Source organism: Solanum verrucosum, unplaced genomic scaffold (assembly GCF_900185275.1).
Source record: "Solanum verrucosum unplaced genomic scaffold, falcon-dt-bn FXZP01000280.1, whole genome shotgun sequence".
Lineage (NCBI taxonomy): Eukaryota > Viridiplantae > Streptophyta > Magnoliopsida > Solanales > Solanaceae > Solanum > Solanum verrucosum.
The window spans coordinates 978,576-1,536,928 of record NW_026019982.1 but is presented as its reverse complement, the minus strand read 5'-3'; the positions used below and the strand labels follow the sequence as shown (position 1 = coordinate 1,536,928).

General features: G+C 31.9%; 44 protein-coding genes, 3 non-coding genes and 3 pseudogenes across 60 annotated transcripts; 34 read left to right on the top strand and 16 right to left on the bottom strand.

Annotated features, from left to right (window-relative positions):
• Positions 1-9,278: 9,278 nt before the first annotated feature.
• Positions 9,279-10,805, top strand: LOC125817683 (tryptophan decarboxylase TDC2-like). The gene has a single exon (XM_049497238.1). The coding sequence runs from the start codon at positions 9,279-9,281 to the stop codon at positions 10,803-10,805; it is 1,527 nt and encodes a 508-aa protein (XP_049353195.1).
• Positions 10,806-15,607: 4,802 nt separating this feature from the next.
• Positions 15,608-19,677, top strand: LOC125817682 (uncharacterized; annotated as a pseudogene).
• Positions 19,678-56,468: 36,791 nt separating this feature from the next.
• Positions 56,469-59,592, top strand: LOC125817479 (uncharacterized). The gene is made up of 6 exons (XM_049497012.1): positions 56,469-57,303; positions 57,388-57,608; positions 57,762-57,960; positions 58,360-58,445; positions 58,709-58,800; positions 58,890-59,592. Exons 1-6 carry the CDS (start codon positions 57,214-57,216, stop codon positions 59,129-59,131), a joined length of 930 nt encoding a protein of 309 aa, XP_049352969.1. The 5' UTR covers positions 56,469-57,213; the 3' UTR covers positions 59,132-59,592.
• Positions 59,593-67,285: 7,693 nt separating this feature from the next.
• LOC125817646 (NDR1/HIN1-like protein 6) lies at positions 67,286-76,519 on the top strand. Its single transcript, XM_049497209.1, has 2 exons — positions 67,286-67,641; positions 76,124-76,519. Exons 1-2 carry the CDS (start codon positions 67,323-67,325, stop codon positions 76,477-76,479), a joined length of 675 nt encoding a protein of 224 aa, XP_049353166.1. The 5' UTR covers positions 67,286-67,322; the 3' UTR covers positions 76,480-76,519.
• A 2,598-nt stretch (positions 76,520-79,117) lies between these two features.
• On the top strand, positions 79,118-81,959 carry LOC125817504 (uncharacterized). Its single transcript, XM_049497048.1, has 6 exons — positions 79,118-79,218; positions 79,465-79,597; positions 79,826-79,929; positions 80,007-80,178; positions 80,269-80,391; positions 80,722-81,959. Exons 1-6 carry the CDS (start codon positions 79,178-79,180, stop codon positions 81,952-81,954), a joined length of 1,806 nt encoding a protein of 601 aa, XP_049353005.1. The 5' UTR covers positions 79,118-79,177; the 3' UTR covers positions 81,955-81,959.
• A 21,606-nt stretch (positions 81,960-103,565) lies between these two features.
• On the top strand, positions 103,566-105,374 carry LOC125817405 (ethylene-responsive transcription factor ERF054-like). Its single transcript, XM_049496939.1, has one exon. It carries the CDS (start codon positions 103,573-103,575, stop codon positions 104,722-104,724), a length of 1,152 nt encoding a protein of 383 aa, XP_049352896.1. The 5' UTR covers positions 103,566-103,572; the 3' UTR covers positions 104,725-105,374.
• Positions 105,375-109,045: 3,671 nt separating this feature from the next.
• On the top strand, positions 109,046-111,959 carry LOC125817616 (protochlorophyllide reductase-like). Its single transcript, XM_049497173.1, has 5 exons — positions 109,046-109,227; positions 109,310-109,405; positions 110,178-110,709; positions 111,164-111,522; positions 111,628-111,959. The coding sequence occupies exons 1-5, from the start codon at positions 109,174-109,176 to the stop codon at positions 111,781-111,783; spliced, it is 1,197 nt and encodes a 398-aa protein (XP_049353130.1). The 5' UTR covers positions 109,046-109,173; the 3' UTR covers positions 111,784-111,959.
• Positions 111,960-116,114: 4,155 nt separating this feature from the next.
• On the bottom strand, positions 116,115-119,433 carry LOC125817614 (protein STABILIZED1). The gene has a single exon (XM_049497163.1). The coding sequence runs from the start codon at positions 119,376-119,378 to the stop codon at positions 116,319-116,321; it is 3,060 nt and encodes a 1,019-aa protein (XP_049353120.1). The 5' UTR covers positions 119,379-119,433; the 3' UTR covers positions 116,115-116,318.
• Positions 119,434-121,592: 2,159 nt separating this feature from the next.
• Positions 121,593-122,515, top strand: LOC125817621 (riboflavin synthase). The gene has a single exon (XM_049497178.1). It carries the CDS (start codon positions 121,593-121,595, stop codon positions 122,433-122,435), a length of 843 nt encoding a protein of 280 aa, XP_049353135.1. The 3' UTR covers positions 122,436-122,515.
• Positions 122,516-127,012: 4,497 nt separating this feature from the next.
• On the top strand, positions 127,013-130,645 carry LOC125817619 (clathrin light chain 1-like; annotated as a pseudogene).
• Positions 130,646-132,525: 1,880 nt separating this feature from the next.
• On the top strand, positions 132,526-136,153 carry LOC125817618 (clathrin light chain 1-like). Of its 2 annotated transcripts, none has more exons than XM_049497174.1 (4): positions 132,526-133,066; positions 135,274-135,427; positions 135,506-135,805; positions 135,869-136,153. In XM_049497174.1, the coding sequence occupies exons 1-4, from the start codon at positions 132,624-132,626 to the stop codon at positions 136,151-136,153; spliced, it is 1,182 nt and encodes a 393-aa protein (XP_049353131.1). In that variant the 5' UTR covers positions 132,526-132,623. The 2 variants fall into 2 exon arrangements, with proteins under 2 accessions (XP_049353131.1, XP_049353132.1); XM_049497175.1 differs by having other exon boundaries at positions 135,506-135,811; positions 135,875-136,153.
• Positions 136,154-138,030: 1,877 nt separating this feature from the next.
• On the top strand, positions 138,031-147,361 carry LOC125817615 (clathrin light chain 1-like). Of its 8 annotated transcripts, none has more exons than XM_049497170.1 (4): positions 138,031-138,576; positions 140,784-140,937; positions 141,016-141,315; positions 146,889-147,360. In XM_049497170.1, the coding sequence occupies exons 1-4, from the start codon at positions 138,134-138,136 to the stop codon at positions 147,237-147,239; spliced, it is 1,248 nt and encodes a 415-aa protein (XP_049353127.1). In that variant the 5' UTR covers positions 138,031-138,133; the 3' UTR covers positions 147,240-147,360. The 8 variants fall into 8 exon arrangements, with proteins under 8 accessions (XP_049353127.1, XP_049353123.1, XP_049353125.1 ...); XM_049497166.1 differs by having other exon boundaries at positions 141,016-141,316; positions 146,854-147,360; XM_049497168.1 differs by having other exon boundaries at positions 141,016-141,321; positions 146,895-147,360.
• Positions 147,362-152,616: 5,255 nt separating this feature from the next.
• LOC125817622 (expansin-B3) lies at positions 152,617-155,846 on the bottom strand. Its single transcript, XM_049497179.1, has 4 exons — positions 155,514-155,846; positions 154,994-155,300; positions 154,096-154,225; positions 152,617-152,971 (listed from the first exon to the last, which is right to left on the bottom strand). Exons 1-4 carry the CDS (start codon positions 155,686-155,688, stop codon positions 152,780-152,782), a joined length of 804 nt encoding a protein of 267 aa, XP_049353136.1. The 5' UTR covers positions 155,689-155,846; the 3' UTR covers positions 152,617-152,779.
• A 5,849-nt stretch (positions 155,847-161,695) lies between these two features.
• Positions 161,696-165,645, bottom strand: LOC125817623 (tetraspanin-19). Its single transcript, XM_049497180.1, has 6 exons — positions 165,152-165,645; positions 164,188-164,287; positions 163,188-163,268; positions 162,986-163,090; positions 162,204-162,401; positions 161,696-162,092 (listed from the first exon to the last, which is right to left on the bottom strand). The coding sequence occupies exons 1-6, from the start codon at positions 165,322-165,324 to the stop codon at positions 162,081-162,083; spliced, it is 669 nt and encodes a 222-aa protein (XP_049353137.1). The 5' UTR covers positions 165,325-165,645; the 3' UTR covers positions 161,696-162,080.
• A 3,594-nt stretch (positions 165,646-169,239) lies between these two features.
• Positions 169,240-169,312, top strand: TRNAV-UAC (transfer RNA valine (anticodon UAC)). The gene has a single exon. It is a non-coding gene; the product is annotated as a tRNA-Val (tRNA).
• Positions 169,313-172,220: 2,908 nt separating this feature from the next.
• Positions 172,221-173,683, top strand: LOC125817624 (uncharacterized). Its single transcript, XM_049497181.1, has 3 exons — positions 172,221-172,470; positions 172,809-173,027; positions 173,333-173,683. The coding sequence occupies exons 1-3, from the start codon at positions 172,369-172,371 to the stop codon at positions 173,672-173,674; spliced, it is 663 nt and encodes a 220-aa protein (XP_049353138.1). The 5' UTR covers positions 172,221-172,368; the 3' UTR covers positions 173,675-173,683.
• A 4,168-nt stretch (positions 173,684-177,851) lies between these two features.
• On the bottom strand, positions 177,852-178,998 carry LOC125817620 (syntaxin-31). Its single transcript, XM_049497176.1, has one exon. It carries the CDS (start codon positions 178,927-178,929, stop codon positions 177,919-177,921), a length of 1,011 nt encoding a protein of 336 aa, XP_049353133.1. The 5' UTR covers positions 178,930-178,998; the 3' UTR covers positions 177,852-177,918.
• Positions 178,999-199,322: 20,324 nt separating this feature from the next.
• LOC125817681 (receptor-like protein EIX1) lies at positions 199,323-202,186 on the bottom strand. The gene is made up of 2 exons (XM_049497237.1): positions 199,996-202,186; positions 199,323-199,965 (listed from the first exon to the last, which is right to left on the bottom strand). The coding sequence occupies exons 1-2, from the start codon at positions 202,165-202,167 to the stop codon at positions 199,399-199,401; spliced, it is 2,739 nt and encodes a 912-aa protein (XP_049353194.1). The 5' UTR covers positions 202,168-202,186; the 3' UTR covers positions 199,323-199,398.
• Positions 202,187-203,296: 1,110 nt separating this feature from the next.
• LOC125817680 (pentatricopeptide repeat-containing protein At2g20710, mitochondrial-like) lies at positions 203,297-207,720 on the top strand. The gene is made up of 4 exons (XM_049497236.1): positions 203,297-203,457; positions 206,611-206,710; positions 207,218-207,323; positions 207,419-207,720. The coding sequence occupies exons 1-4, from the start codon at positions 203,297-203,299 to the stop codon at positions 207,718-207,720; spliced, it is 669 nt and encodes a 222-aa protein (XP_049353193.1).
• Positions 207,721-207,761: 41 nt separating this feature from the next.
• On the top strand, positions 207,762-208,397 carry LOC125817679 (pentatricopeptide repeat-containing protein At2g20710, mitochondrial-like). Its single transcript, XM_049497234.1, has one exon. It carries the CDS (start codon positions 207,762-207,764, stop codon positions 208,395-208,397), a length of 636 nt encoding a protein of 211 aa, XP_049353191.1.
• A 4,284-nt stretch (positions 208,398-212,681) lies between these two features.
• Positions 212,682-225,019, top strand: LOC125817678 (protein Rf1, mitochondrial-like). The gene is made up of 6 exons (XM_049497233.1): positions 212,682-213,043; positions 215,180-216,358; positions 216,467-216,519; positions 223,646-223,742; positions 223,891-224,514; positions 224,567-225,019. Exons 1-6 carry the CDS (start codon positions 212,729-212,731, stop codon positions 225,017-225,019), a joined length of 2,721 nt encoding a protein of 906 aa, XP_049353190.1. The 5' UTR covers positions 212,682-212,728.
• A 5,466-nt stretch (positions 225,020-230,485) lies between these two features.
• LOC125817608 (E3 ubiquitin-protein ligase RMA1H1) lies at positions 230,486-329,465 on the bottom strand. 2 transcript variants are annotated; one of them, XM_049497157.1, is made up of 3 exons: positions 329,456-329,465; positions 233,150-233,277; positions 230,486-231,450 (listed from the first exon to the last, which is right to left on the bottom strand). In XM_049497157.1, exon 3 carries the CDS (start codon positions 231,410-231,412, stop codon positions 230,693-230,695), a length of 720 nt encoding a protein of 239 aa, XP_049353114.1. In that variant the 5' UTR covers positions 231,413-231,450; positions 233,150-233,277; positions 329,456-329,465; the 3' UTR covers positions 230,486-230,692. The 2 variants fall into 2 exon arrangements, with proteins under 2 accessions (XP_049353114.1, XP_049353115.1); XM_049497158.1 differs by lacking the exon at positions 329,456-329,465 and having other exon boundaries at positions 230,486-231,415.
• LOC125817607 (uncharacterized) lies at positions 258,621-265,851 on the top strand. Its single transcript, XM_049497156.1, has 8 exons — positions 258,621-258,956; positions 261,198-261,338; positions 261,529-261,621; positions 261,750-261,876; positions 263,094-263,203; positions 263,989-264,069; positions 265,442-265,524; positions 265,626-265,851. The coding sequence occupies exons 1-8, from the start codon at positions 258,639-258,641 to the stop codon at positions 265,843-265,845; spliced, it is 1,173 nt and encodes a 390-aa protein (XP_049353113.1). The 5' UTR covers positions 258,621-258,638; the 3' UTR covers positions 265,846-265,851.
• LOC125817609 (uncharacterized) lies at positions 267,485-268,058 on the bottom strand. Its single transcript, XM_049497159.1, has 2 exons — positions 267,930-268,058; positions 267,485-267,627 (listed from the first exon to the last, which is right to left on the bottom strand). Exons 1-2 carry the CDS (start codon positions 268,044-268,046, stop codon positions 267,499-267,501), a joined length of 246 nt encoding a protein of 81 aa, XP_049353116.1. The 5' UTR covers positions 268,047-268,058; the 3' UTR covers positions 267,485-267,498.
• LOC125817606 (uncharacterized) lies at positions 296,472-300,145 on the top strand. The gene is made up of 3 exons (XM_049497155.1): positions 296,472-296,809; positions 297,813-298,103; positions 298,696-300,145. Exons 1-3 carry the CDS (start codon positions 296,654-296,656, stop codon positions 299,860-299,862), a joined length of 1,614 nt encoding a protein of 537 aa, XP_049353112.1. The 5' UTR covers positions 296,472-296,653; the 3' UTR covers positions 299,863-300,145.
• LOC125817605 (callose synthase 12) lies at positions 308,000-317,043 on the top strand. Its single transcript, XM_049497154.1, has 3 exons — positions 308,000-313,416; positions 314,819-314,891; positions 316,744-317,043. Exon 1 carries the CDS (start codon positions 308,104-308,106, stop codon positions 313,408-313,410), a length of 5,307 nt encoding a protein of 1,768 aa, XP_049353111.1. The 5' UTR covers positions 308,000-308,103; the 3' UTR covers positions 313,411-313,416; positions 314,819-314,891; positions 316,744-317,043.
• LOC125817767 (small nucleolar RNA J33) lies at positions 311,048-311,126 on the top strand. Its single transcript, XR_007442304.1, has one exon. It is a non-coding gene; the product is annotated as a small nucleolar RNA J33 (small nucleolar RNA).
• Positions 324,613-348,695, top strand: LOC125817610 (two pore calcium channel protein 1B). Its single transcript, XM_049497160.1, has 24 exons — positions 324,613-324,860; positions 326,505-326,648; positions 326,794-326,901; positions 329,660-329,755; positions 331,784-331,908; positions 333,670-333,730; positions 333,918-334,084; positions 334,375-334,480; positions 334,622-334,699; positions 336,039-336,100; positions 337,092-337,164; positions 338,015-338,080; positions 338,157-338,300; positions 339,167-339,224; positions 341,267-341,374; positions 342,236-342,299; positions 343,083-343,251; positions 343,544-343,608; positions 343,808-343,898; positions 346,800-346,886; positions 347,371-347,451; positions 348,075-348,103; positions 348,203-348,312; positions 348,404-348,695. The coding sequence occupies exons 1-23, from the start codon at positions 324,714-324,716 to the stop codon at positions 348,288-348,290; spliced, it is 2,217 nt and encodes a 738-aa protein (XP_049353117.1). The 5' UTR covers positions 324,613-324,713; the 3' UTR covers positions 348,291-348,312; positions 348,404-348,695.
• Positions 348,696-352,400: 3,705 nt separating this feature from the next.
• LOC125817589 (putative ubiquitin-conjugating enzyme E2 38) lies at positions 352,401-491,522 on the bottom strand. Of its 2 annotated transcripts, none has more exons than XM_049497137.1 (6): positions 491,517-491,522; positions 354,993-355,388; positions 354,819-354,882; positions 354,193-354,332; positions 353,793-354,104; positions 352,401-352,926 (listed from the first exon to the last, which is right to left on the bottom strand). In XM_049497137.1, exons 2-6 carry the CDS (start codon positions 355,380-355,382, stop codon positions 352,684-352,686), a joined length of 1,149 nt encoding a protein of 382 aa, XP_049353094.1. In that variant the 5' UTR covers positions 355,383-355,388; positions 491,517-491,522; the 3' UTR covers positions 352,401-352,683. The 2 variants fall into 2 exon arrangements, with proteins under 2 accessions (XP_049353094.1, XP_049353093.1); XM_049497136.1 differs by lacking the exon at positions 491,517-491,522 and adding an exon at positions 356,043-356,219 and having other exon boundaries at positions 354,993-355,559.
• Positions 357,868-358,695, top strand: LOC125817595 (uncharacterized). The gene has a single exon (XM_049497142.1). It carries the CDS (start codon positions 357,922-357,924, stop codon positions 358,477-358,479), a length of 558 nt encoding a protein of 185 aa, XP_049353099.1. The 5' UTR covers positions 357,868-357,921; the 3' UTR covers positions 358,480-358,695.
• Positions 359,102-359,732, top strand: LOC125817599 (uncharacterized). The gene has a single exon (XM_049497147.1). It carries the CDS (start codon positions 359,253-359,255, stop codon positions 359,685-359,687), a length of 435 nt encoding a protein of 144 aa, XP_049353104.1. The 5' UTR covers positions 359,102-359,252; the 3' UTR covers positions 359,688-359,732.
• Positions 362,501-363,169, top strand: LOC125817596 (uncharacterized). The gene has a single exon (XM_049497143.1). The coding sequence runs from the start codon at positions 362,612-362,614 to the stop codon at positions 363,152-363,154; it is 543 nt and encodes a 180-aa protein (XP_049353100.1). The 5' UTR covers positions 362,501-362,611; the 3' UTR covers positions 363,155-363,169.
• On the top strand, positions 371,823-375,951 carry LOC125817590 (mannan endo-1,4-beta-mannosidase 2-like). Its single transcript, XM_049497138.1, has 5 exons — positions 371,823-372,686; positions 373,254-373,451; positions 374,241-374,363; positions 374,839-375,050; positions 375,368-375,951. Exons 1-5 carry the CDS (start codon positions 372,306-372,308, stop codon positions 375,777-375,779), a joined length of 1,326 nt encoding a protein of 441 aa, XP_049353095.1. The 5' UTR covers positions 371,823-372,305; the 3' UTR covers positions 375,780-375,951.
• LOC125817786 (small nucleolar RNA snoR135) lies at positions 378,519-378,665 on the top strand. Its single transcript, XR_007442321.1, has one exon. It is a non-coding gene; the product is annotated as a small nucleolar RNA snoR135 (small nucleolar RNA).
• On the top strand, positions 391,499-398,763 carry LOC125817585 (probable serine/threonine-protein kinase At1g54610). Its single transcript, XM_049497129.1, has 8 exons — positions 391,499-392,721; positions 393,561-393,845; positions 393,974-394,291; positions 395,516-395,743; positions 396,381-396,481; positions 396,897-397,011; positions 397,476-397,943; positions 398,423-398,763. Exons 1-8 carry the CDS (start codon positions 392,308-392,310, stop codon positions 398,642-398,644), a joined length of 2,151 nt encoding a protein of 716 aa, XP_049353086.1. The 5' UTR covers positions 391,499-392,307; the 3' UTR covers positions 398,645-398,763.
• Positions 410,122-411,205, top strand: LOC125817594 (uncharacterized; annotated as a pseudogene).
• On the bottom strand, positions 416,023-420,042 carry LOC125817588 (wax ester synthase/diacylglycerol acyltransferase 4-like). The gene is made up of 5 exons (XM_049497135.1): positions 419,767-420,042; positions 418,434-419,015; positions 417,193-417,549; positions 416,504-416,641; positions 416,023-416,397 (listed from the first exon to the last, which is right to left on the bottom strand). Exons 1-5 carry the CDS (start codon positions 419,959-419,961, stop codon positions 416,239-416,241), a joined length of 1,431 nt encoding a protein of 476 aa, XP_049353092.1. The 5' UTR covers positions 419,962-420,042; the 3' UTR covers positions 416,023-416,238.
• LOC125817597 (early nodulin-like protein 1) lies at positions 427,358-428,789 on the bottom strand. The gene is made up of 2 exons (XM_049497144.1): positions 428,618-428,789; positions 427,358-427,743 (listed from the first exon to the last, which is right to left on the bottom strand). Exons 1-2 carry the CDS (start codon positions 428,787-428,789, stop codon positions 427,358-427,360), a joined length of 558 nt encoding a protein of 185 aa, XP_049353101.1.
• Positions 437,387-445,894, top strand: LOC125817584 (switch 2). 2 transcript variants are annotated; one of them, XM_049497128.1, is made up of 8 exons: positions 437,387-437,793; positions 439,707-439,813; positions 439,996-440,920; positions 441,952-442,199; positions 443,439-443,565; positions 443,879-444,049; positions 444,152-444,419; positions 445,323-445,887. In XM_049497128.1, the coding sequence occupies exons 1-8, from the start codon at positions 437,419-437,421 to the stop codon at positions 445,658-445,660; spliced, it is 2,559 nt and encodes an 852-aa protein (XP_049353085.1). In that variant the 5' UTR covers positions 437,387-437,418; the 3' UTR covers positions 445,661-445,887. The 2 variants fall into 2 exon arrangements, with proteins under 2 accessions (XP_049353085.1, XP_049353084.1); XM_049497127.1 differs by having other exon boundaries at positions 437,398-437,793; positions 443,774-444,049; positions 445,323-445,894.
• LOC125817600 (uncharacterized) lies at positions 445,746-453,293 on the bottom strand. Its single transcript, XM_049497148.1, has 10 exons — positions 453,005-453,293; positions 452,833-452,892; positions 451,067-451,234; positions 450,281-450,347; positions 447,507-447,718; positions 447,324-447,386; positions 447,129-447,156; positions 446,352-446,479; positions 446,147-446,188; positions 445,746-446,071 (listed from the first exon to the last, which is right to left on the bottom strand). Exons 1-10 carry the CDS (start codon positions 453,206-453,208, stop codon positions 445,964-445,966), a joined length of 1,080 nt encoding a protein of 359 aa, XP_049353105.1. The 5' UTR covers positions 453,209-453,293; the 3' UTR covers positions 445,746-445,963.
• On the top strand, positions 456,743-468,178 carry LOC125817586 (transmembrane E3 ubiquitin-protein ligase FLY2). 3 transcript variants are annotated; one of them, XM_049497132.1, is made up of 15 exons: positions 456,743-457,206; positions 459,968-460,040; positions 460,331-460,458; positions 461,373-461,482; positions 462,892-462,952; positions 463,809-463,875; positions 463,953-464,030; positions 464,685-464,842; positions 464,928-464,987; positions 465,098-465,191; positions 465,486-465,653; positions 466,416-466,744; positions 466,961-467,077; positions 467,196-467,363; positions 468,080-468,178. In XM_049497132.1, the coding sequence occupies exons 1-14, from the start codon at positions 457,057-457,059 to the stop codon at positions 467,295-467,297; spliced, it is 1,695 nt and encodes a 564-aa protein (XP_049353089.1). In that variant the 5' UTR covers positions 456,743-457,056; the 3' UTR covers positions 467,298-467,363; positions 468,080-468,178. The 3 variants fall into 3 exon arrangements, with proteins under 3 accessions (XP_049353089.1, XP_049353090.1, XP_049353088.1); XM_049497133.1 differs by having other exon boundaries at positions 456,806-457,206; positions 459,965-460,040; positions 462,895-462,952; XM_049497131.1 differs by having other exon boundaries at positions 456,807-457,206; positions 459,965-460,040.
• Positions 468,609-469,952, bottom strand: LOC125817593 (leucine-rich repeat extensin-like protein 4). Its single transcript, XM_049497140.1, has one exon. The coding sequence runs from the start codon at positions 469,904-469,906 to the stop codon at positions 468,782-468,784; it is 1,125 nt and encodes a 374-aa protein (XP_049353097.1). The 5' UTR covers positions 469,907-469,952; the 3' UTR covers positions 468,609-468,781.
• LOC125817592 (ADP,ATP carrier protein 1, mitochondrial-like) lies at positions 470,594-474,531 on the bottom strand. Its single transcript, XM_049497139.1, has 4 exons — positions 474,272-474,531; positions 472,631-473,135; positions 471,556-471,927; positions 470,594-471,121 (listed from the first exon to the last, which is right to left on the bottom strand). Exons 2-4 carry the CDS (start codon positions 473,111-473,113, stop codon positions 470,822-470,824), a joined length of 1,155 nt encoding a protein of 384 aa, XP_049353096.1. The 5' UTR covers positions 473,114-473,135; positions 474,272-474,531; the 3' UTR covers positions 470,594-470,821.
• Positions 475,251-482,165, bottom strand: LOC125817587 (mitotic checkpoint serine/threonine-protein kinase BUB1). Its single transcript, XM_049497134.1, has 14 exons — positions 482,010-482,165; positions 481,794-481,935; positions 481,241-481,398; positions 481,026-481,116; positions 479,231-479,335; positions 479,060-479,147; positions 477,770-477,873; positions 477,605-477,676; positions 477,432-477,521; positions 477,207-477,364; positions 476,295-476,355; positions 476,090-476,224; positions 475,873-475,994; positions 475,251-475,673 (listed from the first exon to the last, which is right to left on the bottom strand). Exons 1-14 carry the CDS (start codon positions 482,081-482,083, stop codon positions 475,484-475,486), a joined length of 1,590 nt encoding a protein of 529 aa, XP_049353091.1. The 5' UTR covers positions 482,084-482,165; the 3' UTR covers positions 475,251-475,483.
• On the top strand, positions 488,326-492,002 carry LOC125817598 (squamosa promoter-binding protein 1-like). The gene is made up of 2 exons (XM_049497145.1): positions 488,326-488,639; positions 491,430-492,002. Exons 1-2 carry the CDS (start codon positions 488,326-488,328, stop codon positions 491,611-491,613), a joined length of 498 nt encoding a protein of 165 aa, XP_049353102.1. The 3' UTR covers positions 491,614-492,002.
• Positions 492,003-499,978: 7,976 nt separating this feature from the next.
• On the top strand, positions 499,979-506,913 carry LOC125817550 (putative E3 ubiquitin-protein ligase RING1a). The gene is made up of 10 exons (XM_049497096.1): positions 499,979-500,398; positions 500,545-500,584; positions 502,549-502,607; positions 504,129-504,210; positions 504,313-504,433; positions 504,620-504,661; positions 505,379-505,906; positions 505,999-506,106; positions 506,471-506,692; positions 506,809-506,913. The coding sequence occupies exons 1-10, from the start codon at positions 500,152-500,154 to the stop codon at positions 506,842-506,844; spliced, it is 1,485 nt and encodes a 494-aa protein (XP_049353053.1). The 5' UTR covers positions 499,979-500,151; the 3' UTR covers positions 506,845-506,913.
• Positions 506,914-507,360: 447 nt separating this feature from the next.
• Positions 507,361-512,319, bottom strand: LOC125817429 (protein TPX2). Its single transcript, XM_049496965.1, has 20 exons — positions 512,163-512,319; positions 511,163-511,253; positions 510,931-511,072; positions 510,812-510,842; positions 510,395-510,566; positions 510,202-510,298; positions 510,000-510,101; positions 509,817-509,915; positions 509,561-509,716; positions 509,399-509,461; positions 509,248-509,325; positions 509,002-509,157; positions 508,790-508,921; positions 508,625-508,705; positions 508,416-508,535; positions 508,162-508,328; positions 507,966-508,074; positions 507,823-507,882; positions 507,637-507,731; positions 507,361-507,590 (listed from the first exon to the last, which is right to left on the bottom strand). Exons 1-20 carry the CDS (start codon positions 512,317-512,319, stop codon positions 507,470-507,472), a joined length of 2,229 nt encoding a protein of 742 aa, XP_049352922.1. The 3' UTR covers positions 507,361-507,469.
• Positions 512,320-526,620: 14,301 nt separating this feature from the next.
• On the top strand, positions 526,621-530,029 carry LOC125817561 (probable protein phosphatase 2C 58). Its single transcript, XM_049497107.1, has 6 exons — positions 526,621-526,636; positions 526,695-526,782; positions 528,350-528,604; positions 528,761-529,037; positions 529,383-529,537; positions 529,626-530,029. The coding sequence occupies exons 2-6, from the start codon at positions 526,747-526,749 to the stop codon at positions 529,761-529,763; spliced, it is 861 nt and encodes a 286-aa protein (XP_049353064.1). The 5' UTR covers positions 526,621-526,636; positions 526,695-526,746; the 3' UTR covers positions 529,764-530,029.
• Positions 530,030-538,869: 8,840 nt separating this feature from the next.
• LOC125817469 (zinc finger CCCH domain-containing protein 2) lies at positions 538,870-540,604 on the top strand. The gene has a single exon (XM_049497003.1). It carries the CDS (start codon positions 538,870-538,872, stop codon positions 540,151-540,153), a length of 1,284 nt encoding a protein of 427 aa, XP_049352960.1. The 3' UTR covers positions 540,154-540,604.
• A 16,019-nt stretch (positions 540,605-556,623) lies between these two features.
• Positions 556,624-557,493, bottom strand: LOC125817369 (ethylene-responsive transcription factor 4). The gene has a single exon (XM_049496902.1). It carries the CDS (start codon positions 557,480-557,482, stop codon positions 556,808-556,810), a length of 675 nt encoding a protein of 224 aa, XP_049352859.1. The 5' UTR covers positions 557,483-557,493; the 3' UTR covers positions 556,624-556,807.
• Between the last annotated feature and the right edge of the window lie 860 nt (positions 557,494-558,353).

Genomic DNA, 558,353 nt, shown 5'->3' with positions numbered 1-558,353 from the left:
CCTCCAGTTTCATGTTCAGGAAATTTGCACAAGCATTGGGGTGATATTTTAGAATATCATTTTTATCACAAACAATGGTGATAAAAATGTCCGTGACACACTCTGAGCAAGCAGAAGAAGTCAAGAAATGTAAGTAACAATTCATTTTAATTTCTTTTTACATATTTTGATGATGACTTGCTATTGTTTTTAGTATATTTTTCTTCTCATTTGTTTGAGCCGAATATGATTACAATTCAATTTTCTTGAGAAATCAGAATGGGCCTACATAAACTTTAATAGCTTTCGATTTCGGTGCCTCCAAGTGAAGATATTTTAATACGGTATGTCACAAATTTATTTGAGCATGATATTTTACTTTTTACAGATATGTGTTATAAAATTTCATGAAATACAATTGATTTTGCAATCAATTCTGGATATATATATATCACACACACATAGAGAGAGCGCCTAGAACACCATCTATTTTTCCCCTCATTTTTCGGACAAAGTATAAATTATCTTTTAGTTTTTCAAACTGGACAATTAATATAATGAAGACACAACGAGTAATAATCTCATTACTATTGTCTTTTTGATTATTTAATTACATCATCACTTCATCAGTTATAAAAAAAAAAACTTATAATCTATTGATATTCCCCACTAAAATAAAACGTTTAAATTAACTTATGGTTCTCCTAAGCTTAAATTTCCACAGCTTCTCATCCATTACTATTTGACATTTGCAACAGCCAAGACTATGAGAAAAAGGATCAACTTCATAGGTGTCGAATAAAATCGGCTATAGCTTTATGCAAATACATCGTGGTGATGGAACTATTGAGTTGCATGCCAAATTATTACACTGCAAATTTTGCTATAGCTTGAAAAGTATTAGCTTCTAATTTTAATTAAATTGTAAGTTTGATCTCTCTCAATTAATAAAAAATTCAGGATTATGTTTGAATCAATATTATCTTATTATTAATTTCTCCTAAATTGTATGGTCTTATTCTAAAAGTTTCATTCTAATTAAAATTTACTTATTCATCATAAACGTAATCTAACTAATAATTTCTTCTCTTTTTTTTTGGGACTTATATAACCGGACGTCACAAATAGAAATTTTCTATTAGGACACGGGGATAATGAAATGGTTTTAATTGGTCACAAATTCATAGTATTTGATACTCTATATGATAGAAATTTTTTTTTTTTTTTTTATCTATATCGATTTGATATTAGTTTATACCATCAAAACATTTTGTGATTGAGTTTCATAATTTTAGATTTTCTTTGAGATTTTAGAGCAAGTAGTTGGGTGGATGTATATCTTATTGTCCTTTAAAATTCAAAACATTGCATTTTCCCATATTATAATGAGTTAATATCATAACAAAAAATGCAATAAGTATAAAATAATAAATTATCATTTTCTATTAATACCTTAATTAAGAAAGATAAAAATTCTAATTTCATAACTGTTAATTAAATTTTGGTCAATTTTATGAATATTTGCAGTGTTTCAAATAAGAATGTATGAATAGCTTTGGCTCAATTATGATTAAGGAAGTTATTCCGGCAACAAAATTACCCTGTGGAACCTCTCGGCGCGAATTCGAATTCAGTCGGACTCCAATGTGAGTTTCGGACATCGGATGAGAAACAAAAAAAAACTCTGGACCACATATTTGACTTCATGCATGGAATTAGACATGTGTTTCACAAACGGGATGAGTTTAAAATTTTAAATATATCAAGTTGAATTTTAAGAGTCGTATGTATGATTTTTTTTGTTAAAGGGTACTTTTTCTTGGACAAAATCTTATACCGTGCAAATACATTTTAATCCAGGCTTCGATATAAATATCGATTATGTAAGAAAAAACAAACCAATAATTAGATGGAAGTACAACGTAACGTATATCAATTTTCACTATTTGAAATAAAAAAGAGTCCACTAGCTAGTGCATGTGAGATGAACGAGAAATAGAGTTGTATCGTTACATTCAATAATTAATAGTAATCTATATATATATAAAACTGGATAATAAGTCCGCTGATGTGGCATAGCTCATTGGCCAGTATTATTATTTCTCTATTTTCTCAGAATTTTGAATTTTTTTCTTCAATTTCTGTTAAAAAGTTTTTATAAAAAATTACTCTCTTTCTTTATTATTAGCATTTATTGGAGTTAATGAATAATTCCAATACTATTTAACAATTATTTAATTGAAGAAATTACGTGTTATATTAATAAGGAAAGGGAGTAATTTTACTTAGCCGTTACATTTGGATTAAATAAATGCAATAAATGCTACTAATAAAGAAAGAGAGTAATTTTATTTAACAGAAATTGTTGGTATTATATTACAAAATAATTGGAATTAACTATATATTTAGGATTAAATAAATGCTACTAATAAAGAAAGAGAGTAATTTTATTTAACAGAAATTGTTGGTATTATATTACAAAATAATTGGAATTAACTATATATTTAGGATTAAATAAATGCAATAAATGCTACTAATAAAGAAAGAGAGTAATTTTATTTAACAGAAATTGTTGGTATTATATTACAAAATAATTGGAATTAACTATATATTTAAAATTTAAAATTAAATTAGCAGTAACACAAACGTTAGCACTACGGTTTAATTTTTTAAAAAGACGTTAGCACTATATTTTAATTTTTTAAAAAACGTTAGCACTAATTACAACACTTCATATTTTTTTAATAATTACAACATTAATGATTATATTTAATTTTTAATAGTTATTTAAACTATGTTAATCCTCAATATTTTTCTAAGCATATTCTCCCCACAACTAATTAAATTCATTTACTTATTGCTCCTTTGAGAAATAAGAGGCTGTTCCATAAGGCTTGAAGTACATAATCATTCTTTATTCCATTAATAATTTTCCTGTTCTCTGTGATTTCTCTTCTTCTTTTTTTTTTAAAAAAATACCTCTAACTATAGATGTTAAAATTGTGGAGTGATATTCAGCCGAAAGTTATTATTTTATATTTTATGCATAACTGTATTGTTACCTTATTTTTTTAGTGTTTTCAGCTTATTATAAATTTTACGTGTACAGAAAATGTGTCGAACGAACATGATCGAAAAGAGGAGATTTTGGCTCCTTTTGAAGCAAAGGTACAAAGATTGAAGGATGACTATGTCCTCACCTCGTGAGAAACATATGCGAAGTAAAAAATAAGAGATTTAAAGTCGATTGGGCTCGTCACTGGTGTTCCCAAGTACAAGCCAAGAAGGATTATCTCAATGAGTTTGGATTAGTTATTTGATTCCTAATGAAGTTTTATTGTTTTATTTTTAGTGAAAGAAATTTCCGGAAAACAATTATTTTGTACTATCTAATAAAAGAAACAAACCTACTACTATTAGAATCACATACAAAAATTTGTATTTAAAAATGAAATCTTTTTATATATTTTTCATTTTTTAAAGAAGATATAATAATAAAAAGAATACCGTTCATCTATATTTCATGAATATTTATAATTTTTTTTTTTTATGCATAAACATGAAAAGTTCATCATATTTGTTTGACAAAATTTGTATTTTAAAAAATCTTTACTAAATTGATTAATATACCGCGCGAAGCATGGCTATGTTTTCTAGTTATAATATATGCCGGATAATACTAGCAGTGGTGGAGACACATATACTTGACTCTTGAAGGGTGTCGATCGACACCCTATCGTCAGAAAATTACACTGTGTAGTCAAATAAAAATATTTTTTATGTGTATATATATATATATATATATATATATATATATATATATATATATTGACACTCCTTGGCTTCCATCTTATTTTACTTTTTTATATTTTGACACCCTTTAATCGAAATTCTGTCTCCTCTATAGGATAGTAGAGTAGTAGAATCAGTACAAAATAATATATAAAAAATCTCATTTCAAATTGGAAATTTTGTGTGTATTTTTTTTTTATAAAAAAAGAGAACATAGATTCGGTTTAGTTTTCAGAATTTTAGTACGTTTGGATTATTTTTTGAGAACATAATTATTTATTCTGTGAAAATAACGTTACGTTTTCAACAAAAATAGTTTTTATGATAAAAAAACGATTATTTGAGTTCCCAAAATTTTAAAAAAAAATTCATACTAGTATTTGGCAGTATATATACGTGCAAGCAAATTTAGGATATAAAACAAAGAAAACCCTCTCCCATTTTGTCTACTTCTTTCATTTTCTTCTTATTTTTTCTACTCAAGTGGTTCGGTATCTACTTTCAAGGACCAGTACGAAATCCCGTCCCTATAGGCCTTTAGCGACGGAGCCGGTAGGGACGGGTTTTTACTGTCCCTATTGGTATTAGGGACCGTTTTTCTGGTCCCTATTAGCCAATTTTTCTTGTAGTGATAGATTCTCTTTCAATTGTCATTGCAATTTGTCAAGGAAAATCAATTTTGTGGAGCTTTAACCTAACACTTGTTGCAGAAGTAACACCAAGCACAATCAAAGATACATTTCAGCTTCAAATCAACTAAAGAATTGGTAAATTGAGATTTTAATTTCGATTCTTTGAATCTCAAAATCAGGCTACCTACCATGCTCAGTGTGGCTCTAATCACTATGTATGACTCTGATCAGTGGCGGATCCAGGATTTAGAGTCCGTGGGTGCCAAATAGACTTATCGATTAAATTAATTTTATATTTGATTAAATTATTTGTCTTTTCGATATATATCATAAATCAATCAATAAAATGTAAATAATAAGATATTACACTTTTATTGAGTATTTAATCAAATAAAAGAAAAGTCAAAGGAGTAATAATGTAATTAATTTAATTTAAGTCAATAACAATTATAAAAAATAAAAATAAAAATTGTGCCAGCTATTTTCCTTAAAAAAAACGTGCTTGGAGCCTTTTTTTTTTCTCTTAAAAAACGTCTGCATCAAATTTCTCAAAAAAATAGGTACAAATGGGATTCGAACCCGCAACATCAGCCTTCTAAAGTTGCCCTCCTACCATGGCACCACAAGACAGTTTTGTTCTGTGGGTGGCACACTTTATATTTATATAAATATTATATATATACCTATGTATATATAGAGTTTCCGTCGAAGTTCGGGGGTGGCGTGGCACCCCCAAACCTCTGCATAGATCCGCCACTGACTCTGATACCATAAACGTAAGTAAAAAAACTCAAAAATATCAACTAAGCAACCATTGTAAAAAAGTAGAACCTTTCATTGATTGAGCTCAAAAGACTAAAGAATGCATCTTAGAGAAGCTTGTATTTATAACTTCTACTTTTACATTGTGTAACTTACTTTCATAACCAACTAATAGAAAGTAGTTATTACTATCACGACACAAAAGACTAATCTACTCTCATTGATATTGACAATCTTAAAGTACTTGCCTAACTGCCTCATTAGGAGCTCATATCTCAACAATCATCCTTTATGTTGTGTGTAATGAAACATTGTGTTGGCTATTATTATCACGCTAGAAACTTTATTTATTTTTTTATCTCAATTTAATATTACTTTCTTAATCATATTAATCTTTATCCGCATTCACTGAGTAAGGATAAATATGAAAATTAATTATCATTACTTATGTCTTGATTTTCTTGGTAATAATTATTTTTAGTAATACGCTTTAAAAGAGTGCTAATCATGATGTTCCAAATGAAAACTCTTAAGAAACTAAGGGTGTATTTTGGCATGAATGGTTTTTTGTTTTTTTGTTTTTTTTCATGTTTGATTAATCAAAATATTTTTCAAAAAAATAATTTTTTTTAAATCTTAAGAATATCTTTTTTGACAAGGATAGAGCACAAATTTTATATCTATCATTGCATGTTGAATGTCTCATCCCAACCATACAACATCGGACGACCTATCAAATTCCCTTCCTTACTCCCACCTACCATCCCATGACTCGACCCCTCCCACAAACCTCACATACACCCCCACCACCCCACAACCCCACCACACACATACCAAACACATTGTAAAGCAATGGTGACTCTAGAATTTTAAAATATGAATGCATTATTAATATACACACACACGGTTGTCACATATTATATATGATTAATTTTTAGAAGTATACTAAATAAAATAAAAACCTAATTTTATAGGTAGATTATAAATTCATGTACTCCAATTTTTGCCTGTAAATTCGCTTTTGTACTAAATTAAACTCAAGTCCATTTTCACCGGGTCCTCGATCTAATATGCAGTGTATGAAAAATTACATTGTAGTTTTTTTAACAAAAAGATTTTTTTTGGAATAAACAACCTCTCTATTTTTAAGAAAAAATGGTAAAACCTACTTGCAATCTATGTTCTAAGACTCAATTTTATAGTATGATTTTATTAGATATATTAATGCTATCGTAAAAATATTTGTTTTTCTTTTGTCCCCTTTCAAGGTCCTAACAATTAAACTCATGGACCATATATTTGAGTTCATACATGGAAACATGTGTTTCACGAACTGGATAAATTCAAAATTTTAAATTTACAACTTAGCAACACCCAATAATCGTGTATATGATTTTATTTTATTTTTGTTAGAGGGTACTTCTCCTTGAACGGAATTTTATGCGGTGTGAATACAATTTAATCGAGGCTTCAATGAAAATATCGATCGAAAAAACAAACCAACAATTAAATGGAAGTACGACCTAACGTATCTCAAATTTTATAGAAAATGGTCCTCAAGCTACTGCATGTGAAATGAACGTGAAACAGTGTTGTATCGTTACATTCAAATAATTAATAATTATAATATATGCCGGATAGTACTAGCAGTGGTGGAGTCACATACACTTGACTCTTTAGGGGTGTCGATCAATATCCTTTCGTCAGAAAATTACACTGTGTAGTCAAATAAAAATATTTTTTTGATGTATATATATATTATATTGACACTTCTTGGTTTCCATCGAATTTTTTTTTTTTTATATTTTGACACCCTTTACTCAAAATTTTGTCTCCGCCACAGGATAGTAGAGTACAAGAATCAGTACAAAATAAAATATAAAAAATCTCATTTAATTTCTCATTGGAAATTTTGTGGGTATTTTTTATTTTTTAAAAAAGAGAACATACATTTGGTTTTTGTTTCAAAATTTTAGTACGTTTGGATTATATTTTGAGAACATAATTATTTATTCTGCGAAAAATACGTTAGCTTGACTTTTTGAACAAAAAATAGTTTTTATTATAAAAATAAACGATTACTTGTGTTCCCAAAATTATTTTAAAAAACTCATACTAGTATTTTGGCAGTATATATACGTGCAAGCAAATTTAGGATAAAACAAAGAGAACCCTATCCCTTTTTGTCTACTTCTTTCATTTTTTATTTTTTATTTTTTATTCAGGTGGTTCGGTATCTATTTTGAAGTACCAATTTTTTTTTTAAAAAAATAAAGCGTTTTCTGTCGAAGCGATTCCCCATCCATTGTCTAAAACTCTAATGGAGTAATGATTCATTATATTGTATTTTTCTAGAATTCAAAAACATGACAATTAATATTATTTTATATTTATTTTCGAAAAGATGTTAGACTCATTTTTTATTAATAAATAATTATATAAGTGCTTAATATTCCACCTTTTAAGATGACATATTCAGATTTGAAAAAGAACCTTATTGAGTAATGATTCCTTGAAAGGAAGGATTTAGAGAATTGTGGTTTATTGTTTCGTTTGGTGAAGATATTGACAAAGAAAATCATCTCAAACAAATTCTCTATGAATAAAATTAATTAAGCAAAAATATGGATAAAAGGGGGGAAATAAGAAAAATTATAATTATTTTGTATTAATGATAAATAAATAGGTTATAAGAATTGTTATTAAAATTTTTATGGTAATCAAAATATCGTAAAGTAAACCATTAGATTTATGCACGAAGAAAAATTTGGAGGAAGGTCTTTAGAATTATAGCTAATATTTTATGTTAATGTTTTTTGAAGTGATTATCTTTTCAAAAAAAAAAACACTATTTATAGAATAAAAGTTCTAGACAGAAAAAGTTCTCATAAAAAAAGAATTATCAATAGTTCATGAATATATTACAAATTAATATGCATATTCCAAGAATCTAAAAGGTAAAAAACTAAATGAACAATTAATTTTCAGTTCACATTCATTTCTTTTGGAAATCTCACAACTTCTATCGGATGGACTGTTAGAGGCCATGCCCATGAGAGTGGTAGTGGTTGGTGGTAAATTTTCACCAAGAAATTTACCATTTATTATTTAATTATATTAAAAAAATTATAATTTTATATATATAATATAATTTTTCAATAAATACATTCCGACCTCTTTCTCAACTTTGTTTCCTATCCTGGATGAAGAATTGTTTTTCTTTAGCGAAAACGGCGCCACCTTTTTATTTAGCAACTGTCACCCCACTTAATAGGAATAGAAAGCACTTACCGACCATTGAAAGAAAAGAGTTGGGTCAGCCATTGACAAAGGAATACTAACAAGCACATAACTCCTAGAGAGAGTTGGGGAATAGTTTATTTAAGATGTAATTTATTGCCTCTTTTTTTGGTTATCTGTCACAAGGTTAGAACCATAAGAGAAGGACTAAAAGGGTGTTGAGATTGACTTAAAAGTTGTCAAATCTAGTTTTGAGTCAGTTTTTAACTTCTAAAAATGTTTGGTAAATATAAAAATAACTTAAAATAAATCAAAAGTATCTTAAAATAAGTTAGAAAGTGTTTGACAATGTTAAAAATAATTTAAAATAAGTTAAAAACAAAAAGTAGATCACCTCCTACTTTTTATTTTTTGACTTAAAAGTCATTTAAGTTTGACTTTTTATTTTTGACTTAAAAACTTTTTTTTAAGTCAATCCAAACGGACTCTAATTCGTGTGCCCCAAATTAATGATTTCTTTTTTTGGGATAGTGATACTTTAATCTTTTATTTATAACTAATATTAATAATTTATTTATTTTTTGTTAAAGGTGGAATGTTTTGTTTATGTGAAATGTCACGTTGACAATTTTTTTTAAAATAAAAGAGAGAGTGTATTATCCATCATCAAAAAAATTGTGTTTCCCAAATTAATAAATGATAATTTAGATATAAAACTCACAATTCTCAATAGTTTAGATATAATTTTTTTTTAAAAAAAAAAGATAATTTAGATGCGCTTTGGACTTCATTGATCAATTTTGTCTTTCCCCTATTGCTATAAAATCTCCCACTCTAATTCCTTTTTTCCTAACTTAATTCCAAACATCTATTATGGGAACCTTTAATTCAAATAACAACGCTCAAACCCAATCCAACCTCCCAAAATTCAATCCACTTGACCCGGAACAATTCCGCACCCAAGCCCATCAAATGGTAGACTTCATTGCTGATTACTACAAGAATATTGAGACCTACCCGGTTCTTAGTCAAGTCGAACCGGGTTATCTCCGTACTCAATTACCCCAAAATGCCCCTAATCGCCCAGAATCATTCGAAGCCATTATGAAAGATGTCCACAACCATATTGTCCCCGGTATGACCCATTGGTTGAGCCCCAATTTCTTCGCATTTTTTCCAGCTACCGTTAGTTCTGCTGCGTTCCTCGGTGAAATGCTTTGCAATTGTTTCAACTCCGTTGGATTTAACTGGTTGGCTTCGCCAGCCATGACGGAGTTGGAAATGATAGTCATGGACTGGCTCGCTAATATGTTGAAATTACCAAAAGCCTTCATGTTTTCTGGCACGGGTGGTGGTGTACTTCAAAGTACAACCAGTGAAGCGATCCTATGCACGTTAATCGCTGCACGTGATCGTAAGCTCGATAATATAGGCGTTGATAACATCGGAAAACTTGTAGTCTACGGTTCTGATCAAACGCACTCTACGTATACCAAAGCCTGCAAAGTAGCTGGTATTTTCCCATGCAATATTCGTGCGGTACCAACTTCTATTGAAAGCGATTTCGCTTTATCTCCTTCAGTCCTACATGAAATTATTGAAGCTGACGTTGCTGCTGGACTGGTCCCACTTTTCCTCTGTGCTACTATTGGGACCACTTCCACAACAGCAGTTGATCCTCTCAGCCAGCTGGGTCAGCTGGCTGAGGAATTCAACATTTGGTTCCACGTGGACGCTGCTTATGGAGGTAGCGCGTGTATATGTCCAGAGTTTAGACAATATCTCGATGGAATTGAACGAGCGAACTCGTTAAGCCTAAGCCCACATAAATGGCTATTAAGTTACTTAGATTGTTGTTGCATGTGGGTGAGAGAACCAAACGTGTTAGTCAAGGCATTGAGCACGAATCCCGAGTACTTACGTAATAAACGATCTGAATATGACTCGGTTGTTGATTACAAAGACTGGCAAATCGGTACGGGACGAAAGTTCAAGTCTCTCCGATTATGGATCGTCATGCGTAGTTATGGCGTAGCCAATCTTCAGAGCCACATTAGGTCCGATGTTCGTATGGCTAAAATGTTTGAAGGGTTCGTTAGGTCCGATCCGATGTTTGATGTTGTCGTGCCACGACATTTTTCACTCGTGTGCTTCCAGTTCAACCCCAACAAGGAACATGAACCGGGGTACACTGAGTTTTTAAACAAGAAATTGCTTGATAGTGTTAACTCGACGGGTCGAATTTACATGGCACACACTATAGTGGGTGGAATATATATGTTAAGGTTTGCAGTAGGTGCTACGTTCACGGAGGACAGACATATAATTTCAGCTTGGAAGTTGATTAAGGAGTCAGCCAAGGCTTTGCTGAAAAAAAGTGTTTTAACAAAAAAATATTAATGGAAGAAGAAGAAGAAGAAGAAGAAGAAGAGTAAAGAGAGAGTTAAAATAAACATTTGGATTGTGTGTGTTAATTTATATATAGGCATTTGTGATTGTTTTGTAAACTTCGTACAAAGAAGTCAAAATATTCTACAGTTGTCAGTAAAAATATGCTATAGTTATCTTTATATTTGAAATAAAGATTAATCTATATATATATATATATCTTGAAGTATTTTGATTAATCGGAAATATTAGTTCAAGAGATTTATGAATTTCTCAATATAAAAAGCTGGAGCAACTAAGACTCACGTTATCGATGGTCGAGAGTAGGGATATTCACGGTTTGGATAAAAATCGATCCTAACCGAAAAATTGAATCAAACCGATTTTATTTAGGTTTGGTTTGGTTAGGTTGTATATTTTAAAAAATTGATAGTATTTGGGTTGGTTATAATTTTGTTTGAAAAAACTAAAGAAATAACTTAACCGAACGGTATGGAACCGACAAATTATATACATATATTTTATTATTATACATACATAATATATTATTTTTATAAACAATTTTAAAGATCTTATATATGTTTTCATCAAAATTTATTTATAATTTAATTGTGAAAACAAAAATGGCCAAAGTGGGAATATTTATCTTATTGGTTTCAAGTATATGAGTATCTATGACAATTCTTTGTGGGATTGAAAATGTCACTCTCTTTCTTCTAGGCCAAAATAATGAATTTTGAAGCATTATTCATAGTAAATTCAATTTACTGAAAGTTATGTCAGTCATTCTAACTATTTTCGTTTTGAATGGATTGTTGTCACTTTTTCACGTTTTGAATTAATTGTTTCTTTTATTTTTGTATGTGGTTAATAACCGAACCGAAATCGATAACAACCAAACCGATAAATATATATTATATTTGGTTTGATTTGGTTTTGATAATTTTAAAACCGATTAAGTTGATTTGATTTTAATTTTGACCAATAACGGATCCAAACCGATCATAGTCGAGCGGATGAATCCATTTTGTCCACAACATAGATATTCTTTGGAGATGCAAAACATTGCACTAACCCTAATCGTCATCTAATATGAAGAAACTCTTTTTTCCTATACGAATAATGGCATATATTTATCCTATATTAACGCATAATGGCGTATTTTATTAATAAAAAGTTAGAATTCAGAAGCAGAACAAACTAATGAGCTAAGGGGTAATTAATACTCCTTTTGAGTGGATTTGACACAAAATATATTTATCACGTTTTTTTAGTTAGGAACCTAAATACTGTAATCAAATAAATCAAATCTTAATTTATTTTCTATAGGTAAATAATTAATTATTCTAAAAAATAATAGTATAAGTTATAGCTACAACTTCCAACATGTACAAAACTGATCTCTATGTAATAATGCAATTTTGAAAGAGGCGGTTGTCGTAAAACTATATATCTATGTAATGATGCAAGTTTGAAATGGACGGTTATAGTAAAACATGAGTTTTTATGTGTCTATTTATTGTGACCGGTAGATATATATAAAAGATCGCCATAAACATCATCGTGAAAGATCAAGGAGAAAAAAAATAGAAAGGTGAAAAGTCAATTCCTAATTAATTTTTTTAATTATCAACTATATTATATTTAGATCCTGAGTACTTGGCATTTATGGGAGGGAGGAGGATATTAAAATCATTTGACCGATTATATAAATTAAATAGATGAAAAAGATCTTTTCAAATCTCCAACACATAAAAGTTAAATTTTCTTTTTGAGAAATATAAAATAAAAAAAAATGTAATTAATTTACCAAATATTATTTTTCTGAAGTGATGGAGTTCCTAGTAGTAATTGCAAGACCCAAAAATCATGTAAATACTTTGGGAATCCTCAAAGAATATACTCAATCATATTCCTTTGTGGTAATTTGGAAGGTGGGATGAAACAAAAAGAGGTAATCATTAGAGTTCAGTATCAATATTTCAGCCACATTGGTGTGATAGTCGATATTTATATTAGAGTCTGATTATTTTAATTTTGCATTGCATCGAGTCCTTTTCGTGGAAAATGCTTCTTAAAATGAATTTTTTCATACTTAAGGCTCGAATTCGAAATCAGTAGTTAAGAGATGAGTAACTTCATCCACTGCATTAGATCCTTTAATGATATTTAGATATATTTCTTTGAAATTACATTTGTGATTTATATATATATATATATATAATTCAATTTTATGATCCTAAATAATGATATGAATAGTATATCAAATTATTTTTTTAATTTATGATTTTGAATATACTATGTAGAAAAGTGCATCAAGACTAACTATTATTTTCTCCTCTATTTTTATTTATTTACTATATTAAAATAGATGTTCATATTTATTTTTAAGTTTAGAAAATAAAGAGATAATTTATCACTTAATTTCTAATTTATTCTTATTATTAACTTTAGTTATTTTCTAATATATTTTTTAAAATATTGAATTGATTATATCAAAAAGATGACATAATAAACAATATAAGTAAAAATGGACTAAGGAAATAGTACGATAGGTACAATCATGATTAACACAATATGTTACAAAAATCACATATCGTTGACATTTTTGCTTAATAAGTGAGATCTAATATGAGTAAAATATTAATGGTGGAATTAAAATTTTGTCAAATAAGAAAAAAATTCATTTTCTTGATACTAACTAAAAAAATATTGTACATAAATGTCCTCTTCATTCACTTTCTTCGATCCATTGTTTTTGTTTATTGAATTGATTAAACAACTATTTATAACGCAATTATGGGGCAAAATGCATATTATTGATTACCACACACTTTAAATCATGATTAACATTTAAGCACACTGCGTATACACCCAGTTAATTGTTTTTTTTTTATTTTTTACAATTGGACAACAATTTCAACTTTATCCAAAAAAGTTATACGTAATTTCTTTATTTAGATTAAAATGTTTCATCACGTTTTATGGACCAAAACCATCAAAACTTTTGCAATTTTTGAAATATCTTTCTGGTGTCGTTATCAGGAAAAAATAAAATGAAATGAATAAAAAGAAGAAAATAGAAAACAAATCAATTTAATTTTCAACTAAGATTTTTGTAAATAATTGATGAGTAAAGAGTAGAGAGGAAAACAGAAAACAAATAAATGTCATTTTCAACTTAGATTTTAGTAAATAATTGATGAGTAAAGATGAAAACGGAAAACAAATGCCAAACACATGAAATTTCACGTAAAAATTAGATTCAATATTCATTTCATTATATCATTAAGAGAAAAAAAAAACTATCTCGTTAGGATTGGTAAAGTAAGGCCTCGACCCTCTTCCTTGTATTTATTCATATTGAGGATTTTATTTTATTATTAATAAAAAGACACTCTATTAGTGGTATAAATTCGCCCAGAAAAATAAATTACATCCAGCGAAAAAAAACTTTTCTATGCTTAATTGACTCTTATTTAGTCCTCCTGATGGCCACAACTAAAAAATCACTATTTTCTACTGAAAATTCCCACTGAAAAATGTAAAGTGGTTATTCCTACAAATATTTTAATTGAATCGCTCAATAAAAAATAGTAATGTTTTCATATGTAAAAAATAGAAAATTTCCCAGTTTTGTAGTAAGTTGGTTAAGTGGAAATCATATCATTTCACACAATAATTTCTAGTAGTGATTCCCACGAATTCGACTAATTCAAATTCTGATGAAAAAAATTATTTTAGAAATAAAAAGCTCCCTACTAAAATCGATTTTACTTCGTATGTGCTTCTCCTTTATTTAATTCATGACAAGCATGTTACCTATTAAATTAAAAGCCCACATGACACAGGTTTATTATTATTTTTAGATATTTACTCGTTCCAATCGATAGGAAATCCTATTTAAAATGATTTTTTTATGCATATTTATAAAAATATATAATGAATTTTTTTAACTTATTCATGTGTCTACTTTTTTTAAAAAAATTTAAAGTCAGGCCATAGACCCTTTTTTATTTCAAAATAACAAAGATTTGTACAAGACCAGGCCCAAATGTGACCTGGCCCAAATGTGTCTACTTGTTAATTTAAATCTAGAGTAAAACTTTCTTTGAATGTGGAATTTATAATTTTTAAATAAATTAAATAATGGGGGAAGACAGCCAATAATTTAACTAGAAAATTAAGTTTAGCAAATTGAGTTTTTCGTTTTAACGAAGAAAAAAAAAAGTAGAATCAAAATGAAGCCCAAGAGATTTTTGAGATGGAGTGGAGAAGATGACAGGTAAAGGGGTGTGGGGTGGGGTTGTTTCTTTTTGTGAAAATTTCTAATATGACATATAGTATACTAATATTTTCGAGTTATAGCAGTAGATTTAGACTTTCAAGTTATAACATTAAAAATTTCAGGTTGTAACATATTATTAAAATAAAAAAGTATTTCTAATAATTAAAAACATTTGATTTGAAAATAATAAACTGATAAAAAGAAATTAAAATAAAACGTTTAAAAATGAAAAAATGAAAAAAACGGAAATAGGGATGGCTTTTAAATTTGAATTAAATTAAGATAACTATTAATTAGCACGAATTAAGGAATTTCAAACTAATTAAGAATATTCAGTTTCCTTAATTCACTCCAATTTGTTAAAATTAATTTAAAAATCAAATTTTATCCATTTTTCTTTTATGTTTCTCTCTCTTCGTCTTTTCTTCCAGAAATTGAGACTGTCGACAATTATTTCTTCTTTTTTTTTGTTGAAAAAACGTGTTTTTTTTTGTGATGGACAACTACATATCAATATTAATTAAACATGGCGGAAGATGGATTGCTTCAGGTTAGTATTTTTAATTGTTTACTGTTTTTATTTGGATTTCAATGAAATAGAAAAAAATGAAAATGTAAAGTGTAACTATATTGAATGTGATATTTTTTTTTGTATAAACAATACGTTTTGTTCATAATACTTATTATTTGTTGTGAAATTGTAATATTAGTGATTTTTTTGGTAAATTTTGGTTTTTTGGTAGTGGTTTAGTGTAATTATAATTAATTTGGTACGAAAGTATATTCAGTAAGGTGAAAAAAAGGTTGTTTAGACTTTTGAAGAAATAGATGACAGTTGTTTTAAGTTAATATGAAAGTGTGTTAACTAGTTAGAAAAAAAAGTTATTTTAAAGTTTGAATAAGTGTATTAAAAATGTTTTAAGTTGGTATGAAATTCAAAATGCGTTTATTTATTTAAGTTTTGTCAATTATGTATAAATTTGTGCGAAAGGAATGAACTATTTGGTATGAGAAATGTATAAATTTTGGTATAAATGATGATTGGATATATGAATGTTGTATTAAGTATGTATGAAATCTGTTGTATTTTTTTTAAACTAAAATATGTTTGTAGTTTACTGTATGAATGATTCGTGAATGAAAAAATAATGACAAGTGTGTGTAATTTTTTATTTATTTATTATGTAAGACTAATTTTTAGTTTTTTTAATGAAACAGGGAAATATGTTGATTTTCAGATGGAGGGGATTATATATGAGTATTCTAGTCTTTATAGTGGTCTAGTAAGTGCGATAACATCGCAACTAATGATAGATGCTAATATTCACAATATTGATATAAAATATATAGTTAGTGATAGATGTCCCCCTGTTAGTATCCACAATGATGTAGGTGTGCAGGTTTTTTTTAGATCAAAAGAAATCTAATGTAGATTTCTTTACGAAATATCCATTGTGCATAACTTTGAAGAATATAGCAATAGATAATCAGGATTCTGTATTTGTTGTGGATAGGAGACATTCTGATGTTAGTAGAACACTAACTAACTTTGATTTATACTCTAGCAACTCCATCCGCTTGATAGGAGCGAATTTAGATGGAGTTGTCGATGAGAATACTGATGAAGGAAATGGAGTAATCAGTGACCTTTCTAATTTATTTATAGTTGAAAATCAGATTTACAATGATAAAGAAACACTTATGGAGGTTATGCGACATTATGGAGTTGTGGAAAAATTCAGATTTCTTGTGACTCGTTCTAGTTCATCTTGGTAAGGATTTTATTTTTTGTTTGAATTTGTATTTATTTTGTAGTGTATTTAGTATATCAGTTTTTAATGGATATTTTTTGTTTTTTAAATAGTTATTACCTGAAGTGTCCTGCTGATAATTGTTCCTGGATGATGAACTCATCATGTTTGAATCAATCGAAGCTATTTAAAATTAGAAAGTACTGTGCGGAACACACTTGTTCCATTAGAGATAGAGTGTATGCAAGACGTCAGGGAATAACTGACGTTGTAGTTGTTTTAATAATGGATAAATTTATTGATTCATCGACTGTATACACTCCAAAAGATATAGCGGAAGACGTTTTGAAAGTGCATGATGTTGCGCTAACATACATGCAGGCCTGGAGAGCTAAAGAAAAGGCGATAAAATTGGTGCGTGGAGATCCAGCAGAATCATATGCCAAACTTCCAGGTTTTTTTTATAACTTAATTTTGTATTTTATATTACTGACTGAATTGGTGTGAATTTTAAAAATGCAACAATCTGGCATGCAGTTTGTTTACATATTGAATTCCCAATATCCATTTTGTTTACTTTCTGTATCCAATTAGTATCCATTCTGTATATAATTTGAATATAATTGGTTTCCATGTTTTATCCAGCTAGTATATTTGTTGTGTTGTAATGTTCAGCTATATGATTATAAAATTAATTGTAAAAACTGAAAAAATTCCAGGTTATCTATACATATTGGAGCAGACATATCCTGGTTTAGTTTTAAAATTAGAAAGGACGAAATGTGATAAATTCTTATATGCATTTGTTGCATTAGAAGCATGTATTAGAGGTTGGGAGTATTGTAGGCCAATTGTAGTTGTTGATGGGGCAGCTTTGAGAGGCGCATATGGTGGTACAATGTTGACTGCAAGCACTATGGATCCAGGAGGTATTTTTTAAAAATTTTACATTTATAATCAACAATAAATTTGTATGATATTTGTTTTAATTAATGCATCAGGTCACATACTTCCACTTGCTTATGCCATAGTGGATTCTGAGAATGATGCATCATGGACATGGTTCTTTGAACAGTTTAGGGAAGCATATGGAGAAAGGGAAAACATGTGTTTTATGTCAGATAGAAACGAGAGCATATGGAAAGGAACTGCAAGAGTATATCCTGGATTGGAACATTTTGCTTGCATATGACACTTATGCTGTAATGTTTTGAAGAACTTCCATAGGAATACTGAAGATTTGAAGAAGCTATTTTTTACAATGGCAAAGGCTTATATAATACAACAATTTAAGGCGATTATGCAAAGAATAGACCAGATAGATCCAAGAATAAGAGATTATTTATATGATATCGGGTATAGCAAGTGGTCAAGGGTGTATTCAAAATGTAAGCGAACATGGACCATGACTTCAAACATAGCCGAATCTTTGAATAATGTTAACATGATAGCAAGGAGGTTGCCAGTGATTTCACTTCTTGAATTTATGAGGGTAACAGTTCAAAGATGGATTCATAAGCACAATGAGGAGGCTGCAAAAACTAGATCAGAGCTTACAAAAAAATATGATCTTGTGCTCCATAAAAGTATTGCTTTGTCTAGCAGTATGAGGGTATGATTTTCCCTTTATTATTTATTATTTAAATATATTCATGTATTAAATTGGTATGATTATTGAATTAATTTTGTATAAATTGACAATTAGAATAAACAATACCTTTTTTTTGTGACTTGTTTTTTTGTAACAGTATTTTAATGATCAATATTTTTGTGTGTTAGGTAATACCATCAACAGTTGATATGCATGTTGTTGTTGATAGACCAAAGCGGTACATAGTAAATTTAAACACTAAGATGTGTAGTTGCGGAAGATTTCAAAATGATGAGATACCGTGCGGGCATGGAATAGCAGTTCTTAGATACAGAAGACTACATGAAACAGATTATTGCTCTCCTTTTTATAGCTTGAAGAATTTTCAAGATACATATGCCATCCCTGTTGAACCTCTCCCATGCGAGAGTACATGGGATATACCAAGTTATGTTTCAGAGCCTAAATTGATGCCGCCTGGTCCAAAGAGAGCAGCAGGAAGACCACAACTGGAACGCTGGAAAGGGTTTGCTGATGTAAAATTCAAAAGGTCTAAAGTTACTTGTAGTAGATGTCGTCAAGTTGGCCACAACAGGACGACATGTTCAAATTATCCTGTGCAAAAAAAATGATTATTTGTTTTGTCTTTTAGACTCATTTTTTGTTTTGATATAAAACATAATTGCTTTGAAATGCATTATAACTAAGTGTTTAATATATTGTCCATTTTTTATACGCGATGCATTCATTAATCATACAAATTTCATACTGTTGGAAATAAAATTTATTTCAATTTAATATATAAGATAGTGTTAATATTAGTGATAATTATACAAGGTAATTATGGAATGCATTTGGTATCCTGAGTAATTAATGTAGTTTATCATGAATATTAATTTGGTTTCCAACTTGTGTCCTACTATAAATGAAATTAAAATAATTTTTATACCAATCTTATTCAGGTGTCATTCGAATACTAGCTTCAGTTTATATCAAATCTTTATACTAATTCATGCATACAATATTCCAACAATCAAAACATTAAAGTCAGATGCATACATCTATATATTAATCAGATTTCATTCACATTCCATCAAAAATATGTTTATAATATAAAACTGGCATCCCGAAAAATGGTATATTCGATGTGAAATATATAGCCCAAATAGTGAATCCAACTGGTATGAAGTCTGTATATAATTGGCATCCTGATAAATGGTAATTCTTTTGTAGATGATATCTGACTGGAATTAAGCATAATTGGTTTGAAATGCATTATAACTAAGTGTTTAATATACTGTTCATTTTTTATACGCGATGCATTCTTTAATCATACAAATTGCATACTGTTGTAAATAAAATTTATTTCAATTTAATATATAAGATACTGTTAATATTAGTGATAATTATACAAGGTAATTGTGGAATGCATTTGGTATCTTGAGATATTAATGTAGTTTATCATGAATATTAATTTGGTTTTCAATTGTGTCTTACTATAAATGAAATTAAAACAATTTTTATTCCAATCTTATTCAGGGTGTCATTCAAATACTAACTTCAGTTTATATCAAATCTTTGTACGAATTCATACATACAATATTCCAACAATCAAAACATTAAAGTCAGATGCATACATGTATTAATCCGATTTCATACACATTCCATCAAAAAATATCTTTAGAATATAAAACTAGCATCCCGGAAAATGGTATATTCAATGTGTAATATATACACCAAATAGTGAATCCAACTGGTATGAAGTCTGTATATAACTGGCATCCCGATAAATGGTAATTCTTTTGTAGATGATATATGATTGGAATTAAACAGATGATATTATATATCATCAAATACTTTAACACAAAAAATTGTCCAAAAGTTAAAAAAAATAAAATGTTGTTCTAAAAAAGTAGAAGGTGCAATAGACTATATCTAATTTCTTGTCCGTTGTCTTGGTGTAGGATAGTTTGTGGTATCCGGAACATGTTCTTTTGCTATGCGAGGTCCACCAAATTTGCTAGCAACCGTACCAGTAACTTCACTCTCACTGATCGCATCATCCTCATTCTTTGTTTTTCCATAATGCCAAAGGATTGTGGCATACCTTTGACGATGGTACTTTGCATTGATATCAATAGAACGCATATCAAAAACATTATTACTGATGTATTCAGCAAATAGACATGTGTACAAACCACAATCACTGAAAAAATGAAAAAAAATAAGAAAGAAAAAAAAATTAAGAAATAAATTAATTTAACTCTTTTCTAATGAAATCAATTAAGTATAAAAATACGTACTTTGAAATATCTTCTTGTTGAGGAGCATGCATCATATGCTTGATATCAAGTGGGTCGGATTGAGACTTGTGTACATATTTAGGGAGTTTATTTGCATACAAATCAAGTCTTTTACCATAAAATCCAGTGCTCGTCAAAAATAGTGGTATCATTGTTGCAAGTTTACCAACTGCTTCATTTACTTTCTTGGTGTGAACAGCTCCTCCCTTCATTGAGTCGTATACATGTAGACATCTAAGCTTGATTCTGAATACAACCAAAAACCAATGAAATTTCTCACTAATATTGACAGGAATAATGACATTGTCAACATTGTCCCAAGGAATGTTGGCAAGCAGTTTGAAGCCTCTAATGCACTGTCCAACATCATGGTTCGGAGAAATGGATCTCATGTCGCAATTTGACTCTCTCCATTGTTTCTCAATGTTATCAACCAACGTCATAAACCAACAGTCCACCGTACTGTATGATAGTGGTATGGAAGAGTACTTTGCCTTCTTTCGCAGATAATACATAATGGTATTAATATGCTATTAACATTTAAAAATACATTAAAAAATGTTTCAGATATATACAGAATGTTCATGAAAGTTTATTTTTATTCCAAATTAAATCAAAAATCATAACAAATGCATACATGAACACTGTATACCAAGTTTATTCAGAAATCATTCAATATGCATACAACATGGATATATATATTTTAAACAGAAACTACAAATATAAGTACAAAAATAAGGAATACGAGTTTTAAATTGACATTTTTAAAAGGTTTATATATAAGACTTACCCCGTCTTCCCAAGGCCTGCCAGGTTTAACCATTAAGTTGAAAAAATCCTTTTCTGCAACTTTGACAACACCAAAGTCCATTTGAGGTTCAAAACTATTTTTGAGCTTTGAATAAGCAGATTTCCTGTGAACAATAAGAATATATTAAAAACAGTGTATACAAATTGATTGGATAATATTGAAAGAAAAAAGATTGCTTTATTTTTTATTTACACATATACCTGCCACGCCTAGATGACACATCTTTGAAAACCCATTTGTTAAACTCATCGATCAACTCAGTTGCAACCTCAAACCCATTGTGACTTTCAAACGGATGTTTAATACGAAATAAAATAGGAACTCTTCTTGAACTTCTTTCGCCTTCTGACAACCTAATATACGGAGATGTGTCATACTTGCCGGGGTTCCTATTTCTTGGTTGCACATCTGGGGTTGTGTTAGCATTGAGAATTGGATCAAGTGCAACAATCTGTGTCATAGTAAAATCCGGATAATCATCCAATGTTAGTGGTTTTGAATTTGATGATCCAGGTATATCAGCATTAAAAACAACACCAATTGTTTGGTCATTTGACTTCTGAGCTTCATCTATATATTTTTTTAAAAAATGTTAAACAAACTTTGTAAGTGAATATACATATCATAATAAGATTGAAATGCATACCATCCGTGTTTGAAGTATGAACGTATTCTCTCATTGAAACTGAAGGTTGATCCATTGGAGCTTTTTCAGATTCTTCAACATGTTGACGGGCATCATCCTAATGCATGACGTAATATAAAATTCAATCATAAAATAATGCGAAAAACTGTCGCATATAAAATTTATACAAGATTAATACAGAAGTTTAAACAACCAACAATAACATTTCACTAGTGTTGCCTTCACATATTTAATACTGTATTAATACCAAAATTGAACCAACATAAAAAAATTGAACAATAATAGTCAAAACATTATTAATACAGAAAGTTAATAAAAAATTTATAACAGCACTGACAAAACTGAAAAATCATACCAATTTAATTCAAATATTAAACAGACAAAAAATGAAAATAATTAAACAGGCATAATCTGTATAAACGTTTTGGTCATACCAATTTAATACCAATATTAAACAGTAGAAATTGTAAAATCATGCATAGAATTTGGTCATACCAAAATAATACTAACTTAATTCTAAATTCGTACATCTCATATTTACTTACACATACACACTTCGTATCATGATACACCAACTATTTCAGTTTTTTACTCCCTCCGTCCCTTTTTAGTTGTCCACTTTAGAAATGGCACACAGATTAAGGCAACAATGATTAGCACAGTGAAGTTACAATTTTACCCTTATGACAACTTTTCACTTCAAAATTACAACCACTTATTTGAATTAAAGTGAAATAAATTGGAGGGAAACAACATACACTTTTACAATTTTCAAGAAGTGTAAATAAGGGTATAATAGGAAAAAATTTGTTGTCCTTTCTTGATTTGTCAAAATGGACAACTAAATAGGGACAACTAAAAAAGGAAATATGGACAAGTAAATAGGGACGGAGGGAGTAACTTGTAAAACCATTTAATACATGTTGGTGTGTTGCTTGTGATGGTTGACCTCTTGAAGACCTAATCTCCTCAATTATCAACTTTGTAGAATTGTCAACATATGCTTTCATGTCGGTCATGTGCTTGTCAACCTTATCAATAGATGTATACATATATGTTAAACATTAAAATATTACAGAAACATAAATAATAAAAGTTAATTGATACAGGGATTGAAAAATAACATTATCTTTCAGTTCTTTCAACTCCATCCGAACCTGTCATTAAACATTGAAAAAGTGTATAAAATCTTTGTAATATGGTAAAAAAAATATTAAATCATAATTTTTAATTGTATACCTCCGCAATTTCCTTTTTCAACTCTATATACTTTTCGTCAAAGTCAGCATCGTGCCTTTCTGATGTTGCTTGATTTTCTGTCTCGTGTTGACTAGAAGATTGATGCAAATTGATCTGATCCATGACATTTAACTCTTCTTCAGTAAGCACTATGTTTCTGAATTTATGCTGTGACGACAAAATAAGATATGAGAACTAAAATTTATAAAAAAAAAATGTAATAACTTATAATTAGTAAATGACAATAACTAAACGATAACCTGGTTGCCATGTGTTCTGAAAATTGTATTCTTTAGGTCATCGAAGAAAATACTCTCATTTGATGTCTTCCAATTGAGAATACGCGGTGTGACATTTGAAACACGGATAGCAACTGAGTTGTCAAAAGGATGACAACACTCATAAAACCAAACCTGCAATGCTATATGGAATTGACTGAATTTGAATGACGTAGGATTCTTTCCCAACCTACGGCTGCAAGCTTTGAGAGTTAATCTAAAACATTCATTGCCCCATGGGAAGTTAACATATTGACCAGACTCAACCAAATCAAAATACAATTTAGGAATGGTTGTTTTTGAGGCCTCCGAACCAGTCAAAAATGAAGTAATGAAGTACAGAATGTCAATTTTTAAGCGGTCTTCAGTCTCAAAAAAGTTAGCATATTTAAACTTATTGAAGAAGTCTAACTTGGGAACTTTTGTCATATCCCCAAAATATTTTAAGATAATTCTATTGGGAATATACGGATCTGAAAAAAAATCAGTAAGAAGTCCACATTTAAGACCAGTTATCGCAACAAATTCCTTGATTCCAAAACGTAATTCTGTACCGTTTATTTTCACAACAAACATGTCGTCTCTGACATTTTCAGATTCAAGAATCATCAAATGTCGCAATAGTTGACATTGAATCTTTATGTGGTGTATGTCATAAAATACACCAAAAGGTGTTTGTTCGAGAAATTGTTGAAACCTCTCTTGCCCAAGGAAATCCAATATATAAGCAAAAACATTTATGTTTGTACATGAAGACCAGTGTGTGTATATCTTCCTTGCCTATAAAATAAAAATTGTTTATACTAAATTAAAACACACTTCATACAAATGTTATTCAAGTTTCATTCAATCAGTATGTGGATACAAATATTATTCATGCTTCATACACATGCATATACATAATTTTAGTACTGCCTTATGCAATATTTATAAAAAAAATTCACACCAAACTTATTCAAACATCATACCAGCTTCATTTGCACTGTTGCATTCATCAATCTATTTTCATAAATTTATCGAAATACGCTAACAATAATTTAACAATTTTAATACATTAATGGATAAATTGAATAATAAACCTTCTTAATAGGAAAAATCCCAATTTCATATTAATATTATTCTAAATTTATACAAAACAGAGTAATTAAATAATTCATACCATATACAAAATTAATAGACCACCCCACCAATGTTAACACACAATTCATACCATTTCCCATACCAATATTGTATCAAAGTACATACAAAATCCAACAATCAAACATTAACCTCATATCCATACACATTTTATTCATATTTCGAACTATTTTCACACATACAAATGTTTCGAAAAAAATAATAAGCATAATGTGATATAAAAAATCACTATTTTGGCTAATGTTGAATAAAATTAAATAAAGTACTTACCCTAACAACTTTTTTGTGTTTTTTGGATGTTGGTACTTCTGATTCCTTCTTTTTTGTTGTACTTCTTGTTGATGGTTTTGAAGATTGAGCAACTTCTACATTTGTTGTTTTTTTTCTTTTTTTCTTTTTTGTTTCACTAACAAAATCAGAATCAGATTCGGAAGGGGTTTCACAAATTTTCCCCTTCCTCTTCTTCCCCTTTTGATTTGTCGAAATCGGCCTTTTCTTTTCTTCATTTTTTTTTCTCTTTTTTATCTTTCAACCGAGATGAACCACACGCCGCCAGAATTTCAGCCCTTTTAGGCGGGGGGTTTGAGTTAATATATTGAAAGTTGGAACATGATCTTCATGAATATAAGTTCCTTCAACAGATCTGGCACTCTTTCGAGGAGTTTCAGTGTGTTTCTTAGACATGCTGATGATGAGAAACGTAACGAGAGTGACGATTGTGGTTGTGAGAAGGATTGGATGGACGGTTGTGAATGTGATGGTGGAGTGGTGAGGAAGATGGGAGTGAAAATTGTGAATATGGGGGTAGTGGGGTGGTGGCGTGTAATTGTGAATATGGGGGTAGTGGGGTGATGGCGTGTAATTGTGAATATGGGGGTAGTGGGGTGGTGGCGTGTAAACTGATAGGCTTGGGTGGGCGGGAATTGTGATTGGTGTATGAATTAATTGGAGTGTAACGGTACAAAAGGAAGTGTAATCAATGTAAATTCCTAAATTTTTGTAACTGATAATTACGATTTTAAAAAGGGAACTGAAATTATATTAGCTAGCTATTAATAATTAATAATATAAAAATATAAAGAGATTAATTATTTTTAAATAAACTTGTAATTAATTTTTAAATAAAGTTAAATTTAATTAATATGTTATAACCCGTAAATAAACTGTTATAAGTAAGGATTTTTTAAGAATATGTTTAAAACTTGTAATATTGACCCTTAAATGTGTATATGGTGTGATTTTTCCTTTCTTTTTCTTGATTAAGAGCTTATTTTTGATTAATTTTTTTTATAGTTATTTAGTTAATGTATGCAGGTGTGAAAAAAGCAACAAATTATCTAAAAAAAGAAATTAAAAAATGAAATAGGAACCTATTCACGTGCTCAACAACAGTGAGGTACACTTATTTTGCCACGTAAGCACTTTGTGTTTAATAGATATAATATTTTGAACAATTTAAGTGTTCAATAGGTAGAAGTCCTAGTTAAGATGTTTAAATGAATTATGCGGATAATTTTAAGGGTATTTAATCTTGATTATGATGTGTGGGGTTTAGATTTTACACTTCTTTTGTCTATATTAGGATTCTGGGACATATGTCTACTTTGGGTTTATTTGAAATGCAATATTTTTTATATGAATTATAAATTTATGTATAAAAAATTGTATTAAATAATAGGCATAAATTTATTTTTTTAAAATCAGTAAATTTAATGTTAAAATTTTATATCGAATTCATATAAGTTAAATCGTGAATTCATTTCTATTTGGATTAGCTTGGAAGTACATGGAACTAGTTAGTAGTAGAGTAATTGATACTCCTTAAAACAATTTACCTGTTCAATATACTAAAAATATTTTTTTTAACTTATCCATTTAAATAAATACTTATTAAGTAGTAATCAAATTCAAATGAGAAATTTTAGTAATTTGATTAGTTGATTATCTGAACAACTCACGGTCTTAGAGTTGAAGATTAAGAATATTTAATATATGAGCAAACCTTATATCCAAATTTAGAATTTTAAATTATAATTAATACAAATAATTTAGTAAAATAATATTTCACTAATGCTTTTTAAGAGAGTGGAAAATATATCTAAAGAAAAATAGAAGAGAGAGAGTGTACTACTCCTTCTGTTCCTAATTACTTGTCCACTTTTAAATTGACACACATATTAAGAAAATAATTAATGACATAGTGAGTTTGCCATTTTACCCCTATTAATTATGAAGTGGATGAAAAGTTTTACATTTTTCAAAGTAATTAGTCATTTAATTGAGGGTATAATAGGTAAAAAAAAGTATCTTTTCTTGATTTGTCAAAATGACAAGTAATTAAAGACAACTATAAAAGGAAAAGTGGATAAGTAATTAGGGACAGGGAAATATCTTTTTTCCCTTTTTAGGTTACCTTTTTTTCTTCTCACGTTTTATTTATTTCATACTTAAATTATTTATTAAAAAAAATTGCACTAAATTATAAAGTGTTGATATTATTGAAAATTGGTCGATTAATTTTTTTCTTATTTGTAATTTGTCATTGAGAACAATTTATTGCAAGGACATGAATAGGATAAATAAAATTGTACGGTTTGATCCTCACAATAATTATGTTAGGTATACACTCTTAAGGACATTATTAAATTGAAATTTTTATCAATTTTTTTAAAAAACTTTTAGATGTGATTTTTAAGGTCCATCACATCACGTGATAATAATAATAATAAAAAAAATTTGCAAAAAGCATTAATAACCAAGTGATTTGCACAATCATCATTTAGCAAAATTTTAAAAAATAAGTACACTAAACACGTGCTACCTAACTGACGGGTTTTAATTATTCCAGCATTTAGGATAATCAATCAATCATAATCCTTTAATTAATCCGAATATCTTGTCTATTATTCCTATTCTTTTGAAAAATAAAATGAGGAAAGTAAAATATTTTAAAGTTGAAGTGTATTTATATGTAGCTCACTTTTTCTAAAGAAATTCAAGTTCATTACATAAAACTTTATACGTCCTATAACTCAATAAATTTTGAAGAAAAATTAAGTCCAGACCTTCATTAAAAAAATAAAAAATAATTTAAATACACAACTTATTTTATCATATTTTCTACCATTTGAAAAAAAATAAAATGTATCGGGACGTTGAGTGATGTATCTGAAACCAAGACGCGATGTATCGGGACGTTGAATGATGTATCTGAAACCAAAACTCGATGTATCGGGACATTGAGTGATGTATCTGAAATCAAGACGCGATGTATCGAGATGTTGAGTGATGCATCCGAAATCAAGACGCGATGTATCAAGACGTTGAAAGATGTATCCGAAACTGGGACATGATATATCGAAATGTTTTGCGATGTATCCAAATTCCATCAAATTTAAGAGATTTTGTAATTTGAAAAAGAATAGGACTAAAATATAATTTGATCTTAACATTATGAGATTTGCTTAAAATCCCCTAAAAAATTACATTCATGTATAACTAAATAAAACTCTTTTTCTTCACTCACTTTTTTAATGCACTATATATATTTTTCTTCTACACCAACAACTACACAAGTCGTTTTTTTTTAAAAAAAAAGTGGTTATTCCCCCTTGACACAACTCAACTTGTGTTGATTTTGTCTTTTTACGAGGCATTTGATTTAACACAGGATAAATTGTCAAAGATAACATACTCCACAAATTTAAAGAGTCCGAAAATAAAAGGGCAATAAATTTTTTCGAAAATTTCAAAAGGGCAACTCAATTAATTATGAAACCAAAAGGGCAATAATTTTTAACGCCATGTAAATCAGGTTTTCTAAAACGAGGCTCAAATTTCAATGAACCTTACAAGGCTCAAATTCTGATGAGCCTTGTAAGGCTCAGCCACCAATGAGCCTTACAAGGCTCAGCCGCCAATGAGCCTTGCAGGCAACATTTAAAAAAAAACATTCTCGTTTTATTTTCTTGTTTGTTAAAAGTCTAATAATAATAATAATACACAGTTGTTGATATGATGCATAAAAATAGTTTAGACCTTATTGCTAGTTATTACTTTGTGGCTTTTCATACGAACTAAACCCAATAGTTTAGACCTTATTTACTACTTAGTTGATATTTTTTTTTCTTCAACTTTTTTTATGTGAAATTATAATTTGGTTTATTCATTTACAGAATGATAAAATTCAGTCTTCTTTAGTCATACTTTATTTTGGTGGAAATGCCCTATTGATGAATCTGTTGAAAACATGAGAAAAATTATACTTCATATCAAGGTTAAAAAAACAATATACTCTTTAAATAATTTATAGTAAACATGAACCATACATATATGTTGGATTTCGAAAACTTCAATTTTATATATATAATTTGTAAAAAATTGATAGAACATATAAGGGACATGATAGAAAATATAAAAGACAACACTTTTAGAGATTATCGTCTGTCTTGATGCGGTTGTTGTTGTTGTTGTTTATGTCTACCGGGTTCCACAAGTGGTGGGTACGTGTGGCCTTGTTGTTCTTCGAGGGTTGTTGATGTCCTGCCAAATTATATTTATTATTGAATTCTATTAATATTTTATAAATGTCAAAATTGAAAATTTGTGGATATTAACAACATACATATTGTTGTGAAGGTCCAACTTCATCATCATTTTGATTTTGTGACATGTCATCCTGGAATAAGATGTAAATCATTAACATATAATTTAATATAAATAAAATATTCTATAAATTATTTAAAGAGTATATTGTTTATCGTCGAAAAACTCAATCTCCCAGCATGAAATGGTGAGTTTTGAAATTGACGTTGTCGTACAAAATCATAATTTCCTTTGTTGAATTCTTCAAAACCCAAATTTACAACATTAGGAGTTTGAAAGCCACTACTTTCTTCTTGTGTGTAGTTGGGCACACTTGTAGATACTCCAGCACAGTCAATAACAGGGTAATATGGGGTGTCGGGAGTAGTCAATGATAAATTTGTGTTGGCCTCATATTGATTTCCCGAAGGTCTAAACTATTGGGTTTAGTTCGTTTGAAAAGCCACAAAGTAATGGCTAACAATAAGGTCTAAACTATCTTTATGCATCATATCAACAACTATGTATTATTATTATTATTAGACTTTTAACAAACAAGAAAATAAAATGAGAATGTTTTTTTTTTAGATAGCAGCCTGCAAGGCTCATTGGCGGCTGAGCCTTACAAGGCTCATCGAAATTTGAGCCTCGTTTTAAAAAATCTAATTTACACGGCGTTAAAAATTATTTCCCTTTTGGTTTCATAATTAATTGAGTTGCCCTTTTGAAATTTTTGAAAAAATCTGTTTCCCTTTTGATTTCGGACTCCAAATTTAAAGGTACATTTGACTCAATAAACATAATATTAATCGACTCAATAAAAATTATATTAATCTACTCAATCAAAAAAAAAAAAATTATTAAATGGGTGGATATGTGAAATAGTTTTAAGAATTATTTCGGATTATCTAATAATTAAAAACTTAAATTCATCAAATTACATATTCACATTCTCTATTATTTATAATATATATACCAAACTAGTTTTCAACCTTACTAAAGATTAAAGGGAAACAGGACAAATATATCCATGAACTATCGTAAATAGTATACAAATACTGTCACGACCCAAAAATGGACGTGATGGAACTCGTCTTAACCCACCAAGACAAGTCAGCCTAAAACTCAACCATTACAATAAAATGCGGAAATTTTTATAATAAACTCAAATATACCCCCAAAATCTGGTTGTCACGTGTACAAGCCTCTAAAGTATTACAATTGAATCAAAAGAAAAATACAAGTCTCATATGACATTGTTTCTAGAGTAGAACAAGATCATAAACAGGAGTAAGAAGGATCGCTGAGAAGACAAACAACTACCTCACAAATCTCCCAGAAGCCTTGGAAAAGAAGAGAATGACAAGTACCACAAAAATCCAGGCTCGTAACCTACAAAAATTTGTAGAAGCAAGGGGTGAGTACCAAACCACACGGTACTCAGCAAGTAAACCTTTAAACACGAGCTAAGGGGATAGAATACAAGTACTCCTTACACCCCAACCGAACCTTCACAACTACAATCTGTATAAAACCAGCCCAACCTAACAGTTCACAATTTACAAGCACATATCTCAACAACGACATTCTAACAATCATATATTCTCAACAACAAGTTCATCAATTACCACCTCCACAACTACAACCTGCTTAGTACCAGCCCAACATAACAGTTCAAAGTTTACAAAACACATAGCTCAACACAACACTCTAACAATTTCATATCCTCAACAACAACATTAGTTTCATATCCTCAACATAGAAAGGCACTCACAAGATCAACAACACACAAGATCAAGTTCACCAATAATAAAGAAGTGCAATGCAATGTCAAGTATAGTGATGCATGTCTGACCTAATGATACACACCCGCTGTCTCTCAGTCCGGGACCCATGGGGGACATATCTGTCCATGCATCCATCGCGGCGCGCGATACGACCCTCGATAATAGTAACCATCGCGGCGCGCGATACGTCCCTCGAAATATAGTATCCGTCGCGGCGCGCGACACGTCCCTCGAAATATAGTATCCATCGCAGCCTCGAAATGGTACATCCTCTTTATTTTCTTATTCTTTCTCAATGCACATAACACTTGTCACAACCATGTCTCGGAACAATGCAAATAACATGTTCACACAAATAATGAAGAGATGACCATTTTCATAACATTGCACAATTCACAACAACACAATCAGGATACAACATCAACAATGATTCAACAAGCCTTTCAAACAATTCTCAACACATCACACAAACAATTGATCACATTGCCTTTTATTATCCCTTTCTCATCATTAGAATTAATCAATGTGGACAAGTCAACCCATCACCAAGTCTCATAACTCTAAACACATATTACAAGGAAATACATGAATTCCATACACTTAACAAGGGTTTAGAAATCCACTTGCCTCAAATAGTCGAACAATCACTCTGGGAGTTAAGTCTTCCCTTTTCATTGAACTTCCAAATCAAAGCAATCTATTCAAATAAATGACCACAATAAGATTCCAAAACTAACAACACTCATATTACTATGTGTTTAGCTTTGACCCAAAAATTTACCCAAGTTTATAATCAAGTTCTTAAGCTCGATGTCCATTAACATGTCAACTTTCATATTTCTCAAATTCATGCCTAAGGTTAAGTCATAATTTCTCCAACACTATAACCCTAATAGCTTTCATATAATATAATACACATAATATTTACTTACATGTATCAATAGGTTAAGATAGGAGTCATAATGTGACAACCACGAAAAATCCAACTGGAAAATCGATACAAGAACAAAAAACCCAATAACCTCTAGTAATGAAATTATATTTTAATTCATAATCACATTGATCCTCCTAACCTTCTTTATGATTATTATCATTGTCAACTAAATGTTAGACCCATATTTCTCCAATTTCAATAACATTGTACAGTATTCCAATTTCCACTTCTTATTGATCCAAACTCACTTTCTTGTTTTTCTTTTTCTATTACAATCAACTATAATAATAATAATAATAAATAATGATAACATGACATCTATGAATATACACCAACACATTGATTAAGGCATAATTAATGTTTACCTGCGGGAGGTTCGTCGCTCATATGCTTGTGCCGACGGCTGAGGTTATGTCGTGCTTCTTTGGAGATTTCTTTTCTTTTTAAAATTAAAAGATTGATCGAAAATAATATAGGGTATTAACTTAAATTATATTATATATGGATTTGGCCCATTTATTTTCTTTTCCTTTATTATTAACAATAAAAATAATCATTTATTAAATTTAAAAATTTTATCACTCATTCTCACAAGTCATAAATCATTTATAAAAACTATTAAACGGGGCTAACTTAGAAAAATGGGTAAAATTCATAAAATGACTAAGAGGGTCGTTACAAATACCCTCCGTCATACTTTTGGAACATTGGTGCCCCTGCCGTTCAAAAAACATATATACCCTTTATACTAACGGACATACACATGTCATAATCTTATCCATTGATCCGACATTTATCGACATATAAGATTGTGCCACGTGTCCCTATTTAGTCTTCCGTTAGAGTGAAGGGCATATATGCTCTAATTTTTAGACGGCAGGGGCACTAATGTCCCAAAAGTATGACGGAGGATATTTGCATACTATTTTTTATAGTTCAGGGGTATATTTGTCTTTTTCCTTATAATTCACCAATATAGATTGTAGTGCAGTGATGACACTAATTTACTCTTAAATAAAGGTCTCAGAATGAAAAACCAAACAAAAAAGATAAAACAATTCAAAGAAAATCTTGTCCATGTTTGAGTATTTATATCTCATGTCATAAAGTCATAGAGAATTATTGAGACATCTAATCTAGGAGTTTACAAATTTGTACATATGGTTAGTCCGAAATTTTGGTGCTAATCTAGATGGATTTTGGCATCATTAGCCAATATCCCAACAACTTAACTCTTTCATTCAATATTTAATTATTTCATCATCTTCCATATAGTGACCTGTGCAGCCTACTTGACTATATTATCATTAAACAAAATTTTGATGTGTTAAATGTGGTAGACCTCTATTTATTTTTTTCATTTAAAAGAGAATGCCATTTTTTGATATATATTTTTAAAATTTAACATAAAATTAAAAGGCATTTTGGTATGTATATTCTACATATCTTTAACTTCAAAGTTTAAAATCACAAGATTTGAAATATTTCTTTACTTTATTAAATTTCGTGTCAAGTCACAATCAGACAAACAAGTTGAAAAACATAGAGACTACTCTCTCTATCCACTTTTAATTGTCATGTTGCACATTTCGAAAGTCAATTTGAATAATTTTCAAAATTAAATTAGATTACGCTAGTTTGATATTTTAGACAAAAAAAATTAGATATTCAAAAACTATACATATAATGAAAAATATATCATAAAATGTTAGTCAAAGTTCTTAAAATTTGACTCCAAAAAAATCATGACAATTAAAAGTGGACAAAGGGAATAGTAATTAACAATACTTCCTCAGCCCTTTATCCACTTGTACTCATTCATTGTACCAAAAAATAGATGTCCACTTTTACTTTTTCGTTACACTTTACGTTGTGTAACTTACAAAAATAGCTATAATTTTAGGGTTATTAGATTGAAATAGCTATAAGTATCATATTTTCTTTAAAAAATAGCTACACTTTGTGTTACAAAATGGCTATATCCATATACATGTGTTTTTTCTTTTAATACAAAAATTAATTTCCCACTAAATAAGGTAAATTAGCTAATGTAACTGACAAGGCTTTTTTCCATCCCTTAAACCCACAAATTTGGCACTTTAAATATGTAACTGACCAATACCTTTTAGGATTCTTATCAGTTTAAAAATAAAAATTATGTTTGCTCTTTCTTCTTCAATTGACGCCTAATAAAAATACAATTCAATGGCTACCATCACAGTTTTGATCCGGCATTCCGAAAAATGGAGCGAAGAGAATTGCTATGTAGAATATAGCATTGACGGGATAGTGTTGAAGGAATATGCTTCATATTCTGATTTATGGCAGTATGTATATTAATGAAAGGTTAATTTTTTGTGAGAAAAATAATTTTTCTAGTATTCAGTTGATTATATATTCATTTATTTAAGTATTTAATGTATAAATGAAATTACGTATTGATTCTAGGTTGTTCCGTCACCTGATTACATTTATTCAGTAAGTGATGAAGGGAAAGACTTATAGTGTATGCTTGGAAAAGAAGACTTGCAATTGCAACAAGTTTCAAGTTGACGGAATATCGTGTGCACATGCGTGGAGGGTGTTGAAAAAAAAACATTCTTTCAGATGAATATTGTTCAGACTTTTACAAGCCAAAAACGATATTGAAAACATATGAAGTGCATGTGTATCCTCTCCTTGACAAAAGTGAATGGAATATACCTGAACACATTGCTACTGAAGGTGTGTTGCCACCAAAATACAAGTGACCTCCGGGAAGGCCAAAGAAGCAACGGGAGAAGTCATTTAGCGAGTTGAGTAAAAGGAAGGGTACAAATTCTTGTAGTACATGTGGACAACGTGGTCATAATAGGCAGTTCATGTCAAACTGCAACACGGAATGCATAGGACCTGATACATCCCACTATTGAAGTGTTCTTTACTTAATTATCGTTATGTAGAATAAATGAATAAAAAATTTCTTATTTGCCTTTTGAAATATTTGTTTCTTTGTTTACTTGCTTAAATTATAAATTAACTTGAATATTATCTCAATACTCAATTTGATACTATTAATATGTATTGACACACCCAAACTACTGATAATACGTGAATATAGTTATACTTGATAATATATTGGTGAATACATATATAAGACAGTTATACTAGTGAAAATTTTGATTAATATAACACACAACCTATAAAAATAGAAAATGAACAATGTTCTTGTATACGCTTACATATTACTTACTTTAAAAACATATAATAATGTAATTACTGTCAACATTTATTGTATGTTTATCACTTTTAAGAATGTAAGTATCCAAATTTAAACACTTTGATATAAATATAATCTGAAACGTGTTTCAACACACAATAGCCTAGCAACTAGTGCATAATTCTAACTGTTACAAGAAGAAGTAATCCAAATATATAGTCGCTCATCCAATTATTTAAATTTATTAATAAATAATCTACAAACATATAATATGTGTATAATGATTAATGTATTACGATTAGTAACAAATAATTATTTAAATCTTAGTCACAATAATTGTCCTAATAATTATCAATCAATGTGGTGCAATGAATAATATTACTCCTCTCTTAATTAAAGATTTTGAATACAAGCCTAAATTTTTATAGTGAGCGTTTTCCGTGAAATGGGACCCTCCATGCAAAAAAGTGATAAATTACTACAAGATGAGGCATCACTAATGAAAAAAACTTACCTTTGATCTTTCTCGTGAGTAGGTATAGTACTATAGAAAAACATTAATTATTACTTATTAGCATTGTTTTTTCGAATGAATATAAACGATATTACGCACTCTGTCCATTTTTAATTGTCATGTTGCGCTTTTCAAACGTCAATTTGATTAACTTTCAAAGTTAAATAAATTACATTAATTTGACATTTTAAACAAAAAATTAGATATTCAAAAACTATACGAAAAATACTATGAATTGCAATTTTTTACATATCAATAGGATGAAAAAACACATCGTAAAATGTTAGTCAAAATTCTTATCGTTTGACCCTAAAAAGGAAACCATGAAAATTAAAGGTGAACGGAGTTAGTATATTTTTAGTATAACTTAATATGTTATAACAAGTTGTTTATTATTTAATTTATTTTAGGTTACCTTTCAACAGAGACGGATCCATTTTTAAAACTTAGGGGTTCAATTAATTTTAAAATTTTAGTATTTAATTCATTATATTTTAAAAATTATATTTTTAGATCTATATATATTAATTATATTTTATTATTAATAAGTGAAAACCTATTAATAAGTGAAAACCTAACCAGAAACTATTACTTCGATCCCCCGTTCCAATTTGTGTTTTTTTTACTTTACTTTATGATAACTTTTGAATTTTAACTTTACACATGTCATGTTTAAAATCACAAAATTAAATACTTCCTTCATTTTATTTTATATGTCATTCCTTTCTATAAATAGCTGGACCACAATACTTGTCATTTTATAAAATTTATGCAGAACTTACCATATTTTGCCTATTATACCCTTGATAGAGTAGTTAATTAATCTTGTCATTTATTAATAAAGTTGACTTAAGAAAACATTAAATAAGGGTAGAAGGGTAAAATTACATAATTTCTTAATGCAAGTGCAAAGTAAAAAGGTGACATATAAAATGGGACGGAGGGAGTAGTATTTAATATATTGTACTTTAGTTTAAAGTCACAAAATTTAAAAATATTTTAATAAATTTTACGTATCTTTAATTTAAAAACACGCTATTTTTTTTTCTCTTTTTTTACTTATTAAACTCTGAGACAAAAGCTGTTTTTGTTTATCTATTATATATATTAATATAAAAGTGAAGTAATATGTAGAGTTGTCAAAAAGGATTAGCTCAACCCCACTCTGTCTAAGCCTCGCGGGTCAAAGAATTTTTGGGCTAAGGCGAGATGACCTCTCATTTGGAGGGCCTGAAAATGCTCAACTCAATCCAATCCTAGAAGAGCCTAGAGTGAGCCGAGGGCGGGCTAGCCTTTTTTTTTTTAACTTAAAATTCTATAACATCAAGAAAATAAGAAGATTTTCAATTCAAATATGACAAACAATGATGTTTTTCAATAACACTAGCAAAAAATATAGTGTGATTAGCATGTATAGGATACTAGATACGCGAGATACATGTATTTGGTGTGATGTATCCCAGATACGCGAGCAAGATATGAGAGTGGTGAGTGAGATGGGAGGGAGGTGAGGGTGCGGGATTTGTCTATGTATCCTAGATACATGCGCATCTACTTGGATAGTGTTTATCTAGAACAAATTACACATAATTTTGAGTCCATGTATCCCGATATACATGTATCTGGACACACCAAAATCTTATTGCAACATAGCATGCATCTAAGTAATTAGTTCATACACTAGTGAAATTTCTATATGTTATTCCTAAATAAATAGTTTTGGCCCATGGACCGACCCAGATCAAGCCTCAAAAGCAAAGACTTATATGAGTCGGGCTTATAAGCCCTAGTTTTAAATGGGCTTGAAAATCATACCCCAACTCTCCCACAATTACAGGTTTGGTTGGACCGATCCCATGGGCTAAGCCCATTTTGACCGCTCTAGTGATATGTAAAGAAGAAATACTCATCTAAATTATATGGGATCCTATGATTCCCACAACTTCTTTTTTGTTATTATTTAGGGAAAATTAGCTATATAGTCATAATACCTAACATATTTAGTCAAAACAACAACACTTTAAAATATTTATTTAAAATGACAGAATGTCAATATTTTCAAAAATAATTTGTATTCACATTTTATTATTTATATTTCCTTTTATTAATCAAAAGAGTCCATAATTGGATCAAATACTAACCAATAACAGATTAAAAATAAAAAACAAATACAAAACTATCCATTAATATCTTCCCACATCTTAGACGTTTCCCACCTTTCACGTTTCGCAATTAGAGATTTTGTTTTCCCCCAATTTTCACGTTCTTAGATTCTCTTTCTTCAAGTTTTTTGCTCACATTGAAACACAAGGTATTCAAAGCTCGATTCTTCAACAAAATTGGTGGATTAATTCAAGGGATTAATCGGTTAGTAAACAAAATCTAGAGATTAATTCAAGAAATTTTGAATTTGGTAAAGGTAATATCGATTAGTTATTTAGATTTCTTTTTATTTGTTTTCAATGTCACCGTCTATGATTTTATTTAGAATTGTACATATTACGAATTTTCAGTTAATTTTTTTTTTTTTATTCAAGTTTGTTTACATATTCATCTAATATTTATGTATTTCAGATTTTTAGTCATTTAAACAAAAAATTTTCTAATTTTGTTTTAATATTTCAGAAATTCCTCCAAGACGTGATTACTAACATATGAATGGTGGTTAGAATCTCTTCATGGTATTGGCACTAAGGGATCTGGGATCAATTTCAATGGCCCCATTAAAGGTGCCACAAGTTTCCCCCAAGTTATTCTTACTGCAATTGCTTTCAATAGAACTTTGCGGCATTGGATTGAATCGGCTATTGCAGTTGAGGCAAAGGCAATGTACAATACGAGATTCATTTCAATATGGATGCTAAATTGTATGTCAAATTGATCTGTAGTTCTTGAAGAATCATATTTGTATTCATTTATTTTTTTCAAAGCGTAATGTATGTTTTTTAGAATTTTATATCCTTTCCTAAATTGTATTCATTCCAATATATATGTGTATTTGTATTCATTATGATTTTCATGTTTGGGTTTGTATAATGACATTTGTATTTCTTTATTAGTTTGTATTCATTCTAATAAGTATGCCAAATGAAATACAAATTATTAAAATTTCGTTGACAAACAACTTTGGAAGAAGAATTCCCAACTTAAACTTCGATACAATCGGTGTTCTCCAAAATTGACATTTCTTTTTTTATTATGTTTTCATCATAATTGTATACCAACAACTTTTGCATTTTATGTGCTCACTTTACCATTCAAATTAAAACTTAAAACTGATATTTTACTTTCATAGTGAAAACTAAAAATTGTATCCGAGTGATCAAAATTGTATTACATAACTGCCAAATATATTTTTCTTTTATTTATTACATATAAATACGAATTAAGAAAGGATGCAAACTTATTTGTATTCATTTTGCTTTTGAAATACAAAATGATATTGAAATACATAATTATTTTTGGAATACAAACTGAGCTAGAAAAATAGTTGCTAATTTTAAAGTGAAATACTAATAAAATAACAAAACTGGATAATGTAATATAAATACAATTATTTTAATACAACTTATTCTATGTTTTTCGAAAACAATATTTTCAGTGAAATAATAATAATATAACAAACTGGAATATAAATTCATTTTAGTTTGAATACAACTTAATTGTATCCAATTACTTAATTGTATCCAGCAATCACTACAAGTCAACAAAAATTTATATACAACCACTAATTAGTTGATGTTTTTTACTCCATAGTTGTACGCTGTCCAGAATTGTTATGCTTGTATCGCTATATTACAAAACATCCGTAAAAAGCTATAAATCCCAATACATACAAAGATTTCACTGATTTAATCAAGAAAAAAATAACAATTATACTCGACATATGCGAATATTTCATCCAAACAAGAAAAAAAATCGAAAAAAAATACCTGATTGTTTTTCGATTATTCACTGGATGCGACAAATTTATAGTCCTCAATTTTGAAAATTTTCGTTTAAAAAAATATGTCGTATTCAACTTGAAGAATCTTTGAAAGTTATAAGATGAATGATTCGGAAGACAAACTAAATTATTTTTAAAAAAAAATTGATGTTCTTAAGAAGAAAGAAAAAAAAGCCTCGACAGAAAGAAGGAGATTTATAATTTGTTCAAAAGGTAACTAATTTGTATTTAAAGCCTTTTTTACCTTTTTTGAATTTTTTCGTTCCATGATTTTCTCTTTTCTGTTAATAATTTTTGTATTCTTTCAAATTAATCAAAATAAAATAAATACATAACTAATTCATTAACAAACTAAAATAATGACATTTTTTAATAAATAATGAAACTGTTGCTAAGGAGTCCCACTAAAAAATAAAATATTGCTGTTTTGAAAAATTTCCCTATTATTTATCATCTTCAATAATTACGTGATAGAAAAAATAAGTTGAAAATACAACATGTACAAACACACATATTCAAGACCAAATAAAAATGGATCTTAATATATATTTTCATTAAATTTTTATAGAGAGGAAGAATGGTTCGGTTCGGTCATTTATTTATCAAAAACATATATTTTTTTTGTATCAAACACACCCATGATGAGCTAGCTAACTTCTTAAAATATTTCCCTATGGAAGAATTACGACAATAGTGGTGACGCAATGAATATTGTTATTTCTTTCGTATTAAAATAAGTGTTATTTTAATTAAAAAATATATTTATTAAAAAATTAATAAATATAATATGTTATTTACTAAATTTCTTCTATTTGATAATTTTCTTTTGAAAATTAAATATTATTAAGAGGATGAAATATAAAAGTATAATCAGAAAAATATATTAGTTCGTGTCATAAATTTTTAAAATAATATTTATTTTTAATTAAAATAACATTTATTTTAAGACGGAAAGAGTATATCAAATGGTGGCTGCTAATACGAAATTGTCAAAACAATGAGATATGATAAAATGACACACAATATATGTAGTGATAAAATCAAATATTCATTCAAGCCTAATTCGTCTGTTACTGGACTGGGTCGTTAGTCTAGGACTTATATATATATACCATAGTATATAATAAAGTAATTTCTTGGAACTACATAATTTGACTAAATAAGATTCTAAAAGCAGCCATCTCTCTTCCTCGACGTGGTCTGCTTCATGTTGATGGTATTTTTAAAATTTTAAGCCTTTTTATTGATATATTTATCACATATCGAAGGTTTTTCAAAATTTCAATGTCTATATTTTAATATATTTAACAGATGTTTTTTTGTTAATAGTTTGGTAACACGTCATTAAAAGATATTTTGTTAAATAAGTGAGATTTAATATGGGTAAAATATTAATAATTTTATTTAAATATTATTCAAATATAAAATACGTTTTTACTTAACCCGACTAAAATAAAAATATACCATATAATTAAATTTAAATTTAAAAAAAGTACATTAAATCACGTTTAATATAGTTTATTGAATCCATACTAACACGAGGCTTCACATCTAGTTATTTGATAAGATCCCCAACATCCACTTTACATATATAGTCAATAGGTTTATCTACTTCTTTAGCTAGCTACTTGTGTTCTAATTAGTGTCACATTTGTTCTTCCCTGTTTGAAGTGTCAAAAAAAAAATTATTTATTTTTTTCATTCAGTGTTTAAAGTCCGTATTAGAGTCTTGATTAAATTCGAATTGCGCACATTAGAATTCATTTGGGGGTTACACTTCCAACATAATTTTCTTCATATTCAGGGCTCGAACCCGAATCCTCTAATTAAGGGTGAAGTAATCTCATCACTCCACCACAATCTATGTTGATGATTGATGAATAATCAATACTTGTTAATTCATGTTCGTTTATTTATTTTTATTTATACAAAACTAGTTAACCAAACCGCGCTTAGCGTGATCATATTTTTCAATATTAATTGATATAAAAAAATTAAAAAAATTGCAATACTAAAATATATATGTGTGAAAAAATCAAACAGAAAATAACAATAAAAGAAAAAAAACAATAGAATTAAATTAGTTTCAAGAAAAATAAGAAGAGAATTATATTTTTTCCTTGGAACATACAAAGACATATTTCTTTATGCGCCAATTTTATATACGTTGCTATCTCATATTTGAATGTTTTAAATTATTTATGTTATTTCACTAATAATTTCCTATATATAATACTATTTACGTTTATATATTTATTTAACTATATAAATTTAGAGTTCATTTGATTTTTCTTACTTATAATTTAAAATTTTCACAATTATTACTTTGAAATATGAGCATATCAATCTGTTTAATTGATAAAATTAATAGCTTAAACTTTTTGTTATATATCTACAAAAAAAATTCATAGGAAAGACATAAAAATAAATATTTCGTAAAAAATTTACATTAAAAAATAGAAATAATAAATACACAAGAGAGCTCAAATATCAATTTTGTCTAGAAACTTAATAAACTATGTAATCCAAACACTACATAAAGATGAAGAAGTCAAAAGCGAATATCAATGATTTCATATATCAATATGTGGATGAGTTATGATTTTCAATAAAGAATATGAAAAATTTGGGCAATAAATAATAATAATTGTGACTTTTATTCTTATAAACTAATAAAATAAATAAGAAAATAGGGAAAAATTATCTTTTTTGGCTAGTGCAATATTTTTTTAGTGTCAGCTTTAATCATGGATTCATCATGAAACGTAATAAATATATATGGATGTTAGAATATATTTTTTTGGAGAGTTACGCCTTTTCATTTTAAAAATTTATTTAGTGAGCAATTATCTTATTCTTTAATTGAATAATTATGTAAATATTTTTTAGATTATTGAAAATTAGATAAAAAGAGAAATGTCATAATTAGGAGAGTTAAAGGATGGTTTAACCTTTTTCAAGCTATTTGAAATGATATTTCGTTAGACTACTCTATTTTAATAAATTTTCATTCGTTAAGGAGAAAATGTATGATAAATATTTTTGCCTTTAAATTTACAATAATTAATAGGAATAAGTGGAGTAGTAAAATTTGAGGTATTTAAATTCTTATAAAAAATAATAATAGAAATTAATGAAGGGAATAGTAATTGACACATTTTTTTAATAGTAATTATAAATAGAAATATAGTTAAAAGTGTTCCTCAATAAGAGGCAGTTTTGAATTTAGGTTGAAGTTTATGTCCATTTCGTAGCTGTTTAAGTTTTACACCTATTTAAGCTTTAATTTGAATTAGTTCAATTGGTCTATCTTTGTTTTGACGTTGTTCTTTCATGGCCTATTCTACTGATTGTTTATATATATATATATATATATATATATATATAACTGCATGCATGTCTTCTGTAGTAGCTAATTAGTTCTATATAATTAGTAGAATTTAGTATGAGTGGCTAATTTTTGAATATATGTACGTAATTGTTATCTTTCAAATGTAATCATCAGTTACTTTATTCATTTGCATTCATATCGATCGATCGAGCCCTAATTTAGATTTCAATCGATTAATTAATCAACTGAGTTGAAAATAAAAATTATGAGGTATTTGTTCTTTTAGGATTAATATCAGAATTTGTCGCTCCTCTCTATTTCTCTTCTCTCCATTTTCTCCAAGTTCTTGCTTGGATGTGAGGCAAATGGCATAGGTAAAAATTAATGGCTAAGATTTAATTGATTATAATAAAATTAATTATAATTTAGATAATTAATATTTCATAAAAATAGTAATGCCACAATCATACATATATGTTATCTTTTCCATAAATATATTATAAAAAAAAATCTCTTTTTATTTTTTTTCTTGCTAGTATTATCATATGTTTTTGTCCTAAATATGTTAAATATTTTATATTTTTATATTATTTTTTTCCTGTGAGTATTTTTGCTATTAATGTAATAACCAATTTTAAAGAGAAATATCAAAATTGCAATCTAACACTAACTCAATTTAAAAAAAAAAACAGAACGTAAATACTTGTAGAGAAAAAAAAATAGAAAAAAAGAGATTTTTTTTAATAATATATTATGGACAAGATAATATATTTGTATGATTGTGACATTACCATTTTTATGAAATATTAATTATCTAAATTATAATTAGAATCTTATTTTAATTAATCAAATCTTAGCCATTAATTCTTACATATGCCATGTGTCTCACATCCAAGCATGAACTTGGGAAAAATGAAGAGGAGCCGGATCCGAATTTATAAATAACTAGGAAATCAAAAGTACAATCATCTCACAAAATAATTTAAGATATACATCACATTTTGTTTTCATTTTTCTTAACGGAAAAATTACACTTAACATATGTGTATAATACTACCTCTGTCCCTAATTAATTGTCTATATTTTCTTTTTTAGTTGTCACTAATTACTTGTCCATTTTGACAAATCAAGAAAGGATAAAAAAAAATTTACCTATTATATCCTCAATTAATTACTTTGAAAAAGGCAGAACTTCTTGAAAATATTAAGTTTTTAACTCATCCACTTCATAATTAATAGGGATAAAATGGTAAACTCACTATGTCAATTATTAATTTCTTAATAGGTGTGTCAATTCAAAAGTGGACAAGTAATTAGGGACAGAAGAAGTGTAAAACAGGAGTATGATACATTAAGCTTTCGATATGCATGTAGTTAGAAGAAGGGTTGGATCACAAAAATCTATTATACGAGTAGCATTATCATTCTTTTCTCCAAAAGATCGAAATTCATGATCTCCGTATCATATGACTTTATCCGTTATTAATCATATCCTCCATGATTTGATATGCAAGAAATTTTGTTTTATCATGTCATTAAATACAGATTTTGCCAAAACTGTGATCACCCAAGATTTAAATCTCAACAAATTATATATCTTAAATTTCCATTTAAATCTCAAATTACATAAGTTGTCTTACTTTGTGACACTTGTAAAATTATCAAGCATGGCCCAAAAAACCTGGCCAATAGACTCTTGATATTTTTCTATAATTATACTTTTGCCCCACTTATTTTCAAGATTGTACATCTACCTACCACACTTTCTCCCTTTTTCATTTAATTATATAAATAATTATAAATAGGTGACAAAGTTAAAATTCATAAATTTCAAATTTCATTTTTTTCTTCTTTATGTACTTTTTTCATTACTTTTTCTCAAAGTGAAATTAATTAAATTACTATGCTATTCAAAAATGGATAGCTTAGATTATTACTCGAATAATATTCAATTGAGATGTAAATTTTAGAAGTACCACTTTATATTGATTGTCTCATCCCAATCATACAATACCGACAATCCCATCCAACTCCCACATACTATCCTCGCCCCACCCCGTGACTCGACCCCCGGTTCCCACAAACCTCACCTCCACCCCTTACTCGCATCCCCACCACACATATACCAAACACATCCTAAAGCAATGGTGAATCTAGAGTTTCTGAAATATAAATAAATTATTTAGAAAGTAAGAAATCTTTTTAATGGGAATCGATTCTTAGACCTCTAGGCACCAATATTAATAAACAATGTATTATATTAATTTTAAAAAATATTCATAAAACGTCTAATTTTACTAGATATGATATTGTTATCGTATAAAATTTGCCATGTGGCTGATTTTCACTACTATGTTATTATCCACGTCTAGTCATTTTCTCACTCTCTCCAATGCAATTATTTGTTTTTCTTCCTCTGTTAAACTCATGGACCACATATTTGAGTTGATGCATGGAGACATATTGTGTTTCACGAACTGGATAAGTTCTAACATACTTTCTCCATTTATTTTTAGATTTGACACACTCGTTAAAAAATAATTATTGAAATAAATATTTTATCACACTATTCTAACTAATTCACGCTTATTATTGAGTTTTGAATAATGTAATGGATAATATATTTAATACTAAGGGTAAAATATGGGGAAAAAATAATCATCTTTTCTTGATATGTCAAAAATGAAAAGTAAAAATAAAAATCTATTTTTTAAGAAAGAAGTGACAAGTAAAAGTGAACGGAGAGAGTATTTGTTTTTGCATATATATTTAAATTTATCACGTAAGAACTACTAATAATCAGGGTAAAATGGATAGAATTCTTCCATCTTTACTAAAAAAAATATAATTTAGTCAAAATTTTAATCTGAATATCGAACATCTAATGAAAACCAACTAAAAAATCGGGGGGAGGGGGGGACCTTAGAGACTCAAATTTTATAATTTGAAATAGAAAACTGCATGTGAAATGAACGTGAAACAGAGCTGTATAGTTTCGAGTATATACATTCAAATAATTAATTATTACTATAAGTATTATATAATATATGTCGTATAGTAGAATCATTACAAAATAATAATACAACATCTCACAGAGACGGTAAGTTAAAAGAATTTTATTATAGAGAAATCAAATAAGAAAAGATAAGTGTAATGAAAAACTAAAAGTGAAGATTTATTTTTGGTACAATGAATGAGTACAAGTAGATAAAGGGCTGAGGAGATATTGTTAATTACTATTCCCTCCATCTATAAGAACGTTGACCAACATTTTATGATGTATTTTTTTTATTATATGTATAATTTTTTAATATCTAACCTTTTTGTCTAAAATATCGAATTAATGTATTCTAATTTAATTTTAAAAATTAGTCAAACAGACTTTCGAAATACACTATGACAATTAAAAGTAGACGGAAAAAATAGTCCCTATGTTTTTCAACTTGTTTGTCTAGTTGTGACCTGACATGAAATTTAATAAAGTAAAGAAAAATTTAAATCTTATGATTTTAAACTTTTAAGTTAAATATAGGTAAAATGTACAAAATGTCTTTTAATTTTATGTTAAATTTTTAAAAAGTATATCAAAAAAATAACGTTCTCTTTTAAATAAATAAAAAATAGATTGAAATGGAGGTCTACCACATTTTTAACACATCAAAATTTTGTTTAATGATAATATAGTCAAGTGGCTGGATAGGTCACTATATGGAAGATGATCAAATAATTAAATATTGAATGAAAGAGTTAAGTTGTTGGGATTTTGCTTAGTGATTGGCTAATAATGCCAAAATCCATCTTAGATTAGCACCAAAATTTTGGACTAAGTACAAATTTGTAAACTCCTAGATTAGATACCTAAAAAATTCTCTATAAGACTTTATAACATGAGATATAAATACTCAAACATGGAAAAGATTCTCTTTGAATTGTTTTATCGTTTTTGTTTGGTTTTTATTTGGTGCCCAGAGTCCACATTAAGCCTCGATTAAATTCGAATTGCGAACTACAAGGCCTATTTAGGGGTGACACTTCCAATAGAATTTTCTCCATATCATGGCTCGAACCCGAGACATTTGATTAAGCGTAAATCAATCTTATTACTGCACCACAACCCATTTTGGTGAATTATTTTTTGAGACCTAGTTTGGTGGATTTTATATATATATATATATATATATATATATAAATAATTGAGAATGTGAATATGAATTTGATGAATTTAAGTATTTATTAGATAATTCGAAATAATTCATAAAACTATTTCACATTTCCCCCCATTTAATGATGTAGTGGAAATAAAATATTAATATTATGTTTATTGAGTCGAATGTACCTTTAAATTTGTAGAGTATATTATCTTGACAATTTATCATGTGTTAAATCAAAGTATAACTTACATAAATATCATAGTGTAAAACCTAAATTATCTTCTATTCCTATTATTTTTGTAATTACATAAATCTCATATTTTGTAGGTATTTCGGATACATAATTAAGGATCCAGATACATTATTGTTGATACATTATGTATCAATCCGTTGCACTTATTAAGGGGGAAAAAAGCTGAAAAATCAAATTAAGATCTCATAGTATCCATTTGTTGCACTAATTAAGGGGGGGGGGGGGGGGGGGAACCTGAAAATCAAATTAAGATCCCACAAATTATGTTATTCCATTCCAAATTATTGTCAAGAATTCAAAATCCTATAGTGTAACAAACCAAAAAATTCAAAAATTAAATTTCTTCTTCTTGTTCATCATTCTCTCATAAAAACTTTTGTCGAAATTTTGGATAAGCAAGGTGAGTTATGAAGGATACAAAAATGATGGAATTGTTGTTGGACAAACGATTTCTTTTGTGAATCTTCAAGTTCATCGAATATCCTTTTGATGAACATCATCGATAAGATGCTAAAGATCAAGAATGCGACAAACTTTGAACTGAAGCACTGCTATCGGGAGTGCAATCTAGTAGCTGATAGTTTGGCCAAACTAGCCTCGACTACCGACCCAAAGCAAGTTGTATTTTCCTATTTTGATTTGCACATAACCTCTAAAGGCCCCTTTCAACTTGATAAGTGGCAAATGCCTTGTATTCGATCCAAATTTGACAAGGCCAACTTTTATGTTAGCTAGGTGGTAATTTTGCCAGAAGCTTGGCTATTTTCAGCCTCTTCTGGCTTACTCAGTGGTGATGTGATCACCATAAAATGTGTTGTATTTGAGGTCAGGCCCAATCCCCCTCTGTATCTTTTTGCTTAATACAACACTGCCCAGAGATAAGACTGGGTAATTTATTAAAAAAAAGAATATCCTTTCGATTTTGATTCAAGATTGTCGAAAATTTTGAGATTCAAAATTCTTCTCCAATTCATTGAAGATCCATTCCGTTTTGATTCAAAATTGTTGAAAATTTTGAGTTTCAAAATTATTCTCCTAGTTCATTGAAAATTCTTTCAATTTTGATTCAAAATTATCAAAAAATTTGAGAAGATACATCATGAAGATCCTTTCAATTTAAATTGATAAGTGTTGTATTTCTACTAGATACATTAAATAAGAAAGTGTTGTCCATAAGATTTTAGGTTTGAGATCGATACATTATTATTTGGTAATTGTTATGTATCAGATACATTTAGTATAAATTCGAATTTACATATCATAACTAAAAAATTAGTGCATGTTACATTATTATTTATGTATCTTATTTTGTTTGAGATCATGAAGATCCTTTCAATTTAAATTGATAAGTGTTGTATTTCTACTAGATACATTAAATAAGAAAGTGTTGCCCATAAGATTTTAAGTTTGAGATCGATACATTATTGTTTGGTAGGAGTAATTGTTATGTATTAGATACATTTAGTATAAATTTGAATTTACGTATCATAACTAAAAAATTAGTGTATGATACATTATTATTTATGTATCTTATTTTGTTTGAGAAATACTATATATTAAAATAAAAGAAATACATTATACATGTAATTGTTCCAAAATAGCTTCTTTTTTGTGTGTGTGATAAATAACACAATGTTTATGTATCAAGTACATTTATATTGAACATGATAAACATTAATCAAAGATTCAACAACATTAGAGTTATGTATCAATACCTTAAATATGAACATTATACATTGCATAAAACAAAGGTTATTGTAGCAGTGATGTATCAGATCAATGATAACACTAATAAAGACTAATTTAAGACTCAAAATAAACGAGATACATTAAATTTGTATCTTTGATAGTGATGGCCGTATGGCAGATTCAACTTTTTTCTTTTTCTTTTTTTTTTGGACGTTTTTCAATAGTGGAACATTAAAAGAAAATAAAAAAATTTCAAGAAAAATTTTCAACGACAATATGATTAACTAAAATTGCAAAGGTTCAATAAGATTTCAATGAGGGAAGGGGGGGAGGTAATTTTATTTTTATTTTTTAACATGAAAAAATTAAAAAATAATAATAAAAGAAATCGAAAATTGAAGTGATGGAAAGAAATCTACCTCTTGAATAATTTGAAATCATTAATTGAAAATAGAAAAGATTTGAAATTTAAAAATAGATTAATTGATAAACTTGAGAGAGGCACCTTCTGAAAATCAAAATGAATTTGAAATTTCTAAAAATCAAAATGAATTTGAAATTTGTAACTGCTAAAGAAGTGGAGAGAATTTAGGGATAAAATGGAGGAGTGAAAAACGTGGGTATAGGCTGAAAATAGGAGTGAAATATTTATGTATCCGGAAGATTTTATGAATTTGGGGAATAAAGAATTTTTGAAATTTTTAAAAAAGGTACGAATAAATGGATATTAAAGTAAGTAAATGTGTGTATATAAGTAATTTTTCCTAAATCAAATGCCTCGTAAAAAGACAAAATCAACACAAGTTGTGTTGTGTCAAGGGGGAATAACCACTTTTTTTTCTTTTTTTTTTTTAAAAAGGACTTGTGTTGTTGGTGTAGAAGAAAAATATATATAGTGCATAAAAAAGTGAGTAAAGAAAAAGAGTTTTATTTAGTTGCATGAATGTAATTTTTTAGGGGATTTTAAGCAAATCTCATAGTGTTAAGATCTAATAATATTTTAGTTTTTTTAAAAAAAAATTACAAAAATTCCTTAAATTTGATGGAATTTGGATACATCTCAAAACATTTCGATATATTATGTCCCAATTTCAGATACATCTTTCAACGTTCTGATACATCGACATCACTCAACGTCGTGATACATCACATCTTGGTTTCGATACATCACTCAACGTTCCGATACATTGCTTCTTGATTTTAGATACATCACTCAACGTCCCGATACATCGCGTCTTGATTTTGAATACATCACTCAACATCCCGATACATCGTGTCTTAGTTTTGGATACATCACTCAACGTCTTGATATGTATTTTTTTCAAATGGTAGAAATTTTTAGAGAATATAATAATATAAGTTGTGTATTTAAATATTTTTTTTCATTTTTTTAATGAAGGCATGGACTTAATTTTTCTTCAAAATTTATTGAGTTATACGACGTACACAGTTTTATGTAATGCACTTGAATTTCATTAGAAAAAGCTTCTTACTTGAAAATATTTTATTTTTCAAAATAATAGGAATAATGGACAAGATATTCGGATTAATTAAAGGATTATGATTGTCCTAAATACTGGAATAATAAAACCCGTAAGTTAAGTAGCACGTGTTTAGTACTCTAGTTATTTTTAAAATTTTGCTAAATGATGATTGTGCAAATCACTTGGTTATTAATGCTTTTTGCAAAATCTATTCACTAATGTCAGAGATTTTTTTATTATTATTATTATCACGTGATGTGGTGGACCTTAAAAGTCACATCTAAAAGTTTTAAAAAAATTATACTAAAAAGTTTCAATTTAATAATGTCCTTGAGAGTGTACCTAACATAATTATTGTGAGGATCAAACCCTACAATTTCATTTATCCTAGTCATGTCCTTGCAATAAATTATTCTCAATAACAAAGTACAAATAAGAAAAAAAAATCGACCAATTTTTAATAATATCAACACTTTATAAATTTAGTACAATTTTTTTAAAATAATTTAATTATGAAATAAATAAAACGTGAGAAGAAAAAAAAAGGAAGCCTAAAAGGTAAAAAAGATAGTACACTCTCTTAAAAAGCATTAGTGAAATATTTATTTTACTAAATTAATTTTATTAATTATGATTTTAAATTCTAAATTTGGATATAAGGTTTGCTCATATATTAAATACTAGTGAAACTATCTGCGCTTCGTGTGGTTATATGAAATATTTATAAGATAATAATATGAAATATGTAATATTTAGGTTAGTATCAAATATATAGATAATATTAATATTTCTCTTCATTTGCGATATCATAGGTATTTTCATTTTTTTTAAACATATAAAATATAATATTTTTTGTAAATGTATATAGTAGAACAAAATATTCACCGTGGTGAATTAAATGGAATAAGAGATAATATGTTGAAATAACAATATATTATATTACGTTGAAAATATTTTATATGTTTTAATTTTCTGTATCTTTTATAGGAGTACTAATTTTCTATTCAAATCTGATTTCGTCAAAACAAAATAGATTTTTTTATTGTGTCCTTATTATTATATTTGCTTATTATAATTTTTTAAACATTAATTAAATATTTATAAGATTTATGAAAAATAAAACGTACAAAAGTTATGAATAATATTTAATATTAAAAGTTACAAGTAAGATGAAGAGACATGAGTTATAAATAATTCAAATGTATAATTTTATTAGACATTAAATGTATTACTAATCATGCATTGATTTTATTTGTAAAATAAATAAATAAAAATAAGGGGTGAAAATACAAATAATGAACAGAGAAAATATAATAATTGGTGACTACATAAAAAATATAAATACATTTCAAAGCAAAAAGAACGGTGACGAAAACAGATTGTTACATACGCAAAAAAAGACATCATGAAAATAATATTTTATTTTTCAATTACTTTTTATAATTATAATAAAAATGAAACTCCTAATCATCATAATTTTTTTGTTGTTGTTAAAATGAGATAATTATATTAATTTTGCTTCATAACAAAGAAAAAGTAGAATAATAAAAAATCAAATGATTATCATTGACAATATAATACATTTAGCTAAATTTTATACAAATCAAAATTTAAAAAATTCTAGCAAAAGTAACTAAGTTGCTAATACAATTCAAAGTAAAAAAATAATCTCTAATTATGCTTTATTTTTCTTTTCCTTCTACCATCTTCCTTTGCAAGTAGATCTGCCATCATGTTTTGATCCACATGTCAAATTCTTCATTATATGCAACCAACTGAATAAAAAAATATCATATACCAATTAAAAATAATTATGTCAAAAGAAAGAATGTAATTTAAACTATATGTAATATATTTGTAAAAATAAATATTGCATTCAAATAAAATCAACGCTCACATATGTCCAAAAATTCTAATACAGTCAAAAGAAGTGTAAAAGCTAAACCCCACACATCATAATCAAGATTAAATTAATCATATCTTCACAATAATGGAATATGTAAACAAAAAACAAGACATATTGCTTTACTAAATTGTACTTTTTAATCTCAATTTACAAGACAAAATATCTTTTTTTATTCTATTTAAAAAATAATAACATATTTTTATAATTAATAATAATTTAATTTTAAAACATCTCTGTTATGAGATAATATATAGTTACATAGTAATACATTCACACAGATATTAATGATTTAGTTTTTCTTTCTTAAACTTTATATATAGTCAAATTACATTATATAACGCGGTGAAAGATGTGATAGAATTCCCCAAAACATTATACGTAATCATAACGTATTTACATATACAACAAAAAATATCATTGGATTAGTTCAAAGCAAACATTTTGTATACTCATCTTAGTGTTACGTCCACGCGGTTTACCAAATGACAAGTTATTGTTGCTTCCTTGTTTTGCGATGGGTAGTAAACAAAACAATTAATTAAATTCTATGTTTCTAAATAATTAAATCATTTTTTTTGGATTGGATGAGAGAAATATTTACTGATTCAGTGTTTGAATTGGTCAATTAAACTAGAGTAATAAATATGTGACTTTTGGCTACTATATACTTTTATAAAGGAAGTGGTCTAAATTTGTCATTCGCTAATAATTGAGGTGTCTTTATTCACTAATTACATAAAATTTTCAAACACATGGTTTTTTTACGAGGGAAAAGGATTAATTTTGTTTTTAAACTCTACAAAATTGTGCAAATTTTAGCTTTTTCAATCATAATTCATCGTTATTCTGAATCACTCACCGCCACAATAATTGATTCTCTTTATTCCTAGAAATATCACTCGAAAAGCATCGTTACTCCCTCATAACTTTACCTTGACGATACTCATAACTAATTAGGTACTTAATATTTGAGGTTTGATTTCTCATATGATTACTTTAAGAAAGTCATTTTTTTCAACAAAAAAAATGATTTTCTGATATGAGGAATTAACTCTTACTAATATTTATTGTTTCTATGTCTAATATTAAGTGCATTTTAGAGTATAGTTTATCCTTGCGTGGGTGTGAAGTCGATTGATTAATTGATATATATTAAAGTATATAGATTGTATATATCAATTGAAAGATTAATATGGTTATGCTAAAAGAATCTCTAATCGATTTATTTATGATATAAAAATCGAAATTAGCTAGAAGTACTAATTGCTATTTTTAACTCCTCATAAAGGGACACCTTTTGGCATTCCCCATAAATCTTTTTTTGATTAACAGATATACATTCGAGATTAGACGTAATTGCAACAATTAATACTAGTAATCCAATGTTATTTTCATCAATAATTAATAAACACATGAGGTTAATTTCTTTACCTTTATTCAATTTTGATTGCACCCTATCGAAATCTATGTTCGACTAGTGAATACTCCCTTTGTCCCTAATTATTTGTCCACTTTTTCTTTTATAGTTGTCCTTAATTAATTGTTCATTTTGACAAATCAAGAAAGGACTAAATAATTTTATCTATTATATCCTCAATTAATTACTTTGAAAAATGAACAATTTCTTGAAAATCTTAAATTTTTAATCCATCCACTTCATAATTAATAGGGGTAAAATGGTAAACTCAGTATGTCAATAATTGCTTTCTTAATAAGTGTGTCAATTCAAAAGTGGACAAGTAATTAGGGACGGAGGGAGTAATATATTGTGACAGACTTGCATGTTCTTAATGTTGTCTTATGTATTCAGAATGACAAATAAGAAATAATAAAAGATGAAAATAAATAGAAAAGAACTATTCGAGTTCACAAAATCTATTGTGTGTCTTTAAAAAATTTAATCCCCTCAAATATTCGATATGTAGATTAATTTCTCTCAAGATAAAACGGATTAACCATTAAAGAAGTAGTGGTATCTCAAACTTCAATAATTTCAACGAACTCAAAAAGTCCGCAATGAGATTACACACACATACACGATCGATTTTGTTTTGTAAGAAATTTATGCCGAAGAAGAGAAGAATTCAATGCAGAAAAATGAGAGTAAGTCTCTCTATTTATAGCCAACAAAGGGTAGTATGAAAATGTGTTAATTGCGCCTTGTAGGAAAGGTCACAACTCCTTTAGAAAAGTCATAACCCTTCGAACGGTCACAACCTTTAGAAAAGACGCAACCTTTTGTAAATGTCACAATCCTTCGTAAAAGTCACAACCTTTCAGGAGAGTCACAACCCTTCATTTCTTATTCACACCTTTACAACCCAATATTTAAAGAGAGTAAAATATTCACGTCATATTTATTTATTTAAATATTTTTACCAACATACACTAAGCCGATCCTAATAACAAAAAAGGTTTTATATAAATAGTAATCCAAAGTTTCCTTCAAGAAAATCAAAAAAATTGAAAAATTCATTTGCAAAAGGTTTTCAAAGACCTCGAAACGAACAAAGTTTTTGACAAAATTTTATGTTGTGTTTTTAAAGAAGTGGAACAAACTCTACCATTAATTTAATGGTATTCCGTTTAGTTAATTTTATTATATGACAATTTAAATTAAATTGAGTTATTCAAATCTTCAGATAGTTTTGTAGTCAAACTGACTCTTTAATTTTATTTTAAGATTTTCTTCCACTATCACTAAAATAAGATTTAATTAACGTTTGAACTAATTATTAGTAGTCTGTTACTGTCATATAACACATAAATAAATGAGACTTAGAAATATGAATATTTCATTCAAAAACCAGTAAATTACAATTTAGGAAATAAAAGAAATTTTAGTAGTAAATCTACTTTAATTTCTTTGGAAGCCATAGATTGACCTTGTCCAACAAAGAAAAACATAAAGATAGAAATATTGACCTAGTCGAGATTTTTCACATCTATAATACGATATCTTTTTCATATGTCTTTTCTTCTATTATTAATCAAAGATCTTACTATTAATGTATTATTAATAAAAAACGCTCTCTTTCAATTAAATTATACAATTCCACACTCATAGCCTTAAATTATATCCCAATAATCTCCCCCTCACACATTCACACACACAGTCTTGTTCTTTTCCAGTCAAGTTCAACAGGTTTACCAAAGGAGCAAGCATACAAAATTTAATTCATATCAAATTATCATTATTATTATTATTATTAATTTTTTTTTAAAAATTATGACTAGTACATTGTTTTATATTTCCATATGTGTTGTGTTTTAATCAAGAAAGTTGATTCATTTTTTATCCCAAACCATGGAATTCCGTTAAGAAAAGGTTAGGCTCCTTTCTCCGTTCAGTTTTACTTGTCCATTATTATTAAAAGAATAAAATTTTAATATATCAAAAACTAATAATTACATTTTATGTTTAGATATATGTGACATTTTCAAATTCTGAGTTATAGTTTTTTTTTAAAATTTCGTGTTCAAATTTACCGTCAAACTAATATTGTTTGACTCTCAAAATTTGAACTATGCCACAATTTATAAGTTGGAATGAAAGACAATACTTCTTTTCATGTTTTATTTTTAGAAAGTAGTTTGAAAATTTCTTCAATCTGGACATATAGCATAACAAGTAATTTCAAACTCTTGTAAGAATATGAGTCGCTTAAAAAAAAAAGAGAGACATACCTTAACTTGACGAGAATTTAAAGATATATTTCACATGATCAGAGTATATTTAAATTTAATTAATCACGAAAAAATATATTTTTAAGACTGTCAATAAAATGTAGATGAAACTAATAATTCAAATCGAGTAAAAAGTAACAGGATCAACTAGACCCCATCATTTTCTCTGGTTTAGGAAAAGCTTGCACTGTTCTTCACTTATCCATGTTTTGTAACAGCCTAAATTGAAAGAAAGACGCTTGCTTGCTTCCTTGTTTTCTTCGCGTGATGCAAACGTCTTCACTATAACTTTTCTCCTCATTTTCTATCTTTTCTCTCTCATACATTACGCTAAACTTGCTTTTGTTTCTGTGATTCTGTTTTGCTTTTTACAGAGCACGTCGTTTTCCAATTCTTGTATACTCTGTTTGTTTGTTTTTGCTTTCTGGGTCGGTTTTATTTTCATTTGTTTTCAAGACAAGTCTCTTTTTTCTCTAATGGGTTTGTGTTTTCTTTAAGTTTAATTAACTCTTTCTTTGAGGGGTTTATACTGTTTCTGGGTTTTGACTGTAAAAAGAGAAAATTACGCCGGAATTATTGGGTTTTGCGGTGACCGGAAAAAGATTGAAAATTGAAGGAAAAAATAGACTTTTTGTTTTCTTTTTCTATATAATATAGTGGTCCAAACGTCAAAAAAATATTTTTTTTTTCACCTTGTATATAGACAGAGTAATATTCTCCTCTTATTCACAAATCCCGTCATTTTCTCTCTTTCTTTCTCTCTCCCTCCCTCTGTTTTTTTCCCCATTTCTACTCTGTGTTTTTTTTTTCCTTTCTCTTCTCCTCTGTTTCTTTGGGTGTCTAGAGAGAGAAACAGTTTCTTCAATCTCTTTCTCTCTCTTTCTCTCTGTGTTTGTGGTTGTTGAATAATCATGTCAATGGAAAAGGGGTCATTGCAATCAAACCTTGATTGTTTCTTGGAATGCACAACACCATTAGTCCCTTCACAGTTATTGCCTCAGGTTTGTTTATTTGTTTTTGTTTTTTTTTGGGGTGTTTTTTACCCCCAATTTGATTTTGATGAATGTGATTTGTTGTATGTGCAGAGTGAGATTAGAAATCTAAACAGGCTATGGCATCCATGGGAAAGAGAAAAGGTTGAATACTTTACTTTGGGTGATCTTTGGAATTGTTATGATGAATGGAGTGCTTATGGTGCTGGAGTTCCTATTAAAACAGATTCAGCAGAAACATTAGTACAATATTATGTCCCTTATCTTTCTGCTATTCAAATCTTTATCAGCAGATCATCTGTCAATTGTCTCAGGTAAATTAAAATTCATATCTGGGTATCTCAATTTCATCATAAATTTTTGTGGGTATCTCAAATTTTTGTGCATTAAGCATCTCGCGTTCACACATGATCGTTTTAATTGTTAATTATGAAGATAAATGAGGTTTGTGTTGTATTTTTTAATAGGGAAGAGACAGAATCGAGGGATTCATCGTTCAGTGATTCGTTTAGTGATGAGAGTGAAAGCGAAAAGTTGTCAAGATGGGATGGATGTTCATCTGAGGAAGGTGATAGTCTTTGGCATATGAATGATAGATGGGGTTATCTCTATTTTCAGTACTTTGAGAGATCAACTCCTTATGGAAGAGTCCCTTTGATGGACAAGGTATCCTTTTTTTACCTTTTTGCCTCTTTAGCTGCTATTTCCCTTGTTGAAAGTCTTCTTTTTGACACACGGGTAGCTGATGCTTTAAGGAAATGTATGTGGTAGAATCATATAAGTTTGGTTATGTATCTTTACTTGTGATTTTGTGAACATTTAACAACATATCATTTATGGTTTTACCCTTATGGAATCAATGGTGACATGTCTATTACAGTACTGTTCTTTATTCTGTTTTCAGGCGTAGCGTAAGCTGTCGTTATGTGAAGCCTTTGTTCTTTCTCTATGCATTGGAGTTATTGATATAAGATTCCATGTGAAGCATGTGGCTTGAATTTTTAGTATATATTGGTTTGTTTTTCGAGTTCTTTGATTCAAAAATCACGTTCATTTTGCTTGCAGATCAGTGGTTTCGCTGAAAGATACCCTGGATTAATGTCATTGAAAAGTGTAGACCTTTCACCAGCTAGTTGGATGTCAGTTGCTTGGTATGCTAATTCTCTCCTTGTATCCATATGGTCATGGGAGCTGATGGTTTCTTGATAGTAGATTTTGTTAAGTTAATGAAACGTGTACGTGTAAAATTTTTGTGTTATATTGGGATGTGTTAAAAAGGTTTACTTGATGAGTGTTCGATTGGATCTTGTGTGTTCCTTGTAGTGTATACTTTTGGTATTGCTGACTTGCTTGTTTAGCAAGGGGAACAAAAAGGAGGAGTTTTTTCACTAAGCTTTTTCGAATTGAATTACAGGTATCCGATATATCACATTCCTATGGGAAGAACCATTAAAGACTTGTCAGCATGCTTTCTCACATTCCATACACTTTCTTCTTCTTTTCAAGGTATTATTCGATCTGTCTTTTGATTCGTTGAACTTTTGAATATACCGTTTCTTTTCCCTTTACACCGACTTTTTGGTATAATGGTGCAGATATGGACCTTGATGATGACATGGAGAATGGCAAACAAAAACGAAAGGAAGGAGAAAGTATCCCCCTTGTGCCTTTCGGCTTGGGCACTTACAAAATGCAGGGAGATGTGTGGCTTTCAGACAGGAGTGGGAAGGACCAAGAGAGGCTGTCAACACTTTTTAGTGTGGCTGATTCTTGGCTAAAGCAGTTGGGTGTCCAGCACCACGACTTTAACTATTTCATGGGTGTTCGTCGTGGCTGATCACATCTCAAATGAATGAATTCGCGCTTTATAAAACCCCACCAACGGGGCTGAGTACTACTGGAGTTCCTTTTATTAACATAGGCTCTCTGAGGTGTTTCTGGTTTGTTGCTTTCGGTAAGCATGAACAGCCTTAGAGCTCCCTCCTATATAAAGGCATTAGTATTTTACGCGTTGTTCTTCGAATCCTTAGCTTGAGCTTTCTGTGACTTGTTTTTTTTGTATGTATAGGGAGAGGACTAATTGTGTAGGACTTCATCTTTACATGACTCTTATGATGACCCCCTAGTACTTTGTGAGCAATACTTTGCTCCATCTTTTGTATAAATTCTGAAGTACCTTTTTTGGTGTTTCATTTGTGCTTTTTCCTTGTAATATGTTTATGTAAATAGTTCATCTTTCAATAGTAAAGAGTTTCCTGTACAAAGTACAAAAAATAGAGTTGTTGTGTTCACATTGAATCTCTTATGAAGTATAGTACTTTTTCCTTTTCAGTTTTTCACATAATTTTTGGTATCTACATTGGAGTCTGACTGAATTTGAATTTGTGTTAGAAAGTTTCACATGGAGGATAAAACACTTCTTAACAAAGACGACTATGTATTCGGGAAGATTTAAACTCGAAATTTCTGGCTAAAAATGACTTTAACAACTTGAGACTTCTGACTAAGATTGAAGGAATACTTACCATTCTATAGCAACCCCGATTGATATGAGGTGTATTATTTATGTTTGTTGGCAGTGGATGAGGTTTGGTTTATGATTTTTATGAAGGGGTTTTCAAAAAGTCTAAAACATGAACAGAAGTGGGACCTTTTTTGTTGCAGAAAAAGCCACAATAGTAGTGTTGCCATAATGACATTGCCATAATAATGTGTCATTTTCTAAATGAAAGCTTAGTAATATGGGGGAAGCCAGCAATTAATCTGTTGGCTCTGTCTAATAGACTTTTTGTTTCACTCTTTCGTTTTTCCCCATCTTTTTTGTTTGGTTTCTTCCCTTCATTATATTTAACGGTGGAGGTAGTTCGGGTCAATTCGAAATCTGAATTGAAATATTTGTTATTTTAGAAAATCAAGATAAACGTAATTTTATTTTTACTCTAATAATATATTTGAAAAGAGATTAAAATGTTTAAAAAGAAGAGTACTATTAAATTGAAATTAAAGACTAAATAAAAGTATCCTAAACAAAATCATCCTTTTGGTTAATATATTAACTAAAAAATGGGCTCAAGAGAGTAGATGAAAAGAAAAGAATTGAAAGATGAAAAGTCAAATGATATTTGGTAGGTATTCATGCATAATATAATGTGCCTTATCTATTAGGATGATGACTTTATCTCATGATTGTGTGTGCCAAAACAATTAATTTGAGATTTAAACATTAATTTTTTCATAAGATTTAAATTTACTTAACTAAAATTTACATATAGTAACCACTATAAGATATAATTATTTCTACTTAAAACATTTTGAAAGTATTACAAAATTGCAACCAAATCAAACATACAAATTACAAAGTACCAAAGACAAATATATATTCGTTCTGTTCACTTTTATTTTGTTCAAACTCCTAGATTGTAATAATAATTTTTTTTAGCATATTACGAAATGAACGGCATTTCTTCCTGTTTTACTTTCAAAACTAATCATTCATTTTCAAATTTTATAAAATTTGTAACGTTCATGGTGTACAAGTAAAAGTGAACCGCGTGACAATATGAATCTTCTAGTGAATTAAAAATAAATGATTATAAAACTAAAAATTTAAGATTTGACAATGGGGTTGGCAAAAAGACAAATAGAATGGATAAACCGCAATTTCCAACACGTGTCCCATAAGATGTTAATATTTCTTCCTATGTTCAACATCCTTTCATCATTAACAATTAGGTCATTCAATTTTCCACATCCCAATATATTATTTACTTTTTAGTTCATTTTATTTTAGCTAATTTCTCTTGATGACATTGAATAAAGTATTACTAATAAATTGGATATAAATGATTCAATTCTATGTTGATAACAATGAGTACAAGTAGTTCACCATCATTAATTATGATGATATGATTGAGATTCCTCCCTCTTTAATTAAATGTTTCGATCAACCAATTCAGTACGAGTTCTAATATAATTATTGAAATTCGGAAGAAAAAAAAAAGTGGTTCACTATTCTAACTCCTCAATCACTTGAAGCACTAGAATTAAACAGCTAGATGAATTTGACCTTTTCTTTTAACAAGGCAATGGGGCCAACATGTAATCAACTTTAGAAATGGTCCAATAGGAGTAAGAAATTTAAAATTAAAAGGAAAGGATAATGATTTCACTATCTTTTTTAATTAATAAGAGTAGAAGCATTTTGTTGATCTAAAAAGTGCAACCACTAACCATATGACTATAAGAGAAAATTTTGAGTGCAACAACCAACAAACAACTCCTAGCTATACATGGGTCATTTTGGTTGTTTTTTATGATTAATTAAGTGAAGAAGTCATGCCCACATTGGTTGTATATTATATGGAATTTGTTCAAATTCAACTCATGTTGTGCAACAAACAACTAAGGAATAAATGAATTTTATGATCCACTTTGGGAACCAATGAAATGAATGCATTAATTACGAGTGTTAGCTTTTTCTAAGTATATATGGGATCATGATGATCCAATCTATTTGAGGTGGGATTGTTCTATTTAGTGCTTGATGATTGGACAAGCTCAAACTTAGGGATAAATTAATTTTTTAATAGTTTGTGGAGTAAGCGCTAGTCTATATGCAGCTCGATCAATTTCATGAAATATCTTTTATCTAGTTTTGCTTTTTGAAAGTAAAACGATATAAATTTTGACCAAATGTTGCTTCTGTATGGTTTCATGTTTCGATTTAAATATCCATATTTTAATTTTAAAATATTAAATTAGTTTAGTCAAATCTAACATTTAAGATTAGTTACATTATCAAACAGATACTCGAAACGCCAAATAGGACAACTATTTTAAAACTAAAGGAGTAAACTCAAACCTCATAATCATCTCGACCAGCTTCATTAGTTACTAAGCCACACACTTTGAGTAAATAGATATATTCATCTTTTCTTGCCAATAAATAATGTCAAATCTCACTTAGATTTGTATTGTCAATGGGAACATGTGAATTTGAGTTGTGGTACCACAATCATGAACTTTGCTATACTTGTGGGCTGTGGCTGATCATAATCATATACTGCTTTAAAGTTCCAATAAAAGGTAATCTTGGATGTGCCACACATTAGAATATTGGTTTAATTTTGGCTAGTTTTCTCAAAACTTTAATGATTACTTATAAGGAAGGTTTTTTCGTTACTCGAACAAAGGGTCTTTCGAAAATAACTATTTTAGCTTAATAAGATAAGAATAAGATACGTATATACTTTATATTTTTAGATTTCACTTGTGAAATTATACTGAATATGTTACCTTTTTGTTTTTTTAGTAAGAAAGGTTTGGATAAGGAAAGATTCAAAGTTTGGTAGGATTCAAAATTGATATATTTAATTTCATATCATGTGTTAGGTGACATTTTGTGCCAAGTTAAATAAATGGGTGATCAAAGATTCAACTGACATATTTTCGCAATTAAATGCGATGTTGTCATACTCACAACAAATTTATTTTGATTGGTCTTAATTCTTATGCCTTTTTTTACATTTATAAAAAATAAATAAAATTCATCTATGTTATTTATTGAAATGTTTGGAACTTTTATTTTATACACAAAATTAATTTATATGTATATTACAACCAAAACTTATGCCTGAAGCTTGATGAAAAACAAAAGTTCTGGTGGATCTTTTTTAAGTTGAGGTCATCAAACAACACAAATCTCACTAGCTTAGGAGTATATTACTTCTCTTTACGTGAATTTTTAATATTACGAATCTTATTAGAATTCGAACTTTAGATATATGTATTTAGTGCGTGTAGATACATGTATCAGATACATGAGGTCAAAATTAGGTGTAATTTATTTCATATATATTATGTCCAAGTTGATTGGCATGTATGTGACTCTCTTGCTTGCATCTCTCCTCCATCGCTCGCCTCTCTCCCTATGTATCTATATTTTCAAAATGTATTTGAAATGTATCTTGTAACCTAGATACACGTATCTAATGTGATTCACATGTGTCTGGGATACATAGACTATCTCGCTCGCCTCCTCTTATCTCACCTCCTCTCCTTCTCTCGCTTGCCTTTCTCCCTAATTCAGTGTATCTGGCAGCAAAAATAATGATGTATCTAGGGGCTTATCTAACTTGAAATCTGCTATGAAATTATTAATTTATAAGATAATATATAGTCATCTCAAACTATATAATATTGAAAAATATGATAGGAATAGTTGCGTAAGTAGATAGTTTTTCCTTTCTTATATATAGTAGTATAGTACCATATTTCTACAATTTTGACTTTACTACGGTGAAATTAGTAAATGGGCCCTCTTGGTTTCCGTTGAATTGATCCATCAAAAATTTGAATTTGTATATAGAATTGGGCTCTATGTTCCAAACCAAAAATGGGCCAGATGAGATTTAAGTCGGTTTTTTTTTAGAAACTCCATAATTAGATATACTTTAATTATTAACTATACTTTTAAAATATTACGTAATTTACCACTAATTAAGAATTTTCTCCATATATTGAAGAAGATACACTTAGATACATGTATATTTGCTGTCAGATACACTAAAATAGGAAGAGTAGTGAGCGTAATGGAGAGAGAAGCAAGCGAGATTTATTATGTATCCCAGATACATGAGTTGATGTGACCTTCGTTTGTTAACTTGTTATACAATTATTTTTTTACTCTCTCTCAAATTTCAATATCATTGGTTATACGTAGTCATCTTCAATTACATTTGGAATTAATTCACACTTGGGAAAGGTGAATTAAGAAAACTGTTTTTTTCCACATTAGTACTCACATTTGGAGTAATTAGTTAATGTGCCAAAATGAGGTTGAGTCGTTTATGTAATTGACTTAGGTTTTTTTAAACCAAAACTTCTATGAGTAATAATCCAGGAAAGAAGTAAAAACTTAATTTGTTTTTCCCTAAATAAATAATTTAAGTCTTAAGCAATGACCTAATCAATGTTTGATATACTAATACTGTATATCTTGTAGCGTAAAATGGAGGAAACAAATATTTACGAATATCTAGGAAAAATAATTTCAGATTATCCAAATTGATTTGATAATTAGCTGACAACATAGCTGTGTAACCCCACAAGCAGAATCTGGTGCTGGGATGAATGTAGACCTTTTATGGAATATAATAGAGATTATGTTAAAGGAAGAACTATTGACTATTATTGTTGACTAGTAAATTTTTGTAAAATTATGTGTATTGAAAGTTTTATTTATTCAAAAACACGAAGATTTGATAAGATTACATAAAAATTGAAGAAGTTTTAATAATTTTTATAAATTGAGAAACTTTTATATTTGTTTGAAAAAAATACAACTTACTAACCCTAAGTTATATGTCTAAATATTATTTTAACTTTAAATCAACGTAATTTCAAATTATGCTTTTCTATTAAAGGTTAAATAACTCACATTTTCTTATATCACCAACAATATATTGGCGAGGGGATAGCATGTGCCACCCTTGATTTAAATGAGATGAAATGAATTAGATATGCTTAATTTCATATGTATCTTATCTTTATTAGTAATTGAAAAGCAAAACTATATAGGTATACAATTACTCCCTGTGCCACTTTCGTTTTTTTAGAGTCAAACTGTTTAAGTTTGACAGAAAATTTGCATTTAGAATCTTCAAATTTTTTAAATAAAATTTATATATTTGTAAACTACTTAAAAAGTACTATAAGTCACCATAATTGACAATTCAAAATATTGAAAAGATATGTGAAAAATTTACGATCAATATAAACTTGCTTGAATCTTGAAATCCAAAAAATGCCACATAATTTGAAACGGAGTGAGTAATACATCCATATAGGACAATAAGTTTATAAGCCTCCAAGTTAATATATTAATCTAACGTCAAAACTTGGCTGCTCATACAAGTTTCTTTCCTCTTCCTAATTTCTTACGTATCCCTTTTGTTTATCGATTCGGTAGTCTAAAAAAAATGACACATTTTTTTATTTGGGCAATTGTAGATTGATACTATCAACATTTTATCCTTGTCGGATCCCACTTATTTGACAAAAAGTCCACAAAAATGTATCTTTTTTATTTCGAAATTCATTTATTCAGAGTACGTATAATTTGAAAACATTACAAAGTTAAACTACGTCACATCAATTGAGATCGGGAGAGTATTTCTTTTTTGAACTTTGTACTCAATGAAGTATTTCATCACGGCAATCATTTTTCCAACTAAATGTCAAAGATCCTCTAATAACTTAATTGCCAAAAATACCAACATCTTTTCTAATGGAGCATGTGTCTTATTACTACTACATTACTAATTTTTCAACCTTAGACTAGTCATTTAATATTACGTAGATCATTGACCATTTATTCAAGAATCTACAAAAAAAAAAAAAAATCAATACAAAATGTCAAGATTACTAGTCAAACCTAACATTTAACACATTTTAAATAAAACTATACGTAATAAAAATTGTAGTAGTACTCGTTGATTAGTAGTTGTTCTTAGATACTATATATTTGTACCTAATCTCTCATCCATCCCTAGAGCTAACAAAAAAATAATTTAACCGACAGACAAATTTTATAGCTAAATATCAAAATAACGTCATAAATCCTATTTCAGGGTTAATATATCATACATGAATGGTCTAGTAAGTAATAGGTCTTTACGTTTTAGCAAAAGGATCGAGGGATATGAACCGTTAGATCAATCACAAATCAACGGTATTATATGGAGCTCGCTTAGTTACCAAAGGGAACGAGCTCGAAAACGCCACATTTTCTTGCAGAGCTACAAACTTGAAACCTATGACGAAAATTCGACACGTACGAAGATGAAGAAAATTGTTGTGAAAATGAACTCTGTTATGGTTTCTGTTTTGTCATTCATGTGGTCACATACTCTAAGAACAGATTGTAATTGCCAATCGTCGATTCACGTTGTTCCTCCTACTCGAATCATAAGGTATCGATGATTCTATACTATCTGTGTGACATATAGTTCGATATAATTTTTATGTATGTATATATATAGTTTACATAGTTGAATGTATTTATGTGTGGTTGTTTATTTATATTTTGACACTCTTAGTGAAAATCTTGACTATATCACTATTTACATCGTATAATCCTTGGGGTGCGGCCCTTTGTTAAACCCTACGTGAACGGGATGCTTCGTGTATTGGGTGACAGGTCGCATGATTTGAATTATTTAATCTACTCTCTTATCCATTGTATTTTCTTTTTTCAATTTCATCCTCACTCTAATTCTTCATATAAGTAGCGTAATTCCATGTATAATCATTACTATTATGAAAAAATATTACTTGTTCTGTCCTGATTTATACGAGGCATTTTCCTTTTTAGTCTGTTCTAAAAGAATATCATATTTTCATAATTGGAAACAATTTAACCTTTAAATTTCCCTTTTTTCTTTAATGAAATGGTTTATATATATCTACCCAAATGATCAACAAAGATATTAGAACACAAATTTCAAAAGACTTCATTTCTTTCTTAAACTTTGTGACAAGTGATCATACTATGCCTCATAAATTGAGACGGAGGATGTACTATTTATGACTTATTATTATTAATATATCATTCTTTTCACTAGTATCTTTTGTGCGGTATGAATATTATTTCAACATGGGAATAACAAAGGAGCCTAGAAATCCCAAGAAAAGTTTAATTAAACATTACAATGCAACAAGCATAGAACCAAAAAATAGGAGCAATTTGCTAGTCTTTAGCCACACATATGTAACAATGTCCTTAACAAATGGAGCAATCCAATAAATAGAATTCATTACTCAAAACTACCTTTTCTTTCTCCCTTCAAATAACAATACTTTGTTACCTAAAACCAAAAAAGTAAAAAGTAAAAAAAAAAGTGGTGGTCCTCTATCCATAAGGAAATAGGTCCACCACAAAAAAAAAAACTACATTATTCATAATTTAATTTCCTCCTCCTCCTCATCCTCCTCCTCATCCTCATCCCCGTCTTCCTCCTTCCACCATAATGCATCGTCCACCACCATACGGGATGGCAGGTGATGGAAGGCCCCCGCCTTATCCCTATGGCGGGGAATATTATCCTCATGAAAGGCGAAGAGGAGGAAATGTTTGCGTTAGATGCATTTGTTGTTGTTATTGCGTCCTATTTTTCATTGTCCTTATTATAGCGGCAATCACCTTGTATTTATTCACAGTCTACGATCCAAAAGCTCCAATTTACAAATTTGAAGCCCTAGATGTTAAGGAATTCGGGTATAATGATTCCAACATCAATGCAGATCTTATCCTAACGTTGAAAGCTGATAATCCCAACAAGGCCATAGGTTTTATTTACGAGGAAGCTAACACCTTCAACATTACATATAATGGTTCAACGATTTGTTCAGGAAAATTTCCATCATTCCATCAAGGTCACAAGAATATGACTATGTTACAAATTGAATTAAAGGGAAAAAATCCATTTGCATTAGGGCTTTATGAGTCATTGCAAGATAATGAAAGACATGGGAAAGTTCCTTTAATAATATTGGCTAAGGTACCTTTTAAACCTGTTTTGGGAGATTCAAAATTAAGGGAATTCAATATTCTTGCAAATGTCACAATATCTGTGCATGATATGAAGCTAGGCAAGAAAACTGAGATTGAACAAAGCAAAATCAACTACTCATTAGCAAAGTGATCGATAGAATCTCTTCTTTCTTCCCCTTAGACGTTTAACGTGTTGAAAAAAACTTTTTTCGTTTTCTTTTTGTAAGTCATGTGTACGTACGATTGTATTTATTGGTTCGTGAAGTGTACAAGGATTAATTGAGAGCCTACAAAATTTTGTAGCTTTTTTGTATTTGTAGTTTACAATGTTTCTCATAACTTTGAATAAATAAAGATTGGATGCTATGTTTTCTATGTTGGGTTTAGCAAGGTGTGAATGAGAAATACAAAGAGAATATGGAAAGTGGAAGAACCAATGAAAATGGGGGAACCAATTTTGGAGGGAAAATGAAAAGTCATTGCAAAAGTGCAAATGAAAGGTCATTTTTACCATATTGGTAGAAGAAAGGAAATTGTTGTCCTTATATTAGGAAACACTTCCTTTAGTTCTTAAATGGTTAAGAAGAAGGTGCCCCTCGCGCCGTCGTCGCTCGCTCGGCCTCGACTTCGAATTTGGCAAGTGATTGATTGATAATATTTTTGGACAAAATTTATTTAATCAATCTTGTTAAATCATTTCCTTTCTCTTATAAATTAATTCAGAATGTTAATTAAATAACAAAATTAATTTGGCGCAACTAAATTTATTTGAAATTCACGTCTAACGGTAATCCTTCTGAAAAGTCCTTACTTTTCCCAAAGGACACAATGTTCTGGAAAAAAGGGGTCTGAACAGATTTTTCTGAACAGACGCGTTCCTTGCTGCAAATGGCTATAAATAAGAGGTCTTTTTCGTTTTTTCAAACACTGAAAATTTTTCCTCTCTGCATACATTTTCTTACATAAATAAAATTGTCGATCGACTGAGTCTGTGTGTGCTCTTGTTGTTGTTCTTGCGTTCGCTGAAGTTATTGAAGTTTGAGGTACCGCTACTTCTTTAACAGGTTAATCCGTTTTATCTTGGGAGGAATTAATCTACAACCTCGGGTACAGTGAGGGGGTTAAATTTCTTAAGGAAACACAGTGGTTTCTGTAGGCTCGGATTAAAAATTATTTTGTCTATTTAATCTTTTTTCTGTTTCTGTATTTTTGACAAACCTGAATACAAGAGATAACAATCTTAAGAAATTTAATAGTTTCTATATTTGAGGTTTTTGAATACAAGAGATAACAATTTGAATTTTTAAAATTCATTCGGTTAACGATTAAAAGAACATAAAAACTTTAACATTAAATCAGAAACTGTGTGTGTAAGGATTTATTCTTTACTGGTAGTATTTCACATACTAAATTGTTTGTCATTTGTGACAAAAAAATGACTAATTCAAGTCAAGTAAATGCTGGAACAGCAAGTGCTGCAACAACATCAGTTGCACACAATCGTTCAAATGTTGCCCTAGCACCGGCTGAGAAACCTGCAAAGTTTTCTGGAGTCGACTTCAAGAGATGACAGCAAAAGACGTTCTTCTATCTGACTACGTTGAGTCTGTAGAGGTTCATTAATGAGAACGTTCCTGTTATGTCGGATGAAACTCCGCCTGAAAAACGATTCTTGGTAACAGAAACATGGACACATTCTGATTTTTTGTGTAAAAATTATATTCTGAGTGGCCTGTAGGATGATCTGTACAATGTGTACAGTAATGTCAAAACCTTAAAAGAACTCTGGGATGCTTTAGAAAAGAAGTACAAAATAGAGGATGCCGGAATGAAAAAGTTTATTGTGGCAAAGTTTCTGGATTATAAGATGATAGACAGTAAGACTGTCGTCACGCAAGTTTAGAATTGCAGGTCATAATCTATGATCTCCTTGCTGAAGGTATAAATTTATTTAATACCTATGTTGGAAATATTAAGTTTATTCTTAATACTCATATAATCTTTAATGTAGGATTGGTTGTGAATGATGTTTTTCAAGTGATTACAATTATGAGAAGTTAGCTCCATTGTGGAAGGACTTCAAAAACTACTTGAAACATAAATGCAAGGAGATGGTTGTTGAAGATCTCATGGTAAGGCTGAGAATCGAAGAGGATAACAAGGCCGCAGAAAAAAGGTCACGTGGTAATTCAACAATATCTGGAGTAAATATTGTTGAAGATGATCCCACAAAATCAAAGAAAAGAAAGAAAACATCTGGTCCAAAGAGCAATCCTCCTAAGAAGAAATTCAATGGAAGTTGCTTCAACTGTGGCAAACGTGGTCATAAGGTTACTGAATGTAGGGGTCCCAAGAAGGAGAAGAAGAAGAAGGATCAAGCAAATTTGGTTGAATCCAACAGAGAGATGGACGATCTTTTTGCAATGCTTTCAGAATGCAATTTGGTTGCCTCATGCCATGTTTGTGCCAACAAAGAATTATTTTCATCATATACTCTAGCACCTACAGACGAGAAGTTGTTTATGGCAAATTCCGTTGTTGCAAAGTTGGAAGGAACTGACAAGATCCTCATAAAGATGACATTATGCAAGGTGGTGACTTTGAACAGGGTCTCGTATGTTTCGAAATTGCGAAAGAACCTAGTTTCTATACCAATTCTGACTAAGAATGGATTCAAATGTGTATTTGTTTCTGATAAAGTCGTAGTAAGTAAGAATGAGATGTATGTAGGAAAAAATTATCTCACTGAGGGCCTTTTTAAACTCAATGTAATTGCAGTTGATATGAATAAAGATTCTGCTTCTTCTTACTTGCTTGAGTCTAAATGTTTATGGCATGAACGTTTAGGACACGTTAATAACAAAACCTTGCGAAAACTGATTAACTTAAATATTTTGCCTAAATTTGAGTGTAACAAATCAAAATGTCAAGTTTGCGTTGAATCTAAGTATGCTAAGCATCCTTATAAATCTGTTGCAAGGAATTCATAACTCTTAGAACTGATTCACACTGACATTTGTGACATGAAGTCAACACCAACACACGGTGGAAAAAAGTATTTCATAACTTTTATTGACGATTGCACTAGATATTGTTATGTCTATTTGCTAAATGGTAAGGATGAAACAATAGATGCATTTAGGCAATATAAAACTGAAGTTGAAAATCAGTTGGATAGAAAGATCAAAATGATCAGAAGTGATAGAAGTGGATAATATGAATCTCAATTTGCAGAAATATGTTTGGAAAGTGGAATAATCCATCAAACTACTGCTCCTTACTCATCATAATCTAATGGAATTGCAGAAAGAAAAAATCGAACTTTAAAGGAAATGATGAATGCCTTACTTATAAGTTCAGGTTTACCACAAAATTTGTGGGGGGAGGCTATCCTTACAGCAAATCGAATACTCAATAAAGTGCCTCATACGAAGACACATGTTATTCCATATGAGAAATGGAAAGGTAGAAAACCCAACTTGAAATATTTCAAAGTGTGAGGGTGTCTTGCCAAGGTCCAGGTTCCTATACCTAAGAGGGTGAAAATAGGGCCTAAGACTGTGGATTGTGTATTCATTGGATATGCCACAAATAGTAAGGCATGTCGATTTTTGGTTCATAAGTCCGAACATCCGGATATTCATGATAATACGGTAATGGAATCAGATAATGCTGAATTTTTTGAACATATCTATCCGTATAAAACTAGACTTGAGTCATCTAGTGGGGGGTCTAAACAACCTCGAGAAGAACCAAAAGAGAATGAAACCAATGAAGAGAGTCCAAGGCGCAGTAAACGTCACAGGAAAACTACTTCATTTGGATCTGATTTTGTAACATTCCTTCTTGAAAGTGAGCCTTAAACATTCAAGGAAGCGATGTTGTCTAGCGACTCAACTTCTTGGAAGGAGGCTGTCAATAATGAAATTGAATCAATCTTAAGCAATCATACTTGGGAGTTGGTTGATCTTCCTCCAGGCAACAAACCCTTAGGTTCAAAATGAATCTTAAAAAAGAAGATGAAAGATGATGGTACTATTGACAAATATAAAGCAAGACTTGTTGTCAAAGGCTTTAGACAGAAATAAGGTCTTGATTATTTTGACACACACTTGCTAGTGACTAGGATTACATCAATTCGGATGTTAATTGTCATAGCTGCAGTATACGATCTTGAAATCCATCAAATGGATGTGAAAATCGCATTCTTAAATGGAGAGCTGGAGGAAGAAATCTACATGGAACATCTTGAGGGCTTCGTAGTTCCCGGCAAAGAAAAGAAAGAATGCAAATTTGTTAAGTCACTTTATGGACTAAAACAAGCACCGAAACAATGGCATGCAAAGTTTGATCAAACCATGTTGTCAAATGGATTTAAGATCAATGAATGTGATAAATGTGTTTACATTAAAGACACTACGGATCAGGAAGTCATTGTATGCCTATATGTGGATGACATGATGATAATGAGCAAGGACATTGCCAATATAAAAACTACTAAGCGTATGCTTGCTAGTAAGTTTGATATGAAAGATCTAGGAGTAACCGATTTGATATTGGGAATAAAGATTCACAAAACTCCTAACGGTTTAGCATTGTCTCAATCTCATTATATTCAAAAGGTACTTGAAAAGTTCAAGTATTTGAATTTCAAAAAGGCAAAGACCCCAATTGATGTGAACATTAATCTTGCTAAGAATAAAGGTGAAAGTCAGTCTTAATTGAATTATGCCAGAGTATTGGGAAGTTTGATATATGTCATGAATTATACACGACCAGACATAGCCTGCGCTATAAGTAAACTGAGTCGATACTCAAGTAATCCCAATCAAAATCATTGGTTGGCAATGAAGAGAGTTTTGGGGTACTTAGAAGATACTCAAAATTATGTTTTGAATTGCAACAAATATCCAACAGTTCTTGAAGGATATAGTGATGCAAATTGGATTATTGGATCAACTGAAACGAAATCCACGAGTGTTTATGTTTTCACTATTGGTGGAAGAGCAATATCTTGGAAATCATCCAAACAAACATGTATAGCTCGCTCTACAATGGAGTCAGAATTCATCGCCTTAGACAAGGCAGGTGGAGAAGTTGAATGGCTCCGAAATTTCTTAGAAGATATTTCATTTTGGCCCAAACCAATGGACCCTATATGCATACACTGCGATAGTCAAGCTGCAATAGGAAGGGCTGAAAGCGTTATGTATAACGGGAAGTCTCGTCACATAAGACGAAGACATAACTCTGTTACACAACTACTCTCTAGTGGAATTATCACAATTGACTATGTAAAGTCAAATGATAATGTGTCAGATCCACTTACAAACTAACTAGAGAGTGAGTTGAGAGATCATCGACGGGAATGGGACTATGGCTGAGAACAAGCCATCATGGCGGTAAATCTACCTAGAAGACTGGAGATCCCAAGATCTAAGTTCAAGGAGATTAAACAAAGTCATAGATGACGGTTCAACATTGTCAAAACATTTTTGATGGTCCATTCTCATGATGAGACAATGTTCAGTAACCAGGATAAAGGCATAAGGACTTTTTAATGGTTTCTAAGTTTGATACAGGGTATATCAAATAGTGTATCTACGGGATAATACAGTTAGAAACCACTTATGTAAGTGTGAAGTGTAAGCCGCTTCAAGGAGAATCCGGTAAGGCCAGTTCTCTAAGCACTTATTAACCGAGATGTGTTCATGGCTGAAACGAACGAAACAATGAGAACCAAAAACAGTTCAAGGGTTGATTGTGTGACTTATGTTGTCTAGGTATACACTAAAGCTCGACGGTTCACAGATATCAAATCTACCGATTGACCGAGTATATCCGATATATGTTCACTACGGAAAGTTTAAAGGGAAACCTACTTATCCAGATGCGATTAACCCTTACTTACGAGACACACAAGTTTTTCATGCACATGTTTTAACAATAGCCATTCCCCATTCATGTGGGGGATTGTTGGGTTTAGCAAGGTGTGAATGGGAAATAAAAAGAGAAAATGGAAAATGGAAGAACCAATGAAAATGGGGAACCAATTTTGGAGGGAAAATGAGAAGTCATTGCAAAAGTGCAAATGAAAGGTCATTTTTACCATATTGGTTGAAGAAAGGAAATTGTTGTCCTTCTATTAGGAAACACATCCTTTAGTTCTTAAAGGGTTAAGAAGAAGGTGCCCCCTCGCGCCGTCGTCGTCGCTCGCTCGACCTCAGCTTCAGATTCGGATTCGAATTTGGCAAATGATTTGATTGATAATATTTTTGGACAAAATTCATTTAATCAATCTTGTTAAATCATTTATTTTCTCTTATAAATTAATTCAGAATGTTAATTAAATAACAAAATTAATTTGGCGCAACTGAATTTATTTGAAATTCACGTGTAACGGTAATTCTTTCGAAAAGTCGTTACTTTTCCCAAACGGTAATTCTTCTGAAAAGTCGTTACTTTTCCCAAAGGACACAATGTTCTGGAAAAAAGGGGTCTGAACAGATTTTTCTGAACAGACGCGTTCCTTGCTGCAAATGACTATAAATAAGAGGTCTTTTTCATTTTTTCAAACACTGAAATTTTTTTTCCTCTCTGCATACATTTTCTTACATAAATAAAATTGTCGATCGACTGAGTTTGTGTGTGCTCTTGTTGCTGTTCTTGCGTTCGCTGATGTTATTGAAGTTTGAGGTACCGCTACTTCTTTAACAGGTTAATCCGTTTTATCTTGGGAGGAATTAATCTGCAACCTCGGGTACAGTGAGGGGATTATATTTCTTAAGGAAACACAGTGATTTCTGTGGACTCGATTAAAAATCATTCTGTCTATTTCATCTTTTTTCTGTTTCTTTATTTTTGACTAACATGAATACATGAGATAACATTCTATACCTCGAATTTTACCTATATATATTGTGATTGTCATGTTCAAACTGAGAAACTATGTTTGATACAACGTTGGAGGAAACAAGCTTGGCTAATCTTCATATACGTGTATATAGAACATTGAAAAGAAGTAATTTGAAAGAACATAAAAGTTACGTTTCGCTTATCTTGTTAATTTTACCGATAGAGAAATGCATACAAGCTTAGTTTACCAGCTCTATTGGACTACCTTGCTATGCACCTAAACGAATTCCAATAGAAGCTGCATCCAACTTGCACAATTCAGATTTTAGTTTTTCAATTATCTGCATTATTGTAAATATCATTTTCTTACTAGTATTGTAGTATCATTTACAAGGTATGAATATTAATTCAACATGGGAATAACAAAGAAACCTAGAAATCCCAATAAAGGTGTAAACATTACAAAGAAACAAGCAAGAGAACTAAAGATAGGAGCAATAAACTTGCTAATTTAGTCACACATGTAGCGGCGTGGTGTCAGAATTTTTATTAAGAATGTTCAAATATAGGAAAAAAGTAAATATACAAAAACGCCAAGATGATTCAACATCTATGATATAATCAGTGGCTCAGTAATAGCCACCCCAGGAATGTCTAACTGGATACCCTTCCTCAGAAAATTACGTTATATATATATATATATATATATCACAAATACTACATTAAAAGGATATATATTTAAAGTTGAATATCTTTAGCAAAAGTATGACTTTAGTGCAGTGGTAGTGGGTGTTCATCTTTTGGGTTCGAACCCCAAATAATACAATATTTTTTTTGGTTTTATTTGAATATAAGTGTTATTTTCTTTCAAAGGGGATTCAGAATACAACTCCTCCCCTAACCACACATATGTAACAATGTCCTTAACCAATGGAGCAATGATTCAATAAATAGGATTCATTACTCAAAATTTACCTCTCCTTTCTCCCTTGAAATAACAACACTATTTTCTAAAACCAAAAAAAGAAAAGTGGTGGTCATTGATAAATAAAAAGTTCCACCACAAAAAATAAAACTACATTTTCTTGATTTAATTTCCTCCTTCCTCCCCTCCTCCACCGTACTCTGCGATGGGGGAATACGGAAGGCCACCGCCTTATGGCGGTGAATATTATTACACGGAAAAGCGAAGAGGAGGAAATTTTTGCGTTAGATGCATTTGTTGTTGCTATTGCGTCCTATTTTTACTCATAATTATTCTAGCCTCGATAGCCTTCTATTTCTACATGTACTACAAACCTAAAATTCCTACGTACGATTTTCAATCCCTTGATGTTAAGGATTTTGGATATCAACCCGACTTCAGTGTGAATGCAGATCTTATCTTAACGATGAAAGCAAATAATCCCAATACAGCTATAGGGTTTATTTACGGGGAAGGTAGCTCGGTTAATGTGACATATAGCGATTCGAATATTTGTACGGGGAAATTACCAAGTTTTCATCAAGGTCAAAAAAATACAACTATATTCCAAATTGAATTAACAGGTAAAAGTACATTTGGATCAGGGCTATATGAGGCATTTCAAGAAAATGAAAAAAATGGGAAAATTCCATTAAAGGTAATGATTAAGGTACCTGTGCAAATTATTTTGGGAGATATTAAATTAAAACAATTTAATGTGTTTGCAAATGTTACATTAACTGTTCATGATTTGAAGCCAGGGAAGAAACCTGAGGTTGAACATAGCAAACCAACATTCGACGTTAAATTCTGATAAAATCTATCTCTTCTGTTCCTCTCTGGCGTTCTACGTGTTTTTTATTAATAATAAGTGTGTACGTAGTACACGTACGATTGTATTTATTGGTTCATGACGTTAGAAAAACGAACCATTGGCTATCATTACGTTGTATGTATAATGAGCCTTTTTCTGAAATATATCATATCATACTAAGTATATAAGGATTAATTGAGAGTCTACATAGTTTTGTACACTTTTTTTATTTGCAGTTTGCAATGTTACTTATGATAGAATGTACATATAACTTCTGTTCATTCAAGTTATTTATCCCAATCACAAATTTGTCAATCATCTGCATAAAGGATAGTCTGGTACACTAAATTTTCTGCTGCATGCTTCAATAAAGGGCCGAACCACATCAACATAACTATTCATATTTTTTTATAGCTAAAACGTAACACACTGTTGCTTTGATGTTTAAGTCTTTCAGAGAGCTATTGTAAATATTTAGCTGCAGAACTGTAACCATGCTATTAACACTTCGTTTGGATGACTGTTATGTATTGTTTCATAATGTATCGTATTGTATTATTTTGTGTTGTGTTGTGTTGTATTGTATTGTTTTATTTGAATGAATACAATGTTTGGATAGATTGTATCATTCTCCGTCATTATATAATGTCACACATCTCTAATTTGAATGATAAACCTACAAAAAAAGTAGAGTATCGGATAAAGCTGAAATATGATATTCGTCGTTACCTATCGATGGATTTAAACAATACGATACAATACAATATAAGTAACAATCAAAACAAACATTATATTTAAACTAACAATACAATATCAGTAAACGTACCATCCAAACAAGGCAAGAAATCCAAGTTCAAGTTAAAATTGGAAAACTTTACCACCAAAAAAAATGTTTTTCTTGATGTTACACACACACATATATATATAGGTCATAGGAAGCGCAATGAGGGGTAGTATGGAGGGGTAGTATGGAGGTGATTAGTAGCATTATTTTACATTAAAAGAATCTAAAACAGGTTTTTCTTGTATATCCCTCGTGTCAGGAGCTACTTCATCATCGAATATTAGTACAGGGCACGTGTACTATGATTAACCAACTGTACTTGTTACGGTTTTTAGGTCACGTAATTAAATAATGCAGTTTAGGTTACCTACTTATAGACTAATTTTCAAATTGTCTAACTTCAAGCTGCTTAAGCAAACAAGAAATATTTAATTAGTAGCAAATATAATGGTGGAAAAAGTCGCAACTCAATTAAACTTGCTCATATTGTATGGTTACACATATTCATTAAATAAATACACGTCTCTTTACTCTACAAGATGCGATTATCACTTAATCGTTCTTAATTGACACATTATTAATTCAATTTTTTTTATAATGAATGGTGAACTATAGTATATATAATTTAACGTAAACACCATATGTATATGGTACAGTGGCATAGGTAAGCTTTTTCATATGAGCTCAACTTAATTTAGTAATTTTATCTCAAAATTTTGTATATTTATTAAAAATTCATCAAAGACACACACAAATTAGATTCAAATATTAATTCAAGACTCATAAAGTTCAAATCTTGAATCAATCAAGCTAAAGTTATTTTTTGGGCAGACCTTTTGGTGCCAATGTTGAATATCATTACGCCTGCTTGGTACCTGACATTTAGCTTCAGAGTCCAGCACCAAAACAGACACTTTTTGAACCCTAAAAACCTAAAAACATACACCAAAACAGACATTTAGCCTATTTATGGGCGAACTAAAATTACCAGCTTTTAACATCGTCATCCCCATTAACTTCAAATCCATCCAAAATAATATTACACAAACTTTAAAGTAGTTCGCCCACAAATAGATGGAACTGCAATTCTTTTTATTAACTCCGCACATAAATCTATATCTCTTTCTCATGCCTTACTACATGTCACTTCCATATTTTAATGAAATGTTTCAGTTATTTAGAAGTTGGTTAACAACTCCTTGCCTTCTCCATTATTTTTTATTTTTTCCTTCTCCAAAATTGATAGAATTTGGTGAACTGTTCGTTTGACTCAAAACAATACCATCGAAACAAGTATTGCTTTAATAATATAGAATTAAAGGATATTTTATTATATTTACGTATTTTTAGTTTAAAATTGTTTCAATATTCAAAAATCTTTTTACTTGCTTAATTTCATATCAAATTAAAATCGAATAACTAAATACATAATTTGAACCTAGCTCACTTCTGGGATGAAAATAATAAGTACTATAATCAAGTAGTACAACATGTTGTACGAATAGTGGTGGAGCCACATAACTCGAACACCTGTCAATTGTACATTTTTCACTCGAAAAATTATATTATATATATAGAAAATTAAATCTTATCCATAAGTTGGGTACTTAAACTAAAAATAAAATAAAAATATATAAAAAGAAATGCATGATGGCGGGAAGAAAGTAAACAAGATTAACGATCGTGTCAGAAGAAAAAGGGGGTTAATGGTAGAGAAATAAGTGGAGCAGTTCCTAAACACTAATTAGTTGTTGATTTTCTCCAAATCCACTAAACCCCTTCTCCTAAATTAAATTACCCAACTTAATTAGCCCAATAACCACCTTTAATTCTTCACCTTTTTAGTAAGAATCACAAAAGTGTGAATTTGTCACAAGGCTAATCAATTAGTCAGCTTGGAGGAACTCAACAAACATGTTTAATTTACTCTTTAGGTGGAGAAAAGCTTCTAAATGGTAAACAACTTATGTTTTTCTTTTTGTTATGTTCTTCAGGGTTGATTTCTCGTATGGTCACTTAAGTTATAAACTCAAAATGTCTTTTTTTTTTAAGTCCGATTTTCTTCGGACAAAGAGACTTTTTGATATAATGACTATTAGTTAAGTGACTATCTGAGGAATCTAACTATGATTTTCTATAGCGGTACGATTTTGATTGAACAGATTTGTTTGGGATTGAGACGTAATTGTTGTTTATTACAGTAAGAATTTGATTAGAAGGGTTCAGAGCCGGATTAAGCTACTGAAGAACAAGAGAAGTTGCATTATCAAACAATTGAGGGATGATTTATCTGAGTTACTTAGAAATGGACATTACGAAATTGTCATCCATAGGGTAAGTGTAATATGAATTCTTCAAAAAAATATAATTATGGTTTGTATAAAGTTATATTTCTCATTTTTGCTTCGAAATTGTTAATAAATCCCCTGTTAGCTTATAACCTATGTTTGTTCAGACTTTCCAAAAAATGTTATAGCACGTGTGTTAGATTCTCCAAAAAGTATTCCTGAAGAGTCTGAGCAACAGTTTATAACTGATATGAAGTTTTCGTATTTTATTCAGGTTGAACAGCTTTCGTTGGATGAACGAAAGGTAGCAATGTATGATTTACTGGAGAATTACTGTGAATTTATAATGATCAACCTTCCGTGTATTCAAAAACACAAGTAAGAAAACACAAACACTTCAACGTTATACAACTATAATGACTAGTGATTTTAAGTCTTTCATTTATTTTTCTCAGGGACTGTCCTGATGACATCAATGAAGCAGTGTCAAGTCTCATATTTGCATCAGCAAGACTCGGTGACTTGCCCGAGCTAGCAGCAATTCGGAAGTTTTTTAGTGAACGTTATGGTCAGAGATTCGAAAAATCTGCACTTCAATTACTTCCTGGGAATGTTGTTAGCTATCAGGTTAAGGCTGTTTTCGAAACTTGATAGTCGTTGAGTATTATTATAACTTGTTCATTTTTTTTGAATTCTGATCCTTTTTTTTGGTTATAGATAATGGATTATATATGTACAAGTTCTGTATCAGAAGAAGAAAAGTACAGATTGGTTGATGAAATTGCAAGGAGTTGCTATCAACAAGGACCTTTGCTTCTTGAGTACAGACGCGATGAGCTGGTAAGTAAGATATATTGATTCAGAGAACTTACTTGTTCTGCTCCTATCTAAAGTGATGCTAGGTTGCTTCGTAGAGGTGTGCTTTGCTCGACTACATGATGAACATGTTTTAAGCTAACTGCGTGTCAAGTGCTTAAGTAGAACTTGTGATCACTCGTTCCTCACTTGTTCGAAAGATCTTCTTATTGAGTAGAATTAGGGATATATTTTTATTGTTTAGTGACAGAAATTGTCCGTCGTTGAGTAGAATTAAGTATGGATTTTACTGTTTAATGACAGAACATGTTTGTCCTGCTTCAATCTTATTAGCATAACATAATGAAACTGCAGGTAAATGAAACCAGTAATGCTGCAGCTGATTACATGGATCCCGAAATCAATGATCCATCCGATTCTCATCAACAACTACTTCCTACAGCAAATTCAACGCGTTTCTCAACAACTAAGTCTCGTAAGGATTCAGTAAACTGTTTGAAGGATAATCATAACGAAAGAGTTCTAGATTCTGAACGTGTCACAGGAAGGGAAAAGAGGAATATTAATGCCTTCATTTCGGAGCAAAACGTTGAGAAAAGAGCTGCAGAATCATCTACAGAAGAAGATTTAGCTGTATTACCTGAACATATGATATATTTGGATGACATTCAGGAGTTTGAGTCTGCTGTGAAGAAAGATGTGAACTTCGAGGATCAAAGGCTATTCATGTTCAAAGCCCCTTTTGTTCCTTCGCGATTAAAGATAGATACTCATAGCAAATTTGAAGGCATTGAGAAGAAATTTGAGTCACAGAATGCAAAAGAAAGATCAAAAACCTCGAGGAAGAGCAGAACGATATCTGGAAAAAGAACAAGAGGGAAATCAGGTTCGATTGTGTCAGACATTGATAGTACAATCTACTACGGAGACTTACCCGAGAGTTCTCCAGATAGCAAACCAAAACGCCAAAACAGGAGAAGGAGTAAAAGAAAGAGTCAGAAATCTTATCATACATTTGCACATGATACAAAAGATCAACCTTGCTATGTCAAATTCAGAAGCACAATGACTTTTGTCAAGTGCATCGACGATCATTCAAGCTGCAACGGGACAATGGAGAATCATTGCAGTTTGGAACATCCATGTTATTACTGGATCACTGATAAGAAAGGTAACAGGGAAGCTCCTCTTCGCGTTCCAAGGAGGAGAGTCAAATCCACAAAGAATTACAACAATCAAGATCAAAATGTTGAATCAATGAAGGAACATTATGTAAAACACGATATTGAGGAGGTATCGAAGAGCCAAGAAACTTGTGATTCGACAATGTCATCAACATCAAGAATGACATATCAAAGGGCAAGAGACGAAAATCAGGCCCCTTATTTGAGAGCAATGACTATGCCTATTGAAAGGCCTAAAGTTTGCCTCATAGACAACTTTCTTCGATCAAGTTCCTTCCCGGTTCAAGAGCCTGGAAATGGATCATACGAAAATAGACATGTCCATCCTAAGCTACCAAACTACGACGAAATAGAAGCTACATTCTTGGCTCTCAAGAAAGAGAAATTGCAAAAGAAATGTTAGCATTAAATCGATGGCTTCATGATTACCACAACATGACCATGAGTTAGCTATTTTTTTCTATATTCTTTGTTCATATAACTAGCAGATGCATACTTGCATTGTACATAGATTTTTTTTAATTTTTGCATGTGTGTGTGTTTTGGTGATTTGATGGAAGACTTGGAGTGTAATGAGTAGTGATTTACTGCAGTTTTGATATGGAATTCTTGAGCAGATAATTACTACACATCATTTTTTTCCTTTCATTTAAAATATGTTTTCGGTAAAAAGTTTTACTTAGGCTCTATGTTTCTCTGACTCTTCAAAAATCGTCCCCGTATGTCGGATCCTTCGAATTTGAAAAGTCCTTGCTGCGTAGCTTACACAAATCCCTCTAGTTTAGGAGTTAATTACTTAGATACACTCTAGTTTACAATACTACGAATCTTACCAATCCAAATACATCTAATTTGTTCTAGATACACTGTATCCAAATGGATTCACATGTATCTAGGATACATAACAAATCTCGCTCGCTTCGCTCGCCTCTCTCCATATTTTAGTTTATTTGGTAGCAAAATACATGTATCTATGTATCTTCCTCAATATAAAATAGGAAAACTCCTAATTAGTGGCAATAGGATACATGATATTTTGAAAGTATAGATAATAGTAGTATATATGATCATGGAGTATATCTAATTGGGAAAATTAGCAAATTAATCAAAAATCCTAACATAATTATTAAAAACATCTATAGTTTATAAATATTAGTAAAAATGTCAAAATATCAATATTTTAGAAAATATTGTGTATTCTAATTTAGTTCCTATTTTACCTCACCTTAATTAAAGTTTTCCAACTCATTCTCTCTTATATGTTTTCAACAAAAAAAGTATTTTCTTTCTCACTGATTTCCCTCTTCAAATTCTTCTTCATTTTTCAACTCCCTCTTCTGTTCTTTCATTTCTTTTTTCAAAAATTGAAAAATATATCTCTAAAGATATTCACAACAATCCCTTGGATTAAGATATGCATCTTTATCCGATTTTTAGGTTTGTTTATTGATTTTATTTTTGTTTAAATCTTTCAAAGTTTTTGTTTGACCAATTTTGTTTAGGATTTGAAAACCTCAAAATCACTCTCTAATGACCGAATCTAAAAGGGTTACAAGAGGTATCCAAATAAATCAACAGTTTTCTAGCGATTTTTCATCCTTTATTGATTATATTACCATTACAATATTTGCATGTTCAGTTGAAGTTGTTAAAATCATAAAAATCGTGATTTTCTATTAGTCTCGAGTATCTGTAACAATTTTCTTTTGTATTCAAAATTATCACAAATGGTATGTTAATACCCTTCGTTATACTTTAGGGTTATATATACCCTTACCGTTACTCTTTTGGGTTGTGTATACCCTTAAAACTAACGGACGGAGACGTGGCTTCATCTCCACCATTTACTCAATTTTATTTGTTTATTTACCTAACATTAAAAGATCCACCCATTTTTCATAATTTACCCACCCATGACCCAAATTAAAACATCATGATATTTAAAATTAAAATAAAAAACAAAGAACCCTCTCCATTAAAACATAACCCAAAACCTTTTAAATCAAACAAAAGACAAAATTGTTCGTCACTATATTTTTATTTGAAGCTCTTTCAAATCTCATTAAAACAAAGACACAGTAGCATGTGCTTTCATTGAAAAACAAGAGACCTATTTTAATTTGTTATGGGGTTGGAAATACTACCACCATTGATGGACAAAACTTCAGCTTTAAAAGTGAGTCTTCAATAGAAACAAAATTTTTGAATTTAAATTGATTTATTGTTGTTGAAAGGGGTTGGAAATACTACCACCATTGATGGACAAAGCTTCAAGAAAAATGGGTTTGCAATCAAATAAGAAAATTTGAACTTAAATTGATTAGTTGTTGTTCAAACGTGTTAAAAATACTAACACCATTGACGGATAAAGCTTCAAGCTTTAAATTGGGTTTTCATTTTTCTTGAGCTCCGACATTAATGGCGAGCTCCAAGCTCCGGCAAAATTGAAGTTTGATAAAATCATTAAACACTACAGTCAACAACAAATAGATTCCAACGACGGAGAAAAAACCAACAAACCAACAACGAGCTTCATCTCCAGCCAAGTGAATTGAACCAAGTGCACCATATTTTTGTGCTTGTTGTTGTTGGAAAGTTTTTTATTTTAATTTTGCACAGGATTGAAAATATTCTTACAATCTATTTGTGTTGTTGAAAGAGGTTGATTAATTATTGTTGTTTGAAACTTTAAGAAGGATGCATTGAGTTTATTCCAAATGAAGTTTTTTTTTATTTCTCCTTGTTTTTTTGATTAGCAAGGAATCAATGATATTTCCTTACAAAAAAGATGAAGGGTTACTTGATTGTGGGTCGGGTGGATCTTTTAATTGTGGGTCGGGTTTATGGGGCCGATCGTTAGTTTATGGGTTGAAAATAATGGTCAAATGGGTAGTTGATTAGGATTAAAACACGTGTACAAAATGAGGGGGACGTTAGTGAGAGGGGCATGTGTGTACTGATAATTGGACGACAGGGGCTGAGATGGACCCAAAGTATAACGGAGGGCATAGACGTACCATTTAGCAAAGTTCGGGGGTAAATTCATCCTTTTTCCCTTGATATAAAACAGTATTGCCACTGTCTATGGATATTGTGGGTTTGTTAGTATAGATATTGTATTCCTTAATTTTTTTAATTTTTTTTAATTTGTGAAAATTTTGTTAGTTTTGATAATATACCTACATACTTGGACTCATCATATCTATGTATCCTTTTCTAGTTGTGGACATTGTAAGAGTGTTGTTTGTATCCAGTCAATTAAAGATACATATTTACTTTATATAGTTGTATTCATTTTTTTAAGAAATAGTGATGCTATTTCAGATTGTATTCATGTGTTTATTATTTGATGGTTTTGTGATCATTATGTTATATTTGTTGTATGTATTTTGTGTGCAGGATAGTTCGTTTTGTGCTAAAACATGTTTCGGTCATTATATGAGAATCAAGTATTCGTTAACTGTTGAATCATTAATTTATTTGGAAGTTTGGACATGAAAATTTTTAAAATTTTCCAGGTTATTATAATTTTTTGGATGACGAGACAGAGTTTTACTAATGCACAAGTGAATACGGATTCAAATTTGGATTTGGTGAATAAAAAATCATAAAAAGGAACATAGCAGACGAAGAAGAAGACAGAGAGTGAGAGAAGAAGGTTGCAAAAATTGTATTCATATTAATTTTTGTTAGTCAATTGTTTTTCTTTTACTCAACGTTTGTATTTTTATAAAGAATATTGTATTTCTTTTTTAGTTTGTAGTCATTCCAATAGGCATGCCAAATGGATTTGTCTTTCTTAAGCATTGATGTATCATATTTCTTTCACAGTCAATTTGTATTTTTTTAGAATATTTTATTCTTCTTCAAAAATTTGTATTATTTCCACTATGTATGATATTTTCTTCCAAAATCTTGTATCCTTTCTTAAATTGTATTCATATGTAATGATTAGATTATATTGGGATGCAATCAGTAATATTTTTATAATATAAATAAAATAAAAGTATATTTGGCAGCCATGTAATACAATTTTGATCACTGGATACAATTTTTAGTTTTCACTATGAAAGTAAAATACATACATAACTCAATCATAAATACTTTTTTTATATGAATGTAAATTTGTATTTGTTGATGATTTTGTATTCAATTTTTGTGGAATACAATATAGTTATGTGGATAACTATTATGTCTGGAACGATGATAGCCTTATGATCATCTTATCCAACGCTTGGCGGTAGCTTCCTCCAGAACAACAAGGCCACACCAAATACAAGTGACAAAAAAAGTAAATTCAAATGTCGAAAATAACAATTAAAAATAAAAAATAAACTACATGAAAAAATCGGCTGGGTGTTTAAGAAAACAAAAATTGGAGCACTAAATAAGATTAGATCTCATCCGTAGCAAAACAGGGTTGAACAAGGCACCAAGCAACAAATTCAGCAGCATACTTGAACTTCCATCCCAACGACGATTTGTATGCCTATCTGTTTGAATATATCTCCTTTTTCCCAGTAAAAACTTTGATCAATTGTCTTGTCTTCTACGGAGAAGGAGGATCATCAATGGAGAATTGAAAGTCGTTAATGGGGGATGAGGAAGACGAGAGAATTTACCTCCTATTTTAGTCTCTTAATCTGTATCGATCTCCTTTTTTCCGGCAAAAATCTTGTCTTGTCTTCTAAGAAGAAGGAGGATCATCAATGGAGAATTGAAAATCGTTAATGGATGATGAGGAAGACGAGAGAATTTGTGCCTATTTTAGTCTCATGATCTGTAAAGTAAGTACGTAATAATATATTTTCAGCACTATTTACTTAGAGCAAAAGGCATAAATTGCCCCCCTACACTTATACCTAAAAGTCATTTACACACTTTAACTAATGGGACAACCTATTACACACCTTAAGTACATAAAAGTACATTTATTTCCCCCTTCCGTCACCCAACCCAGGGCGCGTTTCTCTCCACATAGTTGAGCGCGTCAACACGCTAATAAAGTCATTTTTATTCATTTTTTTAATTAAAAAAATCGAACCCAACGGTTATATTCCCATTCTCTTCATATAACCCACCCACCCGAACCTAATGTACAAAACCCCAACATTTTCACCCAAAAATCTGAATCAAGAACCCTAAATTCAAACATAGTTTAAAATTCCTTCTTTTGAGTCAAAGGTAACTCTTTTTCATTATTATTCATTCATCTCTTTTCCATTTTGATTCATTTCTCTCTTTTTCATTTTGATTTGTTTCTAACTATTTCGTATTTTGAATTTTTAGTTGTTTGATTCACGGTAATTCTTATTAAGGTGCTACAATGGCTCGAATAAGCTTGACTAGGCTCTATTTGCAAGAGGAAGATCATGAACTGGAAGAGGTGTGATGCAAACACAAATTTATTTTGCCTTTGCTGATCTCTTGGACCCCGAGAAATCCTAGTAGAAGATATTGGGATTGTCCTTACTGTGAGGTAAGTTAATCTTTTTTAAGAGTTGAATAATTTGTATTGTTGTTTCTAGAACCATAGAATAATTCGTTTTGTTTTTTAAGAATGCTAGATCATGCAATTTTTGGCTTTGGAAAGATTATTATATTGATCCAAGATCCAAATTTGTGATTCCCAAGTTGTTGGGAAGAATTGCGGAGCTTAAACATAGTGTTGAATCTTCTCAAAAAATTGAAACTTCAGATAAGAAAATCAACAAGCCTACTAAGTCGACCAAATCTATGGAAAGCAAAATAGATATGAACAAGAAAGAGTAAAAAATGGACAATTTTAATGATGATTTGAAGAAGATGAAAGCAGTTGAAAAGAAATGGAAAAACAAATTGGCCACATCCAAGAAAAGGGAGAAACAACTTTGGATTGCTCTGTTGTGTGTTTGTATTTTAGGTGTAAGTTTAGTATTTCAAAGAGTATTGTTTCTGAAAGGAGAAGGAGATTCAAGGAAATTGTCATGATCTCTTTTTGTACCAAAAATTTGCAATATTGTGTTGAACTTGTAAGGCTTTTGTGTAATGAAAAGAAATTACAAGGCTTCCCTTATCTTAATTTGTCTCATTTATTGTTGCAAGTATTTGGTTTTGTATTTGGTCATAAACTATACATTTAGTGTCTACAACTATTTGCTCAACTGTCTAAATTATGCGTTTGTGTAGTCACTGCTAAAGTAGTCACTAATTGCCCTTCATAAACATAGAAACCATCAACTAAAAGAGAAGCAATATTGTTACATAAACAGACATCCATAACTGCATAATCATCAATCAAAATAGAAGTTAATATTTGTCAAAGCAGTTACATAATCAAACACCACAAATTAAAATGCAGTCACAACTGCAATTTATTGTCTTAAATATAAGGGAACTAAATAGGGATAAAGTGTTTTGCATTGTCTATCACCCAACAAAACATAATGTCTATATTACATTACCAACAAAAATCTACCAAAACAAGTTAGATTGCATTAAAGCTCTCTTGGCTCAAATGTGCAGCCTTAGACCTAGTCTCCATTTGTTTTCTTCCCCTTATCTCTTCAAGTTGGCTTGAGATCATAGCTTGTTTTCCCTTCCATTTCACACCACATGTTGGTTTATGTCCAAGATCTCCAGTGACAACTGCTGAAGACTTCACATTTCTAAATCTTTCACTAGGCATTCCAGGCTGTTCAAATGAATATAAATAATCTTAATTTGTGATTAAGAAAAAATAATAAATGATATTTAAGTATAGAAATAGGAAACTTACATTAATAATAGTAGCACCACTTTGTGTGTGTAGTACACACATTCCAACCATTCTTGTTCTGCTAGCAACACTACCCTAAAAAATAACAAAATATTTAGTAAAGCAACTTATTTAAAACTTATACATGAAGTAAATAAAGGAAACCGTATCACCTTTTCTGTTGAACCCTTTGGTCTACCCCTTCCTCTTCCAGTTGAAGCATTAAGTGTTGCTCTTGGGCCAGCAGTTTTTGTTGATGTTGGTGCAGCAGCAGGACCAGAATGAGGTCTTGAACTTGGTGCAGCAACATGGCCAGAAGGAGGTCTTGAACTTGGTGCAGCAACAGGTCCAGAAGGAGGTCTTGAACTTGGTCCAGCAGTAAAGCTTGTTCTAGAAGCAGGTGCACCAAGAGGACATTTTCTTTTATTATGACCATTGTTATGACAAGTGCTTCATGACATCTCAATCCCTATTTTGGATAATTTTTCAGTTTTACTGGTTTCACCTTGCTCTTTCTTCCTTTTGTTGCCAGGACTTCCTGGCATCTTCCTAACATGAGGTGGTATCACAGAGATGTTTTGTGATTCTGGCCACATTTTCATATTCATAACTAGCTGAATGAAGTAGTTGTATGTCTTCATGTATGTTTCTCTGTTATACCAATGAGAAATGTAGTTGATTGGGTCCAATTTCCTATGGTGAAGAGCAGCTATTGCATGAGGACATGGTATGTCTTTCAACATCCATGCTCTACAACTACATATTTGCCTTTGAATATCTACTACATGTCTATATGGTCCATGAAGTACCTCATACCCTGTATCTGAATTCCATTCAATGCTGCATTTCATAGACTTAGTTGTGTTATCTTGTAGAACCTTCATTGCCATTGGAGAAATGTCACAGATCCAAGTATTGCAAAAATCTCTCATCTACCCTATTATTTTCATCATTTTCACCCTAATTTCTTCAAGCATTGTAATTATAGTCTTATACTTTGCTGCTAATATCCATGAATTGAAACATTCAGCCATGTTATTGTCTACAACATCACATTTTGAGGTAAAATTGAAGTAAAGCTTACTCCATCTTTCAGCATTATAATACAACAAGTGATCAACTATATTATTGCCCAACCTTTTCATATAACTAATGTTATCTTTTAACTCAACCTCAAAAGTAGACCTTGCACACCTCCAGAAATATTTATTTCTCTCAAGACCTCTCCATCTCTTTGACCAGTTAGCAAAGATGTGTCTAGCACACATTCTATGCTTAACAGTTGGCAAATGATCAGTTATGGCAATTTCAAGACCCTATAAGAAAATTCAAGACATGAAACTAAGAAACTAAGACATTCATAAATAAATGGCATTCAAGACATTAAATAAATAAATAAAAACCAATAAATATTCTAACTTTTTGCATATCTGATATGATTGTGAGGTCTGTACCATCTCCCAACTGAAGATCTTCCTTTAGAAGTTTGACAAACCAAGCCCAAGTAAACTTATTTTCAACTTCAACTACTGCCCAAGCTAGTGGCAGCATTTGATTGTTCCCATCTTTACAAACATCAACCAATAATTGACCTTTAGATACTCTCTTTAGAAAACAACCATCCAAACCAATGAACCTCTTATAACCAACCAAGAAGGACTTCTTCATTGCATCAAAACATATATAGAAGCCTTGAAACATTTTTCTACCATTTTCAAATGTTTCTTCATGAAGGTTGACTACACATGTACTACCTGGATTAGTTCTTAACAACTCATCTTTGTAGTCCAAAATCCTCCCAAACTCAAGAACATAGTCACTCATTAACTCCTGTAATACTTTGTTTCTTGCTCTCCTACACGCTGTTCTTCTAACATATAAATTCAATTCTTTTTTAATAAGCCCTTGAAACTCAAAGATTCTAATGTCAGGTTGTTCCTTTATCCTTTCACTGTAGTGACTAGATAAGAACTTGTTATTACAAAGCTTGTTCCTTTTAGTAGGATCACATTTATGAACTGGATTGTATATCTTTACAACAAAATTATTTGTCCTAGAATCAAAAATAGCAAATAAAACCCAAGGACAACCAACTGTACACCTAACCCTTACCCTTGTTGGTTCATTAATATACATTTCAATTGCAACATGTTCAGTAACAACATATTTGGTAACAACAGATCTAAACTCATTAACACTTTCAAATACAAGACCTAATTCCCACACTACTTTCTGAGAAGATGCATCAAATACAACTCTATTCACCTTCTCTCTCTTTTTGTTGAACATCTTCTTCATCATCACTGAAAGTATCAGGATCTATTTCAAAATTGGCAGCTTCATCTGAGGGATAATAAGGTTCATCACCAGCTAGCTTGCCTTCTAAGTTGTTTCTATTACCACCTGTAGATTCATCATACCCAGCATCTGGCCTTTTTTTTTTGTTCCTAACTTGACATGATCAGGCAATGAAGCTCTTTCTCCCCTTTTCCTTCTCTTTCTTTTAATCTTTACCTCTCTAAAACTTCTTAGTTCATCATCTACATCACTCCCATTAAATCCCCCCCCCCCCCCCATTCAATGATTCTCTATCTGAATCTTGTTCATTAGAAGGATGGACAGGGTCAGGAATTGGATCAGAAAAAGAATAGACAGGGTCAAGAGTTGGATCAGTAGAAGGATGGATAGGGGTTGGAGTTTGATGAGTAGGAGGAGGAGTATTTGGAGCAGTGAAAGAGTGTACATGGGAAGATGTATTTGAATTGGCAGGGGCAGGGGCATGAGCAGGGGCAGGGTTTGAGGCATTTTCTTGGGTCTCATGTGTTGGTTCTAATTCAGCATCAAAAGATGCATTAGGCTCACTGTTTTGAGATGCTCCCTCACCTACTTCACTTTCCCCATATTCCAATAAAGGTGGGACCAAAACTGGATCAGCAACAAAGTGACACACAAAACAGTCCAAAATATCTCCATGACTCAAACACTCAACAATTAAAGTAGTATCATAGTCAGATTTGATTTCTAACATAGCAGTACTTCTAGGAAGTTTCACATACAACACACATTGTCCAGGTTCATACCCCAACTCTTTCAGACAATCCCTCAATTCAAAATAAGATAACCTATCTATATCAACATCTAAAAACTCATAAACTCCTCCACCATGATATAGTTTCCCCTTGTATCCTTTTTTTCCAATCTTAATAACACCACCGTGGTAAAATCTCAAAGTAATCAATTCGAAAGACATTTTAACCTGAAAATAATGTTAACAGTTGACCCTTAACAACAATAACAAAACATATACAACAACAAAATCCATACAACAACAAAGGGGAATTATGTGAATGAAAGACGACATACAGTAAACTTGCAAAAATAAATAAAGACGAAATAACCCTAAGCTAAAAGGTATGAACTATGAAGTAACCCTAGAGATATTTGACTGACCTTTCAGATATGGAGACGACAACAAACTATGAACGATGAACTCCTCGATTGTACCCACCAAACCCTAGTAACCACCGATTTGCTTTCACCAAACGATGAACACATCGATCAACAACACACCAATGTTCTTCAAATATGACAGTGAAAACTTGATTAGATGGTTAAAACTACAAGGATGCTTCAAAAACACTACAAAATCAAAGAAATCTTTAGCTAAAATTAGGATTTACAGACTAATTTTTTCGATTAGGTTTTGGTGTTCTTAGAGAAAGGAAACGGGTGGGTGAAATAAATGGACTAGGGTAAAATAAAATGGATTTGGGTGAAAAGAAACGGGTTTGGGTCAAATAAATCGAATTGGGGTCTTTTATTACGTGGCTTAACTAGGAGGCGAGTGACTCTCACTCTAGGCATAATATCTTGGGTTGGGTGATGGAAGGGGGAAATAAATATATTTTTATGTACTTAAGGTGTGTAATAGGTCGCCCCATTAGTTAAAGTGTGTAAATGACTTTTGGGTACAAATTTAGGGGGCAATTTATGCCTTTTGCCTTTACTTAATTTGAAAGATTCTCTCCCCTGATTTTCTTCAATTTGTTATTTCCTTAGTTGTATTTTATTAAATTAAATCATAGAAAAAAAATACATAAATCAACAATATAACAAACTAAAATATTGACATTTTTAATAAATATTGAAAGTGTGGCTAAGGAGTCCTATTAAATACTAAAATATTGACATTTTCAAAATTTTCCCTATCTAATTATGTAGTTTCTCCAACTTTGAAAAACAGGTTATGCTTATATAGCATGTCCAAATGGGACGATAGTCGATATGTACAAAACTGATATCAAACTTGTATAAACCAAATTTTGAAATGGGCTTTCATTCCCAAATGGCCCAAAACAAACATTATCTTGACGCCATGGCCCGGTAAATATTCTGGCAGAACTGCACAATTATTCGCTTTGTGAATAACTTAAGTTATGAGAAAATTTATGTATTATTTTATGCATAATTATTTATTTGTATTAGCTATTCATACATTCAAGGAATTATTTCTTATTTAAAAATAAATAAGAAAACATATTATTAATAATAACAATAGTAAATCTAGTATAATCATTTAAATGTAAATATAAGAAAGTTATGTATATACCGTCTTATTTTTACTTTGTAAAACTAAAACGATTATTTTCTTTAGATCATTGTTTAAACGGAAAAGGGACTAAAATACCCTTAGGGGTCGTTTGGTAGGAAGTATTAGGAGAAATAGTCCATGTATTATGTATGGTATTAATTAGTACTATGTTTGGTAGAATTTTTGGGCCTAAGTATAACTAATTCATGGATTAGTTATACACTCTACATGGTATTATAGGGTGTATTACTAATACCTTCCATTGAGTGGTATTAGTAGTACATTGGATTTAATACCATGAGATTATCTATGTAAAGAGAAATATATCCCTAATCATTTTATTTATTTATTTGATTTTATATTTTATATTTTATATTTGTACTAGTACATTTATTTAAATAAATTAGCTTACAAATTTTATTATTTAGAGAGAGTTGTTTGTTGATAAATAAATGCAATACATATCAATATAATATTTAAAATGTGAGTTGTTTAACATTTACTAATTGAAAAGACGAATATATCACCACATGACGTTTGTGATCTTAATTGAATATATTATTTGTTGATTTATATGTGGTTTCTATTTATTTGTATTTTGAACAATTTATAAATTGCATACATATTAAAACTAGAACTTGCTATTTTTACGTATAAATGTAGATGATCTATTCGATTTTACTATTGTTTACTGTCTTTTCGGTTATAAAGTAGATGGTTTATCTATTCTAAACTGAAAATTAACGTTTTTAAGTGATTAATTTATTAAGATGACAATTATTTACTCTCAAATAATTCAAGTGAGAAAATAGCAAACATGACAACAAAATTGTTCTTCTCTTAGCTAGTTAGAAGGCTAGAAAAATAATATTGTCCGGTAATTATCTACCTTGTCCTTATTAGATAAAATAGAAAATCTTGTAATGATTCAAGGGTATAATTGAAAAGAAGCTTTTTGTAGAGTTTTAATCCAAACACAAGATGAGTTGGGAAGCAATGAACCAAACACTTGATAAAAAATATACCCTGCATGCATTACTAATCTCAGCACTACTAATCCCTGCATTACTAATCTATGTGTTACTAATTCCTGTGTTATTTATTTTTCTACCAAACAACCCCTTAAAGTATTGGAAATGGTACAAAGCTACCTCTAATCCACCTATTGGCTCCAAAATATATACCCTTGTCATTCACCTTTGGATCCAAATTTGACCACTTCTTTTGATAGAATTTCATTTAAATTATTTCAATAGTATTTTAAATACGTGGCACTCAACCATTGGTTATAATTTAATTAATTAATATAATTTATAAACCCACCCATTACTAATTAAACCCACCCCAAATCCGACCCAACTGATAAGCCGCCCCCGAATTATTATGGCCCACCTATTAAACAAAACCCTTCATGCCCAACATCTTCTTCTTCCCTAGTTAATTTGAAGGATAAGACTGAATATTAAATGAGAAAGAGAGTTAGGCAATGGCAAAGCCACTTGATTGATACCTTTAGTTATGAGATTTAAGTTGTAACTTTCGTACATGAAAGCAAGTAATTTACGAGCGTAGCCAACTGATTTATAATGCCTCAACAGGTTAATTCTCACTCTCCTAGTTAGTTATGTTTTTAAAATGGTCAATGTCTTTAAGTTGCACTTATTTTAGAGTGTTTGATTAGGAGGATGAACCCCTAGAGGCAGTAAAAAGTAATATAGACTAGTTTCCAATAAATAACATTAATTACAAAACATGAACAATATAGGAAGAAATTAACTTGGGAAAAAGAAGATGTTGGGAACGAAGATTTGGGGTGGGTTTAATTAGTAATGGGTGGATTTATAAATTATATTAATTAATTAAATTATAACTAATGGTTGAGCGTCACGTATTTAAAATAATATTAAATGAAATTCTGTCAAAAAAATGATCAAATTTGGACCCAAAGATGGATGACAAAGGTATTTTGGAGCCAATAGGTGGATGAGATGTAGTTTTGTACCATTTCCAATAATTTAAGGGTATTTTAGGCCCTTTTCCATTGTTTAAAAAAGGAGAAAAGTAATGTATACGCAACCGTTTTAATTTGTGTTTTTAAGAAGAGTTTCTTTTGATCTGTGGTGTCTAAAAAGTATCTGTTTTAAAGTCGGACAACTAAACATATTATGTTCACATTTACCAAAATTTCTTCCTATATGAGATATTTCAAAGAAAAAAAATATCAGTGTTACCAACATAATTTAAAAAATTGACATTTGACTCTATCCAGACTTAAATGACACGGATTTGACTTTTGTAAAGTCAATCTTTATCTAATTCCTTTAAATATTATTATTATTATTATTATTATAAGTAGAGAAAAGAAATATCTAAGCATTGACTTTCTTATTTTAATTATAAAAAACTTTTACTTTCTTTTTTAATATGTAATCTAGAGAGACTTTGTTGAGAATCTTAATTAACTAGCATCATAGTGGTTAATAAAATGGCATCCAAATGGCCACTAATAGTCATTTTTTAGTAATTAAATTTCATGATAACACTGGTCTCGTCGACAAAACACTAATTAATTAATAATTTATTTATTTGTAGCCGACCAATTGGGATTTTTTATTTGTTTAGTTACTTAATTAATAATTAAGCTTTAATCTTCAAGTTGTTAATTCCCAGCTTTTGACCAAACCTGAGTTCATGTCTATAACCTACGACTGCACTAAAAACACCTCATATTCTAATGTAAAAAAAATAGTTTAATTAAGATGTGGTTTAAAATGGACAAAGTACTTAAATACTCCCTTAATTCCCTTTTGGATATGATTTCAAATTATGTGTGATTCAAAACCAAAGTTAATTTGAAGTCGAAAATTTGTTTTTCATATATTCATTCACTTTTATGTATAAATGTCTGTGATTACAGGTTATTACAAGTTTTCGAATACACATAATTTTACAAAAAATTATTGGTCCAAAAAAATCAACAATAGTAATAACTAGCTATTCTTTAATATAATTCCTTCCACGTGGTATTCACGTTGAGCATGAGTCTTTTTTTTTTTTACTAATTTTGAAATGATGGGTCAAGTTTTGAATTTTTTTAAAAATATAATGAAATCACAATTTGGAATTTAAAATCATGTTTTTTGGAAAATTTTAAATTGATATTGAAAATTTATGGACATTTCATAAACACACATTAATTTCAAATCAAAACTTGAAATTGAGGTCTCAAATCCTATAGTCAAATACTTACCAAATCTTAAATTTGTCTCCATAGAAAAAAATAATATAAATTACCCTTAAATTACTCCTTATATGGTTAGAAGCGAACCGACTACCATCCAATATTATTAATAAAGGTTGTGCTATGATGAACATGATTCTTCCATTCCTAATAAAAAATTTCTAATATATATTCTGAATATGATTTATTTTTTTTAATTAAAAAACATTTCCTTCTTAAATGAATCTTAAGCAGCACGAATTCAAATTAGTCTAATCCATCTAATAAGTAGGGGTGTACATGATCGGGGTGATTCGGGTTTTTTAAATATCAAACCAAACCATTTGTGTCGGATTTTAAATTTATAAACCAAACCAAATCAATAAAACTCGGGTTTTTCAACCTCGGGTTTTTTCGGATTTTTTTGGGTTTTTCCGGTAAAGTATTCATACAAACATATAATTTACTTGTATTTCAAATATTTCTTTAGTCCTATCAAAATACAACTCTCTAAATCTTAAATTTGTCTCCATAGAAAAAAGAAATACATAAATTACCCTTAAATTACTCCTTGTATGGTTAGAAGCGAACCAACTACCATCCAATATTATTTAGGGATAAGGGTTTGAAAAATATCCCAACTTTGGTCGAATTTGTTGTTGCGATACTAAACTTTCATAAGGACCTAGTACCTCCTTAGACTATTTAATACCATATTTTTTACCTCATGAACTACTTAATAGTGTATTTTAAAGGTATATATGTGTCCATGTGGACACATTACTATTTATAATTTTGCATTATTTTTTATGTCCACGTGGGCAAATATTTATGTTTAAAATACGGTATTAAATAGTCTAGGAAGGTAATAGGTCCTCATGAAAGTTTAGTATCGCAACAACAAATCCGACCAAAGTTGGGGTATTTTTCAAACCCTTATCCCTATTATTTATAAGGGTTATGATATGATGAACATTGACAGAAATTTCTAATATAAGTTTTGAATATGATTTATTTATTTTTATCTAAAAATATTTTCTTCTTAAATGAATTTTAAGCAGCACGAATTCAAATTAGTATGGTCCATCTAATAAGTAGTCTAAAGGTAGAAAAGTTAAAAGAGAAGAAGCAAATTGCAAATGTAGAATGAAAAAAGATGCTTGTTGTATAGAGATATTTCCATGGTCAAATAATGTTGTTATAGGATAGGAGGACCATAGTCCCTTCATGATTAATTTGCATGACATTTTCATGCATGCTTTGGCACCTAATCTATATGTAGATGGATTTTGGTTGGTGAGTTTTCATTATTAATGGAGGGGCCTAAGATAATGACTTCTCTTTTTATCACACTATAATTAATGAAATTAATATCTGCTAATCCATTGGCTTCTACACAAATCCCTTGATTTAATTTCCATTGTGTTAGCTATGTGGATCAAATGGACAGGGTGTACTGAATTTGAACAAATAAAATTAAGTATCAAATTAATAAATAATTGAATCGTTAATTCCTTCAAAAGTTACTTTGGCTGAAATAATATTCTAGATCAAAATAAACTAAATAAAGTCATAGTTAGGTATGTGCATTTGGTATTCAATTGTAATTGGGAGTTAAGTAAATACCAAATATCAAATTCTTAAATTTTTGTTTGATAACTCAGTAATTGGTCAATCAAATTCCGATTGATATGATATTTGGTAACACCATATTGAAGTTGTAGCTGATTGTATTACGAAGTTAATACTATTGCTTCAATTATTTCTATTGTTTCATTTGGAGACATAATATAATAGAAGATCAACAAGTAAGACTACATTGACACACCTAAAAGACATGTATTTGAGTTATTTATGTTAAGTCTTTTAACTTTTTCTTTATATTTGTACTAATGAGTAAATCACTTGTCGATAGATGATCTGCATTAAGTAAATAATTCGGTATTCAGGAAAATACCGAATATCAAATGATACTAGTATCTCATATTCTCATATCAAATCCAAACTTGAATACCGTAATTCTAAAATTTTACTATGAATATCAATTGAATTACCATATATCAATTATCGAAAAATTTAATTCAATTCAATAATTCGATTTTCAGTATTTTATGTCAGGCCTAATCATAGCCCAACGTGCCCAAACTTTTAAAGTCTTTTCCAACATAAATGTTTTGTCCTCTTTTTCTTAGGGTCGGTTGTTCACTTATTCTTCAAGTCTAGCTAGTCTAATATCTCCCCAAAGTCATTGAACATAATTATGAATATGGACTAAATTTTTCATGAAGCAAAACTCACACTTGGGCAATCATCAATAATAGAAAAAGGAAATATTTATCGTATTTGGTGTTTTAAATTAATTAATTACCTACTTAGCTTTGGCTAACTGACTAGTAAATTTAATAGTACTAATAATAAGTCGTAAAATATTGTAGTATAGAAAAACATAAAAGTGAATTTATTGATTTGGGGTAAACGATTACTTAAAAAGGTAACTAAAGAAACCATACCTATCTTTAGGAGTGATGGGAGTAGAATTTCGAGATTCAGTAACCTTTGTAGCAGATTTTGTATTTATATTGAGAAATATATTAAATATATAAAAAATATCTATCATAAACTTAGTAAAAAAGTAATTTCTTGATTTAATGATAGAAATAAAACTTGCTTAAACTTTTTTATTCTCTTTGATTAAGATTCAATTCCTCTTGAACTTAACACATGTGATGGAGTATTTATAAAAAAATAAATTGAAATCACGTTAAAATGCTCACCGACTAAATAAGATAATTTGTACCTTTGCTGACTCTTCTATTCGTAAAAAAGCTTGAAAAAAAATTCTCGCTAATTATAACCTTAAAAGGAAATGAACTTTTTCTTAATTTAGCATATTGAAATTGAAAAAGGTTATTCATGTTTGACATATTCCTCATACAAAATTCTCAACTTTCAATTCTCCATTTTAAATTAAAACTAAAACAATGAATTAAATTGTAAGATGATCATTAATTTTACAAAGAAATTAAGATATTTATGTTGACAAAACAAAAGAGAATTACAGTAGTTTTTTTCTTCTTTTTCTATTATTTTTGTGGTGGGGTCCCACGTGTTGATGGAACTTGAGAAATTATTTTTAGAAAAAATGATGAAGTGACCGGGTGAGCACCGACACGTGCCGATCTCCGCCGACCCATCCAACAGACATCGGTTTGTTGGTTGACTTCTATGTTTGAAGAAATTGTTAACGACATAATTCTCCGTCTCATATTAGTTGTCGTAATTATCAAAAAAATAATTATGTTAAAAAATATTAAAGAGATTATACTAATAAATTAATTTTTTATTTATGACTTTTAAAGAAACGTATACAAAGAAATGATAAGTAATAAATATGAGATAATAAAGAAAAATACGAAATGCAAAATCATTTTTTTTAGGCGATAGACTAGTGAAGAAACAAGCTAATCCCCGCCCCGATAGGCCGTTAATAGGTTTTTCCATCTCTTCTAAACTTTCCTCGATCTTCAGACTGAGTTATATGAGGCAAAAACTCATCTCATGAATAAATAAAAAACTGACATTTTTATTTTATAACAAAATTTTAAAAAATAAAATAAAATTTAAGTCCTTTGCCGAAAGTTAGTGATTACGTGGATATCCTGATCCCACGCCTTTCTCACTCAAGCTTCACCCAATCATTGTACAAATTTACCAACTTCAAATTACTTTCTTTGTTATTTTTAGAAGTTTTTTTAAAAGAAATATTATTCGCTTTATTTTAATTTATTTGTATAATTTTAACATGACATAGATATTAAGAAATTAAATATGTTTTGAATCTTGTGATCTTGAACTAAAAATATGTAGAATCAGTACTGAAATGTTCTTTAATCTTATGATACTAAACATGTTATGTGAAAGTTAGAATAAAAATAATTACTCACAAAAATAGAAGAAGAAGAAAAGAAACCTTTTTTAACCTAATTAAAAAGAAAAATAACATAAACAAATTAAAATAGAAGAAATATGTTTTCATTATATCAGGGGAACGAAGGAGAGGGGAGAGGAAGTAAAGAACAATGATTATGTTGATCAGAGCGAAGGCTTGATTGGATATTTGCGAGAAAATGACAAAAATGATCTCTTATATTTGAGAGTAGGTTGTAATGATCCTTCAAATATATATATATGACACTTTTTAATTTACGATATTAGTTAAAAGGACCATCATATTTCAAATATAAAAGATCATTTTTATCGTCTTCTCAAATATCTGTATATATATCCTCTTGAAAATGAAAAAAAAATATTTTTCTTTTCATAAAAAAGAAGAAGAAGAAGAATTAATTAATTAACTTGAATTAAAATCATCAGGCAAACCTCGTACCTACCGTACGTGTATGCATCTATTTGCTTCTTAATGTTTTTGGATTTTAATTTCTCCATGTTGTTTGTTTCTTGTTCTTTTAAAAAAAAAACTCGATCTTTATTAAAAGATGCTTCACATTTTTAAATTTTTATATTAACACATGTTTTAATTTTGGAGAGCTAGTGTAATGCACCCAGCAGCTTGTCTGTTTATTATTTCAAACGTACAAAAGAACAAAAGAATAATACTTTCTTCGTCGCAAGTTACATGGCATACTTTTAATATTGAGATTCTGCATTCTATATGCAATTTTTAAGATTTTTAAAAATAATTAAAATATTATTGACAATTTAACAAATCATCTTAAATAATAATCATACGAAAACAAAATAATAATCGAAAAGTAAAAAGAAATCATAGATAATAATCAAATCCAAAAGATAAGAGTATACTATGATTATGTATAAAAAACATACAAATCATTAAATCGCTATTAAGATTTATTTTTATTCGACTCTGAAGAAACAAATCAAATTATATCATATAAATTGAGATCGAAGAAGTACATAAATTCTTTTCCATGGACAAACAAAAAAACAAAAAATATATGTAGGGACTATCTTTTCCTTTTTTAAAAAAAAATAACGATTATGTTTATTGTTTAGTCGGTTAGGAGATAAGATTCTAGCTACCATTGCTAATTTAATTAATTAGGGACCTCTATTATTTATTTCCTTGATGATTATTTAATGAGCTAATTATATTTATTAAGACTCAAAATGCATAAACTTGCTGTCCATTTTCCATAAATATTAATAAAGTTTACAGTACAACACCAATGATAGAAGTGAATATGCAGAAGCTAAGTGACAAACAAAACAACTAAATTAAAGTAAGATGTTAATTTTTCTTAATTAAATTTTACATGTGACAAAGAGATTCTATAGGTTGATATCGAGTTTATTTGAATCCAATACTTTTAATGCAGATCATAAATTTATTAAAAAAAAATTCATAAATATTATAATAAATACTCCAGATATGAACTCATAAATTTAAAAAAATACAACGAATTTAATATTTATAAAAACCTTAATGATTGAGCTCCATAAAGCTTAAATCTTGTCTGTATTTTATCGTGGTGATTGACATAGTGTTAGTCGATGCTTATTCCTCATATACTATCGTTGCTTTTTCATGACTTGTGGATGAATTGAATTACAACCTTCATTTCAGTCCAAATAACTTTTGGACAAATCAAATATCCACATATTTATATATTAATTTTGTTTTTTTCTAATCCGTTAAATTCAACACGACCTATCTACTTGACTCTTCTATCCCCACTCAAAATAAATAGTGCAAAAGGGAAAGAAAAACACATAGGATCTATTGGAAACCATGTGGTTTCTCTAAATAGGAGGAAGGTGGTGAGTGTAACAAGTCAAACATTATTATGGAACAATGAAATTTGAATTTGATCACCTTTGAAACTTTTAGATATTTTTGTTCATTTTCAACAACCAATTGTAACTTGCCACCTCATTGTACGGATTAACTGTTTGAACAAATGTTTTACACATTGTCAACCACTACATATGTGGCACACTCTCATTGGTCTATTCATATAGGAGCACTTCCAACCACCCCACTCTTTTTTAATTTTAATTTAATTTTGATTATATGTTGTAAATTAAAGTACTCCTATCTTTTTATTTTTCGTGAGATATTAAACCATAAAAAGTCCATAAATGTCTTATTCCTCGAGTTACTTATCGTTTACCATTTGAACTTTGATCTTGTAAGTAAGAAGAGAAATATGTATTTTTTCCTTGATATTTTCTTTGCGCGCTCCTATTTTCACTCTAAAACAAGTAATATTGTAGTATTTATCTTCTCACCAAAACGGAACGATAGGAGCTTTTGAATTGAGCATGATTCGCTCAATTCTTCCAAGTTTGAGTGAGTTAATGACATGTTCATCCTGAGCCACATAATTAAACACATAAAAAATTTGGACTGATTTATAATTTATATTGACAAATAAAAAATTTGTTCAAAATATTTTTTTTTAATCTCTTTAAATCCAACTCTTTTCAACTCAAACAATGTTTTGAGTTTGTTCATTATCGGCCTATTAATTTAATTCGTTCAAAATTAGTTTAACCCACTTATTTGACCCCCTTAGAATAGAACCACGAGAAAGTAAAGAGAAGGAAAGAGAGAAAGAAAAATAGAAAGGGACAATGACCAAATTTTAGGAATTTTTACTAAAGAGTTCAAAATTTGAAGAAGTAAACACATTGACTAGCTAAAAGAGTTCGACGTCCAGGGGCGGAGGCACATGCAAGTCAAGGTGTACAATTGGACATATTCATCGGAAAAAGAATATTGTATACACAAGTAAAATGATATATAAAGTGATTAAATAACATATTTTGGACACCTTAACATAACAAGTTATTGTAGCCAAATGATTTTAGACACCTTAAATGGATTTCAAACACTTTGAATGAATCAGTACTCATGTGTTCGAAGCAGGTTCAAATGAACCAAAAAAGGGGTGGGGGTTTTTATAGTGGAGGGAACAGAGTTGAAGAAGGTTAGAGTGGAAGCAACGGTAATTCATAAAAAGAAGAAAGCCGCGTGGGTCCAAATAAACCAAACTAAGAATACGACTCTTTTCATTTCTCAAATTTTTCATTCTCTTATATTTATACTCTCATTTTCCCTTTCTCCTTCTCCCTCTCTCATATCAAAAATCTATTTTCGTCTTCTCCATCTTCAATCTCACAATTACTTACCAAATTTTGATTTCTCTTTTCTTCTCTCTTACTCCACGCCGCTCGCTCTCTCGAAAAATACATTTGCGAATACTTTTTGTTTACCAACTTTGCTCTGTTTTTCTCTTATTTTGAGAATATTTACAGTTGGAATTCAAAATATTTTTGACTGAATTAAGATCTGGGTTTTGATTAGATTCCTTTTTTATGAACTGGGTTTTCATTGATTTTTAATTTTTAAATCATTTTCAATTATATTCAGTTTGGGTTGAAGAGAGCGAGCGGCGAGCTGTGAGTGGCAATGGCGGAACCAGAGGAACAAATGGAATTTGATGATAATACTTTTGAAAGACAACAAAGGAGGCCAGTTTTTGAAGAAGCTTCCATGTCTAATAGGCGTTTCAAAAAGATCAAAAGTCCGGAACGCCAATCCTCTGTTCAGCAGCCGTCTTTAAATCCATTTGTTCCTTGTAATAATCCAACACCAATGGCATTTCCTCCTCCTCCGTCATCGTCAAGGCTTGTTTTCCCTTTTGCCTTTGACGGGACGCAGCAATCCATGGATAGTTCATCCCAATTGGGAACGAACACGATGCCTCTGTATCATCCACAACAGCAAAATCAGCAGCAAATGATCTCATTTTCGCCTCAACAATGTCTTTACCCTCCGTATTTTGCAGGGGAATTGGGTCCATCACAGAATCAGCAGCAGATGTTGCGGTATTGGAATGAAACGCTTAATTTAAGTCCGAGGGGAAGAATGATGATGATGAGCAGATTGGGGCAGGATAGCAGGGGAATTTTTAGGCCTCAACAAGTACAAGTACAGCCAATTTCCGCAACGAAGCTATACAGAGGAGTGAGGCAGAGACATTGGGGGAAATGGGTAGCTGAAATTCGTCTTCCTCGTAATAGGACTCGTCTTTGGCTTGGTACTTTTGATACAGCTGAAGATGCAGCTATGGCTTATGACCGCGAGGCGTATAAGCTAAGAGGAGACAATGCTAAGCTCAATTTCCCCGAACTCTTTATTGGTAAAGACAAAGGAGAACCATCTCTGTCATCTCCAATTGCTCCTCATGAATCTTCGCTCCCTGAACAAAATTCGGAAAGTCTAGAATTACAACCTATAAATAATGAACAATTGCCTCCGTCACCGCCCCCACAGCCACTACCGGAAGGTGATAACCATGACGAGGACTCGGGGATTGGATCGAGTGAGGTGACTACTAATTCACAATCATCTGAATTAGTATGGGGTGATATGGCTGAGGCTTGGTTCAATGCAACTGGTTGGGGTCCAGGTAGTCCAGTTTGGGATGATTTTGACTCAAATAACAACCTCATGTTTCCACCTAATCTTCATTTTGGGAATTTCTGTCAACAAGAGCCTCATAATTCTGATCCTCATCAACATCATGATACGAATAGCGATCCATCTTCGCCTTCATGTCCTATGAGGCCGTTCTTCTAGGTTCAACTTTTCTCATACATTCGTCTTGTTAGGATTTAGGTGTCACATACCATTTCATGGAAACAGTCTCTTGCAGAAATGCAGGTTAAGACTGTATACAATATACCCTTGTGGTCCATCCAGGTCACATGCACCAGGCTACCCTTTATACCATTTCAAGATTTACAACTCCCTTTGGCCATAGGAGATTCTTTTAGATAATCTCCAGGGATTCATCCGGTGGATGAATCCTTCCGTGTGAGCTCACACGCCATCTTTGTTCATCTCTTTTCCCTTTTAACTCTTCTACTCTCCCATCTTTGGACCTTTCTTCCACTTGATCCACCATACTTTGTCATTTCTGCAAAATGGCTGCATATTTAAAGCCTTTTCTTGCAGTGACAATGTGTACTTGTTGTTTACTAGTACTTCATACATATGTATCACATTTAGTTGAGACCATATGCTAGTAGTTAAATTATCTTAGATTAGACGTCGAGGGAGATAGTTTTATGATCTACTCTCGATAGTCACTCCATCACGAGCTCATTTTTTGATTCGCGAGGATGGAGGAAGTTGAAGTGTCTGTATATGTATTATCTTCACTTCAGATCTATATGTTGTAATTTGTTTGTTGTTGTTGTTGTTTTTATTGAAGATATTTAGTTCAACATATCTTTCCTTTTTTGATTGATATATACATTTGTCCTTGTTTGGAATATAGTTTGCAAGAAAAATGGTATTTTGTAACAAACAAAGCAGAACAAAAAGGATGTAGGTTCATGCATGGCATTAGCATACGTGAACCCATGATCTCTCCGCCAAACTAAAAATTTGTATGAGGTGAAATTATAACTTCAGACAATGTGGTGTTTGAAGATAGTCTTGACAAAGCCTAATGTTTGGAGTTTCACAGGTATAGTCGCTTAAGTTCAATCATTTTATCCAAAGTTCATACACATATGACTGAAATTCAACTATTTTTACTTGAACTTCAAACTGATTGTCTGAGCTTCAACCCCATGAAACTTGCCTGAAGTTACGCTTTGTCAAACCAAGCTTTAGATATCATGTGTCTGAAGTTATATTGCGAAATGGGTAGGCGTGCAATATTTTTTTTAATATAAGTACATATTGAATAGCGATGTCTGAAGTTATACTCCGAAATGGGTAGATGTGCAAAAAAATTAAAAAATAAGTACATAGTGAATAGTGATGTCCAAATAGAATACCCACAAGATCTTTTTAACAAATATATCTGAATATATTAGGAAGTGCATCCACGGATCGTTTGGTACGCAGAATAAGATTAAATTTGAAATTCGATTATATTGTGTTTGGTTTGACAATATATATTCATCCCATAAACAAACTTGAAATTATTTTGTCCCATCTCTACGGTAGGATAAACTAGTCCAAGAATTACAATCCCAAAATAATTTAGTCCGCATATAAAACTGACCCCTAAAATCTTAAATCCGACTCTATTGATAAACATCACACAAGAATCTATGGCCAAAAAGCAGTTTTTTTTTTAATTAACCAAAACAAAGAAGTCAATCCATTTAATAATATGTCATTAACATGCTTTTTAGTCCTTAATTATATTGTTAATCCATTGAGTGGGGGCCCCAGTAGCCGGCCCATGAAATCATCTTAATTTCTTCTTAATTAGGACAACATCAGTTATAGCCTGTGATGAGAAAATGACATGTTTTAAAATTGTCAACAAATAATAATATTAAAAAAAGACAACAAAAAATATCTAAAATGTTTTGGTTGGATTGGATAGCTACAGATTACGTTAAGTGGTCCTTAATTAGCTTAGAACTAAAGCATATGCCAAACAATTGATGTCATGGAGCGGCTGCACCCCTATTATCTCTACTAATTTTATATTAATTCCACTCTAATTTATTAATGACCATCAAGCATGGCTTATTATCTTTTTAATATATACTTTAAATATGAATTTAACTTATATACATCAACAACATATTATCAGTACATCTTAATCTATTACCAATCAAGGGAAGATTTATCGGCCCGTAAATGAGTTCACGGAAACACATGTAGCTTTTGCCCGTCGGTGGGTAATGTGTTATTTGATCTCATAGTGCAGTCTTGGATAATTCTCATTTTATGAGTTAACTTTTAGGTTGAGTTGGATGGGTGATGGTTTATTTGATCTCGTAGTGTAGTCTTGGATAATCTTCATTTTATGAGGTAGCATAGACAAACTCATGACCCTTCGGGGTGGCCTAGTGGTTTGGGCTTGGGACTTCCATGTTGGAGGTCTCAAGTTCGAAACCCCTTGCCAGCGTAAGCAAGGGGTTTGCCTCCTAGGTCGAGCTCGTCGCACCGGGCTTGCCTAGTGCGGGTTACCTCTCTTATGTGGTTTGTGAGCTATTGCATAGGAACGGGGGATTTTACCTTGTGCGCACCCAAAGGATAGCGGCTGCGGGTTTCCCTTGTCATCAAAAAAAAAAAAATAGACAGACTCATAATTTGAAGTTTATGGATTCCTATAACAACCTTAAGTTAAATAGATACTACAATAAGAATTAGGATTCACAACTACTTAATATGTATAACTATGTACCAATTAATACAATTGTTATTGTAATATTAACTTACTCACATATTTCAAAATTCTGAGTCCGCCTATGTTATTAAGTGTAGGAGATCAAATAATTCATCACCTATCGATGTGGGAACTCAACACCCAATCATCCGTCCACACGGGAACTCAACGATGTTGTCCAATCCTCTGCACGGACAATATAAGATGAGGTTTCGATATCACCTAAATCATTAATTGTTACGGATCTAACTCAATCTCAAAAGCTATTCAAAAATTAAAACTATATAAGAAGATTAAAATAACCCATCATCCATCAATATCACTTCATTAAACAATCAGATATTGCAAAACTTCTTTTATACTATCAATATATAAAAAATTAAACTCTGAATAATATACACATAGATGTTAACATAAGATTGTGTATATTTACAAGAAATGACAAAAACAAAATCCAATTAGGACAAGGCAATATGATTTTGATGTTAACATAAGCTTCTACTTTATTTCACAATCAATCATATCCATAAACATGGGACTATATTTATTTAAATTACTGACTTTGTTTTCGTTGTGATTTTTTATTTTTTATCTTACAATTATTGTATTTGACTAGAAAAACATCAACAACAACAACAACCCAGTGAAATCCCACTAGGTGGGGTCTGGGGAGGGTAAATAGTACGCAGACCTTGCCACTACCTCGTGGAGGTAGAGAGGCTGTTTCCAAGAGACCCTCAGCTCAAGATGACTAGAAAAACATCGAGAGGAATTAATTAGAAACATTCAAAGTCCACAATATTGTGATAGAAAAATAGCGTTCAAAGAACTTGTTCTGCAAGGGAAAAATAATGTGTCATCAGAGAAGTCATCCTAAAATAACTCCAAAAAATAAATAAGTTAAGACCAATATAAACTACGAAAAAGAAAAAAAGAAAAAAAGAAAAACTGAAAATTAAAATAAATGGAAGGGGAAATTAAAATTGGGCTAATACATAAAGGTTCACCAGTGTGATCCTCCATTTTATTTCACAAGTTAATAGACACAAAGTTAATATTTTGTCCACCAACGTCTATGACAAAAAAAGGAACCTCAAACAAATAGTGTCAGTTGTGTGAGACGCAAAATAAAGTTTTTTACTAGAGAGTATGTCACATGCCTCATCACGTAGACACCTCGAAACGTTATTTCATACTCCCTCTATCTCATTTTACACAAGGCATCCGAAATAAGACATTATTTTAAAGAAATACACTACTAATAACAAAGATTTTTCCCACCATGAATCAGTGAAAATTTGTGATATAGAACATAATTTTTCCATTTATTTTGCACCGAACCAGCTCACTGAGAAATGCATGATGAAAAACAGATTCTCATTAAAATAGTGAGGAATTTCCTGATTTTTTCATATGAAAACATTACTATTTCTTCTTCTCACCTATTCAATCAATCAAAATATTTGTGGTAATAGCCACTTAAACAGAAAAAAATATTTTTTAATTCTATGATTGGTAATATCCAAGGGCCTTCATAGTTCTCAAGTCTTAGTTGGGCCTTCTTTCTACTACCAATGTAGGCCTTTTGATATTTTGGCCCAGCCCACTTCTATCACCAATAATGCTGGTAGTAAATACTACTACTAAAATATCAAGGAGAATCCAAACTCAAACATTGATTGGCTAAAGGAAGCTGACATGGCATCTCTAGATTACCATCTTATCCTTGCCCCAAAACCCAAATATCTTTGTAATCTGATTTTCCTTTACAAAAGCCCACATACCCCCAGATCATTCCAGAACACCCCCCCCCCCCCCCTCCCCCAAACCTCACCTTCTTAAGTAGAGTGTTGAGTGAAAAAAAATCATTGACAAATAGGTGCAAAATGGCTCTACAAGCAGCATCTTTGCTTCCATCTGCATTTTCTCTCCATAAAGAGGTAAAGTTGCAAACTTTTCAATTAACTAGCTTTAATTACTGACCTGAAAATGATTTTCTTGAGGCTCAATTGTGGCTGGCAGGGTAAAACATCAAGTGCTAATCTAAAGGACAGTAGCTTCTTTGGAGTTGCATTGTCTTGCAATCTGAAATCTAAATTCACTCCTGCAGGAAACAAGGTATCATAAAAATATAGTCTTTATGTTTAAATCTTTGTATTTAGTAGGTGTTTCGACATGAATTTGATGATATTGGGGGGAGGAGGAGTATTTGAAAATTGAAGTTGTGTTTAGACATGCAAATGTTGAAGTTTTTTCTTTTGGTATAACTGTGGTGTCCGGGCCAGCGTCCAAACAGGTCATTAGGGTGCAAGTTGTTAAATAACTATCTACTAAATGAAAAAAGTATATTATAGCACAAGAAGCTTAGAGTATCTCCTCTTCATGGAAAGTTATTTTAGGAAGTCAAATTACTTACCAGAGTAAAGAAGCAAGAGCCTAAGAAGCAGTATTTATTTCAAGCTGCAAGAGAGTGCAAATATTTAAGAGTTCTAGATTCTTCTTGGGTTAGTGTAGATTGTAGAACATAAAATTGATGATCTTTTGGAGTTTTGGTTACTCCATTTGAAGTAGAAACACATTTATGAACTTTTTCTTGATTCACCTCTTTTGTTGATTGACTGCTTGTTCATCAGATCATAAATAGAAACATCTCACCTAAGCAAGAAAAAAAATATCGTCATGCATTTATGGAGATGCAAATTGTGCAAATACTGACCTCTAAATGAATAAAGGCCATGTTTTTAAACCGATCTTCTTTCCTTGCATTTCTCTAACATTTTTTACTTGAAATGTACTGCTTAATTCCTTTGTGGAGAATGAAATAAACTGTATCATTCACTGCTTCATTCCTTTTTAGAGAGTGAGCTAACATATCGCATATCATGTATAGGAATTGACAAGGAAATTAGCAATTGTACCTATTAGAGCACAAACAGCTGCTACCACTCCTGCAATCACCCAGTCTACCTCCGGACAGAAGAAAACCCTCAGGAAAGGCAATGTGATAATTACCGGAGCCTCCTCTGGTTTGGGACTAGCTACAGCAAAGGCTATAGGCGAATCAGGAGACTGGCACGTTATAATGGCCTGTAGGGACTTCCTCAAGGCTGAAAAAGCAGCAAAATCACTTGGCATTCCAAAGGAAAACTACACAGTCATGCATCTGGATCTCGCTTCCCTTGAAAGTGTCCGCCAGTTTGTAGATAATTTCCGACGTTCAGGGAGGCCACTTGATGCACTAGTATGCAATGCTGCAGTGTACTTGCCAACTGCTAAAGAGCCAACTTTTACGGCTGATGGATTTGAGCTTAGTGTGGGCACCAACCATCTCGGACATTTCCTTCTTTCAAGGTTGCTGCTAGATGACCTCAAGCAATCAGATTACCCACAAAAGCGCCTTATAATTGTTGGCTCCATTACAGGTACTGGTCTGAAACTCAAAAGTTTATTCCAGCATATTTGTTTTCTTTGAGCAACTTAATTTCAGGTCACCTAATGTAAGCTAGGAACAAATTATCAAAGTTGTCTGTACAGCTAGAATTCTACAAAGTAGCTGTAGATGTTCTTACTTATAAATAATTTTAGCACTAACATATGTAGATAGATATACACTAGACAGAGAATGGAGAAACTACATGTCATGATACGTCAAATAAAATGCTGGACAGCATATTGGGGGAAAACACTGTTTTGTTCTTTGGGCTTCTGAAGTACATACTTTTGTAGCACTTAGCGCTATTTTAGACTTTAGTATGAATATTACCTTCTCAAAAAAAAAATGCTGGACATCATGTACAACTTCTCCATGTGAATTATCATATTATTAAAGGAAACCCAAGATGATTGAAATCTAATACTATAATATTTCTGAATCAGGAAACACAAATACTTTGGCTGGAAATGTGCCACCAAAGGCTAATCTTGGAGATCTACGAGGACTTTCAGGAGGGTTGAATAGTTTAAACTGCTCACCCATGATTGATGGAGGAGAATTTGATGGTGCCAAAGCCTACAAAGACAGCAAAGTCTGTAACATGCTTACCATGCAAGAGTTCCATAGGCGTTTCCACGAGGAGACCGGCATTGCCTTTGCTTCCCTCTATCCCGGCTGCATTGCTGAAACTGGTTTATTTAGGAATCACATTCCCTTGTTCAGGACTCTCTTCCCACCATTTCAAAAGTACATTACCAAAGGCTATGTATCTGAAGAAGAAGCAGGAAAAAGACTTGCACAGGTTAGTTAAAATTAGCAAACTTGGACACCTTAATCCCTAGCATTTTCACAGCTCAATTAACTAGCACATGAAGAGTACCACTGAATCATCTGATGCTAAATTCAGGTAGTTCGTGATCCAAGTCTTTCAAAATCTGGTGTCTACTGGAGTTGGAACAGTACCTCCTCCTCGTTTGAGAACCAGCTGTCGAAAGAAGCCAGTGATGCAGAGAAGGCACGCAAGCTATGGGAGGTCAGTGAGAAGCTCGTTGGACTGGCTTAAATGGACTGGCTAGGGTGTGACTTGTTTTCCCATCCAAGTCAGAAGATGTATATATGAGATCACCAGAGTTCTTTATCAAAATACTTTTGGTATTTGTTGTTAATTGATTTTACCAACATAGAGTTTTCAGGTAGGTAGGCAACAAGTTCTTGTAATGATATGAACAACTCAATTCTCGAGATCGTGTGCATAACATTCTCTAGTTTTTTCCAGCAACTCTTAACTGGAGGGACCTGCAAAGAATTGATCAAATAAAAGATTATGTGATCCATCATGCTATTTACCAAATTAAGATAAGAAGACTGGTATTTCTTAATATCCATTAAAAGCTAGATTCGCTACTTGTTACTATTCAGATTTCATTTGCATAAAACAAAAATATTGAATCATAGAGAACTAAAATCTTCAGTGTTCTGATATGAGCAGCAAAAAAATACCACTATATATGTTCAGGGTTAAGGCAAAATTTCACTGTGACAGTAAGCATGCATATAAAATAATCACTATAAATATAAATCATTCAGAACATAACATGTTCACCATGTGTAAAATAAGCAGCAAAAAGAAAATGCCATTATATACTTTCAGGATCAAGCCAGAAATTTTCACTGCAGTAAGCATATAGAACAGTAACAACCAGTTCTTCATGAGAATCCAATTTTTGTTCAAAGTTTTATCAAGGGTAAACATAAAGCTGTTGGGAGTGCAATGAACGAGGTGGATAAAAATCAACAAATCGCTAAAAGTTGAGAATAATAACAGTAACCAAATGAAAGAAGAAGCTGGAAAAAGATAATCTTTTCAACTTACCAATTAACCTAGCACAGTTACTCATTTGCCAAAACCTGAACAGGGCAGCACTAACCTACCAGCAGCTGAAGTTTTGGCCAAGAGAAGTGCAAGATATGATGTCCACATCGGTGCTACCTTCCACATAATATTAATTGCAAATTATATGATTATCTGAAATGTAAAACATCATGCAGCATCTCAGAAAGTCTTATACCAGAAAACAGTTATCAGCCCTCAGTATGGTACAAGTTCAAGATGACTCAATTACCGTCTGGTACTGTTAAACCTTCTTAAATGTCAAGTAAAGCAAATTGCTGAATAATTTTCACATTGGGCATGATAAAGATGTTAATCCATCCTATTCTGCTAGAATATGAGATCTGTACCAAACAAAATTTGTCACCCTACAAGTTAAAGGAAGTTAACGAAAAAGCTTCTAATCTGAAGGGGAGATGTATAAGCAAAGAGAGATATCAGAACTATTTTATCAAATAAAATTAGGACAATATGATTGGTTGTATGAAAAGAGAAATTGAGGAAGCTGCACACGGGCTATTTGAGCCAGAGAGTTCAGAACCAATTGAACTTTGAAGGAGAGAAAAAGATAAATGGAGAGAGAATCTAACTTAGTCAGTCTGCCCAAGATTCACTCATTGTAAGGTCCAATTTGCGGAAACTAGGGCGGGGGAGAGACGTAACTGCTGGAGACTTGAAGAAAAGAATAGTCATGAGCTGTGAATTATTCAGTCACATGTAGTTACAAACTTTTGTATACTGAGAAAAAGCAAAAAGAGGGAAAAGACCAAGTTTTGACCCAAAAATAAGAAAAAGGAAAAGAGGAGATGGGGTGAGAGAGGCCAAAAACAAAGGCACACTAAATCTTCTGACAAAACCGTCAAACCTGTTCATGTTCAGTTTTCTTGAACCCTGCCACAAATGAAAATTGAGGTGTCATGAGTGGTCTTAGCTGCAACACCTGCAGCTTCCAGATTATTCAACACTAGTATCATCAGTACCCTTGCCTTAACAATCATGCATAGACTACCTTCACTGATAAAGCATAGCATACGTCAATATAATATACCGTCTCACGAAGAACAGAGTTCAGTACAATGCAATAACTCCCGTTGCCTAATCTGTTAAATTTACAAAATTTGCCATCTCTCACCCTAATCCTCAAGGGCTGCAAGCTTTTAGATTATGTTGCTTTCCGCTTCGCCAAAACCAAGTGATTTATAAGTTCCACCTAAGACAAGTTTGTTGCCCTCCCCCACTAAGGTCCCCAAGATAACAGCCATGAAGGAAATCAACACGCAGAGACAAAGCCACAACCTTAATTTTTAGGTAGCTGAGAATAAACTACTGCATTATTGTGCTTCAGCTGGAAACTATGCAACATTTACTCTTACCTGGGAAAGTTTTGAGCACTTGCTCAGGACTTACTCTAGTAAGCTGCAAATTCTGGAGTCATTTGCCTCCCTTGGGTTGGATTAGTACGTTCAGAAAGAGTCTCGTCATACCGCTGCCATATTGGATCAAAGTGTTAAAAACAACAATGATTGATTTGTGAGACTAATGTTATTCCAAGGGCACGTGTAGATCAGAGGCCTTATCCCACTTCAGCACTAAGGGTGCAGCTTAGGTCAACTAACACAAAGTTACAGTTCTCTCAACAACTGCTAGTTGTTTTCTAAAACTATTGGCTGTACTAAAGACTCAAGAAAAGTAAAAACCTTTCAGTTCTTGGATATCAAAGCTAATACCATCACCAATGGCAAAATGGTCTTGTATTTACTTGATCAATTAAGAGATCATCTTTTGACCAGCTCAACCTAACTGTTTCATTGATAAATACCTGTTGCTTCCTAAATGTCTGGTTGTGACTTGTGAGGAAAAGGATCCTATTTCAACTGACTGCCAATACAATTTTTTCATGATTGTCGCACCTACTAAGTCCCAAAAAACTGCCTTGACTGGTTCTCTTTAACAGTGCACAAAACATTCATAAGTAACACAAAATAATAAATTGTATAACGTCGGATGCTGATTTAGCTAGCAATTAATTAATCCTACCGATCTCTTCAACTTAGCTACCAAAGAAGAGAGAGGTCTAAAAGAGTAGTGGGAGATTAGAAGGTGGCTTCTTCTGATGCCAAGGTGCTACTCAAGTCAAATATGGCTCTTTAACTCATGACCTCTCACTTGGTCCCTTGCTTAGACTACTAACCTTGTTGCATGCTTGTTATCCTTTTTGACAACCTTCCTGAAGAAATCATGTCATTGCAAGGTCTATGGACTTGTCAGTCACTACGTTGTGCTAATCAGGCATGGTGATAGAATTATCAAGTGTGCCATATCTGCCAACAAAGCTTTCAGTTTGTCAGAAATCTATCAACTGCGTGGAAGGGCATAAATTCTGTAAAAATAGTTAAACTGACAGAGATAGATAACTGAGTTATCTGCTGCATAATCTAGTTCTTGTTCGTGCAAAAGCACAAGCAGCACCATTGCACCTGTGGCACTTTCCTATAGCTACATACAAAACCAATTCATAAAATGTTCAAAAAACATAGAAATCAGTTGATGAACTTGTAAATACAAAGTCAAACCATTAACCATGAACTGATACATAGCATGTGCATAAAACATTCATAAGACTAAAATGAGTTTGTGCATGCTTGACATTATCAGATGAGAATTTAAGGATAAGGAATATCAAAAGGGTATGAAATGTGATTGGCAGAAGTAAGATTATACCGGCTAATTACACGGTCGGACTAAAAAAAGAGATCCTTGTGTTTTGTCAAGAGATAAGCTGTCTCCGTCTCAGCTCTGCACTACATATGTCAATATAATAGGTATTTCCACATCCACACATAGCTTCAAAATTTGCCATGAACTTCATCAACTCAAATTTCACCAGTGAAGTGAAAAAAGTAACATACATAAAAGGTGTACGAGATTTTTGATAAAACATAGAAGGCATATGAAAAAAAGTTATACAGTACGAGATTGTAGAGGAAATACAGTAAACTCAATACAAGTACAAAAAATGCAGAAACTTCATCAGTTTCAGACTTGAAGCTTCCATTTTGCAACATCAAAACCATGACAATGTACCTCATGCATTCTTTCACGAAAAGAAAAACAAGATCTAGAAGTGAATATATACTCCTAACACTTACGAAAATAGAATTCAATAAAATACCGGGGCAGAAGTAAATGGATATTAGAGAATTAGAGCATCCTGCATACTCATTTCTTCCATAGCTTCTAGCTCTAGGATATTCTTCACCATACAAGGAGTTGGGTGCTAGCTGATTTATCCACTCTTTTGAGGATCCTACTGACTCATCCCATTAGAAAAAAGACCAGCTCTTGATTGCTCTCTTTTTCCATTTTTGTCTTTTGTTTCTTTTGTTGTCTTTGAAGTTACCCTGGAAATTACCTCGTACCAGAAAAAAAAAACTGCACAGTGAATTTTAGTTGCCAAACAAGAATATTGATTGAACCTTCTATTGAAGGGAATCATAGCACTTGTCTCTAAAAATACAAGAAGAAACATAACCTTGAGAACAATATGAGAAATGGAAAATTGCAATATTATAAGCTCACATAAGGTGACAAATACAACCAAGATCCAACCATTTGAGGTAAAATTCAAATAAGGATGTTTTAACAACTCTCCTAACCTATAAATCTCTCTAGATTATCAAGTACATAGACTCATACACTACAGCAGATTAGTTGTGGTTATTTTCAGCCAAATTCTCCTCCTTCTTTAGTGTGGCTACCACCTTCTTCAATATGCTTTCAGTTGGTTCATGAGAGTTCTCCACAGCCTTTGATGTAACTTGCCATTTTTCACCATGCTTTGGCTCTGCAGCAACACATCTCTTCAGCACATCGCTCCTCTGCTCTTCTGCTCCATGCTGCTGTTCAAATTTGAAATACAATGCCCAGAAATCACCAATATCTGGCGCAAGCGTCACTGCCCTGTTGAACCAATTTCTTGCTTTGTCTACTTTCCTCTCCTGCCAAAACAGCTTAGCCACAGCAGCAATAACATGAGGATCATGATCACACTTCTTTAAAGCGTCAGAGCTCTTGGTTTTTCTTTGAGGTCGAGGCGCCATCTCAATTGAAGCAGCCCATAGAATGCCACTGTTGGGGCACTCCTGCAATGCTTTAGCCATCAGAACATCAGCTTCCCTTTTGTAGCCATGCCTAGCTTCAGCCCGCACAGCTGCAAGCCATAGCTCAGGGTTTTGAGGATTCCTCTTCCTGGCCATAGTAAGAACTGCTCGAGCTTTGCTTAGCCCATTCATTTTCTCCTCTAGAGACGCAAGGGATAGCCAAAGGGGTATACAATTGGGGCAATTCTTAATGCCAGATTCAAATGCATCCTTCGCCTTGTTAGAATTACCAAGTCTTTCTTCCAACTGTCCCAGCATCAACCAAAGTTTGAAAAATGAGGGGAAGCGCCTCAATGCTTCATCCAGTAATCTCCTCTCCTCATCCACATTTCCAAGTTCTCTCTCCACAATGACTGACTTCATCCAAACCCGTTCCAAGCCTCCCCTTTCACGTGCCTTAGCAAGAAGCTTCCTTGCCCTCTCTGTCTCACAGTTCTCAAACTCGAGCTTGAAAGCAGCAAGCCATATCTCCTCAGAATCAGGAATTGCAGCAAATGCTTCCTCCAGAATTGCTCGAGCAGCAGGAACATCACCAGCCAGCCACTTCTCTTTGGCACCCATCAACCATAAAACCTCAGCCTTTGGAATGTAGGTAACTGCCTTTCGAAGCAGTGCATCAAGCGATTCCCTGGTACCATGACTTTTCTCGAGCTGTGCAGCTTTAAGCCAGATACTTTTCTTAGTTCTAAATACAGTAAGAGCATGTGCATAAATGTATTTCGCTGTTTCAATAGAACCCCTTTTCTTGCACTCCTCAGCATCAGCAACCCAGGTCCTCTTCCTATCTTCTTCCTCAACACCAACCCCAACAGTGTTGTTTATTATAGCTTGGCAAGTCCCAAGAGAACCGGCTCTTTCACATCCTTCAGCCTCCTTCATCCAAGCCTCCCTGTCAATCTCCAAACCTTCTCTCTGCAAAGCCCTTATTGCTCTTTCAATAATTTTCCCAACTGAAGCAGTATTCCCATCAGCTTCTTCAAGCCTAGCTGCAGTGATCCAGATGGCAGGCTCTTTAGGCAGCTTTTCTCTAGCCTTGTTAAGTACCTTCTTAGCATTATCATAAGTTTCCAACTTAGCAAGAGCAAGCCACAGCTCCACATGCAATGGACAGCATTCCACAGCCCTCTGAAGCAAAAGTCTAGCATCTTCTTCATTGGCCAACTCCACAACAGCTTTCCACAACCTCACTGAATCAGGGATATGCTCTAGACCTTTCCTCAACACACGGCTCTTGTTTGCTGTATCATCCTCCAACTTTGAAGCCTGCATCCACAACTTGACTGAATTAGGATTTGCCTTAACACCTTGAGCAATCACTGCCTTAGCCTCAAGGGGGCTCGCCAAACGGCACGCCTCCAACCAAACATCCTCATTCTTAGGACACTCTTCACACCCTTTCTTTATCAACTGTCTTGCTACCTGCATCTTCCCTGCAACCTCCTCCAGTCTAGCAGCTGCTATCCAACCAGGAGGATGCTTTGGATTCGTCTGAGTAACCGACTTAAGCAACAATCTAGCCTTCTTTATATCGGAAATCTCAGCATCACTAGTGATCTTCATACTCTTCAAATCAGTCAAGTATCCCTTAGGATCCACGACGGTTTGCCCAGTAACAGAATCCAAAATCCTATCCAACCTCACTGACAACACAGTTCCTCTCCCTTCACCCACCGCAGTCAAATCTGCAACTGGCGTCTGTGAAGAGGGCGTCTCCATGCCACCAACCATCCTGCTCCTCGGATCCAATGCAGATACATGCTCTTTTTCTTGCCTAGCCTTCTCCAAAAGAGTATCAGGTACAGGCACAAAACTCTCAAACCTCTTCTTCTTGTTTCGTAACGAATAATCCCCTATTTCAGGTATACTGTCCCACTCATCACTTGACAATGTATACAATTTCCTCTTCAAATCAGCAAATTGTTCAGTAATTTTCGGATTCGAAGCTCGATACTTCTCAATTTCTTGCTTTAACCTAGCTTCTCTCCTATCTTTCCTTCTAGAATCCATCCTCTGATCAATAGATTCCCAAATCGCATCAGCTTCTTTATCATCTTCATCATACTCAGCAGACGCAAACAACCCCACATCATTACCTTCAAATTCATCAAATTTTTGATTCTCATCATACCCCTTTTCCTCCGCATCATCCTCCTCATCTTCCTCCCCTGCACCCTTGCCACGTCCACGTCCAACTCCAGTTGCCGGTGCACCACCAACAGCTGAACGATCAGGTAGGTCAGGAGCAGCACGAGCCGGACCAATATCAGAACGGGTCGTGAAACCCGTAGCACCACGACCCAACCCAGCAACATAATTCGGAGGAGGTCTCGTGTTAAGAAATTCGAGCCGGGCTTTCGGTGCCCCGGGAGCTTGCATACCTCCGAAAAGAGGAACGTGCAGGGTTAGAGTGGAATTAGGGGAAATCCCTAGATCGGATAACGGTGCTTCCGCATCGAGCAGACGCCGGCAGGATGAATAGAGTCGTTGTTGAGTGATTGGGATATGGAACTTTTGATGGATTTCTAGGGTTAGGGTTTGAAGAGAAGTTACAAAAGGGTTAATTTCTAGGGTTAGGGTTTTGTGATTCGGAAGATTGATGAACACCATGACTATTCGTTGTTGAGCAAAATCCTTGACAGCTGAAAAAACAGAACAATTTCACCTTTTTTTTGGATCAGGCAGTCGGTGCAAATTCATTTCTGTAGTGTACTAAAATATCATAACAGAGTTTTTAGGCTTACTACACAACACACTAAACTCGTAAAAAAAATTATTCAGATATTTGAGTCTTAATTTAATTATTTATAATTAAGTTAATTATGTAATATATGATTATTCTTTTCAACTATATGTATTTTTTACCTTAATTAATAAATGGTAAAAATTCAGATATTTTTAATTTGAGTTTAATGTATATAATTAAAATAAGGGGAACTTTCACATATAGCCACTTAAAATAGCTTAATTACGCTCCATAGCTATAATTTGTTAATTATGATTCGTAACTATATGTTATAGGAAGGAGAGTGGCGAGCGAGATTGGGAGAGGGAGGAGAGAGGCGAGCGAGGTGAATTATATATGTATATCGGTTAGACAATTACATATGTATTCGTATATCTGGCGAGCGAGATTGGAAGAGGGAGAGAGAGGCGACCGAGATCGGGAGAGGGAGGAGAGAGGCGAGGGAGGGAGGGAAATAATGTGTATAATTCGCATCTCATTTGTATAATTCGCGCGTTTTTGTATAATTGAATAATACAAAGTCTGGAACTATACAAATATGACAAAACTCAAAACAACGAATTGATACAAACATAAACATATGAACTTTAAACGGTTATACAAATTATATTATACAAATTACATTATATAAATTATATTATACAAAATCCAAAAACTACACATTTATACAAACTTTTAAAAGTTATACCAAAAAAAGATTGAATGTATATGGTGATAAAACTGAAAAACCAAAGGAAATCATTGTGTCATATACTAATACAAATTATCGTATACAAACACAAATCAAATAAAGAATTGTTAGTTGTAAATTATACAAATGTGGCTAATTATACAAACTCGAATTCAGCCCACGTAATTAATGGTTAATGTTAGTCGCGAGTGGTAATTATAGCAAACTATAGCTATGATGAATAATTCAGTAGTATAAGTTTGTTTAACTGCGTAATTTTTCCTTAAAATAAATGATATATATATTAGGTGATTAACTTAACTATCTAATAGGTGAATGAAAATATACACAAATATTTCTTTTTCGAAATATGAATTAAAAATGTCTATCTAAAATATTTTATTAAGAATTGAGGTGTCTAAGCGGTTGTTTGATTGAATGTATTAGCAAATACAATTCATGCATTAATTTTGTGTATTAGTAATACCTTGTTTGGTTTACCTTTTTCATGCTACATTAGTTATACACTCTATTGTGTATTGGGGAGTGTATTACTAATATCATGAATTTTTAGATATAAATAATGCAAAGGGATTTAATGCATGCATTGGCATAGCTAAAAACTCAATTACCCCTCTAAACTCCTTTTACATTTTTTCCACAATAATTGTCAAGGATATTTTTGTAAATAATTTTTTTTATACAATGCATGTTATTTTTAATACATCAAACCAAACAATGCATGAGCATTACTAATACATACATTATTAATGCAAATATTACCAATACACTCTATTTAACATTATTTTTATATACTCTACCAAACGATCCCTAAGTGAAATTTCTCGATAAATTTAAAGGCTCACTATGAATTGCGTCGAGGTTTTACTACTATGAGTTACAACAAGTTATATTTTAATGAAAAATGTTCAAATATGCTATCGAATTTTGAGAAAAATGTTCATCTATGTCTTTTGTTAATTGTTTAGCTCATCTATGTCATTTTCGTTTGATAAAAAACTCATTCATGCCATTATTTGTTATTTGAAAACAATTCCGATTTTGCAAAATTATTTCTTACACATGGTCAATTACAATTCGGTCACGTCATTAATTATATTATTTTTAAAAAAGAAAAATATTCAAATACTTCATCAAAATTTGAGAAAAGATTCATCTATGTTATTCGTTGAAATAATGACATGAATAAATCTTTTCTAAAACAAAAATAACATAACTGAGACAATTTTTTAGTGAATGACATAAATAATTCTTTTGTCAAAAGTTAGATTGCTCATTTAATTTATATCATTAGGGAAAATAGAGCTGTAATAAAATCTGGAAAAATGTCAAACCCCATTGGAAGTTCCGAAAACTTAGCACTTCAGCAGAGAACCAGAAAGAGCCGATGGCGACAATTTCATTCTCATTTGCTTCTCCTTCCAAGCACTTAAACCCTTCGATCTCCCCCAAAAACTCTACCATTTTCAATCTACTACCAACTCCATCGAATTCCCAGCTCAAAAGAGCCTTCTTTCTCAAATCTCCTTCAATTTCTCCCATCTTTTTCAGGCCTCTAAAGCCCCAACAATGTCGTACTTCTTCCACTCCAATCACTTCCCTTTTTACCGGCATAGTTGAAGAAATGGGTCAAATTAAACAACTGGGTTACGATAAACCCGACAGTTTCACCATGAAAATCCAAGCAAAACTCATTCTTGAAGATATCAATCTCGGCGACAGCATTTCCGTCAACGGAACTTGTTTAACAGTAGCTGATTTCGATACCCAGAATTTGGAATTCAGTGTTGGGTTAGCTCCGGAGACACTAAGGAAGACTTCTTTGATCGAATTGGAACAAGGGTCTTTGGTGAATCTGGAGAGGGCTTTGAGGCCTACTACTAGAATGGGGGGTCATTTTGTGCAGGGACATGTTGATGGGACTGGTGAGATTGTTGAGCTCAAAACTGAAGGGGATTCTTTGTGGGTGAAGGTGAAGACTGCTAAAGAGCTTTTGAGGTACATTGTGCCAAAAGGATTCATTGCTGTGGATGGGACTAGTTTGACTGTTGTTGACGTGGTTGATGAAGAAGGCTGTTTTAACTTCATGTTGGTGGCGTACACGCAGCAGAATGTGGTGATTCCATTGAAGAAAGTGGGGCAGAAGGTTAACCTTGAGGTGGATATATTGGGAAAGTATGTGGAGAGGCTTCTTAGTAGCGGCTTTGTGGATTCCATCAAATCTTCATGAAAAGGTTGTTTCTTTGTGCTTCATTTCATCTTTGTAACTTGCTTTGACAGAATTTTGTATCTTGAATTTCAGAGATGTTGTTCCCAATTCTCTCTAGGTGTATTTCGAGATAATGTTTCAACGAAATAGAATAAACTATATCACCGTGACTCGGGCTTGAGTCAAAGCAAAATTATCTGAATCCTTACACTTGCATTTAGTAATATCAGTAGCACACAATCAATGTGGCAAAAACTCGAGCAGCAACTATGAAGACCTATTTTATGCTTGATTGTACTAATGTGTTAATCTTCCTGGTTTCACATAGTGTAAACATCAATGAAAAGCGGACGCCAATATTTAGTTGCATACAAGTTTTTTTAGTATTAAAGAGTTGTGAATTCTTGTTCAGGATTAAGGTTGCTCATGCTGTCTTTTAGTTTTTTTTGTTGGGCAATGCGAAGGGTTATTGGTCACACTGCTAGCAGGTTAATTTAATTGATATTTTTTTGATCGATCGAGATTATGATTGCATTGCTAGCTGGTTTCAATCATCATTTGTCTCAATTAAGTTGTTTCCATCTAAGCTACTTTCTCTTTATAGCAGTTCCACCTAACCGTAAACATGTGGAAGAATGAACTCTGACATGTTGAATTGTGTCCAAATACTCTGAACATTACAGAAATTTGGAAAGAAAATCCAAAGTTGTGTGATTTGTTGGTGTCAAACATGTCCTACACCTGTATAAGTATTAGGCTAGTTACTGCTGCAAGAAGATAGAGTTGGTTACATATTAGCAGCTGAGCTTTTCTGTAACTTTTACCATATTTGAAGCTTCACTTCTCTCCTTTTCCTTGTGGTTTTTGATTATTTTTTTTCTGTAAAAGAATTTGGCCCAATAGGGGGAAGACTCGGTCTTAAATGTGTTCTCATGATTCAGTGAACAATCACAAAATGTGTTTGCTAATATATGGTTTTGAGAATTAAGAGTTTTTATATCTTTGAATATCCATGATCTCCAGACTTTCCATCTTTCATATTCTTGGGATGTTCATCTACAATTTCTCTTATATAAAAAGCCATAGTTGAGATGCTTGAACAGCTTGTTTCACCGCCATGGCTGTATGGCAATTCACGTTCCTACTAACGAGTTTTGCTTGTACATGTGTTACCAATTCTTACACTCTTTGAAAATCCCATTTCTGAAACTTCTATGTACTCCAAAACATCTCCAAGCTCCTCAGTCCTCACTCCTCCTGTTCCTATAGTCTCTGTGGTGCGGTGTATATCTTCCTGAAATTAGGAAATTGACAGATTAAAACTGGCTGTGGTTGGCTCCTTCATTACCATATATGTAAAACTGGTTAGTTGCGCTTTCTACGGTCTTTTTTCTTTCTTTTATTTTAAGTTATTGCTTATCTATTCGACATAAGGGTCATTTGTATTTTAAGTTGCTGCTTGCCTTCTCTCCTGATAGTTTGATCATGTTTCAAATTTTATGAGGTCAAGACTGGTAAAATCCAAAAGTTCCATTTTTCCAGTAGTTTAGTTCTGTTCTCCCAGCTTTTTGGGAATTATGATTGTTGGGACATGGCCTCTAAGAGATGTTCAGCATTATCTTCCATTTGAATTGCTCAGCAACTAGCGTCAGATGGCCTAACAGTAGGTATTACATCGCGAGATGTTTGCGTTGGTGAAGAAGCAGCGAAAATCACTCAAGAAGTAAACCAATTATGACTGGATGAACCATTTCCATGTTGATAGTTATCTGTTGAAATAGTGATTCTCTCCATCTTCCCATAACTAATAGCAATAATTTGTCAAAAGATTACCAGTTGGAGCATCATCTTTTGCTCAAGCCTATACCATATGAATAAGAAATGTCAGTTATTTTTATTAACTAATCTTTACTGAACCCCAATTTTATTTTCTGTAACTCTTAGCAACCTGAATGTTTAAGCTTTAGTTGATTTTGTAATTTTAATCTAAACATTGACAGGACTCAAATGACTGAATGAGTATCATGCTAGTATTTTTCCTGATTGTTTGCTCTCCATGTTTTTCTGCTTTATTACAAGCCATCTAAAGCATATTTGATATGTCATGACACCAAAGTGGTCATTCCACTTCATCTTTCTCGGTGATTCGCATCATTATGGTATAAATGGTGAGACAAATAATCTAAAAACTATCTAATATCTCCAACCAAATGTAGGATAAAACAACCTTGTATTTTATTTTGGAATTATAATATTTTATACCTCACGCCAAACGACTACAAATATAAAGATAAAAGTTGTATTCGAGCAAGATCTTAGTTGTTTTCTCATCATTATAGGTAGGGATGCACAAAACCGAACCGAAAATCAAATCAAGAAAAAAAACCCGACTAATAGTTTGGTTTGGTATTGAAAAAAAAAACCCGACTATACTTGGGTTGGTTTGGTTTTAACATAAAAAAGTTAACATGAAACTAAACCAACCCGACATTATATATATAATTTATAAAATTTATTTTATATATAAAAGTATGATGTAATTTCTAAATATTACTTATACGTTTTCATAAATTTTATCTTTTAACATATATTTTCAAGTTTTTTAGACTTAAATTTTGAATGGTTCAATAAACGTTATAGTCCATAGACATTAGTCACTCTAATAAAGCTCAATTCAAAATCAAATCAATACTAATGCTAAAAAATAATAATTAATTCAACACTAAGAATGACAATTATGTTAAATATTTGTTCTTTGGTTTTACATTGATTTAGACATTTAAAATAATTAACCAAATTATATTTATTAATACTTATTAGACTTATTTTAGCACAATTTAGTACTTTTAAATTATGATCATGTTCATTATGACTTATCAATTTGCAATATTTATTTTATACGATTTCATTATTATTTTTAATGAATATTTTAGTGTCATCACTCATCTCATATTTTGTGTTATTTTCTTAAAAACACCTTAGACATTTATATTTTGATTGGACTAAAGAAATATTTGGAACACAGGTTAATTCATTACTTCTCATTTTCCTTCTCCGGATGCATCTCTCAATTTCTTTTCTAAGGAGATAACTATGGAAAAGGCTAACCAACAGAAAGATGCACAAGTTTGACATGTCAATGATGAATCTGCAGGCTTTAGGAAGCACTTTAGACAAAGCAAATATATAACTTCAAAGGAATAGACACAAATGTGAAAGACTGATTAAGCACATGTCGTATTGAACCCTCAAGAGTTCCAAGCTTCCCCGTTGCCATGGATATTTGACCCATATAATTTGCAACATTCCCAGAGGAACCTGAAGGTCCAAGAGACCCTGCAAAAGTCTCAGCCAAAGACTATTTCAATGCCTCCATTCTCTGGGATAAAGCATCCTCAGTCTGTTGGGATGACTGTTATAAGTTGTTAATCGCTAATAATTGTTGTTAGGTTAAAAACTCTAACTGATTAATGAGCAGTTGCAACTAAGTGGCAAGAAATTTAAGAACTTGCAGGAAAAAAATAGTCAATAATCTCTTCTCATCACCTTTAACCCTTGAAAAGAAAAAAAGAAAAAAGGAAGGAATAAAATGTCCAATGGATATTATAATGTACCTAGTTTTGTAAAAGAGAAGATAAGGGTGGATGGAGAGGTCTGACTAAAGCAAGACCATCGGAGAAATGGAAACATTAAGAGCTGTTTATTTTACTGACAAGAACAACAATACAAAGATGATAAATAGGAGTTGCAAGCATGTTGAAATAAGAGCATTGCATACAAAAGTAGATCTTCACCATAGTGTGCCAAGATTCGATCAACTATTATGCGAAGTTCAGCATCACCAGCATGAGAATTAATCAATTATTCTGAATTCAAGGGTATTCCATAGTATATATAAAGGAATAAAGACCATCAAAAAGCTGACAATTCACTACCCAACAGAGCAACAATTATTGATGACTAATCTAAAAGTTTCTTTCATGGTTTAAGCTTCTCCTCCATGAAAACATACAACCAAGGAGGAGGGAAATTGCTACAGGATGGTGCAGCCTAAGCAAGAGGCATAGAGAGGATATAAATCGCCTCTTAGTGGATCTAGTTTCACATCACAGCTATGGAGCCTTATAATGCTCCTTGGTTAAAATTTATGCCGAGTGAGACAAAAGTTATCTAGCTTATGCCGAATGAATTAGGTAATTTGTGGTGCTGCTTCAAAGGACTTGTCTTACTATATGCCAAATTCTCAAAAGGGATTATAGAAAAATGAACAAAGAAATAAAAATTTATGCCAAGTTGAACAAAAAACTTTTGAACATATTATTTATTAACCAAATGAATTTTAGTTTGTACAAATTCAATTTAATCCACTCGTTGTACAAACCCAATGTATAATCAATCCTCACTATACTACTAGCAAAAAGTAAATAGCTTTTTTCACAACCTATTAGATTGTGTAAAGTAAATAGCTTTTTTTTTTTTTTTTTAATATATCGTATTATATTTGTATTATATTATTTTAATGAATATAATGTTATATATTTTTGGCTCAAAAATAAATTTGGCAGAGCTACAAGTGGACAGAAAAAAAAGACTTTTTCCACAGTGCGACCGCTCTGTTCGTTAGCAACATGCATTTTTCATTTGCATATCCAAATACAACCACATTTTCACTGGGGACCTTTTCAAACACTTCGCAACAAATATGGAGAATTTCGAACAAACCTACGCCGACGGTACGGAAGAGATCCCGTCGACGGCAAGTCCTTTCGACGATCACAACTACGACGGATTCGACCATTCCCATCGTTATGAGTTCGATGTTACCTCCGCCGATGACGGCGGCGATGTTCCTCCGCCGATGCCGTCTGATATAGATGATTTTTCTGCAGGTGAACAGCCGCATTACTATCATGATAACATGCAGTCGCCGGAGAATAGTGGATTTGCTCCATCTCCTAATCGCGAGTATCAAGGTTCACCTTTTCATGAGACATTGGAGGGTAATCAAGGATCTGATGTGCAATCTAAGACATATGATCTCGGAGCTGATACGGATGGCCTTTTTTCATCCGGTACTGATGGACCGTTGCTTCCTGATCCTACCGAGATGCGTGAGGAAGGTGCTGCTTTTCGAGAATGGCGTCGGTAAGTTTTACAATGTGTATGCTTAATTGTGTTTCTTTTGGCTTCATTTATGCTGAATTATGTTTGAGCTTTTTTCAATTTGTTTTTTAGATTTGTGCTTGACGTTAATTGCCTTAATCTGGCTTTTGTTGAGTACTTGTATGGCAAATATATGACCTTAGCTCTTAGTGGAATTAATGAATCAAGAGTCAAATGTACTCATACTTTATGTTACAATGCACGGAAAGTGGCGGATCCAGTATTTGAGTGGTCAAGGACTTGGAGGGTATGTATATTGAGAAGTGTTTAATTAAGTTCCTTAAAATGATAATGTAAAAGGTAATATAGGTAAGTCTATTTATTAACATTGATTGTTATCCTAGATAAAATGGTAAACAACCTAATATAACAGGTTAAATTACATTGATGGAGTAAAAAAATCATAACACTATCCGTGTAAGTAACATAAATCCTTTGAATATATGTATTTAGAACAAAAGCTCCACCCGCAGCTATGCACCTGATTTTCCTAGAAGGTGCTGTCGGGTCGTTAGAAACCCAACATTCTAAGTGTCGTAAAAGCACACAGTGTACAAAGTCCCATTTTCATTAGCTGCACTTACTCTGGAATATCCTAACATGTAGAATTTGGATAATGCAACTGCATCTTCTCTCACTGTTGATATGCGCCAGGATCACCACTAGTTCAAGTTTGCTAGTGCATTACACAAAAAAAATATGGTGGCCACACTTTGTATTTTATTCTGATACAATATAGTGAGCATGCATCTATTATTCGTTTAGGAGCTATATCATCCTTGAAGATGCGTAACGATGAGGATTTATTTGATTTTATGAGTTCAGAGGAACTAGACTAGGTAATTAATGCTACTCACAGTGCGATAGATTGCGATCAATAATTAAGCTTGTTCTGCATCTTCATGGATTTAAAGGCTTCATTCAAAATCTCAAACACTAGAGCAATGGTCTGCTGATTTATACCAAGATAACAACTTGAAATGATGATTGTGTTATTTTATTGGATATAAGAGAAAAAATTACACTGGCAGTTATTTGACTTTGTCATTTCGAAATTTAGACTGCAGAATGTGTTGTTTCGTGAATAAAACTCATCTTAGATTCAAGCAATGGTGTCCTAGAGATAAATTAGAAAGGAGGCATCAAGAGTAATTCGATTTGTGCCAACTCCTTTCAGTTCAGAGGTTAAAACACAGAATCATTCTGAGACTTGCTGGATGGTATCTGCAATGATTACCATAATTGAGTTTCTACACTGCACGATACAAAAACAAAATAAGTAGCAACAGCTTTAAAACTTGCTGCTAAAAATTTCCAAGATGTCAAGTAGAGCTAATATCTTACTAGACCAAACTAATGTCATACTACTAATTTGTAGCTAGAGTTTTGCATGTCTCTGGGGCATCTTGGATCAGTCATTGTATGCAAGAAGCCAATTATTGCAATAAGACTTCTAACAGTTCATGAAAGAGGAGGGTATGAAAGTGATGTTGGTTTACTAGAGCAGAAGACTAACTTTAATCATGTATGACCTTCTGAGAAATTTAAATATCTAGCTCCCTGTGTTCAGCTCTGATTTTCTCATTGTTCCTTTTTTCTTTTTTGGCGATTCAGTGTGTGAACAAGTCTGCTTTCTTGGTTAATGTCTTACTAATGTCGTCAATGATTGTGATTGGGGGGAGGGGAGGGAGGGGGCAGATGACAACAGTCTGCTTTCTTAGTTAATGCTATTATTGTCGTCAATGATTGTGATTGAATTGTTTTGTTTCCTAAATGTCCTTTCTAGGATAATATGTACATATTTTGAACACAATCGATAGAACTGTAGGAAATTAACCTCTTTTTTTTCCAGTGAGATTTTCAACAGGTTATGAATGAAATTATCATTTTCTACAGAAAATAGTGATGTTTAACTTACTTCTACAGCTAGCACACCACATGATGTTAATTGGTTAAAATTTCTGCAGTTACTTACATAGTTGAGATATTTAGCGAGGTACTGCATTTGGAACCTTAAGGAGGTTCTGATCAAATTCAGTTTCTTATAAAGTTTATTAACATATTACACTATTTTACTTGATATACACCATCAGATGCATACTCGCGCCCAATGCTTTAACATGCATATAATGCTTGCGAAGATCGAGCATGTTTGCTATCTAATAGTGTCTCCTGTCTATTTTCTGCAGCCAAAATGCCATTTATCTTGAGGAGAAGGAGAAGAAGGAAAAGGAAATGAGGAATCAGATTATTGCTGAAGCTGAGGAGTATATACGAGCATTTTATGAAAAACGGACACTCAATTGTGAATCGACAAAAGCTAATAACCGAGAAAGGGAGAAAGTAACTGCTTGCACTCAAACCTCTTTTATGTGAAAATAGTAATTGATAGGATATGACCATCCATGTGCTTTTGTGCAGTTATACCTGGCCAACCAAGAGAAATTTCACAAAGAAGTCACAAACAATACTTTAAAGCAATTGCAGAGATTATACCCCGTGAGGTCCCTAATATTGAGAAGAGGCGAGGCAAGAAGGAGGAGGAGAAGAAGCCTTCAGTTTCAGTCATCCAGGGCCCAAAGCCTGGGAAACCCACTGACCTGTCTAGAATGCGCCAACTTTTTCTCAAGCTGAAGCAGAACCCTCCCCCACATATGCTACCTCCTCCTGAGAAAGACAAGGATGGTAAGGATGGAAAGGAAGGCAAGGATGCCAAGGATGGTAAGGTTGCCAAGGACGGAAAGGAAGGCAAGGATGCCAAGGACGGAAAGGACACCAAGGAAACGAAGGAAGGAAAGGATGCCAAAAATGAAAAGATTTCCACACCAAAGGAGGCTAAGGATGGCAAAAATGAGAAAATCGCAACACCAAAGGCGTCTAAGGATGCCAAAAATGAGAAAAGTCCCAAAGGAAAAGCAGCTAATGATGCCAAGAACGAGGAAAATGCCGCACAACAAGGATCTCCAGCTGCTGCCAGTGTTGGTACTCCAAAAGAATCAATGGTGGATACACCAACTACAGTCGCAGACGGAAATGTTGCAGAAAGTTATTCTACCTCAACTGCATAAGTTAGTTCCAATACTGCATTTTCTTTCTAGCTTAATTAGTTCTTAATTATGTTTTTCTAGAGTCATTATCATTTATTCATTCTTTATACCTTGTTGCTCTCTTTCTAGTAACAAATAAGAGCAACTGGACTTTTGAGGACATATGATCTGCAGTCAGGGGCTTTCTTCCTGATGTGTTTAGGCTTCTTTTTACTTAGTCACACGATGAATTTGTTGTTTCATTTTCCATTATACAATTGAAAGCAGCTATTATAGCAGGAATTTCAGCTTGCTATCCGTGTGCTTCGAAGCTTTTTGTTTTTATGATGTTCATTACTTCTCATTTTCCTTCTCCGGATGCATCTCTCAATTTCTTTTCTAAGGAGATAACTATGGAAAAGGCTAACCAACAGAAAGATGCACAAGTTTGACATGTCAATGATGAATCTGCAGGCTTTAGGAAGCACTTTAGACAAAGCAAATATATAACTTCAAAGGAATAGACACAAATGTGAAAGACTGATTAAGCACATGTCGTATGAACCCTCAAGAGTTCCAAGCTTCCCCGTTGCCATGGATATTTGACCCATATAATTTGCAACATTCCCAGAGGAACCTGAAGGTCCAAGAGACCCTGCAAAAGTCTCAGCCAAAGACTATTTCAATGCCTCCATTCTCTGGGATAAAGCATCCTCAGTCTGTTGGGATGACTGTTATAAGTTGTTAATCGCTAATAATTGTTGTTAGGTTAAAAACTCTAACTGATTAATGAGCAGTTGCAACTAAGTGGCAAGAAATTTAAGAACTTGCAGGAAAAAAATAGTCAATAATCTCTTCTCATCACCTTTAACCCTTGAAAAGAAAAAAAGAAAAAAGGAAGGAATAAAATGTCCAATGGATATTATAATGTACCTAGTTTTGTAAAAGAGAAGATAAGGGTGGATGGAGAGGTCTGACTAAAGCAAGACCATCGGAGAAATGGAAACATTAAGAGCTGTTTATTTTACTGACAAGAACAACAATACAAAGATGATAAATAGGAGTTGCAAGCATGTTGAAATAAGAGCATTGCATACAAAAGTAGATCTTCACCATAGTGTGCCAAGATTCGATCAACTATTATGCGAAGTTCAGCATCACCAGCATGAGAATTAATCAATTATTCTGAATTCAAGGGTATTCCATAGTATATATAAAGGAATAAAGACCATCAAAAAGCTGACAATTCACTACCCAACAGAGCAACAATTATTGATGACTAATCTAAAAGTTTCTTTCATGGTTTAAGCTTCTCCTCCATGAAAACATACAACCAAGGAGGAGGGAAATTGCTACAGGATGGTGCAGCCTAAGCAAGAGGCATAGAGAGGATATAAATCGCCTCTTAGTGGATCTAGTTTCACATCACAGCTATGGAGCCTTATAATGCTCCTTGGTTAAAATTTATGCCGAGTGAGACAAAAGTTATCTAGCTTATGCCGAATGAATTAGGTAATTTGTGGTGCTGCTTCAAAGGACTTGTCTTACTATATGCCAAATTCTCAAAAGGGATTATAGAAAAATGAACAAAGAAATAAAAATTTATGCCAAGTTGAACAAAAAACTTTTGAACATATTATTTATTAACCAAATGAATTTTAGTTTGTACAAATTCAATTTAATCCACTCGTTGTACAAACCCAATGTATAATCAATCCTCACTATACTACTAGCAAAAAGTAAATAGCTTTTTTCACAACCTATTAGATTGTGTAAAGTAAATAGCTTTTTTTTTTTTTTTTTAATATATCGTATTATATTTGTATTATATTATTTTAATGAATATAATGTTATATATTTTTGGCTCAAAAATAAATTTGGCAGAGCTACAAGTGGACAGAAAAAAAAGACTTTTCCACAGTGCGACCGCTCTGTTCGTTAGCAACATGCATTTTTCATTTGCATATCCAAATACAACCACATTTTCACTGGGGACCTTTTCAAACACTTCGCAACAAATATGGAGAATTTCGAACAAACCTACGCCGACGGTACGGAAGAGATCCCGTCGACGGCAAGTCCTTTCGACGATCACAACTACGACGGATTCGACCATTCCCATCGTTATGAGTTCGATGTTACCTCCGCCGATGACGGCGGCGATGTTCCTCCGCCGATGCCGTCTGATATAGATGATTTTTCTGCAGGTGAACAGCCGCATTACTATCATGATAACATGCAGTCGCCGGAGAATAGTGGATTTGCTCCATCTCCTAATCGCGAGTATCAAGGTTCACCTTTTCATGAGACATTGGAGGGTAATCAAGGATCTGATGTGCAATCTAAGACATATGATCTCGGAGCTGATACGGATGGCCTTTTTTCATCCGGTACTGATGGACCGTTGCTTCCTGATCCTACCGAGATGCGTGAGGAAGGTGCTGCTTTTCGAGAATGGCGTCGGTAAGTTTTACAATGTGTATGCTTAATTGTGTTTCTTTTGGCTTCATTTATGCTGAATTATGTTTGAGCTTTTTTCAATTTGTTTTTTAGATTTGTGCTTGACGTTAATTGCCTTAATCTGGCTTTTGTTGAGTACTTGTATGGCAAATATATGACCTTAGCTCTTAGTGGAATTAATGAATCAAGAGTCAAATGTACTCATACTTTATGTTACAATGCACGGAAAGTGGCGGATCCAGTATTTGAGTGGTCAAGGACTTGGAGGGTATGTATATTGAGAAGTGTTTAATTAAGTTCCTTAAAATGATAATGTAAAAGGTAATATAGGTAAGTCTATTTATTAACATTGATTGTTATCCTAGATAAAATGGTAAACAACCTAATATAACAGGTTAAATTACATTGATGGAGTAAAAAAATCATAACACTATCCGTGTAAGTAACATAAATCCTTTGAATATATGTATTTAGAACAAAAGCTCCACCCGCAGCTATGCACCTGATTTTCCTAGAAGGTGCTGTCGGGTCGTTAGAAACCCAACATTCTAAGTGTCGTAAAAGCACACAGTGTACAAAGTCCCATTTTCATTAGCTGCACTTACTCTGGAATATCCTAACATGTAGAATTTGGATAATGCAACTGCATCTTCTCTCACTGTTGATATGCGCCAGGATCACCACTAGTTCAAGTTTGCTAGTGCATTACACAAAAAAAATATGGTGGCCACACTTTGTATTTTATTCTGATACAATATAGTGAGCATGCATCTATTATTCGTTTAGGAGCTATATCATCCTTGAAGATGCGTAACGATGAGGATTTATTTGATTTTATGAGTTCAGAGGAACTAGACTAGGTAATTAATGCTACTCACAGTGCGATAGATTGCGATCAATAATTAAGCTTGTTCTGCATCTTCATGGATTTAAAGGCTTCATTCAAAATCTCAAACACTAGAGCAATGGTCTGCTGATTTATACCAAGATAACAACTTGAAATGATGATTGTGTTATTTTATTGGATATAAGAGAAAAAATTACACTGGCAGTTATTTGACTTTGTCATTTCGAAATTTAGACTGCAGAATGTGTTGTTTCGTGAATAAAACTCATCTTAGATTCAAGCAATGGTGTCCTAGAGATAAATTAGAAAGGAGGCATCAAGAGTAATTCGATTTGTGCCAACTCCTTTCAGTTCAGAGGTTAAAACACAGAATCATTCTGAGACTTGCTGGATGGTATCTGCAATGATTACCATAATTGAGTTTCTACACTGCACGATACAAAAACAAAATAAGTAGCAACAGCTTTAAAACTTGCTGCTAAAAATTTCCAAGATGTCAAGTAGAGCTAATATCTTACTAGACCAAACTAATGTCATACTACTAATTTGTAGCTAGAGTTTTGCATGTCTCTGGGGCATCTTGGATCAGTCATTGTATGCAAGAAGCCAATTATTGCAATAAGACTTCTAACAGTTCATGAAAGAGGAGGGTATGAAAGTGATGTTGGTTTACTAGAGCAGAAGACTAACTTTAATCATGTATGACCTTCTGAGAAATTTAAATATCTAGCTCCCTGTGTTCAGCTCTGATTTTCTCATTGTTCCTTTTTTCTTTTTTGGCGATTCAGTGTGTGAACAAGTCTGCTTTCTTGGTTAATGTCTTACTAATGTCGTCAATGATTGTGATTGGGGGGAGGGGAGGGAGGGGGCAGATGACAACAGTCTGCTTTCTTAGTTAATGCTATTATTGTCGTCAATGATTGTGATTGAATTGTTTTGTTTCCTAAATGTCCTTTCTAGGATAATATGTACATATTTTGAACACAATCGATAGAACTGTAGGAAATTAACCTCTTTTTTTTCCAGTGAGATTTTCAACAGGTTATGAATGAAATTATCATTTTCTACAGAAAATAGTGATGTTTAACTTACTTCTACAGCTAGCACACCACATGATGTTAATTGGTTAAAATTTCTGCAGTTACTTACATAGTTGAGATATTTAGCGAGGTACTGCATTTGGAACCTTAAGGAGGTTCTGATCAAATTCAGTTTCTTATAAAGTTTATTAACATATTACACTATTTTACTTGATATACACCATCAGATGCATACTCGCGCCCAATGCTTTAACATGCATATAATGCTTGCGAAGATCGAGCATGTTTGCTATCTAATAGTGTCTCCTGTCTATTTTCTGCAGCCAAAATGCCATTTATCTTGAGGAGAAGGAGAAGAAGGAAAAGGAAATGAGGAATCAGATTATTGCTGAAGCTGAGGAGTATATACGAGCATTTTATGAAAAACGGACACTCAATTGTGAATCGACAAAAGCTAATAACCGAGAAAGGGAGAAAGTAACTGCTTGCACTCAAACCTCTTTTATGTGAAAATAGTAATTGATAGGATATGACCATCCATGTGCTTTTGTGCAGTTATACCTGGCCAACCAAGAGAAATTTCACAAAGAAGCTCACAAACAATACTTTAAAGCAATTGCAGAGATTATACCCCGTGAGGTCCCTAATATTGAGAAGAGGCGAGGCAAGAAGGAGGAGGAGAAGAAGCCTTCAGTTTCAGTCATCCAGGGCCCAAAGCCTGGGAAACCCACTGACCTGTCTAGAATGCGCCAACTTTTTCTCAAGCTGAAGCAGAACCCTCCCCCACATATGCTACCTCCTCCTGAGAAAGACAAGGATGGTAAGGATGGAAAGGAAGGCAAGGATGCCAAGGATGGTAAGGTTGCCAAGGACGGAAAGGAAGGCAAGGATGCCAAGGACGGAAAGGACACCAAGGAAACGAAGGAAGGAAAGGATGCCAAAAATGAAAAGATTTCCACACCAAAGGAGGCTAAGGATGGCAAAAATGAGAAAATCGCAACACCAAAGGCGTCTAAGGATGCCAAAAATGAGAAAAGTCCCAAAGGAAAAGCAGCTAATGATGCCAAGAACGAGGAAAATGCCGCACAACAAGGATCTCCAGCTGCTGCCAGTGTTGGTACTCCAAAAGAATCAATGGTGGATACACCAACTACAGTCGCAGACGGAAATGTTGCAGAAAGTTATTCTACCTCAACTGCATAAGTTAGTTCCAATACTGCATTTTCTCTTCTAGCTTAATTAGTTCTTAATTATGTTTTTCTAGAGTCATTATCATTTATTCATTCTTTATACCTTGTTGCTCTCTTCTAGTAACAAATAAGAGCAACTGGACTTTTGAGGACATATGATCTGCAGTCAGGGGCTTTCTTCCTGATGTGTTTAGGCTTCTTTTTACTTAGTCACACGATGAATTTGTTGTTTCATTTTCCATTATACAATTGAAAGCAGCTATTATAGCAGGAATTTCAGCTTGCTATCCGTGTGCTTCGAAGCTTTTTGTTTTTATGATGTTCATTACTTCTCATTTTCCTTCTCCGGATGCATCTCTCAATTTCTTTTCTAAGGAGATAACTATGGAAAAGGCTAACCAACAGAAAGATGCACAAGTTTGACATGTCAATGATGAATCTGCAGGCTTTAGGAAGCACTTTAGACAAAGCAAATATATAACTTCAAAGGAATAGACACAAATGTGAAAGACTGATTAAGCACATGTCGTATGAAACCCTCAAGAGTTCCAAGCTTCCCCGTTGCCATGGATATTTGACCCATATAATTTGCAACATTCCCAGAGGAACCTGAAGGTCCAAGAGACCCTGCAAAAGTCTCAGCCAAAGACTATTTCAATGCCTCCATTCTCTGGGATAAAGCATCCTCAGTCTGTTGGGATGACTGTTATAAGTTGTTAATCGCTAATAATTGTTGTTAGGTTAAAAACTCTAACTGATTAATGAGCAGTTGCAACTAAGTGGCAAGAAATTTAAGAACTTGCAGGAAAAAAATAGTCAATAATCTCTTCTCATCACCTTTAACCCTTGAAAAGAAAAAAAGAAAAAAGGAAGGAATAAAATGTCCAATGGATATTATAATGTACCTAGTTTTGTAAAAGAGAAGATAAGGGTGGATGGAGAGGTCTGACTAAAGCAAGACCATCGGAGAAATGGAAACATTAAGAGCTGTTTATTTTACTGACAAGAACAACAATACAAAGATGATAAATAGGAGTTGCAAGCATGTTGAAATAAGAGCATTGCATACAAAAGTAGATCTTCACCATAGTGTGCCAAGATTCGATCAACTATTATGCGAAGTTCAGCATCACCAGCATGAGAATTAATCAATTATTCTGAATTCAAGGGTATTCCATAGTATATATAAAGGAATAAAGACCATCAAAAAGCTGACAATTCACTACCCAACAGAGCAACAATTATTGATGACTAATCTAAAAGTTTCTTTCATGGTTTAAGTTTCTCCTCCATGAAAACATACAACCAAGGAGGAGGGAAATTGCTACAGGATGGTGCAGCCTAAGCAAGAGGCATAGAGAGGATATAAATCGCCTCTTAGTGGATCTAGTTTCACATCACAGCTATGGAGCCTTATAATGCTCCTTGGTTAAAATTTATGCCGAGTGAGACAAAAGTTATCTAGCTTATGCCGAATGAATTAGGTAATTTGTGGTGCTGCTTCAAAGGACTTGTCTTACTATATGCCAAATTCTCAAAAGGGATTATAGAAAAATGAACAAAGAAATAAAAATTTATGCCAAGTTGAACAAAAAACTTTTGAACATATTATTTATTAACCAAATGAATTTTAGTTTGTACAAATTCAATTTAATCCACTCGTTGTACAAACCCAATGTATAATCAATCCTCACTATACTACTAGCAAAAAGTAAATAGCTTTTTTCACAACCTATTAGATTGTGTAAAGTAAATAGCTTTTTTTTTTTTTTTTTAATATATCGTATTATATTTGTATTATATTATTTTAATGAATATAATGTTATATATTTTTGGCTCAAAAATAAATTTGGCAGAGCTACAAGTGGACAGAAAAAAAAGACTTTTTCCACAGTGCGACCGCTCTGTTCGTTAGCAACATGCATTTTTCATTTGCATATCCAAATACAACCACATTTTCACTGGGGACCTTTTCAAACACTTCGCAACAAATATGGAGAATTTCGAACAAACCTACGCCGACGGTACGGAAGAGATCCCGTCGACGGCAAGTCCTTTCGACGATCACAACTACGACGGATTCGACCATTCCCATCGTTATGAGTTCGATGTTACCTCCGCCGATGACGGCGGCGATGTTCCTCCGCCGATGCCGTCTGATATAGATGATTTTTCTGCAGGTGAACAGCCGCATTACTATCATGATAACATGCAGTCGCCGGAGAATAGTGGATTTGCTCCATCTCCTAATCGCGAGTATCAAGGTTCACCTTTTCATGAGACATTGGAGGGTAATCAAGGATCTGATGTGCAATCTAAGACATATGATCTCGGAGCTGATACGGATGGCCTTTTTTCATCCGGTACTGATGGACCGTTGCTTCCTGATCCTACCGAGATGCGTGAGGAAGGTGCTGCTTTTCGAGAATGGCGTCGGTAAGTTTTACAATGTGTATGCTTAATTGTGTTTCTTTTGGCTTCATTTATGCTGAATTATGTTTGAGCTTTTTTCAATTTGTTTTTTAGATTTGTGCTTGACGTTAATTGCCTTAATCTGGCTTTTGTTGAGTACTTGTATGGCAAATATATGACCTTAGCTCTTAGTGGAATTAATGAATCAAGAGTCAAATGTACTCATACTTTATGTTACAATGCACGGAAAGTGGCGGATCCAGTATTTGAGTGGTCAAGGACTTGGAGGGTATGTATATTGAGAAGTGTTTAATTAAGTTCCTTAAAATGATAATGTAAAAGGTAATATAGGTAAGTCTATTTATTAACATTGATTGTTATCCTAGATAAAATGGTAAACAACCTAATATAACAGGTTAAATTACATTGATGGAGTAAAAAAATCATAACACTATCCGTGTAAGTAACATAAATCCTTTGAATATATGTATTTAGAACAAAAGCTCCACCCGCAGCTATGCACCTGATTTTCCTAGAAGGTGCTGTCGGGTCGTTAGAAACCCAACATTCTAAGTGTCGTAAAAGCACACAGTGTACAAAGTCCCATTTTCATTAGCTGCACTTACTCTGGAATATCCTAACATGTAGAATTTGGATAATGCAACTGCATCTTCTCTCACTGTTGATATGCGCCAGGATCACCACTAGTTCAAGTTTGCTAGTGCATTACACAAAAAAAATATGGTGGCCACACTTTGTATTTTATTCTGATACAATATAGTGAGCATGCATCTATTATTCGTTTAGGAGCTATATCATCCTTGAAGATGCGTAACGATGAGGATTTATTTGATTTTATGAGTTCAGAGGAACTAGACTAGGTAATTAATGCTACTCACAGTGCGATAGATTGCGATCAATAATTAAGCTTGTTCTGCATCTTCATGGATTTAAAGGCTTCATTCAAAATCTCAAACACTAGAGCAATGGTCTGCTGATTTATACCAAGATAACAACTTGAAATGATGATTGTGTTATTTTATTGGATATAAGAGAAAAAATTACACTGGCAGTTATTTGACTTTGTCATTTCGAAATTTAGACTGCAGAATGTGTTGTTTCGTGAATAAAACTCATCTTAGATTCAAGCAATGGTGTCCTAGAGATAAATTAGAAAGGAGGCATCAAGAGTAATTCGATTTGTGCCAACTCCTTTCAGTTCAGAGGTTAAAACACAGAATCATTCTGAGACTTGCTGGATGGTATCTGCAATGATTACCATAATTGAGTTTCTACACTGCACGATACAAAAACAAAATAAGTAGCAACAGCTTTAAAACTTGCTGCTAAAAATTTCCAAGATGTCAAGTAGAGCTAATATCTTACTAGACCAAACTAATGTCATACTACTAATTTGTAGCTAGAGTTTTGCATGTCTCTGGGGCATCTTGGATCAGTCATTGTATGCAAGAAGCCAATTATTGCAATAAGACTTCTAACAGTTCATGAAAGAGGAGGGTATGAAAGTGATGTTGGTTTACTAGAGCAGAAGACTAACTTTAATCATGTATGACCTTCTGAGAAATTTAAATATCTAGCTCCCTGTGTTCAGCTCTGATTTTCTCATTGTTCCTTTTTTCTTTTTTGGCGATTCAGTGTGTGAACAAGTCTGCTTTCTTGGTTAATGTCTTACTAATGTCGTCAATGATTGTGATTGGGGGGAGGGGAGGGAGGGGGCAGATGACAACAGTCTGCTTTCTTAGTTAATGCTATTATTGTCGTCAATGATTGTGATTGAATTGTTTTGTTTCCTAAATGTCCTTTCTAGGATAATATGTACATATTTTGAACACAATCGATAGAACTGTAGGAAATTAACCTCTTTTTTTTCCAGTGAGATTTTCAACAGGTTATGAATGAAATTATCATTTTCTACAGAAAATAGTGATGTTTAACTTACTTCTACAGCTAGCACACCACATGATGTTAATTGGTTAAAATTTCTGCAGTTACTTACATAGTTGAGATATTTAGCGAGGTACTGCATTTGGAACCTTAAGGAGGTTCTGATCAAATTCAGTTTCTTATAAAGTTTATTAACATATTACACTATTTTACTTGATATACACCATCAGATGCATACTCGCGCCCAATGCTTTAACATGCATATAATGCTTGCGAAGATCGAGCATGTTTGCTATCTAATAGTGTCTCCTGTCTATTTTCTGCAGCCAAAATGCCATTTATCTTGAGGAGAAGGAGAAGAAGGAAAAGGAAATGAGGAATCAGATTATTGCTGAAGCTGAGGAGTATATACGAGCATTTTATGAAAAACGGACACTCAATTGTGAATCGACAAAAGCTAATAACCGAGAAAGGGAGAAAGTAACTGCTTGCACTCAAACCTCTTTTATGTGAAAATAGTAATTGATAGGATATGACCATCCATGTGCTTTTGTGCAGTTATACCTGGCCAACCAAGAGAAATTTCACAAAGAAGCTCACAAACAATACTTTAAAGCAATTGCAGAGATTATACCCCGTGAGGTCCCTAATATTGAGAAGAGGCGAGGCAAGAAGGAGGAGGAGAAGAAGCCTTCAGTTTCAGTCATCCAGGGCCCAAAGCCTGGGAAACCCACTGACCTGTCTAGAATGCGCCAACTTTTTCTCAAGCTGAAGCAGAACCCTCCCCCACATATGCTACCTCCTCCTGAGAAAGACAAGGATGGTAAGGATGGAAAGGAAGGCAAGGATGCCAAGGATGGTAAGGTTGCCAAGGACGGAAAGGAAGGCAAGGATGCCAAGGACGGAAAGGACACCAAGGAAACGAAGGAAGGAAAGGATGCCAAAAATGAAAAGATTTCCACACCAAAGGAGGCTAAGGATGGCAAAAATGAGAAAATCGCAACACCAAAGGCGTCTAAGGATGCCAAAAATGAGAAAAGTCCCAAAGGAAAAGCAGCTAATGATGCCAAGAACGAGGAAAATGCCGCACAACAAGGATCTCCAGCTGCTGCCAGTGTTGGTACTCCAAAAGAATCAATGGTGGATACACCAACTACAGTCGCAGACGGAAATGTTGCAGAAAGTTATTCTACCTCAACTGCATAAGTTAGTTCCAATACTGCATTTTCTCTTCTAGCTTAATTAGTTCTTAATTATGTTTTTCTAGAGTCATTATCATTTATTCATTCTTTATACCTTGTTGCTCTCTTTCTAGTAACAAATAAGAGCAACTGGACTTTTGAGGACATATGATCTGCAGTCAGGGGCTTTCTTCCTGATGTGTTTAGGCTTCTTTTTACTTAGTCACACGATGAATTTGTTGTTTCATTTTCCATTATACAATTGAAAGCAGCTATTATAGCAGGAATTTCAGCTTGCTATCCGTGTGCTTCGAAGCTTTTTGTTTTTATGATGTTCATTACTTCTCATTTTCCTTCTCCGGATGCATCTCTCAATTTCTTTTCTAAGGAGATAACTATGGAAAAGGCTAACCAACAGAAAGATGCACAAGTTTGACATGTCAATGATGAATCTGCAGGCTTTAGGAAGCACTTTAGACAAAGCAAATATATAACTTCAAAGGAATAGACACAAATGTGAAAGACTGATTAAGCACATGTCGTATGAAACCCTCAAGAGTTCCAAGCTTCCCCGTTGCCATGGATATTTGACCCATATAATTTGCAACATTCCCAGAGGAACCTGAAGGTCCAAGAGACCCTGCAAAAGTCTCAGCCAAAGACTATTTCAATGCCTCCATTCTCTGGGATAAAGCATCCTCAGTCTGTTGGGATGACTGTTATAAGTTGTTAATCGCTAATAATTGTTGTTAGGTTAAAAACTCTAACTGATTAATGAGCAGTTGCAACTAAGTGGCAAGAAATTTAAGAACTTGCAGGAAAAAAATAGTCAATAATCTCTTCTCATCACCTTTAACCCTTGAAAAGAAAAAAAGAAAAAAGGAAGGAATAAAATGTCCAATGGATATTATAATGTACCTAGTTTTGTAAAAGAGAAGATAAGGGTGGATGGAGAGGTCTGACTAAAGCAAGACCATCGGAGAAATGGAAACATTAAGAGCTGTTTATTTTACTGACAAGAACAACAATACAAAGATGATAAATAGGAGTTGCAAGCATGTTGAAATAAGAGCATTGCATACAAAAGTAGATCTTCACCATAGTGTGCCAAGATTCGATCAACTATTATGCGAAGTTCAGCATCACCAGCATGAGAATTAATCAATTATTCTGAATTCAAGGGTATTCCATAGTATATATAAAGGAATAAAGACCATCAAAAAGCTGACAATTCACTACCCAACAGAGCAACAATTATTGATGACTAATCTAAAAGTTTCTTTCATGGTTTAAGCTTCTCCTCCATGAAAACATACAACCAAGGAGGAGGGAAATTGCTACAGGATGGTGCAGCCTAAGCAAGAGGCATAGAGAGGATATAAATCGCCTCTTAGTGGATCTAGTTTCACATCACAGCTATGGAGCCTTATAATGCTCCTTGGTTAAAATTTATGCCGAGTGAGACAAAAGTTATCTAGCTTATGCCGAATGAATTAGGTAATTTGTGGTGCTGCTTCAAAGGACTTGTCTTACTATATGCCAAATTCTCAAAAGGGATTATAGAAAAATGAACAAAGAAATAAAAATTTATGCCAAGTTGAACAAAAAACTTTTGAACATATTATTTATTAACCAAATGAATTTTAGTTTGTACAAATTCAATTTAATCCACTCGTTGTACAAACCCAATGTATAATCAATCCTCACTATACTACTAGCAAACAGTAAATAGCTTTTTTCACAACCTATTAGATTGTGTAAAGTAAATAGCTTTTTTTTTTTTTTTTAATATATCGTATTATATTTGTATTATATTATTTTAATGAATATAATGTTATATATTTTTGGCTCAAAAATAAATTTGGCAGAGCTACAAGTGGACAGAAAAAAAAGACTTTTTCCACAGTGCGACCGCTCTGTTCGTTAGCAACATGCATTTTTCATTTGCATATCCAAATACAACCACATTTTCACTGGGGACCTTTTCAAACACTACGCAACAAATATGGAGAATTTCGAACAAACCTACGCCGACGGTACGGAAGAGATCCCGTCGACGGCAAGTCCTTTCGACGATCACAACTACGACGGATTCGACCATTCCCATCGTTATGAGTTCGATGTTACCTCCGCCGATGACGGCGGCGATGTTCCTCCGCCGATGCCGTCTGATATAGATGATTTTTCTGCAGGTGAACAGCCGCATTACTATCATGATAACATGCAGTCGCCGGAGAATAGTGGATTTGCTCCATCTCCTAATCGCGAGTATCAAGGTTCACCTTTTCATGAGACATTGGAGGGTAATCAAGGATCTGATGTGCAATCTAAGACATATGATCTCGGAGCTGATACGGATGGCCTTTTTTCATCCGGTACTGATGGACCGTTGCTTCCTGATCCTACCGAGATGCGTGAGGAAGGTGCTGCTTTTCGAGAATGGCGTCGGTAAGTTTTACAATGTGTATGCTTAATTGTGTTTCTTTTGGCTTCATTTATGCTGAATTATGTTTGAGCTTTTTTCAATTTGTTTTTTAGATTTGTGCTTGACGTTAATTGCCTTAATCTGGCTTTTGTTGAGTACTTGTATGGCAAATATATGACCTTAGCTCTTAGTGGAATTAATGAATCAAGAGTCAAATGTACTCATACTTTATGTTACAATGCACGGAAAGTGGCGGATCCAGTATTTGAGTGGTCAAGGACTTGGAGGGTATGTATATTGAGAAGTGTTTAATTAAGTTCCTTAAAATGATAATGTAAAAGGTAATATAGGTAAGTCTATTTATTAACATTGATTGTTATCCTAGATAAAATGGTAAACAACCTAATATAACAGGTTAAATTACATTGATGGAGTAAAAAAATCATAACACTATCCGTGTAAGTAACATAAATCCTTTGAATATATGTATTTAGAACAAAAGCTCCACCCGCAGCTATGCACCTGATTTTCCTAGAAGGTGCTGTCGGGTCGTTAGAAACCCAACATTCTAAGTGTCGTAAAAGCACACAGTGTACAAAGTCCCATTTTCATTAGCTGCACTTACTCTGGAATATCCTAACATGTAGAATTTGGATAATGCAACTGCATCTTCTCTCACTGTTGATATGCGCCAGGATCACCACTAGTTCAAGTTTGCTAGTGCATTACACAAAAAAAATATGGTGGCCACACTTTGTATTTTATTCTGATACAATATAGTGAGCATGCATCTATTATTCGTTTAGGAGCTATATCATCCTTGAAGATGCGTAACGATGAGGATTTATTTGATTTTATGAGTTCAGAGGAACTAGACTAGGTAATTAATGCTACTCACAGTGCGATAGATTGCGATCAATAATTAAGCTTGTTCTGCATCTTCATGGATTTAAAGGCTTCATTCAAAATCTCAAACACTAGAGCAATGGTCTGCTGATTTATACCAAGATAACAACTTGAAATGATGATTGTGTTATTTTATTGGATATAAGAGAAAAAATTACACTGGCAGTTATTTGACTTTGTCATTTCAAAATTTAGACTGCAGAATGTGTTGTTTCGTGAATAAAACTCATCTTAGATTCAAGCAATGGTGTCCTAGAGATAAATTAGAAAGGAGGCATCAAGAGTAATTCGATTTGTGCCAACTCCTTTCAGTTCAGAGGTTAAAACACAGAATCATTCTGAGACTTGCTGGATGGTATCTGCAATGATTACCATAATTGAGTTTCTACACTGCACGATACAAAAACAAAATAAGTAGCAACAGCTTTAAAACTTGCTGCTAAAAATTTCCAAGATGTCAAGTAGAGCTAATATCTTACTAGACCAAACTAATGTCATACTACTAATTTGTAGCTAGAGTTTTGCATGTCTCTGGGGCATCTTGGATCAGTCATTGTATGCAAGAAGCCAATTATTGCAATAAGACTTCTAACAGTTCATGAAAGAGGAGGGTATGAAAGTGATGTTGGTTTACTAGAGCAGAAGACTAACTTTAATCATGTATGACCTTCTGAGAAATTTAAATATCTAGCTCCCTGTGTTCAGCTCTGATTTTCTCATTGTTCCTTTTTTCTTTTTTGGCGATTCAGTGTGTGAACAAGTCTGCTTTCTTGGTTAATGTCTTACTAATGTCGTCAATGATTGTGATTGGGGGGAGGGGAGGGAGGGGGCAGATGACAACAGTCTGCTTTCTTAGTTAATGCTATTATTGTCGTCAATGATTGTGATTGAATTGTTTTGTTTCCTAAATGTCCTTTCTAGGATAATATGTACATATTTTGAACACAATCGATAGAACTGTAGGAAATTAACCTCTTTTTTTTCCAGTGAGATTTTCAACAGGTTATGAATGAAATTATCATTTTCTACAGAAAATAGTGATGTTTAACTTACTTCTACAGCTAGCACACCACATGATGTTAATTGGTTAAAATTTCTGCAGTTACTTACATAGTTGAGATATTTAGCGAGGTACTGCATTTGGAACCTTAAGGAGGTTCTGATCAAATTCAGTTTCTTATAAAGTTTATTAACATATTACACTATTTTACTTGATATACACCATCAGATGCATACTCGCGCCCAATGCTTTAACATGCATATAATGCTTGCGAAGATCGAGCATGTTTGCTATCTAATAGTGTCTCCTGTCTATTTTCTGCAGCCAAAATGCCATTTATCTTGAGGAGAAGGAGAAGAAGGAAAAGGAAATGAGGAATCAGATTATTGCTGAAGCTGAGGAGTATATACGAGCATTTTATGAAAAACGGACACTCAATTGTGAATCGACAAAAGCTAATAACCGAGAAAGGGAGAAAGTAACTGCTTGCACTCAAACCTCTTTTATGTGAAAATAGTAATTGATAGGATATGACCATCCATGTGCTTTTGTGCAGTTATACCTGGCCAACCAAGAGAAATTTCACAAAGAAGCTCACAAACAATACTTTAAAGCAATTGCAGAGATTATACCCCGTGAGGTCCCTAATATTGAGAAGAGGCGAGGCAAGAAGGAGGAGGAGAAGAAGCCTTCAGTTTCAGTCATCCAGGGCCCAAAGCCTGGGAAACCCACTGACCTGTCTAGAATGCGCCAACTTTTTCTCAAGCTGAAGCAGAACCCTCCCCCACATATGCTACCTCCTCCTGAGAAAGACAAGGATGGTAAGGATGGAAAGGAAGGCAAGGATGCCAAGGATGGTAAGGTTGCCAAGGACGGAAAGGAAGGCAAGGATGCCAAGGACGGAAAGGACACCAAGGAAACGAAGGAAGGAAAGGATGCCAAAAATGAAAAGATTTCCACACCAAAGGAGGCTAAGGATGGCAAAAATGAGAAAATCGCAACACCAAAGGCGTCTAAGGATGCCAAAAATGAGAAAAGTCCCAAAGGAAAAGCAGCTAATGATGCCAAGAACGAGGAAAATGCCGCACAACAAGGATCTCCAGCTGCTGCTATTGACAACGATATTTCATCAGTCAAGGATGCAGAGGCTGCACAACAAGGATCTCCAGCTGCTGCCAGTGTTGGTACTCCAAAAGAATCAAAGGTGGATACACCAACTACAGTCGCAGACGGAAAAGTTGCAGAAAGTGATTCTACCTCAACTGCATAAGTTAGTTCCAATACTGCATTTTCTCTTCTAGCTTAATTAGTTCTTAATTATGTTTTTCTAGAGTCATTATCATTTATTCATTCTTTATACCTTGTTGCTCTCTTTCTAGTAACATATAAGAGCAACTGGACTTTTGAGGACATATGATCTGCAGTCAGGGGCTTTCTTCCTGATGTGTTTAGGCTTCTTTTTACTTAGTCACACGATGAATTTGTTGTTTCATTTTCCATTATACAATTGAAAGCAGCTATTATAGCAGGAATTTCAGCTTGCTATCCGTGTGCTTCGAAGCTTTTTGTTTTTATGATGTGCATAAATTCCTGGTGTAGGTCTGTAGTAATTGATATATTTGAGTTATAAAATAACAGAGAAAAGGAAAAATAGACACTGCAAAATTGCTTTGGACTGTAATTTTGTTGTTTGAAGTGTGTGCAAAGCTATTTCTCCATTGATAATTTTATTCTAAATATAAGGCCAAAGAGATTATGGTTTGATAAACTAGTATATATTATAGATACTAGGTGAGCCTAACACATAAGGTCAGTGTTACATTCATTTTTGTTCAGCCACTTGATCGTAAGGAGAGGGGCGTTCAGCCACTTGACCGTATTTTAAGTTGGTCATGTACTCTGTTCCCAGTTTCCAGCAAAGAATATATCATGATCCACTTTAGATTGTTGAATGCACCCTTATACTATTCATAGTCATATTTAGATGTAGGGTGTGTTTGGTATGAAGGAAAATGTTTTCCTGGAAAACAAGTTGATTTTTGACTTATTTTCTCATGTTTGGTTGGTAAGTAGAAAATATTTTTCGGAAAAGATTTTTAGTGTTTGATTTATGAATGATTTTTTGTTCTTGAGAAATATCTTTTATTTTTACTAGGGTAGAAAATAATTTTTGAAATTAAAAATATTTTTTAAAAACAAACTTAAATTTTTTTGGGGGTGGGTGGTACGGGGTGGGTTGAGGGTAGGGTGGAAAAATTGAATTTTTGAAGTTCAAAATATTTTTTAAAAACAAACTTAAATTTTTTTTGGGGGATGGGGGCTGGGGGCTGGTAGGGGGTGGGTGGGGTGGGGGGGTCGAGGGTAGGGGTGAAAAAATGAAATTTTGAAATTGAAAATATATTTTGAAAACAAACTTAAATTTTTTTTGGGGGATGGGGGCTGGTAAGGAGGTGGGGGGGGGGGGGGGGGGGTCAAGGGTAGGGGTGAAAAAATAAAATTTTGAAATTGAAAATATTTTTTAAAAACAAACTTAAATTTTTTTATTTTTTTTTTGGGGGGGGGGGGCTGGTAGGGCGTGGGTGGGTTGGGGGTCGAGGGTAGGGGTGAAAAAATGAAATTTTGAAATTGAAAATTGAAAATATTTTTAAAAACAAACTTAATTTTTTCTTTTTTGGCGGTGGGGGGCTGGGTAGGTGGTGGGTGGGGGGGTCAAGAGTAGGGTGAAAAAATGAAATTTTGAAGTTGAAAATATTTTTTAAAAACAAACTTAAATTATTATTTTTTTTTTGGGGGGGGAGGGGGGGTTGGGTAGGAGGTGAGTGAGGGGGGGGGGGGGGGGGGGCTCAAGATAAGGTGAAAAAATGAAATTTTGAAATTGAAAGTATTTTTTAAAAATAAATTAAATTATTTTTTTTGGGGTAGGGGTGGCGAGTAGGGGGTGGGTGAGTTGGGGGGGAGGGGGAGGATCGAGTGTAGGGGTGAAAAAAATAAAATTTTGAAATAGAAAATATTTTTTAAAAACAAACTCAATTTTTTTTTGGGGGGGAGGGGGGGCAGGCCGGGGAGGGGGCGTGGGTGATCGAGGATCGGGATGAAAAAATAAAAAATTGAAGTTGAAAATATTTTTTAAAAACAATAAAAAAAATTGATAGAGGGGGGAGGGGGCGAGGGTAGTGGGTGGGGATAAAAAATAAAAAATTGAAATTAGAAATATCTTTTAAAAATAATTTTTAATATTTTTTGGGAGGGGGTGGGGGTAGGGGTAGGGGTTGAATTTAAAAACAAGCTTTAAATTTTTTTTGGGGGGAGGGGGGGGTTGGTTGGGGGGCTGGTTTGAGGGTAGGGACAAAATAAATTGATTTTTTCAACAATTTTTTTTTTTAATTGGAAGTTGGAAGAGAGTTTTGGAAAATGTTTTCCTTAAGTTTTGAAGGGAAGTCATTTTCCTTAAATTTGAGGAAAATGAGTTGATTTGGAAAACATTTTTCAAAACATTTAACCCAACCAAACATGAGAAAAGGAAAACATTTTCCGGAAAATGTTTTCCTTCATACCAAACACACCCGTAGTGTTTGTGTGAAAGATACATCCAAGCAATAGCGAAATCAGGAATTTCGTCAAGAATGCTCAAGATTTAATACATATACATAAAAAGTAATTTTTGATCTCTATATATACAACATATTTTCGGATTAAAGATATTCAAATGTCCAATGTATTCATAACTTCAGAATCCCCACCACCCCTCTCTCTATATGTTTTCTTGTCAACCATTGTCACAAGTAACTTCTATAGATTCAGAGTTTTAGAATTTTCACAATGTCAAATCACGTAAAAGATAATTATAAGTAGTCTTTTATAAGAGATTGAGATTAGGAACTAAAAAATAAGACGGGTGACCCGTTACAAAATTAAATGCAATGACATATTGTGTAAAAAGGTCCACGTTACCCCCTATTCCTTATAGTAGTTTATTGTCACAAGGACCAAAGAGTTGAATGTTTGTGTCCCCAAATTTGTCCATCTCTACATAAATGTCAAAGAGAAATCTTGAGAATCTTCGCTAAGTGGCCTCTATGTTCACGAGTGTGAATTCTTCTTTATCTTGAGAGGATTTGGGCACATGCCCATTCACATGCATAAAACTCTGTGGCAATTGAATCCAAATTCATCTTCCCTTTCATTTTCATTTGTCCATTTTAACACATCAAAGAAAAAGATTGTTTTTTTTTGTACTTTACCCTCAGAGTCAAATTATTCATTCCAAATTATTATTATATCTCAAGTCTATTAAATACTATATACTAATTAATATGGGTATCATAATAAAATATACACTTTATTTTATTATTTTAAAATCGTGGACGAGTAAAAATAAACAAAAGAGGTATGAAGTTAACCAGAAGTAGAGTTACTGGTTTAATTAGTTATTGGGACCGGTTTCACGTGTCAACCTTCCAAACTAAATTCTTTACTGATTGCATGTGATAGATAGAGGTGTTTGGTATTTTTTTGTCTGATATTTGTATCGGAGTCTGATTATTTTAAATTCACTCTGCGTAGGCTCCCATTCGAAAGAAAACACACTCTACTAAAGATTTTTCCATACCCAAAGATAATCTGTCATTTTATCTACAACGCTTATCAAGAAAAACACCTTCACTTAAAAATAGTGACCACCCAGTAAGAAAATAGCTCAAATCTTGTGGTTGAACCTGTTATGTGAAAATTATTATTAAAAAACTATCAAAAATAAATAAATAATATAATTTGTAAATTGAAAGTGACAAGATATTAAATTGTAAGAAACAGAACCAAACTACCCATAGGACAGAAAGGTCCCCACATCATTCATTCTTGTTTCAACATTACATTACATGTGAATTCATTAGGTCCTTTCTTTGTTAAAATACACACAAAGGACCCCCACTAACTTAGCCTTACAAACAACCAAAAATCAAACTTTTACACCCAAAAAAGAAGAAGAAAACACAAGGTAAAGAGCTCACTCCCCTTTGGAGAGGGCTCCTATTGTACGGCGGGTCATAGATTTTGAAAATTTATCTTCAAATATCTATTTGATTATGAAATTTACATGTGATCTTCAAATATTTTCAAGTTTCAAAAACTGATTCAGGTCAGTTTTTTAGTTCTTAAGACTTCCACTCACAAACTTCAAATTTTTAAGAAAAAATGCATGTTCAAATATAACTTTAAATTTAAATTATTATTTTTTTAATTTAACTTCAAAATTTATGATCAAACAGAAGCGAAGCTAAGAGACCTCTGATGTTCACGAGTGTGAATTATCCTTTATTTTTGGAGGATTTGGGCACATGCATAAGAGTGTGTGTCAGTTGAATCCCATTTATGAAGTTAGAATTGTTCAATATTATTGGGACCGCTTTCACGTGTGGACAAACATTATCATTTTTGGAAGTTTTTTTTTAAAAAAATTTAACCATCTGCGTAACAAGTTTAAGATCATTAAACGTAAAAGATTATATGTATTTTAAAATTAAGATTTTCATATTTAAAAATCTATCTTTATTCTTAAACGTTATGTTCAAACAAATTAAGACATTTAAATTGAAGCATACTTTTTGGTATTTATATACATTAAAAAAAAAAATAGATGCGTGTTTGTTTCAGAACATATTTTTGCATTCATTCCAACTGATCACCCAATTGCTTAGCCCCAATCTTGAAATCAGACCCCACCACATTCTCCCAATAGTAAGGTCATAATCTATCTTTGTCTTCCATTTTATCTTAAACGTCTATGAAAGAAAAATGACTTCTCTTAAAAATGGTCACGGTCACAACACATGTGTAGACCTTTTGGTGGGGATGTTAAGTTCCCATATTGGTTGGGACAAAATTGTTTTCTTCGTATAGTCTCGAACAATTCTCGCCATTTGAGTTAAGTTCAAAATTCATTTTTATCATAGTCATATTCGTCTCAATTCTTGATTTATCTAATATTGACCCTCACAATATATTATCCACATTTCAAATGTCCAATTCTGGACATATAGAGGGGTGTCAGAGTCCAACATCGATTGTGAGTAAATTATTTTATCTTATTATATGATTTTGAACAATTATCACCTCATGAACTAACCTGAGAAATAATATATGATAGCATTTGAGCAAACTTTTATAAGTTAATATTAACAAGGATTGGATTTGCATTAATTTGATTCAGAAGAGACAAGATGAGAATTTCTCTGATATATATAGTGACCGTTGACGACTTTTTATCAAATTTCTCATGTTGCAATCATATTGCATAGTGACAAACATATTAAAATATATCAGAAACAGAACCAAACTACACAAAAGGGCAGAAAGGTCCCCCACATAATTCATTCATGTTTCAACATTACATTTGGTCCTCTATATATCCTCAATTAAAACACACACACACACACAAAGGACCCCCACTAGGTAATTCTTCCTATCTGTTCTATCTTTAGTGGACAGAGTTCCACTGCTGATAGGCAGGTATTCCGTGAAACTAGTTGAGGTGCGCGAAAGTTGATCCAAACATCACGGTCATAAAAAAAAATCAAACTTACTACACACAAAAGAAGAGAAAAAAACACAAGGCAAAAGAGCTCACTCTCCTTTGGAGAAGGCTACTATTGACAACCTTGTTAACTATAACTAACCACACAAGAACAAAAGTTAACAACCAAGAAAGAGCCTTGGATACTATACTTATATCGATCCAAACGGCTACTTTTCCTTGGCGAAAAATAGGGTAGAAAAGATCGCGCCCACATAAATTGAAGGGCAATCGATAGATTAGAAGTTAAGCCGCGAGGTGTAAGTAGCTTTAGGTGACCAATTGCCTGGGATAACATCTCTTGCTGAAAGGGCTCTTCCTGTTGAGAGTGTTGTTAACTTCACTGAAAATGGTCCTTGCATTGGCCCTCCAATTATGGCCCAATATGCTCCCCATAAATGTGACATCTCTATCCATTGATTCGACCTTGCCTGAAATATTCAGCAATTGTTAAGAATCTCTATAGTAATTCTTGTTTGTTTGATACTTCTGGTGTTTGGTAAGTAAGCAAGAAGAGAGCGTCTCAACAACATATATAAAATCTAGAAAAACTCTATAGGGGTGGGGTAGGGTGGTCACGAGGTGTCTAGGGTAGGGGTGGAGGGCGTTGGGGATGGGGGAGGAGACAATGAGCTTGAAATGCTATTTATGAAACTTGATTTTCCTACTCCTACCGGAAAAGTTATTCTTGATTCTTAAGGAACTTGTTTTTCCATGTTGTCCAAAACGTTTTGACCAACCAAACATAAAAAAGATTCCGTATAAAACACACCCTCAATAAAAAAGAGAGGAAAAAAGGACACACTTTTTTGCAATGTACTTCTTTGAGGCAACTTTTTTCACTATTGAACAACAGTGATAAAAAAGGAAAAGCATGTAACAAAAGTGATATAAAGTGCATAATGTTACTTTGGATAAACAAGCCAAGATGGAGTTAAACTTTTAATACTCAAAAAAGAAGTTACACCATATATTCTTTGGTAAAACAATGGTGTGATTGTGACAGAGAGAGAGTATCAAAGTAGGACAAATGAATCTTTCATAATGTCAAACAAAGATTTAGCTTTTGTCTGTTGGCACCATGTGATTCTTAAAGCCTCAAATATATTCGGATTTGTTTTAATAATACTAATAAGTTTTCAATTCTTGTAAATTGTAAAGACTCTTCTAAAACAGAGCTTTTTAATCTTAAAGCTCATTTTTTTTATATTAGTGAAAGTGTAGAGGGACCATAACATGTTTTCTAATCCTTTATAATAGTAATACTTGAAAGCTTCTTTTGACTAAAAGTGCAATATTCACAAAAATCATTATGAATCTAACAAACTTTCTTTCTTCAGTTTGACTGTTCAAATAAAAAGTTAAGTTATATAATCTATTGCCAGGAATCTTTAAAGATATTATTGTGTGTCAGATCCTCCAAAAGTGATTGTACGACAACATTTTTGAATGATCCAAGCAACAAGTTAGTTATATCAGAGATATCGCAATAATCTTGACATGACAGTGTAAAAAAAACAGTAAACAAAAGCTTAGTGATTAAAGATATTTGTACCTCTCTGATATGCATAGATCCAACATCACCATCTCCATCTTCAAATTCAACAAGAAGAGAGAGCCAGTAAGGTGTTGAGCCTTCATTTACATGGAAGGCTATGTTCTTTCCAGGGTACTTACATAGAGTTCTACAAACCACAAAATTGCACTATGAGTGTAATGTAAATAGTCAATAACATAATTGAAAATCATAGATTCAATAAACAAAAATCGTTCGAGTTTTAATGAATAAAATTATCTAATATTTATACGAGTGAGAGATAATAAACCCTTTATTGGATTAATCATGGTGCGAGCAAGCTAGCAAGACACCACATAGAGAAATAAATATGGTCAGAGGAGAAGTGGGGTCAGCAGTCAGACTTAAATTCATGCAAACCAAGAAAAGAGCAGTGAAGTTTTTGACCAAAAAGGATAAAAATAAGTAGAAACAATACACCAGAAAACAGAAAATAATTCACTTTTTCCTGTGTGTGAAACTGTGAATATGGGCAAATTATTAAAGCAATATTTAATCATACTAAACTGTATCGTCATCAAATGACAAAAAAATTGACAGAAATAACCCCAACATAGTCACTGAACTGAGGGTGTCATTGTCAACAAAAATAGCACAGTGCCATGTCAAAAACTTTATGGCTTACTCCTCGTCCCAAAATAGTTATCACAATTTGTTTTTCAAGAGCCAATTTTTTTTAAAAAAAACTCCATCTTAATATTAACTTCATTTAACTTAGACTCGATAAAAATAAAGCGAAATGTGACAAGCATTTTTGGGACGGGAGTAATACAACACAAACCACTGAACACTAATAGACAAAATGGAAAAAAAAAAAAAGACCGTTATAACAAGAATAAAAAATGAGGATTTTTTTTTCTTCAGTTCAATGACTCACCGGCGGTAGAGGATGGAGATTACACCCCGGTCACGGAGGCTTCCGCCGTAACCTGAAACAGCCATATGGCCAAAGGCGGCGCCACTAAGATCGAAGTGAACTCTATCGCCGGAGCAGTACCCGCCGGGACATTCATCGGTAATAATCACCGTCGCCGCTCTTCTCGAACAAACGGAACTGTCCAAACACTTCACTTTATAGCAGGCCCCACATCCTTCACCATTTTTGAACAAAATGGGACTCACTGCCCCTACTCTGGCCCTGAACGGCTTCACATCCACCATTGACCCATACCCACATGCCCCACCTGAACATAAATTCCACCATTTTAAAAAAAACAAAAACAGCTTTACTTTATCCAAAACAAAAACCCTACAATTTTAATAGCTCAGTTGCTAGAGCGCAAAACCTGCATTTTATTGGTGAGGGTTCGAAACTACAATGAAATTCCATTTACATCAAATCAAGCCATTTAACCCTAAAATTTATCAATGTTGGTTAAAATTGGGAAGTTACGTACCAGTACTGCCGTCGCCTTCGGGGCTACCATACCACGTGGCAGTAGCAGGGTACCAATGTGTGTCGACAACACGACGGAGGGGGCCGGCGGAAGCCATGAACGGCCAAAAAATTACAACTACAGCTACTACAGAGTAAAACTTAGTGAAACTGAAATTTTGGGAGTGAGTTTCCATAATGTAAGTAAAATGTGGGTCACTAGTATAATTATAAAAACAAGAAGAAGTATAAATCCTCAGTTTCCGGCTAGCGGAGAAACCGAGGGAGTGTTGTGTGTAAACAGAAGAAAGAAACAAAAGAGCAAATAAACAGGGGAAGAGGGAGGTGTGTCTGCCGACAGTGTGTTGTTTTGGCTGTGGGTATAGTGTGAGCACTTTTGGAGTAAGGTTGTGTAGTGTTCTTTTGGGGGGAGTTGGATTTTTATAAAGAGGGAAAAGGTTAATGCAACTTTTTGGGTGTGTTTGGTGGGAAGCAAAGGGTGGAGCATAAGTACTTTTTTATCATTAATTAAAGATTTCACGTTTGAGCTTTACGTGATACAGAATTACCCTTTCAAGGAAGTATTTTTATACCAAATGTGAATATTTTTTATGCGCAATCAAATTTAGTTGGATTGGAATGCAGATACCAACCATTTCACTAATATGAATAGGTTATACAAATACTCTTATGTGCCTTCCTTCTCCGAATTTTTTAGTATGTTTGCCCTCCTTAATCATTACTAGATCAAATCCATCAAGAAACTTGATTTTGTACTGTTGTTGAGTCGTTAGGCTTATCCACCAAGAGATTCGTGAAATTTCTATGGATTAAGTTAGGGAAAATCTATCAATGTTAAGCAGATAAATAGACTCCTTTCCTGCTACTAAGGAAGAGCAAGGAAGAAAATCAATTATAAGAAACCATTGTCTTACTTTTTAAATAACTTATTTCTATAGAAAAGAACATTGTAAAATTGAATAATGCATATTAGTTGAATACATGGATAGTTCTTTAAATTTATTAGTAAATCTCATTTAAACATCCAAATTATGGTTTTTAATTGAGCATCTAAACATTTGATACAGTGTCTATTATTTTTTGCTCTTTTTTTGGAAAAGTTACATGTTCACAAGAATTCATTATATTGAAAAATTAATCATATACTATCTCTGTCCACTTTTAATTGTGATATTGTGTTTTTCGAAAGTCAATATGACTAATTTTCAAAGTTAAATTAGATTACATTAATTCAAAATTTTAAACAAAAAAAATTATATATTCAAAAAATATACGAAAAGTACTATAAATCGCAATTTTTTGCATATCATTATGATGAAAAAATACATCATAAAATGTTAGTAAAAGATTTTATAGTTTGACTCTAAAAATGGAAACCATGATAATTAAAAATGGACAGAAAAAGTAAAATATATTTTTTCTTTAATCATACACATAAGTATCATTTGAAACATGCCTAAGATTTTATGATTTTAATTCTACTCATCAATATCAATTAGAATAATTTCTGTATCTAAATAGAGTAAATAGACAAATTTAAGAAATCTTGGTTCTTTACTACTCCCTCTATCCCAATTTATGTGACTTGCTTTCCTTTTTAGTCAGTTTTAAAAAGAATGACACATTTCTATATCAAGTAATAATTTAACTATAAAATATCTATTTTATCCTTAATAAAATGATTTACAGTCACACAAATTTCTATCATTCATTTTGGACCATAAATTTTAAAAATCTTTATTTCTTTCTTAAATTTCATGCCGAATCAAACTACATCATATAAAATAATGTGACAGTACTAAAAGTATTTCTTCACACCAACTAGTCAAGCACACCCTTTATGTCCATGTGACCCATCGCTTGTTATTTTATTAACGATAGTGCCACTACTTTATTTAGAGTGGCCCACCGACGGTTAAGGCGTTAATTCAGCAAGCTTCTTCTCGTCTTTTTAGAAATCAACTGTCAGTGCACAAGGGCATAATGGTCATTTCGGAAAAGGAAAAAAAAATAGATGATTCTGCCGTTACTATTGATTGTTATATTGGGTTTTGGGAAAATTTGGGTCTTTGTTCTCAAAATATATGTGGACTTGTAGTTTGGTGTGAAGGAGTTTGGCAGCTTTTGCTGACTAGAATTTTACCATAGAGTTAATAATTTTTATTAAATTAATTAAAATAAATGTGGTGGATTTTTTATTATTATTAATAAGAAAAAATTGATGCAGAAAGAACTAGATCAAGATCCAAGTCTATGACACATATTGTTTGTTTTAGGCGAGGTTTATACATATTTATCTTTTGGACTATGCTATATCGACTATCGAGTCTTAAAAACATGTATATCATATTAAGTTGAGTTATGTTTTATAAATTTTTTTCACTTTTTACTCTCATTTTGGTGTGAGATTCACCTAAGGTGTCATGTACATGTCATCTTCAAAAGTTTTTCATTCCTACTTTACTCGCCCTCATCAATCCGTCCTCTACCAAGAGGCCTAACAGACCCCCACCCCTTAGGAATTCAACGTCCCCATTAAAATTTGCCTATCATTGTACTGAGGGGATACATGCTCTGATATCATATTTAATTTGTCCTTATTAGAGTCAATGACACGTATAGTTTGCTTTGTTTTAGGCTAGCACGAATTTGTGTTTCAGGCTACACAACATTGAACTCTAAAAGTGTGTGTATCATGTAAAGTTGTGTTGTGTATTATAAAACTCTTCACTTTCCTCTCTGATCATTTCTATGAGAAATTTACTTAAAATGGCGTGTGCTTCTCATTTTCAGCAGTTTGCCAACCTAAAAGTCTATCAATCCTACTTGACCCTCCTCTGTGTGGATACTCACACTAAATTTTAAGAAGGCATCAAAGCTCAAGAGTGAAGTTTTTTAACCAACAAAATGTAATGCAATAATAATTACGCCTTATTGCAAGATATATATTACACCATAAATTTTGTTTCTGTTAGCCCGATGACTAAATTTCACTTGTAAACATTAGTGCTCACAACTTATTCTTATTCTTTCTTTCTTAATTAAAGAAATTTTGAGTTTGAGCCGTAAAAATGAAATTTCTTTTCTAGAAATTGTTTTACCTTCAAAGTTTTTCAATGTCGTTGGATATCAAATGACAAACACAAAAGAATTACTCTCTAAGTATTATTTCTTCATCTTAATTTCCAAATTATATAAAAACATGACTGAATAATGTCCTAGTTTATAAGATCTGGATATTGTTTTGAGATTCATCTTTTCATTATAGCTTTGTTAACATCATTTTGTCTCCCTATATATATGTGCGTGGACTTAGAAAATCATTGATTAAGATATCATGCAATGGTTCATAATTGAGCAATTTATTATATATGATATATGTCCTAAGACATGTAATTAACTCTTATGAGTGTAAAAACTATTCTCAGTATTTTAAAATACTTGTCACGATTTTCTATTTAGAGTCAAACGACATAATAATATAGCGAACATCAGAAAAGAGAGTACCCTTTATTATAAGACAGACCTCCACGTCCTTTCTTAAGAGATGGAGCAATCGTCACTCGACAGTTCGAAACTGATCAATACAAAACCATTTGATTTGTCTTTATTTACATACCCCACTGACACTAGCCTAATGTCATGTCTACTCGTCTTTAACTGGATTATTTGTACCCATCTACATGATGGAAGTCCCCTCGATCAATCGTCACTTGACAACTCATATTGATATGAGAAAATTGCAGTTTATAGTACTTTTCATACAATTTTTGAATATCTAATTTTTAATTTTAAAATTTAATTCATCTAATTTAATTTAGCTTTGAAAATTAATTAAACAAACTCTCAAAAAGTGAAACGTGACAACTATTTTAGAACCGATAGAGTGTTAAATTATTGTTCTATATAAGTTAACAACTAGGAGTAGTACAATGCTCATAACTCCACAACCTACCAAGTTTAAAAGTCATTTGAAAGAGATATAATGATTGCAATTTTTATATTCAAAAACAGTGGAAAGATGACTCTATTTCCTTTTTATCACACCTTGCATTTTTTAGTAGTAGAAAAAGTAGTGTTTTTTTTATATATATATATATTAAATAAAAAAGATGTCTCACTGCATAATTTGTGGCATGAATGGTGGTTGGAAGTTCAAATGCAAATTTATTGTCAAAATATAGGACATTTTTTCTTTCTTCAACAAGAAAAGTTAATACTACTAAGAAAGAAAATTAAATATCTTGAAAAAAAAGTCTTAAAAGTTGGAGTCATTGCCACATTGGTGATTTGTGGGTCATTGAGGCAATACTATGGGATCTATAGTACTTTTGTCCGCCAAGGTAAATAATTTTTTCGCGAGGTATAAATTTATATTTTATAAGTTATATTTCGCGTTCTTACAGAATTTATGTTGCTATGCATAAATTTGATTGTTAAGGACAAAAAAAGATCTGCTTATTTTTAAAATAAAAACTAAAAATCAATTCATTTGAAGAACGTACAAATCATGTAATTTCTTCATGATATGTTTCGCGTTACTTTCTTGTCTATCCAAATAATTAACCACTTACTTAATTTCTTTGTTTTAGGTAAAAATACATTGAGTAATAGTGTTTTGTATAAAACAACGTAGAGAGTAAAACGTGACATTTTACTAATCCCGAACAGCTTCTTAATTACTCCAAAGTTCAAACGATTTAAGATATAATATGTGAAGGGCCAAACATAACAATCATATTATCTTATAAAATGAGGAATATAAACAAATAATAGTACTGTTTATGATAAACTTTCTTTAAAAAAAAATCGTGTATTTTATGAAAACAACAAATGAGATTATATATTATTATTACAAACTTAGAGGTTGTTAAAGAGTATCCAATCCCCAAATCTTACAAAAAAAATGATTAGAAATTAACAGAAAAATTCAGTATCTTCGAAGTCACATGTGCCATGGCCGATCATTTTGGCTTTATTGTGTAACGTTTTTTTATGTGGTTTATCACTCGAACATTTTTAAAGAAATTTCTAATTTTGTCATGATTTTTTTTACTTTTTAATATAAGTTTCACTCTTCTAAATATTGCAACTTTTAAAAGCCCTGTCTCACATTTATCTCTCTTTTTTTTTTTCCATGAATAAATCTAATCACATTGGTAGAGATCACTAGTACATACTGATAAAGCTAAAAAAAATATAGAATATTAATTAATTAAGTCATAAAGTTAAAGATGACATAATTTATCTAATTAATTGTATTGCGCTAATTACGTTTCAAAAGATTGAAGTTAGATTCTTTTGAATAAAGTTATTTACAGATTAATTGTTAAACTAAAACTGGACGAACCACAATTAAACAGGCAGCTAAGTTGAAAAGGCTATTAAAAGTAATTTAAAGATTTTTTTGGTCATAATGTCTGCTAAACTAATAATTTTGAGTTAGTTAAAGTGAAAAAGTACCATTATGGAGAATATATAATTAATTATTAAGTGATAGATATTTGATTTCCATTCAGCAGGCATCACTACTGTTCTTCGTAGTATTATTAGGAGTTAGATATATAGTGAGTGGCTTTTAAATTAAAAATATATATATTGGAAATTGTCACTCAAATCATAAGGTGATATTAGTCCACAGATTGAAGAAGTGTATTAATTTAGAGAATTTTATTTACTTGAGAGATAATATTGTGTACGACTGATCATAGTGGTACGAGCAGTACGAAAATACAAATATTATATAGGTTGAGTATGAGTTCTAATACTTAGATTTTAGCTTTATTATAACAGTTGATTGTAATAGCTTAGTGGACAAGGGTGTGATGAATATACATGTTGATTGCAAGCTCAACCAAGTACCAACATATACTTTTGTTGGTAAAGATGTACACCATAGGTTAGCCCAACCCAGTCATCTAGTACTAGGGTTGACTCTTCGCAGTTCTCCCTTTAACACCAACGGTAGATAGGAATCAAACTGCACAACTAAATATATATCCGTTCCTCAAAAGTATAATTTTTTTCAAAGTTACCAAGTACACATGCACCCATTTGTTGTTGAAGTGTGATAACAGACTGCATTTGAGTCAAATGTATCTTTAATACACTTATAATCATAACAAAAAAGGAAACACCAACGATATGATGTACTTGAGAAGATCTAAATGATCTCCACTTTTACTTATAATAACAAGCATGATTGATTGTTAGTCAACAATAGGGACAAACAAATAAGTAAATACTGCAAAAGAATTCAACGATGAGATTTCTTCTTCTTTTTTGTACTGGTAAACTTCATGATTCTACTATTATATTATATATAATATAAACATAAGGCGATCGAAGTAAGAATTTTTCGACTCTTGAGAGCTAAATTTTCACATTATCCAGCAAGTGTAAGAGTGTAAGGAATCGGGAATATACAAGCACTGCATATGTTTATATGAATTCTACCAAAGGTCGAAAGCATGTGCATTCCACCTTCAACTTTACACACATTTTTCACAATGCAAACGATTGTACCGCAAATTTGGTTCTTGCTGATTGACCGAACTGAACTTGGAGCTCATCTGCCTACCTGCATATTTATTAAATACAAACCAGTAAAATCATATATCATCAACCCAAATATCTTTCGAACAGAGCACATAAATGAATTCTTTCCTATGAATCTGCAGAGAATGCCTACCTTGCTGTTAATTCTGATATTCCAAGCATCATTCTTAGGTCCATACATAGGGTCGCCGACAACATAAGAAGATGAAGGAACATAACTCTTCAATAGTGGGACTCTGTCGGGCATATAATCATCATCGCTCTCATAATAACACCTTTCCTGATGTGGTCCTAGAGCTTTGAGGATCATTGCCAATAATATAGTTAGCCCCTGCACATGGAAAGATATAGGCAAATGGTCAAATAATCAAGAATATGAGGGGGCGAAGGCTGAAAGGACTTCAACCCCCGATGTGAGATTTTACAACCACCTGAACGAATGAGATGAGCAAATTAAGCTTATATGGCACCCAAAACAAAGAAAATTTCATCAGATATTAGAAGGAGCGGAAAAGCATGCTAAAGCACTAGGGCCTATTACAAAGAAAATCCAACAGATACACATTCTGGTCTAGTAACAAATTCCAGCCACATGAATCCGCAATATTATTATCAGACAAATACATGGGAATGGCTGAAAAACATCAACTAACCTTCTTTCTCATCAACATCCAAAATCTAAGTTTTACAGTATAGAAGGCAGAAGACTGGAGAGATGCAGGATGCAGGATGCAGGATGCAGGAATGGTTTAAAAGAACAGCTCGTTAATTGTAATAATCACTTGGAACTGGTTTATCTCACTCATTTCAGACAGCGATGCGTGGGATTTAATTTGAGTAATCATATTGCCACATAACAAAAAGGAAAACGATTTATCATAGTATTGTAGTATATGAGTGTGGAAGGAGACAGACCTGCACAGTCACTACTGACAAGCCAATCCATTTACAGATATCAAAGTTATCTTTCACAAAGTGTTTGAGCTCATCGAAATTCCCTGTCGTGTCCTTGGGAAAGTCCTGATCAGGTCAAATCAAATACTAATCAATATCCAAAAGTTTACTAAAAGCTCTATATCTAAGATCAAAATATGTGGTGTGTGTTTAATTGCAGTACCTCTTGCCAGTTTCTGTTAAGGAATACATCTACCGTCACAGCTGCTTCTATCATGAGAAGTAGGAACACAAAAACCATGTACTATACCACTTAAGGAGAAACATCACTGTGTTAATGGAATAGTCACTCAATGATGCAGGATTTTAAATTACATAGCCATACACAAAACCGGGAGATGTACATATTAAGCAACTTAACTGAAGAATCTTAAAGAAAAAAGACCAGTTCTGATTTAGCACTGCCAAGTTGAATAAGGGCAATCATCTTAATCCTAATAGTTTCAAATTAGAAATCATTCCAACCTCCCATATCAAGTCTTAGAAGCAAGTCCAAGTTCTCAAACTTCCTTAGAGCAAAAGGACTAATATCAAATAAAGATATATGCTGAAAAGGTAGCGGGAACAAAGACACTTAAGCATCAAATCTAGAAAGTGAAGAAGAAAGCATGCTTGGGTAAAAGAGCATAGCACCCATGAAAAATGACAATTAATTCTAACTTCTGGCACATGGTCAATTGCAAAAGAGTCCCTCTCCTTTGCCCTTCTCAATCACAGGTGTAGAGATTATATCAACCCACAAAACGAAATAGAAATGGTAATCACAAAGAAAGTGATAATTGTTAGTTGTTCTTTTATTGAAAAATATATCAATAAACAGAACTTAAGTCACATGCAGGTAGCATTGATAGAAGTAGTAAACAAGAGTATTGTTTATTCTCATTAGTAGAGCAAGAAGATTCTGCAGTCCAAGCTAGATATAGAATCAACACAATTTCCTCCTAGAAGGTGAAGACGGTAAAAAGCATCCATTAGTCTGCTGAACTACTAGCTGATTACTACAGAGTAGGATGAAGCTTGTCCAGGCAACTTTCTCAAAACAGACTCATCTCCACCCTGACACCCGCAACCCCTCTACGAAGAAAACAACAAACTAAAGGCAGCTTAAAAGATGAAGACCATTCAACATAAATCAATTAAAAGTAAAATAATTGAAAGGATACAATATATAAGCAACAGCCATTAGCAGTCTCTGCAGCAATGTGACCCGAGCAAGTGACTATGGACAAAGTTATTCCAAGACCAAGTGTTGCGTAAATGAACCTACATTAGACAAAAGTTGTGTCACTAAATTTACAATACGAATATCCAAATTTCAAAAAAATAGAGCAAACATCTGACAGCTTATGAAACATGGGAATATCCAAATCTTGACAATTATCATTCTCAACACATTTGTATGAGTGTGTGAAATTCTACTATCAAATAAAGAAACACCATCGTTTTTTTACTGAACAAAACTAAAAAGAGAACAAAGAAAAAGAAAAGGCCTGGGTGGTTTCTACATCTACTTCCATAGGCAGTCAATTTCTTCTCATAAGTGCTTCCATCAAGCATTCTATTCATGATGCATGATACCAATATCCTCATATCTATTCATTTTAAGGTAATAAAATGATTCAAATCACAGTTGGTCCTAGATCATTGTAAAGATAGTCCAAGCAAAACAAATGGCGTGGCCTATTATCGGTACCTATACTAGTGGGACGATGCAAGCTCTTAGTATAATAGTGGAGCTTGTGCCGTTGCACGAGGTGTGTGACCCAAAGTCCACTCTGTAAGGTCTTACTGTAATGGATCCTATGAGTAATGGGATACAGAGGATTCACATAGCTGGGGTATAGTTAATTGAACATGACTCCCGGAAATGAACTTCAATAAAGCAAAAGCAAATTAACATCCCCACTCCTTTGTATCCCACGGCATCCAATAAGCAGAAAACACACAAATCAAAAGTTAGAGCAAAGTAAGGCAGCAAAAAGAACTCCAATACCCAATTTTTTTTTAAAAAGTCCTAGCTTTTGTTAAAGCAAAAAGGAGCAACAAAGATTGTCCCACTATCACGTAAAGTAACTAACTTTCATAAAGCTCAGGCACATACTGTAAGAAAGTGAAACAACATTTTACCATGGTGCAGGGGCATCAGGTCCAAAGAAAGGAGGAGGATAAGGACCCATCTGCTTATGCCAAACCCTAAACATCCAAAGAGCATACAAAATCATCGCGATTCCTACCATTCCAATAACCGAATTCACCACTTTCAACAATGACTGCATACAACTCCTCGCCATCCTCGTCATATTTGCTTTCCCCCTTTTTCAACGAAAAAACGATCGGAAATTAACAATTCAACTGAATATAATTCCTGAAAACCCTAACCCTTAATTGATGCTAATTCTTTTGTTCTTCAGGGGAATAGGGTTGTTGGAATCGGAGACGATGACGGAGTCGGAGAAATTTGAAAAAATTCAGTGATTGAATTAGTCGCCGATTACCGATTGAGCTGACGTCGTTGCCGTCTTTCACGCAATAAGCTAGGACAGTTGGCGTTCGGAGAAGAAAAAATGGAAAATCCTTATATTATTCAATTAGCTAATTGTATGATTGAGTAAATTAATTTATAAATTATTTTTTTATGGACAAATCACTTAATTACACTCCTTTACTTACCTTAATATCCATTTATCCTTATTTATTTCAAAATTTTCAAAAATCCCTTATTTACCTATGTATCCCGTGCACAACGATATGTATCCCGCTATGTGGAATGTATCAAACGCTATGTATCCCGTGCACAACGCTATGTATCCCGCTATGTGAAATGTATCAAACCTAATGTATCCCGTGCACAACGATATGTATCCCGCAAACATCATTTTTAAGGGATTTTTGGTAAATAGAAAACTAGAATGGATAAGATGTTATTTAGTACTTATAATATGTGATTTCTATAATTTATACTTTTTTTAATAGTGTGGTCAGTCTTTTGATATTACTATATATAATAAGTGGGAATAGAGAGGAGCTTGGGGTTAAGTTTCTCTATTTACAAATAGAGGAACTAAGTTTCTTTTATTGAGAGCACACTTCATTGGTCTATCACAAAGCTGACCCACCTACTTTTATACAATCCTCTTTCATTATATTTTAATTTTTCCTTTTTAAATAGTACTAAAAAATAAACTTAAAATATTACAAATCCAGTTAACTCTCAAAATTTTACGTGAACTGTACAATTAGGACGAAGGGAATAACATATATTATTTGAAAAATTACATTAAGAATACCATAAACCACAATAGTTAACAACTTACAATATTTGAAAAACATATTAATTCAAAGCTGACCCACCTACTTTTATACAATCCTCTTTCATTATATTTTAATTTTTTTCGTTTTTAAATAGTACTAAAAAATAAACTTAAAATATTACAAATCCAGTTAACTCTCGAAATTTTACGTGAACTGTACAATTAGGACGAAGGGAATAACATATATTATTTGAAAAATTACATTAAGAATACCATAAACCACAATAGTTAACAACTTACAATCTTTGAAAAACATATTAACTCTCAAAATTTCACATGTGTCACATAAATTGGGACAAATGGAGTAACATATATTATTTGAAATTATTATTAATCACAACTTAAAGTATTTAAAAATAGATAACATATATTATTTGAAAATGATGTACAAAATATTATAAATCATAATAATTAACAATTTAATGGATATTGTGCCCGTGCTTGCATTTAGAAGTGAGAATGTTTAGGAGCTTAGGGTCAGTCGGTCAATTGACCGATTTGCCATTCTTCTTCAACTTCCTCTATGAATATGAATTAGAGCAGCTTGGGATCAAATTTCAAAATTTACAATGAGAGGAACTTCCTTTAGGTACTTAGAGTCAAGTTTAGAAATTTATAAAGACGGAAACTAATCTGAAATTTAACCTTCATATACTTCTTTATCTAATTTGAAGTGTGTGTAGTGCCTTTTTCCTAACAAACTTTCACTTCTCTTTGCAAGTATCTAAAATTACTTTTCTGTACGCCTTTCACTTCACTTTCCCTAAATTTTTTAATTTAAAATTCAAACAATCTCAAATTTAAATTAACACTGATAATTTAGAAAAATGTGATTAACTTTCGAAATTTCACATGTACTACATAAATTGAGTTAAAAAGTAACATATATTATTTTAAAAATTATGTTAAGAATATTATGAATCACACATATAAATAGATAAATAAAATAACAATTATTGGGCCCGTGCTTGCACGGGCTCCATTGTATCTAGTTTTAAATATATGGTTGAATAATTGTATGAGATGGATCCTTTCACTTCAAAGTTGTATCGATCATTGATTAGGAAAGGTGATGAGATCTTAGTTGTAGTATTGTTTTTTAAAGGGAAAAATGACAAATATACCCTTAAATTATCGTAAATGGTACACAGATATCCTTCGTCATATTTTTGGGACATTGGTGCTCTTGCCGTCTAAAAACTAGAGCATATATACATGTTATATTAACGGACATACACATGTCATAATCTTATCCACATATCTGACATTTATTAAATATTGGATCGAATGATAAAATTGCGTCACGTGTCCCTATTTAGTCTTCCGTTAAAGTGAAGGGCATATATGCTCTAATTTTTGGACGGTAGGGGCACCAATGTCCCAAAAGTATGACAAAGGGTATCTATATACCATTTACGATAATTTTGGGATATATTTGTCCTTTTTCCCTTTTCTAAATAACCTTTTTTTGAGAATTTTTTTAATAGATAATTTGTACAATATAAAATGTATTTAAAATATATAATTTTTTTCAAATACATTTTATAAATAATTTTTGGGGAGCGTGGGTTGTATATTGATCTTTTATCTATCTTATATAAAATAGAAAGATTGTTTGCGACTTATCCTAGGATCAAGAAAGGTCTTTCCAACACATATTTGAGAAAAAAAGAGAGTACAAATTATGATTAAAATGCTAAAGAAAACAAAATTATTGGCAACCAAAAATAGTACTAAACAATAGTCAAAGTAAAAGAACAACAATAGTAATAAATTGAAAGATAAGATAATAATGAAATACTAACGAGAGAAGTATCAAAAACACCATTAAATTTAGCGTAAATTATTAGTTTCATTATCCTTGAACTATTGATAATCTTGAAAACACCTCTATTTAACTAACTAAACTTAGATATACCCCCGATACACTCATGATATGTCACATGACATAACAAGTGGTCTCAAACTCATGCAGGAGCATGAAGTTCTTAATAAAAATCGAGAGAAGTGTTGAAAACATCCCTAAACTTGATGAGAATTTAGGGGTGTATTTCACTAATGTTGCAAGATAGGGTGTATTTAGCTTGAGTATGTCAAGTAAATGAATGTTTTTAAGCTTGTCAATAGTTAAAATGAAACTAATAATTTGCGTCAAGTTTAAAAGTGTTTTCGATACTTCTCTATTCTAATAATGATATTCATACGGAGAAGAGGGCTATAAAAGGTGCTCTAAACTAAAAACATGTTTTCCCGTGAAGAAAGGAGAAACCATTTGGTTACCTACTAATTTACTTTCTACCCTAATTCTTTAATATATATATAAAACCATGTCCTTAGTGAGCTAAAGATAAACCATATTTTAGCTAATCACATCTCTCAATTTTTTTTCTCGATCTATCTCTACCTCTACCTCTTCTTAGACTTAACACTACCAACGGACCCTCACATCTCCTCTTTACGTGCCCAAATCATCTCAATCTCACTTCCCACATCTTGTCCACCATATAGGTGATAGGTCGTAGGCTACTCCACCTTGATATATATATCTTTGTTTCTAATCTTATCTTTCTTGGTATGCCTATACATACATCTAAGCATCCTCATTTCCGTTACTTTCATCTTCTAATTAAACGTGCGAGTTCTTGACTTGCTAACACTCTGCCTCATATAACATAATTAATCTAAGAATCACTTTATAAAACTTACAATTAAGTCTCGCTAGCAAATTAAAAATCCAAAATATTTTTTTTAGGAAGAGCAGGAAAACAACGTAATGGAATAGTCAGAGTTTGTTAATGATGAAGTTTCTCTTTGGTTCATAAAAATCCATCAAGAATCATTCTTCTGCACTTTTTTTCTTGAACTTACATTCTAAATTTATAAAATGATTGCATGTAATAAGAAGTTGCTGTGGTGTAGTGGTTATCACGTTAGTCTTACACACTAAAGGTCCCCAGTTCGATCCTGGGCAGCAACATTATGTTTTTTATTCCAATTTCAACTCATCATGCGTAACTCAAGTTGACACTTTTCTATTGAAGGTTTTATTGCAATTTCAACTCATCATGCCTAACTCGATAATAACAAGTTAACACTTTTCTATTGGACATTCAAAGTGTTTTTTTTTCCCCTTAACAAAAGTGATTCCGTATCTAAGAAGACTCAAACCCGAGACTTTAATTAAGGATGAATAAATAATTATCACTCTGCCACAATCCTTAGTGCTCCTTCAAAGTGTTGCAAGGCAAGGAAAAGCCTATGTTTCTCATTTGGCATAATACATAAAAAAACATGTAATTTAACTTGATTTCATATGATATTTATGCCTCCTCATTTTAAGTGTGCATAAATAGATATTTAAATTTATATACAATTAAATTGGCCTTCTCATTTTAAGTATACATAAATATACATTTAAATTTGAACAGGTAAATATGTCGTTGCTCAATTCTTATTTTACCTAACTTGTTTTTGGCATTTTAGCACTTAAGATATATATTATTGGGTTATTGAATACTTTTGTTCAAATATCTAAGTATGCAATAACCCGAGAACGACAAGTATTTGACACCCATTCTTCGGCCTAAGCCAGACACCGCAAATCTCTACCCTCACACTGAGCTCAAAGTGTTGCCGGAAGTCGAATTAGAGAAATATGAACGGGTTACTTGTCCGTGGACCTGCAATTTGTCTTTCATCTCTGAAATTTACTCAAGATTTTCACAATCATTTGTACCCTTCTAAGTTCTTCCGATCAACCGCTTATCCCAAATGCAATTGCATAAAAAACAAGGACCCCCAGGTACTTTCTCTTTCACCACTCCCCTTTTCCCCCGTATTTTGGCATTGTTAATATAATTATAAATATTGCAAAAGAAAATTGATAGAAATGAAAGATTGGTATAAGCAGAGAACTATGGGTTTCTGTCTTTCACTATAATAATCTGCACATTTTTCGTTAATTTGACTAATTTTAAAGCTAAATTGGATTAATCCAGCTCGATATTTTAAAGGGAAAAGGTCTGAAAAATACTCTAACTTTGATTGAAATTGTTGTTACAATTACCAAACTTTATGGAGTACCTGCACTATTTAATAGTGTATTTTAAAGGTATATATGTGTCCACGTGGAAATCATAAATATTGCATAATTATAAATAGTGCAGGGGTAAAAGGTCATTTTCAAAGTTTGGTATCGTTACATCAATTTCAATCAAAGTTCGAATATGTTTCAGATCTTTTTCCCTATTTTAAAAGTAAAAAAAAATTAGATGATCGATGTCAATAGGATGAAAATATACGTTTTAAAATGTTGGTCCAAAGGGCTAGGTAAAACTAGATGTAGGGAGTAGTTAATAAATTAAGATTTCTATGTAATATTTTGGGTTATTTTTTATTCTTGATGTATCATGTATCAAAGACAAGGTAAAGCCCAATAAATAATGAAAATGTCGAAAGGCAATTTCTCGAATTTTTTATTGATGTGTAGGGTGTTGAATTTGAAATCTAGTAGCTTAGATGAAATAGTAGTGAAAACAAGTGGAGTAGAGGCGAATCCAGGATTCAGAGTCAAAGTTATTTTTTTTAAAAAAAATATACGTTCTTTTTGCACGTATTTATGTGGTATAAGCTGAAAGCAATAGGTTCAGTTGAATCCACCGAAAACAGCTAAATCTGCCTCAGAAATGGAGGGGGAGGGAGTACATACGGGGAGATGAAAAAGGTTGTTACTAGTTAGTTTGGAGCTCTGCAGCTGCATAGCTGCTATGGAACTTGTTTTAAGACCATTATACCTTTAATGACAAGTTTGATGTAGCTTCCCAAAACTTGAACAATTTGACATGTTATTGTTAGTCATTGTTGAGTTAAAGGGCTGGACCAGACTCTATTCCTACATAAAAGCGGGCTACTCTGGGGGTCCTAACTTCCTATGGAGAGTTTGTACCAAACACTTCGGCCTAAAGGGAATGAGCAGCAATGATATGAGAAGATGAGGTGCCTTGGCCAGCCCAATTTAAGAAGAAACTGCATCCAGGATGTTCCAGGTGTGCTTTGAGCTCCCTCATTTCATAAATTGAAGCAAAGATTTAGGATTTTCTCTGATGCTACACAGGAACAAATAAAATGAGTGAGGACAGACTATGGATCACATTGCTGCGATTTTTTGTCCAAACAATAGGTAATTTGAAGTAAATACCGTCTTGGAAATTGGAACTCTGGAAGCAGAAGGCGAATTTTCATAACAGATGATATGGAGTTATCATTGATTCACCCTGGCAAATTATTTGATGCACACAGGTTATAAATAGATCAAAACTCCAAAAGGACAATAAACCCAAGCAAGTAGCTAAAGTCTTAAAGCCATGAGATAATCATGTTTGAACTAAATATGGTCCCAAAAGGAAAGGGCTAGTGTTTGAGGCACGGGAGAAAAGAGGTCTCAGGTGTTAATCCTAGTTACAACACTTGATATCAATCCATCTTCTCTCTTTGGTGGACGGGATCACCCTGGAAACCCTGTGCTTGTGGGCTGGATAGTCTGCCAGGTGGTTAATCGAGGCATGAGCAAAATAATCCAGGAACCATCCATATCAATTGGTCGAGAGACTTAACCTGCAGGAAATATGTTAAGCAGATAGATGGGTCCTCAGTACTCCATGATGTGGACATAGGATGTTTTGAGCTTTTCAGTTATTCAGTGTATTAATAGATTCTGTCGCGTAACTAATAAATTGAATCAAGTTGAGAAAGCAAGCACCAATGTGTGGGGTAACGTGGTTCAAAACCCAGTCGAACTTTCTTGGAAATAGTTACTTATATTTATAAGATCAAACTAGTTCCACTGATTAATCAACATGGAAATGGATAGTCATGAAATGGTTGGTGATAAAGCGAGCTTGTACTCAGTTTTCTATTCCAAAATTTGTGCAATATTTTCATTCAGAAATATAAGTGAACATTTTTTCAACTTAATAGGGATTCTCTGTCCTTAAATCAGATACTCCTTGTGATAGGGGAAGTTTGTGGAGCAGCATGGCTTTCTACCTGTTCAGTGTGCATGTTCCTTTAAGTTTTGGAGGCTTGTCTGCCGTTACCAGCATATTGCATTGTTCAGCACTTGATCCACAGACCGAGGTGAGTAAGATTTCTATGTAACATTATAAACTGTTATTATTCTATTGCTGTGAGCTGGTTTGATGAATTGTGATTAAGTTCAAGAGATATACACATAATTTCTCGTGTTCTCTGTTGCTTCTTGGGACTCGCTCAAAGTAAAAAATCAGGCATCTTTCATTTCCTTGTTGAGCACAGAAGTTCTTACTCTTAAAAATTAGACCATTAAACCAGATTTGTGGAACTCAAAAGGGAAATATATCGTTTGAAACGTCTGAACTTTTTCTCAACTAGAAAATAGTCGGTTAACTTGTGATTTTAGTCAATTTGATGGTACCGTTGCTTGTTTTCCACCACAGGCATTATCCTTAGTTGTACTTCAGATGTTAGAGCTTATTGTGGTTCTGCTTCTTTTAAGATGTACCGGTAATCCCCAATACAAGCTTCGTGATTTCTTTCAAGGGAAGCAATCAACCAGAGAAAGGAACTGGTTACTTGCGTCAGCTCTTGGCTTTGTGTTCTTGGTTGTTTTAGTTTTCGTAACATCAATTATCGCTGACACGTTGGTTGGTACTAAGGTAAGTTGTTTTCAATTCCTTTTTCAGTTGCATTATCAATTTGATTGTTGAAACGTTTAGTGCATTTGTAGCTGAAACATATGTTTTAGCTTAGAAGTATGCAAAACTAAAGCACTAGACAAGTTAGTTGATTTTGAGTGTGTATGTAATTGATCGAGTTATTTGCATTTTAAACTTGTTCAATCCAGAAGTATCGTGGGAGATAAAGCAAATGTGCATTTACAGATGCATTTTCTCGTTAATCTTCATCATACTGTCTCGCTATATGGTGTGAGAAAGTGAATATTATTTCATGAACTTTGCAGGAAGTTAACAATCCAATCTTGAAGGAAATTCTTTCGAGTGGTCCAATATCGATAACATCATGTATTCTAGTCTACTGTGTCATCACCCCGTTGCTAGAAGAAATCGTCTACAGAGGTGTCTTCTTAACCGCGCTTTCCTCCACAATGAAATGGCAGGAAGCAGTGACTGTTAGTTCAGTAGTTTTTAGTGCAGCTCACTTCTCTGCTGAAAATTTCATACAATTATTCATCATAGGTTTAATCCTTGCATGCTCTTATTGCTGGAGTGGAAACTTAAAGTCTTGTATTGTAATTCATTCATTATACAATGCTTTAACCTTACTAATAACATATACATCATGAATTGTTGATGATGAATATCTCTTCTTGAACTGTTATTTTTCCGTAATAGTGCATTCATTCTCTCAAAATTTTGGATACGCGTATGAACTCACACCTAATTATTATTATGTGGGAGAACATGGAAATAATATGATTATGTCAAAGGGAAGTTTGTTATTGAGCATTTGCCAGGTGAGATTTGATTCAAAAGGAGTCATTACTCTTTAAAGTTTAAAATCCTTTTAAGAAATTTGTCTACACTTTTAATGCGTTGAAGCTGTCAATGGAATATACTAGAAGAAAGAAGGCCCACTTCCCACCCGTTGCTTCAAGAAACATTACTTTTTAAAGAAAAAAAACAGTCCAACTTTATTTAGTACGCATTAGGATTAAACGTTTATCATTATATCAAAAGATATAATTGATAAAAAAGATGTAATTTCATTTTTTGACTAAGTTCATTAGGCAAGTGTTATGTTTGATCATGAATCCGATAATTTGGACCATCCAGCCCCCTCGTGAGCCTTGCCATAGGCTGATGTTGACATTACCCAACAATTCCCCTCCCAACACCTACCTCATATGTATCATGTTGCTCTTCGGAATCAAATTCAGAATTTTATCTCTGATACCACTTGTTAGGATCAAACGCTTATTAGTATGTCAAAAGCTATAACTGATAACAAAAGCGTCATGTTCAATCATGACTTTGATCCGGACCACCTAGCCTTCTTATGAGCTTTGCCATAAACATAAGTTACTTTTAATTTTATTTTTTTCAAAAAAAAATATCTATGACCTTTTTTTATATATATAAAAGAGTTGAGTTAAACATGAAAGATTTTTATTCTTATACATAAATTTTTATTTATTTTTTCATTTAATTTATAAGTAACCATAAATTTCATTTTCTAATAAATATGTGCAAGCTGTATAGAAATGGACATGCATTCATATTTAGCTGGTTCAAATGTAAACAACATGTCTCGCAAGTCGTTGGTTTATGCTGCCATGAAAAAGATTTTCTGTCTGAAAGACTTTTTGTTCAAATTTATTTCATCGGTGGTCCCTAAGAGGTCCACACAGCGCTCAATGACCACAGTTTCCGCTAAACGTATTCAAATATGCCAAGCAACAACATTGACAACTGTTCTCCCTTTATTCGCATTCGATATTTATAAAATTTTATTATAAAAATAGTATCTGTAGAGATAAATTAAAGTATTTAGATGTGCAATTTCAAAATTAGAGCAGTTAGTTACTAATTATTTTTTCTGTTCAATAATAGTCGTCTATTATATATCTATATTACCCTTTAAATATATTAAATCAAATATTTTGGGAAATATATTAGATGTTGAATACATCAAGAGTAAAATAGACGTAAAAAAGATAAATTATTTCTTAATTTTTCAAATTGAACAAGTATTATTAAATAATTATTTTTAATATTGTGAACAAGTAAAGATGGACGAAGAAAGAATCCAGGCCCCTCTGGAACAGCGCAACGTGTATATCTATTTGATGCGTTGGATTCCACTAAGCCCAAAATTTTCTTTTATATAAACGTTGTTGTCTTGCACATTTTGCTTTGAGACCAATAGAAGCTTACATACATTCTTGAAATTTTCTTTTTTATTCTCTCTTTAGAAACACTTTGAAAGGGAAAAAATGGGTGGGTTTGAGAAACAAGTTAAAGAAAGAGCAAAAGAGTTGACGACCCTTTTCAAGAAGGGTGTGAAAGTTGTTGGAGAATCTTGCAAGAAGGGTTGGCACAAGGTCAGACACATGAGGAGTTGATTTTATTTTTTTTTAAAAAAATTAGATGAAAAAGATTTATTCTTTGTTTTTTATTATCATTTTGTGATTTTGAGGGGTTTTGGAATTTGGGTTTGGGATAGAGTTGGTTTTTGAGATTTGTAGTTAATTTGGGTGTTGAATTGTAAACATTTCTATTTTGTAATATCTTTTTTGGTAGGGTTTGTAATTGTTTTGAATTTGTGCTATTGGAAGTGCTACCTTGGTATTAATCTATCTATTCCGGGGTTCTATTGAATCGTTTGCTTGCTGTGAGGTATATATAAAATATAATAATCTGAAGATAAAATGTGAATTATTTTATTTTATATTTGATAGGAGGTATTAGGTAGTTTTTAGATTATTTATTTCATTATTTTTGTCCTAGTAATGAGATAAGTTTTCTCATATACAAAATTCGATCATCATCACTCCTAAATAAAAGAATCACGTTGATAAAAAACACAGGCACAATAATTAAGTGTAGTTTATTAAACTTGTGTCTTTTGTTCTTTAAATTATTTTATTCTAATGCCTACTGAAATTGAGCTCGAAAGGTAAAAACATAGGAACATTAATTTAAGTCTAGTTTAGTAAAATAATGGGACATGCCGGTTTAGATTCTAGTGAATTTTATAATTTTATTTTATCTTAGACAATATTAAAGATTGCAAAAAAAAAAAAAAGTATAAATATAAACTCAACACTATGAGGTTTAACAATTTTACTCTCAAGTAGTATACGACTGCCCCGCCCTACGTACCCCTACCATTATTTTTTTTTTAAAACCTATTTCCTAACTGAAATATTTCAGGACTTTGATCCAAACTTTCTAAATCTAAATATTAATATATAAAATGTTTACAACATTATCCAAGGTAATGTATTGAAAATAATGGCCAAGATTACATCAACTTGAAGTAATCCTTACTATTATAAATAATATTATTAATATGTGAAATAGAAGATATAATATTTAAAATGTACTACAATTAAAAAAACAAGTATCAAAAGTTTAAAAAACTCCAAAAACAAAAAGTTGCAATCAAATATGTGACACCAAGAAAAAGAAAATGACAATTGCAAAATTATGATTATGGGAAACATCATACTTATCTACCCACTCACACCACAATATATTTTAGATATACCCAAAATTTGATAAAGCTCTGAATCAGATGGTTGATAGTTCAAATCAATAAGAAAATTTTCTATACCCAATATAAATGTAATTTTTTTTTTTCATTTTGAAAAAAATAATATTCTCAAGAGGTTCAGAATTTATATTAACAATATTTCTATTATAAATTATTTACACTTTCCAAGATTTTTATATGGCTACAATTCTATATATATATATATATATATTGGCAATTAACTGTTATTTATTTGTATCCAAGTATTTGTATAAAATCAGACCTAACCAATAATGTAAAAAATATATAGAATAGTTTTAAAGAGTTTTCCTGTTATGCTTTAACATATATGCACTAATTGGTTTTTATGATATGTATCAAAACTTACCACTGCTGTAAAGCAAGCCTTTTTTTGAAGGCTTGTGGATGTCTTGGACTTGCTAAGTTGTTGAACCCAATACCATTAATTCTTGTGTACATGGTAGTAGGGATGACAATGTTTTAAGTTTTGTGGGACGGATGTGGATTTAAGATTATGCAGGGCAAGCTAGAATAACTTTTTAAGAGTTGATGCAGGGTGCAAGTCTATATGAATTTTACACGGATTTAAACAAAACAAAAGCTAAAAAAATTTCGACTCCAATTATATATTGATGAACATTGAATGTTACTATTGTGGATAGAGTTGAAATATAAGTTCAACTTCAATTCAAGCCTCAACCCATCCTGCCCCATTGCCATCCATGCATGTAGAATGGTTCTCTTTTATCCCAGCTAACGTAATATCTTCAGCCAAACCTCCTTAGAATAGTATGACAACATACTTGAAACAGGCTACATTGTGATCAATAAGCCTGGATGCCAAACAACACTGATCTAATCAACTCTATTCTGTCTAGCCATCCAGCATATGATTCTGGCACTAATTTTGTCCGCCAAAGATTGACACCGATCAATAGTGAGTCTTTTAGTGGAAAATGACACATCTATGGTATACTTTGAAAGATACTTCACCCACATCATAGTCGAGTATAGCGATATGGCTGCTTCTTTAGTAGAGTTGTTCACTCCACAAAAGTAAACTCGACTCTTAAGAATGTCAGCTTTAGTAGAGTTGTTCACTCTACCAAATCGTTTCTATTTTTTTTTCACATCTTCATAATTTGGCTGTGTTTATCTGGAAGAAATTTGCGACTGCAGCATCTATGTTACAAAGTACAGCTAAGTATTACACATCTCAGAGCAAGCTATTGAATGAAATCGGCCTTTTGATTACTAATAAGCCCACAACATGTAACAATGACAGTGAATATCCACCTCTCCTAACCGACATCACGCCAGAAAAAATATAAATACACAGAGAAAAAGTATCACAACAAGAAAAATTTTGATCATGAGAGACCTGTTTGATGATATTCGATTTAAGTACTTCAACAAAGCACCTTGTGCACCTTCAACATTTGTTAATGACTCATCTATGTTATCGTCAATTCTTATAGCAAGCTCACCTTGTTGTGCAACCATCGTAGCTAGATGTGTGAATATTCCGCCCAATTCTGAAATAGTCGATTCAACATTTTGAAGAGCAGTTGCCCTACTCTGAGAGTAACTTTCTTGTCTCGGAGCCACTTGATCTTGTAACATGGACATTTCCATTTCGTTAGACGATGGATTGTCTGAAGCCAATCTCCGTCTTAATTGATTGCTGCCCTGAACATCATTTCCACCACTTCCTGATGTAGGAATTGACCATGGAGGTGGCTCTGCTAAGGTTTTTGGAGGTTGTTTCAAAGGATTTTCTCTAGAGAGATTTGTAGAAAATATTTGTTTTCGATCTTCGTGAGCTTTCATGTTCTTTGTCCTTATAGTAAGTGCCTCCTGGAATGATTTTGTAGCTGCCATAAGTCTCGTCTTCAGATCATCACAAATCGCAGTACAATGAACAATTGTATCTTTCGAATGAGTTCCATCAGCTACATCCATGTCTTGAAGGGCTTGTAAATCAGAAACACCGACATTGAGTGATGTGATATCATTCTTTATGAAAGTTGTCAATTCCTGAATTTCCTTGCTTGGATCGTCAAAAATGGAAGATCGTTTTGCCAATTTAGCAAGCCTATCGATTTTCTGAAAGGTTTGATGGATCGTCAACCCGATTCTCGAAGCCTTCTTGTTGAATTCAGATCGATCTGGAGTTGGTAGTAGTTTTGTGGTAGAAGAAGCAAAATTCTGTTGTGATTCATGATCTGATCCGGTATTTGCTGCGATCTTCTTCAATGTTTTGGACAAAGACGCGAACTCGGAAGTTCGATCTCGATACGTCCAAGCTCCAGAAGACGCCATTGGTAAATGGGAAAAAAAAGTTGCAAGGTTTGTTGTGGCGACTCAAATAATACAGGGGAATTATCTGTGTTTCTTGTTAACTCTCTGTCTGTGCTTAGTCTTCTGCATTTAGTTATAGTTTCCTCATGTTTTGGTGGCTAGAAACGAGGGTGACTTATTAAAATTAGATGTAAAAACTATAAAGACCAAATTTTAGTTTGAGACATTTTTGGTATAAAATTTACAAAATGATGATAGTTTAAAGATATAAGTATCAAAAACACATTTGACCTATTTTTTTTATTTTTTTTAGTTTCAACTTAAATGGGGAAAATAACAATTAAACCTCCAAACTATTGGAAATGGTATACGGATGATACCTTCCATTATACTTTTGGGACATTGGCATTCATGTCATTCAAAAACTAGAGCATATATGCCTTTCAATATAACGGAAGATCAAATAGGGACACGTGGTGCAATCTAAAATGTTACCCATAAAGTTGACATTGTCCAATTTTTGACACAATTAGAGTAGTTCACTATGAAAAAGTACATCAACTTTATGGTCCTTCAAATTTTACCGAAATCTGGAAGTAAATTTTTCACTCTTGACCCTTCAAACGTAATTTTAAATAGATTACGAACAAATATTAGTATTGTTCTGGTTCTATGACTCTGTATTATGGTAAAAGAGTCAAGAAACCACTTCTTAGTCATCTTCAATAAGACATAAGGTCTTGCTTATTGGAAAATAAAATGAATAAAAAAACAAAAGAACTTTAGATGAATATCATGAGTCATGTTTACAGAAGGTTATTTATATTAGTGCTGACTTCTCTATATATACTTAGTAAAGAAAGCCCGGGCGCTGCCCGGGCCCAACATTAATAAAGTTATATTGTTACTCTCTCCGTCCCATATTAAATGAGAATCTTACTAAAAAAAAATTTTTCATATTATTTGAGCACTTATTAAATTAGGATAGAATTAATTAATTCTTTTCCATTTTACCCTACAATTAATATGACCATTCCTATATTGTATGTGTATTTTTTGTAACTCATTTCAATGTGCATTGATATAAACAAAGGGTAAAATGGTGAAGTCTTCCAATGTATTAATGATTTCTTAATCACCGTGTAAAGTTGGAAGTGCCCATCTAATATGGGACGGAGAGAGTATAGTTTATGTATTGTTATAAAATTAGTAAAGATTGTTATAATATATTTTGCTCATAAGTGAGCTAATATAAAAACTTATTTGTCATTTGTCTTTTTAATTTCAATTTCAAATAGCAAATAAATGTACCGATAAGATTGAGGGTAGAAATGAAATATATCTTTCTAAATTTAAGTAAAAATAAACAGAGTAGAAGTAACATTAGGGTTATCGATAGGACGATTCATTCGGTTATTTTTAAAAAAATTATATCATTCAATTTTTCGGCTATTTTATAATGTATAACCAAAATTAAAATTTTAAAATCATCCCAATCCTAATTTATGTGACACAAGCAGTACAAAAATTAGTCTTTTTTTTGTTGTCTTGTAAATATTTTAAGTTATTATTTATTGTAAAATATAGTACTTTTTTTTTAAGTTTTTAATAACATATGTTACTTTTTATGTTTGAGAGTTAAACCAATTTTTTTTTATATGTCTTTTAATTTTATATGTGTTTTGTCCTTTTCCATTTTCAAAAACTAATACTCTGTCCATTTCATTTTATATGTCATTTCTTTTTATAAATATATTGGTTATTCCCTCTTCTTATGTCATATATTATGAAATTTGAGAAGCTATTGAAATTTTTATATGATTCTAAAAATATTTTAAATTGTTAGCTATTGTGATTTGTAGTACCTTTTCTTTTTACAGAATTTTGAAAATAATATTTATTACTCTCTTTGTTCTAATTTATGTGGCACATGCAAAATTTCAAATATTAACCATTTTTTATATGTCTCTTTACTATATTAAGTTGTTAATTATTGTATTTTATAGTACATTTTGAACTTAATTTTTAAAGAATATATGTTATTTTCCATGTCCCAATTTATGTGGCATTAATTGATAGATTTGTTGGAGTTGAGAGAATTTTTTTGTTAATTATTGTAATTTATAGTTTCTTTTTCGTCAATTTGAAACAATATATGTTCTTAATTGATAGATTTTTTGGAGCCGACAATTTTTTTTGTTAATTATTGTAATTTATAGTTTATTTTTCGTCAATTTCAAACAATATATGTTTATCATATAATCCATTTTATGTGGTAGCAATAGAATTTAGAGAGTCAATTAAATTTTTTATATAACTTTTAAATATTTAAGCTATTAATTATTGTAATGTATAGTATTACTTAGATTATTTTTGAATATAAATGTTACCTTTTTTATCCTAATTTATATGGCATTGATAGAATTGAAAGTGTCAAATAATTGTTAATTATTGTAATATGATATGTAGTACTTTTTATGTAGTTTTTACTATTTTTAAGCATACTAAGTATAGTATTACTTATATTATTTTTAAATATATTTAAATCTACTACTTATATATATATATATATATTTTAGTAGATAAGTGTGAATGTGAGGGTATTTTTAAATACCCAAAATACCCTCACTTTCACACTTATCTAGTACTTATATTATACATTATATATATTATATAGTAATTTTATATATATTATATAGTAATTTTTTTTAGTAGATAAGTGTGAATGTGAGGGTATTTTTAAATACCCAAAATACCCTCACATTCACACTTATGTTCAACCCTCTCCTTTTTTTGGTGCCACGTGTCGAAAGAGGAGTGAATTTATTCACTCTTCTTATATAGTAATACTTTTTTTGTTGTGTTAGTTTTCTTTCTTCACCAAATTGTTGCAATGATAGGTATTAGTACTATATTAGAGCCTGTTTGGATGGGCTTTTAAGCTAGTCAAACTGACTTAAAAGTCAGTTTTTGACTTATTAGAGTGTTTGACCAGTGGCGGATCCAGGATTTAGAGTTCGTGGGTGCCAAATAGACTTATCGATTAAATTAATTTTATATTTTATTGAATTATTCGTCTTTTCGATATATATCATAAATCAATCAATAAAATAAAATAATAAGATATTACACTTTTATTGAGTATTTAATCAAATAAAAGAAAAGTCAAAAGAGTACTAATGTAATTAATTTAATTTAAGTCAATAACAATTATAAAAAATAAAAATAAAAAATTGTGCCAGCTATTTTTCCTTAAAAAAACGTTCTTGGAGCTTTTTTTTTTCTTAAAAAACGTATGCAGCAAATTTCTCAAAAAAATAGGTACAAATGGGATTCAAACCCACAACATCAGCCTTCTAAAGTTGCCCTCCTACCGTGGCACCACAAGCCAATTTTGTTCTGTGGGTGACACGCTTTATATTTATATAAATATTATATGTATATATAGAGTTTCTGTCGAAGTTCGGGGGTGGAGTGACACCCCCACTACCCTTCATAGATCCGCCACTGTGTTTGACAATTAGCAAAGTGACTTATTTTAAGCCAAAAGCTAAAAGCTAGGTGAGGGGTGTTTTTTTTTTTTTTAAACTTAAAAGCTCTTTTATGTTGACCAAGTATATTACCTTTCTGCCCTTAATTCTTTTATACAATTTCCAAATTGCCCATATTGAATTATTTTTTTTATTTTTATTTTGATTATTATTATTATTATTATTATTATTATTATTATTATTATTATTATTACTATTACTATTACTATTACTATTACTATTATTATTATTATTATTATTTTATTCCTCTTATAAGGTGGTAAAGAAATATGTGAATGATAGGAAAATATTATTACTTATGGATGTAAAATATAAATTAATTCTGTTTTAATTTTTTTTAAGTATAAAAACCTTAAATTAATCAACTTTTTATCATGTTAACAGCTTAAAGGGTATTTCAGACATTTTGATTAAAAAAAGTGTTTACCAACACTTATTTGCCAAACACATCAACAATTTTTTTTTCAACTGCAACACTTTTATCCAAACACATAACTACTTATTTTAAAAATAAGCTCCAACACTTTAAAAAGTTACTTTTTTTAAGTCAATCCAAACGGGCTCTTAGTCCGCTGACTTCTCCAGATACATTTTTCATTGTGTACAAAGGGCCTGTCATGTCATAAGTTAGTTTCTACCTAAATCAAGCTTTAAATGACAAAATTGAGGATATATCAAACCATTTTTTCTTGAAATAATATTTTACTTAAGTCGAAATTCTATTGAAAATAATTTCTCTATACGTACATATTACTATCCATGAAATTCTAATATTTAATGTAGGGAAAGTGGCCCACACCTGACACCACCATTATTATAAGAATAAAAGATCCCTCCATAGCAAGATTAACTTCTTGGAGAACTTCTAGCATTGTTGCGATTCACTTATAAGTATAATAAAATTTAGGAAAACTACGTAATTATATATACTTCACTATCATATATACTATAATTATCTATACTTTTAAAACGCTACATATCTTATCACTAATTAGGCAAAGGCAAGACTCATGATAGGTCAAGTAAATAATAAGTAAAATTTAAGGAGACCTTTCAATAAACACAGTTTTAGTCGATCTCAAAGTTTTAATATTTAAAAAGATAATAAAAACTATTTTAAATGGAGGAAAACCAATATAGAGAATAATTAAAAAAATCATTTTTTCCCAAGGGCAAAAATAAAATCGCACGTCTCTTTAGGGTTTGCCACAAATTCGAAAGGCCGCCGCATCTAATTAACTCCATGTCAATTCCTGAAGAAATATTGTTTGATATATTTTCATGGCTTCCTGTCAAATCGTTAATGCGTTTCAGATGCATATCCCAATATTTTAATTCTCTTGTATATGAACCATATTTTGTGGATATTCACCAATGTCATTCTAGGATTCGAACCAAATTGCTTGTGCGCCAATGGGACCTTGTTGGTAAAAGAAACTTTTATTACACTATAGAGCAAAATGCTTCTCATCGTCGTGTTCATATTGAGGATTATTTTGATGGACTCACCAATGTAATTGATTTGAAAGGTTACTTTGTGGAGTGTGTTAATGGTTTGTTTTGCTTCTGGAGTTGTGTTAGCCAGGTTGTTGTGATTTGCAATCCCAGTACGAGACAAGTAAGATTTCTTCCTTGCATAAAACATGAATATGATAGTCTTGGTCATGGTCAATTTTTATTTGGTTATGAGCCAAAAGATGAGGTTTATAAAGTTGTTTTTGTAAAAAGAGATGAACATGATATTATAAGCAGCGCCGCAAGGTGTTGGATATTCAGTTTAGGCATAGACGAATCATGGAAGGAGATCGATAGGGCTCCTTGTTGTTTTTATTATGGACAGGAGTGTGTTTGCATTAAGGGAGTTATTTATGTATCAAGTGGTAATTCCCAAGAGCAAAATATAATTGCATTTGATCTAAAAGGTGAAAGTTTTAGAATTATTTCCCTGTGGAAAGATGCTTTACCACATTATTTTAACCTAATTGAAATGGAGGGAAAATTGGGAATAGTTGAAAATAATACAATGATTAATGGAGAGACGATAAATTTGTGGATGTTGGGAAATATTGGATGGGAGAGGCATGTCATTATTGGATTTCCCATGGAGGGGTGCCCTATAGAGCATTGTTTGTCCCAAACTTATGGTGGGAAGATTAATATTATATTCATTGCTAAAGTGAACCAGTCATGTGATACATTAAGTTATTTATTATGTTGTTATGATGTCTCAAGAAAAAGTTGGACAAGACGTGAAATAATCAATGGGGGTTGGATTCAACACATTTATAGGTGGGTTGAAACTCTCTTTCCATTGGAACACATTTGCATTGATGCTTCGCTCTACAAGACGTGTTCAATTCGAGTTGGAACTTTACAAGTTCAATTTAAACTATGATTCTTGGAGGCTACTCAACCCTAAACCCTAGTTCATGCCTATTATATTCCTTTAAAGAGGCATCTCGAATATTCCACAAATTTATGAAATATTCATAAGGAGATCAAAATCAATCATCATAGTTCGGTAAATACGCCACTGACGGGCCTGGAATCATAGATAAATTTTAAGAGAGAAGAATCAAGGGAGGCACAGAATTGTACCTACACTATTTTTTTGTGATTGTAATTTATTTTATCACTTTAATATTTTGTTGCAAATAGCTCATCAACAAGTTTAAACACAATATTTGCATCTCTATATACTTTCTTTTCCCTCTCTCTCTCTTTATATTTGCTTTGTTTATATATCCTTATTTTTACATCTTGTTTGGATGGTTGTGTAAGATCAATTTGGTGTGTCGTTATCTTAATATATTTTTTTATTTTGTTTATAATTGTTCGTTGTCATTTAATAAATTTTATTTTATCATTCACCCTGTATTTTCATACTAGTTCTAGTTTGTGCTCTACTTTTCTTTTAGAGTTATCATTCAAATTGCTAATGTGTGATATTATTTAACGATTTTACTTTCTCTGTTGTGTTCATTTATTACGCTTTCATAAATGGGATTGAATAGCACTTTGGGAAAGAGAGAGCCCTTCCAGAAATACTCTTAATTATGGACACACTCAAAAGTACAACTGGTGAACTAGTATAACATCTGAATCGTTATTCAAAATAGTTTTGACAAAAATCTCACTTCTATATTTGTCTCCTTACGTTTGTGGGGTAGGTATGAAAAAGAAATCATATTTTTAGGGCATTTTTATGTGTTTTTTTGTTATTAGAAGAGAGAGAGTTTCAAAGGTTGTTTTTGGTCATTCAATTGGCAAGTGAGGATATTTTTGTCATTCCAACTTCTCAAAGTGATAAGCATTGCATAGAAAAAATTGTACTACGAGTCTTATTATTTAGACCTTCTTAATATCTCTACAAAAAAACCTACACTTTTCTACTAAATTACATATTATGCCTTCTATCATTGAGTATAGTGGGGTCCATTTAATTTTAGAATTGACACATATACAATGATAACTTTATTGAGTTTCTATATATTTTCATTTTTATCCTCTACATATTAAATTGTTTAAATTTAATATAGTTAAATAATTTAATAAAATTTTATTATTTAGCTTTTATATTCAAAACAAATTATTTTTTAATAATATATATATCATTAAATAACTATATAAGATTATTAATAGTCATATTTATATTTTTAAAGTATAATTAATAAAAAAAAATTAATAAACTCCTAATAAATAATTTATTAAGAAAAACGTCAAATTAATTTAAATTATTTCTTTTTATATTTGACTTACTTATATAGAAGAGACAGTTTTCAAGTTTTGAGCAGTTTCAACATCTTACGGTACATACTTGTAATCCAACTTTTAATTGATATCAAGTTATGATATTTATTATAGAAATCATTTCCTCATTTCAAAAGAAGAAGAAAAACTTATTTTCTAGAGGAAATATGTTGCAAAAATTTTTGCTCATCAAATAGAGAAAATTAACATTTTACAGAACACACCGATAGATTCATCAAAAAAAATTCTCCAATTTCACGTAAAAACAAATTTAACAAAAAAAAAGGAAAATTACATAATAATATTGGGGCCGTGCTGACACGGGCCATTACTTTCTAGTTTTTTAATAAAAACGAGTTTTGACTTTTTTACAAAGAAAGATTCTATTTATAACAAAGTTGAGCGAACATGCGATAGAAAGATGAGAAAGTTTTGATGGAAAATTTTTGAACATATATAAATGTATTAATAAACCTTGTTCCAATTACACTTCCCCCTTTTCATTTTACTTATTTTGTATGTTAAAAATGGTTTTCACCCTCTAACTTTGTTTTACAAATCAAACTCAACCCTAATATAACACCTCAGAAAATCCTACATTAGATTAGATAAAAAAAATTAATTTTTTTTTTTTATGGTGGGAGAGGCACAAATATGATTTGATATATTTTTTGGCAAACAATGTGAATATTTCTATTAACAAAAAAGTCACTTACAAACTATGAGCACCACCCTTCCCTTCTTCCCATAAGATGGAGGGTAGCCTCAATTCAGAAAGAAAGAAAAAACAAACTAGTTACATAATTTGTGCCAAAAAACTCCTACATTTAATTGCTTTTTTTTGTATTTTTGTACATTTCTATCCTTACTTCAATCTCACATGTAATATTCCCCACTATATCAGCATGTTGAACACTTGTTCCTTTGAAGTGTTTCCAATTCCTTGCTTTCCAAATATGATAAACCATGGCCCCCCGCAAGGATGCTATCACTTCCTTCTCGAATTTCTTCCAATGCTTTTTTCTAATCATCTCCAAAGTAAGGCTCAAGTTTGTTGCAGGCATGGGGGTGTTAGTCCAGCTTAGGAGTGTTGTCCTCACCCTTGTGACATATTCACATTCTACAAACAAATGCTTATTCGTTTCCAAAACTGCCTCTTGACATAGGCAACATTACTCAGTATGTAGTAGCAACTTGTATATTCATATGCATCAGCCTTTCTTTAGTGAGTAGCCTCTTCTGTGTTGCTAGCCACATGATAAATCTTTGTCTTGGCAGTGATATAGAGTTCCAAATTAGTTGTGAGGTTGCCAGTTGTTCTCTATGGCCCAACAATGCAAGATATCCACTTGTTATTGAGTATTCTCCATTAGCAGTGAGGTTGAGTTACCCTTGTGTATACTAATGTTGCATTTTGATCTTTAAGGCATTTAATTTTCTCCAATACCAACTACTATCAGTCAGAGCTTTATGATCCCAAAAATTACATGTTTTAATGTATACACCATGCACCCATTTCACCCGTAGGGACTCCTTACATACAACAATCTGCCAAACTAGCTTACCTACAGAGGCTACATTCCAGTTCCCACACCCATTGATGTTTAAACCACCCTGCACTTTTGGAAAACATACTTTGTCCCATGAAATCAAAGAAACTTTCCTCTTCTCACCATTATTACCCCATAGGTACTCTCTACACTTCTCATCAACCTCCTTAACTACACTCTGAGGGAGTATAAATATTGATCCTCATAAACTGTGTATTGAAAACCACACTGCAAGTACCACTTGAAGTCTTCATGCATATGAGAGTTGTTTAGCATAGGTGGTTTTAATCCTATGTGTTAACTTTTCTACCAATTGATGGCACTCCATTTTCCCCCATTTCTTTTATGTGAGTGGGAGTCCCATATATCTGATGGGAAATGAGCCTTCTATAAAACCAATTATCTGCAAAAGTTACTTTTTAACCTATTCCGTCACTCCTGCTACAAATATGTTGGACTTCTCCATGTTTGCCACCAATCCTGTGGTTGCACTAAAATGCATCAATGCTTCTTTTACTCTAGTGACTGAGTTTACCTCTCCTTTGCAAAAGATCATCAGCAAAAATTAGATGATTCAGCCTTAGAGCTTTGCACATAGGATGAAACTTGAACTCTGGTAAGTTTGACATGCTTTTGAGTACTCTTGAGAGGTACTCCATGATCAGAACAAATAACAAAGGTGAAACATGATCTCCTTGCCCCAGTCATTTCTTTCCTTCAAAATAACCACGACATTCTCCATTGATTTTAACAGTATACTTTGGAGTGGTTACACAGATCATTATCCACTTGATAAATCTTTTTGGAAATCCAAATCCTGCTAAAGCTTCATTCTTCTAGAAATTCCTAGCTCACCATATCATAAGCCTTCCTGAGCTCAATTTTCATCAAACACCTAGGAGTACGTAGTCTTTCTATTGTAGTGCCTTAACATATCATGACATATCAGAATATTATGATTCATAGACCTCCCTTGCACAAATGCAGCTTGGTTGTTTGCTACTAAAATACTCACAACTTTCTTCAATCTAGTACAGATCATTTTTGAAATGCATTTATACAATACATTGCAACAAGCAATAGGTCTAAACTGGCTGGCCCATTCTGGTGAATCTACCTTGGGAATAAGTGCAATATTTGTAGCATTCACTTGCCTCAAAAGCTTCCTATTGTGAAAAAACTCTAAAACTGCTTCAGTAATGTCTTTTTCCACAATTCCCAATGCTTCTTTATAAAAATCACTACCATAACCATCAGGCCCACGGCTTTTTGTTTGATCAATCTTTATCATGGACTGTTTCACATCATTCTTAATAAAAGGCTCCAATAGTTGCATTTGGTGCTCAATGTCTAGTACAATTCCATTTTTCAATACAATCTCATTAGCTTTCAGCCTGTTAGTTGTTTTCTCACCTAAGAGTTGTTTGTAGTAATGAACAAATATCTCTGCTATTTCCCCTGGATCAGGCCTCCATTGGCCATTTGCATCCCTCAGTTGAGTAATAGCCAGCTTTAGTTTCCTATGCTTTATAATACCTGGTATATTGAACAATTAATTTTGAATTAAAAAAAAAGCAAACTATATATATTTTACTAGTTTAGGTCTTAATGATTGGGATTCATGATAGTTTGGAATTGTACTTTCTATACCATATTTCGACTTTTGAATATGTGTATCATTATTCGCTAGCTACATATATCTGTCAGTTTTAAAAGTCGAGATACACGATTTATTAGTTTGAATTAAGGGACATAACTTATTTCATTGAGTGGCATGTACATATAGTGAGGTATCTCACAGCTTGTGTTTAAGCTAATTGAATATGATCAAAATTTCCCGAATCCGATTCTCTCTACTAAATTCAATATGGTATCAGAGCATTGAATCTCTGCAATTCAGATTCACTGTTCTTCGATCTTGAGCTTTCACCATTATCAGAGCTTGAAGAAAATGGTGGAAACAACATTAGAATGAAGCGCAACTGAAATTTCAGCTGATACTATTGATGGAATCGAAAAGAATCGTGATCACCCTCTATATTTTCATCCATCGGATACTCCGGATAGTATACTGACTTCAGTTCAACTCATAAGCACTGATAATAACTTACTATGGAGTAGATCCATGATGATCAATCTTAGGGCAAAAAGTAAGTTGGGCTTTGTGCTTGGAACATGCTGAAAATCATATTATATGCCAGAGTTAGATAACAATGGGAGAAAGGCAATGCATTCGTGCTAGCATGGTTCTTGAACACTATATCCGAGGAGCTATTTAGTGATATCGTGTATGCTTCAAATGCACCAATGGTTTAGGGAGATTTGACTAAGTGATTTAACAAAGTAGATGGATCCAGAAGTTATCAGCTTCATCATGATATTTGTACTCACAGTCAAGGTAATTTGACAGTTTCAGGGTACTTTACCAAATTGCATCTCTTGTGGGATGCATTGGTGCCTCCACCTACTTGTAGTTGTGATAAATCTAGGTCATATGTTCGATCACTTACACGCGATTGTATGCTTTTCTGATGGGACTAAATGAGATGTATAGTCATGCTCATAGTATAATTTTAATGATGAATTCTATGCCCAGTGTGAGCAAGGCTTATTTTATGATAGTTGCTGATGAAAGCCAACGTATAACAGCTGAATTCAGAATTAATAATGAACTCAATGAACCATGGCATTGTATGCTGAAAGAGGCAAAAGTGTTCATCATTCTAATGAGTCTTTGTCTTTTTTTAAAAAATACAAATAACTTAGGTTTATATTAACGGAACTCTACATGAAACTAAATTTTTAACCCATTTTTAAAATTGTTTCTCTATCCCCTTCCTTTTTTCTTCAAATTAATCCTATTAAAAGAATAATAACCTCAACTATTCAAAATAAAATTAATGAGGAAAGAAGATATAAATCTTAATTTTATTCAATGGAGGATAAAATTAAGCATATAATTGTTGTTAATGACTTGAATCCGCACTTGAATATGCTAATTAGTGTAGATTTTATTTAATTTACTCAAATTTCTTTACGAAAAATAAAACGAATAGAATAATAGAATTGATCTCTTTTTTTAAAAAAAAACTAAAAAAATCTACAAATCTACCATTTTATAAATTTCAATTTCTAAAAAATTAAACAAATTCCGTTCAATTAAGTCGTTGTAGTACAAACTTTGGATTTAACAAGTAATAATTTTTTTCTTTTTATAATAAAATTTAGCATATTCAAGTCATTAGTAGCAATAATATGATTCATTTTATCCTTTATTAAATAAATTATGACTTATATTTTTTTTCTCGTGAATTTTATTTTAAATCGTTGAGGTTAAGATTTTTTGCATAAGAGTAATTTGAAGAAAAAGTAGTGGAGGGAGAGAAACAACAGAAAAAATGGCTAAAGAATATAATTTCTCAAGGCATGAATTCCATAATATAAATCTAAGTTATTTGTATAAGAAAATGGACAGAGACCAAATTTGATAAGTTTTTAAATACTTAAAGGACTACATTCGAGAAATGTATAGATAAGAAAACAAAATTGATAAATGTATAGTTAAGGGACCAAATTTGACAAGTTTTTAAATAGTTGAAGGAGTAAATGAGGTAAGTGTACAGTTATGACACTATTTTAGACCTACTCCTATAGTTAAAGAACTATTTATGGCATTTTCTCTTTAGAAACCATTTGTGAAATGTGTTAGTGAAAAATTACAAAATAACATAATTACAAGATTATAATTGAAAATAAAATGAAGAAATAAAAATCTCTCCAGGCAGAGGCGCAGATATCTCACTTTCTTAAGGAGATTCAAGCCCACTGTAGCAAATGTTTTTCACCGGTCTAGTAGTCCTCCTCTTGACTTGTCCCCTCCAGGATACAACAACCTAATCACAAAGAGTAACTCAATAAATTCTGGACAAGAGTTGAGTCCAAAGCTCCATAAAAAGAACATCTCCCTTCAACTAATAAGAACTCTCTTTTGACAAACTTTTATGCACTCTATATTTTTTTTGTGTGTGAACCAAATGAAGACCACCACTATTTATAGTAGAGAAAGTCTCCCAAGCAATGAATGGGAAAATAATGGGGTACTAAATAGTGAAGATAAATGGCCTTATGTTACAAGGTATAATGGGAGAACAATGAGAGAAATAATGTGAGGGCACCCAATGCCACTAACGTGCTGAAAATGAAGAGTTGCTCAACGTCTAAAAATCCAACGTTCACAGCAACCTGAAATGAGGATTGTACAGCACACATATCACTTAAAACAATAGCCACACTTGTCACTTAAAAGCAAGAGGAAACTGCCCATAACTAACGGACACACTAACAAAGCAAATGATACACTTTATTAGTATTAAAATGTCAAAATAACCAACAAAATGTTTTTAAAGTTGGAACTTAATCATGTAAATTATTTTTGGGACCATAGTCCAAAACGAAAGCTGCATAATTATCTTCTTGAATTACATTTTCTTTTTTCGAATTAAGATCAATTTAAATACACAGGTGCATTTGCAGATCTCCTGAGGTGGTGATTCTATATTCTTACAAAATAAATGCAAAGAATTTGAGCGATTGTGTAAAACTGCAAAATTCTCATACAATAGATTGTAGATCGACATGTCTTGGTTAGATTATCTTTACTAGAAGACTATGTTGCATGCATTAATGTCAAGTTACATGTTCGAAATAGGTAGATTCTTCAAGTGTTTGGTCCGGAGGAAGAAGCCACAATTACAATAGCATGGATGTCATTCCCAACCAATTTTGTTTGAAAGGAATCCATGTTCTCAATGGAGAACCACTGGTCATAGTTAAGCTACCAATAATCAAACTGAGCAAGTTATGCAAGGGTGAAAGTGAAAGTTGATTTGCTAAAAGAACTACAAAAAAAATTCAAATTAATTGTCCTGATGAGGAATCAAGAGAAAAACATCAAAATGGCAACAGACTCAATGTGATTGATTACTTGCCATAATATTGAACACATTGTAGACTATAGGGTGTTGAAAAATTCACCCAGAATTTAGACCAAACAAGGAGAGTGAAGAGACAAAGGAGAAAAAAAAAACAATGCTAATGCAGTTGTGCAACAACTTAATTAATACACCCCAAGAAGATAAAGGTAAAGTAAAGGAACCAAAACAACCATGAAGAAAATTTGCAGAACTGGAGGACTAATAACTTAGCAAAGTAATGACAGTTGATACAAAATAGAGATAATAATAATAATCATGGAAAAGAAGAAAAGGCAGAAAACAAGAACAAGTTTGGTAAACTGGAAGGAAGAGGAGCTATCTGAAAGGCATAACAACAACCAAGAGGAACAAGAACAAAGTATAAAGAATATTGAAACAACAAAATAACAGGTTGAGGCATCACTTGGTAAAGAGCAAGACTGAGCCAAGAGTTACTGACTAAACAACCAACAAGAATAAGGGCAAACAAACTGGGAACAAAAAGAAGGGAAACAAAGAGCAGAGTGTTCAAGACATAAAAAAGCACAATGGGGACTTTAATTTGTACAGAAGAAGGAAAAGAATATAGATAAAATAGCCACATGATGGATGATAGTTCACTAGAGGATAAACAAGCTGATGATCCTGGATAGCTAGAGGAGACAGCTGTTTAGTAATGGAGAAATAAGAAGAACAGGAGAAACCAAAGATCATAACACATAAATATCACAGAATCAGACTGAAGAAAGTGGAATACAGGAGTCTACACACAAATCTAATATAAATACAGACAGTGAGCAGATTGTTAAAAAAGAGTTGAACCAGAATCAACAACAATAAAAGATGAACAGAAACATAATGAACATATAGACATTAAGGATGAACACGATAAAAATACAGAGTTGTGTAAAAAACAGAGGTGATTATCACCTAGACAGCAGCAAGATTGAAAAAAAAAAAGAGCAGATATGTGATTGATGGCCAGCCGAACGGATTCCCAGGCTTATGCATAACCTTGATAAATCCTCAATAGTTTCACTGGAGCATTCCCCTGTGCTGTAGCATGTGATTGATGGCCAGCCGAACGGAAACTCAGTCCAATAGAGCTATTCTCCAGATGCTCATAACAAGTCCTCCACTTCATGCGACCTTCAACAATTAAATCTCTGAGACGGAAAACCTGAAATAAAGAGAATATATGTTAAACATAATCTTAATCGGCAACTTCAAAATTCAATTTAACAAACATACCCATAGAACAAAGTTCTCATCGTCATCCGTGCAGCAACACTCGGGACAAAAATGATAGTCCTGAAACTTGGCTAGATGTTTAGGGCTGATTTTTTGTTTTCGTCGTTGTTGAATTATTGGTCCACCTTGAGACAACTCCTCCATCATCAACATCCAATTAAGAAGACAGGAAGTATGAAAAAGGTGATACATCTAAACAAAAAGAAAATTATTAATAATCCCCAAACAATCAAATCATAGACTGTTTCATGTTTTTAAAAAAACAAATAAAAAAAAAATAGAAAATTACCCCTTTAGTATTATGATAACTACAAGATAACATAGATGATCCATTGTTGAGGATGGTAGAAACATCACAACCTGGAGGAATAGGACAATCACACAACTTACAACTCCGATGATACAGATCATATAGAGATATCTGTTGCAGTTCCTTAAAAGTTGATGCTGGCATTCCAAGAGTCAAATTACATTTGAAATTGATAAGTGAAAGGTCATGCAGGGGAACATCCTGCATAGTTGGATAGGATTTATCCCTCCATTCAGCCCACATCTTATGAATACCACTTTCATCTTCACTGAACTTCCGAAAAATTAGAGAATTACCAATGAAATCCAGCTTCATATCTCCCATATCTCCATAGCACAACACATTCTTAACCTCAAGGTCATTAGAAATTCCTAACCCAAATATCAAGCTATCATAAAATGGCCATCTGTTTGCTTTTAGAAGGGTATTACAAGCAAAATTTTGAAGATTTATATGGACATCAGAATTCAAATGGTGTTCGAAATCGGTAACATTTGTAAAAGTTTCAATGCAGGGCAGGCACCTCCAGGATAGCAATCCTTGATCACTTCTCCTCAATTGGACATAACAAGCTCCAGACTCCTTAAGCTGACGCAGTTGATCCCTAAGAGAATCCTCTGTTTCCATGGGAGAATTTTAGAAAATGGATTTGAAGAAGAAACTTGGAGAGGAAGAAACTTGAGTTTAAAGAGAAGAAATAAAATCGAGAGCAACAAAAAAAATATGATGTAGTAGAGACATATTAAAATAATCAGTTGCAACAACAACCAAAACGAAATTTGCCTAAGCCATTCCATTCTATTATTTTTCTGATAAAATGAAAAAAAAAATATGTATGAACAGAGCAAGTCAAAAAGAGAAAAATGAAGTGTTAAGTTGAGTTGATTTAAAAGGTATATAAGGGGCTAAGTTATATAAAACGGTGTCATATTACTGTTAATTACATCTGGGGGGATCCAACTAATCAGACAGAATTAATTAATTAATTAATTCATTAATAAATAAAAAATAGGAGTAAAATTAAGCATCAATCTGTTTGAAGGGCAATAAGTGCAAAATCCTTTTTTTTTTCTTATTTAAAATTGGGAAGAAACGAAAAAAAAACAAACAAAGAGAGGATAATATCTAAAACTATGTACATTTGGTGATATTAAATAAGGGTTAAATGGTCTGATGGACCCTTATACTTGTATCTGTTTGTATTGTGAACCCTTCTACTTATCCATTTGTCATTTGAACCCCCGAACTCATTTAAACTCAATATGTTGAACCCTTTCAACACATCGTGACTCTCAATCGCGCTGATGTCAATGCCATGTAAGATAAATTTTGCCACATCATTTTTTATTTTTATAATAATTTCTTTTGAGACCAAAATTATAAAGTTTTGATTCAAACTTTACAAAAACAAATTAATTATTCTTCTAAATTAAAATTTTGGGTCTCCCTACATCAGCCATTTTCATAGTGAAAAGGCCCAATCACCGGAGAAATTTGCCGCTGCCACCACTCCTCTTACCGGCGAGACCACAAACACTCTCTCCTTCATCTGTCTCCGTCTTCGTCACACACTTTTACCATTTTTCTTACCTCATCCTTCTCCAACCTCCACAAATCCAAAAACCATAAGTTGCCCGCACCAGCTCATTGCCCCTCACCAGCCTCGTTCCCCTATCCACCGTCTTCATTTTTTCGTACCATCGACGACTTCTGCGAACAACCAGGGACCCCTATGCTCTCCTTCCTTTTCGGCGTACCAGAAGGCCAGAAAATTTCTCGCTACCTCCGGTGTACTAGCATACTCCTCGCCATCTCTGGTGTACCAGACCACCTAAAGAAGATGAATGAAAGAAAAAAAAATGGTTGGAAAAAAAATGGAGATGGCTGAAAAAAGTGGGTCATTTGGTGAAGAAGAAGGGTTTCAATTTTCTTTTTTATGTTTATTATTTTACTCTTTTAATTTAAATATTTTTTAAAATTTAAATATGATGTTCACTTGCCTTAATAGGCGTGTGGTCTCACTCTCTTGCCAACTCAACCATATTAATGTCACATAAGCATGATCAATGGTTAGAGGGGTTTGATATATTGTGTTTTATTAAGTGTAAGGTTTATATGACAAATGGTTAAGTAGAAGAGTTCACAATACAAACGGGTACAAGTATAGATATCCACAAGACCATTTTGCCTTAAATAAGTGTAAAAACAAACTACTATACAGTTGTCCTATTTCTATTGGTACACGATATAACTGTGTAACAGAATTATTCCTTGGAAGCTTCCAGTGAGAATTATGTACAGCTGTGATTGCATCTTGCTCTTTCATGATGGACATCACTGATGTTGCCACGTATGGGTCCAGGTGAAACTGAAAATTGTCTCAACTCGGGGTCTATTTGAATGCTATCAAGTAATTGGGATTTGTATCGATAATTGCTAGGAACCAGTAATTACGGTGTAATTATAAATGTATTATTTGGTTGCACAATTATAATTATAAGGTTATATTGTCAGATAAGAGATTTTACAAATGATATTCAATTAAATAATTAAAATATATATTATCTTTTGAAAATATCTTAATTAACAAACATGTGTTGTTAACTAATATTATAAAAAATAATTTGTATTTTTAAAATTAGTATATTTTAATTAAATCAATAATAAAAACTAAAAGTACAAGATTTCTATATGCATCATAAAATACATGTCTGACAAAAATATTAATACTATAAATATAATGTCTGAAAATATTTGACAAAAAGACAATCTATTAAGTCTAACTAAAAAAATAACTCACCTACAATGAGAAATATCAAGTCAATACTACTAAAACAAAAGAAATTGAAAAATATAACAAAAGTTTTAAATTCTAAATAAAAAATTTAACATAATACTCTTATGTCAAATTTCAACATAACATACATAAATATGATATAAAAGAAAAAAAAACGTAAATCTATAACCTTATACAACAATAATCATTCTACTTCAATTTAAAAATTAGAATATTAACAAAATTCAGTTAATGAAATAAAATAAACATAGAACAAATAAATAAAATAATAATACGAAAAATCACATTAAATCACGGAAGTAAAAATATAGAATGAGAATGAGAATGAGAAGGAATGAAATATAATAATAAAAAAAAATATTTTTAGAATAATAAAAATAAAAAAGAATATAAAAAATAAATAAAATTAAAACAAAAAACAAAAATAGAGATAAAAAGAGATTTAAAAGGTATTCATCTTACAATTATGCCTATAACCAACCATTCACAACCCTCTCTCAAAATTGGAGAGTATTATTATGCCGCCAATTACTTTCAATTACATACTGATTAAGTAATTGCGTAACTAATTAAATATATCAAACAACGTAATAACACCCAATTACATTAAATTCAATCATCGGGCGATTTCAAACAAGCTATAAGTGATTTTTTTGAGACAGACTCATTGTCACGAGCTTAAGGTATTGTAAAAGCATGAGCAAGTGATAACGTGGACTGAACATAAATTGAGAAGTACTGGATGAGGAAAATTAATTGGTGGTAATCTTCGAGGAGGATTTGATGTTTGGGGAGATAAGTTATCTCCATATACATTATTTTAAGATAATTAATTTTAAAATAATTTGTTTTCAATTAAATGACCCCTTATATTTTTTATCACTCCCGTGATCACTCACAAATATTTATAATGTATCAAACTATTATTAAATAGAGTGTATTAGTAGGGTGTGTAAGATCTAGAATAATGCTAATTAATAGAGTAATTAATAGAGTGTATTAGTTATGTTTGTGGTATTTATGTTTGCAATAATTATGCAGAGCTTATTTTTTATTATGTCTTACTTGATTTGGTATAATAAAAATAACATTCATTGCATAATTTTTTAAAACAATATGTATTTACAAAGATACCCTACACAAATATGAAGTAAAAGATATAAAAAAGTTTTGAGAGGCAATGAGGTCTTTAACAATGTTAATGCATACATTAAAACCCTTTGCATTACTCAAACCATGGATCTCCATGCATTAGTAATACATACTTCAATACGCAATGAAGTGTATAATTAATGCAAGCATTAGTTATACATAGAATTAAAAAATGTATCAAACAAGTTACTACGAATACACAAAACTAATGCATGCATTATTTTTTCTAATACATTCTACCAAAGGTCTATCTTACCTTCTCTTACATTAATAATTGCTTCACCAATCACTTGGCAACGCGGAATGAGTAAATTACATCTTAAGGATATATTAAGAATCCTTTTTTATTGGAATTCATGCTCTAATTCTAGATTAATTAGCATTGTTGGCTGATAAATAGTTTATACTCTACAGTTGTTGTTTCAATTGTTGATAAGAATTTGCTTAGTGTGACATACTGTCTTTGGAAACAGTCAAGTAAGATCAAGCACATTATAAACAATCACGCAATCAACATAACTTAGAATTTTTCAACTTTCCTCCTATTATGTAGTAGCAAGCTATCAAGATTGAGTTCCATCCTATACTGTAGGCATTACCAAGTTGTAAATATTTGTTAGATAATTGTAGTGTTTAGGACAGCATACGCGTTTCAACTAATTCCACGTGATATCTGCTACCTCCCACCAGCAAACAACGGTAACTCTATGATTACCAAGATTTAAATTTAATTTCTCGATAACAAAATAAGCTCTCCATATGAAATATTAGTGGAAAAAAGTCCATTGTAGATTCCATGATCCTATCATTCATTATCAAATTCTGTCGAATATTACATACTATTGCATTAGTCTCTTCCAACAATGGGAGGCAGAGGATGAGGTTTGCTCTTCTATGGAGCTCCTTAAAATGAAAGGTTTTGCTAGAGAAAACGACAGTCACCTATTGTATTAAACGATGACAGTTTATAAAGGTTAGATAAAACAACTTGTACAGTATAAATATCCGAGGATCAGCTGATTCGTGTGGTGTACAATGCACATGGAATAAAAATTCAGGCAAGTGCAAAGTTTCAAGAACTCGAGATTACATAGCTCCTTATCATGGTATTTAAGTAAACCTACATTTAACTGTGTGATGTTACATTATTGATTTCCTAGTATCTGAGTAGACCGTAAGTCCACCTTCTATTCAACATCAGAGCTGAGACTCCCAAAAATGCAGAAATAAAGCTGATTCCCATACTAATATAAAATTCTGGAGTTATAAACTCGTCCTCCTCATCACTCAACGTTGAGTCTCGAGGAAGTTCCTCCAGAGAGCAAGCTTCTGTTAGTGGATAGCCGCAAAGTCCATGATTCCCAATGTAAGATCTGTTGTTGAAAGTCAGTAAGTGTTCGCCTAAAGGGATTCGACCAGACAAGTTGTTGTAAGACAAGTTCAAGACCCCCAGGTGACTTAACTGTGAAAGGCTAGTAGGAATTTCCCCTGTAAGATCATTTATGCTTAAGTCAAGGAAATTTAGTGCCCTCATTTCACCAATCCTCAGAGGGATGCTGCCGGTTAAGTTGTTTCTCGACAGGTTCAAACCGTGCAAACCTACAAGAGATGTAATTTCAACCGGGATTTCTCCCACCATGTTGTTGCTTGAAAGATCGAGGCTCTTCACCATACCAAGTATGCTGCTGTATTCAAATTGTCGTCCCTTCCACATCAAAACTGCAGTTTCATCGTATTAGGCATTTATTTTGACTTCACCTTGATCATCGACCTGAAAATACCAACTCTTGATTTGGTGCATTGTGCTCTCTTCATCCGTCATTGCAGTGAGGTTGTTGATACATTTTGGTATGATCCCGGATATCTTATTTTCAGATAAGTCCAAGATTTGAAGTTCTTTTAGCTGGCATATGGTTGAAGGTATGCTTCCACTAAACCTGTTGGATCTTAAGATAACAATAATGATATCAGATATGTTACTCCCAATCCATTCTGGAATTTCACCAGACAAGTTATTAGACCGAACGTCTATAACCCTCAACTTTTTGCAATTTGCCAGGGACTGAGGTAGTTCTCCTGTCAAATGATTGTTTTGAAGATGCAGCATTCCCATCGTCTGCAATGAGCCTATCGAATCAGGTATCTCCCCGAAGAAGTTATTAGTCCCTAAGTTAAGATGCACGATACTTCTAAGCGTCCAGCAGTGAGGAAGCTCTCCAGACAATCTGTTGTCTGAGAGGTCAAGATATCCCAAGTAATCAAAATTGTCACAAATGAAGGAGATGGTACCCGAAAACATGTTGTTGGAGAGATCAATTGTTATAACGCTGGTAGGAAATCGTGGTACTGGACCGGTGAATTTGTTTGTAGCCAAATCTAGGCAAAGAAGATCAGTCATCTTCTTTGAGAGATCTGGTACATTTCCTCCTATATCATTGTAAGAAAGGTTTAAGAAGGTCAATCCAGGGAACTGCTCCCAGAACCAACTAGGAACGTCACCCGAAATTCCAGAAGCTGAAAAATCAAGCTCGGAAATGTTGTTTTGATTCCTCAGCCAGTTTGGGAATTGAGGACCCAATTTGCAGTGGGTAAAACGAATGAAATCCAGCTGAAAAGGTGGGATCCAATCTGAACTGACTCGAATATGTAGTTGAGTGTTATAAGAGAGGTCCAGCTCACGTAATTTCGAGAGCTTGAACAAATGAGCTTCAGATATTGTGCCTTCAAGCTGATTGAAGTCAAGGTATAACTTCTCAAGTTTGGAAAGACGTCCAATACTCTCCGTTACACCAGTTAACTGATTATGAGAAAGATGTAATTCCCTCAACGACGATAACTGAAAAAGATCAGGGACTGATCCCGTGATTCTGTTCCAAGATAAATCCAAAAGAACAAGACTTGGTAGTTTTCCAACAGCTCCCGGGATGGATTCATTCAATTTATTACGCCCGAGCCTCAGCTCTCTCAGAGATGCAAACTTAGCTACAACATCAGTCAGTGAACCACCAATGTGATTCTCTTCTAAGTTCAGGTACTCGAGAGAATGTGACACGCATGACAAGTTATTCATTATCTCAGGTAGCTGCCCGTCTAGATTGTTGGAAGACAGTCGCAACAACTTCAAATTACTACTGTTACCAAGACATCTAGGGAAGCCACCTCCAAGCGCATTCCGAGATAGATCAAGGTGTTTTAAGGATTTCATATTCCAAAAAGCAGCAGGAATTTGACCATATAAAGTATTACCAGAGAGATCAAGGTGACTCAGATTGCTGAACTTAAACAGCCAGGTATATGCAGAATTATTCAGATTATTAACATAACCTATGGAAAGGTATCTCAATTGATGAAGACTCGAAATCCACTCAAGGTTATTCACAGATGGGAAATCATTATAGCTCAAATCAAGGGTGTTTAAGCTAGAAAGATCGCCAAGTTTAGGAACTGTCGTAAAATCATCACCAACACAAGATAAGTTAAGGTATTCCAACTTACTCAGAGAACCAAGAAAGTCCGGTATACCTCCTGAAATTCGATTGTAACTAAGATCCAAATACTTTAATTGCTTCAATTCTTGTAAGGCAGGACTTATCTTACCTATCAATGGCGCAGTGGCAACAGATGCATTGAGACCAGAAGGACCACGAAGATCGAGTCTAATGACATTACTGGTTTGATTGTCACACTGGACACCTCTCCATGTGCAACAATCTTGATTAAATCCTTCATTTCCCCATGAAGAAAGACGTCCACGGACATCTAACAACTCCCGTTTGAAACTGAGAAGAGCTTCTAATTCCGTTTGAAGGCACTTGATAGTCCCATCACCAACTCCTGAACTGAACACAACACCACAGGTAACTGACAGCGCGACGAATATGTCAAACAGAATAAGATGTTGAATGAATTTTTTAGATACACTCATCTTCAGAATATTGAGCAAAGTACAGCCAAAGATCAAATGAAAAATATGAAAGTCTAACAACTGCATATCTGCTGCTATGATTTATAGAATTATTTTATCATCTGTAACAACTAACGTGTGAATATAGACTGAAAGAGCATAGACTTAAATATTCTATCTATTTTTTGGCCATGATTAGATGACTTCTTGGGACATGAATTAGTTAAATAGTCTTCTTAATTGGCACGTTTTTCATTATACTCTCGTTTCAACTTTCATTTATCTGATTTTGACTTGCCACGGAGTCTAAGAAAGTAAGAGAACTTTTGAATTTTGTGATGTTAAACTAAAGATATGTAGAATGTATGGAATTAAAGATATGCAAAAAAAAAGAAGAGAGATTCCTTTTTTTAACGGAATTCCTAATTCAATATATATATTAAAAGTTGGGAAAATGCATAAATCCACCCCAACCTATGCCCGAAAATCCAGAGACACACTTATACTATACTAAGATACAATAACCCCCGAACTTATTTTATAAATAATTTTCTACCCTTTTTCAGCCTACATGGCACTATCTTCTGGGCCCCGAGGGTGCTGACAATTTTTCCTCAGGTACGTGTTGTTAGTTAACGAAGGTAGAACAAAATATATCCGATTTATTGTCAGTCAAAAAGTTGCAACTAAAATTTACACGGTAAAATTGACAGCCAACAGCCAACATGGGGAATTTTTTTCATTTCAAAGTAACCAAACTTGAAGAAATTACAGTAATCAAAAGTGAAAAAAGACAAATACAAGATGTCAAAAACTTCATATGAAAAATTTTGGGTTATGAAATAAGAAAATAAGGTGAGTTGATTAAAAGAAGATACCTTGTAAGTTGTAAGTACTTAATTGAAAAAATGTTTTTTTGTTCTTCTGATCAAAATATTTTGAAAAATATTCTCTAAGAAAATAAATTTCTTAAAAATAAAATCCTACGAAATAAATAAAAAAGGTTATTAGTTATTTTCTGAGTCTGAAATTTAACTCATTTTCAATTAATTTTTTTTTTTAAAAAAATGAACAATTTTTATTGGCAGAAGGGTTACAACTTACAAGAGTGAATGAAGTGTGTGAGACATACTCTGCATTTCTGGTAAGAATGGTGAAACTTGTTCAACAATCATGGTGGAAATTCAGTACTTGTTTTCTTAGGGTTTCTTCTTCATATTCTACAATTGCTGAAACCATAGCCTCCTTAGATTTGACTAATGAAGATGAACAAGGTTCTAACCCCTTAACCTCGTCTCCAAAGGATGCTCTGTACAATAGGCTACTCTATTTGATCGCTCTAAGGAGTCCGTCATATCAGTACTGGACAAATGGGTTACTGAACAAAATCCGATTATGTATGAAGACCTACTGATTATCGTCAAACAATTTAGATCTTACCGTCGATACAATCATTCCCTTCAGGTCTCTTTCTCTTTTACTTCTGGAATTTTGATTACATAATGTCGATGGTTTGAATTTGGTCTGTTGTTCTGGTACATTTGATAGAATTTCATTGAAGGAGAATGTTAATAGGGAAATGGAGAATAATCTCATTTTTTAGAAAAGGTTACTGTAATCCCATAAGTGGCTTAGTGTGTAGACCTTGACTCCTAGAAAGAGTGTTTCTGATAGACTCTCAGCTTAAGAAAATAATAGGAGTGAAAAAAACAAGGCAAGATAAGGCAATCTGAAAAAAAGGAAACAATAACTACAATGGAATAATACGATAATTAAAGTACAGTGAATGATAAATAATAACAGAAGTCGAAGAAGCAAGAAACTAGAAGTGTAATACTATGACTACTAGTATGAACGGATAAGAGAGCCAACACTCAACTATCTACTAACCTTCTACCCTAATCCATAACATCCATAAGTTGAAGCTGCTTTTGTCTAATCACCTCTCCGCAGTCACATCTCCATAGGATTTTTTTGGCCTACCTCTACCTCTCCTGAAACCATCCATAGTCAACCTCTCATACTTCCACACTGGGACATCCATGTATCTCCTCTTCACATGTCCAGAACATCTCAGTCTCGCCTCCCGTATCTTGTCCTCCACAGAGGCCACTCCCACCTTATCTTTTCTAGTATGCCCACACATCCATTAGGGAATCCCTTTTAATCTTTTAGGAATTCGAAGAGGCCAAGTATTGTTTCAGGTTCATGTACAAATTCCTCATTATTTTAAGAGGCTAAGTATTGCTTCAGCCTCTTCAGCACAAAAGAGGCTAAGAATAATCTCATGGTCTATTATGGTAATGGGAGGGACGGTATAGGGACTGAACCATCCTTATTTACAATTCAGCATTACCAGTGAAATGTTCTGGTTAACCCCCCTCTTTGTTGGACTGCAATATTTATCAATTAGCTGCAATCCCAAATATTCAACAATCCTTAGATTTCATGATAGTTTGACTACTATCATGTTGTTTGTCAACCTTTCTCCTTTATACCAGGCTTAAGACTAAAGATGCTTTAAAATGGATCTTACTTAGGTGGAGTTTATTGTACAACAACAATTTGCTTAATCATTAGTTTGTTGATGTTACTCTATTTGGACATTAATTGGATGTGATTGTTTGTAACTATGACTAAAGTGATTTAAAGACTTATATTTTATTACCTTTCTTTAGGTGAATGCCTAGAATTGTAGGACTCCTTTTTGTCCTTCTCTTTGAGGATATAAATCCAAGAGAGGTCGGTGGGTGGTAGAGAGTGTTGCTTTCACATGTAATTTGCTAATAAATTTACTATAGCGAGGATGTTAAGACTAACGCCTAAGAGTAGAGTTTTCTATATCTCTAACTCTAAGAAGCACTTTAGCCGAAGAACTATCTATCAGTCAATCAAGAAATTATATGTCACTCCAAAATCAGTTGGAATCAGACAACCAGTTATGTTAAACCTCAATATCCATCCATTCTATGCCGGTTCATTTTTGTCCATTGCTGAAAAATTGCATCTTTTGGTGAATTAGGTAATCTGGATTTCACACTTCTCCTTATATGTTTAACTAGTTTAGTTTCAACAGTTGGTGTCACCATAACAATCATTTGCTTCTCTTGTATTCTAAGCAATTCTGCACTAATATATTCTTGACATGAAACAAAGTGACTTGCTATATCTTCATAGTTATTTGTCTTAAGAGTAGGAACTAGCTATGTTGCTCGGACTCTTCAAAAATGTCAAGGGGTGCATGTTGGATTCGCTAAAATAGTGTATTCTCGGAGAATCCGACACGGATGCGGCATCAAAAGTGAAGAGTCCGCGCAACTTAGGGAACCAGCAGATGTACTTTTTTCCAGAAATTTTATGGTGCAGACCGAGTGTACTAAAAATAGTTGACTTGTGTTAAGTCGAATGAAAAAGAAAATCTGTCCCTTTATACCACTTATCGGGTTTACGTCTGAATTTTTGTGTTCTCTGCCCACATTATTATATCTTTCCAAACATGCTACCTTCAATAGAAAAAGTCTTTCTATTTAATTTCTATGTTCTTCAAAACATAGTAGGATTTCAATTATAGTTACAAAGTTACCCACTTGAGAATGCATGACTATACCTTACCCCAACTACTACACTTACTAAAACTTACCAAATATGAATTGGTTTTGGTTAATTCAATTACACATTTGTGTTGGAATACTTTTTATTTTTGTTTTTGTTTATGGGCATATTGCATTGAAACCTCGATAAGATTATCCCATACAAGTTATCGACATGCCATAGAGATAAAGGGTAAAATATGTGTGCCTAAGCTTGTTAGTAAAATGTGTTACTACTATAAGAAAAAAAAAAAAAAAAACTAACCGTTACAAATATATATTGCAAATATTTTCTTTGTTCGAATAAATACAAACACATTTTAATCAATTCGAAAATTTAAGCTAAGAAGAGTGATTAGCTTTTGTAGAGTTGCTGGACTTGTCTGATTTGGGACTTTAAAATATTCTAAGTCATTCCTAAAATAGTCCTCTCTTTCCCTGCCTTTTCTCTATATTCGTCTTCCCGGAAAACAAGAACTTAATTTGATTAGTCAACCAGGTCCGGAAGTGGATCTTGAAACTATGCATTATCATCCTCCAAATGTTTTAAGCCTTGCAGTAAAGCTCAAACAAAATGTGGGCTTTAATGTAAAAAGGTGCAATGGAGAAAAAAAAAAACAGATCTACATGTTTAGTCCAAGACTAATAATAATAAGCATGAATTGCTTAGTGAAACATCAATTGCTTAGTGTCGCCTCTTCAGGAAACACTCATTTGTAAAGATAAGTTTGTCTTGGAGCCTTGATGACAACACTGAAGCACATTAAGCGAGGCGAAGCGCTCAAAATGATTCAATCCTTGCTTCAGGGCTTAAGTGTGCCTTTGCTAACACTATTTCTGATTAACTCCTCTGTACAACTTGACTTTGTAACAGATACCTTGTAAACTTGCATGTTCTACAAATATTTCAACTGTATCAGTTTAATGTTGATTTAACAAGAGCAATCTCTAAATTCGCCCGCATCATGAAGTCCGTATTAATCAGTCCTATTTTTGTTTAAGATACTAGCCTTTGTGAAACCAGAGAAAAAAGACCAGGTTGTTGTGAACAAAGCTAGCTCTATAAAGGCCTATGAGTTAGAAGTGGTGAATGAGATTGGGCCAAGTAAAATGTTGGAGTGTTTTATTTGGGATCCAGGCCCAATTAGCATTTGGTTAAAAGGGAGAATGAGTTTGAAAGAAGGGTTATGCGTACATTGAAATAAAATGGTTGTCCTCTCTTCTTCTTCTAGAGTCTAAGCTTCTCATCCCCATTCTTATCTCTATCGTTAGTTACTTGTTATTTCCATATTTCCATCGTTATTCAGTAGTTTGGGTATTGCAATTACGATTCTAAAGTTGTAATCGCGTTTTAGTTCTCTTATTAACATAGTGAGCAATTCGGGTTTGTTACAAAGGTTGCGTACTTAACTTTTCTTTTCCTCACTTATGTATTGGTTCAGTTTACAAAATAGCAATTTCTTCTTCTTATACAATCACAGATTTTTGAGTGGATTAAGAAGTCCAAGGATTTTGATATATCGCCTAGAGATTTAGCAGTCGAACTGGATTTAGTATCAAAAGCCCATGGTCTGGAAGCCGCAGAGCGTATTTTACTAGCATTCCAGATGATTCAAGAACCTACCAGGTATATGGTGCTCTCTTGAATTGCTATGCTGATGCAAATGTCTTTAAAAAAGCAGAAGATACCATGCAAAAGCTGAAGGAGTTGGGCTATGCTGGCACACTGGCGTACAATGTTATGATGACCCTTTATGCTAAATTGGGATATCTTGAGAAGCTACAGTCACTTGTGCTAGAGATGGAAGACAATGGAATTTCTGGTAATTTGATTTCCTACAATATCCGCTTAAATGTATATGCATCTGTTCCCAATGTTGCAGAGATGGAGAAGGTTCTGATGAAAATGGAAGCTGATCCTCTGCTAATTGATTGGAGTTCTTACGCAATTGCTGCAAAGGGGTACCTGAAGCTGGTGATATAGAAAAGGCTAACGAGTCATTGAAGAAATGCGAGCATAGACTCATGGGGAAAAGGGAAAAGCTTGGTATTGACATGCTCATTACTCTCTATACTAGTATGGGACACAAAGATGATGTCTATCGTATATGGAATAAATACAAGAAAAAAGTTAAGCGTCACAATTCAAGCTATCATTGTATGATACGTGGACTAGAATTGTTGGATGATCTTGATGGAGCAGAGGAGATATTTGCTGAGTGGGAAACAAACAGGGTACACTTTGACATTCGAATTCCAAACTTGCTCATAAGTGTTTACTGCAAGAAGGGTCATATGGACAAGGCTTTATCAATCATAGAGCAACTCGAGGAGAGTGGGAAGCATCCCAATGGAAGCACATGGAATCGTCTGGCACTCGGTTATTGTGTACAAAATGACATGGACAAGGCAGTGGATACGATGAAGAAAGCAATCTTGGCTAGTCAGCCAGGGTGGAAACCTCACTTTCACAGTCTGGCTTCCTGTGTGAAGTACTTGCAATCAAAAGGAGATACTCAAGGAGAAGAAGAGCTTAAAGATTTACTTAGAGTACGAGGTCTCTGCTCGAAAAAATTTGAGAGAGGTTTAGATAAGTATATTGAAATTGGAAATCGCAAGTCTGAGGCACTTAATGAAACAGACATTGAGGAGATTTGTTGACAATAGTAGGAAAAAACTATGTCACTGGATACTGGATTATATGATTTTCACTAATCAAAACTTTCTACTGCCTTATATTAATTGGGGGTTTCAATTGCTGCATCTAAAAGAATGATCTCTGGCTCTGTTGTATAGTTGCAGACTTTGACAGGTAGAAGTAGCGTTCATTGGTCACTTTTCGGTCCTGTTTTTGGAAAATAGGCAATGTCATGGAGTTCAAATTTCCGTAGGTAAAACACCATTCACTTGTAGAATTTGAAACTCTGAAATAGTGATTCTTTTTACAAGTTCCCTTAGTTACTTGTATTGTAACTTTTCTTTTCTTTTTTTGGTGAGAAATGACACCAAAAAAGAGAAGAAAGAAGGAATGATAATTGCTTTCTTTAAATTTTCGTAGGTAAAACTTCATTCACTTGTAGAATTTGAAACTCCGCAATAGTGGTTCCTTTTACTAAGTTCCCTTAGTTACTTTTACAAGTTGTAACTTTTCCTTTTTTGGTGAGAAGTGATACCAGAAAAATGAGAAAGAAGTAATCTTTTACTACTCCTCCGTTCCTATTTATATGGTGACATATAAATAGAAATGAAGTAAGTAAATACTTCAATTATGACACATAAATAGAGTATGAAATTATGAATAGAGATTACTCCTAATTAATAGTAATAATCAAACACCCCTCCTAATTAATGATTTCTAAAGAAGGCATAAAAATTAAAAATACGATAAGTATTTTGAGACGAACAATTTAATTTAAAATTTTCTTTTTTTATCCCTAGTAAGATAAATCATAAACAAGTAAATATTTATGACTTATTTTTATTGCCACTCAAAAAATTGACAAACTAAAACTTACCCGGCAAAATTGACTGCCTACACTTTTAAGTTTTAAGTATTTAATTGAGAAAATGCACTCCAAGGTTTAGTTGATCAAAATATTTAGTAAGAAAATAAAATTCGACCAAATAAAAAAAATACACTTATTTAAACAAAATACTTATCTCTTTGTTCCAATTTGTACTACTCAATTTCCTGTCTAAAAAAAAAATGACACATATTTATATTAAATAATAATTTAAATTTAAGAATGATTTATAATCACACAAATATGTATCCTTTGTTTTAAATCATAAGTAATAAAAATCTTCTTTCTTAAAATTTTGTGTCAAGTCAAACTAACTCATTATTTTAATTTTTTTTTTAAAATTTTTTTTTTTTTTATTGCAAGAAGGGTTACAAGAAAAGTGTTGAATGAATTATAGGTGACAAAAAAGTGTTGAAATGTAAAAAGAGTGACTCTAGTTTTAATTATTAAGTGTAGGTGACAAATTTTTAATCAATTTTTAAAAATAATTAAATAAGTCCTCAAGTTTTTGTTTTTACACTTTCACCCACATTTAAGTAAAACCCTAATTTCTAAAATAGGAAAACCCCAAATCAGTTTTTTTTTTGTTCTCTCCCAACATCCCTCTCTTCTTCTACTTCTTCTTCTTCTTTTATTGGTGTTGTATGTTATTGTAGATTTCTTATTTGAAGAATTTGAGAAGGGAGAATTTCAAATTTTAATTTAACATGTGATTTGAAAAGGTCTACGCTTTAGAAATTACTTATTAACTAATGATTTTTAATCATTTTAACAAGTTATTGTATTGTTTGTGTGTATTATTCATTTAAAAATTTGATTTTTGTATTATTGTTGCCACTGATGTATCATAATTTTCAGCAACTGATATGACTATTTCAGTAATTTACAACAATTGTTGAATGTTGTTGTTGAATAAATTGTCGCAACTGCTATATCTATTTCAGCAGCTGCTGAATAACTTACAACAATTGTGATATTTTAATATAATTTTTTTTATGATCAATTTTTTAGTTCTAAGTTACAATATTTTCAGGTATCTTCAACATCATTAATGGGAGATAGAATAGTAGTACCAGTTGATTGTAATGGTGAATGGGTCGAGTCCAACAATCGTTATATTTGGCGTTGGAAGAGTAAAGAATTGGCCGCGACAATTGCGATGATTGTGCATCGAGATATTGCATATGATGATTTTGCGAATAAAATCATTACTTGTTGTAAATTAAATTATGAGTTGGAAGATATTGTGATCACTTACCTGCATAATTGTGGTGAAAAGCATAAGACGGCTCCTTTTAAGATAAATGATCAGCTTAGTTTAAGTATTTATTTGGAAGATGAGCCTAGAGGTGTTTTAAGGATCTACATGGTTGAAAGATTGGTGGAGAATCATAATTTATGTGATGACCAACAAGTGTTGAACGATGAATGTGGTAGGATGAATATGAATATTCCGAATGAAGAGCGTGAAGGTCAACATATTCTTTCTCCTGAAGTTCGGAATAGATTGCCCATTATTGGTGGAGTTGCTGATAGGCAAGTACTATGAACTCATAAATTTACTTATTTCTAAAAGTTCATCCTCTTTGTACACTTAATTAATTTTTGTTTTAGCTGATAATTAATTAACTTAATGCAGTCATGCTCAAGATGATGGAACAGGTTTTTGCAAAGATATGTCGTTTAAGAATAAACAAGAATTAGATATTGCATTGAAAATTGCTTGTGTCAAAAAAGATTTTAGATTGAAGAAGGTAATTAATTCGTGTTCAGTGTATTGTGTCAAATGTGAGCATCTTGAGTGCAAGTGGTGGCTAAGAGCGGTGAAAGTTGAAAATTCTGATAGATTTTATATTAAAAAGTATGAAAAGATGCATACATGTGGCTCGAAACATCTTACGAGTCATAATCCACATGCCACATCAAAAGTCATTGGAGCATACTTCAAAGATAGATATCCCGAAGGTAAAGGTCCATCTACAAAAGATTTGAAAAACTCTATCTGTATTGAATTGAGATGCAAGGTTAGTTATTGGAAAGTTTGGATGGGTAGCGAGATTGCAAAGTCTTTGGTAAGAGGGACACATGAACATGGATATGGAGTGATTGATGCGTATAGTCATATGCTTAGGACATCTAATCCGGGAAGTAAAACGGCGTTGAAGATTGATGAAAATGGCAGGTTCAAGATCATTTAGATAATTTTGAAAGTTAGTTTCAAAACCACATAAAGAAATAGGGTAAACAATTATAAATATATCATCAAAATTTGGTTGGATGCATGTATGTTATTTGAAGTATATATGCAAATCATCTATATGTCATCTTGTTTGGGATTGAGGTATAATAATTATTGTTGTTGTATACAAAGCATACTATAAAATAAGGTAACAACAACATCAGGAAGTGACAAAACCATACTACACTTCTCCTCTTAAATCATGAACAAAATCATAGGCTTGAAAAAAATAAATATGTTACTAGTAACTATAATACATTCTGTGAAACACCCCTCTCCCCCCCCCCCCCCCCAAGAGTTAACAAACATCATAATATTGAAAGATAACAACTATAACAACTAATAGCAGTGCTTAACTACCAATGATCAAACTAACTTAAGACTAATAAAAATAAATGATCTCTAAGAACAACATTCTCCATAAGATGAGCAACAATTAAAGGTCCAAGAAAGACACCTCTAATGTCTCAAACATTTACCTCAAAAGCAACCAAATTCTTTTTTTCCTACAAAAAACAAGAACCTAAAACAGGGCAAAACATTAAAATGCAAACATTAAAGAGCCATCAAACACCACATAGAAGAAGATAAGAACAACCCCACATAGATAACAAAAAAAAAACAATAGAAGGATCAATGAAAGCACACAAATCTTGTATAAAAGACCCACATTTTTTTTCCCAAGAAAACCCTACCAAGCAAAATCGTTAAACCCACAAACTTCCATATGCTAAAAACAAAGAAGGCCTAATAAAACCCAATGAAATTTCAATCTTTACCATCTCAAAACCCTAACAATGAAAGAAAAGAAAAGAGTGTTACCTTGAGGTAGAAGACGACTATGACGAAGAAGACCAAGACTAAGGTATTGGAAGTCACCAACAATATTTTCGCAACAATGTCGTCTCTCTCTGCTACAAGCTGTTGCAAGGAAGAAAAAGAAATACAATTGGAAATGGGCTTCAAGCTGTTGTTGCAAGAAAGAAAAAGAAAGACAATTGGAATGAGTTTATTTGAATATTTTTAAAAGTTTAAAAATTTTAAATATTACACTTTAATCCCTAATTATCTTAATCACTAATTAAGAAGAGATTTGACTTGGTCAAATTTTTTTTTGTACCAATTTTAATTTTAAGACTTTTTTGTCGCTAGAAACCTCAATTAGCTCGGGTTACAAGAGTGAATGAAGAGTGTGAAGGAGTGAGGCATACTCTACATTTCTGGTAAGAATGGTGAAACTTGTTCAACAATCATGGTGGAAATTCAGGACTTGTTTTCTTAGGGTTTCTTCTTCATATTCTACAGAAACTGAAACCCTAGCCTCCTTATTTTTGGCTAATAAAGATGAACAATGTTTAAACCCCTTAACCTCGTCTCCAAAGAATGCTCTGTACAGTAGGCTACTCTATTTGGCACGCTCTAAGGAGTCCGTCATATCAGTACTGGACAAATGGGTTACTGAACAAAATCCCATTAAGTATGAAGACCTACAGATTATCGTCAGACAGTTTCGAGCTTACCGTCGCTACAATCATGCCCTTCAGGTTTATTGTTTTTTACTTCTGTAATTTTGTTTATTTCTTTAAGATAATGTCGATGAGTAATATGCGAAAATCATACTAATTGATATGAACTTCATTTTGGGGGTGGGGGAGTTTTTGAATTTGGTCTGTTGTTCCGGTTCATCTGATAGAGTTCATTGAAGGAGAACGTTAAAGGTAACTGTAATATGTACAAAACAACGACAATAATTCCACAAGTGGCGTGTGGGGAGGATAGTGTGTATGTAGACCTTACCTCGACCTAGAGTGGTTGTTTCTAATAGATCCTCAGCTCAGGAAAAAAACAGGAGTGAAGAAAACAAGGCATGACAATAATGAAATAATACGAGATCGAAGTACAAGAAACAATAAGAGTGATAGAAGTCAAAGAAACAAGAAACTACAAGAATAATAGTACGACTATGAATATGGAAAGATAAGTGAGACAACACTCAACTACTTACTGGACATCTTCCCTAATCCGTATTTTCCATATGCACCCTATCCAAGGTCATGTATTTGATAAGTTGAAGCTATGCCATGTCCTATCTAATCACCTTTCCACAATCACCTCTCCATAAGTTTTGTTTAGTCTCTTCAGCACAAAAATGACTAAGAATAATCTCATATCCTATTATGGTAATGGGAGGGATGGTGTATGGACTGAACCATCCTTATGTACAATTCAGCATTACAAGTGAATGTTTTGGTTAACCCGCGTTGGACTGCAATATTTATCAATTAGCTTCAATTCCAAAATATCCAGGAATCCATAGAATAGTTTGACTTTCATCATGTTGTTTGTCAACCTTCATCAGCCTTATTCCTTAATACCAGGCTTAAGACTAAAGATGCTTTAAAGTGGATCTTACTTAGTTTAAGTTTATTGTACTGCAACAATTTGCTTAACCGTTAATTTGTTGATGTTACTCTGTTTGGCCATTAATTGGATGTGATAGGGATTTAAAGACTTCTCTTTTATTACCTTTCTTTAGGATGATATCTAGAGTTGTAAGACTCCTTTTAGTCCTTCTCTTTGAGGATATAAATTTAGGAGGGGCGGGTGGGGTGGGAGAGTGTTGCTTTCGTATGTAATTTGCTAATAAATTTATTATAGTGAGGATATTAAGACTAACGCCTAAGATTAGAGCGATCTGTATTCTTAGAAGCACTTTAGCCGAAGAACTATCTGTCAGTCTATGCTATTACTATTTCTGTTAAAAACATATATTGCAAATATTTTCTTTGTTCGAATAAATACTAAAACATTTTAATCAATTCGAATGTTTAAGCTAAGAAGAGTGATTTGCTTTTGTAGAGTTGTTGGGCTTGTCTGATTTTGGACTTTAAGTATTCCAAGAGTCATTCCTAAAATAGTACTCTCATTCGGTCATTCCCTGCCTTTTCTCTATATTCTTCTTCCCAAAAAAACAAGAACTTAATTTGATTAGTCAACCAGGTCCGGAAGTGGATCTTGAAACTATACATGAACCAAATTATTATCCTCCATACAACATGACTTCTTTTTTCCCTTTTCTGGTCAATGTTATCAAAAGCAAAAAGCGCAAAAAATCTCGAAGGCCTATTGGGGCTTTAAGCACTAAGCTCAAATAAAGTGTGGGCTTTCATGTAAAAAGACGCAATGGAGAAAAAATACAGATAATACATGTTTAGTCCAAAACTAATAATAATAAGCATGAATTGTTTAGTGAAACATCAATTGTTTAGTGTCGCCTCTTCAGGAAATGCTCATTTGTCAGGATAAGTCTATCTTAGAGACTTGATGACAACACTGAAGCGCTCAAGATGTTTTGAGCCTTGCTTCAGGGCTTAAGTGTGCCTTTGCTAACACTATTTCTGATTAACTCCTCTGTACAACTTGACTTTGTAACAGATACCTTGCAAACTTGCATGTTCTACAAATATTTCTGAATCAGTTAAATGTTGATTTAACAAAAGCAATCCCTAAATTCGCCCACATCATGAAGTTCGTATTAATCAGTCCTATTTTCGTTTAAAATACTAGCCTTTGGGGAACCAAGGTTAAAGGACCAGGTTGCGTACTTAACTACTCTTTTCCTAACTTATGTATTGGTTCAGTTTACAAAATAGCAATTTCTGCTTCTTATACAATTGCAGATTTTTGAGTGGATTAAGAAGTCCAAGGATTTTGATATATCGCCTAGAGATTTTGCAGTCGAACTTGATTTAGTATCAAAAGCCCATGGTCTGGAAGCCGCAGAGACATATTTCACTAGCATTCCAGATGATTTAAGAACCTACCAGGTATATGGCGCTCTCTTGAATTGCTATGCTGATGCAAAAGTCTTAAAAAAAGCAGAAGATACCATGCAAAAGCTGAAAGAGTTGGCCTATGCTGGCACAGTAGCATACAATGTTATGATGACCCTTTATGCTAAATTGGGATATCTTGAGAAGCTACAGTCACTTATGCTAGAGATGGAAGACAAGGGAATTCCTGGTGATGTGATTTCCTACAATATCCTCTTGAATGCTTATGCATCTGTTCCCAATGTTACGGAGATGGAGAAGGTTCTGATGAAGATGGAAGCTGATCCGCTGCTGATTAATTGGAGTCCTTACACAGTTGTTGCCAAGGGATACTTGAAAGCTGGTGATATAGAAAAGGCTAATGAGTCATTGAAGAAATGTGAAAATAGACTCAAGGGGAAAAGAGAAAAGCTTGGTATTGACATGCTCATTACTCTCTATACTAGTATGGGAAACAAAGATGATGTCTATCGTATATGGAATAAATACAATAAAAAAGTTAAGCATCACAATTCAAGTTATCATTGTATGATACGTGGACTAGAAAAGTTGGATGATCTTGACGGTGCGGAGAAGATATTTGCTGAGTGGGAAACAAACAGGGTACACTTTGACATTCGAATTCCAAACTTGCTCATAAGTGCTTACTGCAAGAAGGGTCATATGGAAAAGGCTATATCAATCATAGAGCAACTTGAGGAGAGTGGGAAGCATCCCAATGGGAGCACATGGAATCGTCTGGCACTCGGTTATTGTGTACAAAATGACATGGACAAGGCAGTGGATACGATGAAGAAAGCAATCTTGGCTAGTAAGCCAGGGTGGAAGCCTCACTTTCACAGTCTGGCTTCCTGTGTGAAGTACTTGCAATCAAAAGGAGATACTCAAGGAGAAGAAGAGCTTAAAGATTTACTTAGAGTACGAGGTCTCTGCTCGAAAGAATTTGAGAGGGGTTTAGATAAGTATATTGAAATTGGAAATCGCAAGTCTGAGGCACTTGATGAAACAGACATTGAGGAGATTTGTTGACAATAGTAGGAAAAAACTATGTCACTGGATACTGGATTATATGATTTTCTAAATTTTTATCATGATCACTAATCAAAACTTTCTACTGCCTTATATTAATTGGAGGTTTCAATTGCTGCATCTAAAAGAATGATATCTGGCTCTGTTGTATTGTTCAGGTAGAAGTAGCGTTCATTGGTCAATTTTCGGTCCTGTTTTTGGAAAATAGGAAATGTCATGGAGTTCAAATTTCCGTAGGTAAAACTTCATTCACTTGGAAGAATTTGAAACTCAGCTAATAGTGGTTCGTTTACAAGTTGTCTTTTCCTTTTTTGGTGCGAAGTGATACCAGAAAAATGAGAAAGAAGTAATCTTTTACTACTCCTACGTTCCTATTTATATGTCGTTCTTATTAAAAATAAATATTCTTAATATATGTCATTTTACAAAATTAATGCATAAATGACATTATTCTTCTTATTCTATACTTGAGAGTTATTAGTCTTGAAAATATGAATTTAACCAACATAGAAAGACTAAATGATTAGTTCATGTTAATTGGTCAATTAATTTGGTTCATTTATTAAAAAGGGCATCTTACATAAATCTCAATACTTTAGATTCCATTTACAAGGATTTCTGATAGTTTGTAATATTACTTTTTATATCATATTTTGGTCTCGAGATACATGTATCATTTATGGCAAGATACATGTATCCAACCGTTTTAAAAGCTGAGATACACGATTTATTAATTTGAATTAAAGGGATTGTAACTTATTTCCTTAATTAAAGGATTAGTTGCGGACTAATTAACAACTCAACAAATTTTCAGGATCTTGAGTATCATCTCTAACAAATATTCCTAAAATAACGAAATTATAAACCTAATTAATTTTGTTATTGTACTCTTCATCGGCTTGAATCATTAATGGCGAGATACATGTATCCAACAGTTTTTAAAGTTGAAATACACAATTTATTAATTTGAATTAACATCTTCATCTTCTTCATCAGCTTGAATCATTAATGATGAGATACATGTATCCAAGCCGAGATACACGATTTATTAATTTGGATTAACCTCTTAATTGGCTTTAATCATTAACGACGAGATACATGTATCCATCAATTTTTAAAGGTGAAATACACAATTTATTAAATTGAATTATTCTTTAACAAGAATCATCTGATTTTGTGACCAATCAACCATTAAAATAGTTGAGAAACAACAAAAACAAATAATGTAAAAACCTGCACATGGCTTCATCGGCGTCCGATGACTCGTCGGAGTAAGGAGGATGTATTTAATGTAAATTGAACTGAAACAAGTAATTGGAAGAATTGCAGAGAAGAAGAAATGCCTAAAAAATAGAGAACAAAGAAGAAGTATAGAAAATTCTTGTTTAGAAGGGTGGTTGCCTCTTTGCCTTCTGAAATGTTATACCAAAGCTATAATCACACTCTAAGCAAGCAGATAGTGCACACCATTACATTCATAATGCGGTTATATGAAAACGCAAAGTTTTGCCATTTTTGGAGTTCTTTTTTGAATTGAGGGTGAATTCCGGTAAGGGGTGGGAGTGGGGGGAGAGATATTGATGCGGGAGGAGACTGAAGGAGGTTGAATTGTTAAAGCACCTTTAATTAAGAGATTTAAATTTTAAGATAATTATTCAATTTCATATTTAAGAAATTTGTGTATCTTATTTAATTTTTTAAAAAGTGGTATTATGAGTAATATTTTTAAACTATAGGTAAAATATGTATATATAGTAGTTATGTATGTCTAATTATGTAGTTTATCCTATTAAAAACTGGACTTTAAGAAATCACTAAATAGAAATGGAGGAAGTAAATATTTCAATTATGACACATAAATAGAGTATGAATAGAGATTACTCTAATTAATAATAATCAAACACCCCTCCTAATTAATGATTTCTAAAGAAGGCATAAAATTTTAAAATATGATAAGTATTTTGAGACGCACAATTTAATTTAAAATTTTCTTTTATATCCCTAATACGATAAAGAAGTAAATATTTATGACTTATTTTTGTTGCCAGTCAAAAAATTGACAACTAAAATATACCCGGCAAAATTGACATCCAACACTTGTAAGTATTTAACTGAGAAAATGCATTTCAAGTTTTTTATGTTTAGTTGATCAAAATATTTAGAAAATTAAATGAAATAAATAAGAAATACGCTTATTTAAATAAAATACTCATCTCTTTGTTTCAATTTATACTACTAAATTTCTTGTCTAAACAAGAATGACATATTTTTATATTAAATAATAATTTAATTTTAAAAATAATTTATTATCACACAAATATATACTCCCTCCATTTCAAATTAACTGAATTGTTGAGATATTTTTCATTTTTCATATTAATTTAATTATTTGATTTCCAAAACTACTTTTAGAATGTTTTTCTAATTTTACCCTTCATTAGTTAGTATTGGAATTAGTTATTAATTAATGTTTAGTTATTTTGATCATAAATTTGATAATAATAATTAATAAAGGTAAAAATGAAAAGTTATGTCTAAATCTTCTTGTGTGAAACACCTCAACAATTCAATTAATTTGAAATGAAAGGAGTATTAAGTAGAGTACTTGTTTAGTTTTAGGACCCGTTTGGCCATAGATTTCCAAGTAATATTTGGAGAAAAATTTGGTAAATAGTGTATGTTCATACATTTGCCATTATTTGGCAAATATTTTTGACAAATATCCCAAATTCCCAAATACTAGTTTTTTCTATTATTTGGGTCAAATCTCATTATTTGGGATCTTTTAAAAATTGAAATCTTACACCAAACTTTTATCTTTTACAAAATGTTTAAGTCATTTGTGGCCCCTTAAAATTATCTCTATAATTCACTTAGACACCTTAACAGGCCTTGTTTCCTATTAGACACTCCAATCTTAACAAATAAATACATATTGAACATTTTTTTGACACTTAGTCTAAAGAGAAAGTGTGTGTAATACACATGCATATGAGCTGTCAACCTAATAAATCAAATGAAGACATGTGGCATTTTAATTTAAAATAATTATAAAAATAAATTTTGAATATAACAAAAATCCTAAAAGAAAATACTTTAAACTAAAAAAAATAAAAAATTATACACCCCCTAACCCCACCCCCTCACCCCACCCACCCCAAACCTTTCCATTTCTTCTATTTCCCTAACAAAACTATCTTGTCCACCATTGTTAATCTCCATTTACAAAAATTAGAGGTTTTAACATATATTATGTATGAATTTATCATTTTTATTTCTCTTTACGCCTTCTTTTTTATTTCCATTTAAATTGATAGTGTTTTCTTAAAAGATTCTTTTTTTTTATTTCAAATTATTATTTTTTTGTTCGATTTGTGAGGAAGAAGGAGTGTGTGTGGGGAGAGGTGAAGATGGAGAGAAAAATATTTAAATAATAATCTCCATTTTTTCCGGTAAAGAAGATATGGATGGTCTCCATTTTTTTGGACAAAGAAGACGTATTTAATAATCTCCATTTTATGATAAAGAACTAGTGATCTCCAAAAAATTTTCCCAAGAAAGTGACAATAATAAGATGATTTTAAAAAAAAGGAGGAACTTTGTGAGGGAAAAAATGGTGATGGATGGTTGCAGTGGGCGTGGTTTTAAAAGAGAGGAAGAAAAAAAGATTGTTACTTTTTTTAAAAAAATAATGAGAAATAAAAAGAAAAAATTGAAAAGGAAAAGGAAGAATGTTAAAATATTGATTTCATGCGTCTACCAAGACGTGAATTATATTTTTTGTGCCATATCTGCATAAAATGTCTAAATGGTTCAAATTCGAGAGGGTAGAGGTGTTCAATAGGTACTAGCCCTAGTTGAGCTGTCTAAGTGAATTACATGGATAACTTTAAGGGGCCGTAGATGACTTAAGTCTTTACAAAAACATCATCTATAGTAATTGTTTGCGTTGTATTACATAATTTTTTATGTGAACACCAAAGTAGTGATGAAATATTCGTGATATGAAAGTGATGATATGGTTGTTGATGAAAATGATGAACAATCGATTCAGGGTAACAAAGTCATATGTTTTGTCTACTTCACTATGTATGGACTGATGCTTATTGTACTCACTCCAAACTATCACATTGCTCTAGTGTCATGGACGCTACTTGTTATTTGTTGTAACGAAGATCCAATTGACTTATAATACAAACGTATGGTTAGTTTTAATAGTTTTTAAAACTTACAGGTATAAATCATATTTTTCTAAAAAAGTGAAATATTTTTTCCAAATACTATGACCAAACACATGGTGAAATTTCATTCAAATAATATTTGCCAAAAATATTTAAAAATCTATGGCCAAACGTTAGCTTAGATCATAAGTTTCAAAAATCTTTCTTTCCTAAAATTTTGTGTCAATTGTCAAGTCAAAGTATCAAACTAAGAACCCGTTTGGATTAACTTTTAAAAAGTAGCTTTTAAGTCAAAAGTCAATCTGAAATGATTTTTAAGTAAAAAAATAAAAAGTAGAGGAGACCTACTTTTGGTTTTTGACTTATTTTAAGTCATTTTTTACTTATTTTAAATTATTTTTTACCTTGCCAAACACTTCGTAACTTATTTTAAGTTATTTTTTATATTTGTCAAACACTTTTAAAAATAAAAAATTGACTTAAAAGTAGATTTGATCAACTTTTAAGCCAATCTAAACGGACTCTAACTCATTATTTTTGAATAATTTTTTTTTTTTATTGCAGGAAGGGTTTACAAAAATGAATGAAGAGTGTGAAGGAGTGAGGCATACTCTGTATTTCTGGTAAAAATGGTGAAATTTGTTCAACAATCATGGTGGAAATTCAGTACTTGTTTTTTTAGGGTTTCTTCTTCATATTCTACAAATACTGAAACCCTAGCCTCCTTATTTTTGCCTAAAAAAGATGAACAAGATTTTAAACCCTTAACCTCGTCTCCAAGGAATGCTCTGTACAGTAGGCTACTCTATTTGACACGCTCTAAGGAGTCCGTCATATCAGTACTGGACAAATGGGTTACTGAACAAAATCCCATTAAGTATGAAGATCTACTGATTATCATCAGAAAATTTCGAGCTTACCGGTGATACAATCATGCCCTTCAGGTTTATTGTTTTTTTACTTCTGAAATTTTGTTTATTTCTTTAAGTTAATGTCGATGATAAATTTGCAAAAATCACACTAATTGATATGAACTTCATTTTGGGGGTGGGGGAGTTTTTGAATTTGGTTTGTTGTTCCGGTTCATCTGATGGAATTCATTGAAGGAGAACGTTAAAGGTAAGTGTAATATGTACAAAACAACGACAATTATCCCACAAGTGGCGTGTGGGGAGGATAGTGTGTATGTAGACCTTACCTTGACCTAGAGTGGTTGTTTCTAGTAGACCCTCAAGCTCAGGAAAAGAACAGGAGTGAAGAAAACAAGGCATGACAATAATGAAATAATACGAGAATTGAAGTACAAGAAACAATAAAAGTGATAGAAGTCGAAGAAACAAGAAACTACAAGAATAATAGTACGACTATGAATATGGAAAGATAAGTGAAACAACACTCAACTACTTGCTGACCATTTACCCTAATTTGTATCCTCCATAAGTTCCTATCCTAAGTCATGTGTTTGATAAATTGAAGTTGTGTCATGTCCTCTCTAATCACTTCTCCGCAATCACTTCTCCATAAATTTCTTTGTCCTACCTCTACCTCTTTTGAAACCGTCAATAGCCAATCCCTCATACCTCCACACTGGGCATCCGTGTATCTCCTCTTCACATGTCCAAAACATCTCAATCTCGCCTCCCGTATCTTGTCCAGCACAAAGGCCGCTCCCACCTAGTTCCAAATATCTTCATTTCTCATCTTATCTTTTTTGTATTCCCACGCATCCATTAAGGAATCCCTTTTATCTTTTAGGGATTCAAAGAGGCTAAGTATTGCTTCAGCTTCCTGTACAAATTCCTCATTATTTTAAGAGGCTAAGTTTTGTTTAAGAATAATATCATATCCTATTATGGTAATGGGAGGGATGGTATATGGACTAAACCATCCTTATTTACAATTCGGCATTACAAGTGAATGTCCTGGTTAACCCGCGTAATATTTATCAATTAGCTTGAATCCCAAAATATCCATGAATCCATAGAATAGTTTGACTATCATCATGTTGTTTGTCAACCTTCATCAGCTTTATTCCTTAATACTAGGCTTAAGACTAAAGATGCTTTAAAGTGGATCTTACTTAGTTTACGTTTTTTGTACTGCAACAATTTGCTTAACCGTTAATTTGTTGATGATACTTTGTTTGGACATTAATTGGATGTGATAGGGATTTAAAGACTTCTCTTTTATTACCTTTCTTTAGGATGATGTCTAGAGTTGTAAGACTCCTTTTAGTCCTTCTCTCTGAGGATATAAATTTAGGAGGGGCGGGTGGGGTGGGAGAGTGTTGCTTTCGTATGTAATTTGCTAATAAATTTATTATAGTGAGGATATTAAAACTAACGCCTAAGATTAGAGCAATCTATATTCTTAGAAGCACTTTAGCCGAAGAACTATCTGTCAGTCTATGCTATTACTATTTCTGTTAAAAACATATATTGCAAATATTTTCTTTGTTCGAATTAATACTAACACATTTTAATCAATTCGAATGTTTAAGCTAAGAAGAGTGATTTGCTTTTGTAGAGTTGTTGGGCTTGTCTGATTTTGGACTTTTAAGTATTCCAAGAGTCATTCCTAAAATAGTACTCTCATTCGGTCATTCCCTGCCTTTTCTCTATATTCTTCTTCCCAAAAAAACAAGAACTTAATTTGATTAGTCAACCAGGTCCGGAAGTGGATCTTGAAACTATACATGAACCAAATTATTATCCTCCATACAACATGACTTCTTTTTTCCCTTTTCTGGTCAATGTTATTAAAAGCAAAAAGCGCAAAAAATCTCTAAGGTCTATTGGGGCTTTAAGCACTAAGCTCAAATAAAGTGTGGGCTTTCATGTAAAAAGACGCAATGGAGAAAAAATACAGATAATACATGTTTAGTCCAAAACTAATAATAATAAGCATGAATTGTTTAGTGAAACATCAATTGTTTAGTGTCGCCTCTTCAGGAAATGCTCATTTGTACGGATAAGTCTGTCTTAGAGACTTGATGACAACACTGAAGCGCTCAAGATGTTTTGAGCCTTGCTTCAGGGCTTAAGCGCGCCTTTGCTAACACTGTTTCTGATTAACTCCTCTGTACAACTTGACTTTGTAACAGATACCTTGCAAACTTTCATGTTCTACAAATATTTCTGAATCAGTTAAATGTTGATTTAACAAAAGCAATCCCTAAATTCGCCCACATCATGAAGTTCGTATTAATCAGTCCTATTTTCGTTTAAAATACTAGCCTTTGGGGAACCAAGGTTAAAGGACCAGGTTGCGTACTTAACTACTCTTTTCCTAACTTATGTATTGGTTCAGTTTACAATATAGCAATTTCTGCTTCTTATACAATCGCAGATTTTTGAGTGGATTAAGAGGTCCAAGGATTTTTATATATCGCCTAGAGATTTTGCAGTCGAACTTGATTTAGTATCAAAAGCCCATGGTCTGGAAGCCGCAGAGACATATTTCACTAGCATTCCAGATGATTTAAGAACCTACCAGGTATATGGCGCTCTCTTGAATTGCTATGCTGATGCAAAGGTCTTAAAAAAAGCAGAAGATACCATGCAAAAGCTGAAAGAGTTGGCCTATGCTGGCACAGTAGCATACAATGTTATGATGACCCTTTATGCTAAATTGGGATATCTTGAGAAGCTACAGTCACTTATGCTAGAGATGGAAGACAAGGGAATTCCTGGTGATGTGATTTCCTACAATATCCTCTTGAATGCTTATGCATCTGTTCCCGATGTTACGGAGATGGAGAAGGTTCTGATGAAGATGGAAGCTGATCCGCTGCTGATTAATTGGAGTCCTTACACAGTTGTTGCCAAGGGATACTTGAAAGCTGGTGATATAGAAAAGGCTAATGAGTCATTGAAGAAATGTGAAAATAGACTCAAGGGGAAAAGAGAAAAGCTTGGTATTGACATGCTAATTACTCTCTATACTAGTATGGGAAAGAAAGATGTGTCTATCGTATATGGAATAAATACAATACTAGTTGGATGATCTTGACGGTGCGGAGAAGATATTTGCTGAGTGGGAAACAAACAGGGTACACTTTGACATTCGAATTCCAAACTTGCTCATAAGTGCTTACTGCAAGAAGGGTCATATGGAAAAGGCTATATCAATCATAGAGCAACTTGAGGAGAGTGGGAAGCATCCCAATGGGAGCACATGGAATCGTCTGGCACTCGGTTATTGTGTACAAAATTACATGGAGAAGGCAGTGGAGACGATGGAGAAAGCAATCTTGGCTAGTAAGCCAGGGTGGAAGCCACACTTCCACAGTTTGGCTTCCTGTGTAAAGTACTTGCAATCCAAAGGAGATACTCAAGGAGAAGAAGAGCTTAAAGATTTACTTAGGGTGCGAGGTCTCTGCTCGAAAGAATTTGAGAGGGGTTTAGATAAGTATATTGAAATTGGAAATCGCAAGTCCGAGGCACTTAATGAAACAGACCTTGAGGATACTTGTTGACAATAGTAGGAAAAAACTATGTCACTGGATGTCGGATTATACGTTTCTCTAAATTTTTATCATGATCACTAATCAAAACTTTCTACTGCCTTTTATTAATTGGAGTTTTCAATTGCTGCATCTAAAAGAATGATCTTTGGCTCTGTTGTATAGTTGCAGACTTGGCAGGTAGAAGTAGCGTTCAGTGGTCACTTTTCGGTCCTAATTTTCGAATATAAGCAGTGTCATGATTCATGGAGTTCAAATTTTCACAGGTAAAACTTCATTCACTAGTAGAGTTTGAAACTCCGCGATAGTGGTTCTTTTTACAAGTTCCCCTCGTACTTTTACAAGTTGTAACTTTTCTTCTTTTTTTGGGTGAGAAGTGACACCAGAAAAAGCCGTAAAAGGGGAAGGATAATTTATTTATTTCATTTCTATGCAATTTAAATAAAGTTTCTGCAGAGATATAATACTATATATTATCTCTTGGTTGTCTTCTTTTTTCTGCGTAGTTATGAGATATGATGTAGCTGAAGATCTTTAGGGGACAAATCTATAAAGAAAAAATGTATTGTAAGAGCAATTATTAGCCATCAACTCAAGGAAATAATTAGAGACGAAATTTTAATTTTAAATTTAAATTAAATGGGTTCAATATGTAAATTCTTATATATTTTCCCATATTTAGTACTCCTTCTATTTCATATTAAGTGAATTTTTTTAGGCTTTTTCATTGTTCTAAATAATTGACATGTTTAAAGTTCAAGATGGATGTTTGAATTTTTTTTCATATTTGCCCTTTTCATTTATTGAAGTTTTATATTTTTTAGCAGATAAATTGTACTACTTACAAAGTTATTTATGATCTTATAAAGGGCAATATGTGTCCCTGAATGATTTTCTTAATATATGTATATTGCTTTATAAATTCATTTAATATGGAATAGAAGGAGTAACTTCTCCATTTTACTCTCAATACTTGTCATTTTAGACGTTCATGACAAATTTAATTATTTTCTCCCCATTTTATTCTTAATAGTGAGTGATTATTTTGAAGACTACAAACACTTCAATTATGATCATAAATAGAATATGAAAAGAGATTACTCTTAATTAATAATAACTAAACACCCCTCCTGATTAATGAATTTTGTGCAATTTAACTTAAAACTACCTTTTTATTCTTAATGAAATGAATTATTCTTTCTGTCCCTAATTATTTGTCCACTTTTGAATTGTCATACCTATTAAGAAAATAATGATTGACATAGTGAATTTATCATTTTATCCCTGTAGATAAATTAAAAATTTAAGATTTTCAAGAAGTTCTATCTTTTTCAAAGTAATAAATTGAGGGTATAATAGGTAAAAAAAAATCTTTCTTGATTGTCAAAATAGACAAGTAATTAAGAATAACTAAAAAAAAAAGTGGACAAATAATTAGAGATAGAAGGAATATAATCATACAAATATTTATGGCTAATTAAATCACAAATTTCAAAAAATCTTTCTTTCATTCTTAAATTTCGCGCTCAATCAAACACTATTGAGACGGAAAAATATAGTTGCATATGGCCAGAAATGAGCATCATAGCTTATAATTGCAAGAAAAATGAGTACAAGATAAACAGTAAAAAGCAAGTTGGAACAAAGTACAAGAAACAAAAAAAAGCAATCAAGTGAAAATTGTGATTGGAACCCTTTTGGACATTTCTGTAAATTGTGAATAACTCAAAATTAAAAAATATTATCTCCATCACTGTTCACAGACGCCGTCAGCATGGCTGCTACCGTTGCCGCCGGCGCCCACCACGCACGAAATGGTGTCACCTTAAATAATAGTAAGGGGTCATTTCGTAATAGGTAAGAAATTGACATATTGTATTAAAATACGTGATAAATATATTATCCATCGATAAAATTTATTTTGTATGTGTTTTATAAATTGTTCGATGTAATATGTATTAAAATTGTATTAAATGTGATCAAGTGAAAATGTAGGATATTAAAAAAAACTTTTCTGTATTTTAATAATGTAGGATAGTTGTAAATTTTATTAATTTATTATTATGTTATTATCTAAGAAATTGTCTTTTTATTTTAGTTTTTTATAATTTTATTGATCCTTCTGTTTTAGAATTATCTTAAATATACTTATTAGTTTGATGAAGTTTTATTATTATGTTATTATCTAAGAAATTGGTTATTATTATATATGCTAGTTATAATCTTTATTAAAGAATAACTTGATTTTGAATCAAGCAAATGATTCTCTATAGATAAGAACGAGCAAATGAGAGGAATATAATTTCGCTCTCTGAGTTAATGCCTTGATAGTGACAGGGTTTATAATCAAATGCCCATTTGATGAATTAATCATATTATATTAACCTAAGAATTTAAATTATAGTTATTCAGAATTTAAAATTTCAATAGACCAAAAAAACATTTGATTATTTCTTCTTATTTTTGTCTAAATATTAGTGAGTAGAGTTTTACAATACATGTATATTGATAGCAAACACTAACTGTTAAGGTGGGATTTTAATAATTTAAGAATTCACATTTTTTGCATGGCCACATAGATGTTGGTTTATGGCCGTTGGTGCACTTTTCATATATGTTAGGAGTATATAAAATGATGGATGAATTAGCAGTTAATTGTTGCCGTTGAAAATAATTATTGCTGCATTACTATTCAGCATTACTCCAAATGGAATTAGTGTATATGTTACAATTTTCTTGGTGCGCTTCATTATACCTTGTAACATATGTAACTTCTAAGGCTAATTATCTTCAGGGGCGGTTCAAACCCGTTGGTGGCCTAAGGCCAAATCAAACTAGAGGCCTTAAAAAAATTTATAAATGTTTTTATTTTAAATCTATTTTTCTAGCTTTTTGAGATGCAAAGTTGTTAATAATTTTTGTGTAGTCAATCTCTTCTAATAATTCTTTTTCAATCGATAATATAGCCAAACCACTTAATCTTTCTTGAGACATTATCGATCTTAAATAATATTTTATTATTTTTAATTTTGAAAAACTTCTTTCGACTGAGGCGACTGTTACGGGAATTGTTAACATTATTCTATAAGCAATGCAAACATTTGGAAAAGAATCAAGTCTTTTTATTTGATTGAGTATCTCAATTAGAGTATCGTCTTCTACTTTTATGATTTCCCTCAACACTTTTAATTCAGAAAATAAGTCTAAACCGTCAATATCGGAGTGAGTATTATGTTTTAAGGAACATTCAAGTTTAAGACAATATTTTTTCAAATTCTCATCATCTAATGATCTCAATTTTTTCCCACTAAATAGAAAACCAAAAATATTTTCATATACTTCAAATTGTTCAAATCTATTTTGAAGTGAAAAGATGGCTTTGTCTACTATGTATAAGAAGTAATCAACTCTAAATGATTCTTCAAGAGATCTTGTGATTTCATTATCAACATTCTCATCAAAAAAAAAAATTCTATAAATTACACGTTTCTTACGAAATACAGGTTCTATATTCATCTCTAATGCAATTTTCTTAGCCGAAATCATTGTACTTGTAAATCCTTCTTCTCTATATGTTTTAAAAAAAGAAACTAAACCTCTTAATTGATCTATAGCGACATCAAAATCTAACAAATATTTTAAAACACTATTTACAATATCAAATAAAAAATATAATAAACATAAGACACAAAACAAAAATAATATTAGAAATTAGAATGATATTACCGAATTCAAAAGCTATGAAGACTTGATTTCCAAAAATGAATCGGGCAGCTGCAATATAATTTTCTCCAAATTTAAATTATAAACTATCAATAGAACGAGTAAATTTTTAAGCTTTGAATAAGAGAGAGATGTAAGATTAGAAAAAAGAAAGTGAGAAGAAATAGAAGGGAGGAGGATAGAATATATAAAAATAAAATTAGAAAAAAAAAAGTAAAAAAAAAAGATAGCTTGTACATTAAAAAAAAAGTACACAACTTTTTATTGAAAAGTCAAAAAGTCATAGTCATATCTATCATACTATCTCTTCATTGAGCCGTTTTGCATTTATTGTCTTGTTTCTAACATTTTTTTTTTTAATTTAATCATTCCTAATTAACTAAAAAATGGGGCCTTTGCATTTATTGTCTTAGTTCTAATATTATTTTTTTAATTTAATCCTACCTAATTAACTAAAAAATGGGGGGCCCTAAAATTGGGGGCCTAAGGCAAAAGACTTTTTTTAAGCCTTACCAGCTGCCCCTGATTATCTTCACTATTTAATACTTCATTATCTTCCTATTTATTCCTAGGAAGACTTCTTCTACTATAAATAGTGATGGTCTTCATTTGTTTTACATATAAGAAAATATAGAGTGCATAAAATTTGTTAAAAAAAGAAAGTTCTTATTAGTTGAAGGGAGGTGCTCTTTTTGTGGAGCTTTGGACTCAACTCTTGTCCAGAGTTGTTGAGTTATGTTTTGTGATTAGGCTATTGTATCCTGAAGGGGACAAGTCAAGAAGGACTACTGCTAGACCAGTGAAAAACATTTGTTGCAGTGGGCTTGAATCTCCTTAAAGAGAGCGAGATATCCACGCCTCAGCCTGAAGAGATTTATTTCTTCATTTTTATTTTCAATTGTAATCGTATAATTCTATTATTTTGTAATTTTTGACTAACACTAACTACTACAAATTAATCGAAAGATATACGAGCTATCTAAACATCGTTATCATGAAAATAATATTAAAATGTCCATTACAATGTGAAAGCTAGTAACTTTGCTATGTGGACTAACTTGATACACTACTTTTATTTATTCTAATAAATAATAACAATATTCTAAAGAAAGAATAAGTAAAAGGACCAATCAGAATTGGTCTTTTAAAAAAATATATAATTAAATAAGGTCCACCAGCTAATAAGTTGACAAAGAAAATACCAATTCAATTTTGGTTACCTTGTTTCTTGATAAGAAATAAGGTACACAAAATTAGCCTCCTTTTAGGGTGTGTTTGGTAGGATTATAAAAAAAAAAACATTTTTTTTTATTTCGAGTGTTTGGAAAGTTAAGTAGAATATTGTACAATAACATTTATACATAATGTAAATAAATACAATAGGCTGGGATAGTACGTCCAGAATATTAAAAGTAGAACAGATAAAAATCAGGAAAATAACTTCTCTTAGCAAAATGAAAAACATATTTCATTAATGTTGTTATGTATCATTTCATACTTATCATACTGCATTATTTGGAAGAAAATGATGTTTAAATAGATAGTGTTGTTTTCATCACTAGATAGCATTGCATCGCTGTTTAAATATAATGTTTATCTTTATTGTTACTTTAATTTTCTTATATCTTCTTACTAAATTCATCGTTATATTACACTAAAAGTCTTGCTTTAAAGATAATATTTCTCAAAATAATTTTACCAACCAATCATGAAAATTGAAAAAAGTAAAATTCATCTCTATGCACCATAAATGGATAGAATTTCCAACCTCATTTCTTAGATTAATATATCAAAAAAGGGTTCAATCTTCAAGCACTCTAATTCCAAGTGTGTTTTATCAACAATCAAAGAAAGCAAAAGCTTCTATGATTTGTTACACATTTAGCTGAGGCTGTACATTTTCTTATCTACTACAACACCATATCTTCTTTTTTACAAAGTAGAAGCAACAGACAAAAGTGTTCAAAACAAGATTAGACATGTTACAAAGCAACAAAATAGGAAAAAACATATTCTCCCAAGTGATTTATCAGCCTCTAATAATTGCCTTCTCATTCTTGGACTACTGCTGATTGCTAGATTGTAAGAGTTTGTGTACAGAGTTGTTGATGAGTTACCAAAAATTCTTGCATAGGCCACTTCTCCAATCATGGAGGGTTGTAACATATTAACTGTGGTGCCTGGTGAGGCGCTTTGTTGATAAGGCGATTGACGTGTTTGAGACTGTTGTTGATGACTTTGTCGTTGAAAGAGCTGGGATGGATTTGAATCGGTAGATGGTATCAGCAAGTGACCGCCGCATCTTGGACTAGGAGGTCTTTGTGGGATCACTATGCCAAGATTCGGAGCCTTTCCTTCGGATGGTTTTGTAGATTGGCCACCGCGTCCATAGAGTGGAATCAAGGTTTTTTGTGAAACTTCAGCCTTGCATACAGGGCACTGTGGTTGCTGCTGATCCAAATTTTCTGAAGAAACACTCTGGAAATGAATCCATTTGTAGATGCAAGCCCAACAGTAGAGGTGACCACATAAAGTTACCACAGGATCGTGCACGAGATCCAGGCATATGTTACACTCAAAACCACCGGAAATATTCTCTTCAACTTCATCGTTCATTGTCTTCCATTTCCCTAATGGAGTATCATGTTTGTTAAAGGTAGTGTCCAGCTGTTCTAAGGCCATATCCTTCTTGTTGATGTAACAAAGTTGGCTTCTAATGCCTGTAAAAATACAAATTCAAGGATCTCAGAACCAAATGAACAAAGACTTGAAATTCATAAACACTATACAGAACTACGAGAAACATTGAACATGTGAACCTTAAGGAAATATTATTGATCTTCTCCTCATGGTACACTACATAACAATTCTCAAGGATGGTCCCAAACAACTCAAAGGGTCAACGACAAAACAAAAAACGCTACGCAATACTAAACGTACTAATCAATTACAAGAGAATAGGCCCCATTATTTGGATCTAGTCTAAGATGAAGAAAAACAACAAGGTCAATGAAATGTGGGCACAAGTTGAGTACAAGGAAAAATTACCTATTGTTTTTTTTCCCAAAAGTCATATCCAACAGCTATCACAAAAGTCCAAACATTATACAAGTACAAATCAGTTTCTCCAAGGACAAGAACAACCACATGAAATTGATGCCTAGATAGTAAATAAATGGATAAACCTAAAGCATTTAATAAAAATCTGAAGAAAGCTTTAAAAATATGTGTCTCTGATCAACCTATCCAACTAACAAGTCAATTCAAATTTAATAGGTAAACTACCTTAAGAAAAGGTTTCATTATCAAAGTAAGTACACCAATAAGTCATGAAAGCATAGTAGTAAGCATTAACAATGGAAAACCACAGAATGAGTCATAAAAATATCTATGTTGTTGTCCACAGAATCCCAAAATATAGGTTATCCTGATCTATGCTATCGGAAATGAAAACTACAGTCAGACCTCTTTATAACCACATTTCATCATAACAATCAAGTTCTCTTAATCGATTTTTCGTCTCTCCTTCAAAAATCTCAATTGTAAGCCCTATCCGATTTTTCAATCTCTCCTTCAAAAATCTCAATAGTAAGCACCCTGCCTCCTATGTAAGGATCCCAAAAATTGGATCAATTGAGGATCCATAACTTAACAAGAAGTATAAGAGAGACTAGTTCTATAATTTGTCCGATCCTCCAAAAGGATCTGACACAGATGCGGCGACACAGTTGAAGAGTCAGAAACATGTTTTAGGTAATTTTCAAGAAGAAACCACTGAGCTGCAGATTTGAAGAAAGATATTCAGGATCATGATAGAAATAGTATTCTGGTGACCTTTTTTAATCCTTTCTTCCCAAACCAGAAAGGAACAACCTTTGGTCCCTACAGCTACAAAAGAGAGTTAAACTATATCCAAAACCAGCCACTTTTACAGGTTGATGATAAGAAACTAAAATGTTCATTAGTCCTACATAACCAAACATATCATTCCAACTTATATTTCTATATACAAAACTTTTACTAATATCTTCAAGAATTTAACAATCCCAATAAAATACCATGGAACCTGTAAAGATACGACATCTAAGCCTAACTCAATCCCAAAAACTAGCTCAATGACAGCATTGCTCAAGTTCATATAAGCAGACCATAAACAACCATCAACCCCCAACCCCAACACCACCCCCCACACAAACAACAACAAAAAGAAGAAAAACTACTAACCCCATTAAAAAAAATTCAGAAACATGATTCTTCAAGCACAGAGTACATTAAAACATAGAGATCTGAACTCTTTAATCCATTCTCAACAATAAAAATCCAAACTTTATCATCAAATCTTCTAAAAAAACAGAAGAAAGCTATCCTTATCTACACTCACATGAATAAAACTTAAAAATAATGAAAAAAGAAACATACCCAAATAGTAAATTTGTATCAAGAACGTTTCTGAACTAATACAGAAGCAAAAGATTGAGTCTTTATAAGGAGAAAGCAAAGAATACTTTGTGTTTTAGAAGCAAAAAAAAAGGTGAAAACAGAGGTTTAAATAAAAGAGTAGATTGGATGATGAATTAGTTGAATGTTTTTGGTTCTATATATATACACAGCTTTAAGAAGACGCGCCTATACATATAAGGGGTCTGTATGTATAGGTTAATTAGAAGTATAAATAAATGTACTTATTTGTTAATTAATTAATTGTTATCCTTGTACTTATTTGTTAATTAATTAATTGTTACTTAGGATAAGTACACAATGGAAAAACAGAGTGGGACCCACGTCCCACCTTTGTCCGTTCACCGACGTGGCAGTTACGGTGGGGTTTGCGTACGCCGTTTGAGTAACTCCGTTTTCTCTCTTTGGATTTTTCCTATTTTCATTCTTTAAAAATTATAAATAAGATGAATAGTTTTAGTAAATTAATTTACTTTTTATCCGCTTATTGAAAAAGAAAACTTTTAAATAAACTTGTTTAAGTTTCAAAAAATATTAATCGTAGAAAAAATTCATTGTTTTGATTAGTAAATTAATAAATAATTTGGAACAATTATTTATCGTAAGATGAATAATTAATATTGGCTCTGGAGAGCACAAGTTAACTAACTTCACTTTGTTTTGGTAACTAACTGACTTCACTTTTTATTTATAGAAAAAATAAGAAGTTGTTAGGAGGTTTCTCAGAAGTTGTTGCAAGATGCATGTTTGAGCTATTTATATAGTAATATTTTTGTAATTGTGAACTTATCTAGGAATATATATATTTAAATGAACATTTACGATGGTATATTTATAAGGCCTCATAGATGTTCATTAATAAATAATATCTCTTATTAAAATATTACTAAAAAATATTAATGGCAAAAAACTTAGTGAGAGAGAAAAGAATACATCTACCATCTAGTAAAAATACTAAGTGAGAGAAAAAAAAGTACATCTACCATCTAGTAATATACCTTACTAGTTGAATCGTTAAAAACGTTATAGAGAAAAATTTAATGAGATAAAATTTTAATTCAAGAACAAAGAGTACAAACATACATTTTACTATTCTGAATAAACTTCAATTAATTTTTGAAGATGATTTACTTTAATTTGTATACCAACAAATTGTTGAGGTTGTTGCATTTATAATTAGATTTTTCAAACTATCATTTGACAAATTGTTTGATCATCTATACGTAAAAAAGCCAATTTGTTTTTCAAGAAAATATAGTTTATAAACACGCCTTGATTGGAACTTCTTTTCTTGTAGGATAAACAATGTACTTTTTCCTTTGTTTTAATTTATTGATATTGTTTAACTAAGTACGAAATTTAAAGAAATATGAAAAGATTTTGATATATTCTGAAATTATCTTGAAAATAAATAATATTTTAAATAAAAAAGTATACTTTTGTGGATTTTTTGTCAAAAAGTAAGATTCAACATGAAAAAAAATATTGATGTCATTAAATATTAATCACATAAGAAAATGTATCGTTCTTTTTCAAATTGATTAAAAAGAAAAGTATATTACATAAATTGAGAGAAAAAATAGGTCATGTCACACTGGATACCACGCCCATTTGGATTGCAGCCACTTCGGACCCTCTCCACGCTTTAAATTACTACTACTTCTTTTTTATTTTTCATTCGATTTTAATATCTGCATTGAGAAGTACTAACAAATGCAACTTTGAGTTTAAGGAACTCAAATTCAAAACATCTTATTAAGAATGAAAGAATATCTCCACAACAAGGGCAGGGGTTGGAACTAATTATTATTCTAACACTTGATTATCATCATATGAATTTATTACAAGCCCATTATGCATTTCCCCTGGACATATATATTTGGTTACGTTGCATGTATTCACAATTATTCAATTTATAATGTTTCTCAAGTTAGTCGTATACTAATTAATTTTTCTTGCCAAACATTTTTAGACTAGCTATGAGTTTGGTCCCTCAATTAAACGTATTACCTCCCACCCCACCCCCCACACACTCAAAAAAAGAAGAAGTTAAACGTGTTATTTGTATACAATAAATGGCATGTTAAGTTACGTACTCATCAAATTTGAGTTTAGAGCACGAAATACTATTTTAAATTTGATATATATGACAAATATGTATGGATGGTAACATTTATCTGCATCGAATAGTTATACCTAACTAAATAATTCACCTTAAAAATCACCAAAATAAAATACGCATATTGCTTTAATCTATTGGTTCTTAAGATTATTTAGTTAAGTATAAACACCTAGTATGGATAAATACTTACCCAGGTTTGAACACATATTTCCACAACCCTTTCATTTCCATTGAACTATCAATCAATTATGTTAGGGGATTCACAAGTTAATATACAAATATATTTATTTGATTTTTTAATACAAATACAGGGTCTATGAAAATGTTATGGATTCGTCTACTCCGTCCCCGACTATATTAAAGTGTTTTGATACGTAATAAAAATCATTATTAAGGAAATAAAAAGAAAGCACGCAAAGCAACCGTTGAAGTATCATTTTAATTACCTAAATAAATGACGTTTTAGTGGATTTCACTTTACTTTAAATGTGTAATCATATTTTAGTTGAATTTCAAAACGTTTTACCTAAATTTCCTTTTCATCTTGATAGTTAAATGTAGCTGCAGATGATTAATTTTTTCAGAAATTATTTTTTTTTAGTAAGAAAATCATCTCGAATATTTATTTATTTCGATGAATACTTATTCACAATGCATTTTAAAACAATTTAACACTAAATGAGATTTTGAATTAATTGGATTGTGAAGCTATTTATTCTATTGGAATAATTATTAAATTGACTTGTTTTTTATTTTATTTTACTGGAATAAAAAATATCTTATTATTTCTTAAAAACTTTAGTTTAAAATAAAATTTTAATATCAACAAAATTTAATGAAAAAGCCATTTAAAATGATATTTAGGTGAAATATTAATAGTGAAGTGATTTTCGGGCATCTCCAACCCTACTCTCTATTTTACTCTCCAAATATAGAGTTTTCTATTTTTTGAGACCATCTCCAACCCACCTCTATTTTACTCTCTATTCTCTATATTTGGAGAGTAAAATAGAGAATGGACACTCTAACCCACCTCCATATCACTCTCTATACTTCATATTTAGAGCCCGTTTGGATTGACTTAAAAAAAGTAACTTTTAAAAAGTAACCTTTTAAAGTGCTGGAACTTATTTTAGAAATAAGTAATTATGTGTTTGGATAAAAGTTGTTGATGTGTTTGGCAAATAAGTGTTGGTAGACACTTTTTTTAATCAAAATGTCTGAAATACCCTTTAAGTTGTTAACATGATAGAAAGTTGATTAATTTAAGATTTTTATACTTTAAAAAAAAATATTATATTTTACATCCATAAGTAATAATATTTTCCTATCATTCACATATTTCTTTACCACCACAAATTATTTATAAGAGGAATAATAATAATAATAATAATAATAATAATAATAAAAAAAAAAAAAAAAAAAAAAAAAAATAATAATAATAATAATAATAATAAATAATAATAATAATGATTAAAAAAAAAATAACAATAACAATAATAACAATAATAATAATAACAATAATAATAATAATAATAATAATAATTAAAAAAAAGAATAATAATAATAATAATAATAATAGATGTTAGGGTTAATTCAATATGGGCAATTTGGGAATTATATAAAAGAATTAAGGGCAAAAAGGTAATATACTTGGTCAACATAAAAGGGCTTTTAAGTTAAAAAAAAAAAAAGAAGCTCCCCTCACCTAGCTTTTAGCTTTTGGCTTAAAATAAGTCATTTTTTACTTAAAATAAGTCACTTTGATAATTGTCAAACACTCTAATAAGTCAATTAAGTCAGTTTTACCAGCTTAAAAGCCCATCCAAACAGGCTCTTAGAGAGGTGAATAGTAGTTCTCCAAATTTGGAGAACTCCTATTCACACTCTCTATTTCACTTTTTGAATATTTTATTATTATTTCTATTACTTTCTTATTAACATATTATTTTACATATAATGTCATTAATTAAATATCTAATATTCATATTTCTTTTTAAATGTAATATAATATTTTTTTAAAATATTATTTAATAAATACTACTTTCATCCCGAATTAGTAGTATTTTAATTTTTTCTAATTTTCGTCAATAATATAATTTGATTTTATTATTAATTTTCACTATAACGAATACACAAAATTAATATGATACGATTAAAAAGTTAATTTAAAAATACAATACATAATATGACAATTTAAATACAAGATAACAATACAATACAATACATAACATAATAATTTAAATACAAAGATAAAATACAATACAATACATAACATAATAATTAATTCGCGATGAAACAAGAATCATGTCGAAAAGATGTGTAGAGGAAAATCTCCGATTTGAAGAATTTTTAGCTAGACATAAAATGCTTATTTTGAACTCTGTAATGCATTAATAGAGCATTTATGAGAGCAACGTAATAATTTCAAAAATTAAATGTTTATGTAATGTGTATGTAATTGTATTTCACTTTTATTTGAATTTGTATATTATATAATATTTTCTTGCAATTTATGTTACTAAAAATTTAGAATAAAATATAATTACATATTAAATAAAAAAATTCAAAAAATAAAATTTTATATCACATGAAAATTATATAAAGTAATTATTGGGAAAAAGAAATAAAAGATTTATATTATGAAATAAGAAAATAAGAATGAAATAGAAATAATAATATAATTTTGAGGAGAGAGAAAAAAATTCTTTTTTAGAGAGTAAAATAGAGAATTGGGTTGGAGTTGGTTGTCTGAAAAAAATAGAGAACTCTATATTTGGAGAGTAAAATAGAGTGTAGGGTTGGAGATGCCCTCAGACAATCAACTCCAACTCAATTCTCTATTTTACTCTCTAAAAAAAAGAAATTATCTCTCCTCAATATTATATTATTATTTCTATTTCATTCTTATTTTCTTATTTCATAATCAAGTCATCTACTCTAGGAACACATATTCTTCCTCTAAAATTGAGCACGCCTTTCGCATCAAGAGAGGTCTTTTGTGCCTTATCAATCGCAGTCTTTTTTCTAAGCTCCTCCAAATTTTCATCTTCAAATTGTTTGGTCTTGATCTCATCAATGAATGTGACCATCACTTCAATGCTAGCTAACACCCCACCTCTTTATGAGATGTCTAACTACATGAACTTAGACTCTAAGGTCTGAATTTCCTTAGCCAAATGTCGCTTGGATACACCCAAGCAAGCTAAACTACCCATACTAACCGATTTTCGACTCAAAGCGTCTGCCAACATATTCGCCTTGCCCGGATGGTATTGAATGGTGACATCATAATCTTTAAGTAATTTCATACATACACCTTCGTTGTCTCAAATTCAAATTCTTTTGAGTGAATACATGCTGCAAACTACGATGATCAGTAAACACTTCACACTTAACACCATAGAGGTAATGCCACCAGATCTTAAGAGCAAACACTACCGCTGCCAACTACAAATCATGTGTTGGATAATTCCTCTCATGCACCTTCAATTGACGCGAGGCATAAGCTATAACATTCTTATCTTGTATCAACACAACACCCAAACCAGAATGTGAAGCATCACAATAAACAATAAAAATTTTACCTTTCACCGGTAATGCTAGGATATGTTCGGTGGTTAAAAGAGTCTTGAGCCTTTGAAAGCTCTCCTCACATTTTCAGTTCATTCAAATGGTATCTCCTTTTTGATCAAATTAGTCAAGTGAGTGGCAATAGAAGCAAAGTTCTTCACAAATCGACGATAATAACTAGCGAGCCCAACAAAACTCCTAACTTCCATCACAGAACTAGGCCGAACCCAATTCTTAACCGCCTCAATCTTTTGAGGATCTACCATTACCCCTTCTTTTGAAACTACATACCCCAAAAATGCAACTAATTTCAACCAAAATTCACACTGAAATTTTTTTGCATACAACCTTTGTTTCCCAAGAACACCCAAAATAATACGAAGATGGTCGGCATGCTCTTCCTCACTTTTCGAATAGATCAAATATCATCAATAAAGACTATAACGAAAGAATCAAGAAATGGTTTGAACACCACATTCATCAAACTCATGAAAGTTGTTGCCGCATTGGTCAAACCAAAAGACATAACCAAAAACTCATAGTGCCCATAGCGAGTTCTAAACGCCATCTTGGGCACATTCTCAGGCTAAATTTTCAATTGATGGTAGCCAGACCTTAGATCAATCTTAGAGAAAACTGACGCCCCTTGCAATTGGTCAAAAAGATCATCTATTCGAGGAAAATGTTACTTGTTTTGAATAATGACCCTATTCAATTACCGGTAATCTATACACATTCTCATACTACCATCCTTCTTCTTAACAAACAAAACTGGAACACCCCAAGGAGAAGCACTAGGACGAATAAATCTCTTGTCAAGAAGTTCTTAGATTTGAGCCTTAAGTTCTCTTTTGGAGCTATGCGATATGGAGGGATGAAAATGGGATGAGTACCAGTCTCTAAATCAATGCAAAAATCTATATCCTTATCCGGAGGCATACCAGACAAGTCATTAGGAAACATTTCTCTAAATTCTGTCACCACAGGAATAGATTCAATGGATGGTGCCTCAATCTCAACATCCCTAATATGGGCCAAATAAGCCAAACAACTCTGTTCTACCAGTTTACTAGCCCGAATAGAGGATATAATATTGGTTTGCTTAGGCTTGTACACCCCTTTCCACTCTAATTTTTCCCTTTCCAGAATTTCTATAGTTATAGACTTAGTATTACAATTAAGCACGACATAATAGGGGGACAACCAAGTCATGCCTAAGATTATGTCAAAGTCAGTCATATCTAAAATCACCAAATCAGCCCAAGTCTGGAAACCCATTAACAAAATAGGACAAGAACAATAGACATGGGTAACTATGATTGACTCTCCAACTGGGATTGAAACATGAATATGGGCATCAAGTATATCATAATTCATATCAAATTCTGAGGTAAATCTCACAGATACATATGAATAAGTAGAGCCCGAATCAAACAACACATTAGCCATCCGGCGACTGACAAGAATAATACCTGTGATCACCGCGTCAGATGCATCTGCCTCATTCTTGCTCGAAAAAGCATAATATTGAGCCCTATCATCTTGACGAGCCACTTCCCTACGTTGTTGCACGTTACCTCTGCCTGCATTACCATTTCCATTACTTCTACGGCCTCGTTGATTACCTCATCGCCTACCTTGTGGACGTCCTCGACCATTATTACCATTCCCCGTGGGTACCACTGCTCTAGACTACTGTTGCACAGAATCTAACATACGTGGGTGGGGGCAATCTCTCCTCATATGCCCATGTTCACTACAGTTGTAACATGTACGATTAAAAGATGACTTATTGCCCGCTGAAGGTGCGACTCCCTGGCTATCCTGAAAATTATGAGATGGAGTTTCCGAGTAATTACCTACAGAGGCGGGCATATCGGACTGAATTGGCTTTGCTGCAAGCATTGGTCTTCCGAACCCCTTAGAGTAAGAACCTTGTAAGTTACCCGAGTTCTTGGCCCCTTTTGCCCATGTCTTTGCTTGACCGTCTCGCCTCACCCCCTCCATTTTCTTGACATAGTCTGTTACCTCATTAAAGTTTCTCCCTGCAGAAGTCATAGAAACAGATAATACTTTCACCTCAGAATTCAGTCCCCTAATAAATAACTGAATCCTTTCCTCCTCAGTAGCCACCAATTGAGTAGCATATCTAGACAAAGCATGAAACTTGGCCTCATAAGCAGCCACAGTCATACCACCCTGCTCCAAGGCCATAAACTTATCCTTCTTGCGATCTCTCAAAGTTCTAGGCACATATTTCTCTAAAATCAGAGCATGAAACTGGGTCCAAGTGAGTGGTGGTAGAATTGAAGATTTGCACTCCATATAAGTTCTCCACTATTGTTTGTCCTCACCTTGAAATTGGAAGGACACCAACTCAACCCCATGTTGATGAACAATACCCAATTTATGAAGCCTCTCATAGCAATCTAAGATGAACTCATAAGCATTCTCACTCAAAGAACCAAGAAACACAAGAGGCATTAGCTTAAAAAACTTAGTCAACATTTCATGTTCATTACCAATCATAACAGAACCCAACAAAGGACGGAAGAAAACATCATTACCTTCAGTCCCGCCCACCTTAGGTGCAGTGCTAGCAACATGAAGATTAGTAGGAGCTTGAATTGCTTGAACAGAAGGAAGCACTTCAGGATCAGCCAACCCTTTTAAGAATGACATGATATGTCGAGCTAACACTGGGCCTATGGGAAGAACATTGGTAGTCTCTGCCTGTGCCTCTTTCTCTTGTCCAACCTCTTCAACGTTCTCAACATCAACATTCTCACCTTCTATCTCTTCATGATGCGCATGAGGGTTCTCATTCACATGAGCATTCTCGACAGGAGCTCTATTTCCAGCAGACGCTACTCTTCCACGACCTTTACCCCTAGCTCTTTCTCTAACCCTGCCTCGACCGCGACCTTTCGATGCAGATTCCTCAACTAAAGCATTGACGGGAGCTACGGGCCTAACGTCGTTGAATCTAGTATTAACCATCTGTGAACAGAAAAGTGAAGGAGGTTAGATACCAATTTGAATCGCCAGATACCAATTGGAATCAAGTCATAGCACGAAAGGAGACAAGAGAAAACATGGAGATTTCCTAAAGTCCTATAGCCTCTCGAAGAAAAGTAAAGCCGTCCCCGTACCGTTCCACGAGATTCTACTAGACTCGTTTTGATACATCGAGATCAACGAACCTAGGCTCTGATAACAACTTTGTCACGACCCAAACCGTCGTGATTGACACCCACACTAACCCTTCGGTGGGAGAACCACTACTACAACCCAAACCAAGCAACTAAATCAAAACTAAGACATTTAAGTTACAGAAGCAAGTTAAATACTAAGGAAAGAAATAGCGAGTTCCCATAAATTCCAACAAAAGTCTAACAACGAACTAAACAATGCGGAAGAAATAACCTACAACCTGAAAGTCAATGTACCAAAATATCTAAAGTTCAACAAGTCTAAACAAGAAGGGATGCAATCCCAAACTAACGAATTAATCAACTAACTAGAAAAGTCTAAGTTCAAAAATGATGGACATAGACGAAAGAGAACCCATGGCAGCCCGAAAGAATTGGCTCACCCTTGAATTCGAACAATCATTGATATCTTAAGCGAGGTCTGTCAGTAGCCGCTTGAAGATACCCTGTACTCAACAAAAATAAGAGCAAGTGTAGTATCAGTACACAACTACAGTGTACTGGTAGGATCATGCCGCTATCCCATTAAGTGCAACATAAGCAAGTCAAGACAACAATATAATCACATGCATATATATCGAATATATACAATATTATCAACATTACGAACAATAACACATTTCGCAAGATACACAATTAAGTCACGTCATTGGTCCTCTCATGGAGCCCAAACCCAAACAGTTAGCATACTGAAACGCGGTACCCGATCGAATAATTATGTTGGAACATGGCAACCGATTCATTCAACACATCACAATCACAAACACAAGTATATCTTCAAGATCATACATTTAAGTTATGATTTCATGGCAATCATCATTTATCTATCTCATTTACAACAAGTGTGATCAACATTGCAACATTTATACATATACAAGTATCATAATGAAGCAAGCATACATTACACAATCATAGAATCACAATTATCACCTACCTCAAAACAAGCTTGAAACCCTAAGAAACTTGATCCTTCTCTTTCCGGATTCGTTCTGCTTGTTCTTGGTCTACAAACAATCAATAATATATCGAAATCAATAAACAATCATTAATTACCCGAATTGCTAACAATTCTATGAACCCTAGTTCATACCCATGATCCCAATCATTCAAATTAGGGTTGTTTCCACCATAGAATCAAGTTCAAACCCTCCCCCATCGATAATTACCAATTCTATTATGTTCTACAGATCAAAAAATTAATTCGGGGAGTGAAAAACCTACATTTTGCCTCAAGAATGGTGGAAAATTGTCAAGAGTCGCCTTGGTTTCGTTCCTTAGCTCTAAGAATCGAAAAGTGCAGAATAAAGTCGTTCTGGGGTTTATTTACTACTTTAAGTTGCATCTGGCCCGCCACAGCAGCAAGACCCAGCGCCAAAGTGGCTTGCACGAAACAGTGAGCTATTTTAATAATTCTAAAATTTTCATTTCACAACACACCTCTAACCCATGACGCTCATAAAATACTCTTCACGCTAAGATCGATTTCAGGAGTTCTACTCGCCCGAATTCAATTCCGTAAAGTCATACGGATTTCTTAACGAGTTATCTAACTACTCATGTAATCAAAATCATAAATAATTTACCCGATTGTTACCAGATTTCCCTACACCTTAATGACTCCGATTTCATCCAAATCTGGACTAGGTTGGGAAATTTCAAGATACTACGAAAAAGTTTTTCGACCAAAAAATTTCCCCGTTGGCTTTACTATAACGACGGAACCCGATCGTTACAGTTAAATAGGATGGGATAATTTTTTTATTTTTTAAAAAATAAAATCATATCAAATTTTTTTTGGGGGGGGGGGGGTGGGTGGGGGGGAAGAGATGAGTGGGTAGTTTTTTTTGGGAAGGGGGAGGATGAAGTATGAATTTTTAAAAAATATTTTATTAAAGATTTTTGTTTTAAAAAGGATGGGGGATTGTGGGGGGGGGGGGGGGGTACGTGGAGGAGGTGGTGGAGTGAGGTAAGAAAAATAATTTGAATTTTGTTTTTTCAAAAAAGTATTATTTTTATAGATAGTAATACTTTAATCATTAATTTTTAATTATTATTAATAGTTTATTATTTAATTTTTGTCAAGGTGGAATATTTTATCCATGTGGAATGCCATGTGTCAATGTTCTTTTCAAATAAAAGAGAGAGTGTATTACACACCACTGAGGTGTGTTTCTCAAACTAAAAAGTGATAGTTTATGTATGAAACTCACACTCTCAATAGTTTAGGTATGAAACTAATAAAAAAGAAATAGTTTAGGTGTGTTTTTGACATTTACCTCTTAAAAATAAGCATTTTTGTCTTCGATTTTATCATGTTTAGCTAAAATTGTTCAAATCATAGATTTTCAAATTATATTAGTGACAAAAATTAAAAAATATATATCATCAATTCGAGATGAAAATATTATATATTAAATAGTATATTTCTTAAAATATTATATTATATTTAAAAGGAATTACAAATATTAGATATTTAATTAATAGCATTATATTACAAAATAAAAAAAAAATGAAAAAAGTGAAATAGAGAATAGAGATTAATATGGAGGTGGGTTGTAGTGCTCATTTTCTATTTTACTCTCCAAATATAGAGAATGAAGAGTAAAATAGAGGTGGATTGGAGATGGTCTAATAAACTATCCTAAGTTGACTGACTTTCTGAATAAACTATCATAAATTGAGTGACTTTCTATGTGAACTGTTATAAGTTAAGTGACCAGAGATTATCTGATAAAATAAGAACTCACTTATTTTACTTTAATTGAAATTAATTTCTTTCGTACCGAATAGATCCAAAATATGTAACTTATTATAGTCTTACAACATTATCATTTCAACTTTTTTGTCCAATTTAAGATCGACAAAATTAGTTAAATTGAACTATAAGCAAGGCCCCATATACATTGGATTTATTAGAAAATGTCAATTTTGTACAACCATTATTTACCCCAAACTGTACGATAAAACCAAAGACCTTAGTACACATTTATGATTTTTCAGGTCGTTTGGTATATCCAATAAATATAAACGATCATGATATAAAAATTAATACTATTTCATTTCTTATTTAATTATTAATTTTGAAGTAAGTTATATGTATGATCGATGTTAATAATTAGTATCGAGATATTATATTATTATTAGTGGATTTAAATATAACACTGTTAAAATAAGTTAAATGACTTTCCAGACGATATATCGGGCATATTTCTCCAAAATATACTCCATGTAAGATTTTTTGAATTTTCCCATGAAATGATTGAAAAGGAATAAAATTATACTTTAATTTATTAAATTGCCTTCTTAATTACTAGAAAGCTTATTTTAATTAATTGAAATTTCTGACTCCTTCATTTACTAAAGCATTCTATTGAACTTGTGACTAGGAGATACGATGTCTAACTTAATCCCAATCTTACAATATTATCATTTTTAACATTTTGTCCACTTTAAGTTTAAGATAGATAAAATTAGTTGAAGTGAACTATCATTGCATGATAATAAAAAAGTTATTTAATGATAATATATTTGATAATGTCATTGTATTTTATAATTACTAAAGTCTTTAGCGATTCTATATAAAGTATTAATTATTAATATTTATATTATATTATTATAGCTAAATATAATACAACAATAATTATATTATTGTCGTAAACTTCTTTTATTTGTTGTATGTTTGAGTCCCAAGTCCCCCATATGCATGGGCTTTATTAGAAAAATGTCAATTTTGTACAACCTTTATTTCACCAACGTGTAAGCATCATCTTGCTATGTTAAAACAAATAATTTAAGCATAGGTTTTAATGTCATCACCCAATTCCAACTAGATTACTTGTTTAATTTCTTTTCGATTGGCCAAATTTTTCCTTTCATTTTTAAACTTAATGATGTAATTGACAGCTTCTTAGTACCCATTATATGACTCTTACCAAACTACTATACTTAATTTGCCACGGAATCAATTTTTTTCTTTAAAAAGATTTTTTTTTTAAAAAGCATTTGACCATAAAAATTGAGACTCAAATTTAAAATTTTGATTTCAAATCACTTTTATGAACAAAGCATCAACTCTCATTTAATCATGATCTTGAAATCTCAAATTTTTAAATAGTAGAATCTTAAGTTTTAAATTTCAAATTGTAATTTTATTTTATTTTATTTTTTAAAATATAAAATTAACTTGTAAGTTTATATTTTGCAAACAAACACCCACTATTCTAACTTTTGCAAAAGAAGAAGAAGAAGAAGAAGAATCATCATCTTATGCTTGACCCAAAAAGATTGTTCGTATCATGTAGGAGGTTTATATTAAAGAATAGGCTTAAGTCATCGACGGCCCCTTAAAGTTGTCCGCATATTTCACTTAGACACCTCAACTAATGTTAATACTTATTGAACACTTTTGTCTATTCAAATCTTATTTCTATTAGACATTTTTTGATAATAAGTGAAAAATGTAAAATGTGTGTGATACACTCTCGCTGACCTTGCAAAATAATTAATGAAAAGATGACATGTGGCAAGTGGGCCCCAAAAATAATGGAAGAATGATTTTTATATTAAAAAAAAGTTTACTACAAATACATTTTCAATCTTTTTAATATAACATAAAAACATTGAATATAATAACACATTTTTACCCGGCCCCACACTACCCCCACCCCCTTTCTTCTACCCTACGCCTTTCTTCTTCATCTTCCTTCCTTCTTTCCGGCAACATTTCTCTTCTTAAACCACTCTATATCTTCTCAAACTATTTGTAGACTCAATTTTTAAAAAAATAACAACAATTTTCTGTACCTAATACGTGAGAGAAAGATATAAAGTGAGACTCGTACAAGAGTGATGAAGAAGCGGAGTTTGTTAACGAAGTAATTATTTCAAATCGGGTGCAAAGAGAAATCAAGAGGACCCAAATTAATTTTATCGAATTCTTTGATTTTATTTTTTATAAGTTAAATGAGTTTATATTTTAATTCGATTGGTGATGTTTGATTGGAGGTGCTGGAAATGGAGCTGGTGGCTAAATTTCTATATTTCAATGTCCAATTTTTTTTCCTGGCAGAGCTAATTAGTTGATTTTCATTACTCCAATGCCCAAAAATCTTGTTTCTTCTTTCTTTAGTAGATCCAATTATGTGATTTTTTTTTTAAAAATACACTGTAAGTTTGATTTTGAAAACAGGTGAAGAAGACGACTGGAATTAGGGGGAGGGGAGGACGGGGGTGGGGGATATTCCTTTTTTGGATTAATTTTTAAAAAAATTATTTACAATGCCAACTGTAAGTTTTTTCAAAAAAAATAAAATTAAATATGATTTCAGATGTCTTCACGCGCCAAAAGAAGGTGAAAAACACTTTTTCTGCCATATCAACATTTTGTGTTTAATTGGTACACTTTTTGAACAATTTAGGTGTTCAATAGGTACTGACCCTAGTTCAGGTGTCTAAATGAAATATGTGGACAACTTTAAGGGGTCATCGATGACTTAGGCCTAAAGAATAATTAGTCACTATTTATTGATGTTATTTTATTGAATCAATGATTTTTTTTATAAAATTAGGTGTATTTTAAAAAAAAAAACTAATAGCATATAATTGCAAACATTTGTTCATTAAAAATTGTATTCATCTATGATTTATTAATGTGATGCTTTATGATATTTTAATACTGTATTTATGAACTATAATTTACTCATTTTATAATACGTATTATATTTGAGTAGGAAAATTTCAATATTTTTCATAAATCTACTTGATTTAAAATTATATTCAAACGGGATCTATACTTAATAGGATCGAAGTATTATTTGTTGTACATATAGTTTGAATTAAAATTAATTGTTTCAATCGAACCTAGCTAGCTACTTTTAATATATTGGAGTCCACTCATCATAGAGTTTCCACTTATAAATTAATTATATGTTCTATTCAAGAAAGCAATTTAGTTACATTGTTGAATATTTATTCGAAGTATATGATATATATGTGGCTAGTAAAGAAAGTCAATATTCTATTTTCAACATTGTATTGTGAATAAATTTTGTGCCAAAGTTTACCACATGTGAAATTAATTGGAGATCATATCATGATGAAGATAATGTAAAGTTATATGATATTTATGTGGCTAGTAAAGAAAGTCAATAATCTATTTTCAACAGTGTATGTGTGAATAAATTTTGTACGAAAAGTTTACCATATGTGAAATTAATTGGAGTCCATATCACGATAAAAATAATGTCAAGTTATAATTCTTGTATAAAATCATATTTATGAATTGTTCAATCTGACAATATTTATGAATCACTAGTCTAGCTTTTCTTCAATAAAAAAAGTTTAAAATATCATGTATGATTATTTTCATTTATATATGTTGTTAATGTTTCGTTGTTGTTCAGACAATTTGAATAACCGATGTTTTCTTTTCTGTTGTTTTTGAAGTTCATAATTAATGTTATTTGTATGTAAGAAAATATTACTAATTCTTGAAACAAGAACTCGGAAACTTCATGACTTTGAGGGAGGATTGTCCTGGCCATAAGCATTGCACAAAAATATGAAACAATAAAAATCCAATTAAAATATTCAACCCTTACTAAAGTCGTATAAATAAATTAATTCTACTATATAATAAAAGGGAGTTTATGCCCAAGCAGACAGCAGGTCAACATGCCTGCTAGGGCATTTTGAGGACACTTCAGTAATTTGATAAATTTGCAGCAATTTTACTGGCTTAGAAGTAATGTGTTGTGACTTACATTTTTAAATAATTATATTGCTCAAACAATTTGACCATTTATAATAGGATAGCCAACACTATTAGATGTCGTTTGGTAGGATATATTAATTAAAATAGTCCTTGGATTAAAATTTAATCCATCCAATACAATGTTTGGTAGTACATTTCAACTCAAACCCACCTAATATATGAATAACTTAATATACCATATGTGGTCTTATCTAATACCAAGGATACCTAGGGATTACTAATACCATTGTAGAGATTTCTTACTTGGTACTATAAATATTTAGTTACTAAAAAATTATGTTTCTTCAGTTTTGCCCAATGATCACAACGTTTTAAATTATTCTCAGGTTAATTTTGTGTTGTGTTTACTTATTAACATAAACTATATTCATGCTAAATGTGTTGTTTTATTATTTGACATATGAAGGTGCCGTGGATTTGGATTCAATCTTTTGCATTTTGTCTGGCCTTCTGCATTTGCTCATTGCACTTATCTTGTATGGTTATTCAATTCACAAATCCTCTATAACAATTCATTTCTTGAAATAGTCATATTTGAGGGGATAGGATAATGTGATGAGTAATATTGGCCAATGGAATGCACTGAAGCTCACCAACGGAATGAGCATGAAAATATGTCATGATGCTATAAAATAAAAAATCACAAAATAATTTTAAGGGTATAATTGGAAATAAGCTTTGTATAGAGTCTTAAACCACACACAAGATTAGGTTGGAAATAATAAATCAAATACTTGATAAAAAATAATCCTTGCATTTCTAATTCCTGCATTGTTAATCCCTGCATTGTTAATCCCTGCATTACTAATCCCTACATTATCACTCTTTCTACCAAACGACCCCTTAGTATATCATAATGGGACCCTCTCTCTTGCTTTTTTAAGGCAATCCTATTGCTTTCTGTAGGCTTCCAATTATCATAGTTATTTTTAAGTAGCTAAAAGTTTTCTATATTTTCAATTTAAATTTTCTTTAATACTATAAAATATAATAATTAATAATTAATAATTAATAATTTAATATATTTAAAAATAAATAAAAATTAGTTGATTTTCGAAATTTTATTGACAGTATATAATAGGACAAAGTAAACAACATATATTATTTACAATGACTTGAAAGGTATTAAAAATTACATTAATTAAAAATTTTAATTATTTAAAATATATATAATAAAATAGATTGACTCTCAGAATTCTATCGTGGTCATATATATTGGGACAGAAAAAATAACATATATCATTTTAAAATTACCAAAAAAGTGTTATAAATTATAATAATTAACAACTTAAAATATCTAAAAGATATTTAAAAAGGGTTAATTTTATAATTTTATCCATATCACATAAATTAGGACAAAGTGATCAGTAATATATGCTATTTGAAAGTCACATAAAAATATTATAAATCACAATAATTAATAACTAAAACATTTTAAAAAAAAATATAAAAATTTGGATGACCCTCCAAATTTCATTTGTGTCACATAAATTGAGACAACAAAAATAATATATATTGGGTCCATTTGAATTTATTTGTCTTATTTTTAAAGTTTTTTTTATATTTTAAAAATGTGTAAAAATACTATAAATCATGATAATTGACAACATAAAATATTTATTTAAGAAAAACATATAAAAAATTTGAATGATTCTTGAAATTAATCTATCGTTAAAAATTGCGTAAAAATGCTATAAATCATGATAATTGACAACATAAAATATATTTTTTTAAAAAACATAAAAATTTCTACTGATTGTTGATATTAATCTATCGTTAAAAATTGAGTAAAAAAATACTATAAATCATAATAATTGACACCTTAAATTTTTTATAAAAAACACATAAAAATTTGACTGATTCTTAAAATTAATCTATCAGTCTCACATAAAATGGGACAAAAGAAGTAATATGTATTATTTAATGTGAAATTATTTAATTTGAAAACTATGTAAATAGTATTGTAAATCTTAACAATTAACAACATTTGATTCACTCTTGAAATTTTATCTATGCTACATAAATTGAGACAAGTGGAGTAATATATATTATTTAAAATTATGTAAAAAATACTATAAATTACATTATTAACAACTTAAAATATTTAAAAATCATATTAAATTTAAATAACTCACTACATTATAGTTGTGTCACATAAATTAAAATAAAAAATAATCGATATTGGGCCCGTGCTAGCACGGGCAACAATGTCTAGTATAAATAAAAAAGTGAGATGTATGTGTGTTTCTTCGTATGCTTTTTCTCGACTTGTGCTATTAATTAAATGCAGATTAAGACAAACTAATTTGGATAAGCACAACTCCTAACATAATCTACCACTAAATATACTTTCTACAATTAGTATAATAAACTAGTGAAAGTTTTAGGACTAATAATACACATACTAATTATTGATATGGTTTCATGATCTTATCAAAGCCCCCACCCCTTATTCCCACTACCACCTCACCTTAAAAAAAAAGAAATATTTAGTAGTTATATTTTTCATAAATAACAATTAATTTAATGTCATTTATTCATAGTAGCTAATATTTTTAACGATATTTTTATAAAATATTGGTTATAAATACTCATATTATATTATTATCACTAAATAATTACTATAAAAAAATTCATCGGTGTAGTCATGGGTTGCAAACACATTCATTATTTTCAACTCACTCTGCTTCACCATTAACCAGAAGTTTTAGATTCGACCCCTGGATATGAAAAAAAATCTTGTTGGGAGCGTCATCTCTAAATAGACCCTGTAGTGTGTGATCCGAATTTAGTTGAGATTCTAATATAAAATCTGAACACCAGCATGAAGCCAAACCAAAATAATACTTTTTAATGACCACCTGACAGCAGGTAAGTTAAAATGCTGCCATTTTGATATAATACTACAATATCTTTATGAATTGTTTAAAAGTTTTCTTACATCATATTGGTTTTAGGTGTTTAACTAACAATTATTATTGTATATTTCTCCTTCTATATATGAATTTAAAATTTGCTTAGTTATATTTTAGATGTATAATGTCGTACATTTTTTCCTTTAAATGAGTTGATTTTTAATTTTAGTTATTTAGCAATTGAATTTGTCCAGTGAAAAATAAGTTTTTTCCGAAATTGAAGTCATATTTAATTATAACTTATAAGATATTGTGATATGGAAATAATATAAAATTATCATCACAAAATAAAATATTTATTATGAGGAACAAAAATATAAATACAGGCACAAAATAGGAATAAAAGTACAAATGACCCGTTTAGATGCCAACCAAATTAAATGGTTTTGCTCCTCATCGACATGGGTCTTTCTAGATAGCTTATATTTCAACTTAATTTCATAAATGATCACCTTTAATCTGTTAATTAAAATTTATAGGAGAACAAAACTTCTTCAATAAAATATTATTGTCCCTTGAAATTGGGACTTCTGAAAATACTAATTGATCTATCCTCCCTTCATTCATTTTTAGTTTTAGAAAATTAAGAAAATTTTTTTACTATTATTTAGTTCCTAATTTATCATTGATATTAATTATAGTTATTCCTCATTATGTTTCTCAAATTATTAAATTTATTATATTCAAATTGATATTGAATAAAAAATTGTTGTTCCTTAACTAAGAAATATGTCAAATTAATACTGACCAAGTAAAAATAAATAAAAGGATCGAGTACTAATTATACGAGCTAGATGAGATAGTACTATATATCAACTATGTCAACGTACATGTTTCCACACAAAAATAGATAGAACTTAGAAGGATCGAGTACTAATTATATGAGAGCTAGTTCTTTGTACATATTGCCACAAAAAAATAGCATTCCTTCCGGGTCATTTTATATGGCACCGTGTTTAATAAAAAAATAAAGACTTTTAAAAGATGTGGTCACTTTGATTATTTCATAAAGATAAAAATGAAAATTTAAAATTTAATTGTTTTTCATTATAATAAGGTAACATTATTTTTTCGGATAAACTAAAAAGAAAAGGACTTCACATAAAATGAGGCAAAGGGAGTACTATTAATATTGTGCCCTTACAAGCAAAAATTACCTAAATACATATCTTATTTTATCATAATCTCTAAAATTCCCTACCATTTTTAAAAAATTCAAAAATCCCCTCTCAGATACATCACTCTCCTCTCGCTGATACATCTCCATCCCCATCTTGGATACATCCGATCCATCACCTATTTGATGCATCCCTCACCTATGTATCCGGATGTTCGTTGATGTATTTGGAAGTCCAGTGATGTATCAGAATATCCTATCCCTCTCTGATACATCCCTGTATATTCTATCCCCTCTCTGATACATCCCTCACCTATGTATTCGGAAGTCCAGTGATGTATCCGGATGTCTAGTGATATATCCGAAATTCATAAATTTTAAGAGATTTTTGTAATTTAAAAAAAAAGTAAGGAAATAATATAATTAGTTGTTAACACTATGGAATTTATGTCAATTATACTAAAATATATTTGTATTTTTTTTTAATTTTTTTTAAACAGAGTAACAACTTCTTCTCTTGTCAAATCGTTCATTATGGTGGTTGAATATTGAAATCACTGTCCTAACAAGAATAGTCGAATATATATATCAATGTGACGGAATTAAATTTTTCAGTAAGAGTATTTAATACTTTTATTAATATTTTCTATGATAATATTCTTCCTGCTTTCGCCTAAATGTCTATACTTGCAAAGTGTCAGCCTAAACATGTTGTCAATGGTGAGACAAGAAAGTTGTGTGAATTTGGGAATCAAACCAACTAATTCAAGGCAGGGTTGGTGGATCTAATATGTAAGGCAAATTAATATATAAATTATAAATATTTAAATATGTCTTCAACTGTCAGTTTGATATTTAAACTTATTCGATATCATCAATTAGCTATTTTAACTTAATATAAGTGTGTCTTGCAAACACCTTCGTTTGACAGTCTTAGAACGTTGAGATGTCTAGATGCTCACCGGATAAATTTAAAGATCAAATTAACATTTGAGGATAAATTTAAGTATTTGTCTATGTATTTTGCCTATAGATAACATATGAATTCATTTGAATCAATTGTTTTAGCTTAAGATTCTTAGATATGTCGAAAATCTACCTAAATGAGTATAATTACTAGATTTGAAAACAATAAATCAAATAAATGTGTGAATAGAATTTCTAACCGTCAAACTAAATTTTTTTGGAAAATTATGTATAGACAATGTTTCTGGGTTATCTAATCTACAAAAGATGCATATATATATATATATATATATATATATATAAACACCACCAATATGTTAGATATTGTGTATACTTAGATCATATTGATAAACTAGATGGTCGAATGATACAGTTAGTTAAAAAAAAATCGAATTTAAGCCAACCTTAAATTTGTCTTCGATTATGAAGTGGCGGCCACCAAACCAAGCATGCCTTTTCATAGGCTGATAAAATGGAAACAAGACTAACTTATTGGAGACAGGAGATCCCCATATATAATTGTCTCCACAATTAGTCCACAAATCACAAATTTTCTTAATTAAAGTCAAAATTAGCTACAATAGAATTGACAGGAGTTGGTTTAAAGAGAAAATAATAACATTAGTGTAAAACGTAGGTGGTGTTGCCCATGCACGTACATATTTAGATTCTTGACCTTAATAAACTCCCGCATAACTTATGTGAGCATTTATATATTATTCTATATCATATATATGTAATAAAGAATAAGAACATGTACGTAGTTTGCTTTGAATTTTTTTCTATACCTTAATTGAATTGCCTTATGCTCTTAGTTCGGTTCGTTCTTACTTAGGGGAATCATCCACAAGTAGGGGAATCTGTTATGCTTTAAGAAGTAAAATATGTACTTAAAAATGCATTTTACGACTTTCTCAAGCTTCACATGATATATATAGGCAACAACAAAGCTAGAAATTTTACATAAAGAGATTCAAAAATGCCATACTTGATGATATAAATATGTAACATAATTAAAGTAATTTTTGAATCCTTTTTACCCGTAACTCACTAGACTTTTTTGTAATTTTTATACATTAAAAGAATTCAACAATTTGCGTACCATCAAAATAATTCATGTTCGTACTAAATTTAAGTACTAACCAATATGGGTTATGGTGTCGTCATAATGAAGTTGTTTCACTCTTAATTAATCAAAGATCTCAGTTTAAGCCCAAAAATAATTAGTAATCGATGTCATAATGAGCTAACTGATTTCACCTTTTGACAATTCCCCTACTTCACCTTATTTGGACTTGCTGTACCAATAATGACATACTTATCACATGTATAAAAAACAATATATTCAGTACACAAAAATGGAAAAAGAGATTATGTGATTGTTGTTTTTTGTTTTTTTCTCTTTCTTTGGTAAAACCTTATGAGTAGACCAAGTTATTCAGTACACAAAAATGGAAAAAGAGATTATGTGATTGTTGTTTTTTGTTTTTTTCTCTTTCTTTGGTAAAACCTCATGAGTAGACCAAGTTACTGTCAAAATCAAGTCAATCAATATATCATAGCTTTAACAATGTTTAGCTAAACTCTTGAAAAAAAAATCATTTAAAAAATCAAATAAAGATCTTATTTTATAAGAAAATAAAGGTGTTTGGTCAAAGTTTGGTGAAATAAATAAATAAATAATTTTGAATAGTAACAAAAGTTTGTTTTTAACTTATAAACAGAAGGTTGAAAAAAGTTAATTTCTTACCATGCAGTGAAATCTATCGAAAATCTTTACTTTTTTTTTCGCATGAAATTCATCAAATCTCAATTTTCGACGATGTTCAAAAAAGATGAAAACGGAAAAATTATTCTAGTAGTGACAAATACTTTAGCTTACGCACAAAACAGAATAATATTTGCCTTTTTTCAGTAATGTAAAAAATTGTTCTATTTCTAAAGAAAGAAAAATCAACAAACGTAAGAAATTTCTTATAAAATTAGAGATACGTGGCCTATTTTTATTAAAATAATAGACTATACACTAAAACTAACGTAACGCCCTTCTAGATATATCTTATTAGTAGTATATTTAATTATTTATGAGTGAACAATATTGTTTTGAAATATTAAATTTATACGTTCCTGTTTTTGGTGTAAGAATAAATGAAATTGACTTTGTCATAATTTCTTTGTACATTATCATTCTTCAATCTTCACCACAAATTAGTATTGAAGTTCTTGACCTCTTTGTCTATTTTTGAAAAATATGAACATGTATATAATAAAATACTATATAATATATATATACACAAGAGACACGGTGTGAATGAAACAGTAAAAAATGTTATTTTTTTGTTGTTTTTAAAGGTTAAATCAAATTTCTGTGTGGATTCACTATATATATATATAGCGTCGTTAGTAAGTTACAATTCAACATGTTATAGTAAGTGATTTGTACAAAATTTGTAACTTAGGTTGATAGTGACATATGTTTTTATACATTGTTAGTATACAATTCTTTAGTTCCTTGTTGTTTCTAAAAATATAAAATAAAATCCTCTAGAATACTTTGAAATTAAATAAGATATAGTTGTGTGAATTAATTAAAGGATCAAGGAGATGGAATAAGTAATCTCACCGACGGAAGAAAATATCATTCTTTGAATTATTTGTTGGATTAAATTATGATTTCAATATCCAATAAGATAATATTTGATTTTTCATGGAATTAATTTTTTTTAAAAGGATAATTTTCATTGACTATAAGTGGTTTGATTATAATAAAATCTATTACTTAAATGATTATTGATTTATGGACAGTTGATTCTTGCCATTTAATGACCACTTGTAGTGCTCCTGTTGGTTCTCCAACCCTTTTGATACCCAAGGGCTAATTAACCAAGTTGGATAATTAAAAAAAAAAAACTTTTGAAGAATCTTGGAGGTGTTTTTATTAAATAATTTTTCATTTTATTTCAAATTCAGTATTGGTCATAAAATTTCAAAATCCAACTTTGAGTTGAATTCCAAATTTAGAGAAGTGTTCTAAAGTTGATTTTTGACGTTATTTTCATAAATTTCAAATAAAGTATTTTTTTTATTTTTTTGTGAAAAAACATATAACTTGATAAAGAAATTTAGGTCTGATTCAATCTTATAAGTTAGCTCAAGTGGTGCTGATTTTACAAGTCATATTAAAGTGATTGCACTAACCCCTTAAAAGGTTGATGCGAGACTCTTCACACTTTCTTTACGCACATAATCGGACATCTGATGCATGGACAATCTAATATAGAAATTCCAACATTAAAAATGAGAATTGATATTGCTCCACTCTAATAACATGATAACAAAATAAATCTTAGGCCTGACTAAATTTCAAAGATAACTTAAAAGATGATAATTGTTTAATCATACTAAAGACCTTTCTTCTTTGGCTTATCATAAATGTTAGCCATGGAATTCATAATTTAAAAAATAAATCTTAGGCCTAACTAAATTTCAAAGCTAACTTAAAAGATGATAATTGTTTAATCATACTAAAGACCTTTCTTCTTTGGCTTATCATAAATGATAGCCATGGAATTCATAATTTAAAATTCAATTTAGAATTCGATGGCAAATGACATCATGTGCCAAATAATTTAGTTTGTGGCTTCTCGATAATTCTAGAAGATCTTAATCATGATTTTTCATTGTCATAATTAAAGCTCTAGAGCAAATAATCTATCAAGTTATAAGTTACAACAATAAATATTTGGTGTATCTGATATGCCGAGTTTAGAGAAAGTAAAATATATACGAACTTTATTCATATCTTAAAAGGGTAAAAAAATTGTTTGTGACAGACTTTGCTCTATATATATGTAAATTACGTTAAAAGTAAATAAAATGGACATGTGATTTTTTAGTTAGGATATAAAAATTATAATAAGGTGGCGTCATATATGATATAGAGGAAGCCTTAATCTTAAGAGATGATTTTAATTTTGAGTTATTCTCCTATTTATTTCATCATATATTAGACCACTTCTATAGCATGCATTAGACTAAACTTTTGAAATAGGAGATAAAATGGATTCTATTTATAAATGGAGATTCAATGTATCATTTTCTTTATTCCATTATTTTTTTATTTGCAGGAAAATCAAGAGTTATATTGCTAATTTAATAGACGTTTTGTCTGATATACCTATATGTTGGGTACAAGTTAAATGAGGGTGATCAAATAAGACCTTGATGAAATTGGGTAACTTAAATAATTCCTACTAGTTTATGAGTTAATTATTTATATTCACATTAATTAATGATATTATGCATTTTACCAGATTTTGGATTTTGGATACACGAGTCAAAATTAGATATAATTTTTTAAAATACACTGTATCCAAGTAGATTCACATGTATCTGACTCTCTTGCTCGTCTCTCTCCTTTATCAATCGCCACTCTCCTCTCTTGCTCTCCTCTCTCCCTATTTTAGTGTATCATGTAGCAAAAATACATGTATCTAAGTTTATTTGACTTGAAATCAGATATAAAATTATTAACTAGTGAGACAATATGTAATTATTTCAGACTATAGGGAGAATCAGTAACTATTATAGGAATGTTTGTCTAATATGGTTGTTTCTCCATGAAAGAATTACAATTTTTCCTTTGGGCTAATTGCAGCATATCCATCTAGCAAAGCCCAATGAGTTTTGGAGGCCCAAAATGATACATATGAGCTTTTTTCAGAGAATCTATAACAAAATTGGGCTTAGATTTGATGAAAATTCAAGAATACAATGCTGATTTTTGCAACAAGACCCTTGAGCTTCATTAGCTCCTTCCATTTTCCACTTCAACAATTCTGCAACAACACAATTACTTCAATGGACTCCTCAAAACTCTTCTCCACAATGGCTGCAGATCATTCTTCTTCAAGAGAACCCCTTAAAGTAGAAAGCAATGGAGAAGCTGCAATTAGCCTTCAAGAATGGCGGGGTTGGGGAACTACATCAACTGTACCTTCCATGGTTACTCAGGTTGTTGAGGATTTGAATATGTTGGAGAAAAACGTTGATGCCCAAATGGTCTTTGGTGGCAATCATGGCAAACTTTCGGTAAAAGATTTGATAGCTTTTTTCCATTTTCACCTCCTTTGTTTTTCCCTTGTACATTCTGCATTCTTGTTTCAGATTAACTGTATTTCTACTTTCATACATTTAGGGGTCGTTTGATTTGAAGAGAAGATGAATTTGTTGATGGGTTATTCCTAGATTAAGTAGTTAGGGCCAATAATTTATTTTTCTCATCAATGCCTGTCTAGCCTCCACGGATGTAGGAGTAAGGTCTACGTACACTCTACCTCTCCGGACTTGACTTGTGGGATTTCATTGGGTATGTTGTTGTTGTTGTAATGCTAAACATAGGAATACTGAATGTCACTTATGGACATTCAAACTTTTAAGCTTATCCAAACGGACTCTTACTGTCATATGCCTATTGTAGAACTGCTTCCCTATGGATCATTTATGCAGTAGTAGTTTACTGCTTGATAAAAAGCTTCAGATGTTTTGTCTTACTCCCTCTTCTGTTTTATCCTTTCTAGTTGGGTGTGACATGCCTGAATTTTGACCGAACCAGACTCTTCTTTGTTTGAGCTACTCCCAAGCATGCAGACTGAAGATCTCACTTGTCCTAGACAAGTACGTAGAGATCTTTGTGGGACCGTGGAGGGAGTCTCAATCGATCTTTTTGGGATTCCTTATCATGCTTCAAAGATGAGGTGTAGATGAGTCGGTTTGATTACCACACATATTGACGATTTTTTAATGCCTTATCCTAGGACGGTTCTCGTATTTTGAAACAATATTAATCCGCACCAACATATACTCCTCAATTCTGAATCGATTGGAGTCGGCTATATGAGTCATCTAAATCCATTATGCTTTATTCCGGTCTATTTCATTCTGGGTATTGGACTCTATTCATGTCTGTTTGATTTCAATAGTAAATATTTCCCTTTAAGGCAAGTTAGTTTGTCTAAATCGCACACTTATACTACATGGTTAACTAAGTTTATCCCTCTAGAGATATACAAGCGTTAGTGTATTTGTTCACTAAGCTGGTATCACTTATAGAGGTACTATGCTTTCATTATGTTGTGTTCTTAATTAGGTTTGCATTGCTTATGGGTTTTTTAAATTTTTCTTAGGCAAATTCTGTTCAAGTAAGGTTTGTTCTACCACACCCATTTCTATTACTAACAATCATTGTAATTTCAAACCTACAAACCGGTTCATTGGGAGGTCTACATTAAGAGGCTACCTTCTCTCACTTTATCCTCTCTGTGCTATTTCAATTGTCCTATCAGATTTGATCATTTATAATCTTGTCAACTCCTCTTAACATCCGTAGTGGTACAACATTTATATTTGTATATCGGGGTTCTAAAGTCTTACATTCACTCCCATATAATATTGCTAGTTTCACAGTCTTCCTATAAAACATGCCTCTCACCTTATTAAGTATTTTTCCATCCCTTACTCAAGGGTGTGGTCTAGTGGTCGACGAAGTGGGTGCAAACTGAAGAGACGAGGGTTCATATTCTGGAGAGAAAAAATCTCTAGATAGTTTTTTCCATCTCAACAGCAAAAAAATATATGTCTAAGCCTTGGTAAAATTACGATACTTATGCCAGTGGGAAGTAGCAGGTACCCCATTGGGATAGTCAAGGTGTATGTAAGCTGGCCCAAAAACCACCATCATTAAAAAAAGAATACTTTTCCATCCCATAGCACTCCCTTATCAATTCTACATTTTACAACAATTATTCAATAAAATCCTTTATTTGACAGCATAATGTCCATACTAATATGTTGTATTTTGTATTTCCTTGGAATATCTCTTGTTTTTTATATTTATGAATATTTTGACTTTACTCTTGGATTGATTAAAATTACAATAATGTGTAAATGAAACTGATGGTTGAAAACGAAAAAACAATTTACTTCCTAGAGAAAATGAATAAGAGTATTAAATTACACGATAAAACAAATTTGGAGTTAAGTTTGTTACTTTTGAATGACACACCAACTTGTAGTCACTTCTTAACTGGGCAACGTTTACTTGTCAATCCTCTTGAGCAAAAGAAAAGAGAGATCAGATATATAATGCAGTGCAGGTTATGGTAAATACATGTATTTCGGTGATTTCAGTTGATAACGATTACCTATCCTTGATAAGGAACTTCATATCTCTACCTCAGGCTTGTTCACCTCTTTCAAAATTACTTGTGCTTTAACTGATAAAAAAATAACTAATTGCCCTTTATTAGCTCATAACTCTGATCTGATCTTTAGGGTGACTTCAAGGTGCAAGAGGATAAAAAGCATAGAGCAAAATATCAATCTTTAGGTGATTCTGAGCAGAAACTCCAGTTCTTTTCAGCTCGCCAAATTGCATGTCGTGTGCTTGGAAGTAGGGGTTACCTTTGTCAGAAGGTAAACATTTGCTCATCAAATCAGGGTTGTTTCACATTTTTATTCTTGTTTGTGGGATCTTTTCTGCATTAAAGCATGAAATATTGCTGTTATCTGCAGATTGTCCCTTAGAAAAGTTTGACTTTTTTTCACAAACGAATAGGTTTTGATTGTATCGCATTTGGTTTTGGTTCTGTTTTAAATTCTCTAGTGTTGGCTTTGCTCGGGAGATTGTATGTGCTCAAAACTTATTACATGTCCTCTTTGGAATCGGATGCGGTTTTGGTTGTACATGCACCCAAAGGTACAAAATTTTACCACCTATCTTCATCTTCTTTTTTTTCATTTTTTCATTAAAACCTTTCATTTTCCTTACATTTTACTCCTTTTAATCTAAATGATCCATAATTGGTGTTTTTTCCATCTTTGCAGGATTTTTTGCGACAAAATAACACAGGGAAGTTGTTGTGGCAAGTATTTGGCGTCCAGGGTGCTACTTTGTGTCTTTATGGAATAACTGAACATGAAGATATGATGTGGGATGCACTCAAGCTTGCAGGTTTTCATTTGTTTTTAAATTTTCTCACCAATTTAACACTCTACCATGATGAAATAGCTGTAGAGTATGTCCTAGCATGAGTATTGAAGACGTCCGAGAGTGCTCCTAACCTTCACATGATTCCTAAAGTGGATGCTTGTTTATGTGAAAAGGCCGCTTGTTTATAAAATCTTGGAGTGCACAACTTACTGTGGTTGGTAAAATGATACAAAATTGATATCTGATTGAGGCAAGAGGGTGAGGGGTTGTGTCCTTGTACATGTGACTCTGTCTACCCCAGAACATATCGTGCCAATGCTAAATATGAATAGCAAAATATTATACAATATGTAGCTAACAAGTATCAAAACAACAGATGTAATTAACCAAATTGGACTGTGTAAGCATGTGTTTCGCATGCTAGGGTTAAAGACAGAATTGGGGTGTCTTGCCAAACTAATAGAAGGGGAGCCTTGGAACAACGGTAAAGTTTTCTTTGCGTGACCTATAGGTCACAGGTTCATGCCATGTAAATAGCCAATAATGCTTGCATTAAGATATGCTGTCTGTATCACACCCCTTGGGGTGCAGCCCTTCCCCAGACCCTGCGTGAACGCGGGATGCTTTGTGCACCGGGCTGCCCTTTGCCCCATTAAGCATGTAAATCACTTCAAGTAAATTAGTGGGTGGGTGGTCTGTTTCTAACATGCACAAGTCATGATAATGTCAAATTCTTGGATCACTGTATCTTTGACATGTCTGCGTTAGTAGAAAATGTTGCCAGCCTTTTGTTAACTTCCTGCCTCCTAATTGTTTAACATGTTTCTCAGTTTTTCCTGACAATATCTTGACAACAGCAAAGAGGAAAATTCAGTTATTAACTATCTTATTCAACTAATGGAATTGTTGACATAATTTTGTATGATGCATTCAAGAACATTAGATAATGGAAAAAATGAAGTTTAGATGTCATGTTTAAATATTCATGGTAATGGGAAGATGATCACTATTCTATCCAGTTTCATGATCACAAGTTTTTGGATGTTATATAATGCATCACTTATAGTTGACACCATCTATGTAGCATGAAAAGAGGAGATAGCTTATGGAGCCAAGTTAGTGTTATGTGTCCTGTTTATCTATTTAAACAAGTTAAGCTTTACTTGATTGAATCTTGCTCAACCTATTCTATCAGAACCTGTGATTACCTTTTGATTTGCATTTTACATCATTTTCAGGAAAAGACAAGGTTTGGTGTCTTTATCCCAACAAGAATGCACCAACAAATTCTGTCAAGGATAGCATGGCCGGGCTTTCTTTTGCAAATGTAGAAAACCATCCTGAGATGGTACTCCATCCTAACTTTTTACTTGGTGATATGGCTAAGTTGTCATTGACAAGATGATTGTGTGGAAGTAAAAGTAGAAACAAAAGAGCAAGTTATTTTCTCATTCTTTTCTTCTCTGGAAGCAATTCAGGGGAATGATGTCGAGACTGGGAAAAGTGAAAAGACATTCCAATCCCTTAGGCCTTAGTAGAAAATAATGGAGCTACCCACAAGGAAATTTTAGATATGTAAATTGGTTTTACTTCTCTATTTCTTCAGAATAAAAAGAGGGATAAGCTATTTTGCTTCTTGTTTTTTCAACTATTTGGCTTCCCTCAAATGAAAGATTCTGTCTTTATGTTTCTCGTGCCAGCCCCCCCACCACACACACACAACTATGAGAGCTCAAGAGGGGTCCTTTCCCGTTTAAATCCCGTTGCTATTCAAATTCCTCCCTAATGGTTGGAGGTGTGGGTTTTTTACCTCTATGCTATCCATTCCTTACTGGCCGGCTAAAGTACAATGACAAAGACTTAATTGCGTGGAATGTACCTATTTATATAGGATGATAATATTTCTTCATGGTGCTATGCAGTTTTTTTTTTTTTTTTTTTGAAACTAAAAGAGAAGTGCTATGCAGTTTCTTTTGAACAAGTGTTTGCCAATAATAGTTTCATATAATGGCAGTTTGACTTGTAGTTTTGCTTCTAAAACCACATGGAAGTGATCATTCATGTGAACTTTTGTTTATGTGATGTTCTCATTTTCCATTGTATGAATATTGACGTTTATGCTGCTATATATAGGCAGATGGAGCCCATTCCTTGAATTTTATTCTAATTGATGGGACGTGGAGCAATTCGGGTGCAATGTTCAGCCGGTTAAAGGTATTTCAGCTCGCAAACGTAACCCTTAATTTTAATTTTTAAATTCAATTCCATTATTAACTAACAATTTTTTGCCATGAACATTGTCAAAGAGAGAGAGAGAAGGGGGGGGGGGGGGATGATAGGATTTGTGTTTTGATAACTGTGGTGTTTGAGTCAGCTTGCGCGCACCTCAACTGTGGTGATTACTTCACTTGCTTTAAAGTTATTTATATTTTATATAATAAGTTGGAAAACCTTGGGGTGCAAAAGAATGATAGATAATAAGTTGAGGTTGAACCAATTAGATTGAAGTACTTATATTACAGGACATTTAAAAAGGTTTTACCTCTACTGTGGTGATTACTTTAGTTGCTTTAAAGTTAGTTGCGTTATATGCACTGTTTCAATTACAGTTGTGCATGTTAGGACCACTTAAATTTATTAATGAAGCTCTATCAGGGGAAATAATAAGATAATTGACTTGCATAGCTGCCGAAAGGGCAGAACACTCGTGTCTTTAATTTATATAGAACTTATACTTTATTATTTTTGAGACAAGGGTAACTATAGAACTTATACTTTAAAGGGCACCCGAAATCGCTAAAAGGAGATTCCACAGATTGGTATTCCAGTGAATGAACAAATGATTAACATCTTCATCAACTTGCTTGGACAAAACAACAGCAGCAAATATGTATTCTATTTCTCCTTAGTTGTTAAAGATGGCTCTTCCCTTTTAAGAGTATGTATATGATTTGACGGTGAACTTTCTAGCATTTGAGCCATCTCAAGTCTTATATGTGCCTTCGAAGCTGGATACCTCATATGCCCTGGACACCATGCCTCCTAATTTCATTAGCCACACTTGCATTTTTCTCACTGGAGATGGAAAATATCTGTTATCTCTGACCTTAATGGTGTATAACCAAAGTCTTATACCACAAACTTATCCTACCTCCCCTCCCAGCAAATATGTTGAATCTTTTCGTCGAAGGACTGAATTACATGGACCGATGTAGGAGAGGTTATTCATCTAGTGCTACTATCCACTCCATATTTGTATTTGCTTATTCAGGGTACTTCCCAAAAAATATCTTCTTCAGTAACGTGTATAAGAAGTACAAAATTGTTAGTTGGATTTAAATGAGTAAAACTTGGTACAATGAATTATTCACGATATTTCTTTAGTTTCACCTCTTTTGAGCCGAGGGTCTATCGGAAACAACCTATCTACCCTACAACGGTAGGGGTAAGATTGCGTACATCCTGCCCTCCCTAGACCACACTTGTGGGAGGGGGGTATGTTGTTGTATTTCCTTAGGATTTATTTGAGTTTGGAAAATGTGAATCAATAAAGACAAACAATTGATCTGAGATGTTTAATGATTAGGATCGGTACAAGTTAATGTGGGGTGAGGAGGAGATTCCTTGCATAACGCTGAACACAGGAGCATCCTTGATGCATAAACTCAGGTAGGATACATGATCCCAAATCTGCAGCGATGGCTCATTCATCTTTATTACTTTCTCTTTGGCTTTTCACGAGTCATGTCTAACGTTTTGGCCATGTGCAGACCCCAACCATCATGGGATCGTACATGTACAGCAGCAGCAGCAATAGGCCTCCTCGATGAGCTGCATGACCTTCCAAATTTTGTGTCCTATGGATTGGATAAACAGGCCAAAGCACTTGAAGATGCCGTGGAGGTTTTGTTCGAAGCACTCACAACTCGACGTCTTCGCATGGGCAGATCCATCACCCGTAAACAAAGACACAATCGTGACTTGTTTTAACAATGGCAGCAGTTGTTTTCACCTTTCTGGCAGATTAACGTCAGCAATTTTAAAGGTAAAAAATGCGTCTTTACAGACATTTCACTGTTGACAAATGGCGAGGCCAAAAGCGAGATACTAGGCCACACATATATACAGTAGAACATCAATAGGACTAACATGTTCTCATAGAGAAGTAATATTCGTTACAAGTTTGAGAGAAATCCAAATCATTTTGGACAATTTTGCTCGGACTTTTTGAAAATGTTGCGGAGTGTGTTGGAACCTCCAAAAGTAGGTACATTTTTAGGAGATCCGACACTAGTGCAGTAACATTTTTACCTCTACCAAGTTGTATGTTCTTTCTATAAATTATTTCCTTTCTGAAATCACTTAAGTCAGAGAGTTCAATTATTGAATAAAATTAATTGCAAGTATGAAATTCATTTAAATATGGACAATAGTATAACTTTTTAATAACACCAGGGCACATATCTTCTTCAATCATGAATCAATGTCTAGTCGGATGAGATTGAATTGATGTTCATACGAAATTGTTACTAAAATAACCTGTCTCTATCTTTTTGGTTGTTCGACATTGAGTATTATTAAAAGCATTGTAGCTAAGGGAGGACGTTCGGATCGGATGTGAAAATTTTGGTTTTCGGACTAAAGAAATTACCAAAGCTATATTTTATTAGTATTAAGAAATTCATTTAATATGTTCAAATATGTGATTCAGAATTCATAATTTAAAAAGGCATAATACATAAACATAATCTTTAAAACTTGGTTTCAGTTGTCAACTATGACCTTTAACTTTGGTTGTGCACAAGTATGCACTTAAACTTGTACTAAATTGAACAAATAAACACATTTGTCCTATATGACAATTTTGTGTCTTATGTGGCGTACTACGTGTATTATGACATGTAGAACACGCGTGTCTATTTGTTCAATTTTATACAAGTTCAAGTGCTTACTTGTGCAAACCCAAAGTTGGAGGTCATAGTTTCCAACTGAACCAAGTTAAAGGGTTATGTTTATGTATTAAAAAATATCTCTCTACTTGACTAACTAAACTTAGATGCATACATCCTCGATTTGCCACTTGCTATGTCTTATACCTACTCTTTTTTCAAATTACAAAGGCCCTTAAATATGGACATCTCTCAACGTCCTGACTCAACATCACATACGTCCCGATACATCACTCAGTTTCGAATACATTGCTTCAGTTTTAGATACTTCGTTCAACGTTTTGATACATCACACCAACTGATATATCACGCAAAGTAACGTCCCGATACATCACATAAATTAGGAATTTTTGTAACTTTTTCAAATGATAGAAAATTTTAGAGAATATAGTAAAATAAGTTGTGTATTAATAATACATCATGCCATTACAAAAAGAAGATAAAATAAAGTTGTCAAAGCTAAACAAATTTGAACCGCAACATCATAAGTTCTTCGGTCAAATCTGATAAACATTGTTTTTCCCATCTTAAAAGGGGGAAAAAAGTTACAATTTGTATGGAATTTGATCCTTGAAACAATCGTATTGTTCTAGAAAATAAAATTTATAATAGGATTCTCAATTACATAATCATAATTAATTTTTTTCTCTAATATATTTCCATCCAAAACTTACTTTTTCCCTCTTCTGTAAACTTATCTGTGAGCAGTGACCAACGTCTCTATAAACCTCAATCCATCAAATCTGGGCGCAAATTTATCTGAAGAGGTTGATGCTTTCACCGGCTTTGAACAATTTTCATCATTTTTCTCCATATTACCGTCCTGAAACAAAAAGAAAGAAATTCAACATCTAAATCCATTTGAATTCAAAATAACTTTTAAGCAGTTTTGTAGCGGTCGTAAATTTGAATTTCAAACAGGATCTAAGTTGCACGAATATTGACACTATTTCCACAGAGATCTACTAACTCACAGCACCGGATAACTAAGTTCTCACCTCCAATTACTTAACAAAATTTGATTTGATTTTAACGAAAAAAACAAAAACGGAGATAACTTTCTCTACACACAAACGACATTAATTAAAGCTACATAGAACAGAGGAAAATCCATTCAAAAAACACTTGATTTTTTACCTTGCGAAGAGAAATTCGAACTTTAGAAACAGAAGAGATGGTGGCAGTGGCGGTGGCGGTGGCGGCAGCAGAAACAGAGGCTGCTAAGAGAACTGATTTCTTCATGTTGTTTTTGGATGGAAATAAGGGATTTGGGGGAATTAAATTGAATTGAATGAATTGAATTTGATGGTAGTTTAGAGAAAGTGGGAGGAAGTTGGGAGGTTATATTTATATAGGAGTAATTGGGATCATATAGCATATGGGCTCACAAAAAGTACGCCGCAATACAAATACAACTATTCTCTATTTATTTTTTCAAAACTAAATAAAATATATTTACTAGGGTAGGCCCCATGAATAATGTAGTACGTGAAAATTGAATCATTTAATCACTCCTAGACTCTATGATTAGTTTCATTTTCAAATTATTGACAATCTTAAAAACACTAATTTAGGTGTGTTTTCAATACTTCTCCCAACTTTGCAACAACTAATTGAACTTAGATACACTCTTGAATTCTCACCAAGTTTAGTGGTGTTTTCAACACTTCTCTCGACTTTTTATTAAGAGTATTATGCTCCTACAAGAGTTTAAGATTACCTGTTATGTGAGGTGGCAGATCGGAGGTGTATGTATCTAAGTTTAGTTAGTCAAGTAGAAATGTGTTTTTAAGGCAAACAACAATTCGACGATAAAACTAATAATTTGTGTGTTAAAAAATGTTTTCAATATTTCTCTCATTAACTTTAATCAAAGACTTTGAATTTCAAGTATAATATGAAATTATTTTTCTTAGAAAATGTGTTACGTAATATTTATACTTCCAAAAAAATTAAGTATTAGACTAGATTAGAAAAAATTAATTAATTACATCTTGTTTTTTCATAAACTGACAAATTATTTAAAACATATAATTTTAATAATGTGAACAAATAATATAAAATAAAAGAAGTACCTCATAAAATAACTGAGATACGTACGAGCTTGCCTTACACCATTGTTGTAACTTGTAAGAAAGGTCCGATATATATTTATTTTTAATTCCATTGTAACCTCATACAGTCATACATAATGCACACGATGACACGAATGATATTTGCACGAGTATATTATTTTATTTTCTACGCCCTCCACTTATTATTACTTACAATTTACAATATTAAATTGGCACATACTTTTAAAAAGCAATAAATAGAATGACAATTTTACTGTCATTTTTTGAATATAATAAATTTAATATAGTAAAAATTATTACAATTAATAATAAAAGTAAATTAAAAATTATATTTTTTTTTAAATTAGACAAGCAAATATAAACATTTTTTTATAAATATAATTAAAAAATAAATTATTGATTAAATGACAAAAGGGTCTTTTTAGTTCTTTTAAATTTTATGGGTCAAAGGGAATAATAATTTAGATTACGAACACCCTTTTATCAATCAAGTGCACGCATTCCAACGATTGGCACTTACCGGAGAAATTTGTCATGTAATAAATTATCCGGTAATCCCCAAAGGTGCACTGGATTAAAGCCACCAGCCACCTGGCTGCTTATACATTTAGGGTGTGTTTGGTATGAAGGAAAAGAAAAAATGTTTTCCAATTTTCTCGTATTTGGTTTGGTTAAATGTTTTTCAAATCAATTCATTTTTCTCAAATTTAAGAAAAATAACTTCCCTTCAAAACTTAAGAAAAACATTTTTCAAAACTCTCTTCCAACTTCAAATTACAATTAATTTCTACTCTATTAAAAATAAAAGATATTTCTCAAAAACATTTTTCATTCATAAATCAAATACAAAATCTTTTCTAGAAAATATTTCCTACTCACCAACCAAACATGAGAAAATAAGTAAAGAATCAACTTGTTTTCCAGAAAAACATTTTCCTTCGTACCAAATACACCCTTAATGGTCCGGATGAATTTGTGTTATACTATTTGGACATCCCTTCTATTTGCTTGAGAAGACAAATAGAAGAGATGTCCAAATAGTATAACACAAATTCATCCGGACCATTAAATATATAAGCAGCAGGTGGCATTAATCCAGTGCGCCATTGAGGATTACCGAAGGCTTTATTACTGGACTGGATCCTTTTCCTGGAAATTCACCTGGTAATTGGAATTGGTATAATTATTAGGGTAGTAATTACCAGCCTAGTAATTACACAGTCTAGTAATTACACTGACCAATTTGATTGTCACATTGTAATTACACTGTAATTACACATGTCATGTTTGGATGCCACAGTGTAATTACACATGTTGTGTTTGGATGCACAATTGCAATCATAAAATTATATTAAATTTTAAAAATAAAAATTAATTATTTAAAATTTATACTAGACAAATAAGAAACTTTATAAATGATATTAAATTAAATACTTAAGATATATATTCTTTTTTGAAAATATTTTAATTAATAAACATGTTCTTAACTATTATTATGAAAAAATTATTGATTTATATTTTTTCAAATTAATATATTTCAATTGAATTGATCATAAAAACTAAAAGTATGAAGTTTCTATGAGCATTGTGAAATGTATGTTTGATAAAAAGATTAATATATAAATAAAATGTCATAAATTATTAAATGTTCGATAAAAAGATAATCTATCAAGTCTAATTAAAAAATGACTTGCAATGTGAATTCAATATTACTAAAATAAATGAAACTGAAAATATAACATAAGTTATAAATTCAAAACAAAAAATTTAACATAACACTCTTATAGCAATTTCAACATAGCATACATAAATATGATTTATTTTTATTTTAAAAAAAGAAAAAGAAAACGTAAGTCTATAACCTTACTTAACAATAAATTCTATTTTAATTTAAAAATTAGAATACTAATAAAATTATGCTAATGAAAAAATAAGCATGGCATAAAGAAATAGATAATACGAAAAAATTACATAGAATCACGTGAAGTACGGTTGAGAACGAGAAGAAAATGAAATATAATAATATAAAATATAAAATAAACTTTTAGAAAATTTTAGAATAATAAAAATAAAAATAGAACTTAAAATAATAGAAGTAAAAAAAATTTTTAAAAAAAAATTAAAAAGTAATCAGCTGGTAATTACACCATGTAATTACCAACAATTCACAGCCTCTGTCTGTGAATTGTAGAGTGTAATTACCCCCTGCCAATTACCTGCTGACCAAGTACCTATCCAACCAAACAGGACAGACAGTGTAATTACACTCAATTACACCAAATCCAATTACCAGGGTGTCCTTCCAAACAGGGCCTTAATGGTATTAATAGCTCAGACTCAATTTGTGTGATATATTATCGAGTTTTGAATTTAATTTAATACTCCCTCCATTCCATAATTTTTGAGGCATTTTTCATTTTTCAAATTACCTTAATTGTTCAGTTTTCAAGACTAGTTTTAGAGTGTTCTTTCAATTTTACCCTTCATTTGAATTTTCAATTTGATGACTTCAATAAATTTGACAATACTTAATAAGATGGAAAACTATGTTTAATTTATGTCTTAAGCTGCTTTTCTTAAAGGGTGTGAAACACCTCAAAAATTCAATTAATATGAAATGGAGGGAGTATTACGTAATTAAAATTTAAATATCAAAATATTATAGGATAAGTAGTATTAATAATAATTCTTTTTATACCAATATAATATAAACATATATTTTAAAATATTGATTCAAATTCATCTAATTCAAATGTTAGTATTTGAAAGGAATAATTAAATTTATATAATACTAAATTTTAAAATTAAATTTATAAAATTTAAATCGTGAACGTGACTCTAACGATTGTTTTGAGACACATCTGCAGTGCCAGGTTGGATTATTTTGGGAGACAAAGCTTCGGTTGAAGTTGAACGTCGAAGTTTGATAGGTAGATATTTTGAAGTTATAAACAAAGCAAATGAGGACACGTGTATGCATTGACAACAGTCCACAACAACCATACATTACTTCATGGGAAGTTTTTTTTTTTTTTATGTTAGTTACTTGCATCGAGGAAATTTCACATTAGAATGAAAGGTTTCATAATAAAAATATTTCTATATAAGAAAAGACTTGAATCGAATTACTGACTCAGAGTAAATGAGTACTTATTATTCCACCACGATAAAAGTTGATATCTCAGAATTCACAAAACATCGAACTCCATTTTCCATCTATTCATGTTTTCCCCGACAGATTACTATCCGTCAGCAGTATTCTGCGGCTGAATGGATAAATCGAGTCAAAATCAGAATTTAAATTTTAAAATAAATAAAATCTTTCTTGAATATGTTTTTGTTATTTCTTGGGTGATTTGATTTTTTAACATTGACCTTGTAGTACCCTTCCACGTTTCTCCTTCTCTTTTCAATTTATAGAATTCACAAAATTTAAAAGACTTCTAAATACTTAACACGAATTCAATTGTATCTATTTATTTTTTTCGAAAATTCAAAAGTTATTCTACTCCAACGAATTTGGAATCACAAAATAAAATATATATATATATATTACAAAGTTAATGAAACAAAAACACTCAAGGAAGGAGAAAAGGACGCGTTCGTCCAATTCCTAACCAAATGGAGTTTTGTTTGTAGTCGGTTAACAAATATTTCTTCCATCCCATTTTAAATGGCAGCGTTTGAGTTGATATAATTTTTTTAAAAAAAACAAGTATTCTTGAAACTTGTGATTTAAAACAATCCTTAAATGATAAAGGGGTATCATTAGAGTGTAACTGTCATATATTAATATATCAAAATTCTGTACTATCATATCACCTAATTAAAAAATAATTATAGATAATTATTTATAATAAGTAAATTAATAATCTGAAAAGCAATTTTGTTAAAATACAAAAATAAAATAGAATTTCTTAACGGATAAATGAGCTAAAATCATATTTATTGTCAAACTAAGACACATATGGACCCATTTTGGCTGGAAATATGTTCAATATGTGAGGATTATAATTTATACAGCTAAGTTTAATTCAAGTAGGATCATGACATGTGGACGTCCACTTTCTTGTCACCCACTCTTTTTGCATCAATTATTAAAGAGTTAAATTATGTGACTAGTAATTTGCCAAGTCATGGAAGTTGCAATTTTATTTTATTTTTTATAATTGTAGTGTTCGCACCAACTTTTACACACCTAAACTAAATTCATGGGATATCCTTACCACCTCTATCAACAACCGGCATCAGGGTAATCACTATATCCATCAAGACTGAGACATATGAGATTTGAGAAGAAATGACCTTGTATTTTTATTTTGTATTGTGATTTGAATAAAAAATCTCATGATTTTCAATTCACAACTTCATTAACCACTAAAGTTACACCTTTTAAATGCATAGTTATGTTTGATAATTAGTTAAACTATTACTATAATCAATAATTAGGACTCAAAGTAGAGCTATTTCAGAAAGTTATTGTTTTTTTAAGTATATCCACTTTGCATGGCCTAAAATAAAAGAGAAAAAGGAAGATTACATCACACAGCAATAAAGTGGATCTTCAGTACTCCCAATAGCTAAACACTTCTAATTAGAAATATATGTAATCTTTGGTCCAACCACAAATTAACATGAAACATGTTTACTCAAATTTGACTAATTAATATAGTAAAATGAAACGTCATTACGATCGTATTGGTCACATTTATAATTTATTAACCACCATTCATTAAAATTTATGGTCAAAAGGCAATACAAAAAAGATTGCAACTTGTAGACCAATTGGATGAATATTTCTCTAAAGATAAGAAGATTATGTCAGTCTATCCAGTTCCTATTCTCAACTACTCTACCATCACTTTAAAAGAGAATTTAGTAGCTCGATCGGTTGGTTGGCCATCTGAACTTTCTCTTGGTTGGTGAGGGTTCGATTCTCCACTTTGTAATCCCCTCCCCATTTCTCCTTCCTCTGAGAGAGGTCTATTAGCAGAGTATTGAACATATATGAAAACTTTCGACAATAACATACTAGGTATAACCCCACAAGGTAGAGTTTGGAAAGGATAGAGTGTACGCAGATCTTATAATGTCTACCTTGTGAGGGTAGAGAAGTTGTTCCAATAGACCCTAGTCTCAATGAGAAGAAAAAGAAGTTGTAATAACAAATAGTAACTTCAAACAAGATAATAAGATAAACGAAGTGAAAGAAACGATAACCCATACAATAACCATACTTGCTATTTGCCTTCTTTTAAATCTACACAATGCTAGTTGTGGAACTTTACTAGGGGAAAGCAAAAGAAATTCAATAAGACCATTGCCCACTGATTCTGAAAATCCAAAAGAGTATGGAGAAAAGTTTGTTAGGATTGTTATTCCTAAATGGGTCCTGTAATGCGCGATTCAAATTTAATCAAAACAACAGATTTTTGGTGAAGGCTTTGTTAAGTCGAAGTCAAACAAATCATAATTACTTAAGCAACTTATTTGAGAGAAGTGACGATTGAAACCTACTAGCAATGCAATTATAATCTCGTCAATCAAATACAACCATAAATATATCAGTAAAATTTAATAAGTTAGGTTTGGGAAAAATAAATCGTAAACAAACTCAATATAAACTAAGAAAAAAGGACAAATATACCTCTTTACTTTCATCTATTAGCTAAATTCATCCCTAATTATATTATAGATTAGAGCCAAATACACACATGTCATTACCAAAATGCTCAAAAATATCATTGGTTTGGGATTGTTTTCTTCTTTCAACTAGTTCAGAGTTGTTTGTAGTATTCATTTTCGATTCGAACATCTTCATTAGAACTTTATAGAACGAATAAAAGAAGGGAAGAGGGAGAATTTCAGTCTATTGTTTTTTGTTACATTTCAAGCGCATGAGTTCTCTCCTTATTCAACAAATAAAAGACAATGATTCAACAAGAATTCAAATCGTCATGTTTTTTTTTTATTTTTCATACAAATTAAATTACAAATATATATTTATTTACTATTTATATGAATTTAAATTAATCCACATGAATGATTCAAATCTAAATTCTTCCAATATATACAACTCAATATAGGAGAAGAATGTGAGATCGTGAGAAAAAAAATGAAACGTCGAAAAATTATTGCGGAAATCTCCATTTTTCAGCAAAAACACTACCAATAATATGATATTTATGTAGTGACTATCTGTTTCAACATGGTACTTGTTATTTTGGGGGGAAATCCTATAAAATAAAATTTATTAAAATCTCATTATTTTGGCCAAATAACTAATTTATTTTTGGGAAAATTATATAAAATAACAAACTATTAATTCAAATTAAATGTTATAACCACAGTTTGATTTAATTGTAACCCGCAGCAAACAATTGTCATTCGCCTCTCTCCCTAGGTTTCTCGCTCGCCACTCTCACCAGTCTCTCCCTCGCCTCTCTCGCTTTTATACAAACACAAATGTATAAAATGCATTTGTGTTTGTATAAAGCGAGAGAAAACTGTATATACAAATATGAATACATATATTTTCGTCCTATACACTTATAATTATACAAATACAAATCTTCCCCTACCAGTTCTCTTTTGCCTTTCTATCTTTCTCGCTTTATACAAACACAAATTATACAAATTACAATGTATAATTTGTGTTGCATAAAGCGAGAGAGAGAGATTTGATATACAAATGTTTTATTTCGATTCAAATGTATACAAATTCAAATTTTATGCAGATATACAAACACATAAAATTAAATTGAGAGGCTGCCAGCGATTTATACAAACGAGAGGCTGTCAACGATTTATACAAATGGCCTGCCAGCGAAATTATACAAATCTGAATCTCTTGCCAGCGATTTATACAATCTGATGTTCCATAGCAAACATGAAGTATGTTTGCTATGGAGCGCAATTGTACAAACTATAATTTTTTTATTTTTTTATTTTTTATTTTTATTTTTTTTACAAACTATAATTATAACATACAAATATGAATTTTATGTTTGCTATATGTGAAAGTTGCTTTTTATTTTTTGCCTGAAATGGAAGCTTAAGCAAAATTTATTATAAACTTAGACCCCCAAAAAATCTAAAAAGTTATTGAATTTTAAAAAGTGAAATAAAATTTTAAAAATATCACATGAACAAAAAATATATATGTGACGAGTATGTGTATCTCACTCAATTGCAATAAAATTATGTATAAATAAAGACTATCAAATAAGCAAATTTAAATAAATAATTATATTTATTAATATTTTAGTGTTTAGAAAAAATTGAATAAAATTAACAAATTAAAGAGGTCTTTTATGTATTTTGTCAAACATACAATGTTCTAATGAGGATTGAAATTTAGTCAATTTCATTTATGATTTATTAACTTAATTTATCCTAATTGATAAAATAAATAAATGGACAATGACAAAAAAAATAAGTAAAATTGTCAACAAAATTTAATAATACTTTAAAACACCTCCTAATAAAAATTGAGTTGTCTCTAAATGACCCCACCCCAACCCTACCTCATAATTTTTTTCCTATATATATACTCTTCCTCTCCTTAGAATGAAGAACAAAAAAATAACAATATGGAGGGACAAGGAGCACAACAACAGAGTTCTACTATCGATTCAACTTCTCAAAGGAGCTTTTCTGAAGCAGTATCTGGCATCGATAACTCAACAGATGTGCAGTCGAAGCCTCCATCTTCAGCTTTAACTAGCAGACTCCCGCCAAGGCAACAATTGAGGTGTCGTGATGTGAAAACACTAGCCAAACTCATGGGTCGTCTTACTGAAGAGGAGAAAAGAGTTATTTTGCTCCTTTATAATAATAATAATTAATATAAAAGGTTTATTATTTAATTTCAGCATGCACTTGTTGCTTGATCTTTTAATTCCTTCATCACTTAGATGATTTATGTTTTGTTTTCCATTTTCGTTTGATCTTTATATTAATATGTTTTACAATTGAGTTCATGAGTTACGGCGATACAAAAGAAGATCTGAGACAAGGGGGTCGCCCTAATTTATTTATTTTGTTTAGAGCCGTCAAAATGAGTTTATCCCATTGGGCCGGCCCAACGCTACCTGTTATTGGGGTAGGGTTGGGATATGATTTTTCAAGCCTATTTAAAACTAGCTCTTAAAACTAAGGCTTATAAGCCCGACCCATATAAGTCTTTGGCCTTTGAGGCTTGATCAGGACAGGGCCGAGGTAGGCCCATGAGCCAGAACTATTTATTTAAGGGTAACTTACAACAATCTCACTAGTATATGAATTAATTCCATAAATGCACGCTATGTTGTGATTTACGAAACTTACTAGATTGTGGTATGTCCAGATAAATGTACTCAAAATTAGGTTAATTTGTTCTAGATGCACTCTATCCATGTGGTTTTGCACGTATCTTGGATACTTAGACAAATCTCGGACCCTTGCCTTCTTCTCATCTCGTTCATCACTCTTTTTGACAACTCTAAATTTTTGCTCCTATACTCATTCTCTAACTTTTTTTAGGTTTTATTTGATTCAAAAATAAATTTATATTAATTTTATATTTTATATAAGATAAGTGATACTATAAGATTTTGAAATAAAAAATTACACAAATTTTAGGTAATATCTCACACAAAATTCAAGATATATAAATTTAATATCAAAATAAATACTGGAATAATCCACCTAATTTCTTGTACCAAAATACTCATTAAGGATTTTTTTTACACCTTACTCTAATAAATTGTCATTCTATTTATTAATTTAAATAAATTTTCACCATTAATAATATATATAATTATAGTGTTCAAGTAACGTGTGATTATCTTTTTAACCTCTTGTACCAGTAACATCTTTGGTCCTATTTATGAGTTCAAATCAATATATACTTAGAAGAAAATTTGAAATGTCGAATTATTGAGATAATAAGTTACAAAATCTAATACTTCAAAGGTAGATATTTTTCTAATTTTATAATTTCTGCGACTTCTAATTAATTTTGTATGCTTAATTCTTCTTTCATGGCCTTATATCATTCCGACTAAGCAATAAAAAAAGGAATCGAAGCTAAATTAATGATTTAATAGAAATATTATTTTACTACAGAAAAAAATAAGCAAGAGAGCACAATTATAATAATCCAAAAAGATTTATAAGTAGCACCAATGATTAAAACTACCTACATTGAAAAGACGAATTATAAGTCTGAAAATATGTATGTATGGCTAGAGCATATGATAGTATTGTTTCTTGGTTATATTTGGAGAAGGTGGAGCTAGGTGGGGTTTGTGGATTCGGACGAATTCATTGATTTTTTTATAGATTCTGTATTTGTATTAAAAACTTACATAAATATATATGTATATCAACTTGTAATGCCCGTAATAAAATTGATTGACAACTTAGTGGTAAGGAAGGAGCGATGGAAATGCCTTTCACACTAATGTTGTGGATTCAAATCTCATTATTAATTTTTTGCACTAAAATTTAGAACCTCCAAACTCATAATTTTAGCTTTGCCTCTGTATATTTGTATACTTATAATTTTTGAAAATTGTTATCTATTATTAGTACTAATATAAATGATATATGTCTTTGCTTCTTAGGGGTCGTTTGGTGTGAAGGATAGGTACAAATAGTCTTGGGATAATTATTTTGTGCCACTTAATTTAGTGTTTGGTTGGGAAGTTTGGGATAACTTATCCTGGGATTAATAATTAGTACCGGGATAAGTTATCCCTTCCCATGGGTGGTATAGTAATCCCGGGATAAAATGACTAAATGACAAAAATGTCTCTTTAAACACTTTTTATACATTATTTTTCACATCCATGAAGGATATTTTAGTAAACTTATATGTTGTTCTTAAGATTTATTATTTTGAATACAACAAACCAAACATTCAATAAAAAATAATCTTAATATAACTGATCCCATCATAACTTGAATTCAAACCAAACAACTCCTTAATATCATATTTAGACGTGTTCTCTTTTAAAAGAAGTAGCGGACATATGTTTGTTTCATGATTTATTTTTATTTTTTTGACATTTTGTACCCAATGGTGTTTGGTAAGTGTATTAATCATTATTTACTGTTTTACGGTTAATTTTTTGACATTTACGGACTTAAAAAGAAGTAAAATAAGCAATCAAATAAAATTAATCAATAACTCGTCCTCCTCAAGTTATCTATTGAGAAAATACATAAAAAAAAATCTGAAGTTGATCGGATAACTTACTTTAACACTTAAACTACACAGACATTTAAATGCCCCCTTAACATCTTTGATGTGAATTAAATGCAACCCTAAGGGATGACATGGCAAAGAGAGTGAGTTCACTCACCTAATAGCGTGTGAAGGAGTTTAACGGGGATTTTTTTTACAAAATCATACGCATGTCATTTTTTTATAGGTCAATATATAATTAATATTTTAAATATTATTTTCTAATTATATTTACTTTTATTAAACTATATGAATTTTCTTATTGGCCCACAAAACTTTTAATATTTTTCTCTTCATTTTATTGTCTTCTCCAATAAGCTTCTTCTCCATTGAAGCATTCTTTTTTCTTTCATCTTTATCTTCAACTCTATCAACTACTTCAATTTTACCATCTCTTTAATTAGTAATCCACAAAACCCAACACTAATAGCTAATTATTGACGTCAATTTCACGCATATAAATTTTATCGATTTTCATCGGAGCTAGAAAAACTTGTTGGTTCACCGACTAAGACGAAGAAAGGAAGAGAAACATGAGGCGTGGTGGAGCTCTTAGGAAAATATGAAGAGGAAAAAAATGAACAGTTAAGAGCTAGAAATGGTGAAGAAGAAAGAAGGAAGAAGAAAGAAGTGAAGGGGGTGGGTGGGGGATGGGTATGGGGGAAACTAAAAAGGGGGTGGGTGGGGGTTGGATATGGGGGAATAAAAATGGATCCACATTTTAAATTTAAATTTTAAAAATTGCATTTGTAATTAATTACCTAGTGTAAATTAATTTTAAGAAGTGTTAAAAGAAATTTTTTTGAAAAATAATTAATAAAAAAATTAGTTAATGATGTGGGGCTGACATGGCTATGTTGTGGCACTTACATGGTTATGATGTGGCAAGTGAGAGTGGTATAATAATCTCAGGGTGGTTTTTAATTCACTTCAAAGATGTTAAGGGAGGTATTTAAACGTCAATGTAGTTTAAGTGCTAAAGTAAGTTATCCGACCAAGTTCGGGGGGGAGGGGGGTATGTGTTTTCTCTTATCTATTTGATAATTTCTTTTATTTTTCAACTAGTTTAGAGTACGTGCAATGCACGTGTGTGACACGTCAATTTAAAACATTGCCAATAATCATATATATATATATATAAAGCTGGATACAAGATTGTTGATGTGGCACCTCTCAAAATCAAGGATTCTTATTTCTCTATTTTTTTATTTTATTTTTTGAGCTTTTTATTAAGTTTTAATTTGTGTAATATGTTTGAAAAAACAAATGTCATCTCATTTATTAACAAAAGATGAAACGACCATTTTTTACCTTTTCCTGTATTGTTTTTGTTTCATTTCTGCTACTAATAAATGAATTTAAAAGACTCATAAATAAAATATAAATAAACGTAGCAATTAGATATATACCATCATTAATTCCACCTTAAATGACTATTGTAACAGATTTAACATGCACTTAAAACTCAGAATTAGAAGCAAAATTAGAAGCAATCGTTACCTAACCGAAAAACCCAATTAAACGTCTCTGTTGCAATTCCCCAATATATGTTAAACTGTGCCTTCACAGGTCTTAGGCAATATTTATAAATAAAAATTGATCCTTCTTCCCAAGTCTATATAACATCATCAAACTCAATCATGTTTGCTTTCCTTCTGTAGTATGTGTGTTATCTTTTTTATTTTATTTTTTTATCATAATTGTTTTGTGATTATATGCAGTTACATATCATTATCGGCAACCAAATATCATCATCGGATATGTCATTTTTGTGCAGGCAACAGAAAGATTTCAGGTAAAATTATTAGGATCTCAGACATTCGTTTAAGTGGAGAGCACTACAAGTATATCATCTTCTCAAATGTTTCTATAATTTTCATAAGTTATTCTTTTACATGTTTGTTCTATTTGTGGAGTTTGAAGAACATTTCTATCTTTAGAGTGTATTGAAACAAAAGGGAAATATAAAACAACTGTGAAGAACAAAGAAACAACCAAAGGTGAAGAAAACACGAGTATGTCGGTCCTTTTTTTAAAATTATAATGTAACTATACTATCTGAGAGAGAATACTAATGAACTTGAAAAGTGCATAATTAAAAATTTAAAACAGTTTAACATATGAGTTCTTGCTCGATAAAGCACTATCATTCATAAGTATTTTGATATCTTTAACTCATCTATTTACCTATAGTTTTCTTTCTTTTTTCTGCCAAATAGAATGTTAATTTTTTATTGTAGAAAGCAATACTTTATACGAAAGCTAACATGTTTAAAATTTATAAAGTATATATAAACAATTATTTATGGTTTATAACATATAAAGAATTTTCAAAACAATTAGCATTATAGTTCATAAACTATATAGTAGTAAATCAATTTTCAAATTAATAATGAATTTGTTAAATGAGTAATTCCACCGCGCGAAGCGCGGCCAAATTCACTAGTAATAATATAGATTCTAATCTAACTACACACTCTCATATCTAAGATCATTAACTGATTAACAGAAATTGCATCATGTTCTATCTAATTACCTCTCTCAAATACTTCTTATGTCTATCCAACATTAATAGGGTATTTATATAGTGACTATCTGTTTCACCATAATACTTTTTATTTTGGGGGAAATCCTATAAACAAAATTTATTAAAATTTCATTATTTTGGCCAAATAACTAATTATTTTTTTGCCCCTGAAAAGGAAAGCTCAAGCAAATTTTATTATAAACTTGACCCCAAAAAAATTTAAAAAGTTATTGACTTTTAAAAAGTGAAATAAAATTTAAACATGAACAAAAAATATATATGTTACGAGTACGTCTATCCCACTCAATTGCGATAAAATCATGTATAAATAAAGACTATTAAATAAGCAAATTTAAATAAATAATTATATCAATTAATAGTTTAGAGTTTAGAAAAAATTGAATAAAATTCACAAATTAAAGAGGTCTTTATGTATTTTGTCAAACATACAATATTTTGATGAGGATTGAAATTTAGTCAAATTTAATTTATGATTTTTTAAACTTAATTTATCCTAAATAATGAAAAAATAAATGTACAATGACAAAAAAAAAGATGAAGTAAAATGATCAACAAAATTTTATAATACTTTAAACAACCCCTAATAAAAATTGAGTTGTCCCCACCCCCCACCCCACCCAACCCTACCTCATAAATTTTTTCCTATATATATTCTTCCTCTCCTTAGAATGAAGAACAAAAAATAACAAAATGGAGGGACAAAGCGGACAACAACAGAGTTCTACTATTGATTCAATTCCCCAAAAGAGTTCTTCTGAAGTAGCATCTGGCATGGATAACTCAACAAACGTACAGTCGCAACCTCCATCTAGCAGACTCCCTCCAAGGCAACAATTGAGGTTTCGTGATGTGAAGACACTAGCCAGACTCATGGGTCGTCTTACTGAAGAGGAGAAAAGAGTCATTTTGCTCCTTTATAATAATAATAATAATAATAATAATAATAATAATAATAATTAATGTAAAAAGGTTATTATTTAATTTCAGCATGCACTTGTTGCTCGATCTTTTAATTCCTTCATCACTTAGATGATTTATGTTTTGTTTTTCCATTTCTATTAGATCTTTATATTAATATGTTTTACAATTGTGTTCATGATTTACGGCGATACAAAAGAAGATAAAGAGACAAGGGGGCGGAGAGGTCGCCCTAATTTATTTATTTTGCTTAAAGCCGTCAAAATGGGTTTATCCTATGGGGCCGGCCTAACCCTACCTTTATTGGGTAGGGTTGAGATGTGAATTTTTAAGCCAATTTAGAACTAAGGCTTATAAGCCTTTCGCCCTTGAGGCTTGATCAAGGCAGGGGCGGGGTAGGCCCATGAGCCATAACTATTTATTAAAGGGTAACTTACAACAATATCACTAGTATATGAACTAATTACCTAAATGCAAGCTATGTTATAATTTACGAATCTTATCAGATTTTGGTATTACCAAATACATGTATCATGTGTACTCAAAATTAGGTTAATTTGTTCTAGGTTCACTTTATCCATGTGGATTCGAATGTATCTAGGATAATTAGACAAATTTCGGGACCCTACCTCCCTCTCATCTCGTTCGTCACTCTCATATATCTCGCTTGTGTATCTGGGATGCATCACACCAGAAACATGTATCTCACGTATCTAGTGTCCTAGATACATGCTAATCACACTAGTCTTTTTGCTAGTGTTATTGAAACAACACCATAATTTGCTATATTTGATTTGAAAATCTTTTCATTTCCTTGGTTTAATAGAATTTTAAGTTTGAAATGGAAAAAGAAGGGTTAGCCTGCCCCAGCCCCCAACCCTTCTAGGGATGGGTTGGGTTGAGTATTTTCAGGCCCTTTCAAGTGAAGGGCCGGCCTGCCCCAACCCTTCAAATTCCTTGACCCGTGAGGCTTGGGCCAAGTGGGTTGGGCCGACCCTTTTTGACAACTTTAAATTTTTGCTCCTATATTCCTTCTCTAACTTTTTTTTAGGTTTTATTTGATTCAAAATTATTTTTATATTAATTTTATATTTTATATGAGATAAGTGATACTGTAAGATTTTGAAATAAAAATGAAACAATTTTAGGTAATATCTCACACAAAATTCAAGATATATAAACTTAATTTCAAAATTTATACTGGAATAATCTGCCTAGTTTCTCGTACCAAAATACTCATCAAAGATTTTTTTAACACCTTACTCTAATGAATTGTCATTCTATTTATTAATTTAAATAAATTTTCACCATTAATTATATATATAATTATAGCGTTCAAGTAACGTGTGGTTAGCTTTTTAACCTCTTATACCAACAACATCTTTGGTCTTATTTATGAGTTCGAATCAATATATACTTAGAAGAAAATTTGAAATGTTGATATTATTGAGATGATAAATTACAAAATCTAATACTTCAACGGCCGATATTTTTCAAATTTAGAATTTCTACTTCTAATTAATTTTGTACGCTTAATTCTTCTTTCATGGCCTTATATCATTCCGACTAAGAAATAAAAAGAATCGCAGCTAAATTAATAATTAATATAAATGATATATGTATTTGCTTCTTAAGATCATGTTTAGAAATTCTGTTAAACAAAATGTATTTCGTTATTTTTTATATTCTCTTTTAAAAGAAGTAGTTGACATTTGTTTGTTTCATGGTTTATTTCTGTTTTCTTGATATTTTGTACTCAATGGTGTTTTTGTAAGTGGATTAATCATTATTTACTGTTTTATGGTTAATTTTTTTTTGACATTTACGGACTTAAAAAGAAGTAAAATAAGCAATCAAATAAAATTAGTCAATAACTCCTCCTCCTCAAGTTATCTATTTGATAATCTTCTTTTATTTTTTAACTAGTGTACGTGCGATGCACGTGTGTGTCACGTCAATATAAAATATTGTTGATAATAATAAAATAGATTCTAATCTAACTACATACTCTCGTATCTAAGATCATGTCCTATCTAATTACCTCTCTCAAGTACTTCTTCTATCTACAATATTTTTTTTTCTCATATCTACTGCATCCAACCTCTCGCATCTCTTTATTGCCATACATATATTTGTCATGCTTTATTTGAAGATTTTCTATGTTATTTTTTATTGATATGATCATGTAAAAAATGTCATTTATTATAATTAATATAACACTTGTTTAGACTAACGAATCAAATCTTAGATTTATTATCATATGACAAACTGCAACAAAACTACCGGATGTGTATGTCACTCAATTGCGATAAAATCATATGTAAACAAAGACTACCAAATAAACAAATTTAAATAAATAATTATACCTATTAATAGTTTAGATTTTAGAAAAAAAATGAATGAAATTCACAAATTATAGAGGTCTTTGTGTGTTTTGTTAAACATTCAATGTTTGACGAGGATTGAAATTTAGTCAATTTCATTTATGAGTTATTAACTTAGTTTATCCTAATTGATGAAATAAATGAATGTACAATGACCAAAAAAAATGAAGTAAAATTGTCAACAAAATTTTATAATACTTTAAAACACCCCCTAATAAAAAATGAGTTGTCTCCCCCCACTCCACCCCAACCCAACCCAACCCTACCACATAAATTTTTTCCTATATATATTCTTCCTCTCCCAAGAATGAAGAACAAAAAAAAACAAAATGGAGGGACAAGGCGGACAACAACAAGGTTCTACTATCAATTCAATTCCCCAAAAGAGTTCTTCTGAAGTAGCATATGGCATGGATAACACAACAAACGTGCAGTCACAACCTCCATCTTCAGCTTCATCTAGCAGACTTCCTCCAAGGCAACAATTGAGGTTTCGTGATGTGAAGACACTAGCCAGACTCATGGGTCGAGTTACTGAAGAAGAGAAAAGAGTCATTTTGCTCCTTTATAATAATAATAAGAATAATTAATGTAAAAGGTTTATTATTTAATTTCAGCATGCACTTGTTGCTCGATCTTTTAATTCCTTCATCGCTTAGATGATTTATGTTTTGTTTTTCCGTTTCTGTTAGATCTTTATATTAATATGTTTTACAATTGAGTTCATGATTTACGGAGATACAAAACAAGATAAAGAGACAAGGGGGCAGAGAGGTCGCCTAATTTATTTATTTTGCTTAAAGCCGTCAAAATGGGTTTATCCTATGGGGCCGGCCTAACCCTACCTGTTATTGGGTAGGGTTGGGATAGTATTTTTCAAGCCCATTTAAAACTAAGGCTTATAAGCCTTTCGCCCTTGAGGCTTGATCAGGGCAGGGGCGGGGTAAGCCCATGAACCAGAACTATTTATTAAAGGGTAACTTACAATAATATCACTAGTATATGAACTAATTACCTAAATGCACGCTATGTTATAATTTACAAATCTTACCAGATTTTGGTATGTCCAGATACATGTATCTTGAGATACATGTACTCAAAATTAGGTTAATTTGTTCTAGGTCCACTCTATTCATTTGAATTTGTACGTATCTAGGATACTTAGACAAATCCTGGGCCATTGCCTTCCTCTCAACTCATTCGTCACTCTTATATCATATTCGTAGCTATATATCATATTTGTTGTAGTGTGTTATTGAAACAACACCATAGTTTGTCATATTTGATTTTAAAATCCTCTCATTTCCTTGATTTAATAGAATTCTAAGTTTGAAACGAAAAAAAGAAGGGTCAGCCCGCCCCAGCCCCCAACCCTTCTAGGGATGGGTTGGGTTGAGCATTTTCAGACCCTTTTTAAAAAAGGGTTAGCCTGCCCTAGCCCTTCAAATTTCTTGACCCATGAGGCTTGGGCCGGTGGGCTGGGCCGGCCCTTCTTGACAACTCTAATTTTTTGCTCATATATTCCTTCTCTAACTTTTTTTAGGTTTTATTTGATTCAAAATTATATTTATACTTATTTTATATTTTATATGAAATAAGTAATACTATAAGATTTTGAAATAAAAATGATACAATTTTAGGTAATATCTCACACAAAATTCAAGATATATAAACTTAATTTCAAATTAATACTGGAATAATCTGCCTAATTTCTCGTACCAAAATACTCATTAAAGGTTTCTTTTTACACCTTACTCTAATGAATTGTCATTCTATTTATTAATTTAAATAAATTTTCACCTATAATTATATATATATATATATAATTATAGCGTTCAAGTAACGTGTGATTAGCTTTTTAACCTCTGCAACATCTTTGGTCCTATTTATGAGTTCGAATAAATATATACTTAGAAGAAAATTTGAATTGTCGATATTATTGAGATGATAAATTACAAAATCTAATACTTCAACGACATATATTTTTCAAATTTAGAATTTCTAAGGCTTCCAATTAATTTTGTACGCTTAATTCTTCTTTCATGGCCTTATATCATTCCGACTAAGAAATAAAAAAGAATCGCAGCTAAATTACTAATTAATATAAATGATATATGTATTTGCTTCTTAAGATCATATTTAGAAATGCTGTTAAACAAAATGTATTTCGTTATTTTTTATATTCTCTTTTAAAAGAAGTAGTTGACGTTTGTTTCATGATTTTTTTTTATTTTCTTGATATTTTGTACTCAATGGTGTTTTTGTCAGTGATTAATCATTATTTACTGTTTTATGGTTAATTTATTTTTTTGACATTTACGGACTTAAAAAGAAGTAAAATAAGCAATCAAATAAAATTTGTCAATAACTCCTCCTCTTCAAGTCATCTATTTGATAAGATTCTTTCGTTTTTTAACTAGTTTACGTGCGATGCACGTGTGTATCACGTCAATATAAAACATTGCTAATAATAATAAAATAGATTCTAATTTAGCTACATACTCTCATATCTAAGATCATGTCCTATCTAATTACCTCTCTCAAGTACTTCTTATGTCTGCATTTATTTTTTTTATCATATCTACTACATCCAACCTCTCACGTCTCTTTATTGTTATACATATATTTGTCATGCTTTATTTGAAGATTTTCTATGTTATTTTTTATGATCATGTAAAAAATGTCATATATTATAATTAATATAACATTTGTTTAGACTATCGAATCAAAACTCAGATTTAATTATCATATGATAAACTGCAACAGGGTTATAAACTATCGGATGTGTATCTCACTCAATTGCGATAAAATCATGTATAAATAAAGACTACCAAATAAGCAAATTTAAATAAATAATTATATCTATTAATAGTTTTGAGTTTAGAAAAAAATTGAATAAAAATCATAAATTATAGAGGTCATTGTGTATTTTGTTAAACATACAATGTTTTGATGAGGATTGAAATTTAGTCAATTTCATTTATGATTTATTAATTTAATTTATCCTAATTGATAAAATAAATAAATGCACAATGACAAAAATAAATGAAGTAAATTGTCAACAAAAATTTATAATAGTTTAAGACATTCCCTTATAAAAATTGAGTTGTCTCCAAATAACCCCACCCCAGCCCCAACCCCACCTCGTAAAAATTTTCCTATATATATTCCTCCTCTCCCTAGAATGAAGAACAAAAAATAACAAAATGGAGGGACAAGGCGGACAACATCAGAGTTTTACTATCGATTCAATTCTCTAAAATAATTTTTTTAAAACGGTATCTGGAATCGATAACTCAATAAACGTGCAGTCGCAGCCTCCATCTTCAGCTTCATCTAGCAGACTCCCTTCAAGGCAACAATTGAGGTTTCGTGATGTGAAGACATTAGCCAGACTCATGGATCCTCTTACTGAAGAGGAAAAAAAAGTCATTTTTCTCCATTTTAATAATAATTAATGTAAAAAGTTTATTATTTAATTTCAGCATTCACTTGTTGCTTGATTTTCAATTCCTTCATCACTTAGATGATTTATGTTTTGCTTTTCCATTTATGTTTGATCTTTAAATTGATATGATTTACAATTGAATTCATGAGTTACGGCGATACAAAAGAACATAAAGAGACAAGGAGGCAGAGAGGTCGCCTTAATTTATTTATTTTGCTTCTATACCCCTTCTCTAACTTTTTAAAGATTTTATTTGATTCAAAATTATATTTGTATTAATTTTATATTTTATATGAGATAAGTAATACTATAAGATTTAGAAATAAAATTATACTAATTTTAGGTAATACCTCACACAAAATTTAAGATATATAAAATTAATTTCAAAATTAATAGAAATATTATTTTACTACAGAAAAAAATAAGCAAGAGAGCACAACTATAATGATCCAAAAAAGATTTATAAGTAGCACCAATGATTAAAACTATCAACATTGAAAACTCTAATGATAAGTCTGAAAATATATATGTATGTATGGCTAGAGCATATGATTGTTTGGTTATATTTGTATATTTATAATTTTTTGAGATTGTTATCGATTATTAGTACTAATAAAAATTATATATGTATTTGCTTCTTAAGATCATATTTAGAAGTGTTAAACAAAATGTATCTCCTTATTTTTCATATCCTCTTTTAAAAGAAGTAGTACACATTTGTTTGTTTCATGATTTTTTATTTTATTTTTGACATTTTGTGATCAATGGTGTTTTGGTAAGTGTATTAATCATTATTTACTTTATGGTTAATTGTTTTTGACATTTCCGGACTTAAAAAGAAGTAAAATAAGCAATCAAATAAAATTAATCAATAACTCCTCCTCCTCAAATTATCTATTTGATAATCTTCTTTTATTTTTCAACTAGTTTAGAGTACGAGCGATGCACGTGTGTGTCACGTCAATATAAAACATTGCCAACAATAATAAAATAGATTCTAATCTAAATACACGCTCTCATATCTAAGATCATGTTCTGGGTAACCGAAAGTTGTGTCATGTCCTATCTAATTACCTCTCTCAAATACTTCTTCTGTCTACATCTATTTTTTCTCATATCTACTACATCCAACCTCTCACGTCTCCTTATTGTCATACATATATTTGTCATGCTTTATTTGAAGATTTTCTATGTTATTTTTTATTGATATGATCATGTAAAAATGTCATATATTATAATTAATATAACATTTGTTTAGACTATCGAATCAAAGATTTAATTATCATATGACAAACTACAAAAAACATTCTCAATCTTGTAATATTATTATCTCAAGAAAATTTTATTATAAATTTGACCCAAATTATCTATAATGTGATTGAATTTTAAAAAGTAAAATAAAATTCAAAAAATCACATGAACAAAAAAAAAAGTGACGAGGATGTGTATCTCACTCAATTGTGATAAAATCATGTATAAATAAAGACTATTAAATAATTAAATTTAAATAAATAATTATATCTATTAATAGTTTAGAGTTTAGAAAAAATTGAATAAAATTCACAAATTAAGGAGGTCTTTATGTATTATGTCAAACATACAATGTTCCGATGAGGATTGAAATTTAGTCAATTTTATTTTTGGTTTATTAACTTAATTTATCCTAATTGATAAAATAAATAAATGCACAATGACAAAAATAATAAGTAAAATTATCAACAAAATTTTATAATACTTTAAAACATTTCCTAATAAAAATTGAGTTGTCTCCAAATGACCCAAGCCCAGCCCCAACCTCACCTCATAAATTTTTTCCAAAAAAATTCTGTCTCTCCCTAGAATGAAGAACAAAAAATAACAAAATGGAGGGACAAGGCGGATAATAACAGATTCAACAATCGATTCAATTTCTCAAAAGAGTTTTTCTGAAGCAATATCTGGCATCGATAGCTCAACAAACGTGCAATCGCAGCCTTCATCTTCAGCTTCATCTAGCAAACTCCCTCCAAGGCAACAATTGAGGTTTCGTGATGTGAAGACACTAGTCAGACTTATGGGTCGTCTTACTGAAGAGGAGAAAAGAGTCATTTTGCTCCTTTTTAATAGTAATTAATGTTAAAGGTTTATTATTTAATTTCAGCATGCACTTGTTGTTGGATCTTTTAATTCCTTCACTACTTAGATGATTTATGTTTTAATTTTCTATTTCTGTTTTATCTTTATATTGATATGTTTTACAATTGAATTCATGAGTTACGTTACAACGCTACAAAAGAAGATAAAGAGACAAGGGGGCGGAGAGGTCACCCTAATTTATTTATTTTGCTATTATACCCCTTCTCTAACTTTTTTTAGGTTTTATTTGATTCAAAATCAAGATTTTCTATATTTATATTAATTTAATATTTTATATGAGATAAATGATAATGTAATATTTTGAAATAAAAATATACTGATGTTAGGTAATACCTCACACAAAATTCAAGATATATAAATTTAATTTTAAAATTGATATTGAAATAATTCGCCTAATTTCTTATACCAAAATATTCATTAAAGATTTTATTTTACACCTTACTCTAATGATTGTCATTCTATTTATTAATTTAAATAATTTTTCACCATTAATTATATATATAACTATAGCGTTCAAGTAACGTGTAGTTAGCTTTTTGACCTCTTGTACCAGCAACATGTTTGGTCCTATTTAAGAGTCCAAATCTATATATACTTAGAAGAAAATTTGAAATGTCAATATTATTGAGATGATAAATTACAAAATCTAATCTTCAAAGGTAGATATTTTTCTAAATTTAGAATTTATGCGACTTCTAATTAATTTTTAATTCTTCTTTAATGGCTTTATATCATTCCGATTAAGAAATAAAAAAGGAGTCGTAGCTAAATTAATATTTAATAGAAATATTATTTTACTAAAAAAAAAAAAAAAGATGCAAGAGAGCACAATTATAATGATCCAAAAAAAGATTTAAAAGTAGCACCAATAATTAAAACTACCTACATTGAAAACTCAAATGATAAGTCTAAAATTATGTATGTATGGCTAGAGCATATGATAGTATTGTTTCTTGGTTATATTTGTATAGTTATAAATGATATATGTCTTTGCTTCTTAAGATCATATTCTCTTTTAAATGAAGTGTGTTTCATGATTTTATTTTTTGACATTTTGTACTCAATGGTGTTTTGGTAAGTATATTAATCATTATATACTGTTTTATGGCTAATTTTTTTACATTTACGAACTTAAAAAGAAGTAAAATAAGCAATCAAATAAAATTAATCAATAACTCCTCCTCCTCAAGTTATCCATTTGATAATCTTCTTTTATTTTAAAACTAGTTTAGAGTACGTGCGATGCACGTGTGTGTCATGTCAATATAAAATATCGCCAACAATAATAAAATAGATTCTAATCTAACTACACACTCTCATATCTAAGATCATGTTTTGGGTAACCTGAAGTTGCGTCATGTCCTATAAAATTACCTCTCTCAAATACTTCTTCTGTCTACATCTATTTTTTCTCATATCTCGATCTGCTACATCCAACCTCTCACGTCTCTTTATTGCCATACATATATTTTTCATGCTTTATTTGAAGATTTTTTATGTTATCTTTATTGATATGATCATGTAAAAAAAATGTCATTTATTAAAGTTAAAATATAACATTTGTTTAGACTATCTAATCAAATCTCAGATTTAATTATCATATGACAAACTGCAACAGGGTTATAAACTACCGGATGTGTATCTCACTCAATTGCCATAAAATCATGTATAAATAAAGACTATCAAATAAGCAAATTTAAATAAATAATTATAGCTATTAATAGTTTAGAGTTTAGAAATTTTTTTGAATAAAATTCACAAATTATAAAAGTCTTTGTGTATTTTGTTAAACATGCAATGTTCTGATGAGGATTGAAATTTAGTCAATTTCATTTTTGATTTATTAACTTAATTTATCCTAATTGATGAAATAAATAAATGCACAATGACAAAAATAAATGAAGTAAAATTATCAACAAAATTTTATAATACTTTAAGACATCCCCTAATAAAAATTGAGTTGTCTCCAAATAACCCCACCCAGCCCCAACCCCACCTCATAAAATTTTTCCTATATATATTCTTCCTCTCCCTAGGATGAAGAAAAAAAAAACAAAATGGAGGGACAAGGCGGACAACAACAGGGTTTTACTATCGATTCAATTTCTTAAAATATTTTTTCTGAAGCGGTATTTGGCATCGATAACTCAACAAACGTGCAATTCCCCAAAATAATTTGTCTGAAGCGATATCTGGCATCGATAACTCAACAAACGTGCAGTTGCAGCCTTCATTTTCAGCTTCATCTAGCAGACTCCCTCCAAGGCAACAATTGAGGTTTTGTGGTGTGAAGACACTAGCCAGACTCATGGGTCGTCTTACTGAATAGGAAAAAAGAGTCATTTTGCTCCTTTTTAATAATAATTAATGTAAAAGGCTTATTATTTAATTTCAGCATACACTTGTTGCTTGATTTTTAATTCCTTCATCACTTAGATGATTTATGTTTTCTTTTTTCATTTCCGTTTCATCTTTATATTGATATGTTTTACAATTGAATTCATGAGTTACGACGATACAAAAGAAGATAAAGAGATAAGGGGGCGGAGAGATCACCCTAATTTATTTATTTTCCTCCTATACCCCTTCTCTAACTTTTATTAGATTTTATTTGATTCAAAATTATATTTATATTAATTTTATATTTTATATGAGATAAGTGATACTATAAGATTTTGAAATAAAATTATACTAATTTTAGGTAATACTTCACACAAAATTCAAGATGTATAAATTTAATTTCAAAATTAATACCGGAATAATTCGCCTAATTTTTTGTACCAAAATATTCATTAAAGATTTTATTTTTACACCTTACTCTAATGAATTGTCATTCTATTTATTAATTTAAATAATTTTTCACCATTAATTATATATATAATTATAGCGTTCGAGTAACGTGCGTAGTTAGCTTTTAACATCTTATACCAACAACATGTTTGGTCCTATTTATGAGTTCAAATCAATAAGAAAAATTGAAATGTCAATATTATCGAGATGATAAATTACAAAATCTAATACTTCAAAAGCAAATCTTTTTCAAATTTTGGGATTTATGTGAATTCTAATTAATTCTATCCGCTTAATTCTTATTTCATGGCCTTATATCTTTCCGACTAAGTAATAAAAAAGAATCGTAACTAGTTTAATCATTAATAGAACTATTATTGTACTATAGAAAAAGAAAAAAAAAACAAGAGAGCACAATTATGATGATCCAAAAAGAACCTATAAGGCCTTATGTTTGAATCTGAAAATATATGTATGTATGGCTAGAGCATATTATAGTATTGTTTCTTGGTTATATTTGTATAGTTATAATTTTTTATGATTGTTATTGATTATTAGTACTAATAAAAATAATATATGTCTTTGATTCTTAAGATCATATCCAGAAGTGTTGTTAAACAAAATGCATCTCCTTATTTTTTTATATTCTCTTTTATAAGAAGTAGCAAACATCTGTTTATTTCATGATTTATTTTTATTTTCTTGATATTTTGTATTCAATGGTGTTTTGATAATTGTATTAATCATAATTTATTGTTTTATGGTTCATTTTTTGACATTTACGGACAACAATCAAATAAATTTAATCAATAACTCCTCCTCCACAAGTAGTTATCTATTTGATGATCTTCTTTTATTCTTTAACTAGTTTAGAGTACATGTGATGCACGTGTGTGTCATGTTAATAAAATATATTGCAACAATAATAAAATAAATTATAATAAATGAAATAATATATTTTTTATAATGCATTAAACATCCTAATAAAAATTGAGTTGTCTCTGAATGACCTCACCCTACCTCATAAGTTTTCTCCCTTTATATATTTATATTCTTCCTCTTCCTGGAATAATGCACAGAGAACAACAAAATGGAGGCACAAGGCGAACAACAACATGGTTCTACTGTCGATTCAATTTTTTAAAAGAGTTTTTTTTGTAGAATTATCTGACATTGATAACTCAGCAAATGTGCAATCGTAGCCTCCACCTTCAATTTTATTTTTTTTAAGACAAGGGAAATCCGCAGTCGCTATCCTTTGAGTGCGCATAGGGTAAAACCCCCGCTCCTATGCAAGTCCGGTGCGACGAGCTCGACCCAGATGGCAACCCCCTTGCTTTCGCTGGCAAGGGGTTTCGAACTTGAGACCTCCAACATGAAAGTCCCAAGCCAAACCACTGGGCAACCCCGAAGGGTGCCTCCACCTTCAACTTCGTTTAGCAAGCTCCCTACCAATCAATAATTGAGATTTTGTGATGTTAAGACATCAATCAGACTCATGGGTCGTCTTACCAAAGAGGGAAAAATAGTCATTTTGTATTTTTTTTTAATAATTAATGTAAAAGGTTCATTAATTAATTTCAACATGCATTTGTTGCTTGATCTTTTTAATTCCTTAATCAGTTTGATGATTTATGTTTTTTTTCCCTTTTTGGTTTGATCTTTATATTGCTATGTTTTACAATCGAATTCATGAGTTGCGGCGATAAGAAAAGAGGTCTTTGAGGGGGGGTGGGGGGAGGTGTTACTGTAATTATTATTTTTTGCTCCTATGCCCCTTTTCTAACTTTTTGACATTTTCGGACTGAAAAGAGAAGTAAAACAAACAATCAAATAAAATTAATAATCCTTCTTCCTCAAGTTATCTAATTGATAATCTTCTTTTATTTTTTTAAATTAGGTTAGAACATGTGCGATGCACGTGTGTGTCACACCAATATAAAATATTGCAAATAATAACAAAATATATTATAATAAATGTAGTAATATATTTATTTAAATGAAATTACAAGATATGCAATAATAATTTTATTTAAATGAAAAATATGTGTTTTTCTAATTTTTGTATACGTTTGTTTTTACACGTGTATGCCGTGTCAACTAATTAACACTTATACTGGTTATACATACAAAAAGAATAGATTATCTTAAAATAACAATTGACGATAAAAAAATGAGAAAATTCATGTACATGGTTAAATCCACCAAAAAGTGAGTCAAAACTGAGCTATGAGTTATCTACTAACCTTCTAATTTAATTTGTAATCTACGCACCCTCCTATCTATGATCATATTTTTAGTAATCTAAAGTTGCGTCACGATCAATTTAATTACCTCTCTCGAATACTTCATTTGTCTACATCTATTTTTTTTCTCATATCCATTACATCCGACCTCTCACATCTCCTTATTGTTCTATAATTTGTAGGAATAATTTCTTAAAATATATTAAAAAATTAAATAAATTAAAAGAAAAGTCATTATATATATGTGAAGCTTGTCAAGATCATAATTTTTTCAATCAAAATATCATAACTAAATTTTTAATAATAATAATAATAATTATTATTATATAATATAAAAATTAATTAAAAAGTAAAATAGTAATAATTAGAAAACATAACCTACCACATAATAATGGTGGTCGGTCATATTTATTTTTTTAAAGGTCGGTCAATAGGTTTATCCTAATCTTAACCTAAGTCTTTCTTTGTTTTTTAATTTCATATTACTTGGTCATTAATGATTTGACACGCTTGTGAGAAATCTTTAATAATTAAAAATGTATTTTATTAATAATACTTAAATTTAATTATTATTATTTTATATAATTATTTGTTTGATATGAATACGTGATAGATAAAATTATCTCATCAAATATATAAATAACTTATTCCACCAATATGTGTTATGGTGCACTGGTGGAAGTGTTTCACCCTTAACCAGAGTTCTCGGGTTCAAGCCCGAGAGAAAACTCTGATCCGGTAATTTTACATTATCAAGGATATGATTCTAGTTAGGAATAAATAAAGTTAATACAATATTATTTTTAATATAAAAAAAAGTATTAATTACCTTAATTAATCATATATAAAGTTATAGTCAAATTAGAATTCTGTTTACAAATCTACAATACGACGAATCTTCGTGTTTAGCAGTGAAGCTAAAGCAAAGTACACTATTCTCGATAAATCTCTTATCTTCTCTACCAAGAAAACTTTATCAATACGTTATACCTGTTCAAAATCCTGATTTTCTATAATTATTTATCTTGGTTTTGATAATCGAAGCGAAACCCTAGATTTTGGATCATTGAAAAATGGCATCTGGATCATCTGGTAGGTCAAACAATGCGGGTTCTAAGGGTTTTGATTTTGCATCTGATGATATACTTTGTTCTTATGAAGATTATGCTAATCAAGATCCATCTAATGGAACACACTCTGATCCTGTAACCGCTGCCAATTCTGCTAAGGTAATCACTATTATTTGTGATAAGCTAGTTGACCTTTAGGGTTTTGAGATTTTCGAGGAGATTTGGGAAATTTGTTGTTTGATTGTGGTAATAGTTGCTGAATTTGGAATCTGGTAAAAAAAATTTGTGTTTTTTTATAACCCCACAAAAAAATGGTAATCTTTTGGCGCTTGACAAATCGTATTTTTGGGGAGTACAGCTGAGGTATGTAAACATTGTAGCTCGTTCTTTTGCTGTTAGGATTGCTTGAGAAATCGTATTTTGGGGGAGTACAGCAGAGGGGAGAGATGGGGAGAAACAAATTTACAGGAAATAGGAAAAACAATGAAACGCCTGCTGATTTAAAGAGAAGGGAATGGAAGAGTGTTTTTGTATAATTGTTTATATGATTATTTATTTGATATGAGAGAACATTGGTGGTTCTTTCCCTAAATTCAGTGGTTTATGGACAGATGTTTTTGGCATCATTGTTGATGGTGCTTGCCACGCTATGGCTTATGTGCATTTGTTGAAGAAAGAGTTTGATTTCCATTTCTGATATGAACTCTGTTCAACTGCTTTGACTTTCATGCTTGCATTTTCATCTTGTTCTTTTATAGTAATTGTCATCTTTGAGATATTGGACTTCAACGGGAGCTAAGGTCTGATGGTGAATTTTTTCTCCCTGGATTGGAGTCTAGGTTTTATCTGGCACAGTGAAAATAACCATGAAATAGTTGCACTTATGGGCCATATTTGGATCATTTTGCATTGCCATAGTGATTAAGTTCTACTCCACCAACCACCATAATGGTTATGTAGTCTTTGTAATATAGTTACTAAGATCCATGCTATTATATGCATCTTACTTAACCAATTCGTTTTCTTCATTTAGTTGGTAAGGTGTAAAAGTTTACACTCAATGTATTCTCAAAAAAGTTCACACTCAATGTAACTCACTTATAAATATATAGAAGCAGTCGCTTTCTTAGAATTAACTCAATTTTGCTCTTGTTTTGAGTAGGAGTTCCACAAAAGCAGAATGACAAGGTCATCAATGTTTCCTGCTCCAGCATATAGTCCTCCAGAAGAATCTTCCTTCAACCAAGACATGATATGTACTATTGAGAAGACCATGAAAAAATATACGGACAATCTCATGCGCTTCCTAGAGGGAATCAGTTCACGCTTGTCGCAGTTGGAATTATACTGTTACAATCTTGATAAGTCTATTGGAGAAATGCGCTCTGATTTAGTTCGGGATCATGGTGAGGCAGATTCAAAACTGAAGGCTCTAGAGAAGCATGTCCAAGAGGTTAGTTACCTGTTTTCTTTGGGACTAAAGTTAAGACACTTAAAAATTACTGCTCCCATGTGTCTTGAACTAGTTTCAAGACCTTTCACTCATAATAGGCAGCATGTAAGTTAGTGTAACTGAGAGACGCATTGGGAAATGTGCTTGGTTCTTTACTTGCAATTAGCTGTTTATGAATGAAGAATTATCTTGAACCAGTAGTTGCTGGAGAAGTTTGTGTGGTGCAGAGCTGTTTTTAGCTTTAACATGTGGCCACCTTAGAGAATTTTCTAAATTAGACATCTTCTCCATTAGTTAAAAATGGAGTGTTGACAAATTGACTTGTATGGTTTGCTTCCCTATTCCTCTGCAGGTGCCTTTCATTTTGTTTGTACTTGAAGCTTTAGATGCTCTTTCTGATATATACTAATAACTCTGACTTTTGCTTTTGTTGGTTCTAAGGCATATGAATGGTTTCGTTCTTAACCACTGGCAATTTTCAAGTTGCTCTTTGGTGTTCAGCGGTTTTTCCATCACATCATGTCAACTTAAATAGCTCTTGATTTCAACAAAGAAACTTAAATAGCTATTGACTAAACTGTTCTTCCTGCAGGTTCACAGATCTGTACAAATTCTAAGAGATAAACAAGAACTTGCCGAAACTCAAAAGGAGCTGGCCAAGCTTCAGCTTGCACAGAAAGGATCAACTTCATCCAGCAATTCTCAGCAGAATGAGGAGAGAAGTGCTCAACACCTGTCTGATGACAAAAAAAGTGACGACTCACCTGAATTGCATGGACAGCAACTGGCTCTTGCACTACCCCATCAAGTGGCACCCCAGGCTTCTCTTACTAACCGACCTGTGGAGCAGCCACAACAGCCACCTGTGCCTCCTCCACAATCAATTCCATCCCAAAGTATGCCACAGTCACAAGGCTACTATCTACCCCCTCCTCAGATGGCAAATCAACAAGCTCCAACTCAGTTGTCTCAAGGTCAATTTTTGTCGTCTGATCCGCAGTATCGAAATCCTCAAATGCAAGCAACACCACAGCCGGCACCACCTCAGGTGAACCAGACACTACAACTCCAATCAATGCCCCAATATCAGCAGCAGTGGGCACAGCAGGTACCCCAACAGGTTCAACAGTCGCAGATTCCAACTATGCAACAGCAAGCTAGACCTACATCACCTGCTGTTTATCCCTCTTATATGCATAGTCAACCAAATCCTACTCCGGAGACAATGCCCAATAGTATGCCAATGCAAGTGCCATTTTCTGGAGTATCTCAACCAGTTGCTAGCCGTCCCAAAGCAATGCCTTATGGCTATGATAGGTCTGGTAGGCCCCTTCAGCAACAGCCCGCAGCGCCGCATCTTAAGCCTTCATTTGGTGCACCAGGCGATGGGTATGCAGCTAGTGGAGCTCATCCAACACTCTCTCCAGGAAATGCATATGTGATGTATGATGGCGAAGGCACAAGGGCACATCCACCGCCCCAACCAAACTTCCAACAAAGTCGTTATCCTCCATCCAGCTTCCCTCCCCAAAATCAGCAGCCTACCCCCGGTCCAAATCTGATGGTTCGTCCAACTCAGCAGGTGCGCAACCATCCATACAATGAGTTGATTGAGAAACTAGTGAGCATGGGCTACCGGGGTGATCATGTTGTTAATGTGATCCAAAGGCTCGAGGAAAGTGGCCAGCCTGTTGATTTCAATGCCATCCTGGATAGTATGAATGGACATTCATCTGGTGGTTCTCAGAGAGGATGGTGAGGTTAAGTGATCGGGCCCCAATCTTTCTAGTAACCTTTCATGAGTGGTCTGAGAAACTAAAGAGTAGTAGTACATGTCACTCAAAACACTATCTATTACTGAATAAGGAGTCATGTTAGTAGCGTGGAATCTGGTGTATATGAGGAGATCTTTTGATGCGTTGTATATTTGTCAAGTCTTCTGAAGCTTTGTTATTTTACCTGCAAACTTCTGAAGCTCTCGTATTAGTTGTAACTTGTAAGGGATTTACACTTCTGTTTGAAATTGAAAGTTCCTATGGATATCCTCTTACCACTGTGTACTCTGTATATATCCGGTAAAAACATGTACTTTGTGTTGTTGTGTGTACTATGTATGTCTACTGATACATTGGACATACAAATAACATAACCCTAACTAGGGATACATTGGACATACAAATAACATAACCCTAACTAGGGTCCAAGAAAGGAACTACAATTCCGAACTCATAAGCTTCAAATTTACCAACGTCTTATCAATGTATGTCTACTGATACATTGGGCATACAAATAGCATAACCCTAACTAGGGTCCAAGAAAGGAACTACAATTTCGAACTCACAAGCTTCAAATTTACCAACGTCTTTTGCCTTGACATACAGTCAAAGCAGCGATGCTTGTGTCGTTGTGAAAGAAAGGGTTCCATTCTTTGCAGCTAAATTCATCTAGTAGGTTCAATTGTTATGTTTCTTTAAGAAATTTGTTATATGAAGTAATTTTAGTACAAATATGCTTCATAATAATCATTAGGTTTCCAAATTTGCATCCAGATAGAATTCTCTTTGGGGATTTGCCTTATATATTTTGTATTAGCCCAAATAATAGTTGCATAATATAAGGTTTAAATCCAAATTGTTAGCTATAACTCTTAGATGTAAGTTTAGTTCTCTTGGTTATTGGAAGATTAGAATAATTGCTGGGAGTGAAACACTGAACACATGAAATTAGTACGTCAAAGTTTGTTACACACCTAAATCCAATCCCAGAAAATTTGAATGGAAACAAACTTTGGATGAGTGAATTTAGGTATTGCAGTTTGACACTCTATTTCTCGATGGCTCTATCACTTTTGAGCATTTATGATTTATTAAATTATGCAAGAAATAAATATGATAACTAATATGAGACGGAGATAAATATAATTTTGGATGATAAAAAATAATCAATATTTTAAAATGGAGGAAGTTTATATCTGTCAACAAGTGGATGGTTTAAATGTATATTAGACGTAAAATTCAACCAAAAGATTTTTCTAATTCGTTGGAAGTGTCAATAACGTAAGACGGACCCATACGCGTTGGTTTGTTTTATTTGAAAGTTTTCAGATTAGTGTCAACATGGTAGCTTCAACAACTTATATCACCACAGTAGATAACGATGCTCCTTCAGTTTTAATTTTGAGTTTGGGTATATATATAATATATTTATTTGATAGAGAGCGTTTTCTTTGAATTAGTTTTATGTGACGTAAATGTAGATTAATCGTGCTCCAATATGGATCTCGCACACTGAATAAAAAAACAAATCAATGTGCACTTGTGATAGAAACTATTTTATTATCTCTATTATTAACTATCGAAACTTTCACCTCATTAGTGAGGGTTTGATTTTTAGAAGAACTTTCTGAATTAATTTAATGAAAAGAATTGACGCGGCATTTGACTTTTGTAATCTCATTTCTGACGTGGCAATAATCAACCAATTCATATAGATAAGAGCATTTTAACGTGCAAATTAAGTTTGATAGCGCAATTTCGATTGTGACTTCATTGATTAGAACATTTGGAAAATATAATGTTCTTTAATGAACCAGGACTTAGGTCTTGTTTTTAATTTATTTATTTTTCAAAAGAAAATAAAATGAATTGGTTGGAGTACTTCAAAATGTAATTTAATGTAATTTTGGTGGATGCAACTTATAATTAAATGGGAAATGCACCTCATTTAACTAGTTGGAAATGATCCCGGTGAACTTTTAATTATGGAAAAAAAAAGGTTAAGAAGTTAAAAGTTAAAACTTGTTAAACTTTGAAGTTTTGTCCGTAGGACAAGCAAAGTTAAAAATTCAAGATCATTTTTGTAAATCATCCCAGGACAAAGAAAGTATTACTCTCAAAAAATGTTGTTTATGATAGATATCAGTTAAAAAAATAATAAATGTGAAAAAATCAAGATAACAAATTATACAAGGCATGACAAAGAATACAAAAGGAAAAATAACTATGATAGAATAATATGATAAACGAATTACTAGGAGCAATATATAGTAATAGAAATCAAAGGAACAAAAACCTACAAGAATAATAACGCAACTATTAGTATGAAGGAATAAGCGAGACTTTATCTTTATGAATATTTCATGAATTTGAGGTGAAATTTTCGAGATTTTGATCTCTTTCAAAGCTACAAAGGTGGAAGAATGAGTACTTCAAGCCTCGTTTTTGAGTTTCATCAAGTCTACTCCGACAAGCCTTGAAGCAGAGGACATTTGTAGACATTGAAATTTTTTAGGACTTTACAAGATGTGTTCACTTTGAATTGGGACTCTACAAGGTGTGTTGAATTTCAATTAGGATTCTTGGAGGCTACTCAACCCTAAACCCTAGTTCATGCCTATATAAACGGTACTCTATTCCCGAGAAAAGGCATCTCGAAAATTCCACCACAAATTCATGAAATATTTATAAAGAAATCAAATTCAAATCATCTTAAGTCGAGAAATATGCTACTAACGGCCTCGAGTTATGAAGATCAAGTCCAAATCATCCTAGTTCGAAAAATACGCCACTAACGGCCCTCAAATTATAGAAATCAAGGCCAAGTCATCCAAGTTCGGGAAATATGCCACTAACGGCCCTTGAATTGTGAATAAATCTCATGAGATAAGAATCAAGGGAGGAGCATAATTGTACCTAGGGGTGTTCATGGTTTGGATAAAAACTGATCTAAACCGAAAAACCTAACCAAACCGATTAAATGAACAAATTTAATTTGGGTTTTGGTTTGGTTTGGTTTTAGATTGTTAAGAACCGATAGTCATTGGTTTGGTTATGGTTTTGTTCGGAAAAAATCGAAGAAATAACTGAACCGAACCAACAAGTTATAGACATAAATTTTATTATAATACATACATAATATATTATATTCATAAACAATTTTAAAGAGTTTATATATGTTTCATCAAAATTTATTTATAATTTACTTATGAAAGAAAAAATGTCGGTGAGAACATTTTTCTTATTGGTTTCATGTATATGAGTGTCTATGGAAATTCATTGTGGGACTGAAAATGTCATTATCTCTTCCTTCTATGCCAAAATAGAGAATTTTGAAGTTTTATTCAGTAAATTCAATGATCCAAAGTTCTGTAATGCCAGTCATTTTAACTATTTTTTCGTTTGAATGGATTGTTGTCACATTTTTCACGTTTTGAATGAATTGTTTCTTTTATTTTTATATATGGTTAATAACCGAATAACCAAACCAAACCAAACCAAAACCGAAAACAACCAAACCGATAAATGTATATTATATTTGGTTTGGTTTGGTTTTGATAATTTTAAAACCGATTAAATTGGTTTGGTTTTGGTTTTGACCAATAACCGACCCAAACCAACCATGAACACCCCTAATTGTACCCACAATAATTATCAATAAAATCATGTTTCTTTATATTTTATTTGTAATTGCAATTTATTTTCTGTCACTTTAAAATTTATTTGTTTGCAACAAATTTTAAATATATGGAAAATAAATTAACCATAAATATAATTTGAATAAACAAGAATACTTTATTGATAAATCAGTACGGGTATAATTCTATTCCTCCCTTGATTCTTCTCTCATAAGATTAAGATTTATCCATGATTTGAGGGTTGTTTATGATTTGACCTCTTTATGAATATTTCATGAATTTGTGGAATATTCGAGATGCCTTTTAAGGGAATTCAGTATCATTATATAGTCATGAACTAGAGTTTAGGGTTTAGGATTGAGTAGCCTCCAAGAATACTAATTCAAATTGAACACACCTTGTAGAGTCTCAACTTGTATTGAATGCATCTTATAGAGTCCCACAAAATTTCAATGTCTACCGTCATTACAAAATTAAATAAACATATGAACAAGTAAATAAAGCTCTAATGAATGACAAATCACTTGTAAAATTGATATTATGCTAAATCTAGTTTACTCCCTTCCCCACTTTTTAAATTTATTTAAAAGGATGAGATCTAAAGTAGGAATATATTTAATTCAATGTTTTGAGTAGTAGGGGTTGCACCAGGCATGTGCTGCCCATCAACAAGTAGTATTTATTTTATTTGAAAACAGATAACCTAAGTTTGTTTCCTTCATTTTTTTTCTTGTTCTGTGTACAATATTTATATCGTATCGAATATGATTAATTTAAATTTGAACAAAAGAAAATTATATTAGTTCAAAACATAGTTCACTAAATAAATTATATGGATTTGAATTAAAGATATATAATTAAAGATGAATAAATATATAGCTTAATATATTGCTAACTTTTTAAATTTATTATTAAATTTTATTTAGACATTTTAATTTTGAACTATGACTTGTTCCAGTTAAACAATTGATAAAGTGTTCATAGAAAAGAAAATTCAATTTCAATTTATTTTTTTAAAAAAAAAACTACATGTGTTTTTAACGGTGTTTATTAAGTAGTCAGGTTCACTACATAAAATATACTACTTTAATAACACATCCGTCTCAATTAGAATATAGTTGTTGTGTTTTGCAATTTATTGAGATTAACGTATATAATTAAAAGATATAACATATTTTAAGAAAAAAGATAACGATGATTATTCAATCTTATCCTTTCTTCGTGAAAAAGGAAAAAATGCTAAAAAGTAATATTTACTAAAATTTAATTTGAGCAGAATATTCATTTCACCAAGAGTGCACACCCATTAATCTATCCTTCAAATAAGAAAAAAATTGGGGAAAATAAAATAAAATAAGACAATTCCAAAGAAATTCCTATTTTTAGTTAAAAGTCGGTTGGAAAAAAAAGTGGATTTTCTTGTCTGAATCTACTTTACGTGTCCTAACGTTAGAAATATTTATGAACCGATAGGATAACGGAATATAAATATAATCATATGAAACGAATTATAAATGTAAAAAATATTTTTGACTCATTTCCATAAAGTAAAAAAAATGGAAAAATTAAAATTGATTTAATTTAACCGTTACTTTTTTAAAAAAATTATTATGAAAATTGAAGAGTTATATGGCTGAAATACAATTAGATTTTATTTAAGCTAAACTTTCAAATACACAGACCAATTAAGAAGTTTTTAAATTAGAGTTAAGAGCGCCTTAAAACAAGGGATTATTAATACAATATATTTTAACTCCACCTTTTAAGGAATCTTGTCCCCTTTATTAATAAGGATTTATTTTCCTTTGTCGTAATATAGACTCATAATTACTTTAATTAATTAATTATTTTGGTTGTTATTTGTGAAGTAGCTAGGACACTAGTTCATTTGGCTACTGTGAGGCTTCTTTATTTTATTAAAAAATGCAAGTTCGACCAGAAAAAAAAAATGTAGGGTAAAGTTTAATGTTGAATTAAGTAGAATAATTTTTTACTATTATTTATACTTTTATGTAGAACAATTTGTAAAAGCTTTTACGTTTAACCTAGTACATGAGTGTTCAAATAAAACAAGATATATATATATATAAATAAACAACAATAATAGCATATTTAGTATAATCTCATATGGAGATTTGAATGAATAGCATGTAACTTACTTCGTAAAAATACATAGATAATTTCTAATAAACTCATAACCTATATATATATTTTTATTATTTTTTTAAATAATATGAAAATAAAAAGAATATCACAACTAATAAAAAAATTATATAACCTCAAAAAATAAATCATAAAAACATCGAACTAATGAGATAATCAAACCAACAAACAAAATATATATAGTATAATCTTATTTAATTATCATTTGTGATTTGGCAGTGAAATTCCTCTGACTTCCTGCTTAATTAGTAACTTCTTTGTGATCATTTCTTTTAAAACTAAAATATAATACATGTTTAATAACTAGTAGTCCAAATGCATTGTCCTTTTAAATTATTTATTAATAGGTAATAAATAAAATAATATATGAATTAGTCATGGATTTACAATGAATTTAATTATGCACAATTTTTCATAGTAAAATAATAAAATAGATCTGTTTGTTAGTGTTGAGAAAACAAGTTTCAATGCTCTGATTACTCCTATATGTCACATCTACCGAATATTTAATGAAAATAGACTGTATTTTAAGATACAATTAAACGTAAGATAATCAAATACTTTTTTTAAATAATATTTTTTTTAAAAGACGTGTAAATAAAAAATGCAATAAGTATTTCAAGACTGAACCAATAATTTGTCAGTACCTAAAAATGTTTTACATAAATTCATGCATTTTATTCTACTTTACGCGTTTAATGCATAATAATTGTTTGTATGAAGGAAGGCCTTTTAAGGAAATAAATCATAATATAAGGGACCATCATATTATTAATCATGGTAAAAAGGCTAACATGCCTTAATTAATAAAGCACTACTATTATAATTTTCATTGAGATTTGATTGTTTTGGGGAATTTATTGTTTTTTAAAGTAATTTCTCAAATGACTAAATTTGAAACTTAATGGCTAATTCTTATAACAACACAATGTGAATTGATAATATTTATTCGAATTGACTTATTGTCTCATGTTGACAACTTGACAACCTATGCGCAATTGGCTTGAAACTCTACATGTTTGAAAGCGATCTTTTTCCTCCCTATTTCATAGTAGTAGTTATCATTTGGTATAACCATCGATTTAAGACGTGTTTGATATAAAGAAAAATATTTTTTATATTTGAAACATATTTTCTCTAGAAAATAAATTTTATTAAAAATAAAAAAAATAATTTTCTTAATGAAAGTAAAGAGATATAAGTTACATTAGTGACATTTCAAGCTTATTGTTTTCTCTTATCCATCCAATCCCCCCAACCCACATTCCCCATCTCATCCCACTATAACATATGAATTTTTTTGGGTTAATATTTTCTTGCTTACTTATCAAATACTAAAAAATAAGTAAGAAAATTACTTGTTTTCCAAGACAACATCTTCTAAGAAATCATTTTTGGTGGATAATGTTTTCCAAATACAACGTTAGTGTGATCGCTCATTATCTTATTTTTATTTTTCATTTTATATTTACTTATTATATAGTAATAATTTTAATTTATTCTTTATCCTACCTTTTATAGTATCACTAAAGTACTTTTCTTATAAGCTTGTCCTTCAAAATGATAAAGTATAACATTGTGTAATGATATAAAACAATACAATTTATTTAAATATTACATTTATCAAAGTAATACAATACAATATATTATAAAACAATACGTAACAACCCTCCAAACAAAATGTAAAAGCAAAACAAAGTGTAAAAGCAAAAGTTGAACTTTAATTTTTCAATTTCCTTTATAATCTTTATAAGAATATACAAATAGGTCCCCATTGAAATTTTCTTTTCCGTGGGCTCTCAGAAATTTCAAACAATTTCACCAATCTTCAGACTTAAGAAAAGGTAAGAAATAGCTGCAAAAGAATATAGATTTAGTATGAAGTACAAAATTTTGATATATTTGAGGCTAATTATATTTTATTTGAATTTTTTTTAATTATAAAAATTTCAAGTTTTTTATTGTTTTCAGATATATTTCTTGATTGTCTGATACATTGTAAATAATACATCACCTAATAAGAGAGATGTATCTGAGAGGGATATGAAAATATGCGAGAGGGGATGAATGTATTTCAGAAGGAATGACTTGTATACAAATTACGGAGATTTTTGTAATTCTTTTAAATAATAGAGAATTTTAGAAAATATTGTAATAACTTAAAGTTGTGTATTTATATAATTTTTTGACTTGTTTATTTTATTTTTTGATATTTGAGCTGACATTGACCGTTAATATCTTTTTTCTTCGCCTGAGGCGAAGTACTAAAAATATTTCTAATTCAAAAAAATTTAAGAAGCTACTCATTGTTAACCACGCGCATTGCCACGCGCCACTCCCCATTTTTGCCATTCATCTTCTATGCTCTGTATCCGTTTCCACCCAGAAGGGGATTTTCCTTTTTAGATCTCTCCGAATGCTACAATGAGCCTCCGGCAACGTTCAACGCCGGCGGCGAGACAAGTTTCTATAGATGAAGAACCATATAACATCATTCCGATTCATAATCTTCTAGCTGACCATCCTTCTCTACGTTTCCCTGAGGTACGCGCTGCGGCGGCGGCTTTACGCTCCGTAGGTGACCTAAGGAGACCTCCATTTGCACCGTGGAAACCTCACTATGACCTCCTTGACTGGCTTGCGCTTTTCTTCGGGTTTCAGGATTCTAGCGTTCGTAACCAACGGGAACATATCGTGCTTCATCTTGCTAATGCTCAGATGCGTCTATCTCCGCCGCCGGACAATATTGACTCTCTTGACCCTGCTGTTCTCCGTCGGTTCCGACGTCAGCTTCTGAAGAATTACTCGTCGTGGTGCTCTTTTCTCGGTCTCAAATCTAATGTTTGGCTTTCTGACCGGCATAATTCATCTGACCACCGCCGTGAGTTGCTTTATGTCTCGCTTTACCTTCTTATATGGGGTGAGTCAGCGAATCTACGTTTTGTTCCTGAATGTTTATGCTTTATTTTTCATAATATGGCTATGGAGTTGAATAAGATTTTGGAGGATTACATTGATGAGAATACTGGTAGGCCATTTTTGCCATCGATTTCTGGTGAAAATGCTTTTCTGAATCGGATCGTAACGCCAATTTATGAAACAATCCGAGCTGAGGCTGATAATAGTCGGAATGGTACTGCCCCACACTCTGCGTGGCGGAATTATGATGACATCAATGAGTATTTCTGGAGTAAAAGGTGTTTTGATAAGTTGAAGTGGCCTATTGATACTGGGAGTACATTTTTTGTGACCACTAACAAGGGAAAGAAGGTTGGAAAGACGGGGTTTGTGGAACAGAGATCATTTTTGAATTTGTATAGGAGTTTTGATAAGCTATGGATCATGCTGGCGTTGTTTTTGCAGGCTGCAATTATTGTAGCTTGGGAAGGGAAGCCGTATCCGTGGCAGGCTTTGGAGAGTAGGGAGGTTCAGGTGAGGGTATTAACTATCTTCTTCACCTGGAGCAGTATGAGGTTTCTGCAGTCGTTGCTTGATGCAGGAATGCAATATCGTATCATCTCTAGGGAGACCCCGTGGCATGGGGTGAGAATGGTGTTGAAGAGTGTGGTTGCAGCTACGTGGATTGTGGTCTTTGGTGCATTCTATGGGAGGATTTGGATCCAGAGGAATAGGGATGGGAATTGGAGCAGTGCTGCTAACAGGAGGGTGGTGAATTTTCTTGAGGTTGCTCTTGTTTTCATTGCTCCAGAACTGTTAGCCTTGGCACTCTTTGTTCTGCCATGGATCAGGAATTTTCTCGAGAACACGAACTGGAGGATATTTTACCTGTTGTCCTGGTGGTTCCAGAGTCGGACGTTTGTGGGTCGTGGACTCAGGGAAGGCCTTGTCGATAACATAAAGTATTCCCTCTTTTGGGTGGTAGTGCTTGCGACCAAGTTTTCCTTCAGTTACTTCCTACAGATCAAACCTATGATCGTTCCAACTAGAGCACTGTTGCGCCTCAGGGATGTGAAGTACGAATGGCATGAATTCTTTAACCATAGCAACAGGTTCTCAGTAGGATTGCTTTGGCTTCCTGTTGTACTGATTTATCTTATGGATATTCAGATATGGTACTCAATCTACTCTTCTTTTGTTGGGGCAGCTGTTGGATTATTTGATCACTTGGGAGAGATCCGAAACATGCCACAGTTAAGGTTGAGATTCCAATTTTTTGCAAGTGCAATGCAGTTTAATCTGATGCCAGAAGAGCAGTTGTTGAATGCTCAAGGAACACTGAAAAGCAAGTTCAAGGACGCCATGCTCCGTTTGAAACTCAGATATGGGTTTGGTCGACCATTCAAAAAGCTTGAATCAAACCAGGTAGAGGCGAACAAATTTGCCTTGATTTGGAATGAGATAATTGCAACTTTCAGAGAAGAAGATATTCTGAATGACCGTGAGGTTGAGTTGTTGGAGCTGCCCCAGAACACGTGGAATGTTAGAGTGATTCGTTGGCCATGTTTACTCCTCTGCAACGAGGTGCTGCTTGGTCTCAGTCAAGCGAAGGAGCTGGTGGATGCTCCTGATAGGTGGCTCTGGCATAAGATCAGCAAGTATGAATACAGGCGATGTGCTGTTATTGAGGCTTATGACAGTACAAGGCATTTGCTGCTGGAGATTGTCAAATTGAACAGCGAGGAGCATTCCATCATAACAACCTTCTTCCAGCAGATTGATCAGTGGATTCAGCTGGAGAAGTTCACAAAATACTACAATCTGACTGCTCTGCCCCAGATCCGTGGAAAGTTGATTGCTCTTCTGGATCTGATACTCAAGCCAAAAAAGGATGTTGACAAGATTGTGAATGTTCTCCAGGCCTTATATGAGGTTGCCACTCGGGATTTTCTGAAAGAGAAGATGACTGGAGATCAGCTGAGAGAGGAAGGTCTGGCTCTTCAGGCATCTGCGACTAGATTGCTTTTTGAGAATGTAGTTTCATTGCCAGATCCAGAGAATGAGACATTTTATCGGCAGGCTCGCCGCTTGAACACTATTCTTACATCTCGGGACTCTATGAGTAATATTCCGAGAAATCTTGAGGCGAGACGTCGACTTGCCTTCTTCAGCAATTCTCTATTTATGAATATGCCACATGCACCCCAAGTTGAGAAGATGATGTCTTTCAGTGTTTTGACACCTTACTACAATGAAGATGTACTGTACAACAGGGAACAACTCAGAACTGAGAATGAAGATGGGATTTCTACATTATATTACTTGCAGACAATTTATGCTGATGAGTGGGAAAATTTCTTGCAGCGAATGCGTAGAGAAGGGATGGTTGATGAGAAGAAAGAGTTATGGACTACAAAGCTAAGGGATCTTCGTCTTTGGGCATCATACAGAGGGCAGACTCTTACTCGCACGGTTAGGGGGATGATGTACTACTATCGAGCTCTCAAAATGCTGGCCTTTCTGGATTCTGCATGTGAGATGGATATCAGAGAAGGATCAGTAGAACTTGGTTCCATGAGACATGATGATAGCATTGGTGGTTTAAGTCCAGAAAGGTCTCAGTCTTCGAGGAGGTTGAGCAGAGCTGACAGTTCAGTGAGTTTGTTGTTTAAAGGCCACGAGTATGGGACTGCTTTAATGAAATTCACATATGTGGTAGCTTGTCAGATTTATGGGACTCAGAAGGCCAAAAAAGATCCACATGCAGAGGAAATTTTGTATCTGATGAAAAATAATGAAGCTCTTCGTGTAGCTTATGTTGATGAGGTTCCCACAGGAAGGGATGAGAAGGATTATTATTCTGTGCTTGTGAAGTATGATCAAAAACTTGAAAGGGAAGTTGAGATCTATCGAGTTAAGTTGCCTGGTCCTTTGAAGCTTGGGGAGGGGAAACCAGAAAATCAAAACCATGCCTTTATCTTTACCCGTGGTGATGCAGTTCAGACTATCGACATGAACCAAGATAATTACTTCGAGGAGGCACTGAAAATGAGGAACTTGTTGGAAGAATTCAAACTCTACTATGGTATTCGCAAGCCTACAATTCTTGGAGTTCGGGAACATATATTTACTGGTTCTGTGTCATCCCTTGCTTGGTTCATGTCAGCTCAGGAAATGAGTTTTGTAACCCTGGGACAGCGTGTGTTAGCCAACCCCCTGAAAATCCGAATGCATTATGGACATCCAGATGTCTTTGACAGGTTTTGGTTTCTAACTAGGGGAGGAATAAGCAAGGCATCTAAAGTGATCAACATCAGCGAAGACATCTTTGCTGGCTTCAACTGTACATTACGAGGTGGCAATGTCACTCACCATGAGTACATACAAGTTGGCAAAGGAAGGGATGTTGGGTTGAATCAGATATCTATGTTTGAAGCCAAGGTTGCCAGTGGCAATGGTGAACAAGTTCTTAGCAGAGATGTCTACAGGTTGGGTCATAGGCTGGATTTCTTCAGAATGCTTTCTTTCTTTTATACAACTGTAGGATTTTTCTTCAATACAATGATGATTGTCCTCACTGTATATGCATTCTTATGGGGACGGATTTACCTTGCACTTAGTGGGGTTGAGGGCTCTGTTGCTTCAGATACCACCGACAACAACAGAGCACTTGGTGCCATACTGAACCAGCAATTTATCATCCAGCTGGGCCTTTTCACCGCATTGCCAATGATTGTGGAGACTTCTCTCGAGCATGGTTTTCTTACATCTATCTGGGAATTCCTAACAATGATGCTCCAACTTTCATCTGTATTTTACACATTCTCAATGGGAACTCGTGCTCATTACTTTGGTCGTACCATTCTCCATGGTGGCGCAAAATACCGGGCAACTGGGCGAGGTTTTGTCGTGCAGCACAAGTGTTTTGCTGAGAATTATCGGTTATATGCTCGTAGCCATTTTGTCAAGGCAATTGAACTTGGTCTGATACTTACAGTGTATGCTGCATACAGCCCTGTTGCTAAAGGAACTTTTACATATATAGCACTGACTATCTCAAGTTGGTTCCTGGTGGTGTCATGGATCTTGGGGCCCTTTGTGTTTAATCCTTCTGGGTTTGATTGGTTAAAGACAGTGTATGATTTTGATGACTTCATGAACTGGATTTGGTACCGTGGTAGTGTTTTTGCAAAGTCAGACCAGAGCTGGGAGAAATGGTGGGAGGAGGAACAGGATCATTTAAGAACGACAGGTCTGTGGGGAAAGATACTGGAAATTATCCTAGACCTTCGCTTCTTCTTTTTCCAGTATGGCATTGTATATCATCTGGGTATTGCTGCTGGAAGCAAAAGCATTGCTGTTTACTTGCTTTCATGGATTTATGTGGTGGTGGCTCTTGGCTTTTTTAATATTACAGCTTATGCTCGGGAAAAATATGCTGCAAGGGAGCACATATACTTTCGTCTTGTGCAGCTCCTTGCTGTACTCTTTTTCATAGTTGTAATGGTTGCTCTACTGCAGTTCACAGCTTTTAAATTTGGTGATCTCTTTGTCAGCCTGTTGGCTTTCGTTCCTACTGGTTGGGGTTTCATTTCAATCGCCCAAGTGTTACGTCCCTTTTTGCAGAAGAGTATGATATGGGGAACTGTTGTGTCTGTGGCGCGACTATATGAGATAATGTTTGGGATTATTGTCATGGTACCTGTTGCAGTACTGTCTTGGTTGCCTGGTTTCCAACCAATGCAGACAAGGATCCTATTCAATGAAGCATTTAGTAGAGGTCTGCGGATATTCCAGATTGTGACAGGAAAAAAGCCTAAGAGTGACGTGTGATTTGAGGTAATCTTTTTAACATTTAGGCATACAGAAATGTTGTATATAATTTTTATATCCTGCTGCAATGCATGTCTTTTGTGTGTTTCACATGTACATGTTGTCATTGTAAGATCACCTCTTTTGTTGATCATTCTTAGAACCTCACACATTTGCTATTAAAAATAGATTGTTTCTACTGCTATGAACAGTTATTTGATTAATAATTCTGTCACTTGTACTTTCTCTTCTTGTTGTCCGACTACAGCTTGCTTGCCCAGTTGTGGCACTTAATTAGTGTCATTGAGTTCTTTCGTTTATTTTTGGTCTTCCTTTCTTTAATTTTTTTTTTTTTTTTGGGGGGGGGGGGGGAGGGGGGGTAGTCAGCAGTAATATGGCTTCATATTGAATCTGCTTATACTCATGTATGGGGGATTTTATAGATATTGTTAAGAATCCAACATGTTACATGTATTAATTTGCAATGAAGCTAGTATATTGCTCAGCTGCATCCGTTTTGGTTTTGCTTTCATCTCGTTTTGAGCCAATTATAGAGGATGAAAAGAATCAAAACTATAAGAGTCCTGGTTAACTTGGTTCCGCTAGGAACTGTACTCTGTTCTTGCTCAAGACTCTCCTATAAATCGCTGGATTCCACATCTAAAAATGATGATAGTTACTAAGTGTTGTCTACATATTCTATTATGGACTACTTCATAAGAAAAACGTATCCTATTGTGGACTAACATATGTAAAACTCACAAGCTTTAGTTTGGGATCTATTTCTTGACTTGTGCTTTCTGATTTCCCTGAAAAGTTTCAATCAGTTGATATAATATATAAAGTAATATTACTCATGTTTATGTACTGGAGCTGAGGTTCTTAAAGTTTGGTCTTTGCTTTGGATTGGTGAAGATTTTGGAAGATATATAATAGTATTCATAAGTTGCTATCTACGTCAGTCTTCTTAAATTGGCCAATACACCATTCTTTTTGACCACCATTGAATTAATCCTCTTCAACAAAAACTCTTCTGTCTGCGTAGCTCAACTTATGACTAGTCACTACTCACTAGTGTACCCTATATATAAAGATATACAATGTTTCCCACTATATAGCAAGAATATTAACAGTTTTGACTTAAAGGGCTTTCTTGTTTTAGTAGGATGCTTCTATCAAGTTAGCATACCTCTCGTGGACGTTGATCATCTAATGCTACTTTCTAAAACTTCAGAAGCTAATTTACAGGTCCAATTTCCATGGAAACTAGTTATCTTCTAGCTACCTATAGCTCCTAAAATAATTTTGTCCGATTAGCTAAAATATCATCCTTTTTGTTGCCTCTCCTGGAATTTGTGTTTTTGATCATTCCTCGATTTCTGGAATTTTTTATTATGTTACAACAATTCTATTCTTTCCTCACTTTCAGGGTTCACAGGAACATTAAGTATGAGTGCTCCATGTACTTCAATGTCCAATATACATGTGGCAATTAAGGGATGGTATGAAAACCTTCTCAACTCTTAGATTTGTTGTTAAATATGGTCTAGTTTGGGTTTTCGTCAGTTATTCAACTATTTGTTCAGTTTACCAACCATCTTGTTTGGAGCTGAATCATGCATACTGCTATTTTTAGTGTTAAATTAAATATCATGAAGTTACTTTTAAAAAGTTTAATTAAGATAAACTTTTTAGAAGTTACATATGAAAAAATAACAGTAGAAGTTACTTCTAAAGAGATAACATTAGATTTTCACTTTCCTGTGAGCCTTTTCAACTATCCTTCATATGGATTTTTAATTTTTTATTCTTCTTTCAAATTTGAGGGTAGTGGAAGGGGAAATGGGGGAGGGGTTTACAATGTGGGGAATCAAACCCTCATCAACAAGGTGGAAGTTTAGGTAGCCGACCAATTGAGCTACTAAGATTCCTCCTTTCATATGGAGTTAATCTATGGTTTAATCTGATTTTTCGTAAGCTTGGTTATGTGTAAAATCTATTTGCTAGCACTAAATCTGAAGCTGACTCTTAAGTAGAGATAATAGGATAACATTTAGCTGTATGTTAAATTTCGAAATATTTGCTGCTCTAATTATTGCAATCTTTTTACACGTTGTTCACGATCAATTTTGTTGAGAACTGATTTACTAAAATGTCCAGAATAATTTGCCACATTCAAGATATCTCTGGAGTGTTTCCACTTCTCTCTTTTTTTTTTTTTGATGACCGTAGTGTCCGGCTCAGCTTTTGCGCACCTCGGCTAATTCCTATATCTCTGGAGTGTTTCCACTTTCCCTTTTCTGTAGTAGTCAGAAGCCCAAAATTTTATTGGAAAAGCACAAGGGAAGTAGATTCGAGTAAATAGTACGCCGACCAACCAACTCTTTACTCATTTATTCTAGAATCTTACAGTAATAGTAGGCTGAACTAGTGACATTGAGAGAGAATCAATACTATTAGTTGGATTTATGCTAATATCTGAACTCCAAAAGGTATAGCTCATGATGTAACCATACAAAGAGACTGAAGCTTTTAGTGTCAACCAATGTGGGACTTCAACACCCCTCCTCTGTTAGAACTGGAAACTTGGAGCACTGATAACAAAGTATTGAGGGGGGTGGCCTACATTGGATAACTCAGTATTAGGGATATTGGTGGTTCTGACTCCATGTTGATAAAACTGGAACTTGGACCTAACTCAACCCCAAAGCTAGCTCAAAAGTTAAGTATTATCCAGCGTAATGTACTCGAATGAACAAGAATCAAATGGGAAATTTATTAACTATCTCACCTCACTGACCAGAATACAGACTTGATAATTTGTTACGACACCGAAGATAAGGGAAAGATTGGGAGAATAAGAGTAAGAAGAAAGAAAGAGAGGAGCAAGAGGAGGAAGAATCAGAGGTGAAGAAGAAAGATGTAGGGAGATTTTTTTTTCCAGATTTTTCATTCTTCTTTCTCACTTGTGGGACACTCCATAATTACTGCACTTGAGCTGAGTTTCCTTCAGAAACAACCTCTCTAGCTCCACGAGGTAGGGTAAGGTATGCGTACATTCTGAACTCTCCCCAGACCATACTAGTGGAATTTCACTTTGACTGTTGTTGTGACTGGGTAGTTGTAGTAATCTCTTCTTCAATTTAAGCTCACTAAGCTCCCCTACTTTGATTTTCTTAACTAGCTATTTCCCCTATACCTAACAATCCAAAGCATATAAGGAGACTAAAACCCATAACCTTTGACCAAACACGAGACTCTAAAGACACGTGCTGAGTTGTTATTTGCTTATTTGTTTATATTAGCCTCTTGTTTTTGTTGAAAGATGTTTAAGTAGTTGCTTTGCTTTTGCAGGGATAAACATTAATGTGAAGTAGTAGATACAGTACAGAGTTTGAAGAGGCTAGAAGGTTAAATACTTTTTTTTATTGTAGAGCTTGTATTGTGAATTATACCGTTTACTTGGATTACTATTAGTTTGGTTGACGAGTTTTCATTCATCTTTTGTAATTGTTGTTGTATTTTGTTGTCATACTAGTGCACAGATGAGGAGCATTATCTTATATTATTGTAGTACCCCCAAAGTTCATTTTTGTACTGTTTTTGTAGTTTCTACTGGGGAACCACGTGCAAGTATAGTAGCAATTCCTTCTGTATTAAATGCATTTCTCAAATGTTTTTGAACTATTAGAGTCCTTTGTCCTTGTTCTATATAGAAACTGTAGCCATTTCTCCTTTTTTTTGTTTTTATACCTCATGTCTGCTCTTTTTACTTGCCCCTAGATAAGGATGAACTTAAGTTACTCTTCTTGTGGGATTTTTTTTTTGGCTGTATTATACAACCTGTGGCAAAGGGGAAAAAGTTATGATAGAGAGATAATTATGTACATGGCCAAAAATCTTGTCATTACCAGTAATAACTTGCCATGTCAAATGTGATAATATCTGCACCATAGGACCAATTGTATATATTCAGATAAAAACAAGGAGAAGTGAAAAGTTTATCAAACAGCACAAATCCTACTAGCTTAGGGCCTACATACATTCGTATGAGTTTTCGAAATTAACATTTGTGCCATTTTGGTCCACAGATACATTTATCTGGACGTGTCAGATACATGGGTTCAAGATTATGTGAACTTTGTTTAAATATTTTGTATTCAAGTGGATTCATATGTATATGAGATACGATGACTCACTCACTCGCCACTCTCCATATGTATGTATATATCATAATGTATTTGGTATTCTAGATACATGTATCTAGTGTGATTTTACATGTATCTAGGATACATTGACTCCATCACTCGCCTCTCTCCCTATGTATTTGTATTTCAGAGTGTATCTGGGGGCAAAAAAAACATATATCTATGTGTATCTAACTTGATTTTTTATATGAAATTATTAATTAGTGAAATAATATGTAATTATTTTAAATTATAGGGAGAATTAGTAAATATAGTAGGAACGTTTGTGTAATTAGGTAGTTTTTCCAAAGTCTATACGTACGTACTTTTGCTGTGAGATGTTTAAGTTGTGATGGGCGATTCCGTTTCTTCATTTACTTGATCATAATTAAGTAATATATTGTTTATTGTATTTATCAGAGAAAAAATCCAAAATAGTCTCTCATCTTTGGGTTAAGACTCAAAGTCATCCTTGAGTTTTCACATGGAGCATTAATAGTCTCTCATGCTTGCAATATTGGTGCATTTTTTGTCCTCCTTCAAAATTTTGCCTTTTTTTTTAACATTGATTCTTTTCATAATTTATGTATGGAATGTTTAATCGTCATTTTATATATTTAGTAGAAATAATAACTCCATGTTAGAGATTGTGAGAAGAAAAACACCTTGTTTTGTTTAGTAGAAATCATATTGCAGGTAAAGTCGAGAAGTTCATCACGACGATTTCACGTGCAATAGTACAAATTTTTCTTTTCTTGCAATGTCGTATGTTAAAATGTTCTTAGTTTAGCTGCAATAATATTTATACTGAACAGAACAATGTGTTCTTCTTCTCACCTTCTCTCACATAGAGCTATTATTTCTACTAAATATATAAAAAAGACTATGGAACATTCCTTACATAAAATAATGAACAAAATTAATGTTAAAAAATAGGCAAAAATTTAGGGGAGGACCAAAAGTGTACCAATTTTACAAACACGAGGGACTATTAGTGTTTCATGAAAAAACTCAAGAATGACTTTGAGTCTTAATCCAAAGATGAAAGACTATTTTGGGACTTCTCTCTATTTATCACTTACTAGTGACGAAGAGCCCGTGCGCTCTATTATTTTTTGTCCTAATATATGTGATACAAATAAAATATAGTGAGTTATTTAAATTTACCTACATTACTGGTCACTTTGTCCTAATTTATGTGATATGGATAAATTACAAAATTAACCCTTTTAAAATGTCTTTAAGATATTTTAAGTTGTTAATTATTATTATTTATAATACTTTTTTGGTAAATTTAAAATGATAGATGTTATTTTTTCTGTCCCAATATATGTGACCCTGATAGAATTCTGAGAGTAAACTTATTTCATTATATATCTTTTAAATATTTGAAGTCATTTGTAAATGATTTATCTTTTTAAGTCATTTCTAAATAGATCAATCAATTTTTTTTTTTTGTGTTTTTTTAATAAATATTTTAAGTTGTCAATTATCACGATTTATTGTATTTTATACATAATTTTTAACGATAGATTAATTTCAAGAATCAATCGAAATTTTTTTATATGTATTTATTTTTGAAATATTTTATGTTGTCAATTGTCATGATTTATAATATTTTTACGATAGATTAACTTCAAGAATCAGTGGAATTTTTTGTATCTTTTTCAATACATATTTTATGTTGTCAATTATCATGATTTATGACAAATAAATTAAAATGAACCCAATATATGTTATTTTTGTTGTCTGAATTTATGTGACACAAATGAAATTTGGAGAGTCATCCAAATTTTCATATTTTTTTTAAAAATGTTTTAAGTTATTAATTATTGTGATTTATAATATTTTTATGTAACTTTCAAATAACCTACATTACTGGTCATTTTGTCTTAATTTATGTGATATGGATAAAATTACAAAATTAACCCTTTTAAAATGTTTTTCAAATATTTTAAGTTGTTAATTATTATTATTTATAATACTTTTTTGGTAATTTTAAAATGATATATGTTATTTTTTTTGTCCCGATATATGTGACCCTGATAGAATTCTGAGAGTCAACCTATTTTATTATATATCTTTTAAATATTTTAAGTAATTTGTAAATGATTTATTAAGATAATTTTTAAGTCATTTGTAAATAGTAGAATGTCCCATCATAAACTCCCTTTTATTATATAGAAGAATAGAATAGAAAATAATAAGAGAAAAATCTGGTAATTCTACATGTCAAGTTAATGGATAGCCTCAACTCTCACTTATATAATAAAAAATAAAATAATAATAGAATGCATACATGATTTTGGTGTAATTAGTGTGTGGCTAAGTTTTTGGCATGGAACCAAGAATATCAAATGGGTGGAATTGACTTGAGTTGCACATGTATTGTGGCCTGTGGCCTTCCAATTGGCCAAATGCCAAAAATCTCATTGATTTCTTGTACCAACCATACTAATAAGTATTTATGATTTCATTTTCTTCACAGGTGTATCCACGTTAGGGGACCTTTTGAACAGTTCAATAAGTGTTTATTTGATTTTTTTTGGCCTTGTTAAGCTAGCTTGTGAGTTGTGTCCTTTTCAAGCTTTAATAAGTTGTACAAACTTATTTGGAATGAGAATATCCAATATCTAGTAGTGCAAAAGTAGATTAAAAACAACTTCATTCACCATAGCAATGGGGAATTGACTATCTCATGGACAAAGTTATTTGATGTGTATTATTGATAAAAGGTGATAGGTATTCTCTAAAATTAATTGAGATAATCTGTGTCTAGACATCACGATAATAAAAAAAAAGAAATGATGAATTAACATCCAAGAAGCCAATTGAAATGAATTTTGACTAAAACCTAGTAAAAACATGTTGTCATTAGCAACAAAGTCATAATTTTCTTGATGAATTCAAAATATGAAAAAATAAATTAAAAAATATATATAAAAAATAAACGAAAAAGTCAAGGTGATTCAAATCATACGTTTGATACTTTTGAATTGTATGAAAAAATACGCTCCTTAATCAAGACGACTCCATACTTAGAAAGGATTCGAACTTGAGACTTCTAATCTAGAATACTTACCGCTCTATCACGATTGATGTATTGAAATAAACTTTAAAATTGAATGCAAGATGGTCAAAGACTAATAAATTATTAATAGTACTACTTGTATAGATCTGTCGGCAATGCATATATATATATATATATATAATTATTAATGGGTCAAAACTGTGTGTGGGTTGGTGGACTAGTGGGAGGGGCACGAAAAAACCGCAAAAAATTATATTATTTATATATAACTAAAATTATTATATTTTTATATATATATAATAAATATTAAATTTACTAATTCTTTCATATTTTAAACCACTTAATAAAAAAATCTTAGATTCCACTTAAGAAGTGGATATAATTGTTGATCCCCTCATCATTCCTGACTACTTCACATTGGGTTACTGATGCACGTCTGCTCTTTTAATTTTTTATTTTATTTTGTACAAATACTTATATATTTTGTTTTTTTCCACCAATATTTAAATAAATATAAAAAAAAAAAATCACATGTTGAAGATCTGATAATGAACACTAAAAAAAATAGAAAAGATTCAATTGGATAGAAGTCACATGATACAGTAAAAATTTGAATTAAGAACCATACATTTTTTTTCTAACTCAACCTAATTACCTTATTCCAATAAGATCAATAGTCAGTACGTACTAATTTTTATTTAACCCCAATGTAACATAATCGTGATATTTTTTATTCGATGTTTGACATCTATATTGAAATTCGATTAATTTTAATTCGCATTGAATAAGACCAATTTAGAGGTAACCTCTCTATTAAAAAAAATTCCACACAAAATCAAGATCCTGATTAAGATACAAACAATAACCTTTTGAAAGTAAAAATGTTTTACAAGTAGAGTCAACTTCAACTATTGTTTTCCCCAAATTGTTCCTTACAATTTCTTATTACCGCAATTTTCATGATTGTGTCACCCCTTTTGAAAAAAATGACGAAAATTGTCTTTTATGTTTGAAATAAGTTCAAAATATTCTCTTAAATATAAGATATTTATCAGGAATTCACATTTAAATACCTAAAGCTAACATCGTTATTCTTCATCAAATATTTAGCGAACTCTATTGAATAGATTTAACGGTAGTTGAGATAAAAAGAAATTTATCAGAAATTTATATTTGAAGGTGCAATTTTTAAATTTATTTCTAGCATCTAATATAACTTTTTTTAAAATAAAATAATTTCTACTATTTTTATATTATAGTTTCTTGAATTTTATAAGACTTTCTTAATATTTCTCATTTAATAAAAAGTTGTAACACTATCCATCAATTTTAATAAACAAAGTCTGTTAGATAATTTTAAAAAAATATTGAAAACAACCTTGAACTTGACGCAAATTATTAGTTTCGTCCTCAAATTATTACTCCCTCCATTTCATATTAAGTTAATTTTTGAGGTGTTTCACACCCTTTAAGAAAAGTAGATTAAGACATAAATTAAAGGATAAATTACTTATATACACATCTTTTTTTTCTATAATTTCCATTATTCCCTACCAGTTTTAAAATTTACCAAAAATCCCTTATTTTACCCCCAAAAGCCAGATACATAAATCCTAACTCCTAAAATCAACGTCTATCCCTTCCTTATTTCACTCCACAAATTTCTCTCTACTTTTAGGCACACCAACAACAATTCCTTCTTTTTATCCGATCTATCAATACCTTCAACAATTTTAAAAATAAAATATATTATTTTCTTTTCTTTTCTTTTTTCTTCATCACCGTCTTCTTTTACTCATCTTTTTTCTAACAAAGTTTATCATAACCTTATGTATATATGTTTGTTTCTTTACGTGGATGTAAAGGTGCCTAGAATTGGAAGACTTTCATTTCAGCCTTTTCATTCAATTATATTTAGGTGTCATAATATATATTAATGTATCATTCACATTTTTTCTTGATCAAAATAAGTAATTTACATATCTCAATTGTTACACTTTTTATATGTACAATATACATAATAATAGCCTGATACATTTATACAAATATGTGATACACACTCGATATTCAAAACGTATCTGATCCATCTCATTTGTTAATTCATTTATAACATGTATCATATACAATATATTATGATGATACATTTTTATAAAAATCACATCCAGATACAAAATAATGACCACATCATAATCCATAGATGCAAAATTACAATACACGCGCGTCGTTTACCACTAATGTATCATGACTTACATATTCACCTCAACGATTATCTGATCTCCAAAAAATTTCTCAACTCATCGATCTCTAATTCAGTTGCAATTGCTGATTTGAGATTCACAAACCAATATTTTGACCAACAACAATCCCATAACTTTTGTCGACAAGTTTGATTCAAAAGTTGAGAATTTGTTTGGAAGAATGAAAAGAAGAATTTTGGGATGTAAAAACACATTACATATACATCAAACTAGTAATGTATCAATTTGTAATCAGTAATGTATCACGACTTATATATCAATACCATAATGTCCTTTGTCATATATTTAGCAAAATGCCCACCTTTATCAACAACATAATTTTCAGAACAACAATCAATGACAAAACTAGCAACAATCAGGAGTTCAAAACAACAATAAATGGCAAAAATGGTGACAAACAAGCAACGCAAGAATAACAAATAGCCCCCAATCCCCAAGCGAAAAACGAAACCTTTGATTATCCCGGGTATATAAGTTCAACGCCAATATTTTGAACAACAACAATTTCATAACTTTTGTCGACAAGTTTGATTCAATAATTGAGAAAGAAGAATTTTGAGATCTAAAAACACATTACATATACATCAAACTAGTAATGTATTACGACTTATATATCAATACAAATTCAAAAATTTAAAACAGAGGGTATACATAGCAAATCCAAACAATTTGAATCAAAATTGAAAGGATCTTCGATGAACTTGAAGATTCAAAAGAAAATCATTTGTCCAACAACAATTCCATCACTTTTGTATCCTTCATAACTCACCTTGCTAACCCAAAATTCCGACAAAAGTTTTTGAATCAAATCTGAAAGATTTCTCACTGAACAGGGGGGAGCAATTTAAAATTTTGAATTTGAGAGTAAAAAGAAACGTAAGAGTAATTTATGGGATTTAATTAGATTTTCAGATTTTATTCCCTTTTAGCGCAACAGAAGGATTCTTCTTGTATTAGAATAAATGTATACGGATGGTGAATTAATGTATCCGGATGGTGACTTATGTATCCAGAAGGTACAAATTTAAGAGATTATTGTAATTAGAAAAAGAGTAGGGATATGATGTAATTTACTCTTGACACTATGTGATTTATGTAAGTTATACTAAATTAAACCTAGTTTTTATTTTTACCCTTATTAATTATTGTCAAATTTATGATTAAAATAACTAAATATTAATTAATCACTAATTCCAATACTAACTAATGAAGGGTAAAATTGGAAGAACATTCTAAAAGTAGTTTTGAAAACTGAACAATTAAATTAATTTGAAAAATAGAAAATGCCTCAAAAATTAACTTAATATGGAATGGAGGGAGTAACAGCCATAAAAACACCATTTTACTTGACTATGACATAACAAGTAGTCTCAAACTTCTGTAGAAGCATGAAACTTTTAATAAAAAGTTGAGAAAAATGTTGAAAACACCCATAAAATTAATGAGAATTTAGGGGTGTGTTGTTATATCAGATGAGATTTAAGTTCATTTAGTTAAGTAAATGAATATTTTAAAACGGTTAATAATTCAGAGATGAAACTAATAACTTGCCGTTTGAATATAAAAAAAAATTCACTTCTAATGAACTTTTCAAATATGCTTTTAGAACTACGGTAATTTGAATCTACCTCAAACATAAGGTACCATATTTTTGTCACCTTTTCCCACGTATGCGGGTCTCTCTTCTTGATGGTGACTAGAACAACATCCACAATAGTGTAGAGATATTCTTTTGGAATTCTCTTCAAAGTATATACTACTATTATGTATCTTAACTGAACCCCAACTACCCTTTTCTCTACTGCATTCACTCTTCTTCTTCTTGTCATTTCTGCTTCAGTTTCAACTATGGAAGAATCTCTGTTGCCCGGAGAGAGTAGCAGCAACAGTTGGGGTCGGATTCGGAATCGGAGGAGGGTTGGTTCCATGTTTGATCCCAGAGACGCTATTGCTCATGGATCTGCTTATCAAAAAGCTGCTGCTTTAGTTGATCTTGTATGACCCTTTTCTCAACTTTTCCTTTTTCTTACAAAATTTGGGGCAGGGGAGGGGAAATGGGGTTATAAGGAGTCGTCAACTAACTGAGCTACCAGGATTCCTGTTAAAGATTTTAAATTGGGTGTCCGAACAAAATTTCAACTTCAAATCAACCTGTTATGTCCAAATGGGCTTTATGATTCAATGTTATATTGAGTTTCATTTTTGACTTCCCTAAGATTGGTTTGTCTAGTTGTATCTCTTTTCTGACTTAATTGTGCAGTGAAATAAATTACTGTCCCTTTCTTTGTCAACGTTTCTCATGAAGTAGAGATTTTGATAGGTAGTTTGGAAGTTGTTTTGAGAAATAGTGGAATGGTGATATGGGTACTTTTAGTAGTTGGGTTGTTGAAAGATTGGATTTTTGATAATGGGGTTGTGTCTAGTAGTTGAATTCGAGAAAATAATGACACTATTATGAAAAAAGAAGGGAATTTTGGATGATCTGAGCTGAGATGAGGCACACTAGAGAAGAAAAAGAGAGAAGACATTGAGAAAGACATTTCTTCTTACTTTTGTAGCTTTGTTCTGTTTTAGCCACACTTCAATGCTTGCTGGTTATTGACTTTCACTTTTGACCTCCCTAAGACTTATCTGCTTGTCTTGATTCTTGAAGTATGCTGTGAAATTAATTATCCTTTTTTTTGTCAACGCTTTAATAAAGTAGAGATTTTAATAGGTAATACTTACGCAAATTGTAGAAGGATAGTGGAGTAGTAGTAATGTATGGGTACTGTAGTAGTGTTTGGGCTGTTGAAAGATTCGAATTTGGAAATCAGATGCTTAGAGTGGTAAAATGAGGGTAGTGTCTATTGGTCCAATTCAAAAATATATTGGTACACCATTCTAGAAAAAGAAGAAGGGAATTTTGGACAATCTGAGCTGAGATGAGGCACCACTAACAGGTGTCTGCAGCTCCAAGGAAATTAATTTAGCTGCCGGAAATATTAAAGAATCAATGAGTACTGTGAAAAATGTGGGATTGATCATTTCTCTATATTCCATGTGGTGAATACAGTGGGGGAGACAATAAGAAAAAAGAGAGAAAACATTGAGGAACTTAGTGACTTCTCACAAAAGTTCATGCTTCATGTTTTCAGACTGGACTTTTTTTTTATTTGGCTACATTTTTGGGAAAGAGAAGGTCTTTTTTATTTGGTCAAGAATTCCATGTCCAACATACTACATTGTGGCAGGTTTTATTGAGAAATCACCTTTCACAAGGAAATAATTCTTCTTTTGTAGGTCTTTTTGACTCTCAATACACAAAATCCTTTCTATTTTTCCAGTGAAAGAAGTTAAGGCAGACAGTCTGATATAACTTTTTTACTGAAGGGCGATAGCTGAATGTTCTATTATGTTTGCCTCCAAACAAATACTTTCTTGTCTCAATAGAATAGGTTTGGTTTGACCTACAGGGTTATTAGTAATAAAATGATTTAATCCACAATAGATTACACTATTTAGTTGTTTAGTAGAAAAGCCTTGAGAACAATGGTCTGAAACGTGAAATAGTTTTTTGGATGATAAATGCTGAAATTTCAATGTTTTCGTTTTAGTAATAGTTTGGTGAGATATTAATCCTGGAAGTTGCACTTGCAGGCTGAAGATGGTGTTGGTCTACCTGAGGAAATTCTTGAGGGAACGAGCTTTGAAAAGGCAGCACAGTTGTACTTCATGTTTACTCGTTTTGACTTCCTCTGGTCACTTAATTATCTTGCACTAATACTTATAAACTTCTTTGAGGTTTGTACAGTTACCTTGCTGTCTATTCCAGTTTCAGTCCTTTGTATTTTTCCTGCATGTTAGATTGACTCCATACTTCTTACTTGTTTGTTGAATTTAGAACTGGTAATTATAGTTTCACATATTTCCTGTTCATTTTGCTCAGAAACCATTGTGGTGCTCCAGGCATTTAGCTGAGTCATGCAATAATAGAGACTACTACTATCTAGGACAGCTGCCATTTTTGACTGGTGCTGAGTCCCTTATATATGAGGTAAGCTGTGTGTGGCTGGTTTGTTTGTTAAATATATGAGTCTTTAATAGAAGTATGTGAAGAAGCTAAACTTTTAAGCAGAACCATCGATGGTTCCGAATTTGGCCTAATTAACGGTGAATTTTATTGTTTTGTATATTGCAAGTTTGATTATTCTGAAGAGCCTTAGGCGATTGTTGCCTCCTAGTATTCAGAACTGATGCATGTGCTTTTGTATGGTAATTTAAATTTAATTCTATAGGAAGCAAGACAAATTGTATTAAAGACTGTTCCCAAGTTCTCAGTAAATGTTGGCAGAACATATTTTTTTGTTAAAATAATGAGATCAAAGAGAGGGGGAGAAGCTATTTTGATCAATTGTTCAACTCAAATCACAAGGGAATCTCTATAGATTGGTATAACTTTGCAGGATAGAAATTCTAGCTACACTCGTAATATTAGATTGTCAGAAGTAAAGGATGCCATGAAAAATATGAGGATTAGAAAAGTTGTCTGGTATAGATGGTATCCTTATAGAGGTTTGGAAGTGTCTTGGGGAGGTTGGAGGAGTTTGGCTGGTCAAGCTATTCAATGTTATACTAAGAAGTGGTAGGATATCCTATATCCAACAAGTTGAGAAAGGGTATCCTGATATCAATATATAGGAACATAAGATATATTTAAACTTGTGCGAACTATCAGGACATTGAACTTATGAACCACACAATAAATTTTTGGGAAAATGTGATAAGAGTGTCGAACTAGGGACACTACAAAAGTGACAAAGAACCATTATGGATTTATGCCTGGTAGATCTACAATGAAGGTCATATATTTGCTATTAAAGATTGATGGGAGTTTATCGCTCGAGGAAAGAAAAATCTATATATGGTGTTCATTGACCTAGAGAAAGAAAAGTTATTTGGTGGATGTTAGAAGAAAAAGGGAATTCATATTAAATATATAAATGACATAACGGATATGTATGAAGGAGCCACCATGTATGAGAACAGTATTAGGTGATACAAGAAGAGTTTGCTATAACCGTGACACTGAACACATAATTATTTACCCAGTTATGGATAAAGTTACACTATATTCAATGAGTTCAATGTATACTAATTTCAGAAAATTGACAAAACTAGCGAGGGCGTCAACCAAAAGCTTGAACTATGGAGATACACTTTACAGAGAAAGTTTTAGAATAAGAAAAGTAAGACTGAATATGTGCACTGCAAGTTTAGCAACATATAAGAGTGAAGCCGAGATGAGATTAGCCGGGATTGCAGTGCTTAAGTGCAAACAGTTCAGAAACCTAGGCTCAATATTCCATGAAATGGTATGATGGTTGAATATGTTACATATTGAATCAAATAGAGTGGTTGAAATAGAGAAGTGCTAACTATTTTTCTAGTAGGATACGTATCGAAGTAACAGACAAGTTCAATACGGCTATGAGACCAACAATGTTATATGGGAGTAATGAGCCTCTAAGTCCATCATAGCTACAAGATGAGTGTCACAGATATGCGGTTACTAACGTACGGTCATACACAATTAGACGAGATTAAAAATGATCACATTTAGCAGAAGGTGCAAGAATCATATATAGAAGATAAATCGAAAGAAAGGAATGGTAGACATTTTGAAGGCACTAGCAGTTCTATTGAGAAAATAAGGATGAATTGTCTTAGCTTGTTCTTTTTTTTTGGTGTAAACAGAATATGTGGGGGGAAGTAGGAGAGTTAGTATATTAAATTGGCAATGTATAATTGTATAGGGATCTGGGCAGGGGTTTAAGCACCTTTTCGATGCTAGTAAAGTATCCAACTTAGCACTTTTTTCCGGGGTGGCTAAGTTTTATTGAATAGAACTGTTACTTGTCTCAAAAAAAGAAGAAGATAAATCGAAAGAAGTTGCTTGAGATGTCTTGGTCATGTCCTGCGTCTACCTCCAAATGCATCTGTCTATATCTATGTAACCATACGGTAGTGAAGGTGTTTAAAGGAAATGTGGTAAACCTAGAATTACATGAAAGGAAATTGTCTTGAAAGACCAAAAATCTCTTGGAGTCCATGCAGACCTTGCGAAAAGTTTGGCACTGTAGAAGAGAATCTATTTATGCAATATCAATTAGTTGGGTTACTTTTTGTCATGTCAGGATGTTTACTTGAGGTCCAGTATTGCTGTGAGGTTTGTAGTCTTTGTCAAAATAATTTATGCCAGTAGAGAACTTCTTATACCAAATAAGCTTATTATTGTTAATTTCTATTGATTTTTGTTATTTTTGTTATTGTTATAGTTATAGTGAGACGGGCTTAATGGTGCGGCATGGATAGTGAGAATTTGTATAGACGACCTCAACTTGTTTTCGATTGAAACGTAGTTGCTGTTGTTGTGTAGGAAGCTTGAATGAGGAAAACAAAGACTTCTTGTTCATTCTTAAAACCATAGCTTCATTATTTTACACGAGAATTAGGGACAGTTCTTACTTTGCTCGTGAGGATTTCTTGTTCTTATTCTTTACTGGCTTTACTTGGTAGCATTAAAAGAGGAAAATTCTTTTGTCCAATATTGAATAATAGGGGACAAATCTGGATGCATAAACATTACTATCACATGTATGTAGTTAGCTAGGTAGCTTCAGAAGAGGAACTTCTCTAGTCATATGTTAGGCTGTAGGAGACTCGTGTGAAACGCACAAACATTAACCCCAGAGATTTCTACTTAGCTGGGTAGACTACCTTGGGCTTACTAACAGTTTAACTGTCTTCTGCAGGGTGTTACTCTTCTACTTCTTGTAATACACATTTTATTTCCAATATCATATGAAGGCTTCCATCTCTACTGGAGAAGTCTTCTCAACAGACTGAAGGTATTTGGTACCAGTCCTTTTGTGTTCTCTCATTATGAATGGTGATTTTTTTCTTTTAAAAAACATTACATTTCCATTCCTCCATTTAAAAGATAAATTGTTTTGTGACGATAATCTTACTCTGACGTTAGTGCGTTTCTATTGATGTTCTTGTCACTCTTCTCCCTAAAAGTAGAAGGTGAAATATCTTGGTTGTGCTATGTCAGATTCTGCAGTTGAAGAAAACAAAACATGGCAAGATGAATCATGCATACCAGGGAACCTATTTTTTTCAAAAAATTCTTACAACAGTTAGCTGTGGATGTCTGACAAAACAAGTCCTCAAAGAGAATCGATAGTGACTTAGCACCTTCTTTAGATACAGAAATAAAGAGTACCAACATATCATGAGGAAATGCATGAAATTGAGCCTGCAGTTGGTCTCTTCCTCCTCCTCTCCTTCCCCTTTTTCCTCATATTCTACGATCAATCTCAAACACCGGTAGAAGTAACTCTTTTAGCGCTAAATATTCTTGGAGGTTGGTTTGTGGAGTATATTACTATTTGGAAAAGAAAACAAAATTATTATGGTGGAAAAGATGGGGCCTTCTCTCCTCATTGGAAAGAGAATAAAAAGCATCTAATTAGTCAGCCAAGTGCAAATTGCTGGTGGCTCTTTGTATTACTGGAAATCTACCAAAAATAGCAATAACATATTGCACCAAATTGGTGTGGGTATTTTGCTTGACAACAACTATGGATCATTGTTAAGATGTTTAGATTCTTAGGTGTCTGAATGATGATGATCATATTCCATCATAGCATGACTTCTCATGCATTGCCTCCGGTGCACGTTCTACTGTGGTGTTCTTCCACATGGTGACAGAGATGAGGATTTTTAAGAGCAGCACAATCTCTAATACCTCATCCAACTCATCTTCTTTAGCATTTCCTATAGCTTTAGTTTTTGCTTTGGAAAACACATCCGTGGAGAGCCATTACTTATAGTAATTAACTTGTTCTGTGACCAGTGTTTTCAAAAACATTTTCGGGGCAAGTTCTAGGGCGAGTCTCGGGGTGGGGCGTACCAAAAGCGTTCCAGGGTGTAAATTAAAGACGTAGATTCATAAGGTGTAAGTCCTAAAATTTGAGGCATAAGCCCCAAGCATAAAAACGTAAGTCCTGGGTGTAAAAACGTACGCCCAGGAGTTTTTTTTTTTTTTTTTCAAACTTTTTTTGCTTTAAATCATATTTTTATTATTGGTGCAATGATATTTCTCAAATAGTAATTATAATATTTTTTTTCTTCATTATTGATTACTAATACTTATCTCAAATAAAAATCATAAATCATTGAAAGGTTTACTTTTGCTTATTTTATTTGTAATAAAACTATAAAATTGAATATACATGAGGACTACGACCCCTAAATCCATGGGACTTACGCCCCCCTGTACTGTATAAACGCCTCGCCTCACGCTCCCCCCCCCTCCTTCTAAAACACTGTCTGCGACTAAAGAAAGAAATGGAAAGGAACAGAAAATGGTGGAATTGCCCATTTCCTTTGGTTTGACAAAAACAAAGGGGAATGAAATTGGACAACGGAAGAAAGTTCTCATTTTGGATTCTCTTTTTCTCTCATGTTGGGAGGAAAGAAAATGTAGAGAGAATTTAGAGCATAGGTGATTAAAATATTTTGTTATAAAATATAATGAATTATGTATATTTTAATTAACAGAATCACTTTCTGTGTTTCCTCCTTGCACTTCGGTTGAATTCCTTTGTACACAGAAGGTAAGTGTCAACAAGAAGTTCTCTCTCTAATAAACCCACTAAGTTTGTGTAGAAGCCGCTCTTGTGGTTATGCTTAAACTGTTATCTGTTCAAAACTATCCTGCATAACTAGATTTTCATAATGATTTTTGAGGAATTTTTTTTTGGGAAGGTTCGTTGGAATTGGTGAATCCTAGGTTGCTTAAAACTTTCATAGGAACTGATAGTAAATTTTAGTTAATAACAATTTCATTCTTGTTTGTCTTGATATTTCAGGTTGTTTTGCTGTTAATCTTGATTGCGGATATTGTGGTCTACATTCTCTTTCTAGCAGACTTCTGTTATCTTCCATTCCGTATTGCATCCTATCTCCGTGTGGTGTTCTTTATTTTGAACATTAGGTATGCCATAGTAGAATCACTGCTCATTGATTTTCCAGTTCTAGTCACAACCTCATTATGGATGTTTATGTTTTAACTTTCTTTACCCAGACTTCTCCCTCCAAGTGGTGTCACAATTTTCTTTTCTAGTTGTCTTTTTCTCTTACTTGAAAATGTGAACTTATAATCCTTACTGGGAATATGATTTTTATACGCATTATATGTGAAAGAATGTAAAGAAGTGAGCTTTTTGGCTGTTGTTTCCCCAAATATCAAGTAAATAGCATTTTGTTCTACTGCTGTTAATCAATTATATTTTATATGCTTATATTCTTTCATTGTCCATAATGCTTTTGCACCCTCCCCCACCTCACCAAGGAAAGGTGGGCCTGATCTTTTGTGGTTCTGTGAAATTTCTGCCTTTTATCAACTTTTGAAATGAATGGAGTGTCTAGATATGATTTTAAATTCAATCACTCTGTCCTCTCTCTCTTTGATCATGTTGGCTCCTTTGACTTGTTGTATGAGCTTCAATTGTGTAGTATGTCTTGGACATGCACCTGATTTATAAAATTCGATTGTCTGCATAAGTTATTGTTAAAGAATGACAAAAGTCCCACATTGGTGGTTAATGAGATGGGTGGACTCCTTATAAGGCTGAGCAATCCTCCTCCCTTTGAGCTAGCTTGGGGTGTGAGTTAGGCCTAAGACCTAATTTAACATGGTATCAGAGCAGGGCCCATCTCACCCAATGTTGGGGTCCCCAAAATCAAAATTTCCCACGCACCCAATGCTAAGCATTGGGCGTGAGGTGGGGTGTTAAAGAATGACAAAAGTCTCACATTGGTGGTTAATGAGATGAATGGACTCCTTATAAGGCTTGGGCAATCCTCCTCCTTTTGAGCTAGCTTTTGGGGTGTGAGTTAGGCCTAAGACCTAATTTAACAGTTATAATAATCAAAACTATTCTTCTAAGCATGAATGGTTTATATGGACTCATTCATGCTGATGCATATTCATAGTCTTTTCCACTGTTTATCAATGTCATGTTAATAGTGCATATGATGTCAAGGACATCGATTGTATAGGAAAGACCACCCCCCCCTTTGAATTGATGTAAATTATAGAACACCAGTTAGCTAAGAACATGAATTTTCCTAACCCCTACATCTGGTGCTGCATATGTTGGTGATTGTACAGTGGAGGCACATGATGGTGGTTAATGATAATAATGGCTTTGCAGTGGAGTATAGTGGTCGAGGTGGTTGCTGTACGGTGGAGTCTGGTGATGGAAGGTTGTGAAGGTAGTCGGTGGTAGTTGTGTAGTGGTATCTGGCAATGGTGGTGATTGGTAGGGGGTAGTGGCAGGCTGCTGCTGCTGTAGTTGACTGTAATAAATAGAGTTAACATTTAATGATTTTAATACTATACAAGATTTGAATGTTTCCGACTTATGAAGAGCTAATAAGTTGTTATCAAAGGAAAAATACACATGCACAAACTTAATAGCTTGATCTGGCTAATAAGTTGTTATCAAAGGAAAAATACACATGCACAAACTTAATAGCTTGATCTGAATGATTCAGATCAAGCCTCCATTAAGTGCAAACAAATGATGCCTAAGCAGTGTAATCCACTAGATGTTCCTTCTCTTTTTCTCCCTTTTTAAGGTTCAGAAAGATGACATGTTGGGTCCACATCCTGCACTTTATTCTTCTTGATTGACTTGGTTTCTGAGCTGTTGTTGCTAATCTGATCTTAATTTCATACTTTTGACAATAGGGAATTACGAGATAGCTTCTTCATCCTTGCAGGAATGTTTCGGACCTACCTTAATGTTGTGGTTAGTTATCCTTGTCTTTGAGGGTTAATGGTTATTTTCATAGCATAGCTTTTCAGACACAATGTGCTAGATGATATGATAATCAAAAAATTTCGCACCTGAATATTATCATCTTACGTCCTTTCTCCAACTCATTGCTAACCCAAACCCTTCTCTTTTTGTCTATGTTCTTTTTCATCCTCTGCAGGCTTTAACTGCATTATTTCTTCTATTCTCGAGCTGGTTAGCATATGTCTTCTTTGAAGACACACAGCAGGGGAAAACAATGTTTACTTCATATGGCACTACGCTGTACCAAATGTTTGTTTTATTCACCACATCAAACAACCCAGATGTCTGGATTCCTGCATACAAGTGAGTGCCTTAGAAAATTGTCTTTAGATTCCTTTAAAATAATCGCTATAATATCGTTGAAGTTTACCTAGCAGTAGAAGCTTTGTGTGTAAAAAAAAAAAAGGATTGGTTTTTTCCATTAAAATCTCTGAATTTTGGTTATGTTTTTGGCAACAATTAAAGATAGGTGTCTCTCACCTTCATAACAAGAGCACCATCTGAATACATTTTGCTCTCGTCGTCAAGCTTACTTACTTAGTGTTTGCATTTATTTTCGTCTTGAAACCTGTAGTATGTATTTTTCCTTTCAGGGAATCACGGTGGTATTGCTTGTTTTTTGTTCTGTACGTGCTATTGGGCGTTTACTTTGTTACCAACTTAGTTCTTGCTGTTGTATATGATAGCTTCAAAAGTGAGGTAAGGTCTTCCATTGTTTTGCTTCGAGCTATTGGAAATCATTGCCATCATGTTATTGTTTGCCATAGCTCGTACTTTTCCTGTAGATTTTTCACTTTGCACGTATCTATTTATTTGTTTATTTATTCTCTTTTGGTGTAGCTTGTAAAACAAGTGGCTGAAAAAGATCGTCGGAAGCTAAGGACTTTGAAGAAAGCATTTAGCTTGATTGATGACAGCGTGAGTCGATACTTCATAACTGGTTCTCCAATTAAGTTTCTGTGGTTTACATGTATTTAATATCCTTCTCTTCCTTCCTTTTACCCATGAAAGAGAAGCTTCTATCCTTGTTCTTCCTTTTCCCAAAGAGTGGCAGTAATTGCAGTCAATAAAAATCTTCTCATTCTCAAATATCATGTAAGCATTCGGTATAGCATATGTAGTTGCCTGCCTTTCTGCTCCACAGATCAAATTTTGAGCAAATGTAATCTAGCACCAAAACGAAGAGGGATTATGTTTTCTTGATAAAGTAATAATTCTATTAATGTGATGTGAATTTTTCTTTTTCAGTATTAGAAGATAGATTATTTTGAGAACTAGAAAAAGGTAGTTGGTACAGTTCCACATGATTCCATTGGACAAACACCTTCTGGTACACTCATATGCAGAAACAGGTAGATCAACTGGCATAGGTGTTTAAAAGACATAATAGAGTTTGATACTTTCTTCCTTGCTTCTCTTTCATGAATGAAGACAATAGGCTTTTAAGTATCTGTGTGTCCTATTTCAAGTGAACTAGCCTGGTACCAGTGACCAATATATGGGTTAGCCTGGCCCGGTAAGAAAGAGTTGTTGTTTTCAAGTTTTAGTAGATTCGGTGTTATGACATTCAAATTTTATGTTTCAACTTTCATGTAATTGTAGATTAAACTCTTTCATATTTAAAGAAATATATGGTTTTCCTTTTCTTCAAATTTTGGTATCCGCATTAATAGTTTAAATTACTATTTACTATTAATAATTTTTACAGTAAAATATATTTAACACAACAAAGTGGGCCGGCCGGCTACGAGCCTGCCTGAAGTTGGACATGTAAATGGGTTGGGGACCCAATTTTGTACGGGCTCTACCTCTCTATAAAATAATTGGACCCATGCAGACCATTTTAAGTACTGGATTTGTTTGTCAATGGCCATTGTCCCATGGACCATTTAAAGCAGTAACTGGCCCAGCCTAGCCTGTGATCCATTTTAAGTGCTGGTCTGGCCTGTTTGAACATGAATAACTGTATGTAAGTATGCATAGGTAGTGAGAGAGAGAGAGAGAGAGCAACACAGGGTGAAGGCAGAAAGAACTAATGGAAAAGGATTAAATACTTTCATAGATTTCTGTTGTATTCAAGAATTTAATAAAGTATTTTGATTTATGAATTTCTTCCCCCTAACTTACTATCTAGAGATATAATGTCAAAAGATCCACCAAATTTGATCTTAAATATAAGATTCAAAATGGTTTTTGTGTGTCCTTAAATGTATTGGTTGACATTCCTTTTAAAGTTGTATTGTTTTGACATTGGCAGAACACTGGGGTCCTCGACAAGAAGCAATGTATCCTTCTGTTTGAGGAACTTAACAAATACAGGTAAAGTTCATTCTCCACATGACCTTCCAATGCATTTCTGACACATAAAGGTTCTGCAGCTATGCTCCAGTTGTTTTCACTAATTGTCTTCTTTTTGTGCTGTGGATCTTACTGCCTTCCTTGAAACTGAAATTGACCTAGCAGTCACAACTTGAACTGGATAAAGCTGTTTCACAAAATCCAGATCAACATGCTGTCTGTAAAGTTTTTTTTTTTTTTTTTTTTTTTGAAACTGGTAACATTTGTATTTAAGTCTACTTAGGTAGTACTGAAAAAACTATATTTACAAATAAGTAAAATGGAAGTAAAATCTACCCCAAAGCTGAACCAAAACCTATATGGACCCTAATACTTCAATGATTGACTCAGTCTCCTTGGAATCAGAGGTGAATCCAGTATTTCAAGAAAACGGGTGCAGCATTGCTTTAGAATTTCGTTTTATTTTTTTTGAAAAAATGAGTGGTATTAGTTACTAAAAAAATTTGAAGTGAATTGTGGCTGGCTGGGATTGAACTCAGGACCTTGGTGTTAAAATCTGGCTGTCAAACCAGTGAGCCATCCAGCAACTTTAAGAACGGGTTCAACAAGTGTTTATTTTATATGTTCTTTAATAATTATACAAGTAATATATCGAATTTAGTCGGAGCACCACGGGTTCGGGTGACCTAATTTTTACACATAAATTCGCCACTGCTTGGAATAGACATTTGTACACCAAAAACAGAACAACAAAATACACTTAAGCTTGACTTCCTGCAGGTTGTTGTTCCTATTCTCAAAACATCTATCATTTCTCTGTTGGTATTGACTTATGTTATATAATTAAAATTCTTTCTCTTCCTGTATTCAGATACTGCTCTGTTGGTATTGACTTATGTTATCTTCTCTTTGGATACATGAATATGTCCTGCACTTTTTCTTTCATGTATATCTATCAAGGTTCCACGTCGCAGTAGACACTGATACATTATCGATCATTAAATGTCTTCAGGACATTGCCAAAAATATCAGGAGATGATTTTGAGTCAATATTCAATGAGCTGGATGATACTGGTGACTTTAAGGTACTTATGAATCCTTTCTAGTTCTCTGATACACTGAGGTACTTTCATTCTCATTACTCTCCATTTTTCTTGATCTGTACAAATTTGAATTGTTCTGACGATTGAATTGTGATTTTAACAGTTTATGTTTTAATTATTTCCTTTGGAAAGTGTATATTTTATTTGGATAGTGATCATCACAATGATGCTCCCATTTGAACTTCTCATTGTTGCTAACAGTACTAGCAACTATAGTTCTTGTCTTACTGTTTTTCTTTAGCTTTGTTTTCATTTTACACTTTCTCTTGATGATCTTGACCACACAACAACAGGCAAGTAGATTTTATGCTTATAATGGAGTATACAGAAACGAGTAGGTTTGCCAAACATTTCTAGGAACATTGTTACATGGAAAACAGATTTCAACTTGTTTAACTTCTGTCGTTGATATTTATTTTCTTCAGTTTCGTACGTCAGTGTCTCAAACTTGAATTTACCTCTAAGTTATGAAAATTATGTGATAGATTAAACTACTATTTTGTATTTTCCATTTGCTTCTCAAAGTCAAAATTTTTGGTATATCCTATCAATACTTGGTGTATTATTGAAATCTGTGATGAAGTTGAATGACTTAGCACCAGAGCTTGATTTTAAACAATAAGCACATCTATCTTGTACCTTACCATTTCAAGTTTGTTAGATCTCTCGAGTCTAAAAACTTCAAGTTTCTCATATTTATTCATGGAACCAGATGGGTGTCTGAATTATAGGAATCTGACCCTTTTCATGAATGAAATCTTCTCAATCACTAAAAAATCCATCTTCATTTTTGTTTTCACTCATCTCATGAATGCCTCTGTTTCAAATGCAGATAAATTTGGAAGAATTTGCTGATCTGTGCACTGCAATCGGACTAAGATTTCAGAAGGAAGATTCAGTGAGTCCATTTACCCTTTCAATTGCACTTTGAAGGTTATACCAGAGAATCCTTCATGTTCTGTTTTCTATTGCAGCTGCCAATCTTCGAAGCATGTCCAAATTTCTATCATTCAGCAGCATCTGAGAAGTTGAGAGACTTCGTCCGTGGCGATATGTTTGAGTACATAATAGTGTCCGTTCTCCTTGTCAATCTTATTGCTGTTATTATTGAAACTACGGTATAAATCATACTCTGTACAATTTCTAATTCGATTTTGGATGCAAATAAATTAGATTTCTATGCTTAAGGTAGCCCCAATATATAGGTCTGTTAGTGGTTGTCTAATTTGAACTTATGAAGTGATACTAATTCCTTTCGGTATCTGATCTGTTAATTGTTGAAAAATCATGTCTAAAGTAAAATGATATGGAGAGTATACGTTATGATTAAATTAGCAACCACTGATCCCACAACCAAGTCATAACTAGCAACTACCCTAATGGTTAAAAACTGTGATCTTGAATCAAGCTTAGTGTGGCGTGACTGGCATCCTTCCCTTTGTTATAAGGATGAGTACCTCCTGACTCCATCCACCATGAGCTGAACATTGAACCTGAACAACCAAGGAACTTTTATCCTTTCTGCTTTGTTTTCTGTCTGGGGCTTTCGGTACTGTGTGGATGCAACATCAAGGAGGTGGGGTTGTTCTTCTATGTCTGATTAGAATAACATAGTGCCACCATACAATTTTCTGCCTAAGTACCTCAGAGAAACCTCCTCTTCCAAATCATTTATATTTGAAAGGACTGGCACATCTTACTGACCACCTGAGCTTTGAGGAAAGAATCAACATTCTCACCCAAAAATAAATAAATCAAGATCCTCATATGCTGTGATATTTCACTTATTTCTTACTTTCATGGATGTTAATGAGGAAATCTTTTGTTTGGATGGTGAATTTTGTGCTTTTATGTATAATAAAATACCTGAGATGAGGACTAACAACTGAAGAAATATCCCCCACTTTTCACATTATTTTTGCTTACATCTTTTCTAAGTTCAGTATGAACCTCACTGACTTGTTCTGTTGTTGGTGAATTCTAGCTCGATATACAGAACAACTCAGGTCAAACCTTTTGGCAGAAGGTGGAGTTCACATTTGGTAAGTCGCATGGCGAATTTCAGGGCTTGGCACCAATATTTCTAGAAATTTGATATGTGCTGTTTTATTCATCTGATTCTGGTTATAGGTTTGCCCCAATAGGTAGAAAGTTATCCAGATGGTTTTATGTTAGTGGTATCAGCTTTGGTTGCCGTTTGCATTAAGTGTATCAACCATACCTAGTGGATGGTTAATTAGTTTAAGATAGAGAAGATATAAATATATGGCTTCTGAATTTTGCATTTTTATTTGATATTTCAAATATTAAAACTTTTCCTTTGTCCTAGCAATTATCTCGGTTGATTTGCATTTCTTATTTAAGTTCTTGAAATTTGACTTTAATATTGTTAAATCAGTTCTTAACCATGCACCACCTTTTTTCTTGATTAAGTATAATTTTCTTGATGATGGGGAAGTTTTTGTATACAATAGGTACACCAAAAAATAGAGAATCTACAGAAACATATGGTTCTCTACTAGACACACGTAATATTCTATACAAATAGTAACCTCATGGTTTCGTAAAAAAGACATTAAAGTAGAAGGCTATTCCTCAGATGTAGAAACTCGTCTTCTTTCCCTTCAAAAGTTTTCCTATTCCTTTCCCTCCATACGATCTACATAAGTGCCTATAGAGCAAAATCCCATGTCTGATGTCTGCTCTTCTGTCGTCTAAAGACCCGACTGAATAAAGCATCCTTCACAATACTCAACTGATTCGTTGTACTGACGAGCTATCTATTTAGTTCTCACTACAGATGTGACGTTACCTATCAATGTAGTAAGAGATGATCCACGTCCTCCCCTGAGTTTTACGCTTGAAGCACCAACTAGTTGATAGGTACAAGAAAAACCTGAAGGTCCTAGTTTCAAATTCCCATTACAATACTTGAGATTTTTGTTCAACTCCTTCAAATGCTCTCATAGCTCTCTCCAAAGAACCCACATTATGGCTCATGGATGTTCACTAAGAGAGGAATTCAACTATCTCCAAATGTTACGTATGTGGTGAATAGGCAGAGACAATTAACCTTTCTTTTGTACATTGTAAATGGGCAGATCAGTTATGGAATTTTTTTATCAACCGAAGGAAAATTAGGTGGGTGATGCCCGGAGGCAGGAATTATTAAGGAGGTGTTAAAATGATATACCCTCTAACAATCAAACTAGAAAAAGGAGGGGTTAAATGGAAGATTGTCCCAGCATATATTTGGTGGTTTGTTTGGGCAGAAAGGAATCAGAGATGTTTTAAGGACAAGCAATGCAACATCCAGAAGCTCATTGTTAGGCCTATTTTTTATTTTTTTTGGTGTAAACAGGAAAAGTTAATTCAAACTGAAGATTGTTTTGGTGTTTTAGATAGTTTATAAGTAGCAAAGTAGATTGGATTTCTTGTTGTAATTAAGCCTTACTTTTGAGAGGGACTATACAGTTTTGTGTAGTATACCTGTTGATATTTATATAACTATTATCATTCTCAAAAAAAGGCTCATGGATGTTCCTTTTTTTTATCGTCTCACTTAAGATGCCTGAAAAGCGTTTAACCCAACTTAAAAATACCAAGTTAGATTAGCAACAATGATGCTCTTGTATTTGCAGTCTCTTGTTGCTTCTGAATCTCTTTAGATTCATGTAGCCAAAAGCAAGTTTTACGCTCTTTTGACCATCAAATAATCCTACTGATAACTAGCAAAGGTTAAGCCGTTCTCATCCTGCTTAGAGCTTGGGGAAAAAATGAAATTTCTCTTAAGGCATAAAGACACTAGGGGAAAGGGCAAGGGTATTGATATTAAAGGATTAGATACTTTGTGTTCTTATCCTTAGACTTGGCAGTAGTCCTCTACAGTCAATTTATATGTAATGACCTTGTATACTCTGAGTAATCAATATGAATATTTAAATTTCTTATCCTATCATTATGGTGGTGCCTCTTTTGACATCAAACATTGTTCTTCACAACTCTCATCTTAAAATTGTGGTGTTGTGCTTACTCTTTTGGTTGAGCATATTTGGAATTTTACCATTTTTATTTTGTTGCACAGGCTGGCTATATGTTATCGAGATGGCACTAAAAGTGTACACTTACGGTTTTGAGAACTATTGGAGGGATGGTCAAAATCAATTTGATTTTATCGTCACTTGGGTCATTGGTGGGTTTCAATAGTTTTAAAGCCTGAATTCTCTTGATTAAATTTTTTATCAAGTACTGTGTTGGCACTTGGATTGGCATTTCAAATTGCTTGGCTCATAATTGTATTTCAGATCTCTCTCTTTATATTCAATTTATAACATATGTAAGGCTGTATCTGAAAGTGTCATTTGAAATACGCTGTATTACCTCACCTTTGTTTGATAATGCTTGTAGATTTTTTTTAAGTCCCACGTTAATTTAGGGAATGGGCTGTGATTATGGTCGTGGACAATCCTCAATTCACGGGTTAGTTTTTGAGGGTTGAGTTAGGCCCAGGGTCCATTTTCTTCTCATGGTATCAAAGCCAGACCCATTGGTCCCTATTGTTGTGTTACGCAATTTTGGACCCCTTAACCCACCCTCCAGTTGAGTCCTGAGCATTTGGGGAGTGTTAAGTCCCACATTGGTTGAGGGAACGGGTTGTGGTTTTGGTCTTGGGTAATCCTCTCCGCATGAGTTCGTTTTTGCAGTTGAGTTAGGCCCAAAAGTCATATATTCAGAGATATTAACGGAAAGGATAGAGGTCAAGAAATTAGGAATCCTCTGAAGATACGTCCAATTCCATGATTTCACTTCATTTATTAGAAGTGGTTGTTTGTCCTTTGTCTAAAATATGGTGCACTACTGCCAATATTTTTTCTTGGTGTTTAATAGTAATTTTTTTTTTCTAATTATAATTTGAACCCAGTCAACAGTGCTACTGCTTGTCAAGTTCTTTGCATTAATTGACACTTCTCACTTTTCTGCACATAGTGAGATAGCTATTTTTTCTGCACTTACTGGATTTAACTGATTTAACGGATGAATTCAATTTTCACAGTTATTGGAGAAACAGCTACTTTTGTAACCCCTGATGATCTGACCTTTTTGTCCAATGGAGAATGGTAAAGGCCTCTGAATTATTTTGCTCTTGCAATTCTGCCAAATTGTCTGCTCTTGATTCTGGCATTTTTTGAGTACTTTAATTATTTTGCTGAATATATTACCATGTATAAGTAATAGACATTTTGGAGGCAAGAAAAAGATGCTTGTCTCCATGATTTGATTTCTGTTTTTCTTCCTCAATTGGATGGATTTATGATTATTTTTTTTCTATGTGCTGTGTTCTGACTTCTAGATGCTATTCTTGAAGTGAAGCGTTAATAAGATTTAGATGTTATAACTAGAAAATGATTAGAAAAATTCTTAATTATCCTTTTGTGGCTTGTATAACCTTTGCTTATAATGATGATGAACCTGGATTGACCATAATACAATTATCTGCTTTTTATGGTCTCCAAAAGGATGATAAGTGGTCAAGTTATCAAGTGAATATGTTTCTAAATTCATACAAGTCTAGATTCGTTGTACTTGAAAAAGGATATCACCTAGAATATTCCAAAAGATAATTTAGGATGGTCAATATATATTTATAAAATGTTGTCGTATTTATTAAATGTTGCTTGCCTTATTTTTAGAGTATATTTTTCACTTAGAATGCATCTGTAAGAGAATGAGGAACCCCTTATTGGGAGTATGGTTTCTTACTTAGAATGCGTCTGTAAGAGAATGAGAAACCCATTATTGGATGCTTAGAGTTTTCTCAGTGTCTTCTCTTTCTGATGCTTTACAATTTAGCGCTCCTGTCTTATGGATAGACTAAATGCTTCTGTCTCTGGTGCTTACAGGATTCGTTATCTTCTTATCGCAAGAATGTTACGATTAATGAGACTCTTGCTGCATGTAGAGCGATATCGTGCTTTTGTTGCCACATTTTTGACCCTCATACCAAGTCTGATGCCGTACTTGGGGACCATATTCTGCATCTTGTGCTTTTATTGCTCTCTTGGTTTACAGGTATATTTGACCTTTGTTGTTGCTATTTGCCTATTACCACTCCATTAAGATTTTATTCCTCTCGTCTGAACTCTGTTTTTAATCTTTGTGAAGTTCTCTTTGTCATTAAATTTATTTTTCTCTCCGTTAGATTGCCTTTGGTTGTAGGTCTTAGTCAATATGGCATCATACAAGAAACTGAAATAGCTTTTCCTCGTCATTTTCTTTATCGATGTTGAAGTGTTGTCTGTCTACTCTTTTCCTATCCTTTTTCTTCATTTTCACCCTTAGTTACTTTATTTAACTTGTGCAGATCTTTGGGGGGATTGTCAATTCTGGAAACCCCAATTTAGCCCAAACTGAGCTTTCTGATAATGAGTATCCTTTTGTCAATGGTGAAATTAGAGCATTCTACAGGACAATAAAGGACAAGGGGACAATCTTTTTGTCATTTCATGATAATCTTCTTGGGAGAAACAATTTTATCATTTAATATCAAGATCCATTTTTATTGTTGCGTATTCTTGTAGTGTTCCCACTTGGAAGTCAATCAACTTTGTTTTCTTGACAATCCAAGCTATTTGCTTTTTAACTTCAATGACTACCCAAGCGGCATGGTCACAGTTTTCAATATATTGGTGATGGGAAATTGGCAAGTGTGGATGCAGGTATCGTGATTTTAGGATTTCCTCAATTACCATTATATCTGCTTTGAAGAACTATCTTTTATATGTATGGTCATCTTTTATGATGCATATTCTTCATAGATCAGTCATGTATTTTTCTTACCTTTGAAGGAAAACTTAAATGAGCCCATAGGCCACCTTCAAAATAGGTTCGATGGATGATGACTTTGGTAACTGGAGCCTAGCCTAATCCTTAAGTGGCTGCACTATTTCTACTTTTGTTGTGTTTCCTCAGTTCTGTGATACATGTCTTTACAGAGTGTAAAATGAATTCCTTTGAGGAAAGATTCACCTAGAAAATTGAGATGAAATTGTGGTTTTATGAAATGAGAATCCTAGAGACGAAAAACTAACATCCATGTGCATTCACTTATAGAGAGAACATATTTGTAAGAGGTTTACAGTACTAACATCATTTGGATTAGGATTTTCTATGGCTCTAGAGTACTGGACAATAACAACAGCGTAATCCCACAAGTGGGGTCTGGGGAGGGTAGTGTGCATGCAGCCTTACCCCTATTTGTTGAAGGTAGAGAGGTTGTTTTGATAGACCCTTGGCTCAATTAAAGCCTGTCAAAATCAAGTATTTATAGCAACTATAGTAGTGAATAAGCCATGCTGGAAACAATTAAGAAGAGAACAAATAGCAATAATAAATAATACGATGAAGCAAAGGAAACAACAGGTAATACTAAAATCGAAGAATAAGATAGTAAGAGAGTAACAATTACAATACTGATAAGGGAACTAGACGCTCAACTATCTAATAACCTTCTACCCTAATCCTCAATCTCTATATCTTCTTGTCTTGGGTCATGTCCTCGGTAATCTACAGGTGTGTCATGTATTGTCTAATCACCTCTCCTCGAGACTTCTTCGTCTTACCTCTACCTCTCTTTATACCCAGTATAGCCAACCTCTTACACCTCCTCATTGGGACATTTGTGCATTTCTCTTCACATGCCCGAACCTCTCAACCTCACCTCCCTCATCTTGTCCATCATGGAGGTCACTCTCACCTTGTCCCCAATAGCTTCTGTCCTGATCCTATATGTCCCAGTATGCCTACACATCTATCTCAACATCCTCATTTCTACTATTCTCATCTTTTGGATATGCGATTTCTAGATCGGCCAACACTCTACCCCATACAACATGGACATCTATCTCAACATCCTCATTTCTACTATTCTCATCTTTTGGATGTGTGAGTTCTTGATCGGCCAACACTCTACCCCATACAACATGGGATGACCATCACTTTATAAAATTTACCTTTAAGGCTTGGTGGCACATTCTTATCACACAAGACACCCGATGCGAGTTTCCAACATTTGGGAAACTTGCATAAATATACAACATTAAAAAAATATTTACCATTTATAGCAATAACATTTTTTTCTCATTTGATCACTTTTAATACATTTATAATACAATTTTAATACATATTATAAAGAACAATTTATTATTTACATATAATACAAGTTTTATTGATGGATAATACATTTATCACATATTTTAATACACTTATAATACAATTTGTCAATTTCTTACCAAACAAGTATAATATATTATAAAAAAACAATTATAATACATATATATTGCATACCTAATTCACTTTTAATACATATTGCAACTTTAACATAGTTTTGCTAAAAATGGTAATAAATAAAAAGTATTGCTAAAATCAGTAATTATTTATTAAAAGGTATCATTCCAAGTAATTTTTCCATAGTTTTTTTTGAGTTTAATTAGGCCCAATATTCATTTTCTTAACCGTGCTCATTTCTTTAATGTTTTTGGTTGGATGCTCAAATATTTCAAAGCATGTATCTGACCCAATTTTTGGGCCCAAAAATTTATATTGTCCACGCATCAATTCCGGTCCTAGGCGTGCCGGAGACGGGGGTGTTAAGTATCCCATATTGGTTGCGAATGAGCTACTGCATCCCCTTCTTATAAAGTTTTGGGTAAATCCTCTCCTCATGAACTAGCCTTTTGGGTTGAATTAGACCCAATGTCTATTTTCTTAATCACACCCATTACTTTAAAATTTTAGGTTGGATGCTCGAATATTTTAGCATGTATCTGACCCTATTCTTGGTAGACCTTTACAGACACTTTCAAGTCTGCTTCATGAACTCTAAAATCAGGTTACGTCTGCGGGGAGATATTGTAGATATACAATATCCTGGACGACTATGTAATGGTTTTCAAAAGTTGTACACTAATCTAAGACTAATCAACAATTAGGATGATGCTCTGATTCTTTCATAATGTTTATATGCACAAGAACATATACTGGAGATATTACTGTTATTCAGGAACATTTCATCAGCTTTGAGATGGTAATTAATGTGTATGAGGTAATTAACAATTTTGAGAGAGGAGAGTATTTCTTTTTGTCTGCTTAATGAGTGTACACCAAACAGATAGAAGTCAAAGACACTTGGCTAATTTCTGATGTTTGAGTGGTTTGTGCCATGCAAATACTATTGATTATCCTTCTGTATGTGGTTTAAATATCAATGTTCTATCAATATCACAAATCTTGTTTCTTTTATTGTTTGTATTCTGTAAGTCATTTGTTTGGTTTCTCTTGGTGCTTTTTTGAGTGTTAACATGTACGTGCACAAACTGGACTTTCTTTACAAGTATAAATTATATATTTGAGGATTCAATGAATGTTGAGAACTTATTAACTTTGAGTAACATGTAGTAGGATCTTAGTTGTTACAAGTTGTTGCATCCTTCATGCATTCTGCTTTAATGTGCGAATGTAAAGAGTATCGAGATGATTAATGCCAATTTGACAGTTTCGACCTACCTGCTTTCCTAACATGGGTGGTCCGAATTGCTGATAATAATTGCCTAACATTTCAGAGCTACAAGGAACTAACGGGGACTGCCTGGACTTATGTCTACTTCGTCAGCTTCTATCTTATCTCAGTTTTGTGGCTGTTAAATTTGGTAAGTATCCATGTCTACTCTTTGCAAAATCTGGGCTCTAGAAGTGGAAGGGATTTAGTTCCTTTAGAGTATGTTACATCTGAGAAGATATCATTTAAATATGTTTACACTTTACCGAGCCATGTCAGACATCTCAACTAAGCAATTTAGAGTTGATCTACCCCTCATTTTTTAAAAAGTTGCCCAGAAATACCCTTTTCGTCTAACAGTAGTGAAAAATAGTTTTAAATATTTTTATTTAAAAATAATAATAATAATAATAATAATCCGTGTAGGGGTATATTTTAGAAACTTTAAATTACAGAAGTTGTAATACTGCATCTTTTTAATTGATCTTATCATTATTTTTCTTTTGTGTTCGGACACCTTCTTCTTTCCTATGTGTTTATACTCTGTATGCCAGTGCTGAAACGAAAAACAAACACTTCAACAATAAATGATAATTGATAACCGAATACTTAACCTTTGTTTGGACTCCTTTCAGATTGTAGCATTTGTCTTGGAAGCTTTTCAAGCAGAAATGGATCTAGAGGCTGCAGCAAACTGTGTGGATGGTGATGACAAGGTTAGTTTATGAGCCTGCATCAGCTGGTTCTCATGAAGCGAATCTATTATTACTAGCGTATTCATTTGCAGACAGGAACATCTTGACAGACTCTAGCGAGTTGTTGGAGTTCTTCGTTTCATCATAGAAATGCTATTTATTATTTACACTCGTGAAGTTTAGAAAGAGAACGATTCCTTCATGATCTACCAGCCTTGGTCACTCTTCAAAAGAGAACAAACAGAATATTTTATTCAAATCATTGACAAAAATATCACTCCGAGTATATTTTGTTTCTTTTTGCCTACCGTAAACCCTGTTTCTTTACTCTTTCCTCACTTCCTCCTATTTTTAAATCCCTCGGCATTTAAATCTACATTTACTCTAACAGCACTTATCAGAACATACTAAATAGTATTCTAACCTTTTTCATCACTCTATAACCCTCAAAACAGTTCTAGACTTTTCGTCTTTTCTACTAGTCTACCCTCTGTTTGATCCTTTAGTCTTGAACCAAGTCGTCATTAAACGAACCAATTGGTACTAATCTTGGAGATGTACATCTCTTATTTCATTATGTAACATTGTTGTCTTTGTTAATAAGAAGTACTCATGTGAACCTGAATTCTTTTTGTGTAATTCAGGAATCAAGTGTGCGGAGACGTAATGTTGGGTAAGTGTGATTGATTGATGTTGAGATATGGGAAAACTTTCATTAACACGTATAAGATGTAAACTATTTTTCTGATTGGCAACTTCTTTCATTGCACAGCACTAAGACTCGGAGCCAGCGAGTAGATTTCCTCCTCCATCACATGTTGAGTTCTGAACTAACAGAATGCTCCCATGACAATCCATAAGTTTGCTCCTTTCTCCATGCTGGTAACTTCATCAACATTTCTGATTTGTAAATTTGATAGAAACGATTAATCTGTCGACTCTTTAACTGTTATTTTTTCCTTTAATCTCTCAGCTTTATGCAGTCCTGTGAGCATCAGAAGTTGAGTTATTTTGGTGGTGAAGCGAAATAGCAATGTACATTTCCAACTAATTATGTGTATGTATCGTGAATTTTCATGTGTTGTGTACGTAGTATAAATTCCATCGAGCCTACGACAACATTGTAGCTGTTCATGTAATTTATCAGCACCCTTCTTGTGGCACATATGGAAACCTCACACGCTGCTGTTTTACTCAGATATTGTACGATGATTTGCTTGTAGTTTTTTCACTAACATTCAAATGAAAACATGAGGAATGAATTTAAACATTTTTTCATTTACAGTTTATATCTTTCTTCTCTCCATTTCTCTATGGGGGCAGTCTGGTGTACTAAACTTCCGGGAATATAATGTTAGTGAGATTGATATTGATCAAATATATTATTGTCAAAAGCAGAACCTCATATTTTGTTTAGAGAATCACTTAATTATTCTAGAGCTACTGGAAAGAGGATATATAAGAACTGAAGGTTGTGTTAACAGAAAGATGCATTGCCAAATTGTTACTAACAAGACTTGGTCAGTGGAGCTACATTGATTTGAGTATATAATAGTGTCTTCATTCTCCTTGTCAACGGTATGGATCAAATTCTCTAACTGCATTTCTTTCACTATTATGAGTTTTGAGTAAAGGTTCCATTTGGATGCCCCAACCTGAGTTTTGAGTTAAGGTTCAACAATCTCACCCAGAAAAAAAGCATTTTCTCTAGAAAAACAAGTTTATGGAAGTAGGGAAAACAAGTCGCGTAAGTAAGTTTCAAGTTCATTATCTACTGTCCACCCGCCCTAATGTCTCTAATCCCCATTCCTTGACCATTCCACCCCTTGAGTGGTGGAGCTAGAAATTTGGCGACGGATGAGCTAATGTTCTTTTAAATTGTGCTAAGCATAGTTGCACTAACTCTTCACTTTTGATACCACACCCGTGTCGGATTCCCCAAAAGTACACTACTTTTGGAAAATCCTGTACTTTTGGAGAATCCGACCCGTTGACGTTTTTGAAGAGTTCGAGTAACATAGGCAGAGAGGGTCTGCAAAATTAAATATACACTCATAATAATCAATATTTTAAAAGTGTGTATCGGACCACCCTTCACCTAAGGTGTCTCCATCATGCTCCCTCCACCACCACTCCCTACACCATTCAACCCTCATGATGTTTTGCTCTTATATATAAATGTTTTTGAGATATTATTTTACTTACTTACCAAACACTAGAAAATAATTAAGCAAGAAACCCAATTATTTTTCAAATAAAGTATTTTCTAGCAAAACATATCCCACACAGTCACACTTCCATTTCTAGTTTACTTCTCTGTAATTATAAAAAAGAATTCAATTCAAGTTCTCTTTTTTTTATCCTAGTGAAGTGATTTATGAATTTTCACATGTTCTGTTTTACCATAAATTTCAAAGGTCTTACCTTTTTTGTTAAATTTGTGTCATGTTAAATGGTATCATATGAATCAAGATGCTATGATATTTGTGATGTTTCACTGTTCTTTTTTCTCATTGTTGTAATACTTACATCTTTCTAACTTCAGTGTGAATCTCACTGACTTTTTGTATTGATGAATTCTAGCTTAATATACAGAACAACTCAGGGCAAACCTTTTGGCAGAAGGTGGAGTTCATTTTGGTAAGTCAAGACAATGGGGGAAACTCATGTAAAAGTTAATTTACATTGGGGAGGTAAAGTTGTGTATGAAGCAGGTTCAGGCTTGGTGAGATACAGCCGCGAACCTCAAGTGATGCAAAGGTTCCCAATTTCCCTCAAGTATGATCGTTTGCAACGCATCTTTAGGAGTAAAATGGCTGTAAGTGATCCCAAACTTACTGTGGTCATAACTGGACGATATCCAAATGTAATTTTGGCCAATGGGCTCCCAATTTTTGGTGAGACTCCGATTTACAGTGATGGATCGTTGTTGTCATTTCTCCAAAGTCCTGAGACTTTTAGTAATCACATCACCATAGTTGTGCTTGAAATGTTTGCAACAGTTGAACGCTTCCCCCTGGTTGAACAACCTATCGACTCTGAGTTTGATTTAGGCGTTGGAGATACTACATATCTTCCTAGTTTGAATCTTGGTTTTCCAAGGGGTACACTTCAACAACAAGCAGTGGTAGGAGTTGCTAGTCAGTCAAAATATACGAGTGGAGTTGGTGCACGATATGATCGTGTGGCTTCAATGCACTATTGTAACATTGATCGGAGTATGCACAACTGTGAGATAGGGGGGAAAAGTAAGGATCTTGTGCGGTTTCAGAATTTGGACCGAAGTGTTAGACACCCTGAAAATCCAGGTACAAGTGCATTAGTCGGGGGTAGTAGCAATCAACACCACTCTGCTCAATTGGAGTCAATTGATGGGTAAATATAGTGATATTTAGTTCACCTTTTTTAGGGGACTTCTTATTGTGTTTGAGATTTGAATGGCTTGTAATATTCTTATGTTTGTAGGCGTAATGATATTGAAAACAACCCCACGTTGACTCAGCCCACAAAACTTGTGACTAACAACAATGTTGCTAATGATGAAGTTAATGAGTTGGACAATAATGTCCCATTAGATTATGAAGGGATGGATGATAATTTTTCTCCCGGTGGTGATGGTGATTCTGATAAAGTCGCTGCAGCCCCCGGTGAAGGTCCAAAAAATTGTGCCAGCGTAAGAGTTACCGATCATATTCGGGATGCTTTTTGGAATCAGAAAAAACCTGGATTTATCCGTTCAGGTTAGTTTGGTGCCAAAGAATTCTAATAATATATCATGTTGTATGTTGGCCTATTTCTTTTTTGTAATCCTTAATTTTGTTTACTCACTTTATGATAAACTTAAATTTGATGATATTTTTTTGGTACATGCAATTAGGTATGCTATTTCAGAACAAGCTGAAAATGAAAGATGCAGTGAGCCTATATAGTCTACATCATCGGAAAGAGTCCGTTTCTGATCAGTTCAGAGCTAAATTTTGGAGGGTTATTTGTAAGTGTAATAAACAGGGTTGCCGGTGGATGATCCATTTTACGGAGATTCCAGGTGGTATGTGGAAGGCAGAAAAAATGATTGCGGAACACAGTTGTACCATGGATGCATCTGAGGAGGTGGATCATTCCAATTTAAGAAGTAACATGATTGCTATTGCGTTGATACCATCTATTACTATCAATCCATACATCAGTATTAAGGATATTCAGGTTAATATTAAAAGGTTGTACAAGTTTACGCCTAGTGAAAGAAAAGCATCTAGAGGGCGTAAGCAAGCTCTTGAAATGGTATTTGGGGATTTCGAAAGTTCTTTCAAGGCGTTGCCTAGATACATGGCTGCTCCATTGTTGAGTGGGAGCACCAGTCAACAACAATGCAAGGTTACCACATCTTCAAGTATCTCTTCTGGGCTTTTTAACCAAGTGTCGATGGATTTAAAAGTTGCAGGCCAGTTATCTCAATAGACAGCACGGATCTCTATGGTAAGTATGAGATGAAACTGTTAATTGCTATGGGAATTGATGCGAACAACAATAATCTTCCACTTGCATATGCTCTGGTTGCACGTACGAGCTATGATTCATGGTCATGGTTCCTTCGATTGTTGTGGAGATGTGTTGTTTGTGACAGACAACAAATTGGGCTTATTTCTGAGCATCATCAAGACATCTTGCAGTGTGTCCAAACATATGTGTGGTTACAACCACCCCTCACATACCACAGGTTCTGTGTTCGACATTTGAAAAGTAACTTTAATAAAAAGTTTCTCAACAGTGACCTTGGGAACCTAATGTGATTAGCGGCTACAGAGAACCAACTGAAGAAGTTCAGACAGAGGATGGAACAAATCAAAACGTTGTCACATGCAGCGCATCCATAATTGTCATTAGTCTGCTCTGAATGAGTAATATATAATGTAAAATTATTTGATTCTACTCAATAGCACTGTTGAAAAGAAATAGACACAGTTATGTTGTCTGGAATATTAGGATATTTTGATCAATTTAATCTAAAAGTCTATGTATGTCCAGAATGAGTTGTAGATCCCTGCTGCGATTTAATTTCCACTTAAAATAAGCCAACTTCCTACTACAGCAGCACAGAGGCATCCGGTTTTATCTAGATTCAAAAATTAGAGCTACTATGTACATGAAATTGTGAATGGAGGGGAAATCAATCAGTCGAAAATGGACCATTCTGCAAGCGCAACATGTGATTTTCATATGAAAAGATCTAATGGTTTATCAATCCTTGTAGGCTTAAGCACGAAACCGGTCACAATCATTGGCACCATTCTTAGTGAAAAGGGATATAAGACCATTCTTCATTCTGGATACTGATTCTCTGAATGTTGATGAGCTCTTCTCTGCAGTTGCACTGAGATCCTGAACTATTCCCTTGACCACAGAACCAACTGGAGCTCCTTCAATATATGCCTTGCATGCAGAAAGAATGTCTACAGCATGGCAACGGAAATGACCTATGACAAAGTCTTCAAAATGCTGCATGCAAAATAAAGAATTAGAGTATGCCAGATGATAAGTATCAATTTATCATAAGAAAGAATACTACTTCACAAGTAGCCTCAAGATAAAGATGCATTAAAAAGAGTTCTCAAGATTAGCTATTTGCACCATTTACATCTGCAAACATCCATTATCACTCCGACTGCAAAACTAGTTGAAGAAACTGCTGAACTATATAGTTATATGTTTTGATTGTCCATTTGTTTTAAAATATCTTTGTTTGGATACACATGAATAAGAGTAGAATAAGTTTTGTTTTCAACTTTATAGCTCTTCCACTGGAATATAGGAAAGAAATTCTGCCACCACGTCCAACCTTGTTTCCGAAACCAGATACTGTCTGCACTTGGTCCCAATGTTGAGGAACCTAAGCAGAAAAAAATTCAACTTACAGTAACAAATTGAAACATCACTTATTAAGATGCAGCCACAGAGTTAATTTTACCAACTTCTTTTCACCCGTATATACCTAACACTGTGAACCTTCCCTTCTTCCTTAATTACTTTACTGACTATATGCAAGCAGAAAAATTACAGAACATAAGATGCAAACAGATTTTAAGGATGAAGTAGGTTATAGATTGCTTTTTCCCAGATAAACCTATGTTACCAGTATTGCAGACAGATTAAATGCGACACCAATTAACAAAAAGAAAGAAAAGGACGGCATTAATTTACAATAAACAACTAAATTAGTCATTAAGAAGTCAGCGAAATCTCAGGAGATCCAGAAATTCAACAGAAAAGACATTTTTGGACTACACTGGGAGTACAATTGGATGTTACTTTTCAACAGAATAATTGAATGAAGTAGAAGTTCAGAAAATGATTCAACATCATACCTTTGGTGGCCTCCTCAACGTATATGTCATTGTTTTCAAAGATAGAACAAAAGCATCTTCATTGTAAGAGTTAGATCTCCTCTGTCCCTCAAGTCCAGCATATGAAGCTTCATATCCAGGCTCATTAAAGAAAGGCTTTGAATTCAAAATTAGAGCTTGTATGGAAACCAAGACTTGCAGCATGGTCGATGAATTGGGCATCCACCTCTCGTTACCTTTACCAGTCCAAGTGTTCAGAAGACTGAGACAGACTTTTCCACAATCATACAAGTTGGGATTCAGTCTCAAACCGCCAGAATAGTAGTAAACCATCTAATGAAAAGGGAAAATATGTAAATAAATACATTTATATTTCCATGCTACAAAATAAAGAAAAAAACAAGAACACTCCAATACATACTGGTGGCACATCAGGGTAATTTTGAGGGAACAGAACATCAAAGACAAAGAGGCCATCATGGTATGGAGTGCCTTGTGGCCCAATGATGACGGCCCTAAGGAGATCCATCCTTGCTTCATAGACCCTTACATATATTGTATCTGAAGGAGAGAGAGAGAGTGAGTTCAACATAAACCTCAAACAGTCAGATAGATTTACAGCAGTCTACCAATGAGAGGACATCCCACAGAATCAAATTCACACAAAATTTTCTATTATTGCAGATAAATGTGCAACATGTCACAAACAGGATAGAGTCCTAAATTTAGCAGCGGATAAGGGAGTTGAGGTGGGGAAAAACAGATGGGAAAGCAAGAATCGCTATTCTATCATTTACTTGTGACAAAACAATGTGTCAAAATATAAATTGCAATGGATGTCATCAGAAACAACACATATCTTTTCATGAATCACACATATCACACGAGTCAATTGCTGCATTTACCATTATAGCCAGCACAAGAAGGTTAAGAAGGTTAGACTGAGAAAAATACCACTTTCACAAGACTTCAACAGCAGGAAAACATTGATACATTAACCAAGATATGAAATACGATGAAGTCACTAACTAACAGCATCTGACTCACCAGGTAAATCATTTTCCAATATTTTCCACTCATCCTGAACTTTCTTACTCCAGGCCTTAGGTGGCTGTTAAAAAAGTAATAGCACAGGTTAGTACAGTCACATTCATGATTTAACAAACAACTAAAATAGCAGAAAATGACCTGCAAAGCACAAGAAATTCCCTTACAAGTTACCTGTTGTCCCTTGACGCCCAAGTTACTGTAATGATGATCTGAGAAGTCCTCTACCACATCAAAATGCTTAAAACTTTGATACTTTTTCATGAGTTCATCTTCAGTTACCTCTTCCTTCCCACAGGAATTTGATCCTCCAGACACCAAAGAATTGCTTGAAGCAGGGACCTGAGCAAAGCTACTACTTGCATGCTCAGGAAGTGTAGGATTCAATGTCTGAGCACCTGCTAGATGACTCGAAGAGCTAGCTTGGGAAGACACTTTTGAACTAGGAGCAGGTTCATTTAACCAAGAAACTGTTGCCTCAACACCAGCGGGCAAATCAACATTATCAAGTTGTGCCTGCATACTCAAGTAATCACATTCATCATCCTCATCATCATAATACATATAGTCCTCATCATCATCATAGTTTGACAGATCATCACAATCATCCAACCCATCATCTCCATCATTCTGATCTTCATGATATGCTATGTCTGAATTGGAACTGTTGTTATTGCCAGAGTCGGTAGATCCAGATGTGGACCCAGCTACAGTATCTGGACTATCCTCAGTCATAGCCTCCTGTACGTTAAACAAACTAAATATATAAAGCAAATGAAAATGGCTTTTCAAATCGTAAACTAATTTACACATGCTTAGAAATTACAATAGTCTAGCAGTAAACATTCTGAAGCATAGGAATCATCAATTACTGCATGCACAATTTCAAAATCACTTTCTATAACCCTAATCCCCTGCCCAGGAGTATGATCTAATGAGGATAGAATGTTCGCGGACCTTACCCCACTCTTATAGACAACAATTTCCAAAATTCATTTCACAATCATTTCTTCTATTCAACATGATTCACAATTACAATTCTTCGATGATCATACAGTAATATTCACAACAACATTTAACCAAAAACACTAAAATGCAACTCTTACTAAAGTTCGCGATCAATTATACACAATGATCAATCCAACCAAAATCCTATCATAAAACAATCGCGATCAACCAATCAATCAATAAAAAAAAACACGAAAAATGAGGAATTCAAAATACCTTATTGTCTTTAACCTTCACAGAATCATCATGAGCAGAAATTTCTTCGATTTCAACGTCCATTGCAGCGCAGCAATTTCAATTTTTTCACAAAAAATTCTCCGTGATTCCAAAAACCCTAACGCACACACTATCACTATGAACTATTCGGGTTTTAGAGAGAGCGATATATTTGTTGCTTTATGAAATGCGTTTTCTAATCGTACGCTAGAAGGAACACGCTTTGTATATTACGCTATATGATGACACGTGTTAGGTTTTCATTGGTTATGAGAATTGTATTTACCAATAGGAAGATTAACTTCCAGTGGTCCGCTGCTGCAGCAGATAATTTGTTAGAGTTGACCTGTTGACTAAGCGAAATCGTAGAATATTACGCAGATAGATACTTTCGGTCTTTTTTATCATATCTTTTCGGCTGAATATCCTGGAAAAAATGTGCGACGGATCTTGGAAGGAGCGAGAGTGATTATTTTTATTTTTTTGTTAAAAAATTATCTTATATATATAAAAGACGTTTTTATATTTTTTGGTGTGTCAAAATATAAGATTGAGATTGTTATTATGTGATACCAATAAATCATAATTTATGATCAAACACTTACTTAAATCGAGATCGAGAAAGTACAAAACAAAGAAGTGAAGTTTCGTGTCTTTTGGAAATAAATTAGTAGGCAAGTGTAGGGTCGTTTGGAGGGGTCTACGACTCAAAGGTGATTATGACTTTTGAAAAAGACCATCTTTCCTTTTATTGAAAAATTGATTGAAATATTATGGAAATTTCTTTGCTTCCATTGCATTTGCACATGGAGTTGTTAGGTCACAAGTTTTTAAACCGTTATAATCATTTACAAAAGCGTTTTCTAACAAAAATGATTCAATATTTAGAAGAATTTTAATTCGATACTTATAATTAAAAGTAATGAAGTACTGGTTGCTCCAGAACAACCCTTATTGGTTACTAGTATGAAAGTTTATAATTGTACAGAGGAAAAAAAAATCTATTATACTTCTGTAACAAAAAATACCAGATCTTTTTCACAAATAGCCAAATAGATTAACAATTTATTTTTTCTAATCACGTACATAAATTATACACAAACAATACATAATTATATGTGCATTATATATGAATCATATAATATTATATATTATTTACTGATTATTTTAAGTTTAAGCTGTCAGCTTAGCAGCTATTTTGTTTAGTTCTTTCATTGTTACTTTTTGGAGAATCATGGTTTAGGTTGCACAAGCTAAATATCTCATTGGCCATGAAAATTATGAAGATATAAAAAAAAAAGGAGTATTATTTAGTTTATCCAATTTATATAATATCCTTTTCTGTTTTGTTCGTTCATAATAAAAACTTTAAATTTTATTTTATTTTTTAATGAAATAATTTATAGTTACACAAATATCAAATATGTATACATTATTTTAAATCATAAATGTAAAAAAAAATCATTTTGTTCTTACATATTGTATCGAATCAAACAATACCACATAAATTGAATTTGTATTTCACCATTAATATAAATTAAGGATTTTTTATCAAATTTTTTCGTTAGTAGATTTAAGTGGGGAAAAATTAAAGTATTTCTAAAATTCCAAAATTGAATTCAAAAATTTTATAGTCAAAACTCAAACATAATTTCCATTATCCAATATCTATAAAAAGTAAAAAACATTCAGTATTCATATCCAAAAAATAAATAAATAAATTAGCGCGGTAAATATTTGGCGCCAAGTTTCCCTCCAAAAGTATTTCCCTCCATTTCAATTACTATACTTGCTATAAATTGAGAAGAAAATTAGCATAGAAATTCATCAAATCTCAATTCAAAGTCCCTTCTTCATTTGATAAATTAGGTTTTGCAGCATGGTGGTAGCCCTAGAACCTGGAAAATTCTACGGCAGCAGCCTCCCTAGACCTAGATTCTACAAGCCCAACGAACAACGAGTAGATCCACCAAGCTCCGTCCTGGATCCATTAATGTCATGGGCGGAGGAAGCTCACTGGTCCATGGGTGGCGTTAGCTTAACGCGTCACCGTCTTCAGGGCCGAATTGAAGGAAACATCGAGAAGCTGCGTGCAGAGCGTGAAAAAACGCCGGAAAAGGATTCTCCGGTTGCTCCGTGCACGAAGAGTAGTCCACCTATGCCGCCTGCTCCGTATGTGTTGAAGAGGAAAAGGAGGTTGGTTGATGAATCTGAGGATGATATGGTGAGAAAGCTTGAGTTTGAGGAGAGAGATGTGGAAGAAGGTGTTGCTGGGAGGACGAGGAGCCGGAGGAATGAAGATGTTGATGCGCTTAATCAGGTTTCAGCTAAGACTGAAAAATTGAAGAAGAAGAAGAAGAGTTTGAAGAAAGTTGAATCAGTGAAAAGGACTTCGCCTAGATTGTCGAAGCGTGCTGTTCGCCTTGAAGGTGTTTGATCATTTGTCTCAGTGAGTGAGATGTTGTTTGTTAGAGTACAGTGATATAGTGTGTTTTCAGTTTTACTTAATTGAATTATGCTGTCAGTTAATTCTAGTCGATATTTAGAGCCTTTAGATAAATGATAAGAAATTTAGGTGTTTTTGCTTCTTGAATGATCTGTTACATGATACTATTATGGTTACATTTATTGTAGCTAAATGTTGCATTGTTGAGATTTTGCCGTCTCTGATCAATGATACTGCTGCATTTACTGGTTATGGGTCATTCACTCTTCATAATTGCTCACTCTATACTTCTGTTTAGCATCATCTTTAGATTTATTTTCTGCAGGCTTCCCTTCTTGTTACTATTTGAGTTTTTGTTTTCCACTCTTTGTTTGGTATCAAATTGAAGTATTGATTATTCTGAATTTGTGCTGAGTAGAGGCCCTTTCGGGGAAATTTGTATAGTAACAACAAATAATATGACGGGGCGACAAGTTGAATAAAATCGAAATCCAATACTAACAAATTCCAAAATGCACACATACCAATAACATATCGCCAGCTGTAATCAACCGTCTTCTCCCGTGAATCTCTCGTGTTAGGGTTTCAATCCGTACTACTCTGCCATTCGCAAATCTCAGATCTCAAAATTTTTCTCGATACTCTCAATTCACCCATACAAATACAAATAGGTCTCTGTAATTTTGTTCAATTTCACATCTAAGTAGCTGAAATATTTCCTTTGGGTTTTGGGGTTTTTTCTAATCTGATATCAATTTTCGTGAATGGGATCATCTGGGTTCTTCATAATCTGCGTTCTTCATTCGCTGATAGCGAGTACTAGTGGTGTTTTGATAATGTTTTATCTGAACGAAGTATCTGTTCTCGGACATGGAATTGAAACAGCGAGAAAGCTACTGGGATCAACCCCACATGATCAATTGTTGATAAAAACTTCTGATTCATTTGTTGGATTGCTGTTATGTGTAATTGGGTTATTGTTATTCATGGTGTCGTTTGTTAAGGACAGGGAGTTTCAGAGCTTTTTCGCTAAAGGTTGTATCTTTCTTCATGTATCAATGGCGTTATGGAGAGTTTATTTTGAAAGGAAAGTTGAGGATTTAGCTTATGATTGGCCAAGACAACTTGTTGGTGATTTTGTTCTTGCACTTTCTTGGGTGTTTTTTCTTGTTAGTTCATGGAGGGACAAGTATGATTAGTTAAAATTTTGATATTAAGCTGGATGATTCGAAAGGGCCAGACCACAAGGGTTTGAAAAAGGGCAGAACGACAATGATCCTACATTTCTGCAAGAGGTTATTTTTAAGGCTCAAATCCTTGATTTTCTATCACATGACAATCAATTACCGTTACATTACGACTTCTTAAAAAAAAAAGTTCAAAAAATTTACTAGTTTGTTGCTTTCAAGTTTCAAGTCACTTTTTCTGTATATCTCAATGGAGTGGTACATTTGCAGCTTTTGTTCATTTTTTTTCTTTTCTAAACTTTGTTAGTTTAAGATGTTTTCAAAGTCTCAAAAAGTTAAGTTGATGGGAATTTTTTTTATAACAACCACATAATACAACACTCTAACCAACAAAGTGGATTATTAAGTACTCATTCATTGTTAAACATAGGTCTCAAGTTCAAATTTCCTTGATTACAGAATGAAATTTTCCGACATGAATCCAAATTTAACGAGGCTTCGATACTTGTGAAATGCAGCAGCAAAGAATCTTGGACCACACACAGACTTGAGTTTCAAAAGAGTGATAAATGTTACCCATTAAACACTTAATTTTGGACCCCTACCCCCACAAGAAAAACATTAAAAAAATAAAATATTTGTGCCCATTACTGCCATTATTTTATCTCTGTACTGTCCCGTAGGTGATTTATGCCTTTCATAGTGACTCAGCCTAGCATGCATTAATACATTTTACTAATATGAAAATCGAATCAATGACATCGACTCATCTCAATTTTTGGAGGAAGAAATTAATAATTTCAAATTCTTTTATCTTATTCAAAAAGTTCTTTTCACCAAGCGACTCGAAAGAGGTGAGAAGGGCCTTTACTTTGTCTTGTTCGGGGAAAAAACAGTAATAGCTCATTAATTCTAGTTTCATGACACAAAAAAATGTATCTAATGTTCAATTGTTTTATTGAAGTGACAAACTCTCAAGTTTTAATTTGTGAAACAAAAACAACGACAAAATTAAATTCAAAAAGTGTGGTTCGAAAAGAATAAAGTATTTGTAGAAACGATTTAATATAGAAGGCAAAGGCAAAATAGATATTATTATTATTATTATTATTATTATTTTCAGTCACCTGTTACTAATCGGATTTGAGAAACAAGAACATATAAATAAACTATATATAGCTAATAAGACGGGATAATGTTATTTTTGATAATGGTAAATTCTAAGGGTGGTTCTTGTGATGTTTCTTGAAATTGATTAAATACCCCTTTTGTCCCTTTACATATTAAATATATTGCATTTAAATTATTTTTAAATTTACATTATCTTTAAATATGAAATAATAATATATATTGCAACATGTACACAAGTAATTAAATTATTCAATAGTAAGTAAATCGTTGAACTCGAAAAATTCACAAGCACGGTGATTAAAAGCTTATATTTTAATCAACTAAACATTAAATATACTTAATCAGATATTGCATACCAACACCATATTTTATCACTAATTTATGGGTATATATTTTAATCAATTAAATATTAAATATGCTTAGTTAAATATCACATACCAACGCCCAATTTTATCACTAATTTATGCACTATATCTACGAATCTCCTTAATATAAAAGTATTTTGATTTTGACACATAGCTAGAAGGTTAAAATAATTTCTTTTTCATATTAGGATATTAGAAATGGAGTAGCTCAGAATAACGATAAAGTTATTTTCGTGTAATCAACTTATAAATCATAAATTGAACAACAATGATAATATATACAGTAAAGTTTCATTAAGTGGGGTTTGAAGACTGTAGAGTATACACAAAGCTTATTTTTATCTTTTCGATTTCCTACGTACCCACATTAAAGCACGACTAAATCCAAATTTGCGTCAGAAAGTCTCACATTAGGAAGTAAACCGCTTCCTAACAAAGACGACATTGTACCCAAGGGGACTTGAAATCATTAGTGCTTGTATTAGAATAAGTTATCTACATCAAGCTGAGGCAGAGTCAAGATAAAGGATTTGAGGGTTCTAAATTTCCTTAAGAACAGTCAATTTATTTTGTTAGGGATTCACAAATTAAAATATATATGTATTTAATTAATTTTCTAATACAAATATAGGATCTAGGGGTGTGCATTATTCGGATTAAATCAAATTTTTATTCGGATTGGTTTTTTGGTTTTGCGGATTGGTTTTGGATTAATAAATTGTTTTGTTTGGTTTTGGATTTTAAAAAATAAAAACCAAAAAAACCAAATTTTACATACATATAAATTAGAGTTAACCACTTTTTGTCCTTTTTTTATTATTGTCTTTCATGATAATTACGTCTATATTTTATGTTTGAACATCTTTAATAGGTATACTAAAAAATATTGTGTTTTAAGTTTTACTTATGATTTATATTAGAAAGTATATTTAAGGGATTCAATATTGTTATGTTGATTATGTTATTAATTATTGACATAATCGAATAACCAAACCGAAAAAAGCCACCGAATAGAGAAAAATCAAACCAAACCAAATTAAATTTATTTTGGATCAAATTGGGTTATATTTTTACAAAATTAAAAATCAAAAAATCCAAACCGAAAAACCAAATACACACCCCTAATAGGATCTACAGAAAAGCTACAAAATTTGTCTGAACCTACAAACTCCCACATAAACTCCGTTTCTCACATCAAGATATATCTTGTGTGAAGACGAGAGAAAGATTAACGCGAAATACTCTCTGCATCGGGTTCGACTGACACCACGCAGTATAACAAGCGCGTTGTATCTTGTTAGGGTAAAATAAAATCATTCTAATATTATCCCCTTGTTTTACCAGAAAACAGAGCAGAAAAAGTGAAGAAAATAGAAACCCATTGAGGAAAAATCGAAGTCCAAAAAAGCCATCAAATCATACCCAAATAAGCTCAATTAAATGGCACAACAACAAGAAACCCAAATCGAAGAAACTGAATCAATAATCTCCTCTGTATTCTTCTTCAAAATCATGAGCAAAAGAAGAACATGGGTCTTCTTATTCATCTCTGTTTACGCAATTTTGCTATCGATTTCTTGGAATTTTCTCAAATCAGTACTTTCATGGTACGAATCGACTATTTCAGCTGATTCCTCAAACCCCACAATCTCAATTTCTTCTTCTGGGTGGCCTGCTTTGTATGCATCTGTGTTATTAGGTGTAGCTTTTGGGGTTCTTTCAATGGTGGCAGCTTTAGCTGTAGTGTTACCAGCTACTTTGGTAACTTGGATTACAATATTGGTTTTGTTAACTTTTGCTGGAAAACCTAGAAGGGATTTGATGTTAGAAGGCAAGAAATTGACTCTTGATATTATTGGATTTGTTATTAAGATTTTGATTAAAGAAGGGAATGTTGTTGCTGCTCTTTGTGCTGTTCTTGCTTATTTTGTTCTTCTTATTTCAAGGAATAAACAACCACAAAATGGTGTTGATGATCATTGACTCTATTTTGGGCAATTAGGATTCGATGGATGATCGTGGTGTTCGAGCTAGCTTTTCCACACTTGAACGAGTAACAAATATGAGATAACTCTATTCATCAAAGCTAGAACAGACGAGAAAACCATCTAGTGGTTGGGCAATTAGGAAATTGTAATGGTAATTTCTTTCTAAATTAGTTTGTGTATAATTAGTTTTTTTTTTTTTGGTAGTTAAGATTTAGGGAGTATTAGGGTTTGGAAAGCTCTATAAGAAGATGTTATCAAACAATATGTATCATATAATGTTAAATGGGATTCCATTTTGTAGCTCTAGCAATTTTTTATTTTTTTTTGCTTATTACTACTTTTTTTCTCAATTTAAGAATACTTTTGTTTAGATTTATGATCTAAAACAAATTATGGGAGTTTATGTAGCTATCTATAGTTTATCACATTGAGGTTGATTAAAATGTCATGTAAGTTGAAATAAAAAGGAGTAATATATTTTTCTTTTGGTTTTCCACTTAGAGTCACGTATCTGGTACTCACTTTAAGGCTTGATTATAAAGCTCGATTAATATGAATTTGAACGAAAAAATCATACTTCGAAAATAAAACACTCTTCACCAAACAACTTCGTATTATAAAAAAAAACTTGCCTCTTAAACACAAAAAGAGAAAGTACTTGTAATGTGGATGAAGTACACTCAAGCACAAAACAAGAAAATCGTGTGAGCTTCTTTATGGAAGTTGTGGGATAGAGGGGAGGATAGGTGTAACAAACACTGATAGTACAGCTCGTTCGGTCTCATATTAGTTGTCCATTTTTTTTTTTTACTTATTTCTTCAAAATTTAGATTGAAAGTTTAAAAATTTGTTTAATTGATGTAAGAAAAACCAAATAAATTCCATCTTAATTTTATAAATTGACAAGAAGAAAAATAATTATTTTTAGTATCATGTACAACCAATAGAAAACGAAAAAGTAATATTAATTTATGACAGACCATCCAAAAAAATTCAAATTAAACCTCCTTTCTTGGATTTAGGAGTGTGTGTTTTAGTAGGGATTTGAGTGAATGAACAAGCAATGCATGTGTTTAAAAAGATGCAAAATCTTAATACTGAGATTAGTGCAAGTTTTGTCATGTATCTATTGCGTTAATTAACAATAATATATGAATTAAGTGTCTTCTTTTTCATTTTTTGTTCCCAATAAATAATTAAGTGAGTGTTCGAAGAAGAGGTCAGTTTAGTTTACAATAAATATTGAATGCGGGCTCACCAATCAATGTGTATTTGATTTGGACCACCTGCAAATTGAACATTATTCAAGGATGCATATATTTGTTTTCGATTTTGACGTTGTTATTTAACTTATGCCTATTATTTATTTATTTGTATGTATACCTTATTTTGTACATTTTTAGATAGTTTTGGAAAAATCTAACTTCAAATATAATGTCTAAAGTTTTTTCAATTTTATGTGTCTAAAGTTCAATCATATTCGTCTTCTTTAGCCATTTGTACTAACTTAACATTTGATTATGCTGCAACAAACAATATGTTTGACACTACTTAATTATAATATAACTATCCTTTTGATAGAAAAAAAAAGAAGGGAAAATCATGCAAAATAGTAAATATTTAGCCAATATTAGGTATTATAGCTATAGTTTAAGAAAATTGTAATTTGCAGTTACAATTTTTCAATTCTTGTTACTCTCCTGATTTGTATATATCACATGATTTGTAAAAAATCGAGAATTTTGTATATGCTTAATTACCTTAACTAATAGTATACGATTTATGAAAAATTCATAATAAATCACCATTTTTGTATATTGACAAGCGAAATATACAAACGGAGTTCAGAAAAATTCTTGAATGTATAAATACAAATTTTGTATATACTTACCATATTTGTATATTCGCAAGCGAAATATACAAACCGCGGCCTTCATAGCAAACAAAACTATAGCTATGGAGCACAATTATCAAAACTATAGCTATAGAGCCTTGTTATATCTATCATGTTTGCTATTTCTGAAATTTAATTTATGTCTATCATGTTTGCTATTTCTGAAATTTAATTTATGTCTATCATGTTTGCTATTTCTGAAATTTAATTTCTCTTTATTAAATGAACTTCAATTATAAATGATTGAAGTTTAGATAAAAATAACTAAAATTCAAATGACACCACTATCATTGGATCATTTCTAAACTTAACTCGTGAAATTTCTATTAGTTGAGTTAGACACTTAGTCCAAAGAGGATGGGGCTGAATCTTGGGCTTGAATGTTGGGCCTCTCTATACTTTAATGGGCTTCATTGACATACTGGCCCAGGTAACTACTCCACAAAATAGAATCAAGAACATTATTTCTGCCAATAATTTAGGGATAAAATACAAGATTATTTTATCCATCGTTTGATTATGTGTATTAATTAGTCCCGAAATTATGTATCACATCGTTATACATATATAAATGGCGGAATACCTTATTTCATGAGATATCACAATTTATTGGATAATTTTATTTATCTCATTCTCATACCAAACAACCCCTAATGATTTGTTTAATAGGGAAATATGTTATCCCGATATTAATAATGAATGGATTGTAATTTAAACCTATCTCTTATTGGACTGTATTAGATATATATAAAAAAATACTATTTGGAAGATACTAACTAGAAGACTACAAAGAGTTTGGACCCTACTAGAGACAATACCAATCTGGCATAGTCCCTGCCTCCCTGGAAAAATTATTTAATAAAATAATATTATTTTAAGTCATGAATAGTTGAAATCTTAAATCAAGACAGTATTAGATGAATTATATGAACCATGGGGCGTCAAAATCAGTCAATAAAATCATGATTCGTTCAATTCATTTATGTTTGGACTTGTAATAACTTGCTTAGTTTATAGTCATAATATAAGTGTAAATTTTTTTTATTAGGTACTCAAACAAGCTTTGAATTTAAAAGAAAGTAAAAGTTGATCGGATCAGATTATAAAATGTTTTAAGCTCATTTCAGTCCAAATAACATTTTAGCGGATTAATAACTCACCCATTTATTAACTTAATCAATTTTGATATTCTCAAATTCAGTCCAATTCACTCATTTGACACCCCTTATATGAACTATCTAAATAAAAATTCTTATTAAGGTTATGAAAAGGAGGACATTTCTTCTTAATGCATGCTTAAGTGGATGGTATATACATAAACCTATGACTTTGTAGAATAATCATTAACATCTAGTTAGATGGATAATGAGAGGATTAATGTGTCACATTTAATTATAGGGAAAAAAGTCTGAAATATATTCGAACTTTGATCGAAATTGTAGTAACAATATCGAACTTTGGAAAGGACCTTTAGCCCCATGCACTATTTAATAATGTATTTTAAAGGTATATATATGCCCACGTAGACATCATAAATATTGCATCATTATAAATAGTAACGTGTCCACGTGGGCACATATATACCTTTAAAATACACTATTAAATAGTGCAAGGGTAAAAGGTCCTCCATAAAATTTGGTATCATAACAACAATTTCGGCCAAAGTTGAAATATTTTTCAGAATTTTCTCCCTTAATTATAATCATATGTAAGCCTAGTATTCCTTTTTTTTCCAGCTAAGATTGGATTAAAGCAAATGGACCCTTTATTTTATTTTCTATTTGGACTTGTTATATATGGAATATCTAAACAGATTATTAAAGGCATCAAATTGTAATAGAAACATTTATAATATATATATATATATTCAGATTTAATTAGAACAAGTCATAATTCAAATGTTTAAATTAAATATACGAAATAATTTAATAGGTTGTCTATATATTTAACTTTTTATTTAAAAATATCATTATTTTTTTTCTTGAGGACCATGATCCCTCGTGAGCAATCCTTACAATTTACTGTCGGTGGCTATTGCATTATTGTTCATTGCTACTATTCTATTATGTTATGCAATTATATAAATCATTATATCTTAATTATAAAAAAAATAATTATGAAATGAATAAAAATTTCTATGTAAGAAAATTTTATCAGATAATTTTTTTCTATTCAAATAATAATCGGACAACATTTTTTCTAAAGCTACGATCCCTATTTGTGCAATGACATGTGACATGTCAATGAATTTCGTAATGAGTTTTGGTCTTATTCTCACATATACGGATTCAAAATTTGTATATTATGACTTTGAGTTTGTAATTCTATCATAACTCATTTTATTTACTGAATTTGAAATCCATCATTTGTATTTAATTAGTAAATTTTCAACATATAAAAAATTGAGCCAAAATTATATGTTTGTTGATCCATAATTGAAAGTTGTACAAGATTCTCACTAAGAGGAATAAAAAAAAATAATGCTTGTGTTTTAAACTTGAAACATCAAAGTGAATTTTGAACTTTATTCTTGTGTTTAAGAAATTCAAAATCTATATATATACGATATTAATGTTATGGTGAAAGGATTTCGATGAACACCTTTGCGAGATCCTAGATCCGAACCTGCCTTTTGCTATTCAATTTTTTCTTTGTTTATTGGGTTGTGAAAATTATAAGCAAGCGTATTTTTTTCCTTTTTAAAATATCATATGGAATGAGGCTGATATAGTACAATTAAAAAGGTAAATAAAGTCTAAATTTATATGTGATTTATAAGTAGTGAGTTTAAATCATAAAAACAATCAATAATATTTACATTAAATAAATTGTCTATATTATATTTTTTACGAGAAGATTCAGATATTTTGTTCGACTTTTACAAAGAATGACAAGGTGGTCCTTATGGTCAAAATTCCATATTTTAAAGCATGGGTAGAAAAGACCAGCGTGATTGACTCCTTAAATCTAATTAGTCACAATTATTGACCACAACCAAATTTATTTATTTTTTAAAAAGGGAAGCGTCTATATTAGTCAAAATAAAAACATTAAAATACAAAGGTAAAGTCTACTTGTTTTACCAACATTTATAACCTAAATTTTAATTTAACAATATCATATGTTTTTTTGTTATCATAGGATCTAGACAATTTATTTTTAATGTCAAAAAGGGGACCTTAATCATAAATTAAGTTGATTTGTTTATTCCCGTGAATAGAATGCTTTTATGATGAAAAAATTATTGTCGGATGATATAATAATAATAGTGATACTTTAGATAGTAAGTTGGACAATAATTAATTTTTGGGTTGGCAATTTTATGACCTTTTGTAGAAAGAATCAATATGCACTTTTTTTTTTATTGAGTGTATGTGAAGTGGAAACAAAGTCCTAACTATATTAAGCAGATATTTTTAGATGGAGGCGGAGCTAGGATTAGTTTGGGGGTTCTAAATTTCCTTTAGAACAGGTAATCAATTTCCTTTAGCATTAAGAGTTTGGGGGTTCTAAATACAAGGTCTACAGAAAAGCTACTAGGATCGTCCGAACCCGAACTCCCACCTAGCTCCGCCTCTATTTTTAGTTCGTATCGAACACATCCTTAATTCAAAAAATATATATTAATTATACCATATTAAGGATATATATTTTAAAGTTATTTTAGCTCTATAATTAATATTAGAGTTAATAGTTTGATATGACAAACATGGAGTCTGAAGCTCAAACATATTAAATTACTTAGGAAACTGTAGTAAGTTAGTATCGATAATCAAGTTGTAATAGATAAAGAATATGTAGTCAATATCTTAGAGTGTTTTTTGTTTTGGGAAAAAAATTGTTAAGTAATAGAGGTCAGATTTTTTTGATTATGTAATTCTCACGTTGGTATAAATAAAATTATTTAATTACCAAAAAAATATATATAAATGACCAAAAAGGCTAATAGGTTGTGCATTCACGAAATGCTTAAATATTTATAGGCAATAATTACTTTTGAACTTTGAATTAAAAGAATCTATTATGATTATCAAACTATATAGTATGATTTATCCATTTGAACCATAGATAATGATGGACTACAATTTAACATTTGACTAAAGTGACTTGGGAACCTATTAATTAAGGATTTATCAATGGTCATTTGCAGTTTTTGCCTTTTGTATTTTTGCATCATAATATTTTACAAATTATAAATCGTATTCTTAAAGAATTTATACTTGGATAGGCATAAATTTGATTTTCTAAGAACAAAAAAGTAAAAAAGAATCTATTTGGAAGATTAGGCGTGCAATTAAATGTTAATCAATTAGTTCATTGAGTGGATTAATGAGTACTAACCTTTTACCAAACTGTTGTTCAACATCATTATTTTCTAATTTATAAGTTAGACACATCATTTGATTATTTTAAGTCCGGCAACATCTTAAACAAAGTTGGTAAATATCCATAATTTGGATTAATTAGATTAGTGTTTTGACGTGTTTAATTAACTTGTTTGTTGTATTCTTTTTTCCCATTTTAAGGTAAAATTTCTTTTTCTAGTGAAAATAACATCTTTCCCAAGTTTATTTCTTACCTTTTAATGTAGCGGGGGAGTCAGTATTTTTATTGAGAAGGTTCAAAACATAAAAAATTAAATATATGAAGAAGTCGAACGGAGTTTAACATTTGCTACATATACATAAAAAAATAAATTTTAATCATGTATAAACAATGTAATTTTTTTTGCCGAAGTGAATTCACATGAACTCCTCACTCCTTACTAATTGTGCCCCTGTTTCAATGTGTATTACTATATGTTGCTTTAGTTTTTTTTGTATATTGCTATTTTCTTATAGTAGCACATATATACTTTTGAGTCGCGGATCTATCGAAAATAACTTTTATATCCAATAAAGATAGTGATAAGATTTGTGTGTATATCTTGTCCTCCTCAAACCCCACTTATAATATTATACTAGATATGTTATCGTGAGAAAAAAAATTATTGTTTTCGAAATAGTTAATAGATTATGAAAAAAATTAGAAGAATATATTGGAGTGTAAAATTAGGGTTTCAAAAAATTCCTCCTTTATTTGTGGACCATTTCCATTTTTTAATTCAAAGTAATTAATACAAATATGTAAAAGCTCCAGAAAAATCGGCAAGAAAATGGGCTTGATTGGTGTTGTTAATTAATTAAAATGGACGTAACCTTCACATAATACTTTTCTCTAATTATTTGACTACCAATAGTGAACATTTTCCTAAGTATTGTATTTCTCGACAAATCACACTAATTAGTCATGGTTAGGTGATAAATTAAGGTAAAAATATATATAAATTTATTATTGTTATTTTGTTCATTTTAGTGTTCTAAAGTGTTCGAGGTGAGTTTCAAGGAGAGTTCTGAGGTGGAGCGTACCAAAACGTTTCAAGGGGCAAATAAAAGGTGCAGATCGGTAGGGTGTACGTCCTAAATTTTGAGGCGTAATTTCTGAGTATAATATCATAAGCTTGAATATAAAAGCGTAAGTCTCAAATGTTGAATTTGTTTTATTATTTCAAATTTTTTTTATAAATCGTGTTTTTTTATTATTGGTATAATAATAATTATACTTTACGCTATCATATTTTCATGTTGTAGTGCATATTTCTAAAAGAAATAAATAAATAAATAAAGTAACGTTAACTATCATAGAAAAATGATACCGACATAAATAACTTTTTAGATAATTGTGATTGAAATTGATAAAATAGAAATTTCATAACACTATAATTCTGAAATAAGTTAAACGACTTTTTGTCATTGCTCTTATACTTCTTATCATATTCTTTTGAAATATGTAAATAATAATCAATTCAAATATTAGGTAAGGATGAGACAGACTAGTAGAAGTGAAGATCAATGATGCAATAATGAAGATTTCATTTTAAAGATCATCTTGACTATTATTATTTTCTTGTGCTGTTACTTTTCTAAATAATAATTGTAATATTATTCTTTATATTGGTGACTTGTTTGAATCTATTTATAGAATTATTGAAAATTTTATCTTTGTTTATTTTCATAGTGTTAATATTATAAAATTGAAGATATATGAGATATACTTCTCGTAAATCCATAAAACTTACGTTTTATGTTTTGAGGCTTTCGTCTTGCCTCATGCTACGTAAAACGCCTCGTTTGACGCCCCACATTTTAAAATACTTGTTCATATTATATGATATTTTTTTAGTTTTATATTTAATTCAAAAATAAATAATGTGTTTTTGTAATAATTGTGACGTTTGGATTCAATTAATTTTATGAGATACATGGCATCTCTCACCAATATCTAAACAATAAATATCAAATAACCCTATTCATTAAAATTAAAACAAATAAGAAGAAATCACCTAGTATTTTATTTCGCGGATCAATATTATGAAACCACCAATGATGTGGATTAAAAATGAAGAAACTATAAAAAGGTTGGTCAGTTCTCACATGGGCAATGAAAATTTTGGAAATCTTAGAAGCCATTTTTGTCAGTTAATTTATGAACATTTCATCAAATAATATGCTAAAGATAAAAACTTTAATTACAGTACATACTGTATACTATCTTTGGTTCTGGTGAAACTAACAACCACTCACAAGTTGAGTAGCCACATGACCAAAGAATATAAAATTACAAAAATAATACTATAATTTTATAATATATAGTATAGAAAAAAAGCTAAATCAACAATGGCTCAAAGTATGAAACTATTGGTACAACTTTTATTCTTGAAAAAAAAGAAAAAAATTTACTAGAGAAGCTAAGAAAATCAAGATTTCAGATCTAATTAAAGCATTATTGAAAACCAACATTCCACCTCACTGTCATCTTCTTCTTCAATTCATTCATCTTTTTTCTCAAATTATGATGATGTTTTTGATTGGTTACATGTTAGTTGTACCCTTTTTTTTGTTACATATATAAATGCCACCATTTAGAAGCCATTAGAAGACAAACCCCAGTTCAAATTTTCAATTCTTGATTTTTTGGCTCCACTTGAAGTAAATTTCCTAAAGTGGATCTGATTCTTGTTTCAAATCATATTTTTCCATGTGGGGTTTCTAATATTGGTGTAAAAAAGAGATCTAAGGTGTAAAAACCCCCATATTTTCATCAAAATCTTAGATTTAGAGGTTAAAGTTAGCATTTTTATTATTGTTGAACTTCAAAGGGATTCTTGAATACTAGTGGGGCTGTTGTTGTTGTTTTTCTTGTTTTAGTGGTGATGGTTAAATCATCTATGAACAGAATGTTAGCAGGAAATGGTTTGTTTTATCCAATTATTGGGTTTGCATCATTTATTGCTTTTCTGTATTTGTCATTTGGGGATTTATGGGTTAATTACAGTAAAGAAATAAACCTTAGTTTTGTTGAGAGGAATGGAACTCAGTTCTTTGTTGATGGTAAAGTTTTTTACATTAATGGATGGAATTCTTACTGGTTAATGGACCATGCTGCTGATTATAATACTCGACCGCGAATTCGAACAATGCTTCAAGCTGGTGCTAAGATGGGACTTACTGTTTGTAGAACTTGGGCTTTCAATGATGCTGGTTATAATGCTCTACAGATTTCACCTGGAAAATTTGATGAGAAAGTGTTCAGGGTAAGAAATTTTTTAGTGTTGTTTGGATTAGTTATGTCATCTACTTTAGTACTAACCCCTTTTAGAGTAATTATTCCATAATTGTTATGTTAGTTAGTAATGATCTCTTGTTCGTAAAGTATGTGCTCTAATTATGATTGATTTAAGTTAAAAATATGGAATTCATTAGTTACCTAATCTGGGGTATGATTGCTTTAATCTTTACACAAAAGCTATATCCAATCTGGGATATGATTGCTTAGGACATGAGTGTTGTCCGGTTTTGAGATTTTATCTTCGAATATCTGTTTAGCCATGAAATTTGATTTTCAAGTTTCCGGCACAGACCAGTTTTTAGGACTTTCATTCACAAGACTTCAAATTTTTTCAAGTTTTAACTTCAAAATCTATAGCTAAACGGGAGCTTAATTTCATAATTATACATCTATCCAGTAGTTTTTTCTGGTTCATAGACTCTTGCTGCTTTCAAGTAGCTTACTCCTAGCTCTTGTTGTGAAAAATTATCTATATAGTTAATATTTTCTGCCTCTGGATTCTTTTGTTTGATATAGAATTCCGTTGCTGCAGGCGTTAGATCATGTTATAGCAGAAGCCAGAAGAAATGGAATCAGGCTGCTACTCAGTTTGGTTAACAATCTGCAAGCGTATGGTGGGAAGACTCAGTATGTAAAGTGGGCGTGGGATGAAGGTGTTGCTTTAAGCTCTTCCAACGATTCGTTCTTCTACGATCCATCCATCCGTCGTTATTTCAAAAGTTATGTCAAGGTAATTTTCCTTTGAAATGGCATGTATAACCTTGTGCTCCGCAAGTGTATGTTTCCAAATGCAGCAATTTTTATTTGGAGGATGGTAACAAGATACATTACATCCATCCATCCGCCGTTATTTCAAAAATATCTTTTATCTCTGTTCAAGAAGTTATTCGATCCACGAGTTTGCATATTGTTTTCCATTCAAGACATTACCATACAGGCCTTGGGAAAATTTATTTATTCCACGGATGTGAACTTCTATTTTCTATTAGAGAAACTATTATCAAGGCAAGTCATTTGTTCGCCTTTGTTTTAAGTAACTCATACTAGGACTTCTGAATTTTGATCTCTAACTGAGATAGACCTTAAATCCTATAGCTCAGATGTAAGTTGCCGACTCATTTGCTTTTCCGCCTTCCACAAAACTCCAATGTGGAGAGGCATGGGGATTCGTAAGGCTGTGGAGCTCCTCAGTTGTAATTTCCTAGGCTGAATGAATATCCACAAATGTTGCAGCAACATTTGTCTTATGAATGAAATGAATTATGTCTGTATTCCTGAGTCTTATAATCTTCTTTGTTTGCCCACAAAAAGATGCATTTTCTTTCTCATCTTTGTTTGTCCACAAAGAGATGCATTTATTTTGAGGATTACAACATACTTAAATTTTAGACCATACCACGAGCCAAGGTTTCGTTGGCTTTTTTGTCTGCACTCACATAGGACATCGTGGAGTTGATATCAAAGCTACTTTCTACGCTAAAGTACTGACCTAATTCATCATTCTATTTCATCTTTCCAGACAGTTCTAACCAGGAGGAACATATACACTGGTATAGAGTACAGGGATGATCCAACCATCTTTGCATGGGAGCTAATTAATGAACCTCGTTGCATGACCGATCCTTCTGGTGATACACTCCAGGTAACTTCTAACTTGACCTCAATTTAATAGTTAAATGTTTGAACAACAGAGCAGTCCATCGTTTAGTGAGACTGTTATGCAGTTCATCTAGAAGGTGGTGGTTTTCCTCGATCTAATCTCTGCAGTTCGATTGGATTTTGCTTGAGAACAAATCATCCAATTATGTCATGAGTAGTATTTGTCCTGAGCTTATGAGGCCTCACTTAGACGTCCATAATTAGTTACTTCTCCGTCCAAAACAGATAGACGCTTTTTTGTATTGGAAATGAATTAATCGGTTGTTACACTGGTCAGAAGAATTCGTATTCATTCCCTAATCCCTCTTAAACATACCAACATTTGCCATACAAATTTCCGAGGGTGTGGTCTTTTTCTTCTTTTTAGTAAGTTTTCATGAAATCATTTCTGGAAGAGTAGATTCTGCTTACTTGAACGTTTACATGGGTAAGCATTAATAGAATTATGTCAATTTCAGGACTGGATAGAAGAGATGTCAACGTTCGTGAAATCAATTGACAGGAAACATCTGCTAACAGTGGGTCTTGAAGGATTCTATGGTCCTAAAAGTCCCAAAAAGACAACTGCCAATCCAGAAATTTGGGCTGCTGATCTTGGATCCGATTTTGTCCGCAACTCTATACTTTCAACTGTTGATTTTGCCTCTGTACATGTGTATCCCGACCATTGGTAAGATTTTCTTATGCTTAATTTTGTGAATTAGTGATGAATGGAAGAAGAAAAATGTTTAGGAGCACGTGTAGGACTTCTCTTGGAATTTTGTCTGATCAAGCAAAATGTTGTTTTCACTCTTACAACTTCTGCAGCTGGTTGAATTCACTCAACTAATAGTTATTATCTCAGAAAATCACTTTCTTTGTTGAAAAATAAAATGGAATCAAGAAGAAGGGTGACGACTTTCTGAGATAATAACTCAACTATTAGTTGAATGGCCATCCGTCACTTCAAAACAGATTTCATGTATGTGAGACTCTTTTTTTCTGTAGGTTTCACCACAAGAATTTTGATGAAATGTTGAAATTTGCGGCCAAATGGATGCTTTCTCACATTGAAGACGGTGACAAGGAACTTAAAAAGCCTGTATTATTCACTGAATTTGGTTTATCAAATGATAACGATGATTTTGAACCAGCTCAGCGGGACAGATTCCTCAAAATGGTTCTTGATGTCTTATACAAGTCTGCAAAAAGAAACAAGTCCGGGGCAGGATCATTCTTCTGGCAGTTCCTTGTTGAAAAAATGGAACGTTTCAATGACGAATATGGAGTTGTTCCATGGGAGAGTCCATCAACATATCGATTAATTACAGAACAGTCGTGCAGACTGGCCAAAGTTCAGGGATTACATTCCACACAAACTGAAAACGTAAAGAATTTTTGTGCCTCGAGGAGGAACTAATATACGTAAAGTTTACATATGATCATATTTCTCCTGCATTTTTTTTTGCCTTTCTCAAATTCATTGGAAGTGAAGAACTGTAGGATATAGGTTTACTCCTTGTATTATTTGTCAAAGTGATAGATGTGTACAATTTTCATCAAATGAAACATATATGCAAATTATTCCTCCACTGCTTCTCATTTTCTTTGTCTAATGGTAGTGTTCTGAGTCAGCTTATGCACTCTTCGACTATTTCACTAGTACGTACTACCTTACCTCAACACACATGTATTGGGTAACTCGTGTACTCACTAGTTCTAATATCGTAAGCGTTTCCTCTTAGGAACGTCTGTGAATTTGATCAATTACTCTTCGTCCTTTGTCGGTAGAACTAGATATATGTTTAAGGCTTATGCAGACTGAAAGAAATAATCTAATATATTTTATTTTGTTCTTTGGTAAGATTTGAACTGGTTTATTAATTTTTTGATCACACCACAAGGACCATTAGATTCCCCCAAATTTTAGGGGCATTTGAAAATAAAAAATGTGAAATTTTAAAAAGAAATATGTTTGGAAAAAAGTAGAAAAATTGTACTCCTTGAAACTAGAATTGTGTTTGGAAATAAATATAACTTGGAAAGTAAATTTTAGGTTTTGCAAACATAAAAATTATATTTGTTTGCTATAACTATAGTTTGCATAATTGCGCTCCATAGCATAACAAACTTTATGTTTGCTATAGACATCAAATTTGTATAAATCGCTGGCAGGCCTCTCGTTTGTATAAAAGCGCAGCAATTGTATATGTATATCGATTAGGTAATTGTATATATGTACCTACTATGTATATCTATCAATGATTGTGTTTGTATTACTGCATAAAATTTGAATTTGTACACAATTGAATCGAAATAAACATTTGTATATCAAATCTCTCTCTCTCGCTTTATACAACACAAATTGTATATTGTAATTTGTATAATATGTGTTTGTATAAAGCGAGAAAGAGAGATAGACAAAAGAGAACTGGGCAGGGGAAGATCTGTATTTATTTTAGGGAAAAGGGCCAGATATACCCCTCAACTTTGTCATTTGGAATTGATATGTCCCTTGTTATGAAAGTGGTTCATATATACCTTTACCGTTATACAAACGGCTCACATATACCCCTACCGTTACAAAATGAGTTCACATATACCCTTCATTTAACGGAAGTGAAAAAAGTTAGTTTTAAATTTATATTTTTGACTTTTAATTCTCTTAAAAATTATTTAGGGGTATATATGATTCTTCTAGCAAAGTTCAAGGTATATTTTAATCTTTTTCATACATAAATTATGTTTTGACTTCTTTTATTATAATTATTTGAGTTTCTTATTCTTATTTTATTTTTTTCTTTCATTTCTTAGTGTAAAGAAATAGATTTAAAACTATTTTTTTGTGGCTATATTATAATTTAAAACTTTTTTTTTTTGTCTATATTGTAATTTAATTTTTGTATTTGAAGAAAAAAAATTGGTCATCTATAATAAGTTTTACAAGAATATTAGTGAAACATAAATAAATTTGACCATCAAATTAATAAAATCTAAATTAGTCATTGAAACAAAAAAAAAAGTTAAAAAAAAATATATGCTTGAGGAGGATTAAATATACTCATATGGGATTATATATATTTTTTTAAATAATAAAAAATTAACCTAAAATTAATTTTTTTCATTTCCGTTAAAGGAAAAGGGTATATGTGAGCAATTTGTATATAAGTAGGGGTATATATAAGTCACTTTCCTAACGAGGGGTATATCAGCTCTAAATGACAAAGTTAAGGGGTATATCAGACCCTTTACCCTTTATATAATTATAAGTGTATACGACCAAAATATATGTATTTGTATATACAGTTTTCTCTCGCTTTATACAAACACAAACACAATTTATACATTTGTGTTTGTATAAAGTGAGAGTGGCGAGGGAGATTTGGAAGACTGACGAGCGAGATTCTTTAGGGAGAGAGGCGAACGAAAAGATATGTATATATACAGTTTTCTCTAGCTTTATACAAACACAAACATAATTTATACATTTGTGTTTGTATAAAGTGGGAGAGGCGAGAGAGACACTGGCGAGCGAGAAATTTGGGGAGAGAGACGAATGACAAAGTGTTTGCTAAGGATTAGAATTAAATGACATTGTGGTTATAGTATTTAATTTTAATCAATAGTTTGGTATTTTATACAATTTTTCCTATATTGAATTATCATAAGTTGAATTTCGAAAATTATAACAATTTCATGTCCAATTGATTTCAGTAATAATGAGAAGAATCTTCTTTAGATAACCTCCTTGAGGAACTTTTGACATTTGATAGAATTTCGGAAAACAGTAAAAATTAGATCAAGGTGTGGAAAAGCTGGCGGAGATCTATATTCGACAATGTATGGATTAGTGAATCAATTTAAGATTAAGCATTCCTTCAAGTTTTAGGTCAAATTTGAGTTTAAATGGATAAAGCCCAACTATCAAGTTTTAGGTCAAATTAGAGTTTAAAGCCCAATTATAAGGGTAATTTAGTAATATTGTACCATTGTTGAAACCCTAATTCGTCCTATATAATGACGCTCCACACCCTCTCCCTTTTAATCCCACAGTGAGTTCGCCTCTCTAAAACCAGCAATAATCTTAGCTTAATTTTCTGGGGTTTGATTTTTCTTCTTGCATTATATGAACAATTTTGTTTATGTTTTTAAAAATAAGCAAGCAGGGATTGTGTGTATCGGCTTTGTGCTATTATTAATGCGCTTTGCACGAAAGTGTTCTCTGCAAAATTAATTTTTGGGGAAGATGGGCAGTTGTGTTTCATCTCTTTACTGGAAATTTTCAACAATCATTTTCCCCACATTTTTGTTTTAAATTATTAGTACTTTCATATCTCTCTTCATTTTATTTAAATCTGAAAATTTTTACATCAAATTTATTTCGGAATTTGTAATTTTGGGTTTTGCCTTCGAAGAATTCATGTCTTACTGAATGATTAAAACATAAATCAATTGAGTCGTTGAGGTTTTCATATTTTTCGAAAATTTATTTGGTCACGAAGTTTACATCAACTTTAAGAAATGAATATGAATTCAAATTAATAAAGTACATATTCAAAAACACAATTTCAAATTTTAATAATCACATCTTCTCGATCGTTTGGCCCATCATTACTGGATTGAGTTTGACCATTCCATTTTTTCCGTTGGTAAATAGATATAATCTGATTTATGATTATAAATAGTAAATTTATTAGGTTAATTATTGTATTCTTATCAAGTGTTAATTCAAAAATGGATAAATAATTAATTATAGAAGAGTAATAATTTGTCTAAATTGATATTCTTAGTACTTCCTCTATCCAATATTGTTCATGTTGATTTGACACATTTCTTAAAACACAATAAATAGTATTAATATTTTTGTGAAATAAAAAAGAAATTATTTTTATTAGTAGTGTTAAAATATTGCATTATTTCCCTTAATTTATATTGGATTTTAACACTTTGATAAAAAAAATCAATTTTATATGAGGCGTTATGTTCATACAAATTATATCGTTCTTTTTGATATATGGATGCAATGATTAATCTGAGAGGAAGAGAAAAATTTAATATATAGACGTTGATTCAATAATAAAATGAAATCAACAATTAGTAATCACCTAATAAATGAATAAAAATCATTCAAGCTAAACTTTAATATGATTTCATATTAATATAAAAAACATAGAGGTAATAAGAATTATATAATTTTTTTTCTGATATAAATTATAGTATTTCCCCCCTTCAGACATAGATCCAATTGACCTGTTTTCATCGATCTCTAATCACCTTAGAGCCTAATTAAAAGTATAAATTTTAAGAATCTCAGAGTGTAAGAGTGAAATTACCTTCTATTCTTATTTTTTTTTAATTACATAAATCCCATATTTTTTAGACATTCCAGATACATAACTAAGAATCTGGATACATTATTGTTGATATATTATATATTCGTGGTGCTTATTAAAGGAAAATAAAATTGAAAATCAAATTATGATGCCATAATATCCATTTGTTGTGCTAATTAAGGAAAAAAATTGAAAAATCAAATTAAGATCTTATAAATTGTGTTATTCCATTCCAGACTACTATCAACAATTCAGTCATATAGCATAAAGGAACCAAAAAATTCAAAATTCAAATTTCTTCTCCTTTTTCATTGAAGAACCATTCAAATTATGAAGCAATTCTTCTGTCAAAGAATTTGACAGAGAGTCGAACAATGATTCTGATCGACCTTCACCTGAGAGTGCAAAAAGTGGTAGTAAGGGTCTTTTCGATTCCACCCTAGAAATTGCTACTTGTGAAAAAATTGATATTACGTTTGCTAGGTAACATAGTTCAAATTTTCTTTGCCACATAGATTTATTTTGGAGCAACTGAAGACATCAGTTAATTTAAAAGTTTTTTTGATCGAGTGGATACTAAGTGCTAATTATTGTGAGAGTTGTATCTCTTTGCGGTTTCTTCATACTCCATTGACAAATTCACGGTTGCGACTTTTCAATGTTATATGCATCTTTTCAATGAACAATGCGTAACAATTTTGTTTTTAATTAAGAAATAAGTAAATAACTTGTTATAGGCTATTATATTCAGATCTCAACAACATGTATTAATCGATTCTTCTCTCTTAAGGAACTTCTTACTGTCTATTGTCATATTTATTGTATCAATTTGTTTGTGTATATGATACATGTAGTAAAGTGTGTACAAGAAGATGTATTAGATACTTATTGCATTAATTTAATATTAAAATTAGTGATTAATGTATCTTTTTTTTTTTTTTGCGGCTCACTGTACTATATTTTTGAATGATTCATGAGACATTAGCTGCTTTGTAGTGAATTATCATGTAATGTATCGCTAACTTTTAAATGTTTGCAGGTTATTGCATCTTCTAATTTTTTTCAGTGTATGAAGGTAGACGAATATACATTGTTTGACTTGAGAAAAATATATGTAATTTTGGGATATTTCAACTTGACGAGATACCTTGTACGTACACAATTGCTATTTGAAAGAGCAAGAATGTTACCGATCTATATCCCTACTGCTCTGATTACTACAAACCAGATGCATTAGCAAACACATGAAGTTTCATGGTTTCAATGCCGGATAAGAAAGATTGGTTAGTTCCAGAATTTATTTTGAAAGAAATTGTGTTGCCACCTCGATACAAAAGGATGCATGGACGATTAAGGAATCAAAAGAAAAAAAACAGATGAAAAGCGAACAATACAGACAAAGTGTTGTGGACGTTGTGGACAAGAAGGTCACGATAAACGAACTTATATTTCCCAAAGATGGTTGAAACAAACTTTTTAAGAATGCATTGATGTTTCCGTTTGATAATTTTCAATTTATAGGTTTTCCATTGATACAATAATCTACACTACAACATACTGTTAGCTTATGAACTTTTGATACAATAAATTGAAATGTTACTATTCAAAATGAAATTTTGTTCAACTTTGTGTATAGTTCTGATTGATAATAATTTGTTCACATTGTTAAAATACAAAATTTTGTGAATTTGATACAACATGTTATGTTTAGATACACTATTTATATAATGTATGATTTTGCTTTTGATAATAATGTATCTTAAACAACATGATTGTGAAAAATTGTGTTTATTGTAATAAAGTGCAGTTATATATCACAGTAAAAAGAAAGCAATATTATGTATCTGATTCATTATGTTATGAATTTGATACATGTTTTTAGGAATTTCGAAGCAAATCACACCTTTTTCCAATTTGCAAAAATCTTTTCAAATTTATGTCATCCGAATACATCACATTCATCCAGATACATAACAGTTGATACATTAGATAACTTGACATTTAGATTAAAAAGGAAATTAAACGTAAAATTAATTGTTAGTTCCCCAAATCACACAAATCAATTTGATGTCAATCTCTCCCAAATCGTAACAACTTCAAACAATTCAAATTTCAAATTTTCTTCTCTCAAATCTCTCCCAAATCGTAACAGATTCAAAAAAGCCAAAAACAATAGCTCTGTATCGGATACATTTAGTAAAAATTAAAATTTATGTATCAAGCCTAAAAAGTTAGTGCATGATACATTACTATTATCTTATTTTGTTTGAAAATATTGTATTTTATAAAAGATACATTATACATGTTATTATTCTCAATAACATTTTTTTCATGTGATACATAACATAGTGGTGAGTTGATACAAACGGATATTGTTATAAAAATATTAGTGTTTATGTATCAACAATGATATTTGATAATGTCTACATATATATGACCTTCTAGTTGAATAAGTTTGAGCATATATATCTGATAGTAAAAGATAATAAAATTAGTAATAATTATGTACCAAGTACATAACTATGAACAAGATATATCTAATTTGCATTTCAATAAATTAAAGTTATGTATCAAAACTAATATTTAAACAAGTGCATGATGAAATTGCAATGTATCATATTGTTAAAACGAAGACATCACACATTAATTTAAGAAACAAAAATAACTAGATACATTAAAAATCTGAACCCATATGTATCAAAAAAAGATGAACAAAAAAAATTGAAACAAATCCAATACTCTAATCTGCTGAAAGCAAAAAAAAAATGATAAAGAAATCATTCTACACTTTCTCCTTTTCTTTGTATCAACTCCCACAATTTTTTTCCACTTTCAATAACGGCGTCACCCATATATCTCGACCTAAAGCCCTTACCGGAGCCACCAACAACTCCACCTTCTCCCCTTTTTTTAGGTGTTTTTCCACAATCGATTTTGAAGTCGAAGATGAATCTTTCCTCAACTAATTGGGTAATCAATATTAGGTAAGGTTAACTAGGTACTCTCACTACTAAAAGAAGGAGCATCATCTCTTATGTATCATGAGATAAAAAATATTTTAAAAAAATTCGAAGAAAAAACAATGAACGATAATACGGAGATGCAGAAACACTATTTTTGAAACTACCTTATCACCAAAATCCTAAAAGAGAATGAAAATTCGAAACTAAAAGAAGACACATAAATAATATATAAGCATTGTTTGCATATTGCTTAATAATAGATCTCATCATCCATTTTTTAGTAAGAATCATGAGAAACTATTCATTAGAGATGAGAGAACACGTTAAAGAATAAAATTCTGTCATTGAGCTTGATGCGGCAGAGAAGAGAAATATACATATTGAGTAGCTTGAATTTGATTGACGGGAGAGAGAATCCTTTTCAAAATTAAATTGATATGAAAATTATAACTAATAAGCATGTGGAGTGAAATTAGGGAGAGATTAAAGGAGTTAAAAAAGGAATGGGTAAACTTGATTTTGGATGGAGATATTTATGTATCCGAAAAATTGAAAAACTTAGAGAAATAAGGGATTTATGTAATATTTTAAAAAGGTAGGGAATAATGGAAAATAAGAAAATAAAAGATGTGTATATTTGAAATTTATCCTAATTAAAAAGAATTTGGGCTTACTTTTTCAATTCATATCTATGAGCGAAGATTCCTCTATCTCTTGCTTGCTTTAATCGGACTCGACAACTTAGGCAATAATGATGGGTCGCTAACAAGGCTCCTAAGAAATATCAAATATCAAGAATTATAAGTGTAAATAAGAGTAATTTAAGCCTAACTTTAAATACTTTCTCCGTTTAAAAAAAAATGACCTCCTTTCCTTGTTAGTGTGTTTTAAAAAGAATGATCTCTTTCTTTTTTTAGTAACATTTTAATTTCAGTTTTCCATGTGGCATGTTTAAAGCCATAAGATTGAAGGGCAATTTAGTACATTTGACATAACTTTAATTTAGGACCACAAGATTCAAAAGACTTCTTTATTTTCTAAACTCCGTGCCAAATCAAATCAAGTCACTCTTTTTGAAACGGAGGAAATAATAGATAAAATAAAAGTGAACAAATTTTTTTATGTAACACTTTATCCTTGCATTGGTTTAACATCTGAAGTTGTTATATTGCTATGGGTCTATTAGACCTTTTAATGCTCTCAACAAAATTGAATGCGTAAAACTACTTTAGGTTACACTATAATAAATGCTTTTATCTGAAAATATGGAGTTTGTTGATTTTGATATGACTTTACATTGTGTCGACCAAATATTTTTGACACTAAAATATGAAATTTTGTTTCATGAATTTAATTTTTTTTGACAATAAATGACTCTTTGGTGGCCTGTTTTCTGGCCATAAGATCTTTTTTTAAAATTTGGTATGTAAATGAATTAATAGATAAATATTGAGGGAGGTGGAGCTTGAGTGCTTGTGGGGGTGGTGGGGATGGAAGTTATAGGAGCGAATGTGAAGATGATGTGTGTTGGATAATGAGAAAGGCACCGCCAATGTAGTATGACTCGTGTATAATTTTTTTTCTCTCTATTTCTAGTAATTAGGTAAATCATGATTCTTGTTTTTTGAAAAAAAAAAATATATTTTAACCAATCAAACATAAAAAAATTTAAAAATATTCTCCGACATACAAAATACACACTTTCGTTTTTATCTAAATCATTCTTTTTTGGCATTACAAATCCTCAAATCATAACTCCTCATCATCTCACGATTCTTTATTTGTGTCCAGTGGCGGATTCAGAAATTTTATTTCATGGGTGCTCAATTATTTTTAGTTTGAGAGTTGCTATATAAAGTGGGTGCTTAATTAATACATTTGAATGAATTATTAGATATCACAAACAAATATTAGTGTTTATCGCAAAAGGCAATGGGTGCTTAGGCATGCATAATCCATAACATACATCCGCCACTGTTTGTGTCCACACTTCTTGGTGGAATTCTCTAACGTAACTTTTGTATTTTTAGAATGATATAAATCTTAATTAAAGAAATCTAAAAAAAGAATCATGTTAACTTTAGATGTCTATCGACAATGATGAATGTCGTCCTAATTCTTTTTGTATACTCATCAATGTTCATTTTCTTCTTATATGATTATACTCGTCATTTAAGGGTCGTTTGGTGTTAGGGATAAGAATAAATAGTCTTGAAATAAAAAGATAGTCCTAGGATAAAATTTTATTGTCTTGTTTGGTTGTCATGTTTGAGATAACTTATCCACCATTTATACCATAGTGATGGGATAAGTTATCCCCATATACATGGTAGGATAAATTATATCAAAATAACTAATCCCAAAATAATTAATCCTGGATTAATTTGTTCCTAACCAAACGACCCCTTATAAATGTAGGGGATAATCATTCCTTTTTTCATTAATATGACATATTAGAAATGACTCGATAGAATAGGTACCTTAAAGTCAAATCAAAATAAGAGACTTTAAACTTAACTTATATGTTCCTAATCATTTGAATTCAATTCATCAAGCAACTTGAGATGCAATAATAATTTTTAACCAAATAATATAGCCAATTATTTATTTATTTTTTCTTGGGACAATTTTCATTTTAGGTAGATTTTACCATTTTTTCACACTTGGGCAATTTCCTAACATTAGTCTAGAAGTAATATAGGCTTTTGAAAAATAATCGAAGAATACATCAATTAAAATACTACATTATTAATCTGCTACGCGAATTATTTACATTTTATTTCATGCATATCTTAACAAAAATTCTGACTTCGGCACTATTTTTATGGATTTAATAGTTTTTATATTTTGAATTCTACCTTCGATCCGTTACATATCCATTTAAAACGTATTATCTTATCTAATCCGTTATAAGAAAAGTCAATTCAAAGATACATTATGTAGTGTTTTTAAAGAGAGTAATACCTAATTAAGCATACTAATGCAGCAAGAAAGGTTGCTTTAATTGAACAAATAATTAAGAAAGCAAGTTTCTATCAGTAATTATGTGCAATGAAAGTGATATTTGCTAATATAAATATTTATTTAGCAAATATACAAGACCAAGTCATTCACTCATATGATGTAACCTTTTATTTAACTATACTTTTCCCCATATAAAAGATATCGTTTAATAAACCTAAATCAATAGTCGAACCCGGGTGACCATATCGATGACTCGGAAAATCAATTCCCCTCAATGCCTTTGTGTCGAATTTGTCTGTGTGGTTTGTATTTTTTGTGTGGTTTGCAGGCTATTACATTGTGGAGTGAGGGATTTATCTAGTATGCACAAAGTTCTTACCTGAAAGGCAGATGTTATGATAGAGGTTATATCAATTGTAATTTTTTATCTTTTTTTTTTTTTAAAAAACTAAATCAATAGTCCTTTTATACTCCCTCTGTCCCTAATTACTTGTCAACTTTTGAATTAACACACTTATTAAGAAAACCATGATGACATAGTGAATTTATCATTTTACCCTTATTAATTATGAAATTGATGTATTAAGAACTTAAGATTTTCAATAAGTTATACCTTTTTAAAATAAATTAATTGAGGGTATAATAGGTAAACTATTTTTATCCTTTTGGACAGATAATTAGGGACAGAAGAGTATTTGATTAGTCTAGATTCTAAGTGGTAGTTTCAAAAATCTGCCGGCATTTTTTTTCTCCATATTATATTTACCAAAATTAGATATAAATATTGAGTTTCTTGTCAAAAGTCCATCCACTTGACTCTATATTTTGGAAATTATCTCCTTCATTCTTTGTTCTTATCGATTTTATTGTTGTATTAATTTAATAATAATAATAATAATAATAATAATAATAATAATAATAATAAAATTGAATGCGACACCTGTCTTATTTTCATTAGTCAACCATTAATTATTCAATCTTCTTCTACTACTAGTAAAGAAAGCCCGGGCGCTGCCCGGGCCCAACATTAATAAAGTTATATTGTTACTCTCTCCGTCCCATATTAGATGAGAATCTTACTAAAAAAATTTTTTTCATATTATTTGAGCACTTATTAAATTAGGATAGAATTAATTAATTCTTTTCCATTTTACCCTACAATTAATATGACCATTCCTATATTGTATGTGTATTTTTTGTAACTCATTTCAATGTGCATTGATATAAACAAAGGGTAAAATGGTGAAGCCTTCCAATGTATTAATGATTTCTTAATCACCGTGTAAAGTTGGAAGTGCCCATCTAATATGGGACGGAGAGAGTATAGTTTATGTATTGTTATAAAATTAGTAAAGATTGTTATAATATATTTTGCTCATAAGTGAGCTAATATAAAAACTTATTTGTCATTTGTCTTTTTAATTTCAATTTCAAATAGCAAATAAATGTACCGATAAGATTAAAGGTAGAAATGAAACATATCTTTCTAAATTTAAGTAAAAATAAACAGAGTATAAGTAACATTAGGGTTATCGATAGGACGATTCATTCGGTTATTTTTAAAAAAATTATATCATTCAATTTTTCGGCTATTTTATAATGTATAACCAAAATTAAAATTTTAAAATCATCCCAATCCTAATTTATGTGACACAAGCAGTACATAAATTAGTCTTTTTTTTGTTGTCTTGTAGATATTTTAAGTTATTATTTATTGTAAATTATAGTACTTTTTATTAAAGTTTTTAATAACATATGTTACTTTTTATGTTTGAGAGTTAAACCAACTTTTTTTTATATGTCTTTTAATTTTATATGTGTTTTGTCCTTTTCCATTTTCAAAAACTAATACTCTGTCCATTTCATTTTATATGTCATTTCTTTTTATAAATATATTGGTTATTCCCTCTTCTTATGTCATATATTGTGAAATTTGAGAAGTTATTGAAATTTTTATATGATTCTAAAAATATTTTAAATTGTTAGCTATTGTGATTTGTAGTACCTTTTTTTTACAGAATTTTGAAAATAATATTTATTACTCTCTTTGTTCTAATTTATGTGGCACATGCAAAATTTCAAATATTAACCCTTTTTTATATGTCTCTTTACTATATTACGTTGTTAATTATTGTATTTTATAGTACATTTTGAACTTAATTTTTAAAGAATATATGTTATTTTCCATGTCCCAATTTATGTGGCATTAATTTATAGATTTGTTGGAGTCGAGAGAATATTTTTGTTAATTATTGTAATTTATAGTTTCTTTTTCGTCAATTTGAAACAATATATGTTCTTAATTGATAGATTTTTTGGAGCCGACAATTTTTTTTGTTAATTATTGTAATTTATAGTTTCTTTTTCGTCAATTTCAAACAATATATGTTTATCATATAATCCATTTTATGTGGTAGCAATAGAATTTAGAGAGTCAATTAAATTTTTTATATAACTTTTAAATATTTAAGCTATTAATTATTGTAATGTATAGTATTACTTATATTATTTTTTAATATAAATGTTACCTTTTTTATCCTAATTTATATGGCATTGATAGAATTGAAAGTGTCAAATAATTGTTAATTATTGTAATATGATATGTAGTACTTTTTATGTAGTTTTTACTATTTTTAAGCATACTAAGTATAGCATTACTTATATTATTTTTAAATATATTTAAATCTACTACTTATATATATATTTTTAGTAGATAAGTGTGAATGTGAGGGTATTTTTAAATACCCAAAATACCCTCACTTTCACACTTATCTAGTGCTTATATATTATACATTATATATATTATATAGTAATTTTTTTTAGTAGATAAATGTGAATGTGAGGGTATTTTTAAATACCCAAAATACCCTCACATTCACACTTATGTTCAACCCTCTCCTTTTTTTGGTGCCACGTGTCGAAAGAGGAGTGAATTTATTCACTCTTCTTATATAGTAAGTATACATACAAGAAGAATAATCAATCAAAATCTTAAAGAAAATTTAATTTACCTTCTAATATCAGTACTATTGACTTTGAAGTTTGAGGATTGACTAAATCACATTTTAGTGGTAATTAAAATTTTCTTTTTTCATTCCGCGTCTTATACTAGTATTGACTTTGAACTAATCTAAATTCATATCGAAAAAAGTCACATTATAGTGGTAATAAAAAAACTCATTTTTTATTTAGCGTCTAATACTAATATTCATTTTGAACTATTTCAAATTCATACCGAAAAAACCACATTTTAGTGGTAATAATTTTTTACTTTTTTCATTTAGCGTTCAATACTATATTGATTTTGAACTTTGAGGTTGGTTAATCAAAAGTGATTCTGTTCGTAAGATTCTATAAAATCCTCTTCTTTAAGGGTGTGTATGGTATTACAATAAATAAATAATTTTTCTACTTATTTCTATTTATAAATCATTTGTTCAAATTCTATAAAATATTTATCTAAAAATTATAATTAAATTTTTTTGAGATAATATTTTATATGGCAAGAGGTTTGAGCAATGGGGTGGGGTGGAGGGTGGAGTATTAGGTTGATGGGGAGCCAACAATTACATATCATTTATAAAACTTGTTTTTCTATCAAAAAAATGTAACTCTCAAATGACTTATTCATACGCTTTTTTTTAATTAATTAATCACTTTCTACGGGGGATTAGTATAATAATTACTAGCTAAAAGATTTTAATTCGGCCACAATCAATATATACTAATTTTTTAATGCAACAAGCTGCTGTTCATGCATAAATATGATTAGTGGATATTCTCCTCTTATATTAATTTATTTAAAATAGTTCATCTAATATAATAAATAAATTAGAATTTCCCCTATAAAACACAAAAGTCAAAGAATCTTGTTAGGAGTTGGAATCCTTAATTAAAATCAATAAGATCAGATCGACTTAATTAATTATGTACTTAAGTATTGTTATTAAACTGATTTTGTACAAGGTGCCAGTTTTGAAACAACTTAATATTTAATTAATAATTTAAATGATCATTTGGACTGTTATTTATTCTATTAATTATTGGCTAAGAGAATGAATGTGATCAAACAACCATATTAGACTGTTATTTATTCTTTAATCAAGCAAGCTATGTTCACGTATCAATATTAATTAGTAATAAATATTCTTTAAATATATTATTGTTTATTAAAATTAATATTTTGCGTCAAAGGAAAAATCCCAATGAATTTTCAAAGATAAATTTAGTTTTTTTACAAAATTTTTAAGATATAACCTAAATAGTCATCCAACTAATCTCTTAACAAAAATAACCAACAAATATATAATATATACAATTCATAAGGGGGAAAAAAGGAAAAGAAACTATCAACAATAGTTGTGATGAAGTGATAAATACCCTTTTTCTTAAAACTAAAGTTATTCAGAGATCTTAAATTCAAATCTTATTAGATATGTATCGTCTTTTCTACTTCTCCGATTTAAGTAGTGACTTTTTTTAATCACTAAGCCATTTTTTCATGGACAGCCTGTTTTCTTTGAATTTGGCTATAGAAAATACACGTCTCAAACTTAAGCTATTATTCAATGATTTCATAAATAAATATCATTTAATCATTTTATATCCTTCTATAAGTGGCCCATTCTAAAAAGAAAAAATAAATCTCATATATCAAAAGTCAAAGAAGCTTCTTTTCAATCACTACCTAATTAATTGTCTATAGAATGTCATCAAGAAAACCCTACAAGAGTGAGACCAAGTCTATACAATTTTTAACCAAAACAAAAATAATGAACAAAGTCTTCCATACAAAGAATGATATAAAAAAAACCAACTAGCTTGAGTGAGACCAATCTAAATATATATTTTGAGGTCTAAAAATTATCATACCTTAAAAGAGTCAGCAGGTAGTGTATATAAGAATAGTATTGAATAAAATATTTTAGTAATATTAAAATTATTTTTTATTTATTACTTAATTTGGTGTATTAATTATAAGGACATTTTTTTCTAACTATACTTATCCATGTATTAGTAGCCCTTATATGGCTAATATCATAATTTTCTATGTCGAATAGGATGTATAACATGTATTATAATTATTATACATAAGATGTGTTTGGTACGAAGGAAATTGTATTAGATCGAAAATTCTATCAAACAAAAGATTAAAATAACATCATGATTAATTCATGTATTAGATTTTCTAATACATTCTACCAAACAATCTCTAAGAATATGTTCGGTACAAAAAAAAGATATTTACCTGTATAGTCTAGTTATATCGGTGATTGGTGAAAGTTTTATCTACAAAATTAAAGTGTAAGCTCGATTCTACTGTTCAATTTTATTTTTCTTCCTTCTTTACTCCATATTTTTTAAGGAAAAAAAAGTCTAATTTTTATTTCCTTCTCCAGTTTTGGACCATTTGACTATTTTTCCACTTTAATCAAATTTAATGTTTTTTTACCTTTTTTCTCTTAGGTACAAAACACAACAATGTATAAGTTGTGTTTGGCTCCAATTGCAAATGTATTACTCTATAGTAAGATATTATTTTTTCTATCTCAATTTATGTAACACCTTTTAAATTTCAAAATTCAAATAACTCTATTTTTTTAATCACATTTTTAAATTGTCAATTATAATATTTTTTTTATAATTTATAAATACAAAAAAATTACTTTAAAAAAATTAAAAATCAAACGATGTCACATAAATTAGTACAGTGGACTAATGTTTTTAGTTTAGCCTTTCATACTCGAAAAAAGAAAATGAGTCTTTGACCGTGAAAAAAAAAGTGTAACAGTTACATACAGTAAGAGAAAAGTTGTGTGTTTTTGCCGGCCCCTTCTTCTCTACTTATCTGTTTCTTTGATTATTTTTTTCTTCATTTTATATAGTTCAAAATTCTGTTGTTTTTATTCTTATCTTCTGCTGATTTTCTCCCATTATAAGCGTGTTGAATAGTCAACTTGCAGCCTAGCAGCTTTTTAAATTTCTTTTTAAAATGCAATGACCATGTTTTTTGGTTATCTCAGCACCTGCACACAGAATTTTTAGAGATCAAGCCGTCTAAATTTGCTGTTGAGGGGTTTATTAGGTATTGTGGAATCTTGATTTGTCATAATTGAATTGTGGTGAAAATTGGGGTTTATAGATTGAATTGTGTGTAAAGTTGGAGTCTTTTTTGGTTTTGTTTGTTGATGTGTCAAGGATTTGTTGTGGGGTTTGGATTCTTGGTATTTGATTGTTGTTTTTATGGTAAAAAGGTGGAGTCTTTTGGTGGTGTAGTTAGTGAATCAAAGGGTTTATAGAAAATAGTTCTTTTTCTGGCATAAAGTTGGAGTCTTTTTGGTTGTGTAGTTACTGAATCAAAGGGTTTATAGAAATTGGATTCTTGGTGTTTGATACTTGATAGTTGTTCTTTTTCTGAAGTTGTAGTTTGTGCAAAAAGTTGGAGTCTTTTGGAGTTGTAGTTACTGCATCAAGTGTTTATGGGTTGTTGGTTGTTCTTTATGCAGTTGAATTTTGCAATGGAAATTTGGAATTGTATTTGAGTGGCTGTTCTACTGAATTGGGTTGTTTTTACTTTGGGGTTCCATGGTTATGGGGAAAAGATTGATTTTTGCAAAGACTGGTTTCTGGGATTTGTAGTTTTGCAATTGCAGGGGAAGGTTTTCGGTTGGGTTTTCGTTGATTGATTATGGGTGGTGTTTGTGGAAAACCTTCCTCGCCCGTGCAGAATAGGCGGGATAGACAAAAGAGGAGTGAATTTACTAAAGGGGCAACTGTGGCATCACGCCCACTACGAGCTGTTTCTACAAAGAGAGAGGAAAGTTTCAGGGTGAAAGACAAGTTGGAAAATGGTGATGTGAAGCTTGGTTTGATAGATAGGAAGTCTAATGGATCAAGAAAAGTCAGGGATGATCATTATGAGCAGATAAAGGAAAAGCTTGGACTCATTGTGAATGGTTGTCCTGGAAACGGAGTTGTCCCAAAAGCCTTGGAAGGGGAGCTGATTGCTGCTGGATGGCCTTCTTGGCTTGCTTCAGTGGCTGGTGAAGCTATTAATGGATGGCTTCCTCGCAAGGGCGATACATTCGAGAAATTAGACAAGGTACAATTCTGTAGGCATTCCTTATGGGTGATTAATTTGTCAATTTAGATTGGACAGTAATCAAAATTGTATTTGATTAGTGAAAATTGTAAGGCGCATAATCATAGTAATTAATTCTATCTCCCTTCCATTTTATATGGTGGTGTTTGATTTTGTTTTAATTTTTTTTTTAAAATTGGGGGTAGGAGAAGAGGAAACGGGGAAGGGGATTGCAAGGTAGAGAATGAAACCCTCACCAACAAGGTGAAGGTTCGAGTAGTCAACTATCAACCAACTAAGCTAATAATATTCCTCCATGGTGTTTGATTGGGTCGCAATTTAAAATTTTAATTGACTTTGTATTATACTAGTGACAGTGGAAAAATGTTCAAGTAATTTAGTCTGACAGAGAAAACATTCAATTGAAAGTTTAAAATTTTATCTATTAAAGAAGGTTATACCGAATGAAATATGTAGTTCAACTTTCATATGCTCTTTAACTCATACACACAAAAGTACTATATGCACTTGCGAATTTTTGAAAGTTGCAAAAGTTATATGCAACAACAACAACAACAAATCCAGTATAATCCCACAGGTTGGTCTGGGTGGGGTAGCGTGTCCACTGACCTTACCCATAACTATAATGTTTTGATTTAGAAATTAGTGTAAAATATATTATATTTATTTGTGATTCCTGTGGCAATATTTTCCTCCCTTTTCTATTTCCTTTAAGGGGTCTTAGTTTTCTTGTCCAATGTGTTCAAAATTGTTAGTTAAGTTGGTTTTCTTTGCCAATATGTTCAAAAGTTGTGAGTTAGGTTTTTTGGTTATTGTCTGATAGATTCTTGTTTGTGCAGATTGGCCAAGGGACTTATAGTAGTGTATACAAGGCTCGTGACCTAATTAACAATAAACTTGTTGCACTCAAAAGAGTGCGGTTTGATAATATGGATATTGAAAGTGTCAAATTTATGGCAAGGGAGATAGTCATTTTGCGTAAGCTTGATCATCCAAATATTATCAAATTGGAAGGCTTGGTTGCATCAAGATCATCTTGCAGTTTGTACCTTGTTTTTGAGTACATGGAACATGATCTCACTGGACTGGCATCTCTTCCTGATAACAAATTTACCGAACCACAGGTGCTTTTCTTGGGATCCTTCATTATGCTTTATTTTGTAGTTTTATACGAATGAATTAGCCATCTCAGCTTTTCAATCAATTTAGGTAGCTTATTTCTGAATTTTTTTCTTCTTCTTGTCTTTCATAGATGAAATGCTATATGCATCAACTTCTTAGTGGACTTGATCATTGCCATAGTCAGGGTGTTTTGCATCGGGACATTAAAGGTTCAAATCTTTTGATCGACAATAACGGGATCTTGAAGATTGCAGATTTTGGCTTAGCAACCTTTTTCGATCCGCACCAAAGTGTTCCTTTGACAAGCCGTGTTGTGACTCTTTGGTATCGACCACCCGAGCTCTTACTTGGAGCAAGTCACTATGGAGTCGCTGTAGATTTGTGGAGTACTGGCTGCATACTTGGAGAATTATATGCTGGCAAGCCCATTATGCCTGGAAGAACAGAGGTATAAAACAGATTGTCTATATACTTTTTTTTAATAACTTGTCCATGACACTCATTGCTAATATTATTTTTTCCCCCTCCATTTTGGAGATGTTACTACAATTTGAGAAGTAAATAATCATCTAAGATTTAAAAATGAAGAAGGTGGAGTTCACAAGCAGGAGCCAATCTCAGAACTAAATTTTAGGGCACACTCGGTTTGTTTAACATGACTGGTGAACGTGTGATTTTCCAATTAGATTAAAGGTTTATATTAACCTTTGCTGAGTGCCTGAGTCGCTAACTTGTTCTTACGCTCTAATAATAGCTGTTTCTTGTTTCACTATCAAATACTGGAGCCAAAGAGAAAAGTTTGTTCTATTTACAAAATAAATCCGTTTTGGGGGTAAGGAAAATGTAAAGGTTGTAATTTGCACCTAAGGGTGTGACCTAGTGGAGTAGTGGTCAATGAAGTGGGTTGAGAACCATGAGGTCTCACTTTCAAATCCCAGCAGAGACAAAAACACAAGGTGATTTCTTACCATCTGTCCTAGCTTTGGTGGACAGAGTTACCTGGTACCTGTTATTGGTGGGAGGTGGCAGGTGCCCTGTGAAATTAGTCGAGGTGCACGAAAGCTAGTCCAAACAGCAAGGTTATAAAAAAGAATAAAACAAAGTAAAAAAAATGTAAAGGTTGTAATTCTGAACCGGGCACCACTTTTTAAAATAATACTGTACAAAACAACTCAAAACCTACTATTACATTGGCCAATATGATTGGATTGCATCTTACAGTCAAATATCAGCACATCCAGTTGACTGCCTCCATGACCTTATCATCTTCATTATTTCCTATTTCTTATTTCATTTTGTATTCTCTTCTCTGTTTTATGTTGATTTTTCCAAAAAGGTGCTGTTGGTTTATTATTGTGTTCGCCTCCTTTAAGGTTGTCCTTCATTGTAAAGATGTCCGGGGTATTAATTTTCTTGTGTTTTGGTGACTGATAGTGAGGCTTGGAGAGAGCTTTTGAAGCTGCAACTTAGACATTTAACTATTTGTGCATTAACCTTAATTTCATGACGTACTTTTTACTTTTTGGTGCTCAAATCCTTGTGGTCATCAGCTGAAAATTTCTCTCTATTCTTTTTAAGTGACATTATACCTGATTAAGTTTACCTGTGTGTTTCTTCTGTGTAAGACTTTAATTTTTACATCTTAGATAAGTGAACTTTTTTCTCCTTGTAGGTGGAGCAGCTGCATAAGATTTTTAAGCTTTGTGGTTCACCATCTGAGAATTATTGGAAAAAAGAAAAATTACATCATTCAACAGCATTTAAACCGTTACATCCTTACAGACGGCGTCTTGGGGAAACATTTAAGGATTTTCCTCTATCTGCTGTGAGGTTGATGGACACATTACTTTCTATAGATCCTGAACTTAGGGGAACAGCTGTCGGTGCTCTGGAGAGTGAGGTAAGTTTGGCGTTTCCTTGTCCCTGTGTTTCTGCGATCAATCTTAGTTTGATGCTTTGTAGTTTAGTTCGTAAAAGATGGTCAAACAAAACTGAACTCTGAATCCTGCATGCTTATAGTCGAACGACCTGCAGGTTTGAGTCCTAATAGTTACAAACATCAAAGAGAAGAATTGGAGCCAATTTGTTTCTAGGAGTATCTTTGCGATTATTTGATCTCTGTTCTATTTAGCACAAGATAAAATTGTATCTGATAAGTGTGCACTAGGTGATATCTCGAACAGATCTGTGTGTATATATAAACAAATACGGATGCTATCATTGAATTATTTCGGAAACAGAAAATATTAGATCTTTTTGGGACAGACTAAAAAGAGAAGTGTGACACAATGGGATGAATGGAGTACTTCATGAGCTTTTATGTCGAAATTTTGAAATTTGAATAAGTAGTAGTAACATAGTTCAGGGTAGTTGGAGGTATATTGTTGCATTCCAAGTGATATTCTGGAAGAATTGTCTCATTTTGTCCGTCCGAGTCATTCAGTGTCATATCATTATTTCAAGGGTGAATCTCATTATTATTTGTATAATAAAGTTGCACAACCATTTTCCTGATCAACAAAGTTGTAACCATACAGTTCTTCACCACAAAGCCACTGCCTTGTGATCCTTCAAGTTTGCCAAAGTACCCTCCCAGCAAGGAAATTGATGCAAAACTGCGGGATGAAGAAGCTCGAAGGTAAATAATTTCTAGATATCCACATTTCCTGTGAGGAACTAGAACTTTGTTAGTTTTGCTTTACTTTAGTCTTTCTCGTAATGTGAGCTAATGTTTTTCAGTTATATATCGAGAAGCTTCTTTGTCGTTTTTAAAAATGTGTAGAAGTGTGCAACAATTGTATTTTCCAGTGGCACATCCTTTGTTGCTTTTCTAGCTTGCACCGAGGAACTAGAACTTTCGTTGTTTTTGCATAACTTTGGTCTTTCTCGTGATGTGAGCTTATGTTTTCAATTATATTGGGAAGCTTCTTCGTCGTTTTAATAATGTGTAGAAGTGTGCAACAGTTGTATTTTGTTTCATTTGTGTGTAACAAGATTTTCCATATTAAGTGCTGGAGGATATGTGATAATAGTTGCCTGAATTGTTTCTGCAGACAAGGAGCTGCAGGAGTGAAGAACCAATTTGAGGAAGGGCATATGAGAGGATCAAAAGAACCTCGAGCAGTTCCAGCACCTGATGCTAATGCCGAGTTGGTGAGGTCAATGCAGGTACTTATGTGGGGCCTGATTGTTTTAGTATCCCTGTTGATGCATGTTTACATGAAGTCAGATCCTAAAGACCAAATGAAACCGGATAATCACGATTATTCAATTTTTCCTGTTCTAATTCAAGAGGTTAGTTAGATGGTTAGGATTCTGCCATGAATTGGGAAGTTCTTCCACCTTCAAGCCGAACTTACATTTTCCCCAAAAATGTATTGTGGGGCGAATGGATATTGAAAATTCATATAGTTGACACCTATTACGGTAGATTTGAGGCATAGTAATTGATGATGTGGAAAATGGAATGTGTAAAGATCCACTATGTTGATGTAAAGCTTAGCCTTTTCTTGATAAAGATGCACCGATAGCCATATTTGTCTGCAAATGCTTTTACTCGGTACTCAAGTTATCAATTATATGATCCAGACACTGTTTGGTTCGTTTCAATTAATACTCGTACCTTGTAACAGAGGAGGCAGAGCAGTTCAAATCCCAAGAGCCGATCTGAGCACTTCTATCCCTATAAAGAAGCTCCTTGCGGTTTTCCAATTGATCAACATAAACCATTACAACCAAGCAAAGAAAAAGGCGGAGATCACTTGGAGAATCATTCAGAGAGATTTTCTCATTCAGGACCTCTAGCACCAGGATTTGGGTGGGCAAAATCTGGGAAGAAATATGATCATGATATTTCTGTTGGTTCCAATAGAGCCGACTTATCCAAGTTTTCTACTCTAGTAGCATCTAGGTCAGTTGTCACTGGTGATGCTCGAGATCGATTTGTTGCTTCACAGGTAGAATCTGGCCGTCAAGTAGAAAGGCCAGTACGCTTGCTTGACGAACATCCAAGGAAGCAGGATTGGAAGCGTCAGATGCAAAACCATGCTAGTTCTCGTCAATTTGACAATGGAAGGGCTAGTATTAAAGAACAAAATCTGGTACGTATTATAAACTTCATAACTTGTCAAATTTTAAGTGTGTGTAGATTATTGAGACAATTTGTTATTTCACTTACAAGATTATTTAGAAGAAGCTACTGAAACGTCATGCCTCAAGTATAGATAAAGTTACTCGCTATGGTACCAAAAATGTTTGCATACTTAGCTGACCCTTCGATTGTTTCCCATTTGGTTTAGCCATTTAGTATCCGGAGTTGACTGGCATGACTAATTCAGATGCGCACTGCATAGAATCCATTTAAGGGGGAAACATTCTTTCTCAGGAATATCTACATTCTTGGGTTTGAACACGGAACCTCTTGTTAAGGGTTGAGGGATCCCATCCATCCCGTCACATCCTTGATGGTCCCGTGATTATTATCAATATATACATTCAGTAATAACATTTTGGTTCCACATTTGCTTTTTTGTTCTGGAATTCCTAATATGATGGGATTCTCATATTTTTGTCTATGCAGCATGGCCATACCCATGGTCACAAGGGAAACACAATCCATTTCTCAGGTCCACTACTTGTTCAACCAAATAAAGTGGATCAAATGCTTAAAGAGCACGATCGTCGTATCCAGGAAGCTGCACGACGAGCAAGGCTCGAGAAGGCAAGAGCAGGCAAATGCCAAGCTCAAGGGATGCCGAGAACAACCAATTCTTTTTACGTTACTAGTCTGGGATCGCGGTAGTTTGGGAATTATATATACAGTTCTATGTACAGTTCTTGAAGTAACTGTTATTGTTATTTATAGGAAATTCAGTAAAGATGAATATAGCCAAAATAATTATGTGGTTTTTTACAAGAATAGGTTAAACTTGTTTATGCAAACAATTTTTTTTCTTTTAGTCATTGCCCCAATTAAATTGACAGCCCTTTATTCTTCAATGGAACAAAATTGATATTACGACAATAACATATTCAATGAAATTGTAAAAATAAAGTACGTAGACGGTAGAGTATAAGCAGGGCTTACCTTTGCCTTGAGGAGACAGATAACCCAAAAGGAATAAAAAGGATAAAGAACTCGAAGTACTTAATTAATTGAGGTAAAGCGTGTGGATACAAAATAAAATAAAACAAATACTACTTTAATTAAATAAAAGAAGTTCTACTTATGAATGACCTGAAAAACTCTTGTACTTGGTTCTATTTGTCAGTTGAACCCTTATACTCACGACTCTGCCAACTAAACCTTAAACTTACTAAAACACAATATTTTAAACACATTTGACCATTGACCGAACTTATGTGACATTAATATTGCTGAAATGGAAAAATATTTGACTGCACACACATTAAAGCGAGTGAATATATATTTTTTATATTAAAAATCATAAAAAAATAGTTTAAATTAAAAAAAAAAAGTCAACCCATCAATCCCCTATCCCATCCCACTCCCTCGCCGGTAACTTTCTTCTTCCTTCAGCCTCCCACCCTCTCCTTCTTCCTTGAAACCACCCACCACCCCACCCTACCCCACCCCCTTCTTCTTCTTCTTCTTAACACCCACCCCCCCACCCCTCACCCCACCTAACCAAATCTCTTATCTCAACCATTTTAGTTTCTTTAATTTTAAAATTTAAAATTCTTCTCTATGAATTTTGGTCGATTTACACACTTCTAAAATCTAGGTTTTCGAATCTTGTTTGTGAAAGATTGAAGTTTAGATAACTTTGAAATCTTGAAGAGTAATGATGTATACTGAAAAGTTGAAATTTTTTATGAAGAAGCTTGAAGAATAACAAATGGGTTTTGTGAATTTATAAAAGTAATTCAAAATTATGAAGAAAAATTATTGGGTTTGTGTTGGTAAGCTTTTAGTGTAAAAAAAAATTCATGTCAAATAGGAAGAATTAGACCAATTTGACATGAATTTAGTGCTCAATTATGAGCAAATATGAAGAACATGATACTGAAAATTTCAATGTGCAAACTCTTTTTTTTTTTTAGCTTTTAATTTCTTATGTGGCATTTAAAATGACATGAAATTTCATGTGTAAGCCCTTGTGCTACACTCACACACATAAAATAAGAAAGGGGTTTAAAGTATTGCGTTTTAGTGAGTTTAAAGGTTCAATTGGCAAAATTGTAAGTATAAGGGTTCAACTGATAAACGGAGCCAAGTATAAAGGTCTTCCAGGTCATTCTACCTTGATTATTCCTGGCAAAATTATATTTATTGATTACCCCTGTAAAGAAAGAAGTAGAGAATCCAAAAAGAAATTAAAATAAAGGACATATATACATGTCAAATTAACAAAATAAAATAAAACAAATAGAACTTTACTTAAATAATGAAAGTTATATTTATATAATATCTAGCACCAGTGGTCTAGTACTAAAATAGTACCCTGCCACTGTACAGACCGGGGTTTGATTCCTGGCTGGTGCAGTTTGCAGGGATAGTTAAGTTGGGAGAGCGTCAAACTGAAGATTTGAAAGTTGTGTGCTCGATCCACGCTCACCGCATTTATTTTTTGGTTATTATTCTCCTTTTGTTTTTTTGGTTTAATTTTATTTTTTGTTTCTCCATTCTTGGTCGCAGTTATTCTCCCTTTGCTTTTTTTGGTTTAATTTTATTTTTTGTTTCTCCATTATTGGTCGCGTGTGAGCCCAATATATGTTATTTTTCTGTCTTAATTTATCTGTCACAAATGAAATTTTGAGAGTTAACTAAATTTTTCATACGCATTTTTAAAAAAAATATATTAAGTTGTTAATTTGTTGTGATTTATAATTTTTTAAACGTCATTTTGAATAATATATGTTATTTCTCCTGTTCAAATTTATGTGACACATATGAAATTAGGAGAGTCAACCAAATTTCTTATATGATTTTAAAGTATTTTCAATTGTTAATTATTTTGATTAATAGTATCGTTTACCTAACTTTCAATAATATATGTTGTTCCATCTGTTCAAATTCACGCGACATCGATATAATTGCAAGAAATATTTTAAATTGTTATTGTGATTTGTAGTACAATTAATGTCATTCTAAAGATATAATAAAATATTTTAATTAAATTGTTAAATGTATGTTTAGTAGTTGTGTGTTTGTTGCCTCTTATTAGATATTAAAAATATTTTAAGTTGTTAATTATTGTGACTTATAGTGTATTTAACATAATTTTAAAATTTATAATAAAATATTTTAACTTATTAATTATAATGATTTATAGTATCTTAAACGTAATCTTTGAGTGTAAGATAATTAAAAAGGAAAATAAGACAAATAAGTTAAAATAGAAAGAACAATAACAAAATTAAGTATATAACATTTTTCTGATAGCACATTAAGTCCAACAAGTTCACTTACCATTAAAAAACAACTTCAATTTTTATTTATGATCAAATAAATTTCAATTTTCAAATTTCTTTTTCTTTCCAAAGACGAAAGCTTTTCATCTCTAATATATTTTATTGAATACAATATTATAAATGAAACAATTAACTTTTTCAAAAGTTAATTTGCCACAATATAAAACTGAAAGAAGAAGAAGTTGTGAGACGCAAATGAGGGACATAAAAATCGAATCGACCGATAAACTGAATTGAAAAAAGTGTTATTGGTTTATGGTTATTAGCTTAACGGTTTTTAAACGATTTTGTTAAGAAAAATTATCAAGTTATAGGTTCGATTTTAGAATCTTGGTTTATTGGGTAAATTGATAACCTATTAAGACGGTAGTAATTTGTCACTTTACCCGTACAAAAATATTAAATATTAATCTCAATACGTTACTAGTTTCTGTCTTTACCCTTTAGCCTTCAATTTACACTTCACAGTGACTTTAAGCTCACAACTTCACATTATACAAAACATCAAAACCCAAAGTAAAAACCCTATTACTCTTAATTTTTCTTTACACTTGTATAGTCTTTTCATGTTAGTTATTACTCCCTCCGTCCCATTTTATGTGGCATCATTTTCTTTTTGGTCAGTCCCAAAAGGAATGTCACATTTCCTTATATGGTAAGTTTATAAAGGTACAATTCATCTTTTATCCTTGTTGGTCCCACTTAATCTTAAAATAATACTCCAATATATTTATGAGGAGATAGAAAAAAGAGTCTACTTTTAAATGGCAATTTGGTAAACATTTCAAAGTCTTCATATATTTCTTAAACTCCGTGCCCGGTCAAATGTTGCCACATAAAATGGAACGGAGGGAGTACTATTTTTTTTATTAGCATTTGTAAAGTTACATTATTGTCTTGTCTTGTCAAATTATTGCAAAAGTCATTTTTTTTGGTTTTATAAGCATTTTTTTATTTGTTAAATTGAATTACCGTTAAGGACCAAAATAGAAAAATCAATAAAAAATCTTATTAATTTGCATATTTCAAAATCGAAAACCGTTAAACCGAATTGAGGGGAGGGGGGATCTGACCCACATGCATGGAAAATCAACCAACTTTTCGGCTGAGGCAACGTAAAAAATCAAATATAGAAGAACTTTTATGTCAAATAATGGAAATGTACAATTGTAAAACAGTCGTATATAATACTCTCTCTATTTCAAACTAAGTGAACTAAGTGAATTGTTGATGCATTACACACTTATAAAATAAATTTAACAATTTTCATTAATTTTAAATAATTCACTTATTTTGAATTATAAAAAAAGGTTCAACAATTCACTTATTTTGAAATGAAGAGAGTAGTGTTTAAGCATAGCAATTGGAAAATACTCATATTATCCCTGGCTAGAGAAACAAGCATATCGTCCAACACATGCTTTCTAGCCGCTTATATATAGTAGAATATATACTCGTCCAGATTTAGTTCATGCAAAAATATTTACTTTATAATTCGTTGCAAAAGAAATAAATGATAACTTTCTAAATTTAGAAATAATTTGACACAAATTTTTCATTTTATCCTTGATGGAGAGTATTTATAGAAACATATATATCATGAAATATTTGCGTATGATCATAAGTTTCAAAAATATTTATTTACTTTTTGAAGTCATGTTTAATCAAACTTGGCCACATAAATTAAAACGATGAGAATACCAGAGGTCGAAAATATCAATCTAAATAATCCCAAGGGCAACAAATTAAAGGTTGCAAGATGCGACAAAAGAGGGCTACGTTGCTCAGAATGTAAGTAGTCTCCACCTCCAACTCTAAAGTTGTTAAAGCTGAGTTACCAAGAGAGCAAATATGTGAAATCTGTTGGGTTATGAAGGGTGATTAGGGCTTCATGCGGAAGCTTATAATTACAAGTCATATGAAGGGTGATTAGGGCGTCATGCGAAAACTTACAATTTCAAGTCATAAGTGATAAATCAGATAACAAAAAACTTATACTAAAAATCAAAATATTATTATATAAAAACTAATATAAAGAAAAACATTGAAACTTTAGAGAGAATAAATCTTCCCATAAACAAGACTCTTAAACGACTACATTGTGGATGTTATTGTTATTGTGTTAGAAGAAACAAACATATATTTATAGAGTCTCAAAACTTTTTCTTACTAGAAAAGGACTAGCTGCTCCAAAACATTTTCCTAAAAGGAAAGAATAAACCAAATATGAAAGAATATTATTTTTTCCTTTCAGGAAAAGTAAAAATATTTATGGTAATGTTTCGTATTATCTTTAAGGAAAAATAATTCTTAAATTATGGCAAGAAAATCAGGGGAAAACCCTAACAAATCTCCCCTTTTGGTTGGATTTTCTTGAGAAAGCTTGATCTGTTTTCTTTATTGCATAATAATCTTGTTCTTCACAAAATCTTCATCACTGTTGCTTGCCATGGTTAAAAATAAAGTTTAAAATATATTGGTTAAAAATATTTTGTTTTTATTCTTAAAAATTGCAGCAATAGGAATGTTGAAAATATGGTTGAAACTTCTTCTCCACATGTAGCTTGACAAAAAATCTTCATTATCATCAAATTGATTTGAAACCATCTTGAGCCTGTCTTCAACCTCGTTGAACCATAGGACCACCGGATCTTTGAACCATGTGCTCTGATATCACTTGTTGGGTTATGAAGGGTGATTAGGGAGTCATGTGGAAACTTACAATTTCAAGTCATAAGTGATATATCAGATAACAAAAAACTTATACTAAAAATCAAAATATTATTATATCAAAACTAATATAAAGAAAAACATTGAAACTTTAGAGAGAATAAATCTCTCCATAAACAAGACTCTTAAACGACTACATTGTGGATGTTATTGTTATTGTGTTAGAAGAAACAAACATATATTTATAGAGTCTCAAAACATTTTCTTACTAGAAAAGGACTAGCTGCTCCAAAACATTTTCCTAAAAGGAAAGAATAAATCAAATATGAAAGAATATTATTTTTTCTTTTCAGGAAAAGTAAAAATATTTATGGTAATGTTTCGTATTATCTTTAAGAAAAAATAAATCTTAAATTATGGTAAGAAAATCAGGGCAAAACCCTAACAAAATCTCCCAGAAAACAAAAAGGTTGTGGTACTATCAAAAACATAGGTTTTTTCCACCATGAATCAATGAGAAATTAGTGTTTGAAAATATTATTTCCTATCGAACCAACTCATTGAAAGAAACAAATTCTTACTTAAATACTGAAAAAAAATCTTAATTTTTTTCGTGTGTAAATACTATTACTATTATTTTTCATTTCTTACTGATTCAATTAAAATATTTATAAAAATCACTACCAAAGATTTTTTAAGTAATAAATTTCAACAAATAATAGTAATTTTTTAGTTGTGTGAATTCGAATCACCAAGATTCATAAAGTACACAGAATCTTAAGGAATCTCTGTAAAGGAAAAGAATAATAATGTTCTTTAAGCTTCATTATAACTTTTTTTTAATAAATAATTAAGAAGATAAGATCCAAGTGTTTCCCACTCATCATTAGTTACTTAATCCTAATTAACATGCTTATACTTATCCAAATTTACTTAAACCACTTAGCAAACTCATGAGTGACTAAGTCTGTCATTATGCTATTGGCCTTTCAGGTGGAAAGAGTTAAAAAAGAATTAGTAGAAAATCTTTTACTGTTATTCTCAGTTCTTAAAGTAAACAAAAAATGCTGATGTTGCAATTTCTTTTCTTTTTTTTCTTTTGTTTTTCACATGCGTTTGATCATTATATTATTTGTTTGCTAAAAAAATTATCATAAAATCTTTACTATTGTATTTTTGTTTCGCGTTTTCTTTTTGAAATGCTTTGCTTGAGCTAAAGATTTATTAAAAGCAAACCTCTCTAACTTCACAAGGTAAGGTAAGGTTTATTGTTTGCATACACTATGTTCTGCTCAAATTCCAATGGTGAGATTACACGAAATATGTTATTGGTGATGTTTGTTGTAATTCGACACTCATAGTAGAATTCAACTAGATTTGAATTTGCTTTAAAAAAAATCATCGAAAAAGTAACATTTTCTCTAACAAAAATGAATTCATGCACTCAAAACTCAAATTCAGAATCTTTTACGTGTTACTCCACTACCACCCTTATTGACCTGTTGCAATTTCTTTATATCATGGATGCTATGTGCTTAAACTAAAAACGTGTCTAATAGAACTACAAAATTAGAATTAGACCATAAAATAAAGGGAAAAAGTATAAATATACCCCTGAACTATTGTAAATGGTATGCAGATACCCTCCGTTATACTTTTGGGACATTGGTGCCCCTGCCGTCCAAAAACTAGAGCATATATACCCTTTATAATAACGGACATACGCGTGTCACAATCCTATCCAATGATCAGACATTTATTAAATATCAGATCGACGGACAAGATTGAACCACGCGTCCCTATATAGTCTTTCGTTAGAATTAAGGGCATATATGCTCTAGTTTTTGGACGACAGGGACACCAATGTCCCCAAAGTATGACATAGGGTATCTATGTACCATTTACGATAATTCGGGGGTATATTTGTCCTTTTCCCTAAAAGAAAAGGACCAAGTATACACATAATTAATATCTCAGGTGGTCACTCAACTATAGACTCTTTTCTCAGAAAGTCACTCAACTATGAATTCTTTTCTCGGAAAGTCACTCAACTATAGATTATTTCTCAAAAAGTCATTCAACTTTGAATTTTAACTCAAAAGTCACTCAATTATGAGTGTTTTACTTACAAAGTCACTCAACCTATTCAATTAAAAAAGATTATTAAAATTTACTTTAATGAAATTTTTATTCCTAAGCAAAAAAATTAAAAATTAAAAAAAAAGTATCCATTTGTACTGCCAATTATACTATGCTTAAAAATATCCAATATCACCGTCAATATACTATACTTTAATTTTTTTTTTCAAACTGGAACGATGTTCCTATAAATACGTGTCAAACAGTGTAGAAAATAATCATAAAACTCATGGAATTTAAAGGTTCTTAAAATAATTAATGCTAAGTATTATATTTGGGGGAAAAGGTAAAATAAAAGGATCACTATTATATTTTTAGTGGATTGAGTCAAGTAGATGGGTTATCTTTTTACAATTTTAGTTAGAAATAAAAATTTCATGTAAGTAAATTTTAATTAAAAAAATTAATTAAATAGGTTGAGTGACTTTCTGAAAAAAGAACGCATAGTTGAGTGACTTTCTGAGAAAAGAAATCATAGTTGAGTGACTTTCTGAGAAAAGAAATCATAGTTGAGTGACTTTCTGAGAAAAAAATCAATAGTTGAGTGACTTTTGAGTTAACAACCAAAGTTGAGTGACTTTCTGAGAAAAAAATCAATAGTTGAGTGACCATATGAGATATTACCTCAGTATACACAATATAAAGAATTTTTACGTTAAATATTTACTACTTCGTACAATATTAAAAAGCGATAAATAATTAGCTATTATTGGGATGTTCGATACGAAGGAAAATCATCAAGGGTGTATTCCATATTAATTATATTATCCCCACCCTCCAACATATTATATCTTTACCCTCACCCCATAGCTTTCACTCCCAATACATTATGATATAATCTATAGTATTATTTAATTCATTTCGATCCGTTTTAATTTAGCCTAAATCGTTCATTTGCGACTCCAAGGAAAACCTTATCTGCCTTTTTATTTTCTCTAATTTTTAATGTTGCTTTCATAAATGTGGACATAATGAGGCAACACATAGGATTAAGAGCGACAAATATAATTAATTAAATTTGTTTGATTGATTCTTATCATCATAACCCACTTAATTAATTGTTGTTCATCATCTAAAGTCATTGGGTTTCCTTATTGGTTTAAAATCTTGCAACTTGTTTCTTCACATTTTTGTTTTTTTTTTCCCACTTCATCCACAAAAAAGAAGTGTTATTTATTTATTTTCATTAATAATTAATAATGTTGGAAAGTGCTATTTTTTAAATAATATCTTTAGGTGGAAAGTGCATAGTTAATTATCTTATAATATTAACTCTTTTTGACTATTGTTAACTTCGTTTTATTCTAATTATCCTTTCTAACTCTAGGTTCTTATTCACATTTTTTAATCTAACTAAATAAATAAGCATAATTTACATAAGTAATCTAATTAATGAACACAAATATTAGCATGCAAAACTATAACTAGTGTGCTACTATGAAATGAATAACTCTTGAATGAGTTTAAGTAGTATACCTAGTAAGCATAGGGAATATTTTATATTTTAGGGTTTCCCTAATAATATCTAAGCCTCTTTATGTTGTGAAATTTATAATCTTAAAAATAAAACTAAGTTACTTGAATAAAACTGTATTAGTGTAGAAGAATACTAAATCAACTAGATTTTCTCTAGTTTAACTTTTTTTGAGTTATATTTAGTTGTATCAGCCAGGAGTGTTAAATATGGCCCAAAATTAGATCGTCCGCTTAATTCACTAATTTTTTTATGGATTGAACATAAGATAATTTTATATTGATTATGTCAGGGTTGGGTCAGGTCCCAAGTCAAGATCGAGGGTCAAGTTTTAAGTCTCGAGTCCCGAGTCAAGCTTGGTTCCCGACTATCATGTTGAGTCCCAAGTAAGGGGTTGGAGATCGAGTCTCGAGTCTTGACTTTTGGGTCAAATTCGGGGTTTAGGTTTTGAGTTAGGCTCGGGGATTAGGTCCCGGGCAGTGGCGGAGCCACATGTAATTAAGGGGTGTCGACCGACACCCCTTCGTCGGAAAATTACATTGTGTAGCTAGAATAGAAATATTTTTGTTATGTATATATATTACACATTGACACTCCTTGACTTCTACACAATTTTATTTCTTTATATTTTAATACCCCTTAGACGAAATTCTAGCTCCGCCACTGGTCCCGGGTCATGACTAAGGCCGGGACAAATCTAGAGTCTTGGGTCAGGCTCGGTTCTCGAGAGTCTCATGTTCCAAGTGTCGGGTCGAGGCTTGATTCAAGGGTCTCAAGTTAGGGTAATTAAGTGGACTATTCAAAAAAACTGGGTAGGTCATGACTCAACTAATTTTTAATCTATTTAAGCCAACCTATTTTAGCTCAAGTAGTTTTTGACCTGATTTTATCTCAATCTATTTATTAACTCAATTCATTTAACTTGCTAAATTTAACTCAATCCGTCTATTCGATACCCATTCGATTAATATCACTTTGACAAGAATATGCTAGAAGCATTTTATGGAACCCAGCTAGAAAAAAATAGAAACCGCTCACATGATAGTTGATGCTTCTAAGATACCATTATCATAGTACTCCCTCTGTCCCAATTTATGTGACACTTTTCATTTTTCGAGAGTCAAACATTTTAAGTTTGACTGAAATTTGCGCATGTAATCTTCAATTTTTTTAAAATGAAATTTATATATTTGTAAACTACGTAAAAAATATTGTAAATCACACTAATTGATAATTCAAAATGTTTAAAAGATCTATAAAAAACTTACGATCAAAGATAAACTTGTTTAAATCTCAAAAAATAAAAAAGGTCACATAAATGAAACAGTGAGAGTAGTACTTAATTACACATGCCTCTAAAACCTAGTAGTACTAATTAAATACATAGCACCAACTATTGAATGATATCATAAAGTCATCAAGTCTAATTAACCTGCTCGACAAGTTGTAATTACATAATTAGAAAATCAATAACAAGTAGTACTATGTATTATAATAGCATATTAAGTAGGTGAAAGGAAGATTAGCTGGAAAAGTCATCACTCATTGAACCAAATAGAAAATGCTAAAAGCATTTTAAATTAATTTATGGAATTAACAACCTAGGGTCCAATTAGACAAAAAAAGAGAAAAATAGAAACCGCTCATCACACGTACTAGTACTATATAGTTTGATGATACCAGTATGTAGTATTAATTAATTAATTACTACAAGTGACTCTGTGCGCCATAGTTCTGTTTTTGCCGTCACATATAAATTTATATGACTACACTATTAATTTTTTTCTTATTTATTTGAAAGAATATATTAGAAAAAATAATGCATGTATTATTTTTGTGTATTGTTAGAATTGTGCATAAAAATAATTCATATATAATTAATGCAAGTATAAGTAATACAAGCATTACTAATACACTGTATTTAACATTATTATTGTTCTTAATTTTTTCTATTAGAATATATATAAAAAAATCAGAAGCAACATATAGCAAAAACAAACTTTTAGCGGTGATAACATGCATATTAACAAAGTATGCTGAAGTCATTTTCAGCATTAGTTAATTATCATTAAAGTCAATGTCGCTATAGACTTTAACAACATTTATAAAAATGCTAAAATGTAATTTTCACCAGCAATTGTCATTAATCAATTATCGCAAAAATTTATTTTTGATATAGTAACCTAACAGTAGTAAAATAATAAATATCAGAAGCTAGCTACCATTGTCCGAATCTCTCAAGAATAAACTCTATTATCACACATTTCATGTCAAAAATTTTATGGAAAACCAATCTATAGTTGTAGGCCAAATATTACACACTCACCACATATATCATATACAATAAATATAATAATAAGTTAATTAAGCACATCCCATAATGATAACATGCCAAATAAATATGGAGATGTGAAAATTGATACCGAATATGTGAGTAGGATAATTCGTCCACGTGGATCACGTGGGTCCCAATGGGTCCCAATGTTGAGCTTTATAAGAACACAACTTCTTGCCACAAAAAAAAATATCATAGGGCAAAAAAAAATTAAAAGTATTAGTATAGTTAAGATGGCCGCAAAGAATTCAGATGAACCCGAAGGCCTTTATGAGTTGACTTTTGGGTTCATAGACGAAGGGATCGAGTTTCAATCATGTGAAAATTCGTTAGAATCGAATATTAGTTATAGTAGCGGAGAGATATTAATGGATGAAGAGGAGGAGGAGGATGCAAATGTTAACGATAGTGAAGAAAACAAAGCGTTTTGGGCATCACAAGAAGAGCTTCTTAAGGTAAATTAAATTAATTACGATTTTTGTTTTTTGAATTACTATTTAATTTGGTACTTGTTGCTTACCAAATATTTTGTTTTTAGACAACATTGTGTAGGACAACTTCTTTTGAGTCAAAAGTTAGAAAATCAACAAAAGAGGCTTTAAAAGAATTGAAATTCTCAAGTTTCAATTGTAGCTGCCGGAAAATGGTATCCGATGGTTGCCGGAAATGTATGCAAAGAGAAATCTCCGATCGACTTACAAACGAAGGTTATAATTGCTTCATTTGCAAGTCAAAGTGGAAAAGCACACCCGAAATACCTTCAGGTATGTTGTAAGTGACAGAATGACCTTGCTGTCACGATCCACTAAGATTCAGTCCTTTATTAATTTGTATGACAAAAAGCATGCTAATTTTGTTTATGTTTATCGTGTTTCGTGTATAGGTGAATACACATACATGGAAGTGGTGGCAAACGCAAGTTCAAAAAAAGGTGAAATGAAGGTGATTATAGAATTAAATTTTCGAGGAGAATTCGAAATGGCACGAGCTAACGAAGGGTATAATTGTCTAGTTGAACAGTTGCCGGAAGTATACATCGGAAAAATCGAAAGGCTTCGAAATTTAATAAAAATATTATGTTGTGCTTCTAAAAAATGCATGGAGGAAAAAAAAAAAGCATTTGGCTCCATGGAGGAAGCATAAGTACATGCAAGCTAAATATCTCGGCTCGCCGGAAATTAAGTCGGAGACAATTTTTCCGGTGAATAATTTCCGGCGGTTGCCAAGGCCAAGTGGTTCAATGCTGACTTTTAATTTGCTTGATAGCTTGACCCCGGCGATCAAAGTTATTTGATCACCAGAGTCAAATTTCTTTTACCTATATAGTACTAAGTATTAGAATATTCCTATTTTACCCTTGGAATCCGAAATTATTAATTTTGCTCGTAAACTAGTGAGATATATAGATATATATTACTATAGAATATTCCTATTGTATCCTTGTAAGTTATGGTTTATTTGAATTTAATTTTGTAAGAATTTTACTGAGAAGTATAAACAATAATTTTCAGTTTCAATAAATTAAATAAATTATTGTAGAATTTTGAACTCGAATCGTAAAATTCAAGCCATTTGATCAAGCATTAAATGGAAATTTGTTAATTGATCGTCAAGCCATCATATCAAACAGGAGAAAAGTTGAAGGACTTATATGATTAAGCAATAATTAAAAGATGTAAAAGTGATAACAAGGGTTAGGTTATTCAAATTGATTTGACTTGTTAATTAATAGTAAGTTGTCAATATGGGCTGACCCATCCCATTCGGACTAATCCATACATACTTTGAAATTTTACGGGTCAGGCCGAACTAGTCCATTTTTAGTATGGGCCAAAAAATGGTCGGCCTAGCCCACAAGTACGTGGGTTACGGGATTTGCCAGGCTAGCCCTCTTTTTTTTTAAAAAATTAAATTATAATTTGAAAATATTATCATAAATATCGACAAGACAATATTACATGGTGTTAATGTTACTACTTGTTAATCAAATCCACAAATAATATTATCTTTATAATATTTATTAAGTTTGATTTCAAGTAAAAGCATAAATAACTAAATAGAAATATTAACCTAATTGTTTTTCAATTATCATAATAAAACACAAAAACTATGACAATATTCCATAGGTTACGGCCTATGTAGCGATTTCCCAAAAAATTTAGAAATTTTTTATTTTATGTAGTACATATTTTATAACATAAGGTATATTTAAATTGTAATATTTCAAACTTTTAACAGATTTTGAGTTTAGACTCTTGTTATTTTTAATACTCTATTTTATTTTTATTTAGCCCATGGGACGGCCCTATTCATATTTCTCAAGCCCCACAAATCGGCATGCTTATTCAAGCCGGGCTAAAAACTCTTTTCTTAAATGGGATCCAAAAATCGTAGTCCAGCCTTATCAAATCACGGGTTAGGCCAGGCCGGCCCTACGGGCCTAGCCCATATTGATGACTCTAATTAATAGCGGAGTCAGAACTTTTATCCCAAAAATAAAAAAAAATTAATATACGAAAAAACCAAGGTGATTCAACGTTTTCTACTGTGATTTGGAAAATTTAACCTTATTTTATGGAAACCATCGTGTCATCCAAAAAAACCAATTTTATTTTATGTATAGTTTAATGACACACTGTTAATTAAAGACTGAAAAAAAAAAAAAAAACTCACAAATTTGTTCATTTTTATGATCTTTGATTCGAAAAATTATTTAGCATTTCAAATTCGTAAGGTTCATTTTAATTTGTATTCAAACTTCTTTTACGTTGTTGTTTTCTTGACTCTAATATCTCCACTTTGTGGGATTACTTCCAAATAAGTTATTATTTCCTTAGTTTTTTCATTTCAAATATCGTTTTAGCTCAGAAAAACTGTCTCAAATAATTGTCACTTAAAAAATTTAAGATTAAAATTGATAACTATTTTTAATTATGCCCTTAATATTAAAGATGTACTATGTACAAGTTTTAAGAGAAAAAATCAGTCTACATTTATTAAATAAGAATAACTTAATAAACTATATCTTATATTTATAATTTTCTTAATAAATGTGACCATAGCTAAATACAGTTAAAATAGAACGAGTGGAGTACTATTTCTATGTCACTTCATTGTTTGAAGGGTATTACCGTATTAGTAATACTTCAAACAAGAATAGAGGATACCAGATCGCTCACGAACAAGGGCAGAGCCAATTTGGGACTAGGGGTTCATCTGAATTCTCTTTTGGCGAACACAAATTGTATGGGGCTCTTCTTAGAATTTGTCAAGTGGATTATTGGATCCCATTTTCAGAAAAATGGGCCAAATCCATTTCTCTCTTCCTTTTTAACTTTTTCTCTTTGATTGAAATCTTCAATTTTTCAACATCTCTTCTTTTTTAAAAATAAAAATAAAAAAATATTTATAAAAAATGTGAAATTTAGTCTAATTCATCGTACTTTTAACATTTGATATTATTTTTCTTTCATGTATTGATTATTTACATTACTAAAAATAATTATTAAAAATTATTTATCAATTAACAAATTAAATTAAATTTTTATTTTTATTTTCATTACACTAATAATAAATTGTTCTTAAAAATATAAACAAAATTTGTAAAATTGCAAAAACAATTCTTAAGGAGTAAATTAATAAAGTACCGTTTTTATTTATAATTTCATAAGGAATCCGTAAAAGAAAAAATAAATAACTAATACGAAAAACGAAAGGGGTATAAATTATTTTTTTCTCTTTCAATAATTTCATATATACTTAAATTCATCAAATATTCACAAGAAAATATAATGGAAAGAGAATTAATAATTTTGACAAATAATTACACAAGTTTTTGTACTATCTTAATGTAACCCAAAATCGAATTTTTTTCATAAACACTTAAATATATACATACTCTTCCGTCAATTTATATGATATCTTTTTATTCTTGAAATCAAGCAATGTGAAATTTAATTAATATTTTAAAATATATTTTATTTTTTATATTAACATAAGAATACAACTTATAATGTTTGTTCATAAATAATCCTTCCCACTAAGTTGCAATTCAACCAAAAATACTACAAGTTGCAATTTTTATCATGTTAGCATATGAAAAAAAAATATTTTATAGCTTGAATTTTGAGAAAAAAATAATCGAATAAAATGATGGAGAGAGTACAATGAAAAAAAAAAGAATTGATTAATGTAATTTAAATAACTATTTATGTTTATCCTAAAACTGAAACAATTAATTTTTTATGAGGTTAAGTGCACGCATCTTAGTTTAACTTTTTTAAGTACATAATTATTTGACTTCAAATTTAAATTAGTATCAATACATGTATCTCTATTTGATTTTTGACAAATGAGTATTATGAACTATAAAAAAAGGTAAGGACAATAAATATTAATTTTAAGAAATAGTGAAATGCTAATTTTAATATAGTACTATGTTTTTTCTTTGATCTTGTTATTGTATTATTTTAAATTTATGTAGTGACATATATTAAAATTAAAAAATAATAGTATCAAGTACTTCATATTAAAGAGAGGGGTAAATAGAAGGTGGGGTGGAGGAGTGAGAAGAGAAAGCGAGAGGTTGAAAAGACATGGATCCTACAAAATGTACATTTTTCTATTAAAAAATTTTCTCATACAACTATTACATGACATACCTCATCCACCATAAAAAATAATAATTATATAATAGATGTTGAACTCCATCACTATTACAAAGTTTAAATATGTAAAACTGATTTTATTAAAAAAAAATTATCTTGATAAAAAAGATGAAGACACATTATCAAACGTCAATAAGGATAACAGAGAAATGTCATTTATCTATTAATCTTCGAAAGTCATCATACAAAACAGGTGAAAAGTTGAAAAAAGAAAAATAAAATATTAAAAGCTTGTTCGATAAAGCTTATAGAACGATGTAAAAGTGATCAAAAAGTGATAAAATTTTAATAAGATATTACCAATTAATAAAGAAGTGGTAGGTTATTAATTGATGTTTATCCATGTCTATACATTAATTAATAAAACGTAATTTGGAAAATGACAATACAAAAAGTTACAATAATGAAGGATGCTGCATGTCATTGTAAAAAATTGTTAACATCAACAAAAAAGAAATATTGATTTTTCTATAACAGCCAATACAATTTAGCTGCTGTGACAAGAACTACGAAAACTATGCATTTATTTTTTAATCGGAATATAATGGCAATATATTCAGTGAAATTTTATATAAGTGAGAGTCTACGAAATTTAGAGTGTATGCAAACTTTATTCTTATCTAGCTTGTGGAGTTAGAGAAACTGTTTTCGAATAAACGTCAGTTCAAGTGCAGGAAAAGGAAAAATAAAAATGAAAAAACATGACAACTAACGTGGACATTTTAAAAAAAAATTGGAATAACTGTGCAAATTAAACATGAGGATTGGAGTATATCCAGAAAAAAAAATCAGAGGAAGAGATCATTGGCTAGGCTGACCTGGCCTCAAGTCTCCGATGTCAGCACCTATAATTACACGACACGTGGAAACTTAAATTGGAAAAAAGTGAAAATTTATGAGTTCATCTATATAAAATTATGTGTATTTTAAAGTTAGTAATCCCAAGAATTTACTTTATATATATAAAAAAAAAAACATAGATATAGGATTTATTAATGCGACATTTTAGGATATTTTGATATCTTATTTATGTACTATAATTACTCATTTGGTAAGATTGTATAAGAGTTCAGAAAATTTTGATAGTTTTCACAAGTTTTCTGTTTATGAAAAAAATACATCTTAAGAAATCCAACTTACATATTCAAATAAAACTTCAACTTCAAGTCAATCTGATTTCAAATCATGTCCAAACGAGGCCCTAATAACGGAAGACGTGGGAGAAAAGGCTCTTTCTTGTCTAAATTACAAAATTCATAATTTTTAACATTCTATTTCTATTTACTCATAATCAGAGTTAGAATTTCAACTTATGACTATGAATTTTAGAATATTGATGATTTCAAGTGTCAATAAGTAGATTCTATATTTAATAGTTATGCATATTAAATAAACTTTTTATTAACACCACATGTTATTTAGACAAAAACTTTTGAGTTCAATCAAATCGAAAAACTGAATTGTGTTTTCAAGAAATTGAACTGCTTGTTAAGTATCTTATTTGTAGGAGCCCAATAGTTAGGCCCAATTACCCTGTTAACAATTTGATAAATGTATACATTTTTGTGAATACACAACAACAACATACTCACTGTAATCCTGTAATGTAGGATCTTGGAAAGGTAAAATGTACACAGAGTTTATTTTCGATAGACCATATTTTTGTGAATTTGGTCCTACTTTTCCACTTTAGAAGAGTTGATTGCAGCCTTGAAAATGGATTCATATGCATACTCAATACAAGATTTCAACTTATTTGGATCAATAAAATCTTTCTCCACAACTATTGCAATTCTTAGCTTATCCACATAACTCACTATTGTCACTGAGCAACTCTGCAAAATAAACATACAAATACAACTGTTTAATTTTCGACAATCTAGTTTACAAAATAGTCAATAAATGTATAAATTATGTATAATGTGTATATCGCGCGCACACCTGTGGAGCACCAGTGACAACAAAATATAATCCTTTAACAGGATGATTAGCCAAAGCCATCTCTTCCACTGGCCCTATCATATTTGTTAATGCCATGCTTGTGTTCTTCAATGTCCCATGAATGAATCGAGCTGTCGCCTGAAATTTTCAATTTATATGACATACTTTTCTATTGAATTAACTCGTCTGAAAATGAATGATATACCTAAATTTGGGCATAATTATTATACTTCCCATTTACACTTAATAAAAAAAATATTATAGCCATACAAATGTTATAACATGTTAGTACTATGCATGAATATGTTGTCACTTTTTTAAAAAAAAAATATTTTCAACACAATGTTTGGATACACATTAGACTGATTTTTATTAGTTTTTGATTATGAGGTACAATTTTTTTTTACTCAACAAAACTTCAACATTTTTTCAAATAAAATACACGTCTAAACAAAACTTCAACTTTCAGTTATTATTTTTCAACTTTGACTTCACAGTTCACACATATTATTATTTTTTCGAATATCACCCAATACATGTCTGAACGCCTACGTGGTCATACAAATCATGTTATGACATAGTTAATGCTACAAGTTTCTGAAAGTCTTCATTTTTGAATTATTATTTTTAATTCAAACTACGTCACATAAAGTGAGACAGAAGAAGTATAAAAGAAAGGACACACATACCTCAGGACCTCTTAGCTTCCTCAATAAATCAAGCAATTTACTAGTAAGCCAAACAGATGCAGAATTCCTTTTCCTGTCTATAATTCTATGAGCTTTTTGAACAAAATAAAGAGGATTATTACTTTTATTATTAGTTAATTTTGGTAATGAGATAGGCAAAAAAGTGAAATGATTTCCCCATGGCATATCAGAATTAGGCCTTATCATGTCACTAACTGATTTATAACTTCCACCAAGTGCCCTTGTGTTGAATAAAACCAATGCACTGCATTTTCCATTGCATGTTTCTTTATTTACTTCTTCCATGTATAATCTTGTTCCATATATCACTATCCCTGTTATCACATCATTTATTGTCTGAAAAAAAGGGGTGGGTGGAAGAAATCGTTAGAAACTGTATCATTTTCTGTCATTACATAATGTCACAGTACATCAACAAATTGAAAGGATAAACCCTAGGGTATGAGATAGAGCTGCTACGTCTACTATAAGAAGGCAAAGTAAATGATAAAATATGATGCAACAATCACACTAAATCAGTCGTTACATAAAATCAGACTTTTCATAGTTACATAACGATAGATTAACGATACAGTAAAATTTAAGTAACAATCGAAACAAATTATTTTGTCACTTAAGGTAATTAGAAATAATCTTACTTAATGGAGTAACATTGGTTGATAACCTAAATAAATATAATAAGTAACATAAATACAACAAATTAAAGTATATTATTTTCATTTCACTATCATGTACCTACTTATAAGATAGATCATTGACAAAAAAAACATCTATCGGTTAGACAATTAATGTGATATATTTATTTTATTCTAGAAAGTACAAACACATGTTTGCAGTTCATTTGAAGATCTGTACATACCAAATCAATAATTCAAACTCACTTTATCATCGTATATGTCAAAAATTTAAAATTTCTGAATTAAATTTCTAATTTTTTTAAGTTATTAAAATTTGGATTAAAATTATTGAATTTGACTGAACCTATAGAGGGAAAAAATATTAACTTGATTGACAAAGAGATTTTATATTTTACTTTGCAGGTTACTAATTTCATTTTTCACGAATATATAATTATCTTTAAGATGATCTTATAAGCGTAAAAATTCCATATATATTAATATCAATGATATAAAAGTTAAACTCTAGCAAAAATGAAAACATGAATTATAATCTCTTCTTTTTAATAAATATTTATATATAAGGATGAAATGAATACTTACCACGTTCAAATTGGTCTTAATTTGCTTGAGGCTATCGAGCAAAAATGTGTTGGTAACCAAAACAGGCGATCGGAACTCAACTCCGTCATCACCGGAATGAATCGCCGTCCGATCATCTTCAATCAAAGTGCTCTTCAATGTACTCCATCCAAAATCATACAATGTATTGACAATCCCTTTGAAAAATCGAGGTACGATTTTAAAATTACTAATATACCCTTTGTTTTTATTATTGAAATTCGATTTTTGGCGGGAAGGAAATGTTAGTGGAAGTGAAGGATTATCGACTCGTTGTAAACATGAAAGAAGTGCACCCATTAATGAATAACCATCTCCTAGTGAATGATGAAGTTTGAAAATTATATTTCCCGCCGCATCGCTCGTTGGATATTTGAATACGTGAATTTCCCATAGTGGTCGAGTTTGCGGGAATTTTTCCGTTGCTAAGTTTGATATATAAGTGGAGAAGCATTCATCATAGAACTCGATTGGTTTTTGAGTTGGAAATATTGGGGTTTTAATATGGTCCTGATAGTTCACTTCTACTCGCTTCCATTTTTTTGTTCCTTTTTTGCCCGTGACCTATTTTGAGAAAATAAAAATATATGATCAATAGAGTCAAAAATGAAAAGATTAAATGGATACAAAAATGCCACACTATACTAATACAAGTGTCGGACCAAGAATTTAATTTTTGGTTAGAAGATTCAAAAAACTTTTATTTTCTTACTACCTATACTAGAATGTTCTCGAAATTTAAATAACTTATCTATATTAAGCAAGAAAAATCATCTATATTTGTTTTATTTATACAATATAATTTTCAATCGAGAAAAATACCCTTCACTTCTATTGGATGTTGCATTTGTTATTGTTACATAAGTTATTCTAGAATAATTAGTTACTATGAAATTATAGGAAGCTAAGAATCTAATATTAATTTGAGTATTACACTATTATTCAAATTTTCAATTGTAATAAATATTTAAAATTTTAGTTCTCTCAATATCTAAAGCAAACTTTAAATCCATCTATGTCATTCAAAAAAAAATTCATGTCAAGTGAATTAAATAATTTATATATAATATATAATTTTTTATTATAATGTTTTTTGACGGATTGTGTCTTTGAGAAGAGAGTTTTCGCCCTTTAAATCATTCTTTACATATGGGTCATCTAAAAAATGGTTTTTATTATCTATAGCAAATATAATATAAATCATAGAAATCAAAATGGGGCGGGAGAGGATATATGCGACTCATTTAGATCATGAGCTGACACAGAAGCAAGAAAACGACTTTAAATATATAAAAAGGCAAGAGAGAGAGCTCACCATAATCGAGGAAAATCTTGGATTTATAGGTACAAATACATCTTTGAGTAAATTTATGGGAAGTGAATCTTCATATTCAATTGGATTTTTTGATTCCAAAACAGCAATTACTGAAAGTGATAAATTGGAGCTATTCAAATATTGTGCGCTTGGACTTGCTGGCTCAAATATTTCTTCTTCCAATGCTATATCCATTTTCTTGATTGATACAATAAGAGAACTACTCTATAACACTTTGTTTAATTAGCATTTGGCATGTAAAGTGTGTGTATATATATAAGCAAAGGCTAATCAAGAAAATAATTAATAATGCTTGTTGGAAAAGTCTTTCTTGATTTGCTTAAAATTTAATATGTGATGGAGATATTTATTTGCTTGGATTGGACAAATTAAACATAAATAAATATTTTAAGTGTTATTCATATTGTCCCCTCAAATAGACATGACTAATGCAATAAGTAGACAAATAGTGATCTGTACTATAGATGATTGTTTTCTTTTCGAACACATAATCACGATTTCTCTCACCCACAACAAAACAAAGTGATAGAAAACTACAAAGAAACTTGGGGTTCTACTTATTTTCTTAGAAATAATTACAACCTAATATCTTTGGATGGTCTAATTTGCAAAATAGTCGATAATGTACAAGTTATATGTAGTTAACTATAATATACATATCATATATATACATATATGATGAGAAAATTATATAATTGACATATATAAGTTTAATTATTATTAGTTATATCATCATCCCCTTTGTAAACGAGATAGATAGCTTCATGATTGTGATATAATAATTAATATTTACCATGATATTAGTTTATAAGTAATATTCTTAACCAAATAGATGACATATTTAATACCAAATTTTATACTGTGATACATAACTGAATCCCTCCAACTAAACAGCCCCTAAAACTATATTTTTCAAGTGAAAGTTCATGTTTAAACGGAATTAATATATCCACACACAACTAATAACTTTGTAAGTACACTTTTAATTTCATTCAAATATTGCCAATCATTTGTATATAATTACTTCGTGCGCTGATCTATTTGACACTAAAAATAATGACAAAAAGATGGTTTGCCGCAAGGTGAGCTGATATAATATCATTTATGTGTTCGTTGAATTTTAACACAACGAATGCTGATGTTAATAATTAGGTTCGTTAGACCGAATTCGTATATGTCTTCTACCTTTGCCTCGTGTCTGAATATTGATATACAACCAATCATTTTGATTAGAGCTGTCAAAAAGGGCCGGCCCAAGCCTCGCGGGCCAAGGAATTTGAAGGGCTAGGGCGGGATGGCCCTTCAGTTGAAAGGGCCTGCAAACGCTCAACCTAACCCAATCCTAGAAGGGCCGAGGGCTGGGGCGGGCTAACCCATCTTTTTTTCTTTTTTCATTTTTTTTCTTTTCAAACTTATAATTCTATAATATCAAGAAAATGAGTAGATTTGCAGATCAAATATGGCAAACAATGGTGTTGTTTCAATAATACTAACAAATTTTATGTTTGCTATGGAGCAACAGATTTGTATAATTCGCTACAAACATCCAATTTTATAAAATTATTTTGTTTTGTATAAATTCATTTATACATTGTAATTTGTATAATAAGATCTGTATTTGTATAATTATAAGTGTATAGGACAAAAATATATGTATTTGTATTTGTATATACACTTTTCTCTCGCTTTATACAAACACAAACACATTTTATACATTTTATACCGAAATGTATAAAATGGCTAATTGTATACCCAAAATGGCTAATTGTATATCGAATCAGATGGCAAAAAAGGGGATGTTTGCTGCAAATTACAATTAAAATAAACTATGGCTATAGCATTTAATTTGAACTAATAGTTTGTTATTTCATACAATTTTTCCAAATAAAAATATACATCACTTAATTATAATTAAATATAAAGTTATGGTAGTATATAACAAGTCTTATATTCATTGGTGGAGTTAAAACACATTAAATATACATATAAATTTTACCCAATAAAATGAGCATATATAATATTTACGTGTTCAACTAAACTCTAACATTTTCAATTGAGACACTTCATCTTCCCAAAGTAATTAAATGCAATAAAGACACTAGACTACTCTCGTGGTCTAAATATAGCTGAAATATTGGGCAAGTATGACTTTTTCATAATCCTATTTAATTTGGGATGCATAAATTCTTGAAATCTGGGGTACAATTTTACAAGATAATTGAGTAATAGTATGAAACTAATTAATTAACACCAAGTTAGGTGGGTGATTTTGATTGATTACCAAAGTGTCTCCACAATTATTATTTAATATACGTGGTTACTAATTATTCCCATATTTCCTATGGCTATACTTGTGGTACAACCTTTATAATGCCCCATGAAAATGAAAGCTTGAGAACTAATTATAATGGAAAAATTAAGGTTAGAATATTAAATTTGGAGTTGATTTGAGATAATTTGAAGTAATTTTGGATTAAAAACATATTATTGAAATTATTATGTAATAAGTTATAAATGATTTTCAGGATTTCAATTACAATTGTCAAAAAGATTCTGGAAAATCATCAAGACTTGTGTCCCTAATATTGATTATAAGGCAAGTATTGCGACTCCAAGTACGGTCGCAATATCAAATAAGAAATCCTCATAGGAATTTACCTACAATTTTCGTATTTGCCTTGAGAATTGAAGAAGGTAATTTCTCCTCTTCAACTATATATATATATATATATATATATATATAATATAATTTCATGTTAATCAAATGATTATTTAGCCAAACAAACATTTGAAACTATATCTAATTACATTCAACTACACTCACATTAATAATAAAATGGATCTCCAAACATGTTCTAAAAGATTAACTAGAACTTACTCCTCCACTTCATATCACTTGATCCTTATCGACCTGACACACTCTTTAAGAAAGCTATTATTTTATATAGTTATTTAATACTATGTTAATACAAAAAAAAGTAATAAAAGTCTTTTGATTTGTTGAAATGAATAAATAAAGGAAAAATTGTATAAAATAGCAAACTATTAATTAATTCAAATTAAATGCTATAACCACAGTTTGATTTAATTGTAACCCGTAGCAAACTATTGCCATTTCGCCTCTCTCCCTGAATTTCTCGCTCGCCACTCTCGTTTCTCGCTGGGCAATCTCTCCTCGCCTCTCTCACTTTATACAATCACAAATGTCTAAAATGCGTTTGTCTTTGTATAAAGCGAGAGAAAATTGTATATATACATATCTTTTCGTTCCCCTCTCTCCCATCTCCCAGATCTCGCTCGTCACTCTCCCAGATCTCACTCGCCACTCTCACTTTATACAAACACAAATATATAAATTGCGTTTGTGTTTGTATAAAGCGAGAGAAAATTGTATATACAAATACATATATTTTCGTCCTATACACTTATGAGTATACAAATACAGGTCTTCCCCTGCCCAGTTTTATTTTGTCGTTCTCTCTTTCTCACTTTATACAAACACAGATTATACAATTGATTCTTTTGTATATGTATACCGAAACAGATTATACAATTGCTTCTTTTGTATGTGTATAAATATACATATTAATAGCCATAACAAACATAAAGTTTGTTATGAAGCGCAATTATGCAAACTATAGCTATAGCATTCAAATATGATTTTTATATTTGTTATATGTGAAAGTTGCTCATAAATAAAATGAAACACTAACTTTTTTTCACTAGGGCAAAAATAAAATAAAATGGAGTGAGTAAAAGGGTGTTTAAAAGTGGAAACGTGCACCACTAAATGTAATAAATCAACTTCTTAATTTCGTTACGCAATCACTTTAATTTATAATTCAACCTTACAATTAACACTCATATCGACATCCATCTACTCTTTAAGATAGTCCTTAATATATTGTTACAAAATAAGTCAAAATCTACTTTCTACCATCAGTGGTGGAGCCGGGATTTTCAATAAGAGGTTCAAAATCTAAAGAAGACACACACGAACTAGCTGAAGGGGGTTCGACATCGACTATATATACACAAAAATAATTTTAACCATGTATAAATAGTAATATTTTCCGCCAAAGAGGGTTCAGATGGACCCCCCTAACAATATGTTGGCTCCGCCCCTGTCCCCAATATAGAGTTTATTGTGGAATCATAAAATACATACAAATATGCTACTGTATGTATTTTGTATATATTTATATACAATGTGTATGCTACTGTATATTCATTGACTTGGGAGAGAGTGAGAGAGATTGGGCCGTGGGCGGGAGAGAAGGGAGACGAGTGAGATTTGGGAGAGAGAGAGGCGGAGAGAGAGAGAGAGAGAAAGAGGAGATGCTAGAGAGGATACATTATGTTGATATAAATTATATTTTCGTTGATATAACTAAATACAATCTGATATATACAAGTTGATATTGGTTGTATTTGATAAATACAGGATCAACAAGCTGATACATAGATAAGAGATGAGAGATGCTAGAGAGCGGATGAATACATGTTTATATACGTTGTATTCAATAAAATACAAATCATATCAACAATTACAATAGGATGTATTTGATATGTACATGTTGATACAGTTGTATCACTTGTATCCATTCACTTTTGTATCGCTAGGATACGGGATAGGACAACTATAAAAGATGGAATAAAAGATAAAATAGACTTATTATATAATAAGTAAAGATAAAATGAGTAAAAAAAGTAATGGTTGATCACACCAAATCAATCATTACATAAAATGAGACTTTTTGTCATTGTCAAACGATATATTTTAACGATATAGTAAAATTTAAGTAATAATCAAAACAAATAATGCATTTAAACTAACAACACAATAATATAGGTAACAATCATCCAAACACACTATAAAGAATGTGTAAAGAAGAAACTAAACAACTAATATACAACAGAAAACTAAAATATATTTTACACTTATCTTACTACAAATATATCGAGTTTAATTCGATTTAGTTTTAGTTTAGGCTAGCTCTTTGATCCTTTTTCCTTTTTATTTTTATTTTTTGCGCTGAATTAATAGATCTGAGGCATAATAACTATTATTGGTGATATGGAATTAGTACATACTATGAGTGTATAACATGAATTTTTGTTTGCCTGAAATTGGAAGATGATGTAATTAAATTTGTTAAACCATATAGTAATTACCATTTATGGACCAGTTACATATTTATGGGTGAATACTCAATATAGACATTAAGAATTTTGTAGTCACATACCAGTAGTATATATCCTTACTACTTTCAAATCTTTGGTCCGCCTTTGCTTAAGAAGGGTAGAGTTGTTCATACCTTATTTTGAGGTTATTTTGATAAATCCTCAATTTAAATTCTTATTGTACATAGTTATGCCTTTAAAATAAGACTTTCGTCTTAGGCCTCCAAATTTAAGAGACCTCATTTTTTAATAATGATAAAATTATTATACGTTTTATTTTTAAAAGAAAATTTTTGTCATTTAAAACTGATATACCCCTCGTTACAAAAGTGGCTCATATATACCTTATTGTTACACAAATGGCTCACATATACCCTTTTCCTCTAATGGAAGTGAAAAAATACCCATGTAGGGATATAATTTATCCTTCTCACACGTTTTTTTTTACTTTTTTAATTCAATGGCTAATTTGAATTTATTATTTTGATGGTCAAATTTATTTTTTTCACTTATTTTCTTATAATTTTTACTATAGATATCCTAAAAAAAATTATAGATATAAATACTAAATTAATTACACTAGCAAAAAAAATAGTTTTACTTTTTTTTTTCATTCACACATCTTTCTTTTTATTTCTCTTATTTTACACTAAAGAATGGAAGAAAAATTGAAATAAAAATAAGAAACTCAAATAATAATAATAAAAAAAAATAAAAAAATAATTTATGTGTGAAAAAGGTCAAATATATATATAAAAAATTAATTATTAAAATCAAAAAAATAATTGAAAATTAATTTTATCACTTTTGTAACGGTAGGGACATATCTGAGCAACTTTTGTAACGGTGAGGGCAGTGGCGGAGCTAGGATTTTTAATAAGGGGGTTCAAAATCTAAAGAAGTAAACCACAAACTAATCGAAGGGGGTTCGACATCTACTATATATACATAAAAAATAATATTAACCATGTATAAATAGTAATATTTTCCGTTGAAGGGGGTTCGGATACCCCTAACTCTATGCTAGCTCCGCCCCTGGGTGAGGGGCATATGTGTGCCAATTTTGTAATTGTAGGGGGGCGCATATAGGGGTGTACAAAATCGAACCAAATCGCAAATTGAGTCAAACCGGTCGGACTAGTGGTTTGGTTTGGTTTGATATTGAAAAAAAAAAACCCGACTATATTTGGGTTGGTTTGGTTTTAACTAAAAAAAACCAACCCGAAACCAAACCAACCCGACATTATATATATAATTTTAAATTTTTATTTTATACATAAAAATATTTACTTTGATATAATTTTTAAATATTTCTTGTACTTTTTTTTTTATAGTTTTTATTCATTAATATATTATTTCAAGTTTGAAACTTAGAATTCTAAATGGTCCAATAAAGATTATAGTCCACAAATGTTGGTAATTATAATAAAGCTTAATCAAAATCAAATTAATACTAATGCAAAAAGAAAATCAATTCAACACTAAGAACGATAATAATATTGAATATTTGTTCTTTAGTTTTACATTGGTTTAGACAATAAAAATACATAATCTAATTTTAATTTCCTTTAATATTTAGTCATCTAACTAATACTTATTAAACTTATTTTAGCATGATTTAGTACTTTTAAATTATGATCATTTTCATTATGACTTGTTAATTTGCAATATTTGTTTTATGCGATTTCATGATTATTATTTTTGTTGGATATTTTAGTGTCATTAATCATATCATATTTTGTGTTATTTTTTTTAAGAAACACCTTAGATAATTGTATTTTGGTAGGACTAAAGAAATATTTGAAGTACAAGTAAATTATATGTTTGTATCAATACTTTATCGAAAAAACCCGAAACAACCTAAAAAATCCAAAAAAATCCGAGGTTGAAAAATTAAAGTTTTATTGGTTTGGTTTATAAATTTAAAATCCGACACAAATGGTTTGCCTTTCAAAATATTTTCAAATTTACAAATTACTTTGCATCTTAAAAAATTAGAAAAATCTGATATTGAATAAAAATATTTAAAAAAAATTAAAAATTAAAAATCTCTAATTCATTTTTGGTCTTGGCCACTGATGTGATTGAGCGCGCCCTCCCATACACGTTTCTTTAGCAAGTATTTCATTTTTGGCACTAAAAGTCATACATATTCAGCCCACGTTTATTTAGCAAGTATTTCATTTTTGACACTAACAAGTAACATCTCATAAATAAATAAAAACACATGTTTAACCATGCATCTAAATTTAGCAAAAAAAAACAAAATCAACCATAAAACTACGAATTATATCTTAATGAAAGTAATTATCATAACACAACAACTATAGAGCTTAGAGTAGCAAAACACATTAAATAAAACCAAAATTAACGCAAACTAATCAAATTACAGAAAAACAGCTGCCGCAATCAAACTGATAAAAACCCCAAACAGAACATTTGATGAGCTCACATCCACTGCAGCCGCCGATGCCGCCGGCGCCGGAGCTGGTGAAGCAGATTCCGGTTGAGGAGCCGGGGTGACCACCGGAGAACTCGCCGGCGATGGAGATTTTTGGTGATTCGGCGACATGACAACTACTAGAACCTTCTGGCCTTTCTCACAGTTATCGTCTTTTCCACTGATGAAATAAAATCGGCCATTTCTTGTAAATTTCAATCTAGAATGGCCATCTTTTAAATGATGGATTGGGCTTGTTTTGTTACATTTTAAATAGTCATCATTGTCATGGACCACCAAAACTGAATCTGACCCTTTCTTGTACTTGAATACTGCACCCAAAAAAACGAAACTTATATACACTGATAACGTAAAAAAATATACAGTGTAGTTACCTTAGTAAGCAATTTGGTTATATAATTATGTGTAGACCAAATTAACACTATTAAGAAATTGACCAGTAGTTACCTTAGTAAACATTTTGGTAATCTAATTATGTGTACTACTAAATTAACACAATTAAGAAATTGACCAGTAGTTACCTTAGTAAACATTTTGGTAATATGATTAAGGTTTTACCAAATTATTCTATCAGGGGAGATTTGACAGATAATTATCTAGTAAGCTATTTTTTTACATCGTCATTGCATAAGATTTAAATTTAAAAAATATGTTTGTTATTCTTCTTTTTTCGGGAGGGGTTAAAAAATATTATGATGATTTCGTTGCTTTATATATTTGTTTGTTTTCGTGACTCAACAATCTAAAAGATTTTTTTTAAAATCCAATTAAATAAAGTTTTTTTTTTTTTTTTTGTGTACTCTTCATAACATAAATATTGTTAAGAACTCTAGCATGAAAACAAAAAAATTTATGGCGTAGAACTGAACTCTCATAGATAAGAGAGAATTGGAGATACATTTTATCCCATACTCGATCTCTCGATACAGAATTTAATGTTTTTGAAAAAATAATAACACAAAAATGTCACATATCAATTCGAAGTGTTATGTATAGGTGATCTAGAATTTATAATTTATGATGTTTCTAGGACATAAAAAGTATAATGTTAATTTTGATGAATCACTTACATATATATGGGGGAAAAAACGTATACATTAGCTGAAGTGATATATGATCTTGCTCTAGATTCACAAATCTAAATTTTAAATTCAACGATGAAAAAAGAAAAGGGAAAAAGTTTACCTATAGTGTCATTGACTTGAAAGCGATTCCTTCTGGCCCAATGATCATAAGATTCAGACGGCTTTAAAACCCAACCTTCTTTACCACCAACATAAAACTTATAGCCTTGAGACGAACATATAAAACTCAAAAAGAACACAAAGAAAAAGCCAACAAATGAAAGAGAATCCATATGTGTATATGTAGATCCAAACTAAGAACAAAGAGAGAAATGAGAAAATTCAATTCAGAAGAAAATTAATAAAATTGCAAAATGTGTTGAGATGAAGAAAATAGAGAATTATGTGGGGTTTAAAAAGAGGAAAAAATAATTAACCTGCATTAATTATTATTAGGAAGGTAAATGATATTACCGTTGGATTTATGTGTAAGTATATGGAAAGTCTTAGCTGGGAATTTGTGGCTATTTTTATTCATCATGAATTACCTTAATTAATGAATCAATTGTTTGTTATTTTCCCATAAAAAAACGTTTCCACACACCTGGCCTTTTCATATTTGAGATTTAAAATATATTTTGATGACAAATATTTTCCTTGTTATCAAATGGATTGTTTGACTTGCGGATTAAGTTATTTCGGAATAATAATTTTAGGATTATAATCTTTGAACTATAATTTATCCCACTTGTAAAGTGAGATAATATAACTTGAAGTTTGATGGAGTATTTAGGATTAAATTTATATATTTTGTTTCATTGAACGTATGAATTTATCATATACTAAATTGATATAAAATTATTTGAAGTATAAATTTAATCTTGAAACATTCTATTAATCAAGCAACTGCTGAATAGTATTAATTATAAATACATAATTGTGGTTATTTTTTTTCTCTCAGACGGATTATACTCACAACAATAAAATCGAGAAAACTATTATTAGTAGAAATATTATTACTCATATAGTAAAAGCTTTAATGCATTAGCTGTCCATTTTTTTATTACTACTAGTGGTAATATTAGAAGCTATTTGTGAACTTGTGCATGCATTAGCAGCCAGCAGAGGCAGAGGAAAGTAGAGTGCTAAAGTTATGAGTTCGATCGAATTTAATAATTTTGATTTAAAATTTATATTAGTCTTAAAAGTTAGATATTCAAAAACTATATTCAAAATATTATAAGTTATAATTCTTTTCATGTTAATATAATTTAATAAAAATATATTTTATTAAAGTGATGATCAAAATCTACCTAGTTTGACTGTAAAAAAAAAAATATGGCATGTAAAGGTCAACGAAGAAAATACCAGATACTAATGTAATGTATTTAATTGGATTGAAACTTAAATCTGCACCAAATGCAGTCAAATATTTTCCAATTGTCAACACTTGGGATTTTATTTTCATATGAAACTTATGGAAATAAATGAATGAACTTTCTATTAAAAAAATCTATGTAGAGATAAAAGCTTACTAAGCTGATTAATGTTGAAAAAATCTTCCAAGGTAAAAAGGGTTGACCAATGACCATAATGTTTCCACAAATTGGAGAACTACTATTCACCTCTCTATTTTACTTTTTGATTATTTTAATATTATTTCTATTATATTACTAATTAAGTCTTTATCATTTATAATTATTTTTTAATGTAATATAACATCTAAAAATATATTATTAACAAGTTACTACTTCGACTCAAATTAATATTTTTTCTATTTTATTTTTAAAAAAAGAAATTGTCACTTTAAATATGTAATTTAAAGTTATTTTAATATTATTTATATTATATAAGATTATTAATTAAGTCTCTAATATTTGTAATTATTTTCTAAGTAATATAACGTCTAAAAACATATGATTGATAAGTATACTACTTCCCTCCCGAATTAACAATTTTTTGATTTAATTTTTTAATTTTTTTTTTCATTTTGAATATGTAATTTAAATTATAATTATTTTTCATTATGAAGTATGCACAAAATTTACATGATAATTCAAACAATCTACTTTTATGTTATAGTGATAAATTACTAAACTACATGTTGTGAACCCAATACTGGACAATGAAATAGTTGGGCCAAGTGATCTCGTTGAAGATTTTGGGCTCGAAAGTCAGCTACGCAGAAGCAAAAGGGTGAGACAGCCCAATAAGCTTTTTGAAGAATATGTTTGGCAACCTGGAGGAAACGCAAGTGTCAATAGTTGATAGGTTCTTAGAGGAATATTATTATTATAATAGACAGGTCTAGGCGGAGTAAGAGCATCAAAATTGATATGTCGCAACACTCTCTCCTCTCCACTATCTCTTTGTATCCCTGTCATCATCTTCTTTCTTATAATTTTGCAGTAGTCTCTTGTTTGTAATTTCTTGGCTTCTTATTTTCAATCAAAACACCTAATTACTTGTTATTTAGAGTTTTGTTCACTCCATTAGTGCTTTCATTGTTGTATTCCAATGGTGGATACTAGACTCCAGAAACTCGAAGACACTCAAACAGGCATGGCTAAGGAGTTGTTGGAGCTCCATTCCGCTTTCGGTAACCAACACAAACTGATGCAGGAGGTCCTCTCTCAGGTGGCCTCGATTGGTTCACAATTGAAAGGTTCCGGCACGAAAACCTCTCGTTCAAAATCAACCGATGTTGCTCTGACGGCAAACCCTCATAGTGGTGCGCCCATCGCTCTCCGGCACAAATCGGCTTCGGTGGAGTTGAGTCGATTCTCCGGGGACTAGCCCGCTGTTTGGATTTTTCAGGTTGAAAGGTATTTCAATTTCTACTCTATTCTACAAGAACATCAACTATTTTTAGCTTCCTTCTATCTGGAAGAGGAAGCCCTTGAATGGTATCGGTGGCTCTTTCGAAATAAACAGTTGATTGATTGGTCTCATTTTGCTACTAAGTTAGTCCTTCGATTTCGCAAGAAAGAGTTGGAAAATCCCAAGGGTCGCCTTGCCAAGCTCAAACAGTTCTCCACCGTTGCAGATTACCAGGCACGGTTTGAATCCATAGCTAATGAGACAGAGGACATTTCCAACCCTCTGATGGTCAAGTTATTTTTATCTGGGCTCCGTTAGGATATTAAGACAAATGTATTGGTCCATAAGCCCACATCTCTTGATGAGGCCATCTCGTTGATGCAAACCCATGATCAACACCTTCAGTTAGAGAGATGGCACATAACTCCAGCCCTTGCTAAGACCCAACCTTTGCTTCCAACACCACAATCCAGATCAATTGTTCCTGCACGAAATAACCCCAATGCTTTGTCACGCGTTCCAGTCAAGCGGCTCTCGCCGACGGAGATGCAACAACGTCGAGAAAAGGGGTTGTGTTATTATTGCGATGAGAAATATACAACAAATCATAGGTGCAAAACTCTTCCCCGAATACTCCTTCTTGAAGATGATCTAGACACCCTTTTGTCTGCAACAGAGCAACTCACCTCTGATGAAATGCTAGCAGAGGAGTTACATGCCTTAGAAATGCAGGCTCACTTTACAATATCTTATCATGCTTTGTCTGGTGGTCACTCCCTAACTATTCTGCGTTTCAAGGGGTATGTTCGCGGGTCACCTGTTGTCATATTGCTGGACGGCGGAAGTACCCATAATTTTATTCAACCTCGGTTGGCAAATTTTTTGAATTTTGTAATTTCTCCTACAACTAATTTCTCAGTGGTTGTGGGTAATGGTCAACGTCTCCGGTGTGAGGGTGTGGTTCAGGATGTACCAATTTCAATTCAAGGGACAGACCTCTTGATGGATTTGTACGTTTTGGCCTTTCATGAAGCGGATGTTATTTTTAGGGTTTCATGGCTAGCCACCTTAGGTCTGGTGCTTACTGACCATTCCACATGTCAGATGGAATTTTATTTGGATGGCAAGCAAGTTAAGTGGGTGGGTAATCTTCCTGATGAATTGCAGCCAGCTCAGTTACAAATGTTACGTCGTTACCACACCACTGATGCCGTGGCGGCATGTTTTTGTCTATTCATGGTGCACGATGATGCCACAATTATCGATGTTATACCCCTAAACTTAGAAGTCTTGTTGGAATCGTATTATGGGGTTTTCAACAAACCTCAAGAGGTTCCACCTGCTCGAGACACTGATCATGCCATACATCTCCAACCACAGGTCGGCCCTGTTAATGTCAAACTATATCGCTATCCATACTTTCAGAAACAAATCATGGAACAGTTGGTTTCTGAAATGTTACAGGATAGAGTTATTCAGTCTAGCACGAGCCCGTTCTCGTCGCTTGTTTTATAGGTTAAAAAGAAAGATGGTTCTTGGCGTTTTTGTGTTGATTACAGGGCCTTGAACGCCATCACTGTACGGGACAGATTTCCAATTCCTTCTATTGATGAACTCTTTGATGAGTTGCATGGTGCTCAATTTTTTTCTAAGCTGGACTTATTAGCAGGCTATCATCATATTCGAGTTCGTCCAATCGACATTCCCAAAACTGTCTTTCGAACTCATGATGGCCACTACGAGTTCTTAGTCATGCCATTTGGATTGTTGAATGCTCCGTCCACTTTCCAAGCTACCATGAATGACATCTTTAGGCCATACCTTCGTAAGTTTGTCCTCGTGTTCTTTGACGACATTCTGATTTATAGCTCTACATGGACCTTACATTTGGAACGTTTGGAGTTGGTGCTAAAATTGCTCATACATCACTAGTTGGTTGCTAAGCGTAACAAATGCCATTTTGGGCAGAGTAAGGTTGATTATCTTGGCCACGTCATTACATCAACCGAACTTGCGGTAGATCCATCTAAGATTGATGCCATCCAACAATGGGCCACTCCAAAGTCAATTAAAGAGGTTCGTAGTTTTTTAGGCTTCGCGGGCTACTATCGGCGTTTCATCATACAATTTGCTACTATTGCTAGTCCCCTTTCTGACTTGTTGAAAAATAATGGTTTTCAATGGACAAACCAAGCACAACAGGCTTTTGAGGAGCTAAAATGTCGTCTTAGTTCCACACCTGTCTTGGCATTGCCTAATTTCGACGAGGATTTTCACCTGGAGACAGATGTCTCAGGTGTGGGAATTGGAGCAATCCTCTCACAAAGAAAACATCCAGTTGCTTTTTATAGCCAAAAGTTATGCCCTAGGATGCAAAAGGCCTCAACATATCACAAAGAGATGTATGTCATCACACAAGCAGTGGCAAAGTGGAGGCAATATTTGTTAGGGCGCAAATTCACTATCTTTACTGACCAGCAATCCCTCAAGAACCTCACAAACCAAATGATTCAAACTCTAAAACAACAAAAATGGTTAGGTAAGTTGGTTGGGTATGATTTTTCCATTATTTATAGGACGGGGAAGCAGAACAAGGTTGCAGATGCTTTGTCCAGACCCCCAGATGGAGGCGTATTTTTTGCTATCTCCGAGTGCACATTTAAATTGATTTTAGAGTTGATAAAAACAAATAAAACCTATCCAGAATTGCTTGAGATTCAACAAGGGCTGGTAGACAATCACATAGCCTATGCAGACTATACTTTTCGCCAAGGACTTCTTTTTTTAAGGGTCGTTTGGTACTACCACGGGACTCGCCCTTGAAGCAGTTTCTACTTCAAGAGTTCCACGATTCGAAAATAGGGAGCATGCTGGGGTTGCTCGCACTTTTCATAGATTGTCTTTTAATTTCTATTGGCCAGCAATGCGCAACGATGTTAAGGTTTATATTGCTTCATGCCAGACTTGCAGCGCTTCAAGGATCGTAATTAATTACCCGCAAGCCTCTTACAACCATTGTCGATCCCATATATGGGTTTTGAGGAAATAACTATGGATTTCATTACTTGCTTACCTAGCTCAAAGGGGAAGACGACAATCATAACAGTGGTGGATAGGTTGTCCAAATACGGTCACTTTATTCCTCTTCCATCTACTTTCTCCGCCCATATTGTGGCACAAGCTTTTGTCATTCATATCATCAAATTATATGGTCCTCCTCGAACAATTGTAACAGACCGTGACCCTCGTTTCTTGCATACTTTTTGGCAAGAGATCAATCGCTTGCAGGGAACTATTTTGGCCATGAGCACATCATATCATCAACAAATAGACGGGCAGTCTGAAGCTTTGAACAAATGTGTCGAGCAATACTTGAGATGCTTTGTTGCTGACAGTCCCCATGAATGGGTACATATTCTACCTTGGACAGTGTTTTGGTACAATACACCCTACCAAACATCGACTGGTATGACACCCTTTCAAGCGTTATACGGGAGAGAGCCTCCTAACATAACCATATATGTGTTGGGTAGTACTTCTGACGATTTGATTGACAAGTATATGTTGCGTCGTGATGAGGTTTTGAATCTCTTGAAGTTTAATTTAGCAAAGGCACAAAATCGTATAAAAGTTTCTACAGATAAATGGAGAACTAATGACCAATTCAATTAAAGTGATTGGATGTTTGTCAAGTTGCAACCATTTAAGTAACAATCTGTGAGAGGTTCCCAGCAACACAAACTAAGTAGAAAATACTTTGGGCCTTATAAAATTATCAAACGAGTGGGGGCAGTTGCATATAAGCTTCAACTACCAGAAGAGGCTAGAATTCATCATGTTTTTCACATTTCCCTGCTCAAGCGTTGTAAGGGACAACCTGATCAACAAATTACTCTTTTGAAACTCCATGATTCTGCTACACCAAACCTTGAGGACAAGGTTCTCTTTTCAGGGAGGAGTAATATTGTGAACCCAATACTGGACAGTGAAATAGTTGGGCCAAGTGATCTCGTTGAAGATTTTGGGCTCAAAAGTCACGCATAAGCAAAAAGGTGAGACAGCCCAATAAGCTTTTTGAAGAATATGTTTGACAACCTGGAGGAAACACAAGTGTTAATAGTTGATAAGTTCTTAGAGTAAGAGCATCAAAATTGATATGTTGCAGCACTCTCTCCTCTCCACTATCTCTCTGTATCCCTGTCCTCATCTCCTTTCTTATAATTTTGCAGTAGTCTCTTGTTTGTAATTTCTTGGCTTCTTATTTTCAATCAAAACTCCCAGTTACTTGTTATTTAGAGTTTTGTTCACTCCACTACACTTTTTAATGAGCATGAAAGTATTTGATGCAATAGTTCAAAATGAAATAGAGGAAGTAAATTAGTACACGAAATAATTGGATACAAGATGAAATTGTTAATTTAAACAATTTTTAGCTACACTTAATTAAATAAGAACGAAAAATTGCGCATTTTGAACTCCGTTAGACATTAATAGAACATTTATGAGAGTAACGTAATAGTCTTGAAAGTTGAGTATTTATGTAAAATTTAAAATAAATTTTACAATGTAATTATATTTCATCAATGATTTCACTTTTATTTGACTTGTTGGTTAATATGTATTATATGTAATATTTATTGCAATTTATGTTATTTAGAAATTTAGATTAAAATATAATTTTATATTAAATGAAGAATTTGAAAAAAAAAATGAAATTTTGTATCACATAAAGATTATAGAGTGATTATTTGCAAAGAGAAGAAATGATTTATATTATGAAATAAGAATATAAAAATGAAATAGAAATAATAATATAATATTGAGAGGAGAGAAAAAGATTCTTTTTAGAGAGTAAAATAGAGAATTGAGTTGGAGTTGGTTGTCTGAAAAAATAGAGAACTCTATATTTGAAAAGTAAAATAGAGGATAGGGTTGGAGATGGCCTGACTTATTTGTTTGATATCAGATCCGACGTCATGGTTCGTAATCATATGCTTTAATCCTTTAATTTATATTTATGATATATATATATTTAAATTTTACATCAACTATAAATAAAAACTTTAACTTTGAATATATTGAGTTTTAGGAGGTGTGAACAAAAATGAATACTAATTATTTTTTCCGAAAAAACACTAAACAAGAAAAGATATAATTTGAATAACACTTCACATTGAATGAATTAAAAGTGTATATTTTCTAATTTTTGTGATTCAATTTGTTTATCTTATATTCCTTTTAGTATGTTTAAAAAAAAAAAAGGATCTCTTCTATTTTTTATAACTTTAATTTTAATTTTTTTTTTGCATCACATGTTTAAGATTACACATTAAAAGACATTTTGATATTTTCTACATATATTTAATTTAATATCATAAGATTGAAAAAAAAATCTTTATAATAATAATAATAATAATAACATACCCGTGTAATCCCACCAAATGAAAATTTAAGAGAATAGAGTGTACGCAAACCTTAGAGGTAGAGAAATTGTTTCTAATAGATCCTCCAATCAAGAAAAAAGATAGTCCAAAGTAGTACATAAAAATATATATTAAAAATCATGATAAGCTACTATAGCCTATAGACAACCTGATAAATAATCATGAACAATATTCATACAAGATAACACGATAATCGAAGTACGAAAAATAACGATAACAATTAAACTCAAAGGACAAGAAATTGTAAAATCATTATGATGACTAATAGTACAAGAGGATAAACGAAACAACATTTAACTATATCTAACTAAACCTTTTATCCGAATGTGCGTCCTCCATAACCTGCTCATCATGTACTTGATAAGTTGGAGTTTTGTCATATTGTGTCTAATAACCTCTCAAAATTTCTTTGATCTAACTCTACCTCCTCAAATTATTCATAGCCAATGTCTTACACCTTTACACTGGAACATTCATACATCTCATCCGCACATATTCGAATCATATAAAGAAATTTCATATTAAAACATAATCAGACAAATAAATTAAGACGGAAGGGTAGTAGTATCTCTTTTCTCTGTGGAAACAATAAAAGCCCTTCAATTTGAAAGAAAAAAACAACAGTTCCTCAACAAAATTTCAAGATTTTCAATTCCCCATGTCTTTGAACACCTTTAAGGAGACGCTCAAGCCTTGTACCAGTCAATCATTTTCACAATCTTCATCAACTTCTTACAATTTTGAGACCAAATATGTAAACCCTAGAAAACCCCCAAAATCTTCTTTGTCTCAGCAGCTTTTACGACTCGAAGATCACACTTCTCTGATACAAAACCAACCCCAAACCCCCAAAAAGCAGAATCATTTTGATTTGAAGAGAAAATATGAAAAATCAGAGGAGGAAGAAGTGGTAGAAGAAGAAGAAAAGGGAATTGGGTTTGGGAGACCCAAGTTGGATTCTTTATTGTTAGATCAAGCAGGACCGTATGAGCCGTTGGTTCTGTCTTCACTGGGTGAAAAATCTGTTGTCCAGGTGATTTTTCACAGACCCGTATCGTCAAGATTCAATTTTTATAATCATTTGTTTAACTATTTGTTCTATTTCATTTACTTAAAGGCATAATGAAGCAATATGATCATACATATCTAGGAAAGTTACAATTTTGATTCTAGTTGGATAGTCTGCCTGAGGTTAATCTAGGAAATTTAAGATCATGTGATGTTTGCTTATTGGTTGTATGTGAACATTCTGATGCTTTGATTTATCTTAGGCGTTGATCGAGACATTAGGATCGTGAAAGCTCCCTCATTGGAATGTGATTGATAAGTTTTGCGTAAATAGAATAAAGGGAAAAGGGTTATACAAAGGTTTAATGTTACACTCCGTTATAGTATCGGTACATATATGCCCCTACCGTCACAAAAGTGGTTGAAATTTGCCTGTCCTCCGTTAACCTCATCCGTTTTAGCGAAACTGCCATATGACATGCCAACTCACCACACCAATGAGCTCACGTCAAATCTTCTATTATCATCACCACCCAAAGTCAGTAACACCTTCATCCTATATACCATCACCACCAACATAGATTATTTACCCAAACAACAACAACATACACAGTGTGATTCCACAAGTGGAGTCTAGAGAGGGTAGAGTGTGCCCAGACCTTACCCCTACCTTGTGTGAGGTAGAGAGGTTGTTTCCGATAGACCCTAGGCTCAACAGATATGAATTATCTACCCATCTTTCATTTCTTTATAACTTCAACTATGAAGTTGAATCTAATATATATTTTATTTTATTTTTTGTGTTGGTCTACGAGTAGCAGAAACTTTTCTAAATATCAATATATTGCGTGTCCTTTGAGACCTTTTTTTAATTGATGATGTCTGAATCTGTTAATGAATAAGGGGATGATAATTTTGCAAGAAATTTTAGTCAATTTAGTTTATTCATCTATTTTAATTTCTACCTCTATTTGACAGGAAGATTATATTGAATATTTTCATACTGATCCATTCTGTTTTTATGGAGAGATCCTCTTCTCGGCTGAAGTACAAGAGAATTTGTTACTAGCAAGTTAATGTAAAAAAGTTTTTAAAAAAAGAAGAGATATTAGACTAAAACATTTTGAAACTCGTAGCTAATAACTACAGACATATATAACTTTAGACGGCGGATTTAGAGGGTAAAATCTACAATTGATCGGCAAAAGGAGAGAAAGAGCGGCAGGAGATTTCATTGATAGTTCGAGTCCATGATCTGTTAATTTTCATTTCTAAGGAAATGAAAGACGGGTAGATGATTTATGCTGACAGTGATGGAATATAGGATGAAGGTGTAGGTGACTTTGGGTGGTGGTGGAAGAAGGAGGGTCTGTGTGGTGGGTTGGGATGCCATGTGGTATGGATGGGGTTAACAGAGGAACGGTAAAATGACAAAAACACTCTTAAAATTTTAGTAGAATTACAAATTCAGAAGTATCTTTCCAAAGAAAAGGAGAAATGATGAATATAGAATGAATAGAAATTTAGGGGTTCTATTTTGGGAAAGATATTTTGAGAATTAAAAAAATATGTTTTTTTTTTTTTTTTTTTGAGAATGGTAAAGTAGAATTAAAAAAATATGTTAAGGATAATATAGTAATAGTTTAGGTCAAACTAAAAGTGCTTATAAGCTGAAAGACCGTAAGTTGGGGGTGACCAACTTGGCCTTTGACTGATTTTGGCTTGTAATCACTTGGCTTATAAGCATTTTAAATGTTTATCAAACGCATAGAAAAGCCAAATGATGCTCATAAGTCAATTTAAACCAGCTTATAAGCTTAGCCAAACACTCACGTTTGTTACCTGGTGAAATAAATTCAAACTTACTTCTTTGTCCAGTTTATGATGTGTAATAATGATTGACTACTTATGTAGCAATTTCCTTTATTTCTTTTTCAGGTTCCAGCATCTATAAACTGCAGGCTTTTGGAGCATCAACGAGAAGGAGTGAAATTTTTATATAGCTTGTATCAGAATAATCACGGAGGAGTTCTTGGAGATGATATGTGAGTTTTATTTGTGCATCTCTTCTTGGTTGATATGGTGGAGATGATATACAATTTTTAATGCTAATATAATGTGTCATCTTTTAAATTTTAATTGTGTGATTATAATGTCTCTTATCCTTGTCTTTCCTTCTTCCCCCCACCTTTTTCTTATTTTTTATGTGTGCATAAATTTGGAACAGGGGACTTGGTAAGACCATCCAAAGCATCGCATTCTTAGCTGCTGTATATGGCAAGGATGGAGATTTACCTGAATCATCAGTCTCGAAGGAACGCCGAAGAACAATGGGACCTGTACTAATAGTTTGTCCCTCTTCTTTGATCAACAACTGGGAAAATGAGTTTTCCAAGTGGGCAACATTTAGTGTTTGTATTTATCACGGGCCAAATCGTGATCTAATGATTGACAAACTAGAAGCACGTGGAGTGGAGATACTTATAACCAGTTTTGATACATACAGAATCCATGGAAGAATTTTATCGGATATTGAATGGGAGATTGTGATTGTTGATGAGGCACATCGACTCAAGAATGAGAAATCAAAACTGTACGAGGCATGTTTAGCAATAAAGACCCCAAAACGTTACGGTCTTACAGGAACAATAATGCAGAACAGATTAATGGAATTGTTCAATCTGTTTGACTGGGTGATACCTGGTTGCTTGGGGACACGTGACCACTTCCGAGAGTTTTATGAGGAGCCCCTTAAACATGGACAGAGATCAAGTGCTCCAGATAGATTTGTTCGAGTTGCTGATGAGCGGAAACAACACTTAGTATCAGTTCTGCGCAAATATTTGTTAAGAAGGACAAAAGAGGAAACTATTGGACATCTCATGTTAGGGAAGGAAGATAATGTTGTTTTTTGTGCGATGAGCGAACTGCAAAAACGGGTTTATCAGAGAATGCTACTGTTACCTGATGTACAATGCCTTATCAATAAGGATGTGCCTTGCAGCTGTGGAAGCCCTCTCAAGCAAGTCGAATGTTGCAGGCGGACCGCTTCAGATGGTGTCATCTGGCCTTACCTTCACAGGGACAATCCAGATGGTTGTGATCACTGCCCTTTTTGCCTCGTTCTTCCATGTCTCGTCAAGCTCCAGCAGGTTATCCCTAAAGAATTTCTTTTGGTTATCTGTTGATCACTCGTACAATGATTCCGTGATGGTTAATGATGTAGGAAAAGTAATCTCAATGTAAGTTATATAGTTTCTATTAAGTAAAATTATTGCACTAGAGATATGCACCTATAGTGAAAGAAAATGAGATAGGTTGCTGGATGCAATATGAGTCATCTGATATAGAGAAGGAAAAAGCTGAATATCTAGAAACCCTCAGTTTTAGGTGATGCATAAATGAAGTAATTAACCAATGTTGTTTCAACTTATCAACTTGAATGTTGAATGTGTGATCCCTCTTTTTTGGTCTCTGAATTCAGATTTTTAATCTCACTTAATTCTTATAAAAGAAAAATTACTAAAACAAGAGAAAAGAAGACTCGAGGAAAATGGGTGCAAATTTTGGAGATCAGAGTTCAAATCTCAGCAGAGACAAAAAACATTAGGTGATTTTTTCTTTTCCCCCTAAGCATATGTGGACAGAGTTACCCAGTGCTTGTGCTGGTGGGAGATAGAGGGTACTCGGTGGAATAGTTGAGGTGCGCGCAAGCTCACTTGGACACCGTTATCATCAGGAAAGGATAAAAGGAAGAAGAAGGCTAAGGAAAAATTCTTGAAAATTAAAGACCTCTTACCACCTCAGAGCTGCTGCTAGTATGGAGCTCACTGACATGTCATGTTTCTATTAGTCTGGCAATTTTATTAGACCAATCAATTCTTACTCCTATGCTCGCACTTAAAGCCTTTCAAGCGCATTGAGACTTTTCTTACAGTACTTTTCACTTGCTATGTGACGGGACTGACACACGAATAATGTATCACATGCTACCTTCAAACATAATGATTTTTGGTTGTCTGGTGGAGTATGGAGTGGGCGTCACTTGTTTATTTCATTTAACTTTCTAGATATTTGCAAAACTGGTACCCCTTCAATCCTACATCTTAGTTTCTTTTGAAATTATTTTCCATCCTTCTCTTGCATCATTTTGTATCCTCACTTTTTGGAGCTCTCCAAGCAGATAAGCAACCATTTGGAGCTTATCAAATCTAATCCAAGGGATGATCCAGATAAACAAAGAAGAGATGCAGAATTTGCTGCTGCTGTATTTGGTGAGGACGTTGATTTGGTTGGAGGGAATACTCAAAATAAGAGCTTCTTGGGCTTGAGTAATGTTGAACATTGCGGGAAAATGAGAGCATTGGAGAAACTAATGTCCTCTTGGGTTTCACAAAGTGACAAGATTCTTCTTTTCAGCTATTCTGTAAGGTGCGACATCAGTATTCAGTTCTTTTAACCATTTGAACTCCTAATATATGTGAATGTTGCAGAAAGCTAGGTGCTTGGCTAACAGTATGATTTTTCCTTTCTTTTGTGATGGAGATTTAAGAAGTCCAACTATTTTGTAGTTTAATACATTGAATCCGTTCTTTTTGTTGTTGTCCTCAGTCATGATAATCATACACTCATCTTTTATGGTGATATTTTAACTACTCTATTGATTCCTCTTCTCTATTATTGTCTGTCACATGTTATTAATTCAAAAGACTGCATGAGTAACATATTTTTTCTGCTTTATTCGGATATTAGACCAACGGTGGTTTTGTTCTTTCGGATATGTCAAATTAATCCAATGATGGGCTAACCGAGTCCAAGAATTTTTTGTGATAGTCTAATGGCTATCTCCTTGAAGATAGTACTTGTAACCAATTGAAAGATGAAACTTCTCTAAGTTAAAGTTTTTAGCCTTACAATTTCATTTGATATTTCTTAATATAGGGATTACTTTATTTTCCTCCTCTTTTTTTATTTATAATGGTGGTGTCTGGACCAGCTCGTGCGCACCTCGACTGTTTCACTAGGTACAGGCTACTCCCGCCAACATAAGTATGAGGTAACTCTACCCATCAAAACTTAGGCAGATGGGAAGAAAGCACGTAGCCTTTTTGGTCTCCGTTGGGCTTTGAACCCTAATCTCCAAGATTTGCAGTACACTTCATTGACCACTAAATGACACCCTTGGGTGCACTTCCTTTTCCTTTTCTTTCAAGATTATTAAGCTGTGTTTATTTCTATCTGATCCTTAAAATTGAGGAATGGTCCGGTTTTCATTGTCTGATTATTTAAAAGTTGCTGTTTGATTTTGCTAACCCCATCTTGGATTAAAAGTACTCTAGCATCACAAAAAAAATTCCTCTCAGATCTCTGGTAGTCGTGCACTCTCATGACAACCTGAGGGCTGTAAATGATTTTAATGAGGATCCCCATCCTTTTTTTCTTTTTCAGATAAGTAAGATCCCATTCTCGGTTTACTAGATATATTTCTCTATTTCTCTTGTTTTTGCAACTCAGTTCCAATGGAATCTGGAAACAGCAAGAGTCAGCCAAGGAGATGCTTTGTGCTTATAAAATATACCTGTTGCATTTGTTGCAAAGCTTTTCAGACATGCCATTCTTTCCTTAGTCCTAATTCTCCCTTTTTTAACATAATAATTTTGTCCTGAGCAGGATGCTGGACATACTTGAGAAATTTATTATACGCAAAGGCTATGGTTTTTCAAGACTTGATGGGTCCACCCCAACTGGCCTGCGCCAGTCTCTAGTTGATGACTTCAACTCCAGTCCAAGCAAACAGGTAGATATTAGTAAAATAATCAATCAATCAGCTCTTCGACCCAAAGTTAGTTGGGGTTGGCTATATTATCCGCTTTTGTGTCCAATTTTGCTCTATTTAGGCCCAGTTCTCTTTATTTATGTGGAATAGAAAATTGGAAATTCAATTTTAGAACACAATCGAACGTTAGCACTCTCATTTCTGTATTTTGATGTCCTCCTCATCTTAGGTATTCCTATTATCAACAAAAGCTGGTGGCCTTGGCCTCAACCTTGTTAGCGCGAATCGTGTAGTGATATTTGATCCAAACTGGAATCCTGCCCACGATCTGCAGGCCCAGGACAGGTCATTTCGATTTGGACAGAAGCGGCATGTTATTGTTTTCCGCCTACTTGCTGCTGGTTCTCTTGAAGAACTTGTCTACACTCGTCAGGTCTACAAACAGCAGTTATCAAACATTGCTGTCTCTGGAAATATGGAAAAACGCTATTTCGAGGGAGTTCAGGTTGAAAGTCACTTTTCTTTGTTTGTTTTCTAGGATCTAAGTTCCAATTTTGTGTCATTCTTCCAGCTGGAAATGGTTACTTATTCATGCTGCAACTTTCAGGATAGCAAGGAGTTTCAAGGGGAGCTATTTGGAATATGCAATCTTTTCAGAGATTTATCTGACAAGCTCTTCACAAGTGAGATCATTGAATTGCATGAAAAGAACAGAAAAAAAAATGATGGAACTCACTCAAAGGAGCACTTGAATGTACGTGGGATGTATTTTGTTCCTGAGAAAGAAATAACTACAGCATCTTTTGTGGAAGCTGAAAGCAGTAAACGTAAAGAAGAGGAGTGCACAGCAGTTGCTCCAGCGCTTGAAGACCTTGGTGAGTCCATTTCTTATTGGTTTCTGATAAATGATAATTGCTCTGAAGGTCCTTTATTGGAACCAAGGGGAAAGAAAAGAACGGTGACTACTGACTATGTAGGCACCCGAAGTAAAATTTCTCTCCAAAAGAAAAGGAGCGTCAACATTGTTCTAACTTAAATATTGATCATCCTGAAAGGAAAGAAGGAAAATACAGCTTCCTCTGTCCTTAATCATACAACAAACTTTCTTGACATCATTCCTTTTCTATACAAGAAGGTTCTTAGATTATTCAACTTTAAAATTTGGTATGGCATGTCTCTTTATCAATTTAACTTTTCAACCTTCACTTTTTTTTAAACCATTACTGATATATAATACAAGTCAAATTAACATTTTAAGCTTCGTGCCTAGTCAAAATCTGCTGCTAAATACACGAAGGGAGTAGTACATAACTGGAAGATGGAACATAGTAGATCATCCCTCCTGATCCCATGCTACACTTTCTCCTTTCATCATTCTCCTTCCTCTTACTTAGTAAAGCTAAGTGATTCTTTAACAAATTTGATATTTTTTACTTCTTTTTGGGATTTTGGATAAGACACAGGGAAAGGTATACCTGAAAGGTTGAACCCTGCATTTCTAGAACGCAGGGTAGGAGTTCTATCGCGTTGTTACTACTCGCCTCTGACAAATTTGGTTATTTGATAAGATGGAACAAGAGGATGGATATAGCTCTCTTAGAAAATCCGCTTTACTGTTGTACCTTAAAATTTCACTGATCTGTTGAAGTAGTTGACAATCTATTATCTTTTTTTCGCAACTTTTCTTTGTTGGCAGCAATACTGAAGTTGTAGTATACTGAAATACAATGGTGTTTGATTTTTATTGCTCAATTTCATTTGACCTTTTTGACGCATAGGTATTGTATATGCTCATCGGTATGAAGACATTGTTAACCTTGGACCGGCAAAGATCAAAGAGAAGAAAGAACAGACCATACATTTAGATTACCCTCCACGCCAACCAAAGATTTCAACTGCTGGGAAGAAGAAATTAGACAACATAACTGGGAAGGAGAATGCAGGATCTGTCAATCCTACAATGATCCGCAAAAAGAACCAGTACAGCCTCCTTGCCCGTTCCATGGGTATGGAAGAAGTTCAGTTTAGCAAATGGCTCTTATCTGCAACACCAGCAGAGCGCGAAAAAGTACTTAAAGACTATCGTAAGAGAAAGGAGAAGATTCCTAATGGTTGAAACTTCTTTTCCTTTCTCATTGACTTGTAACTTTGTAACATTTAGTTTGTACAGGTGCCTCTTTTTCATATTTTTTTTTTCAAAAATGTGTACAGGGAAGCTTAATTGTCTGTATCTTCATTCATTCTGGTGTATAGCCTAATAGCCAGCACTAGATCAATGGTGACAAGTATAAATTGTATCTGAGAGCAAACAATTAGCACTCTCAATAGAGTAATAGATTGTTTTGGAATATAAACAGTTCCCTTTCCAATTCTACTTTCTCTATATCTTGAAGCTGAGCTGACAATCTACTAATTGCAGCTACTTTCTCTGCATCTTGAACCTTGATACTGGCTTCGAGCTGCGACTGACAGATTGCACCTTTGAATTAACATCACTATTGTGTTCTACGATACTACCAGTAAAAGCCTGCAGAGCATATTGTCAGATCAAATATCCCCTTCTTAATAGATCACATAATATTATAATCATGCATGAACGTACCTTACTGCTGTCGAATTGTGGTTCAGAGGGACGAGTATCAGCCTGTAATAAAGCAGTTAGATTATATTTCTTTAGTTCTTTACTCTGGAACGATGCAATGCAGCAAAACATGCATGGAACCGTGTTAATATGATGAAGATAATAGAACAGCAAGACATGCATGGAACCTAATAGGTAAGAACATATACGAGGCAAAGAATCGTACTTTGGTCTCAGCTATAACAGGAGCCTCAACATCCTCTTTCGCTTGAGGTTCCATGGGAGCATTCTCAGTCAAATTGAATTTTCCATAAGCTAGATTCTCAGGTAAGCAGTTTTCTGGTACAAGGCAATCTTTTAAGAGAGACAGAAGTTAAAGAAAAAAGGAACTTGCAAATTGAATAATCCTCAGGTGAAGAAAGATTGAGAAAGAACTGGCAAAGTTTATCAACAATGACAGAAAAACAAAGATAGCTGCAAGCGTCCTCATGAAAACAACATTACTTTGTAACTATAGATAGTAGGTGAAAAAGGAAAGGCCAATGCTGCTTCTAATTCTATCTTCCTCGAAGCTGAACTTCAAAAGAAAAAAATACTGAACAAAGCACCAGAAACCATCTTTGATAAGTAAATACTACCAGAAATTCAGAAAAGAGTAGATCCCCCACACAAGTTTGATAAAAAGTAGAAAGTTCTACACAGAAGAATGACATCAAAGATAAAGCACCAGCATTGAGTACCTCATCAGCACAAAGTAGTTGAGAGACTAACTAAAATTCCAAGCGGATAGTTGTTTTGGGTTGATCAGTTATTTATAGTTCATGCACAAGTAACTCCAAGAAGGTTCTGAATTACCCTAATTGACTTTCTCTGTCTGGGCAGTTGCTTTGGGATGATGAAATCTATTAACATATTACTATGCAAGTAATTTCAGAAATTCAATAGGCAAGTGGCAGATGGAGTGTATATAGTTCACAATTCTTTCTCTGGGGACAAGGCATACCTTTAGATGTTGCTTTTGAACCTTCAACCTGCACATAAAAATTTCAAATAGATTAGTTGAAAAATAACAAACAAATTCATTGATTGTCGGGAAAATTACTTGAGAACCAAGCAAATCCCTTCACAGTATATGGTAGAATGAGAAAAGATGCAAGTCAAGAATACACATCTTAGGTAGAAGGGAAGGGTTACTCACATGCCAGTGATCAGGAAACTTTTCAGTGGACTGAAATTTTGAAGATTCACCTCTTTCCTTGAGCTTGACAAAGTTATGCATCAAGCCACATGTCAAATGCAATTTAGCAAAAACTACAGAAGCATAAAGTTTGTGCATTCCAAGAGTCAAACTTTCTATTTAAGTTCAACAGCATGTACTGACCTCTAAACTTTTCATTTCTTCTTCTAAGATAACATGACCTGGGCTGACATCCGAGTCATCACTACCTAGCTCTTCTTGATTGACATTTTCAGCTTCTTCTTCTTCCTTTTCGAGTTCAGCAAGTCGGGATAATATACGATCATATTCCTCATCTTTAACATGAGATACATCTTCAGCTTGAGAAGAAATAGGAAGCTCGGTTTCCACGATACCTGAGTTTCAAGCAGTTTAGAAAGTTCAGTGAATGAAATAAGCTGCAAGTCAGAGCAATTAAGTGATGCTTGGTTACAAGTAGAACCACAAATCAAAACGATCAAAAAAAGAAAAAAATAGAATCACAAATCAAAGAACCACCAAAGACTAGTGAATGTTGCTGAAGGTAAGAACTCTCATCACAACACTAGAAGATTGCTTCAGAAAGCCATCTTCACAACACAGGGAGTAGAAATGCTCTCTCGTCCCTCCATCCATGTGCACAGTATATATGAAAAAAGCAGCTTCTTGGTTACTCTTAAGATATTGGTCCATTTTTTTGAAATAGGTAACTTTGTATTCACACAAAAGACCTCATCAAAATCGATGAGGTGGGATTTACAAACCCCCAGGGGGTGCCATCATACTCAAATCCAAAAAGACAAAACTAACTTTACAATTGGCTTTTAAACTCCACAAGGCTATCTACTTCCCCCACTAAATTTTGCTTACACCAAAAATACAAAAGACTAAGGCATTTTATCTTGATCTCCTCTGGGCTGCTAACCTTTCCTTCAAAACATCTCCCATTTCTTTCCTTCCATAGTGTCCACCATATGCAGGGATATTCTTCCACCAGTCTTCTTTTGATCCTCTCTTTCCAATTCCTTGCCAATGTGTTAGGACCTCAAAAGTGGTTCTGGGCATTGTCCAGTTAACCCTGAGTATACAAACGAACATGTTCCACAGATCTGTAGCTATCTTGCAATGCAGAAACAAATGACCATTTACTTCAGCTTTCTGTCCGCACATGTAGCACTTTGAGCAGATCTGTATACCTCTTCTTTGTAGCACTTCATGGGTGAGACAAGCTCTTCTAATTACCAACCAAGTGAAACATGCAACTTTTAAAGGAACCTTAATTTTCCAGATTAATTTCCAAGGCCAAACTGTTGTCAGGAGATGATTGGTATTCCTCTCCCAATAGCATGATTTAACTGTAAAAACCCCTCTGCTATGCAGTTTCCAAACTGGTTTGTCCGGCTCTGTGACCGTGCCTGGAAACAAGTTTAAAGCATGCAGTAGGTCTGCTACTCTTCCAACCTCCCAATCATTTAGAGCCCTTCTGAACATAAGGTCCCAACCTTGAGGGGTCCACATTTGCGCTATAGTGTCATTCTGCTGTAGACTGATAATGTACAGATCGGGAAAAAATGTCCTCAGATTTACGTCACCTAACCAGGTCTCGTTCCAGAAACTGGTCTTCAAACCATTCCCCACTCTGAAGGTCACCTTTGCACTGAAATCAGGCCACATCCTCCTGATGGTTTTCCATACAGAGCACCCAAAAGTGCCATTCACCTCTTCAGTTATCCAGTTGCTTTGTAGGTCATATTTCTCTGCAATAAACCTCCTCCATAATGCCATATCTTCACAACAGAATCTCCATAACCATTTTTGCAGCAGGCTAGTGTTCTGAGTACTCAATTTCTTAATGCCCAGACCTCCTTGTGCTTTGCTCATTGTCACCTCTTCCCATTTAACCAGGTTGTATCCTTGCTTCTCTTTATTTCCTTGCCAGAGGAAGACCCTTCTCAGCTTGTTGAGTTTCTTTCCAATACTTTTTGGTAGTGGGAAAAGACACTTTTGGGTAGTGGGAAAGCCTGATGCCTTAGTTGCTTTTCACATGTGGAAAGAAACTATAAAAGCTACCTCTAACACACCCAATAGTCGATATAAAATCAGTCAGACGCATTAGAGACTCTGCTTCTGTCTCTAACAATATCAAGAAGGATGGAAATGATTAAACTAAGTGGATGATGATTAACTTGTCAATGTTCAATGAACTCAATAAAGATAGTCCAAATAACAAATGGTGGTTTAGATTTTCAAGTTTCTACAGGCCATAGGAACTTATATTATGTTTGACGATATGGGTCTTGTATTAAAAACACGTTTTCAATAGTTTACAGTTCTATCATTACTCCCACTTGTGCACATAAAAATTCTTAAACATGCCAAACATTTTGCTCGCTTTCAAGACTGAGATTTGAACAATGTTTTCTCCATTAAAATTTAGGATCCATCAAAACACCAACCTAATATAAGTTAGCAGTGTAACAACTAACAATCAAAAAGCATGTGTCAAATTCTTCGGAGAGGTTCTTTTCCATAGCAACATAAAAACAGAAAATTATCCAATACAGATAATACCTCTCATAGATGAGCCTATAACTTCAATTAGACATGTTACAAAATTTATAGTAATAACATTCTGATAAGAGGCAAAGACAGAATTTGAAGCTTATGAGCTCAGAATTTGAGTCTTTTTGAGTTACTTGGTTCTAAATCAATAATTTGTAGATAAATTTCATAAGACAAATATAGGGTTTGAACAAAAACGACTGGGTTCTGCCGAATCCGCTGCCTACACTCTAGTTCCGCCCCTGATTCTGATAGCGGAAACATTTAAAGATGCTTTTTACTAATCAAGAAAAATAATTATAACTAGCAGAGTGATAACATCAACATTAATTCGACTATTATATGCAACACATAAACCAGTAGCAGGTGGAACATGCCTATCATAGATGCCTCTTTAGGAGAAATTTCCTCAATATAGTCTTCTCTTATCTCCACAAGACCCTCCTGTCAAAGATTGATTGGAATCGTCAAATTGATATAACTATCTGAACTACAGAAACTAAAAACGAATATGCACAAACAAAAAGAAAAATTACTCCCTCTATCCCAATTTTAGTGTCTTAGTTTGACTAAGCACGGAGTTTAAGAAATAAAGGGAGACTTTTGAATACTGTGATCTTAAATTAAAGATGTGTATAGTACTTTAAAGCTTGTGATCTTAAACTTGCCATGTAGAATATTGGAATTGGAAAACTTACTAAATTTAGAAAGGACATTCTTTTTGGGACAGATAAAATAGGAAAGTAAGACAGTTAAATTGGGACAAAGGGAGTAATACAATAAATCAAACTGTGAACATCCCAACTATCAACTAATGCTTACGGTGCACACATACATTCATATGACAAGCAAACCAGTGAGAAGTATCTATCAAAAAATTCACACCAAATAGGCAAGTCAATATCAAGTCATCTCAAACTAACTCATGATTTTGCATTTCTCAAATTTGAGTCCCAACACACTCTCATGTCATATCACCAAATAAGTTTCTGTATCACTTGAAACACTGTAGTTCTATTATCATTACCTGCTGCATCCAAATAAGCTTTCTAGCACTTCTAAACACGGCATTCCTATTATAACATATTAGTAACTCAAACACTTAGGAAAGCAATACCATGTCAAAATGTTCAAGCACCATATGACAGAACCAACAAGCATACCGCTGCCTCAGAGGCTGTAGCATCAAAAAATGAGGCCTCAGCCTTAAGGTCTTGCATTAAAGCCTTTACAGACTCCACTTGGACCTCCAATGCCTTCCCTCTTCTGTTCAGTATCTCAACTGTTTGCTTTGCTGTCCTCTCAGCGTAATGACCCTCTCCTAGAAGAACCTGCATACACGACAGAGAAGTAGAAAATTATATTCAAAAAGTTGTAGCTAGAAAAGGAATCTAAGAGCAAAATTTCAGGTATTTGTCAGTAAAAAAAAGATGAAGTATATTTTCAGAATTAACCAAAGATCACTTGCTAATTAGCCAGACAAAATAGCAAGCTAAATATTAGGTTTTAAACTCTTTTTTTTTTGTCTAAACAGCAGAGACTTAGACTTATCAAACAGATGCAAAAAAAATAATGTAGAATTCAGGAAAGAGGAAATGAAGCATATTCCATGATTTGGCAAAGAAGATCCTACCACTATCAGATGCCTCGTTGGAGAACAATAACCTTTCCAGTTTTACTGATATATTTATCAATAAATAATCCAATTGGACAGTTTTAAAGAAATGGTTCATTTGATCAAGGAAGAGAACCAGCAATAGATCAACGACAGCTCAATCCCAAACTAGTTGGGTCGACTACACCGATTCCGCTCTACTCATTCTGCTATACTCAGGTCATTAAGAGGATTCATCATAGTGATACTATTCTTATAACAGTCATCAACTTATCACAACCCTCCTCCCTTGTTTGGGCTTGCGACAAGAAATACTTTGCACATAATGGGAGTTTGATCAAGGAAGAGCTTCTGACAGGGAAAAAAAAGTTTCCATTTAATCCAGAAAGAAAGACAAAAACTTTATGCAGGAAGGCCAAAATTCTCTGCATTTAGCATCATGCACAATCAACAGATAAGCCTTGCACCCAGTGGCAAAGCCACATACAATGGAGGGGATTCATCGGAAAGTTTTACTGCCTAAATAAGGTAAAAAGGAATTTTTAAACATATATAAAATTTTGAATCCCCTTAACAGGTTCAACTCCCAAGTGTGACATTTTTGAATCCCCTCGTTAGAACTCTGATTCCACCACTGTTATTCCACCTCAAGTATCGCTTGTTAGTATTATCTTTAGTACTCTCATATTACCTCATTCTTCTATTTTATTATTACCTTCGGTTATCGTACTATTTGTTGTTACTACTGTTCTTTTCTCCACTATTTTCTATATGTATGGTTTCTTCACTAACGTACTTCCCTTTCTTACTGATTTGATATTTTTTACTTGATCCGAGATCTATCAGAAACAACGTCTCTACCTTAACAACCTTCCCAAGATAGGGGCAAGGCTGCATACACATCACACTCTCCAGACTCCACTTATGGGATTACACACTGGGTATGTTGTTGTTTTTGTTTGCTGAATCGGAAAAAAAGGCTCATACTATTGAAATTGCTTACAACAACAGCATACCTAATATAATCCCACAAAGTGGGTTCTGGGGAGGGCAGAGCGTACGAGAACCTTATTCCTACCTCAAAGGTAGAGATATTGTTTGTGATAGACTCTCCACTCAAGGAAAAAATAGCAACCGTCCAGAAAAAAAAGTAATAGAAGTACAAGGAATGGCAGATAGAAATAAAAACAGCAGACAGTAACTACAACAAAATAATATAATCGTCATAGTACAAAAAACAGCAAGTAATAACAGAAATCGAAACTGAGCAATACTACAACTACTACTTCTGAAATAGCTTAGCGAATAAATTACCAGAAATTCATTGGTGTGAATCAATCGACCAGGAAAAAATGCAGCTTTACCAAACGGAACCTGAAAAGTTGCAGAAACGCGAACACATTAATCGCCTAGACATACAACAAGCATATAACACTCTACTATCCATTCAAAAATAAAAAATAAAAGTACAGTAAGCAAAATTCACCATGATATCATGATGGAGCTCATCGGGAAGTCGCTGAACGAGCTTTATAAGAGTATTATTGTCGGCGGCAAAATCTCGGAGCTGGTCCAGCTGCTTCTGCCGCTCCGATATAGTTTCCTCCACACGCTTCGCTGCTTTCTGTGCTTCTTCCACCGGAAACAGTGAGGATAGTGACGTCACCGTTCCCTTTACTGATTCTGCCATGACTTCACTTGCCGGCAAACACCGGCGGCGACAATTTCCTCTTTCCGGCCTGTGTTTCGCGCGGAGAAAGAAAATTAGGGTGCCTTTCAAAAAAAAAAAATGGAAAAAATTAGTTTACATAAAGTAATTTTGGGGGAAATATGTCAAAAAAAAAAGTTTTTGAAAAAATATATTTTAACTTACATATAATACATGTAAAATGAAAGGATTATTAGAAAAAATAGTGAATATATCATTTTTATGCGCATTGCACGGCTATATATTAATTATATTTTAATTTCATAAAATATCAAATAGTTCAAATATTTTTACCTATTTGTCCTTTATTATTTTATGTTTCATTAATAAATTAATATTCTTTTCATATTAACAATTTATTATTTAAATTTTTTCACATGAAATGGTACATTTTGCATATATTTTTTTCGAATTTAAAAAGTTCAAAATATTCTTTATATTTTTAAATTTGTGTTAAAGTATAATAGAAAAATGATTTAAAATTAAGTAAATATAAAATAGTGTAATAACTAATAATAATACAAACATGTACGTGACTTATACATTTTTTAATAATCATTGAAAATAATTAATTACAAATAGTGAATCAGTTACTTGCTATATTATTTTTTAAAATCATTAATTTAATCTTTTAAACTTTCGCAGAAGAAAATAATAATTAAAATTTTTATCAATGATTAGATGTCAAGGAACTTATCAATTTTTCTAGTATTCTAATATAATAATTACTGCGTAATTTTTTTTTATGACTATTATAAAGTTTATTATAATTTTTTGTATTGATTATTTTAATACACCGTGTAATCATATAAAATCAATGCATTATATGTAGTTTCTTAAAGATTTATGTGTAAAATATCATTCATTAAAATAATGAAAGAATTTTACGCAGCAAAACAATTTTGTTTTAAAAAGAATCAAACTTTCATATAAAATATATTGATAACTAAGATTAAAACTCATCATTGGATATTAAAATAAAAAGTGCCAATTTAATTATCTATTAAAACTTTCTAATGTTTTCCTTTATTTAGTATTATGCTATGAATAACATGATATTAGTATTGCAATAAGTTTTAATGTACGTATTAGTATGGTTAAATATACAATTGTCCATCAATTTATTTTTACATCTTTATCATTGTATATATAAAGAATATTTTTAAAAAAAAAATAGATTATTAATACACTATGATCTATATCCGTCAATATTCTTTTAAACCTTATCAAATGACCCCTTTAAGAAAATATAAAAATTTAAAAAATTAAAAATACTTGATCGTCTTGAGGGGGCTTATTAACAATTTAACTTTAAAATACACTTATTTAATGCAATAAGTTTTAATGTACGTATTAGTATGGTTAAATATACAATTGTCCATCAATTTATTTTTACATCTTTATCATTGTATATATAAAGAATATTTTTAAAAAAAAAATAGATTATTAATACACTATGATCTATATCCGTCAATATTCTTTTAAACCTTATCAAATGACCCCTTTAAGAAAATATAAAAATTTAAAAAATTAAAAATACTTGATCGTCTTGAGGGGGCTTATTAACAATTTAACTTTAAAATACACTTATTTAATGCAATAAGTTTTAATGTACGTATTAGTATGGTTAAATATACAATTGTCCATCAATTTATTTTTACATCTTTATCATTGTATATATAAAGAATATTTTTTAAAAAAAAAATAGATTATTAATACACTATGATCTATATCCGTCAATATTCTTTTAAACCTTATCAAATGACCCCTTAAAGAAAATAGAAAATTTTAAAAAATTAAAAATACTTGATCGTCTTGAGGGGGCTTATTAACAATTTAACTTTAAAATACACTTATTTTTTTAAATGATTTATAACTACATAAACATTTATGACTTATTTTAGAGCAAGAGCTTCAAAAATCTATTTTTCTTTTTTAAACTTCATGTAAAGTAAAATTAATTCATACTCCCTCCGTTTCACAAATAATAACCTCCTTTCCTTTTTAGTCACTTTAAAAAAGAATGACCTCTTTCCTTTTTTGGTAACATTTTACTTTTTGTTTTCCACGTGGCATGTTTAAGATCACAAGATTAAGGCAATTTTGTACATTTGACATAACTTTAATTTAGGACCACAAGATTCAAAAGTCTTCTTTATTTACTTAAACTCGTGCCAAGTTAAACCAGGTCATTCTTTATAAAATGGAGTAAGTATAATTTAAGATTTGAGACAGTAATATAAATCGGGACGGAAAAAATATTTATTAGGCAAAGCTGTAAACAAGTACAAAAAGAGATATGGAGACAAATTCAATAAGATTCCTTTCATGACAGCTCAATCACAACAATCATCAATGAACTCATCCAAGTCAACTTAATCTATTCTCAAATGCAAATAATTTCACTTACATTGCATCTCATATTTATATTTACACCAACTACATCAATCAGAGATTTTGGATAATATTTGATTAACCTAAAAAATAAAATATAAAAGTACTGAAAATACTTTTACATTTAATGCGAATTATTAATTTTATCTTTGAATTATTGATAATTTTGAAAATACTTTTTTATTTTACTGATTGAACTTAAATACATCATCGATCTTCTAGTATAAGTGAAATACACCCCTAGATTTTCACCAAATTTAGGGGTGTTTTCTACACTTCTTACGACTTTTTATTAAGAGTCTCGTGTTCCTACAAGAGTTTGAGATCATTTGTTATGTCACTAAAGACGTATTTAAGTTTAGTCACTCAAATAAAGATGTATTTTTAAGACTGTCAATAGTTTAGAAACAAAACTAATAATATTCACCAAGTTAAAAAACATTTTTATTACTTCTTTCGAAATAAAATATGGTACTACTGTCTACTTGTACTCAAAAGTTGGAAAGTAATTTTGGAACTTAAAAAGTAACATCCATGACATTCATTTTCCTAATAAATAAATAAATTATTACACTTTTTTTTTATCAAATATGTATCAACTTCCACCAATATAAGTAAAGAATAACTAAGTTTGAGTACTCATGATTCTCAATTTAACCACTTGACTATATTTCTTAATACAATCACTCTTAAAATATTTGCTACAATATTCGTATTTTTAACCTAAGAAAAAAATATTATTTTAACAATAACATAATTAAATATGCTTTTACTTATAACTTTTGTTTATCTTTATGTATGAAGTTACAAAAAAGTAGAAAAATACTTCTTTATCAATTAAATCAAAAAGTGAAATATTAAAGATTAAAAATTAATAACATCTATCTTAATTTATTTAATGTCAATTTAACATATATATATATAATAAAAAAATCGAACCAACCAAACCGCACCCTATCAAATTAGGAAAACATTCACCCCACTTCTTCATCACTAATCAATATTATATGTGAATTCTAGTTGTTTACAGAACCTAATTAACAAACATAATATTCTAATTAATTATGTACCAATAATTTATGTTTTGCTAAATAAATAAAATTAAGACAAAAACGGTACTAGTGGGATTTCTATTTTCTTGTCCAGAATTGACCAGTGAAGGCCCTTTTTGTTGGAACTAAAAAAACAAATTATATATTTAGGTTGTAAGATTAGCCGTTGAGCTCTCATTTTCTCAAAAATTTGCTGGTGTTTTGGTGCTTGTTGTTGGGTTGTTAGTTCTAAGATTTTTTGTTTTTGTTTTTTTAACTTCACTTGAAGCAACCCCATTTGTTTGTATATCTTAAATATCTCCTTTTAAACTGTAATGGACTTAATTTTTTCATCTGGGTTGATCTTAAATTGCTTGAAGGAGAAGAATTGGAGTTGATCTTGAAATGGGTGTGGCTAAAAATTTGATCTTTTTAAGAAAGAATTCTGGGGTTTGGTTTAGAATTCTGTTTTATTTATGGTTTTTCTTTGGAGGGTTTTGCCAAGTAAAGGGACTCAGACCTCTTAGAGAAAAGTATCGTTCGTGGGGCGATGAGGTTAGTAACTTGCAATTGTTTTTTATATGTGTTGTTGTTTCCCAGTTAGGATTACTTCAATTTGGTGTATGTTTTGTATTGATGGTAATTCTGGTCTCAATTGTTTTGAGTTTTTGAAGTTGTGATTTTTGGAACTTGAAGTTGTGTTTGGACTGCATTTTAGCTTCCTGTGTGTTGCCTGAAATGAGAGCATTCTTGTGGTGTTTGATGCATTTGACTTTTGCAATCTGGAAATTTCAATTGAATTTGAGAAAAAGTTCTAACTTTTTTGGTGATAGAAGTGGATTTGTGATAAATGTGATTTCATCACATGTTTAGATCCTAGCTCAGCTCAAACTCAAAAGGGTTTCCGAGACTTGATTGATAGGAAAGAGAGAATAAGAGACTTTGGTGAGGTTTTACCTACATGTAGTGCTTATTTGTGAGTGCTTTATATCAGAATGGTCACCATATACCTGGGATGAAACTGATATGAGGTGGTTGAAGTTCAAAGTTTCCATTTATTGAGGTGATTAATTAAAGTTAAGTATAGTTACAGTTGATCGACTTTGATCCAAGCTCAGCAGGCATCATGGCACTTCTGCAGCAATGATAGAGAAAGAAAATGATAGAAAAAATAAAAAAAGGAAAGACATGGTACTGCTACATCTTGTCATCTTAATAGAAGGTCATTTCAGTGTATTTGAAGTGATATAAATAATATCATCATGGTTATCTATCTGTAGAATGATCATTTGGAGCTATTTTTACTCATTTTTCCCTGGTAAGTCTGAGTTTGTATCAGAGGGTGGCATCCATTCCAAGAAATCCTTGATCTACAAATGGAAAGTTGGACTCTTATTAGGAATAGGAATGGGGACTCAAACATTCTTGAAACCACATAGCAGTAGGAGGTTTGACTTCTTTAAGCTTCAATGACTCGTGGAAGATAGCAAAAGATCTACACTGTCTGATAGTTATTTTTGTTTAGTTGAGAACTATCTTATAATAGAACCAATGCTTGCATCTAATGGTTGTTGTTTTTCAAAAAATATAACATTATTCATTTCTTTAGCGCACATCACATATAGGAGGTATGGACCTAAGGATATAACATGTCTGGATGCAGCCAAGGTGTTCCAAAACTTGGCTTGTGAGAGGAAGTCAATCTTGAGAACTTGGACCATTTGAGTCTTCCTAATATAAGCCTTATCCCTTAGGTATTAGTCTTAAAAAATTCACAAGTATGGGATTTATTTTGAAGCCGTAGTGCTTTTCCACCCCCAAATACCATGAATTAGTGCCAAAGGCTCTCTTTTTGAAGCACAATTACCTAGCAGATTTTAAGCCTTGGTGGAAAGGTTATTCGGTTATTGTGTATTTGGGAGGTAGGAAGAACCCAGTGAAATAGTTAATGTATAAGCAAAGTGGCCCACACCTCCATCATAAGAATAAAAGGTCTCTTTATAGCAAGAATCACTTGTTGGAGATCTTTCTAGCACTGTTGTGATTCGCTTATCAAAACTTTAAGAAAATGTATACAATTTAGTTTTCACCTTCTAAGCTTTCGTAAATCCTAGTCTGGGAGATGTTTGCCTTGAAATTGTATGTCCTCCAAGAAAGCCAAGTTTGTCCAACCTTTGTCGGAACCAAGAAATTGACATGATATCAATGATAAGACTATAATGAGATTAAAGGAGACAACAATATGCTAGCTAAATGTTGAAACATTTGCTCTTAGTATATATTTTGCAAGGACATAACTTGCCTCTATAGGAACTTGTCTAATAATTGGTGAAGATCCATAAGGAATGATTTGTTATGGAGATTATTCAGCGTCAATTCCCTCTTCTTCTCCCCCAACCCTGTCCCTGCTAGATAGAAGAAAAGAAAAAGTTTTGACCCATCTCACTGAAGGACGGAATGACCTGATTTATTTTTTCAAGGAGCTGTGAAGTTAGTTTAACTCCTTTACGTAAGATGGATGTAAGAGTGAGCGCAGAAATGCCAATTGACATTTCAGTCTGGCTATATTTAGCTGCCTTTATGAGATAGGATCAATGTGAAAAATCCTATTTCAGTGTAATATTTTTTGAGCTCATTTGCAAATTAAGCATATTGAAGCCTGGAGGGTATTCTACTCGTGCATGGCTAACATGAGGGCTATGTTGCTCGAACTCTTCAAAAATGTCAATGGGTGAGTGTCAGATTCTTCAGAATTAGTGTACTTGTGGAGAATCTGACACGGGTGCAACATCAAAAGTGAAGAGTTCGCGCAACTTAGCATGAGGGTCATGACATTATTACTTAACTGTCTACGGCCTTACTGCTCCCAGGATTTCTGTTCAACGGTAAAGATAGTACAACACGGGATGTGTACAGGTGCATGCACGAGTTTGAAACCTTAATTGAAAGAAATCTGTTTTTTAGATGGAGAAGGGTAGAGGGGAGGACCAATCGTCCATCGAATTTTGAAGCTGAAAGAATGGATCTTTTTTGGGTCAATATTAGTGCTAGTGGAGCAACATCCCGTGCCCTGTGTCTTCTCTTTCTTCTTCTATGGGTCCAACTAAACATTGCTTCTTTTGCGGTGACTTCACCACTAAAGTCCAAACCATCTCAGTATCCCCCCCACCCCCCACCCCACACAGAGTCTAGACTACAGACGCTATCTCACAGTCATCAAAATAAAAGAGAAAAGAAAAAGTGACCCTGATTATAGTATGCCTGCTTGTTTTTCCTGCCTAATCGCTGATCACATTCTTCATGTTTTTGGTAGCAGTGGCTTTCTGCAAGGAAGGATGAGAATGAATTTGGGCCATTTTCTGCTTGGAATATAACAGGAACCTTCAGAGGTCAGTAAGCTAACTTGCTTTCTGGTGCTTATGTTGCATTTGAGTTTTGGGACATATTCTTTATGTTCTTCTTTTACTTATCTGATGACTAATTTCTTGTGAAGATAATGATAGTACCTAATCTGTTTTGTTAAATACACTGGGCTAAGAAGATAAAACTGATGCTATTGATTGAGCAGAACACATCTCAAAGCAAACGTAGAAATATCATACTTCCTTAAATAAATAAACTTTCCTTGCTACTACTGTCTTGAATCTAATAATATTTTCCTCTGAAATTTGAGCTGCAGGGTCTTGGAGGTTCCTAGATTCAAAGAATAGCTCTTCCCTTTTTCCTGATTTCAAGAAATCCAATGGAAACTCTGTCCTGGAATTGATTAGTACTCCTACAAAAATAACTGGTGTACACTATGTTCAGGTAGTTCTGTCATCATTATTATCACTCTTTATACAAATTTGTGTTTACTCGGGGACTTTTTTTTTATGAACTTACTTGTCTCTCCGTATCAAAAGAAATGAAAAAAAAAAAGATGTTGTATCTCTGTAGTTTCTACCAGATGATGATTACTGGAATATAAGTTACCACCAAAAAGGAAAGAAGTTACTTTACTGAAATTGGATGAAATACAACACCTTCATTTGTCTTTTTTTATTTTAATCTCAGAAAAAGGAAGTCTTGCACAACAAATTGCATGCCATGATTGATTGTGTTGCTTGTTTTCTCATCTGACAAAGAATGGGGAGTCATAAACTGTTATTGTTGATGTAAGCCTGTAACTTTGAAGTCTCTATTCCATGTTAGTCTTGGTTTTAGAGAAGACTAAAAACTCCCTTAAGAAGATTGCTTATATCATGATTATTCTAGAGCCTATGTCATTTACCCAAATCCAAAGCTTGTACTTTGGTTGGATATAATATTTCAGCTAGAACAAATTTTTATTTAACATGCCTACTAGAATCACGAGCAGAGTATCTTCCATTTATTGCTGTGATTGATAGTCTTTAATCATGGTGGTGTATGATGGTATTCCTGACAGCTATGTGGTTACCGTAGCAATTGCCATTTTAAGCTCGAAAATCTGAACCTGATAGGCAAAAGTCTAATGTGCTTATGCCCTATTGCTAGGCTTTTGCGATGTATTATGCTCCTTTGATGAGCTTTTCAAAAGCTGTGTTATAATTCTTGTGAATTCAAAATTTTCTTTTGCCGGCTACAATTAGTAGTAATGTTGAGTGGAGCACTTTATCTTCCTCAGTTGAATATACTTTCTATGATGACATCACTTATTTCAATTACATTATCTTCATATAATTTAATGTTGCCAACAACAGGGAGTAATAATTTTCCATGATATTTTTGACAATGAACGTGGGGGTGCTCAAATCAGAGTAGAAGGTGTATATGTATGGCCATTCAGACAACTTCGGATGGTAGCTCACAGGTACTAATTTTGTCACTTGGCTGAAAGGAAATTCTTTGCATATATACGTCTAACCACCTATCTTGCTTTATGGTAGAAATTGATGTAGAAAGGTCCGTTAATAGTAGAACGAAAATAAAGAGCTTTATAAATTAGAAGTACTCTCAACTAATATTTTATAATTCAAAGCTATATTCACTTTCTTATTGAGAGATTGCAATCTGAAAATTGTCTTTATGAAGTTCATGACAGTAATATCACACATAAGACGTAGAGGCTTAGGACTGGGGTATTTAAGTGTTGATTTTGGTTATATCAGGTTATGAATAGGCATAAAAGATATGGTGAAGGATTATGACCTCAGGTTAGCTTTGTGAAGTGTTGTTGAGAAAGATAGTAGAAAGTGTATTTCTTAGGAAAATAGTTGTAAAGGAAAAGGAAAATAATTTCCTTCTAACTATTTGTTTTAAGACTATACCTTAATGTTATGGGTTTGGGCATAGTTAGTTGATTGGATTGATTAAATTGATCCAATGATTCTGTAGACTAAGGTTTGAATCTCAGAGAGGGAAAAATTGAGTGACTTCTTCTCTATTGCTCAAGTCTTGGTGGATAGAGTCATCCGGTACTAGTATTGGTAGGAAATGCCGGAATATAATATAGCAGTGAGTCACATGCATGTTGGTCCGGACACCACTGTTATAAAAATACTTTCTTTTGGAAATGTTTCTAGTCACTTTATCCATAATGGCCCTCCAACTTTTTCCATAAATTCCCTGCATACAAATGCTGAGGAAATTTTAACTTTTGGTACTATTGTTTGCTTTTGTAGCAACCGAACTGTAACTCAGGTGTCAGGTATTGCATTGAGAAACAATGTAAGATAACAAAACAAACTATATAAAAAACATCTTTATTTCCCTAGGATTAGTTCTTATTGTTGAGACTCTTTCAAACAGAAGGAGCTCAATTTGGCATCTAACTTATTAACTGAAATAACCAAATTGAGAGCAGAGACTTGTGGTTCATGTGTCCTTGGTCTTTTTTAACGTGACACACAAACCTCCATTGTGCAATGTGAATCGAAAGGCAAGCCTGCTCATCCATTAAGAAGCTTAGTCTAATTATCAAGTACCCCACCCCACCTCTCTCTCTCTCTCTATCTCTCTCTCTCTCTCTCTCTCTCTCTCTCTCTATTTATCTATCTCTCTCTCTCTCTCTCTCTCTCTCCGTTTTAGTTCAAGCTGGCATCGAGTTGGGTAGTAAGAGATTAGTCATGCTTAGGCTCTGATCTAAAAATCCATCCAAAAGCTCTTGGTCTACAACTTATGTAAATTTAAACTATTGCTTCAGTCTCGCGCATTACAAGCCTGTAGATGGTATTAGTATTTGGAATGCTTCATCAACTGACATTTATACTTCTTTTTCAGCAGCAAAGAGGGTGACTTTGGCCAGGAAGATGATTATCTGTTATCAAATCCTTATCATTTGGTATTAATCATGACCATGTTTTATTTGCCTTTGATGTGACAATTTATGACATCTGTACTTGTGGGTTTTGCTAGCACTGAGCATGTTTACTTTAAATTTCTCCATTGCTGTTATGTATTTCCCTTTATATTTGAATTTGATAATGCTCTGTCACTGTCACTGACAAATTGAAAGTTTTTATCCATGAATGACATGATTTCTCTTGTATACAATATTGAGACAATGCACACATAATAAAGCAAATTTGTTGCTCATGTTTTTATACAAAAAAAGAAGAAGAAACTATCACTCATTTTTATGGAATTTTCCTTCTAGTGGTGATTAATAGAGGGAACTCCTTGTTCCATATTAAAAAACAAGAAATATTGGAGGCAACTTCTTGTATCGTTCACACACCACACTCCCCCTTCCAATTTGTTCCTTAATAAATTTTATTTCCCAACTTAAAAGGGTCTGACATCCTTCTTAAGAAAAAGAACCTTAAAAGGGACTGACATGGTCTGACAAAAGTTGACAATATATCTTGACAAGCTCATTGTCTGCCAATGGTTAACTTCTACTTCAATGCCCATGTAGTCACATTCAGCTTCTTTGTGATCAAAATGGACAGAAAATCAGGAAGCTCTTCATCTTTTTTATGTTTCATAATGGCAGCTAAGAGACTGAGCCATTTAGTTAAATAGACTTCAATTAAAAAAGGAGATGTTTTTTTAGCTCAGGAATTATCTGTATTCTAGGTAATAAGTTATGATAACAAATTTTGATTTACATTCTATTCAAAGAATTCTAATCAAATATTGAATGTCAATTTTTATCAAATGATAATATCTTTCTTTATCTTACCTTTCCTGCACAGCTTGGAACTTTCTCATCTCAGGTCTTCCAAGAGTCGCCACGAGATAAGATTTGGAAACGGAAACACTGTAATAATGATTACTCAACCTTGATCCAATTTAGCTTTTTAAATCATGGCTTAAACTTTGTATCTTTGTTCCTGCAGCACCTATTTATGAGATGGAGAAACATTGTAATGTTGAAATTGCAGCACAAATTTCTCGAGTGTCATCTTCCACTAATGGTACTTGATTTTTCTGCTTTACCTTGTTCATCTCTTTTCCCGGTTTTCTCCCTTATTTTATGTAAAGCCATTTTGAACTAAACTCTGGATTCTGGATTCTGCATTCATGCTGCTCCTTTCTATCATTTGATGATAACTGCTTATTAACTTCCTCTAATTCTGTTTGTCTCTGGTTCATGTTTACATTGGATATTATTAGTTTTTAACGTAGTTTTAACTTCCATATTGACGTTAGTTGAGACCTTCCTATCATATCCTTTCAGAAGCTCTAACTTTGCCTTTGTTGCATTTCCTTGGAGCATCGTGTACTATGTTGCTCGGACTCTTCATGAATGTCAAGGGGTGCGTGTCGAATTTGCCAAAAGTAATGTATTTTGGAGAATCCGACACGGGTACGGCATCGAAAGTGAAGAGTCCGCGCAACTTAGATCATGTATGCCCTAATAATGCAAAACAATAGATATTGATGCATTGTGCTTTCTACCCATGATCTTTAATTAGTATAGAGCTGTACATGAGCCAAAATGCAGTTGGTCCAAACCCGTGGGAGATTTTATGAGTAGCATGTATCAATAGAAATTCAAACTTATCCTTTAGTTTGAGGAAATACTTGGGAAACAAGTGATTTATCTTAAGTTACTTGTCTTTTTCCAGATGGAGATCAAGATCATTATCATCTAGAAGGATTGATGGAGAGCCCTTCAGTGGATGATGATGGAGACTGTTTCTCCCCCATGCTATTGAATGCCACTTCTATCAATATAGAGGTTTACTACAACAAAGCAGTTAACTACACGTTGATGGTCACTTTTGTATCCTCTAAGAGTTGTTATTCATTGATGTTATTTTCTTCTATGAACTGCATTTCTGTGGATTCCTTAACTTCTTGAAACCTAGGTTTCTTTTCTTCAAGTGCTCCTTCTCATTCGGCAAATGGAACATAGCAATACCCAATCAGTAAGAATACGACTTTCTGTTACATTCAATGACATAAGTCTTCCCATGTTTCTATCTTGCTGTTGCAATGTGTCAAATCAAATGAATGATGTCTGATAATGTTTTTACAGGGAGCTGCCAAAGTTTCAATTTTGATGATCGGGCAACAGGGAATAATTGATGCTTATCTTTGTCTTCTACATCTGACTGCAGGCATACTTGTTGGTAAGTTTGATGGTAGCTATTATCTAAGTCATTGTAGCCAGCACATTTAGCTGGTTTTATTATCTAAAAGTTGTATAGTGGTAACAATGAGGTAGCCCTCTAGGGATAAACATGGTATTGGTTAGTAACTTTTTATCAAGTCATTTCTATGTCATGTGTTGCCTCCCCGTAACCAACTCTTAGAAGTTTGTATATTTTCCCTAAAACAGACTCTGTATAAAATATTCTATTTTTGTTGTTTCTAGCGGCTCTGCGCTCTGTTAATAAAATCTCCTCCCCCCTCATTCTTTACAGAATCGCTGTTCAATGCTTTTGCAACCGCTGCATTTTTCAAGTTTGTTGTCTTCTCAATATTTGAGATGAGATATCTTCTCGCTATATGGAAGGCAAATAGACCTATGACTAGTGGAGAGGGCTGGCAAGCAATGAGACGTGAACTGTCAGTTCTGTACAGCCGCTTCTGTAAGTATCCCTTGCTGAAATGTGAACATGTGCATAGAATTAAACTGACTCATCAGCTATATGTGTCTGTACCTTGAACGTGTCTGGCTGCAGGGTATGGCTCTAGTGAAAGGGCATATTAGATGCAACAACATACCTAGTGTAATCCGATAGACCCATGGTTCAAGTAAAGGGAAAGGGGAAATTAGATGTTGAAGAGTAAATAATGCATTTGAGTTTTTCCAGTAAAAGTTTTCTTTGACCTAATCACACCTGCTTTGATATAAGTTAATGTATTAACACATCCTGATTCTATTCCATTTCTGTACCTAGCATAGGAGGATGTAACCTCTGATTTTTCAATAATTCATTCAGTGCTCAACTGGGCTTCAGAAAATTTGTAATTTCTGATCTGACATAACGGTTTTAAGATAAAAATCAGTATTTAGATTGCAAAATTTAGCAACAAATTAATATTTTCGTGTTCAACATACTACATAGTGCTTGGTTTGGTTCAGATGGGTGTCAAGGGCCCAAGGATAAAAGAGATTTTATGACGTTCTCTTTATGTCATTCTAACATCATTAGACATAGTGAGCCAAAGAACTATGAAGTAATTCAAGAGAATATAGTCATGCAAATTTTGTAAGGAAACACAAAAGTAATTTCATTAGTTCTTTTCTCTCCCTCTGTCTCGTGACAAACTTGATCCATGTCAGACATTAGTATCATTGTCATGGACAAGCTGCTCATATCTCTTTGTTTTCCAACATTGTTTTGCAGATGGGATCCTTTTAGGTGGAATTTTAATCATGTATGAATTCCATAGGTTTCTGCGGCCACTCCTTTTCCTTTTACACTCTTTTTGGATACCTCAAATTGTAACTAACGTTATTCGTGACACGAGAAAACCGTTGCATCCTCATTACATTTTGGGAATGACTGTTACTCGGCTAGCAATTCCACTATATGTCTTTGGTTGTCCTCACAATTTTATGCGCATAGAGCCCGACAAAAGTTGGTGCATCTGTTTGGGAATTTTCATGGCAGTGCAGGCATTAGTTCTTCTTTTGCAGCACTATCTTGGATCTCGGTGGTTCATTCCACGACAGGTTTTATTCTACTCTTTTGATTTTCGATGATATAGATTATGTTATTAGAAGTGAGAAATATACTGCACATATTAAGTTTTCCCTGACCTATCTTTTCGGATTTTAGTATACAAGGTAGATGGTTTAGACAAAAAAATACTCTTTATAAAGAACCATTTAATCATCTATTAGTTTTGTAGTGACCTATCTTATGTAAGTTTTGATGATGTGTTGCAGATTTTACCTGAAAAATATAGTTATTACAGAAGATTTGACCAGAAAGGAAATCATGCTACTGACTGTGTCATTTGCATGACTGCTATTGATCTCACTCAACGTTCAAATAATTGCATGGTAATGCAGCTTGTATTACTCTTTTCTCGCTATAATGTGGAATTCCTATCAAACATGATTTGATTTTACTAATGGAAAGAAAAATCCATATGGTTATAATGTGCCAACTGATGTTCAGGTGACGCCCTGTGATCATTTCTTTCATTCGGGTTGTTTGCAAAGATGGATGGACATAAAGATGGAGTGCCCAACATGCCGACGTCCTCTTCCTCCAGCCTGAACAGATGTTTTTTTTTTGAATTCCTGTTAATATAGAGCAACTGACATCACCAACCTGTCAAATGAGGTAAATGGCTGTTCATGAATGTGTTTTAAACACTACGTAGGGTTTAAATCCCAGTAGAGACAAAAGATACTAGGTGATTTCTTCCATCTACCAAGCCTTGGTGGACAGAGTTACCCGATACCTGATACCTGTGTTGGTAAGAGTAGATACCCAGTGGAATAGTCAATGTATGTAAGCTGGTCCGAAAACCACCATCATAAGAAAGATAAAAAAGGACACTTGCGCCGTACATAAGTTATGCGGAAGTTCAGTGTGTCCATGAGTTATTGAAAAGTTAAACAAGTTGTCTGACTAAAAAAGGCTGTTTAGTCAAGCTTCCAAAATTTGCTTATTTTTAAAAGTATATTTTCTCAGGAAAAGTACTTTTGGGTAGAGTAGCAATTTGTATTTAGCTAGTCAATTTGAAATCACTTTTACAATATTAGAGTAACAATTTATGCTTGATGAAGGTCCCAAAAGTGCTTCCGGAGAAAAGCAACTTTTTTTGAGCTTCTTGAAAACAACTTCTGCTACTATTCAGAAGTATTTCTTTTCCCTTTGGCCAAACGCCTCAATTCTCTAAAATGAGCATTTTTGGCTATCTAGAAGCTTGGCCAAATAGGCTATAAAATGCATATTGTTGTGATTATTCTCCCTCTATAGATAGAAAGGTTCCTTCTTCCCTTGGATCCAGAGCGAAAAATATGTTGTGACTGGGCTTTTGTATTTTCCCTCAGGTTGGTATCGAAGTGGATCAGAGCATTCTTGAGAAATCTTAAGTAGGCTTTATGAAAATTTTAACGCAGAAACACCAGATTGCCGTGTGCAATTCTTGTGATGTACATTATGGTCATTCTAGTTTTTATTCAAGATGATAACATTCTTGTTTTCTCTTGTATTTCATTACATTTTCTTTGAGATATTGGAGGGAAAGCAAGTTGGGAATTGTAGTCTTATAATCAGCACCTTGCAAAGTTGAATTACAGGTAGATAGCAGTGATGACAGTTGTGTGTACAGTTATCTTGCGATTTTATTCCAACCAAACATGGAAGAAACTTCTCCATGTTACAAATCCACATTTGCTATAAACAATTGCATCTAGTTGCTATGCAAGTAACCACAGAAGAATTAAATCTAAATGAAATATACAGTACAAGAAAAATATGGAATTACAGAAGAATTCACTATGTAGGTAGCAACTTGATTAAGATTTTTCAAGAATGAGAATCATGTTTTGGGACAACACATAATAGCAGCAGCATCAAAGTTAAATAACCAACATAAGAAAAACTTCATCACACACCATATTTTACAGAATTACTATTGACTTTATTCTTTTTTCACATTGGCTACTAAATTTGAAAAAAAAGTTAAAAGGAAAACTCATGCTAGTACTAATTTGTCACATTTTCAGTAGAACCAACACATGAAAACAGTATCAAGTGCCACAATGAAATGCTAAACAGTCAATGGGATGCTCATCCACAGCATCACATTCCTTCTTGCTTCTCTGAAGAGGCTTTTCTGGCAAACAATTACGACGATCATCGTACACTATGCCCTTTGATGTCAAGTTGCTGCAAATACCTTGCTCCTCACAGAAATAGTTATAAGAGAATGTGAAGTTTGAGAGCTTAGGTAATACACATATTCCCTCTGGTACAGTTCCACTAAACATGTTATGTGCTAAATTTAGTAGCTCCAAGTGAGCTAAACCAGCAATAGTATAAGGTATTGTCCCTGCTAACTTGTTGTTGCTCACATCAAGAACTTTTAGCTTGTACAAAAATCCCACTTCAGGAGGCAAACACCCTGATAAGCCAGTATTAGTAAGGAGCAACTCTTCTAAGGTGTTTGCAAAGTTGGCTATGCTTGGTGGTAAGCATCCTCCAAAGTAGTTATTAGCAAAAACCACAACAGAAGCAGAGCTTGATCCTAAATTTGAAGGGATCACGTTAGTTAAACGGTTATTGTTAACGAAAATAGCATCGAGATCTTTGCTAAAGAGTGGAGGAGGCAATGGGCCTTCAAACTCATTGTAGCGAAGATCAAGATATTTCAAGGAAGGCAGAGAGAGGACAACGTTAGGAAAAGGTCCTACGAATCTGTTGTTACTGAGATCAAGCTCATGCAAGAGAGTGAGGTTGGATAAAGAGAGTGGGAGGATTCCACAGAAGCGATTGCTGTTTAGGTGCAGCAACGCTAAGTCATTGAGAAGACCGAGTTCCTCAGGTAGGAAACCGGCTATATCAGCATGGTTCAGATCAATGCCAGCAACAACTTGGAGTTTGGTGTTATTAGGGAATGGCGCGCAATATATGCCAGTGTAGTTGCAGACTGAAGGGCCAACCCAAGTAGAAGTGAAGTTGTTAGGATCAGAGTAGATAACACGTTTCCAAGCTTGGAGAGCAATGTAGGCTTTTTGCAGCCTCGGGTTTTTTATGCCCTTAACGGAGGAGGAATGGCTGTGTTTGGCTGCTGAGTTGTTGAACACATTGGAGGTAAGACTTAGAAGCAAGATAACAAAGGCAGTAGTGGTAATGGGAAAGGAAAATGAAGCCATTTTTGTTAATGACTAGTAATGCAAGCATATTAATCAACAGCCTCTGCTTGGTTTTTGTAAGGTGAGATATCCTTTCATTTTCAATTACTTTTTAAGGTCCTCTGGCTAATGATATAACTACTACCTCCTGTTAGGACTAATGCATCCACAGTGCATTTTACACACAACTGAAATAACAGCAACCTAACAACTCTAAGAAATAGCAGCCAACATAATGATGTCTTTTTTACAATGTTCTCAGATCTTTATCAGATGGTTCGTACGAAATTTCTTGGATTCTAGATCCATCAATAAGATGTGCAAATTCAACGTTAACAATGATCATGATATTTGCAGATAAAGTTAGAGTTAAGAGGATGTGAATGACATAGACTTCCCTCCTTACAGGTAGCTTTCTCAGTTGTTTGAAGTGGGATTGAATAAGGACAGGATCTTAACTTTAAGTTAAAGCAAATGACTTTGTTTCAACAAAGTTTTAAGGTGACAAGAATTTGTGTTGGGGTTAGCCCTCAGCTAGAGGAGTTTTCATCAAAGCATTAACTGGTACAACTATATTCTCTAGTTGAATGGTGAATTACATCTATCCTAGAACAGCCTAGATCCTATGGCTCAATGCTCGTATTATACGAGTTGTATAATCTTTTGGCATTTTGCTTGCTTTAATCTCAGTATGCACTATCATTCAGCAAACTTTATAACAATTTCTGCATAAAAGACAACTATAACTAGAAGCAGTTTCAGAGCTCCATAGAAACAAGAAAAACTTCAAGAAAATACTGTTCCAGAATAAACTTGCAAGAGAATGCCAACCAGTGTGACATAGTTTGGGAAAATTATTCAAAAGCACTGGACAACCAAGGAAATCTACACAACCAAAGGACAGCTTTCGTCATCATCATTCATCATCATATTAGATTAGCCACCGCCACCTGACCCATATTTCTTTCCAAACATAATGAACTGCAGCTTATCGTACCCGGCTAGAACACCTGCACCAGCAACAGCACGTAGAATGTTTGCTCCAGCACCTTTGAAGAGGGATTTAGTGCCTTCATTCTTAACAATCTGAGAAAATGCATCCATTGAACCCTTGTACTTGACTGCTTCTCCAGAAGTCATCATCATTCTTCTACGCACTGTATCAATTGGGTAAGAAGCCAAACCAGCACCAATAGTGATACCCCATCCCAACAAGAAACTCGCAAAAAAACTATCCTGTAAAAAAAACAGAATATTGCAGTAGTGTTATACCAGCCACATAATGGACAAGGAAACTCAAGTTTATAGAAATAGAGATGGCAAATCCATCCTTCAGTTCTAAATGTTGAGAGTATGACCCAACAGATGAGGGACTGATCACACATAAGTCATAGGCATGTAGTGAAATGGTTAATTCAAGAGTATAACCAGCCTGTGTTGAATCACCAAAATTTGAAAAACATGTAATCATATCTCAAACAATAAACTTCTACATATGCATAATAAATCATTGACGAAAGGGAGGAGAAGCAACAGAATATTTGGTGAAGTTGTGGGGTGCAGCACGCATGTCAGAAGGACAAAAAAATCCAGCATATGGGATAAGAGTGCTTAAAGTATCAATTTACAAAATAATGAGAAAATTGAACCAGAATTAGGATTTCCGATACCTGCATGTCACCAACTAGAAGTACTGGTTTAAGTGAATCGTACATTCCAAAATACAGACCACGGTAAACAATGATTCCCACACATGAGATGGTGAATCCACGGTAAAGCCCACCAATACCATCTGATTTGAGAGTTTTCCTATAAACATCAACCAAACCATTAAACTGCCTCTCACCACCCTTTTTTGAAGCCTTATTATCATTAGCAAGGCGTGTTCTTGCATAATCCAAAGAATACACAAACAAAAGAGATGAGGCACCAGCAGCACCACCAGATGCCAAGTTTCCTGCAAACCACTTCCAGTAGCCATCCCTGTCTTTCTTGAAATTAAACAGTCTTTTAAAGTAATCTTTAAAAGCGAAATTCAAGGCCTGCAAAAAACAAATTCAGGAATTAATGAATCTGAACAACGAAAAATGCAGCAATAGTGACCACAAATTTAACTACTCAAATGTACCTACACTACTTTCCAAGTCCTCTTCTTTATAAAGTGTAACAATATAAAGAAAAATTTAAATAATAAAAAATTGCAGGAACTAATGATCCCCAAGGACACAAGATGATGTAGTGATGGCCATGCAATTGTTTATAAACTACTCAAATGTACTGAATACTCTCAAGTTATCCTCTTCTTAGATTTTATTGCAATGCATATCACTGGAGAGATGCATAAAGTTTCAGCAAAATCATTATAACAAATAAATCAAAGCATTTTTGAAATGATTGCAAAATGTATTCACATCCAGGGCTTACCCTTGGTGGACACAATAAGGTTTACCAGCCACCACGAAGATAGTTAAGATACAAACCAACAACGCACATCCTTAGAGAGATCATGAGGTCTCAAAGTCATTACAACTATAAAAGTCAAATGATAGAAGTAATGATGGAAAAATCAGTTCACATGTTCAATGTTTTGTTGTAGTATTATCTTAAAGACAGCCTTGTAGGTAAATAACAACAGACTTGGACTAAAAAGGGATCACAAAGAGGAGGAGTGCTCCCTAAGTGTGATGAAAAAGTTAACTAGCAAACTAAATTGTAGACACTGAATAGTAGGCAAGGTCAGTTAACCTGAGTGGGGAAATATCTGATGACATTTGCAGTATTGCCTCTCCAAAGAGCAAGGACGCCTTCATCCTTGATAGTTCTGCCAAAGCAGTCTGAAATCCCTTTATAAGGTTCAGAAAGTCTACCAGCCTTTATCATCTCATCCTGATTCTGAATCAAAAGCTTGACTCTCTCTATTGGAGCTGCAGCTGTCTTAGACACTGCAGCAGAAACCCCTCCCATGAGAAAATCCACGACGAAACTGTTAGCTTTCTTCTCTTCAGATGGGGCCTGTATGAGAATAGGAACGCCTAATTGACGAACTTTCAGATTAGCGGCTTGGCAATTCGTCATGCAAGCACCCCCTAGTACTTCATTGACATATCCACCAGTCATGTTGTATGAACCAGCATACTTAGAATGCGTGTGGGGAGATATTAGAGTGAACAGGTGTGAATGCCCATGTATTTTCTGAAATGCAGTAGGAGGAGCTGGACCATCCCCCATGTTTGTAAATCAACACGGTGATCTGCAAAGAAGAGACATAGTAACTGAAGTATTCTTAAAAGTACAAATAAGTGGAGTAGGGAAGCTTCCTATAAGCAAGGAACCAAATAATTAAGCTACAATGTGGAGTTTTCAGTTCAAAAACTGGAATACAGAAATTCAATCACTAAGCAGTCAAACCCCTACCAATAAAAGCACATCCTCACAGACATTGGGACAAAATAGGAAATCTAAGCAAACACAATAGAATATTTACCAAACAATTCAACACGAACACACTTAGAAATAGCTATTTGACAATTACTGTGTATTGACAGAAATCAACAAAGGAATCAGGTAAATACTTTGGATAGGAGAAACAAGGGACTACAACAATAACAACATACCCAGCGTAGTCCTACAAAATGGGATCTGGGGAGAGTAGATTGTACGAAGACCTTATCTCTACCTCACAAGTAGATAGGTTGTTTCCGATAGACACTCAACTCAAGAAAAACAATCCAAAAAAAGAAGTAACGTAAGTACAAGAAACACCAAATAGTAACAAAACGGAAACTACAACAAAACAATACAATTGATCAAGGTACAAGAAACAACATACAGTAACAACAATCGAAGGACAAGATACTACAGAAGCAATACTACATCTACTAATAATGAACGAATAGCAAGAAAGCACAATGCTACCTACTAACCTTCTATCCTAATAGATAGACATGTAGTAATTTAACACCAGGACGTCACCTCAACATGCAGATTATACATAAACAACCAAGATATTTACCAATACCATCTACAAAAACAAATATATTTTCATTTTACAAGTTCTAACTCAAATCAGAAGTATAAAACCACAAATGAGAAATGAACTCAAACTGTTCTGAACCAAACTATATAACTCACTCAATAAGCAGCCAATCCCAAACGGGATAACTATGATCCATCAACCATACAAAAACACAGTAAATCACAATTGCGTACTAAGACATCAATAATCAAAGTTCAATGAACTTTTTCTAACAAAATTCTAAGCTAGATGAACATGACGATCAACTGATCTACTGATCCGATAAAGTTGACAAGTAAACAAAATTCATACAAGCAATATTTACACACAGACAAGGTGTTTCTACGTGTATAGAGAGTGAAAAATGATACCTGAGAGAGAGCGAGAGGTTTCGTTCCCACCTCTGAGGAGAGCAGAAAGTAGTAATATTTTTTGGAAGAAGCTGAGTGAGTATTTTTAACTTTAGCAAATGGAGTTTCTAGAAGCTACATAGGACTAGGGTTTCCAAATTATTGACTCATCTGACCCTCCTTCTCCGCCAATATTATCCTAACTGCCATTTTCGCGCTTCATTCAACAGTCTCTTTTTATAGTCTATTATGGTGGCGCTTCGACTAAGCTTGTCTCTCTCTATTTCCACAAAAGGGGTAAAATGAAAAATATAATTATCAAATCCTATTCTATTTTATATAGCTATATTTTCTTCTTTTTAATATATATAGTATAACCATGTCATACGGATCAGCTTAACTAATTTCATGTGGTACTCTGGCACTAACATAAAAATCAGGTGATTCTATTCACAATTCCCTAATAATTTTGTCTTTCTTGAAAATTGAACATAAGATGTCATGGTTCTCATTTCACGAGTACGTTATTTCTCACTAGCACATGTAATTTGATCCATCAAGTTTGAACATATAAAAAAAAAAAAACTAGTGTCTTTACCTTTATAAAATTTAAATCTTCGAGATCTCATGATTCTCAACTCAATTTGACCAGTAGCTCATGGATGTTATAAACTCATATCTGACGTTTGACACAATTTAAATTAGATTTATGTATTATATTAAGGATATTGAAAGGAGATATTAACATACTACTTAAAAATTAATTAGATACATATAACATCCCAAAACAGATAAAACCTTTTATAAATTGAAATGAAGAAAACACTTGTGTGACTTGTCCCAAAATTAACATAAATTATTGGAGAAGTTCTAAGTAAAGTTTCACATTGTAGCGAATATAATTACAATCTCTGATCAGTAGAAGTTTGCTTCCTACTCAATTATTTGAGAGAAATGCAAGTCACACAGGAATTCAAATGTTCACAACACTAGTTATATGTTGTTTTTAGATACAAATTACACATACAAGCCTAGCCTATCTTTCCTGAAAAATAATTTTGGAAAGACGGAGACAGCAGCAACTACAGTTCTACAGATTCATTAATATCATTAAGCTTTGTAGGCCAATCCCCACAACGCCTTGATATATGAGCATGAACGTATACAGTTTCGTAAATCAATGAGGCTTTGATACATTGAACTGCTTCAGGGCGATTTTTCTACAGACCGTCTCTATGAAGAACACAAGGAAGTTTTTTGCTTTGCCAGCAACTGCCTAAGCTTTTTAATCAGCTGAGGATTTGAGCACATATAATCCTGGAATGATTCCCTCAGGCTTTTCAACATGTTCTTATGATCTTCAGTGTGGTCTATGTTAATTAACTTGGTGAATAGGTTCTTCCAGAGTTCAACTTTCCAGTATCTGAAAGCAGAATGGAGAATACGAAACATATTACATAACAATAAGCAACTGGAATTTTGCCATTTCGTGTGGACCATATTGACTTGATAGTAGTATATACCAAACCATCGGAAATTCAAACTTAGAAGACAATGCAAGTGTTAAGTACATAAAATGGACACAAGATATGCCAGCAACAAGCAGTGGAGCAAAGACATACCGCTTAAAAGGCAACTTAGGTTGATAACTATGGCCACCATGGGGAGAAGGTCTTCTCTCAATCTCCATATATGAATTGTGAAGCATCATATGTACAATAACACAGAGACCATATGCATCCACCTGGTATCCCCATCAGATATCAAAAATCTAGTTTCCACTCAGCACCAGTTTAATCATCTGGATTATAAAGTTGCCAGATCTTGGAAGGCACTTACCTGATACTTCCATGGCTTTTTTTCTTGCATTTGGATGCAGCGGAAACCAGAAGTTCGACTGTCCCCTATAAACTCGGTCTGGTCAGGGAAGAGACTCAGGTCTATGCCCCGTCCCCAGTCGACAAGGCTAAGTCCCTGGAAAATTAAACTGTGAGAGTCTGCCAATGTTTCATAAATATTACCAACACAACTGCGCAGAAATTACCTGTTCGCTCCATGGACCAGTACGCTGACGAAAATTTTCTAAGTCTTCTGCCAGATCGTCCCTGAACAGGCACGATAGCATATACTTCATTAGAGAGATATCCCTAAATTACTTGCTTTTCACAGTTCAACAATTCAAATAATATTTTGAATTGTCCTAAAATTGGTCCAATTTCCCAAAGCAAAGAGTAAGTCTTTCCTTATTTAACTACTACTACACCTCAAACCCAAACTATTTGTAGCTGGCAATATAAATCCTCAATATACACTCTGCTCCATTTAATAAAATAAAATTTAAATCTCACCTTAAAAATCCATTTTTAGATAAAATTAGGGCACTTAAATTGGGTCAGCTGAAGTTTTCATCTGAGATCCTCGGAAGGCTTCCTAGGAGTTCATTAATAGATATCAAGAGTTCTCTCCCTTTTAACCTTGAGATGCAAAAATAACTATTGCTCAAAAGCATTTCAAATATTTCATTCTAATCCGTTGTTTAAGCAATTATAGTGAAAGTTAGAACTCCATATAGAAGAAAGCATTAACAGCAACCCAACCATAGAAAAATTGACCTGAAGGTAACTTTGAAGACATTAACAACCATGAATTTCTTTTCTTCGTTAACCCATATAAACAACAGAAATTGTAAGCAACCTACAAGTACAGATTTTTCAACCTCATGCCAATGTATGTAACATCTTATCATGCCCGATGGAATTCAAAAGGTATCAGTCCTACCAATTACACTTTTTCAGAAGGATAAGAAAACCAAAAAGTGAGTAAAACCGTAGAAGTTGTACGATGCAGACACTCTCTGGTTAACTCTCCCCTATTGATCAAGTATTAACATGTAAGGCTTAAGCTTAGAATGAGTAATGTCTTTCATGTTTATAAGTGAAATGAAGGCTTTAGTTACCTTGCATAACGAATCAGAAGATTATCCGGTTTGAAGTCGCCATGAATAATCCGGGCATCATGCAAAATTTCTAAAATGCAGAGCATCTCAATGGTGTAATAAATGCATAATACTTCCTCCATGACCCCACCAAGCACAACATTGGAATTAATTGCATCCTGCAAGGTGCTCAAATCAGGGAATCATATCATTTAAGTTGAAGGTGAAAGATCAACAGACACCTACCTGAAGTGTGCCATTAGCCAGGAAGTCAGAAACAAGTATGCTGTAGTCCGAATATAGATGCAATCTGTGGGCATACCCAAAGCTTAATCTCTGGTGAATAAGAATAAAACAAATCAGCACCATTTTCCTAGCCAGCATACACCAATATATAGTCTATTTTCCATACTACATACTTCTTTTCCAGGAATTCTCATATCCAATTGACGATAAATGTAGAATTCCCATGGGAAAGCTGGCTTTTGAATCTGCAGAGATCAATAACATAAGAAAGAACCGTGAGGACATTTCCAGTGTCAGATTTCCTCATGAAGGGAAATAAGGATAAACTATCATTTCACCTTAAGTGCGACAACCTCATCCGGATTACCATCACAACATGCTTTAAATACTTGAGCAAATCCTCCCTGACCTGCACATCCCTTGATCTGATAGCTGTATCCACCTGAAACAATCATTAAGTCCGCGACGCAGAAACATTTAGCTGACAGCACACCAAGTTCATGTCTATAGACACCTGAGTTCATCAGATTTCGCTCTCCTAAAATTCCATTTCCAAAATTTAAGGCAGAAAGTGCAATTGAACCGAGGATCTTCCGAAAACAGTCTTTCTACCTCCACGAGGTAGAGGTAAGGTCTGCATACACTGTACCCTCCCCAGATCCCACTTGTGTGATTACACCGGGAATGTTGTTGTTGTAAGGCAGAAAGTGCAATAGGTAACTCTTAGGCACCATGCTTTTCACTCTTCGAGTTGATGGGGTGCAACAAGTTTCAATAAGTAAACCAGTAGCAACGCACCTATGGCCTAAGCCCTCAATTAATACTTTGGTTGTTGATGCAAAAACCAATTTAAAGCTTAGAAGCCATAGTTTTATCCACAAAATAAGAAACCTTTTCATCCTCATAAAAGAAATACTACAGCACATGGCCTATTGAGTCATTTCCTCGGGTCATGTTTATGATGTCAGAACAAGATAATGATATGAGAGGAGGAAATGTATTTACAGGAATCTCTTTTGGGGATTTAGGCCTCCGCCACCTCTCCCTACTGGATTTGATATCCACCAAACTACAGCAGATTCCCTAAGGAATGAATGAGCTGTCTACATCTAGTGATAACTTTGTCTTCTATAGAAGACAATAACACTCCACTGGTTCTCTTTTTACTATCTAGGAGATACCAGAAAGCATCTCATTTAAAAGAGCTTAATAATATCCATACCCACCTTTAATCACACCAAAAGTTGTGAGGGAAGAAAAGACGGGGGAAATTCATGAAGAAATATCCAGCATATCCTATTCAACCTTATGATGTGACTGAATTAGGTGATGTTTGTTTGAAAATTTCAAGAGCATGTAGAGAAAACAATTCAAGGGGTAAATGTGAAGGGCATACATGCTAAACAAACCAAGGCATAAAATACTAGTGTATACATTGGGGGAGGAGGGGACCCAAGTATCAAGGTACTAGTCCCAAGAGACCTTAGTCCTCCATGGTCACTGCAGAGCATTTAGAAGATGTCTTGCCCCAAGACTAGTCCCAACTTTGTCGTGGTCTGAATCTCTGCAATTTTCAGTGAGCATCGAATACTATGAGCTATTATAGACTAAGAAACACGAATTTTTACCTATATCAATAGTTTTATTCCTGGCAGATTTCTGCAAAGTTGACAGTGCTACCTTTCCTGAATACGCCTTTTTGCTTGGATGGTATCCCTGATGAAAGTTCACATGTAGCTATCATGAATTGCTACTAACATGTAAAACTAGTTTCATTAAATGCTTCTGAGCAATCTCACTTCATATTTTAATATCTCAGTATTCTTCTTCTGCAACAGATTTTTAATTGTTGAGATCAACCATGGATTGACACAAGCTCCACCATTCTCCGACACAATGTCCATCTACATGATGCATAAATAAATCAATAGTATAATCCTGTGTCAACTAAACACGTGGAATAAAAGAGTAAGAAACAAAATAACAGACAACACAAGCAATAGTCCATAAGTACTCCAAAACAAGAGAAAATGGAAGAGATTGTAGAAACTCTGGTAGATCAGAGATTCTCACAGTTTGAAAGAAAAGACTCTGATAAGCAACAAAGTTAGCCTAGAGGCGAGATGGAATAAGTTATGCATGTTAATAGAATCAACAAAATGGGCAAATGAACTTGAAGGCTCACTACGGGAATGAAGTGTAGTGACTATCCTACAATCTTACCACTTGATATTCAACTTGAAGATTTATGGCCAGCTTATCTGGATGTTAGAAACTTGACAGATCTAGAGAGTGTTAACTTTTGGTAAAGAATAGATTAAACGTGACTAATAACATGTCTCTTGGCACTGAAATTAGAATGTGTTTTATGATGTAATAGGGTGTTTGATAGCAAATATAGAAATTCTTTAACAAATATACTTGACTTATTACTTAAGAGTAAGACAATCATAAAATGGATGCTAAACGTTCCTCATGACAGAAGTCAACACTTGACTTGCTATATCAGCACTTGTTGGTTTAAATTTCAAATGTATACCAAGCAAAATACTCAATTTACCAATACTGGTAAGATTCCAACTAGGTGGTTAATATCTCAATACTTTGAAGTAACTTTAGGTTGTCTAATTACACAATCTTAAGAGCCCGTTTGGATTGGCTTACAAAAAATAGCTTTAAAGTCAAAAATAAAAAGTCAAATTGAAATGACTTTTAAGTCAAAAAATAAAAAGCAGGGGGAGACCTACTTTTGGTTTTTGACTTATTTTAAGTCATTTTTGACCTTGCCAAACACTTCCTAACTTATTTTAAGTCATTTTTTGACTTATTTTTAAGTTATTTTTTATATCTGCCAAACACTTTCAGAAGTCGAAAATTGACTTAAAAGTAGGTTTGACCAACTTTTAAGCCAATCCAAACACCCTCTAAGTCTTCCGACTTTTTAGAAGCTGAGTTTTCAATTTATCAGATGGTCCTAAATGTTACTTCTTTATCAGATGGCATAGTGCTGGTGCACTTCATTGAAACTAGGACTCAAAAAATGAAATTATCCCCCTCTGTCATCTAGCTCAAAGCTCTGACAGTTAATTGTTGTATCACATTCATTGATCATTTGATATATCATATGAGCTATCAACTAAATGGAACTCATCAACCAGCCAAATCTACTTGTCTAAAATACTAAGATTTAGCATTAATTTTTTTAGCAGAAAGCAGAAAAAACATGAGATTCACATCACGTAAGTTCCAATTATGCAGTATGGATTGAACAAGAACTTTAAAAGCTGAAAATGCAGATCACTGAATATATGTCAGAGATTTGGTCCCTAATCTGCATAACAAGAAAATCCAAGCATGAAGCCTTAAAATGTCCTTTATACATTTAAGCCAAGATGGATGATATAACATGTAGCCTATGTTGTTTTATCCATATACAAACCATTTTTATCTCATTGAAGTTCAGCAGTTTCTTTCTAGGTAATAACTTGATTACTGAATCCAGCATAACCACTTCCAAAGACCTAACTCTATGCTTATAACATTATTATACCTTGTCCCAGTTGGTGCAGATTATGAAAACAGAACCAAACATACCTTCTGTAATGAACCAGCTGTTACTTTCTCAGACATTCTCTCGAGAAACAACACTTGTGCCTTCTTCAATCTGCCCAAAGGCTCAGCATTCCTGAAACCATAGTCCCAAGTTCATGAACTTAATGTCATATACTACAAATGCAGATATATGTTGAGGTGCATAAAGAATTATGAAGCCTACAAAAGAGCATATGTCCTCTGAAAAAGAGAGTAACCTTGAAATTCCCAAATGGTAAATGAGAAATGCATCTATTAACCTCCCTTTTGCCTCTAGGAATAACGCATATGTCTCGTAAAGCAAAGAATTGAACAGACAAATCTTATTTTGCTCAATTTCTCTATATATGCTTTCGTGGTCCGAACTGCTATCCATCTGAAATACAATCCACCAATAGATCAGATAACGTAGCAAACATTTCATCACTTGTATACTAAGTGCATCCAACAACAACAGCCCATTGTAATCCCACAAGTTGAGTCTGAGGAGGGTAGTGTACGCATACCTTACCCCTATCTGGTAGACCCTCAACTCACGAAAATAATAGGAGTGAAGAAACCAAGCCAAAATACTAAACAAGGTATGTCAAAGCAATCTGAAACTAAACAGTAACTACAACAATATAATACAATAATCAAAGTCTGCTTGCATCAATTAACTTAAAATCCCAAATGTACCTTTGCCCAAACACTTCACATAACTTATATAATATATACATAATACCATAGATACCAATACATGAAAAACAAAATGAAGAGAGTATTCATTACATATAGAAACCAAATCTTGAGAAATCTGACGTCGTTTTGGTACCGAGGGTTGTTCTTAAAGGTACTGATGCAGTTCGAGCAAAGCTCGTGTAGATCTCTTCCATCGATTGAGGTTCGCTCTTTCAGTGATTTCTCAATTGACCTAAAAATTAGGGCATAGCATAAACAATTGAACCAAATCTGTGAGTACAAATGCAAATTTTGTGAGAAAGGTACCATAACCAAGGCAATAGCGGGTCGTCGGAGCTAGTTGTGTTGCTTTGATTTTTGGAAATGACAGCCATTGCCATCTGATTCAGCCGCACTCGCCGGAAAATGAAAAAATTGCCCACTGGTTGGGGAAGATGAAACGGGCGCCAATACAGTATTTGAATTTTGTTGCCACGTGACTATTAATTAGTCCACTATCCTTATATCCATCATTATCTAATTTTTTGCACAATGCGAAATTGAACAAAAATTATCGGTCATTTCTTAATGAAATTATTTATAGCAGAAATATTTTTATATTAAATTATTATTTTAATGACATTTTTGTTCAATTTCATTTTCCATTAAATTTTTTCACTAATGTAAGCTGTAGTTTGTAATTTGCATCAAATTAAATTTTATGATTAATTTAATATTGCAGCAACATTATACAATAATTATGTGATGTAATCAAGTCACACTTTGTTAGTGATAACCTCGTAATTAATATCTGCGAGAAGATCTTTTTTTTTTTTTTAAATGTTTGATTGAATAAATATTGGTTTAATTTTTTAGCTGGCACATTTGCACATACTTTATTTGTGGCTATGTTTGGCTAATGACATGAGTTTACTACTTTCATTTACATCATGTTGCTCCCGCCGATTATGTCTTATAAATCGATACGTTATATAAGTATGTTAATGAGTTATTCTTCCGACAAAGAAATGACTATATATGCATAATTTTTCTACGAGACTTGATTTTCTATCAACTTAGTAATTGATTAATTCTGATTTGTGTCCCTACATATTGTGTAAGCTCATATACCAACAACATGAAACACAATACAACCACCTCTTCTATGAGTTTTCTTTTTTTGGTAGCCTTTGTGAGAAGTTAAATATCCTTTGTTCAATTAACAAAAAAAAAAAAAGACTGAAAAATTAGGATAGTACGTATAATTTGTAGCTTATTATATTCACTTACAACTCTTTGTGGTGATACTTCTTAAAAATTGCAAAATATAGAAAAATGACATAATTTTATAAGTAGTATACTAGTATATACATACTTATATATGTATCTAAAAATTCGAGAAAATGACATAAATAGTCCCTTAACTATATGAGTAGGTCTAAAATGGTCTCTTAACTATATACTTAACGGATTTAGTCTCTTAACTATTCAAAAACTTATCAGCTTTGGTCCCTTAACTATACACTTACCGGTTTTAGTCCCTTAACTATAAACTTACCGATTTTAGTCCTTTAAGTATTCAAAAACTTATCAAGTTTGGTCTTTGTCCATTTTTTTCTAATACAAATAGCTTAGGTTTATATTAACGGAATCCATGCCTCGAGAAATTAAATTCTTTTAGCAACTTTTTCTGTTGTTTCTCTCTCTCCGCTACTTTTTCTTCAAATTAACCTTATGTAAAGAACCTTAACCTCAACGATTTAAAATAAAACTCACGAGGAAAGAAAATATAAGTCATAATTTTATTCAATAGAGAATAAAATGAAGAATATCATTGCTACTAATGACTTGAATATGTTAAACTTTATTATAAAAAGAAAAAAATTATTACGCATTAAATCCAAAGGTTGTACTCCAACGACTTCATTGAACGAATTTTTTTTAATTTTCCATAAATTGAAATTTATAAAATGGTAGATTTGCATTTTTTAAAAATTTATTTTAAATAGATCAATTTTATTATTCTATTCATTTTATTTTACGTAAAGAAATTTGAGTAAATTAAATAAAATCTGCACTGATTAGCATATTCAAGTGCTTAATTTTATCCTCCATTGAATAAAATTAGGACTTATATCTTCTTTCCTCATTTATTTTATTTTGAATCGTTGACATTACTGTTCTTTTCATAAGAGTAGTTTGAAGAAGAAAGGACGGGAATAGAGAAACAACTTAAAAAATGGGTTAATGATTTAATTTCACGAAGATTTTGATTAATATAAATCTAAGCTATTTGTATTAAGAAATTGGACAAATACCAAACCTGATAAGTTTTTGAATACTTAAAGGACTAAAATCGGTAAGTTTATAGTTAAGGGACTAAAACCGGTAAGTGTATAGTTAAGGGACTAAAACTGTTAAGTTTTTGAATAGTTAAAGGACTAAATTCATTAAGTGTATAGTTAAAGGACCATTTTAGACATACTCATAGGGACTATTAATGTCATTTTCTCTCCAGCCCTACCTCACTTGGTCGTTGTCGTTTCAGTTGGCCAATGTTGTGCATATAAATTTGAAAATACACACACACATATATCAAACTTCTGCTTTAATTTGAATACACATTTATACACAAGAGAGTTGACCAAATATACATATTACATAAACACATTTATAATCATATATTGTATCCGCAAGAGTATAGTGTATTTTGTTACATTTTAAAAGAAAATATTATTATGTTTTTGAAAGTAAATAAAATTTCACTATACTTTGCAACTGCCGTTATCTATGAAAATTTACATGTACAAAGTCGGGGTGTTCATGGACCGCATTGATTCAAGTTTTGCAAATATCAAATCAAATCATTTGTGTTGAGTTTTTTAATTTTTAAAACCAAATCAAACCAAACATATTAATTTATGCTTCAAATATTTTTTTAGTTCTACCAAAATATAACTGTTTCTTAAGAAAATAACATAAAATATGATATGAGTGATGACACTAAAATGTTCAATAAAAAAATAATAATGAAATCACATAAAATAACTATTGCAGATAAATAAGTCATAATGAAAATGATCAGTACTAAATCATAATAAAATAAGTCTAATAAATATTATTTACATGACTAAATATCAAAGAAGAACTAAAATTAGGTTATGTATTTTAATAATCTATACCACTGTAAAACTAAAGAACACATATTCAACATTATTGTCATTCTTAGTGTTGAATTGATTTTTTTTGTTAGCATTAGTATTGATTTGATTTTGATTTGAACTTTATTAGAGTTACTAATGTTTATGGACTATAACATTTGCTAGACTATTCAAAATTCTAAGTCAAACTTAAAATAATATGCTAAAAGATAAAAATTATGAAAAAAGTATAAGAAATAATTATAAATTATATCAAAGTGTAAATACTTTTATGTATAAAATAAATTTTAAAAATTATATATATAATGTCAAATTGACATTTAAAAATTAGCACCAAACCAACCAAACATAATTAGTTTTTTTTTTCAATACCATATATTAATCAAATTTTTTCTCTTTATTTGACTCGATCTACAAAATTACGATTTTCGATTCGATTTTGTTCATCCCTGATACCGAGTACATCAAATGGGCCCAATGTTTTAATTGGTAAAAATTAGGCAAATGACATAGTATAAGAAAGAAATTACTTCATTTCCCTGCTCTTTCATTGATTACCAAAAATCCTTTTTTTTAGTGTTTTTCGGATACATAATATAGCAGTGTGGATACTTAATATAGCAGTGCGGATACTTTAATTAATAACGGGCGGATACTTAATATAACAGCACGGATACTTTAATTAATAACGGACGGATACTTAATAATAAATTATTAAGTTGTTAGCAGCACGGATACTTAATTAACGGGCGAATGCACAATATAGCAGCGCGGATACTTTAATTAATAACGGGCAGATACTTAAACTAATAAAGTATCCGATTAAGTTGAATTGGGGGAAAATAAGAAATTTTTGTATTTTAATAAAAGAGTAGGAAAATATTGAGAATAGATAAAGAAGTGTTGTATATTTAAATAATTTTTCCTTTTAATTATTGGGCCAGACAAACACATCCCCACCATTGAGGAATCGTACCTCAAAAGACACCAGTTCATGAATTTTCAGACTTCATCATGAACAACAGTGCCACGTTTCAATTTCTGATTGCATCAAATATAAAGTGGAGAATAAAAATAAAAATCATTTTATTTGAAATTTTCAAAGTTTAAATTGTGTTTGAACATATTTTTTGCAATAAATATTTAGATTTTGAATGTATTTTTAAAAAATAAAATATTTGGGTGGCAAAATCAAACCCAACCCGCCCAACCCGGTTAAGTTTGAATTGGTTATTGACCCGCTCATTCATTAGTTTAACCTATTTCAACCCAACTCATTTCAAACTATTAAAAATTGGGTTGATATGTAACCCGAATTGGCTCCTGACAAATCTAGTCAAACTATTTTTTTCAATTTGATATGTTATATAGTCATAAAGAAAAAATATAATTTTATTAAGTACTAAAATAGTTTAAAAGAGCAAATAAAATAATTGAGTTTAGCAAACAATGGGTTGGGTTGGGCCTTGACCCGTTATATTACCCATTACCTAATCCATTTTGACCCAACCCGTTTTGATCCAAGTAAATTTGGATTGGGTTGGGTCTTGACCCGATTATTGTCTTAACCCATTAAATCATTTTTGACCTTGCCAAACACTTCCTAACTTTATTTAAGTTATTTTTTATATTTGTCAAACACTTTCAGAATTTAAAAACTGACTTAAAAGTAGGTTTGACTAACTTCTAAACCAATCCAAGCACCCTCTTATTCTTTTTTATAGTGGAAAATTTTCTGTGTTATTTTTCTTTTTTATCAACTTTTAATTATATTCTAGTTAATCCACGATGTTTCGACAAAGAATTTCCGCAACATTCCCTCATGTCTGAGAAACCCAAGAAAAGAAGGATCGTCCCTATTCGAAACCTGTCTGCTCCATAGTGCAACTCTTTATTTACCTGCGTAGGGGGCCACCACTCACGAGAAGCTAAGACAACCCAATGCCAGCCATGTACTCTTATCTTCATTTTTTTTCTTATTTTTTTGGATTCCCACATTCAAATCGTCATTAATGTCTTTTTCTTTTTCATCTGATGTTCGATATTTTCATTAAAGCTTGACTAAATTCATATTTACATAAGAAAATTTCACATTGAGAAATAAATCGCTGACTAATGTCATGATCAATGAACTCTAAGTCTTGCTATTGATTATGTTCCACGTACACTCCTAAACAAAGTTGATTTAACATGACTATATGATTTGTAACTTTTTTTATTCTCATTCAATGTTAGATATCCGTTTTAGAATCTCATTTATGTATCATTCTAATTTTATCGAATATCTTGAAAGAACGATGTATTGGAAAATAGCTTAGCATAAACTTGAGCGGTTACAAACATTAGGCTATAATTTTAATCCCCATCTATCGGGTGTATTTCCATTCAAATTAATTTTTGTCACATAGTGATTTTCAATTGTTAATATTCCTCAAAGTATCTTAAAAACAAATAAATTCGTTTTTTTAAGTGGAAAAAAAGTTAACTGATATTTTGGGGAATAAAGCATGTCAACTATAGCTGTAGGCAATTGAGGATATTATCCGTCAGACCAATTTCATCAAATATATTTTGTGATACTTATATTAGTGTAGAAAATGATGAAATAGAAAATCAAGGGAAAAGATAATAATAATAATAATAATTGTCATATTAGAGTTTTGGAGCATACTAGTATTTGATGTTGCCTTCGATAGTACGTAGCGGAGCCACCGCAGTTCAAAATTCATTGAAACATTATATTATATATGTATATACAAATAACTTTTTCTGTGTTGAATTTTCATAACTTTTTTATATTTTTAGTTAAAATCATATGAATTTTCGACCCAATTTTCTGGCGGATGTACCTTCCTTGGAAATATCCATAAAAAATTAATTACGTGTTAGTAGTATTTCGATGCCACTTAATAAAAATACTGACACTCTGTTGTAGTAGCATCGAATGTTGCTTTCTTTTAATCATTCATTGGCTTCTCATACCCACACATGTACCAATACTAGTTTGTGTTTCCCCCCTTTATCAAATTGATATTTCTACTTTACCAACCCCTTCCACACACCATCGGTGATAGAGTTAGAAATTTTTACTAAGAAATTTAAAATATGAAGAATTATACACATAAATTTTTTTTTAATGAGAGTTCAACATCTATTATATATATATATATATAAAGTAATTTTAATCAAATATAAATAATATAAATTTCTTTTACAAATAATTCGAATAAACCTCTCGACCCTACCTAGCTGTGCCCCGATGCATACCACCACACCTCCAACCTTATTATAAATAGATCCATAAAAAACAAAAACGCGTACACAAAGGACGTGGTCCTAAGAAAACCACCACTCTCTAGTCTCTACCTTTTTTTCCTCTCAAAAATTCCCACTTCAATATCATCACACACACATATATATATATCTTTGTTTTCTTCTTCTTTTCTTCACACATCAACTTTAGTACTAAATCATTTTTCTCTATGGAAACAGCTAATAATAATCAGCTAAAATCCATGGAGAAAAATGATGACTTTTTAGTAATTTCCACTAGTGAAAATGCTAAGAAAAAAATCATTACAACAAATAATAATAACAACAAGAAATTATCATCATCATCAAATTCTTCTTCTTCTTCTTCTTCACTAATAAGAAGTTGTCAAGCTGAGAAATGTAATGTTGATTTAAGTGATGCTAAGCAATACCATAAGAGGCATAAAGTCTGTGAATATCATGCTAAAGCTCAAGTCGTCATCGTCGCTGGACTCCGCCAACGTTTCTGTCAACAATGCAGCCGGTTTGATCACTATATATCTCTCTGTCTCGTTTTATATGACACTTTGATTTTTCGTCTAACATGTTGAAAACACAAACTCTAAGGGCTAACGGTACTTTATGTCTAGTTAAACACTGTCATATAGATAAAAAGTTGAACGTACGGATCAAGGGAGTATTATTATTAGTCAGGCGTAAAGTAGTTGAAAAGCTGGTAATTTGAATGTGACTATATAGTATAAACATAATAATAATAACCATATATATGGATCCGGCTCCCTTCCATTACCCCTTCCCTCTATTTCGTCAAGTGCACGTCTAGATTAGATATATGTGTCATATTTAAAGTTTAAAGGTCAAGATTATATCATATGAACAAATATCATAATCATAGTTAAATCAACTGATTTTAGAAAACTACTCACCAAATTTGGTAAGAATTACAATATATTCTATACAAAATTTGATATTTATTAGTATCATTAATTTCATATTATATTTTTGTATTTAAATATTAAATTGTAAATTTTTAGTTTTAAACCAATTATTTTTAAATGATAAAAGATTGCTATTCTGCGTTCTTTTGATTACTTCTGATCAATTCCAATGTTCTCCTTTTTTTGGATTATTTTTCAGCTTATTTAATTCTACTAAACAATTGCTAGAACGGAAAATGATTTTTTTTGTCTATTGCTACAGTACGTTTTTCAAAATAACAATATAATTAAATAATTGGAGTGAATTAGTAAGATAAATAAAATAGATATCTTCTTTCTTATAAAAATAGTTTAAAATAAAATTAGATTTCAACAAAATTTAATGAAAATAAATATTTAAATTGATTGGGTGACTTTTTAAGTGAAATATCAATAGTTGAGTGACTTTCTAAGTAAAATATCAATAGTTGAGTGACTTTTGAGTTATAATCATTAATTTCATATTATATTTTTGTATTTAAATATTAAATTGTAAATTAAAAATATAAGATGAAATTAAAGATATTAATAAATATCAAATTTTGTATGGAATATATTGTAATTCTTACCAAATTTGGAGAGTAGTTTTCTAAAATTAGTGGACTTAACTATGGTTATGATATTTGTTAATATAATATAATCTTGACCTTCAAACTTTAAATATGACACATGTATCTAATCTAGACGTGCACTTAACGAAATGGAGGGAAGAAGTAATGGAGGAAGCCGGATCCCATATATAGTATAGTACTATTAAAGATCGTATCTTAGTTATTGACTAATTTAGTTTATCACCTTCTTCTTCTAGAGTAATCTATGATGTCATCTCTATTAATTAGATTATTAAAAATGTCTAGATTGACTTCATAATTTTAAGTGGTTGACTAGTTCAGTTACTATAAATATCATATTATTGATGATCTTTTTATTTGTTGTTAAAAAAAAAAGTGGTTGAGGTAGATGCTAAAAATAGCATGGAAATATAATAATTAAAGCTTCTTTTTTAAAGTGGTTCAAACTACAAATGGCATCTTACATCGCTATGTTTTATAATATATAGTATTAATTATTTATACACTTTTTGTTTGTTCTAGATTTACGGTACGGTGTGATTAATTTAAATTCATTTTAGATAGGATGTATAGTAGGATAGACTGAGGATTTTTTTTTTTTTGAGTGTGTTTTGTTGCAATACATGTAGACGTAGGATAGATAAGTCTGGAATGTATACTAATTCAGATTCGTGATGCGATAAAATTATTAATCTTTTTGCCTTTGCCTTTTTATCTATTGTTCTACTAGTGTATTGTTCCTCTTTTTTTTTTTACTTTTGTGGATCCTAGCCTTTTCGTTTTTCCGCATGCATTAAAAATAGGACAATGGCCTTTCAAAATTTTGTTAATTAACTGATTTAAATAAAGAGTAAATTGTTGTTTTGTACTTGAACGTATTTTCAATTTTTTTATTAAAAAAATTAACCATATAATTACCATAAATTATTGAAATATTATGTAAACTAGCTAAGGATGTCATCTTAACTACGTTCTTCATACATTTAAAAAAAATATTTTCCATCACTATTTCGAATTGGCACCGGGTAGGGGCATTTGGGGAAGCACGCTATATCAAGAATTTTTTCATACCCAAGGCTCAAACTTGAGACCTCGGGTAAGGAAGGGGCAGTCTCGTCCACTGCACCTGGAGTGTTCTTCATACTTGGATGGACAAGCATCAAGATCTCATTTTTGGATCGTGTATTAGGAAGACAATTTAGTTAATTAATGAATGATTAGTTAACGTTCCTAATCTCAATTTTTTCTCATTTTTTAAATTAATTTATCACGTTATAATTGCTGGAAATAAAATCAGATCGGGCTATGTACACATTACTACATATATCTGATTTGGTGATATACTTGTGATTGATATTTTCTTCTTAATTAATAAATATATTAAACAAAATTAGGTTCAAAGAGGCTAATTTGTTAGTTGATCTAACTATTATACATCTCCAATATGTAAAAAAAATAAAAAAAAATCCTATAATTTGTTCAATAGAAAACCTATACCAACTCCATGACGAGACAAACTACTTGGAGCCTATTTACCTTCTGCCTAGTTCCCCGAAAATAATGATTTGCATGTGTTATACATACATATATAACTAGTGTGATTGGGCCCGACATATAGTAGTAGAACCAGGTGAACCAGACGTACTATTTCTCAACCTTTTTATGAATGTGAACTTTGTTTGGTCATATTAAAGTTGAACACATATATAGTACTCTGTACTAGCTATTGTTCTGTTTTTGGTTAATAAAATTAATTCTACGCAGATTTCATGAGCTAACGGAATTTGATGAATCGAAAAGGAGTTGCCGGAGACGTTTGGCTGGACACAACGAAAGGCGAAGAAAGATTACATCGTCGTCATCGTCTTCATCATCTACAGATCAGTCTCATAGAATTCATATATCTATCCAAGAAAATTCAACTCACAAAAACTTCCATCTACGTTGAAAAAATGCATATTTTATATAATAATTTGCTCTCTCTCTTCTGTCATAAATCTGTTTCTAAAATAATAATCATCATTCACATACCATCCCGTGATAATTAAGTACAATAAAGTACTTTCGAGCTTGTTGCAGTACGTACTGTACTTGTAGTAGGACAGAAGATTTATTGCGATCGCGATACACTGTGTGAAGTTATAGTATATATAAATGTTATGCAAGGAAAGAGAGGTGGGGAATGACGAGCTATGGACTTTAATTTTATTATTGTGTTTTTATAGATGTATTGTAAGAAGTTTTAAGAAGATATGCTCCTATAATTGTTAAGTTAATTTGAGTTTGTAAGTTTTATGGGAGAAATATGTATCCCATTAATACATTAATCATATATAACTATATGGACTATTATATTGGAATTGGTGACAATTAGATATCCATGCTTCAATTTCTTTATTTACTTTAGAGAAGAGTTTGATATTTATTAACTTTGTCCTATTTATAGAAAATTGTTTTTCGATGAAAGAGTGTCAATTGATTCTGGCTAGACAAAGATGTAGCTTCGCCATGCTCCAATCAATAATTTCTTAGAAGTTTTGTAAAAATATATCTTCATGCAACCATGAAATTGGGGTATATCAAAAGCTTAATTCAAAGATTTTTGAAATACATAATAATGATATATGATTATGTAGTCAATTTTACAGAAACGCTTCAAGCTATATATATTCACAAGATGAAACTATTTTGATTTCAAGGAATATAAGATGATTTCTCATCAATTATAAGGAGACGAAATTCAAGATTGAAGACTAAACACATAAGCGTATATTTAAAATTGACACGAAGTGTCATTTTAGATATCTCAACTTAGACTAGTACCATTTAAACACTCGTAGTCAGGTCTGATAGTATCGTTTGACACTTTTCGCTAACTTGACCTAATATGTATAGAATGTGTAACACACTCGTTAATGATATGTCAAAGTAACGAATTAAATGAAGACACATGGCATTTGATCTGAATTACAATATTTAAAAATAAATTATGAGAAAAAAGAAATATGAATTTGAGTATTTTTACACGTGACTTTATTTCTTGCTACAATCTCCCTCAGTATCTATGACCTAACAATTGAGTACGTACTCTCTTTTTCTCTTTGAATATTTTACATGAATTTATTTATATTTATTATTTTTTTAATAAATAAAGATAATTCTATATACTCAATGTTTAATTTAGATAACAAATAACCTAATACATCTTAATATTTAAATGTGAAATATGTATTCAGATATAAACATCTTAATCTTAATATAAACAAATGGGGTTAATTGCATCTTTAAAAATATTTATGTGCATTTAGATTTTGTTTGAAAGACCATATTTACCCATGACAAACACACACATATGGAATAGCCTAGTGCATTGACGATTTATTGATTTATCTCGTCTTACTTTTTATTCTTATTATTTTAAATTTCAGCGTTTTTTTTTAAGCAACGAATCATAAAAATCAAAGTCGTCATGGTTATAATACCTTGATGCCTCCATGGGTGCTCCACCATCACCATGCCCACAACAAAGGTGAAATGCTAAATCCTCGCCCGCGGGGGCATTAATATTAAATATGGGTTCAAATGAATTCATTAAATTTCACTTATGCTAAATATTTGTATTAGATGATCCATTGAATGTATATAGATATTTAACTGCGGACACACTATTTTAAAAAATTATGGTTATACTAATCTTTTTGCACATGTATTGCACGTCACTTTCGAGTTATGTAATATGCAATATTATAAAACAATACTAATATTATTAAAATATAATAAAAAAAGTATTAAAAATAATAAAATCTTCTCGTGTGAATATAAATACTCAAAACGACACGGTTTTTAAATTATAAAAAAGAACAAAAAATGTGAGTGTATTGAGAGTTAAATGTCATCTTATACTCGCTATACCACTGGTTAACACACACAAAATATATTCTCTTTTCGAAAAACATTAGAATTACTTCTGACATTGTTCAAAAGACGAAAACATCCTTCGTAAAAAAAGACTTTCTTGACGTAGATTTCAAACATCTATATAGGAGTGGAGCTATGTATACGGTTCAATGAATCCAATATACTTTACTCAAACCTTATATATAAAATTAAGTGACTAACATATTCTGTATCTATAAACTTCAAATCTTGACTCCGTCATGCCGTTATGATCCTTGCATAGCAAAGGGAAAAAAATAATGAGAAAAGGAAGAAGAAGTATTGCAAAATTGTAAGAGTGTTACGTTCCGAGAGTTAAATGTCATCTTATACTCGCTATACTATTGTTTAACACACACAAAATATATTCTCTTTTCGAAAAACATTAAAACTACTTTTTACATTGTTCAAAAGACGAAAAACTCTTCGTAAAAAAAAGACTTTCTTGATGTAGATTTCAAACATCTATATAGGGGTGGAGCTATATATACGATTCAATGAATCTAATAAACTTTACTTAAACCTTATATATAAAACTAAGTGACTAATGTATTCTGTATCTATAAACTTCAAATCTTGACTCTGTTACGGCACGTGACTCTTGCATAGCAAAGGACAAATTAAAAATAATGAGAAAAGGAAGAATAAGTATTGCAAAATTGTAAGAATTGTGTATTTTTAATAAAAAGGTAGCTGTATATTTCACATCCCAAGTCCACTTCTCTTATCTTCTCTCTCTCCTATTCTTCACTGATTACTGTAATATTTTTAACACGTATGTTGCACATGACTGGTGAGTTATGTATTATGTAATATTAAAAAATATAATTAGAATATAATTTTGGATAAATAATTAAATATGAAAATACAATATAATTTTCTTCAAAGATTGAATACATACACAAATTTCAAAATTGACACGAAATTTTACTTAGACACCTTAACGTTTTTACGTATTAATTGTCAAAAGTGTGAAAATAGTGAATGTGTTTGTTCCCACTTTAGATTTGTTTTATCCATTTATAACAAATCATAATTTTGTATATATGTTTTGACACCAGATTCTAATTAGTAAATACATTTATCATTAAAAGATACTAAAAACAATTTAATTTTTCCGTGTGATGAACAAATATACTCAAAACGACGATGTCTTCAAGTTGATGAAAAATATCAAAAACAGAAATCCCAATCTTATATATTTGGAAAATATTAGAATTACTTGTGACATTGTTCAAAAGACAAAAAAGTCCCTAAAAGGATTTTTTTTTTATAGAAAAAGGACAAATATATCCCTGAACTATCATAAATGGTATGTAGATATCCTCCGTCATACTTTTGGGACATTGGTACCCCTGCTGTCCAAAAACTAGAGCATATATGCCCTTCACTCTAACGGAAGACTAAATAGGGACACGCGGCTTTATCTTATCCGTCGATAAATGTCGGATCGGTGGATAAGATTATGACACGTGTATGTCTGTTAGTATAAAGGGTATATATGCTCTAGGTTTTGGACGGTAGGGGCACCAATGTCCCAAAAATATGACGGAGGATATTTGCATACCATTTACGATAGTTCGGGGGTAGATTTTCAATATCTACACTTTGGGGTAGAATTACAATATCAAATACCGGTTCGAATAAACCAATAATTTTTACTTTAAATATTATATTTATATTAAAAAATCTATCAAATATATAAAAATATCTAATTACGATCTCAGTAACTAACAAACTATACCCCTAAACTTTAAAATGTGACTCCAGTATGACTACCCAACACCAACAACAACAATGTATTATTTTTTAAGTGGAATCAACAATGATAGAGTATATAGAGTTGTAGACTTTATCCAAAATTATTGTCACTTAATATGTCTTGATATGCTCTCAGTCCAAAGGGGGAAAAAGAGTTGAATGAAAAAGTGATGGTCAATCGACTCTCCTTGAATAAGGATAACTCCTTCTTATTCAATACATGTTGGATTTATTTTCATATATTCTGCACATATATAGAAGATATGGAGATATTAGATGTGGTGAGTTTCAATTAGATGGATGGGGTGTGTTTCAATTAGATGTGAATAATGTTTTTCTATATGGTGATTTAAATGAAAAGGTTTACATGAAATTTCCTCCCGATCTTGCACCTCCTTCTCCTAACCATGTTTGTTTGCTTAAAAAATTCATTTATGGACTTAAGCAAGCATCCAGACAATGGTATGCTAAACTCACTTCTGCTCTCAATTTTAAAGGTATTAGTCATTCTATGAATGATTATTCTCTTTTTTATAAGAAATCTGTCGATTCTATTTCTATTGTGATAGTATATGTAGATGACATATTGTTGACATGAAATAATGAAGCTGAATTGCAGGCTTTAAAACTCTTTCGGGACAAAAAATTTAAAATTAAAGATCTTGACCAGTTGCATTATTTTCTTGGGACGGAGGTTGTGAGAGAACCTACTGGTATGATTATTTCCCAAAGGAAATTCACATTGGACTTACTACATGAGTTTGGTTCTCTACATTTATCTCATGTTTCTTCACCTTTGGATCCTAATGTCAAGTTACTAGCAAATCATGGGATTCCATTAAAGATCCAACTTTATACAGGCGTTTGTTAGGTAACTCAATTATCTCACATACAAGGCCTGATTTATCCTTTACAGTGCAACATCTGAGTCAATATATGAAGGATCCTCGTGAACCTTATCTTGCAGCTGCTTTACGGGTTCTTCGTTATTTGCTCAAAGATTCTGGTCTTGGTCTATTTATGTCTGTATCTGCTTCTTTCAAATTGATGGCCTTTTGTGACTCCAACTGGGGTACTTGTCCAGATTCACGAAGATCAGTGAGTGGATTTATATTTCTCTTAGGTCTTTTCCTATTTCATGAAAATCTAAGAAACAAACATCAATTTCTCTTAGTTCTGCTGAAGCTGAGTATAGATCTATGAGGAGAGTAGTAGCCGAGCTTACTTGGTTGGTTCGCCTTTTTGATGATCTCTCAGTTCCGATCTCCTTGCCAGTAACTCTTCACTCTGACAGTCTTGCTGTGATTCACATCGCAAAAAATCCAGTCTTCCCTGAACGGACAAAGCATGTCGAGATTGATTGTCACTTCATTTGTCAACAGTATCTCGCTGGCTTAATTTCTTTATCTTATGTGAGATCTTCTTCACAGCTGGCTGACACCTTTACCAAGTCCTTGACCGTCCCCGTGCATCATCAACTTTTAGGCAAGTTGGGGGTTTCTTCCTCCCCTCCAACTTGAGGGAGGGTGTTGGATTTATTTTCATATATTCTGCACATACATAGGAGATATGGAGATATTCTTTTTCTTTTTCTAATTTTGTCATGTAAATATTCTTTTGATATTTTTTCCTTTTGATCTTGAGAATATTCTTTTAGGGGTTACATTAGATGTCATCTTACTTGTATAAATACAACCTAATTGTATAGTTTTATTCATTGAGAAATACAAGAAGAAAATTTTCTATATTGTTCTTCAATTCATTTATTCTTTCAATACAATAGTTTCTCTCGCAAATTTTATAACTATCTCTAAAACAAAATTTCAGTATAACATATATATATGTTCTTTATAACAATAATTTATTATAGCAAAAAATAATTATAGTGACAATAACAACATTACTATTTAAGTATATAGGTTTGACTATATTTTCTCTATACTTCTCGATTGATGTTGCATTGAAAATAACAGAGGACAAATGAACTAATTTTACTATCAAAGTTGACTAATTTAAACTAGAGTAATATTGGTGATGCATGCAATTAATAGATGATATCATATATAAAAAGCTTAGTTAAAAAATTTCCAAGTACATAATATGGTGTATATGATCATGTAATTCAATTTTAACATAATATTCCCAGGCTCTAGCTATATGCTTGCCCACAATATGAAATTATTTTGATTTCATGAGATTTATTTTTTAAAATGAAGTTGTAGGATGTGGAATTCAAGATTTTAAACACCCCTCAAACCCCAACATGTTTATAACTTCATATGTGTCTATTGTCAAAAAGTGTGAAAATAGTGGATGTGTCTATTTATGTTTTAGATTTGTTTTATCCATTTATATGAAAGACATAATTTTGTGTACATGTTTGACACCAAATTCTAACTAGTAATTGAAAGATACTGAAAGTAACGTATATTTTTTAGTGTGAACATAATATACGTTAAACGATTTCATTGTCATGTTAATTTAAAAAAAAAAAAGAGAATGCTTCAAGAGTAAATTCCATCTTATATTTTTTTTAAAACGTTTGAATTACTTATGACATTGTTCAAAAGACAAAATAAGTCTTTAGGAAAAAGGAAAATTTCTTGCAGTAGATTTTCAAATATCTACACTTCGGGGAAGAATTACAATATCAAATATAGATTTCAGTGAACCTAATAATTTTTACTTTAAACATTATGCATATATTAAAAAAATCATCATTTATATAAATGTTTAACTCAGTATTTAACATAGACTATTTCCGGAAACGGTAAAATATGACTTCACTATGGCTACTCAACAACAATAATGTATAATTTAACAAGTGGGATATGAAAATGACAGAATACACACAGACTGTCTCGATTCCGATCGTCGTGAGTGACATCCACACTAAACCATCTGGTGGGAGTACCAAAGACTAACCTGAACCAACCCAACATTATTAATAAAAACCAAGTTTTATCATAAATAAAGAAAATAGTTTAGTTAACTAGAGAAATGAGTGGCGATAAACCCAACCCAATAACATGAAACATTTAACGCAAAAATAACCCATAAGGACCGAAGGTCACATACCAAAACTCTAAAACAGTTAACTGGGGATGCAACTCTGAAACTAAACATAACTAAAGTCTAAAAGTCTGTGTCCAAAAAGATGGACAAGAAAATCAGAGCAATTCATTGTAGCCTGAAAGATGTAGCTCACCCTTGGATTCAGAATCAAGTACCTCTCAACTGAGGTCTTGGATCAGCTGCTGGAGGATTCCCTATACTCAACAAGGAAAAGAACAGGTGCAATATCAGTTCACAAACTACAATATATTGTAAGGATTACACGATCAGTCCAAGAGATGAATGTAAGCAGTTCACCACAAATTAAAGTAGTGACACAGAACAATAGATATAACAACAAGTATCAAACCACATAAACTCTCAATCACATGTCATGAAATAACAATGCATGGATGCATGTCCCACATGATCACAAATGTAAATGCCCGGTTCTTTCATGGAACCGCAATAACATACATGGTCCTCTCACATAACCTAAACCCAAACTGTTAGTGTACCTATGTGGTACTCGAGCCATCCATAGTTAGTGTATTGACATGGTACCCGAGGCAACCAACAATCACATAACACAATGAACAATACCACTTGGAAATCATAAGTCATAATAAAAAGTTCATTGCATGAGATTACCTACATGATGTCATTTTATATGTCTCCCCATGCATTGCACAAATGATACTGCAAAGCAGTAGACATGCATACATACATAAGTCAAAAATATACAACCATTACCTAGCCCAAATTTCGTATGAGGCTGGTCTAATCGAATTTTTTTAAGTCACTACCTTTTTGGCCCAAATTCTTTCACTATTAGCTTAATCATAACGATTGGGTCAGGTCGTTACATAAACCTTATTCAAAATTATTGTCAGAAGTTAAAAGTGTGAACATAGTGAATGCGCCTACCCTTTTTTCAAATTCGGTCAATCCATTTATGAGAAATGTATTACTTATATATTGATGCCAAATTTGAATTAACTAATAAACATATCCGTCATTAAAATATATTAAAAACAATAACATCTTCTCGTGTGAATACAAATACTCAAAACGATGTCGTTTTCCAATTATAAGAAAGAACAAAAAAGGTGAGCGTTTCGAGAATTAAATGTCATCTAATACTCGCTATACCACTGTTTAACACACGCAAACTATATTCTCTTTTCGAAAAACATTAAAATTACTTCTGACATTGTTCAAAAGACGAAAAAAACCCATCGTAAAAAATACTTTTTTGACGTAGATTTCGAACATCACACAGGGGCAGAGCTATATATACGATTCGATGAATCCAATAAGCTTTACTCAAACCCTATATATAACACCAAGTGACTAACATATTCTGTATCCACAAGCTTCAAATCTTGACTCTGCTGTGCTGTTCCGACCATGGAATAGCAAAAGGAAAAGAAAAAAAATGAGAAAAGGAAGAAGAAGTGTTACAAAATTGTAAGAATTGTGTATTTAATTACAAAGGTATAGCTTGAATATATCTCATCTCAAGTCCACTTCTCTCTTGTTTCTCTTTCTCTCCTCTTCTTCACTGAGCCCCTCTTTCTCTTTCTCTTTCTTTTTTTTGGTACAAAGTGAACAAAAAGTTTATTGCTTTCATCAAATTTACAACTCCTTATTCTTCTCTCAATTCCAAACAACAAATAAAGCCAACACATTCTGTAAAAGCTTTGCCTTTTTCTGTAGCGGTGCCCAAGGAAAAATGCCAGCCCAGAAACGATTTTTATCGAATTATCAAGATGATGACAACAACGATGAGGATGATGAGAACTCGCCGGAGCAACAGCAGCAGCAGCAGCACCGTCGCCGGAAACAATCCAGGCGAGCTATAGAAGAGGAACAACAAGAAGTTGAGGAAGAGGAGGAAGATGAGCAAGACCAAACCCAGGATGATGATGGTGATGGGGATGGGGATGATCGAGAGGGGAAAAAGCAATCTTCTGATGATGGTTACGTATCTAAACACTTTATACGTGTACCCAAAATTCCAAATCTCTGTTATATGAATAAATGTGTGTTTGTTCTGTTATGGTGCATTGATTTTTTTCGTTTTTTTTTTTTATGTTTAATGATTTGATTGGTTTGATTTTTGCAGATTCTGATGGAAGTGGCACTGACCCAGAAGCCTTTGATGAGTAATTTCTCTGTTTTTTTTTTCATCTGCATGTTTAATTTCGTGTTTTTTTACTGCTGGGTTTGCTACTTTTTGATCTTTTTCTTTAATGGGTTTGAGTTCAGATGGCGTGTTTTCGCTATCTGGGTCGACCCAAATAGTTCTTCTTTTGAGTAACGGCAGATTGATGGATGCAGAATTTCTACTTTTAAACTTTGTTTGAGTGATGGGATTCTTACTTTGGAGGTTGGAGTTTGGCCAAGTTTGTAATGCACTCATGCTGCTTGATTTAATGCGCAAGTGATCATTTCTGCATGCGGTCGTTAGTTTTAATATCTGAACTTTTCGGAGGAGTTTTTTCTATAAGTAGATTGATTGTGAATTTGGAAATGCTATTGGGGTATTGCGTTTGAGTTATAAAGAATCCATTTTTATAAATTACGTTTTACCATTTTTTGATATGCATTGCATTGCATGATCCTCTAAATTCACATTTACTTGTATTCTCAATTCATATATCTAGAACTTGCCCAAAGAATGAGGGCATGCGGCGGTGTAAACCAGAAATTTTTGTTTAACCAATTTTCTTTCAAATATAAAGACTACCTTAAAGATTATAAGGATGTAAGTACTATCTTTAAGGTTAGTCTCGATTTTCCAGGTCGGTATAGTTGTTATCCTATTATATCTCTGGATCTGGCCATGCAGGTTAAAATTTTCGCCCATACATGCAGGGAATCCTTTTTCCTTGCTGTAAGACTTGTGAGTATGAATTACATAATGCTTAATGATATAGTTGTTCATGAAATATATGGTCAGGTTTGTGCAATCGTGGTGTCAACATGATCAACGAAGTTGTATGTAGTATATGTGTAAGGTGTCTTATTGAAAAGTATATATGTCTTGTAGTGACAGGAACTAACTGTCTTGACATGCTTGATAACTGCAATTGGACTTCACAGAAGTTTTATACTTTTGCAGTGGAAGTTACTAGTTCAAGATTCCTTGGATTTTAACAATGAAATAACTTGTTAACGTTTGTCATGTTTACTTAGTAATGAAAAACCAGTTATGCTAGATGATTACTATAAAGTATAAGGTAGCACACTATTTCCTTGTTAACATTTCCTGTGAGTGTTTCCATTGGTCCATGGTTAGCAGCATCACCTTTTTGGCCCTTGACCCTGGAAGATCCCTTTAAGCAGTTGTTGCTGCAAATGAATAAAAGAAGTAACTTTTGGCAATTTTTAGCTCAACGGAACCTTTTCTACAGTTATTAAGAAGTGTACTTAAAGAATTTCCAACTTTCTTGGTTTGTTGTCTTTGAGGTGTGGGAGACTATTTGATTGCATCATTCTTTTTGTCTTCTTCTCAACTCTGATCTCATTTATTGGTGTGCATTTTCTTTAAACTTGAATCACCTTTAAAAAAAATTCTTCAAAGTCTCTTGCTATAGAAATATTCAGGATCAGTAGTTTAGCTGGTTGTGAAATTGATAATGGGCGGGTAAGGATATTGTCTGCCCCTGGGTTCTCTTGGTGGAAACTCCATTTTCTTTATGCGTGTCAATCGTCAGATTAAAATGTATAAAATCTGAAAGGGGAAAAGGAAAAGCTTCTACAGAGTACACAATTCTCAATCCAAGATGGTTCCATAACAGATCCAAATTATGCAGGCCTTACTTTTCACCAATATAAAGTCACTACTTAACATGCAGGTTTTGCCATACTGTAAGATTTATGAGAATGAATTACATGATGCTCAATTAGGTTGTCATCTTGCATGCTGAACTGAAAGTTAAAACTGTACAAATCTCCAGAAGTTATTCTGCAGAATTTAGAACCTTTTGATCTTACTGATTTTTTTCCCTAGACAGAATCTTTTCTATATCATCCTCTTGGTAAAATGATATGCATGATGCATCATCTCCATTTTTCTGGATATTTGGTGCAGTTTTGTAACTTTATAGTCTTTGCCTGCCTGCAGGTTGATCGCTGTGTCACGATCTGAGATTCGCACCAATGTACAATGTCCTATATGCTTAGGTATTCTTTATTCTCTTATTTTATTATATTTGAATATTTACAGCTTCGAGTTTTTTGCTAGGATTTCGATGAGAGAAGTTTTCTCGCACAATTATTTCAAGCTCGTAAAGATCTAGAATGTCCTATATGTCTAGGTATATTTGCTTTTACATCATTCTATATTGTTTAATGTTCTATATTTTGTTATTCAATCTAAAATTGTTGTGATGTTTGTGGATTTTACCATTTAACTTTACTCTTTACGCACAAGTTCGTTTTTCAAGAGTTTTCTCCTAAAAATATCCCCTTTATTTTTATTCGTTGGCACCCATGCGGGGGACTTTAGCAGATAATTCAAGATTATGGAAAACAACTGATGTTTCCCCAAAGTTTCAGGATTATGGTAAATTATATGTATAGAACCTGATCATATGGTGAGAGAACTTCTCAAAATGATGCTTCTATCTCTCCTCCCCTGAGTTTTATCATGGTGACTTGTGCAGTTGTCTTCCACCTCAGATCTAAATCAGAGGGATAAACTTATAAGTATATTTTTTTGTGCATGCTATTATCATAAAGTAGAATACTTTCTACTTCATGGTAACTTGACTATTCAGCAAGTTCAATTCACAGGAAAAATCTCATTTCTTATCCTTTCTATGTCTTCCATCTAGAGCATCATACAAACTTTTCTTATCAGCAGGATCTCCAAAAGTAATTTTTTTTTCTCTTCAAACAGCAAGTGATAGTGTTTCATGATTTCTGCTAAAGAATGGGAAAGCAAAACTACCAAATACCCTAATAGAAAAAGGATTAACACCAAACACAGGCTTCAATTGGTTTTCTTTTGTTTCATCAGTATTAGCTGGTTACCCTTAGGACTTGGTTGACTTCACGAACACGGAACAACTAAAATGACCATAATCTTCTCAATAACCAAGTTGTATTCCTGGTCTTACCTTTTCCTATACACCATGAGGAACTAATTGTTTTCGTTTTGCGTCCTTGCTTAGTCTCTATGGTGTGCTCTACATCAATCAATTGCAGCTGCACCAAAGTCTTATATTTTTGGGGAGAATGGTAACAAGTATTATATAAAAACTGAAAAAAGATTGTGCTGTAAACCAAATGTACAGAAGAAAGCAAAAAATATATCCTTGTTCTTCTTACCAGGATTCTATGACATCTATCAGCGTATCCACATCTTTTACCAGTTCTTCTTTACACCAAAAATGAAATAAAAATAAGTACATCTTGATTTTCTGCACATTACTAGACGTGTCTTCAAAAAATCTTGCATATCTTTCCTTCCAAATGGATAGCTTGCCACTATTTTTTCTGCCTGTCAGAACCCCCTGTGTTTTTCCATCAAGCTTATAGCTCCACTTCAGACCTTGGCACGGCCCATTTTATGCCTTTCATGTTTGAGAATAAATCCCAGCTGCTTAATACTAGAGTTGATTACTAATTTGGTATGTGTTGGTTGAAGATCAGAGAGTCCAACAGTTTTTTCACCATTGGGTGTCTGCACTGCATGCACAGGTATTATCAAGAGAACTCGGGTTGTGATGGGATGCCAACACCGTTTTTGCAGGGAATGCATAGATAAATCAATGAGACTAGGGTATGTGATGCATTAAATCTGTTTTGTGATTTAACTAGTCTTAAGAACTCAAGAATTACCTGAAGACAACTATAAATTTTGCTTGAAATCGCACTTTTACAGGAATAATGAATGCCCTGCTTGTCGCATACATTGTGCTAGTCGACGATCATTGAGAGATGATCCTGGATTTGATACCTTAATTGAGGCAATATATCCAGATGTTGAGAAGTATGAAGAAGAGGTATTTCCTTAATTTTAATGCTATGCAGCTTAATAAAATCCCCTTCCCCTGCCTGTATAATGAGAAAAAGAAGAGGGGCCCTACGGGGAAAAAAAGAAATATAAAACCACTAGAGGCATGTGTTCCTTTCCTCTTCCCTTTTGATCAAACTTGTCTCCTGCTAATTTGTGGAATATCTTGTTTTAGGAACTTGTCTTTCTTGAAGAGGAACGAGCAATCAATGACCAGGTCAGTTAAAGAGGCACCTGAAATCCTCATTCTTGAATGGACATGCGTGCATTTGTTTGCATGTATGTTCTTGTTTGTGTGCATCCTCGTTTGCGTACAGCAAGCATACATATCTCAAGGTTGTTACGGGAAGAGATATAGAGGTGTTCTATTAGTCATTACGGGTCCATGCATGTTGAAGATAGATGTTATGAATTACTAGATCTTAATCTGTTGATGATAATTTCTTTGCAATGTAATAGATTCTGTTTTCTCGCCCTTATCACTAAGATCTAAAAGATATCATTCTATAAAAACTCTTATTTTGAAACTAAGACGCTTACTGTGGCCAAAGCACATCCTGCATTCTCAAAAAATGAAGATCTCAATGTGTCGGCAAAGCTTGCTGGTGACTGTCTCCAAGTGCTCTACTAACACATGTTAAATCAACTTTGAAAAGTCTTATGTTTTCCTTATATTTAGAGAATCTGAAAATGAAATGGAAGCTTCTCTTACCATTGTTTGTGAAACAAGTGTTTTCAGGTGTTATTATATGCCTATCTGATAGTCCAATTAACTTTTATGCTTTACCCAGTAGAATATAACTGTGCAAATAATATGTTAATTAAAATGGACGTAGATATAAATTTTTTTGTTTCTGATTGACACTTCTGTATATATTGGGGGCGAGACACAGACCTTGGTACATGCCTTATGTTTTTTTGTTTCGTTGGACAGATTCAAGCATCCATTGCCAAAATATCTCAACGCCAATCTGAAGCATTAATTAAGAGGCGCAAAGGCGGTAAAGACATAGCTTCTCCCTCCTCACAAAGAACATCTCGCAACTATCATGCTTATTCAAGAAGAAAAAGAAACAGTCAGGGCACAGAACTTGAGCGATCTGATCCAAATGAGAGTGAAAATGATGATCATGATGAGATCAAAGATTCACCCCTTAAGGATGAGCGTGGAACACAAACCAAGTTCAGGAAACACAGGAGGCGCAAAGGAGCTCTGACCGCTCAGACTTCTCCTTCAGCTGTGAGTCCAGATGGTGGACACATTGAAACTGCAGTACAGCTTCCGAGAGTCACCCCAAGTAATTCTCCTGGACCTGCACTGAAGCCAGAAACACTTGCTTGGGGAAGAGGTGGTGTTCGAAGCCACAATCGACATGGCAGTGGTGGTAGCAGAAATGCTCGTAATTATCGACTATCCAAGTTAGTTGATTATCTTGACAGTGTGCGAGCAAAGAATGATGAGGTAACATCTCTAAATGAGATGTGTTGCAATTCATGCGTTGTCTGGTTCTTTCAATGTTCATTTGTCCGTAATTCACTCTTCTTATTTTGCAGTTAAATATCCATCTTGACATAATTCCATTAGACAAACAAGTGACACCAAGTCTGAAAAAGCCCCATCTCTGCTGCACGCCAAGCACGTCAGTTGGACATCTCTGTGAAGTAAGAGTTCCTTTTCGTCATACATTAAGAGCAAAAAAACAATATTTTCCACTATCCTTGTCAAAAATAGATATGAAACATAGTCATATGAAGGCCTTAGTGACCTAATTAGCAGAAGTGATTAGAAGCTGTCTGCTACGGCAAAACAAATTTTGAACTTTTTGGTGCTGCACAATCTTATTGCTGTTCACATGGATATGCATTTCTCATTTAAGTTTGTTGTCTAAGGATGATGCATGTTTGTTTTTCTATGGTTATGCCTCTAAATATCGTCAATTAGGAATTGCTTCCATAAAATCTGCTGGCTGTTCATTTTTCCATTTTGCCTTAGTTGACACTTTTTGTAATGATATTTTGAGTGCAGCTTGTTGCTCAGGAGACAAAATCACAAGCCATAGATGTTGAATTACTGGCGGTAAAAATCAACACTGTTGCTGGCAACTCCATTATCAACCATTCAATCTTAATGGATGCATCAAATATGCTACCTCAAGCTGTCGATGGTTCCAATGTTACTCTGGAACGCTTAGAAAGGCAAGATACTGTGGGAGGAATCAGTTCCAGTTGTTCTTTAAACAAGAATCTGGTGAGTTGGAGCTGCAAATGAGTAATCAAATCCAATTGGATTACTTTTAAAAAATTTATGTTTCTTGATGTATCCATTAGTGTCCCACCTGAACAATCTTTTCTCTGTTCTTTCAGATCCTTGTGTACGTGCACAGGAATTCTGCGGTTTGATGATCATTCAGCTGATATGGCGCCTTTGTAGAAGATGAGTGCAGGGGGAGAAAAGAGGACAGGGGAACATATGGAGGGCAACATTTAGGAACTTTTTATAGTTTAGTCTGCTAGTTTTCAGTTCTGGCCTATGATCTTTCTTTCTATAATGAATTTATCTTATGTCTCAAGTTTTGGTTTGTTTACAAGCCTTGACATTTTGTTTATCTCCTTACAGTCACAGAAACATAAAAAATGTTTGTCCTTTTTCCAATTGTTCCCTGTTTTTTCTGCACCATTGCTTTCTTTCCCCTCTTGCCCTATTATTTTTATTTTTTTTGGTTTCCCATCTGCGTACCCACAGGCACACACCCACATTGGAGCCTGAACCCGAGAACGCGAAGGAGTACTTACCCACTCCACCACATTGCCATTGTTATATCATTCTTTCGTCTCAATTTAAGTGTCTCATTAAATATAGAAAGAGACGCTCTTTTTGGGACAGATCTATACAAAAGTGCACATTTTACGGAAGAACACATTGCGACTCCAACCATTTGACAACAATGTCCTTAATCTCTCCATGGAGTTCAAGGATTCTTGAACATTCCTCCCAGATTCTTGGACCGATTAAATGTCCGTATCTTCACCTCATCTGGGAGGCAGCAGTAGAAACTGCAGCATAGGGACACGCCAATTTTCTCCTTTCTTGCCTTTTAAGAACCAGCAGCTTGGGGGATCTTGGTTTCGTCACTTGTTTGGAAGATCTATAAAAAAAGGTTAAAAACAATTAGTAGCATGAATTTTACATACTTTTGTGGCAGGAAAGGATGATCAAATTTAGGTAAAGGTCTTGCATGAGGCACCAAAGTTCTTCGTAGTTGTTTCAGAGCCATCTCTTCCTCCATCTAACCACCACAATTCATGCACACATAAGAATTATTCTACTGACATCATTAGCATTGCTCGAAATTACACCTTAGTTTATAATATGCATACCAGTCTTGCAGCTTCTGCCTCCTCCCTGTATCTTTGATACATCATTTCTTTCTCCTTAATCTGCACAACAGCTTATAATATGAGTGGCTATAGGCTTAGCTCTCAGAGAAAGTTGCACGCGAATATAGCTAAAGAATTATTACCTTCTTATCAAACTCAGCTCTACCTGGTGCTCGATGATCTACATGTAGATTAAATTCCTGAACTTGAGTGAGGGGCTTACGTACTTCCTCAGGAACTGGAATTGGATCCCTACAAATTTAAGAAACATCATTCATCTGTCAGATTCACTAGAAGAAGAAATAGTTCATAAAATAGTCATTCTTTAAGGGGTCTTACTCAATTAAGATTGGTTGCGCTATAAAAGTCCTCATCATTGCTTCTTCCTTCTCCAAGCTTCGCCGTTCTTCCAATTCCCTCTGCATCTCTCTTTCATGCCTGACCAAACTCTCCAGTTGGAAAGGTTTTGGTTTTGTACAATGCTTTGGTTCTGGTTTTGGTGGAATCTGGCAATGAATACATAAGAAATGAGTTCACATGAAAAGGGGTGTGTACTGCAAAACAGATATTACAATAGTTGGTGTGTTACATACCACAGGGTAATCAGTTGTGTAAGGATATGGAGTTGCTTTAGGAACTCTTGACCTCTCTTCTTCAATCTGTTTCTGTAGAAGTTCGGTGAATAGTCTCCTCTCTTTCTCTGCTCCTCTTTCCTGGATTCAAGAAAAAGCTAAGCCATGAGGAGGCTACATCATTTTGATAAGAAGGAACAAAAACATGAACACGCAGAAAATATACACACCTCTGTGTAGAGATGGAAAGGATTTGGTCTGGTGTTTCTTGGTATAGTCTTTTCATTTCTAGGTTCGGAATACAGAGAAAGCTGAAAATTGGAGAAAGTACAGTGAGGAAAATGTTAAATAGAAGGTGCGCTAAGGTAGTGAGAAGGATAATATTCTGATGGAACCTTGTCAAAGAGATCAGTAACATTAGCAGGAGGTGGAATCCTTTCATCTGTGGCAAAATGAAATTCTTCAGGCACCGTCACGTTCTTCTTTGTGTTGCAGAACATTCCAAGGTCTCCTTTACTTTCAAATATCTACAAATTCGAAAAAGTTAGCCACACAAAACCAATGTTGATAATTGATTGATAGTCTTCGGTGTGGGGGATTGTGTTACCTTCTTATTGAAAGGCCTAGCCCTGAACTTCGGAATTTTTTCAAGTTCTTCCTTTTCAAGTTCTTCAGAGCTTTTCATCTGTGGAAGCCGTGCTCTAAGTGACGTTTGCAGAACAGGTGATTTAGGAGCTGTAAGATGTGGCTTCCATTGATGACTCTGTGGCGCAAAAGTTTAAATTAGTCAGCATGAAAGCAAGTTAATAGTTTTTTTATTCCAAGTATTCACAACCACTTTGTAGTTAGTAACCTGAGTAGATTCCATGGATAGGACTGAAGATGTTTCAACATTCTGATTGGCCCTGGCCATCGTCTCTAAATGAAATTCCTGCAGAAGTGTAGCATATCTCAGTTGATTTTCTTGAATTACTCCTAGCTCTTCATAATCCAGGTAAACATACCTTAAATTCTGGAAGTTGCGGTGTACTTTTAGGTAGTGTTGGTAACTGTGGAGCTTCCAAGATCTGTTCCCAAAGGTACAAAAGAGAAAAGTACGATAAGATCAGTAGAAAATATTCAAAATCAGAAGGTAAAGGACACAAAACTATCTGTAAAATGTTCACCTTTTTGTTCAGTGGGCGAGCCTTAAACTTGGGAATTTTAGCCATCATTTCCTCCTCAAGCTCAGCTGAACTCTTCACTGTAGTTGGACGGACGCGTTGTGCAGTCTCAAATTCAGGTTCTTTAGGTGCAGTTAATGTTAGTTTATTAGGCTTCCTCTGCATCAATCATCAATCATCCATAGTGATGAATATACCATTTTAAAAGATATTTAAAGGTTTTGAAAAAATAGAACTAGTGAATAGTTTCAGTTGTTACATGTGAATTGGAACTGCTCGTTCCCCTTGTGCTACATTGGAATTTCTTCATCATTTCTGCTGTAGAAATAAACTGTGGTACTGGTTCTCGTACATACATCTTAGACAGTAAAAAATCCAAGTTAGATACATTATGAGTATTCAAATAACATGCAAGATAAGAAAGATGTAGTCGATGGAAAACCTTTCTGTCCTCTTTACGAGTTTTGGTAGCCGTAGAGAAGGTGGAGACAATGGCTCCAGGTTTTGTTTTGTGCGGCAAATATTGGGGTTTGACATCTAGAATCTAGCAATTCGAGAGGCAAAAAAGAAAAGCAAAATCCCAAGTGAGGTCAGATGAAACAAGTTGAAAAATTCTGCATTTTCCAGAGAATATTATAAACTACCTGCTTGGCTTTTCCACTTTCTAATTTTTGCCTCTTTATAGCTTGGTTTTCTTGACCAAAATTGGGCGTTCTAACAGCACTTCTCATGATTGCTTGCCTGTGCAATGAAGTTCATCGAACAACAAGGTGGAAAGAACAATGAGAGAATGAAAAAATTGAAGTGCCAAAAGCTACACAACAGCACATCACTTACTTTCTCATGCTAACAGGATTAGCGCTCTTTACAGGCAATGTTTTTGACTTCAATGCTGAAGGATTTCTAAGCATGCTTGTAGTTTTCTTTGCTGTGTTCTGATTGTTGGAATCAGTCTTCCTAGGGTCTATCTTCTTAGACATTGTTTGTGGTGGTCTTGTGGTGCAAATTTCTGCACAAGAAGGTTATTATGATCAGATGCCTTAGCAGTTGAAATTGTCCGCAAAATGGTGAACACACTAAAGCAAACAACAACAACATAACCAGTGTATTCCCACAAATGGGGTCTGGCTAGGGTAGAGTGCACGCAGACCTTACCCCTACCTTGTGGAGATAGAGAGGCTGTTTCCGAAAGACCCTCGCCTTGGGAAAAACACTCAAGCAACGAATAAAAAATGACAATCCTTGGTAACTAACCTTGACTAGTTGGCTGTTTCTCAACAGATTCCTGTAAAATTTAACAAGTACAATGAGATATAAAGGTCAAAATAGGATCCTAAATGGTGCTTCAGTTACCACATGATAAGCGGAAGTACCGGATTGGGAAGACTGCCATTACGTTCTACTCCAATCGCATCATCTAGTGTCACCTCTTCCTTAACCTCAGAAGATAAAACCTTAGCTGCAAGTTTGTTGTTCTCATCTGGTGTCACCTCTTCCTTAACCTCAGCTTCAGGCCTGTTTCAGTGCATTGAAATGAGTAAGAACATGATGGTTAAATGACATTGTATCATCTGAATATTGACATTTCTTTTGCACTATAAAGACCTTGTATTACTCTCCAACTTCTCGCCTTCAGTAAAATCACATGGGATCTCAACTTGTACTGATCTATTGGTCTTGATTCTTGGCATACAAGCTGCAAAATCCAACAAAGACGCAACCAAACATCAACTTTTCATTTCAATTTGTACTTCTATAACAAAAATAACAATCACCAGCATCTACAAAGACCACCACAATTAGAGTGGATCCATTGTCAATCTACCTCCAATGATATTTTAATGAAAATAGCAATCAACATTAACTACCTTTTGTTAAAACTTACATAGGGGTAGGAGAAGGAGAAATGAGATTACAAGGTGGAGAATCGAACCCTCAGTAACAACGTGAAAGTTCAGGTAGCCAATCAATTCAACTACTAAGATCCCCATCAAAAACAACTACTAGAACCCATGACATGAATATATATATAATATATATTGATCTCGAAAAGGGAACCAAATTGTGTGATTTGAATTGCAAAAAAGGAACCAGTTTGGAGATTAAGCATTCCCAAAGTTGACCTTAGCCTTAAGCCCTAATTTTTCACAGTAAGTCTCATTTCTGTTCTCCACCAGGAATGTATTAGGTATGTATTAATCAATAATTTCAAAGCTGATCCCCAATTATTTCAGGATAATGGCCTAATTGATAAATGAATTGTAATTACGAGCATAAGCTACCTGCTCTTTCGTTAAACTATATTCACAGATAAAACTAGTACATATCTCAAAAATTTCATGTGTCAATCCACTGAAGTGATACAATATGAAACAGAAGTCTCGAAAACAACTATTCCGGCCTGGAATTGGGAGTAGGAGAAACGAGTGAGAGGATTACAAGACGTAGAACTGAACCCTCGCCAATAAGATGAAAGTCAAATAATTGAACTGCTAAAATTCTCCTATTATATAAGAACTAACACTCGTAAATTGAACAATCAACAGTAAGATCCAACAACAAGAAAAACGCTAAAGAAATTTGAAGGAAGCATAAAAACACGTACGAGAAGGGGCATAGCTACTAGTAATTTCAAACCAAAGCTCTGCCTTGTGCATATCCTCCTCTGTCTCTCCATCGATGAAATCAAAGAATCGTGGTGCTGAAAACTCGTAAATTTCATCAATCATGAGTAAATTCGGATCATCTTTTACGTCCGCCATTTCTTCTCTAGAATGAAAAACAACAACAACAAAAAATGCTTTGATAGTTTTTGCTGGGAGCGGGAGAGGTATAAAAAAAACGGTCGAATTTTTTCTTTGAAATAATATGATCTTGTTGACCGTTGCCACTGTACATAACGGCTATTTAAGCATTATTATGATCAACTCCAGGGAAAAAAACGCTGTCGTTTTGGGTATCCATATATGATATATGAACAGATGCTAAACATTTTTATTTTTTTTCCTTTTACAGATGCTAACCAAAATTAAATGGAAATTATAGTCAGCCCTCTCTGTAACAACGTTCTCAAAATGATTTTGTTGTTATATTTTATTAGTACATGTTTTCTATATATACTTATACTAGTAAAATTATGATTTAATATCATGAAATTTATAAAATAATACTTAAAATCTATCAGTCATTAAAACTAAAACACAATATTATCTTACATACAAGATTACGTAGTAACAAATATTAATAATGTAAAGGAAAATGAAAATCATTACATCTTATCATTTATCCTTAATAACATACGCATAAATTAATGATTGTAAAAATACATATCAGGACCTGTAACATAAGCAATGGTGTCAGTGAACCATTCAACATGAGCAAAGTACACAAATATTTAATTGTGAAGAAGAAGAAGAAGAAGAAGATGTTCAGAATTTTCATTGTTTTAAAATGAGAAGAAATCTCTCTATTTATAGACAACAAAGGATAGTGTGAACAAATGTTTATTGTGTCTTATCGGAAATGTTATAACTATTTGGAAAAGTTGCAACCCTTCGGAAAGGTCACAACCTTTCATAAAAGTCACAACTCTTCATAAAAGTCACAATTCTTCATTAAAGTCACAACTTTTCATAAAAGTTACTACTTTTCATAAAAGTCGCAACTCTTCATAAAAGTCACAATTTTTCATAAAAGTTACAACTCTTCACTAAAGTCGCAACTCTTCATATAAGTCACAACTTTTCATGAAAAAGGAAGGCTAGTTTTGAAAATAAATAAATTAAAAGGAAATTTTGATTTGTGGTGGCGTCACGTAGGCGGGCTAAGGTTCTCTTTTATATATGATATATGATACATGATATGATATGATTTCGTTATAGAGATATATAAAATATTTTGAACAAGTGATGTCATTATAAATAGAGTTGATGTTTGACCTTTTTTTTATTTTAAGGATTTTTTTTAGAAGTTCTTGTCAGTTAAATTATTCTTTAACAGTTGTTGGAATTCTTTTAATAACTAGTTTTCTTGTTCTGCCATGTTAATTATAAGTTATTTAATTGAAATTTATATGTAATAAGCTTAATTTTATATTTAACTTATTAAATCTATAGCTTTTATGATTTGATATGAATATTTATCTAGAAAAAAAGAAGAGACAATTCGATTGAATTGAAATTTGAGTAATGAAATCGTATTCTTGCATCTTTTGTTTTAATCTTAAGTTTGGCTTCATTCCACTCTGAGGTGCTCAAGATCTCTGATTAAGGATGAAGAAATAATTACCACCACATCACAGTTCTGATTGATTAATAGTGCCATTCCATTTAAGCTTAATGAGAATAATATTTTTCCTAATACAAGCCTAAGCAAAAAAAAATAAAAATGTATCAATTTGCCATGATAGGGGAATTATCTGCTGAATAATAATAATTAATATGCATTGTCATTTTAATTTATTACTCTAATTAATGCTACATTTATTGAATATTTCAACTAATACAGCAATATTCCCCTAGAGAACAGCTCCTCTTTCTCAAAGACAATTCTTACTAAAGCCTGCAAGAACAAAATTAAAAATAAAATAAAAAAAAGTGTTAGTTACTAAGTATATATATTAAAATAAGTAAATAACTCACCCAACCTCTAAAAAAATAAAATAAAAGATGGAAATAAGAAAATTAAGAGGGTTAGTAAAAGTACTTAGAGCAATCCATGCGCTCAGAGATGGGGAAGCTAAGATGAACATCACAAAATACATAAAGTTGTTCGATTCGTTCCTGGAGATAAGGAAGGTGATCGTGACTATTGCTGAAATCTACGATGCATGAACAATACCTACGAACCCCATCATGCTCGCATTTTACATTGTCATTCATTATGATTAAGTTGTTACAACATGTAAGGGTTGGAAGTGAGGTAATCCCAACTACAAATTTTTCACAAGTTTTAAAACGAGCATTCACATCTTTACAAATTGGATCTTTATTGCATGCATTGCATGGACTCATTAGAACTACCAACACAATAAGTGTAATAAAAACTAGTAGTAGATATTTTGTTGTCATTTTTCTGCTAATTAATTGGATTAGTAAAGTAATTAGCATAGTTTTAGTTTTTATAGATTTTGTTATGTATAGGAGATTGTTTATTAATTAATTAGATTTAGATGTCCGTAAATTGTGATCATTCAATTTGGATGAGATTATTATAGTTGATGCGTGACGTTTAATTAACTTAAATTGTGATTTGCAGTTGTGATCATTCAATATTACTTGACTGATTTGCCCTTATCATAGAAAAAGAGCAAAATATTAATAAAATGTATATTTAAATAATTATTACAATCTAAAAAAGATAAATGTAATATTACAAATCACAAAAGAGATCATATAACAAGACAAAAACTAAAAAGAGATTTCTAAAACTCACCGTTTCTCAAAGTAAAAGAGAAAAAGAAGAAATGAACTTCATACACACTGCTAAAAACTGCGTCAAAACGATGGACAAAGTTGGTTTTTTTAAAAGGAGAATAGACGCCATATGGACATGGTCGATTTTTCAAAAATGTAGCTATTTGGAATTCAATCCATATATTTTCTATGATTTTGGACAATTCTACTACTCAACCACACATGCTCTTTGATGAAATATTTCCATCGTTTTTATTTATACTCTTCAACTACAATTTTATACTTTAAAAATCGACTATCTCCGTTATTTTTTGTAAAAGAAAGTATATAAAAAAACAAGGGATTGTATCGATTTTCTTTAAAAATATATAATTTTTACATGAAAAAAATCGACGAACGACCATTAATTTTCCCTCCAATTTTTTGAACCCACCCTGTCCGATTTTTTTCATTATTTTGGTAGTGACACGTATAGTATCTCATCCAAATTGAATGATCGCAACTGCAAATCACAATTCACGGACACCTAATTAATATATAAAACTAATCTCCCATATAAAATCTATAAAAAACTTTGCTAATTAATTACTAATTACTATTACCAATTAATAAACAAAAAAATGACAACCAAAAGTCTACTACTAATTTTTGTTGCACTAATTGTTGTTCTAAGTCCATGCAATGCATTCAGAGTCTATAAAAAAGATCCAATTTGTGAAGATGTGGATGCTTGTTTTGCATCTTGTGAAGATTTTGTAGATGGAATTACTGAATATGCAACTTGGGAATGTTGTAGCAACTTAATGATATTGAATAACAACGTAAAATACGACGAAGATGGGGTTCGTAGATATTGTTCATGCATCGAAGACTTTAGCAATAATCATTATCATTCTCCTTATCTTCAGTCTCGAATTGAACGGCTTTATTCAATATGCAATATTCACCTTAGCTTCCCTATCTCTGAGCGCATGGATTGTTCCGAGTACTTTCACAAACTCTTATTTCTTCTTGTCCATCATTTATTTTATTTTTCTTGAGATTGTCTTGTTCATCTAACTAACATATTTTTTATTTTTTATTTTTTATTTTGTGCTTGCAGGCTTTAGTAAAAACTTGTATTTGGGGAAAAGGAGCTATTTGGAGTCTAATTAATGCTATGTTTTTATTTTCATCTTTTTCTGAACGTTTAATTGGAAGAATAATGATGTGTTATACTATATAAATAATTACACTCTTACGTTATATTAACAAGGTTAAATTGAAATTTAAATATATATGGAGCCTAACTTTGTGTTTCATTTATTAGTTGCAATTCGATAATTTTGATATCGTGAATATAGCATCTTGAGACATTGTAGTTCCAATGTTCCATTAGTGTCTCTTGAGTCTTTTTTTTTCCGGTGGAAAATTATTATTATTGTGATTTCAACTATTTTTCAAATTTTATATCGAAGACATGACATAGTTTGAAGTCTGTCCATTTGGACCAGCTCAACTTTAATTCAACACGTCCATTTGACTCTTATAGCTAGGATCTTTCAAATTCTATTCGAGTCTATATGTAAAAGTAGTTATTAAATCATGCCATTGTAGAATTTTTAATATTTACAAAAAAATATTAAATTTAAGAGTTCCTTCCAGGATGAATACGAGAAATAAAAATATTATTGAAAACTCTTACTAAACCTCTATTGGACCTAAATCCTTAAAATTTGAAACTTAAATCAGTTTCTTTCAAATCGATTTTCTGATAGATTAAGTTTTTCTTATGAATAGGAGGGTACCGAGGAAAAACTTATCGACAACAAAAAAGACAAAGTTTCTATTGAAAAATTCGTAACGCCCCGAATCAAATGAAAATGAAAGCATTTTTTTTCCAACGTTACCTTCTAGTCAATGAAAACTTACATATTATTTTGAACTTCTTCATTGGTGTTTGTTACCAGCCAGTCAAACTTATTTTTTCAATTTTGTCTTTCTATTTTCCTAATACAAGTTAATTAAACAATAGAATCAATTTAGTCACGCATTTAACAACTAAGGGAAAATTGTATAAAATAGCAAATTATTAATTCAAATTAAATGTTATAACCACAGTTTCATTTAATTCTATAATCCGTAGCAAATACTTTGTCATTCGCCTCTCTCTCCAGAAATCTCGCTCGCCACTCTCTCTTGCCCCTCTCACTTTATACAAATACAAATGTATAAATTGTGTTTGTGTTTGTATAAAGCGAGAGAAAATTGTATATACAAATACAAATACATATAAATTTGTCCTATACACTTACAATTATACAATATAAATCTTCCCCTGCCCAGTTCTCTTTTGTCTTTCTCTCTTTCTCTCTTTATACAAAATACGATGTATAATTTGTGTTTGTATAAAACGAGAGAGAGATTTGATATACAAATACAATTGTTTTAACTCGATTCAATTGTATACGAATTCAAATTTTATGCAGATATACAAACACAAAGAATATACACATATACAAACGCAATTTTCATAGACATAGACGCCCAATTTATACAAATCGTTGCGAATTATACAAATAGATGCCTGTGATTTTATACAAATCAAAGTTGCCTGAGATTTTTATACAAATGCAAAATTGTAGCTATAAACCGCTAATATAATTTTTAAGTTTCCTAAACCTAAAATTTACTCAACTAACTAATAATAATCTCATCCAAATTAAATCATCACAACCGTCAACTGCAAATTATATCACAATTCACGGACATCTAATTAATGAATTGAATATTAATCTCTTATACAAAATCTATAAATTAAAACTCTGCTAATTACTTACTAACCCAATTAATTAGCACAAAAATGACTACCAAAAATCTACTACTAATTTTTGTTGCACTTGTGTTGGTCATTTTAATTATAAGTCCATGCAATGCATTCAAAGTCCTTAAAGAAGATGAAATTTGTGAAAATTTTGTAGATGTAATTGCTGGATTTCCAACTCCTGAGTGTTGTGATAACTTAATGATTTTGAATAGCAACGTAAAATATAAGGACGATGGGGTTCGGAGATATTGTTCATGCATCGAAGATTTCAGCACTGACCATTATCATCTGCCTTATTTCCAATCTCGAATTGAACAACTTAATATATATTGTCGTATTCATCTTCGCTGCCCCGTCTCTGAACGCATTGACTGTTCTAAGTACTTTCACTTGCTCTCCTTTAATTTTTCTCTTCCTTTAGTCCATCTTTTATTTGTTTTAAATTATTTTTCATGAGGTTGTGAGTGAGTTCTTTTAGTAGTAAAGTATAATGATTATAATTTATGATTTTTTTTGTTTTTGAAATTTTGTGCTTGCAGGCTTTAGAGACCTATGTTTTAATCAGTGTATACTTATGTATAATTTATGTATACAGTTAAAAGGAATAATAAATTTGTGTGAATTTATATCAAGATCCCAAATTATATTCCCTAAATAAAATTGATCGGCAAGCTATGAATGTAACTAAACTGAATCGGCATTTATTTGTATCATATTTTGGTCACTTCGATTTGATTAATTTCACTCTTACCATGGTTCATTATTTAAGATAATTGTAAATTATATAAGGATTGTTTGATTTATGAATTTCAAAGGTATTATTGGTATTCCCTCTGTCCAATAATAGTTGTCCACTATTAACTTGACACACATTTTAAGAAACAATAAATAATAGGAGTAATATTACTGCATTACCCTTTGAATATATTAAATTTAATACTTTGAGAAATGTATTAGATGTTGAATAGTATTTAATAGTAAAGATAAAATAGATACAAAAAGGTAAATTATCTCTAAATTTTCCAGACTAGACAAGTATTATTGGAAAACTATTTTTAGTATTAGTGTACGAGTAAAGACTGAGAGAAGAAACAAAAGTGAACAAGTGAGTGAATTTATTCAAGATAATATCCATCCCAAAAATCTATATCTATCAAACTATCTTTCATTAATTTATACGAACATATCTCCCAAATATATAAATACAACTATTTTCTCCGTTTACCTTTTTGTTTAAAAACCTTAATATATATGTTTTGCTTTATGTTTAAACTTTTTAACTAAATATTTAAAACTAGTCATATATATAGTAATTAAATAATTATATTTATACCATTTGGTATATAAAATACTTTACTTAGAGTTTAGTTTCATGCTTTTATTTCTGACTGTCTCAAACTCTTGATTAGTCTACAATGTGAGTGTGTTTGCTTTTGAGCAAGATGCAATCTGTCAACTCGTGTGCTTTGTTCATCTGGTTTGTCACCTTGTTTCTAAGTGATTTTTAGTGATTTTTTTAATCAAATCTTAACGGTTAAATCGATAATCACACCGATAATGATCAATAACCGATTAGTCAATATCTTAATGGTTCTCTAACGATTTAGCATGCCTACAAACCGATAACCGATAAATCGAATTAATAAACTTCAAAATCGAATCGAACCGATCGATACACAGCCTAGTCTATTTCTTTGTGTGAGTTAGCAATTAAGAAGGAAATCTCTTGTTTTTATCATACATCACAACTATAATAATCTCATCCAATTTGAATGACATACACTAACTACAAACCACAATTCACGGACATCTAATTAATAAATCTCCTCAACAATAATCTATAAAACTATGCTACCAATATTGTGTCTTTCCAATATTAAATGTAACATCAATTACTTAATATGGCAGCCAAGAAAAATCTACTATTTTTTGTTACATTTGTATCAATAATAAGTCTATGCTATACATCCAATATACATCGTGATACATACGTCTGCGATTATGTCACTTCTTGCTTCGCGTATTGCGAAGTTTATGTAGATGGGACTGCTAATGATCCAACGCGCGAATGTGACATGTTAAATGTAATGAATAGAGAGATAAGACATGTGGGCGATGGGGCTCGTAGGTATTGTTATTGTATTGAAGAATTCAATAATGGCCACGATCATCAACCTTATCTTTTGTATCGGATCGTAAATATGACTAGAATATGTGGTGTTCATCTTAGCTTTCCCATCTATGAACACATGGACTGCTCTAAGTATGTACTAATTTCATTTAATTATTCTCTTTTTCTTTTTTTCCTTTTGTAGGTGGTTTTAGATATTATTTTAGTATTATTAACTAACAATTGTGGTTTTTTTTTTCTAATTCTTCTAATTTAATTTGGTGCCTTGCAGGGTAAAGTAAGAGCCTTGTGTTTGAGGAAGATTATAGCTGTCTCTGGGGTCTTTTTCTCTCTTATCCTGAACTTTGTATTGGGAAGTACAAGTATAATGAATATATGTAACTTCATGATTTAAATTAATGGATTTTGAGTTGTATATATCATTCAAATTATAGATATAGTAGATTTTGAGTTGAGTTAATGGATTCCCAAAATATATATATTTAATTTTATGTGTATGTTTTTATAGGGCTTCTTAATTAGTAATTGTATACGCAACAAAAAAGATCAATAAAATTGGTTGTATATGTAATGTATTGATATTATATAAATAGAGTACAAAGGTATATATATGATATATGATATATAATTATGTATCAAAGATGTATATATATTCATATACATTGTTATATGATACTTTATGAATATACATTTTTTTTTCCAATTCCGATCAACTCAAATCTTCTCTAAACAATTCAAAATTTTAGATATGAGATCCTCTTGATGTTTTGACTCTTTTAGAAGAAGTAGCAAGGAAAAAGAAAAGCAACGAAGAAGAAAAGAAGGAAGTGAAGCTTTAATGGCTGAACATGGAAGAAGGAGGGGAAGGAAGGAATGAAAAAGAAAAGAGAGTAATTTTACAGCGAAGGAAATGTTTTTTTGGTGGAGCTTTCTCTTTAACTAATTCAGAGTTGTGTGAGTTATACGACGTTGAATTATTATATCTGGAGATAAGTTAAGAGCTATATATATTGCTGGATCGGTGAAGACACTACAGCAAATAAAGGATTTTGCAGCAATTATATATTTAGCGGCAATAATACATTACATTTAGCGATAATAAGAAATATGAGTATTTATTTATAGTGTCGCTAAAGTCTTTTGCGACTCTGAATGCAATGACCTTAACTCAATTGACACTAAATATTTTTGTGGAGATAAATATTGCCGCTAAAATAAAATCTATTGTCACTAAATATTTTTTTGTTGTATTGAGATTATATTGTAGTAACTTTAAATCTCCTTAAATAGAATGAGATATCCACGTCTCAACCTCGATTTCATTTTTGTTCATTTTCTAATTTAGGGTATAACCACATATATCACAATCAATTATTGATAAAAATCCTCAAAACATTAGCAAGCCAAGTATATATTCTCATTGAATGAATCACAACTACAAACCACAATTCACGGACGTACATCTACCTAATAAATCCCCTCAACAACAATCTATATTATATATATATATATATATAAACTATGCTACCAATATTGTCTTTCCAATTAATTGTTACTACAAAAATAATATGTCAGCCAAGAAAAATCAACTAGCTTTTGTTGCAATTGTTCTAATAATAATAAGTCCATACTACAATGCTTCAAAAATATTCCATGAAGACGCAATTTGCGATGAAGTCGATGCTTGCTTCGCGTATTGCGAAGTTTATGTCGATGGTATTGCTGCAAACCCGACCCGCGAATGTTGTGACAACTTACTTATATTGAATGGCAGGGTCAAATATATAGACAATGGGGTTCGTAAGTATTGTTATTGCATCGAGGATTTCAGTAATAGTCATTATCATCGTCCTTATCTCCAGTCACGAATTCTAAATATGACTAGAATATGTGGTATTCATCGTAGCTTCCCTATCTCTGAGCACATGGACTGCTCTAAGTATGTATACCTTCACTTATTGTATATTTTGGGTTATTTGTAACTAACAATTATCTTTCTTTTTTCTTTTTTTTTTTAAATTCTTTTTTTTTTGTGCTTGCAGGCTTTAGTTAGAGACTTGTGTTTGTGGAAGACTAGCTAGCTGCTGTTCTCTTTGAGTCTCATGCTATATATGTAGTGGCGGCGCCAAAATATTCATTAACGGGTATAAAATATGAAAAAGTAAATACATGAAGAAGTTAAAAAGAGATTTAGCATTGACTATATATACATAAAAGATAATTTTAATTATAGATAAATAGTATAATTTTTTATCAAAGAAAGTTTGAATGAATCCCTTGACCCTACTTGGCTCCGCCTTTGAATGAACTTTGAATTGGAAGGAAAATGATATGTATAGTATTCCAGATTGATTCTACTATGTTATCTCGACAAGGTTATAAGTTTGAATATATATGTAGCTTTGTGTTTAAACTAGTGGCTGATTCAAAATTTAGATGCAAGGGGATTTTGAATTGAGAGAATATATCATGTTTTCTTGCAAATATATTATATCGTCTAACCTCGAAGCACTGAATTCTGCCAAACTTACAAGACATTCCAAAACAAGCTAAAGGATACGTGACATTATATATGACAATTTACATTAAATATAACGTCTTATGTGTATTATGCCACGTAAAACACGTCCACCATTTTTGTACCACCATCAACTGTCACACATCCATCATTTTTTACCACCATCTCGCAATCACTATCGATCACTAATGGCTTAATTATATTAATCTAAAGGTGGTCAATCAAACAGTCTTCGTCAAAAATTAATTTATATATGCATATAAAAAATGATATAATAAATAGATCAAAAATAACATCTTAGAAATATATTCTAATTTAAAAATAAAAATATATTATGCAAATTCAAATACTAAAAAATTAAATAATTTTAAAACTATATATTTAGTATTTAGATCTAGATGTCGGCCACTAATATCTAAATATGTGTATATATTTTCTAATTCAAGCGTCTTAATTAGAATAAAAATAAATGGAGCCTAAGTTTAGAACCAAAAGCATATTTTACATTGTTACAATTTATTCATATCAAGCAAGTACGACATTTGACCAAATGTTCCTCTATACTATTGTAATTTTAAAGATATTATTGAAAAAGAAAGATTTTTTTTTACAAAATGCAATGTGATTGAGATTTTAAAACAAATAGTTTTTTCTTAAATGAATTTGGTAAATATAATAGATTTTAAAGTCGCAACTTGCTTATATCCGTATTATCCCTTCTTTTTAATATGTTTGTCTTATTTTTCTTTTTTAAACAGTTTAAAATGTTTCTTTCTTTTTAAATCTTTAGTTTCAACTTTTCATATGTTAAAGATCAAAATTTTAAAAAAAAATGATATATTCAACATTGTTTTAATATTATAAAAAGAAAAAAAAAAATTTTTTTACTAAACTTCGTGTCAAGTCAAAATCACATACGTAATTAAGAAAGATGGAGTAACTATTAAAAGTACACTTCGTTGTCCAACTTTTAAATTTAGCGTTGACAATAAATTCAAATTGCATAATTCATGCATGAAAGTAGGTGGAACATATACACAAAATTAAATAAATTCATTTTATCTGGACGGCCCAACTTAGACCTGTCCAAATCCTGATATTTTCAATCAAATATGGCGCTTATAAATATTCATTGTTTTTATTGCAAATGGCAAAGAGACAAATTAAATAATAATAACACATCTAATTTTTACGAGTTAGATTTGAGAAGGATAATCGGTACATAATTTTATTTTTACTGTGGTTGTTAACAATAGATAAAGACTCAATAAAAAAAAATAACAAATCAAAAAGAGCCAAATATATAGGTTAATTATAAAAGTTAATTAAACTACACCATCAAATGTTTTTATGCAAAGAGTATACTATGGATAATATATTTTAATATTACGTATTTCTTTTAGTTTTACCTTCCAATAGTAGGTGCCTTCAATAGTTTATTGTGCTAGGTGTAAATAAAAACAAGAGAGGTTTCCTTTAAGAAAACATTTGAGTTATGTAAGCATTTTATTTGGTGAATCATCATTGCATTTCTAGTAATAGAAAAAGACAATGATTGACAATTTGACATATATAAAAATACAATGGAATGCACACGTACATTGATGTTGAATTTCTAGCAATTTCCTTTCGTACGTGAATCTTGTAAATTTAAAAAATTAAAAATTAAAATATGTAAATTTTATTTATATTTTTATGATATGGAAAAGTTATTATCAATAAACTTTTGATTCATAAGAAAAGTTATCAAAATAGGATTGAAAAAAAAATTAATAATAAAATACAAAATAAATAAAACAGTAAAAATAACACACATAGGAGGCTAGCCTCTTAATACCTCTCCCACATATAGCGCAATAACATTTGACTATCTGTTTATCTTTTATTTTAATTTTTGACTTGTATATTTATAAAGCAGAATATAATATTCGACTGTATCTACTTATTTTTTATTTTAATTCTTGACGATCTTCATACAGTTTTATGGAGAGACATATATTAAGTAAGTTAAAATTGTGCCAAATTTTATCTCTATTAGGGAATTTATTCCATTACATAAACTATATATTTTCTCCCTTGAATAATTACATCTATTGATTTGTGTTTCTCCATCTATTGTTTTTAATAAGATTTCGGAAATGACAAAACATGCATGATATTGTTATAAAACGTGCATGTTATTTTCCATTAATTATTTTTAGAGTATTGAAGAAAATATCATATAGTACTAACTACTACGGACATGATTCTAAATAGGAGAATATTATAAAGATCTAAATTAAGGTATAAGTTTAATAGGTAATCGAGCGTTATCTAGTTTTTCTTATCATTATATTAGTATTATTATTCTTTTACTATCTTATATTTTTATTTTATTATTATTACTATTATTTTCCTTCTGTTATCATATTATTATTGTTGCTATTGTTCTTCATTATATTCGATATAACTTCTTTGTTATTGTATTTTCCTTAAGTCATTGAGAACAGTCTTTTTATCTTCATAAGATAAAAGTACAATTATGTACATAATATTTTTTTAAACTCTAAAATTACATTAAATATATTATTGTAATAATACTGCAAGGTATGAAAGTATATCTCAATGTTGAGGTCAAATTTGTGATGGACAAAATGTCAAACCTAGATATGATAGAGGACAAAGCGCCGACCAGAGATATTCTATTAGAAAAATATGTTTTAATTTTGAAAATTACTTGAAGTTATTTAAATTTTATTGTTAATAAAACACCATATATTTAATATTTTTTGCATTCTAGTACCTAAATGTTAGTGATTGTGTGTTCTTTTCATTATTTTGAAATCCTAATAATGTGTACATAATTTTATATGGTCTATTCATTTTGTGTGCCACTTTTTGAAATGTGGACGTAATACCTTATTTATTAAGAAAAAATATATATTATTATGTAAATAAATATGGGGCCTCCTAGCACCAATTATAGTAGCATTACTTTTTGGACCAAATTATTATTTGCTTTTTGAAGGCTCCAACTTGTTAAAATAGTGAATAATTAATATCATCAAAAGTACTATTAAAACAAGAGACAATAAATCATCATAAAAATCAATAGTAAATTGAATATTGTTAAACCAAAAGATAACTATTCATTAGTACACCAAAGAGGAATCAATTGTTAATAAGACTAAAGATAACTAGTTGTAATTTTTTTTTCAAGATGATTAATTTGTGTGTGCATATTATAGGGTTAAACTTTGAGCCAATTGATGGTTTTTTCCCCTCTAAACACTGATTTATAAATGAAGTCGGCCCTTAAAAGTAGATACAAATAAATAGATTGTGTACAAAGACAACATGGACTTTGCATTTTTTTAAAAATAAATTAAAATATTATGAGTTTGCTTTGTTGAACTATGAATTTTTTTAAAAATAATCTATAATGCATGGTTGTTAAAAACTCAAACTTGTTGATGAAGAGAACTGGTTGTATTTTCTTTTGAATATTTCTGTTCAGATATTTCTCGTAAATCAACATTATAATTTTTTATGTAAATTATTTTTTACAGATATTTTTTGTAAATCAATGTTATAATCTTCTATGTAAATTAAGCTCGAATAAATTATATAATACTATAAAATAATAGAATCAAATTAAAAAATATCAAAGCACACCAAATTTTTTTAATAGGGATAAGGCACACATACCTCCTATACTATGACTGAAATCCTAGAGACACATCGTATTACCCTTGAATTCATTTTTTTTTTTTTGTAGTTTTAAACCCCTTTTGACTTACCCACACTCTGTGACTCTACGCAGTTGAGGCGCGTGAGAGGTATTTGGATGCTAAGCCAACAATGTGTATAAAATTACAAAAAAAATAAATTCAAAAAGTAATAAAACCTTAGTTTAATTAAAATATCTCTCAGAGATTTCGATAATAATTTAGGGATACTCGTACCTTATCCTTTTTAATACGATAACGTTGTATCAACGAGAAAAGAGGGTGGGGAGGTGGGGGTGCAAGTTGGCGAAAACGCGTTGCTTTATAGAAAAGAGATATTATTACAAAGAGAAAAAAATAGGTATTATAAATATAAAAATTAAATAAAAACGCGGTTTTGAATTAAAAAAAAAAGTCAGGCCTCAACTTTCATTATTATTCACATGGTCTCTCAAGTCAATGTAATTTATACTTGCACATAATCTTATTGCCCACTCTCTACTGTTTCCTTATTATTATTTTTCATCATAAATAATATCATGCTTTATATATCATCATACTAAGATACATAATTACAAATTTCACTTTTTTTCTGTAAAAGTATTTCAAAATCATGACTGGAGGAAGAGAAATCCTGCACAAGATGAAGGTTTGTTATCTCAATTTTTTGTGTTAAAAATTTCAACTTTTTGTTAATATTTATAAGAAATCAAAATCAGTGTGGAAAAATTTGTATATATGCTGGAGCAATCCGCGCCTAGTCCTTTATATTTATTTATTTATGTTGATTTTATTTTTTTAACTGTAATTTGTGGTATTTTCACCGAAAATAATAATAGATTATCGTAGCAAATCAGTACAGGAAGGTTGTGGTTTCTGCAATCACAAGAATAGAAATAACTTGTTTATTTTTTTGGTCTAAGAAGTGTGATTTCGCTAACTTGTTTGAGACTGAGTCGTAGTAGTTGCTTTTGGATGGAGCATTAAATTTAGGCAAGGAAGTTGTATTGTCTAAGTTATCAAAGATATTTAGGGAATTTGATAATAGGCTGTGCAAAAATTTAGTTAAAGAAAAGTTGGAACTTTATTAGATCAGAGATTTGGCGTAACTGATTTGGGGAGCGAGGGAATACACTCAATTTCAGGTGAATTGTGATTGGGGAGTTTCGGCGTAACTGGTAAGGTTATTTGTCATGTGAGTAGGAGGTCACGGGTTTGAGCAGTGGAACCAGCCTCTTTCATTTTTGTGCACAATAGACCCTTGTGGTTTCACCCTTCAGTGGACCCCGCCCATAGTGGGAGCTTAGTGCATTGGACTTCCCCCTTTGTAGTGAGGTGAATTGTAAATGTCTCTGTTGATGATTATGTTCTTAGAAGCCTCTTTGTCATTTGTATTTTTTTAAACTGAAATGAGGAGAAAGTGAGGGGACATGATTAGTATTTGATTGGAAGTGTTGCGTAGAATTGGAAAGAAGAGGGACTTCAATTATTCGATAGAGAGGCTACAGAAGTTTTCCTCAATGTTGTTTGTTTATGTGTTAGCAGGTATTCTAAGTGTACATTCATCTGAGCTTAGTGTTTATGGGCCAAGCTAGTTTCATATCAAATTTTGAGTGCTTTTTTCTCCTATTTTGGTTTCACGAGTTTTCGTTTCCCATTGCTGCTTGGGGATGTAGGATGATCCAACAAAGTGCATAAAAAATATCTTCAGAACTCTATGAGGATCAAATTATGTATCAACAAGTGAATTGGTGTTTTACTCTGAGGACCTGAAATAGAGAATCATAGAAACTGTGAAGCATTTGATAGGATCCATTTTGAGAACATAGAATGTAAGAGAAATCCAAATGTAAAACAATACCTTAGCTCATCTACATTCAAATATCATCCTTAACTTGGTCTTTCGCTGTTTGTTGTGTGAATTCAGCTGCTATTGAGTGATTGTGTTATGCACAATCGTCCTAATAAGCAAATAGAGTATGATGAGGCGGTCATTGAACTTGCGTTGTTGATAGAAAAGCAAAGGTTTTTTTTTTTCCAATATGAAGATATTTACAGATAGGGTGTATGTACTATGTAGGGCATAAAGAGATTCTAATTTCAATATCTATCTTTATGTGTATCTGTAAATTGCCTCTCATGCATAAAGTTAATCGGTGTACTGATCAAGGTGTCATTGTTCTCACACTAATGCATTTCTTGCATGTCTTTCTCAGGAAAAGGCATGTTTTATGGCTTCAATGCCAGACTCACCAGATACAAGAGGCAGGGGAGGAGCATCAAAGCGGATCACTCATGGTTCCCACCTGGTGAAGGGAAAGTCTAATCACGCGATGGAAGATTGTTTAGTTTGTGAGTTTAAGCAAGTCCATAACAACGATTTGGGACTATTCGCAATCTATGATGGACATATGGGTCATGATGTAGCTAACTACTTGCAGACACACTTGTTTAACAATATTTTGAAAGAGGTAATGCATAATGCACAAGAAGAGTTTGTGTTGTCATGACTCTGTTCTAACTCACTTTTTGTTACATTCCCACAAAATCCTACTGGTCTTTGCTCTCATTTTTGTTATTCTGTTACTCTCATTCTTCTTATTCACATCACCTCTATCTGTGAGCAGCATGACGTTTGGACGGATACTGTGAATGCAACTCGTAGAGCTTATCATAGTACAGACAAAGACATTCTGGCAAAAGCATTCGAATTGGGAAAAGGAGGGTCAACTGCAGTTACTGCAATGCTGATAAATAGTCAAACACTTATAGTAGCAAATGTGGGAGATTCTCGAGCTGTCATATCCAAGAAAGGTGTTGCCGAGCAGCTATCAGTTGATCATGAGCCAAACAGGGAAAGGGAGATAATTGAAAGCAAAGGCGGATTTGTTTCAAACATTCCAGGTAGCTTATGTCTTAATGATTCAAGTTTTAGTTTAAGTCGTCTAGATGATTTCACTCTCTCACGGTGATATTGCTCCATTACATTTGACTGTTTTAAATCGATTCTCTACTCTTCATGCTCAAATTCTAAAGTTCTTGAGGTCTCAAACATCAATCATTCATCTCAATTGTTGGTCTTGATGATTTAGAATTCTCTGTTTGTTGCATTATGTTGTGCACAAGGTGATACAAAGCCTACCAAGTAAAATATACTTTTCATTGATTCGTATGCAACTGATGTAATTCATTGTCTAGCCATAAGTTAGTGGTTGCTTCACACAAAGCTGAAAGTTTTGAATTTTGTAGGTGATGTACCTCGTGTTGATGGACAGCTTGCCGTTGCAAGGGCATTTGGAGACAAGAGCTTGAAGAGACATCTTAGTTCAGATCCAGACGTGGCAATTGAGCTGATAGATAACGATGTAGATCTCATCATTTTGGCAAGCGATGGACTGTGGAAGGTAAGCTGTTCCCTTAAATTAGAGCTAAAATGTCTTGAGGAGGATGTTGTAATAGCTCTTGTTAAACGTTTGCTTCGCGTATTTGTAGGTAATGTCCAACCAAGAGGCAGTGGACTGCATTAAGAACATGAAAGACGCGAAAGCAGCAGCTAAACATTTATCAGAAATGGCGATTTCGCGGAAAAGCAAGGATGATATTTCCTGCATAGTTGTTAAGTTCCAGTGAAAGTAAGTCCTTTTGCAAGTAAAGATTGGGCTGTACAAATTATTTTTGAAATGAAAAAACACTTTTCTGCTGAATAGTGTTTTGTTAAGTTGAAAATATTTCCAGTGAATCAAAGATCAGTGGCCTCCAGACTTTTCCCTTTGTTATAAGAAATTGTTGTAAAATGTATTCATTGTTGAGCACTGTATATTCATTGTCTTAGACAAATATGTTACATTTCCTGTAAGCAGAAGTCTGTATTTGTTGAAATAAGTACTTTAGAAATACAGATGTTGAAGAGTTCTGAGCTAATTCATCTTTGAGCTTGGTTTGCTTACTAACTTTTAGAGCACAAGTGTATACTATGATAATACTGGCTCGTTTGGTATGAGGGATAAAGGATAACTGATTCCGAGATCAGTTTTAGGATGAGTTTATCCCTGAATTGGTGTGTTATTTTTATCCTACATTGAGAATGAGAACAATCATGGGATAACTGATAATTACGCTTAACTAATATTGCATTAGTGTGTGTATTATATATATATGGTATCATTTAGTCAAGAAACCTTAATGATACCGATATAGTAAATATATTGATTCAGTATCAATTAAGCGAAATTATCAGTTTTAATGATATCAATACAATATATGGTACTGATTTAGTATCAGTTAAGCAAAATTAGTTGGAGGTATATAGTGTAATTATTTAGTGGAGTATGAATATAAATGGCTATATGTTTATAATTATTTTATTTTTATGAGGTATTTGCTTAATTTCCCCATAACTAATTTCAAATTAACTTGTTTCTCAACCAAACGAGCCCTACTAGTAAGATGGGCCTTTCCAATCACATGGGCCACGCTGTAAACACTAAAACCCAGTTCATCTGACGTAATTTACGCAAATGTCCTTTTATGGGAACCTATTTAGATTTTGGCCATATTTTAAAAAGATTTTAATGTTTGTAATAACATGCAAAATGTTAGGTTGTGGTTTAACATTCTCTCTTAAGGTTTTTTGTTCGCTAAAAGAAAAGGTGATTGTCATTTAAAAGATCCATAATTTATCAGAGAAACTTAAAGTCAGTATTTTTCAATATAAATAAAGTCTACGTATATTTTATCATCTCCGATCCTACCTATAGGGATAAGAGTAAGCTATGTCTATATTGTATTCTCCCAAATTTGACATATATAATTACACTATTACACTAAATTTGTTATTGTTGTTATTGATTTTCATTAAATAGTTGTCTCAAAAAGAAACAAATGATGGAAATTATGAGCTCATCTGTGGAGAGTAACGGTCCAACCCGGTAATTATGAGTTCATTTTTTTTGGGCCTCAAAATTATTTGCAGATGAAATTTTCAAATAGCCATTATAATAAACTTAATTAGGCTTCTTAGATATAATTTGTATATATACAGATTGTAGCTATAGTGTAAGTTGTTAGACCAACCTCCTTTGTATAAGTCGCGTGTACCTTTGAATAATTCACGTATATGAAGTATTTGTATAATTTGTGTGCATTTGTATAATTGAACTAGTTTTGTCCGTAGTTGTATAAACTGGTTAGTAGTAATTGATTTATATTTATTTTTGTATAAACTCGAAATAACGAATTTATACAAACACAAGCATCTGAACATTAAACAACTATAAATTATATTATACAAATTACAGTTTACAAAAGTTCGTCTATATTTGTATAAATTGGTTAGTATCAATTGATTTGTATTTATTTTTGTATAAACTCAAAATAACAAATTTATACAAACACAAACATCTCAACTTTAAGCAGTTACATAAATTATATACATTATACAAAAGTTATACAAATTATACTATACAAATTTCGAAAACTACACATTTATACAACTGAAACTCGATCGCGTAATTTTACCTAAAATTAATAATGAATGATAATTAATTTTAATTATAACTATGTTAACTAATATATATTTACTTAATCACATAATTTCCCCTTATTTTTGTACCACCACAATTGGCCCGACTTAAAACATCTCAAAGAATCGAATTCAAAATTCAAATGCACGAAATTTTATATGTATATGATACTTCTCTAAGTCTTCTAATTTTCTTTACGCGTACATGTTAAAAACAATGAACTTAATCTCATTTGTCTAGGATATTAACGATTTCACAAAAATGAAAGTTTAGTGAATCATCATTAAACAATTTCATCATTCTTTTAAGATTTCACTTTTAAGTCCACATCCAGCATGTTACTCCCTTTATTCCATATTAATTGATCACTTACTCTTTAAAAAAAATTGAAAATTAAACAAATATGGATGCTTTCAATAAGAATCAATTGCAAAGGTAGAATACAAAAAAATTAAGTAATGATTTCTTGATTTAGTATGGTGGACAAGTAATATGAAACAAATATTTTTAGTAAGGTGATCAGCTGAAAGGTCCCATATTAGTTGATCACTTTCCATTTTACACCGTGCTTAAGAAATCATAAATTAGAAGATGATTTTATATTTACTCCTTAACAAAACTTTTTCATAATTTTATAAACAAATGTGAATACTTTTAAAAAAATTGCAAGATTAATATAGAAAATAATTAATCAATATTTTCTTGATTCACTAAGGTGATCAATATATTTATAAAATAATTATATTCAGTATAATGATCAACTTATATGAGACGTGAGTTGGATTAAACCAATAATGGACACATTAACTTTACCTCAAATTGTGGTGCCATTGCATGAGACCACTTGTTTAGCATTGATACGTGGCACTTAACAAGGATGCCTTATTGGATTCTCCACGTGAGATTCATATAATAATAAAACAGGTGGCACCATTTAAAGGGTAACTTTATTAAAAATCCAATTCCAAACGATTTGCTCAAAACGAGAAACCAAACTCTGCATTTTTATTTTTAACATTTACTTGACCATACAAAACTTGATTACATCACTTACAAAATAGGCACTAACTTTCTTTATCAAAAGCTTACAAAAATACTAATTAACAAACCAAGTACGCCATCATTACCGTACACCAAAATGTTTGGCTAAGCAATTTATATTTTATTTATATAAGTGTGTAGAATGTTGTACGAAAGTATTTGATTATTTAAATTTGTAGAATGGTTTTGGATTATGCCAAAATTCAAGATATAATAAATATTATTTATTTTTATTAAATACGAACTTAATTAACGATTTAGATTTATTGGTTAGTGTGTACATTAATGAGGAGTCATTTTATAAGTCTAAGATATAATCTTATTCTAAAGGTCTAAATTAGTATGACATGTCAAACAATGTAACTCAACATATCAAGTAAAATTAAAATGCTAATAAGATGATGTTATTTTTCAAAACAACAAAGCATATCTAGTCAAATCAAACGTCAATAAAAAGGTATTATATATACAAGTGATTAAATATCCTTACATCACTTTAATCTAATTGATTAAAACGATTTTATCATCATATGAATTATTCCCTCCTACAAATATTTTAGGAATCCTTGTAATTCAGAAAAAGAGACAAAAATTGAAATAAAACACGAGAGAATGCTCGTGAATCAAACATTGTAAATTTCTCTATAAGCAATATTCTTGACAAGTTTCAAATACTGAAAAGTCGAAGGAAAATAAAATTATTCAAGATTAAATTTAACGGAAGCAAATTAAATAGCAAGACGTTTAAGATAAAATTTACTTGCTCGCAGGGGCTATCAAAGTTTTCGTGAAGAATCAAATTCACATCCAAGATTAGTTTCATCCTGTTCAAGATCAAACTAAAAATGCCTTTAATTTTTTTTTGATAAAAATAATTTTTAGAATTCATAGAAATTAACTATCCATTTTCTTCGAAATAAAATGATACGATTGTTATGATATTTTTTAGTCATAAATATTTTCTTGACGTAAATTTTACCGTCTACAAAAAGAATTATCAAATATAGAAATAAATATTAATTTTAAAAAAAATAAATTAAAGAAATAACACGCTCAAATTAAAATTGATGGAATATAATATGGGCAAATTACAGAAATCACATACTTTTAAAGCAAAATTACAATCTATCCCTTAAAAGTTTATAATTACAAAAATCCCTCAAATGGATACAATAATATAAGCGCTGATACATTAATCTGATGCGCGAGATACAATAATATAAGCACTGATACATGCGCGAGATACTAAATATAAGTGCTGATACATTAATCTGATGCGCGAGATACAATAATATAAGCACTGATACACTAATCTGATGCGCAAAAATGAGGGATTTTGAAAATTTATAAACCTTATAAGGGATAATGATAATAAGTAAATTAAAAGGTGGGATTTCTATAATTTTTCCATATAATATTTGTGTGTCAGTAAAAAATATACTAAGGAAACAATGGGTGGTATAAATTTAATTATTTTAAAATAAATTAATAAAAAATTTTAAAAAGAAAATAAAAATATACCGAATGGAAGGAGTATTTATATTTTTGTAACCTAAGAGGCCAACGAAAACCAAAAATGTTGTAACCTATACATTTATGAACAGTGGACAAAATTGAATGCATTACTTGTTATTGCTATATTTAGGTTGCGTCCAAACGGGAAGTATTGGGTTTTAAATTAAATAATTGAGAAATACTATCCATTTAGAGCACAAACAAAAAATTTGCTATTAACTAACATAACAAACATCGTTCAAGATAAGTACAAAATCTTGCTGGTATTTTAAGGGGGAAAAACTCTTTAAAAGCTAATTGAATCTTAAATCTAATTTAATTTAAAAATTTAGGTCAAAATAATATGAAATTAATTTCCAACTTAAAGACTACTAACTAAAGTAGACTTTACCTTAATTTCGATTAGAGAAGTCAATGTTATAAGGCGAAAAACTTAAAAGTGAATTATTAATATATAGAACAGAAGATCTTGCTTAAGAAATAGAAAATTTATAAAGATTGTTCCAACCATATTAAGAGTTCAAGGAAGGAACTCATCATCTCAAAATGGGATTCTTCATTCACATCACACGCTTAGAAAAATTGGATGTCCAAACATAATATTGTCCAATAATGTATGAGTAATTTATTCAATAATTCAATATCAAAAGTCTAGCTCCAATATCATGCTAAATGAATCTGGAATCTATATATATTAATAAAGCTGAAAATGAATCCGCTGATGTGGCATGTCTCATTGGCCTCTATTACTATTTATTTATTTTCTCATAATTTTGAATTTTCTTTCTTCAAACCTTTAAAAAATGAATTATTTCTTTCATTATTATTTGTATTTATTACATTATAAATTATAATGGGTCATCAAAGTGGTCAGAATTAAATTGAAATAATGGGTCATTAAGCTGCTATATGCCCTTTCGATTGCATAAAAGTCTTTAAATTTTTCACTATTTAACGTCTGTTTAATCTATTGCATCTACAAATTAAAGAATTAATTGTTCTTCTTGAGAATATATCTTGATATGAGTAGTTAATGAGACAATATGGAGACTTTGAAGATAACACGGTAAGAACTAAAATAAAAGAAAGTAATTTGTGTTTATTTCCTCAAAAATTATACATGAAAGTACATTCAGGGGCCAAATCTTTACTTTTTTCCCCCTTATTTCTTTTCGAAATTGCAATTTTTCTTACTTTTTCTCAATTTGATGCAATCATAATTATGTTTATGACTTTTTAGTTTTGCAGTTTCATATTATGCTTGAAAATTTGTATTCCACTAACTTTTTGTTTGCTCTCAGTATATATGTATGGTAGAAAGTTGTGTAAATATGTTATTTTATTTATTTTTAATTATTTAGTTTTAGTAGAATAGTCACTCATTTGGCAGCTAATTAAATTAAATTATCTATTATTTTTTCGTATTTGATGAACTTTCTTTAGAAAATTAAAACCATCTTCTGTTTTTTTTCCTTTGTATAATTTATTCATCTATTGTTATGAGTTTTATTCAGTTATGGTATACTTAGAAAGGATGATTAAAGAAATAATATAGTTATGTCTATCTAATTTATGTAGTGTTGAATGTATTCCTCCATATTTAAATATTATTTGGTATTTTCTATTGTAGAGTTAAAAATAAAGATATTGTAAAACTTTGTAAAAATGATTACATTAACTTTTTAAGTTATTATGTTTTTTATGTTTTTTATGTTTATTATATTCATATTTTAATTTGATTCGAAGTATAATATGAAAACTATTGAATGGTGATCGGCTTGTGGGAGTGTATTTTTTCTTTTATTTCTTAATGAATAAGATCATAGGAATTAATAATATTACATTATTTTATTTTTTCATATGTTCTCTCTATGATTTCTCTTTTTGTATATTATATAATAAATAAATATGTCAATTAACCATTCATTCATATATTTAATGATCTTGATATTTATCACTCCCATAACTTTTTATCCTCATAATTCCTAAAATAATTAATAGTCATATTCATGACAATATTTGATATTTCATATTATAGTGTTATAAATTGAGACAACCTAAGCCATAGTAAAAATATCACATTATTGCCTTTTTAAGTTATGTTTTCGGTGCTTATTGTATTCATATTTTTGGGTGATTTGAAGAACAAAAGGAAGGCTATTTGTATGGTGAACAACTTGTGGGGATGGACGTCGTCACATCGAAATGAAATCGAATAATTATGTATTAATTTCATAATCTCTTCGTCTGTTTTTTAATGATTAAGGTCATAAGAATGATGTAGCATTATTTATTTAGTTCGTACGTTTTCTTTATAATTTATCTTTATTTTATATTTTATATAAATATTTTATTATCGTATATTTGATATCTTATCGTCTTTTATAGCCGCGCAAAGCACAGACAAATTCACTAGTTCAATAATTCGAAAGCTAACGCAAAAGTACAAATTATTCAAGTCATATGAAAAGTTCAAAAAATCATCTACCTACCTATGAGGTGGAACTCTTCATCGATACACTTTGTGGCATCTTAAAATGTTTCCTCTTGTAGTTTCTAGAGGAAAGAAAAAGTACAAAAGGGTAAAAGTAAGTTCCAAAAATAAAGTTCACCGGGGCAATAGTAGTTGAGTTAAAAATTCTGTCAAAAGGTTAAAGAAAAAAAAAACTCATAAAAAGAATTTTTAGCATTATTTAGTAATTCAGAATATATCAAATAGGTACCTCTCACAAAAATAATATTGCAATTTTAAAAATAAAAGTTTTAGTGTCATGTGATGATTAGTCCGTCATTGAAGAGATAATCAAGCTTGAATCAATAATTTTCACAATATCAAGCAAGATGACAACTTACTACTCAATTGTATTATTTTTAATGTCCTTTCAAGACGTACTATATATGTTTATGTTACAGTAATAAATGAGAAAAAAAAGACTTCTCTATCACGTAAGAAGGAAGCAACTTAGAGATAATCAAAGCTTGAACCAATGATTTTCACCATATCAAGATACAGTCTATCGCTGAGTTATATCATTTTTCATATTCTTTCAAGATTTTATATGTTACGGTAATAAATGAGAAAAAAAAATCTAGTTAGTCTTTACACTATTAATGAAAATGACTAAAACACAAAAAATGGTAAACCTAAAATTCATAATTAAGGCACAACACATGATTTCAATATATTTTGAGACGTATTATATAGTACAGTAATAGATGAAAAATAAATATAATAGTTAAAAATTCTTTACAGCATAAATAAAATTACTCAACCTCCAAAAAAATATTAGACCTAAACTTCATAACTATGGTGCTAATAACGCATGATTTCAATACATTATTTTCAGATGGTTTTATTTATGTCAAAGAATCAATAATTTGTAGTAGTATAATATAAATTACTAAACTTTCAATGAAAAAAACAATTGAAACCTCTTATCCATTATTTTAATTTATTATATAATATAAATAACACGCTACTCAAGGAGTAATAAAAAGAGGTGAAAAAATAGATTCACGGAAGAAGGATGCTAACAGGATAGTACGATTGTACGAGTCACAACTATCTGAAAAGAAATTTGTACAATAATAATTTTTAAAAATAAGTAAAAAACACTTCACCAATATTTTGAATTTTTTTTTTAAAAAATCAAATTGTGTAGTAACTCTACTCCAACTATTATGTTATGGTCGGTTTTGAATCTAAGCCACATAAATCTATCCTTCAAATTTTAATTCAAATAAACACAATTCTGAAATCATTTTTATAACGTTTCAAAAATTTTCTGTCATTACGATATAGAATTCACCTAAAATATAATTTTTCACCCCTTTTCATAAACTTGTCTTCCATCATGCATGAACGTCATCCAGACCAAAACCCTTAATTAGGTGAGATTTTAACTCTAATCGAACAACATTAGATTCTACTATGGATTAAAAAACTAAAAAAGAGGTGAAATTAGATTAACGGAAGTAAGATTCCCAGCTACCCCCATGTGAGGACATAACCTATCTTAAAAGAAAACCAAACCAAAAAAAATATACTTTTTCTCCATTTTAATTATTTTTTAACCTAATAAAATAAACCAAAAATAATAATTTTAAATTAATAATATAACAAACATAACGTTCTTTAATCTTCTAATTTTTAAACATATCACGTGAAAAGTTAAAAATAAAAATAAAAAATTAGAAACCAAATGCGTGACACATAAAAAAACAAAATTTTAAATTAATAATATAAGAAACGTAACATATTTTAATCTTATGATTTTTAAACAAATCACATGAAAAGTTAGAAATTCACACAAATTGAAATGGGAGTATATAAAAAAAAAATAGGGAGAATATTGTCTTTTTTTCCACAAAAAACTAATATTGCATGCAGAAGAACTATGTATGGAGCTGCCACATATCTCTCTTTGCATGTCAATCCCTAATACTCTTCAGCCACGCACTTCCTTGCCCATCACTCACACCATCCTCGTCACCCTAAAAAATAATTGTGTTTTCCATTAAAATTCATTTCATTTTTTTTTTTGTTTACTATATAATCATCCCTTTGTTCACATCTTTTTTTCATGTCTCCCTCATTCTCCAACACTCTCCCATTAACAAAATAATTCACTTTATAAAAATTTCTCCCATTTTCAATCATGGAAGGCCTTTGTGCTGAATTGCACCATCATAAATTTCATCCCTCTCACCAACTCTACAAGAAATCTCTTCGTGACATTGATATTCCCCCTAGAAAATTACTAAGCCGACGTTCTACTCTTTCATCAATCGACCATGTTGTTTCTGATGTCCAGTTTATGGATTCACCAAAGTCTGTTGGCGGGTTGGGAACTGAATCGGATACTCTATTTCAGAAGTTTTTACCGTATAACAGTTTGGATGATGATGACGATGCTGATCCGTACTCGTCTGACCATTTTCGTATGTACGAGTTTAAAGTGAGGCGGTGTACCCGTAGCCGGAGCCATGATTGGACTGATTGTCCGTTTGCTCATCCTGGTGAGAAGGCTAGACGGAGGGATCCGAGGAGGTTTCATTATTCCGGGACGGTTTGTTCTGAATTTAGGAAGGGGAATTGTAGCAGGGGTGATAATTGTGAGTTTGCACATGGGGTGTTTGAGTGTTGGCTTCACCCAACTCGGTATAGGACTGAAGCATGCAAAGATGGGAAAAACTGCAAACGCAAGATTTGTTTCTTTGCACATACACCGAGGCAGCTTCGTGTTCTTCCACCTAGTTGTTACGAAAGTGGTTCATCACCCAAGAATTTGAATAATTCCCCAATTGAGAAAAAGTACCGAAATATGAACCATTGTTGTGTTTTTTGCCATTCTGTTTCTGCTTCCCCAACTTCTACTTTAATTGGTATGTCCCATATCTCTCCCCCTATGTCACCGTCCCTCTCACCGCCTCTTTCCCCTGCCAATCGAAACCAGTTTTCTTCTCCCATGTCGCGTTACACCGATCGTTTTGGGAGTGTTGAGTCGTCGTCCTCTGGAATGGGTCAGCTCGATCCATCTGGGCTGTTGAGTTACAAAGATGCACTTACTGAATTGGTTAGCTCATTGGAAGCTATGAATGTGAATCATGAACCAAATTCTTCAGCAGCAGCTGCTGCTCATCCTCATTCTGTTAATTTTGATGGGAATTTACCATGGCTGGATGTGAATTTCAACAACAATAATAGTTACGATGATCATCAGCAGTTCCTTCTTTCACCTTCAACTCCATCTCCAAGTCCGATTTCTAACTCGAGAACCAAATTCTACACAAGGGAATTTCCATCTGCTAGCCCTGTTTCGAGCTCGAGGTTGAGCTTTGTTGAAGAGCCGAACAATAACAATGCTACAAACAGATTTTACAGTGACAGTGGATTATGTGGAGGACCAGATCTGGGGTGGGTCAATGACCTACTGACTTGAAAAGAAAAAAAAAGTTATGGAGAGCTCATGGGCCATTGATGGAGCTCGTTTTTTGTGGTCCTACAAATTAAACAATTGTTGATGATGACAGAAGAAATTATTGAGATTTGAGAAGAATGATTTTTGTATATACAAGTTTTTAAGTGTACGGTTTAATTTACTAGTTGCTGCTGCTGCACCATCCATATATAATCCAACAAGAATAAGAGTGTTTAGTGTATATATGAGATGGAGGAAGACGAAAAAGATGAAGATGTGTGACTGTTTTATTACTCTTATTTACTAATTCTGAAAGCTTATTAGATTTTTTTTGCCTTATTTTTAATGAATGTAAGATTTCTGGGTCGTCTCTTGATTATGAAGATGTAATTTTCAATTTCAATTTCCATTTTGTTGAAGGTGAGATTGTGAGGATATTATTGTGTTATATTAAAGTTTAATGTTGAATCCATTGTTTGTGTGTTGTTATATATGTTAGTCCTTTTGCATTAAATCAATGGAGTAATAATTTCTTGCCTTTGTATAATTTGACCACTTTTCTAAGTGCTTCTGGTGGAGTGGAATTAATGGGATTTTCTTCAAATGCTATTTATAGTATTTTTTTGAAAAAATAAAATGTGGATTTGTTATATTTGCTTTGTTTAGATAAAATTCTTGAACTTCGTACAATTCCGTGCAGTTGCTGAAAAAGGAGGATCGATATAATTTGTGTGAATTTTGGGTTTATTTGGATTGTTAGTGAGATACTTGTTGTTTCATATTTCTAGTATACGTCGCATTTACTTAAAATAGATGTTAATATGTCATATTTAGATGTATTTATTGGGGAAAAAATGTTTTTGATATTTGTATTTCACAAAATCAATAAGTAACATTTTTTTTATTTTAATGATTAATTTAAGTAACACTCTTTCTATTTTAATAATTAATTTATGTTCATTGATCAATTTAACTAATTAAATAAATTATTTAAATGATAAATTTACTTAGTCTAAAATTGCAGACATAGAAATAGAAATAGAGAAAGTACTTGATTATTTACTATGTTAGGACCAAATTAATTAATTTTTTTCATGTTAACTCTATAATTTATATGACTTTTAAGAGTTGAAATAAATTTTAAAAATTTAAAAATTCTTTTTTTAAAAAAAAAGCTAATTAATATGAAAAGAAAATTAATTACTTTATTAATAATTTTTTAATTATCGTATAAAGTAAAAACCATCTATTTGATGTAAGGACAGAGAGTAATTAATGATATTATATAAATAGTTGTTCAATTTTACCTTTTTGTTGGGTTTAGAAAATTAATAAGTAATTAAACTCTTTTGAGTCATAAATAGACAAAGTTAAAATGGAAAATATTGTTTATATAGAGGCCTAAAAACGATGAGAGTAATTGTTAAACAAATTAATTAAAGTTGCGGTGGCGTATCAAAGCTTGAAGGTGAGACATGTGGCATCCATGCAGATTGTACAGATGATACGATATTTTGATGAACTTTATGATGGAATATAGTTTGTATTTTTGTTATTTTGGATCTTATGGATATCATCATGACTCCTTTTTATGTTTTTGTTTTGTATTTTCACATACAAGAAAATTATGAATTATATGGAATTTTTTCTAGGAAAAATTTTCGCAACTATTTTTAATGCGGATTTTCTTACAAAATTTTTTAATTCCTCAATATTAGAATTTATTACCTACGAAATGTATATTCCAAACAAATTCCGTAGGTAAATTTGGCGTCATTTTGCGCCAAACATGAACTTGCGATATTACCTAGGGAAGAGTAATGGTAAGTACATTATCTCTAGCTAAATCCGCAGGTACATGAACCAAAAAAATATTTTAAAATTATTTTTTTATTCCATAGAAAAATCTCCAGGTAATCCATCGTACTGATATTGCTGGAGATATTTTGGTGAAAATTTATCTGGAGATTTTATTACTTGGGAAATTATTTGGGGATTAGTTGTTGTGAAATTTGTTGAAAATTTATATTTGGGGATTTATCTAGGAATTTATTACTTGGAAATTTTTTTGGGGATTAATTGTTGCGAAATTTGCTGGGGATTTATATTTGGGGAATGACCTGGGGATTTTATTACTTGAAAAATTATTTGGGGATTAATTTGTTGCAAAATTTTCTGGGGATTTATATTTAGGGATTTTCCTAAGAATTTTATTACCTGGAAAAATATTTAGGAATTTTTTGCTCCAAATTTAGCTGAAAATTATTTTTTGAGAATTTACGTAGGAATTTCGTGACTTGAAACTTTAACAAATTACATAAAAACATTAGATTAACATTAGTAAAAGATATTTTAATAGGAAAATGTTTGAATCGAAGATATACCTTATTAATGTGAAGTTCAATTACCCCCTCGTTAATAGAATTATATAACATGAAAAATAAATATTTTTATTTATATATTCAATTGATATATTATTTTTGACCAATATTAAAAATGATAAAATTTCTCTATAATATTTATTTCCAAATATATAATTAAGTATAATTATTAAAATATAAATGTAAATTGTAAATACCACACATATCTAACAAGATATACTATCAATTATTGATTATAACTTCCTTCCACATTAAAGTTATAAATATATTGATATTTTTAATTATTTATTTATAAGAATTTTGTATGTATAATTTGAATTTTGTCTACGTTTATTATGCTTAGTGATGGATATTATCTCATAGAAAGTGTAAACATAAAATTTTCATGATATGTTTTGTGGTAGTGATTTATTTTAAATATATAAATAATTTCCAAGTTTCATTTTTTAAGAGTTAAATCACATGAACTTTAGCCAATATTCAACATATATTTCGTTACCATATTAATATGAGATGACTTTATAGTTCTTTTTGTGTAATTTATAAATATTAAAATTATATTATAATACTCAATTAATTTAATTAAATTTAGCTTTAAAAATTAATCAAATCGAAGAAAAACACTAAAAATTAGTGTAATGACATTAGTACTAGTTGTACCACATCGACGGAATACACTAAAAAAATTTCATATATAATATGACTTAGATTATTATGAGAATGTAGTAATTAGTATAGGTTGAGTTGGGTAGTGGGTTGGGATTAAGTAGTGCATTTAATATAGGTGGAAAATTGTATTACATACAAATAATCAAGAAGAGGTGTATATGTGGAAAATTGAATTAAATATAAGTATTCAAGTAGAAGAGGTGGTATGTGTATGGGGTTTAATAAATTAAATAATAGGTGGAAAATTGTATTACATACAAGTAATCAAGAAGAGGTGTATATATGGAAAATTGAAATAAATACAAGTATTCAAGAAGAAGAGGTGGTGTATATGTGTATGGGGTTTAATAAATTAAATAATTAAATAGGAGATAATAATTAATATTTACTTACAAGAAATTTCTTAAAAAATTATTAGAATATCTTCATGCGGCTTTACTTACGGAAAAAATGATATAAATTACTTGGGGATTTTGAAATTCGTAGGAAATAATTACCTAGGAAGGTTTTACCATCGGATTCTTTTTGGTAGGAAAATTCAGTTTCCTGCGAATTTCTGTATACAATCCCTAGGAAAATCTCCAAGTAATACACACTTTTCTTGTAGTGTTTGGTATTTTTTTGTTTAATTCGGTGTGGAAACAACTTTCGAGTTTTTTTTTATTAATTTGGGATAAAAATAATTATGAGAAAATGGAGAAGGGTTGAGTTTTAGTCTCAACAAAATTAATCTTTAATTGCTACAAAATATCTTTGATTTATTTTGGTTAGTTTTTCATTCGATGTCCGATATTTAAATTAGAGTTTGACTAAATCTGAATTTGCATAAAAAAATTTATATTGAGATAAAGCACTTTCTAAAAATTCTATTCACGAAAAATTCAAACTCAAAAAATTTAGTTAAAAATAAAAGAATACCTAATTACTTACAAACCCTTATTGGTAAATATCATTGATTCGTTGTATGCGCTTGAACAGTTGAACTATTTTTCATATTTATTTCATAGTGGTAGTAAATTTTTATTCTCATATGACATATCATGAGAAAGAAAAATGATTTTTTTTATTGTTGTAGTAGGTTAATTTAATATATAATAATAAAAAGAAAATTTATATTATTAATGCACAAAGTTTGAAGTATTGCGGGTTTATAATAAGTTTTAGACAAACTTATTATTTGTCATTTTTGTCACTATCACAGATGGTGCCATGGTGGTGAGAACATAAGTGGTAAAAAATTATATTGAGAAGTGGTAAAAGAAGAAATGGATACAAAATAGAGCTTATTTTCTCACTATTATTTTCAAAAAAATATTTATATTTATATTTAATATAGATAAATACTATGAGAGATTGACGTGAATAGGTGGTGAGAATGGAGTGAAGATGAGGTGTATGTTGAAGGCTGGGACGACATAACTAATGTAAAATATCACTCGAGTTTACATGGAGCATTTTGTACTTTCTACTTTTACCCGCGAAAGTCATATTTTATTTTTATTTTAAAAAACTTCTTTTTTAAAAAATAAAAATTATATTATTTAAGACCAATCAAATAAGAAAATTGAAAAAGCATCTTTTGAAATCTTTCAAAATTTATTCGGAGAAAATGGTCAAATGCTCTTCTAATCTATTATCGGATTCTTAACTACACACTTAAACTTTACGGGAGTCCTATAACCCTCCCCCCCCACCCCACAAACTATTTAAAACTGAAATTATCATCTCCCTAAACTCTTATGTGGCAAATTGAGTGTATTTCACTCTCATTGAGAGAGTGAGCAGCAAAATCAAATAGTAAACTTTTATTTTTAATATTTCTTTCAGAAATACTTGTATTTATAGTTATTCTTTTTTCTTTATTTGTTTCTTTCTTCTTCATTACAACATAGACCAACTTCCACCACTCACCATCTCTAAATCTCCACCGCCACTATTTTCTTCATCATCGCCGTCACTACCATCTGTCCATCTCCACATAATTGACAATGAAATTTTAGTATTCCTCTTGATTCTTGAATTTTTATTTTTCAATTTGTGCATGAAATTAGAAAATTTTGAAAATCAATTCCTTAATGATATTATTGGAGCTGTTAATCATCACTTTACATGCCAACCCACAAGGCAGATTGTGTTGGAAATTCATATCTTGATTATTCGATGCCTCAATTTGGCAATTTTATTTCAAAACCCAAAATTTTTTTTGGGTTTTCAACGAAACCCACATGTGATTTTGAGAATGAAATTGGATAGATCAATGTCGCATTGTTATGTATACATAGCCTCAATTTGAGCAATTTTACAAATACATCCATAAAAATTATCTAGTATCAATTAAATAGTGTAAAACGCGTGGGTTTCACCCGTCAATATAAATGTTGTTGTTGAGTTTTAAGGGTGTAATAATTTCAGTTTTAAACAGTTTAGGGGGTGATAGGACACCCATAAAGTTGAAGTGTGTAGTTGGGAATCCGGTAATAGATTGGAAAGGCATTTGACCATTTTCTCATTTATTCGAGGTGGTGTGGTCAATATTAGTGAAGTCATTTTAGAAGAATAATTTTTTACGAGGACGTTAATTTTTTTTATTTGTTTAATAAAAAATAAAAATAATTTCTCTCAATTCAAGACAGAAAAAATGTCTTTGGTTAAGATCATTCTCCTTAATTATCTTCAACTTTCATCTTTATATTACTTCTCCAACTAACAAGTTAGATACTACTATTATAGTTAAAACTTTTTTGCCATAGAAAGTGAACTCAGGCATATCAAACACACTCTAATATGTACTTAATTATTTTTCTAGCTACCCAAAGACCAAAACCCTTAATTAAGTGCAATTACCCAAACCTAGCTAGCTAAAAGTCTTTTTTTCTTTTTCTTTCTATAAGCTACTAGGAGGGAGATATGTTAGGTTTTTGGATGAAATCTTGAAACTTGACCTAACTATGCACATGCTCTCACCATGGTTAAGGACAAGTGGAGTAATATTAAACATGACACGTGGCACTTAAGGATGTGGTTTAATAGTTAATAAACTAAATTGAGAATTTTCAGGTCTCATATTCAAATTATAATACATGTAAAAAATATTGAGTGATTTCTTCTGATCTATTCAAGTTATGATAAATAGAGAATTACTCGTTACGTGTGCATGCAGAAAATAGTAAGTAGTAAATATCTTGTGCAATCAATTCATGAATAAGTACGCACAAACTGATCCGCGCACCGCGATTATTACAAGAAAAAGTACCAAACATGGCATGAGTAAACAAGGTGGTATTGCATATATGATTGCACATTGTATATATGTTCAGATTGTATGTTTCCTAGGAGGGTACTAATACAGCAAGGAAGGTAGGGCATTAAAAACAATAATTCAGTCTATCTATATCCATATGGGGTAGAGTTTGTTTGCCAATATTCTTGCTAGGGTTAGTTGAATGATATATTGTTGTCATAGATTCACAAGAAATAGTATGTGAAGTGGGGAATAGCCAACCTAACACTAAAAGTGACCTATGCTTTCTAATTCATGAAGAGGTCCCCCACATGCCATATTTTTCTATGACCTACTCACCCATATATATATTCACTCCCTATAGTGATGTTCATTCTCTTTTGTTGGTTTTATGAAATGAATGTTATGCTAATAATGGGACTATAGGCCCATACTGTACCACTCAAGTAACTTTTTAGTTTGTGTTGGGCCATGGCTCAATAATATTCCTTACATGAGTTTGCCTTAGCTTTCACACTTGCTTTCTCATGTATAGTGGTGGTGTATGCAAATTATTAGACAAGAAATGTTTACCTAGAGCTATAAATGGTGAAGTTAGAAATTTTTCTAAAGCTAGTGTTCTAGAAATTTTATATATAACTAGGCATATATGTTTACCTATATAGACTTCATAATTTTCTGACAACGAACGTTCGACTGATCATCCTTCAGCAAGAAGAGTGTTTACCTGAACCCCTTCGATAAAAACTACATTGTCTATAAAAGGTAAAAAAATATTATGTATCTATATTGATTTTGAATCCCTTGAATACAAGACTAGCTAGATGTTGACCCAGCAGTTTAGGAAATTCGAAATTCACCTTAAGATTCCAAATTTAAATCCTGAGAAGTACATTCAAAATTCCTTAACTGAAAATCTTAAATTTGTCTCTACTTACGTACCCTGGTTACATGAATCCGACTTGTAAATTAGGTTGGATATTCACTACGTACATCATTACTTATGTATAATTGTCGGGCAAACCTTCACATTTTATTTTTACTATATGTAGAATTTTCTTTTCATCTATAAAATGAAATTAAAATAGCATTAATGTTTAGACCATTACTTGTACTGTTGTACACTCTTGTTTCAACAAAGCATGTGCATTTAATGTTTACAGTACATCACGTTATTTATTTTTATTGATAAAAATATCTACTTGTCTTAGTAACAAGTAAATCAATTTGAAGCCAAGGACCAATCCTGTTACAATTGATTCTTCTAATAACCAGACAGATTTGTTTCCCTTATTAAATTTTCTAATGGTACTGTACATAGAACTTATTTTGAAATTAAAAAAATATGAATGTACTTGGTATAGTTAATACAATTCTTTAATTGCCAAAAAAATGAGTGAAAAAATTGGTCTAGTAACTTCGGGAAAAGGGGAGTCTCCTCACCGGACCAGGTCGATTCTTTACCCAAAATATACATGTATTCACAAAGTCGTAAAATCATGTGTGGGTGTTCAGTTTCGAAGCTCGGTGGGGTTCGTGGATTCGGATGAACCCAATAGCTTTTCCGTAGACTCTGTATTTGTACTAAAAAATAATTAATTAAATATATATGTATATTAATTTGTGAACCCCTAACAAAATTGATGGACACTGTTCTAAAGGAAATTTAAAACCCCAAACTCTTTATCCTGGCTCCGCCTCGGTGGGGTTGACGTGTGCCTAGTGCTGAAAGGTTAAGGATATTCGTAACCTGATCCAGCTAAATTTTCTGGGCTTTTTCATGGGCCTCCAGAGTAAACACGTATCAAAGTCCAAGCCCAACTATGGATAGGTGTTATATTGGGCCTGGTTGCTGTAAAAGCAGGCCTATGACTAGGTGGTTGAATATGGGCTTAGAGAACAAGGACAAACTTTCTTTTTGGGCAAATTACAGAAATCACATACTTTTAAGGTAAAATTACAATTTATCCCTTAAAAGTTTATAATTACAGAAATCTCTCAAACGGATACAATAATATAAGCGCTGATACATTGATCTGATGCGCGAGATACATTAATCGTTAGGTAAGATACATTACATTTTATATATGATACACTAATCTAATGCGCGAGATACACTAATTTCATGCACTGATACATTAATTTGATGCGCGAGATACGCTAATTTGATGCGTGAAAATGAGGGAATTTGGAGATTTATAAATCTTATAAGGAATAATGGTAATAAGTAAACTAAAATATAGGATTTTTGATTTTTTTTTGCAAGTGTAGTCATTTCCAAATTAACTTGAGGCAGAAGATAGAGTGTTTAAAGTTTACCTTACTTTCACATAATTTGAAAGCAAGAAGCTTCAAGGCATTTTTGCATTAAGTTCAGATAATAAATGACTGTGTTGAGAATATAATTAACTAATTAAAGTATATTCTCATTAATAACTTAAGTTTTTAGATGAGTAGTCACACACTTCAAACATTATATCAGCCCAAGCAGAGGTCCTTTGATTGGAATCTCATCGCCATCCAAATTAAAAAGAAAATTAGTTTTAATATTTTAAACTTTTAGATGAGTTAGTCACACATTTCAACATATTTATCTGGAAAGTTGACTAGTCAATCAATTTTTTGAAATTTGGCTTTCAAGGAAAATTTGAGTTTTTGAAGTTTGGGTTGTGGTGATTCAATTTTTGACAATACTTAAGCGGCAATGGATACAATTTATTTCTTAAACAGGACTAGATATACCCCCGTTTAAAGTTTAGCTCATTCGTGTCCTCGCAGTCCAACTTTTCGTCTAGATATGACTTTATGGGCGTTAAATGCCAAATGGAATTGTCACGTCATGTTTACATTACCACGTGACATTTATATTAAAGGGAAAAGGGTCAAATATACCCCTAAACTATTCGAAAAGGTCTAGATATACCCCCCCCCTCCCCCCACCTTTTAAATAAACTACCCGACCCGTTTTCAACAAAATTTTTTTGGTAAATCCCGTAAATGAGTAATTGACTAATAAAAAATAGGAAAAATCTGGAAAAAAAAAAATTAACGCCAAAAATTCGCAAATAAATTTAGTAACCTTAAATTCAACAATTTTTTAAAATTTTTATTTTTTTCGATAAATCACGAAAATGAGTAATTGATTAATAAAAAATAATATGAAAATGACTTTATGCTGAATTTTTAGGTCGTATTTTTCATATTTTTTATTAATCAATTACTCTTTTTTGGGATTTATCGAAAAAAATAAAAAATTTAAAAAATTGTTAAATTTAAGGTTACTATATTTATTTGCGAATTTTTGGCGTTAATTTTATATATTTTTTTTCAAATTTTTCCTATTTTTTATTAGTCAATTACTCATTTCCGAGATTTAACGAAAAAAAATGTTGAAAACGGGTCGAGTAGTTTATTTAAAAGGGGAATATATCTAGTTCTTTTCGAATAGTTTAGGGGGTTATTTGACCCTTTTCCCTTTTTTTATATATATATTTACCTTTGTCATCCAATTTGTCTATAAAGTATCATGTCACAATTTTTATTATCTTATGAGACACTTACATAACTCCTATATAAATATATTTTAAATATAATTAAAATCTTACTTCATATTTAATATTTTACCGCTCCACTTATAAAATAGAATCAAATCCATCCAATTTTGAGAATCCGTTAACCCAACTTCAGTGCTTATCCTCTTGTATCACTTTACCCATCAAAAACATGCTAGAAATGAAACAAGTGGAATTTATTTACCAATCATATGATATGAAATGTCATTGCTAGCCATTAACATGCCAAATGTTATAAATAATTGACAATAATATGAGATAGAGAGTATTATTACTTTATTTGATTTGAATTGAGTGAATATGATATGTAATTTGAGTATAATAAACTTATCCAATATTTAAGAATCTGACACTACTTTAGTTTGAAAGGAAAAAAGAAAAAGAAAAGGAGGTGTGTGGGCAACAGTAGAGCCAGCCGCCCCGTCCCACCTTTCCTTTACTGAATGCAAATGGCAGTCTTTTAATGGCACTGTCACATGACACGTTGCCACTAAACACGCTATTCTCTCATTTAACCCCCACCGCCCTTGGTAGGTAACATGTCAAATTAACAAAAATAAAATATTCAAACTATACAAATTTAAAATTTCATATTCCCATCCTTTGGTTTTTACATTTCACGTTTCCATTTTAAAATTTATCAATATTTATCATTTTATAAAATTAATACATAAATAATAATATTCTTTATATTTTATCTTAAGAGTTATTAACATTAAAAGTATTAATTTAATCAAAAAACTAAATAATTTATTCAAATCTACGGATCAACAAGCAGAGACAAAGCTAGATAGGCGTTCGTGGGTTCGTGCTTTTTCGTAGATCATGTATTTGTATTAGAAATTTTTTTATATATATATTAACTTGTGAACCCTCTAAAGAAATTAATTGACAGCACAAAGATGGAATCAGGATTAAGAGTTAGGCATTCTAAATTTTCAAGTTAGGAGGAGGGTTCGAATTCACAATCCAAGCGTGAAAAGTATTTATAATACACATATATTAAGGAAAAATTACCTAACTACACATAAATTACTACTATATATATTATATCTATTTATAGTTTAAAACAATTACACATACTATCACTTTTAAAATTTATACCATATATTTAAAATATTTAATCAGATACACTAATTCCTTAAATATGATATTTCATAATTATCTTAAATTTAAACTCCTTAATTAATGATCCATTAACAATTCAAATCCCCCCACCACCACCCCCTCAAAAGTCCACCAACCCACTTTCTTTCTGCCTCTTTCTTCCATCTGCCGTTGCCCCCACCCCCACTTTCTTCTCCTTCTTCATTTCATCTGCCGTTGCCCCCCCCCCCACCCCCACCCCCACCCCACCCCACCCAGCCCTCTTTCTTCCTTCTTCATCTCCCTCTTTCTTCCTTCATCCTCTTAATACATCTTTCCATGTTCAAATTAGCATTACACATATAAATTTGTTTCTATTATTTTATTATTCTCATTTATCTTGATTTTGTATCTAAGTTAAAGTTCATAATACTTTGAAATTCAATTTTAAATAGTTTTACAAATCAAGTTTTATATCTTTAAATTTTATTGTTTCTCAAACACTTTTGTGACCGACCATTCTCAAAATCAGATGATTCTTGTTAAAGGTACTACACATTAAGAATATTATACTAAATTAAACAACTTTTATTTGTTTATTTTCACTCATGAATTTCTCATTGCAGGGACTAACTCTTCATCCGCCAACATTCAAATCGAGAATAGATCTAAATATAGGAACGGCCTAATAAAAATGGAAGAATTTCGCCAAGCTTTAATTAACAGAATAAATACATCATTAGATACACATCGAGTGCAACAATGTTGAATACATATCAGGTGTATATATATCTAGTTAAGACTTCATGTATCTGAGTTAAAAATATATGTATCTATGAAAAATAATTTCAAATGCTAAAATAAAGGGATTTTTTTTGAAATATTTTACTTTTTTCGGATTAATGATAAGACATATACTACACACTCATGATTTATTCCTAAATTTGTGTGTTTCAATTACATTCCATATTTAGATACACATAATTATATGTATATGCTTACTATGTATCCGAGATACATATTTTTGAATATAATGTATGAAACTGATACTTGATACATCAAATTAATACTAGATACATATATAAAGACATATAAAATTAAAATTAGATCATATAAACAGATACATGAAATTAATATTAGGTCATATAAATAGATACGTTAAGTTAATACTAGACACATATAATAAATACACAAAATTAATACTAGTTACTTCTATAATACATATGAATGTATTTATATGATTCTTATGTATCTAAATGTTTAGTTTGTTGGATATATCATATATTGATAATAGATACATCAAATTAATAAATTTATCATTTTAAAAGTAATAAAATGAAATTAATCAAGTTAATGACCAAGATATACATATTTTTGTTTTTATTAATAATATTAATGAATTTATTATTTCAAAGAATAATAAAATAAAATAAATTAAACATATATACACTCCTTGATTTCCGCCTTATATTAAGAGATTTGATTAATTTAAATTTCTAGAATTAATTGTCCATCTATTATGAAAATTCTCAATTACTCCTCTAATTAAGGAAATTAGTTACAATCAATTAATTTAAACAGATAAAATATGTATCTCGATTTTAAAATTTGATAAATATATATATCTCGCAAATTTAAACTCATGCATCCTAATCATGAAATATGGTAAAGAAAGTAATATTTAAAACTATCGAAAAAGTTATTGATTCATCCAAACCAAATCTAGGAAGATTCTACGAAAAAAGCTATCGATTCATCCAAACCAAGCCTAGGAAACTGCCTTTTACTCTTCGGCTCTGGTGTAGGACCCACGTGCGGCGTCCATTTATGCTGAAAACCAAAGGTGGCGAGGCGGCGATTAATCTCGATTGTGCCGACACGTCGCCGTTATGCCCCACGCCTCCCACGTGCTCTCTTGTACCTCTTTTTGTTCCTACCCCCATTTCCTTTCTCACACGCACATGAACGCGCGTGTTGACACACACTTTATATATTCTAGATTTAATAAAAAAAGAGTTTCTAGAAATTGCTAGAGTTAAAAAGAAATTTCAGATGGGGTAAACAAATATCCTCTCTTCATAAACAAAAAATTATTATTTTTTCAGCCCAAAATATTTGAAATAATCTTTTAGTTAAATTATAATGAGAAAAGATCGCAATCATATTTCTAGTATTGTTTTTAAATATTTAATTTCTATTATAATTAAACTTTAGAAATTAATTTAAATAATTTTTCGAAAAATTAAAATATAAGACGTAAAAATTACTAGTGGTTGACGAGTTATCTTTCAAGAACTTCGAATTTTGCAAAAAGCATCTTTTTGCCGACCGAATATGGTATTGTTGGATTCTAATTAGGTAGATTTAAAAAGGAGAAATGAATCTAAAATTCAAATTTAAAATTTATTGTTTTTTTTATAGCATATCAATAATATATTTACCCTAAACTTGGAAAAATTCTTTTGGCCAGAAAATTTAATCAGAATGATATTTTACCTATGTTATTTTTATCTTTTTGAACATTTTTACACTCTTAACTTTAATACTTTTTAATTAAAAATGAAAAAAAGATCAATTTATTTTAAAATAAAAATATATAATAAATTTTTAAAATTTTTCTGATCATTTAGCATTACCCTTTAAACTTTACTCGCATCCAACAATATATTTCAGAGTTAATATGGCCATCGTTAAAACTCATGGACTTAATACTTGGAGAATCATTGTGTCATTATCATCCTTTTGTGTTTTATGGATACAACAGCTACATGTTTCTCTTTATGCGTTTGTCCAAACGATTGGATGACAAAATAAATAGTTTGTCCAATTAATATAATATTTAATGTATGATTTTATTTGCACGTTAACACATATTTCTCAATAAAATTAATGAAAAACCCACAAAAGAAAAAGGAAAGAAACAATATTAACTACTTATAAGAGTAATATTAGCTATGGGGCATTATAATTTTCTTGGTTAAGGTCAGATAAAGAGAGTAATAATTTCACGTCGTTAAGTTTATTATATCAATTTCTTTTAAATTTCTAAAATTTGAGACATAATGAGAAAAGGCGAAATGGTCTGGTGGACCCTTATACTTGTATCAGTTTGTATTATAAACCCTTCTACTTACCCCTTTGTCATCTAGACCCTTAAACTCAATAAAACACAATTTAACAAATCCCTCTGACCATTGACCAGACTTATGTGTCATTAAATGTCTGAATTGGCAAAAGTGTGTAACTACACACGCCTATTAAGGCGAGTGAGGAGCATTTCTAGTTAAAAAAATATTTAAAATTATAAAAGAAATTTTTTTTTCAAAACAATTAATTAAAAATATTGTCTTCTTCACCCCTTACTCCTCCTTTTCAGCCATATCCTTCCCTGCCCAACCCCTTTTTCTTTCTTTTCACAATCTATTTTCATCTATTTAGATTATCCTGGCACCTTCTTGAGTCCACCAATTTACCGAGAGAAAGAGAGCGGCGCCGGTGGTGCTCGCCGGACACCACTGATACACAGTGAAGGGAGAGAGAGGTGTGGCTGGTCAACAGAGAGGAGAATGAGGTGGGTGAGGGTGTAAAGATCTAATCATGGCAGCAAAGATGGTAATGGTGTGCGGCGAAGATGAAGGCGAAAATGGTAATGGTGTTTGGCTAGATCTGGTGTAATGGCTTAGGTTGTTGATTTTGTGGAGGTTGGAAGAGGAAAAGAAAAATGGTGATGACGTGGGAGAGATTAAAGCAGAAGGAATACAAGTGGATTCGCCAATAAAAATGGCGATGGCGGCGACGGCTTGGGACTGAAACAGTGGGAATGGAGAAAATGTATTGGTTTTTTTTTTCACAACAAAATGTATTGGGTTTTACTTTAAAGAATATAATTAAATTTTTATTATTTTACCTTTAATTAAAGAATTTTGATTAATAATTTTAAAAATAATTATGATATGACATTAATATATCTGATGTGGATATGCCATGTCATTTATATAAAGGAGAGTGAGCTACACACATGGTTGGAGGGGTTTAAAAGACTCATTTTGATTGAGTTTAATGGTTCAATTGACAAACGAGTAAGTAGAAGGATTCACAATACAAACTTATACAAGTATAAGAGTCCAGCAGACCATTTCGCCGTGAGGAAATTATAATAATATTCAAGATAATGATTTTGACAAAGAGTTCACAAAAGATAATACTTTTTTTTATCTCAAATTATATAATAACGTTCGAGTAAGTATGAAGTTTTTGAAAAGATTTATTTTTTTAAAATAAGTCATAAATTATTATATTATAAAATAAAATAGTTTAATATCAATAATAAGAGTCAGGGTAATATTTTGAATAAACGATGAACTATAATATGAAACGCTAATAGATGATTCCTCACCAACCATTTTCTTTACTGTCGTCTGTCCAGCTAGTTAGCTCCTGATGGCCGCCGCATGGCGCACCCATATAATAAGATGAAAAAGGTTTTTTATTTATTTTTATGTATTGCAGAAATTCCGGCGGCGAAGGATGTGGGGCCGAGGCGACAGAGTTACAAAGTCTAAGAAGGTGGGACCTATAATCCCTCTGTCTCCTGCTTCTTACCAAGTAATTATCCGCTCCCCCACCAAATGATTCTCTTGCTTTTTATTTTAAAATAAAAAAATGAAAAAGATGGACGGCAGGCACAAATAGTACACGTGCCGTCCAACTTTAACACGACATGTACCCTTCCCACACGGAATTCCCAATTTCATATTCGGATAAGGCGCAATGTACTCTCTGCTCCGTCGGTCATTTATTATAACTAATTCATTAATTATTAATCACTTTTAACAATATTTATTTGTAAGAAAAGTGCTAAATGGTCATAATTCTGGTCAAAAAGATTTTTTCCTATTTTAAAACCAACTTTCTTTCCTAAATTTATTTATTTTCTAGAGATCCAACTTCTATTCGGACTGATATTTTAAGATATACAATTAGTTGTAAATTTTTTTTTTCTTTCTTGCTGGTAGATTTGTGGAGTATAATTGACACGTGTTACAACGGCGCTTTCAAATCTACTCTTGAACATAACATATCTTAATCTAAAAAAAAAAGGAACTATTTTTTGCATTTATTAAAAATTTTCTCAGTCTTACAGCTGGGCAAACACCACCTAAAAACGAATCACATTTACTTTGACATTGCAACCAAAAACAATGTATCTAGATCTGAGTTGAATTATATTTCCAATTTTACTCTGTTACAAAACAGTAGTAGATTACGACTCTTTGATTTTATTCTAGATTTGGAATCGATTTGGCCGGCAATTAGAAATCTTTTGAGAAATGAGAGAAATTGTTTAAAGAGGATTCTTATCCATCATTATTTGGCTTCAATTTAATAAATAATTAATTAATTAAAAAATCTCAGAACTTTGAAAAAATGAACTTCAATATTACTAACGTCGCAGCATCTAAGAGAAACAAAAACTTAAAAGATGAACAAAGCGGATAAGAGAAGTTAGCCTATAGATTCAAGCGACCAGCACGAATATAGGAAGGAGAAAACATGGATTTTCTCATTAATCAAAAGGATTTAAGAGTTACAATTGGTAGAAACATCATAACAACACGTTTCAACTGCCAAAAAAAAAACGAACAGTTCTTTTAAACGTATATACAAAAATCAGCCATTAGTTCTGTCACTCTCTTTCACAAAATTAGGTTATCGTCGTCATCAAATTAAACTTCCATGGGAGGCGCAAGGTTAAGATCAAGATCAAGTCCTTTTTTCCCATAACGATTCTCTTCCACAACGGAAGACGAATCCGACACACTAGAAACAACTCCGGCACCGACACCGGCGAACTCCATCGTCGCCGGCACAACCTGGTACGGCCTGCTAACAACTCCCGGTCTCCACATAGAATCAAACAGCAAAACCGGCTGACCGTTCGGCAGTACCGCCACCGTCGGCTGCTGATGGAAAATCGGGTAGCCGACACCTCCACGTCCACCACCTTCAGCAACGGCGCCAAGACGGCGCGTGAGATCCAACTCTAGCGGCGCGTGTGGCGTATGAGGCGCGTGAACAACAGTTTCTCCGCTAGATGACTCGACGGTGCTGCTTCCACAAGGGCTCTGATTATTACTATTAATATTAATCTCCGCCGGAAAGGGGAAATTCGTCTTAGCTTTAGGTCCACGAAACTCTCTAGCGGCGGTATCGTAAGCCTTCGCCGCTTCCTCCGCCGTATCAAAAGTACCCAACCAGACCCGACTCTTCTTACCCGGGTCACGAATCTCAGCAGCGTAACGACCCCATGGCCTCTTCCTTACACCTCTGTAATGAACCTCCTTAACTCCATTACTCACCTTCACATTACCTCCTTTCACAGCTTTATCTTTCACAGCCATATTTTTGTTTGTGTGTTGCGAATTTTCTGTGTGTTAAAAATATGAATGAAGAGTATGCGGTTTATATAATGGAAGAAAGAGCATAGATGATAAAAAAGAAGTAGGGCGCGGTCAACGAGGGATTTGACTGGAAGGCGCCGCCCAAGCAGGTTATGTAGAGTGTGTGTAATAATTGAGAAATGGAGAGGGTTACGTGGCACGCGGCCGTTTACGTAGACAAAAGAGGTTTAGAGATGTTGATTGCCCGGCCCTGCCGGCTTTAGATTTCTTATTATTTTTTAAATTTAGACGGCCGTTTTATTAGGAGGAGTGAGGTTGGTTTGTTGTTGTTGTGGTGTGGTGTGGTACTCTTTGTTTATTTTCTACTCCACGCTTGTCATGGACACGTGTAACCTACTGTTTTGTAATACTACTTGCGTTATTTTGTGCCCAAAGATTTATTTACATTTTCCTTTAAAAAAAAATACAATTAGATAAAAGGAATCACACACAAATTTTATTCCTAATTTGAGAAAAATGGTTTAATATGAAAATGTGTTCATTCACTCTTTTCCTAACTAATTTGTAGAATTATATATTGTTGTTGTTTTTTTCCTCTTCATGTTTTAGTATGATTTTTTCAGTGCAACTTTTTCTATTTAATGTGTTTTCATCCAAATTAAAAAAAGTCTCTACTTTTATAAGATAGGTATAAAATCATTAATTTTATTTGTGAAGTTGAGAATATCATTAATTAATAAAAAATGTGCTCTATTTAATAACTTAATTTTTTACATTAGATTATTACACACTTTCATCTTGGTAACACAGGAGACAAAGGTTCTGAAATCAAATTTCACCACCACTCAAAATAAATAAATAAATCTTAATG

Bases quoted from the DNA above. Each gene is read 5' to 3' on its own strand.
- LOC125817623 (XM_049497180.1), bottom strand. From the start codon at position 165,324: ATGACGAGGATGGCGAGGAGTTGTATGCAGTCATTGTTGAAAGTGGTG. The intron at 163,269-164,187 runs GTATCCTTTCAA...TAAGTGGTATAG, and splicing joins ATGGCTGTTGCTTATATATT to TACATGGTTTTTGTGTTCCT. The intron at 162,402-162,985 runs GTCTGTCTCCTT...TTCCATGTGCAG, and splicing joins TGTCAGTAGTGACTGTGCAG to GGGCTAACTATATTATTGGC.
- LOC125817593 (XM_049497140.1), bottom strand. From the start codon at position 469,906: ATGGCTTCATTTTCCTTTCCCATTACCACTACTGCCTTTGTTATCTTG.
- LOC125817624 (XM_049497181.1), top strand. From the start codon at position 172,369: ATGGCTTTCTACCTGTTCAGTGTGCATGTTCCTTTAAGTTTTGGAGGC. The intron at 172,471-172,808 runs GTGAGTAAGATT...TTTCCACCACAG, and splicing joins CACTTGATCCACAGACCGAG to GCATTATCCTTAGTTGTACT. The intron at 173,028-173,332 runs GTAAGTTGTTTT...TGAACTTTGCAG, and splicing joins ACACGTTGGTTGGTACTAAG to GAAGTTAACAATCCAATCTT.
- LOC125817597 (XM_049497144.1), bottom strand. From the start codon at position 428,789: ATGGATTCTCTTTCATTTGTTGGCTTTTTCTTTGTGTTCTTTTTGAGT. The intron at 427,744-428,617 runs GTAAACTTTTTC...TTTTGGGTGCAG, and splicing joins TCAAGTCAATGACACTATAG to TATTCAAGTACAAGAAAGGG.
- LOC125817429 (XM_049496965.1), bottom strand. From the start codon at position 512,319: ATGGCGGACGTAAAAGATGATCCGAATTTACTCATGATTGATGAAATT. The intron at 509,916-509,999 runs GTTTTCCATCGA...TTACTGTCTAAG, and splicing joins CTCGTAAAGAGGACAGAAAG to ATGTATGTACGAGAACCAGT. The intron at 507,591-507,636 runs GTATGTAAAATT...CTTTTTTTATAG, and splicing joins CATCCTTTCCTGCCACAAAA to ATCTTCCAAACAAGTGACGA.
- LOC125817600 (XM_049497148.1), bottom strand. From the start codon at position 453,208: ATGGCAGAATCAGTAAAGGGAACGGTGACGTCACTATCCTCACTGTTT. The intron at 451,235-452,832 runs GTAATTTATTCG...TCGTGTATGCAG, and splicing joins TTCACACCAATGAATTTCTG to GTTCTTCTAGGAGAGGGTCA. The intron at 446,189-446,351 runs GTACGATTCTTT...GCTTTATTACAG, and splicing joins CTGTTATAGCTGAGACCAAA to GCTGATACTCGTCCCTCTGA.
- LOC125817405 (XM_049496939.1), top strand. From the start codon at position 103,573: ATGGAATTTGATGATAATACTTTTGAAAGACAACAAAGGAGGCCAGTT.
- LOC125817504 (XM_049497048.1), top strand. From the start codon at position 79,178: ATGTTTAATTTACTCTTTAGGTGGAGAAAAGCTTCTAAATG. The intron at 79,598-79,825 runs GTAAGTGTAATA...TATTTTATTCAG, and splicing joins ACGAAATTGTCATCCATAGG to GTTGAACAGCTTTCGTTGGA. The intron at 80,392-80,721 runs GTAAGTAAGATA...ATGAAACTGCAG, and splicing joins AGTACAGACGCGATGAGCTG to GTAAATGAAACCAGTAATGC.
- LOC125817588 (XM_049497135.1), bottom strand. From the start codon at position 419,961: ATGGATATAGCATTGGAAGAAGAAATATTTGAGCCAGCAAGTCCAAGC. The intron at 419,016-419,766 runs GTGAGCTCTCTC...TTCTCAAAATAG, and splicing joins CAAGATTTTCCTCGATTATG to GTCACGGGCAAAAAAGGAAC. The intron at 417,550-418,433 runs GTAAGTATTCAT...CCTTTTTTTCAG, and splicing joins TTAAGACCAATTTGAACGTG to ACAATAAATGATGTGATAAC.
- LOC125817680 (XM_049497236.1), top strand. From the start codon at position 203,297: ATGGTGAAACTTGTTCAACAATCATGGTGGAAATTCAGTACTTGTTTT. The intron at 203,458-206,610 runs GTACAATAGGCT...ACTTTGTAACAG, and splicing joins TCGTCTCCAAAGGATGCTCT to ATACCTTGTAAACTTGCATG. The intron at 207,324-207,418 runs GTATTTTACTAG...TTAAAAAAGCAG, and splicing joins TGGTCTGGAAGCCGCAGAGC to AAGATACCATGCAAAAGCTG.
- LOC125817561 (XM_049497107.1), top strand. From the start codon at position 526,747: ATGACTGGAGGAAGAGAAATCCTGCACAAGATGAAG. The intron at 529,038-529,382 runs GTAGCTTATGTC...TGAATTTTGTAG, and splicing joins ATTTGTTTCAAACATTCCAG to GTGATGTACCTCGTGTTGAT. The intron at 529,538-529,625 runs GTAAGCTGTTCC...GCGTATTTGTAG, and splicing joins CAAGCGATGGACTGTGGAAG to GTAATGTCCAACCAAGAGGC.
- LOC125817479 (XM_049497012.1), top strand. From the start codon at position 57,214: ATGTCAATGGAAAAGGGGTCATTGCAATCAAACCTTGATTGTTTCTTG. The intron at 57,304-57,387 runs GTTTGTTTATTT...TTGTATGTGCAG, and splicing joins CTTCACAGTTATTGCCTCAG to AGTGAGATTAGAAATCTAAA. The intron at 57,609-57,761 runs GTAAATTAAAAT...ATTTTTTAATAG, and splicing joins TCATCTGTCAATTGTCTCAG to GGAAGAGACAGAATCGAGGG.
- LOC125817590 (XM_049497138.1), top strand. From the start codon at position 372,306: ATGGTTAAATCATCTATGAACAGAATGTTAGCAGGAAATGGTTTGTTT. The intron at 372,687-373,253 runs GTAAGAAATTTT...CCGTTGCTGCAG, and splicing joins TTGATGAGAAAGTGTTCAGG to GCGTTAGATCATGTTATAGC. The intron at 375,051-375,367 runs GTAAGATTTTCT...TTTTTTCTGTAG, and splicing joins CATGTGTATCCCGACCATTG to GTTTCACCACAAGAATTTTG.
- LOC125817608 (XM_049497157.1), bottom strand. From the start codon at position 231,412: ATGGCCTTAGAACAGCTGGACACTACCTTTAACAAACATGATACTCCA.
- LOC125817587 (XM_049497134.1), bottom strand. From the start codon at position 482,083: ATGGCAATGGCTGTCATTTCCAAAAATCAAAGCAACACAACTAGCTCC. The intron at 481,399-481,793 runs GTAATGAATACT...ATTGTATTTCAG, and splicing joins TCAAGATTTGGTTTCTATAT to ATGGATAGCAGTTCGGACCA. The intron at 479,148-479,230 runs GTGAGATTGCTC...AACTTTCATCAG, and splicing joins CTGAGATATTAAAATATGAA to GGATACCATCCAAGCAAAAA.
- LOC125817607 (XM_049497156.1), top strand. From the start codon at position 258,639: ATGCTGATTTTTGCAACAAGACCCTTGAGCTTCATTAGCTCCTTCCAT. The intron at 261,877-263,093 runs GTTTTCATTTGT...CATCATTTTCAG, and splicing joins GGATGCACTCAAGCTTGCAG to GAAAAGACAAGGTTTGGTGT. The intron at 265,525-265,625 runs GTAGGATACATG...GGCCATGTGCAG, and splicing joins TCCTTGATGCATAAACTCAG to ACCCCAACCATCATGGGATC.
- LOC125817614 (XM_049497163.1), bottom strand. From the start codon at position 119,378: ATGGTGTTCATCAATCTTCCGAATCACAAAACCCTAACCCTAGAAATT.
- LOC125817369 (XM_049496902.1), bottom strand. From the start codon at position 557,482: ATGGCTGTGAAAGATAAAGCTGTGAAAGGAGGTAATGTGAAGGTGAGT.
- LOC125817599 (XM_049497147.1), top strand. From the start codon at position 359,253: ATGGGATCATCTGGGTTCTTCATAATCTGCGTTCTTCATTCGCTGATA.
- LOC125817598 (XM_049497145.1), top strand. From the start codon at position 488,326: ATGGAAACAGCTAATAATAATCAGCTAAAATCCATGGAGAAAAATGAT. The intron at 488,640-491,429 runs GTTTGATCACTA...AATTCTACGCAG, and splicing joins TTCTGTCAACAATGCAGCCG to ATTTCATGAGCTAACGGAAT.
- LOC125817584 (XM_049497127.1), top strand. From the start codon at position 437,419: ATGTCTTTGAACACCTTTAAGGAGACGCTCAAGCCTTGTACCAGTCAA. The intron at 442,200-443,438 runs GTGCGACATCAG...TGTCCTGAGCAG, and splicing joins CTTTTCAGCTATTCTGTAAG to GATGCTGGACATACTTGAGA. The intron at 443,566-443,773 runs GTAGATATTAGT...TCCTCATCTTAG, and splicing joins ACTCCAGTCCAAGCAAACAG to GTATTCCTATTATCAACAAA.
- LOC125817550 (XM_049497096.1), top strand. From the start codon at position 500,152: ATGCCAGCCCAGAAACGATTTTTATCGAATTATCAAGATGATGACAAC. The intron at 504,211-504,312 runs GTATGTGATGCA...GCACTTTTACAG, and splicing joins GATAAATCAATGAGACTAGG to GAATAATGAATGCCCTGCTT. The intron at 504,662-505,378 runs GTCAGTTAAAGA...TTCGTTGGACAG, and splicing joins AACGAGCAATCAATGACCAG to ATTCAAGCATCCATTGCCAA.
- LOC125817678 (XM_049497233.1), top strand. From the start codon at position 212,729: ATGGTGAAACTTGTTCAACAATCATGGTGGAAATTCAGGACTTGTTTT. The intron at 223,743-223,890 runs GTATTAATCAGT...ATACAATCGCAG, and splicing joins TCGCCCACATCATGAAGTTC to ATTTTTGAGTGGATTAAGAG. The intron at 224,515-224,566 runs GTATATGGAATA...GGTGCGGAGAAG, and splicing joins GAAAGAAAGATGTGTCTATC to ATATTTGCTGAGTGGGAAAC.
- LOC125817620 (XM_049497176.1), bottom strand. From the start codon at position 178,929: ATGGCGTCTTCTGGAGCTTGGACGTATCGAGATCGAACTTCCGAGTTC.
- LOC125817605 (XM_049497154.1), top strand. From the start codon at position 308,104: ATGAGCCTCCGGCAACGTTCAACGCCGGCGGCGAGACAAGTTTCTATA.
- LOC125817592 (XM_049497139.1), bottom strand. From the start codon at position 473,113: ATGGGGGATGGTCCAGCTCCTCCTACTGCATTTCAGAAAATACATGGG. The intron at 471,928-472,630 runs GTTAACTGACCT...TGTTTTTTGCAG, and splicing joins TCAGATATTTCCCCACTCAG to GCCTTGAATTTCGCTTTTAA. The intron at 471,122-471,555 runs GTATCGGAAATC...TTTTTTTTACAG, and splicing joins TTCTAGTTGGTGACATGCAG to GATAGTTTTTTTGCGAGTTT.
- LOC125817681 (XM_049497237.1), bottom strand. From the start codon at position 202,167: ATGAGTGTATCTAAAAAATTCATTCAACATCTTATTCTGTTTGACATA. The intron at 199,966-199,995 runs GTCAAAATAAAT...TACGATGAAACT, and splicing joins AGGTCGATGATCAAGGTGAA to GCAGTTTTGATGTGGAAGGG.
- LOC125817596 (XM_049497143.1), top strand. From the start codon at position 362,612: ATGGCACAACAACAAGAAACCCAAATCGAAGAAACTGAATCAATAATC.
- LOC125817609 (XM_049497159.1), bottom strand. From the start codon at position 268,046: ATGAAGAAATCAGTTCTCTTAGCAGCCTCTGTTTCTGCTGCCGCCACC. The intron at 267,628-267,929 runs GTGTTTTTTGAA...TTTTTGTTTCAG, and splicing joins TTCGCAAGGTAAAAAATCAA to GACGGTAATATGGAGAAAAA.
- LOC125817622 (XM_049497179.1), bottom strand. From the start codon at position 155,688: ATGGAAACTCACTCCCAAAATTTCAGTTTCACTAAGTTTTACTCTGTA. The intron at 154,226-154,993 runs GTGAGTCATTGA...TGTGGTTTGTAG, and splicing joins ATCTCCATCCTCTACCGCCG to AACTCTATGTAAGTACCCTG. The intron at 152,972-154,095 runs GTACAAATATCT...TGAATATTTCAG, and splicing joins GATCTATGCATATCAGAGAG to GCAAGGTCGAATCAATGGAT.
- LOC125817615 (XM_049497165.1), top strand. From the start codon at position 138,134: ATGGAGAATTTCGAACAAACCTACGCCGACGGTACGGAAGAGATCCCG. The intron at 138,577-140,783 runs GTAAGTTTTACA...TATTTTCTGCAG, and splicing joins GCTTTTCGAGAATGGCGTCG to CCAAAATGCCATTTATCTTG. The intron at 140,938-141,015 runs GTAACTGCTTGC...GCTTTTGTGCAG, and splicing joins ATAACCGAGAAAGGGAGAAA to TTATACCTGGCCAACCAAGA.
- LOC125817646 (XM_049497209.1), top strand. From the start codon at position 67,323: ATGCATCGTCCACCACCATACGGGATGGCAGGTGATGGAAGGCCCCCG. The intron at 67,642-76,123 runs GTTTTATTTACG...ATACAGCTATAG, and splicing joins TAATCCCAACAAGGCCATAG to GGTTTATTTACGGGGAAGGT.
- LOC125817610 (XM_049497160.1), top strand. From the start codon at position 324,714: ATGGAAGAATCTCTGTTGCCCGGAGAGAGTAGCAGCAACAGTTGGGGT. The intron at 334,481-334,621 runs GTAAGGTCTTCC...CTTTTGGTGTAG, and splicing joins ATGATAGCTTCAAAAGTGAG to CTTGTAAAACAAGTGGCTGA. The intron at 343,609-343,807 runs GTATCCTTTTGT...TGACAATCCAAG, and splicing joins ACTGAGCTTTCTGATAATGA to CTATTTGCTTTTTAACTTCA.
- LOC125817585 (XM_049497129.1), top strand. From the start codon at position 392,308: ATGGGTGGTGTTTGTGGAAAACCTTCCTCGCCCGTGCAGAATAGGCGG. The intron at 396,482-396,896 runs GTAAATAATTTC...TTGTTTCTGCAG, and splicing joins CGGGATGAAGAAGCTCGAAG to ACAAGGAGCTGCAGGAGTGA. The intron at 397,944-398,422 runs GTACGTATTATA...TTGTCTATGCAG, and splicing joins GTATTAAAGAACAAAATCTG to CATGGCCATACCCATGGTCA.
- LOC125817616 (XM_049497173.1), top strand. From the start codon at position 109,174: ATGGCTCTACAAGCAGCATCTTTGCTTCCATCTGCATTTTCTCTCCAT. The intron at 109,406-110,177 runs GTATCATAAAAA...TATCATGTATAG, and splicing joins TCACTCCTGCAGGAAACAAG to GAATTGACAAGGAAATTAGC. The intron at 110,710-111,163 runs GTACTGGTCTGA...TTTCTGAATCAG, and splicing joins AATTGTTGGCTCCATTACAG to GAAACACAAATACTTTGGCT.
- LOC125817618 (XM_049497174.1), top strand. From the start codon at position 132,624: ATGGAGAATTTCGAACAAACCTACGCCGACGGTACGGAAGAGATCCCG. The intron at 135,428-135,505 runs GTAACTGCTTGC...GCTTTTGTGCAG, and splicing joins ATAACCGAGAAAGGGAGAAA to TTATACCTGGCCAACCAAGA. The intron at 135,806-135,868 runs GGTAAGGTTGCC...GACACCAAGGAA, and splicing joins AAGGCAAGGATGCCAAGGAT to ACGAAGGAAGGAAAGGATGC.
- LOC125817595 (XM_049497142.1), top strand. From the start codon at position 357,922: ATGGTGGTAGCCCTAGAACCTGGAAAATTCTACGGCAGCAGCCTCCCT.
- LOC125817589 (XM_049497136.1), bottom strand. From the start codon at position 356,105: ATGGACGTTGAAATCGAAGAAATTTCTGCTCATGATGATTCTGTGAAG. The intron at 355,560-356,042 runs GTATTTTGAATT...TTTAACGTACAG, and splicing joins TGAAGGTTAAAGACAATAAG to GAGGCTATGACTGAGGATAG. The intron at 354,883-354,992 runs GTAACTTGTAAG...CTTTTTTAACAG, and splicing joins TGGGCGTCAAGGGACAACAG to CCACCTAAGGCCTGGAGTAA.
- LOC125817679 (XM_049497234.1), top strand. From the start codon at position 207,762: ATGGGGAAAAGGGAAAAGCTTGGTATTGACATGCTCATTACTCTCTAT.
- LOC125817621 (XM_049497178.1), top strand. From the start codon at position 121,593: ATGGCGACAATTTCATTCTCATTTGCTTCTCCTTCCAAGCACTTAAAC.
- LOC125817606 (XM_049497155.1), top strand. From the start codon at position 296,654: ATGGCATCTGGATCATCTGGTAGGTCAAACAATGCGGGTTCTAAGGGT. The intron at 296,810-297,812 runs GTAATCACTATT...TGTTTTGAGTAG, and splicing joins CCGCTGCCAATTCTGCTAAG to GAGTTCCACAAAAGCAGAAT. The intron at 298,104-298,695 runs GTTAGTTACCTG...TTCTTCCTGCAG, and splicing joins TAGAGAAGCATGTCCAAGAG to GTTCACAGATCTGTACAAAT.
- LOC125817683 (XM_049497238.1), top strand. From the start codon at position 9,279: ATGGGAACCTTTAATTCAAATAACAACGCTCAAACCCAATCCAACCTC.
- LOC125817469 (XM_049497003.1), top strand. From the start codon at position 538,870: ATGGAAGGCCTTTGTGCTGAATTGCACCATCATAAATTTCATCCCTCT.
- LOC125817586 (XM_049497131.1), top strand. From the start codon at position 457,057: ATGGGTGTGGCTAAAAATTTGATCTTTTTAAGAAAGAATTCTGGGGTT. The intron at 462,953-463,808 runs GTATTAATCATG...TTTCCTGCACAG, and splicing joins TATCAAATCCTTATCATTTG to CTTGGAACTTTCTCATCTCA. The intron at 463,876-463,952 runs GTAATAATGATT...TTGTTCCTGCAG, and splicing joins GATTTGGAAACGGAAACACT to CACCTATTTATGAGATGGAG.